Here is a 576,716-nt window from a genome sequence, read left to right as displayed (position 1 = left end):
AGAAGTTTGAATTGAGGAAACTCCCACGTAAATGACTCTAAAAAAATTCCTTCAATACACTGATGTTTTCTAGCTTCTACTACAGTGACTCTCATGAAGCTGTGGCATTCAAGGAGGATTTGTTTGCAGCACTCAGATATATCATTACCTGGACATTTTTTCTTGTGAGATTGATTTCTTTTCCCTGCATTATTGAAATGCCTCCACTGTACTCCTGCCTTTGCCTTAGTCTTTGGGGCACTAACACAAAGTAAGTGAGAAAGAGTCCATAATGATATGGAAATGAAGGGCAAATAGTGATAGGAAAAGGAAAAACAGTTTTAAATTAAATGAGGAGAGATTCAGGTTGGGTGTTAGGAAGAAATTCTTTACTCAGAGCGTGGGGAGGTACAGGAACAGGTGGATTCCCCACCCCTGGAAGTGTTCAAGGCCAGGTTGTATAGGGCTCTGAGCAACCTGGTCTTAGTGGAAGGTGTCCCTGTCCACAGCAGGGGGGTTGGAATGGGATGATCTTTAAGGTCCCTCCCAACCCTAAAAATTCCGTGATTCTTTGAAATAAAATATGAAAAAAGACACATGCAAAAATAAGGAAAAAACAAACAAAACATGACCTGAGGTTTTACAAAAAGCTGCATAACTTATATTTGGGGCTGAAGGAGAAAGAAATGCATTTGCCTCAGATGAAGGAGAACTACATCCATTTATGTGCAAGCTGCAGGATTTTAGCCATTGGTGCCCTTTCACTGGTAAAAACTATAGAAGCATTAGTGGTTGGCAATACTTAGAATACGTTCTCATCCCTGACCTGCTAGTGAGCTGGAGGTCTGTTCACTTTTACTTTTAGGAAACCTTCAAGGTTTATTTTAAACTTAGCAGAGAGAAAAATGCTTACACGTTTCCCGGGGGCAAAAAAAAAAAAAAAAAAAAAAAAAAAAAAAGCAGGAAAGAAAGGAGAAAGGATCCCAGCGCTCTGCCCTCGTTTTCCTTTGGTTTTGCAGCCGCCTCTGCAGAGAAATCGCGGGGTTTGGGTTTGGGCTCGAAGGCTCAGCTGCTGAATTCTTGGGGGAGCACTGCCCCCTGCCGGGCACAGCCGGCACTGCGGGCCCGCGCCCGGCCGCCCCCGCCCCGCGCATCCGACCCGGCCATGGACACTGCCAGGGATGGGGCATCCTCAGCTTCTCTGGGCAGCCTGCTCCTGTGCATCGCCACTCTCGCAGTCAAGACTTTCCTCATAACAAGTAATCTAAACCTACTTTGCTTGTTTAAAGCCGTTGCCCCTTGTCCTATCGCTGCATGCTTTTGTAAAAAGTCCCTCTCCAGCTTTCGAAGTCGCTCTCCAGCTTTCAAAATGGAGTCCAGGAGGGATCAACTTTTAATCACATCAGTCCTATTCACTCACTGCTTGATTCCCTTCACCACAATATCACACTTGAACACTTAGCAGGATTTGGGTTTATTTACTTAATTTGATTACAGCCAGCTTCCTCAGAGCGACCAATGGATGGATGCATGGTCATTTCCCCCACTTCCCACTGCACTGCTGAGCCATTTTGCAGCCTAAATATGTACACACAGCTTTGGTGCATCCGTCTTAGGGCAGAGGGCTGGGAACAGTGGTTCCTCTGGATGCATAGCCCACTGCTTGAGGCAGGCCATAGGGGATGTCCTCCAGCAGCTGCCTGACAAGGTGGGAGAAATCCTGCTACCAGCTGTGACAGCCCAGTCAGGCACAGGAGGCTTGGACTAGGAGCACTAAAGCAAGAGCTCTGAAAAAACCCATTTTCCTCTGAGTGTTTGTGTGTGTGTGTGCGTGTGTGTGTGCAATTTCCATAATAATTGTGTCTGTTGTCTGCAGACATGAATTCATTACAGCAGGAGGTAAGAGAACAGCCAGCCTCAATATACATTTCAAATTCCTTACTACAGCCTTGATTTATAAGGCACAACCTGAAACACTGACTAGCTTGTTGCCTCTCAGTGAACTGAATTTTGCATCATAGCTGAGAGGACTGAAAAACAAATGATCAAATTTTGTTCTTAAAAACTCCATCTCCGTATTTTTCATTTTTAAGAGTTGCTAGCTGTGTCCCTGGGTATCCCCCTGCTTCCCCCGCTCCACCCCCCTCCTTCCTCCTGTGCATGCTCCATCGGCACTTGCATTAATCCAGGCCCGAAAGTACTAAATTGATTCACAGTAATGCAGGCACCCAGGGGCAGAATACTCCAGGAACAAATGAATTAATCATCTCAGAGCTTCTGTGCTAACCCACATAAAAGCCCACTGCCCAGAGTGGTGGTGATGAGGGGCTCAGCCTGGCCCCTCAGCTGACCACACAGCACTGGCTCCCACAGCAAGCATCCTGTCTGCTCCGGACGCCACTGGACATGCATGTGGAGGCTGCCAGGCACATGCCCAAGCGAGACAGAGCTCTTTGAAGAACTCCAGCATAGAGGAATAGGTGTAACAGGGAGTCCTGCCGAAAGAGAGAGGTCTGCAGTCATTATGAATGGACCTTCATGGCAACGACAACAGGAAACAGAAAATAATGTTTTGCAATTTGGGCCCGCAGCTGCCGCAGCGCCAGCACGCCGGCTATACACAGGAGCAGCTATTACACCAATGAATAGCACACACTAAAGGTGCCATCCACACAGGCAATAATACCAGGGCTGAAAAGGTATTTTCATTAGCAGCCTGATGTTGGGAAGGGAAAAAGCGCAATAAGTAGGCTGTCTCTCAGCCACCCAGGTCTCAACCTTATCTGGAGCACCGGGTGGGCAGGTGGGCACTGGCAGAGAAGCTCCTTTCACTATCTGACTGGGGAAACCAGGTAATGTTTGAGTCGAGACCACGACACTTCAGCCAATTGAAAAACTGGCAGCTTTTTTGCTTTCTTTGTTGTGAATATAAAGGTTTTAGAAGTTTCTTCCCTGCCTTTTATTTAAAACACCCAAAAGGTTATTGAGAATAGGGGAAAGACATGAGTATCTCTCCTCGTCTCTTCCACACAACACTCTGGCAGTGCCACTCTGCCGACTTCAGTGACAGGCCTCTTACTGTGGGAACAAGAGAGAACAGAAAGAACGAGAAGAGACACAGAAAGAACACTGTGGGACCCAGTTCATCACCATTTCGCCCTTTCCCTCTACCCCTGTCCCTGTGTCAGCCCCACGCAGCAGGCTGGACAACCTGACCTCCAGAGGTTCCCCCAACCTCAGTTATGCTGCTTGTGTGATGTCCCTTTGGTGCAAAGTGGCTTAATCATGTTTGACTCCATTATAATCTCTCAGCTCTCAACCACTCTCCACTGGCACAGATCTGTGACTCCAGGGGCACAGGATTGTTATTCCCTGCAGTCTGCTTTGACCCCCTAAATCTTAGAGACAGGTCTTAGAAAGGGAGAGGGAATCACAGACTTACCAACCCCTTGCAAGCAAACCAAATGTTTTCCAGACTGTTTTACCACACACATATCCTTTCTTTCATGAGAAAGGGGAGTTGTTTCAAAGATACTTAGCAGAGAGCTAAGAGAAAATAGGGGTTATCCAGTGCAGTCAGGCATCTTGCCCTGATGGATTTTCTGATCTGTAGGCCACTAAACATTTTTCCACTGGTGGTGAAGATGTCTAAATCACAAATGTAAGGCTAGCATCAGGTTTTCCTTTTCCTCATGGAGGTCTTGGGAGCTGTCCACAGACCCACAAGCATCCACAACTCACAGACGCCTGGCTTCGTGTGCAACACAGGCAGTTGCCACAGGTACGAGGTTGTCCTTATTCCCCCTCGCCTCTGCCAGTTCTGAGCCCACACCAAGGTCCGGGTTGCCACAGAGCCAGATAGTTTAAAGCTAATGTAAGTCCACCACAAACTGCACCCTTTCGACTTGCAGTCCAGACATGGACCTAAACTTTTATTAATTTTTTTTTTTACTTAGTATAGGAAAATCAAATCACTTGTCACCTCAGCCTCACTGCTACATACCAGCTTTGGCTGGGCTTCTTTGGAATGAGCCAGCTGAGCATGGAGACAGGGGTGTGAAGCTCAGGACTGCCCTGCTGGGATTGCCTGACCCAGCACAACGTGGGACAGGGCTGTGACATCCGAGGCCCAGCTCCATCCTCTGACCCAGAAGATGCTGGGGAAGGGTCCGGATGTTTTTGGACTGATAGTGCCAGGAGCCCACTGAATGCAGGCAGGGGAAACAGCTACCCCCAGCACCAAGGCAAAAGCATCCTCCAGATTCCTGAACAGATCCCAGTTCACCAAGGTAAGCAGAACCAAGTTCTTTTTATAGGCCTTAAAATTGAGGAAAGCAGTAAAATTAATTTGAAAACTTTGCAGGATGCTGGCATAATGAAAACAAAAGTGGATTGATGCACTGGCTGGCATACCCTCGCTCTGGGAAAGAGCTCAGGCAGCCACTTCCAGAAAAGCTGGAGCCTGCTGGAAGAGAGCACAAAACAGGAAACATTGCTCAAAGGAAGCTCACAGACAAAGTGGCAATGTGGAAGAAATTATAATGATTAATACAGCCCCTGAAGTGTGCAGGGGAGCCACAAAAGATTGAAAAAAAAGACCCAGAGATTTGATTTTCCACTGCCCTTCAGCAGCAGCAGTCATTTTATACCAGCACAAAGCAGGAGTGCAATCTTCACGGCACAGAACAAGTGCACTTTATGTTGCTTTTCTCTCTATTTTCCTGCTGCAAAGCTCCCAGGGAAAGGGGCAATCAACACCATTTGTCCCTGACCACTGGGGCTTGGAGCCTAAGCTAGGACAGAGACCATAAACAACAGACAAAGGGAGAGGGAAATCACTGAGAAGAACTACCACATTTATCTCTGGCTAGGATGGAAGAGGCAATAAGAATAAACTGGGGACAACATCCAGTGACCAGCTGCAGAAAAAGCACAGTTACAGAAAAGAAAAACTTGTTTCTTCTCTTAATTTGATTGTGCTCCAGAGTTTTGCCATAATCAATCTCTTCTAATATCAAAAGCAAACCAAATTAGAGCCTTAGATAATAACATTTTAAGCCTGTAGTTCAGATTCAGTCACTTCTCCATATCCATCATAGCAAGTCAGCAGCAATAAATGAATAAAGATTGAAAGACAGGCACACAAAACAGGTATGTAATGCCACCAAGGCCAGCCAGCAGCTTTTGGCAGTAGCACCAGCTTTCAGCAGACCAACAGTGCACTCTCAGGGCATTTGGGGTTTGTCCTGTGAGGTGCCACCACATTTCAGGTGCTGTGGTTTCTCCAGAGTGAAGACGGTTAAGATTTCAGTTCTTGGTTTTGCTCTCTGAAAAGCTGTGGCTTGAATTAAGAGGTGTTTTTCTCAGATTTACTGGGGATGGGAATATGTTTCTGCCAGGTCTGTCTTCAGCTCCTCAGTGCAAATGAGCACCAAATCAAACTGCTCACGAGATTTTCACTACTAGTAAATTAAGAAATTTAAACGTACCTAGGTGACTTTTAGGTTTACAACATGAGCAAAGGGGCATGTTAAGTATAAATTTCCCTAAATTTATTAATTAAAACACATATATTCACCTATTATTTATTTTCTACATCAAGTCCAGAGCAGATGAGATTTGCATGGTTTGTGTCTCTGTGACAGTGGAAGTATGTTTGGTCTCTCTACAGTCTGGTTTTATAAGGCTTCATAAAGACATCCATATGTAAAGTAGTTGTATCCTAATTTGTATTTATGTTCTATGATAATGTTTGGACTGAGCTTCTAACAGAGGGGGAAAAAAAGAAGGGGGTAATGTTCAAAGGAATAGGACACTTTCCCCTAAATCAAAAGCAAGCAAACAAAACCAGAACAAACTTTGTGGCTAGATCCTTTATTTTGTTGCTTTTAAAATAGAGGAGGAACACTTTTTTAACTGGATATCCAGAATATTCTTCCAGCTCAGAAATATTTATCTCCTGACTTGCACTTTCTTGCAGCAGTCTCTGAATTCCTTTGAGCCATTAAAGGATTTTGTCCTCAAGTCATTCCCATTAGGGGAATATTCAATTTAGAAACTTGCCTCCTTCTCAAGGTTCACATGTGAAATTCACAGTTAACATCCCTCCTCACTGAGTTTCAGGTCAGTGCCCTATCCACTGAAGAGAGAGAGAGATATTTAACAATTAAATAGTCCTCTAGGCTACATCCATACAAGGCAGTCCAGGAGTGCCTCCCAGCCCAGGGGTCTACGTGCTCTGACTCTTTTCACTCCATGATGGAATGGTGTCACCCTGCCTCTCCCCACACTCCCCTTCCCATAGGAAGGAAAATTCTCTCCAAGGGTCAGGAAGGACACACAGTGCCCTCCCGGTCCTCAGGGCAGGCAGCTGGGGTCTCTGGCCACAGAGCAGCTCTGCAGCTGAGCACTGCTGAAGAGCTGGGCACAAGCCCCAAAATTACCTCATGGTGTCTAAATACCTAGTGTATCTGAATCTGTCCATTGCTTCAGGCGCCCAAGAAGTAGGAGCAACCTGAAAGGCAGGAGGATGTAAGGATATATTTATGCCTGTTCAAAAATGACACAGTTCTGCTTGTAGAAAGTGAGCTATTTTTCTGTTCTCAGGCTTTTGATATTAAGAATTAGCTATCCACTTCCCAGAAAACAGGGAATTAGTCTTTCCAGACTACGTGTTTAACAGAGAAGAAATGAATCTTCATGAGCTCAAGACATATTCCCTCTTCTTCTCTTAGCCCCTCACCCCCTGCCTCATATCTCTTCTATGCAGTTTTTCAAATAGTTTAATAATATTCACAGGGACATTAGATTAATTGGATTTTAATTCCAAATGACTGTGAAAGCAGAGAAGTGAGTCACCAGTCCATGCTAATGAGAAGATCTATTAAGGACCCTTCTCTGATAGACACATAGAGTAGGGTTATAAATATTTCATATTCAATTAATTGAATTTTGCCCCCTGTTATATGATGCTGCCCTGGAATGTTAATCAACTGGGACCAGAGAGAGAGGGAGAGAGGAAGAAAGAGGTGGGGAAAAAAACCTAAAAGAGAGTCTTTAAACAACATCAGAGCCATTCCCATCCTCAAATCCTCCCAGTTCACACAGCGCCCTGCACATCAGAGCAGAGGCTTTCATACAGACTGCATCTGGTTACACACAGTGGATAAATTAATGTTAATTAATCAGACAGTCATTTTATGGAGAACTGTGCGCAAAAGGTTATTCAAGCCCTGCTGCAAATAGATTTATAGGTATAATTGCCATGTTGAATGACCCTCTGTACATAGGCTCATTAAACTGGCCATCAGTCAAGAAGTCTAATTGAGAAAGGCCCATATCGTGCCGCTGGGACCAGGCGCTGGCTGCAAACAAATCCGCTCCGCAGAAGCCAGCTCTCCAAAAGCCGCCAATAATGCCACTTCCCATCCTCTGGGCACTTCTGCCACTGTCACTCCTGCCAGCTGAAATGCTGGGCAGGAAGGAGAGAGGAGATCTCCCGTGCCCATCATCGTGGCTTTACGTCATTTGCAAAACACACCGGGGGACTGGGTGCAGCATGGAAATGGTTTTATTGACAGCTGCGCTTTCCAAATGCCGCTCTGGCCTTGGCAGCTGGGAGCAGCTTGGATGTGCAGGCTTCAAAGGCACCAAGATCAGAAGGCGAATATAAAGACACTAAAGATTCTTGATGACATTTCATATTCCAAGAGCATCTCTTGATTTCATTGGGGTGGGGGGAACATGGAAGAGTCCAGGCTGGGAGCCGAAATGCCCAGGACTGGCAATCAGGCACAGACACATACCCCAAAAGCAGGGCAGCTCTTGAGGCTGCAGTCCTTCCCTCAGTGCCACGCAGGTCCTTCAGCTATGCTGTGGCAGACAATCATTCCCATGAGGGCTGTGTCCAGCCCTGTGGGTGCTGGGTCCAACATGGAGCCCTCCAAAACAGCAGACAAACCTTTCCACCGTCCCTGGCAGCAGACATGTGAAGCCATATGCTGGCACTGTGAAAACTCACTTTTTGCTCCTTCTTGTGGCATGAGCTGCCTGCTCACAGTCAATATCTCTCTGTGCCTCCAGTCCCCACCTATGCAATTACTTGTTTGATGATTGCCCCTCATTTCACACGCCCTTATTTCACTGCACCCTGGTTTACATGCTGAGGGCTGCAGTTGCAGGAATTCTCTCTCTCACGCGTGATATGGATCACACACGTGTTCCCAAAGTGGAGGAAAGGAGGAAGTACATGGCACCCCCACTACCCCAGAATGTCCTGGGCAGCCACTCACCAGACCAGCCAGAGGAGCCTCTGGGTGTCTGAAATGGGCTTTCTTTGTCCAAGCTGCTTCCCAATACACCTCCAGGGGAAACTGCACCATCTGCTCCACACTGGAAGGTGTCATTTAAGAGTACTTGGGGGGAAAAAAAACCACATCAGAGTAACAGACAGGTAAATCAATTTGAACATGTTCACATTATGTCTTCCAATACTCATGTTACTCACTTCTTTTGAGGTTGCCCTTATTAATGTATCAGCCTGATCAGATATAAAATGGCCACAAAACCCCATCTTTCTCAAACACAAATTGAAAATTAAAGCAGAAAAACTGAAGTGCAGTAATACACATCAAGGCAAGGATAAGTATGAACAAAAAGAAATCCATTTGTCTCAGATTAGTGACAATGTCACCATCTGAAGATGTTTCTGATCAAGAGGGATTTCCATCCCCGGACAGGGCAAGGGTTGCACAGCATGTCTGGGCTGTGGCAGCATTTCTCTTCATGCTGTCCCACCATGACTAGTTCAGCCTCGATGTGTTCCACACTGTTTTTCCAGTACTGGTGGGCACAGTATTTACCTGTAGGCATCTGACAGAAGGATCAGGAAAACTGACTGTGAGCATGACATGCTCCTGATCAGCTGCCTGCCACTGATGTCAGGGCTTCAGACGCCAGCTGCACAGCCCCTCATCCGGGTGCACAGGGAGACATGCTCCAGTAGAACAGCCTCCAGGCAAGCCTGGGGACTCACTTTCAGAGCTGCTCTATGGATGGATGATAAATTGGGTACCAAGGGCACTCCCAGGGCACTTCTCAGAACTGATTTTCCCCCATCCTGTTGTCCCCTTCCAAAGACCACATTTGAGTCAGGTGAATGAAAGCGTACCCCAAGTTCTTAAGGCATATAAACACCATTTCTTCTATGAACAAAGCAGCATTTCTTCCTGTGATAACAGGGGTTTTCCCCAATTTATCTGAGGTCTTCAATTTCTCCCATTCTCTTGCCCCAAAGCAGCACACCTGTGTTACCACAGACGTGAAATCCACCAGCTGCCTGGCAGTTTGGACGTCTGTGCTGCTGCAAAACCCTTCGCCTTTGCAGTGCCCCCACTCGGCACGGGAGGAGAATCTTCTCTCGAGTGCTCGCCCACAGAGGGCACCACTCGTAAATGTATCTGAGTAAAGGTGCTGCCACTTCACGTCTCACCAGCCCAAATCCAAATCCTTCATGCATATCATCACCGTCGTCTCCGGGAAGAATAGGAGCAGCAGGCCGATGGCGCACAAAGGGAGAGGTTTTAAAGCGCACTGTGCATTCGCGCTCATGCTGAGATGCCAGGCAAGGCTTCTTCCCCTTCTGCATCGCTGTGGAACGCCTCTAGCCCCTGAGAGCTGAACTGCAACCGCTCAGTGACATAAGGAAAGGGAATGGTACCTCAAAGGATAGCTGATGTTTCCATATGCAACCATGCACGTCACTTCATCTTGGGCAAGGATGAGGAGACACACACGCTCCTCCTCTGTCCACAGCAGGTGGACTACAGGGATTCTACTCTTGAATGTTAAAGACAAGTTTTTATTTACTACTGCAGTGAGTAGATAATTTTTCTGAAGTCCTCAGTTCAGGGTTAAGAAGATAAAGGGTTTAAATATAAGAGTCACTAACCTCACTGATAGGAATTTTGCCCCTAATCTTCCTTGGGTGTTGGGATTTAAACCTGTGTTTCTATGAAAGACCTTAGATCTGGTTTGCTGAGCCTGCTTTTACATGTGTAGAGAGGTAAGTGCAGCTTTATGCAAACACCTACCAACAGAATAAAAATCTACAGAATTCTCACCCACCTACTTCATTTTAAGTGATACAAAAATCCCAGCTATGTGCAATGTATGCACACAAAACAGAGCAGCCAAAGAGGGAGAAAAAATATCTTCCCACCTTGTATCCCACTTCTGTGCTGCCTCCATTGCTTGGCAAGCTCCAAGTGGACATGCAGTAACATAGTTTAGGCGGGGGACAGCTTACAGGACAGTAAAAACATACACTGTGCATTCAGTTCACTAAAGAAATAGCTGAGCTGTTGCTTCTTTAAATACCAGACCCATACTTAAGTTGAAATAAAGTTCTACTCTTCATTCAGTTTTCTCTTCCAAGTGCATCTCAGCTTCTAGTTTAGAAAAATCAAAATATGCTGAAAAATAGCAGCTAGAATTTGCCTTCAGTCCAAAGAGGTGATGGTGGTGGTGTCTTTTTGGTATTCTCTTATTTAAAATCAACCTTTGTCCACCCAGTACAATCTTTCTCATTTCTGTCTGAAAGTCCTGTATTTCTCTTATAAGCCATGAAGATTGTTGTTCTCTTCAGAATCTCTTTAGAAGCTCTTGAGCTTTTTGCAGCACTAAGAACCCAGAGAGGGATTAGAAACTAATAACATGTTGGTAATCACCATCATGTATTTTAATCACTGAAGCACACTCTCAAATTACACTAGAATTAGAATTACCAGAATTCACCTTCCTGACATCACCCTTTTCTAACCTGAATTTCTACTTTGGCTCTTTGAGTTAAATACTCCTGTGAAAAGTAGATGCACATTACTAGCACAAGTCTCCTCTAAATAGCAGTGGCTGTTTGCAGTCTTTCTATAAAACAAAATATCATCCCCCTGAGAAGAAGAAAAGGGGAGGAAGGCTCAATACAATATATTGATCAAGGTAACCTAAAAGCTAACAGCCTTTTTTTCAAAGGAATATTTCATAGCTATTTAAATCCATTCTGTTAATTGCAGGACTGCCACATTTGCCTAGGTATGCTGCCTAGTCCACAGTAACACAGTACAGCAAGGATTTTAGATTTTCTTTTTTTCCACCCAGCTTTAAGACTAATTTAACCAGCAAGTTTCCCTGCAACTGCAATGTTTCAAAAAGCCAGTTTCAATTTCGGTTCACATAACATCACATTAAGTCTGTAGGACCGGTTCTCTTTGATTCCCAGGGTGCCTGTTTGCACAGAGAGGTTCAGGCTGAGAAGACAACATGACAGCAGAGTAAGAGTTTGCTCGCTAGCCTTGCCATTATAGGAGCTGAAACTACAACATAACTCATTGGCATTACCTATAAGCAAGTTTTGCTTGGGGAAACACTAGGAGAGAAACCCCACTGATCATATGTGGCCTCTCTTGAACATACACAGCTCAGGAAGGACTGCAGAGCAGGGCACAAGCCATGCAGGCAGATCTCAGGGCACAGAGCAGCAGGTACACACCCACAAGCCCCTTTGAGAGCACTTATTTTCCAAAGCAGGTGCTAAGGCCAACCTGCTGTGCACATTTGCCTTCCACAGTTTTGCTGAAGCCCACAGTTGATATGAATTTTGCTGGCTCTGCCAGAGCTCACACTGATTCTTTCATGTCTGGGAGGCAATCGCAGGCTGGCTTCAGCCCACAGGATTCCAGGGCCAGTAGCACCCAAGTCCCCATCCCTTTCTGGGAATGCACCCTGGCTCCCTCACACAGGAAACAAGGATGGCACAACCAGACCTCAAGGGAAACATTAGATGCCTAAGATGCCACTGAGCCTGGTACCACAAGAAGAACACACGCATGAGGACCGGCAAAGGTAAGGGCAAAGCTGCCACAAAAACAGACAGGGGTCACCTTGTCTCTGTTTCAGCAGGAGCAGGATGGAAAGCTCAGCTGCTGTGCAAAATCCAGCAGACCTGAACATCTTCCCTCACAAGCATGAGAGATTTCACCCACCCACTCACCCATTTTCACATTAGACGTCAGTGATCAATAATGCCAGGCAGAGACACAAAGCAAATTGTTTATTCAGATCAATCTTTTAATCCCATCTTGCCCTTTAGAATAAATTAGCAAATAAACTCTTCCATGAACTATGCTCTAAATCATGATGTGGTCACAGGACAAAAATGCCCCATCAAGAGAAAAAAAGTCACTTTTTTTGGAACTTCTGTTGGTTCATTGATTTGTTTTTTCTCAAAACATTAGGATTCTGCAAAATTTTAATCTGACACAAAAATCAGAACGCAGTAAACAGCAGATTCTTTGCTCAATCACACATTAGTTAAATGTTGATAAAGCAATACCAATACTTTACCAAGGGAACTGCTTCTACAAAATCCTGATAAAAACATTCCTGGAAAGCACTTTTAAAAAATGTTTTAGTTGGTTTTGATGTGTGGTACCAGTCTACTTTATTGGAGTAAGTGGATTTAAGAAAAAAGATAATAAAAAACCCTGACAGAGCATTTTGCAGCAGGTTATCTCAATGCACAACAAGCACTTAGGAATTAAGCCTCAAAACATCCCTGTAAGTCAAGGACTTTACAAGCAGGGAAACTTGCATCAACAGTTAAGTCAGATGTCAGGATCATACAAGGACTCAGTCTTGGCTCTTGTGGTGATCATATCACATCACAATATTTTGTAGAGAATGATTTATTATGACTGTGATAATTACTGTTCAGGTTTCCTATTAGTGTTATCTGCTGGAATGTAACACCTCCATAAGATGGGAAGGTTTTCAGTAGAACAGTCTGATTCACTACAAAGCTATTTCAGATTTAACCCATAACTGCAAGCTTTAAAACACTAACCCTGAATGGCTCCTCACTTATTTTGATACCAAAAAGGAAGTGCTGTGTCACTCTAAGACTACAAAGTAAGGCTGATGTAGCAATGAGCACCAGCTGCGTCATTAGAGAAGGACAACTCTACAGACCACAGGCTGTATGTCCCTTCTTTTACTCTAGATTGAGTTCCCCCTTCTGCCTTTTGTTTTTCTTTTACTTGGCTTTAAATTTTGGCTTAGCCAGTTACCAGACACCGATTCCCAAGGGACTTGTCTCGCCCTCATCACCAGCAGGTGTTACACTGAAGGATGTGAAGTACCTTTGCTGCCCAGCTCAGGCTGCAGTCCCTGCTCCAGGGATTGCCGGGGAAAGCCCAGCTCCCCCTTCCCCCTGCTGGGGCACGAGTCAGCACCAGCACCTTGAGCAACCCCATGCCTGTTGTCTTCTACTTGCACCATCTCTCTCCATAACCAAGAGATGAAAAGTCTCTCCTGCCAGCTGCCCACAGCGCCAGGCTATCAGGAAGCTGGTCCAACTCTTTAGTAGCTGCTTTCTGTCCCTCCCTCTAATCACAAGATTATTTGTTGATTAATAGTTGTGTATTTCTGTAAAAGAGAAAAAATGCCTCTCTGTGAAAAAGTTTAAATATATAAAAACACTTCATAAAAATATTTATTATAAAAATGAAATGCCCCATGAGCCTGTAAACATTGCCTGTAAAATCTCCATTAACTGGAATAATTTGAAATACAGTCATTCAGGCTCTTCTCTGCCCTCACTAGTAAGATTTTAAGATAGCCAACAGAAATGCCACTTGTCTTGTACTTCGATCCTCCTGCAACCCATTTTTCTTCTTATTTGTTTGTTTACAATACAACAGTTAGATTTCCCAACACTGGCAGTTTTCTTTGGAGGCATCATTTGTCTTTGCTTTTAATAGAGTTCAGCATGGCCTGATTCTGAGCTCTTCTTACAGAGTGGGTTTGAGGTCTGGTTGGTAACAGGAGCAACACCAGGATGCTTAGAATGTGCATGTGAAAATACACAGACCTGGGAACAAAAGCAGAAAGAGAATATTATATTTTTCTTGGGAATAACATGAATTGTGCAGCCCCAACATGCAGAACTTAGTGCTAAGGGATGAATGCAGAATTTATGAACCTGACCTAGAAAGCACAAAAGTACACCCTTGAATTTCACACAGTCTCGGAATATGGTGTCTGCTGGCATGGATGAAAATGCTGCTGTGGATGATAATGAGTCAAGGAAACCATCAGCAAACCCTAGAATCCAAAGTCTGACAGCTCAAATAAGCCCATGTAATTCAACCCCAGACTTATTCAGCCCATCTCTCTTTTAATGTTAGAGTATACAGGGCTATATTCTGAAGAAATGCCCTTCATGCTTCAAAAAAATTTTTAAAAGTGACAGAAAGAAAAAAATTCAATCAAAGTGCTGAGATCTGAAATAAATCAAAGCACTCAGCTTTTAACTGGAGAAGGTCAGGTAATGATGTTTACAGAAGGCTTGCATTTTTGAAGGTAACTGCTCAGAGATATCTGCATTTGGTATGTTTCTAAACATCAAATATTTTTATTTCAAATAACTCAGTATACACAAGGTTTAAGAGAAATAAAAATTACTTAAACCAAATAGATGAGGTTCTGGCAGCTTGGGGAAGACAACATTTGGGAGCAGTATGGTCCAGCTGTTAAACATAGCAATGCACATTTCTGTGGTCTCATTTATACTTCTTACCATAGCTCTTAATATCCTTGTAAGGTGCTTAAGCCACTGCTTGTGGTGTGAAGTGCTCCAAAAATTCACGCCCTAATCCAAAAGCATAACATTTCCTTGCTTACAAGTCTCTAAGTTTAAATGTTAACTATGTTCAAAGTCACCAGGGCAAAATTATTAAGAAATGAAGCTAAGAAAGATTTGGAGTAACTTTTACATGGTAGGTTTTCTGTGTTGAAATCAAATGTTTTAAGAAACGGGAATAGAAAGTGTCGAAATTCAACCTACTCCAAACCGACAGCAGCTATCTTGACTACCAGTTTTGTGTCTTTTATGTTGGAGGAGGGAATTGTCTTTCTTTTGAACCAAAAGCTATTACTCTCTATTGACAGTACAATGAAAGAAAAGTAAGGCAATGTACTCCCTTTTCTCCCTTTTCTTTTGTCTCCCTTTTCTTATTATTTTCTCAATTTCTCTATTTCAACTTGGTTTTAGTAGAACACATTCAATGTGCTCTGCAACACCAGTGTTTTCTTATTTTCAAGGAGTCCGGGGAAGTACTCACTTTGTAAGAAAAGAAGCAAACTTTCACAATGAAAAGCATACTCATTTCAAGGAGCAGTGCTCTGCCAGGAGCCCTCCACGTCTCCTGCTGATCGATCACACCTGCTGAATGCAATGTAACTGAATGTTACACGTATTCAGTAGCTGGAAGCCTGGTCTTTGCTCAGCACCTCCTTCCTACTGCCAGCTCACGTTATTCTTAACCTCTTCAGCCTTGGTTACTGCTAATGGTTGAGAACGAGCTGTTTTGCAAATGGAAACTGAGTATATGACAGGTCATGTAAGGACACAGAATGAGAACAACCAAAGTGCTCAGCCTTGGCATTGTTAAAATCTCATTACGTTACAGGAGTACAAAAATCACCCCTTATACTTTAGCAAACATCCTGTCTGAACTTTCAAATTTGATGAAATGCTAACTGCCTTTCCATGTGGTTTGGGTTATTTAACAAAAGTCTATGCCACCCTGGAGAATAAAGCCAAGGGGAGAGGACTTACTTGTAAAACTTAATGGTGGGCTCCACAGCCAGCATAACGAAGGGTGCCACAGTGTAGCACACAGCCAGCTGAGTGACTGCCCAGGTAACAACGTCGTAGGCTATCTTCAGAGGCACTGACGAGAGGAAGTAATGTCTGCAGTTGTTTCTTATCTGCAGGTCAGGGAAAAGTTAACAGAAAATTATATAAATTCATTTCTTAGGCAAAGTCACACGGACACGTTGCAGTGCATGACTCTCTGCTTACCATCAGCATTAGTATCACAGGAAGGTTTATTCACCAGTTACAAAGCACTGAGAGCAGGAATACAGAAGTGTATGGACTGGCATATTCAAGATCTCATAGTCAACCAGTGGCAAACAGAGAAGTGGCTCCCCAGTTTACTCTGTCATGACCACAGGAGCAGACTGTCTCATTCTGGGTGTCTGGCACATTATTTTTTGGGAGGACTGGTTATCAGCAGTAAAACAAAGCTACTTTAAATGGACAAATAAATGCTTATACCTACAAGTGTGTGCTGTTCCCTAGAGATTTTAGGTTAGTTTCACATCTGTGAAATCCTCATAAATGAGAGGCAAAGCACATGTTCAGCAGCCTGCTCTAGCAAGAGTGGTTAATAATGGTCACTAGTTTAATTCACCTTTCAGATTGACCTGGTTATTGATCCATAGTCAAACTCCAAAAGACAATAGTGGTGCTTCCCAGCCCTGCACAAGTGGCTGGTTCAGCCTGAAAGATCAGCAGTGATAAATTTAACAACACAGACATGAACCCTGTTCTGTCTTTGGTGACTCTACACAAAATAAGGCCCATAAACACAGAGATCATTTTACTGCATCAATTGCATCCACATAAATTGTTCAAGTTCAAGTTTGGGCTAATGCTCAACCCACAGCAACTTCTTGTGTAAGACTGGGCCCAGAGTTAATTACAAGCCAGCATACAGGCAACATGACCCAGCAGAAGTCTGGAATCCAACATGACCTTGAATCCCAAGCTAATTTGACTGCATGGACATAGCTGGTGGCACTCCTAACTGTGTATCCTCAATCAGCATTTCCTCTGACAGCCAGGGACAGCAGTGCACCACGTCCAGAATTGGTGCTGGTTCTAACTGCTGGGTACTTTGCAATTAGCATCAATACAGAACACAGTTTCAGCAAAAGCAAGCCTGCAAAGGCATGAAAGAGGGCTCACAGCAGGGACAAGCTGCTTGACCATGTGAGGGTGCAGCTGACAGCTGGATAGTGTCTAGCACAGGCCTTAGAGGAGAACAATGAAAGGTACATACTGCTCTGGCTGCGAGTGTGATAAGGATTCCAGTGAGAAACGTAAAATAATATCCAGGATAGATACCATGCCACAGGGCCGACAGGATAAATGTTAAAGCCGTAGGGTACCAGGGAGCTCTGTCATAGCAGACACTGCAAAAATGAAAACAAAACAGAAGAGGCTGAACAATGGCCACTGCACTTGAAATCCTTCTGTTTCTAAGGTCTTACTCTGTGTTCTCAGCAGTCTTATCGTGGCTCAGTTACAGACTAGGGCATGAGGCACTCCCCCTTCATTTAAATGGAGGTTTAGATGGAATAAGGAAGCATGCTTATATGCAAATGAGTATCCAAAGAGTGCCTGTACAAATATTTCTGGTGCTCAAGGCATTTAAATAAATAATGGAATAAAGGGCAGGCAAGACTTCATTCACCTTTACATCTCTATCTGGAATCATACATTACCCTTCCAAACTCTGATGACAGATCAAGAGCAAGTTGAAAGACAAAGAGATGTGACCCCACCCTTCACTCCAGTGAACAGAGCTATTTTTAGGCACAGTTATCTGGCAGATGCTAGGAACAACAGGGAGTGCCATAAACTATTGCAAAACAGGGGATTCCAGCTAACTTTAGCAGCAAAAATCTTACTCCCAAGATGCAAGGATAACAGTTCAAGAAAACAACACCCAGTCTATTTGGCAATCTGAAGTTTAAATCAAATGCTGTGTTCCAAAGAAACGAGTCAAGATAATGCATTTCTTACCAGGAATCATTTGAATAATGAAAAACAGTAGCCATTGACTTTTAAGATGTATAGATTTAACACCATTATAGCTACAATAACTACAATAAATCTGAGCCTGCATTTCAGACACATGTTGACTGTATGTTGAGCTTTAATCACGCCAGAACGTGAAATGAGTAATGAGACACAGTCCAATCTATAAAATTTGGACATATGCTAGTATTTATAATATGTGCCTTAACAGTCACAGGTTAAAATCAGATCATCTCAGTGCTACAAGTCTCTTCCCCATATCCTAAACAAGGACTCCGTGGGAAGCATCTTTGGGTAACTCCAAACCAGACTACACTGGGGCTCTGATGATTTTGACCTTATTTCTCACTGAATTTTGAGATCCCAGTGACACAGCAAGACTCACCTCTGCATGGGAAACATAACAATACAGGAAAGAGAGGGATAAAACAAAATGCTATTACTTTCTATTATGTAAGATTTGAACAGTTCATTTATGACTTTGCTGCTCATATATAAAATAGGAGCATTTTACACTCGGCAGCAATAAAACTTTACAGCACCAAATACCCTTGTATTGCACCAACTGCTACAGACACAGGAAACAAAGAAAGAACAAGAGGCTATACATTTATGAGAGCCACCAGTCAGCATTTTTCCAGGCCATGTAGAGCTTTTGGATCTCACAAGCATGTTACTGTTTCATTACTCTTACCGTTTCAGCCAGGCAGCTGTCTGAATGTTCCAGTTTTCAATGTACATTTTAAAACTTGTTGCAGTCTAAGAAAGAAGTTCACATGAAATGTTAGCAATGAAGCTTGTAAAATACCACTTGCATTTTAAATTAGTGAGGAGGTACATGGAAAATATTAATTCTAGAAGCTAACTTTTATGAAGACTGTGCCACAATCTATCATTACACTAATATGACTTGGGAGGGACATTAACTAGGCTGATGGCTCACCACTAACACTTGGCACTTGCTCTAAAATCTCACTTTGTTTCATATAATTAAGTACAGTGTTTGGTTACTTTCAAATGGGAAATGTGAGCAGCTTTCTTGTTTTACATGCTTGGCCTTCCTTTCAGTTCATAAACAGCTTTATTTCTGGAAGAGATAGCTTGCCACCCATTATGCAATCTGGACTCCCCTACAGTACTACTAAAACAAAGTGTTATTACAAAAAAAAGACATTTGTTGTTATTATTATTATTGTTATTATTATTATTACTATTTGGAGAAGGAAGGGGGAAGACTGAAAAACATGGGCAAAAAAAAATTAGGATTAAATTTAGAAGCCAATTCTCAGCTCACTGCTAAGCTTGAGAAACCAGAGTAGACTCCAGGATCCTGAGAGAACCACCCATATCTCCTCCTCTGAGTTCCCTCAGCTTTAGGGGACTGATGGACTCTGCTGTTCAGCATCGGTTCCCCTACTGCTGATCAACTTCACCTCCCAAGTCCACCTTGGTTCCTCACCTGCTGGCAGAAACCTCCAAGGACACCCTCGCCAAGCGGGGACACGATTCAGTGGCACCACACTATTTTGCTGTATCAGCTGAAGGCAAGGGCACACTGAAGAAATGGATTAAGGGCAAAGGCTTCCAAGGGGAATGTGCACATATCTTTGAACTTCCATACAGAATCCTTAAAGCTAGCATTTAATCTTCTGCGTTTAAGGAGTTAAAATGATTAGCAATTCCCAGTGCAGCACCACCACATTTTAATTGCATTACTGCACCAAGAGAAGCCAAGAAAAATACAATTTCTCTTCCAACTAATATTGTCACTCTCTTTTGGCCTCCTTTAAGTTCCCCTGTTACATTACCAAGAGAGGAGGTAGTTGCTGGCTGTCAAAACAAGCTGGCTGCCAAGGCTTTCAAGTCCCCCACTTGTGCTTAGCCCCTGTCACGTTTTAAGGCCCGCACAACTCCTTCCATGTGCTTATCTTTACTACAGATCAGACAGTCACATTTAGCACTCAAGTTCACAACTCTGATGTAAATTCACACATGCAGGTGGCTATACCTGCTGAACATACAGACTGTACCTGTACAATCACACTTAAACTCCCAGCATTGCTGCTGGCACATAAAGTGATGGTTCAAGGCTTATCCAAAGGCATGGTCTCTGTAGCCTCTCTTTCTTATTGCACGCATGATCAAATCAGACAGCACTCTATTTTATGCTCTTGGAAACAATTTCTGATCTCTGTTGCCCATGTGACCAGTAAAGGAAGTAAGCTTTGAGAGGCCATCAGTTCTGTGGGTAGAGAGGAGCAAAGGCTCCTGTTTCCTTCATTTGGCTTGACTAAAGAGCACTGCCTGCATTTTACTTTACTTCTTCAAACAGAAGTTCCCTCAGCCCAAGTAAGAATCATCTCCTGCCCCATAACTGAATCAGATATAGATTCAAGATCTCAGAGTGGTATGTAGGGTGCTGCTGTCATCAAAAATCGTAAAGGATTTCTGGGCTGTGTATCCGTACTCATCAAGGAGAGATGTACACTGAAGATTAATTATGAGTAAAAAGGAAAAAGAGAAAGAATGTTGAAAAACAGGGAATGTATAATGATACTTCCAATTTTGGCATCTTCAATGAAGAATTACAGGGGCTCTTTCATTTTTGAGAAGAGCTATTACAGCACATTCACTTAGTCACATATTGTTCAGCAATAAAGCAGTCAACTTATTTTCATCTGTGATTACTTTTAAAATCATAACTAGAGAATTACAGAGGGAAGCTCCTCTATTTCTAAAGAAACCTTTAGAAAGCAGCCTCAGACATATAAATATTTTCACATCTCACTGGCATTCACAAAATATTCTTGAGGGCAAACAAATTATATTGGCCATCTTTCGCATTAAAGACGCAAACATGAATAGTTTTCAAAAGGTTTATGGATCTTAAAAGTATACTGCAGTCACAAGGAAGGAGTGACAGATGTTTTGAGAAAGTCTGGCTTGCTACATGGTGCTCTAGATCAGCACCCATCTAAGTTCTGTGTGCCCCTGTCAGCGCCCCTTCAGGTTGCTTGCTTTGTACCTGTTATGTCTCCTACCCTCGCTTTTCTTCAAGTACAAGAGGCAGTTCAGCCCTTGCACGTGTCTGTGCGACTCATGGCAGCCTCTTTCACTACCACCACTCATCTCAACTGAGCTACAAAAGTGAAAGATTGTTAGAAGTAAATAAACAGAATACACCACAGATGGTGAAGAATCATAGCTGTGAACAATTTACTGACCCACTGAGCTCAGCCACGATCTACAGTAATTGACTGCTCATTTATTAGATATCTGATGTAATTATTTATTAGCTCTCACTAAACTGTTTAGAAATACAACCTGAATACAGAGCGTGAGGAAGCCTGTGAGACAGATGCATTTTATCTGTCCAACAGATAAAATACAAAACGTCTTCATGCTAAAGAGGAGCAGCCTGGTAGCATAGATTTACTTTCCTTTCAGTAAAGCCTTTACCCATTATCATGCTCATTTCTGTATAATTATGCCAATGCAGCCACTCCTTTATCTCACCTCAATGTTCCAGATATTCAAATTGGACAACAGGTCCCAGCGGAAAGTGCCTCTCTCATCAACTCCACTGAATCCATAACCAGCTGCATTGTTGACTGCATCTGCTGCAAAGTCAAAGCAAAACAGGTCAAAATCAGACTGCTGGAAGAGACATTTTTCTTACAAGTCAGTATGGCACTAAACAAACATTCAAACCAGCTTTGTAGGATTTAGCAACCTCTCTTTCTAGGAGAAGCTGCTTCCTTACAAAGGGGCGTTACTGTAAGGCTACACGAGTCATTTCTGCAAGAGGAAAGACTAGCTACTCCTTGTGCAGAAGAAATAAAATAATAAAATTACAATGACTAGAAATCACTTTTCCTATCATTTGGCCTTTATTATTCATCTGAGATAGATATTGCCATAAAATGAAAGAGCATTTTCCTCAAAAGGGCACCTGGATGTCATAGCATTTTCTAGAATTCAAAAAAAACTTAGTATCTCAAAGATATGTTTACTATTTCTATTAAGGGTTCCAACATGGCTGTGTTAATTAAGACTGTCATTCAGAATTCTGCAGACAAAGCCTTTTGCTAATCCTGTTTCTGAGTGTCTCACTAAAGTGCCTCACCATGTCTATGAAAAAAATACTGAGTAACTTCAGTTACACACTTGGCTACTTTAAAGCAAGTAAAAGCTTGGATAACATTAGGCATTACACACCTCCCCTCTCAGAATGCCTGGGAGTCACCTCATCACTGGGTCTCAAGATTCTGATTTCAGTGTGCCCCTGTTAAAAATACCTTATTGAAGTACCAAGAAAACAGAAAGGAGGATTCATTATTGTCTCTGGATCACTAGTTGCAGCCAACACTGAGGATCATTGGAAGAAAAAGGGAAGTGCAAATACAGGTAAGGGTTTTCCTTCTGGGTCATTTACAAAATACAAGCCTGGTTTATACTTTAAAAAGGTTGGCATTTCTTCCCCAAGAATGAAAACTGATTTTACTTTGTAAATGCTGTGAGTACAGGCACAAGCTCATGGAGAAGCCCTAATGCACAAAACTAGGGAGGGAACCTAATTATAAGCAACAAGACTAACAATAAATAAATAAACAAATGAGCAACCTCCTCTAACCTGAAACTTTCTGTTTTGTTTTCCACTTTCCTAAATGAGAAAGATTTTACTGATGGAAAGAATGCTCTCCATGTTTTTAATTCTCTCCCTGATTAAAAAACCCCCAAACAATAAAAAATAACCCTGCCTGAAGTTGGCCCACAGGATCCTGCCCAATCTCAGAGACTGGAGCTGCGCATAACCATCACCCCAGAGCAGTGGACTCCTGGACTTGCTCCTCCTTGCTCCAGCGGTTGCAGGGACCAACTAACTGGTGTTTCTTTGCCAAAAACAAGAAACCAGGAATCATGGGATGAGCAATAATTATATAGCAAACCCCTTGGCCTTTTTCTTCCCAGGCTGCTGTCTGCAGAGCAGGTGTGAAGCACAGAAAGATCACAACTGTGCACCCTCAAACTGCTCATAAAACCCAAATCTCCACAAGCTCCACAGGGCTTCAATTCCCTGCAGATTTGAACAGATTTGAACCCCTCTGGCTGTGTATGGCTTTCACAGCTCCTTGGAGGGAGGCACTGAGACCCAAAGTGGTTTCACTGACAGCTCAGAGCTAGGTTTGCAGTCGTGTTCCCAGGACTACCGCTAATGCAGCAAGAAGCTGAACTTTCTTTCCATGGATCTGGAGGAATCCCAGCGCAGCCCCTACACAATAGTGTGCCTGTCCTGTCCTGGGGACAGGAAGCATTTATCGGCCGTTTCAGCAGGCGCTTTTGTAATGCTCTGGGCCATGCCACCGGGAGCAAAACTGGGAAAGGATAAAGTGCCTGCTGTTCTGCAGCCTGTGTTTGGGATGTGAACAGAGGAGGCCTCACCCTCCACTATGCAGTGCATACTTTTCCCCAAACGCCTCATTTGTAAAACCTTTCTACAGCCTCTACAGCTTGGTCTTGTCACAAATGCAAATTCAGGTTATCTCTTTAATAATGGACTTCCAGTTAACTATAATGCCAGAAAAAACAGAGGCAACAATTTAAAACTGGATCCCACAAAAATAAGTTTTTGAGCAAGCCATTCTTTATCTCAAAGCCTTTCCCATCCCACACATGCCAGTCCTGGCTGCTTTCCCTGGATCTGACAGTTTTATTCCCAGCAGTTTAATCACAGCCTTGCAATGAATCTCCCTGGCTATTTCCATCCCATCTCAGTGACACCCTGCTCAGCTTCAGGTATATGCATTGCTTGCTGGACTTCCAGGATCTCCCCTACACATAATGTCTTGTAATACCAGCAAAAAAATCCAGGATATTTTCAGCCTTGCCTAAAGGACTTGACTCCTCACACACAGATATGAAAGGTGACTTGTAAAAGGAAGAAGGTAAAATGCAATAAGATTATTTTGACCACCAGTCTAGCTGGCTCCTAAAAAAATCTGCTTCTCTCTTTAGTGAGCCCTCTTCCTTCTCCTCTCCTTTTTCCTTGCAGAGGTTTTGGTCCTAACATTTCCTTTGCTCCCCATGGTTCTCCAACCTCTTCTCTGGGCCGCTCAAAGCCAAGGTGCATACAGGACCCCACAGTGGTTTAGAGGCAAAGCCTAGCATCAGCCCCCAAACAAGCACAGGGTCCACTGCCTAAAGGAACATATCTCCCACAAGAACTCCAGGTCGAGGGACAATTTTATTTCCCCCCCAACCCTGGATTTCAGGTCCCCTCCCCCATTTAGGAACTTATTTGCTACACACAAAAGTACATGATGTAGCCAGCCTTACCCAACGTCCATGCAAAATAATACTTTGGTTTTGCTGCCTGTGTTACAACATACAGGTAACCAAGTCTTGAGAAGAAGGGAGTTTTATCAAGAAACTCGTTATCAATAATATATGCCATAGGAAAGTTCTTGGTAAGCGTCAAGAATAAAATGAGAGATACTAGTGTGATACACAGCTTGTACATCACTGCTCCCTGAAAAACACAAACAATGAAACATTCATTAGAAACGTTTGCTTAAGGGGAAGAACAAGGCAGCGCTCATGACATACACAAACAATGGGCTTCAAGAATCATTAAAGTTACTGGTGACAAAGTTGATACTAATTAATTTAGAAGAGGTGACCAAGAAAAGGCCAGAGTCACAGCTTTAGTTTAGTTTGGTTTACTGAACTACCTATAGATAGGAAGGACAACGACAAGTCAAAATCAGTGATGAACTTCATGGCAGACTCCACATCAGTGTGCAGAGATTCTAAAATGAGAAAGGAAACAAACAAGCCCTACAGTGGAAAGCAGAAATCATCTCTATTTTTACTGTCATCTCCTGGAACTAAGGACTGAGTTCCTCCTGGAAGCCAAAAGCATTGATATTCAGTGCAACAGCAGGACTTACTACCCAGCTACCTACCACCCAGAGGTCTTGCTAAAAATCACTTCTCCAAAAAGTGTCATATTGTCCAGCACAATTGTACCGCTGATACAGGGTATGTGATCTGCCCCAGCATTTTCTGTTCCAGCTCCCAAGCTTCCTGTACACCATTATGGACAATCACAGCAACAGCTCAAAGCTTGTTTGCAAATACACACCATGAGTAAACCCTTCTTGATAGTGTCATAATTAAAAAGTAATCTGGCACTTGGATACCATATAAAAATTGACTTGTTCTCAAAAGGCTAATAAAAATGCAATATACTATTAAAACAACCATGGGTTTTTTGACACTTTTGATTTTTGATCTCTTTTTTTATATTCTCCAAATTCTGGAATAAAGTAATGTGAAATTGGTTTTTTATGCAGATTTTAACACTCTCTCCTGACTTGCATCCTCCACAATATAGGCCTTATTCTGACCTCAGTCAGACTAATGTAAATCAGAAGTAACACCACTAGAGTCAGTAGAAAGACAACTGTGTGCAACAGGAATCATTATACATAAGCACATGCTCAACTTCAGAGGAGACATTCTGCACACATTCACAAAGCTACACATTCAGTGTCACCTTAAGAACAGAAAGAGAGAGAAATCTGGATCTCATAATACCTTATCCTGCTTTACAAGAAGGCCATTTTATAAGAAGGTTGTGAGTAGTATTTTAAATATATAAAACAAAATTAGTGTTAAAAGTATGTGAAAAGTATCTTGAGTCATCTTAAAGCGTGTGAGATACTCTTGTAAATCACCTGGACAGGCTACAGTTTGTGTTTAGCCGTGATTCATGTACTTCTAACACCTCCTGCACTACAGGGGAGATTTGACTTTTTTGGTTTTTTCTGTCATTTCCTTTTCTGTCTGGAGCTGAACCGCAACTTGTCATTGTCAGAACCTGCAGACCATTCCCATCGCTGCACAAAGGACATGCATTAACAACTGACCCATTTTGCATGCCAAACCTGTTTGGGGAATACACTAGCCCCTTCACCCCTGACCTTGTGATAAAAACAGCAGCCACTCACAGAGAAAACTCAGCGTAACTGAGGGCAAGATAACCCAAAAGTGGTTTTTCTTCTTAGCTTTTAATTATGAAAATCATGTACAAAGCTGTACTTTCCTGCCCTCTGCAATCAATCTTTGTCATTTGAAAACTTACAGTTGGAGAAGGATCAGGAAGTCTGTCATAACCCTTCTGCTTCCAGTTCACTTCTAACAGTTTCATGTGCACATGCCTCCCTTCAATGAAGGCGATATAATCCTTGTAATTGCTGCAAGGCCCTGCTATGATGCTCATAAAATTGAGGAGATAACTTAAATACTCCAGCAAAGAAGGTCTTGACCTGTGAAAAATCAGCCACACACAACAGAACAAACAAAAAAAACCAAAACAAAGTAAAACACAGCAAAGGCTTTCACCAATGTTTTTTGTTGCACTGTCTGCCTCAGTCCCCACCTCTCTCCTATCCCTTTCACCACAGCTGAAAGCACTCTAGATCTGTTCTGGGGAAGATGAAACACAGCCTGTCATATTCTGGTGATGTCTGGTAGATGGCAGTCAGAACAAATGTAACATGGAAGTGCTTAAGCTACAGGTGAACCAATGCTAATGATTCGAAAAGTTGTAATCTTAGAAACTTTTCAGCTACAAAGAGTAATAAATCTGTCCATTTTGGACAGGTCAGAAGTACCAGGAGTGAGAAGCTGGTAATTGGTTTTGGACATCTGTCCAAGATGTCACGGACCATTCTGCCTTGTTATACAAACTGCGGGGCAGGGGGTCTCTAAAACCAGGGCTCTCAGTCCTGGGAGGAGCTCTCACCCTTCAGTCCAGCCTTGAGAAAAATGGGAAGTGTCACGTGAGACATACAGGAAGAGAATGAAGAAGCACTCTGTCCTGCTGTTCAAATAAAGGAAGTAATTGCCTGTATTGCATCATGAACAGGAAAAGGAACTAAGGAGGAAAAAAACCACATTAATTGAAAGACGGCTGAAGACAAAAGTCAAAGAAAGTCTGTCACATTAATTTTTTTCCATTTTGCAAGTGTATATCCCACCAGTTCCTTCTGGGTTTGTACATTGAATGTAAAATGAAGAAGATCCACTGTCCTTGCTACAGATCAGTAGGATGTAAAAAGGAAGATGCAAAGGCCTCTCACCACCAGTGTAATTTGTAAATTGCTAGGCTTGGGGTTTTTATGTGGCAGAAAATGCCAACATCCAAACTGTGCACTGTGTTCTGCACTGCATTACTGAGTGCTCTCTACAAACATCCTAATTGCCACCATTCAAGTAAACATGGAGCTCTCAGATGAGAACACAAACTTGGGCACAGTGCTTGAGGGCTCTCCTGCCCAAGACACAGATGGACATGCTTAAACCAAAACACACTTAAAATTCTTTAAGACTAAAACAAATTTCTAGCAGAAAAACTAAGCAACAGTTAAACATTTTCTGTTGCCTACTCCTATTCTAAAGTGGAATTAGTTTGAATAAACAGTTAGATTAGCAAGGATTTTCTGCATTCACCCTACTGGTTATTGTAGATGTTAATGCCTGAATGGTATGTTCTCTGGTGAAAGCTTTTCACAGAAAGATGCAGCAAACAATTTGGGGTAAGGGTCATCTTTCTGTCCTGCAAAATCAGGTCCATGATTTGGGCTTCCTAGCTCTACAGTAAGATTAAAAATAAAGTCATTAGTTTCAACTTGGATTCTGCACATGGCTGGGTGGGGAGACATGAGCAATGCACGAAGGAATGTACAGAGGATGAGTGAGAAACAAAAACAGACCAAGAACAGGAGGGAAGACAAAAGGCTGTATTACCAAAGGGGATTTAAAAGTCTTCAGTTATGACTTGTCTGCCACTGATACTTATGCTATTGGCATCTGCTTTTCTATTATGAACTCATTTACTGTACAAGAAAAAAACCCAAGCCTGTTTGGTGAGAATTTGACTAGAATTAAGGGCCAAGTGCAGTTAAAAATTATGCTGTGAGCTTTAAAAATAGACACTATGGGGTCACAGCAGAGTTATACAAGGCTACCTACAAGATTTTTGCTTTTCAAGAAATGACTCCCTTACTTTCACAGGCAGATTTTCTGACGGCTGAATCTTCTACCTTGAAAACAAAGGAAATAATTCCCTTGCCCTTAAACAAACATGTCATGGTAAAAGTAGTTACGGTTCTAAGAGTAATTCTGTAACACTAACTCTTCATTTAAAACAAAAAAACCCCAACAAATTCACCTCCCTGTTGCACTTGTATTGAGGGACAAACTAGAAAAAAAGTAGTGCTCAAAGAGATGCCCTCTCCATATGAAAAATGAGAAGACTAGTTACATAACAGAAGAACTAGGAGTATTACCATTATGGAGGGAGACTCAAAAAAAAAAAATCCAGCATTCAAAAATGATGGCAAAGAAAAGCAGCACTTGAAGTGTCAAAGGCAAAGCAAAATGGATTTTTACTATGCAGTAGATTGCTTGATGGGAGGAGTATATACGTGGAAAAATAATGTATGGCAGATTAGATTAAGATAACAGCCAACAAGTCCACATAGTATAGTCTTAGCCTGAATTTAAGAGTTAATTCAGCAAAGACTTGTTTTGTTGCATGTGGAGTATATATTTAAGTCAATGAGACATTGTGAAGTACTTCAGTGCTTTACTGACCAGTGCAGGGTGATAAAAGCAGAAGTCCTGAATTGAAGAAATAAGAAATATAAGAGAGAAGGTACGTTTGTGTAAGGAGGGCAATGAGAGCAGCATTACAAAAACAAAATTGCTCAAGCAAATAGAAAAAGCAGGTGAGACTTTTGGCCTATCATGGACTGGAAAGCAGCAAGAAACATTTTCATGGCCGGGCCACTATGTTGTCCCTGACAATGCAATGGAAAAAAAAAAAGAACAACAAAATAAAGCAACATAAATACTCAACTCCTTTGGAAGAAATTAGACACAAATCACTAAGAGAATTATATCCTTACTTTACAGCAAGCCGATTTTGCTCAGCAGTGAGTTCTTCAGCTTGTCGCCCTATTCCTGGAAAGAAGAGTCACATTAGATCTTCCAAACAGACAAACAGTAAAAGCTATTGCCATAACCTTATGCTTACACCCCACAAATTAATTTCTAAGGCCATAATCTCAAAATTTCTTTGTCACAGGTGGTTGTAATACAGCTCAATCCCTAACTTTTATGTCAAGTTCTACTCTACCTCTTTACCCAGTTCCTTACATCATTCCCCCTTTATCACCCTGGCTACACTGTCAGGAAGAGCAGCCATAGCATTCCCACACACAATGGAAGTGGCAATGCCACCAACTGGAAGCAACCCACAACAGCCTCTACAAACTGTCCTGGGCTGGAAAAATCTCTGTTGCCAGAAGCCGCTGGCTCATTTAAGCACAAGGCTCCCGCTGGCTCCTTGGTGAGAAATGGAGCATTTCACAGCAGGAAGAGTGGGCAGGGGAAGGGAAACAGGCACTCAGGGAACAGAAGCTCCACTGGTGTGAACGAGCAGCCCAGATGCCTGCTGCTGGAGCAAGCCTAAACATACACGTCAGTAATAATCTGGAATTGTGCATGGTCCAGACTGGAAGGGTGACCTCCTGTTGAGTGCACAAGACCTTTGGGGCCAGAGGTAGCACACAGACTCAATGTCCCAGGAAAATGATGGAAAAATCTTGTGTCACGGCCAGTGGTAAAGAGATGTTGCTTATAGCACATACCTCAAAACCTTCACCCTAAAGCTTTAGCTGCACATACTGCAGGGACTCCCACTGGCTTCAGCAGCACAACACAGGATGAGTCACAGCACTCGATGTGGAGCATGCATGTGCACAAAGATCAGGGGCTTGGCACCAATTGACACTACTCTTCTAAACATACTGGCCATAATTACCAATACACACACAGGACCCGCTTCCTACCACTGCTGATAAGCTGCTTGTTTCCATTCTCTCTCCACTGTTTCAGTTTGTAAATACTGGGAGGGCCTGAGTTTCAGAGAAACAATTAAGCACTTAATTACTTATAGGAGTGGGTATTTTGTTTGTCTGTTTCCATTTACAGACAGCTGTGTTAAATTTTTACAAATAGAAATTTGTCACTGATGCTTGAACTGCAAGCTGCCTTCATTTGATCAACTGCTCCATATACGGATGTTCACAATGTAACGAGCCTTCTCCACCATCACTAATCTGTAGGATTTCTGGTCTGTTTAAAACGCTCCTGCCTCTGCTGTTGTCTTTTTCCTTTCTGTCTGTTCATTTACCTCCAACATCCTAGGTGTGTACCTAGGCTGCACGCTGCTGTGGCATTGCAGCCATACCTGAGCTGACTCAACTTACAGAAGCAGAGAAGCCTCAGCAACGTGAATGCCACCAACAAGGTCAATTAGCCAAGCTTCCAGCTGTACCTGTTACAGCCAGATAAAAGCATTAGATTCACTTGTGTAAACCTGGCTTGCAAACAATGCCAGACCCCCGTGTGGCCATCAGTTAAATCCTCATTCACAACTCTTTAGCATAACACATACTCACCCACAGCTTGTAAGGCAATGGGCCTCAGACCATCAGAAATTTGCAGCGCAACATCAGTGGGCACAAGCAATAATGCTACTGATGACAACTGACATTTCCAGCCTTTGCACTGTACGAGACACAGGCGTTTTACTGGGAAATAATAGTGCTCTTTGTCACAGCACAGCACAAGACTGAAGACAATGTTATTTTGCTTGCAACTGTGCTTCTCTCTGTGCTGGGGAAAAGCTACTGAATTCTATCTCTCACAACTCATGAAGTACATTATCACTGAATATATCAGTGCTAGCATATTTTTTGCTAAATTAACATTAATGACTGAACCTATGCATCAAACACAACTCTTGACTTTTGAGAATCGGTAACAGCTTCAGAGAGCTTAATGGAGATGCACTGTAGCATCTAAGCAGGAGATCCTGGTACTAGCTAAAATCCAAACTGGGTCCTAAGAAAGTAGAATACCGAAGGGGAAAACAGTTGTTTCTGATATTGCAAAGAGAGTTTGATCCTAAAAACTGATCAAAACTTTAAGTTTCTCATTTTCCTCCACACAGCATTTTTCTTCTTCGTTTGGAACAACTTGCTGAACTACATTCATTCACACCATAAATCAACCAGAAAATGCACTGCAATGAAAAGGCTGCCTTCAGGACGTGGGAAGAGATTCCTTTTCTTACCATCATGTAGCTGGCATGCAAGAGTTGTGATCTTCTGTGTAATTATCATCAGCGGACTATAAGAAAGACAGAAACAACAGTTACATGTCCTGTAATACAAATTATTCCCAACTTTCTCACTGAATGTCTTTATGCCTTTAAAAGGCATAACTGTATTAGCAACAAGTGGAAAAATATCCAATTAAAGCTGAAGGAGGCACTCAGGCATAAGACAATTGCCTCGGTTCAAAACAACCCCACAGTAACTTGCACTGGAATTTTTAATTGCTAAGTGCACACAAAGCCTTATTTTATGTCTGCCTATCGTGCAGCACTGCAAATTGTAGTTCAGAAGAAATCACACCACTAGGAAATACCAGCTTCTGCAGCCCACTGAGCCTCCTTTCAGGCAAAGACCATATTGAAGCCCCATACATTGCAACACTAGAATACAGCAGTGCTGCTTTAACCCAACTCTGGCTCTTCTTACTGTTACTCTCCTATTGTCTATCTCCTCAGTGCCCTAAAAAATGTTGACTCTGCAGATACAGATGCTTATTTCCCCACATGAATAGCTCTATCAATTAGGACTGTGTGCAAATACCAGAATAGCTGTCAGCACAGCAGTTTCCCACTTGCTTCTTGGCCATGCATCTGTGTTGTGAACAGCCTGTACAAGATACACAATCCAACTGGGAGTGTATGGGCACGTGGGATCTGGAGCCTCTGAAAACAGGAGCTGGCTGTACCTGAGCCAGGCTTACAGCCACCCAGCAGCTTTGGTGCCAACAAAACACACAGCATAGAAATAGCCACTATGCCGAGTAGGGCCACTTATGCTTCCCGTATCCAGCTTTGCAGAGCTTCTTCGCACTGAAGGCAATTGTGAGCTGCTGCAGCTAAGGAATGGGAAAAAAGACTAAACTGAGCTTGGAGGCATCAGGAGCTGGTTCCCACAAGGGTAAAGGACACAGCTAAGAGCATTTAGAGGTAGGTAAGAGGAAAGATGAGAGGAAAACCATGGGGACAAACCACTTCCTTCATCGGCTGTAGTGCCCTAAACACAAAACCTGGCACTGAATATCTGCAATCTGGAAGGACCCATAGCAGGCAAACCAAGGGATGATCACCTGCTCACACTGCTTCTCCCCATCTCTCTGCCACTGGGGACACCAGCACAGGGTGCCCAGATCTCTCACAACCATAATAGCCACGAGAGGGGAATGGATGATGAGGATACACCACTATTTTAAAAGCATTAGTTGTGATGACTTTATGTAAAACCAGTCCCACAAAAGAGCTCTGTCTTCACTGAGGATTAATACAATGGGTTGTTTCTCAATCTGAGAATAAATTTACAACATTAACCATATGGATGTTTCCGTTTGAACACAAATGATGTCTTCAACCTGGAAATGAAAACTCGAGTTTGTACACTTTTTTTTAACTATTTACACAGTTTCACCAGTATATGGAACTTTTTTAAGAGACTCCAAACATTACAACTGTTCATTTTAACTATTGTAATATATTTTCTGGAACACAATTAAAGAAAAAAGTTGAGGGTTTTTTTTAGTTCAAGCACCGTTTTTGTTCCACAGATTTCTCAAGGTAAAGAAAAAAAAGCAGAAGTTACATTCAGTGATGTCTCTGAATGCCATAAGTCAAATACTTATGTTCTACAGAGATTTTCAAGAGATTCTGGATCATCCTTGACTAAATCGGCCAACTGGTTACAATCAAATGTAAACCCAATGGCTAAGATAAACTGTTTACAACCTGATTATCCCACTAATATAAATCAAACAGATTCTCAAAATAATTTGTATGCTGAGCATGGTAAACACAAATGCTGGCAAAAGCCATTTTTTCATTCTAAGCGGTCTTTTTTTTAACACTTAATATGGTTGATCTTTTTCAAGAGTCCACAAGTAATTCTGGGGGGGTAATTTGCATTTCCTACCCAAAACCAGAACATGCAATATCAGCCAATTACTTAATCAGAAACTGCTTTTATCATTTCAGAAGTCCCTACTTGCAATGGCAGTAAAAAAAAGTTTGCACATAAAATTCAGATTAGGCTTAAGTATCCACAGAACTTGAATACAATCATAACACAGGGGTTTGTACAGCAGCTCTCCTTGGGTCACCTAGACCACTGATAGCAGCTAAGGAATGGACAAATTCAGCAGTGACTTTTCACCTTCCAGCAGTATTCTCAAACAGTCATTCTAAACTTTATTCCAATTAATTGTTTAAGAAAAGTGATTTATAAGCTGTTTTCACCAATATCTTCAACATCCTGTTTCTCAAAGTAGATTTTCCCAGACAAAATTCAGCTTTGCTTTCAAAGATACGTAAATCCTAATCCTTTAAGCATATGAAAAGGCAGATTTTTTTAATCCTTAAGAGAGACAGAGGCTGTCAGTGAACCAAGCAGTTCTACCGCAATAAACACAAATTTTTGTCAGTTTTTTTTGTCAGTCAGAAAAATAAACCTTTTTAGCTTTATAGGGGAACATTAACACTTGTTTCAAATTGCTTCAATTTGTTGCATATGTTTCTTATGGCAAGCACTTCACACCAATATTGAAGTGGGTAACATTAAACTTCAGGCTCTGAGCCAAAACCATATGACTTCAGGTGTCTAAATTTAGACACTTGTCTTAGACAAGGCTCCCATGGTAAACCAGAGAGAACCAAACTGCAAACAATCTGAGGGCAGCAGGAGTAAAGCCTGCACTGAGGTCATGGTGCATATAAACACAGAGGAGAGAGGTTCTCCTCATCTATATAAGGAATTCATTACCTCATTGATGGCACATTGTAAGCCAACAGAACAAGTTAGCTTTTCCTGCACTTTAGTCAGAAAACATGGACAGTCTATCTCCCTCCAATCCCAGCTCCAGAGGAGACAAGGGAGAACAAAAGTGATGTGTCTGACAAGGCGAGTGGGAAGGAGAGCCACAAAGTTCATTAGATACTTCCTATTCTCCCTCCTGACATCATCATAATACAAGTCATACATATTTTCCAGAGTGGCTGGAAAGTGGTCCAGCAGAAAAGGACCTGGGGGTGCTGGTCAACAGCCAGCTGAACATGAGCCAGCTTGTGCCCAGGTGGCCAAGAAGACCAGTGGCATTCTGGCCATTTCAGGAATAGTGTGGCCAGCAGGACTAGGGAAGTGATTCTTCCCCTGTACTCAGCACTGGTGAGGCCACACCTTGAATATTGTGTTCAGTTCTGGGCCCCTAAATTCAGGGGACATTGAGGGGCTGCAGCGTGTCCAAAGAAGGGCAATGGAGCTGGGGAAGGGTCTGGAGCACAAGTCCAATCATGAGTGACTGAGGGAGATGGGGGTGTTCAGCCTGGAGAAAAGGAGGCTCAAGGGGGGACCTTAACACTCTCTTCAGCTGCCTGAAAAGAGGGTGTAGCCAGGTGGGGGTTGGTCTCTTCCCTTAAGCTGCACCAGGGAGGTTTAGGTTAGACATCCAATGAAATTTTTCAAAGAAAGGCTGATTAGACATTGGAATGTACTTCACAGGAAGGTAGTGGAGTCACTGTCCCTGGAGGTGTTTAAGGAACTGGATATAGCACGCAGTGCCATGGTCTAGCTGACATGGTGGTGATCAGCCACAGGTAGGACTTGATGATCTCAGAGGTCTTTTTCAACCTAATTGATTCTGTGATCTCCACCCTACTCAGGAGGGTGGGAACCTACTGTACAGTGGCAGTGGGATGACAAACACTAAATCTTCCACGAGATCAGTGTCAGCTATCAGTCAACACTTCACACAAAGGGTAAGCAAGGTTTCAGGTGAACAAGGAGCATCTTCCTCCCTCCTCTTCTCCTGCCTACCATTCCCCACTTACTTGATCTCTGGGGGACCATGTCTTTTCTGTAGGAAAAGGCAGAGCACAACAAAATAATGACAGTACTGGAACTCTCCCTTAAAGGGGAGGGGGGGCTGGGAAAGAATCATAAATTCCTAAACATGTGAGTTTTGATTATTAAAACTTTGAAATATCATTGAACTGCCATTTCTATTCAGCCTTTCAGGCAAGCTCTAACTTTAAACAGCAATAAAACACTGAGTATGTTAATACATTAAATACAGCACCATATCACATCTAGCCAACAGTTTCCAACATGATAATATTTTAACCCTTAGACTCTACTGGGAAAAGTCAATAGTGCTAAAAACAAGAAGGGAAGTTAACAAAACTATAAAACTTCCAATCCCTTTTCTTACTCCCAAATTTTGCAATGCACAATTTATTGGAGGGGAGCAATTAGGCTGAATTTAAGAAGAAAATCTACCTACTACACTTCCACTTACAGATGAAGCACAAAGACTTATCCCTAGGAAGGAAGCATTTGAAATAAAACACATTTAGAAGCCTAAACAACTTGCAATCCATCATATTTGAACACCTACAGATTGCTTTGCAGCCACATGGCTGAGTGGTGATTCTACACCCTCTCCACCTGTCCTATTAAGCGCTACAGTTACAAACTGCCACAGAAACACAGAATCTGATTTATGTGTGGTGTGATTTCCCCTCCCTTCCCATGTTTTATATATTAGCTATGAGTTTAATCTTAGGTTGTAGCTGCACTGTACCTCCTACACACAAACCATAGTGGCCAACTTTTAATTAAAAAAAAAAAAAATCATGAAATTGACCCAGGGACAATTTTATTTTTCAGGGCATCTAACATAAGGTAAAGACAGCTTTGTTTTTTGTTTACCTCACCCTAGATGCCTTGAAAAATAACACAAGACTAAGATGCAACAGTTCACAGAGAATGCTCAATAGAGGGGTTTACTCCCCTAAATAAACCTTCCAAATGAAAACATATCAGTTAATATAATATTTAAATATAGCTTGCCCCAACATAATAAATTTGCCAGAAGCACAGGCCAGTGGAAGTAAAGAGATTTTGCTTGTAGACTGCTGTGGGGATCCTCACTGCATCACAGGCTGGCTTCTGCACTGAGGAAGCTTCGATGCTTCCGAGAGAAAAGACTTTTTCCAAGTACAGTCTGCTTGACCTTAGGTAATCCCGTGGAGGAGGCTGGCACATGCTTGCTAGAAATAGTTTCCACTGACCTGATTTCACTAAGAGAGGAGGTGGAGTCAAAAGGCTCATAGCAGACAAGACTCCAAAACAGCGAACATTTATTTCAGGGTTACCTCTGCAGCGCTGAAGCCATGACAAGAAGTTCACACAGTCACATCCTGCTGTGACAGTAACCACGCTGACAAGGGGATTGCCAAGCTGGCAGTGGCCTCGGACTTTTGCTTTCAATAGTAAAAGGAAGAAGTACTGAAGTACAACAGAGGAAAAACACTTCACTAAACACACTTGCACCTCCAAAGCAACTTAAAATTTCCTTCAGGTGATGTGTTGCCCTTTTTTGTGTGTGTGTTGTGAAAGCTCCCAAGCGGTATTTCTTAAGCCTTCATGGTAGAAGCATTTCACTTAAAAGAGTGTTTACTTGTGGAGAAGTGTCCTGGGATGTACTAGATGCGTGGAGCTCTCTAGTAGTGATTGCCTGCTTGAATTCTGCCTAGTTCCCACACTGCAGTTCTTGCAGGGCTCCTGTGTATCCAATGGTAAGTGATCTCAGGGCTGTTTCAAGTGGACAAGCACCCAGCCAAAGCAGCAAATAGCCATGGAAAACAGACTGACTTCCCCTTACCCTGCACCTGCACTGCGGCATTGCCTCTGAGGACCAGCTGCACACCAAGGTTAGCCAGCGCTGCTGGAACAGACACTGCAGCAATGTACTGCATGTCATACATTTAGAAGACAAGAAAACAAAAATAACCAACCGAACTTGTAGGACCAGACAGCATTTCTGCTCTGTGTTTTAATATGGTAACAGAGTACATCTATCTTTGCTTTCATCAGCAAACGTATTTCTTTTGTGAAAAACGGCTGCTATACTTTCATTCCTTCCTTTTCTGGTTGATACTAAAAGCCACTGAGTGAGGAAAGAAACAGCAACAAAGTTCTAACCACCCAGCAAAAATCCACTACCTGAAGTGACACTTGTTACTGAAGTATCTGCTTACATATATGGCTTTTGAGAGGGCTCTCTCAATGATCATCCCTTTCTAGGTGGTTTGCTAAGAATGATGCTGCTGCTCTGCATTTGGGATAGGGCAGACACAAAGGTGGTCTCTGGAGAGTGATGTCCACCAAAGCACTCACATAAGAGCTACAGATTTGACATATGTGGGGAGGAAAACTGCTCAAGTCTCCCAGATAATTCAGCCATGGTGTCTCTAAGACCAACAGAAGATTGAAAACTGTGCCAGCATGTGTGGTGATTTTCACACGCCAAGTTTCTCTTCTATAAGGAACGGCAGCAAGAATCATAGAATCATTAAGACTGGAAAAGACCTCTAGGATCATTGAGTCCAACTGTTAACCCAGCACTGCCATATTCACCACTAAACCATGTCCCCAAGTGCCATAACTACATGTTTTTTGAACACTTCAGGGATAGTGATTCCACCACTTCCCTGGGCAGCCTGTTCCAATGCTTGAAAACACTTTCCATGAAAAAACTTTTCCTAATATCCAATCTAAACCTTCCCTGGCATAACCTGAGGCCATTTCCTCTTCTCCTGTCATTTGTTACATGGGAGAAGTGACTTACCCCAGCCTTGCTACAACCTCCTTTCAAGCAGTTGTAAAGAGTGATAAGGCCCCTCCTGATATGCAGGCTAAACAACCCCAGCTCTCTCAGCCACTACTCTTATATGAAAGAAACTCCCATATGCACAATCATTCTCTGACATTTCACTGAATAACCTGCAATATTAGGAAATTTTGCTCGGACACTGCAAGAATTCAGAGAGGAAACTAAAAAGCTCTATGGCCTTAAGCAAAGGATTGAAACAGACACGAGTTCCATATCTTCTGAATTTTATCTGGATGATCATATGCATCTGGCTTTTGGTCATGAAGCTTGCTAGATTGAAACCCTATGTAATACTAGTTTCCAAAAATCAAAATTCCAAAAATCAAAAGATCAAGAATCAAGATTCCTTATTTTAAACTCATTTTTCCTAAAGCTATCTTATTACTATACTCAGTCTGAGCCTGTGATACAAAGGGAAAAAACACAAACCATATGGTATTATTATTGTTTTTATAAAGTTGTATAGGCAGGCAACTTACCAGCATAATCCTCTTAGCATAAAGAAGAAGAAATAAGAGAGAGAAAGAGTTAGGATTTAGTTTTTCCAGGTAAAATGTGCAAATGTCATGGCAAACCAAGCAAAATAAAACATGCATGCTTCTCTCAAAGATTGATTTGAATTAAGAGGGAAGCACAGGATTCAGTTACTGTACAATTAGTGTTCAAAAATGAATAGGGTTTTTGAGGAAGCAGTAAAGAGAAAATTCCTAAATTATATCACCACTTATTTGAGAAATAATATAACTGAAAGAAATTTGATAAAATATACATACATTTTTAAAAAGTAATTAAAATTGAAGTGCTGCAAACTGGAAATTGTTTTCCTTAAAACCTGGCAGTAGTTTAAAAAGAGTTTCTCCTTAATTACTATGCAATACATGAAAAACTCTTAAATCAAGAGTTTAAATCTGCTCTTAAATCAAGCAGCTTGCATACAGTTCTGACTGTAGGACTCAGTGAACAAAACTACCCTTTGCAGGAGTTAAGAATTAACTAGTCACCAGCAGGTAACAAGTCCCTTATTTCTATTTTGTAACCTGGAAGTGATGTGTCACAGCTTGATCTTTCATTTTCCAGTTTGCTTAAGATATGACTCAAAAGTTACCTTGTTCTCTCCATCTCTACCTGCATTTTACAAGCTCTATTCTCAAAATGGGAGGGCTCCAAACAAATAGCACAACCAACTAAAAACACCCCAAAAAATGTATTTGCAAGCACACTTCAAAAGGGTTGTGCAACTTGCATCAAGTTGTTAACAAGTTGTTAAGTGCACAAAGCAGGTCAGGAGAGGAAATGAGGAATGCTGACTTTCAGCACTGCCGCTGGGAAACACTCATTGATCATCTGGCTCTTAGGGAACGGACATTGGAAAGCTGATGGCAACAGAACTGGTTATGTGCCTATTTGATGTGGATTAAAACTTCCTCCTCGCAGCCAGATATCACCAGACTTAGGGGATACTGAAACCTCAAACACAAGTCAGCAGATGATGGGCTTTTTGTTGGATCTTAAAGATTGCCCTGAATCTAGTGTCTTGCCTTTTCAATGTACATCCCCAGCCACGTTCACCCAAAACGGTGGGAAGCTGGAGGGAGATGGGCATAGCTCCATGGTTCTGTCTCAGTCATTTCTGAAATCCTGAGAGAGAACTTGAATGCCATGCCTCCCTCCCTGTCCTAATGCTTCCCTGTTACCACATGCAACAGATGAGGAACCATCAAATATGGGACAACAAGCAAGAGGAGCTCAGTTGCTGCTCATACATGACAAAACTGTGTCCAGGGAGCATATTTTGTCTCTCTCGGTCATCACATCTGTTCAGGTATGTGCACAAAACCTCAGTGGGCACAAATTTACAGCTGAGGAAAACAAGTTTTTAGACAGATTTTGAGGCTGATCTGGGCTTCAACACTTTGGATTGCAAGTTTTTATTGATACCACTACACTAATTTTATTTATTCTTAGCTTTTAAAATATACCATGAAGGTGCAGTTCATATCCATAGTACATTTTCCACTTGTTTACTACTTGGCAGTTTTATGTTTGACTGAAGTTTAGGAATTGGTGTGTATCTTGAAGCACCAAGACAAAATCAGATAACCGAGTAAGTTCAGCCATTATTCTTTCACTATAATCATGATCCTCAAGCTCATCATTAAATAGGAGTAATTACTTTTTCATCAAGGGAGCAGAAAACACTACCTAGTCTATAACAACCACCATTCCTCTTCTTTCACCCTCAGTCTCAGCTGGATCTTTATTAAATGTATTCAGAGAGACAGAGCTAATATGCCTCACAGTGCATTTCTGAACACACTATTCAGAAAAGCATGATCTCTCACATTTCTCTCTCTGTCTCTTACACAGAGCTATAGCATTCCAATCCACTTTATAGGATTCTTGACACATCATGCTCTTTGAGGACATGCTTTTCTGAATTAAAAGAACTGCAGAAAAAATTACAGAACCAAATTTCTTTAAACGTTTACCATCTCATTACTGCAGCCTCCTTAATATAAAAAACCTCAGAAGTTTGAGAGAAACTTCCCCTCTACCACCTACAATTTAATTGAGTGCTTAAACCCACCACCTCAAAGAGAGAGACACATGCACAGAGACAGCAAAAAGCTTCAGTCTCTTACTCTGTGCCTGTAAGGTGACAGAGATTTGGAAGAGTCATGTACAATGTACTGTGTGAGTTTACAGAAATTTTTCATGGTATGTTACTAATTACTCTGTAGTCAGACATTAGCACACTGTTTTTAAATCATTCAAAAGCATAACTTCCTCTCACAAACAAAGCCCATAGGGTTAGCTGTCTCTCTCTTTGCTAAGCATCCTCTACCGCTTCTCTGAGTGAAATCTATAGTAGAGACTACAGTATATATGAAAACCACCGTTTCACAGATATCATGGCATACAAAAAGCCATGCTATTTAAGCAGCAGCCACAAGCTGGCCCCATGAGAGAACCAGTCCTGACAACCCAAGCTGATCTCTTGTCTCTCTGCCTGGGTTACTCACCCAGCTCCACCAGCAATTCACCCCTGCCCAAGTCCTGCACTCACACTTGCTTAAGTGCCTGGGCTGGGAAAACACCTCCCCATCTGGGGCTTCAAGATAAATCAGAATGGGGGAAAGGAGATGCAGAGCTGACAGCTGTGCTGGGGAAGTTTGAAAGAGAGCAGCATACCCCACCTCTCAGGGCAGACCACCAGCCACGTAAGCACTCTTACAGCTCTGGGGAGAGACTGTGCAACTTATCCTCCCAGGCTGCTCTCGGGGAAAGCTAGCTAACTAAGCTCTGCCTTCTCAACTACACAGTTTCTAGCAAGAAAACAGTAGAAACAATGAGTCAGTGCAAAAATCATACAGTGCTTATTTGTTCTTTAAAAAACAAAACCCAAACAAAAACAACAACAAAAAAAACCAAAAACAAACAAAAAAACCACCAAAACCAAACCAAACCAAACCAAAAAAACCCCAACAAAAACCCAAAGATCACAACAAAAGCCTTAGAAAAAGTTTAAGGGAAACAAAATTGCAGGTGCTCCACAGATAATATAAAAATTATTCTTATAACTTACTGAAATCAACTAATATTGATTGACACAGGAAGCAGTTTGCAGACTCACTCACCCGGAGAAATCTGTAGTGAGAATACCATAATGAAAAATGTATATTCGGCTTATGTGGCACAATGTGAGGTATCCCATAGCTACGACAAAGGAGTACCTAAAAGCATAACACAGAGAACACATAGTTACCAACACAAGTACCAACAAGAACTAGAATCACTCAAATTGGGTTGGGCTTGTTTTGATTTTTTCAAATCCAATTGTTAACAAGTCTGAAGCTATGCTATGAGACCCGGAAGACATTCTCGAAGGGAACTGATGGTTTTGTACACCCAGATGAAACCTTACAGAGGTGTCTCCTCATTCTGGGAGTGGGGAAAAAAAGAGAGAAGAAATAGGATCAATTCAAGTTGCACAATTCAATTTCAAAGCTCCCAAATTCACATATTATTTTGAAATTTCTGTCCGACTCAAGTATTTGAAATCAGATTATACTGTATGCCAGTCACTGAACTTATCCACTGCATTTTTTATCTGTAAATGTTCTTTATTTACAACTCTTTCTCAGATCTAGCAAAGACTAAAATATTTCAAGTTTAAGGTATTCTCTCTTTTGTGATTTTGTATAAAGGCAGATGATGGCACATAGCCTAATCTTTTCAGCTCTCCATGTTGAAGCACACCATCTTCCAGAAAAATCACAGAATCGTATAGGCTGGAAAGGACCAATAGGATCACAGTGTCCAACTGAAGAAGCATTCCTTAGGTAGGGTGTGACAAACTCACTCTGCGTTTCAAGACAATAACACACTTCTGGTAGGCAGGGCAGTAGCATGATTCTTTCTATCTTAGCAGCTGAACAGTCTGAAGACTGGAAATGCTGCAGTGTCTGCACAGACAGATGCAGCCTTTCATACAAGTAACTTCCTCCTGTATTTACACGAGCAAGAAAGAGGATACTGGGGAGGAAAGAATCGGATGGATGTTTGGAGACAGACTGACCCATGAAGCCAATTACACAGTGCAATGAAGAGCTGGGACACTAGAATGAAAGGCTTGCACCACATTGACAGGCCAGGACCAGGCCTACTGGTGTCCCCTGTAGCAGAGGTTATCCATGTGGGGGAGAAGAGGCAAAGACCAACGGAATGAGATGGCACATCCCACATGCGTGGTAGGGCCAAGCCTTGGGTAGGCACACATTGCCCCCCTGGACCCATGAGAGGATCCACCACAGGGGAGAACTAAAGGTGAAATCAGACAAGAGGATCAGTCAGCAGACAACTGAAAAAGAGCCAGGCCTTTGTCAAATTATGGCTGGTTTTAAAAGAAATGAGTTTTCCCTCCCTGGGGACTAATAAACTGCAGTGGGAGTGACAGTGATGGATCGCAAGGCAACCTGCGGGTCATGTGGCCCACAGCAAACAGCTGGATGAAAGGCAGACTGAAAGGACATGACAGATTCTTCAGGAGATTCAGAGTAGAACTGATAATATTTTATCTGGGTCAGGCATCCAGTCCTGCCTCAGCAAGGTCCTTGGATTCCCCTCTCATCAACAGAGAATGGCAAGCATCCGTCCAAAGGCAAGTCACCCAGCTCAGACATGTAACAGCGATAGACAGGATGAAGGATCTAAAATACGCCTCCATGCTGAGGTGTAAAGCACTTAGATTGAAAGCGGGGCGAGCAGGCAGAGACACACCGAACTGCTGCTGCAGCTGGGAGCATTCCTGGTGCTGGATTAATTCATCCATTTATAGGCCTTGAAGGCTAGCAGCTTCACCAGAGAGCAAACTAGCAAAAAATAACCATGAAAGAGAGTATGAAGGTTAAATTATGCAGTTTATTTCCTTTGTTCTCTTCCACTGTGTTCTTCTGGGGGAAAAAAAAGGCAAGTCTTGAAGCCCCACTCTGAAGGATCAGGTTGCCTGTATGAACAGGTCCAGACCTTAAAGCAGCATTGTTCAAGCTTACTCTCAACCAGTTTGAGTACATTGTTACTTTGCCAAAATTAATAATGTGGAAGCACCTTGAGTCATACTGCTATGGCTAGTGGAATACAATAGAAAAGTCCTAACCCAATCTTCCCTCAGACCTCCTGAGGTTTTTCAGCACATTGGACTGACATTTCACATGGATTCAAATCAACACATGACTACCTTGCAGCAGTGGGCAACATTATATGAACTGGCTGGCTTGATTTTTGTTTCAGTATACAGCTATTTTGCTATTAGCCATTGTGGCAAATTGGCTAAAGAGGAAGAATGAGGAGGTTTCCTGTTGAAGTCATGTCCTTTTCCTTATCACCACCCCAACTTGCCTAGGAAGATGTAAGTAACTATTGGATGATTCCTTTGTAGACTTGATTCCTCTGATCTATAGTCACTAACTCCTGCATTTCCCTTGAGTGATAGGCAGGGACATTGACCAGGAAACCATAATACAAATTTTTAACACCTTTATATTTTGGTCTCTGGATGGCATTTCTTTAACAAACATTGTTCAATTACCTTTTTTTTTTTTTTTTTGGTGACATTATTAATTACCGCTGGACTTCTGGGCTTTGCATTCAGTGAGGACGTGGGAAAAATACCTCCTTAACACGTTATCTTGCTGGTGCAAAATGCTAGTGACTGCTGTAGACAGGCTTGCTTTTTATAGTTCACATTTCTAAATAATCTTAGAAAAATTATAAGTAATCGTAAGCAGGGTTCCTCTTTAGATATTAGAGAGGGGTCTCTTCAGGAAATAAAGGAAGGTGAGATGATTATCTGAACATCAGATTCTCAGACAGCCCTGGCCTTGAAGGCAAGTGAAGAAAGGGTTTCTGTTCCCCAGCCCAGACTGATGTGGATTCTGAGCATTCAGCAGCAGCTACAGAAACAGTCAGACAGTGCAGAGACAGAAATCACCTGTAACACATCCAAACCATAAGCTTCTACTTCGAAGCAATAGGAGTTCTGGTATTTTCCACTTTTTCACAAAGCCCAGTACCAAAAGCAAGACCTTATTTTGTGGATCACTAAGCTAAGCTGCCTCAGTGACCTTATTTGAACTACCTAACTCAAGAATAAGTGGAAAATACCTGAAGGCCAAACAGCAAGGGGAAAAACACATTAAAAAGGATTATCAAATGCAATCTGGAAGAATACAAGACCAAGGAGAACATGACTTCATTACATTTAAGAGAGCAAAGGTTGGCCATAAATTATTAAGCCTGCAAAAGTCAAATTTTGAAGCCAGCAATTTCATAGGAAAATGCAATACACCAATCCAAAAAAACCACAAATTGAGATTACAGCTGCTTCTGTAACTCCATGAATAAAGCTCCTGCAATTCCATGAACAAAGCTCCTGCAAGTAACTGGGAAAGAGAAGAAGGAAAGAAGAGAAGGTGGTTCTAAAAACTGCTCATGAATTTCCCTGAAAGCAGAGAAGGTGTCCAAGGGGCAGCTGCAGACTTGCAGCCACATAAGCTCACCTGTGGATGTTGGGAATACTTGCCATATTCATAATGCCATAGTTCATCATCACCAGGACAAAAAGATGGATGGAATACCTTGAAGACAACAAAGTGAGTATTTAGATAATTTCTATGTTACCTGGAAGTGCTGGTAGTTCAGAGCAACAGAGTATTTTCCCATGCAAATAACATAAATGTGATGTCATGTCAGGGTACCAGTAAACCCGAATTACCACACCACGTCTTTATAGCCTAACTATGCAAAACAGACTGATACTGATTGAAAGATATTATCCATGTTTCACTGAAAGAGTAGCCTGGCTCAAAGTGCCCATTCCAGTGGGATACATCTTTTCCAGAAGACGTATCTTCACAGCAGACTGGTGTGGCTTTGACTTCCAGAACAAACATCACAAATTAAATTAAATACTTTACTTAAAAGTACTTGCATGAGTCATTTTACTTTGAGGGTTTGGAATGGTTATGTTGGTTAGGTTATTCTTTTTAAGATAGCATTAAGAGCCTTAAGATTAAAAATATGCAATCCAGAAAAGCTGATACGAAGTTTAAAATTATTTTTACCCAAGCCTTATCTAAATGGTGACAAAATACTCACCACCCAAAGCAGAAGACAGCAAAGTATATTCCAAAGAGGGTGGCAAATGCATGGCGAACAGCAGAGCTGGCATGACTGGGACTCAAGTAAATACGAAACCAAAATGCAGCCAAAAGTGCAAACAGTTGACAGGCTACAAAATTGATCTGTAAAAGACAAGCAAAACGAAAAACTGTTTTGATTCTTGGAGGAGGAGGGGAAGGATTCTCTCTGATCTCATAACAGTTAAAGAGTAGAGGCAGGAAGAGGGGGGGGAAATCGTGAGCTATGAATCTTTTGCTTCTCAGCATTCTCACTTGTGAACTCATGTGGAAACTTTTCTTGGCCAGTGACAGAAGGGATTAAACAAGCACACAGCCACCCAAAATCAGACGAGGAAGGGCAGGCTCCAGCTACCCCAGGGTAAAGGTGGGGCTCTGGTGGTTCTCTCTCTTCTTGGAGGAAAGCTCTGCTCTGCTGCCAGCCTGGCCCAGGTGCAGGGCCTATCATCCCCCTTTTCAGTCCTCTTGGTGAGAGGCAGGGGCCAGGAAGCAGTCTGGGGCTCTGAAATATCACCCCAGTACCAGACTTTCCCCCACCCCAACACTGGGACAAAATCAACTGATGATCAATCAAAATCCTGATGTGACAGTGCGCACAAGCAGTGAGAACGGGGCAGCCGCCGTAGCTGAATTCCTCCACTCCACAGCATCTTCCACACAGATCTTCCAACTCGCCATTTTTTGTGGTTTGAGTGCAAAGAAAACAACTTTGCTCTACCATCAAGCAGACACCTAAAGGAATATGCTTCTCAAATGTTCTTTGGCTACTGCATGTGAAAATCAGTCTGGCCTCGCTGCAAGGAGGTAGCGATGGCAGTGGGAGCACAAGACATGCAGAGGGCAAACAGTACAGGACTAGAGGCTTCTCTTGTCAGACACAAGGACAAGCAAAAGCTTCAGCGTCCTCCAGAGCAAAACCAACATCATGTTGCCTTCTTCAAGACACCTTCTCTTTGACAGCCTCAGCAAAAATCCCAGAAGTCAGAGGAAAAACAGAGCTCAGGAACTGTCTCTAACAGGGCAAATACAGCACTGGGATACAACATCCTCAAGTCCAACCTGGACCCTAGACAACTGGAGCTAAATTCATTTATTCAGTTGCAGTCCTGGTTTTTTTTTTTAAATTTTAATCTTGCTTTTTTTTTTAAATTCACCCTTGAGCTCTCCAGCAGCAAGTCATCCCAGACCAAGCAAAACTAAATAGGCTGCAACATATAAGCAATCACTTGGATTAGAGGATTATCCAAAGCTATCAGTCCAGGACAGGATAATATATCTCACTTGGAAATGCTCTGACATGTTGGCTGTCCAGGGGTGGTTGGATTCTGCCAGGCTTGTTGTCAAAAACATTTACAATGTGTTTAACAAGATACTATAGCCCCAAAGTGCTTTTATTCTGGTGGCCTACATCCAACATGGTGTTAGCTGTTCATGCAAATGCTTTCATTAAAGGTTTGTTGGCTTCATTGGTGCAGTTGCTTTATTTCAGTGATGCAGGCAGTCATGCAATAGAATAATGAAATAATTTAAATACTTAGGTATGCTGAATTTTAGTTCTTTGGAGCAGAGACAGTATCAATTTATTTCTTGCTCATGCAAGCAACCAGCATTTATAACAAATAGTATCACAGAACTATAACTGAAGCAAGCAATTCCCATTTTTAGTGGAAGATCTATAGAGTAAAAGAACAAAATTGCACTGGTCTCACAAAACCCAGATGCTGTAGTAGAAATCCTGAACTTGTCTGTTACCATAGAGTTACATTCCAAATGCTAATACCTCGCTCCCACCCTTCCACAGACAGAGGTGCAGCAGAAATCGCTGAAGTCCCTACAGGGCTGCTCTGATTGCATCCTTTCTAAGCAAGTTCCCAAGACTGATGGGTGCCAAGTCATCAGTGACAATTCAGTGAACCTTAATCCCCTCCATCATGCTCCCACTTAAGGTCACATTAGCATATCCAGTGCAGCTCTTCCCTGTGGCATGCAGAGCTTCCCTGATTTAGTATAAAGAAGGAAAGTGCAAAGACTCCCAGGAACTGATGTGGCTGATTGTTTGAAAGACAATACCCCCCTCTGTGCAGCGTCACTCACGGAAGCTTTACACCAGTAAAAGCCATCAAGATAAGCAGGCGTTTGCTTTTTACTTTCATCCTGCTCTTGTATGCCCAGTTTGAGATGCTAAGGATGCTGGGATCTCAGAGGTTCACACACACAGCACAAGGCAAGTGCAAGATCCCAGATCTGACACACTTGTAATAGCATTTAAACAGCTAAGGCAGGGAACGACTGGCGGCAGCAGGAAAAAAATGGCAGTGACTTCATCAGAAGCTACTGCCCAGCAAAGGACAGCTGAGCCGCCTCACGGGCACGTGCTGTTGCTCACCTTCGCCATCTGCTCCTCTGAGCACATGTTACCTGTGCTGTCAACCACGCCACTATCACACCTTCATTTGGTCGTGCAAATTAACCAAGACAATTCCTTCTCTGTACTCTTTTAGCAAGGGTTGGTGCAAAGCCTCGTACCAGGACAAAAGCAAAGTAGGTCGCCCTTATGTTTCGATCAGTTTTTGGTTTATAAGGGTGGTTTCTGCAGAGCAGCCAAACATCACAGACCCAATGCACTCAGCAAGCAATAATCTGGCAATAGACCAGATCTGCTCTGTTCTACACAGAGGAATAGAGGGACACAACAGCTTTTCAAATAAATACCTCCTCTATTTAGTTATTTCTATGCACTGTTTTAAACACATGCAGCGTTCACATGCATACACACAAAGGCTGGCAGTTCATCTGACAGCGACTTTACTGCATTCCATTTGACATTAATTTTATTCTTCATTCTACATATTTAAGGCATCCAGTAAACAGATGCCTAAGAATTTAAGAAATGTTGTGCTGCATCACTAGTGAACTAAGTCACACTTTCCTTCCTTTCCCTTTCCAAAGAGAAAAGGGTTCACACTCTTCCCTTTTGGTTATTTCCACTGTTGCTGAAAACACTTCATAAACAGAAAACTGAGGGCTTCTGAACACTGATGAATGGTGTCCAGGCAAAAATAACACGGAAATAAAAATTATATGCAAGTTAACCCTTCTCACCATTGCAAGTCATTTGACCTGTGTTTTTAGCTAGTCACATCTATTCAGTATTGCCACCAAAATTTTGCACATCTGGTTTCAACTCTGCTAGCAGAAAGGAAACACCTTTGCTTTTTACAGTCACTTTCTTCCATGCTCTAGAGAGTAAGATGCAATAAAATTAGGAATCAGAGCACATGATATGCTACCAAAAGAAGACTTCCTTTCATTTTCCATGATTACACACTGGAAAGACAGAAAGGCAGTCTCATCACAGTATTCTGCAACGACATCTGGAAGACTTGTATCTGAGTCACAGCCAGCTGGAGACAGCCTTGCAATGCAGAAACAAGATATCCACACTTTTGGAGAGAGAGAATCTGAAACAGTTCCAGTGCAACCGAGTCGATCGTTATTGTTGTCTGGTTAATGAATCCTTTAATTCTTTATTAGTCTCAACTTTAAAAGTCTGGATGGATACAGAGCAGGTATGAACAACAAAGGACAAAGTAAACTGTAGTTCCTCCCTTTATTCTTTTAAATTCTGTATTAGCAATAACTCAGAAGTGACGTTTAGATTGCAAATCTCAGTTTTACACAAATTTAGCAATCAGGTCAAACCAACCCATCAAGCACCCATGATGTTGATACAAGAATAGCCAAACACAGTGGTTTCAAGATCCCCCTACTGAACTATGCTATAATCCAAGCCCTAAAAGGTCAGTCCCATCTGCCTTGAGCTTTTGCATGTCCTCACATTTTTAACAGGGTGAAACTTGGCAAACATTGGACTGGTACTATAGGAAGGGAAAACACTAACTCCTAGGGATTTGGAACCAGCTTTTCAATCATCTCCATCAACAAGCAGGGCCTTTTTTTACATAGGAAAGTCATCTCTTCAACTTCCTAACCACTCTCAGAAGAAATCCATGAAATTTTTTGCTCAGTATTTCATTTGATCCAATTAACCATCTGCAGGTGGGCACTTCTAAGGGCAAATGCCAGTTGGCAAATCACAAAATAAAGGTTTCAAATACCTGAAGTTAAATAGGTGCATCTAAAAATCTCACCCTTTGGAGCACATGAGCCCAATGTCATTAACACTGAATAAGAACAATTATCACTTTTTGTTCTTCGAGCAAACTGGCTCCATGGTGAAGGCTGGGAATGGGAAAAAAACCCAAACAAAAGTAGTAACTTGTCAAATCCCTGTAACAGGAAAGCCGTGGAGCCATAGAGGATTTCCAAAGAGAGAGGCAAACGTGTTGCTTGGTGCATTGAAAAAATACTGAAAAAAATCCCATTAAAATCTTAAAAGGAGAAAACAGAAAGTGCTTTTCCTAGCTAGAAATTCTTGAGACAGGAAACAGAAAATATGAGAGGAGACAAAACCTGACTATACACCTTTCAACCAAATCATTACAAAGAGTCTTGGTCACTACTTATTGTAGTTGAAGGTAGGCTACTAATAAGCCACTTGAGGAAGTTTCATTTCTCCTCACTCCACAAGCCTTGCATCTGCAAATCTCCCAGTTTAAAAAAGTGGCAATAGACATTCGAGAGTTACTAGATCACACTCTAGGAAGAGATAGTTAAGTAAAAACACATAGCCTCTTATTTTAGGGCTTTTAACCTTTTCCTTATAGTTAAGTATCAGAAGGAAATATCCTGCATTCTGTTTTGACCACAAAAATAATTTGTTTTTCCTCTACTACATTTTTCCTCCCTTAGGCTTGCAGAAAATCTGATCTCACTTTCCAAAAATCTAGGAGGATATAACAAATTGACCGCGCAGTTCTCTCCAAACTCCAAATGGCAATTAAGTCCATTACACAAACCAGACATTCCTCTCTAAGCAAAATTCCCATTAATGCTGTAATTCCTTCACTCTGACAATCACTATGAGCAGTCACACTGCTAACTTGCCCCTTGTTGGATGACAAGGTGCTGGTGTGTCCCCAACAGCACAGAATCTTTGGATAAAAACCAGGCATGTTGCACATTCACACACATTCACAGACAGAGGTACAAGTGCGTTACAGCACAGCCAGGCTGTCAGAATATTCCCAGCTAGCATCCAGGTCATGTCCATTTCAATATGCAGCAGATGATGCACTCAGGTTATAGCTGTGGCAGAGGATACCTCTACTTTTATTACAGGCCTTGCACTTAGCAGCCAAATGAGAGAAAAAAGGTTTAAATCTGCATTTCATTTGCTGAACAAAAGTGTAAGAACAGAGGCCTCTCATGGTAGCTCAGTATAAAGATGAAGTTACAGCTCATGGTCAGGGTACTCTGTTGCCAAGCACTAATGAGCAACCGAGCACTAGTTTTGGGGACTGCTACAAGGTTTTCAATCTGGTAAATTAGCATGTCTCCTCTGTTCACAGACTTACCACAGATGACCAAACAGCTGTTTTTCTGTATTTGGAAAAGCATGAAGAACCTTGCTAATAGAAACTACTGACAGCAATAGCAACTCCTCAAGTCAAACCACTATCTGTGGAGTACAACATCACTTGGGTACTACTTTGGAGAGGGGACACCATAATAAAGCATTCCACTCTGCCAGAGATCAGCCCCATCTTCCAGGATGATGTCTTTCTTGCAAAGAATAAAGCAAGAACTACAGAAATGCAGTAATTTGCTGTTGCAGTGGCTTTCCATGTTTAAAAGATTATTTTGCACATATAACCAAAGATATCTGGCAAACAACAGGTTTAAGTTCACTTTTCTGAAGACATTTCTACTTTGATGTTGAAAACCAGACCTGCTGTTATTACAACATTTTTTAACATCAAAAGTGTGATATTTAAAAGGGGCATGTTAAGAATGAGAGATGGAATAGTCTTTAATCAGATCTCAAAGATATCTGATACTTGCTGAAATTTCTCAAAATATTTTGATCTTCCAGACTATTTTTATGATCTATAAGGACAAATAGTCTCTGCAGAGATCACTTAGCTCTACACAGGGAGGGGACAAGCACCCCCAAAAAGGAGAGCAATATCATAGAGACCATGTCAAGTTTCCCACTGCTAGAATTCTGACTTAGGCGTCCATGAACGAAAAGGATTTGTGTAACATTGTCTGTGCAGTTCCCCTTATTGCCCACAGTGGTATTGCTTTGCACAGAACTCTGAGAGCCAGCACAAACAGGCGTTTGTAAAGGAAGCAGAACTGACTGTCACTTGCAGGATTCTGTATTTTCTGTTTATAGCCAGGCACTGTGGACTGCAAACAGCATGGATCAGAGAGGAGACAAATTAATTTACATTAGGGAAATACTGATTCCACTGCTGACATGTCACATCTCCAGTACTATACAGAAACAACTCATTTCTCTGGCTTTGTGTTGTAGGAGTCCTATGGAAGATTTTGGGGAGACAGAAGCAAAGGCTTAAAAATAGAATTTCTCTCATGGGAGAGACAGAGAAAAGCGTATATGCATGACTAATTTAAGATTATTGTTCTCTTCAGAAGCAGCACTAAGTTGTCATAGCCTTGGCTTTTTTTGTGCAGTTGCATGCAGAAAATGGAGTTGGTGAAGTAGAATATACAAAACTGACAGTATTTTGGCTTGTTGTGCTGTTTTCCTGGGTAAATTCTGTTTCCCTACTTACAAGGTCAAATATCCTTCCATGATTTAGACTGTAAACTTGAAACAGATGTTCTTTCTGGATTACCTCTGTGAAGCCACTAGCAGAATAACCACTAGCAGGACACAAAATACAGTTATAGATTAAAACCTGAGTCATCAAGAATTTTAAAAGACATTTAAGTCAAAAGTAAGCTTGAGAAGTCAAATCTGCATCATGATGCTAAGTAACACTCCCATACATTTACCTTTGATAAATTTAATATGTGGACCTGATCCAAAACCAGCTTTAGCTCACTGTCAACAGCTCTCACATTGAGCTATAATGACTCTGTATGTTGAACAGATGTTTAAGCAATGATCATTTATGTGCAGCAATGTTCTGCCACTACCTGTAACTCATTAATTACTGCTCTCTCAGCGAGTAATGCCAAATGACAAAATTCCCTTGTATCTAAGATATCCAGCACTAATTCCCACTTGTAAGAGAAACAGCAGCAAAATCAAACAATCTGGAGCCTTTAGTCATTCTGGTGGTTCTTTTAAACCAGAATGCCTTTAGGTTATTAGATCTGTTTTGTTTCTTCAGACTGCTCAGCAGTGAGGTACCACACTAATTAAAATACCTTTAAGTCCAAAAAATACTTTTAAAAGAATAATTTTACATATTTCTGTGCAGGTGGAGTATTGCACAGTATTACATGTCAGACATGTCTAAAAGCAGAACTACAGCCGGCAGGTCAGAATATAAAGGGTATTTTAATAAGAAAAGGAAAAGACGAGTGAAATCTTGTTATCCAAATAAGAAGTTTCACACCAAAAAAAAAATCCCAACAAGCAAAATAAACCCAATACCAGAACTACCAGCCTTGCTTCCTCACAAAATAGTGACTTGGATCAAGTACTTCTGGGAGGAAAGATGGCATTTTGTATCATCTACCCTCCTTGATTATGCATAGATTCATACTGATGAAGAGGGAACTGACCGACCTTACCACCATATTATTGCATCGCTCCAGGTCTTCTGTCAGGCGTGCTCAGAAGGCCCCATTTAAGCGTATGTGAAGTTAGGAGAGAGATGCTTAAGTGAAAATTACCAGAAACAACGAAGACAACAACTCCAGGAGAGTAAAATACAACAAAGCAGACACCTGAGTCCCTGCAAAGACTTCTCTGAAAGTCCCCAGAACTCTAGGAAGTTCCCACGGTGGGAACACCACAGCACTGCTTCCCCCATCCCTTTCTAAGCCACCTGCAGGGCTCAGGCACCTATCTGGAGCTTGGATCCTTGGTTTCCATAATCATTAAATACACCACTTCCCCACAAATGAATTCTTGGATAACAGATACTGACCCCAACTGGTCTTTTCAGATGTGATGAGTGCCCCAAATCCCAAACAGTTATTTCCACATTACCTCTCAAGAGCACTGCTGAGCTCCCACTCCACAACACTGTCCCCTCATCCACCACAGACAATGGATGGACACCACAGCAACAAAAAGGAAGCAGGACCAAGACAGGTCTCATTAGACATGATCCAGCTCGAGTTCACAAGCCTCAAGCACTAACTGCTCCTGAGATTTCAGCCCAGTTTCTACATCTGCATTCTTTAGTAAATAACTTCAAAGTAGCAGCACTAAGAATAGCATCATCACAGACCTGATTTTTCTCCCTGCACATTTAAAGGTTTAGTTTTTAAAAACTTAGAACATGACACAGTAAGTCAAGCACCTTTTCACTTTGTCTGTGTAACTGATAAGTACATAGTTGATTTATTCAAAACACAAGGAAGGAATACAGACAAATGTTTGTCTACCCAACCACCCTGCTACCATGTCTTTCAGTGACTTCAATGCAAATTATCTTCCCCAAACACCAACGGGGTTTGCATGAACATACGAATGGCAGGATCCTTATAGCAGTGTTTGTAAAGTCCCAATTCAGAAACACACTTAACTTTCAGGCCAGATGAAACCCTTGAGCCTGCACATATTCATCAATTTAAAAATAAAACAGTAGGCTTAAAGTGCAATCCGTCCCTAGAATGGGAACTGGCACATCCGAAATAACTTACCCCATTCTTGCTGTTGCAATGTCTGTGCAATTCTATTTTCAGTTCCTTTTCTATAGAAAAACGTCAGTGGTCTTTAAAAATACAAACCAATACAAACAGAGCAGTTTTGTTCACATTATCCCAGTGATATCCCAGTAAGTGCACACAACAGAAAGAAACAAATATCAGTAAGGGGAAAAAAGTGCCAACTTGACAGGTTCTTCTAGGCCAAAAGAAAGTTGGTCTTTTTTTCCTCATTGTAGAAACTGTCAGCACTGTGCCAAATTTAAGCACATTATCCTTGGAATTAGTGGCTTGATCAAAGACTAAACTTTTCAGACATCACAGTGGTATTATGTAACACTTTATTAGGCCCTTACACACAGAAAATCTGGAACATCCCGTATTTAAATGCTCAGTCGTGCTCATAGTAACTTAAAACAAGGGCACTGTAAAAATTAGCGTATTAGGACGCGCTTAAAAAATTTATGCATGGACTTTGCTAGAGGAAAGGGTAGGTTTTATCTGTGCTAACACTCATCTCGATACCAGAGCTAGTCCATCTAAATTTCTTTTAATGTCAATGAGGAAAAAAGGCAGTTCATCTAATCCTGAAGCATAAGTCTAAAACAGGTACTTCTACTATAACAGTACTCTAGATGAGTAAGTTTAGATGCAGAAATGTACGCTCCAGAGTTATAAACGTTATCTATACTACATGCACTAACTTTACCGGAAGCAAAAAGAAATCCCTGGATTGTGAAACTGGACTTCATTTCGTTGTAAGAAATGAAGTTTTCAAAAACGACCCATAGTTTCTCATGCTTCAATTTTTGGTTTAACACTTAAAGACACCATAAAAAAGTATCATATTCCAGAAGCTGGTATTCTGCACTATTTTAAAGTGCCTGAAACAGACCTGGGAAAAAACAAAACAAAACACAAACCTAAAACCAACCAACCAAAGAAAAGGTGCCAGGTAGGAGAAAAGCAAACTAGCACATCTACTGCTGGATGTGTGTGGAGGAGTTTTAGGGTAACAATGCTCCCACACAATGGGTGTAGTCAAACGCACTCGGTTTCCTGCTTCCCCAAGCAGGTGCTGCAAACCTCACTTCTTCCTGTCCTCTTCCTTGCCTAAGCGGTTTTCTGTCTCTGAAATACACAGGAACAGCACTTGCAGACGGAGTGAAGAACGAAGCAAATGCTTTCAGACAAGCGTAAAAACATAATTTTGGGGTACATCAACATGGAAAGGTGAAGATCTGTGTTGCTCTCTTATGCTCCAACCTAGCAAAATAAAGGGAGACCATACCCTTTCCAATAATGCAGTCAACAGAATCTGGTGAAAGAGGTACAGCTACTTTTCACAGGCAGAAGAGGACACACAAAACTTTTGGGAAGCCATTAGTAAGGGCCAGGGAAAATGCGCAGTGAATCTGCAGAGAACTTTTTGCCTTTAGAATTAGTTGTCAGTCAGCTCAACCCATGCAGATGCACAATAGAGAGATTTTTCACATGGGAAGAAAAAGAAGCATGGCACGAGGGCAGGAATACAGGCAAAATCACATTTTTCAGAGTAAGCTTTAGTCAGAACCATTTAATTGGGAAAATCAGTTTATATTTAGACAACTATATTTGCAAACATAAGAGATAGTAAAACTCAGTCTTTTTGCTTCCAAAAACAATGAAAACTTTATATATTCCAGCAGCTTGCAGAGTCACACATTTCCCCCAAGGCACTTGATTCTGCTGGCCAGCAGATTTTCTAGATAGCTATTTTCTTCATTTTTAGCCTATTTCCAAAGAGCTGTGAATGTGCTTTTTTTTTTCCAATTCAAGCACAATTATCTTTGTTTCATTCTTTTGCTATTACAGTGACCATGTAGAATCAGCAAACCTCTGTTAACTGCCAGCTCCAGATGCTCACTTTCACAACCACAAAATACTGCTCCTTCCTATTGTTCTACAGTTTAAAAGTAAAATTACTGCTCTATGCTTTTCAATATACAACATGTTTATCTAACCTTCATTCATGTGGGCTGCAGATTTATTTTTAATCCCTTCAGAACCATGGCAGGAAGAGAAGACAACAACAAAACGTGTACAGTGACAATATCCTCTTGCGGCTTTTTTTCTCCTTCCTTATTTCTGCTTGGAATTTGCAGCATACTTGCTTCATGATCATTTATTTTGGATCGTGAACCACGCCAAAAGACAAGAACATAACCTCAGCTGTTTAGTTATGCCTGCTACAAGCACCTTACATCTACAGCAAATATCTCTGCAAGCTGAACTTTGGAGCATATCTAATTTTAGGCACTCAGCTTCAGACACTAGTGAAAACATGAAACTTGGAGATGACAAGTGCTAAGGACTTGGCACAAGTCAAACATCTCAACCACCACTAAGCTAACATATTTGGAAATCATCAGTACCTTTCAAAAAAGTCATGTTCTGAAGGAATTTCAGGGGTTGCCCCCTCAAATTAAACAAACAAATAACAAAAACTAAAAAAGCCCACATTTCCTGGTTTTCAAACTTAGCAACCAAATCAAAACAAAAACTAACAGGAAAACACACAGCATGAACAAGCATCAGTTGATGAATAAAGAAATGCAAATTTAAAAAAAAAGATATATTTGGCTTTTGTTATAAATTAATTTTATTTGCACTATACTATATTTCAGGAAAAAAGATTTGATTTCCTTGCCTCATTAAAGCCTTCTTTACATATCCCCCACCGGAGCTCTGTAGTTCTATTCGCATGCAGTACAGCAGAACTTTGGGTTATAACACTGATATTTTCCAAAGATAACTGTGATATGAGGAGGAAAAAACTCACTCATGTTTGCTTAATCACGGTATTTTTTTATTCTTGCCATGCTAATGAGTCAGCAATAGCAGAAACTTAACTTGCTTTTCTTAGGTAACAGGAATAAGTCTCACTTTTTCCTATTCAACAGTTAGGAAAAAAAGGGAAGAATGTTCTTATATTTTAAAATTATTACAGCGATGCTCCTACTATGCAGTGACAGGCAACTTACTATCCAAGAAACAAAGTACAACAACAAAATTCCAAAAACTCCAAGTGAACTCTTCTCAAAATACCCTAAGAATTTGAACATAGCCAGGTAAAAGAAATTCAACAATCCTGTAAGTTGCATGAACAACTACAATTTCCCTTTCAAGCAAGCCCTTTACACATAAAGCCTAAAACACATGCTTTAAAAGAACTAGGACATTGCATGAGCTGCCCAGCTGGCTTCCAAAATGTATTCCCACCTCTCTATCACAAGGTTATACCACTAACATCTGGGTATCTCAGAGGTACCTTGAGAGAGCATTTCAGGTTTGATTTTTTAGCAAACTTCACTATCTCAAAATGCACATGGTGTTTTTCCCACTGTTACTGTAGCACTCAGGTGCAGATTCAGATTCGGAGAGCTTTTCAGTTTCTTTGATGCTGGAAGACACCTGAGCAATGAGCAGCACAGAATTTATATGGGACAAAGGAGAGGAGACTCGGGAGCTGGAGGTGACGAGCGACCTCAGTCCCCAGTGACCACCTGAAGCTTTTCCAGGGCACAAGCCAGTAGTTCCACCTGTCAGCAAATAAATGAGGCCACCGTCTTGTAGACAGAAATTCTCCAAGCAATTGCAAAAACATGATCCTAGGCACAGCAAACAGGCACACTTGCCATTTAGGGTCTTCTAAAATGGACACATACATCACCCTTATTAGTGACTATGCTCAAAAACTGAAGTGCCACAGGAAAAGGAAAAAGAGAAGGCGATACAGAATCAATTTTCTCCTGATAATCATTTAAACCCTAACTCAACTCTATCTAGGCGAAGAAAAACCCAGGAAGCCTAACGGAGACATCTAGGCAACTGAGGAAATGGTGCACACAAATATGTATGACTGATAAACAGATAGATAACAGACTACACACCAGGATGTCAGAACCTTATCAAAGGATGAAGGCAGACTTCACCAGACACCTACTGGCATAGCCTATTCAAAGAATATATGCAGATCACGAAACTATCAAATACAGCAATAAAGATATGCAGCTTGAACAGAACAGAGGGGAAGCGCTCAGCATATGGACAAAAATCCCCCAGCAGTTAAAAATCAGAACAGAAAAGTAAGAGGATAACCCAACAGGGGAATTCATTGGAAATCAAAAAAGGAGACAGTTACTTTTTATATAAACTAATAAATAGAAGGACAGCTGCAGCAGAGGCTGCCTGAAAGTGGGATGTTGGAGAAGTAACCTCTCCTGGGCGTTGGCTGATCTTCCCTGCAGATATCTGGTGCTTCCTGCTGTATCATCACCATGCAAAGAAACTCAAGTAGTAAATCCAGCATCGAGTCAAGGTCTGGGAGGGGGTGATGACTCTAGCAGAGTCACTAACGCATAACGGAAGTAGCCATGCTTTGAACTGTCAGCAGCGATTTGGGATGCTAAAGGCATCAGCAACACCAGAGGCTGAGCTGACAAAAAACAGTGCCTGCAGAGGCAACAAGCCCTGAAAGGAGCCAGAAAAAGAACAGGTACTTCCAAATTTAAGCTACGTTTACCCTAGAAACTCATGTCTTTCATATAAACATCCAAGTCCACACTGGCTCTGGCCAAGTTCTTTGCCTTAGCAGCCTCCTGTTGAAAGGGTTTCACAGCCAGGTCTGGACTGCATGAAAAAGACCTTAACTTTAATCACTGTTGAATCTGTAGCCTATCACATGTTTCTCTGAACATGAAGAAACACTGGGAGACAGAAGGGAACAAGTCCCTTCTTCGCTTGACCAGAAAGGTTGTGAACTCCCCATCCCTGGAGGTGCTCAAGGCCACCTGGGGCTTTGAGTAATATGGTCTAGTGGAAGGTTCCCTGGCATACGGGTTGAAGCTAAATGATCTTTTAGCACATTCTATTACTCTAAGGCCTAGATCTATTTCTTTTATGGTGCTCACATATACTTTCACCATGATCCCTCTTAAAAGTCACATTTCTAAAGCAAATCTCTCAGTTCCTTCACTTTACTTTAGCAGGTTTAAGAAATAAACTTACCCTGTAATTTTTTTCTCTTTCATCTAGTTCATATTTTCGTTCTGGTTCATGGCAAAGAACAGCTACAGTCATCTTTTGATGGACAAAAACAACCACAATGGAACAGAAATATAATTATGTCACCCATTTCCCTCTGCCCTGACCATTCTTTGCTCTAATCCTCATTTTATTTGCTGACTAGCATCAGCAGAACACCTCTGAAACTTTCTTTTTCCAAACTGCTGAGCCCATTTTCCTCTCTGCGATGTTAGGCTTACAAATTAGGAAATAGCACTCTAGCGGAGAAGTGGCAATAAAGGAAACACAAAATTAAAATTATATTCTCTGAACAAAAAACAAACAAGTGTTTTCTCTCTCAAGAGTCTATCATATTTCACAGTGTCTCACAGCAATATGCCTACACTTTCAACATATTTGTATAAAGTAGGGAAAACCCACCCATACTTTGAGTGCAGTGTTATTGTTGCCGTGGCAACTACAGACCACAATTTTTTGCCTCTAGAGAATTAGCATGAACACAAACATACACACCAAGGCAGAGACAGCTGTGGGTCTTAACAGTGCCTACAACTCACTGTGGATGCCTAACGCTGCCATCAAAAACTGAATTTAATTTTGAAAAAATGAACTTTAACTTCTCAGTCGCTGTCTCCAAACCGTCTGTCTACACTTTGCTTTCACCTTCAATACAGCATAGTTGGCAAAATATCCTGAGAAACCTTGACAAGTAAGAAGTGTAAATGTCAGACTACTTAAACTCCACTTGTAAGTGAACAGAGTAATTCTAAAACTCTCTCTAAAACAGATAAATTATTGATCTATCAGCTGGAATTTGCTGGTCTAAATACTTAATACGAACCATACGAGTCAGGGATTTGAACCTGCCCTCTGTGTGTGCACACAGTCAGTACTGTACTCTCTTTAACACTACCTTGCACTGGTAACAGGGAAAAAAACCCACTTTCACCAGTTTATAATGTCATTTAAGCCAGATGTAAAAGTTAAAAATTAAAACTTTTCTACTCAGTGGTCCTTTAAAAAGTTTTACTTAAAACCAATACATGAGCATGAAAACAAGCATAGGAGTTATTCCAAGAACTGTTGAAAGCAGGGGGTCCTCAACTGTTTTAGGTTTTGCCTTGTCATTTTGCCTTTCCCATTCCTGCCCTATCTGCATACCAGGGCCAAATTGCACTTGAACAAGAAACCACAAATGAAGAAATTGCTCAAGTCCAATTAGAGCTTTGTCACAAGACCAGGGGCTATAGAAGCAGCAAACACTCACCCAGTCCAAGACAGTCAGCATTTGAAGTCTGTATCTTGGCCAGAAATGGCTATTTAGTTTTTCTAGCATTCTGCACATAATCCAAACAAATTATTTAAAAGAGTATTTTCTTGCCTCCCTTTTCCATCCCAGATGTCCCCAGCCTGATACACTCACTGAACTTAAAGACCATGGAATATAATTTCACACTGATCAAAAATTTTAAACTTGGTATTCCATAGGGTTGCCAGGTTTTTGTCTGGGATTTAGCAGCCAGATGCACACACTCAGGTCTATTTGCCTTTTGCTTAAATCATCTAGGTAAGCAGCACATGCTTTGAGACAGCTTCCCACCCACTACACTGCAGGGTGTCACATGAGGGCACAGGCAAACTCCCGTTATCCAGCCACTCCGTCACCAGGTAAATGTTGAGAGTGCTCAAATCTCGCAAGGACAAAGCATGCAGAAAGAGGAAAATGAAGAATTGTTCTAATATTTGCTATTTGTTTTGCCTCAGACCAGACAGCATGGCAACACTCATGCTACAGACTGATTGATTAACTTTCTTAAAAGTTTTCAGAACAATGAGTACCATTTCCTGTTAAAAAAAAATAAAAATAATTCCAGGCTGGTAAAGCTGTCTAGTTAATACTTTGAATTTTGGTTTTTAAAATCATCTTCTATTCCGGTATTTTACTAACACTTAGAGGAATGATTGAGAACAAATCTTTGTAACTGTTTCAACATATTTGATTCAAAAATATGTTTACAAGGAATTTTTTTCCTCACATTATTAAGATTTTTTCTAAAGCGTGGAATTTTCTTATCATGAGGGAAGCCCAAAACACAGGAGAAAAAATATTCCACTCAACTCCATTAAGGATGAAACATACTGTAAGTAGACCCCATCCAAAAAACTTCTAAAAAACCACTTATGTCAGAATGTGTGCTTTTGGTTTCTTCCGTGCTCACCTGTGATTTTGCAAAAGCTGTTTAAAATACTTTAAACCGGGAAACAAAAGGACTGGTGAAAATAAACATTTCCAGTCAAGGTCATATGACGGGAGACTGATGCAATCTTGCTCTGGGAAAGGACCACCCAAAGGGTTTCCCTTCGCTGTTTTTCTCCACGTGCCATTCTCTCCATTGGCAGAGGCAGGACTGGCTGACCTGGCTGAGCCCTCTGCAGAACGGGCTGGATTCCACCTATTCAGAAGTGACCAAACAAGCCTGACCAGTGCTGTGCTCTGAAGAAACCACCAGATGAAGGTCAGAGAATTCCACTATGTCCATCTTAGCAAGTGCTGAGGTGGAGCAAAAATGGGTCTGAAGAGCAAAGCAGCGGAGGGCGAGGAGCCTCATTCCTGTGACTCATTGTCTGGAGGGTCTCCATTCAGAGGAGCTGAACTCAAGCGCTGTGTGCTTTTGAACAGCTGAGACACTGCAGCTCCCTGGGGAGCACCCTCTGGCTTCACATCCTCAGAAAGCAACCCTGTGTAGATGCTCCAGGGCTACTTTGTGCCAAATGGGGATGGTCAAGGGATTCCTTCCCAAAGGATACTCCTGCTCCAAATTAGTATTAACATAAACACTGTCGCCACTATTAGTAAACAACGGTAGAAATTTTTGCTTCAGGCTGTACTTTTAAGAGCAGGCCTGAGGTTTTGGAAGATCTCCTTAATGACCCTAACTAGACTATCCAAGCACCCAGGAGATGATTTTTGGTACCCTCAAGGTTCTCTGTAACTCCTGGGTCACATACAGAGGGATTTTTTTCACTCCAAAGTAAAATGTGGCCCACTGACATGTTTTAAAATCCGACTTTTTACTTGATTTTGGATAAGTACAAAAGGTTGGATTCCTGCAGTAATACCAAGCGCAGTGCTGCAGCCTCCCTTGCCCAGGGACTAGCAGCACCGCTTTGCAGTTTGGCAAGCCTGCCTCCAGCGCTGCCTGTCCTTGTGAACTGTAACTGGAGCCAAGGAGCAGCCAGAGTATTAAATACCGTGCCAGGCTGGCAAATGCACTGCAAATCCCTAAGCATCAGGGGCTCCCCCGAAAACACAGAGCCAGCTCTGTGCTCAGTGCCTAGATCCCTAGGCTGGAGCCCAAGAGTCTCCATCACTACTTTAGATTTTCTCAAAATAGCTGCAGAGCACCACTAAATCAGTACTGGTGTGATTAATGTGCAGAGAAGGTTTCAGGAAACTTTATGCAGCCCTTCAACGTTTATTTTTCCAGATCTTGTTTAACACAAATGAGAAGGAAACTGCTTAAAAGGGGGAAAATTGTAAGCAGCTGATTCCAGTTGCACTTTTGTCCCTTGCCAAATTAAAAACTTAATAGGACAGGCTTTGTTTTCAAGGCATGAGGGATGTGGAAATATTTACACTTGTAGTATCAAGACATCAGCCATAAGGTTCAAGACTACAGTGCCAAACCAAGTGAGAACACGTTGAAAAAGGCAGCACATGTTTCCAAAGCAGAAGAGAACGTGTATTATTGCAGTTGTTGGTGATAGCTAACCTGAACAGAAAGAAATGCTTTAGGTACGGCCTTAATCTTTGGAAAGTACCATACCTCTGTCCCAGGACTGTCTCAGGAAGATACAGAATCCTGGACCTTGCACAAGTGACTGAAACAAGTTAGAGACTGAGTTTGCTCTAAATTCAATAAGAAATGCCCTGTTCAGAAGCACCTGTTTAACTGGGGACCCAAACCAGGGTCAGCAAGATTCTTCCTCTGTTCTTTGCATCATGCTTTGTCCTTCATGGCATTATAATAAAAAGCTAACAGTTCCTTTTAAGGAAAAGAGTTTTACAAAATCTAGGTACTCAAAAGTCAGAAAATATCAAAATTAAAGTTGGTTTTGGCAAGGTAAGTAATATTTCTTTATAAATGTGTTGAATTCAAATTTATTTTTCTTACTGTTTCTCAAATAACTAAAATTTACATGGCTCCATTTTTTTGCAGTTGAGTGTGTTAGGCAGGGAGACAGTCAATGTAACACAGACTGCTGCAATTCAAAATGGAAATGTAGAATTTTCTAATGTAAAATGACTGGCATTAGGAAATTGAAATGTAGCATAGTTCCCACCAACCATGACAGTTGTTACCTCTTTTTCAGTTAAAAACCTGATCCTAACCCCACTTAAATCTTTAATAAACTTCCATCTTCAGTTATTTCGCTTCGGTCTGTAACAAATTACCTTTCTTTCCGCAGCACTACATTTTCTAATGTCTCTATTGACAACCATTAAAGGATCCTGAAAGTTCACAGCCTAAAATCTGCTGAGTTCCTACAAAGTTAGTTTTTTATTTTACTTTACACTGCCCAAAAAGTGGATAAGAAAACACATGCAAGGAGCTTTGGGACTAACAGATCGGCTGACTAGTTAAATCAGAAAGCAGAGAAGTAAAACTGAAGTCACACAGCAAAAAAAAAAGAAAAGTGTTAACAAAAATGCTAACAAAACCATCCCTGATTTTGGGATCAGAATACATGCTGATTTTTGTAAAAGGAAAAAAAGATAGAGATACTTTTTTCTTCTTTCTCCTTTTTTAAACCGGTTCACCAGCATGCTTTGGGCAGACAGTTATTCAAACTCAAGGAATGGTGGAATGACATCTTTAATACTCCAACTATCCCAAGACTCAGAGGCATGTCCCCGAATCCCTCCACAGTTAGTTTTTTTATTTAAACTGCTGTCAAAATATAAATATGCAGATGACCTACAATGAAATAATCAAAATGAAAAATAAATGAAAATTAATTAAAATGAAAAATTTTTCATTCCCATCAGCAAAGCCAAAATTAAGTTCAAGTGAACATTTTTTTTCCTCTTTGCAGAAACATGGCTGACCTCATCAATGAAACACTTAAGTTAAAAGCCCTCTGATACAAACATGAGAAGACGCTCATACAGTTTTTTGAGAGAGTTTCCTCTGAACATATTTCCCTCAAAATCCACAACTTTGGTACTGTCTGACAATAGGTCAGGGTAATAGGGCCTGTCAAAATGTAAAGTTTGTTGTACAGCAGTTGACCATTTGCACTAGGGTTGCTACTTCTAAAGCAATAGGTAACCTGGCATATCAAGGGTTCTACAAAATAACCTTGAGAAGTGAAACTTTTTAATTGTGTATCTTAACCCTCTGAGCCTGAATTACTTCTAGAGAAGCCTAGAGCTTAGGAAGGCATGGTAAAACTACATATGAATAAACAATGCCATTAAATTTACTTCTAATATTGCTTTAAATAGTATATTTATTTCTTCACAGTATTTTTACACACACACAACTTTGTTTACATAAATTACACTATTAAAAGTTTAATGTTTAACTTTCCATATTTCACTGATTCATGGTAGAGAACTATATCCCAAAATTGGTGATTTGGGGCATTTATAACAGAAAAGTGTATACTTTGCCAAAAGTCACTGTATAAGCAAACTGGAGAGATGGCATTCGAGCATCAGTGATTTGGGGAATACGTGAAATGGAAATAAAAACCACCCCAAAATTCTTTTGCAAATGCTGCTGAAGGTATGTCATTGACCTACACAGATATTTTTAGAACACAAGTCAGCTAAACTTCAAAGTCTGATTTCCTGGGATATGAGAATGAATTGAACACAGAAAGTCTTTTCATCCTCTTTCAAGCTCATTAATCTTGTTACCAAATATAGCACTTCTTAAAAAATAATATTTCAATGCTAAATTCAAAGATCAATCATCTGTTAAAGAGACATGCAAATACACACTGACACAACAAGACTGTTTTAGCATCTAAAGCAGAAAACACCACGATGCTCTCATGCAGTGCACTGTCTCCTAAACAAAATGCGAGCAGTCTGCCAGGTACACAGTGCAGATAGGGACTCCATCCTCTGTAATTCTGTGCTGCTTTTAAACCTAAGTTGCAATTTTTTAATTAAGAAAACCACCAATGTGAAAAATGACATTTTTATAGTCATCTATGCTTCCCATAGTGAGTGATAGAACAGATGCTTCTTAGATGACAAAACATTTTCCGGTTACCATTATCACAGCTTTCTTGCCTCAGTAATGAAAGGCTAATGATTACAACTTTCATTTCTCAGACCTTCAGCTCAGCTTTTTTCTGGTCTTTTACATAGAGTGAAATCTCTCTCACAGCACAGTTCTCATGGAAAACCATCTCTATAAAAAAGGGACAAGCCCTCTGTTCATTTAACACAGAGGCAGACACACACATGGCTTTCACATACCACAGTGACCTGGAGGACTTAACTCCACATTTGCCTCTTGCTCTTCAGGCACTTCCTGGCATTTTTGAAGGTTCAGGGCCAGCCACAGGGAACTGGTTGCCAGCCATATGTACCAGAGGGAGACTGGGGCTGTCACCATCCAACAGGCTGAGCACAGAGTGGCAAACCAGAGATACCTCCCCTGCTGCAGCCTGGGCGCTGAGCAGAAGGTACAGAAAGCCTCTCAGCACTGCAGTAAGGGACTCATGTACAACCAGTCCCTGCTCCACATGGGATTCAGATCTGGCAAAATTGTCTTTCAAACACAGAGCTCCATTCTGTGCAGAGGAGCAAGTGACTGAACTTTTCCCCCTCCAGCAAAACCCTCTCTCATTCTAATGAGGAAGGTAAGCAATCCACCTGGCAGAACAACTGTGTGAAAATGTTTTTATTTTGCATTTGAGGGCCTTAGCACTGCAGGTCAGAGTTGAGACTCATGTGATTTGAGGGAACAGTGGTGGCACAGTGCTTCCACACACAGCCGCGATCTGGATATGTCCTATTCCAGGACAGCAGAAATCCCTGATGCTTGGCATGGTACAGCACACTGCAGTCGGGGCAAGAGGAGTGGGGGAAATTTTTTAAAAGTATCAATAGCATAATCTCACAGGGACAATTAAACAGGGGGGATTTTCAGGTGAGGAAAGCTCTACTTCATTGCAGCTATGCTGCAGTTCTGTGATGAACCCTAGCAAGGAGGGGCTCCTCCTGGGCCATCACTGCCCCATGCCACTGGAGCCAGCAGGGCCAGCCACAGGACAGCACCTACGCCTGCACACACACTCGCACAGCCCAGTCACACTGCTGACCCCAGAGCACATGGGCCCTGCTTACTGCTGTGGGCTTGAGACACAAATCACTGAACATGAAGTGTCCACCAGCAGCACCCATGAGAGCAGGGCCCAGGGACAAACACAGCATGTAACCAGACACAGTGAAGCATCCTCAGGCCTGGAACAGCATGAGAAGAATTTTCTCCACAGACAACACCATCTTTGTATCACCTTGGCTGAATGGAAGGACAAGATTTTGAAAGCTTAGAAAGAAAAACTGCAGTCTGTCAAGACTTCATTGTTTGGTAACTGAGTCAGCCTAACACTGTATGTATGCTGTGGCACCACAAACAAGCTGGAACAGCAAACGTTTGCTATTCCTGGTTTCTGTGGTGCTCCTGTATTCATCAATCATGGCGTGGAATACCTCAAAAGAGAAGCTATCACTACTCATGTGCCTTCTCCTAAACTAATAGCTCACAGATAATTACAGGCCTCTATTGTTTGACTGTTTTCGTGTTGAGCAACAGATCTCTCTTCTTGCATCAAAACCTGTTTTCTGTCAAAAAAGGGGGAAACTGGCATGGTTAGATGAAGGGGTTTAATCTATAAAATTACATATTCCTTACTCAACTTTAAAAACAAACAGTAGTAAAAAATGACACATAGCACCACTCACTCTGCAAACAGAAGAAAGCAAATAAATCTCAATGTTCTGTTGATTTTTTACCAAGCACACCTCTGCTGCCCTGGTTTCTTGGAGCACAGCTGAACTTCCTAGCAGCTTGGTGGAGTCTTTTTCTGGTCAGCACAAACTTCCAGACCTAACTTCCTTGTCGCTGAAAGAATGCAGGAAGGCAGCAGGTGCATGCAGGCTTGAGAGACAATAAAAGGTGGAGGAGAGCAATATTTTTCTGCCTGTTAGTGGTAAAGTTAATTAGGACACTATAAACAACTATGAAACACCACCACAGCCAAAAATCTACGATGCTGTTAATGATTTAATGCAAACTCGCCCGCCCAGAAGACCGTTTGTGTGTGCGTCTGTGTGTTCTATCTCCATATATGCACTTTGCAATTCCATCAGGCACTTGGACTAGGCTGGAAGTGACTTCTAAGCCTCCCTTCTACAGCCCTGTAGGCACGAAAGCAGTGCCCGAAAGTAAGCATTCCCTACAGGGCATCCCGCACCTTCCCACGCGGTTCCCAGAGGTGGCCCAGCACCCGAGCTCCTGAAGCATTCCAAACTCTGCCGCAGTCAGCCCAGCACCGTGACTGACAGCATCCAGCAGCATCCAGCAGCGACTTCTTGCGAGAGCAGGAGAAGCGCCAGGCATTGCCGGGAAAAATGAAACGCTTCCCCGGTGACAGCAGCCCGACCCCCGCCCAAACCCGCTCCTACCGCGGGCTCTCCGCTCTGCTCCCGAGGCCCTCGGGCAGACACGGCGTGACAGCGACGGACCGCCCGTCCCTGCCGGCCGGAGATCCCCGCCGAGGATGCCGCCTGGGCCCGCCGCTCCCGGCGCGGCTCGCAGCCTCACCTGGTCCAGCGGGATGCCCAGCAGCGCGCTCAGCGGGTGCAGCAGGGTGGAGCCGGTGGTGCGGTGCGGGGCTCCGGGCGGCTCGGCCATGCCGCATCCCCCCCGCCCGCCGCCGCACGGCCCCGGCGCCACCTGCGCGCACCTCCCGCCGCCGCCGCGCCCGCTCCGCGCCGCGCACCGCCCGCCCCGGGGCCCTTCGTGGGGCGGGGCCGCCGCCGACGGCCGGGGCGGGGCGGGGCGGGCTCCGGGGGCGGGGAGCGGGGAGCCCTCGCCATCCCCGGGGCCGCATCTGCCGCCTCCCGCCGCCCGCGGGCGCGGTGCCCTGGCGCGGTGGCACCAGGCTCGCCGCGGGCCCCGCGGGCTCCCCTCGTCCGGGTGCGCACAGACAGCTGCAGCGGAGTTTCTTGATCCCAGGTTCTTGCCAAAAGCACAAACTTGTCCGGCACCCGCAGGGCCGAGGCGCCCGTACGCAGCTGCTCCAAGCAGGGGAGAGCTGGGGTGTCACAGCCAAAACAGTCCCAGGAAGAAGTATTTATTTACTTATTTATTTATACAGAGATCCTTCACAGGGTGGAAGAAATTAGTAGTAAGTGATATGTTTATCTTGCAAGTGAAATACTGCCATTAAAAAGGTACTTCTGCCAAGCTCATCTGCAGAAGGAGTGTTCTTACACTTGGCCCGGACAATGTGGTATTGTGTTGCAAGGAGAGCTCGGTCAGCGCTGAAAGCTTTCTGTTCAGCTCACAGCTGCTGGCATGCTCGGAACCTGGAATATCTCAAAGGGTCCTTGTCGGCTTGGTTACACACTCTTCAATAAGCCGGCCGTTTTCTCTTCTTCAAGTAATTGCTATCTGTGGCAGCCGAAACTGTAATAGTGAAATGGCTTGAAATGGTATTGTGCCATGTTCAAAGTGCCCTGCTTATGCTGCCAAGGCAGTACTGGGCTGGAAAACCCAGGCAAAGGTTGTTCAGTGGGGAAGGAGATTTACAGAAACAACATTCTCTTTATAGTATCATTTTAGTGGTGGCAGCTTGAATGTATGTGAAAATATATGCATACATGCATGCACACAGGTACTTTAAGTGGGGAAAGTAAGTGGTTTGGAAGAACTGGATAGCCATGCATGAGAGTTCTTAACCTTGTCCTTTATAAGTTGCTCTTTCCAGTTTTAAAATTTGCCAGCCTAAAACTATCCGGGTGGAACTCTCCATGGGCTGTGTCTGCCACAAGCAGGCTGCTTGTTGAGCTTTGGCTAAAAACATTGATCTGCTTTTGGGAACAGAATAAAAGTGATTTATTACACACACAGTACAGATAATATCAAAGCTTTTTTCACTGTGGAAATCTAGTACCTCTGGGAGGGTGACTTCCAAGTTTAGACATGGTAGTGTTTCTGGAATCAAGGAAATGCCTTTCGTTGTCTTTGTGAAACTGCTCAAGAGTCATCAACTGCCAGAGTTCTGGGGGAAAAGCCACACATAATCCATGTGGATACTCAGGGGGTCAGCACATAGCATTTCTGAAGACCATAAGCATTCTTCTCCCCTTCATACTTCTGGTGACTGGACTCCACCTATTTCTACAACTACAGGAGCAGGATGAGATATCACACAGCTCCAGGCACAGGAACTACATGCCTCTCTGTATTCAGTGCTCAGCCATCTGGGCTTGGTGCGGTGGTGAAAACAGCTGATCCGGAAAACAGCTGGAAGGAGGGAAAGACAGATGGAGAAAGTCAGGCGCAAGAGCACAAGAAGGAAGGAGGTGGCAACTCTGAAGTGGCACAAGGAGCCCAGTGAAGGGAACTAGAGTAAAGCTGGCTGCAGTTAAAAAGGAACAGAGCAATCCTTTTACCTTGTACTGTAGCCATCAGGATTTCCAAGATGGAAATTTCATCTGGAAAATCATGTTTAATAGCCACTCATAGGCCTATCTTACATTTCTAATATATTTTGAATTAACTTATTTTTTTTTGACCTCCACAGTATCCCATGGGTTCTGCTGTTTAATTAGGTGCTGTATGAAAAAGTACTTCCCTTGGCTTGTTTTAAAGCAGCTGCCTTGTAATTTCATTGAGGGCTATTTTGTTCTTGTGCTATGAGAAATAAACAAGTAATCATTGCTTAATCACCTCCCCCATGCTATTCATAACTTCATATACCCCGAGTTGCCTCTTGTCCTCACGGAGGACTCCAGTTAAATCTCTCATCACATGGAAGTTACTGGTATCTTTGTTCTTCCTTTTCACCCTTTTCTGTTTTCTTTGAAAGGAAGAGACTGAAGTTTTGTGGCAACACAGTATGTTGTTCTGCATTCCTTTACCAAGAATTCCTAATATCATCCCTAGTGACTTCAAAGTCTATTTTTCAGAGGTAGTAGGTAATTTACAGCCTAATGTGTATGTATAATCAAGATTTGCTTTTTCCTGCTTACATTTACCAATATTAAATATTAACAGGCTTTAAATTGCACCACATACAACATTGTTAAATCCATTGCACTCAGTAATAAAGCTCTGAATATGATGAATTACTTCACATCCTTGCTAACTTCTTCTTATCTCCCTTTCCAAAAACTTAATGTGTTCAATAGGACAGATTTCTTTGTATTAATTTCCAATTAAACATTTATTCTCATCCTTTGTTTATTTTCTTTTAACCAGCTAGCAAACCATGGGGGAGTATTTCCTGGGATTCTGTGATTATTTAATGTCTTTTGGTGCAAAATCTTACCCCTTCTTATATCTGGAAATACAAATATACTTTCTTGACAGGGTCATCCTTAGTGTTTAGAAAACGCTAAAAGATTTGTGATGTAGAACTTCTGTACAATGACTATAGTTTCCCCATTATATAATAGTTTTCTGTGTGTCTTCCATGCTTAAAAGACTTACAGATATCAGTAAGAGTAATTTAAAAGCTTACACTAAATTCTAGTACAGTCTAATATTCTCATTTTCTTTCATGAGAATATGAAATCCCTGTGGGTGTTACTGAACTTTTAAACTGTTTCCCCGTCTGTTTTCTTGTAAGAAAGGTAGGACATATTTCTTCAGAAAAGCAAAGCAGACTGTTTAGAAATAGAGATATAACCATTTTATCATTCACCTTGCAACACTGACAACATGAATTTTGTATCAGATTCTTTTTTGGGGGGACACTAACTGTTCATGAGTAACAAATAACTGGGAATTAAAATCAGAAATTAAGCAAGAAACATACGGGTGGTCTTGCTAATAGTTTTTCTGCCTGAATCTGCTGTGTGTGATGGCTGAACTCAGTTTTACTTGAGAAATACATTATTTTGTTTAACTTATCTAATGTTATTAAACTACATGCAGCAGTTCTGTGGGCTTTTTAAGATTTATTTTCTTGTTTTGTTATTTTTAAAAATAATTTGCTATTAAAAAAAAAATAACATGCAGATATTCCTGTGTTCTCTTTTGTATCAAGCCTGTTTGATATTAAATCTGTCTTTGGGTGACTAACTTTATAAACCTGGCAATTTTACAGCTGATAGGATTCTCCCATAACTAAAACTTGGAAAAATCCCAAAAAGATTTGGTGGTTTTCATGTTGCAACTGTGAAAGAAAATAGGTTGACAATTTAGCTGTTACATAGTTATAAATGTAAGCCTGATGGCACAGTTAAACTTGCCCAGGGAGTTTTTTAATGTCATGGTTCAGGTTAGGCCTGGGTTCTGGTATGTGTGCACTGTTCAGGCAATACTCAGCAATCACATGAGTTTTATCTGTTCAGTGGCAACTCCTGGGAAAATTACCAAACTTCTACGTGTCTTCCTGCTGAGAGTCCTAATTCAGCAAAGCATTAAAGCATAGGTTTAAATTCCATAGGACTGCAATCTTCATTGAATTTCAATTAATGCTTTGGTGCCTCGACATCAGAGCCAAAATAAAGTTAGTTTGTGGAAACAAATGGGTGAAAATAAGGAAAATATGATCCCCACTGAGTATCAACTAAGGTACAGTGAAATAAACATGTGTGCAGAATAAAACAGTATGTGTATTCTGATTATTTGAAAGTATAGGGAAAGGATTGTTGCTTGGGTATTTTGACTGATTACCCCAAATGTAGATTAAAACAATGTTTAGATAATAAATCTAAGTACCAAATGAAGTGTCTCCAGGAAGGGTGTGTTTATTAAAGTAGTTGCAATCGGAATGATTGAGTGGGATGCACTCGAGGATGTTTTGTTTTGGGTGGCTGACAGCCTTCAATCCAAGTTTTAATCAAAAGAAGTGCTGTGGACATGTCAATAGACAGTGGAGCCATCTGCTCTCTGTAGATTATTGTGTGTGTGCACATTTGTATCCATCAACTTGTAGATGTTGGTGAGTGCTGTAACTGAAGGCATTTGTTGTGTGCTCACACACACTGCACACATAAATCATGTGCATATTAACAGTGTAATCGTCTTATAATGTTAGTGATGGGGAAAATATTATTGTGTAGCTGAAATTTGCTGTAATTACACGAGAAAATGTTCCTAAATCTAGTAATAACCTCATGAAAAGGGTGCTCTATCTTCCTATGCTATGTGAACACTTTGGTGCTTTGCTGAACCCAGCTCAGAGTTCTTGAAGCCTTGAAGTAAAATGGGAATAGTGGCCTAAAACCAACTAGGAGCTACGTGGGCCATAAGGAAGTGGACAGGATCCAGAAAATTCAAGAAAGAAAGTACAAGTCTTTACTACCATACGTGATACCAAAACATTGAGTATTAACTACAGTGCAGGGAACATCTGACTTAAACAAAGGGGTTTTTTGAAGAAGTAGGCACACTTCCAACAACCTCTGTGGTTACCAGGAATGCCTTTAAATGTTCATATTTTTCTTGCTGTCACCTACACCTGTGATGATACTTAGCACTAATATTTGCTAGTTTATAAATGAATCCCTGCTTTTCCCTTGTCCTCAATGGGAACAAAATTTAATTAAAAATTCATGTTTTATTAGTTGAGAGCTTCTACTCTTTAATTCTAAAAAGGTTTCAAAAATCTCTTTGGAATAAACTAAAAGGAAACTAATTCTCTGTAAAACAATTCACGGTTCTGTATATCACGAACATGTAGTTTGGTTAACAGATTTTCAAAGGCACAAGTTTTATGCATACTATTTATACTGTGAACTCTGTTTGGTGTCAGTGAATTTCAATGTATAAACCACTATCTACAAAATTCTTTAAGAGTAGTTTGACTGGACACTCACTTTTATGAACTGGACCCCAGCTTTTGTACCAGCACTGATGTGCAACAGGTGAAGAAAAGCTCCTAAGCCAAGTTCCCTCTGCAGAAGAATTTTTCAAGCCATTTACTTTCTCCATACTCTGGAGAGTTTGTCTGAGGCTAAATTCCTCTCCAGAACTCCCAGGTTACAGCCTCAACACTGGCGGTTTCCAGGAAAGTGGTGCTGCTACGTTCCAGGCTTCCAGGTGTGTAAAAAAGCACCAGCCAGGCCTTTAAAGCACTTGTGGTACAGCCACTTGTCCTATGCTCTGGAAGATGGAGAATTCCTCTCTCATGCAGAACTTTCCATCTACCACCAAAAGGTGGTGAGGATTTCCTCCCTCTCAGCCACAAACTGCTAGGTCTTTCCCAGGGAAAGCCTTTCTTCTGTCACTGTGGGACAGGGTGTATGTGTTATCATTATGTGTCTCTTTAGAAACATAAACTAAAAACTAAATTATATGTCTCCTTCTAAACGTGCTGGGAGGAAATGAAGATGAGGGAGCCAGGCTCTTCTCCAGAGTGCCCACTGAGAGCACCAGATGCAATAAGCACAAATTAGAAGACAGAGAGGAAGTAAAACAGAGAGAAAAGCCCCTTTTATTTTGGTGGACATCAGGTGCTGGAGCCCAGGGATCACAGGGACAGGAAATTGGTACCTGCAACAACAGAGCCAGAAAGCACTGATAAACCTCCAGAGGCAGGAACAGGCATGCCTTAGTTCCCCTTTCTCTGGGAAACATGGTTGACAAGGAATCTTGCACAGCCCAGAAGAGAGAGCTAGTGCTGACATTGGTGACAGGCTGGCTCTGGCACCTCATCCCCATGGGAAATAATGTCCTTAGGGATCCATGCACATGCAGAGAAGTACAGTGCCCCAGTGCCAAGGCACAGGACTCAGTGGAGTCCCCTAGGGAGCTGCCATGGAGTTCTTCCCAAACCCTGTGCAGCACCATCCCTGGCTACCCGTTGCCAGCAAGCTGACTGACTTAGAGCAGGCTTGAGAAGGGGGGAAAATGGGCAGCAGAGCCTGGTACGCAACTGGGCCCCTTCCTCTTCTGGGCCTTCGTGCTTTGTTTCATTCTCCTCCTTCTCTTTTTCCTTGCTGGATGCCATTCCCTCTCCTCTGCGCAAGACTTACTTCTCTTCCTTTTTCTTGGCTTTTTGTTCTCTTGTGAGGAGCCTACAAAACTTCTTGCCCCACAGTGGGATGAGATAGGGAAAGGTAGGATCAACTGCAGTCAGCTCTTGGTTTACCCAAAGCTGCCTCCCTTTATGTTCCTTCTTCTGACAGGCTCTGTAGTTCTGCGCATCCCAGACAGCCTAACCGTGCGTGGGCTCTGGGCTGGTTGGAGACAAAGTAACAGGTGCCTAAAACAGAGTGTTGGAGTCTGCAGGTGGCAAGGGACAGCCTGGAGCAGAAAGACAGTCCCACTGTTGTCTCTGCTCTGCAGAGGCGATCCCCTGAGCAGGTTTGCATCAGCCCTTTCTTCAAGGGCCTCCCTTGGGAACACAGTGTTCACACACTGGGGGTGTGGCGCTCAGTTCATTTGGGGGGGGCATGGCTTAGGGAGCCTGCAGTCGCTCTCCAGCCAAGAAAAGACTTGCCTGCTTTATTCTGCTGGGATTTCCTCTGTCCTCATGAGACAGAGCTCTGCAGAGAGCCCTTTAGTGCCATACCACCTTCTATGGTGGAGGATTTTGCTTTGGCAAGCTGTCCTTCTTGAGGGATTTTGCAGATATCATGGCCAATGTGGTGAAGGAAGGCCAGCAGCTGCTTCAGGAAGAGGTTGGCTGCCAGTGACTTCTCGTCCATGCTGAGGGAACAGCAATACAAGGTTCACCAAGTTGTCTCCAGAGCTGGCCTGGGGCAGGAGGCAGCGAGCAGCTGTGCTCTCAGCCAGCCATCAGGGCTCCTGTCCTTGAGGAAGGAAGGAAGCCCAGCATTGCTTTCCAGCACTTGATTCCAGCCAAGCCCACACTAGGGAAGGCTCTCTGTCCGTGCCTTTTCCCCCAATATGCAAGTCTACCCCAGCAAAGGTGAGCTAGCAGAAGCACCAGCTTTTGAAGGAGGCAGTCCCATGGCAGGCAAGTGCCAGGCCCTCCCAGTCCCTGCTCACCTGGCAGGCTGCAATCCATGCTTATGCTTTCAGTTCCTCCAGCTGCTCCTCTGCATGGCTGCCATCCACTCCTTGTAGAGCTCTGTCGTGAGAAGCTCTGCCGGGAATGCTCTGCAGGAAATCCTGCAAGGGGTCCCAGTGAGCCTCTGGAGACTCCAGGCCAGAAAGGAGCTCTTCCAGTGTCAGGTCAGAAGGTCTTGAGGACAGCCAGCAGCAGCACAGCTTGGCTTCGCTTGATCTCCATCGGCTCATGAAGGGCTATTCTGCTGGCAGCTCAGTGGAAGATCCCCTCTGTCACAGGTCCCTCTTGCTGCAGGATGCCCAGGAGCTGGAGAGGCCAGGGCAGCATGCCATCCTCCTCACAGAGGATTGCCCGTGGCTGCCTGCAGAGCACGCTGCGGCCGGAGCACACCTGGCCTGGGCCCTGGGCAGCAGCCCCTGGGCTCCACCGCAGAGCAAAGGGCCAGCGCAGCCCCTTCCTCCTCCTGCTGCTGCTGCTGTTGATCCCTCCCGCTGTGAAGGTGCACTCACCCTTATCAAAAAGGATTGTTACGTGCTGAATGAGTCTTCAGAGATCATGGGATAATGATTTTTAATGTTTGCAAACATAGTACATTAGAATCTGGATCTGTTGATGCGAAATTAAAGACAACAGAAGACAGTGAATAGAGGCTTACAAACACTTCTTAGCCTGTGATTCGTTCTACCAACATGAGGCCCTCCGTGTCCTGACTTGAGATCATTTTGCAGCCTAGTTTCTTTTCCTGCTGTTCAGAGGGATCTCTTGACTTTGATAAAACCAGTGGTCCTAATGCAGGCCCATGTACCTATAGGACTCTCTTTTTCCATCTACTAGTGAATTGAAAAGAAGGCGGTTTACATGGAATCTTTTTGTGAACTCTACTAGTCTTCATTCCGGAACATTTTGAGATGTAGAAGCCTGTGTAATACAACTTGAAACCAAAAACCTGGAAAGGCATTTTGTGATGTACAAAATGAGAAACTGCAAAAATTGAAGTTTAATATGAATTACTCATAGTTAATATGAAAAAAAGTTTGCATGAACCTTTGTTCATGCAAATACTTCAGGATCCAATAACTATTGGACATGGCAGGAGAATTCAGTTCAACTACATTTAAGGAAATCAAGAGAAGGTTTTATAAAGAAAACAGAAGATTGCTAGGACTATTAAAATAGTGATGTTTGTATTTTTAAGGAGGGGTTCGCATAACAGTTGTGTTAATAGTGCATTAAGGTTTTTGATAATAATATTCCTTCAAAACTCCAGGCTTAAGTTTACTAGGAACCATCGGTGCATCCAGCATAACTCTTCTTACCTATGTCAAATGAAAACTGAACATGAAGATAATTTAATATACAGTGACTTTTCAGCTTCTTTAAATTATAATTCACCGGCAGAAGGTTTTTATTTACTATCATCCCAGTCTTCACAGTGCAAATCCCTTAGAGTTTGTTGTCTGCTACCATCTAGAGGAGAAACTGTACAGCACAGGGAAAAATAATTTAACTTTTCCAGAAAGTTAGATAAATAGTTTCAGTTCCTTATATATATTTTTTGCCCAGAAATCCTTTATGCAGTAATTATAATAGGTGTGGGGGTGAAAGTGTTTAAGCCAGTCAAGACATAGAGTTAGCAGAAAGATATTTCAGTGTTTTTAAAGCTGCAGGTGTAAAACTACAGTTTCATAGAAGGAGAAAAGAAACTGTTATAATCAAACAAGTCCTTTCAACTGTAGCTAGAAGTCTCATGGAAAAGATTCAATTACATTGCAGGAATCATTCAGTAATGGTGCATGGATTTAGAGAGCCAAGATCTACAAAGTTTTTTGTCCACTAATGCTATTGGATAACAGTGCTCAGCAACATGTGTAGCCTGAATAAGATATCCAGTAATGCTAGTGCAAACTGAACACTTTGTCCCTTGGTACACTGTTAAAGAGGTTTAATTGTGTGCATGACTGTTCTAGTTGTGGATAGTCCCAACTTTTTCAAATAACATCCAAAGGAAAAAGATAAATTAGGGATAAGCATAGTTTGAAGCTGAAGAGTGTTATTTAAGATGAGCAATATATTAATTATGTAATTACAAGAAATTCTGGGTTGTCAAGATTTTCTAACTTTTTTTGCCTTTTTCTACTTTAAAGTGGTACTTCATTACTCTGATTGAGTGAATACCTGTAGAGATCTGGTTAACACCTGCTCAGCTAAAATCTCATCCACCCTCTCTCACTGCCTCTTGTTGTGAAACTTTTTTCCTCCAGCATTGGCAAGTCAGATCCTTGTTCCATCAGAAAGCTACTGCAAAGTGTATTATTTCCCAAATTCACTTATTTGAACATGTCACTCTTATTTTTGCATATTCTGTTTCACTCCTTCTCATGTCATTCTTCCTTTTCTAGCTTCCCATTGTCTATTCATGTACCCTAAGACAAGCGTTAGCCCTTATGTTAGATTTTCAAATGAGCACTCTTAGGTTTTCTCCTAAACTTGCCGTTTTACAATTAGGAGTTGACCCCAATAACCGTGCAAGATTAAAATGCTACCCTCTTTTTAATTCTTAAAACTTTTTTTTCTTATTGTTTCAAAGGGGAGGGGGAAATGCTTTTCTACTGAAAGCTTGTCAACTGAGACTTGTTATGCTGAGATCACAGCATATTCACTGATTAGTGCTGTCTTATTGTTTCCTTGGCCTTCTATGCCAGCTGGTCTATATCCAGCTTTGAGTCCTGCCTCCTACTTAGATCATTAGCCCCTTCAGCCAGAGCCGCCTGCTTTATGCTGGGCTTGTGCAACATCCAGCAAAACAGGGTCTTCCTCCATGAATGCAGCTGCTTGGCACAGTGATAATAAACATAATAAACATATTACTGCTGAGATTATTATTATGTGTGTAATATTTATATGTGTAGGGAAAAGGTCTGGATTCAACACCCAGTAAACTCCTACCAGAAAGAACATGACCCAATTAACAATGAGATCTTTAGGTGCGTTTTCCTCACTGGCAAAGGCAGGACCCCTGCTGATTGATCTGTAAAACGTTGATGATGTTTGTTTTAAAGGCAGCCACTTACCAGTCCTTACTGCTGCCTCAAGCTGAGATAATCAAAGAAAAATTGTGGATACTTTTAAGAAAGAGAAACTGAAATGTTCACATTCAAAATTTCATGTCAATCACATCTGTCAGCAGATATTTTACAAAGTTATTGTGGATGTTGACACACCTTCTGGCTGTCTCATAAGTGTCTCATAAAGCTGCTTTTATTTTAAAAAGGAGGCTTGGTTAAGGAAAACAATTTAGATGAAGTTGACCACTGTCTGCTTTAGCATTTGCTCAGAGAGAGCACCATGCCTACAGTATTAAGTGAACAAATTCCAGGTTTCTTAGGAGTGCAATAAAATAAAAAGTAATCAATCTGTCCTACTGTAAAGCTGGGCATCAAAATGACAGATTATGCATAGAAAACTGGGCCTCCAAGTGCCATCAGAATGGTGCAACAGAAGAGTACACAAAGATCCTTCACAATGAGGGTCTTGATGTTATATGTATAACATGATTGCATCTGTTGGAAGATGTTTGGGTATTTCCCTCTCTGCCTCAGTCCTACTATTTAGCTCCTCTTTCAAAAGTCACTCCCTTACCACTAGCAACAAGTCTTTTGCCTAAACTGGCAGAAATGTGATGAGCTTGTCTTTGCTGAATGTTTTTCACTGCTTATTTTACAGCTCATCTAAGGAACAGGTTGATTGGCAGTGATGCACTCTTCTGGATTAAGTCAAACATTACTGATTTTCAGCAACTGTTGTCTTGTTAAAGTGATGATTCTCTTAAACACTTTGGGAAATTTAAAAGTCCAGTGTGAAATCAGTGATGGAAATGGCTAATGTAGCTGAAAGCTTCACTCACATGTTGCTGGTAGAGATTTACTGCCTATAAGGCCAGAAGTGACCCTGATGGTCACAAAGTCTGAACAAGTTTCATTTTAGAATGATTCATCTTTCCTTTTGTCTTCCTTCTTTAGCTTTCTTTCCACTAAATCACATTTGGAGAATATGTACTATATGTAGAGATTAAGCACCAAAAATTATAGCCATAAGATGCTTCCTTTACATTTGAAGAGAAGTTTTGCTTAGTTTTTCAGTTTTCTTTGCATGTTTTCCCTATATCTGCATCAGTAAGAAACTGCTGAGTTTCACTACAGAAAGCTTTTATCTGACTTTGTACTGTGGAAGTGGCCAAGGCACCATGGACACCTGAACTCTCAGAAACTCATTCTGCACACATGGTAACGGAGCTTGTCTCAGAAAATTAAAAGGTTTAGGAGTTAAATATTGGGGGGAAAAGCCATCTGATGAGGTAAAATAAGCTTTTTGTGAATAGTAGCTCTTGTTCAGACGAGAACCTAACTTTAAGAAAGGCAGATTGTCTAGCTTTTAAAATTGCTACAGATAGAAAAGAGTTAGAATCCTATTGAACTTGTTTTAATGAGTAATTGCCCTGACAGACAAATAGAGAGGTGAAAAATGAATACTTAATGTAGAGGAAGGACTGATTCTCCTGTCATGAATGGGTAAAATAGAAGTTAAAACTTTGTAATATTTGTAACCACAATTGTGATTATCTTCAAAACAGAAACCAACTCTGTTATTAACTCTTATTCAATAGGAAATTCCTAAACAAGAATGCCAACCTACAAATTAAAAATACCTTCCAGTACCTTCCCAGTACCATTTTTTCACATGGACATCATCAGGTGTTAAGAGAATGGTGATCTGTGGCACTGGACAAGAAGACAGCTGGTCCTGGCAACCTTCTCTTTGGCAGGTTGCAGTCCCCTTGGTAATGATAACTCTCAGAACCCTTTTCTGTGTTTTCCTTCAGCGTCATTTCTGAGGTGCAATTAGACCTGCTCCAGAGCCTCCTTTGAACACGTGCCTAACGGGGGTCTGCTGTTTCCAGCTGGTTCCATAGGAATACTTTCTTTCCTCTATCCCATTGTTAGAATCCTTGGTCCAGTGCAGGCTTTCTTTACATGAGGTCATTACTTCTGTCACTACACGGGCAAAACAGCTTCTTCTGAAGTGGATGACCCAATTACTGGGGTGACAGATGGGCCAGTGCACAATGCACTTGCCAGCTGACTGCTTGCAAACGTGTTCTTAAACAGATATCATTGTAATTTGCTACACAGGAACTGACAAATTGCATTCTACATGACAGGGTATGATATGGATCTGCTGTAGTGCCAGCCACCTATGCAGTTAATGAAAGGTCTCCTTTTCCATCCCATGCATAGGCAAGGCTGACAATGAGGGGGATCACCATTACATAGTTATTGTGCTCCTGTAGTTTCCATTGATGTCTGCAGCTTGCCTGAGTTATCCCTATAAGGAAGCATTTAGGCTTCTCATCTAACCTAAATTTATCTTCTCGAGCTAGCCTGCAGATAATGTCTTACAGATTGCTGCTCAGTGCCACTATGGGCAACATATTCCAGCTATTTGGGTTTTTCAAACGTTACTACTGATTTTAGGAGCCTGGACTTGGATTTTTAGAGAGAGATTCCTGACCTCTTGAAACCAAGCAGTGTAATGATTTTGGTTAAAATTCAAACCATAGAGGAGTGCAGTTTATATCTGCCATGTAAACAGAAGGATGCAGCCGTTTGTTTGGCTTGAAGAGGACAAAGAATGGTTTCAGCTTCGCTGCTCCACTGTCTACCAGTGGGAAGCATTTTCTCCACACCCATGCTGTGGGACCAGGGAAAGGAAGAGGCAGTGGGACAGTATCTGAAACACAGCAATACTCAGGACTTCAGTCTTTCCCATGTCTGCAGGCAAAGCCCTCTCCTCAGCCACCTTGGAGGAGCTTCTGTGACTGTGCTGTCATGGCCTGACACCCCCCACAAGGCTGTCTCACTCCTGTGATGTCCAGAAGCAAACAACAGAGTGTAACAGAGAATTAACTCTGCTGAAGGTATATTAACTCTGAGCAGTCCCTGATTCCTCTTTCCTTTGGTTTGCCAACTTCTCCAGGTGTCCCGACACTGTAGTTTTGGCTCTAGGTGAGGGAAAGAAAAGCAAGGTTGTTTTTCCTCTTTTCAAATTTCCTGCAAGATTTTTCTGATCATAGGAGTGGCAGGGCAGGTTGGTATAAGAATCCTAGAGTTTTACATTACACTTCTGGAAAGTTAAAACTAGCCTATGCTAGTATTTACAGTATAGTAAATTATGACCTAATACTGCAACTCCAATTCTAATTTGCCTCTGCCTAATTCAGCTCAGGCTGGGTGTGCAGACAATTAAGAGCTGACTGCTTGCTTAAACTGTTTCCCTGGTTTTTCTCACGTGCTGGTACCATGAAATAGAAAAGAAAAATTATTACAAAGTACAAATTTTGTTGTTTCAAGATCCCTGCAGGTATAGCGCTCATTTTCACTTTTGGATGTGACAAAGAGTGCAAAACACGCAGATAATTCTAATATTCCTAAGGGACGTAACGGAAGAAAAACAAAATTAAAACCACTAAGTTATTAAAATGTTTTTGTGATGTCAAGTTATTATGGCTCATTAAGAATTCTGAAACAAGCTATGGATCCAAAAACCACACTGTTCTGAAAGTGTGGTCCTTTCAGTAGGTGCTAACTCTCTGTTGTATAACATCTGAAAATTGCAATAGTTTTACTGGCAGGGATATTCCCTGTAGATAAACAAACCATCCTGTACCTCTGCAATGTGTGTCTGAGGCTGTCCCATGCATCACTGAATAACTTTCTAGTTTCTGGCATCATCTTTGGGGTTGCTCAGCCTGAGAAGCCTGAGCACAAGGAAAACCCAGCTACTGCTTCATAGCTATAAGGAAAGACCAGCAATTATTTCCTAAGTATGTGACTGTACTTGAAGATTGTTTTGCTTGCAGCTTCTCCTTAACTTAGGAGATAGCCCCAGCTACTTAGGGCTGACAAGTAAAACTGAACGCCTCCTAGCACTTGAAGTTCATGCCGGAATTCAAGACTGTGAACAGGAAAAGCTAGAAACTACAGTCTGGAAAGCACTTATTACTCCAAGCAAATATTTCAAGAGCCTATTTAACAGCTAAAGTGTAAAGTCTCCTGTAAATAGTTAGCACTAAATGTTGTATGTTATACACAGTTGGGGGCATAACAGTAGGAACCTCTGGATGGTTAGCAGGCTTCTCAGCAAACAATTGACCAGCGGGGCTAATAAATAGAAACATATTAGCCATTTTTTAAAAGTTGTGCTAATTGTTTATTTTGACTCTAAACTATGTATATATACTATGTATATATCTTTGGCATAGGGAAACTTGAGAACCTTGAACGTGGAGGGCTCTGCTCTGTGTTTGGTATAGCAGAACACCTGAGGAAAAATGTTTTAACCTCTACTTTACTCCAGATTTGCAACCAGTCACAATCATCAACTGTTACTTAGATTAAATCATGAGGGTTTTGCTTTCTAATACATTGCTTTTTAGAATTAGATGAATACTTCATAAAGGCAAAAATTTCTCCACAGTACTGTCTGCATTTTCAAATATTATTTTCATTGCCAGATAGCTCCATTTTGACATTTTCCCCTTATAGTTCACAGTGAAACTGGCTCAGGACTTTTCCTTACTAAGGCTTTTTTAATCTTAGGAAACCATCCATACCCACAGAAATCTGCCCCAAAAAATACGATGCTGAAGCTTGAATGTCATCACTAAGCACAGGATTTTTAGTAGCTCTTAAAATATATGCTGAATGAAGATTGGACTTGATGATCTTGGAGGTCTTTTACAACTTTAATGATTCTATGATTTTATTAATAATGCTTTTAAAAGAAAAAAACTGTATTAGCAAAAAATGGACAGTATTCATGTAATATTTTTATTATATTTGTGGGTATTATTAAATGAAGAAAGAAAAATGGTTTCAAGGCTGTAAGTACCACTTCCCATAAGATCTGTGGACAACAAAGTTTTGACTGGCTAGAGTTACTTGAAGGGACAGGGCACTCATACAGAGTAGTCTGAGTCATTCTGGGATGACCCAGACCTTTGCAAACAACTTGTAGCTAAACATACAATTTCACAAGGAACAGAGGCTCTGCCTGCAGCATGGGAGGCTGTAGACTGGACAGAGGTGACTCTGGGAGGAATTGCAGGAAACTGTAGCTGAACAAAGCCTCCAATGAGTGCAGTGCTGAGGTTCAGCATGGCTTGGAAAATAATGCAGAGAGAAATGGTAGGAAGGAAAGAGAGCTGAGAATGAAGAGTGGTAGAAATCTGCACAACTGCAGACCTTATGGCAGCCTTCCAGTACACAAAGGGGCCTACAAGAGGGGGAGGGACTTTTTACTAGAGTTAGAGCAGATATTAGGCAGGGGTTCTTTTCTGTGAGGGTGGTGAGGCACTGGAACAGGTTGCCCAGAGAAGCTGTGGATGCCCCATCCCTGGCAGTGTCTAAGGCCAGGTTGGATGGAGCTTTGAGAAACCTGGTCTAGTGGAAAGTGTTCGTGCCCAGGGCATTGGAACTTGATGATCTTTAAAATCTCTTCCAGCCCAAATCATTCTATGATTCTATGAAAACGGCATTAGCTATCATTATTTTAAAGGATGTTAAAAATGAGTGTTGATACGAAAGAGAGCAGCAGTATTTATTACAGAGCTATAGAAAGTGCCTTATGAACAGAGACCTGAAAAACACAATCTGTTATAAAAATCATGTTTGATTAGAGTGTATAAGTATCTTCTGAAGAAAGAACTACTGAAAAGAAAATTAAAATTACAGTGACTAGAAATTGGAGCCATGTACTTTGAAACAGACAGTAAGCCCAAATGATTTAGAGGAATAAATTGTCCAAAAAGTGGGGAGTGTTCCATCTCTTGTGATATTAAAATATAATTTAGATTTCTTTCCAGGAACTGCAGTGTAGTATTCTAATAAAATATGACTCATTGAATGAACTGGTAGGAGATATCAGTCAAAATTAAGAATCCATAACATCCCCCAAAAAAGAATGGCCGCATTCAAATTGTTTAACTAGGAATGATCCTGGGCCTGCAACAATTCCTGAACTATGGCCAGAACTGGTTTGGGATAATGCTAGTTAGTCTGGACCATAACCACGCCAGCCACTATTCTAATGATTTAAAAGTTTTAAAAAAACTCAAAACAACAAGGTCGAGAAGAGTTTCCTGATGCTCTTTAATTTCTCAGTCACACATAAGTCTCTGGACAGATAACCTCACTTGAGATTTTTGCATCTTTCTTAGCTTATTTCTCTCTTTCTTACAAAAGAAGGCACAAATTGGGCCGTTTTTTTAAATTCAGGCCTAAGATGCAAATGATCTTACCACATGATCCAGTAGCACACAAAAATTAAGCTCTTCCTCAGAAAAACTGTAAGTTAGACAAAACCCAGGGAAATAAGTACACAATGGAACAGTTTATGAGTACAGAACATTGAATTGACACACCCACACATCTCATCCTACCTTCTTCCGGCCCACCTCCAGCCAGCTGAGGAGGGGGAAGAAGAGAAAACACTTCCTTTCCCAACACCCTCCAACCCTTGTTTTTAAAATGTACCCTACCCAGACAATTAACATTGCACACTTGGTGCCAAAAGATCTCAAGATATGCATCATCTGAATGTAAATGGGTCCTGTTGAAACAAAAGATGAGGAAATATCAAAATTCAGAAACAGGATGATTTTTGTTCCTTAGCCTGCACCCCATTCCATATCCCTTAACAGCAGGGTTACTTCTGCTATTCCTCTCATTTACATCCCAATTGAAACCATTAATGCCTGCATGTCAGTTTGGTGTAACCAGTTAATTCTGTATGAAGGGTCACTTCATTTTAACATTGTCTTCAGACGCCTAGGAGTGAGCAGGTGCAGTAACACTTTTAACTTGTTGTAATTTTGATGAGCACAAGAAGATGCACTTGAAACAGACAGCCCTGGTTTAGACAAAGAGCCTCATCAACAGCAGGCAGAAGCAAGCTGTATTGCTCAGCATCCACTTTATTAACATACTCTGCTGTCATTCCTGTGAAATCAGTATTCTCAGAATTATTCACTGACCTCATACTTGTACTAGCACAGACGATTTCGTTTAACTTTAAATCACAGTCAGCCTAAATAGACACCACCAAGGAAACCTAGCTGCTAAAAAAGATTAGTTAGCACTTGGTTATTAAGTTTCTAAGTATTTTCTTGGTAGCAATCCTTGCTTCTTTAAGTACCCAATCATTTAAAATTATATTCAACTGGCAGTGGGTGGAAAGGGATTCTGAGAAATGGCTGAGAAAAGTTGGATATATATCTTTTTGTGTGTTTGTTATTATTTTGCATGGAGGTGTTTTGGTAGGTGAATAGAGCTTTATTGGAAGGGAACAGAGAGCTGTAAGTGAACAGAGGAAGTGTGTGTGGGTAAGGTTCTGACCAGTGCATGTGGAAGAAAAACAAAATCTACAATCTACAATTTGTTATTGAGGAATTAATAATCAGGGGATTGTTCTTTCTGTCTCACATGACGCTTCCATTTCAAGGTCACATCTGACTTGATCTGGTCAGGAAATAGCTCAGCTCCAAGGAGGAGACTGACCTGCACAACCACCACGTCCTGGCAGTCTTCTCTGCTTCAACAACTCTCTGCTAAATTAACACCAGCATCTTCTCTCACCTGCATGTGAACCTGTAAAGCACCTGTGCACAATGCTTGGCTCATTGTGCATCAGCATGGCACCCTTTCAGAGGTTTCTGGCAGTCTTTAGATCAAGGAAACAATATTAAGACAGCATATTTTATAAAGTTCCTCAGGCTTTTTGTGTGTTTCAGTACTGAGTAAATCAGAAATATGTAATTATCCTGTTGTTTTTGCTGCCCTTTACCTCAAAAATGAGATTTCTTGTATCGCTGAGGGATTGCACCCATGGTGTCTCCTAGAATGCAAAGAAACATAACATTTGATATAACATTGATGAAGTGGTTGACTAGTTCATGAAGATCTCACTAATCTCAGCGCAACAGTCTCCAAAGTTTCCAAGCTCCTAAGGTTTCCCATCTGTCTCACAAGCTTAGAAAAGGCTTTCTGCAAAATCAGAAGAATGTGAGATCTGAAGAAATCTGCTCGTTTCCCAACTGATTTGCTGCCGTCTCTTTCCCAGAAAGACAAGATCTTCCCAGATGAGTCAGACATAAAAGTTAATTAAGGACCAAAACAAGAATGCATTTATACCCCAGCACAGCTAACTTAACCTGCATCATACAATTTTCTGAAATTGAAATGATAAATTGTTTCTGAAAAACAGAGCACAAACCTCTAATTTCTGTTCTGCTAAGTTTAGGGTTTAAATCTGAGACACGAATTATCTTCATTCTCATTTAAAAAGAAAAAGATACTTAAAAAAAAAATAATAAAAGAGCTAGAATCAGAGAAGCATTTCCCATATGTAAACCTTTATAAATAAAAATATGCTTTACAACTATATGCTTCTTCCAACAGCTACTCTCGTTAGTCTCAGAATATTGATATCTGGCTAATGAGATTCTCATGGACTTGAATCTCCTTAAGTTTTTTTAAAGATGCATAGCAAGATTGATCATTTTGAGAATTGAATCCTGAAATCTTTATGCATGACCACATTGTGCTGAAACGTGGGGACACAAAGGGGCCAGAAAACCCAACAAGAGGTTTTTCTTGTGGGAAAGGAGTGCATCTCAAGAGACACTGTTCCCTACTAGAAGTACAGAACAACTTACATTAGGGTCTTATCTCACAACTGTCCATTCTACAGGCTTCATTCAGACTTTGACAGCCACACCACTGTACCCTCACTTATGCATACGGGAGTTCTCCAAAGAAAGGGAGAAAGATTTGCCCACCCCTGTGATATGACTCAGAGTCTCTCCCAGCTCACCGCTATCAATCACAACCTCAAGAGCCAACTATTCTAATATTTATGATCCTTGTTCTTGCAGTGGTAACCATGGAATGCAATGATAGTTGGTTAAAGTGGGATTATTTTTATTTTAAAAAGCCAAAGACGGGTGAGATCAAAGCAAAGTCAAGTGCAATGAAATGGTGGCAGGAAATGGTATGATTTGGTGGAAGGAGGTTCTGAGAAAAGCCAACCTAAGTAAATGATAAGAAAAGTAGGCAGACAGGGCCCTGGCAGCAATAGGTGATAGGTGTGTATTAAAGCTGAGAGATCAACAGCTGCTCCTGGAGCTGGTTCTTCCAGCTGCATCTGCAGCTGGTTCTTCCCTTGAGTTTGGGGGCAGATGGTATCACCCCTACATGCATTTTATGCAGAAGAGTCCTGGAGGGTGGGACAATGCAAGCTGGTCTCTACTATATCAGCTTCTACTGCCAGGTGTGAGGAAACAAATCTGCAGCTGCACTTGAGCAAACCAAACAGCCCCGGGCCACAGCAAAAAGAGAAAGCATCAGACCTTTTAAGATCCCTTCTACAGAGAACCGAGACTCGTGTTGGTGCAGTGTTGAGCAGTTTGTCCAGCTGTGACTCAGCCAAGAGGAAACTTGTGTGGGGCTGTTGTGCAGGTGGAGCAGAAGCTGCTGGTTGAACCCTGCGGTGGCAGGTGAGGTCTCGTTGGCTGCAGTTTTCTCTTCGGCCACCAGACTCCACTCTCCTGCCTGGGATGCAGGCAGCTGGGGCACACACGGCTCCACTGATCGCGGTGCTTCCAGCGTCCCATCTTGGAAAGCAGGAGCAGCAGGCAAGAAAAGCCCAGAGGAACGGGAAGTTGTGTGGGTCACCTGTTGTACAAAAACGGATGAGGAACGTGGCAGAACAGCAAAAATTCAACTCACTGGCCTCATTAACTGAATTTCTGCAAAGCATAGTGGAGAAAAAGTCTGGAGTTTCATGAACTCTTTTAGCTGGTGTCATCTCAGCTCCCTTTTTTCCACTCACCTGGATCATCTCTTTCTCCATGTTGTTTCCACCCTTGTGTTGGCACGAGAAAAATTCTCTTCAGCACTACAGTGAAACAGCTCAGGAACCAATACAAGCTAAGAGTAACCCAGCCCAAGCAAAAGTTGGCTCTAGCTCAGATCAGTTCCCCAGCCACAAGCAAAGGGAGGGGTAGCACAGGAACAGGAACAATTGATAAGTGAAAAGCAGGACTGCTTCTGCTGTTGGCAGTGACAGCTTCTGCCTGCTCAAGTTGTGCATGTAACTACAGCCCCAGAGAAGAGGCTCCTAGGCTCAGCACTCAAGCCTGAATTGCTGGAGCAATGTTGGATTGCTCTGCCTGTACCCCATGTTCATGTGTCTCCAAGAGGTACCTAATTTGAAGAGCTCTAGACAAAACAAGAGGCCAGAAGTCAGAAAACAGGAATTGCCAAATGTCTTCATAAGCATTGTGGCATGTTAACACCAGGGAAGACAGAGGATAGTCCCACAGGAGTAGTTCTGACCACATGCGGAAACCTTGGGGTCTTGCTAACTTGGTTTCCACTGTAGGCTAAATAGAATGAGTTTCTGAAGCTCCTATGTGCTGAAATAATATTGAAGCGTTATTTGAAAGTATTATTATTTGTTGTAAATACTTCTGATGCCTCCAAAGTGCATTTCTTGCAGCTACACTCCTGTGATGATAAACTATGGGATTTTGGACAAGCTGCCAGGTATTGGAGAAATAAGGCTGTATTCCTGTAAAAGCTATACTGGCAAATCAATTTGAACCAAAGAAAAATACTAGCTGATATTGTAGCCAGGCATACTAAAGAGGAAGATAATGAGCATAACTTTATTTATAGAAACCCACTACGAGGTGAAAAGTGGATTTATTTCAGAAAGAAGATTAATAACACGGTGAAGAAATGCCTTTTGAGAAGGCACAGAAAAATCTAACTGTGATCTCAAAGCAAACTTTACAAATATTGTAGATGCAAAAAGAGTTCCTGAAGTGTTAGGGAAGTTTGAAAGCAAAAGAGAAGGAAGGACAGAATCTCCTTCTCCAAAAATGGTCATTACTGCATCTATCAAACCATAGATATTAGGAATTATGAAAAAATCCAGAACAAAACTTGTAATTTTGATAGCACAGTATGCTTCATGCAGCTCTGCACCTTTCTAAGAGAAAGGGTTGTTGGTTTTCTGGTTAATAAATAATAAATCTAACCATTTTGCCAAAGCCTGTAAATAAAGAGTCCATTCCAAAAGTCAGTACATTATGAGAAACAGCCTCAGTGCCTAGACATTTTAGGCAACTACTCAAAAAAAGTAAATACAGCATGCGATTTATCTGATCTGGATGAATGTGGAAAAGAGACTTAACAAACCTGGATTGAATTAAGACGTTCCACTAGTATAACTCTCCTACAATAAGCCCACTTGTAAGTTAAAGAAGGTTAAAGGAGACCTTGTGTACACAGAGATGAAAGTCTTCTAGTTACAGAAGAGACGGCGCCCTAGTAAAATAGTTCTGCTTGTGTATCCTCTAATTGGAGATAATTTCGAGCTAGATTGATGGAGGGGATATAAATTGAGTATTGTGACGCCTGTCTTGTAGGTCCTGACTCAGGGAAGGAAAGAGTCTCCCGGCCACTTGGCCACTGGTACTCTGCCTCATCCTCTGCCAGCAGCCTAAGCTCATCCATAGCCCAGGCTCCACCATGTAGCTGTGTGCTCAGCCAACATTCCTGGCCTCCTAGTGAAACCTACGGGTCTGAACCAAACACTCAAGCTCTTCCTGTCTATTGAGTGGAGAGAAACAGACCCTCAAAGTTAAGAACTGGCCTTACACACTCAAAAAACCCCCAAACAAAAACAACAAAATGAGCAGGAAGCTTCTTACTCCAGTTCTTCACAGCAAGTTACTGAGCAGAAACTGTAGTTTTCTCTGATTGTTTGCCCACAGCAAAGGATATCAGAGGCTTGGGTTCAAATTTGTGTTCTTCTTACTTTAGAACATGGGTTTGAACATGTGTCTCTGCCATAGGAAAAGTGCATGAGCTGCGGGCACCTTCCAAGGAAGTTGCTCCACCGCCAGCCCTGTTAGAGCACTGTTAGAGCAATTCCTCAGCAAATGATTTCAAGTAACAAAACCCTGGATTTAAGCGCTTGGTCTAGTGTGAAAAACTGGAGAAAACTCCAGAAGTTTGAAACAGATTCCTAATCAGAATGCCCTGAAACTGTAACTCACCCAAAAAGTCACTACACAATTCGTTCTTTGAACCAAAAACATTTAATACAAAAATATACAAAAATGAATGAATCATATATTGTCAATATTACGTACCTGACCTCAAAAACTTTTTGAAACCAGCTGTTTTCATGAAGTTCAGAGCATGAGAGGTTCAGTGCCTGCATGAGTAGCTGTCCCACAAATATCTACATACTTTAGAGGCCAAGGAGCTGAGGTGGAGCAATCCCCTCTGGGTGCAGAGTCTCTTCACAAACAGTTGTTTATGCTTGATTATTGCAAGGGGATTGTTTGTTCTTTTGGGAGGCAAATGGTTCAGTTATACAAAGGCTGAAACAACTTGAAGATTGAAGGTCTGAGGAGTAGACTTCAGAGGTTAGATGGCTTGAGAGAAGCTTAACGTTAAATTGCTTTGTGTTTTAAATAGCACTTGATCAAGAGGAACAAGGTTTCAATTGATTACTGTGTCAGGACATGGTGCAGGAGGCTACTGTGGACATTAACTCTTTATGCAGAGCTGGACTGAATTGACAAAAGGGATTGGAACTGCACAGAGAGGAGCAGACCTGACATCTCTTCTCACTCCTAGTCAAGCCCCCTGCACTGGGCCATGTTCTCAGAGGGCAAGAACTGTGAGGTGTGCAGTAGTCTCACAAAGGGAAAGGCAGAAAGTTGCAGCAGAAGGACCAGCAAGTACCCAATAGCAAGTACCCAATCCCCTAATCCTGCAACACACAGACACTTAAAGTCACCTTGTGATAACTAGCCTGCATAAGGTCAAGTGTATGTTCTGTCTTTCCATGATAGGGGCATAGTGCCCTTCCATCTCATCAGGCAGATGGTCAGGCTCAACATTCCTCACTAAAATCCTCCCCAAAGCAGAACTATGCAGATGTACAGAATTTATAATGCACGCATGATTTTTGTTTTATCTTCATAAGCAACATTTGCTGCAAATCCAAACTGTATGTTTACCAACGTATGTAGGTAATGAAGTATAGAAAAGGAAGACATTAATAAGTTTATAGATGTATACAGGGTTTTTTAAAACATAAATACATGGCTACACGCAAAGAATTGAAATTCTTTTGAAATATCAACAGACTGTGATAACCTTGCCTAAGGTTAAAAAAAAAATCATTAACCCTGAAAAGTAAACTCATCTGAACCAGGCAGTCATTTCTTCACCATACAGTTCTTTTGATAATTAGGTTTAATGGATGTTACACAGGAATAATGAGGAGATGCTACAAATTGATGCTCTGTAACTGTATGTCTTTGCTCTAGTTAGGTGGTCACCTGCTTTCTCTGAAACCACTGAAAGAGGAGGGATGGATCATTAATAAAAAAAATGGTGTTCATCTATAAATAGTTTTATGGCAAGGACATTTCAAGGTTGATGCCTTTTAAAAATTAAAGGATTACAATTCATTAATTTTTTCCAGAAACTGTTAAGAAAATACATGCAGTAACTAGATCACATGCTGCTAGTAACAGTCACTTCACTTCTAAATTCTCAGATCACATTCTTAGAAGAATTTACAGATTGAGGAAGTCAATTTAGTTTTAGTTTCATTTCTCTGTTTTTTAAAATTCAGTCTATATCCTAGAAAATATAGTAATAATGTCTGTAAATTTTAGAAGTGTAGATGTGATTCATGAAATTGCTCAGGTTTTAAGCATTTATGTTTATTGTCAAAAAGCTCCCTAGAAGGGATGCCTGTATATTCACTCTCTGGGAGGGTAGGCTCTCTGGTAGCCTATACTTAAGGTTAGCCAGCATTTCTTATTATGGGACACAGCTTTTCAACCTTCTAGAAGCCAAATAATTTGGTCTGAAATTTCACACAGAAACCACTTGAGAAGCAAGGCAAAGGAAAACAAGCTGTCTTTAAAAAATCTGACAGGCTTTTCTTTGAAGCAAAGCCTTGAAATCTGGTCAAGGATAAATCGAACACAATTTTCCTGAAATTTTTTCTTTCTGAAAGTAAAAATACTAAACATCTCAGCTCACAATTGTTTAGCAGAGATTCAGAAGATGTCATCCTAAGATGGCAATCATCAGGGGAGGGTGCAAGGCAAAAAACAGCATCACAATGAGACTGAAAGAGAGCAGACTTTTTTCTGTTATCTTACGGGAAGGATCCTATGGGAGACTGTTCTGGAGAGGAGACCAGAAGATCAGTTGCTTTTCAGGGATGATCTCCTCCACCTTAAAGATAGGTCTACCCTAATAAGGCAGAAATCAAGCAAAGGCAACGACAGGCTGGCATAGGTGAACAAGAAGCTTCTGACAAAACTCAAAGGAAAAATATAAGAGGTGGAAGCAGTGACAAGTGACCTGACAACAATATAGAGATTCTGTCCAAGCATTCATGGAGTGGGTTAGGAAAGTCAAAGCCCTTGTGAAGTTGACTCTGGAGAGGGATGTGGAAGGCAAGAAGAGCTTCTCTAAGTACATCAACAGCAAAGGGAAGATGAGGGAAAATACAGGCCCACTGCTGTAAGGAGAAAGGGACTTGGTGACAAAGGGCACGGAACAGGCTGAGGTACAGAATGCCTTCCTTGCCTCAGTCTTCACTGGCAGGAGTTGCCTTCAGGAATCTCAGCTTTCTGAGACTCCAGTGGGAAGGTCTAGAGAAAAGAGGATTTACTCTAGGTAGAGGAGGACCAAGCTGGGGAACATCTAAACAACTGAAATATACACAGGTTCATGGGATCTGACAAGATGTACCCACAAGTGCAGAGGGAGCTGCCCAATGTCACCATGAGGCCACTGTTGGTAATCTGTGAAAGGTTATGGAGACTGGGAGAGGTTCCTGACAGCAAGAAACAAGTAATTATCAATTCTGTTTTTCAGAAGGGCAAGAAGGAGGATTGGGGAACTATAGGTCTGTCAGCCTCACCTCAGTCCCTAAAAAGAAGGTAATGGAACAAATTATCTCAGAAACCATTTCCTGACACAGAAAGATGATTTGGGGTAGTCATTTTGGACTTCTGAAGACAAGGATAGGCTTGACCAACATGCTAGTCTTCTACAGTAAGACTAGGTCAGTGGATGAGCAGTGAATGACATTTATCTTGACGTCATTAAGGCTTTTGACAGAGTCTCCAGTAACGCTCTCATGAAAGAATGGATGAAGCATGGGCTATGTTAAGTGGGCAGTGAAGTGGAATGAAAAGTGACTGAACTGTGAGGCCTGGAGGGTTCTCATCCAGAGTACAATGTCCAGCTGGAGGCCAGTCATTAGTGGTGTCTGGGAGGGGTAATGCTGGGGCCCACAGTGTTTAACGTCTTCTTTAATGACCTGGATTATGGGATGTCACACTTCCAGTGACAGCAGGAAACACATATCCCATCAGTCTCAGTATTCCCTCCAGATGTCCATTTGCTCTCATGCAGGTTGTGTTCCAGATGTGTGGTATTGAGCACAGTCTCATCCTTCCCTTCTCAACTCTTCCTTGCATGCTTGTGAAATCAAACCCCGAAATTTAGGAAATTAATTACTTAAAGGTTAATAATTAGCAAAGTGGGGGAGTTTGTATAATGTCAGTTCTACCCCTCAGGTGTATGCATAATGATGTGGTCTTCTGTTATGTGGGCATCTTTCCTGCACAGTTCTTCATTCAGTATGAAGGACAGGCAAGTCTCATGGAGTAAGCAACTGTTGAGTATTTACTGCCCTCATAATTATTCCATATGCAGGGCTATACATTGATTTACTATCTATTCCTATTACAAACTTTGTTAGAGATAGTTTTTTCCACTTAGGAATGTTTTTCAGTCTCCATTGTAACATTGTCCAGAATCTTCTTCATGGGAGAAGTCATACCGGAAACCATGTCTTCAAGTCAGATTTAACCACTTTAGCATCAAGGCAAAGCTTCTGTTATTGGTTACACTACAACACTGCAGCAAGTTGGAATCCCAAAGAAAGCAATTCTCATGACACATTATTTTCAGGACAAATGCAGCCTTTTCCTTAATTGACACTATGTGGGTAAAATTGCTTATCATCACACAGATAAAGACCATATTCACAAGGATAGCAGTACAGTACCATAGAACCATACTCACAAGGAAAAATAAACCACAGCTGCACACTAGCCTTAATTATAGTATCTCCTAAGCCTATGAGTTCTGCAGGGTATTTTCTCTGCAACAGATACCTGGATGATGACATTCCTTTAGGCAGCAATTTGTTTTTTATAGACCAACAGAAGTCCTTGGGCCTGCAATTAGCTTCCTTTATGTAGCTCTCTGTACACTTCTTATGTATGCTTTACTTTTTTGCTTTCTTTAGGTTCCCTCCTTTAGCTCCAGCAAGTGAACTGCACATTTAACAGGTCCCACTGCAAACTGAAATATCTGCCACAGAACTGAGTTTAAAGAAAAAAACAACACATCTCTTCTCCTGCAGTATTTTCTGCAGATTTCAGTTTATGGACAGCAAAGTTGCTGTTCAGATGAACCCTTTTTATTTGAAGATTTTCCACCAGCCATCTCACAGTCGCAGCACCCCTCCACTCCTGGAAGACAGGAACATACAACCTTCCCATTCAGATGATATGGGCCCTGTCTCCTGGCCATCCCATTTGGCTGGTGCACAATTTTGGGACTAGTTTTTAAAATCTTTTTACAGATGGAGAACTGCAGTAAGGATTTATTTTCTATTCTTATGTAAAAATAGAAGTTGTTTTTCTGGGTTCATTGCACTTAAGTTAAAGTCTCCTTCTCAGTGTTTCCTTGCTTCTTGAGATCTTCTAACCTTTCTCATGCATTAAGCCAGACCCTTTCCTTCAAAAAGAAAAACAACACACAAAGAAGCAAGATAGGATTTAACTGTTAATAGTTTAGCTTTATTTTATTTCAACTACTTGACTTAAACCCTTGACAGAGTAATGAGCTACGAGAAACTTAGATAGTGAAAGAACCAATACATGAAAGTGAATTCTGAAGTGTACCATGCATTAACCCATGCACTGTCTGTTTTACTCCCTCAATTTGACTGTGCTCTGTTTCTGCTCCTGGGATCCTGGCTAGTTCTACTACATCTACATGTCTCTTTTTATACTCTAGATTTTGCTGTTCTTTCTCTTTAAAGGTCAGCTCTAAGGACTCTCTATTTTTGCCATTGTCATTTTGCTGTGTTTTTTTATTTATTACTTTTCTTTCCTTATGCTGTAACATCATGCCCACGTTTCTTCTCTCCATCTTACAAAATCCTTGCAACCAAAGTAGTGCTACCATTTCCATACATGTAAAAAAAAATAAGTCTTTACTTTGAACCACATTGACTTCCTGCCTGCACTTTTCTTTGTATCTGAACTTTTCCTTCGCCCTTCACCTGTTGTTCTTCTACCTTAGCCTCTTCCCTGCTTTGGCCCTTGGATGTGCCTCAAGTCTGCACGAGGCAGTGACTCCTGGCATGGGACACCCTCGCATGATGGGTAGTTAGATGAAGACAGCAGAGACCATGGCAGAGGAAAGCCACAGAAGACGCTCCAGAAGGACTGGAGATGAACTCTGAAGCAGGGAGAGGTTTGTGCTTCTCCCTGCTTCTCCTTGAGGATGCACCTGACCCAGCCAGCAAGGTGCTGCTACACCTGCTGTAGCCAGGGCATGCTGAGCACAGCTTTTACCTGCTTCACCCTGTACATAAAGTTGGACACTGCTGGCTGACTCCTTAAGAGCAGTCCACAGTATCAGAACTGAACATTTGGGTGAAATTTTTTAAAGAGTGCTAAGGTTCTGCAGAAGAACATGAAATTTTCCAGGCAACCCCTGCTCCTGCCTGGGTTGGAAGGACCATAATGAAGACTTTGAAAGGCTTTTAGGTCTTGTATGCTGAGCACAAATGCAAGAATAAAAGACTTGCTAAAAGAAGCCTTTCTCATCTATTAAAAAGACTCCCGTACCCCTGGATAAGCTACTGTAGGATTTCCTTACCACCAAATATATGGACCCCCAATTATCTAGATTAAATTTAATATTTGCTAAAGAAAAAAGTTTGTTACCGTCTCCACAGAGGAAGAGCAATCTTCTGTGATCTTTTATGTATCAGGTCACCACTACCATGTCCTCTTCCCCTTCTTTTCCCTCTGACTGAACAAAAGCCAGCCTTTGTAGAAGGACACATTTTCCTGGCCAGGTTTTGTTGCCCATTTTCCTATGGATTCTCTCCATGTGGTATCTTTCCTAAGGTCTAGTGCCCAAAACTGCATCCAGTAGCTTAATGAAGCCTTCTCCAGTGCCAAATGGAGCAGAATTTACTTTTTTTGATAGAAAACATGCCCAGAATGGAAGATACCTTTATTTAACAAGCAATAGTATCATCCCTTAGCCATTGACTATAATTGAGCTGGTCAGACCAGGGGCATCTTTAGGCAGGGCTGCGGGTTTGATAGAACACCTTGTTCATGTACCTGTTACAGTGAGGTGGAAACACGGAAGGTTCCCAAGGAAAAGGATCCTTATCTGCCTGACTCAGCTGTGTCAGCCTGGACACACTGTCTGCTAGGAGCACTGGTTGAGGGAAAGGTGTGTCTGGAAATGAAACGTGAGAAAGTGGGGCATGGCTGGTGCGTGCTGAACAGGGAGGGGCATTTAATAAGTTAAGGGGGCATGTTGGCAACGCAGCTTAAATTCAGGGGACATGGCAGTGTTCGGCCAAATGTTGGACCGAATAATCTTGGGAGGTCTTTTCCAACCTTTATGATTCTAGAATCATCTAGATCCTAGATTCAGGGGGCATTTTGTAAGTGAAGACACAAGGAAATTGGGAAGAGCTAGCGGGCATAGTTCCACTGTTTCACTTCTTGGAGGTAATACAGACCATAATGGAAGGGAATATTTTGCTAAACGTTCAGTTTTTCCGGAAAAAAAAGTAAGTTAAGTGTCTCGGGTGGGCTGATTTGAAAATTTGTGGATGCAGGCGCGTGAAGAAAGCGGAAAAGCCGTTCTCCAGCTACCGGTGGTGACATCTCGGGACACCTTTAAAAGGTTCCCTGAGAACTTCCCCGCTGGCGCAGGCCGGTGCCTCTCCGACCAAACCGGGGCGAGAACTCAGGCGACCCCTCCCGAGCCGCAGAGCTGCCGGGCGGGAACCGGCACCTCCCGGCAGCTCCGGAGCGGGGGGAGCAGCAGGAGGGATCACGCCCACCGAGCGGGCAGGCGAGCCTCCCGAGGGCTGCGGAGCGGCGCCCACCGCACACTCCCCGCGCCGGGGGGAGCCTGGCGGTGCCGGGCGGCAGTGCCGGGTGGCGGTGGCGGTGGCAGGCGGCGGCGGCGGTGCCGGGCGGCAGTGCCGGGTGGCGGTGGCGGGGCGGGCCCGGGGCGGTGCCCGGGGCGGGCCGGGCGCTCCGTGCGGGAGCAGCTGTCACTGTCAGGGAGCCGGCGAACCGGGATCCCGGCTGCGCGCAGAGGGAATCCCCCAGCCTCGCCCCCGCAGCCAATCGCCGCGCCGCATGCAAATCGCGGCCGTGCTCGGGCCAATGGGAAGGCGGAGGGGAGGGGAGGCGGCCCCCCCGGTTGGACGTCGCGGAGGTCGGCGGGGGCCAATGAGGCGGCGAGGCAGGCGGGGCGCGCCCCGGGGGCGGGGACATGCAAATTTAGTTTGAAAAGAGGGCGGGAAATCCGAGTTTCGCGGGAGGCCCTTGGCGCGTAACCCGTCTCCTTTCCCTTCATTCATTGTCAGCAGCCGCCGCTTCCTGGAGCCATTTTCCAGCCGGCCCCACACAGCGGGAGCGGCCCCGCTCCATCCGCCGCATCTGCCCGCCCCGCCGCCTCCGTCCCCCCCCGGCGCCCCGCATCCTGCAGCCGGGCCCCCCCCGGCACCCGCAGCCCCCAGTATTTTGCGCGGGGCCTCGGCATCGAGGAGGAAAGGAGCTGGGAAGGCCAGGGGGGGAGGAGGGACGGGGGGGAGGAGGAGACGCGGCTGCGGGGACAGACCCGGAGGGAAGGATGAGAAGGGGACTCCAGCCTTCGGCCCCGGCAGCAGCGCCGCCGCCTGCGCCGTCCACGGACTCCAGAGCAGCCCCCGCCGGCTTTCCGGCCCGCTTTGCCGCCGGCACCTTCATCCAGATCCGCAGCACCGGCGCGGTGGCGGGGGCGCCCTGTGTTGTCTCCTCCTCCGCCGCCGCTTCCCAGGCTCCCGGTGCCTTTGCCCCGGCGGCGGATGGGGGCCAGCCCGCTGGCAGCTCGCTGTACTGCACCCCCCACGGACCCGCCGGCAGGACGGCGCTGCTGCAGCCCGCTCTCGGCGGAGGCGGAGGCCGCCCCCCGGTAATTTTGTGTTTTCCCCCCGTCCCCGCGGGGAGGGTGAAGGGGACGGGGGGGGATCCCGCTGCCGGCCGGGCCCGGAGGGCGGGCGGGGTGCGAGGGGGAGGGCAGGAAAGGCGGAGGCAGCGCTTTGTTGCAATAAACTTTCCTGCCTCCTTCCCAACCCCCGCTGCCGGTCTTATTGAAAAGGAGAGGGGAAAAAAAAAAAAAAGAGAAAAAAAAAAAAGGGTGGGGGAAAAAATAATAATCCCCCGCCACGTCCCGCCGCTCGGGTGCTAAGAGCGAGCAGCCGACGGCGGGGAAGGGCCCCGGCTCCCCCGGGGCGGGGGCCGGGCCGGGCCGTGCCCCGCCGGTGTCTCCGCTTCACCCCCGGAGCCGCCGGTGACGTCTGGCACACGTGCGCGGAGGCCGCGGCTGTGACTGGGAGCCGGGGCGGGCGGGGAGGGGGACGCCGCTTCCTCCTCCTCCTCCTCCTCCTCCTCCTCCCTCTGGCCTGGGACAGCCCGACCGCCGGCCGGCCGCCCCCGGCCCCCGCCGCTTTCCGAAATGCCCCTGCAGCAGGTCAGTGACTCGTGGGGCGGCGGCGAGCACCAACCCTCCTCTCCCCCGCTTTAGAATTTACGCCCCCTCCTTAAAATTTACGCCCCCCCCCCCTCAAAAAAAAAAAAAAATCCGCCTCCCCCACTCGTGGGGTTTTCTTTGTCCTCGCCGATTTCGGGTGCGCGCTTGGCCCTCGTGGGCTCCGCCGAGTTGGAGAGTGGGGGAGGGCGCGGGGCATCCCCGCCGCGCGGGTGTCGGGGACGTCGGGAGGGGCTCACCTGCCCCCCCGCACCCCCCCGGGCTCCACGACCCCCGCCCGGCGGCGTGGGATTGCTAAACTCCTTCCCACCTCTCCCCCTGTCGCCCCGGTGCGCCCCTGCCAGGGCAAAAAGGGGTTTAACACCCCTTCTCCCCGCCCCCTTTTCCTCTTCCCTGCATCCAGTCGGTGATGGTCCAGGTATGGGATGGTCCTGTAATTCTGAAATACTTCTGGAAGAGCTTTGGGAGCAGCTGGGAGGCCAGTGAGGATGTCACAAGCTGCCTCTTGTGTGGGTTTTTGCAGGTGTTGGTTGCTGAGCTAGTGGTGGAAGTTTCAAGGCTCATCAAATCCCATCTAAAGCTTTGTTTTAAGATTATTATTATTATTTTTTAATTTTAAAATAAGCATCTTTGCTGTACAAGAGAATTGATTTTTTTTTTTTTTGTTGGTGCTCTTGGTCTTCACCGTATCCTAATGGCACTCAGTGTCAACCAGGCCACTTCAGGCCACTTTGTAAATATTTGGTTGTCCTACGTGAAGGTTGATTCCTAGAAGGTGGTGGTAAGTGAATTCAAAGAGGAGCATATGTTACATGATGATTCTGGGGGAAAAATTATACAGGCTTTTTTGGCTTTGTGGGAGGGATGTTGATGTCATAGGAACTCCTAAAATTTCTCATTAATAGATCCTGTAAGACCTTCATGTATGATTTTAGTGCTTTTATTTATTTTTTTTTTTTATGCTGTTCACCTCTAATGGGAGGAACTCCTGGCCTTAAAAACCTGGGAAGGCTTATTTCCTCCTTAAAGGTTTGGAAGCAGGGAAAGTGATTTTGGTCTCTGCCTGCAAAAGAGTCCTCATGCAAGTTGCAAGTCTGTTGTATACCCTCAGCCCCCATATTAACTTTAGGGAGAGATGTGGGATGGGGGAGGAAGAGAGTGGTCAGGCCAGCAGTATCTACAGCCCCTGGCTGGCACCCTCTCAGGGTGATAAGCCATGCATGGCACACCAGGAAAGGGGCTGTGCATCCTGTTCTGCCCTGACAGCCATGCTCATGTGAGTTCCCCTCTTGGAGCTGTGGTGGTTTGCCGCAGACCCATCTTTTGGGAAGTCAGGCTGAAGCACCCTAGTGCTCTGCCTTGTCTTTGCACTGCACACTGCTTGGCAGGGACACTGTCCAGCCCTTTCAAAGGTCTGCAGCTTCCAGGTAGTTTTCCTCAAAAGTCGTGGAGGATTTTCTGGGACTGGAAGGTGAGGGTGTTCTGCCCTTGGTTCCTAGCGGAGCATTTTTGAGAAAATAATGTTAGGGACTGGTGAAAGGAGTGAGAAAATGCTGGGTAGTTGAGGCAGTGAGCTCAGGCAAGTAGCACCAACATAAATTTAGCTCTTGATTAGTTGAATTGCAAGTAGTGGATGGAGTCTGAGACCCTCAGCTGAAAACAAGGCCCTGCTATGCAAAAGACTGTAGAGATAAGTCTAAAATTTGGCCAGCACACCTGCACTGGTTAGGATTATGAAAATACTCTTGCCTTGCAGATGTAACTGCACTGGCAACCCACCCATCACTTCCAAATATAAACTATGGTATGGCTGGAAAAGAGTCAGTACAGCAGTATAGTTTAGGCTGTTCAGGGAGGTGCTCAACTACATGAGCAAATAAAAAGGTTCTTTGGCCCAAGTAAGCTGCTTCCCCTTGGGAATTTGTTAGTTACTTTATCTGTGGTTGTGTGTGTGTAACTCCGCTGGAAAACCATTGAAAAGTGGCCTAGTCCATAACAACAGGCCTCTCCAGCCCCACACTGATGAGAACTTGCACACTCTTCTATGTCCCAAGCAAGCGTCTCCATACTGTCCAGAGCCAGTTCCTTGTCCTGTTGCCACCTGTAGTGGCAGCTCCTCTGGCTGAGGGTTGCTAACTGGGCCCTTGTACCTTGGAGAGCCCTGGCTTTGGGAGGCTGTGACCCAGCCTGCCTGCCCTTTCAACTTGAGGAGCTTTTGCATGATTCCTGGGGAGTTAATAGAAAGTGTTAGTGGGTGGATCTGAACCCCTGCTATGGCTTAGCACAAGCAGTAGTGAAGACTTAACCCTTGCAAAACAACCATCAGCTTGGACCCCTGGGGAGAGCCTGAGCCTCTGGAGACAGGGTCAGTGCTGTGGCAATGGGTCAGTGGTCCTGCATCCTCCCATGCTCTCTTGCACCCTCTGGGGGATGGTGCCTTTTCTGTTTGGGAATCTCAGGATTCCCAGGATGGAAAATTAACCCTGACCTAAATAAATAAAGGTTTTCTGCTAGGCAAGCAGGTTGAACCAGCTAATGGCAGATCTGGGAAGTGCCAGGGACCATCAAGGGAAAGTGGTGGCCAGGGATATGGCACAGGAGTTGTGACACCATGCTGTTTTAGTGTCAGTGAGTTTGTGAATCAACTTGGATCCTCATGAGAGTGCAGGAGAAATTAATGTTTGATGAAGTACCCCAAAAGCATTCTTGCTGGTGTTGCCTTCTCACTTGGTGTGAGAAAGTCACAACCATTTGCAAATCCCTGTACTCAGAAATGGGGCTGCTATAAAAGCAAGCTGCTCAAAATGTTTCTAATTCAAATAGTAGAGAATTTCTTACTGTCTTTGGGTTGTAAAGATAAGCCTTTAAGAAGAGGGCCATTTTCTTAGCCATGAGAAAATGCTTAAATGGAGACACCACCCACATGTTAAGTCCTTTTTAAAAGGGGCTAAATCCTCTTAACAACAATATCTTTAGAGAACTCCTGTGGCCTTTAGATGACATGAGCTGTGGAGAGGCTGGTTCGGCATACTTCAGAAGGGGCAGGAGGATTTACATTTCCAAACTGAATACTTAGTACCTCTCTCATTTTTCTGGTGGTTTAGACAGTACCTCTTCCTTCCTTCCTTAGTCTCAGAGACACAGCTGGAAAGGGAGAAAAATGGGGTAACCCACAGTCTTTCTCTTAGGTGTTATGTAAAGGAGCAAGCCAAGTAGGACATAAATAATGAGCAAGGATTTAAGGTATGGGAGAAGAACGTGTAAGTCGCATAAAGGAAGCAGGCAGTTAGCTTAGGAGCTTTTCTTTATTTTGCAGGAATGAAAAAGTTTGTATGTAAAGACACAGGTGTTTTCATATTCAGACCAGTTTTCTTTGCCTGATAGTTTGTGTTACTAGAAATGAATGTTAGTATGAGTCTGGGACCTCTGCTTTTTGAATAGCATTTAAGGGATTTTTTTTTTTTTTGGTTTAAATCCCTCTCCTCCAGCAACACACTGTTTCTGAGGCCGAGGAGGTACCACATGGTCCTTTGGATACAGCTGTCTGAGGCGAGTTCAAAGCAGTATAAGTCCTGATTGCCCTAACCACGCCGACAAACATCTTGTGAAAAGTGGGCATCCTAATAAAACCCTTACAGGAACGGGCTGTAGCTTGCTGATAGTGTAGCTTCGCTATCCTCGTGCAGAGTCCAGCAGTGCTGGTGTGGTTCCATCTGCAGCAGAACTCCTGAGTATGGTAGCCCCACGATGATAAGGGCTTTTGGCAGGGTTCCATGAACAGCTGAGCTGCTCGAAGGCTTTACTGTTGCTGGAAGGAGTAGGCTTGCTTGTCCCTCACTGTCTCCTCTGTATCATCTCCTTCGCTCTGCCCATGGCCAGACAGCACTCTTCCCCTGCTACTGTGCCTGGGGAGCATCCAGCTGTGCTGACAGGTTTTTTTGCTGCTTTGACATGGTAGAAGAGCTGGGTCTGGGCATTAGGTCTGGCATGCATCTTGAGCCCAAGATCAGGTGAGTGAGATGAAGGAACGAGACAGGAACTTGCCCATGCAGTGGTGCAGAGGTGTTAAATTGTCCCAGCAAGCCTCCATTTTATGATGTTGGTCTTACTTGATCTTTCTGTGACTATTTTCCTTGCACCACCAGTTGGCTTACCAAAAGCTGGATAGGGGTCACTTTATGGCCAGTTTATTCTTCTGTAGAGGATGCTCCACCTGGTTGAGCAATTACAGGCGTTTTGTTTCCTCTCATTTTATGCCATGCATGTTGGTGCTGTTCTGTTAATTTTTACTGTGTGCTCATCTGTGAGTGTGTGCAAGCATTTAAAAGGAGAAACATCTTTGAACTTAGGAACAGCTGCATTTTGCAAAATGAAGGGTTCCCTCACTACTACGACTGTGGCAAGCATTTGAGCAAAGAGCATGGGATGGGGGCTTGCACAGGAAAGCCCTTCTTGCTTCAAGAGAGCACTTTCTTGATCAGGGGTTACAATGAGTTTTATAGCTACCAGTGGCCAGTCATTTTTGTGATCGCTGTTTGAATCTAGCTGTAGTTCTGACCTTAGCAACAAGTTCTAGCCATGATTTAGCTATCTTGTATGAAAGGAAAAAACTATTTTTTTTGTTTCTTGCCTTGCTTTTTGGTTATGTTTTTCAGTTTGAACTTGCTGTCTGTTGTGTTCTTGGGTGATCCCAGATACTGTGGTAGGGAAAAATGATTTTCTGATGTGTGTTTCTCTGCACAGTTCATGATAAATTATCTTCTGTCCTCAGATGTCTTCTCCAAGCTGAAGAGTGTCGGACAATTCATTTCTCCTGAAATGAAAGCTATTAATGTAAAGATAAAGGTGTCCTTTTATAAAGGAACCACATGGGTATGAAAACAAGTGTGTCTGTGAGATTTTACTTGTGAAACTTCTGTGGACTGTCGGCTTTGAAAGATGTTTTGAACACATGGTACTCACTTTGCAGGTCTTGCAGGAGCCGGAGACCCTTTCAGACCCAGCTTGTTTCATGAGGTCTTAACCTGGCCCTGGGCAGGGGAATGGGTGGTGTGGGACAGAGGGGAGGAGTAGGCATGACTGCTGTAGGAATAGCTCGTTATGAAATGTAGGTTGCAAAAAGGAAAGTGAAGTAGCACCATTCCTCTTTGGAGCCTGGTCCTGTGCAGGCCAGTAGGCCTGGTGTGGTTGTGGGAGGGAAATTGAGCCTGTCCCCTCTGTTCAGAGCACCAAGAATGAGATTGGTGCATGTGAAATGAAGACAGGAGCTTTTCTTGGTAGCTTCAAGTATGGCATAATTCAGGCTTCACTTCTGAAGGTGTCTGCTGGGCTGATAGCCATGGCTCTGGTGGCAGGGCTGGTCCTCGGTGCTGGTGTGCAGGAGTGGGAAGGTGGCTCAGGCTTTAGTCCTGGCTTGTGGTGAAGCTGCCTGCTAAGAATGAGTTGGAGACTCTGACTTTAGTTCCAGTAGGTTTCTTGTGCCAGTGGTGGTAATGGAGATCCAGCCCTGCCCAGTGCAGGGCTTCAGCAGATGGAAAGCTCTTAGAGGAACTAAATCTCCAGGTTTTATAGTCTCTGCAAATAATCTCATTTACAGCTGGCAGTGCTGAGTGTGTATATATGGAGGTAACTCTCATCCTTAAAAATGACTAAGTTGGACTTCGGGCTTTTGTTTTAGTTGGCGGAGTTAATCACTTCCTGCATTATTTGTCAAGACTAGGATTGTGTTTGTAGTTCTGGGGAGAAGAAACTCCCATCACGTTCCCTGGGGGCAGTGGTGTGCAGTGGGAGGGAGGCTGCCCGCCCCTCCAGGATGGGGCTGCTGCGGTGCTGGAGGTGCTGCTGGTGAGGTATTTGGATTCTGTTTCAATTTCAGTTCTGTTTGAAGACAGGCTTGGCAAAATTGCCCAATTTATCACATCTTTAAAAAGGAACTATTTAACTTCTGTTTTCCTCAAGTAAGTTGGTCCAAAACCACACTTGGAAGTGCTATGCCTGGCATGGGTGTCTCTTGAAGTACTATGCTGTCTGCTTGGATGCTGCTGCTATTTGCTGGATCTAGTGGCATTCATGGAGTTCTTAATGCCTAAGCCCTGTAAAGGGAGAAGGCAGGAGCTTGACTAGGTGTTGATTAAGCCAGAGCTTAATGAAAATGGCCTCTGTTGTGTGGTAAGAGAGTACTGCTTCATGGGTTTTAGCCTCCCTTTTATACATACATGAATGCATAGCAAATGTGCTGGTAGTTGTTTGCAAACTGAGCTTGCCTAAGGTTAATGGCGTGTGTCATGAGTCTCCTGTCCCACTTATGCATGTGGACAATTGTTGACCTGACCTGTGACAGTGTGAAAACTAACATGCTAACTCGGTCACTGCTGCACGTGCACGCCCTGCAGCTCTCGGGTGTTTTGTGCCCGAGGTCTTTGGCCTAGGACTTTGCTAGGATGGAGAAGTGGAGCATTAAAGATCACCTTTTCAGAATCAGCTGGCATCTCTTCTGTGAGTGTGTTAAATTATGTGGGCAAATATGGCTTTCCTTTATTCCTGCCTCTAAAGGTAAAAGCAGTATCCTGTTTCATTGCTTTCTTTGAGTAGGGGACTTAGTTTGATCAGCTGCAGCTACTTTCAAGATTTCATCCAACTTGTATGTGGCTGCTTTTAGGCCCAGAAATGTCCACTTCCTAAGGCTGGTGGCATATTCAGGTGCCTTACTTCCAGGGTCTAGAACCTGATTTTTAAGAAGATACGGGGTGTTTCCTGTGATGCACACTTGCAGCATTGCAGATATTGAGTCCTTGGTATCTTGAGCTTTATATGGACAAGTCATTGTTAAAAGTGGAGGCTGCTATTATTTTGGTTTTCGTTTCTTTATTTTTACAATGAAATTTTACAGTCCTGTCACATAGACCTTGCAAGCCACTAGTTGTTTTGCAAAGATCTATGAAAACTTGTAGAAAACATGTAAAGAACTATTTTTGGTAAAAATAAGTTGTATTGGGAATCTGGACAGCCAGAAATGTTCGCTTAGCCTTGGCTGCTTCAGCTCCAGCATTCCAGCCCCGAGTTGCGGTATGTGTGTTGGTTATGTATGCATAGATTCTAAAAGTAATTTTCATTAATGAACTTCTTGAAAGACATTCTCGTCTTAACCATGCTATTCTGGTTTTGGTTTTTTTACTTGTTGTACAGCTGTTGGTTCAAAGTTGTTGCATATTGCATAACTTGGTGCTAGAAAAGGGGGGTGGGGGAAGAAACTCATTGGCAAACTTCCTTCCTTGTTAATTAAAGTGACATTAAAAGTCTCTGGTTTAGGAGTCAATGGTGCACACCATACAGTGCAAGAGTCTAATTCTTATATATCATGTCAGGCTCATTGGTCCACTCTACTAGTTCCCTCTGAATATAACTTTTTAATGTCTTAATTTTGGTTCTGCCCGTTAGTTATAAAACTAAAATTGTATACTAAAATTGGAGTGCAGTAAAAGATATATTTTTTTTTGTAAGCCACTGAATATGCACTGTAGGATTTCATATTTTTTACACATTTTAAAGTACAGATGTAATTTTAGAGTGAAACACTTCTCCACAGGGTGAGTGTACTATGCTGTCTAAAATCTTAGCTTTCAAATTTGCCTTTCAAATGTTTTTCAGAAACAAACTGACAAGTAGACTTGTTTTCATCCCTCCTTCCTAGACTCCCGTTTAAGAGGTGTCATCTGGCAAATTTCAGGTCTGAAAGTAAAAACCTTATCTCTTGGCCCAGCAATTGTATTGGTGCAGTCCGTTGAGGTTGACAATAGGCTTCTGATGTTTTGGATGCTACCTGAGTGTAAGCAGACACGTATGTAAAACGTACAAAATGATGCGCAGAAAAGGTTTCATCTTGTACCACAGGTGGAATGGTGGTTCATGTGTCCCAGGTTGTCTACCATGGCTTAGGCTGGGTATTAGGAAAATGATCTCCACCCAGGGGGTGGTTTGGCACTGGAACAGGCTCCTTAGGGAAGTGGTCACAGCACCAAGCCTGGCAGAGTTCAAGAAGCCTTTGGACAATGCTCTCAGGCTCATGGTGTGATTGTCCTGTGCAGAGCCAGGAGCTGTACTCAATGATCCTATTGGTCTGTTCCAACTCAGGTTATTCTATGATTATTAATGGAAAATGGTTTTAAACTAAAAGAACGTGGATTTAGACTAGATATAAGACTTTTTTTACAGCAGGGCTAGTGAAACACTGGAACAGGTTGCTCAGACAGGTGATAGGTACCCATTCCTGGAAACATTCAGGGCTGGGTTGGATGGGGCTCTGAGCAACCTGATCTGGTTAGATGTCACTGCTCATTGCAGGGGGGTTGGACTAGATGACCTTTAAAGATCTCTTTCAACCCAAGCTGTTCCATGATTCTACAGGAAAATACATGCTCTAAGGAGCAGATCTGAAGGGTTTGCTGCATTTTCTGAGTGTTTCTGTAATGGAAACTGGGCTTTCCTTCACCTTCTGCTTGGGTTTTTTTAACATCTGCTGGTTTTAAAGTCATTTTTCCAATGAGGGACACTAGAAATGGAATTATATGGAATTATAATGTCTTGAGTGATGCTAGTAACCTAATAGTGCCTTCAGTACTTGTTTTCTTGTGCTGCTAATTCTGGAATTAAATGGCAATTACCATGTATATATGCTGGTGCTATTTTGCCTTGCCAGCGTTGTGTTTTTAGGCAGCGTTGGTCACACACATTGACAGTCAGTTTTTTGTCCCCATACAGTAAGCTAGTTCACACTTTGTCTAATGTCTTCGCATAGCGGGAATTGATGTTGGTTACAGCTGTCACAGAAGGCTTTTGTGTGGTGATATCTGAAAGCTGTCTTGTTGGAGCTTTTATCAAGGCTATTGCAATGAGGCCATTATCCCCGCTCGTGGAAAACAGATATTCGCAGAAATTTTTTATAGCAATGCTTAGTAAGCGTCGTGCTGGTACAGAGCAACAATACTGGAGTGGTACAGAAATAATACCCGAGGTGGCAGCCGTGCTGTGGCGGGGAGTTATCTGTCCTTGCAGACTTGGGGACAGGGTGGGAAGGGAACCCTGCACGGGGCAGACGGAGGGTGGTGATCAGGGCTATCGCAGGCACGAATAATCCTGGCCGTCAGCTCAGCGGAATAAAGTTTTACTTTTCATGGTAAGAGTTTTTTTTGAGTGGCTCTAAGTAACCCAGATCTGAATTGCTGTCTAATGCTTCTGCACCTCATACGTTTTTAGGGTGGGTTGATTTTTTTTTTCTTCGGCTGTGTGTTATCTGTGGCCAAAAAGTGTCTCTTGGGAGTTATGTAAAACTGCAAGTCGCGTGAGAGGAAGCTGAAACTTCACAACCCGGCTGTAGTACCCTTAAGCACAAAATTCTTTGAGCCAGTAAAAAAGGCAACTCACTACTTGAGGTGGGTGCAGGGAGGGCTTTAAAAATTATAATAGCATTTCCACTGGCTTCTTTGTCTCAACAGTGGGTATTTCACTGGGTTTATTCTTTTTTTCTCTCAGGAATTAGGGGTTAGAAAAAGCTCTTCTTATTTTTTTTTTTTTTTTTTTTTCTTAAGTACAGTGTCCTGAAAGCATAAGCAAATTGCTCATTTTCTTTCTCTGGTTCTTAATCATAAGAGCTGCCTTGATGATTTTTCCCACCTCAAATTAGCAGTTTATTTATAACATGCTAATGTTCTGCATGCCCGTTGGTATTACTGTTCTGTCGTGCTGAGCTGAGAATTGTTCTCTCAAAAACTGACACTGCAAAGATGACATAAAAGAACATGAGAAATTGCCTGTGACAGAGAAACATTCAGGTGGCTTTTTTGATTCACACTTTCTATAAAATAATTTACATTTCCTTCCTGATTTCTATTGCTAGTCACATTTGTGTTGCTTGGTTTTATTTTTGCTTACCAAAAAAAAGAAAAATGCAGACCGTTGGCTTTTGGAATCCTTGTTACCCCTTCATTCCTGCTGGCAAACTTCTCTGTGATCCTCTTCCACGCAGTGTCACCAGCTGCATTCTTGGATTGCAGGCAGGGGAGTGAGGAACTTCAGGGGGTGTTTCTCCCTTCCTGCAGGGTGCATGTGGAAAAGCTCTTCCAGATCTAGGGGTTCGCAGCATCCTTCCCAGTGATCCTCTGCTTCTGCTGCTCTGCAGAAAGACAGGGGGAGCATTCTAAGCCCAGACTGTGCAACATGGGGTGTCTTGTGCATGGAGAAGCAAAGGGCAAAGTAAAAACGCATCCCATGAGTTTCTGTACTTGGAGCCATGTGCTTTGTAGGTGTTTACATGAGAGATGGCAAAGAAAAATGCAGGATCATTTGGCAGCCTCCAGCGTTGTTATGACCTGTTCATCTGTAAAGATGCTCTTCATGTTGCTGCTAGTCTTGGCTCACTGAAGTCTGTCCCTATTCTTGTCTTGGTAGCTTTGTGTTTGCTGAATATGTGGGAAGTGAACGCAACAGTAGTGAACAGGTTGTGTGCTGTTGGCTAGATATTAAACTTAGGTACAGCCTTCTGTGGGCAGAATTAAGTTAGTAGTTACAAAGGACTTTTTTTTTTTTTTTTGTGGTATTTGCATTTTAGGGGGACAGAAACCCCTTTTGCTGTGAAAGGGAACGTGTAGGGAATTCCAGAGACTGGCATATTTAATTTAGAGGAGAAAAAAAAGAGAGAGGAGAAAAGGAGGCAAATCCCCCTTATTCAGAGCCATATGTTCAAGATACTATCCTTAGTGTGATTTATTTGCTTCAGAATTAGGAAAGAGGGTTGCTAGGAAAAGTAAGATGCATTCACTTCTTTTACCTAAAAGAATTTTATAAGGGTGATTACAATCTCCCTCCTTTCTCCCTCTTTCCTAGTCCTGGAGAATAATCAATTTAACAATAAGTCAGAGCAAGCAAAAATGTGATTGTTCTCTTCTGCAATGCAGAGAGTAAGATGGACTCCTTTCTCTAAGGCCAAAATCAGGTCTTTCTGTTTTGAAGAGAATCAAGAGTTACCATGTTTTCAGTAAAAAAGGATCAGAATTTCAGTCTTTTTCTTTGCCCTTAAGATTTGTACTGTTTTGGGTTTTTTTGACTACCCTTTCACTCTTTGATGGCCTCAGTGCCAGTTTCAAAACACTTCCCTACTTCCTCCAAGGTGGGGGAGCAGCACCAGTTGTACTAGATGGGAATTATATCTGTTCTAAGTACTTAATTTGAAGTGGAGAAATGTGGCTTTCCCAGCTGTTTGAAAAGCTCAGTTGCCTCAGCATGTGAAGAGCAGTCCCCAAACTCTGCTCAACCAACAATGGAGAAGGGGGAAATTGCCTTCAGAACTTGCAGGGAGAAAACTTGAGGCATCTGTGAGGTGCTATAGTGTATCTACCTAAAAATATCAGATACTTGAGCTTGCCCTATTGACTTGTTGGATGGCAAAGCCTTGTTGGAGTGGGAAAAGCCAACCAATCTGGAGCTTTGTGTAATAGTGCAATGACATGAGAGGGGTGCCATAAAGATCCCAGCAAATGTACTTGCCCACGAGAGCTACCCCGGCTTTCCCACTGATCATGCAAGTGTGGCCTAGAAGATTAGGAATAGCCTGCCTGCCTGTAATGGTCCTGGAAGGTTTGCTTTCCTCTTGAAAGTCTGATGTCAGATACTTTGTCTGATTCAGCCCAGTCTCTTTGGTTTATGTTGCTCAAATCATATGAAAATGTATTGTTCCTTTTGCTGCAGAGTAATGCTGAATGCCTTCTACAAGTACTTCACCTCTCCCTGAGAGATGATGCTTTTTGTCCTCTTTGTTGCTGTGTCTCGTCTTTGAGTGCCTCTCCATGACTGTGTGGGCATGAGCCCCAGCATGGAGCAGGTGCAGTGATCTTCCCAGCCAGAACCTTGAATTAAAATGTACCTTCCCATTAAGACAATACTTTTAACTGGCTACATGCATCTCCTCTAGTGTGATGAAATTGCATCAGTATTCTCACTAAGCATTTTTGTCCAGAATATCAATATCAAAGTGGTTTTTTTAAGTTTACTATTAAGATCTTTAATCTTAGAAGGCAGACCAGCGAGGTGGTTCAGGTAAAGGACCTTTTAGAGTCACAATATGGAATTTTTTCACCCTAATAAGGGAAGGTGGCGGTTTGAGCACGTGCCAGTTTGCCTTTCCAGAGCTGTGATACAGCTGAACCACAGTGGAAATCTGGAACCATAACAGCACTGCTTATAGGAAGTTTGACTCCCTGCATTTAACCACAAATGTGGTCAATGTTAGGAGAAGCAATAGCAGAGGGGAAGAAAGGTGGTAGTATTTGATTAGCTTTTTTCTCTTTGTTTTCTGCTATGAGTAGAGTGATAATATTACTAACTGATGGTTCCAGTTTCTTCCTTGTTACACTTTGAGGATACTCTTTTAGGGTAGCTATGACAGCATCTTAAATTCAGTAGTCACATGCTGTTAAGCTGTTGTGCTGCTTGGTAGACTGTTGGGTATTTCTGAAGACAGTAACATGAAGAAGAGGATTAAATACCTTGTCAAGATCCTTCAGGTGGTTACTAGCTTCATGCAGGGATTGAAATGCAAAGCAATTCAGTCATGATGGGTTTCTGCAGGAGGTTATTGAAGGACAGAGATTTTCCCATTGCTCCTCACCATCGTGCCCTAGACTAACATGCTGTATTCATTCAGTTCAGCAGCACGAGAATGGCTGGCTGTCTTGAACACTAAAATATCCTGCTGTTTTCTATCTGCATGTTCCTGGAAATGAAATGTAATCCTCTCATAAGTCAGAGTAGCCTTAATTACCTGATGGGTTAGGAAGCAAAAGATGATTTGGGAACTGGGTCTGTGCTGCTGGAAGTGCTTCCCATAACAGAGGGGATTTCCTGGAACCATCCTGGGAAACACTTTGGGGATGTGGTTTCACAGTCAACTTGCAGTGATCCAAGTTGGTGCTGCCACAAAGAGGGTCATGCTGCCCTCCCTCCCTGCTTTGGCGCCTGCTCTCGTACCTCTCCGTGCTTGTCAGACTGAGGACTGCTCCAGCTGAAAGCTAACACTTGGCTGAGTGATTAGTTTTCAGCACAGTGAGCTCCCTGGCCCAGCCAGCCGCATGGTGAGGGTGGAGGTGGCCGGCAGAGGCTGTCCCCGGCCATGTCCTCTCCCCACACACGGGACTCTTGCTTGGAGTGGCAGCAGACCAAGAGCCTTGCTGTGTGTGTGACCTCAGCATCTCCTAGAAGCCAGTGGAGTTGTGTGGAACTAAACCCTAACAGATGGCTCTGCAAAGAAATAGGCAGCTTTTGTGCCGCTACTCACTGCTTAGGTTACCGAGGGCGTGCAGCTGCTACAGCCTGGCCAGCAGTGCCCAAGGGCTGGAGGGAACTCGCACGCTCTCCCCATCTCCAGCTTTGAAGGGCTTGGGGGCAGTTTAGCAGTTTAGCACATGGAGGAGTAAATATGGCTGAAAACATCTTCAGCTCATGGAGGAAAGCTATATTTCCTTAAACTGGAAATCTGCTCATTGCTGTTTGCACCATGCCTCGTACGCTTGTCTTCCAGCCCCTGACCGAGGTTCCCAGGCTACGTGTAATTTAATTACAGTCTGATGGCTGAGACTGAAGTAGGTGAAGATATAAATGTAATTTGTGCCTAGAAGTTATGTATGTAGTGAGCTTGCAATACTGGAGGCCTTCTCAGCAATCGCTGCTCTCAGGGAATACCTCCAGAGGAAAGACTGGCTGTGCTGCTCTGGCAGGTACAGTCTGACAGGTACAGTTCTGAGCAGGGCTTTAATGTGACTGATGGTTAATAGGTGAAAGTAAAGGAGTTGTGGTCTTACGTGAAAGATCACAGAATGCTTGGCGGTAGAAGTTGGAATGGCTTTTACAACCCACTGCTGCGGCAGCCACGGCCGAGGGTCTTGCGTTGTGTAGCTTAGGAAGGTACACAAGGGAAGGCTCATAGGGCTTCTGGTCAGATGAGTGGTAATGAATGCCAGTCACATGCAAAGTTAGCTGAGGAAGATTGAGTTTCATGACTGCACTCATAGCAAAGTCTCTTTTGTGCCCCTCAAATGTCCAGGTGGAGCCAGCCTGCATGGCAGCAAGAGCTTATTCCATGCCACAGCAGAATTCTGCCTTTGTGACCAGAATATACTGCTGAATTTCAACTTTAGCTTAAAAGAAGGGATATCATTATTATTGGAAGGAAATCTCCATTACAAACTCAAGTAGTGTGGAACTAACTTTGGAGACAGCCTGTAACTCACAGGGCTGCGAAATAAGAGTTTCACTTGAATCTGTTGTCTGATTTCAAACAACTATTTTGTTATTGATTACTTGTGAGATAAACACATCAAACCTATCTCGCAATCCTTACACATGCTGCCCACTGTCAGTAGCCTCAGCTCTCCCCTCAGCAGCTGCCAAAATTTCCATCTTTCTGCCAATACTTTCTTTAGCACCATTGTGCATTGAAATGCTTACAGGATAGCAATATGCGAAAGCTGTGTAGCATTCCTGTTTATCTTGGAAGTCAATGTTTTACACAAGGAGCACTGTAACTCTGCCATATTTACTTTCTTGTATTTAATTCAATAAAATGTATTTACCTGAAGTGGACACAAAATTTCCAGTTTGCGGTGGAAGGTGTAGGACGAGGCTGCAGAACTCGTTCCAAGTCAGGACAGAGTGCATGAGGGCTCCTTGCCAGTGCAAAGTATGGGAGGAAAGTCAGGAGTAAGACTCTTGCTGCTATCATCAGCAGGCACCTATTGAAAGGGTAGGAGGCATGGATGTCAAGGCAAGAACAGGTTTTTGTATTTTCTTGAATTTTAGACTTCCAAGACAAACCGATGGCTGGCAAAGCAGGTTTCTTCCAAGACTATCTTTGCTTTAGCTTGGATAAGAACTTGCAGTCTCAGATAGTGAGATGTAGTCAAGTTTTCTGGGGTAATCTTAGCTTTACAGTTTGATTATAGTTTGGAATTAGGGTTGGAAAACAGTTAGTGTAGAAAATGAGGGTTTTATGGGAATCTATCATGCTTGAGGATTTTGAGCAATCTAGCAAGCCTACAGACTGGTGGGGGCTTCCCACGTCTGCCTCAAGTTACCTTTTCTCCTGCTTCTAAGAGAATAAGGCCGTCCTCCTTCCTATCCATATACTGTTGAGAGAGGGCATCGTCCACAGGCTATTCTTGTTCTATTCCTTTCCATAATTATATGTAGCTTTTATAAATCTGTCTGGATGGAAAGCTCTCGTGTACTTTGGAAAGACTTATTTGATCTAAATTTAAGGATGTCTCATGTCCAGTTGTGAAACTCGCTATTTTAGTTCGCCCTACCTACAGCTTTTACTAAAACAAGAGGAAAAGGATGAAAAGGAGAGACTGAAAAGTATGTGTGAGAGGAGGGAAAGATGACTCATAAGTAGGACTGCATTTGAAAATGAAAAGGATCAAGGTGTATTGATCATAAGAGAGAAAGTTATGGCTTCTGTGAAGAAGGCACAATTAAACCATATGGTCATTTATCTTCTGAACAGATTAAGGTATGTTTGGGGAGAAATCCATGGGACCAAACTGAATATATAGATTTCTTCTCTTCAAAGTTATTTAAAGAAAGGAATTTTTAGTGCAGCCTTTAATGGGTGATATTTTAGTGCTAGATTCCACTGGAAGACTTCCCCAGGCTTCTGGAAAATCCCATTTAGCTGTCCATTGCCTATGGGATAGTTCTAATAGCTGCATGGTTATACAGCAGGACAGGTAGCAGAAAGGGAAAGAGGGGGAAGGCAGCAGTGCAAGAAGCCAAATGGACTTTCTCTGAACTTCAGGCTACAATGAATAGAAATTAAAGCTCATGAATAGACACACAAATTTCTGCTTTCAATCCAGGTGTTGTCTCTTTTACCCCTCTGCTAATATTCTGCTCTTCCAGCCTTGTGCCAGCACCCATAAAACTTCTGGAATACTTGGGATGGCCAACAGTCTTGAAATAAACCTTCTGTAGGGTTTAAGTAGTGTGCAGTTATGTGGATGGAGCTCTTCTTTATGCAGCACTGCAAAGAGTGCCTGTGGTATTTCCAAAAGTGTTTACCAGCAGTATCCCGCAGCTAGTTCTTCCCACCTTCACCCTTCTTCTCCTGCTGAAAGCTAGAAGTTAACAAAGGTACAGCTGTCTGATGTGTGAATGAGGCTGATAGAAAATAAATTTAATTTTGTAAAGCTTTTTGATTAACAAAATAACTGCCAGTAGGAAGTTGGTTTAAAAATTGGCTAAGTGGCAGGAAAAGAGTCCTTTTGATTGATTCCAGTGAGTATTTGCACTAATCTCAATACCATGGGTTTCATCATCATCACAGAAGTAAACAAAGAAACTGTTACTGATAGTAATTGCCAGCAGAATAGTAAATGATAATGGAGCTCTCACAACTTGCTCTGTAGGCACATTCAGACATACTGTGTCTTTAATATGGCGAAAGGCAAAGTTGTATGCCAGAGAGCAGGGAATGCAAGCCATGCCTTATGAAAGGGGGCCTGTATCCTGGAAAGCAGCACTTCTGAGAAGTCTGTAGTGGACAAGCAACTGCACACCAGCTTCCAGCACAGTCCTGAGAGGCGATGGCACTGAGGCTTGCATCTTGGCATGTACAAAAAAAGGAAGGAGAGTGGGGATACTTTTGCCTCAGTCAACAGTTTTGGTGCAACTGATACCTAAAATAACATACGTGATTCAGTGCTAGTATTTTTAAGGGAAAAATCTTGAAAATAGAAGATGCTTTTAAACAGGGCAGCATAAATTATTTGAGGTCTGAAGAAAATGTCCTTCAGTGCAACTTAAACAATATTTTGCTTATGAAATTAATATTAAGGAATGACTGGACTGATACATGAGACACAGAATTGGGGGTAGTAGTTGATATAGCTGATGGTTGCACTGCTGTCCAGAGGGACATTGACAGGCTTGAGAAGGGGACTGACAGGAATCTCATGAAGTTCAGCAAAAGGAAGTGCAAAGTCCTGCCTCTGGGGAGGAATAATTTTGGGTACTAGAACAGGCTGGGACAAACCTGCTGTAAAGCAGCTCTGCAGAGTGAGATGATCCTTTCCCTCTACTCGGCACTGGTGAGACATATCTGACATGCTGGGTCCAGTTCTGGCCTCCCCATTATGAGAGGACATGGACATGCTGGAGCAGGTCAAGTGAAGGGCTATGAAGGTGGTTAAGGCCTCAGAGCATCTCATATAGAAGAAGAGTCTGAGAGAGCTGGGACTATTGAGCCTGGAGGTGTTTAAACACATGATGGGAGGGAGTGAAGAAGATGGAGCCAGGCTATTCTCAGTGGTGGCCAGTGACAGGATGAAAGGCAATGGGCACTAACTGAAATGAAGAAATTCCATTTAAACAGAAGATTACACAGCAAAGGTGATCATATGCTGGAAGAGGTCCCTTAGGTTGTGGAGTTGCATTCACTGGCCATATTAAAAACCCAACTGAATACAGCCCTGAGCTGTATTCTAGTTCTAGTTCCCTTCTCTTTGAGCAGCAGGAGGTGGACTAGGTGATCTCCAGAGACACTTTCCCACCTCAGCCACTCCCCAAGATGATTCTGGTGTTAAAGGACTTCTGAAGTTGTTGAACTTGAGCACATAAAGAATTTAATATTGAAAGCTTAAACAATGCAAACTCTAAGTGGAAATTAATTTTTTGTTAAGTGAGGGGAAAATAATGAGTTTATTATACCTTCAAGTTTTGACCCAATGACTGTTTTGCTCTAATTTCACTGTAGAGTTATGCTCTGTTTTTGACTCTGAACAGTCTTGAGGTTAGCAAGTCCTTCTACTTGCTTTTTGGTAGGAGCAACTGTGTTTATGGTCCTTCCTGACAGGTGCTTGTTCATTACATTTTTATAACCCAGATTCTAAAATTGCACTCCTATCCTTGGCTACAATAGCACAGCAGCTAGGGAGGGTCTGTGATATGTAGCAGGTCATATTAGAAAGTCAGATTCTTTTCTTTCATGAAAGAGTGGATTAGAGAGAAAAATGCAAATTCACTTCATTTTAAAATTTGAGACTTCAAGGTGCTACTAATTTTTCTGGAGAAGTCATCTCAGGGTATTTAGTTAAGGGAATACATAGTAAAGAAGACAAAGTAGAAGGGACAGATTGTGTCTGGTGTGGGTCAGTTTTCACATAGGTTCAAGTCCTTGCTTGACTGTATGACCCCACATTTTCTGCTTCACCAAAACCAGAAGAGATAATTTTTTTAAAAATATCCTATAAAATCTAAGAAAGAACAGTAACTTTAATGTCTTCTCCTCTAGAAATTTATTACCTGTGACTCCTTGGAAAACCATCTGTTTTGGTTGTTGTCTTGTAAATTTTGCTGTCATATCAGTTGTTTTAGATTGTCCTGTGCATCACAGAATTTTCCTAAATGTGAGAAAGAAAATTATTTAGTCTACCAACACTCATTCACTTCACTTAAGACCTGTTGCTGTCTTGTCTTCTTTTTATTCTCTCTCTGTCAATGAGAAAAAGTAAAACTTCCTATTTGAAATCAATTTGTCATCATTTTGCCAGCACTCTTGGGTTGTTCTGCTCCATGGTGTGGCTGATGGATTGATAAAATACTGCCAAGGTAAAATGTGCATCACAGTGAAAGCTCAGTGGATTAGTTGTTCTTTGTGACATTACACAGCGTTTAAAACATCAGGAACTTGGCTATATCTGTGCCATTTCAGCAATGTAAGCTGTTGCCAAACTGACCTGTGCAGTAAAAGTAAATGCAGTAGCTGCCTACCTTGATTTTAGGAGGAAGGAAGTAATAATTTCCTAGATTTTAGCAACCCAGGCGAGGTGAAAACCAAGTTCAGTTTGTAGCCAAAGAAATGTGCTGTGAAGAGAAGCCTTCTTATGGCAGTACCAGCTCCAGACCTAGGATGGGGGAAGCTGTCAGCCACAACCAGGGTCTTTAGGTCCCTGCTATCTGTGATTCTCTCCCTTGCTCTCTTCTCACAGTCATTTATCTATTTCTGAGACTTTCTGCTAATCTGGAGCCTTCTTTCCAACTGCTTCTAGGAATAGCTGCTTTTGAATATGTAAACCATGTTTTCCTGTTTCTTGGGCACTTGTTATTTATTTTTGTTACTCTGAGATTTGGTATGTGGAGGAGGTTATTGTGTTAATAACTTCATCAAGGTTATTTAAGGATTTTTTTTTTTATGCAATGCTGGTAATTTAGTTTTCGAAACTAAATTAACTTGAGAGTGATAAATCAATCTTTTGTGCAAAGTCAGCATTATAGTTACTTGTAGGTGCAGACATGACTTATCAGGGTTAATCTGTTTGAAAAATATTGAGATTTCCTTAAAGTGAGCTAATAATCTCACAATTTACATGATGTACAGAACTATCCTGTATTACAGTAAATTCTTAGGACCCCATGTTACTTCTCATTGACTGATTCTGTAAATGCAAGTCATTGCCTCACCTTGGTCTTCTGAATGTTTTTTGTCAACTTTCACAATGACCTTTGGAAACTAGATAATATTTTTATCACCCTAAATGGATTCAAAGTCCATTTATTACTTTTGGGAAATCTTGCTGTATGCTTTTATACTTGGGTGGAACTGGGTTAAGATAGTACTTCAAAATAAAACGTTTTGCTACTTCAGATCTGACTTCTCATTACTAATTACATTAATTGAAAAAGTAGATAGATGTAAGAGCCATCATACCTCAGGCAGTGAATTAAAAATATGGAGTCAAGATTGGTGTTGACTTTTTTTAAGAAAGGATTCACCTACTTTGGGGATGTGAATACCCAACTCATGTGCACCTGAGTATTTAAAACTTGCTACCATCTAGTTTGTAGCTCTCTGCTGTAGTTTCTGTAGTATTTACATATCTTTTGTCATTAATTTTTGGAAGAATGTACAAGTTTGTTGGTTCCCTATGAATCAGCTCTTAGTCAAGTGATGCAGTCCCTTGGCACTGCTCTGGTATAACTTGGTATGGGTATTTTGTATGGAGTACAGGAAGGTTTGGGGTGCCAGGGTGGGAAATCTTGAATCGCAGACCTGTGCAGACACGAAAACTTGCACTCCAGAAACTTCATTTGTGAAGTTCCACAGACATCGTCCTTTCTTGTAGGTATCCTGTATCCAAGGAAAACAAAGCTCAAGATGCTGTGGCTTACACTGGCAATTTAGTGAGCAAACTTTGTGATGCAAGCCCAATCTTGCACTATTACAGAGCACCTACGTTGAAATAGCACTGGTGTGGCTTTGTAAGTGCTCCTCCTTCTCCTCACTTTTCACTTTGTATGTATCCAGTCTTATTAATTACATCTTCCTAGAGAGGTTTATCACTATATTCTGTATGTTTTGTAAGTGAGGAATAACACTTTTCCTGATTCCTATGTCAATATATATGCCCAGAATGCTGCTACTAATTTTTAACCTGTTTATCTAATACTCCATGGCACTTACTGGAATTTCCTACAAGGAAGTTCATCCTGTTATATTCTCCAGCTCTCAGTGTCCTTCCTCCCCCAATCTTAGGGCTTGTTTGTTTAATAAAAACAATCTGGCAGACAACTGACAGTGTTTGAAAGTTGTTCTTTTCTAAGTAGCTGTGCTAATTTCCACACATAAAGTGGAAGCCACTCAGTGGAACAAGTCCAATCACAATCTTATTTTGAAGTTAATGACTTTTAAAATAAAAAATAGTCCTTAAATACAGAAGAGAAAAATATCTCTAGGATGTATTTTGAGACTGACTGCTTTGCAATGGTTTTTCTTTGGGATCAACCATAAAATTATAGGAAAGATTTCTTTCCCTTGGTCCAGTTCAACTTTAGCCTTTCTAGTCAAGGGGCTGAAAGTCTCCTGAAGGGCTGAAACACTGCAAGCACCTCTGCAGCCAGATGGAGATGTTGTGCCCTATTATAAACCATGTGAACTATCACTTCCTTATTTGGCTTACTTTGATCTCAATGGGTAACATAAAAAGTGGACCTGTGTTGGTGGAACTGTTACATATAAATGAAATACAAAGAAATTACACCAAGAAGTCTCTTACATGGCTGGTCTGCTGTCACATCCTATCCCCTCTCTGTTTGTGTCCCATCATGTTCCCCACCCCCACCTGCTTGCCATCAGTTTGCAAGTTCAGCATCAGGCCTGTTCTGTGACAATCTTGTTTTCTTTGAAGGATGTGCATGGTGAGAAATCACTGATGTGAACCACAACTGAAAATCTCCGAGCTCTGCTCTGGAGGCAGCGGCCTTGCTGAGGTGATGTCTTTGGGAATGGGGGTAGGCAAATAGGCTGGTAGCTTTGACACGAGTTTGTAGGATGAGGCTAGCATTAGAGCCTGCTAGTGGCAGGTCTGGCCTTATCACCAAGGCCCAGGCCATGCTTCCCAGAGAATGGGAGGGAAACTCTTCATGCTGCATCCAGACACACCCCCAAAAACCTGTGGTCAGGATTCTACACCCCAGATACAGGTTAGTCTGTCTGCGCTTCTGTGTGCAAGTGTTGGCTGTTTGTCATTACATTTTCTGGAAGTTTTGTCTCCAGGGCTTCCACCTTAACCAGGCAGGTGCAGCTCAGCCTCTGGCAGCTGTTGGGATGAGGGGAGTTGCATGGAGGTGTTTCAGGACCGCCCAGAGACACACACACTCCTCACCTTGAACAGTTTAGCAGTTGAGATGAAAACTGGGTGCAGTTTCCTGAAAACAACTTTTCATATTTCAACATGAAGTAGTAACTGGAGCTTTCAGCCTTAGTACACTGCAAAGCCATTGGCTTCCAGTAAGAAGTAATTGTTTCATATTTGGTGGAAAAAATTGCAATAAGAAAGATCTCACATGATTCATTTCCTATGTATAGGTGTAATTCTCTTGGTTTGAGGCCAGAAATGTGGCTTGTGCTTTGGTTTATGTCTTGCACAACCGTTGTAATGTCTTTCCTCTTTTAGTGCAAAGAAAATATGAAGTACTGCAGCAGAGTAGGAAAACAAGATAAGCTGCACATTTTTACAGTGGCTACTATAAATCTAGTGGGGCTGATCCCATGGCATTTCAGTAGACCTATGAGCAGAAAATGGAGTGATGTCAAACAGGGTTGTCCACTTACCTTGGTGTCAGAATTATGTTAGTGTTGGTGACTGTGAGATAATCTGACCAGAGGGCAGGTCAGGTCGCATGAGATATCAGGATGAAAATCAAAGGTAATTAGTACATTAAGATTATAATCCTGCTTCAGTAAAAATGACCTGTTGTGTAGGTGTAAGGAGAAACCACCATTTTTTGTTGCTGCATGTTTGTACTTTCTTGATTTGGTTCAGGCCATTGTGTTTCATTTAAAAGCGGTTGAAAATGTTCTTCTGTTCAGCCAGGCTCGAGATCGGAGTGTGAAGTGCCTCACTGGGGTGGCATCGATGCGCAGAGCCACTAACACGGGAGCGAGCTGCCCGTGCTCCAGTTGCTGAGCGAGCCTGAGAACTGATGTGTTCCTTTCTGTGGGTGTCAGAAATGGCCTTGTGGGATGTTCTGCAGCAATAGCTGGGAGGCAGTCATGGCACTTGCGTTGCTTCTTCCTGCACATTTATCCTGAGAAGGGAAGGCCGTCGCTCAGTTCCTCTGGCTTGGGTCCCACTTTCAAACAAGAATTTGCTGCTGAAAGTTGGCCATCCACATTTTAACTTTTTGGAGCTAAGTAAAAGTCATATGGTTTCATCTTTAAGTGCTTACAGTTCATGACTTCCTTGACACTTGGATACTTCTGAAGGAATCATGAAAATGGAAAATCGATTGAAATAGGGTGTTTTAATTAGGCCTTGAAAGAAACCTCACCAGAGTAACATATCAGCGTTCAATCCTCAGTGTCAAATGCCTAATGGGGAGGCGCTGCATATGATCAGAATGTCATTTAATTTGGTAATTGTGAGGTGCCTCTTTATTGAATTATAAACCTAATTAAGACATACAAAAGGGATTTTCTTTTAATATTCATCTACATTGAAAACAAACTACTTGACTGTAGCTGAATTAATAATTTCAATATAAGAACTAGAGAAGAATTTCCCGCAGTCGAAACTGTAAGCTGAAAAATAAAGTGATAACTTAGGAAACAGAAATTGCTGTAATAGAAAGTACTTTTTTGGTCCTTTTTTAGAAACAGTTGCTGTTTTATGAGAAGAAAATTTGAGGCTTTTGTGTTGGATTAGATTGATCAGGATGATTTTTGTAAGCTGTGTTTTCATTTGCTATAAAATGATTCTTTAAATTTTACTTTAAATACAAGCTGCTTGTCACTCAACTAATAATCTTGATGGATAAGTAGCTATTATTTCAGACTCCTTTTCTGCCTTGTGTTGATTTTACAATGTATTCAATTTTCAAGGCACTATTTTTAGATATCTTTTTGTATTCTTTTACCTCAGTCTTATGAATGGCTATGAATTTTGAGGTCATGTTTTCATTAAAAGTGTCATTCCTGGTCTTGTTCCTCTGTATGGGAATGCTTACTTTTGATAGAGAAGTAGTATTTTTGGGAAGAGTTGAGAGGACTTACAGAACTTTCCTTTTAAGGGCATACTTTGTTGTCTTTTACATGCAAATAGTTTAATTCCCAGCTATTTCTTTATCTTCCTATTCTTTTCTTAAACTTCCTCTTAAATGTTTTATACTGTCAGAGTTAACTACTGAAACCAAGGGTAGTATGGTACAAATTATTGGTATCTGTGTGTAGCCCACTGGGGTAAATATTTCTTCATGGAAGATGGAAATCCCTCTCTCTTCCAGGAGTTTGAACTGCAAATTTATTTCTGTTAAGAAATGAGGAGGTGGGTATGAAATGAGTTGTCAGTAGGAGTTTGAAGGCAGAAGCTCTGATACTCCTCTTGCATCTTTTTGCTGACCTTGGGTGTTTCTTTGCCTGTGAGCTGACCAGCAGAGCTGAGCCCCTTCCTTGCTGAGAGCTCCTCTGCTTTCCTCTCTGCACCTCTCCCTGTTTTCCAGTCTTCCCGAATGTTTGCCATGCCCTCAGCTGGGTGCAGCCCTCTGGCAGACACGCACGGCTCTCCGCATACCAGGGTTTGTTCATTTGAGTGTGTTCTAAATGCTCAGCCTGTATCCCTTCATTCAGTGGAGACATTTCCTTAGTGTATGAATATTTCTCTGCATTCACCCCAAGGTGTCTTTTTTCCTTTGCTTCCTCTCTTGTATTCCTTTGTCATCAAGCTCCAGTTTAATTTACCCTTTCATGTTATATATTTGCTTTCTTCTCTGCAGCTCCTGACCTCTGGAACAGCTTTCTAGAGGTCGTGCCTCCAGAACCTCAGCTTTTAAATTGTATTTTTAAGTGACTGCTTAATTTAGAAAATGTGGAAGAAAGCCTGTGCAAAGTATGTGGGGATTGGTAAAGAACCTGTGCTATGGCTTCCTTGCTGCAGTCAAAATTTATCTGTGCTTCCTGGAAAGGTTTGCATCCCCTCCCCAGTAATATCAGCATTGTGGTGACATACAGAAAAGCTGCCATTTTATCTGCCCCTAGCAATTGTTACATCTTCTAGAGAATACACCAGGCTTAGTCACTGTCCCTCGCTTAACTTGCCTGTCTTACTCCTTGCTCTGAGATACCCACAGCTGAGCCCTAAGACACATTTCTCTGACTTGCTCCTTAATTCACTGTCAGCTATCACTTAATATAAACAATTTATTCCTTGCCATGTTTGGTCATTTCCAATCTTCCTGTTTTTCCAGCCCAGTCAGCCTAAACTGGAGTTTCTTTTCAGCTCCTCATCCCATTGTTTTTTGGAATAAGTTCTTATCTTCTGTCCCTATCTCAGCAGGCTTTGTCCCAGGTTACTTTCGTTCTCATTCTGAGGTCAACTTTTGTCCTTTTGTATTTAAATCAGACTGCTGCTCCTCTAATACAGCTTGAATGCCTGCTAGGGAAGCAGGGGATGTAGATAGGTCTCCGGCCTGGATAGGACCTCCAAGGAGGTGGGATGTGCAGAGCCTGGGAGGCCCAAGAACTGTGACAGGAGTTTGAAGTGGAATTTGGCGCTTCATACTCGTAATGAAAATGTACTGACTGCACTTTTCCATATGATTTTAAATTTAGGGTTTTTGGGTAATAGAATATGCCTAACTCAGATCATTATTCTGGCAAGTTTTATGTGCTTGCTGAAGCCTAATGGGTGCAGGAATATTTAAGAGAAAAGATTTTCAGAAAGTAGCACAGGTAATGTAATTTTTCTTAGGTCTGTCTCTTGCAAACAGCGCAATTGACTTGCATCCAGTAATAAAGCCAAGAAACACATCTAGCAGGACAAATTTTAGTGTGCATAGGTTGGAAAAGTTATTCTCCCAGATTTTATCACTGGAAAGAATTAGAGAGTGTTTTACTGCTTCTTCTCTCAAACTTAAAAATATAATTCTCATAGAAAATAAGGCTTTGGTTGGATATGATGCAGTGCTCAAAAACTGATGTTGCCTGCCCCAGTTGGACACTGTGCTCTGCTATCTTGACAAAACCCTGTGCTGGCTCTTACCTGATGCTTAGCCCTTACTCGTCTGCTACAAGGTAACACTCTGAAATTTATTCTCTATTTCTAATTGCTGCAAGTTTCTTTCCCCAAGAACTGAAGTTGATTGCTGTGTGACATGACAGTGAGGCTGCTCAAATGTCAATCTGATGCCCCAAGGAGCATGGGCGGATGTCACACCACTTCTCCTCAGCAGCTCTCAGTGTAGGCTCATCACCCACAAGGGATAACCTGGCAGAAAAATCACTTCTGTTTTGGAGCAGGACTAAGTTATTGCTGGTAGGGACCTCTTGAACCAGCTTTCTGTGGTGGTTGATGAGGACATATCAATCAGGTGCTGCCTGCACCAGGGGAGCAGGAATGGAGGGAGGATGCAGAAGAGGTGGTGTCAGCAACCTGATAGACCCAGGTAGCCGTGAAGCCAAATCAGCCCAGTAAAGGGAATGGGCTATAATTTCCTGTTTGCACATTTTCCACCCCTTTTTTCAATTAATTAATACTACATTTGCTCTTTTTCTTTGCTGCTATAAGCATAACCTGCCTCCAACCTCCTCTTAAAGGTTAATCCATGAGACTGAGTATTGTAAAGTGAATTGCATCAGGTCCTGTCTACTTGAAAATACTTAGCTTATCCTAGGAGTTTTAAACTATTTTCCTCTAGAGACAAGTGTTCTTATAAAAGACGTTTTTGTGGGTTTGCCTCTGATGTTGATTGTGGTTGCTATCTGGGTTTCTTTTCTTTTTTTAAAAAGGGATTAAAGCTAAAAGGGCAAACCTACATAGGGCTCAAGGTGCCAGCAGTTTTTAGTGGTCTGCACTGAACAGTGGGTCTATAGTTGTATTTATATCAGGGATTGCTCATAGTATTGGAAGAGAAATTTGAGTTTAAGCGCTTGATGCCACAATTTTTACGTCTTAAGCAAGGGGTTAGGTAGGTGTCTGGTTCAGCTTCATGGGATACTTTCCTGTTACTTTTGTGTCTTGTTGCTGGAATGTATCAATTTGTGGCTTTACCTGTCTCATTGCTCCATGTATTTTGTGCTCCTTTCACCCTCCCCCTAAGGAATCTGGCTTCCAATTTATTGCACTCAGATTTCAAGTCACTGAGAAATTTTTTGTCCCTTTGCTTCCTATCTGTCCCTGTCGCTGGGATGCTTTGTGGTGGTGTCCTTTGGCTTGTAACTTCTTAGCAGTGTTACTTCATACTGTGTCAGATGGTTGTGCCTGCTTTTATTGATCAAGTAATGCAAGAAGGACAAATAATACTAATTCGTACAAATAGTGCAAATAATTAATATAGTGCTGTAGCAAAAATAAGTGACTCAAATCAAGGGTTTTTTTAAAAGGCTCCCTGATTATGCTGATCACAGATCTTTAGATTTCTGAAGAGAAGCCAGATATCGGAAGGCACTATGAATAATTTTGGATATGGGAGAGAGAAACTGTGAGTCACCCAGGATCTCTAGTGCAAACAAAACAGCACTAGAAAATCTTTAGTCTGTAATTCATGAAAGAAGAAATTGAGAGAATACACCACTTCAGTCCTGCATCTTATCAGTTATGAAGTTTGTAAAACAGGACGGGGAAGCGAGCACTTGCTGAGTGACGTGTAACATCTGGCCTGAAATTAAATATTCCTCAGGGTTTCCTAAAATTGCCTGTCAGTAATCAGGATCTTTTAAACTCCACTAAAATATTTTGCTCTGTATCTCAAGTTTCCTGTATGCTTTGTATCCTAAAAACCAAGTACCTTGTAGAGCTCTCTGTGTGGTGTATTTTTTTTCACTAGCCCTACGCTGTCTGTAGGTGCAGCGTGATGATGAGCCTGACAAGAGCGTGTTGTTTGTAACAGCCCCAGCGCATGTGGGCAGGCTTGTGCTGCTCTGTGCAGCCAAAGGATGCTGTCTGTGTTCTCTCTGAGTTCACGGGAGAAACTTATATAAGTCTTTAACCACAAAAGCAGAGGCAAAATACTGTTGTTTGTGTCTTGCAAACAAGTTGAGACAAAAAGTTTTGATGTATAATCCAAACCTAAGTTTCTCTTCTGATGGAGAGAGCTGCAAATCTCTGGATTTTACGTCTTAAGCATTGCCCCTCCTTCTCACACCTGGTTTTGAGATTCTCTTTTATCTTTAATTGTATCCCTTTGGCCTAGTCTTCCCACGCCCTGAATTGTTCCCTTTTCACCCCTCCTTCTTTTGCTCTTACAGTTCTCAGGGTGGAAAAACACTTATATTAAAAAGTGTGAAATGTATTTCTCCCTGTGGAATAGCTGTAATCTTAATTTAATCCAATTACGTTGGCTAAACGTATTAGCTGGATGCTTTTGTTAACAGTTGACCTTTTAGAAATCTGTGTCCTTGGATTACAGAGCTGAACGGAGCAGAGGTGTCTCATCCCCTTAGAAGCTGTCCCCAGTGGTCTGCTGGGGGTGTGGTGCCTGCATTGCTTAGAAGGATGCGGTTCAGTTTTGCCCTGTCGCCAGTGAATTCTGTGTCCCTTCACACAAAATGTGGAGAAGAGTGGCTTGAGTGCTCTGCACGTGCTGTTAACACCATGGGCTTGTATGAGTTTCATATGCTTTAACTTGCCTTTTAATAAGTTTGAGGTTTGCAAGCAGAGTCCAATAGAAAGATGTTAGTTAGCTATCCATAAATAAAGGCATATAAATTAATTTATTTAGAGCCTTCTGTTGGTCACAGACCCAAAGTAAAGTGCATTGGGTAAATCCACAATACAGAAATACCTGTCTACAGCTCTAGCAGCATGTATTGTTTTGTCTTGGTTCACTGAGGAGCAAAACATTATCCAGCCCTGTGGGGTGAATCTTAAAAAACAAGCAAATAATGTACTCTGAACTAGTCTACCTAACTGAATAAACAACATTCTTCAGAAACAGTTGTCCAAACTTGATTAGACATAAAACTTTTTTCTTCTTTTTCCTCTGTCTTCCAGGTAATGTGCTTTCTATTGTTAGGATAACAAGTATCCCCAGACTTAATTTCAGTAACCTGAGTGGCAGGGAAGGGTATAGAATTGTTTCCAAAGATAGTATATTGTGTTTCTGCTGAGGAACAGAATTCATATTGGTGGTGGTTTTCATTGCAGTTTGTCTGTGTGTTGCATAGTTTAACAGTTTCATTCACTATTTTTGTTATTCAAGATGTACACAGCTTCCCTTTGAGCTGAATGCAGCATTTAGCTGATTTTCAGGCATTGTCTTTCTGATACTACTTCTGCTCCACCTTGCTTTTATGTAGGCAGCACGTGCTAGTGAATGTGAAATAAATGTAGTGGTTGTGCTTTCAATGAGGACAAGTTTTTGAGAAGCAGAGGAGAAGACTTGTCCAGTGCTGCTCTTGATGTCATGTCTTGTATTTCACTTTGTGGAAAGTTCATAGTAGTGGAAATTATTGGTCCTCTCAAAGCCATCCTTGTAAATAGTGAAGGGAAAAACATAACTTGCATTAACACTACTTTTGCACAAACTGAGATGGATATAAGGAGTTTTGCAAAGGAAAGGTAGCTTTGTGGGTTCATACACGTAGGTGCTTGAGAGGCTGACTGTCTTTGTTTTTCTTAAAGGAAATGTTCTCAACTCAACTGAGGGCTGAAATCATTCATACCTATTTAAGAAGGTCCAGACTAGACTGAAATAAACCATGCAATTGTCACTCAGCTTTTCAAATCTAAAAGAATTGCTGAATTTTCAAATAAAACCTCTTCAGCCTAGCCTTTGAGTGACATATTTAAGTCCGCCTTAGGATTCCAGTAAATATTTGGATTCCACTGTGATGCATGTGGGCTGTGAACCTGTACTGATACCTTGCTGTGAAAAGTTCACTGCTCTTTGCCGTTCCTATCATCTAAATACTGTGTTTGATAAAGTGAAATATACTTCTTAACAATCCATCAATTTAAAAAAAAAAAAAATCTTTTTTTTAACAGGCAAAACGAAGGCTGGAGCTGGGAGAAGGTGGCCACCAGTATCTTGCGGAAGGACTAAAGACTCCAAAGGGGAAAGGAAGAGCTGCAACAAGAAGTCCAGATAGTCCAAAAAGTAAGGGAACTTTTAACATGCTGTCATCAGTCTGCATTACCTAGCTTAGAGTGTGTTTATTGCTGTCCTCACCTAGATGTGTATGCAACAAACTCAGCCCCCCAGCTGGGCAATGGACAGCAGGTTTGCAGCATGCAGGGGTTGCTGCTGAGAGGCTGCTGAGGCTCTGGGCTGCCAGGTGTGTCCCTCTGCCTGCTGGGCAGCCTGCATCCTCTGTGCCCAGGGCTGCCCCTTCAGCCAAGGACATGATGCTGGGATGCTTGAGAGGTGGATGCTGAGGAATGAAGGTGGTGTGATGGGATCAAACGCACAGTTATTAGGCCAGGCTCATCAAGCCAGCTGCCTCCTTTGCTGCTGGAGTTACAGCAGCTGGCTGCCAGGGCTTCTTTCCCTGGGCAGGGATTTGCAGAGTGCTGTGCCTCAGCAGCGCTGCACGATAAATGCTCCTTGCGGGATCCGAGCTGCCTTCTCTCCCTGCAGTGTGACTCTGGGTAATTACTGCCACTGCCTAGTTGCTCTAAGTACTAATTTTTGCACATCTGCATTGCCTGGGGCACTGGGCTTCTTGCTACAGGAGCTGGGGGCTGTAGCCTTACTATCTTTATTTGGGGGTTTTCAGCAGGAGAATTAGGCTGGCAGAGGGAGCCAGATGGGGCAAGAAGAGGACTGGGGCAGCAGTGGTAGTGATGTCAGAGCAAGAGATGCCAAGGGGTCCCTCCTTATCAGTCTGCTGGTTTCTATTGAGGCAGATAGGAAAAAAGAAATTAATTGAAGATACAAACTCAAAGCATAGGAGTTGAACAACCACAGTTGATTTAATTAAACTAAACTTCATTAAGCTAAATGAAACCTATTTTAAGTTGAAGTGGATTCTTGTAGCAATTCAGTACTGTTTGATGCACAGGATGCTGCTGCAGCATTGATAAGCCCATACAAAGAACTTGGTGCATGATGAGGAGCATGTGCCATTGTAGGTGGAAGTCCAGTCACTTCTTGCCCTTATCACTCTGATTCTCTTACTCTTTTCTAAACCCCAAACAAACCAACCATCCTGCTCTAAATCCACAAGGTCATGTAAGTGATATGAATGAGATTTAGATGAAATGTTGGGAAGAAATTCTTTCCTCATGGGGTGGTGAGGCATTGGAACAGGTTGCCCAGAGAAACTGTGGATGCCTCATCCCTGGAAGTGTTTCAAGGCCAGGTTGCATGGGGCTCTGAGCAATCTGGTTTAGTGGGAGGTGTCCCTACCCATGGCAGGGAGAGTGGAACTAGATGATCTCTAAGTTCCCTTCCAACCCAAGCCTTTCTATGAATATTCTTCCATTTCCCAGAGCAGACAAGCCCTGAATCTACCCAAAGAAACACAGCTAGCTGGTTCTCTTTGCAAAGATGCAACGTCTTGGTTTTCATTGAAAAGCCGTCGTTTTCTTCAAAATATTTCAGGGTAGACTAAAGGTTCCCTCTCAGGTAGGATTTTCAGTTTTGACTGACTTCTGCAGTTTAATGTGTGACCTGACCCTTGAAAACATGGAAAAGACCACCAGATCAGCCTAAGTTCCATCCTGCATAATACTGGAAGCATATGAAGGGTTTGAGATGTTCCAGCCCAGCAGACTTGTAATAATGGCTGGCTCATTTCCCTTGACAGAAAGGCCTTGAACACTTAGAATTAGAAATCATTCTGATCCAAGTATTTAAACTCTTAAAAGCCCATCTGTTAAGTGTATAGATGCTGCATTTGTGCATGGAAACCATGAATTGGTCCAAGCTATTTGCTGACTTCTAATTTAGAAGATATGGATACTCTCTCCCAGTGTAAGCATTGTTTGGTTATGGAGCAGTGATAATTATAAATTGTATTTTACATTAATCTCCTCTAATTCACTTGAGTTTTCTCAGGCTGTGGAGTCTGACACTGATGGAATCTGTCATTTTGTTCACCCACTGAAGTACACCTAAGTCCTGCTTAATTGCATATGAAACACTTATCTCACATGAGGGGAAAATCAAACCCTGATGAAAGCTGGCTATCAGCCTGATGAAGGAGACTCACAGGGGATTTTTTGGGGTTTGCTGCCAGGATAAATAGATACTAAAAATACTATCATGAATTCACATGGTAAAAGCCTCAGCAGAATATTGCTATATGTATCTGTCAGACTACTGGAAATATTTGCATTTTAAAAAAGGTATATATTTGCTCATGTACCTGTGACTTTTGGAAAAGTACATCTTGGAATACAAATACGTAGTGGTAAGTTGTGTCTTAATGCAGAGGTATGAGAGATTTCTTTAGTAAAAATGAAAGAAGTAATTGTATAATTTCATTTATGGTTGCTTCTTTCAGAACCAAAATGAGAAGAAACTGATTTAACTTTCTTTTTCCTTTTGCTTCCAAGCTCCAAAATCTCCTTCAGAAAAGACTCGGTATGATACATCCCTTGGCCTTCTTACAAAGAAGTTCATTCAGTTGCTGAGCCAATCTCCTGATGGGGTCCTAGATTTGAACAGAGCAGCAGAGGTCCTCAAGGTGCAAAAAAGGAGGATTTACGATATCACCAATGTACTGGAAGGCATCCATCTCATTAAGAAAAAATCCAAAAACAACATTCAGTGGATGTAAGTATTCATTATTCTTTTCCATCCCTGCTGGCTGATTTCTCTATCACAGGGCAGCAGTGTTTTTCTTCTCCCACCTTCCATTCTAACACTTTGCTCCAAGCAATCATCCAAAATGCCTTCCAACAAGATAAAGTTTTATTTTTCTGTTAGGAAAAGTTTATAAAAAGCATCTGTCAGGGACATTAGAGACCAGCAGCTTGTTTGAAAACTGGATTAATTAATTTACTTCTGCATGTAGAGTAAGTTTTAGGTACGTGTCTCTACCTACTGCTTTCCTTGGGTTTTTTTAAGTGGTTATAAACAAGATTTTGGAAGTAAGTAGAAATACTCAACTCTTCCATCTTGGTGGCAGTTCCAAAATGTGTTGTTGTGCTAAAAAGATGCTTTTTCTGGAAAGCATAGTTTATGTTGACTCGCTGTGGGTGGGTTTAGGGAGAAAGGACTAAGAACTTGATCTGCAGTGTGAAATCCTGCCTCTCCCCTTTACCATGGCATAGGGTCAAACTTTACAGAAGTTGAAGGGATGTCTTCCTTCTCTGTGTCTGTAGGGGCTGCAGTCTGTCAGAGGATGGTGGGATGCTGGCGCAGCGCCAAGGCCTCACGAAGGAGGTGACCGAACTGACTCAGGAAGAGAAGAAACTGGATGAGCTAATCCAAAGCTGCACCCTGGACCTCAAGCTGCTAACAGAGGACTCAGAGAATCAGAGATATCCTTTTTCCCAAAACCTCAAAGGTGCTCAGCCTCCTTGCTGTGCCCTGTAATACTAGGAGAATTCTCTCTAAGTGATGTGATAGAAAGCAAGCATCAGAAGCTTCAAGAAGTTGAAAAGGTTTTAATGTAGTTTGATATAAAAGTTACTTAAGCAGCTTAAGCCTGTAGTGCTTCTGGAATGTGAAAAGACAAAAAAGAAAAGGTGATACATGAAGGAGACTGTTAACATTTGTGCTCACATACAGTAGAACCAAGAACCTTACTGATTAATGAGTGACAATATCCAATAGCCCTGCGTTTTTTTCAAGCATTTTGAGCCTAGGGCAAACCCCAGTTTTATGGGTTCAGAAATTATAAAGGCATGAAGAGAAAGTCTGACAAGGTAACAGAGTTGTGTAGTCATTATTTTAAAATTTATTTATTTATTTTACTTTAAACTGATATGTTTATAAATAGAGGCACAGAGAAGAAAACAAAGTTGGGATTCGGTTTAGTCTGAAACTTGCAACTACGTTTCAGATTCCTCTGGTTAGAGAATCTATAATAGAATATCATAGATACAGGTTTTATGAGCTCTCAAAATACCTTAGTCTGAATTATTTAATGTAATAGCAATACTAAATTGCATAAGGTTCATATGACTTATTTTGGCTGTTAATGCCCTTTGTAATTAACCAGTAGTCACTTTCCTTACATTTTCCACCTATTAGCAACACAAGAAAGCATTTTATTAAATGCTGATGTGAAAACTTATTACTGTATATAATAAGTAGTGTTTAAATAATATCTAATAAAGTGGACTTACTCTGTTCTGAAGGATAGGAAATAAGTGGGAGTACCAGTAAAAAGTACTTGAACTATGTGAATGTTGTCTTTTGACTGGATTTCATAGACATTTTGATGTAACCAAAGATCACCAAGTGGCATGGGCAGCAGGATCAGCACTGCCTTCAGCTAAGAGCACTATCCATGAAGCGACATAAGCAAGACAAAACTGAACATGACAATTCTCGATTTTTGCAGTACTGAATCCTTCGAGGATCAATCTGCATTTGCAAACATTACTTAACGAGTGGTAAAAGCCTTGATAAAAGCCATTTGGGTGAACGATGACCTGTCACTTTGCCTCTTCAACTGTTTGCTCCAAGATAGATGCAAGATATATTGGAGCTTGGGTAGTCTGTCTTGCTGTACTGCTCAGTAACAGCACACATTCACACCACCAAAACATATAGTAAGTCAGGCTTTTTATTTCTCTGGCATAAACATTATGCCAGGTACCTCACAGTATACAAAACTAAAGATCTGGAACCACATGCATGTGATCATGGCCATTTCACGGTTCCTTTCACAGCCAAAAGCACTTTGACACCTCAGTTGCGTGGATCAGTACGTGAGGCTTCACCATGTAGTAACCCCCAAAACACTGTCATTTTGACAAATACATGTTGAACAGCAAAATATTCATATTTATTCTGTGCTTATGCAGAATTTGACATTCTGCTTAAACAGGCTTTTAAAATAACTTTATATAATATAAATTAATATATAAATATACAAGTGTTGCATAAATGTTTATATATTTATATATATTTTATATATGTTGTAGGTATTACATATTTATGTTTGCAAAGCCCTTCAAATTTAAACTGAATTACAGTTTTTGTCAGCCTGGAGAAGACTCCAGGGAGACCCTGTAGCACCTTTACAGTACCTCAAGGGGGCCTGTGGGGGAGCTGGAGATGGAGTTTTTCAAGGGCATGTAGTGACAGGACAAGGGGGAATGGCTTTAAACTGAAAGAAGGTGAGTTTAGATGAAATATTAGACAGAAATTCTTTACGGTGAGGGTGGTGGGGCACTGGAACAGGTTGTCCAGAGAAGCTGTGGATGCCCTATCCCTGGAATTGCTCCAGGCCAGGTTGGAGGGGGCCTGGGCAACATGGTCTAGTGAAAGGTGTCCTTGCCCATGGCAGAGGGGTTGGAACTAAACGATCTTTAAGGTCCTTTCCAGCTCAAACCATTCTATGATTCAGTGATACTGTGTATGCGCTTCTATAGCATGCATCTATAAATTCCTATACACTTTTTCAGTGACTTTCAGCTCTCTGCATTTTGATAGCAAGTGCATAAAAATTTTTGCTTCATGGAGTCTGTGAGTAATTTCAGGTTGTTGAGCCTTAGCTTATGTAGTTTCCTGCATATAGAGGAGGAGAGAAGCACTCAGCACAGAGAGCCCCTTTTTTCACTGAGCAGAGGCCCTAGCTGTCACATCAAAGAGAAGTTCTCACAGGGCTTCATGGCAATCACAGTGTAGAGAACAGAAAACCTTGGGCTAAGAGCTATGTAGGTGTGAGAAAATGGAAAAATAATTGAAAGATTTCTGCCTCTTCTAATAGTCTGAATGTATTGTAACCTGGGATGGAAAATTCCTTAACAGTGATTACATTAGCTTATGTGACATATCAAGATATTCGAAAAATTAGTGGCCTTAAAGACCAAACTGTTATAGTTGTGAAAGCTCCTCCAGAAACAAGACTTGAAGTGCCTGACCCAGTGGAGGTAAGGAGAACCTGGCATTTTCTGCTAGGTTATCTATCATTTTTTTACAGATGCAGTGTCTCCTGGGTCTTACTGAGCCCAGGCACACAGTCCTATATTCTTAAAAATTTTAGGGATGTTTCTTTTAAAGAGGGGAAACTTTAAAAATCAGGTTACACAGAACAATCGTTATTTGTTCCTTTTCGCTCACTTTCAGATTTCTTCAGAGTAATACACACTATTTACAGATATTTTCTTTTGCCATACTTTATATAAAGAACAGCTCTTTATTGAAAATTGAAGTTTCCTTGGTTTGTAACAACGTAAAACCTTTCTCAAATTCAGCTTTGTTATTTTGGTTAAAAAGTTAATGGGTAACTCAATGCCTTAAGCATTTTAACAGCTCCTATAACTGATATCCTAATTTATTTAAACGTGTTTTCATGTAGGAATTTCTTTTCTGAAATATTACAGTTATTGTAGAAATTTGTGTTTTACTCCTAGAACACATTCTCACCCTTTCTTCTTTCATCATCATCTTTGTTTCATTGGCACTTACTTTAATTCTCACTTAGGAAGACAGACCCAACTATGTTGGGCAAATGGGAATAATTGACAGGAACCGCTGGTTTAGAGATTCAAAAAATGTACCTAATTTCTTCACTCAAGGAGCAGCTAGAGATGGGGCTAACCCCACAAACACTGCTATGTTTTGTTCATACCTGTGCCTTAATCCTTCATCCCTGCACTGGCCAGTGAGCTCAGTAATACCTGCTGCCCTGTAGGCAGGAATAGGCACTGGATTCCTTGTCACTTTTTTTCCCTAAGATTATCCTGCACTTCCTTAGGCCCATTATGGTTTCCATCCTTCTTTTTTTCTTTTCCCTGCCTTTGTCCTTACTTTCCCCCTTGAACCTTGTTGCAGGTTTTGCCAGGAAGAATAAATCATTTTGCTGCAATGAGGAAAGGATGTCTTTTATCAGTATTCATAAATACATACTGTTATTGTTGTTTGCTTTCCTGTCTCTTTCCCCTGGGCATTATGCTTTGATTTTTAAGTCAGTGAAATCAGGCAGGCAGAGAGAGATGTACACAATCATTAAAATTAGTGCTTAGACCTCGCTTATTTTCTATACTCAACTTATTTAATTTTCACCTTCAGGCAGTAAGGTCCTATTTCTTTCTGTCACATGCAGTTACATTTCAGTGTTCTTTTTTTGCATACCTCAGTTGCTCAATAGTACCTTCCTTCTTCAACTCCTGCTCTTCCCATCTCCTTTTTTTCCTAATTATCTATAGCATTGCCCTAAGTACTCTTAACTGTTTTTTCTGCCCTGGGAAGCCCTCATTCAGTTGCTGTTCTCTGTATTTGTAAACGCTATCTATTATGTTACATAACTGTCAGAACCCAAATAATATGAGGAACATTTTGTCAAAGGGCACAAAAGGAAGTATTTTAAACAAGTCTGCAAAGAGGTACCCAATGCCTGTATTCATGCTTTTTAGAAAGCTATTAATGCAATACAGCAGGAACAGGTTTATTTGTAACCAGAGTAATTTATGATTTTCCATCGTAACGCAAAGAGGAGCTTTGCAGGTTTTCTGTGCCTGGGTCATGTTGGTTTATTGCATCCGTGAAAGTTAAGAAAAATGTAACTTCTTGCAACAAATTAGCAGTTCCTATTCAGAATCTCCATCAAAATCATTGCCTTGAGGGGGCAAAAGGACTTATATAAATAAGTTTGGGTGAAGAAAATGGCATCTGGCTCGGGTTTTTTTTGTTATTTGGAAACATTGCCTGATAAATAGGTGAACTTACATGTAGATATTTGAGTTCAGTTGAATAAATGCTGAAGGCTTTTGGGAGAGTGTGAAAGATGTATTGGCATATTTTTAAAGCAGAAACGTTTACACAAATGCATCCAATATTATTGTTATGAATAATAATAAAACCTGTGACTTGCATCCCACAGCTCCATTCCATCAGAATGCTCCAGGCTATTGTGGCTGTAAGAAAATGTTAGGAGTTTAATCCTGTATACCTCTCTCCTTATGATATGACACACAAAATGGTGTGATTTTGAGAGTTGTGCACTACAGTGGGAAAAGTTTTTATGTTCTAGTCTGCAAGATACCTCAGCCAAACCTTTCACATCTCGGAAAAAAAGGCTTGGTGTTCTTCTCAGGTTCTTTTGATTAGTAAAACTGTACTCAAACACTCACACTCCAGTAAGAGTTTATTCAGTGTCATCAATATTCTGTTGTGTTCATTGGTGTAATGACATTCTGATGTTTGTTCTGTTAGCAGAGTGCATTGATACATTTATCCAGTACTCAAGGACCTATTGAAGTTTATCTGTGCCCAGAGGAAAACGATGCCCTCAGTCCAATGAAAACCTATAGTCAGGACCACAATGGAAATATCTCCAAAACCATTTCCAAAGGTAAAATTACTTCTTTGCTACTAATGGCCATTCTTCAAGGTTTTTCATTTTGAACTTTGGATTTCCAGCTCTTATTCTATTTTTCTAAGAAATTAAAAGCTAAGGCATCAATTTTTCACGATGCATTTCTGGTTTATGTAGTGGGAAATACGTTTTCCTTTACATCATTTGTTTAAAATAAGTTTCCTGTTTGCATATCATATGAAAACAAAGTGTATGCAATATTGAAGAAAGAAACAATTTTGTTCAAGTTTTCAAATAGGACAGTAGCCGTAAAGATCCATCTCAACACAAGAGGCAGAAATCTCTGTGTATCAGTATATGTGGAGCTACATTGCTTCACTGATGACATTTGTTATCTAGTTCTCAGTTTTGACTATGAACTCCACTGAAAAATGGGCATCTCACTATGCTTGATTTATTTCCCCCGTAGTTGTTTAAATCTTGTAAGATAACTTTTTAATAGAAAAGTCAGAGAGATAGCAACACGTTCATTCTTGAGAAGCCCTTTGTAACATACCAAAAAAAGTTAGAAATTATATGCAGGCCATTTTTTTATTGTTGAAATGATGCTTTATGAAAGGCTCTTTATGCAGTGGTTCCTTTGTTTGATCTGTGTCTGATATTTCTACTGAGACTAAATGTGACATCTTTTATTTTTTTTTTCTTCTCTCTCCTCTCACAGAAGTGGCTTCTGCTAACTCAGGACAAGGTGACTGCTCAGTAAATATGGCAACAATCTCTCCATTGGCTTCTCCAGCCAACCTTCTACAGCAGACTGAGGACCAAATTCCCTCAAACTTTGAAGGACCATTTGTGAATTTGCTGCCTCCTCTGCTTCAGGAAGATTATTTGCTGAGCCTTGGGGATGAGGAAGGCATCAGTGACCTCTTTGATGCTTATGATTTAGAGAAGCTTCCTTCACTGATGGATGAATTTATATACAGCTGATTGTCTTAAGTGCTGTCCATACCTAAACTATGTTTTTAATGGAATCAAAAAACCTGCTGTCATTCAGAGTTGTCCTCTACTTACCATAAAATAGCATTATTAAATAAACTAGGCTCCTGAACAATGCTGATACTTTAATTGAGTACTCCCTATAATACTATAAGAAACAATGGAAGGCATTTACAGCAGAGCCTTCTCCTTGACCCTGAGCTCCAGTGCCTTGCGAGTCAGCAGGTGCAAGCAGGTGACCGTAAATGTTTTGTCTTCACACTCCCCCAGTCTCTGCTTACCGTGACAAGTGGGCTTACGGAGAAGGGCTTCATGAACTGGTTTAGTCCTAAATAACAATTTTATAATAGTATTTCAGGTCGTGCCTTCTGCAGAGAATGCATGTCTTTTGGGTGTCACAACATGGATTGTACATGCAGTGAACGTAAATATGAAGTAATGCAAAAGAGTGGAATGGGATTCTTCAGCTACTTGTGGGAATGTTTAAATTGCTGTCATAATGCTCATTTTGAGCTGTGTATATGTCTCATTATGAGGTCAAATACTTATGTCCTTAAAAGCTTTTAATGAAAAAAAAATACACTGTAAATGTAGTGTATATTGCAGATATTGAAAAGTATAAAGTTCTGCCACTTCTCGTAGTAATCGCAGATTTTTAAAAATGCTTGTGTGTGTGTGTGTGTGTGTGTGAAAGTAGTTTTTGTTGGTTGTTTTTTTTAAACTAGAACGAAGATGCACAGTTCAATTTTACTGCCCCCAGTGTGCATTAGAACTGGTACATGAATTTTTGTGGTACTAAGTGGGGCTTCATGTTAAGTGCCTACTAGAGATGCACTGTGGGTTTTTCCCTCTATGGAAAACACTTATGCCAAGCTTTGTTTGTTCAATATATCATATTTATCTCAGTGGGTTAGCTTCCTCTGCTTACAGCTTTTTATAATTCTCTTCGCCAGCAAAATGGAACTAATTTTTTTCCAAAGTACATAACTGTAAGTACCACATCAACTGAATTGCATTTATTTTTTGAAGATCTTTGCTAGTATAGTATAGTACCAATATTTATTTTTTGAACGTCAAAGGAATTCTAAGAAGTCTTAAATAATTTTGTTTTTCTTGAGTGTAAAATATTTTGCCATGTTCTGGGCTAAATTAATGTAATGTTGATTAGATGATGCCCATATAATCTTTTTGTTTGCATTACTGTTGTGCTTATCTGACATACTCAGAAAATTAGTACTATTTGTACTGTAGTAGAATATTATGTATGCAGGTTTTCTGGTACCATTGAGTTGCTGCTATGAAAGCTCACACACGAAAAGGCAAGAAGTCACAGTACTAATAAGGAAACTGTATGACTGTGTGGGTTTTGGAATATAACAAATGTATAAAGGGCAACACATAAAGAACTGTTAAACAGTGTTAAGTGTGTGTTTATATGTACAAATGTTTGCATAGATCATTCAGCAGTTGTATTTAATTTGATATATGTTCTCAACTCACACTTTAGTTATCTAGCAGTTTTGTACAATAGAATTAATTTGTAAACACTGCCAGAATATTTTCTAGCTGGTTTGTAATTTTTTAAGAGTTTTTTTAGATGTGGATCTGTAAATAAAATTGTAGTATTTAAAGTTTTTGTCTTGTGGAAGAGGAAAGTAAAAGTTGTGTGAGCATGAAGATTTATGAGACAAAGGGGCACTTTTGCGAGGGAAGAGAAAATGAAGACTAACGCAGACCATCTTTTTTTTGTACAAATTAAACACTTGTCCCAATGTGTGTGGGCAAAATACTAATCTAATTTAGCTTTGCATTGTATGCTAGTTTAAAAAAAAAACAAAACAAACCTCTGTAAAATACTGTAAAAAAAAAAAAGAAAAAAATCAACAAAAAAAGCTTTTATGGTGAGTTTTGTAAATAGATTTATTAAAGGGTGACCTGTTCTCTAGCTGTGATCTTACCACTTCAAATGGATGTAATTTGAATAAATTTTGTATGGTAATGAATCAATAAAAATGAAATTTTTTAAAGACTTTAGATTTGTATACAGCTATTTAAATTTTTCTTACTCTTGGTGCCTGTCATACTGTTTCTTGAAACCTGTTACTGTTTTCGTTATTAGTGCAAAGACTCATTTGACACCAGATAGTTTCAATCCCATTTTTTTACAATGCCAACAATAAGTTCAGCGGGTTTTTTTACGCCAGAGTGAAACAAGAAGAAAAGACACGTGTTAAGAGACACAGCAGGTGATCCAGAGGTTGGGATAATACAAGTTTATTTTTATTTATTCCCTCTCCTCTCATATGAATTAGAAACAGACTTCTTGCAAACTTCATAGAAATTGTGTTATTGTAGGATTAAATCACATGAAAGCAGTTGTTGAGGATCTGCTTAACCTTCCTACTGATAATTCTCCAGAAGTTTCCTAATAGTAGCTTTGAGAAGAAGTTGTGTTTTCTTGAGTCCCTTGTGCCAGACCTGTATTTACAAACTTGTACATCTTTTCTGGTATTGCTTCAGCACCTTTCTAGATACATGCCATCCATCAATTGCCAAAAAAAAAAAAAAAACCACAACAACAAAAAAACCCCAGGATAATAAAATCACTGTAATATGGTTGAGTGCTTAAATGCTGTAATGTTGTACCTCTGAGCAAGTCATTTGTATCTTGTCAACTTCCTGCACACTAGGAGAAGGCTATTACTTCCTCTGTGCACCTGTACATATTCAAACATATCCACACTGCAGTACTGAAAGGAAGATTACAAAGGTCCTCTCTATATTCTTAATAAATAATAAGGGAGGGCTAGATGGCTGTGTTCTCTGATCTCCCTTTGAAGCAGAGATGGCAATAAATATCTGCTGTACCTCCCTGGCCTGTTCTCTGTTTCTCTATTCTACAGTTGCCGTAGGCACTTTTTTATTTGCCCCTAGAATCTGCTATGGATTACCAGTTTTCATGTCATTTTCCCCTCTCCTTCCTTCTGCTTTCTGTATCTGCTTTGCAAACTTGCCATGTGCTGAGGTGCAGGATAAAAAAACCCAGCCAGTTAAAATACTTATTCCTGCTCCTCTGGGCTAGCATGGTGTACCTCAACATTACCCAGTGTACAAGTATTAGTTTCAGGGAGATTTTATTGGGGGCTGCATATGCTGCATTCCTTGGCTGCCAGCAGATGGAAGAGGTTTTGGAAAAATCTGTCAAAATGGCCTGAATGATAGGCAGCTATTTATTCCTTTACACACAGGAAAGGAGTTTGAAAGTAAAAGGGGAGGTTCATGCTCTTGAACCTACAGTAAGAACTCATCCACCTACAAATGGCAAGAAACAGTCACTTTATATTCCTTTTGACTTACACCTGAAAGAATAAAGTGCACCTTGGTCTTGATGCAGACACGAACATTTTTGTTGTAGAAAGTATGAAAGATATGTAAGGTGAGTGAAAGTTCTGTAGAGTGAAACATAGCTACATGTTTAAAAGCACCAAAGTTAGTATATGTCTTTTCCCCCTACATGAAACACGGTTAATGCATGAAGCCATTAGTGTTCCTGGAGCCAACAATTCTCAACATTAAGTGAACCACGAGCCTGTAGAGCAAAGTCAGTGCAGTGGTATTAACAAAAGCATAAACAAGTAGAATTCATCTCCCCATTCTGCTTTTCTTGCTGAAGCAAGATCTGCCTGGATATTACTGTACAGCTAAGCAATGGTCAGAAGAATGCTTGGCCTTTATTAAGTCTGGGAGTTTCTTTATCCACTATTTTCTTTCTAAAACTTGACAGGGAGAAAGTGTCACATATAACAGGATAAAATGGATTGTTACCAGTTCTGAGTGGTGCTGAATGTTGCTTACAAATGATCAGCCAGATTCTCCTAAATTTCAAGAATAGAGGAAAAAAAAATCTAATTTCTTGTATCTCTTTTAGGACTCTCCATTTTTTTCTGAATACCTTCCCAGCTATTTCCACCCAGAACTGATGTTAGTTAGCAGAGAATAAGGTTGCCATACAAAAATTGAGCCCTCACCTCCCTGGCTGTTTTCCTTCCCTAAGGATGTTAGTTGAGATGCTCTAAACCAACTAAGGATGTGTCTTCTACTAACCAGGAGCTGAATTTGAGATTTGGATTTTATTTTCCTGGTAGTTTTTTTATTTTTCCAACTACCTACTCCTGCAAAACCTATGACTTCAGTTGGTAACCTAGTCTGAGGCTGATGTCTTTGAGTCTACCAGACCTGAAGAGTAGCAAGTAAGGTCTGCAGGCAACTTGGAAAGGAAGTAATCTAAAGCTCTTCTTTGGACACTCAAGGAAATGGAGCATGTCTGCTGCCAGCCCAGAGAAGGCCAGTACTGGAAGTTGTACTCCTAGCCACTGTCACATAAAAAGCAGTTTTCCCAGATAGATATGGATGAACTTCTTTCCTCTGATCAGGAGGTGTAGGGAATCATCTGCTTCCTTCCCTACCTGCTGTGCTACCTGCTGTCTGATGCAGCTTTATTTGTTACTATGAATATGCTACAAACCAGCTTAGGTTTGTGAGCTTCAAAAGCACTGGGAGAGTGCCTTCCATGTTGTGGCTACATCCTAGGACTCAAACGACTGTGTTGTCACAAGGGCTGCTTGATACTCTGCATTCTTGGCAGCAGGACAAAGTAAAGGCTCTGCTGGATCATGCTGGAACTGATCAGTGTGGCCTATTTATGTCACTAGGTATGGGACTCATGGGCTTTTCCTGCCTGGGAGCTGCTCTTGGAGATCACTGCCTCCCCTTAATGAGTAGTGTTGGTCAGTGTTGGCCATTTGGAGATTTTTGGTTATGTCTTGCAGGCTGTCTGTGCTTTGCTCTTTCAGTCAGCCATAAACCAGCTGTGCGTGCCCAGCTGCGTTTAACCAGAGCACGAACACTTGGCTGGTGGGGACAGCTGTGAGGTAGTGCAGTGCAGTGCTCCCAGAACAGAGAAGCTGAATTCAAGGACTGCATGGGAAATACTTTGAACATGGGAAACTGAAAAGCGAAAAGGAAGAGAATCGCTAACCTTATCAGGCAGCAGTTAAAAGGCTGATTGGTGGTATAGATACCATTATTACTGGCCTAGTAAGGACTGCTGACACCATAGGAGGAGGTCTGAAATAGATCAGCGTGGCCACCCATTTTGAAATATTTTCCTCCATTCTCTCCTGGGCTAAAAATGCTACAAAAGTAACAAATTACACATCACACAGTGGCTCGCTGAGAGAATCTCTGGAAAGTACTTGTGTGCCTAAACAAAGACCAAACAGGAAGGCAAATATATCTTAAACAGTAACAATGACTCTATCATGAGACCAGGGTGATATTAATAGTGCTCAGTCCTGCTCAGAATGATTTGTTCTTAAGGACTGATTTAAATGAAGTGCTTATTTCTTTCTGTCCCAGTTCTCTTCTTGAAATCTCTCCTGTTCCTTTGGCCACATTTTCTTTTTTTTTTTTTTTTTTTTTTTCCCCTGTGGGCATTGTCAGCTAAGCATTACATAAAATAAGCCCTAGTTCATAGGAAAAGGAGAGGGAAATAATTTTCGTAATTAGAGGTTGCCACATTTTATCTGCGAGTGAACCAACAGACCTACTATGGAATACACTCAGGGTTTTCATTACCTTTCCCCCCAGTTCCAGGGAGACTATAATCTTCTTTTCAAGGAGTAAACTGACTCCAAAGGCCCCTTCTAAAGAGAGAAACTTGATGTTTGATTTGCAACTACAGGAAGTGGTGACTTTTGCATTCCAAAGCTGACTACCTCAAAATAGAATATGTTAAAGAAAGATACAATATAAATAATCGTTTTAGGTTAACTGTGCATTTTAAAGCCAAAGCAATAACATTATGCTCACTCTGTACAACACTTTGATCACCAAGGACACTGCACACTTAATCTGCTCAGAACTTTAGCTTCAGCCATCCAAGTCCAACACACTGGTGTTTTACTAAATATCAGTCAGAAAAGTTTGGAGGAAAACAGTGCCAGAAACTCTAGCCATCTGATACCAAATGTTTTGACCAATATCGTTTAGACTATTCAGCAGTGTTGCTACTAGCATTGTATTTTGAGGAAATTAACGATTAAAAATAATGATAAAGAAAGGGCATTGTGGCCAGAAGAGGGTTGAATAGCTCATCTCCCATTTGGATCAGACACACCAGAATCGCAGCCGCTTTAACTGGATAGGCATTGCTGGCGTTGCTAATTTCCGATTACAACGAAGCTGAGTCTCCAAGGCTCCGGGAGGCTCTCCCGCCGGGGACCGCGCTCTCAGTGGCGAAGCGGCGGTGCCGCGCCCTCCGCGCTGTTGTGGCCTCCGCCGGCCGCCGTCCTGGCGTCGCTGCGCGCGCGGGGCTTGGGGGCGGGGCGCGATGGCGGAGCCCGGGTAAGGTGCGGGTGAGTGGCGGGGTCGGGATGGGCCCCGGCCCCCTTCCCTCCGCTCCTCTCCTCTTCCGTCCCGTCCTTCCTTCCCCTGCCCGGTTCTGACGGTGTGGCCGATCCCCTTCTCCTGCCCGCGCGATGTTCCCATCCCCTGTGGGGCCTTCCCAGGGCTCCGCGTTAACGTCGGGAGGAGGAGACGAATCTCCTGGCGGGAATCTCCGGAGGGGTCGGCGGCCGGGATGCAGCTCGGGGATGGGGTACTCTCAGCGGGGGGGAAGCGGGGGAGGGGAGCCGAGCCCAGCTGGGCTTCGGGGTGTGCGTGGTCCAGGCGGCGGCCCGGCTGCCCCTCGCCCGTGGGCTGTACTTGTGTCTGTGCTTATATACATATATATATATATATATATATATATATATATATATATAGTTTACGTATTTATGTATATGAGGAGAGACTGTGGAAGCTGGGCCTGTTTAGTCTGGAGAAGAGAATACTGAGAGGGGATCTCGTTAATTCATATCAGTATCTCAGAGGCGGGTGCCAGCAGGATGGTGCCAGACTTTTTAGGTGCCCGGTGACAGGATGAGGCCATAAAACGCAGGAAGTTTCACTTTGACATGAAGAAGAACTTTGAGGGTGGCAGAGCACTGGAACAGGCTGTCCGCGGAGGCTGTGGCGTCTCCCTCTCTGGAGACATTCAGAACCGACGTGGACACATTCCCTTGTAACCTGCTCCAGGTGGCCCTGACTTGGCAGGGCTGGATGATCTCTGGAGGTCCCTTCCCAACGCTAATAATTCTGTCATTCTGTGATGTATGTATACACACATATATTCACATGCACGTGTACATGTACATAATACTTGGTCTCACTCTGTGTTAACGGTACAGTTCTCTTCTGCTCTGTGTGAGCCCGGGGATAGAATCCTGGGGCGTTCCCGGAGACATCTGTTGGTAAATAGCTGAAAAGAGCGGTCCTCTTCCACCTGGATGGAAGTCCTCCATATGTGCAAGGAGATTGAGGAGGGGTGACCAAAACAGACTGGCACAAGGGAAGTTTTGTTTCTGAGAAGATGTTAAAACAACTGTAGTTTTTTATTTGCTTACTGATATTTTTTTAAGAGAAATGTAGAGTTCTGTAGGTGCAGCTTGGCAGTATGAGAAGAATACATTAACTTCTAATTTTGTTATTGCTTCTTATTTTAGTCAATCTACCAGAATAGCTGCAGGAATCTGTCTTTATTTTTTTTTTTTTCCTTGTGAAGGAGATACCATGCATGCATATGGAACTAGTGCAGATACCAAATAATCTGTTTTAAAATAACTTCACAGTGTTCTAATTTAAAAAAAAATTGTGAATGATTTGAACTAAAATTTGCTGTTAATCTCTCCCTTCTTTCATTCAAAATCTTAAACTGATTGAAGGCAGAATCTGGGGGAAGTCTGAGATAATTTAAATACATCTGACTTGGGGAAAAAAAAAAAAAAGACTATAGAAGAAGGATTAAAAGAACAGTGCCCCTGCTCAGGAGACAGGGAAAATGTGGGTGCTCTTCCACCCAGCCATCCAGCATGTGTACCCAGTCCACATGAGGTCAAGCTGGGCAAGGAATGTATTTCTGCAAAGGGAGGATGAATACTTGTTGCACAATAACATGGATTCACGGTTTTCTGTCTGCTAGTTCTTCTTGTTCATGCCATATCTTTTTTCCTTTTCCCCCACCCCCCAGGATTACTGTCCAAGAGGATTTAGACCTTGCTTAAAAAGGTAGGCATTTTAGTTTGGCTGTATTCTTTCTTCCATGGGTCACCAAAATAAGCTAAGCTTAGTTGTTTTTCCAGCTGCTCCATTACATTGGATATTTTTCTATAAGAGAGAAGAAAACAACAAATCAAAACTTTTTATTCCCTTCCAGATACTGATTTGATGACTTTACCTATTTGTACATATTGTCAGTGGTATAAAGTAGTGTAAGAGATGTCACCTTTCCCTTGTGTTCTTTATTGTTAGACTTTTCAGGAATGTTTATTTTTGTTCACCTTTTGCTGCATTATTTTATAGATCCTGGGTTTTTTTATCTAGAAGAATGCTAATTGCCTAAGTAGCTGGGGCAGATGCATCCTCTTTGTGACGTCATTCTGTTCCTTTTTAAGTTAAATGCAGATGTGTGATGGTTCATGAAGTTTTATTGTACACGAAGTTTTATTTTGAAGTATATTTTGCAATATTGACTGATGGACACATGCTGGGAAAATGCATGGGGGTTTAACTTCTTATGTTCTTCAGTAATTCATTTGCAACATCTGGAAGTGTTTTGATGCCAGTAGCAAATCTGCTGTTCCTGAAGTCTAATTTTAAAGAAATTAAAGCCTTGTTTTTTTGTTCTTCGTTGTCAGTTAGCAAAGTGTTGTATTTTCCCTGTAAACTCTGTGAAATGCCCTTATATGATTTCCTTAGTAAACTGTTGGTTTATGTAAAAAACCTGAGTTTCCAATGGTACTTCAGACTTTATTGTAATTAGGAGTTGCAGTATGGCATGTAGTTAATGCAGTAACATTTTTTTATAGACTCTTCTAGCAAATGGCTTTTTTTTTGATTCCTGAAAACTAACCTGGATTTTGACATATGCTGGGAGATACATATACATATGTATTCACTTTCTTGTGGAAAACACAATTAGATTTTAGCAATCTTTTAGTATATTGTTCTAGCCAGATTATAATATATTTATTTTTTATTAGTTAGTTATAGTTGTTTAACGTTCTGTACCTGAAAACAGAAATTTTTATTTTATTGTCCCAATGAATGAACTAATTCAGATGAAAGGCTGTGGAATCAGGAAGTCTAGGAATAGTTTGGTTTGTTTTCAGAAGGACTATGAAAACATATTTAGATAGTGTCCACACCCAAATAAGAGAGCCAGAATGGCCTCTGAAGCAGTCACTTGGATTCTGTAACTTTCATTATTCTTCTGTGGCGTGAGTGGAAGTACATCCATCACCTAACATGAGCTCACTATTTTATTATGATGCTGACATGATTAAAAATATCTGTATCTTGGATGCGTTGTGTCAGAGGAGATGAAGGGTTTTTGAATTAGAAGATGACAAGGTACAGATGATTATAAACACGCCATTAAGAATCTATATGGTTTGTGACTTTCTCCCTGCCTGCGTTTGAGATATCGGGGGAAGAGGGCATTCTGGAAATGTTTCTGGATAGTGGGTTGTTTTTATGTGCTCAGTATCCCTCATATGTGCAATGTATTGCACGTATGCTTAGCAATGCATCTGACTTTTCGTTATGAGAAATGTACAGTAGATATGAGGCCTTGGTTTTCTACTCAAATGCTTTGCTAATGCCAGTCTTTTCCAACGCTTCCTGAAGATGCCTGCTGCCTGTGAGTCAGTGCTTGAGGATATTGAAGACATCGTGTCAGCAGAAGATTTGAGGCCACACGATCGGCAGTTTGTGAGAAAGAATGTTTTTCCCAAAGTGCGAAAACGCAACTCCCAAAAAAACGTTCAGACAGATGATGAGCCCCCAAGTGACAGGTAAAGTCTTACACTGGTCCTGTGTCGTTGCTTTTCTTGTATCTTGCATGCTCTTTTCAGCTTTTAAAAACAAGGTGGAAGTTCGTGTTATGTCTTAATGTAAAATCTGTGTACAAGATAAAAATGAGTAAAATAGTCCTTATAGAACATAGAGAGAATAAATAATAAATCCTAAGCAAATTTCTTTTCCTAGACAGATTTTCTGTAGAAATCAGTTATTGCTAAGATGTTGATGAGTGGAATAATCAGACTGGAAAAATGGTTTCTGTTATGCTTTTATGTGTAAAACATTTCTGAAAATTTGTCTGTTACATGCTAATTACCTAAATACAATCTGAGTTTTCAAAATGCAGTCCTGGAGTAGCCTTTTGACATCTGAAATGAGAAATAAGAAAAAAATCCTGAGAGTTGATAAAGGCTTGAGGTAGGAAGGTCATCTTGTGCAAACCCCCTGCTTGAGCATGGCCACGAAGAACCAGTTGGCACGACTCTGACTAGGTAGTTTTTGAGTATCTTCAGGGGATGGAGATTCTACAACCTCCCTGGGTAACCTGTGCCAGTTCTTGGTCATTCTTAGAGTGAAAAAATTGTTTCCTGATGCTCAGAGGGAGCCTCCCATGTTTCAGTTTGTGCCTGTTGCCTCTGGTCCTGTTACTTGGGCACCACTGAAAAAAATCCTGTCACTGTCTTCTTTGCACTCTCCCTTCAGGTATTTGTATACTTTGATGAGATCACCCTGAGCCTTCTCTTCTCCAGGCAGAACAGTCCCAGCACTTTCAGCCTTTCCTCTTATGAGACATGTTCCAGTCCCTTTGTGAGCTTTATGGCCCTTTGTTGGACTGTCTCCAATATGTCCCTGGCTCTCTTGTGGGTGCATCCTGTCAGGGCCCAGGGACTTATGTATGCTCAGTGTGCTGAACTGTTCCCCAAGCCAGTCTCCTTTCATGAAGTCTCCTTGCTTCAGTCTTTCAACCTGTTTTCTGGATCCTGGGATTTGCAGAGGATGTACTTTTTGTGTGTACATCCTGCAAGTGACATGGTAAAACTTCTTTTGAACTTGCGGTTTTATTTCAGTGGAAATAGTTTGCAATGAGCATGAAATGTATCTTTGCATTTTTCCTAATTGTGATTTCCATAAGAACAGAATCTGCTGCAGTAGAATTGATTAGACTATAGGTCAACTCAGTTATTGATTATAGTTTCTACTGCAGTTCTGAGATCTGGGGTTTTTCTTTTTTTTTTTTTCCTTTTTTTGCACATTCGTTTAAAGTTGGTGGATAAAATTTCTGTGTACGATAAAGATGAAAATAAATTGTGGATGGAAATTTAATTTCCTGTGGAGAAATTAAATTTTGAGTTTTCATCTGTGTTCAAAAGAGATTTTATAAGCATAACAATGCATCTTTATCTGCATGCCCCTAAAAGTGCATTGGCCCCGGTCTGCCAGGAGTGTATGGACAGCTGAACTGGTGCTCTGTAGATACTCCACACAAGTACTTCATGCCCCAAAGTGTTCAGGTACTATATATTCTCTAACAGGCTGCATTTTAGTGTTTGATACCCAAGAAAGTGCATTGAACATGTGTTGTTTGGACAGCAGGAAGTCTAAATACCCTGTGTTTACACTTAATGATCATTAATGTTCCATCAACAAATTTCTATTTTTAATTAGGGGAAGTGTCTGTTAAAAAAGAAGCGTGGAGGGGGAGGGAAAAAAAAGAAGCTGTAGGCAGGGTGCAGTATTGTGTTCCAGGATGTGTGGTGTTCTTGTACTGGCGTCTTTAGCTCAATTGGCAGTTATCCCAGGAATTTCAGTGAGAGCTTCTTGCAGAACTTCTTGTTGGTTCTTGGAGCACTGTATGTGCTAGCTCCACACTGCATGTCTGCCATGCTGCTTCTGCAGCCTGGAAGGGTTGGGATGGGAGCTTCCCACTGTTTGTACGGCTGGTGGCCATCAAGTTAATTTATAGAGCTGGCTTGTATGGAGGGAACTACAATCGATGCATGCCATAATATCAAAAGATTGCAGTTTGTTTGCTGGTGGCCTAATTTCACTGGTGTCACTTGAAGGTTACTTGTACATGATATGATAATTTTGAAAAAGTTGGGGAGTTTAAGTTTGGGGTTTTTTTTTGGTGTGTTTATATGTGTGTTTTGTTGGGGTTTTTGTTGCTGCTTTAAGATAACTGCAGTGTACTGAATCTGTTGTTATCCTACAGCTCTTGCACCTTCTCCATGCTAAAACTCTTTTCTATCTCTTGCTAATTGTGGTGGATTGACTCTACCACAATGGAGAGAACTGGAAGAGTAAAAGTGAGAAAGCTTATAGGTTGAGATGAAGACAGATAAAGTGAAGGAAGGAGCAGGGAAAAACCCCAAATGATGCAAAAGCAACCATTCACCACCTCCCACAAGCAGACTGGTACGCAACCAGTCTCGGAGCAATGGTTATTTTGGAAATACCAAACCCACAGCTTTTATTGCTGAACATGATGCCTTCTGGACTGAATTATCCTTTTGGTCAGCTATTCTGTTCATGTCCCTCCCAGGCTGTTGTCCATCTGCAGCCTGCATGTGGTGCGATGGAGCACAGTGGGAAACAAGCAAGCACTGTTCAGTGATAGCTGAAACACCGGTGTCTTATCAACACTTAGTCACAGATACAAAACACAGCACTTAGATGGGTTGCTGTGAGGAAAGTTACTCTATCCCAGCAAGGCCTAATACCCATTGCACTAAAATCACATAATTACTGTTTTTCCTCAGCTGTTTTGGAGTTGTTACTGTTAGTGTTGCTTATTTTATGTTTGAAGAATTACGGTCATTCAGTCAGTTCAGTGGGCATAAAGGGGGAGCTTGTTCATCATTTAACTTGCATTTCTCATTCCTTTTTACTTGACAGCATTATTCCTGGTGTTCAGAAAATCTGGATTCGTACATGGGGATGTTCTCACAATAATTCAGATGGTGAATACATGGCTGGACAGCTGGCTGCATATGGATACAAAATTACAGGTAACAGTATGAGTGAGCCCTGTAATCAGTTTTTCTAGGGTGAACATTCAGTGCTGTCAAGTTGTTGTCAAATATTTTCAGTCTTAATTGAAGTCTTAATTTCAGTCTTTTATGCTTTTAAAAATCCCCTTCTGATTCCCTTTCTGATCTGAAGCTGAGGAGGTAAAGTGTTTTCCTGGCATTAAGCAGAATGATTACAGGATGAGTGCTTTCAGAATGGTTATATTTTCTTGACAGGGCAGACATCAAATAGATGTCATTCAGTGCCTTTTTTAGACATTTTACTTGCTAAACTGAATTGAAAAGTTTTCATAAAAGTGGACGGGAAGTGTATTAATTCTTGGGTTTTAATTGTAATTGGTGGAACCCAAGGGGGAGAGAGAGAGAGAGGCAGTGTGTTTTCACTTGGTGATGTGTGTGTTTGCACTGGAGCAGAGGTGGTCTACTCCAGGTGAATGATCTTTTGTTTCAGGAGAGAATATCAGTATGATGGAGGTGGGATGATACAGGATTGTACCTTGTAGATTCCAAAGAGCTGAGAATGCTATTTCTCCTTCCCTTCCAAGTACTTTAAAAATCTCCCCAATCCTAAAAATACCCCAAACTTGTGGTTGTGCTAACCACATTTCATCTCCTTAATGCAAAATATGCTGACAAAAAAGTTGAAAAGTTAGATTAATACCATGTTTCAGCAGAGAAGTATTATCGGAATACTTCTGTGTAGCTTTTGACTACTGAAGATAGAAACTTAAGTTTTATTAATTAATTCAAGTTCAGGTGTGTCTCGCACTTGAACTTGTATACTGAAAGACTCCGAAGTTGTCTGTCCTGACATTTTTCTAAAAACATTCCTGATTTCACAAAACAGCTGTTTCTTTTCTTGAACACCTCATGATACCGTTAAACAGTTGCATCTCATTTTCCTTTATTGCTGTTGATCTTTCTTAAGTAGAAATAAGACACTGAATTATTCAAATGCTGAACTATTTTAGGGAACCCAGGTGATTATTAAATTAGTAGTACAGTTCTGGAGTAGGTATGCTCTTTCCACAGACAAGTGGAATGCTGGTCCAAAAAACCTTATTTGTAACAGCTGTTGGTATAAGACTGCAAATGAGTTTATATTATGGCTTTCTTAAATTTAACTCCTCTTTACCTTAGTTTTTCTAATGCATATGTTCCAGAAGCTACTTCTGGGTTGTCAAGATTCAGATGGCTGTTCTGTGCTTTTGAAATTTTACTGGGAGGGATGTAGGAAAGATGGGAGTGCAGTGAAGGAAGGAACTACCTTAAGTTTTTGATACCTTACTTTATCTTTTTAGAAAATTAACTGTTCATAACATTAGAATTGAAATAAGTCTATATCTAGAATCTGAAACTGAGAACTAAAAACTGAATAAAAGTTGCAGTTGCTGGGACAGGAGTTCCAGAGTAATTTTGGTAGTTGTAAATGAAACTGACCTCTAGTTTCTAGTCATTATTAAATCTAAGTCTTGATTTAGTTTATGTAAATGTATATACATACATTAAATGGAAGAAACAAAAAACCCTCAGTGCTAGGTGATAGCCAGAAATTATGCAGTGTAGTTTCTACTTTTTGAAATTAAGTAATTCTTGTCAATCTCTTCTTAAGAAGGCATGTTTGGCTTCTTTTATATTAAGTCATCTGGGAAGTTCAGATAGAATGTCAAATAGGGATTTAATCTTTTTGTCCTATACGGTGAAGCAGTTAGTAACAGTAACTGTTGCTTAACAGTGAGAGGTCACAATCACGATCATGTAGTGAACTGCATGCGCTGCTTCCCCTTCCTTAGGTCTCCAAGATACAGGCTGGATGGCTCTCAGACACTTGAGAAATTCGGTGTGCAGTTCATTGGGAGAGGAAAGTTACTCACCTGGTGCATATCTCCATTCAGTCAGACTTCTTGGGAGCGAGAGCAGGAGTGTCATTTGGCATCTGACAGCAGGAAAATACAGTTTTACATGTAATCTGAGGAAGTAAAAACTGCTGGATTCATTTTATGTAAAGCAAAATTGTCCACTAATCATTTAGCACCAGCACAGTACTTTTCCTACCTAGCAAATATTATCTTATCTTTACTCAAGCCATTCAAGTTAACACCCCAGCAATATCTCAGCTCTCTCCTTGAGCGTCCTTCAGAGGCAGCACTGGAGAACTACTGGGTTTTTATTGAAGCATTTGTACAACAGCTGAGAATCTATTGCTTATGCATCTCCAATAGCAGAAAATACGCAGGATGCAGATACACCTTGCGCTGTGATTCCCATCCCCAACTGGATTGTAGGGCAATTCTTGTAAATACCTGTTCTGAGACCCAAACTCCTTGAAGGAGACATCCTGTAAATACCTGTTCTGAGACCCAAACTCCTTGAATTTCAAACATTTCTTGAAATTAAACTTAATATTGTTTATGGTATGAAAAAAATAAGAAGAAAATGTTTTGCAAGAGCTATTTTGTAAATCAATGCCTCTGTTGCTGGAATTTGTTAGTTTTATGTAAAACTGTTTTCTTGAGGAAAAGATAGAAATACTCACTAAGGTGAAAGATTGTCTATTGTCACAGTGTCTTGGACAACTATTACTTAAATAAAAGTGTTTGGATTAGCCTGATTCCTACATGTTCCTAAGCTTTTGAGACAACATTTACTGAAAAGATGATGGAATAAAGTTCTTGCTTTAGGAAATAAAGTGAGCTTTACCTGCAGATATTGCTCCATTATGAAGGAGTCAAGCACTATTTCTAGTGTCTTCTGTCTAATTTCAAGATTGGAAAAAAACATAGAAGGAAGAACAGCAGCATCAGACAGACTCCTGTTGTTAACTGGAATTTGTAACAATGCAACCTGCCTTACAAGTTGACTTACCTGAAACTGAACAGGGATATAATATCCTCCTTGCTTTCCATGTGTTTCAAAAATGTTCTTTCTGTACAAGCACCCTTTGTTGCTTCCAGGAATGTCTATATCCAAAGGTGAAAACTGAGGCTGTGCTTTTCAGAGCAAAGACTGCCTTTGTCTGGGGACAGACCAGAGTGTGAATCAGCAATACACAGATACTGCAATAACAGCAATGGTGATTAAAAGTCAGGGACTGCATCAGCTTAAAAATAGGCAAAGGGAAACCAGTAGAAGAGCTGAACCTATTTTCGTGTTTGCTTTTACAGTGTGAAGGTAGGCAGCATTCTGAACAAATCTGGCATGCTGTCCTGTGGGAACACGAAGCTCTTTTATGAGCCTGAGCCACACAGAAACGTGTGGACCAGCTACTATCAGTGTAGGGCTGTACCATGGGTGCTTGTTCATATTCTGAAAACAGTGTAGCTGATGCTGGCTTTACTGGTTCTAAAACTGGATTTGGTTTCTTGGCAGCGTGACTTGCTGTATAGTTTAGATATGCCTGCAGACCTGCTGGAGTGCTCCCTGTGAGATACGCCCTGGAGGAAGAAACTCTCATGGTACGAGTAATGCCTGCTGTGAAAAACAGGAAGTGGGCGAGCTGAGAGCTTTCAAATATTGTGAGCGAGATTTTTGTTTGGGAAGGGAGTTCAGTATGTGTGTCATGTAGCTGCACTTTCTCTCTGAAAAATGGAGCTGCACAGGTATAGTCAGACACAGAATGCTTCGACTTCTGAAGTGGGTAGTTGTATTCACGTATGTTGACATCTGTATGTTTCTAGTTCTGTGGAATTAATAGGTTTTGGCCCAGCTTTGAATGCATTTTGATGGATCAATACATTAAGTATGCTTGTTATTTTGTACAGATTGCTTCTGGCTCAGGGCTGCTCAGGTCCAAAGCATTCCCTCCTCAGCCACTGTAAAACATACTGGGGGTGGGAAAGGTGTTGCTTAGAAATATCAGAAGAATGAACACTAACTTTTATGAAGATGAAGCAAAAACTGTTAGAAAACATTCAGTGAAACTAAACTAGTAAAAGCTTACCTGTGCTACACTTTTGTGGGTTTTGGAAATAAATGCTAGTACAGAACTTAACTCCTCCTCTAGCATGGGATTCCAGAAACAAGAATTGTCTCTGCTCATTCAGTGGGCTTGGCTTTGATTCAGCACTTAGAAACTGGGTTATGTTACAGACCTTTAGCTTTACTTGTGCAATTTTAGACTAATCTAAAATTAGTTCAGGCATCCTATGCACTGTCTGAAAAATTTCTTCTGCAACTGTGTTGGATGGGAAGTTGCTGTGTAGAGCTCACTCCATTATTATGTTTAGTTGGCAGGACTTGCCAGTGAGACTTGCCAATTCCTATTGGATCTTAGTGTTTATAGTCCAAGTTACATGTCTTACAGCTCTGTAACTCCCTGTGCAGTGTAGTTATGTATTCCTCTAAAGCAAGTATCAAATAATATTTTGAAATTCCATTAAAGAAATTAACTGGGGTTTTTTCCCTCTTCTACTTGTTAATTTTCTAAACACTTGTCAGTTTTGTTTACCAGTGGATATAACTGAGGTTTCATTAAGACTCTCCATCTGCTTAAACAGCACATTTGAGTAGAAGAAAGAAGGAAGAAGACAAGAAAGGAAAAAATGCTCTTGATCTTCTTAAGACCTCATGTTGAAAAGAAGACAGGTGTAAAAGGAAGGAGTCTGCTGTTGAAAAGCAGATGAGGTGCTACAATCTAATATGGACTTCAGCGTTCAAAGGCATTGTCTCCTGTTCATTGTGTTGAATAAGCCATGCTTATGTAGACTTTGGCCATCCCCATACAGACACAGCAAAGCATGCTGCAGGATGAGTTTTATTCATCCAAGTGCAAAATAAAGAAAATTACTAAGACTGTACACGTATTGATTCATGGGTTGTGAGTCACTTCAGAATCTGGTCCTTTGTTTCAAGTGTTGTTTTGAAAGTACTTCTATACTCCACAATAAAATTTTAATACTAGATTTTAGTTTATTTTATTGTTTTAAAGTACAGATCTCTTAAATAGGTTATTGTATTATTAAAATAAGCTCTCTGCAGCCTGAATAGTGGTTGATGAAGTATTTTGACTACGATCTCTGCTGGTTTCCAGTGTGTGCTTTTAGTTGCTCAGAATCAGCACTTGGTCTTTCCATTTTTTGCTCTCCACCCTGCTCTCAACCCTCTCCACAAAGCTCAAATGTTCCTTCCTAAGTATCATGTAAAATGGTAGTGACTACTGTGTAGTTTTTGGGGTGAACCATCCTCATGGTGAGGTATTTTTAGAATTCTTTATTAAGCTAAAAGACAGATCTTTATTCACTGCTCATTAAGTGCCTTATCAGTCAGAGAATTCAAGGTTAGTCCTTGTGTTTGTATTTGTACTTTTCAAATGGTTATGAGTGCAGTTCCAATTTAGAAGGAAAAAGATAATGTACAATCCTTTTTTAGGGGGCAGGGAATGCATGATGTGTGTTTAAATATGCAAAATACCCCACACTGCTTTTCTGGTGATGAGAGGTGTTTCTGTTCTCTCTACAACACTGCAGTCATGAAACTGTCTCTGAAGCAGCTGAGCAATGGAGAAAAGGGAACAGAGATGTAAATTCTGGTGTTTTGTACCCTTGCTGAAGAATTCCCCTATTGTCTTTAACTTGTAAAGTCACTGCCCTGTATGGTTTTTGCATTTCTTGATAACCTTACCAGCACACCTGTTCTGCAACAGATTTCTCTTTCAGATTCAAGCTGACTCATAATCTGGATGTAAAAGCTTTTGAATGTTGATACTGTGAGAGGCAGTAAAGTAACTTATTTCTGTACATGTTGTCTTGAGATAATTGCCTTACAGTTCCAGTGATGCTGATTCCTGCTTTTAGAAGATTGGAATTTCTGTTCGTCACAAGTTTGTTTTGTGTGCTGATTCTTGGTGTTCAGGCTTGAAAAGAGTGCTCTGACATGCAGTTATTATGGGAATACTCGGGATGTGGGTGTGGTGGTTTTCTTCTTTTTAAAATCTGAAACTTCTATGGTGAGATGGTTAGGAGAATGAGGAGAGATGGTGAAATGGGACAGAGCAGGGAAGAAAACAGGTGAGGCTCATGGGATGTAGCAGATGGAGTTGCACAACTGTAGACGATCAAGATTTCACAGTTCTTTGGGAGGAAGAGAGATTCCCAGTGCAGCCAGAAGTGTCCTATAAGGCAGTGAGGGTGACAATGAGTCTGGATACTGTTGGGATGGTTTCTTGCAGCGTAGAGCTCATGTGGCATCATGCTGTGACTCATCTGCAGCACTGCATGTTCCCCAAGTCTCTGTAAACTAACGTATAATTGTGGTTTTGGCAGCTGTGTATTACTGCTCCGGTGTTCCCTGTAAGACTTCCTAACCCGTGTGTGGCTAGACTTCTGTTACTTATCGCCTCTGACTTGTAGCACAGTACAAGATATATGACCTCTTTGCGGTGAGTTTTTCCTACCTCGGCTTCCTCAGCATCAACTTCTTATTCCTGTTGGGCAACTTTCTGTTAAGTGGGGAGTCCAGCTTTGAGGATGTTGTCTCTGTTACAGGATAGAACTCCTAGTTCTCAAACTGGGAAATGTGTCCCCTGTTTATGGGGGAACTAGATAAGAACTAGAGTCTGTTTTCTCCTCATAGTGGCATCACTGCCATTAGTACTAGATATGACAAGTGTGTGCTGTCTTTATCCTCTTTAAAATCACCTATTCATCTATGAGTGGCTTTTTTTTTCTTTTAGTGTTTTTATTTCACAATCACAGGCCTGGCAACTGAAAGTTGGGAGCACGCTGAAGAACCTAAATAAATCCTATGTGCACACTTATCTTCAGAGACACTTGCAGAGAGCTCATGTAGGTAAATTTAAGCATGCACGAAATGTTTAGGGTTAATTCTAGTGACAGAGCATTGGCTGTATGCTCTCGTGGTTGTGCAACGGAGTTTAGTTCTGGCAATGTTGAACTTCATGTAATCCAGAAGAATGAATTTGAGAAGGATTGAACCATGAAAGGAGGATGGATGTTACCAGGAGTTGAAATTTACCTATGTGGAATATGCCCCTGTAGTAGATGGTTAAGCAATCAGCAAATGAAGCATAAATAGCAGTGATGAAGTGAGTTCGGCATAGACACCCAGATGATGAGGAGCTTTGTAGGGTATTCTACAGAGACATTAGTTGCAGATATCTCATGGTTCTTCATGCATAAGGAAAATTTATAGTAGATTTATAAATGCTAATGGGGGAACAGACTACTTTTTTATAACCTGAAGAGATTTCTTTGACCATGTACTCTGAGACATAGGGGCAGGGTTATATTTTGGTCAGGAGCATTTGCAGGAGCACTTGAAAAGGACGTTCTTGTTACCCTGGATGACTGGGGAATGGTGGAGGATTAATGTTCACTGCCGGCTCTTGCTTCAGTTTGACTACAGTTTAATTTGCTGGAAAGGATGATGCTTAGCTGCCAGTTCCTTGGGTTTGAGAAATTGCTTATGAGGACAGAGTTCTCTGAACTTGCCATGGTCAGAGCTTTACATTAAGATGCTTTTAATATATTTTGGGAATGCTTTTTTGTCAGTTGCCATGTGGATGCCTCTGTGTGTGAGTCGCTGTACGTTAGTCTGGAGAGCAAGGCAAGCCTGAGTGTGTTGCTTTGAGTGTGTTGCTTTCTGGCGTGTTGCTTGTAAGAATTTTGAATGTAGCACAAATCGAACTGTTCTGTGTCACCAAATACAGAACATTAATCTGTGTTGTTCTCCCTCTGTTAGGCCTGAGGGCATACTAAGAGAAAAGACTTATGTGATTGTAGAGGCTGGCTGGAGACAGTAGAAATGCACTAAAACAGATACTAGACACAAATTGGTTTTGGTGCTTTTGCTCATTGATGGGAGCAAATAAAGAAAGGGAAAAAAAAAAAGAGAGAAAAGGACTATCAGACCTCAGTGTAGATTTTGTTTCCTTCTTTTTTGCTGGCTTTGGTTATGTTCATGTAAGCCTGGTGATGCCATGGCTCTCGTGTTAAAACAGGTCCTGTCACTGAGTGAACAAGCAATGAAAGATGTAGCAATTTTTTATCTTTCCTCGATTCCCATCCCATCCTTGGAGTGTGTCTGCTGCTGTTTTAGCTCGTCTGTGCTTTGAATTTATGCGTTTTTTTTTTTTTTTTTTTTTTAAAGTGATACAGCACTGTGTCTCCCCAGGCCTGCTTGGCCATATGAGCAAATTCGGACATTACCCTTCTGGTTTCTTTCTAAAAGAATGTTTATATAGTGGTCACACACACACACACACACACACACACACAGTCGGGATAAGGTAATGTATAGGCTTTTTTCCAGGTAATTTAGGCTTTTTTCAGCTGGAGAAGGTTTAACAGGTGAGGCGCTGTGCAGTGAGGGCTGGGCAGGAGCTTCGGCGCGGTGGTGCCGTGCCGGGAGCAGCCGAGAGGGGGCAGTGGTGCCTAAGGAGTGCCGGGCTGCGCCGCGCTCCCGCCAGCCGGGACGGCACCGAACCTTCCCATCCCTGCTGGACTCGGAGCGGCTGAGTTGAGGGTCCTGGAGCGTTAGGCACATTTGAAGTACAGTCATATGCATTTGATTAAACCTGCTTTAATTTAAATTATTTGCTGTCATTCTGATCTTATGCTGATTTAGTTGGCAACTTTGCTGTTGATTATTAAGGTCTATGTTTTGTACTTCTGTTTTGTCTTGAAAATTACCACTTTTTAGCTTCAGTTATGCTTTGTGTTGGACTCAATTTCCCTTCCAGAGAGTCTGTGTTAAGGAGTTGAGGTTCATGAAGTGCACTTGCCTGAATGCACCTTTTTGAAGAACTATTCCATTTGGAAGCACTTTGTGCTTTATGTTTGTTGGTCTGGGTAGGCTGGGTTGCTTTTATATATGGACTTCTCTTTGAAACATTTGAGGATTCTGCTTATAACGATCAACATACTGTTTTCATTGAGGAATGATTTAAAAAATTGTTTAATTTTAAAAACTGTAGTTACACTGTCTTACCATGTGTATTTCACCAAGACACTAAAAACTGTAAGGACTACTGAACAAATACTACTTGTTGAAATGCATAACTACAGCATAAATAAAACTCTGAGTGTAAAGGCAGATGGTGTTCAGGTTGGACATCAGTAATGAATTGTTTGGGTGCCTAACAGCTTGTTAGGGCTAGCATTTGGTAACTGTTGTCGCTAGAGTGGTACTATCCTAAGTTTCCAAAGCTAGGTTTTTCATTTGTTCAAGCAAATTCTAAACAATATACAGGATGTGATTTAATGTATTTTTTGAGTGAAAATGCCACCTGGTGTGAATTAATATCCTAAGTTGACTGTGGGTAAGGCCTAGCTGCGTACTTAGCTTGTGTATTTTGTATGCTTAACTTAAGGTTTGTGGAAGTACTTACTTTTTTTTTCTTTAATTCGTTCATGTTGGGTGCATATCATTTTCTTGAGCTTATCTTCAGGAACTTCTGAGTTGTATTTTTTTTTTTCTTTTTCCATCTAAATATTATTTTAAATGTAGTTTTGTAAAATCTTTTATTGTGAATGATGTTTGAAATAGTGGAGGTAAACAAGTTATCAAAGGACAGTCTGTCTCTTGTACCTCTTGGGCCAGTAGAGCTGTGCCCTGGGAGGCCCTTAAGTTTGCAGGGAAGGAGCTCTGTGATAGTGGAATGACATGGTGCCGCAGTCTAAAGTAAAGCTGGAGCAGACTCCCATGTGACCTGTATCCTCATGGAGTTGATAACCATTCAGTCCTGCTCTTTTCTGGCATTACTGTACTCCAAAGCCTTATTTGAAATCAAGCGAATTATGCGCAGGCTCGTAGTGTTTCACAGAAACTGGGTAATGCTTTGGTCTCAGCAATACTAGGTAGATGGCAAGCCCTTTCACACTGAGAGAAGTGGTAGGTCTGCTCTGCATCTCAAGAGATGGCAGAGAAATGACTTTACTGCATCATAAAACTGTGTGTTAGAATGTTTTATATTGTCATAACCTATTTCTGCAGTTCATAGGAAACTTTGGCCTTGTCCTAGCCAGTTTCTGTGATTTTTGTGCTCTTTTCAACCACTTGGGGAAAGTGGGATAGCTTTTGTGGCCAAACAGCCTAGCACCCATGGAGACCTTAAGCTGACTGGGCTGGTGCAGTCTTTCCAACACTTATGCTTAGCCCGGGCAGAAATGCACATCCATCAATCTTGTATTCACCGCTGTGAATCCTGTAGCTTTTGTGTGCTACCAGTTGGAGTTAGCAGATTAAGTGCTGGGGCTGAGGAGCACACTGTTTAAGCAGAAGACATTAGCTTTTGTCTCGTCTTAAATCCCTGGCTTTGGAATTTGCTTACAGAAAGAAGCTAAGGAGAAACTTTGTCTTGGATAACTATAAATAGACTTTGAGTTAATTGTGCCAAAACTGAATTGCTGTTGATTGGTACAAGACACTGGTGTATAGAGAAGTGATTTTTTTGGCTTGCAATTTAATAGAAGACAGAACACTTGGCTGTGGATTTTATTAGGCGTTTTGGACCCTCAGCTTTTGTTGGCTGGGTTTTAAGGGTAAAAGTGTGCTTGTTTGTAATTGATTCCCTAAGTGATAGTTGACTTTTGAGATTCTGTTGTTTGTTCATGGGTCGCCACTTTTCTGCATGTCTTTATCTTTGAAAAATTCACTTACCATTGGAAATGTTAATTTTCCTTTGTGAATGTAAAGATGTAGACCATCAGTTGATGGTAAATTTGAGCATCCAATATTTATTTAACTAGAAGTTTGAGTCTTATAACTGGTAGTGATGGAAGGAGAATATCAAGTGAATATGGCTTGGAAGTCTAACTAGAAAATAAAAAAAAATTACAAGTTCAGTTGTAAGACAGTCACCTTTATATATTGCTGATGGTTCCAGATACTCTTTGTAACATTAGAATAGAATAAGAAAAGCACTACCAGAATTTTCTGATACAGGAGAAAAATTTGGTTGTTAAAGGGTTTTTTTTGTCTTGATTTTCATAAAACCGCAAACTCCAGGAAAATTATGAGAGGAAGGAAATTTTCTCCACAAACTCTTTTGCCATGACACTTGTGTCTTTTTGTTAAAAATGGCTTGTTGGAAAACTTGTCTTTGAGTCTGTCATGATTTTCCAAATAAAAACTCAGTGGTACAAGTAAAACAGTGTCTTCTGTAGGTGACTGCCAGTTCCTTTACAGGTGCAGCTTTTCAGTGTTGTCAGTGGTTCCTCTCTTTACTGAGGCAGAATTACACTTAAATGGGGGGGGGGGGGGGAGGGGGGGGTGGTGCTGTGAACTTTGCCTCTGCTCTTTGGTGGCTTGGGGAGGAATTCACATTGGTTATCAGAACTTCTGTGTGATGCTGCTCACCTGCTCCAGGCAGCCCAGCTGCCAGGTGCAGGAGCAAGAGTTTAGTTCTGGAGTGTAAACTGATGGAGAGGAGGACTGGGAGAGGAATTTTGAGTGGAACTGTTTTCCCTGACCACCTGCAGGGAGTAGGTCGTAAGTTTGTGTTCATGACTGACAGAGCCTCCTCTTAGACTGCTGTGTTCTGTCAAAGATCATAGGCCAAAAGGCACCTGCATGGTGAGCTCTCCTGTTGGGGTCTCCTCTCCCCTGCCATGTAGCCCTGGGAGAGGGGCCCTGAGGGCACAGACACGGGGCTTCCCTGTCCCTGCTCAGCCTCGTTCCCATGGGTTGGTTTGTGTTCCCTGCGCGGGCAGAAGGACCCTCGGGTCCCGTGACCGTGGGAGTTCCTCAGCAGAGCCCCGGCCATGCGGCTGGAGAAATAAACATCTCTCTGAAACATCTAGCAAGAATCTGTCTGTCCTATATATCTCCTTTCCACGGGACTCCTGGTTTGGTATATGCATGTTGCAGGATCCCCACTGCAACCCTCTCCTTCCCATGGCTGAGCCATTCAGCAGCTTTTGTTTCAGCTGGGTGTTGTAAACCTGCAGTGATGGAGAATTCAAAACCCGTTTTGGATGATTAACTACCTTTCTGGTTGAAAAGTGTTTCCGAGTGTGTGACCTATACCTTTTAGCGCAGTCAAGCCTATAGCTGCTTGTATTTTCTTTAGTGTGTGTGGAGAACATCTGATTCTTTTCTTCTGCATAGCAACCTTTCACATAGTTGAATGCTGTTACGCCTTCTCCCCACAGGCATCTTCTGTTTAGGCTAAATAGACCTAATTCCTAAAAGCTTCTCTCATAGGTCGTGTTCTCTAGAGCTCTGACCTTTCTTGTTCCATTCCTCTGGACATTATCCAGTTTATTTGCATCAATCTTCAAGTGCATTAGTATGTTTATCTAGCATGTTCAATTTTGATAAATGTGGAGGAGGTAGGTTTTTTGTTGCCTTATTCAAAATGCAGTTTATGAAACCTTCAAATTTAGGTCCCAGGACAGCTGAAATCTCGATCAGAGTCTGTTACAGAATAACTCTGTCATAATTGACTTAATGTTTTTTTATATAAGATAGGAAATACTGAAATACACTTCCATAGAAAAATACTTACTGGAAGTAGTTTTTGGAATAAAAAAGTTGAAGATGGGGAAGTTGAAGTCTTGGTGCTAGGTTGTCTGCTATCCTGGTCAGAAAACCTTGTTTCTCTGCTTCCATTTTTTAATGTGTCTGAAGTGAATGCTGCTAATTTATAGAGATTCACAGTGTTTTTTTTAAGGATTTGCTTTCAACAACTCATTTAGGGCCACCATGGTTTTTAATAATAAATGTTCTTAGTAATACTAACTCTTGATTGTTAAGCCAAGGACTGTCATCACACTTCTGTTATTTGCTTTTATTCTTTTTCCCACTGTAGTTTCAAAAATACTCTGCACCTTTTGTTTTATTTTTTGGCTATTTTAGTATAAAATCGTATTAGTTCCTTGGTTTGATTCACTGCAAATCTTTTTAAGTGTCTATGCATATGCATTGAGACATTGAGGAAGAAAGAAGGCAGAGCATTACCTGGGCTGAGTGGGCAAGAGGTGGCTTACAAGAGATGGCTTGTGTTTCATTTAGCACTAAGGCTTCCTTGTGCAGAGTTAATGTGCTTGTGAAACTAGAGCTTTAGACTTGGAATGCTTTGTTTTAGAGTTTTGTGCTTTGATAGATTTCTGCAAGTATTTTGTGCAACTTGATCAGGTGAAGAATCCATCTTGATGCCATTTGTTGGGGCCTTAAAGGATCCTCCCCCCACCCAGTGTGTTAGAAACCCTGAATTTATTGGTGTATGTAACTTGAGATGTTTCAACAGTTTGTCATGACAAGCAGAGAAATCTTGGCCACTTAAAATAAGTGAAGGTAATGCTTTGGAGAAACGTTAGATCAGAGTTTGATGTCAGACTTGCAATAAGAACTACTCAGGACTACGTTACAGTGAGAGTTCTACTAATGCTTACTTAGCTTTTCCAGAGAAGTTTTAGAAAGATTTTTGCAGAAGTAATAAGCTATCAAAGGTGTTTTAAACACCTTCTCCCTTTTATGAGGCCAGAGTTTGGTCAATGGGAAGAGAATTGCAGCAGTTGGCATAGATTCTGTCTTTAAAGCTTCAGCTTTAGGTTTGCTTATAGCAATTGTACGGGTCACTTCCCTGGTTTCTCTGAATTTATTTAAACGAGTGAGGACCTTACAAATTTATTTATCGAAGTGTCTAACTCGGTGTCACAGTAACTGCCGTACTGTGAGTCACTGCTAGATGGCGCTGTGTGACCGCGCTGGCACCGAAATTAGTGCTGGAACCTCTCCTTGAGAACCGTTTAAATTGACATTTAGGTTAAAAATGCCATTTTGTTGAATTTTATTTTCAATTTAGTCACTTAATTGATCCCACTACAAATGATCTCCTGGCTCAGGGCCTTGCTTTGCATTGTTTGAAGGGACTCAAATGTTCAGAGGAAACCCTAGCAAGTGAGGTAAAATTTTCATTTGTTTCCCACAGAAATTATTAATGCAGGAGCATTGCATACATTAGGCTTGTGTAAATATCCTAGAAGATTATTCCGAAAAAATGAGATCCACTGTCAGTTCGAATATGGGCGCAAAGGAAATGCAAGTGTAAAAGTCTTTTGAGATCAGGGGGATTTGTATGATTTTTATTAATTGATTATCATCCATGTATGTTCATGCTAGTTATATGAACTCTTTATTTTAAGAATCTTAGCTGGGAAAGTTTAAAATTGCTTTAACTTTTTTTCTGTCTTAAAATCGGGCTTTTGGTTTCAGAGTGTGCTATATAATTGTAAGCAAGGAGTTGTTCATTCATGGAAAAGATCATATCCAAATAAAGCTTTCTGGGTGTGGTACTAAGACGCTTGCAATGTGATGCAGCCAGGGTTTTGTGTGTCCAATCAGGATGGTGTGAGGTTTTTTCATAATGATCAGTGTTAGCAAGAGGTTTTTCACTGTGCGGGAGGTACAATGTGCTAAGCAGTCAGTTTCCTTTACTGTCATGCTTAAAAACATTTTAGAAATTTTGGCAAGGCAGATTTTCATGGGTCTCAGGTACGTACACCAGGAAAGTTTGCATCTCTTAAAGATGTGGATTCTTCCAGCAAAAGAAGAAAGTTTGCTTCAGCTGCAGCTTGTTATATGTATCATTAAAAAAACCCCAACCAAACTCCAAAGGGTCTGTGAAGTGCAAAAATGGCATTTATGTTACCAGACTGCATGTTTTCTGTGTGCATGTATGAATTTTTCTTTCCATTGTTAACTGTGTTTTACTTGGTTTCTTTGGGAAGGGGGAACAGGTGAAGTTGGTGAATGCTGTAGTTGTTTCTTACAGTAATGATTACATGGATTTATTTAATTGTTAGAGTATATTCTTCGTTTACTTCCTGAGATCTTGCTGGTTGCTGTCTTGGATCACACCTCTACTGGTGTATCAGTGATTATTTGCATTGTGTGTATACAACATTTCTAGTTGGACTCACCTTCCTGGCACTAATTTAAATCAGTTGATAAATTTGTACTTGAAGTTCCAGGTGTGCTACCTAGCACATACTAAAGAGAAAATGTGGTATTTGGCATAACACTTAGGTTAAAAAAAAAAAAATAGCAGAAGAACTTCTCTTATAGGAAGATTCTAAGGAAATACTGAGCAGCAAAAAAATATTTTCCTTTTCTTTAGCAGCAAAAACTTTATTAAAGCAGTTTTTTTCACAGTTTTTGGGGAAGGCTCATTTGTATTGAAGAAGTGGTCTTAGGAATACTGTATACCAGAATGAAATGAAAAGTAGTTTCTAGCCATATATAACTCAAGAGACTGAAGTCATGGTGATCTGGATTGGTTTGCAGTATGTGGTTGGATGGCAAAAGTTAGATGCTTGTATCTTTAAACAATGGAACACCAAAGAAGATCTGTTGTCTTAGGTGAGAGTTTCCTCAGTTTAGAAAACAATGCATAACCTCACGGAATATACCCATAGCTGCTGATCCCTGATCATGATGCAGTGCTTCTAAAGTACTTCAGATTCAGTTTAAACTGTATAAGAATTAGTTTAACATAATTCTCTTTCTTATTTTTCAGGTTTTCACAGCCTTTGGTTTGAAGCAGTAAGGCAGCTTCTAGGATGAATTAATAACATGTAGTTGATTAAAGTTGAGATCTTTCCTCCTGTATCTCAATTAATTTGGTTCTGCAGGAAAATGATTTTTTAAGGAAAATAATGTTTTGTATGAACTGATTTATAGGCTCTTCTTTGTGAGAACAACCTGTCAAAGGACAATTATTTTTTTTTTTCTAGAAATCTGTGCCCAAATCGTGATTCAAGAAGGTAATTGAAGGGGTCTGCGTTTTTCAAATTTACCATTGGTGGACACACAAAAAAGGAAAATTAATGCAAACTGTAAACATTTTTCTAAATTTTGCTATATATACAAAGGAAAAAAAATTTGAAAACCCCTCTGGACTAGGGCTGGGTTTGTTGTTTTTATGAGACCTGAGACACAGAAAATGCCTGCTAATCAGCATCTCACCCCTGTAAAACTTTGTTTTAAGCTTTCATAGCTGTATTTTTTTCATTTTCATTAATACAGTCTAGCTTTTTGTAAAAGCAGTTCCATTCCTGTTAGCATGTACATCATGTACCAGGAACTAAATCAAGATTAACTTCGATGTGTGGAAAGTGTGGAACTAGTTAATGTCTTGCTAACATGAAGGAGCGTGCGACTTGTGAAACAAACCGTGCGGTATTTGATACTGAGTTTTACCCAGTTACTTTAGACACATTTCAGTATTGAAAACACATGTGCCATCTCTGTTGCAAACTGTATCCTCAAGAAACAGATTCCTAAAAGGAAGGATTTAAAGCCTAATGAATGAGGTGGATTTAAGATGTGTTTTAAATGGAACTACTCATATAGCTTTCTGTATGCTAAAACATGTACTATTTAATCTCGACAGAGTGTACTGATTTTTCGCATCAATTTCTATAGCATTGTTTCACAAATGTTTTCATAGTTACACCTTGAAAATAGGGTAGTGTCTTTGAAAATGTCAGTCTGGAATAAACAATGAAAGATCTCTTTGGCAAAAAGCCCCCAAGCAAAAAACTGTTAAAATGGGACTGTCTGTCCTTGTTTAAATGTACGTTTTAGCTGCTACATCAAAGTGATGATGAACAAAGGACTACCTTGGGAATGCTCAAATATCTAGCAAAATAGGTGTTCAAAAATTGTTTTTACCATACATCCCATAGTTGAGGTTTCTAAGCTAGGCCTGATTAGCTAAGTGAAAGTATACTTACTTTCCTGAAGCACCCCCTAGAGGTAAGGAATTCAAGTCTGTTGGCTTTTTTCCTTTTGATTGTATGGGGAGTTCTGTTCCTAACTCAGGCAAGACACCTAAGAGACATGCATAGTTTGAAATGGCATGAATACCTAGTTATTAATGCAGTAAGACCAAGTATTTTGTTTTAACCTTATCTTCCCTCAAATGGCATAAATCCTTTCAATGTTTAGTCAACCTTACAGTTCTGCAGAGTTTTTGTGTGTAGAGAGGTAAGCACGTGAAGTGTGTTAATAAGTTACTGTGAAAGTAACGTGGTCAGGCTGACAATACAATTTCAAGTTCAGTTCAACTTTCAAGTTTTTTATTTCTTGTTAGTTGATACTTTATTATTTTAGTGGGCCCAAGGTTATGTGTTTTAAGTTCAGAGCTTCTACAATGTACTTAGTTAACCACGAATAAGTTGATAAAAATAATCCTTGTTCCAGTTCTGCGTCGGCAGGTGTAATTGCTATGCCTTTTTGATGTGCCTCGTGATAATTTTATGTGTGGATCCATACCTCACCATTAAAGCAGAGAAGCAGGTACACAGTTCCTTGACACATCCTGTAAACAGCTGCAGATCTGTCTGTGCATCTGACAATAGACAGTATCTGCTTATTGGACTGCCTTGCCACCTGCTCTTAAGGTGCTATCTCTATGTGAAAAGAAACAGATTCAGTCTGGTTCTGTATATATACACTGTATTTATACACTGAGCAGTATCCTATAGGCTAAAAGAAACAAAACAGAAGGTGGAGGAACCACTTGGTGGAATGACACCAATCTAACATTCTGTGATGGAGCTGTGAACATGTTTGTCTGGTAAACCAGCACTCTGTTTTGCTGAATTCTATCCATGATGTCAAAATTCACACATGCTTTCTTTTTGTGTCTGTGAAAAGATTAAGACTATTAAAGATTTTTCCTAATATGATGTGTTAAATATTCTTAGTATGTTCATATATGTTAGGGGTTAAATGATGTTTTTGTTTTGTAAATAAATAGTCGAACTTAAAAGTGCTGTTTTTTAACAGAAGTTCAATGCAACATTAGTAATTAACTATTACATACAGATTTTCTTGCTGTTTGGCAATGGATGTTTCTCACTCGGAACCAAAATTATTTTAAATGGAAGGGTATGATAAGATTCTGTTTACTAGGAGAAAGAAGCAGGTCAAATATACTTTTATATGTTTTTTAGCTTTGCACTAGACAAACTAACATTCTAAGTATCTTGGCTGATTGGGTTAAAAGGAAGTATAATGGATAGTTCCACACATGAGAAAAACAAGACACTCTACCTAGGGAAGGATGCTCCTTTATTTCTGCTTATACTTGCAAAGCCCCTTTTCTCTGAGTGCTGAAAACTTCACAGGCATCTAATGATGAACAGCTGTTGTAGAAGAAGCTTAAGCTCATGTCACTGTTGTTTAAAATATTTGAATTTATAGTTCTAAAGTCGCACCTGTTATCCAGGTGCCATCCAATATTGTTTGGTCAGCGCGTGCAATTCAAACTTGAATCACTTCCACACAGGAGCCTCATTAAATACAGCAAACTGTGTGGTATACAACATTATTTAAATTTTTCCGTGGCTACAATGTGCATCAGTTTGATCTCATTGCCTAGTAAAGAGGTGAAGGAGGTATAAGGGCATCTGCTATGGGTGGTTTTCAAGAGAGAAGGGATTAGGCCACGCTTTAAGTCTCACTTTGTGGGGCATCAGTGTGAGTGCTGAAAAACAAGTGGTTTCTGAAAGAAAGAATACTTTTGGAATTGTCATCACCTTGATGCTCCCTATGGAAGGTTTAGTGCCTCTATGGGAATAGTAATTAAAAAGAAAAAAAAAAAAGATTCTGGTTTTGCTCTCAGAATAGTTCTTTACTTTATCCTTAGTTGCTTTCAAATCTGAAGAAGAAAAAGGACCTATTTGTCTTCTGAGTCAGAAGACCAATATCACTCCATTTTTGGAAGGTATTTAATGCAATTATCAGGTACGCTTGAGGAACAAGGTGCAGTCACTGTTGAGAACTTTGGTTTAAATGTTCCATTTTGGGGGTCTTGGGTATCTTCCTATCCAGTTCATTTGCTGTGGTTGTCATAAATTTCCAAGTGCTTGCATTCAGCCTCGTGGTCATACCGTCACCTTATTCAGCAGCAAAAGTGAGGTACAAGCAGTGAGGTTAGTAAGTGGACTGTGCATGTTGTGTGGGGTGCTCTATATTGTCTGTAATAAACGCTTCAACTGAAGCACTTTGTACATTGTTAAATGTCAGGATATTTCTGGGCTTCAGTATGGTACATACTGACTACAAACCAAAAACCCCTTCCCTGAAACTGTAATGTAAAAATGTTAAGTTAGGAAGAACTAAACCCTAAACTGTTTACCCTAAAACTGTGACTAAATAACTGCTTTACCAGGTAACCTGGACTGAAATTGCCTTGACCTTGTTTACCCTGTTCTCAGATGTATCAGTTATGAAAGGCAATCATTTTCTGAAGTAGTGACAAATATCTAATAGGGAATGAGCTTATTTTAGCTTTTTTTCATTGCTTTGATATCTAAATGTAAGATTATTTTGAAGAAATATTTTGGTACTTTTCTTATTATCTTAAATGGGTCCTGAAATCCTTAGTGGGCTGCCTTTAAAAATCTGTTGGTAGGTTGAAAAAGTAGAAATTGTTCAGAAAGGTGTTTTATGTGAGGGGCCATTCAGGTTTTTGAGTGAAGGTGGTCTAAGTCCTTCAGTTCCAGTGATGTTTCTGTATGGGAGCTATTCAGAATAGATAGCCCATTGTGAACTTTTTAATATAGATTTTAATTAGAGTGCTATTCCTACCACCTGCTGAAGTAGAGTTGGAATGTCTGCTGACCTGAAATGAATGCACGTGTTCAGTATTAATACTGCATGTCTGGATCCAGACAGCAATCTTTCATTTTGACATGCACATAGTCAAAGTAAATTAATGTTTAAAATCTGAATACTTGAAGTTCAGCCAGAGTGCACTCATAATTATCTTCAGGCGAGGTTAAATAGAAATGCATATGCTATTTTTATTCTTTATTTACAGTCTGTACAGGTAGAATTTGTGATAATAGTATATAAGTTAATTATTTTAACTTGTTTTCTTCCTATTTGTGAACAGTATTTGTTAAAAGATTTTAAAACATTTCAGTGACAGCATTGAGATTCTGCATGGTTCAGTACTCACTGTGTGGATTTTTTTCATGTATCTCGAAAAATGGATCTAATTTGTTTTCTTGTTGAGTATATACATGCAGTTAGTCTTAGAAATGATTATTTTGTTTCAGAAAGGTCTAAATTATTGTAGATTTTGTGGTCAGACAGCAAACTTCTATCTCAGAAGAAACATTTTCCAATGAACAGCATTGTGGCCTTTCAGAGATTTGATTGTGACCTCAGCATCCCCTCCCTTAACATGTGTATTCTTAAACCTCCCCGAAGAAAGTAATTAGCCTAAATATTGCCATTCAATCTATCCCCGGTCACACTACAGCAAAATTATTTTAACTTGTCTATTTAAAAGAGAGCTGCAGCTCTGACAGCACATTTTGACACTAATTTTTGATTGTAAATCAAGTAAAGTTAAAGCACTTAAGTACTTCTCAGTCAGTGCAAAACTTTAAAATGTTGCAATACTGAGGTTCATGTATGTGTCTGCAGAAATGACAATTATTGGCAAGAAAGCTGATCGATGTACTGCTGCATCAATTGCTTTTTAGAGTAACATGACAGCGGGAAATCTTTCCAGTGATTCTTTTCTTTTTGTTTGTTAAGAATTAATAAACAACCCTGATGATTAATGGAGGTCATGTTCAAAGACTCAAAGAGTGGGAAGCCTATTGGTACATTATCTATTTTACTTCTGGTGAGACTGTAATGAACACAGGTCCAAAGCTGTTACCTGTAGAGCAGTGTTTCTAAGTATTTCAAAGAAGCAGTGTTTTAAAATCTGAAACTTAACAATAACACAAACTTGTGGAAAGCAGTCAAACAAAATAGACCATCCCCTCTCCCCAAAACACCCCAATTTATTTTGAATTATAAACAAATATAAAAACATTTGTTAGTGTAACTGCATCTGCATGTGGATTGTGTTTGAATCTGAAAGAGGTATTATCCTGATACTGGTTTTTGCTGGTAAATGTCATCTCAGTAGATTCACAGGGTAAATGTAAACACTGATAACCTGTAATAAGTGAGCTCTGAATGGGAAGTTTTGCTGCTGGCCAGTGAAGAGTCTCTTTCTTCTTTTGAACTCATGACTGATGACTGCTAGCTGAACAAAGAATGAGCAAACAGATTTTTTGTACTTCTTAATTTTTCCTTCATTAGATAACTTTCTAGCTTGAATTCAAGTTTTACTATCTAATTACAGAGTTTCTTGCGTGTGGAGATTTATTGGTTAAATGTTCTGTTCCAGTCTTTTACTGTGTCCTATTTATAGTGTTTATGGGTTCACTTGTAAGCTTGCTTCTAGAAAGATTTATCTGTGGTGGATTTTACAGCAGTTTTTCTTGTTTCCTAGTTGACTGTGAATCTGTTTTTAAGCTATCTGCAGGGCAAAAAGAGATTCCTTGCTTTTTCTTGTCTTACTTGCCTCTAGAAAGAAATAAATACTGCTTTGTGTCCTTGATTTTACAGCATGAGATGCATGTGTGATTGCAGAGCCATGTGGTTTTGAATACTGTTGATTTCTGTAGTGGTTTTGGTTCAAAATATTCATTACTTACTTATTTTCCTTCTGTGAGATAAGAATTAGGAGAAAAGCAAAGCAGGCACAAACCTTAAACAGTTGCAGTACAATGAAAGAGTTTTATTACTAATAGAATTAAAAGTAAAGAGAAAATAACAAAATTAAAGCAAATCCCCCCCCCCCCCCCCCCCCCAGCACTTCTCTCCTTTTCCCAGCTCACACAGGGGATAACAGAACATGGGATGTTAGTCAGTGTTCCAGTTCTTGAAAAGTCTCTCTCTTATGCTTAAGGAAAAAAGGGTTTTCCTTCAGTTGCACGTGGTTCCCAAACTGCCACTAACAGCAGATCCGCCCGGAAACAAACAATCTGCTGTGTGTAGAACATCTCTCCCATGAAAAATCTCACAGTTCCTTCACACTACAAAACATGGGCCATCACATGGGGTTATTCATCTTTTTAAGGATAAGTTATTTTGGCCTGCACACAAAGGCTTTTCTTCGCCACAAGTCTCTAACAGCCTCTTACTACTTCTATATAGCCTGGCATAGGCACTCTTCACAATCTTCACAGGCACACGAGGATCCTCCATCCCCCCATGTTCTTCAAATGGATTAAAGAGACAAACAGTTTGTGGTATTACAGTTTCTTACCACGGCATGCAAGAAGGTTTCTTTTAAGCTGCGCGCGAGAATCGCGGCACCGCCCTCTTTTCTCCCGTCGCCATGCTCAGCTCCGTCCCACGGGACTCACTTCTCTTTCTCTCTGACTCTGAAGCCGCCATGTTGAAGAGTGCTCCCGTTCAGGCTTTACGGTGGGGAAAGCCTCGCTCCCTCTGTGCTGCTGGCTGCGTGGTGTCCTCTTCAGTTCAGCACGGAGTGTGCTGGCTGCAGACAGGAGGCTCTGCCGGCTCCCGCTGGCTCCGCCGGCTCCGCATGGAGAGGAGAGGGACCCGCCTGTCCCCAGAAGCCGCGCTGGAAGGGTTTAGCTGTGAGCAGTCCATGGCTGGTTTTAGCTGTGAGCAGTCCATGGCTGGTTTTAGCTGTGGCAGTCCATGGCTGGTTTTAGCTGCCTGTGGCTGTGGGACAGTCCCCCTGCAGCGACCCAGGGTCCGTGCCGCAGCGTTGGGAAAGGGGGGAAGGGGCAGTGGCCCCGGCCTGGCCCGGGAGGCTCGGAGCCCCCCCCACCTCCCAGCAGGCGAGCTCCGACAAAAAGGGGAAGTCCCGCCTTTCTGTGCGGTTTAAATATGTAAATTGTGAGAAGTGTAATTGGTCTTAAAGACTGTCCATCAACTCAGGGTCAACCCAATACAATTTCATTGTATTATGCTTTGAAATACTAGTTTTTTAGCTGTGTAATTTTTGATCTTCAGCTGAAAAGTAACTGCATTTCCAGTCTGCTGACTCTCATGGTTGTCTTAAATTCGTGTTTTTCTTAAATTCTTATAGTGTTTTTTTGCTGTGTGACTTGCATGAGAAAAAAAAGCCAACAAAACCCAGTCAGGGATCAGGCTATTGCTACATGTACTTCCATTATGCTATCTCATGTTCTAATAACTATATCCACATCTTTAAGTTATTATAGTCTTCTCCTATGGGATTGTGTTCTAACAAAATACAAGGTACCAGAATCATATACTGAGAACATCAATCAAGGAAAGAGAACACTGCAGATACCAAGCGTAATAATTCTCAAGGCTTTAACTATGTCATTTCAGTAATTACGTAGTTTAAGTCTTCATCTTAATATGGCATAAATCAGCAAAAATTACTTTTTCTGAGCCACCTTTTCGCCTACTTCTTCACTGGTCTCCCAATCCCTGGTGTAAAACGAACACCAGATTTCAACAGAAATTTTTCTTCTGTGTTACCACATTATGAAGAGAGAAGCATGTAAAGTGTGAAATGTTATGAGGAATGCTTTATGACTCTTAAATTCAGTGCAGCTGTTAAATTTATGCAGATTTTCCTTCTTGTTCCTCTTAAGCATCAGACAGTGATCATTGCAAATATTTAACTATTAATGTCTGCCTACAAAGTAGTGCAATAATAACTCGGGGTTCTCTTCAGCAAATGTTACTGTGTCTTTTGCTATGGTCTGACAGGCATGACCTACATTTAAGAAAGCCCTCTGGGTCTGTCTGGTTCATTACTGTCTACTTGCAGATGCTTCTTCATAGATGGTTAGTTGAGATGCTTTTGCAGACATCTAGGGTTTTTTTGCAACATTTTGCTATAGTGGTTTTGCAAATTCATGTTCTCCAGTAGTAAGAGCCTGACTTGCTTAACAGAATTTGTGTGGAGCTTAGTTTTAAGCATCTTTCTGTCTTTCTAATAGCAGTGTTAAGAGCATTTTCATTTTTATGTTACTGAGCTTCAGATTGTTCTGGGTTATAAATATGTATTTACAAATGAAATGTCCAGTCTCTACTCACTCATTTTTTTCTTTACTAATAGGAGCAATAGGCTGCTTGTTGTAACTGGCATAACTTTTAAAGGTAGTAATGATCTTTAAATTCACCAATACTGCTTGTGTTTGAAATGCTAATCCAGAAGACTGTATGGTTTGTACAATTATTAATACTCTTTGTCTGTGTTGCTTAGTAGTTAAGAGGTTAAGTAGTTCACAGGGGGTGGTGGGGGCGAACAAAAGCAGTTTGCATTTTGTCAATTTTCAACTTCAGATATCAGTAAATCATTGCAGCAGCCTTCCTTATCAGTTGTTTGCACAAAAAAATAAGTGGAACGGGGGAGTGGAGAAAACCTGTTAGAGTTGTGTCTGAGGGGACCATCTGCTGTGGTTCCCAGTGTTGGAAGTGTGATAAGGGATAAGCTGTGTAAACAGAGGTACCACAAAAAAAGGCAGGCCTGGTTCAGGGTGGCATATGTATGATTTGGATTTGGGTTGATAACAGCCTTAGAAAGTCAGGGATCTTAGAGTAAAAGTCTGTTAAGCAGAGGAGTGATGTATTTAATCTAAAACTCCAGATGTAGCTTATTAGCATGAGTTTGCCTTTGGACTAACTTGTGAAGCTTTCTTCTGATTTATTGGGACTTCTACAAACAGAAAATATGGATGAGTTGCATGGTTAATCCAAATACTAGTACAAAATGCTGACGCTTTTTTGTGTTTTGGAAACCTTCACTAGCAGTTTGTATTAGTGCTTAATCAGCAAAAATAGATAAAGATTTGAAGAATGACCAGCAATGTTAATAAATGTTTGATTTTTGGGGAAGAAATAGCCAGGTGGCAGAATAAGCATGCCCATGTGAACAGTCAGAGGATAAGCTGATTGGTGGCTACTCACCTGGCCACAGGTGTCTCTCGTGTATCTCAGTTTGATGTGTGTATCTTAGACCTTTGGAAAAATGTGAAATAGAAAGACACTGCCTCTGGAAGTAGGGAGGGGGTTTCCTGAGTCACTTGGTAGCCACACAGTGGTTGCTCATTACAGCAGGGTGGGGTGGCTGCCAGTCCACTTACAGTGTAGAGAATGCTGCATGGATCAAAGAGCCTTAGCTCTGTTTGGACTAAGGCATCTGTTGCTAAGGCCTCTCTAAGTAGCTAGTTCCAGTTAAAATTTCACTATTGGGGTCACTCGTGCCTGGTTTTATGGTGACTGAAGAACTGGAAAATGGGTTTTGCATTAAAAATGAAGTTAAACTTTTCACCTGTCAGTTTCTGACTACTTAGCACAGGGTTTAGGGGAAACATATGCACAGTTTGGAATTTTTTCGGTTAATGTGAGACTTTTACTACTAAGATTCCTTCAGCCATGTGTAAGAGCTAGTTGTGATGAACTCTTTGGGAAAACCACACACAGAATAATGTTCTGAGGGAAGGAGAGTACGATGAGCTGCGTACTACTCGTCCAGGACTGTCTCCCTTTCCATCATGCAAACTCTCCTCTCTAGTAGGTACATTGAGAAGGTAATGATTCCTTTCAGTTGATGAGGATGTGTGGAAACTGAAAAAGTGCCAATACCTTTGCCTTGCTAACTGCTGGAATAGGATATGCCATATTTGGGGAGACTTAACCTGGGTGGATGTTGGCCAGTGGGTATGTGGTTTTACTCCTTTAGGGTGGAGTAGCTGCTATGAACTATTACCCTCTGTGAGGGGTTGATGCCTGGAACTTGAGGTGCAGAGGTTTGGTACAGGCTTGAACCTGGGGTCTGTCTCAAACCTTTATGAGAAAAAAGGAGATTTTCAAAAGTAAGAGAATTTTGATCAGGGCTGACCTGCAGGACTATTTATTTTCTGGTGACTGTATAAGATGTGAAGATTTTTATTGCTTATTATTGAGCCAGTAATAGCATAAATGTATTATTTTCCTAACTTTGGGATCTGGCAGCAGGTTTATAATAGGCCTATTTAAAATATATCTGCTGCTTTCTCTGATGAATACTCCCAGACCTTTCTCTACAGGGCTTGACTGATGCCCCTGCTGCACGTGCACGTAAGTGATGCCAGTCTGGTAAGATTTGCATCCGCGATGTCCAGTGATGGGACAAAAGGCAGTGAGCACAAACTGAAATACAAGAAATTCCATCTAAACATCAGAAAAGACTTTTTTATAGTGATTTTGATCAAATCCTGTGACTTGTCTCTTGAACTGTAGAGTCTCCATCCATGAAGACATTTAAAGCCCAACTGACCACAGCCCTGAGAAACCTGCTCCAGTTGCTCCTGTGGCTGAGGATGGAGGTTGGACTGGAGGATCTCCATAGGTCCCTTTCCACCTCAGCCACTCTGTGATTCTACAAAATACTGTAAGCTTCAGAAGCTTCTAGATAAGGAGAAAGATGTTGGGGAGGGGAAAAGACTTTTTTTTTCCTTTTTATATGAAGTTTTCTGAGTTGTGGGTGGTTTTTTTTCTTTTGGTTATATTACTTGCCAAAATTTTCCTTGGTGTTTATACTTTCAGTCTGTGGGTCTGCACTTGGGTTACTAGGATTTCACGAGGTGTCTTTATCTCTGTTGTAGAGGAGGCAGGCTCGTTTTCTTGCACTTACGGGAAGTGAGGGAAGACCTAGTAGAATTTGACATAATTTTCCGTTATCTCATGGAAAGTGTTTTCTAACTCATCATAGTTCTTACAAAGTTGAATTCTGTATGAACCTAGCGCTTCTGTCTTTATCACTTTTTAGATGAAACTTCCCAAGTCTCAGTAATAGTAAGGAGAAAAGTGATTCTACTACCATTTCCTTTGATCAAACTATGATCAAGACTTTAGAAATTATGTACTGTTTGGAAGAGTGGCTTCATTTTTTTTTCTCTCAGTTCTGGCTCAGTTATTGATTATGTGTGAAATACTATTGAGGGATGAGAAAGAACTCAAAGTGAGCAAAAAGTACTTCTTAAAAATAAATTTTCAAGGCTGAATGCAGCACTTTGTCTTTATTAAACCAATTGATGTTTCTTTTATACTGTTTTCGGTTTGTGAAGGTTTTCCTCTTTTCCTGACAGCCTTTTACCTTCATGCTATGGAGACCTTCACCTTTTATTGCTAGGACTTAGTTATACTTTTATTGATTCTCATTGGTAGAATATTATACTTTGTAGAAAGAGTTTGATATGTAAGGCTCTCTACCCAGAACTTTGACTGAAATTAATGGGATACTTGCTGGGTGGTAGAAGTTGCTGGTTTTTCTTGGACCTTGCAAGAAGAAGATATGAAGATCTTGTCTTTTGTTGTAGAGGATGTGTTGGAAATAGCTCATTTCTGGTATATGCCTGTTGAAAGAGTAAGGTTTTATCAGAGGCAGAAAATGGGACCTGGTGACTTTTAAGTGGGCACCTGTTCGTCATCCGAACAAGTATGTAGATGTATTTCTACATGTTGCTTAAAATGCTGATTTAGTGTATTTTCTTTCTTGTCAGCAAACATCTGGTATGCTACAAATAATCTATTCTCCTTAGAATATGAAAAAAATCTTAGTGCTTTAAATTATTGAGATTCTGCTTGACTACATGTACATAATTATGAATAAGTTGGTGGCTTAATTAATGACACTTTAATAATTCTTTTACAATTCGATTGAATGATAGAAAGCAATTGCAAGCTGAACTAATTGTGAAGTTATTTTGCACATTGTTCCTGTGTCATCTATAGCATATGTTTATTAATACTTTCTTTTGCTATAATTTCATCCTGGCTTACTGCAAACTCCACACATTATGAAACAAAGGATTCTGTTTCATATAACCATGAGAAGAGTGTTTCAAATCTGTCCTTATCTCTGGTCTGCTGCATTAAAAAGATTACCAGAGGAGAGCATTGTGGGTCAGATGCAGGATTCTGTTTTCTTTCTTCAGATATGCTATGGTCTTTTAAGTTTTTGTAGTGGTTTTGAGGTCTGTCTTACCTGCAACAGCATATGTTAGATGCTTGTTTCTTTGTAAACACATCTGTCCTAATTATGTTGTATTCTTTTCATGTTTTGAAGCCAAATATTGGAAGCTATGTAGCCAAAACCTGCACTCAAACTCCTGTTTTTCTCACTTGAGGAAATAAAGTTAACCTTTCCAGGCATTATTTAATTTGCTGGAGGCCTTTAAGTAGTTTCAACACCAAGTTCAGCTTTCTGTTTGCTCTTTTCCAGTTTCTGCAGTTGTTCTGAGATTCGCTGCTTCAACTAATAAAACTAACTAGGACTTGAAGAGTGTGGTTTTTGCATTTACAACTGATTAATTTAGTTTCTGTTGAAAGTAATTGCCAAATTAGTGGAGTCTGTCAGCCTGCCATATACCTGGAATATTCTGACAATGTAAGCTGTCTAAAGATGAATTGTGTGTGGGGAAGACCACATGTCTTTCCCTGGCTTGTGTGCTGGAGGTGGACTAATAGAAGGGAATGCAGACTGATGGAGAAATAATATTTCAGGTAGCTCTTTTTTTTCATATTTCCTCTTTAAAGTCATCTTTTATTTGTGCTGACTTTCAAAACCGATGTTTGAAAGATACCACAAAAATGTAATTCATGGTTTCTTTAGTAAGACTAAAAAAGTCTTTACAGATGGAAAAAATTTAAGGAAGTAATGATTATCAAACTGAAAAGTTCTCTTGTCTTGAATTTCTATCAGTTTCAGAATTGGTTTAGATGACTCAATTACTATATGCTGACATAAGTAGTGTATTGAAAGCTTTGGTAAGAGAAGCAACAAAGATGATCAAATAATGAAAATGTGCAGTCAGACACCTTCCTTCACTGCTGTTCCAAATCATGGCCACCTGATTGCTGCTGCTGGTGGCTGGGAAGGAGGTGGTGATTGGCACACAGATCCCTTCCTTGTAGCACAGCTCCGGTGTCTGGTGCAAGTGGGAAGGGGGTGTGGGCTGCTGGTGGGGAGCGTTCGGGGAGCAGGCAGCTTGCAGCCACTGCCCAGTGCTGGGGCTGGGCATTGGCTGTGGGATGTTGCTCCCAGCTGGTGCTGCACTTCACTGCTCTGCAGCCTTATGGGCCACCCATTTGTGTGTCAGACCCCAGAAAGCTAGGAAGGATTACTTATTTTTACACATTGGTCCTGGATCTTCAGGCTTCTTGGAATACAAAGAAAATACCTTGCAATTGTATTTTTGTTCTAGAATATAGGTCTCTGCTTCTGTGTTCTCTGAGGCAGATAGATCAACAGGACACATAAGGTCCCATGACCTTCATAAAAACTCATGGAAGCAGTTTTGCTGTTCGCTTTAAGGCGCAAAGCAGCTTTTCCCATTTGCTTGTATTTACCTTAGGAATTAAGAAGAGCTGTGGAACACATTGAAGGTAATCAGCAAAACATTTGTCTTTGTGTGTGTGTGGATGTTTTTTTGGTGCATCTTAATTAAATGGCAGTGTGGATAACACAATCCTTTATCCACAGTCTACCACACTGGGCAGTTCCCTGAAATAAAATTTAGCAATGTTTGACTAGAAATCTTATTTTATGTGTACAAGAAAAAATGTTCCTTCTGCCTGCAGGAGGGTGAGTTTGGTAGCTGCTGTTCAGAGTTGAAAATAGGGGACAGCTCTGTACTGGGGGGTTTGTTTGTTGGTAGACAGTTTTGGGGGGGCGTTTGAGGGGAAGTAGAGCTACCACCACGTAGGAGGAGAGGCAGGCAGACCCTGTATGTGGGCACTGCATGCATCTCGATTAGGGAACAGGAGAAAGCAATGGGAATGGAAGTGGCTGTCATTAGGGAATTGAGAGAGCAGGACCTGAAGTTTGGTGTGTGTAGCTCGGAGTGCCCCAGTGCTCAGCCTCACCAGTTCTTGCACCAGTGCAGTTCTGCTAGAGTACAAGAACCTTAAACTCTGAGCTGCATGATGCCAAAAGCTGTAGCTTTGATACTGCTGTTTCAGAATATACCAATTCTGAAAAAGTGTGGCATAACTAATTTGTTCACGTTTTGAATGATACAGGATTTTAACAGCAGTGACAGCATTGTGGTCTGGTTCCTTCATTTCATGCCATATGTCACACTTGTAATTCAATTCTGAAAAGTGCTTGCATAATGATTTAAAAGCGCTTTAAGTACTTGACAGTACATCATCAGTGGGGGAGAAGTCAGTTTGAGTCTGTGTGAATTCCCTTCTAGTCCTTTTGACTAGATTATTCAGCACCTTGTTTTAAAGACAGATGACATGCAAGTGTCTTTTGAAAGTCAGTTGTATAACTTGAAACTAGAAAGTAGTGCAGAAGTGTTAATGATAGCACCAGACAGAACATTGTGTTGCACGACGCAGCATGAAAGACTTGTGCTTCCTACGCGCTCACCTTGCCACAGGGCCTTCGTGGTGTCACAGCTCCATGGTTTAATATCCATCAGTCACATCCAGTCTCACAACCTATAACCCCTATAGCCTCTGCTGAGCTCCTAAGGCCAGTACATTTAAAGCTGAATGAGTTTTTGGATATTGACTTGGACTCTACTAAACTCACCAGCCATGCTGGCCAGGTAGAGGTGGTAACAACTGTAATCAAATGTGGTCATCTTTTCTTTGACTCCCTGAACGCTAAATAAAGGGCAGGAAAAACCCCAATATTTTAGCAATCTAATGAGGGTTTTTCTTTTGATCACGAAGTTGTAGACTGCAGAGAGCGAAGCTTGCAGGGACCTATTTAACATTTTTTGAAAAATAAGGTACGTACACATCTTGCACACTTTTATTTCTAGCCCTTGAAGACATCTGCTTCAGTTTTTTCTTTTGTAGAGTATGAGTTCAGATTTAAGACAAACAAAATCTTAAGAGCAAAACCTACCCAAACCTGCTCTTAGTGGAATCTATGCTGATAGGTTGGGATTTGATATCTTCCTAGAACTGGTAGTTATTTGTGAGAGCTGAGCACTAGTTAAGAGAGGAAACTTCAGTTTTAGAGCATTTACTTGTGTATTTATATAGAAAATATGACAAGCATCTTCTGAAATGGCACACGTTTTATCATTTATGCACCAAACCTTAGATTATGCCACAGGATTTGCTTCCTTTCCAGTTAATGAGTTAGGCAGCTTTGTGGGGAGTCTGTCTTTAGGAGTGCCATGAAAAGAATTAAATGTATTTTTTATAAATGTATAACAAATTAACTTCCCTATTTGAAAAAAGCAATTGCTTAAATGACAAAGCAGCATGGGGGCAATTTACTATTTTTGAGAGGTTTTTTTTAGCGCATGTTGTCTGAAATTTGTTTTTTGAATAGTTAAATAATGAATGGCTCTAAAATCAGATGATGACTGTTGTTATGAAAATTCCATTCTTGTAGTTTCAAGTTCTGAAAGCATTTGCTATTTAGTCTGTTTTGAACACATTTTCTAACGTTGAATCAAATAAATCTTAATAAATTACTGAAAATCTGTTTGCTAATGGACTAATGGTTTTAGTTTTTATGTGAAGTAAAAGGACAGAGGCTTTCATTGCTAAGTAGGTAATAGTCTCAGAAATTTTGAACATCAGCTGTTGACAGAATTTTACCGTGGGATGCTGTCTGTCCAGAGATTGGCACAAAACAATTTTATATTTCTATATTAAATCATTGAAGCTAAAAAATAATTTATATAGTGTTATCTTTAAAAAAAATCACTTTTTAATCTGTTTTAAAGAGATGCTCTTTGTTTGCTATTATTCACCAGTTCTTTTGTTGTTGTACAGAACAGCTATTTTAAATCAGCAGGATTTCTCCTGAAAGTTATCCTAAGCACAACTGAGTTTTACTTGATTTGTTTTCTTTTGGATTGATAAGCCCTGAGGTAACAGAGTAAAATATGTCTTCTCTTCATAGTTAAGGCATCCAAATACAAAGTAGTAATAACAAGAGGATAGTTGGCCCCCCTGCCTGCCATCTGTGATGGCCAGCTGCTGGATTGCACTGCTTTGTATTGGAGGAAAGGCACACGTTGGAGTTGCTGTGAGATGAAAAGCTGGCTTTGGGAGCACTGCTCCCCAGGAACATGCAGCCTGCCCTGGGGTACTTCTGTGGGGCAGGTATCCCTTAATCCCTCACATTCTGTACATTTAGTTACATACATGGTGTTTGCATTGAGCAGCAGAGAGGGAGGGTAGGCTGCCCGAGAGGGCTCGCTCTAAGGAAGCAGCACTTCCCATCTGTATTCCCTTGGTTCTAGTGTTCAGAAGCAGGTAAGCGGCTGTCACTTGTGCACGTGTAAAAGCTTTCCCTCATGTGTTGGCCTGTGCAGACCAACACTTGAATTCTCGCTTCTTTGGGCAAGGTGGCCTTCAGGACCGTCCAGCTGAGCTGCTGCCTTGCCCAAGCAGAGCCTCTCTGTCCCTGCCAGAGCACTGGAATAGTCATCCACCAAACGTGCTTAGATGCCATTACTTCTCAGGGTGTGGAGTAAAAAGGGAAAGAAGAGAGGGGGAAAAATAATAAGAGGGCTTTCTGTGAACACTGAGATCTCCTGCAGAGATTCAGGAAGGAATAGTTGTACGCGGTAATTTAAATTTAAATTTATTCTAGATAAATTCTCAAGAGATTAAAGTTCTAGTTTTGGTTTAGTTTTTTGTTTGTTTTTTTTTGAAATGACTCTTTCTGTCTATGGATGGTTTCTTTAATGTATTCAGACAGAAGTTGCATATACAACGTAGTAGGGCTTGCTTCAAAGAAACTTATGGGGAGGCATAGAAAGTTGGTGGTGAGACGCAGAGGGAAGAGAGACAGGAGGAGCAAGGTGAACCTTTGCTCTGAGCAAGAGTCTGAAAATGCTTGGTTTTGTGTTGAAAGTGTCTGATTTGAAAGATGGTGAAAGAAAAAGAGCAAAGCTGTCTTGAAAGCTGGGGGTTATTTTTCCTACTAGTGTCAAAACGACCAGAATTACTAAAGCTAACAAGCTAGCTTTTCCTTCTTTTTAAAATGATGATAGTAACAAAAATATCAGGTCTATCAGTATGGTGATTTGTCTGTAGTCATTTTAATTTATGGTTTGATGATACTTCGCTTTTCTCTGTTACGGCATGTGGCTCATTCTTGGTGAGAAATGACCAATTCTTTTGTGTTGCTTTTGTGGTTCTATGAATCCTTTTTTCCTTGATTTAAAGCAGTGCATATGATTAAAGTGGTATGAGCAGTGTTTTCTGAGTGACTGGACAGACACAGCTAATTAAGGGAGCTGTGAAAATGAGGTTTGATGTAGAGAATGATCAGTGAGAAAATGCTCAAAAATGAGAGTTTCAGCTCATAACTAGGTGAGAAACATTGGAAGAGATATGACTTGTTACACTACTGTGTTGCTACTGTTGTGACAGGCAGCTAAGCTAAAACCACAAAAAGCTAAATTTTAAAATACACTGCTTTTCTATGTGCTGTAAGCTTAGCTCCTGAAATTCATTACTGGAAGTATCTTCAGGGCCAAAGATTGAGGAATGAATTCAGTGTTTATAAATAACAAAGTATTTTCTTACCTCATAAATTAGGTGAGGTATCATTACCTATGGGCCTAGAAGCAGCTTCTTTCATAACTCACTTGCTCTTACGTTTCTGACACCTTCTTGTGAAAGAGCCTGTGTGCCCTTCTGCCAGACTGCTAGACAAAGAGAGACTGGCCAGCGTGTCAGCAGTAAGGAAGTTGCTAAGCAAAAAGAGCTTATCCTATACTACTATTATTTTGCATCAGCTAACTGTCCAAAGAGTATGTGGAAGAAGTTGTAAGGATTATTTGTTATTCAGACAATATTCTTGTAATTTGTGCAGCTTTCAATGTGGAGAACAAAAAAGTGCCTATTTTATGAAGTCACTGATTTTTAACAAACAGCAATAATATTAAGTAAGTGTGAAAATTGTTAAGAAAATTTATTTTCTTCATGAGGAGTAAGTACTTCTTGCACTGTGTCAGAAGGATTTCTGCAGCTTTCATAAATGTAGCTGGCATTTTCCCATCAGAAAGATGTTAAAGCTCTTCGTAATATTTAACATTTACAACCTGCACACAAACCTTTGTTTCGTACTGTACTGCTTTTTCTGTCTTCATTCATCACATGGGTGTTGGACTAAACTTCCTGGCTTCTGTATTCCTAAAATATATCACTGTATGTGAAATAGAGGTGTATATAGCCACTGCCTGATCCCAAAGCATACTAGAGAAAGTGATTTACATATCTCTCTCATTGTACCTGTGCCTATACCTCTTTGAATGAAAATATAGAGTGAAATTTAAAGAAGTGTTCTCCTAAGTGCAGTCTCTGGTACAGAAGTGATTTCAAAATGACATGTAGTCTAATGTAGAGAAATGGGATGATGCTATCTAGCACAAAACCCCTCATGTTGCATAGAGTTTCTAAATGGTTTATTAGTAAGTTATTAACAGTGGGCCAAAAGCTTAAGGAATAAAAGATGATGACACCGCCTGAGCACGTTCTTCTCCTAGAACTGCTGAGGTGAAGGGAGGAAGAAGCAGAGGCTTTTCCATGTGTCCTGTTGAGTTTTTGAGTCCTTTGGTTCCGTCCAAAATACAGATTTACATAAATGACAAAGGAAAAGTTAACCATCAATTAATTGGTAAAGAAAAATACTTAGCAATTATTCTTACCATGTGGAAATGTGAAATTTTAGTGCAAAGGTCTGTCTTAAAGTTGCACAACTACTTAAGCATACAAAGAAGTATATTTTGTGGTTAGCAAAGAAGGATTTTGGTAGAGGTTATAACTTACTTAGAGACTGGAATTCAGAGCAGGCTATTATTTTATGACATTAGTTTGAAGTTTAAGTTGTGCTTCTTGACTACAGTAAAATAGCAAGTAGCTTTACATAACTATGCTTAACCTTGAAACCTTGCTGTCTTACTTTTCAAACCGAGCTGATATTCAATGCTGCTTCAAAGCAGCAGAGTCATCCTAAAGATAACATTTAATCTTTGCAAGTGTTGAAGTGGTGACATGTTTTGTGGCTAGTGTTGTTGAAAGACTGTTATGGTTAAGAATTTGCTACTATTCATGTGGTGGCATAAACTTCAGCATGTTACTTTATTTTCTCAGAAGCTACTGTTCATTATTAAAATTGTTTAAAGAAAAACATTTAATTTTTAGTATTTTTTATTCTGACTGAAATGTTCCATTGTGTCAAATGTTACAAGTTGGTTGGAAGAGAAGGGCTTTCGGCAAAGGAGGAAAATATCTATTCTTCTTCAGTGAAGTGTTAATTTAAGGTTTTAATGTGTTTTGGGCCATTTTTCAGCTTCAACAAGCTGCTAGTCTGAAATGACTAGAACACTAAGATTGAAATGAGAGATAGTGAGCTTCATAGTTCCAGTAGGAATGATGCAGAGAAATTATATTTTTCTCCAAAATAAAATAATAACTTGAAACATTTTCACTGACATTTAATGAGAATTTCTTCAGCATTTAAAATTGATTCATATATAAAAGGGGAAAAAAGTTGTATTTGAAAAGCACTGAAAGTATAGTTTGTAACACTGTAAGGATCTGTTCCACTTTTTTTGTGAAATGATATTTAATGAAATTTTGTTTCACTTCCTGTATTTTTTCAAATGGAAGACAGATTTTTCTGTTGAACTTCAGTGTTGATGTGTTTGAAATACGTTATCACTGAATTTGAAAATGAAACAATTTGAAACTTAAATAGTTTTATTTTTTTTACGTAGAGGGAAATTAAACTTTCAGTGCTATGAGGTAAGCAATTTGGTGGTGCAGACTTGATAGAAATTAATTTGAGCAGCTTATCCTGCCGGCTCACCGATGAGGTGGTTCTTGTGCTCAAAGTCTGCTGGAGTTACTGGGAGTTGATCACATGGCACTGGAAACTGAGCTACAGTAATGTGCCCGCAGATTTGCCTGCAGCAAACATTTAAAACACTGGCTTGAACTGTAATGGCACACTAGCTGGGGAACGTGTTCGTGCTGCCTGTTCATGTACAGCTTTCCTGCCAATCATCTACTTTTGTATATAAGCTCTTCTTTGTAAATAGCATTGAAGGTGAGATGGCACATTCAGTAAATCAGTTATCATGGGAGAGGGCGTGTAGTAAGTTTGAAAAGTTTCAAGTGCAGGTTTGAGATTGCCTTTTGACGTTAAGTTACAACAGATGTTGGATTTATTCCAAATCCTTAATAAGAGATGCGGGTTATAGTTTCCACTTGGCAAGTTACCAGCCTAAAGAAAAAGGCTTCTATTCATGCTGTTATAATGGAAACTATTCTCTTTACCTTAGTCTTCCACAAATGCAGCTCATTTAGTGGATAAAAATATCTCCTCATATTCATAGATTTCAGTCTCCTGGTTATTCATAGTTAGGCTGGTTTGTTGCTGTTTCAGAGGTCTTGGGCAATGCAGGCAGATTTGTACAATAGTGAGAAAGCCTCCTTTGAGGCTTGACTGATACCTTCTTGCAAAGTAAAAGGAGCTTTGAAGAGAAGTGTGGTAGTGGCCTTAGTGCGTCATTTGTCCTTCAAGGAGGAGTATTGACTTAATCTTGCGGCATCACCTGCTGTACTTGGCTAGCAGGAGCGGCAACAAGATGGTAGCTCTTGTGCCGGTGTTCTGGCGTCTGGGCTGCTCCGTTTGTGCAAGGAGGCCAGGTTGCTGGAATGTTAAGAAGAGCAAGACATACTGTCCTTTTTGGCAAAAAATTATTGACCAAAATAGTTTTAAATTCTGTATGTCTTTTTCAGAGGAAAGCTAAACTAGGCTTGCTTGATGCATCACCTCAATAGGTGATGTCGCAGTGCTGATGGAGATGGAGATCTGTTGCTATGATATGAATAGCAGGCAGAGATGTAGATGTTCTTCAAGATTGTTTTGCTTTATACATCTCATGCCTGTTCCCCAGTCAGAAAAGCATTCAGATACAGCCTTCTAACAATAGCACTTAAGCAAAATTCAGTGAAGAGTGGCACAGAAAGCAGGAGAGTTTTGAGCCATTGGTTACAGGACAGTTAAATACCAGCTTTTATTTCAAACTTTACACTTTTGCAGTGCACTTTTGCCAGTATTAGCCTGAGCACTGAAACTTCACAGAGCTATAGTTGACCCTGGCTTTCATGATCTTTACACCAGTGACTAGAAGAAGGTCATAATTTTAAGAACAATGATACACTTGCAGCCCATATTATAACTGCATCATGTTTCTTGCATAGCAAATTGTGGCAAAACAAAAGTCAGCAATGGCAGACATGTAATGGAAGAAGCCAAATGTGAAGGGAATTTGAAATGTGTAAGAAACACTTAATAGAAAATGCATTACTTCAGTATTAATCTGTAAAAACTGGTCTAAATGATTCATATGAAACCATTTTGATTTTAAAGTTTTTGTCACTTCACACATTTTAAGCTTTATTCAGTTTCTTTGTTCTATTACGTGTTAAACATGCATGTGCTGTCTTTCTGACTTTTTAATAACACTGGTAGCCAATTGCATTATTCCTCTGAAGTAGAAGATGAAAATGGGAACAGCAAGTCTAAGGAAAAAATACTAAAATCCAAGTCTGTAATTCTAATTCAAAATTCTTTTTTCTTTTACTGAAAGCTAGTTAATAGAAGTCCATCATTTCAAAAGTCCACCACTTTCTTAGTCTTATGGTGATTATTTCTGATTTGGTGAGACTATGTTACTGTGTGTTGAGGTTCATGAAACACTTGCACTTCAGTATAGTTGCAGACTTCTTTTTCAGTATTTGCTAAAGAAGTCTCAGTTACAAATTTGTAATTGCTTGAAACAGAAACTTTTCATATTTGTTAACATATGTGGACTCTGATGCTACTGTCTGATAAAAAACTATAAAGAGAGTTAATTTACCTAAAAAAACCAGGCATTTGAGAAAATTAGTCATTATGGTATCTCAGTTAATCTGCAGTGCTACCTGAAGTCTCCTAATTGAGGTTTGCATGGCATTTTAGGAATATTTTTTTCTTGCACTGTTTTGTATTGATTTATTTCTTACTGCACTATGTACTCAAGTTGCATTGTTTAAAAGGAGTTTAGGAGGTGGCGTTACATGTGCCTCATTTGGAGAAAAACTGTGTTCATTGAAAACAGTCTAACAAACCTCTCTCTATCCAGCATTTGTATGTCCTTGTGGAAGAAGCATGCTTCCTGAATGTTTCAGTTTGACCCAACCTGTGCAAACTTGTGTTCATATGCAAACAGTCTGTGTGTTATATAAATATGACCTCCTTTATTGTTTGATGTTTCTCAAAGTGTTTTTTTTTTTTTTTGGAATTTGCCTAATCACTTGACTTGATATTTCATATTATCAAGCGTGCGGGTGTTATGGTTATGAAAAATATTACAATGTGCACAAAACACAGAAAGGTAGTGTGACAGGCAGTGTTCCCAGGTTAAAATCTTTCTTAGGTATTTGCATGCATTTTGAATATTGAATATTCCCAGGTTAAAAACCTTTGCAGGTATTTGCATGGATTTTGCATATTGAAGCATTCATGTGCTTATTAGCCCCCTACTATACTTGCAGTTAAGAAATTTGCATATGATTTGCTTTCTGTTGAGTGAAATAAGCTTTACACAGAATTCAGGGCATTAACTCCTTTTATGCATGACCTATTACTGGGTGGAAGGCACTTGAAAAAAAAAATCTGGTACTACTTAGCATTTCGTAACAAACACAAGATTTAAAAGGGCAACATGAGTATGAAGTGTTTCCATCAGTAATACCTTTCAGGAGCACATGTATGTCCTGGGTGGCGCATTTCCAGATTTAATTGCATTTGTACCTTATAAAGGACTCAAATTTGAAGCTTGTTCTTCATAGCAGATGCAGAAAAACAGATGTAGGGGATAGATTATTTGTGGTGTTTGTGTGTGTGTTTTGTTGTAGTTTTCTTTTTTTTTCCTCCCTTTGTCCTTCCATTCATTTGTTGCAAAAGCACTGATTCATTGCCACATTCATGATTGATAGCATGAGCTGTCGATTTGTTATGTTCTTGACAGTAAATTGCCATTTGTGTTCAGAATATTTCCTAGTTAATTTTGGCTTCCTTTTGAAGCATAATCAATATTCATTGTTCTTTCAGATCTACAGGCTTGAATTGATATTACTCAAATCTTTGAAAACTTACTAAAATCCTACACTTTTTCAAAGACTGGAGGAAAATAATTTTACTTGAAGCCTAACTGTTAACACGAATTTTACTGTGTGGTGCTATGTAGTTCCACAATATGTGTGTAAAAATCCTACCTCTGCATGTTGAAATAATCTGGCCACGTGTGCGCGAGTAATTCTTTTTGAGCTTGATTTGCTTTCAGTAAGTTCTAAGTTGTGGTAACTTTATTACTTTGGTAATTACGAGTACACTTGCTAAACAGTAACTAATTTGCTTATTAGCATATTCGTGTAGGACACTCAACTTTTTAAAACATTTTCATAAGTTCCAGTGCCCTTACCTTCATCTTCATGGCACTGGGAAGTGATTTCCCTGCTCTGGCTGCCCGTCTCTTGCTGTAAGCAGCAACGCCAGTGTGAGTGGCTGCTGTTGTGTTCCCTTGCCTGCCCAGCTGGGCCAGGGCAGATGTGCTGCATCACCCAGTTCACTACCAACAGAGGCTCTCGTTTGGCCTGGTGCATTTTTTTTTTTAACCCAGGTCAGATACCTGCCTAATTTCATAGTTGTATCATTCCAGTGAAAGGCTGGTATGAGAAAGAGGAAAGTTGCTAGAGCTTGGGCTGCTACTAAAGGGAAGCTTTGTAAAGCTGTGCCCCAAGTCTGTTCAGTGCGTAAATTAACTGTAAATTGTGTGTGTGGGCCAGAACTGGCCTGCCAGTAGGAGAGAGGACCAAAGATTTTCTATAAGGAATGAAATGGCTGGTTTTTCACAATGGTTTACTGCTGTTGCTGATGGCTTCATGTTTCTTTAGCTTTACACACTGCCCTAGGCAGAACAATAAGCTATGTTTGAAAGCCTGAGCTTTGCCTGCAGTTTGCATATTTTATCTTTGAATACATACTTGGAGTTCATAAGACTAAGTCCAAAAAAAGTAACTTTTCTTTTTTCACATGCTCATGCTGATCTTGAAATATCAATTTATTTTCCCTATTTAAGTGATTAACAGGAAAAAATAATAACTTTTTCATTACATTGGTTGATGTCAACACTCTATGAACATCAGAAATTCAAAGTAGATCTGATTATTCAGGAGAAAGTATATTATGTAGTCTATCGGTGTACCTTGAAGGAGAAATGTGTTTTGAAACTTACTACAAAACAGATAAATATGCATTTTCTCCAAGAAATGTCCTTTAACTTCTGTATCTGAAAGTCATTGTCAGTGATTCCAGAAATAGTTTCATATCTGTAGTAAAAATGCTTTGGGAATTAACTACTGAGATTTAAGAGTTACTCTTGTACAGATTGATAGCCACTTTTAGGGAATGGGTAGCAGGGTTTCTGGGCATGTGAACATAGTAAGTGTAAAAGATGTTATTTAAAAAGGGAGTTTAAAAATGTTTCATTATCTTAATTGTACTAAAAATAATAGCAGCAGTGAATGAGAAAGCTGACCAAAAATCATCAGAGCCATTTTTTTGTTCCGTTTCTGCTGATTTCCTCAACTGACTCCTATTAGTAACTCTGACCAGGCTGCTTTGCTTGCCATTCTGTGAGCATGGGAGAAGTGCCATAACCCAAGAGCTGGATTCTAGGCACTTGGTTGAATGATTTGTATAGTTTGTGACAGCTACATTTACACAGTGTATTTATATAGAGACATATGATGTCATAGGAGGCAAAATTTGGTAACAGTAGGATTATGGTAAGCCCAAAACGCTGTCTTTTGTAGGGAGGGTATTCTTTGGGATAGACCTTGGTTTAAGTTTCTTCTCTTCAGATGGCTAAACACTTTGTGTTTAAAACCTCTGGACACCTGTAGTCAGGCAGTGTTTTGGGAGCTGGTTTGTGCTTCCTTACATGTGCTGTCATCTTGGTTTTGAACTCATTTTACAGTGGTGCAAAGTGTCGACAAAAGATCATGGATAAAGACTCTATTCCAGTCTGCCCCATATTCTTTCTTGTCTGAATACTGTCCTACAAATTAAAAATTGTTATCTGACTTTTTAAAAGGCATTACTGCTTGCTTTTATCCTCTGCACTGTGTAAAATTTTAAATCTTCTGGAAGAGAAGCTGAACAGGGTTTTTAAGTTAATCACCACGTAGACCAAACCTGTATTGTGTATTTTAGCATTACAGCTCATCTCTCCTGTAGAGTGAAAAAGATAAAAATAATCATCTCTTGCTAACTGCTTTGGCTGAATGTGGTTTTGTGAGTATTGCAGACACCTTGGTCTACTTAAGAGTTTTTCACTGAGGACTCTGGTGTAAGAGCAGGGACAGCTTATTTTGCTTTTTGTTCAGCTAGTGGCTAGTTTTGTTGTAAAATATTGGGCTGCGTGGGTTCTGTTTCACAAACAACTTGGATATCCAGACTGTAGGAAGAGGGTAACAGTACCCTTGAAAGCTGTCTCAATAGAAGTTACCTCTTTCAGTCAGAGCTCTGTAATTGAGATTTCTTTTTCTGTGGTGTTTAGCATCTGCTCCTTGAGACTAAGTAGCAGTTCCATTTTTCGTTATAGGAATATAACTGCAATTGTATTTTAATTACTGCTGTAGCTTTTAAGGCTTGTTTTACACTGTAGAGATGTTATTGAAAGCATTGCATAGGTAAAGAACCTTATTTCAAAATGTATAGCTTCTTAAGTGGATCCTCCCCTGCTCCTCAGCACTGGTGAGGGCACACCTGGAGTGCTGTGTCCAGTTCTGGGCTCCCCAGCAGAGAGACATGGACATAATGGAGACAGTCCAGTGAAGGATGATGAAGATGATTAAGGGACTGGAGCATCTCCCCTGTGAGGAGAGGCTGAGAGAGCTAGGATTGTTCAACCTGGAGAAGAGAAGGCTTGGAGGAATCTCATCAATGTGTATTAAATACCTTAAGGAAGGGTGTAATGGGACTGGAGCCAGGCTCTCGTCAGTGGTGCCCAGTGACAGGCCAGGAGCCAGTGGGCACTCAGTGACACACAGCAGGTTCCTTCTGAACACCAGAAGACATTTCTTTTACTGTGAAGGTGACTGAACATGGGCACACGTTGCTCAGGGTGGTGGTGGAGTCTCCATGCTTGGAGATATTCAAAAGCCATCTGGACATGTCCTGGGCAGTTGGCTGTGGGTGGCCCTTCTGGATCAAAGAATTTGGACCAGATGACCTCCAGAGGTCCCTTTCAAGCCCAACTATCTGTTGATTTTTAGCTATGGGGGAAAACTCTTGTGCTATGTCTTCTATGCATTCCTTCCTTAAACAGAATTCAGATTGGAGGATGTGTTTGTGCTGCATCAAGGTAACAACCTTAACCCTGCCCAAGTATTGTGTGTATATGTGTATTTTTCCCCCCCAAAAAATACCAGTCAGCAGGGAGGAGCTTAACTAACTTCCATATGTTTTGATTTATTTTTAGTGTGTAAGCCTATCCTGGTTTTTTTGGCAAGGGTCTAAAGCAGGAGTGTACTATGTGTATATGATTACTATGGGAGAGAAAGAAGGAAGACTGACAAATATTTACCTAGTTAAAGGCAACTTGAACTTTAGTATTCAATATGGTTTTGATCTGAATCAATTTTTGCAGTTTGCTGTAGTGTTGGTGTGCATTTACGTGACACGGTTGGGATATGTGACTTAGAAATCTTTTCATTTAAACCCAAGGATACATTTGTTGTTTTATGTCCATCATCTCTTCTTGAGTTTGTTGGGGGGTAGAATGGGATTGTTTTGGGATTCAAGAATCAATTTACATCGTCAGAAGCAATATCCAGTTTAATTGTAATGTGTTTCACAGCTTGTGTGTACTTGACTTGTGACATAATATTCCACGATATGTTATAAACTGATGTAATGTCAGATATTTGGAAATAAGGAGACAGATTATCTGGAGCAAATACCAACCTGTTCTTGACATTTGTGAACTGATTCATTAACTATCAAAACTACATACTCACAGCTCAGCAACATTCTAGGATCTTATAATTTCATATGACAGAAAAGCCATAAGGAATAAGGTTTTAACATTGTGTCTGAGAAAATTAATTGTTTCCAGGTAATAGTAGCTAAACACCAGTTTTAATCTAATCACAGTTTTAAATTTTTAAAGACCACTGTATCTTTTTTGGATGCTTTATTATTTGGTGAGTGCTCCACCAGATTGGACTACTTCTTTTGTGAGGAGTCTTGGTGGATGTTCCTGTTTTTATTTTCATTCCGAGGTGGTTACTTACCTTTGAAAGTGCTAACACAAGATTTGGAAAATACACCCCATAAAAGTCTTTATAATCTGTACAACATTTAGGGGTAAGACTGATTCTGTTTTATTACGTAAGTATTGAAGAAGTAGATGTTCTTTTGGATACACAGACATAAGGTCTGAAATAAGAAGAGCTGACTTGAAAGGTAAATACAGGTTGAGAATGGCTACTCAGTCATATATCCCTGAAAAAAAAGGACGGCAGAATTTATGGTGTGGCCAATGATAAGGGACGGTAAAAGGGTTCTCTTTGGGAGAAGAAGAGATTTTAGCCTTTTTCTCATAGATGCTGATTTGAAGTTCTCATGTGGAGTGAAGGATGCAGTGGCAGTGAGGCTTGCTTTTCTGTGGGATGGGTGGTCTGGCTTCTGAAGCTGATGAATTGTCTCACCTAGGTGATTACAAGGTGTAGCATGATGGCTGTTTTGGTTTTTCTGGTGTGTGCAAGGATGCTGTTTGGTAGGCATTGCTGGCCAGTGTCTCTTTGTTAAACATCTGGAAATACTGCTGTATGCTGGGCAGTGCAGGATGCTGACAAAATAAAGCTGTAGGCATTATTGGATGAGCCTATTACTCCTTAGTTCTTAAAGAATTGTCAGAAACTTGCTTGCTTCCTAAGGGAAATTTTTCTCTGTGAAATATTCCCCCTAGTAAGGTGGTACTTATATTTCTGAAACCCATATGCTTTATATTAGTTTGTGTTAATTCTGTTTCCTGAGAGGTCTGGTGGGCAAAGAATCAGTTTCCCATTTGCTTGTAGGCCTTACTATACTCTCAATGGCACGACTGTTGTCATAAATAAACATTTATTTATTTCTTAGGTCAAATTCACTGCCAGTCTGGTATAATTTAAATGCTACCACTTTCAAGTTTTCATCATTAGTTCTTAGTCACAGCGAGGATACATTTCTTGCAAGACTCCTCTAGTTGCCCAAATACTTTAAGTGTTGCTCTGCAAAGTATTTCTGGTAGTGCTTTGTGTTGTGAGGCTGGGGACACTGAACTTGACATGGTATGTTTGGATACACTTTGAGCAAAACCAGTGTATTGAAAAACAGGAGATACATGTATATTCAGACTTTATTTAATGCATCACAAGATAAGACAAAATGCACTGAAGACAATATTCTGGCTAATGACTTGTCTCTTGTAATGCATGCATAAAAATAAAGGATTTAAGGACTTCATTTAGAATTTTTCTTTTAAATGCAATGGCAGTTTCTTTGAAGGGATTAAAAAACCCACCAAACCCAAGCAGCCTTATAACTCATATTGGACTTTACCTCTTGACTGACACGTGTTGATTATTTGTACATATGCTAATTTTTTTTTTTTTCATGTGTGGGCAGCAGATATAATTACCAGCTAGGATTACTTCTGCTAGAAAGATTCCTGTAATATTTTCATGCATGGTAAAAAAGGCACTGGATGTACAACTAACAAATAAATAAGGAAACAAAAGCAACTTGAAGACTTCATTACCATATTATTTGCATATTATTAAAATGAAGTAAAAACCACTTATGAATAATGACTTTTTAAAGGAATAATGCCCACTTTTTCAGAAGTGCTGGTGTTAAATATACACGTGCTTGAAACAGTTTTCCTCTTTGAGGCAGTCATCCTCATAGTGTGTATCAAATTTGCTTCTGTAGTACAATAGAGGCCCCTTAGATGCCTGCGTTGAAACTGAAATCTTCCTGTGAAATCAAGGGTGGGATATATAGAATATCTGCATTTGACAGATTTTATGAGTTTGTTTTCTAGCAAATACTCAATTTTTCATACTTCTCAGAATGCTCCTGTGTGCCAGTGGAATGGGAATGTTATGTTTGGCTTTTACTTGCTTTCGTAAATGGTTTTAAGTAATTAAATTCTACCACTTAATTATTTATTTTACTAACCGTCTGTTTCAAATGGATGGGTCAGTAAACATACCTGTTTATATATGCTAGTGGCACTTCTTCCAGTCATTAATTTTGTATGGGTTTTATTGTGGATGTGTTGAAAGGAATGTACCCTTCTGTGATTTTACTGTGTTGTTCCTAAACACGGTCTTAACCTGAGTCTGCTTCCTTCCTAATCTCAGAGGACCTGTGAAAATTCAGAGGCTGTTGGTGTCATCTTTCTTGTATTTGTGATGCACAGTTATTGCCCATACTTAATCTAAATCTTCAGCCTGAGTTTAATGATGACTGATCTGTACCTTTTTGGTGCGTGCCTTGACTTTCTGAATAGTTTAAGCTTTGCAAGAATTTCTTGAAGTTACACCCTGCCTGAAGGAATAGAGACCTTCATTAAACATCCTCAGTTAGGACTTCAACAAATGCTGAAACAAATCAGAAAGTGTTAGAAAAGTGAGTCAGCTGTTTATTTTATGACACTTAAGTAAGGCTTTACCTTTAATATTAACTTTTATTTTTAGGGAAAAAAGCTAAGTATATATTAATACTGTAAAAAAAGAGTAGGGAACAGAAAGAGAGGAGGTCACTCAAAGTTTTGAAAAGGGGCTAATAATCTATTTGTCATAAATGCTGAATATTGCTTTTGAAAGTAAATGGAATGCTGGACCTCAAGTAGCCTCAGCAAAAAATGAGGACCTTACAAGAACCCTGATGGTATTAGAAGCTGCAAACATTTGATTTTAAGTTGGTTTTTTGTTTTTTTTTTTCTACACTGTTCAAAAAATAGTTTCTTCAATTCACCTGCTGTAGATCGATCTTGTTTCTACTTAATAACATGGGCTAAGTTATGAATAATTAATGTCCTTTCGTTCAGGACATTTTTGAGAAAATTACACCTTTTATCTTGAGTATTTGCTTTGGTCTGAGGATGTAGAGTTTTTGTAAGAGTTCACATTTTTTGGGGAGTTTGGATTGTGTGTACAGTTAAAAATCAAATACAGCAATTGTAGTAATTATTTTGATGATCCCATACCAATTGTGAATTTAAGGATTACACAGAATGTTACAAAAATGCATTACTCAGCATCAGGAATACCAGGTTGTACAGGGCTTCTGGATTTGGGGCTGGTGGTTTTACCTGCTGCCTGGGGGTAGCAGGCAGGGCAGGGTGCCAGCAGGCTGGTGAGTCCAGAACTGAGGTCACCCCCCTGTGGGGCAGTCTGAGAGCTGCAAACTCTTGGGTTTTGGGCTTATCTCAGGGCTCTTGTGGAGCTCGGACAAAAGTTATCAAAGTCTGCTGATGTTCTTGAAGCTGAGTGTGGCTTTTTGTACTGAGAGATAATGGGAGTCCTGGCATGGATCGGTTGTTGCGGAGGTGGACACTGAAAACACTGGATTGCAGGTGGGGGGCCTGATAAAGGAGCTTCAGGTGTGGCAAGTGCAGGAACCTCTGCAATGAAGTGGATGCTTTGTGTGTTTTACAACTAGGAAGTATTGGCAAAATATGTCTGTTCAAAGCCACTTCCAACCTTGTGTATTAAGTGCCAGATGATTAATGGAAAATACACTGTGTGTGCTTGCAGGGCCCTGTGATGATTAATAGCTACTAAAAGCTTGTAACAAATAAAGCCTGTAAACAAATAAAGGACGAGGAGAAGGCTGAGGTAATTAATGCTTTCTTTGCTTAGTCTTTAACAGTCAGACCAGTTGATCCCAGTGTACCCAGCCTCCTGAGGGGGAAAATAGGGACAGCGAGCAGAATGAAGCCCCCATAATCCAAGGGGAAATGTCAGTGACCTGCTATGCCATGTAGATAAAGTCTGTTGGGCTGGGTGGGATCCATCGGAGGGTACTGAGGAAGCTGACAGAAGTGCTCACCTTCTCTGACCAACTGACCCCCTTAGAAGGTAAGGGAAAGGCTGTGGATAGTGTTGTCTTTCTGGACTGCAGTAAATCCTTTGATACTATCTCTCATAGCATTCTCCTGGGGAATCTGTCTGCTCATGGTTAAGATGGATGCACTGTTTGCTGGATTAGAAGCTGTCCGCCTGGAGAGTGGTAGTGAAGGGAGTTTGATCCTGCTGGTGGCTGGTCACAAGTGCTGTTCCCCAGGGCTAAGTGTTGGAGCCAGTCCTGTTTATCTGGACAAGTGGATCAAGTGCATCCTCAGTCAGTTTGTGGACCAAGCTGTGCAGGAGTGTAGATCTGCTGGAGAGTAGGAAGGCTCTGCTGAGGCGTCTGGACAGGCTGACTTGATGGGCTGAGGCAAGTTGTATGAGGTTCAACGAGGCCAAGTGCCGGGTCCTGCACTTCAGTCACAACAAACCCAGGCAGCGCTACAGGCTGGGGGCAGTGGCTGGAAACCTGCCCAGCCAAAAAGGCCCTGGGGGTGCTGGTCAACAGCAGGGCCCAGGTTGCCAAGAAGGCCAGTGGCCATGGCCTTTATCGGCAATAGCGTGGCCAGCAGGACCACGGCAGTGATCTTCCCCCTGTACTCAGCACCAGTGAGGCCGTGCCTCAAGTCCTGTATCCATCCAGTTTTGGGTTCCTCGCCACAAGAAAGACACCGAGGTGCTGGAGCGTGTCCAGAGAAGAGCAGTGGAGCTGGGAAAGGGTCTGGAGCACAAGTCTGATGAGGAGCAGCTGAGGGAGCTGGGAGTGTTTAGCCTGGAGAAAAGGAGGATCAGAAGGAACCTTATTGTTCTCTACAACTGCCTGAAAGGAGGGTGTAGTGAGCTGAGGATTGGTCTCTTCTCCCAAGCAAGTAGCAACAGGACAAGACGAGATGGTCTCAAGTTGCACCAAGGGAGGGTTAGATTAACTACTAGGAAAAGTTTCTTCACAGAATGGGTTGTCAAGCACTGGACCAGGGAGATAATTGAGTCACCATCCCTGGAGGTATTTAAAAGGCCTGTAGGTGTGGCACTAAAGGACATGGTTTAGTGATGGACTTGGCAGTGGTAAGACCTCTGAGATCTTAGAGGTCTTTTCCAACCTAAATGATTCTATGAAAGTGCTGTGGTGTTTGTTTTCTGAATATATTAATGTAAGTTTGAGTACAGATATTTTCTTTTTTTTTTTTCTTTTTTTTTAAATCCAGACTTGGTGGAAACAACAAACAAACTTTACTAATTTTTTTAAATTTATTTCTTTTTTTTGGTGATAAAATGTCATCTTTAATAAGCAATATTGGCAGATTTGTATCCAGGTTGTAACAAATACTTTGCTTTCAAACATGAAAAAATATGGTTGGAAATTGTCCTGGAGTGGTAGGGCTTTTAGTGTTTTTATTTCCTGATTTTTTTTTTCTGTCAGTCTGTATACTGCCTTTGTTACCTCTCCATTGCCTCCTCAGCACTACCATTACATGTATAAACCCTCTCTCCCCCTCATGGCATCATTTTTAACTGTTCAGGTCAGTGCTAATGCTGTTTGGTTTCTGAAATAAATTATTAAAAATGACTGTAAACATCTCTTGATGGAATACTGTGATTAACACTTTCAAGCTACCATTAGACCACTTCTTTTTGTGTGGATATTGGTCAATTGTCCATACACTGCATGTAGTTCATTCTGGCCACTGCGATTCCTCAGCCAGGAGAGGAGAAATGTTCTCCTGACTGTATCTGTTGGAAAGCATCACAGTGTTTCCTGGAGTCAGATGGAATGTGGCAGTAATGGTAAAGGATTTTCACATGACAGTATTCTTATGAATCTGATTTAAATCAAGCTAAAGGATGTTGTATTCTCATCTCTGGCATTTGGAAGACATTTAATTTTAATTTTTGTTTACATCAAGCACATACTTTTTGTTCTTTGCACTTAATGTTTAAAAGAAAGTAACGCCCTTTTTTTTCTACAGTTTACAAGTAGATGCTATATATTTGAAGTACTTGTTACTTTATGGCAATAATTGATTTTCAGTAAGAGAAGGGCCATTGGAGTGGTAGGCAGGGTGCCATATATTGTCTTAGGTACTAAACATTAAAGTAACTTAGCTTTATAGCCCTTACATATATAGAGCTTAAATTCAATCTAAATTACAGCCTTGTTGGCTAAATACCTATGTTGACAGAACTTTAAAGAGATGCTAGCAGAGAGCTGGTGTGGCTGAGGAAGAAGACAATGTGAAAAGGTGAATTTAACATGGTTGTCTCATGGTGTCTTTATTTTCCTGGTTTTAGAACAGTATTAAATACTTTTATCTGAATGGAATTTTAGTTGGAAGACCTTAGAGCAGGACCTTTACTTGAGTGCCAAGGGTTAAGCACTTTGTGGCAGCTAACTTCTGTGCTTTATAAAGGTTGAATGTGTGGATGAACCTGAAATGGAGAGGAAGTGATTTCAAAGACAGGAAGCGGTCTGCTCTGCCTGCATTTGTGGGAGAAGTTTATGATTCTGTGTTGTCTGTTGCTGGGACTCTCTGCTGTGTGACCTATGCTGTGTTGATAGGCTGGATTACCAGCTGTATTTCAGCTTAGATAGATCCTGCTCAGCTGTGCTGTTGACCCTAAAGTTGATTTAACACTTGTGTTTCTTTATCTTGCTAGACGCATCCTGACAGGGTAGCACTCACAGGTGACTTTTTTTAAACTTTCCTAACCTAAAGGGGTCTGTTAATGCACTTCGAGGTTGTACTGTTTTCTCAGGGTTGGTTTCAAGGACAGTTGAAATAAATAAAGTCTAATTACAAACCACTACCATTGGTTACAAATCAGTAGCTTTATGGACTGAAGATAGGTAGTCTAGGCTTTCCATGAAGTCATGGGCCTTCTGGTGTCCTCTGTTGGCACCGTAACACTTCCCCTTATATCTAGCAACTTTTGATTAATTACTGTTAGGCTTTTCTCTTCTGAAATGTTTAAAAGACTAAAGATGAGATACAAGAAACAGATAATGTCTTTTCCTGCTGGAAGTGACTTTAACCCTTTAGCCAAGGGAATTTATACCCATAAGCATTTTTACTTCTGCAAAGTATATATTAAAAAAAAAATAGTTTGCTTTTGTTTTTTGACCTTTTTTTTATGATTTACCAGTTTCACCAAAAGCTTTCTAAAAAAATAATGTCAGTATCAAGCACTTGGGCAGATAATGTGCCAGAATGGGATGGGTTATGTGGCTTGTAGGAACTTGATATGCTGTTTTTTAAAATTCATCTTCAAAAGCAAGGAAAAGGTAAATTAGAAAACATGTGCTAAGTGAAAACAGCTGTAAGGACTGTGAAGTCGTGAGATATAAATATGCAAAGAAAGACAGTGATCATGGGAGATATCACATTAAGCTTCAGTCACTGACATAGAAAAAAGAGGAGTTTGCATAAAGATCCCTCTCACATCAGAAAATATAAATTAAATTGTGGGTAACTACAGGCCTTGAATTCTTAAAAGTAAGGAAGTGAAGTATCTTCAGTCTTTGGAAAGGAGAAATGTCAAAATGGCTTCTTCAATACCTTGACTGCTTTGAACTGTGTAATGAAATGTAGGTTTTCTTTTGTTACTCTTTACCTTGCCTTCAAAATAGGAAAGACAGAGGTAAATCCAGCCAAAGGAAGATACTCCTAGTGTGGAGCCTGGGGCAGGAAGAAGATAACCCAAAAGATTTTGACTCCTTATGTCATTGACCTGTGGAGCTCTTCCAGCAAATCTTCTGCCTTTTCCTTGAAGGAAACAGAGAACTGCTAGACAGCACTGTGCATGCAGAAAGTGCAGCTCTCCCTGCTGTAATACACCAGCATTACTCCTTGTGACAGTCTTTGAAATCTTGAAATGTTGCTTCCAAATAAGATGAGAAAATGGATCCTCACTCACCTTCTCTTGTTTGTCAAAATGTTCTTTTTATTTTTAGGAGCTACTGTTACATCAAATAATACATGTCTGAAATAATGTTTGAACTGGTTTGTGCTTGATGAAATTGAACCACTCTGAGGCCATAAAGCTACATTTTTCTATGCAAAACTGGCATGTTTTAACTTTTGACACTTACAAGTGCTGCTGAAAGTTTCAAAATAGGCTTGTCTTACTGCAAGCAGCCTTATTAGTACTGGAAGAATATATTCTGGCTTTTTTTTTTTGTACAAATGATAATAATCTAACAAAACTGTCTCTAAGAAGGATATCAAACCTGCAGTCAAAATTGAGAAGAGACAGAATAGAGCAATGATGTGTGAGGCTGTAATGGGTATCTCAGTATTGGTACAGGACTATTCAGCCTCTTGAAGGCATGGCTCTGTAGCAGCTGCATGGGCTGATGTGTCTGCTCAGTATGAGTCAGGGCATGGAGAAAGGGCAGGAGGGGCTGGGATACACCTTTGCACACCTGCCTATGCCGTCTTTGCTTTTCTTTCCCAGTGCATCTTTACTCCTCTGCCAAGCACAGACTTCCTTACTATTCTGGCTAAATGGGCAGAGAAGTAGATCTGCTACTTCTCCAAGCTACAGGTGAAGCTTATTTCAAACCTGTTGGTGGGATTTTGTGAAGCAGCTTGCGCTGCTGATTGCTGTGCTGCATTACATTGGTTGTGCGTGTAAAGAGTGAGCTTTAATTTCTGCTGTGCTCAGTCTGGAGCTTTCACGAGCACTAAATTCTGCTGATAGTCTGAACTGGGGATGATGGTTGGGAATTAAGCACAGCAGAGGCTTATCTGGCTGCTGGGTATGGTACCTTAAGCCCATATCTCCTGCTTTTCAGAAAACTGATAAAGTAGAAAATAGATGAGGTGTGAAGGTAGTTCTGAAAAAGTCAATAAGTAGCCGGAAGCTACAATTTAATAAGTGTTTAGACATATCTGGCTCAAATAGCTTATAATTTTAACTCTTTTAAAAGTGATAGATAGAACCTAAATCCATATTCCCTGTGGCATTAGGTATCAGGAGAAATAAGTGGAAGCAAGGCATTTGAAATCAATAAAAGGCTTCTAGGTACAACTTAATGCAGACAGAATTCCAAGAAAAAAGATTGTGAGACAGATACAGGAATAAAATTTGGCTTTATTTTGTAGACTGTAGCACAGTCCTAATCCTGGCTGTTGTGAAAATGAATGGAGATGAGAAAGTTGTGGAAATGTGCAAGTTCAGTGCCATAGGCCAACTTGTACAGAATTAGATGTACTGAAAAAGTAAGAAATCTGCGGAGTAAAGCTGTTCTCTTTATGCCTGAAATGAGACCATAAATGAATAATGTTAATTACCTAAGATCTATTTTGTATTACACTGGAAATGAAGCAAAGGGTTTTTTTCCTATTTGCTTGGGATATGTGTTGTGCTTGAGAATCTTCTACTTCACTGCTTTGAGTTTCCTGTTGTTGGATTTACTTGTGGATTGCAGGGGCTAGAAGTGCAAAAGGCTCCTCTGGGTTGGTAATTCAAGTGATGCAATTGCATTTTATAAAGGCCCTTGGTTTCTCTTTTCTGTGCCTAGCCCAACAGATTGTACCTGGGTTCATGATAGGACTGAACAACCCTCAATTTATATTTTCTTTGTTCTAGCCTGTGGACATGGTGAGGAAGATCCATTAACATTCCATGAGCTCTGCAGATAGAAGCATTTGTATAAGTGAGGTTCATCAGAGTGTTACATCTAAAGGAGATTAAAGTTATATTCCTGGGGCAGGTTCCAGTCAATCTTTCTTGATTCTGAAATACTTGCTGCTGTTTACAGTAAATTCATATGGAAGCATATGATGTTTAGTGGAAAACATAAAATTTTCATTTTTCGTTTACCCATGTCTTTCCTATCATCATATGAAATACCTGCTTATGCTTCACTGCAGCGGTTTTTTTGTACCTTAAACATCACAGTATGTGATATTTTCAAATAAATAGTTTAGATGACATTTCTGACTTGCAGTTTGTGTCTTGTGGGTCTCAACATCAGCAGTTTCATTTAAATTTTAGCAATTTTTTAGAAACTCTGATCTGCAAAACAATCGAATTCTTCTAATCATTTTTACCAGGTAAGTCTGAGACTACAGATAAAGCAAGTGAAGATTTCTGAGGTGTTGTATCAAAAATGAGAACACAGTTGTTTTTCAGTGAGCCCTGTGAAATCTGGAATTTGTTTTGGAGCTCACACATCAGCTGTCATCCTTCTAAGACCATAGTTAGCTTCAACAGATGCTCTCCAACAGTTGGTAACACATCTGCAAGAGTTGTGTTTGAGTACACGTGGGGAGTTAGAGCAATTGTAATCTGTTTGGGTTGGTTTTTAGAGGGGGAGGGGGGGATTTAATGTTTTTTTTTTTTTTTGGACCTTGTCCCATACAAAGGAGTCAATTTGATCTGCTCTTTGGTGTTTTCTGTTGATTTGCTGTGCAACCCAGATTACTGAAAGGTTTGTGTGATTGCCTTTAAACTTACCAAAATTTTATTGGATATCACCGATCTGGCCTCTAAAAGATGTAGACTGAAATAGTTTATGCATATGAATCTAGGCAATGGCTTTGTGTTCAGGGACAGGCCTGAAGGGAGGGACAACTTAGTTAGGATCTTGGCTTGTTTGCATAGACATCCTGTGTGGCTTGATCAAGTTATGAAAACTCTGTAACTGCTTGTCTGCATTTATAAGATGAAAAGGAATTGGTGTAGGGAAGGGTGCATATTTAATATGTGGGTGTTGAAGGTAAATCAGTTAATATTTGCAATGTGCTTTGAAACTTTGGTTGCGCGGTGTTGTGCAAGATGTTTTGTTGATGGTTGGCTTTGGATTGTGAGTGACTAAGACAGAAGCAATCAGTCTGTATTTGCTCATTTGAATAACGTGTGTTTTGTGTATGAAGCTGTATGTAGGGACAGAAAAGCACTGAGTTGTACTGTATGTGCTATTTCTGAAATATCAAGCAGGCTTAAGACTCAGAGGAGGAGGAGTTTCTGGGATTTTTCGAAATTCTGTCAACAAAACAAATTCTATCCGCATTAATCATCAGAATGAGTCGGATTATTTGTGTGTTGTTGTAGCATAGCCTGGCTGAAACAGTCTACTTGACATTGTTTCTAATGTAATGGGACTTTTCCTGAGAGACTGATCAATCACTCATCACTACTTTGCATATTGAAATTATTGACTGATCATTAAGTCTTCAGTGAAGTGAAAGGACCAGTTGACTCTTAGAATGCCTCAAGATTATGCCTGTGCTCCAGAGCAGGATGAAATGCCCACTTCAGAGCACCATGCTAATGGCACCTGCATCTGCTGCTAACCAGGATAATTTGGGTACCTTAACATTAGGTGTTACTGCACTGAACAGCCACTGGCAGTGCTTAGGCTTTCTGCCAACATACCCCTTAGCTAGCAGCGAGATTTATTCTCTCTTGTTTTAAGGTCTTGCTTTGTTCAAGAAATAGTTGCGTGATCCACTTTCCTCTGAGTAGTTGAGTCTGCATTTTGAAGGAATGAGCTAAAATTCAGCCTAAATTTTCTACCTTTGGTATATAATACCATGTGCAGAGTGAGCTTTGACTATTTTATATCAAAAAAGAGCCATGAGAAAAGAGTAGCCCATAAAGGTCATGCCATGTTGGAATAAGCTTCCTTTAGAACATGGTCGTGGTTTTGTATACTTGCAAGGTTCTGTGCCTTTAAAATGTCTGTCTGGGAGCTGTTTGACAAGACAAGTGGAACTGTGGAATGTAGACTAAAATTGCAGCAGATTATGCCACACAGAACTGTACTCAGAGTTGAACTGAAGTATATATATATATATTTTCCTGATCAACAAAGATAGCGAACAGGTAAGATATGGAAATGATCAGTCTCTTTCTTGATTGGAATAAGTATGAGTTGTTCAGTGGCTGTGGGCTTGGGAGAGTTCTCAGTCATATGGGGGAATTATTGAAATGTCTTACAGGTACTGCAGTTTAAGAGTGTAATTACCTGCTGCTTTTCAGAAAGAAACATTTCTAGGTTTAGTCTTTTTAAACATAAATAATTTTGCAACTTCAAGTTACCCTCAGGTAATTGCATGGAAAATCTAGCAAATTATAGCAAGATGAACAAAACACCAAAGTAATTTGTCTGTTCATGTTGTCTGTGCTGGCTGCAGAGGCAGAAAACTCAGCTGCACATTGCAGAAGGAATGAAAATACAAGTTATTTAATCTAATTGGATTTTTGACATTGTTAAAAGGTAAACCTTTAAAGTATGTTTAGTTCTCCTGTTCTTTACTTTGTGGATCTTAGGTATTGCTAAGGATGGATAGGCTGAAGCCTTCCTACACAACTCTGTGTGTCTGGGTGCTGCAGTGCAGACCCTGGGCTGCTGCAAGCCGTATAGCTGGAGTGTCCTGCTGGTCTGGCACAAGTGTCTAGAAAGTGGGAGAAAAAGGTGGCTTACTCCAAGGATCATCTCAGACCCAGACTGTAGCCTGTGCTTCATCTAGGGAAGAGATGAAAAGTATTTAGAGAATGGATTACTCACTTCAAAATCCCAGTATAAATAAGAGTAAGTGCTACTGATGGTTGCAGAGTAGAAGTGGGAAGTAAAATTTATCATCATCAATGTTTTGAAGCTAAATTTATTCTTTCATGTGCTTTTTCTTCTATGCTGTCTGATGTTCAGTACCCCCATGCCAGGCCTGAAGTATTCTGTTAATGGGCATGCTCTGGAATACAGATTCTTTTGTCTGCACTATTTATAAATATATTAATGATAGTTCAGTTGTTGGCCTATTGTAATTTTTCAAGTTCCAGTTTCATGTTCTCAGTGATCCCAAAATTACCATTTAGTTTTAGTGATGGTGGCAGAAGCCATAAGCTGTTCTGCTGGCCTTGGTAAACTCCATCAAACTTAATATATTTTGAAGGAGTTTGTTGTTTGGAAGGAATGGTACAGCGAAGTTCCAGGTCACGAACAGATTGAATGGACATCAACTGATAGCTTAGTAGTTTCTCCCAGTGACTGCACGATACCCCCTGAACAGCTGAAAAGAGAGGTGTATGTGCTTATTTTTGGGAATGGTTTTCAAAGGTGACTGGAAATAAACCAGTATTTTTTTAGAAAAAATTCAGTCTTGAAAGTAGCATGAGTAAATAAAACTGAGTTATTTATCTGTTATACTGAAATGAGGAGAGGCAATGATTTAACATGTCGTATTTTGAATCCAGTAGTGTATTACTGGGTTTTAACTGGCTAGATCTTGTGTGTTTAAACGTGCTCAGTTCCTGCGTATGTGATGTGTTCAGTGGGCAGTCCCTGTGCACCTCTGTTTTGGTGCTGGACAGTGAGAAATATCCTTTGATAGCAGACACAGAATCCTGATCTGGAAGGCTTTATAAAACCTGTTTATAGTCCAGCAGTAGCTGCTGTTGAGATGTCTGCCTGCTCAAGAATGAATTTGCTAAAAATACTCAATTTCTTAAAAACCAGAAAACCCAAAAAAGCTTACTTGCACAATTAGCGCAGTAATGGAAATGTTAATGGAGAATAAAAACGGCAAGTTTGCATATTTGTAGTTTAAATCGGCACTCTTGCCTGATGGGAGAATTATTTTTTTCATGAAGGCTTGTCTGGATTACCTGATTTGATAAGTAGCCTGGTTTTCCTTTTGGAACTTTAAATAACACACATAGAGGGTGAACCAAATTGTTGTGTTCTCATTAATTGTGAATGAAGTAATTTGTTATGTCCAGAGTATCTCAGAAATTTAATGAGAAAACAGAAGTCATGTTGCAATCAGTTGATTCTTTTATATTTTACATCCTGATACTGTTGATAAGACATGAGTGGGATTGTTTTGAAAGACATTTGCAATCTGCAAAGTTAGTATTTTCGGCATGCCTTTGAGTGTTGGCAAATGGATGGTACGTCTTCAGAGGTGGGAACTGATAATGTGTCTCTGAGATTTCAAACAAGTACCATCTGGAAACTCATGATAACTTGTGGTTTTGATTTGTAGTTGCTGTCGAGGGTGCAGACACAAGGAAAGAGCTTGTTTGCTTGGAATCTTTTCTGTAGGGCAAGTGACATGAAAGTTGATAGTTAACTATATCTGATACAATATTGACAACTAGCAAATGGTAGCTAAGTATTTTGTGTGCCAAGGAAAGGCACACAAATAAAACCCCAAACTTGTTGTTCTCAACTTTGTTGTGCTTTTTTCTTCTTTCCCAATACTTGTTGATTCTTTCCCAGTACTTGTTGAGGTCTCTCAATGCCCAGTGGTCCAAGAAATCATTAAATTAACCAGTACCTAATTTCAGTAACCTAATTTGAATGACAGTGGGTTTCTATGACAGGGATGTTGAAAGAAAAGAATTAGTTTGGCAACTTTGTCCCAGTTAAGATGCTCCATGACTTTTGTAACTGGCTGTGAGGTGTCCTCATGCTTAGATATTTGTGTTTTTTGCGTGCAGATGATTCCCATGGAGAACAGTTGCGGGCAGACATTTCAGATACCTTGGATGTTACAGGATCTGGCTCCAGATCATAAAATGGCAACCAGGGTATCAAGGGAGGGAGCAGAGCTCTTTTGGAAGCAGGAATGAACAGGACAAAGTGTTTAACAGGGAGGTCCATGAATGGGAACAGAGGCTAGAATACAGCACATGGAAACAGAGAAACTGGAGGTATATTTGTTGTGTAAGAGAATTAGAAGTAAGAAAATCAGAAAAGGTGAGAAGGAAAACTCACAGAGGGATTAGGAACAGGATAAGGACAGCTGGAGGGAAAGGCCCTGGAAGAGCCTTCAGTGATTACAGAGAAAGATCTGCTTTCAGATTGAATTTCTCAGATTGATGTACAGTATTTAAAAGGATGTCATACTAGTCATGAGTCATGTTTTTTGAGCAAACAGTGCTGAGCAAATCTGGTAGTGGTTTCAGTGCAGAGAGAGGAGTGATGTGATGAAGAAAGTAAAGAAGGGCTGTTCTTTTAGGGCTTCACTAGCTGTGTTTCTTCTACTTTTTTCCTTTGTGAGTGTTTTGATTTTTCAAGGAGATGTGGTTTGGGGGGGATTAGAAGAAAACAAAGTTTTGGAAAAAGAATTGGAAGAAAAAAGACTAAAAGTTAAGAGACCAGGGCATACCCAAGTCAGTTGTTTAATTTTCAGCTGATAGTATTACTGCGGTCTTCTTAAGAAATTCTGCTGATTTATGGTTTCTGTAATGATAACAAACCTTACACTGTTAGTTAGAAAAGAATTGTAAATATTGTTTTCCTCTGTAGGTATACTGATGTTTCAGACTCTTGCCATTTTATCATCTTAGTGTTGCATAATGCAGCCAATTCATGTTTTCCTGAGTTTCCCAATTAAGTGTTCAGAAGTTTCCATGACCTTTAGGTTCCTTTGTACTCTATGTTGTTTTTCAGAGAGTATGATAGACTTTGTGGTTTACTTCCATTGTAGCCCTTTTTTTATGGAAAAGATTTGTCACATGGTCACAAAAAGGCCATGGTTTTGAGTTGTGTTTTTGAGCATTTAATACAAGGCTGATTTGACATATCCTTTTTTTTTCCTAGAAATGTCTTATCATGCAGGAAACTGTTTAAGTAGATCATAACAAAAAAGGTCAGCAGCAAAATATCATAATTTTTAAAGTATCATTATGCTGAATATATGGCAAAAATAAGTTAAAGAAGATCCCCTTAGAGAAGATTGTTGCAGGATATATGCACCCGTATCATATTCACTACTGTAATTGATGTTCACTGTACTTATGGTTCTTGCTTCACTTTCATCTGTCACAGTCTCTATGACTTGCTGGAAAACCTTCTGTAAAGTTTAGATTGTCCTGTTCACTCAGATCTGTGTGAGCTCTCAAACACAGGCATGTGTTCTTCACTGAAATGTTGGAGGTTTCTCAAAAACCTTGTGGAGTTGGAAAAGGTGGCAGGTGGAGACATTCCAAGGAAGGGTGCGTGGGCTGCCGTAGTAGGTGCAGCACCACATTCATGCCGTGCTTCCCATCCAGACCTAAGCTCTTTATCTGTCTGCCTGGGGTATAAACAGGGAAACCTCAGGGCTGTCTGCCCCTACCTCTGCCCCTGTAGGCATGTATTTAGAAGCCTGAGCTTATTTGTCAAAGCTATTTGACTCTTTATCTGGGGACAACGCTGAACAGTAGCAACTACTCATGTCAGAACACTCACAGGCGTATATATACACATAGATATATATACATGCACACATATGCCTATACATATATATAGGTAGCCAGTTGCTCCAGTCTCTGTGCCCTGAATAAAGAATTGTTACCCTGGTGTTGCTTAATGTTTAGTAATAATGAAGCCAGAAGATGTTGTTTATACATGCCAAGCCCAGTCTGCTCTTTTGGTCCATGTTTGTTTCCACACATCTATCAAGGCCTTGCAAAGCAAAATATGACCACTGACAAGTTATTCCCACAATGTTGCAAATGTTCAGCTCTTCCTGCAACCTGATACAAAAAGGCCCTGTTGGCAATTTTTTTCTTTTTAACTGAAATTTTCTTGAGAAAATGCAGTAGATTGTGGTGTGTTTACACCAGTGCATGCAATTATTTTATGTATGAATAGGGCAGTAAAGTACTAAAAAAATTTAGCTATCGTTTTGAAGAGTTGTGATATGAACTCTTATTTAATAAATGAGTAACTCATAAGTGTGTGTCTGTATATTTATATATATGCGTAATCAAAATTTGTATGTACGTATATTCATTTGAGAGAGTATGAGACTTAATTAGGAAAAAAAAGATTTAAAAATAAATGCAGAAACAGAACAACTAAATATGATAAAAACAATACTGTTGCTGTAAGGGGAGGACAAACTTCAGCTAGACTTTTATTTTCCTTAAATGATTTCTAGATGTGTACATGAACGAGACTCCTTTTCCCAAAACTGCTCCGGAGATTTTATTCTGTAAAAGCCTTTGCTTTGCATCCTCTGTTCTGCAGAGCTGAAGCCTGTGAAGAAATGAATTTACATGTATTTGGGAGACTTTTTTATATGTGTTAAATATATAAAGTGTTGCAGTTGTCCCTCAGACTGTCAGTCAAGGAGTTAGTATATTAATAGCCTGGAAACCAAACTGCTGTATGTATTCCTGTTGGCTTAGTATGTAAGGTCTTTCTAAACTTAAATGTGTTACTTCTTCCAATGCTGTTTCGAAGAGAGGGTTTTGATTTTGGCTTTAGGGGAGAAGTATTGCCACAGTGTTGTCTCTTCCTGCACACCTGGAAACCATGGTACAAGGATGCACTGAAACCAAGCCCAGGACTGGTGTTCTCTGTATCAAGGCATCTCTCCTCTGAATAACGACATCTCTTGAAAATGGTTGTGCTTTACGGTGGTGTATGAGTGCTACTGCAGCTGTAGTCTGTTAAATGGAATGTCTCACTTAAATGTTGGCCTCTTGCTATTTACTGTGTGTCTGTGTCCCACCCCTAATTCTCAGGTGGGTGTGTTATGGGTGTGGGACTGAGTTTATAAACGTTTTATGCTGCTGAAAAGAATAAAAAATACAAAGTTTTGGCAGTGTTACTGGAAAACTACTTTTAAAATGTGCTTGTTTTCATACTTGGTGCATCTGACTAGGCCAAGAGATCACTCTTTTTCTAACATTGAAACTCTGTTTCTTTGCTCATCTGTACATAATTCCTAATAATTTTTTTAACCTCTGATTATCTTTCTAATAGTAAATGAGTCTGTTCATTAGTCTAAAAACATAATTTTCATACAGCCTGTGTTGGAGGAGAGGTTCTTTATCTTGTTCCATTTTTATTTTGACTTCTGTGTAGGCTAAAATTGAACTGAGTGCTCTTTCCCAACATGACAGGGTCAGATACTTGCTTTGTTTAAAGTAGCTAAAGGTCTGAATGTTGTTTTGATGACTGCTTTGTGTCCTTTCCCTGTCACAGAAGTTGTGTTTTAGCCAAATTAATAGTGTAATCTTGGTCAACAATGATTAGAACCCCCCTGAATGTTTTCCCTTATTTAGCATTATTTGCATTTTATGTATTATTTTCAATTTACCTGATTCATAGGTTAAGTGACCGATAGTTAATTGTAAATGATTTTTGAAGAAAATGTCAATGAGACAAATCTTTTTCAGTTTTAGCATTTCGTCATATGTGCATGGAGGAAAAGGATATTCATGCCTGTGTGGATCCATTAATGATGAGTGCATATGTAAATATGCCTAAGTCTTGGCGGGCTTTCTCCTGCCTTAGCAGATGTCAATTCGAGTAAGGCATCCTAAGAATTGTTTTACCTGTATTTATTACTTACTGGCTTATGTTATTTAAAGGTATGTCAGCCAGTACTTCAGTGCTCAATGTACTGAATAGTAGCGAGTGACATGAATTTTCTTACCCAAACTGATACAAGCTATTCCGATGAATGCTGAAGCACTGAGCTATTTGAGATCGATTATCTTCATTCTTTTGTTCAAAAAAAGAAGCTCTAACTTCACAAGGATAGTGACTATGCTAGTAACTCTGTACTATAGGTCATGATTTACAGGATTAGAGTTTATATATGTGCTTCTGCAGATAATTCTGAGGTTCATTTCTGTTAATGAATTTAGATATCAATAGGCTGTGAACATACAGAAAGGTTTGGATCCTGAAGAAAATAATATCCTTATCTGAATGGAGGCAGATACTGGTTGCATGAATATCTTTTATCTGAAAATTGCTGAGGTGTAATTACACCATAACTAAGATATAATCAAAACTAGAAATATGTATGTTTCTTTCCAAACTAGCTATGTTAACTTTTCTCTTTAGTAGAGGTACACATTTTATAAATTCTGATTTGTTTCTTTTGTAGTATTAATTCACAGTAGAACTGAAGCAGGGATTTTATTGTCTTAGTGAAACCTGCTTTTGTTGACCACTTAATTTTGCCTTTGTCTAGGCAAGATCTTTCTGGAAGCATGCATTTCTGGGAGTAGTGACTGTTCTTCTTAACTTTGTTTTCCATCATGTGCAACCGAATGGCATCTCAGCTGGTAAATGAGATAACAATTCATTCCCCATTGGCAAAAAAATTAAAAAGGAATTACAATGGAAATGCTCATGTGCCTCTTTTTTTTCCTAAAACACAAAACAAAGAACAACAAAAAACCCTTTCCAAGAATGTAATTGAATATAAAGTAATCTTACAAATAGCCAATTTATTAGTAATGGCTAACTTCAGGATTTTTTATATGATATAATTTAGGAGTTGACAGGTTAAATAATTCTTAACACAGGTTTGTTTCTTTCTCTTGTGTAGACAACTCTGCTGAAGCAGATTTGTGGTTGCTGAACAGTTGTACAGTAAAAAATCCTGCCGAGGACCACTTCAGAAACTCGATCAAGTAAGTTATTTCCTTACAAAGATACTTAACTGCTGCCAATGACTATTGCATGTCCTAAAGCTTTGTGTTTTCAATCTAGAAGTAATTTTGTGCTTTAGAGCAAGAAGTGTGCTGAGTTTGAGTGTTACAATGCTGAATTCTCTAGAATGGATTTGTAAGGTAGAGTGGATTTTTTTTAATGGGCAATAACTTGCAAGTGATTATCACTGCACTTATTTAGGAGAACTGCTGACCCATTTAGATGGGGGCTTTTATATCACTTTTCAAGACAATGTTGTAATAGTCTTCTGAAGAGTTAACTGTGCTTTTGACTTTTTTTTTCAATATGTGAATTGTTACGTAGTTTCTTTTTCCCCTCTACGTAAATATGGCCTAACTGGGACCTTCTTTTCAGTGGTGCCCAGCAGTGCCCATAAATGATAAGAAGTACCTTAACATGAGAAAGAACTTCTTTATGTTGAGGGTGTCAGAGCACTAGAACAGGCTGCCCAGGGGGATTGTGGAGTCTCCCTCTCTGTAAACATTCCAAACCCACCTGGATGTGTTCCTGTGTCACTTGCTGTGGGTTACCCTGCCTTGGCAGGGAGGTTGGACAAGATGATGTCCAGAAGTCCCTTCCAACCCTACCAGTTCTGTGATTCTTTGAAAAGAGTAGGTATCAGGTGTATACTTAAAACCAGCTATTTCACTTAAAAGATGAACTGATTAGCTTGTAATAGAAGCCTTGTGAAGAATGTGTTTTATTACTCAGTACCATTCCAATGATGTAACAAAAAATGACATGGTAGCAACTTCTGCCTCCAATTTCTGCAGAAGTGTAGTTGTGATGAGAGTAACTGGAAAACCTCTCCACATACAGCTGTCATTGCTTGGTATTAAGAAATATTGTGGTATGTGTCTTGTAGATTTTATCTTTAGTAAACAAGTTTGGCTATTTGTGCAGTAATTTGTTTAGTGTGGTGCACTGGGGATGGACTGGCTGTTGAAATCCATTTTGGTGAGAAAAACATAGTTCTTGGGAAGGGAGAGAGGAGAGAGAAGCCAGATATAAGATATCTGATTGCAATGCTGGAGTTACTAACAGATTCTCAGGACTGTAACCTGGAACAGAAACCACTTGCATGCTGTAGGTGGCGCAGCAGTAATTTCCTCCACCCCTCACATTCACTTCCCGGCTGCTGGTGTTGCATGTAGCGACCAGAATGGCTTTTGCCTTTTCTTCTCTGTTGCCAAAAAAAAAAAAAAAAAAAAAAAAGTAGTAAACTATTCCCAGAATACTTCCAGCAGTTAGTGTGTGTTGGCCAACAGAACTGATGACAAGATAGTTTCCATTTCAGTTGTGGCCATCCTTCTATTTTACTAATCCTGTGCCAGAAATTATGTGGTATGGTGTGTCTCCTAGCCAGGAGAATAGAATTGGTTAAGGAAGAGGGCCTAACTGAAAGCAAATGACCAAAATTATTTCTTTGAAGAACATGTTTCTGTTACTGCTCTGTTCATGAACCCGATGTTACTTGTAGCTCGGATTTGTTCTTTTTCATCCTTACATCTCCCTATACTTGCTCTTTTCCTGTAGCGTGCATTGTTCATTCTCTAATCTCAGATCCTGGCAGTTCCCAGCCTTGGAGAATGACAACTTTTGTAGTTGATTCTGACCATTTTTCACAAGGTTCTTTAAGCGTAGGGGAGAGAACCATATGTGAGTGCACATTCGTGGGACTTGGAACTGAAAGATTAAACATTCTCACTCTCAAAAAACGTAACTATTCCTGTATTTGGGTTTTACAATCATGACGAAAGCTTGTCTCTCTAAAGAACACAACTTCTCCCAAGTAGTTCTTAATTTGTTACAGCAAAAACCCAATACATGCAGTTTGGATGATACAAAATGAATTGCTGTTATATCCTGTCACAGCAGCCTGTTGGTAACTATGGAGATATGTGTTTTTCTCAGTTGAGTAACAAAATAAACATGTAGTATGTGTGTGTTGTCAAAGCAAACATACTTGGAGTGGAAAAATTAATACTCAGCACTGTAAAATTATTCTTTAAAATTGAAAAAAAAAAAATCAGTCTGAAAAGCGTTACACAGTATTATGGATGTTATGTGAGAACAGTATTTCAGGTTTGTTTATTCTCTGTGCACTGCAACAGCTCCTGCTACATCGCTTGTATATATATGACTTCAAAATGGACTGATTCAAACCAGTGGTAGTGTTTTCACACTGGCAGTTAAAGAATGGCTGTGAAAAGCTGATCCCTCACTAATACCATGTGCCAAAGGATGTGCCAGAACCCAAGTCCTGTAGGTTCAACCTTTTTTGGTCTAATTTTCTTCTAAAAAAGGAACAAAACCACTCCAGACACTCTGAACCTTTGCAGATGCATATACAGCTGATACAAGCTGACTGACAGTATAATCTTTATACTATTTTTTTGTTCTTCTAGCTCTTAGGATAGTCTCCTCTTGTTCAGTATCAATAAAGTTGAACTTGCTGAACCAGTGATGGTATGGAGGGCAAAGAGTTGTTAAAAGACATTAAGCTTATGGAGGGGACTTGAGAGATTTTCCTGTGCAGATTTATTCTCAGTTGGTTAATCATAAAATAAGATTAAAGTAGAGTTAGGCAATAGCAGTAAAAATTCCCACTCTAATTAAGTGGGTAGAGTTTGAAAAAATAATGATTAAGGCTTGTGTTTTGATTGGTGATGGATATACCTCTTGTGCTTCAGTAGAGTAGTTGCTGGGCATTCCAAGAAATAAGCAGCTTTTGGAAAGTTCCATTTTTTGAAGTTGACTTTATTTTGCCTTAGAATTTAAAATGAAATAATACTTAAAAAAAAAAAGAATTATTTATTTAAAAGTGAATCACATCCTTTTTTTGCTGATGATGTTGCAGTATGGTATCTTTGTTCTGGACCTGATCATCTGTCAGTGTGACCAATTTACATGAGTTAAGTGTATATATATATATATGTGTGTTTTATAAACAGTATAAATAATATAAATAATAAAAAAGAAAAATCAATAAAGTTTTTCCAGAGAGATGTCACTATTTATTTGTTTTGGGGGATGTTGGGTAGTTTTTTGGTGGTCCATTTAAGTGCCTCTGCTTATAGTTTTTGTGTTTTGTTTTGGTTTTTTTTTCTCGGTTGCAGAAGGTTATCAGGTAACATTTTCTGCTATCATTTATCTTATTCAAAAGTAGTTTTCTTAAAACTTAGCTGTTAGTAATAACAAGAATAAACATTCAAGAAGTAAGTTACTAACCTTAACTTGTGTAAACTACAGTAAATCTGGTAAGACTTTGATGAAGAGAATTAAGCCCAAGAGCATGTTCTAGAGCAGCTCTCTTCCTTTAAAATAAAGTTATTTTGCTCTTCAGTTTCATGCTCTATTACTTTCTGTGTGCTCTGATACTCTTTTCTTGACTGTTACATCTCAGATGTGTAACCCCATTTTCCTGATGACCTCTGAAGATTCAGAGACAGTTGTGTGTTGTCCGTGTTTCTAGCTAGCAGTCTTTTTCCTTGCTTGATCCATTCCTGAGTGCTGGTATAAGTTACTCGTGTTCTGGGACTTTGGCTTTTCCTTAAGGAGTTCTCCTGCAGTTTGAAGTGTTATGGGTAGGAATCTGGTGTCCCTCTTATCAAAATAGCCAGAATGATGTTGTCTGGCAGGACTGATGTGGTTATGCTGTTGTTCATGGCTTGTCTCATGGTATGGAACAAGTCTGACCACTATAAATAATCATCTTTGTTACTATATATAATTAACACGTAGCATTAACACACATTCTCTGATGTATTTGTTGCTGCATTTGCTTCAAGGCATGCTCCAGTGTGTGTTCAACCCTTTTCTCTCTGATAGCTATGATTTGTGACAGAGATGTGAGGGCTTTTAGCACTTAAGTAGCACCCTGTGGCTTCCAGTTCTGTCCTCGCTTCAGTTTTCACCAATTCACGAATAAACACTATGTGGGGGATCTCACTTTTATGCTAGAAGGAGCATCAAAAACTGTAGAATTTGTGGAAATGTTAGTTTAAGAAGACTGTGACTGTAGACCTTGTGAGTTGTTTAAAGCTCTCAGTGGATTAAATTGAAGAGTAAAAGGCATGACTGCCTTTGGATGCTATGGGATTTCTGTTCACCAAATGCAATTGTGTTGATGTTAAGTACAGAAGGAGGTTATTCTTTAAGAAATACAAAAGCTTGTTCAGACATAAGAATAATTTCCTGCTGCTTGACATCTTTGCAAATGAAAATAACCCCGGAAGAAGGTTTTTTGTTTCTTTTTGTCAACGTTTGTGAATGTAATTTATATGATGCATTTTGCAAACTGAGCAAAAGGAAAACTTGCACACTGTGTAGGGTTACCACTTTTTTAATGCAGCATTAATCCTTTTGCTATTACTAATACATTTCCAGTGTAGAAGTAGACTGTGATTTACAGTTGTTTATACCATTGATGCAATAAAATCTAAGCTGTGATGTACTTCCAGAAGAGGAAACACAAGTATTTCAAAGCTCTTTGTTTTATACATCCTGTTAGCATAAGAAGATTACTTCCACCAGGTGTAGGTTTCTTAGAGGAGTGTGATAGCCTGGCTGTTTATTGCATTTTACAGAAATAGTGTGATGCCATGAGTTTTGGTGTTCTTGTCGGAGTACTTAAGGTGATAGGGCAGTACTGAGAATTGCAGGTAGAGGTATTGCTGTTTTTCACTTGTATTGAAGAAATCTGAGGAAGAGCTGAAGTAGTACTCCAAAGTAAAAATGCCTGCAAAACAAACTTCATTGGGTGGGAGGAAGTTTGGCACCTGATTTTTTTCCCCCCTAAGACTGTTGCCAATAATACTCCTTGCTCAGACTCTCCAAACTAGTCTAGATAATGCTGGTGAAAACCTTGCCTTTTTCCAGGATGACAGGCTGACACACTTACAGATTGATGAGGTGCTTGTATTCAAGATTTATGCTATATTCACAGTGCAAGAGGAACTCCTTCCCCAGCCAGTAGGAGTTACTTGGTTTTGAGTGGAGGCTGTAAATCAATTAACTAGAATTTAAAATCACTGTTCTTTACTAAGAACAACTAGAGAAGCTTAGGTGACTGCTGAAGTTGCTTTATCAAAACCTTGATTGGAACAGATTTAGGCACAACATTTACATGTTTACAGATGTAGGAGATCTATTAAGGTCTCAGCAATCACACACCATTAACCATTAACCAAAATTAATTAAAATTAGTTTTGGTGCTCATCCTGTTTCGTAAAGAAATGATTTTTTTCTTTGGAAGTGCTCTAATCTTTGATGTAATGTGTACAAATTAGTTAGTTGAAAACACTGAATATTTCTTTTATGTTCAACAGATGAGGGTTTTTTTGTTTTTTTTTTTTGAGCTTCTGCATTTTCCTGGCAAAAAATTCTAGAAGGGTTTTCTACTTGAGCATTTGAGATTTTGTTTTTTTGTACAGCTGTGCCCATCCATATTACAAAACAATTAATTTTTTTAATGTTCATTCTACCAGTTAACGTTTCTCAGCTTAAGCAATACCAGTTTCACAGTTAAATAGTTGGTCAAGCTTTGCCAAGGGGCATAGCTGACTTCAGATGCTCTCTGGCTTCCAAATGCTGCAGAAGGATTTTATAGGCTTAGAACAAAAATGTTATTAAACTGAAGTCTTTATTTAAAACCTTACCAATCTAGTACGTTTCTTTTCTTCTTTTTAAACTCACTGAATATTGTCGTCCATGCTTTTAGTGTCTTAAGCTGATGGAAGACGTAGATGCTGGTGAGGAATTATGTGATTTAAATGATGTTTGTTAGTGGAAGTTTTTTAGCTGCATTTGAGTGTGTTCTTTTTCTTGCACTCATCTCTGCCATAAAAGAGAATGTTAAAAGCTGATTGACATGATGTTATAAAATCCAGAGAAAAAGCACACCATATAGAACTGAGTGCTTTCCATTGCATAGTATTTAGAAGATAAAAGGATTATGGACTGCTTGTTACATGGCCATGTTTTGCAGAGATTTGAAAAAGCCTGGGTTATAAACTTGTGTGCACTTTAGTTTAATATTTTAAAAGGTTTTAAAAAAAAAAAAAGAACAGCACCTGTTAAAATCAACTTCTAAATGTGATTCTAGAAATATTTTCTATTCTGATATGAACGCATTTGGGACTGCTTTAAAAACTCCATGATATTGATGCTTTGAGATGTTAGCGCAGTGCTGATTAAGCCTCAGATGCTTTAGTGGACTAATTAGCTTTTAGATACTCTTTATGTCTTGAGCCAGATCATTAGGGACTGAGGTACATTTGATGGCTATTTTAGAGAAGAAAATATTGCCAGGACATGAGAGGCCAACTCTCTTTCATGACTTCATATATCTGTATTTGAACTTTTTGATGAGGCTATAGTTACAGGTCCCCAGGTATGTAGGCTCCAGGAGCACTGGTGCTTCACAGGCAGTGTTTACGGACTCTGAAATCAGTAAAGTTCATTGCTAAACATACAAGATACACTTTCCTTTGCAAACAAATGCAATCAACCATTACACTTTAGTGATAGGGGTAAACAAGAAAGACTTCTGATTTAAAAAGTATAGCTCTCCTGGTAGTTCATGGAGTAATGCTTTCACCTTTCTTCTTGTCAACCAAAATGGGGACACAGGTACCATGGAATTGCAGAATATCCAGAGTTGGAATGGACCCATAAGGATCATCGAGTCCTGGCACTGCACAAGATACCCCAAAAGTCACACCATGTGCCTGAGAGCATGGCCAAACACTTCTGGAGCTCTGTCAGGCCTGGTCCTCTGACCACTTCCCTGGGGAGCCTGTGCCAGTGCCCAACCACCTTCTGGGTTAAGAACCTTTTACTAATATCCAACCTAAACCTCTCCTGACACAACTTCATGCCACTGCCTTGGGTCCTGTCAGTTGGTCTTTTTTCAGCATTTTAGAACAAGAACTTGCATACGTGTATAACCATCTGAAACCTGTTTTAAGAAAATGAGCGACATTGAAAAGGATATCTAATTCTCTTCAGACTGCATTGCTGATGTTATCTTCAGTTAAAAACGAAAACAGTTCTTCCCCCTCCTCTCAGACTTGGTCAAATTGCATAATTTTAAGAAACCTCTCCAGACAGAGTTAATAAAATTGGCAAAAGTAAGTATTGGGCTTTCCTAGTGTTTCTCATGCTGTTCTGCCATATGCTTGCTTTGGGGATGGGCTGTTCTCTTGGGATTAGTGCTGGTGCCCCCTCTTTGCCCAGACCAGGGACAGATACAGCAGAAACCATCAGGAAGATGGAGGCGCTGTTTTGGGCCAGAAGATTCAGATTTGTTACTTAATCAAGGGCTTTAAAGAAGAGGCTTTTTGAGGGGTTGGAGGCATTTGAGCAAAACTATGCTTGGTTTCCCATTATGGGTACGTGCATGAAAAACATGTTAAAATCTATTTGGAATGTCTTGCCTGTTTTAACAGGATGGGGACAATGATTTCTCATGACCAAGTTCCTCCCTTGATTTAACTCACACTTCAGATTAGCACCTTAACCTCTCGTTTGTCCTTACTGGACTGGAGTGTTTTCTGTTCGCAGTTCAAAAAATAGGCTACTAAATAAAGACTTTAAAAGTCTAGTTTGGGTCGTGGTGTGCAAAAAAATAAAATTCACCGCTGTGTATTTGAATTTAAGGAATGTGAATGGAATCAGAACATTAACAGTTTGTAAGTCAGCATGCCTTCAGGTGGAAAATGCCCCTATGGAGTTTGCCAAAGCAAAGAGCTGGTGACAATTCCTGAGGAGTCTGTGATTCAAACAGTGGTGAGATAGCGGACAACTGCTGGAAACAGCAGTAGAATGAGACACTGTAGTATGTCTTTTTATTAATTCAAACAGTAGGCTGTGTACACTTTCTTGCCCTTGGAGCAATATTTATGACTTATCCAAGCAGACTGTGCCCAGTAGTGGACTACTGAAGTTGAACTTTGTGTTGCAATTAATATGGGGATGTGCAGTCAGAATTCTTGCTGCTTCTGCCGTGTGACATTCACCTCCCATCTGTTGGGGAATTTCTTGTTTCTTTCTCTACTTGGGAGGTAACCAAACTACTTCCTCCAGCACTAAAAAGTGCAGGAGATACTAAGAGATTTTAGATTTGCTTTAAATAAGCAATAGCGTTACTGAGAGAGGACATAGTATTAATTGACATCCATTGAAATAACGTGGGACAGGATCAGGACAGATCTCTGCTTGGTTTGGTTTGCCTGCATACAGAAAGTACAGTCATAAGAGGTGAAAAAGAATGGAATGTTCTACTGGTTTTATTTGTTTTCCTTTTTTCCCTTGCTCTTTTGAGCTTTTAACCAGTAGACCAGAATATATGAAATGCAGTAGAATGATGAAAGGGTGATTCAGTAATACAGATAGCAGTTCTTGTTAGCTGGTTTTAGGATGGGTTATATGAGCTTTATAGAATCAGTGTTTCGCATATTATATGACCCCCTGTGTTAACAGGTGGTTTGTTTTACCATTTCAGACAGACAAATTGAGCAGAAAAGGTTAATGCTTTGAGTGCCGGAAGCAGGTGGTTGGTAGCTTTGACTATTTAGGTAATTAGCTGTATGTTGGCTGTTGTCCTAGCAGGCCTGACATTTCCTAGGGAGGGAGCACAGGAAAACATGCAGAAACTTGGTGTAGCAGGACTAATGCAAAAATTCAACATGATCTAAACTTGTTGTTACTGACAAGTATGATTTTATTTGGTTTTGTTTCAAAAGATTATCTACTAATACTTTATGGGTGTTTGTCCTAAAACAGAGAATGCTTGCTTGTTCAGGTGAGCTTGAGTGTCAAAAGCATCTTCTCTCACACTTCTGAAAGCATTTGTCCTGCGGTTGTTAGATGCTAACCCACAAAGAGCAAAAATAATGTTGGGGATTTTTCTGTTTTGTCTGTATTCAACAAAGTTCTTGTTTTTCACACTGAGTCCTGTTGTAATTCCCATCTCTGTTTAACATGCATCTGCAAAGACTGATGGTATGCTGAGTTTTATTGTGGCACATTTAGTCAAGGCAAGTTTGGATACTACCAGTGCAGTACAGCAGTTCACATTTGGCATTGCACACCTCAGCTGCTGACTTGGCCCTTGGTGCACTACTCTTGGGAGGGACATCAGCACAGACAACTGTTTCTTTTGAATTTAACTTTTTATCCAGAATTTTTCCTTTACTTGTAAATTTTCTTTTTAGCTTTCAGTGAAAAAAAGGTAGAAACACAGGCCAACAGCAAGACACAGTTGACCACAGAATTGTTTCATTCCAAATATGTGTTTGAATTCAAAACTTTCCTAAGAGATAATGTCTGGTAACTACTTTTAACAGGATAAATAGTCAACAGTTTTCATGTATTGGTTTTACAGCTCACAGCACAATGGAAACTGACCCTTGTTAGTGCCTCCAGCTACCAACATAACACAAATACTCACCAAGAAATTTTATATGTGTTTACGCCAAGTAGGAAAAAAACTATTGTTTTCCTTAGGTCTATTATATTTTATTAGCATAATCTCAAGGGAAACTCAGTAGTGAAGAGGCAGAGACTCTTTTTTAAAAAAGTACAGTGCTAAATAAAAGTGTCTAAAATATAGCAAAACTCACTGTAGAAGCAATCTCTGATTACCTCAATCCAACTGGGTAGCATGGATTCTTTTTCCTAAATACTTCATATGCCTCCAGTTTTTTTGTGTCTCCCTGTGCTTTTTTTAATGTAGCCCATTTCCGTAATAGATGTCTAGTTTGTATGCTTTTACGTTATAGCAGTCATCAAATAGGAACGTTTACTTTGTGGAGCTGTAAAATTGATATCTGCAACTGCAAAAAATGAAGATGAGTGAAAAATGTTATTTAGAGACAGAAAAGGTTTAACGATGGCTGTATCCTAAATACAGTGAAGAATTTTCTTTCACACTCTTTCAGGAAAGAATACCATGTTTAATTAGAATTCTGAATCCAGACTGTAAAACTTCCTACACAAGGAAAGCTGCAGGAAATGGAATTTTTACTTCAGATTGCTCTTAGCTTCAGATACTGCCTTTTAAGTATATAATATCTGAACTTGAAATTATTCTTTCAGGTATTGCCTCTTTTCATATTTTATTTCTTGCCATTAGTGGGAGCTCTCTTGTTTAGCCAGTATTGGACACATTTGCTAGCTTAGTGATATGAACTGTGCTGCACTGAACCAGCAAAGACATTTAAGATGCTCAAAGGGAAAGACCAAAAATGGAAGGATTTTTGAAATGGATGAACTTTTGCATGAGAAGTGGAAGCTATGGTTATTTTGTTTTTATACATATGAAGTTTATGTAGCCTCTTTTGGTCCTATAGCTTGTAATTGCATTTATAACCTGAGAATTTGACTATTTATGTATACATGGATGTAATATACTCAAGCATTCTAGAAACCAGGTAAAATGTGTTTTTGCACAGGTTTTGTTTTGACCTTCCCTCTGTGGCACAGCAGGGTTGCTTCTAATTTAGTCTAAACTAATACAAATTCAATGTATGGTAAACCTGGAGCTTCAGAATGTGGTAGCTTTGTAGAATTCACTATCACAGAATCACAGAATGGTCTGGGTTGGAAGGGACCTTTAAAGGTCACCACGTCCAACCCCCTGCAATGAACAGGGACATCTTAAACTAGATCAGACTCCTGTGCAGCCTGGCCTTGAATGTTTCCAGGGATGGATCATCCACCACCTCTCTAGACAATCTCTTTAGTTTGAAACCATTATCCTTTGTCCTATCGCAACAGGCCCTATTCCAAAGTCTGTTCCCATAAGCCTTTCCTATAAGCCCTCATTACGTACTGAAAGGCCTCCCTGGAGCCGCCTTCTCTCCACGCTGAACAACCCCAACTCTCTCAGCCTTTCCTCATAGGAGAGGTGCTGCAGTCCTCTGATCATCTCTATTACCTCCTCAGAACCCACGTCAACAGGTCCTGTCCTTCCTGTTCTGGAGATCCCAGAGCTGATGCAGCACTGCAGGTGGGGTCTCACCAGAGCAGAGCAGAGGGGCAGATTCCCCTCCCTCGCCCTGCTGCCCATGCTGCTTTGGATGCAGCCCAGGATACAACTGGCTTTCTGGACTGCAAGGGCACATTGATGGCTGAAGTCCAGTATTTCATCCAGCAGCACCCCCAAGTCCCTCTTGGCTTCCTCTCACAAGGAAAGGGATTATTTACTTAATATTTGAAATACATTGGTTTTCAGTGTTAATGGCATAATGAAGTGTTAAAATATCTCTTGAGCAACATGTTTTTTAAGTCAACAGTTTACAGTTTTTACAGCAAGCAGTGCATGCTCTTGGTTTTGTGGTTTCCATTTGTATTTCATAAAACACACCAATGAAGCATGCTTGTTGCAAAATTTTTAAACTAAGCTGTTGTGAAATGCTACTTAATATATTACAATTCTTGTAGGAAGGACATTTAATGAGAGTAAGCCAGGTATTGTGCACTCTGTTGCTGTGATTCTTTACTGGTGCTGTGGTTGAGATGCAGTGTGCTGATCTTGAATTTCTTGTGACAATTGCTCAGAAACCACATGCTAAGATGACATTGTCATATTCTAAGAAAATGGTCAGGGAGTATGTTTGGATTGAGGGGAATGGGCTGTAACTGACTTCCTCTAACGTCCTAAATGATATTACTTACATAACAAGGTTTCCAGCTGGGAATCATGGCTTGGTGCAGTATTTCCATGTGAAGAGAACACACTGAGTTGTCCCATTTCTTTTCTCTTTCCCCTGCTCCCTGCTGGAGCTCTTGTGGTGATGCAGCTGCTACCAGCTTCACCCCCTGCCAAAGATGTGGTTTTGCTTTGTGGCCTCATGGGCAGATGGCAAGTAGCAGGATGGAGAGAGGGAGCAGCTTTATTTTGTCTTCTCAAAATATGCTTCAAGTAGCTTTAGTTGTGGCTGATGTTCCTACATGTTCCTTTCCCATCTTTGTCTTCCTTGATAGAGACATGCACCTTGGTGCTCTTTTGTTAACCTTTGCCTACTGTCCTGAGGATTTGAGATTTGAAATAGAAAATCATTGCATCACTGTTCGAGGGGTTTTTTTTGCTTCTCGACTGCTGATTTGTAATTCTTTTTTTCTTGGTTTCTAATTCTGATATGTTTAAAATAGGAAGAGGCAAACCTTTTCAGTAAGAATATTTTTTCTTACTTTGACTCGAATGGTAATGAGAATCTTGCAGTATGTTTTAACAAGGTTACCTTTTTCTCAGCATTGAGATCTGAAGTTGTATAGTAAGAGGTTTTGTTACTGACCCACAGTAAATTTGGATTGTGTTGTTGTTGTTTTTCCTTTGGTTGGCATTATTTTTTATAAGGATACTTATCTATAGCAGTGATGTGGACACACTGAACCATTAGCCCAACCATCATTTATTCAACTGCACAGGGATTCAGTTTGCATTTCTGAGGAAAAATATATATTGCTATGTGAATGCATACAAAAGACAAGCATGGCTAGTAGCTATTACAAGCTGATTTGTTAGAGTTGTAGCATGTGTCTCTTGGTGTTTGCTTTTAAGAGACAGGGAAGACTCTGTCTGAATTGGAACCCGAAACCCAAGTTGAGTATATTTGCAGAACATCTTAATAGATATTAGATAAAGTGATTTCACTTTATCTTTGACTAATACACTGGATCCCATGTAGGAATTAATGGCACATTGTTGCAATAATAGTGCAACAAAACCTGATGAAAGATCTTCTGGGGAAAATGATTATATATTGGAAAAACATACTGTTTCATAGCTGCATACTTACAAGTAGGGCTGCTTTCCAGGATATCCCTGCAGGTGAGGTGGGAGAAAAGATGTTTTATTAGCTGGGGTTGGTTATAAACTCAAGTTATACCAGCAGTGAAAATAATTTTTCTTGTATATCTCAGTTAACTGTCCAAGAACTCTGAGATAGGTATGGAAATAAAGCAGCCATCTTCAGTTAAAAACAGCTCTCCATGCCCACAGATGAACAGCTCTGCTTCTCTTCTTACTGAGCTGTTTTACAAGGCCATTGCTCTCATCCTGTATAACCTGTCCTTAAGATTGAAAGGAGAGCTGAGAACATAGGTAGTTCAAAGGCAGCTGTGCTTCATTAAATACCTTAACACTGTTTCTGGTACTTTGTCTCCTAGGATTCCAAAGGCTTTACAAGATGAACCCAGGTATTAGGAAGGCTTAGGTTAAATCTGGATTGTAAGGAGTTTGTATCATAGATGGAGAACAAGAAAATACTCAAAAATAGCACAGGACAATTGCTTTCCTTTAGTATGTTTAAACAAAATGCTTTAATTAAATTCCTGAAGCTGTTTAAATATTTCTTTAAAATTAACTTAAGCCAAAAATGTTTGTTTATAGTTTTTGATATCTGATATAATTATGCTGAATTATTTTGTTCATTGATATTAACATCCTTGGAGGTTGAGAAGTTAAATGAGTACAACTGGAACATACAAATATGGATCAGTAATTCCTAAGCTCTCTTGTCTGTTGTCCTTATCAGAGTGGGTTATGTTCTGCACAGTCCCCCATAGCGAAGCAATGGCTAACACAAATATTCCCTCTTCACTGCTGTAGGTTATCCAACTTCCTTGTTGTTATTGTGTGTGCAAAAGATAATAGTTCCTCATGTAATTTAAGTAGACTTTATTTGTTGCTTTACTCTCTCTGCACATAAGCATGGGCTGGTTGTGCTGATCTGTGCATTCATAATGTCCATAGCTGTCTGCAGAGAAATACAGCATTTGGCAGCTGTGGGGTGGGGAACCCAAAAAGCCCCCAAACCCAAACAACCCAGAGCCAACAAACCCAAACAACAAACAAACCACCCTCTTCTTAGAATGAATCATGAATGGCCTGGGTTGGAAGGGACCTTCAAGATCACCTAGTTCCAATCCCCAAGTTCTTCTGTACTTGTAATATTGCAATTAGAATAAACACTGCTACATGAAGCACTGCAGATTTGTGTATTACTTAAAACTGTTTTTATACGTCATATAAAAAGGAAAAAAAAAAATCCTCTGTGTGTGTATATATATCTCTGTTAAGGTTCCTGGTTATATCACCTAAGGATACTGTTACATGTCTCTTTGAAAGCAAAATTTTACTTTTTCTATCAAAAGTGGTATCATTGGAAGGATTAAGGCATTACATTCTTAAGCAGAGTGGTTGTGTCCGGCTTCCACTTCCGTATGGGTGTAGCACAAGCTTTATTCTGTGGAAGTTATGTGACTGTAACTCTGACTCTAAGGAGTTACTACTGAAGAGACCAAGGACCTTCCCACTGCGCCTTCCAGACTTACCTGCTGGCCTTAAAAAAGGAGATATTGGAGTGATAAGAGCCACAGCAGTAAGAAACATGGGTAGCTTTGTCAGCAGTTACAATTAGCACTTTGTTATGGCAATTTCCAGAGAAGTCATGTGTGAAAAATTGCAGGTCAAATTCATACTCAAAATATTTTCCCATAAACATACATGTTTTGTTTTTTTTTTTTAGAGGGTACTGCCTTGGGAGTCATTATGAAATTTGCATCCTTGTTTAACTCTCAATTGAAAATATATTCAAAATACAGAGAGGAAGGAATACTGATAAGATGTATACAAAGTCCACTAGGAAGTGCTACACCTATGCCCTAATGCTGAATTGAAGTTTTTACTCTGTGTTGATCTAATCTTTGATGTTAATACTCGAAGACTGCTAATGAAACTTCCTGGCACTGAGCTGTTCCATCCTGTTTGCTCACTTATGCAAAGGAATCCCAGATAGCTTACAGATGTTCCTTAGTAAAGACTGGAAGCAAGACATTGAAAAATCCCCATTTAGTCACTTCTGGAGAGGCCTGGTATGTTTGATACCACCTTACTTCCTGACACAAAGTGGTGTCAGGGTAAATTGCTGATGTATTTAACAACTCCATTTCTGGCCTCAAGGTAAAATTTCCTCCAAAGGTGCAGCAAACCTTCTGCTCCTTAACTCATAAGTTCCCGTGACTGTTAGTAATTCAGAAACACTGGCAAAATTAGCCTTAAACTGTCCTGTCAAATTAAAAGCAGAATTTTTCTTTTGGTTTGTGGAAGGTGAAGCAGGTGCCCTGGTTTATCAGTGTTTCTCTCATACCAAGGTGATGGATGTCAGGTGATTCCAGGAATATATTTATGTGAAAAATGTCAGGTCTCCACTGTCTGCGATGTTCTTTACTGACACTGAGTTATTTTAAGTAAGTAGCAACCATGGAACATGTGTTTTAACAGAAATACTAGAAAGATTGTGATAGTTTCTTCTGTGGTACCAATTATTTGGGTAAGTTTTACATTTTCTTGCAAATTTCATGTTGTTTGCTTTGTCTTGTTAGTAATTGCACAATTTTTTGGGTAAATTTTTTATGTATGGCGGGCTTAGAGAAGGAAAAACTTTTGCTTTACATGGAATATGGTAAATCTGTAAACTTCTATGCATTCTTTGAGGATAAGTTTCTTCAAACATGATGGATATCAGAATAAGAACTGGTTTTTACTTTTGATGTATTGGTAAAAAATATGTTTTGTGTATGTGACCACAACTGAGCAGGTGATTTTGCTTATAACTCTTCGCATAAAATGCATTGACACAGGTTTTTACCAGATCTTTAGCTAAATATCTAATAGTTTTAAGAAATCAAGTGTGGACAAACATTTTAATAAAACTGTTTCTTTTCTATTTGTGTTTCATGCCTTCTGTTACATCATAGGGGAGCTCTTTAAACAACATAAAACTCAGCATGTAAAAATACAGAAAAACGGGAGTAAATTTGAAATAGGAATGTGAGTGGCTGCTTTGTTAGACACAGATTGACTTAGGGGGAGAGAAAAAACCCAAACCAAAGTAACTGTGTTTTACTCTTGAAGTGTTTTACTGTGGCATCACCCTTTTGCCTGGAGTCTGTTGAGCTGAAAACTACCCTGCCCCTGGCTCACCAAAAACATTTCTGATGGTTTAAGACCTGTTACTGTACCTACATCAGGTTTAATAGAGGAAGAATCTGCAGTCAGTTTTCCTCCATTCTTTCAAGCAGTTCTTTAGGCTTCCATAAAACACAATAAAGGGAATGAAAGTCTGTAAAGTGAAGGACTGAGGTCATTCTGTAGATGTCATAACTAGAAATAAGTTGTATAATTTCAGACCTAAATGGTCTTTGGTCAGTAGCTATCTCTGCAGCCTTCACTCTGTGTTGGTGACAATTCCTTTCTCTCATAGCTGCAGATGTAGGGCTATAAAAAGTATTACTGAATTTGCAGAATCTATCACTCAGAAATGAAGATCAATACAAAGAACATCTATGCAGCCTTGTTTTTCTACCTTGTGACAGTTGTTACTCAGTGATTAGTTGCTGGTGTTTGCTAAAGGCTACTGCCATTTTCAATGCTGTGATGCAACTTCCATGGCACATTCTCAGGTGCTATTTACTGGTATCTAATACTTTTTAAAACTTGCAAACTCTTTCAGAGGGCATGATTTCTAATGTTCTTACGGTTTTTCTGTAATGCCCATCCCTGTACTATGCAAGTGCTTTACGAAAATTGTTTATTTCACACGATTCTCTGTGGTCAGAGCTTCATGGAATTCTTTGTTTCTTAGTGTTTGGCAACTTAGCAAGTGGGAATAGGGTCAAATGTATCCCCAAGCTTAGTCATCTGATGTGTTACTCCCACAGGTTTCTTGCTTTTGAACCTTAAGCTGTAGCTGTGACCTTCCAGGCCCAGTGCCTCTTGGTGAAAGCTGCTTCTGCAAGTCAGACAGGCTCCACCCAGTGTTCTAAAAGGAATATAGGTACAATTTGCAAGTATAAATGAATTCTGGAGCAGCAACATCCTTCCAAACTGGGTTGTGGGTGGGTTTCTGGTTTTGTTGTTGTTTGTTGTTGTTGTTTTAGGGGTTTGGGGTTTCTTTGGGGGATAATCAGGGATCTTCACTGGGACACCATGTTTTCCTCTTCTGGAGATTGCTAAATCATGTTTGCCATGACTGTTAAAAAGATCATAGAAAGTACAGTTACCCTCATTACATGAACAGTGGAAATTGGTCTTATCCAGCATGGGATGACATGGGAGTCATGGGGAAATTTATGAGCCTGTGTTAATAATTGTGTTACAAGTGCACCAGGAGGAAGTATTAATGTGTGGGGGCAACCTCACTTCTGGCATTTTTGCATTTTGAGTCTTTGACGTTGAAACCTAAAAAGTGTGTTTTACCCACAGTTTTGTGTGCATTATTTTCTAAGTTAGAAAACAAACCAACAGCAATTTGCTACATAATGCTGCGCTCCACGCATCACTGGAATGTCTTTTCCAGGCTGCCAAGCTGTTCCCCCCAACACCGCTCCCTTGTTCACCTCTATTCAGCATTTGTGCTGTGCAGTTCAGCTACTGCTTGAACAGTTTTGAATCCCTGAAAGCAGAGGCAGCAGAGGCTCACTGCTTGCTGATTGGGTGGTTGGGATGCAGCCTGCTGAATCCTGGAGCTGTGTTTGGAGGGAAAGCTGTCCTACCTGGGTGTACTCAGTGCAGTCAGTCTCTACTGGGTCTTCAGTCTTATTCTTGAAAGAGAACTGTGATTTCACAGTTCTGAGAGTTAAGATTTCCTGCCGGAGTTTCCAGAATTGATCAGATACTCTAGAAGTTACAGTCTACTGGAGGGGAGTGGTTTTGAGCTGAAAAATAAGGTATTGGCCAACTGGTAGAATACTGTTTGTAAGCAATCTGAAAAATACAGCAGCCAAATAGTACTTGATTTGAGTTTGGTAATCCTAAAATTGTTTTTAAATGACCACTAATAGAATAATTATATTTCCACAAGGAAGAAGGCCAAGAGGTGCAGAGATGTCAGAGACTCTCTTGCCTCTCCTGCTCTGCATCCACACACCCTGGTGACCTGTGAACCCAAAGGTTTGACAGGTGGTGGAGGGAGATAGTGGAGGTTATATGTGTTCTTGCAGATGGAGGTGTAGTTACCAGATAGACTTTGTTTACCAAATGTTAATGGTTTCTTGAGGAAATAACTCTGTGCCTTCTGGGGCAGTTTCATAACTGAGTGGAATAGCTACAGCTCAACAAAAGGCATTTTTAAATGGTGTTTCATTATAACTAATGAATAGGCTGGCCAACTGATATTGCTCAGGAACAGCTATGGCCACAGTGGCTTGAAGTGTGTCTGTAAAGCTAGTTTTTTTGGTACTTGAAGATTATAAAATGATTAAAAAATGTGTAGTGGATTCTGGGTGTTCCTTGAACTTTTAAAACAGTCACATTATTTTTAAGGATGAAGTTGAGAAACACCCCCAGTCATTCATCACTGCCACTTTGGAAATGGAGATGATGGTTATGGCTTAGCTATAATCAGAAAAATTAACTACTACTTGTTTCACTTACCTCAGTAGTTGTAAGGACAACATTTAATATGTTTTGGGCTTTTTCTGCTTCAGTTGCATGTTGGTGTGGAAGGCTCATTGAGCTTGAACAATGAAAGAAAAATCTGTCTCACCTTTCACAAGTTAAAGTTTAAACAGTGGGGGCTAACTATCTACAGACCAGGAGAAACAAAGGAGGTTTCTTAGCTTTGTACCTGTCAAATGCTCAAAATAATTGCTGTTCTAAAGCAAAAAACCCTAAACACAAGCTGTACAGCAGCTGCCAAGCCCAGAGTGTGGGTATATGCAGGTACTTGGGCTAAGCGGGTTGAGGAAGCAGAGCTTTTGGTGCGTGGAGTTGAGATGTGTTTTGTTGTGTGGAAACCATGGGATACAGGTGTGGTGTTTGCTCCGGAGAGAATGGCCCAAGCAGTCATGAAGGGAGTTTGCACTCAGGTGGGAGGTAGGGAAAGCCTGGCTGTAACTTGAGTTGAATATGGCTCAAAGTGTTTTTCCAGCCGTCTTGTAACAGGCAGGAAGCCTCTCCTTGCATGGACCCTCCCTCAGTTGTCTTGAGGTCAGAGGTGTAGCCACTCTCCACTTAGGAAGTGTTTTCTCCACTCTGATGTAACAGGAATGAGGGAATTACACCCTAGCACTTTTTTGTAGGCATGAATTGGCTGGCACCCTTGTTTTGCTGAAATTAATGAGCCGTGTTTCTCTTCTATTACTAGAAGTCCATTACTGAGCACTTCAAAATCTGGAGGGGATAAAAAAGGTGCAGATACTGGAATTCAAGTGCTACTCATGGTTTAATTCAACCCTAAAATCCTAAAACCCTAAATCGATGAGATTTTTAAAGATAGAAAGGGGTTTTTTTTGTGATTTCCAGATGTTTCTGTGTCAGTTGGAGTAACCCATTAGTACTGAGAGAAAATCTTAAACTTAAAATGGTGGGAATGGTAATAATTTACAGGTGGTGGGATGAGAGCTGAATTACCTCCAGGATTCCTTGGTTTAAGGCATGTTTGCAGCAGCTTTAGCTTTATCCTAATTCACTTTGATATTAAGCTTTTGCGTTACTCATTTCCTTGGTCAGTACAGGTAATTTGAGGATGCTTGTACTTTCCATTGTTCAAGGAAACAAAAAAGGGAAATTGTCTGATAAATCTGTAGTACTTGCTTATACTAAACAAGGCAGTAGTAACTTGCATCAAGGTTTAGCATGGAAATAAGGTGTTAGACCCCCTTCCTCCACTGGGGCTTCTTTTTTTCCTTCCTATGTAAAATTACAGTACTCTAGTAAGCAATGAAACATGATTTATTTAGGTAGTCACCTGGACCCCTAAAGCAAGGTGACCTGATAAATATTGGCTCTCCACGTGGAGTTTCTTACTGTATCTTGGAAAGCCTGACTTCTAGGATGGACAAAAAAAAAGGAAACTGGGTTTCAGCTTTTGTGACAGGAGGTGAGAAAAAGGGCAGCTGTGCTCTCTAAAAGGTTTTTAGCTGTAACTGACCCAGCTGTGGGTTATTTGGGAACAAGGGAAATGTTCAAGACTGTGAATTTAGCAGTATTCTGGTGTCTGGCTGTAGCTTTGTTTGGTAGGCTTCTTGAAGCATCTTCCATGGAGTAGTTGATCTGTGAAGGTAGTATGAGTTTTAGGAACGAGGATTCTGAAAGAATTATGTGAGATCTTGAGAAGGAAAACTGTTCTTATGTACTTAACTGCATTTTGTATAATCAGTATCTAACAAATATTAATGAAATAATCTGCTATGTGAGGAAGGAAAGTATAATCAGTTTTGTTTTAAGAGAATGAAGGCATTAGAAGAACTGACGAGGTTCTCATAGGAAGTTGGTGGCAGAGGTAAAAGATCCAACTGGTTTAGTAGAGTCCCACTGCAATTCATTATCCACTAACATTAAGGTTTTTCTGCTCTTGTGTATGCCAGAGCATACAGGCAAATCCAGTCATGTTTTTAAGACTGTGAATTTTATTGTTTATTCTTACTTTAAAAGAAAAAAAAAAAACCACATGAGAAATTTCTTTGTCTTTGCTAACCTGTATTGAAGGATCTCGAACTTGCTTCATGCTAACAAAAAGCCAGTGTCTTTTTACTGCATGTAAAAGGCTTGCTTGCCTAGTGTTTTTGTGCTAATCTTGTGTGTCTTGTTAAACCGGGAGTTGGAGAGATACAAAAAGCTCGATGTACACTTACAGAGGAGCACAGAAGCTTGTGCTCTTGCTGTTCTGTGCAGTTACATCCTCAGTTTCTTCTTGCTGTTTTAAGTCAGATTACCATCTTTTCTTCACCTGTAGGCTGGGGATGTTGTGTTTCAATATGTTCATGCAATTCAAGGATGCTACAGTGCTGCTCTGCATTGCTGCTGTTGCTCAGTGTCTCAGTGCAATAATGAAGTGAGGTGTACAGCCCCGTCACTCCTAATCTCATCATTCTTGGTTGACTTTTACTACTGCTGTGTTAGAGAACTCAAACGTGGGCCAAAACTGTACCCCTTTTCCAAAGATTTAGTATTTCAGTGCCAAGTAGTTTATCTGGGTCTAGGACCATACTTTCAGTTACATACAGGTGAGGCTTTTTGCTCTCCTTATTCCTTGTCAGGACTGCCTGGCCTATGTGCACTATTCCTATGTTATCGTAGTAATAGGCAGCCTTGCCAGTACTCTGGCAGTTTCACTGCACCAACTCACAATTTTTGGTTATACAGATAAAAAATAGCAGTTGATTGTTAATTTTGAATTTATGGTATTGAGCACTTCATTTGAGTAAAAAACTCTGAGAATTTACCATGATAGTCAGTCTTAATCTTTCATACCTGTAACAGTATAGGACCTTCCAACTCTGTGTGCTTAGACAAAGATATACTGTGTACTGTAAAGTGTATTCTGATAGCTCATTTTTTACTTAACAGTGACGGCCTGGACACTCTTAAGTGATTCTTTGAAGGTGCATGGTCATAGTGCATGTGTCAGTGGGGCTTCTTGGATGTTCATCCTACTCAGTGCTTTTTTCATTGATGTGGATGATGGGACAAAGATCATCCTTACCAGGTTTGCAGATGACACCAAAGGGAGGAGAGTTTGATGGCACAGCAGCCTGTGATTAGGTGGGAGCTCAGGAAGCAGGAGGAATGGGCAAACAGAACTTCCTGAGGTTCAGTGAAGACATGTGTGCCTCCAGATAACAGTGTGGGCTGGGAGCAGCTTCATGTGTGGGTTGTGTTTGTGGTTGATTTGTTTTTTGGGTGGTTTTTCTGTGTGTGTGTGCTTTGTTTTTGTTTGGTTTTGGGTTTTTTTAAAGAAAATTAAACTTGTGGACATTAGGCTGAGTCAGCTCTGTGCCCTTGCAATGTCAAAGGCCAAGGTCTTGGCTGCCTCAGCAACAATGTAGCCAGCAAACTGGTGAAAAGGATTACTCTTGTTTATCATTTGGGAGAATGGAGCTGGAAAACTGCCCAGCACAGGACTTCTGAAGATAAAATGGATATCAATGACCTGGAGATAAGATCTCACTGCTGTTTTCAACTGCCTAATTCATAGCTACAGAGAAAGCAGAACCTAAATTTTCTCAGAGGAGCCCAGTGATAGGACTGGAACCAGTGCTTCTAGGAGCAAGACCTTGGTGTGGTAATGGCAACAACTGGAGTAACGATTTTATTGTAGTTCTGACTGGTTACAAAGAAAAAAATGTTCATGGCAAGAGGGAATAAAGTAGAAGGAACAGGTTGTCCAGAGAGGCTTGTATCCTTCTTTGGGTGTCTCCATCCTGAGATCATAGAATGGGACCATCTCTATCAGGCAGGTCGTCCTGTTTGACTGAGAGCGCAGCTTCAGGAGGGACGCACATGGAGTATTGAGGGAGGAAGGGAATACCTGCCTAAACAGCCACATCAGCTGAATCAACCCTGGCAGTCAGTGGGGTGACAGATATCACAGCCAGATCACCCTCACATCAGATATTCTCAAAGCTCAACTGGACAATTTTGGGTTTCATTATTTAACTCTGGAATTAGCCCGGTTTTAAGCAGATGTTGGAACTAGATGGGAAGTTAAAGGAGACTCTAGAGATTCCATCTAACCATAGTTTTTCTATGGCCCTATACAGCTCTGTTGTTGATGAAGGCACATGTAACAGAGCCCTGGTTTTTGAGGCTAGGAAACCATGCCAGTTTAGCTGTGGAGTGTGTGTATGTATATGTCATTTCAAGTGATTTTTTTTGGGGGGGAAAGAGCTTACTTGACTGTGAACAGGGGTGGGGGTGTTTTCTTTTGGCATCTTTAGAAAACAACATTAGTGTCAAAGAGCAGAGCCAAAAAGAGCTGCAAAACAATATTCTTACAAATAGAAATTCTCTCAGTGACAAACTAGTTGTTTGCTTACACAGCTAGTCTGGAGTACTGCTGTTCCCTTGTTTTTGTTCAAAAGTCCAGATATTTGTAAATACAGTCTTTATCCTTTTCCTCAGAAAAGAGGGCAGCAAGATAGGAGCATATACACTATCAAATGGCCTCATTATTGAGCAAGGCTGGAGTACCATGCTTGTAATGCTGGCTAGGAGGCACGATGGAAAAATGTAGAAGAGTAAAACAGAGAACAACTGTTAACTGTTTACAGGCATTGTCTTCCTAAAAGTACAATTTCTAAAATGAAATTGCTTAATCCTTAAAGCAGGAATTTCAGAGAATATTTTTTTAATTTATTGATTTAAGATTTTACGCCTTGAATGTGTAGTTCTTGCCATCCTGATTTTGGGAAGAGGTAGCGGGAGGTCCAGAGGAGGCAGTTGGATGAGATGACTAGTTGGATATTGCAGGTCCCTTCCAACTGAACTATTCTAAAATACTCAATACATCTTTAACTTTTTATGAGCTTGTTTCTGCCTCTATGGCTAGAGATTTTGTTTCCCAAAATGTTAGTAGAAATGAATTCTCTTAGTCCATGAAGTTGGTGGGTTTTATGATAGCCATTTGCTTCTCTTTTCTGAGTTAAGGATTGTGCTATCCTGTTTTTCATCTTTGTTTCAAGGTAAGCTCCTGTGTGTCTGGAATATAGCCAGCTATTGGTGTTGAATCCTTTTTTATGGATTGATGTCTGAGTAGGGACTTACTCAAGAACAGCTTAGATTTTTGTCTGTTCCTTTGCCATATTTTGGTACTTAAAAATATGGCTCGAACAGAAAAAAGTTGGAGTGTATTTGTGTATCCAGCCCACAAGGACAGGTGGCTGATCTAATCTGACATGCACTTAATTATTTAAAGATCCTGTGAGTGACTTGACCTGAGGCTCAAAATTGAAAGCTGGGTTCCCACCTCCCTTTCCTTGTAAGTACCATCAGCCTGCAGCTGTGCCCCAGACCCAATTTGGAGTGAGCAGGTATTTAATTAGCTACACATATGCCTCTCTGAGAGGTGCAGGGATACCAGTCACTTGACAAGAGTAGAGAGCCTTAAGACAGAGTCTTGCTTTTTTTCTGTCTGGACTAATACTGTTAAAGGTATGACCATATTTCTCACTTTTGCCCCCTCTGTATCTTTGCACATGACAGTGCTTTGGTATAGTGTTTCTGGGCCTTTGTACCAATTACTAAAACATATCTGCAGTGTACAGTTAAAAATGACTCTTCAGTATCAAAGAAAACTATTTGCACGTACCTCAGACTACAATCTAGACAAGCAGTTTTAGGCTCTGTGTCTTGTAAGCAAGTGTCCTCCTGTTTTTTGTCAAATGAGTGCCTGTCTGGCCTTACAGCTGCAGGTGATAAAAGGCAAGGTTGGGCTGAAGCTGCACAGGTGTGCAAACACAATGTTTGCTTACTCTGTTTGCTGCAATCTGAATCCTTCACTACTCAAAAGTATTTGTTTTCCTTGGAAAACTACATTGTAGTGTAGCATGTATAACACCACATTAAATACCGTATAATAGGTAGGCTGCCTGGTCACTGGGAGCAAAAGGGCTGATTTTTTTGGCCAGGGAGACTAGCTAGCTAATGAACTGCAAAACCACCCCACCTCAATATAGGACTGAAAAAACCTACATGGAATAAACATTAGTGATATGCTGTTTCCACTGGAGTTCTGTCTTACTTTCAGTACTTTGACTAGTGGCCCTGGGGAAGAATGACCCTTGCCATGGCTTAAGAAGTGCAAGAATTGCATCATTGGCACCCTGCAGCTAAGGTTTGATAAATGCTGTATAGTAGCCCTGGCCAGTGTGTAAACACATTGCAGCTGAGTGTTACTGTTGGCTTCACAGAAGTGGTACCTTTCTGGTTTTCATCACATTTGTGAAAACAGTGAAATTGGGATGAGCTAGTTATTACTGTAAGGCATGAGCATAATTGTTCCCTACCTCCTACCACCTCAGCATTACAAGGGTGGGCCCTAAAAGTTCAGAAGGCAATGTGCCCTCAAAGCATCTTCCTTTCATTGGTGTTAGGTCCTCCTTGCCTTACCCAGACTGGGGGGTTGTGGAGGTTAGACTAGGACTTCTGCATGGTGCGTGGTTAGAGCTGCAGAAATATGGTCACTTAGTTCCCACATTACTCTTGCAACCCTAGTTTTATAGACTACCTTATACAATTTCTCCTATTTGCTAGGAAGTTACTATATAATCTAGATGTACTCATGCAACATGGAGATACTTATTTCTTGGCAAGGAGAAACAAGTGGATATTCTCTGGGTTTGGGTTTTTTCCTTGAAAAAGTGCTATTTGAATTAAATAAATTTTGTCTTATTTAGACTTGGCTTGTGTATCTGATCAGAGTAGTGGGGTAGTGTCTTAATGTAATAAACATTTTATAAAATGTTCCATTTTATTATACTGCAGTGTTAAAAAGGCTGTGGCATGGGCATGGATACCAAAATTGGGGTCCAAATTTCTTATTTTAATAACAATTGAAACATCTCAAATGTTTTATCTGGCACAAGTGAGGAATTGAAGAATATAATCTGGTCTAGTAGGGTGATTCATTATTCCAACAGTATTCATGTATTACACACTTCTGTTTACTAAATATCGAGTAGATTATGCAACTATTTTTAATTCTCCTTCTGAGCTGATGCCTCCTTGTCTGTGATGGGTAACTACTGCAGTAAGCAGAATGGAAGTTAATAGTATTGCAAGAGGACAGCCACAGACTGAAGACATCAGAGCTAACACAAAATATGGGTAGCAGTGTTCTTTTTCTCATGACATGTAGTTTTATTAATTTTAGTGCTTCTGCATGTAATGCAAGTTTTATTTGGTCTCAGCTTACTTACAGCTTATTCTAGGAAAAAAAGCACCAATAAACACTAATTTTGGGGGGTGTGAAAAGTCTTTAGGCTTCTGCCTCTAAATTTCTGTCCCTTAGCCCTTTCTCCTTGGTTGTAAACTTTTTGTTTCATAGCCTTTTCCCTTCTGCAAGTGGTGATATCCTCTATTTAAAAATAAATAAATAAATTAATGAAATCAAGAAAACAAAATCCCAGAGCAGACAGTACTGGGGGTTGAGATTATTTTTAGGCATGCCTTACTTCTGTCACATCAGTTCAGCAATGTTATATCACTAAAAATATTACAAGCATACTATTAACCTTTGCCAAATAAATGCAAATGCTATTTCAGATTTCAAGATAATGCCAGCATGAGACTGGCAGATGTTTTTCCCATGTCCCTGTCTGAGAAATTCTGGAGGGAGAAGGGGGCATGTGGAAATGTGGTAGTGCCTAGAGGGGTGGCTTCTGTGCACCTTGAATGACTTGAGAGGGAGTATTACAGTATGCATTTCAGGTACAAACCTATTGGAATTAAATTACCAGTGAGAAATGAATTGAATTAATGGAGTATTCAGTGCTGCTTTTTATGGTTTGTTCTTTCTTTCTGTTTATTCAGGCTGGCATAATTGTAATGACAGAATGTTTTTCTTCACTTCAGGTGAACTAAGTAAGCTTCCTTTATGGTGCACAGCAAAATGTGGAAGGCAGTAAATTCCTTTCCTATTTAAGGTTGAAAGTAGCTGCTCGCAATTGCTTTGGATGTGGGCAGATAAGACAATAAGCAAGTAACAATAATTGAGAAATAATACATTTTAACATGAGAGTCACAGGTTGCACTTTGTAGCTTTTCTCTGGGACCAGTGTTGCCCAGGTTTCTTGCCTGAGATGGCAAGCACTGGGTTTCCTCCCAGTGCCCAGTGTGGGCTGTGATGTCACCTGAGCAGCAGGCAGGGAGCAGGCAGGGAGGCTCCCACAGCCCTGGTGCAGGTGAGCAGCTGCCGGAGCTCCCTGGGTGAGTTGCTGCTGTTACATAAACAAGTAACTGAAAGATGGGCTGCCGAGCAATAGTCCCGTGTCCGTTTGTCATAAAATGTTTGAGCCATCTGTTGCTAGAAAAACTACCCCAGTCTACCACCTGGTGTTTCACTGAGCCTGGGGATTTAGCCCAGATAAGCACTGGTTTACTTAATAAATACTGAAGGGAGAAGAAGTGGAGAACGGAGTGGGGAAAGATGCCATAGTTGTTCTCTTTTTTATTGAGTGCTGAATGAGACCATTTGGATCATTGTCTGCTGCCATGGTTTGTGTGTCACTAAAACCTATTTTCTTTTAATTTTGAAAATTGAGGATGAAGAATACCATTAAACAGATACAACACTACACAGAGATTGGTATAAAGTTCTGAGCAGCATGTGATTTAATTTGGAGTTGTGGATGGCCACCTGCTGTACTTCTGTTCTTGTGGCAATCTGGCAAGTGGCTGCACTATTTCAGTGCTTTTATTTGTCGGGTATGTTAGGATTCATCCAGGAGAGCTGCAGACTGACTGGGCTGGCACAGGCTGAGAGAGTGCTTGGCTACTGGCCCCTTGAATACAAACAGAACCCCAAACTGCTAAGGTTTCTTTCAGTGATCACAAAATACATCACTGTGCTTCTGTCACATACAGGTAAATTATAACTTCACCATAAGTTAATTCATTTCCTTTTGCTATTCATTAAAGTAAAAGGACTGTACTACTCTCAGGTAACATAATTCCCAGTGCTGTCCCAACACCTGCTGCTTATGCCCTCATGGAACCAGAGAGGTTCCAGTTCACCAGGGAGGTGCTGGAGTAGTTGTCTTCTTTTGGGAGTGGGCTCAGCTCAAGGCAAGACACAGCTCTTGACATGAGGTTTGTTGCTTTTTATTTAGTAGGTTTTTTTTTTTTTTGCTTCCCTGTTTTTTGTGGTGTTGTTTTTTTTTTTTTTTTTTTTTTTTTGGTTGGTTGGTTTTTTTGTTTTTTGTTTTTTTTATAAATTTGAGTCCTTCAGAGAAAGCATGTAACCCTGTTCACCATCAAACCATTTGGATAAGAACCCCCAGCCTACATTTGGCAGCTGTGGTCTGCTGGTGTAACCCTCAGCTTCCTCTCATTTGATTCTTTCACAGGGACAAAATGGTGCTCCCAGCAATGTGGCAAATGAATGTGGGAATTATTTAAATGTTAATAAGTGTGTAATTTTTTTACCATTACATTCTGGGGATTTTTTGATTTTCTGTACTGATTAGGAAGTCAAAGGGCAAGAAGCACCTATTTCTGTAATTTGCCAAAAACTTTACCATAAAGCACCACATGTATATTAGGGTTTTTTTAGTGTGTTGTGTTTAAATTTATATAAGAATAGAGAAAGTATTTACTGTAAAATAATCTTTAAAGGAAAAGCATAGACACCTGAAATCCTTTCAATGCAATAAATAACACAATTAGTTTCTATTTTTGTTTTGAAATACATTGGCAGTATTTTGTCGCCTGTATTTAGATCCTGATAATTTCAAATGAGTTGTCTTCATGTACTTGTTTCTTTAGGCTATAGAAACAATGTGATTTTTGATTATGAAGGCTAATATTCTTGCCTAGGAAGTGCAGTCAGAAGCAATGAGGAAGACAGTACAATACATACTCCTGTTGCTATTAGAAAACTTCTTCGTACTTGCCTGTTGTGATTTTTAAAGGAGCATTATTGGCAGATGTCTGTAATTTTAATATCAGCAGAAAGCTAGTATAGTGTGCTATTTGTTGCAGTTTGTTTGGTTGGGTTTTTTTTCTAGTTTTGGGGTTTTGGTTTGGTTTTTGTGGTGTTGTTGTTGTTGGTTTTTCTAAAGTTCTTGCTTACAGAGACCCAAATTAGATGCTTACAAAAAACCAAATTAAACAATCATGTGTTGAGTAACTATCACAAATGCATTCCTGTGTCAGCTTGTTAACTGACAAATGCTGGCCTCTTGTGTTCTTGTTTCCAACATTATTTGACACATCCTGGAAGCTGCTTAACTTGAGTCAGTTCTGTCTGCACCAAACCGGTAGGCATTTAAATAGCTTTCAGCTCTCATGTGGATATGGATTATATAAACAAACAATGTTTTAGGCTTGGATGGGATGTCAAGGCATTTTATAAATTGCCTTGTTCAGAAGTTAGAAGTTTAGAAGTATCACATTTGTTAGTTAGATCAGCTCTTGTCCTTTTCCTGTATTCCTGATTTTGTCCCTTTCATGTGTTCCTGCTGTGAACCCTGTTTCCTAGCTTTGGGAAGCTTCAGTGATGGCAGTGTTACAGCTATTTCTCTGGTAGAAATACTGTACCTTAATCATAACAGCTTTTCAGCTGCTAACTCCATCACTCTGCAGGGCCATTTTTTGGAACATGAAGTGGTATAGCCAATGGTGCCTCAGCTTGTTTCAAAGGGAATTGACTTGCAACCTGGAAGCAGTCAGCTGCAGCAAAATCCTGCTTGTCTTCTCAAAATAATTCAGCATATGTGGAGTCTATTGATGGTATGGTAGGGGAGCTGCTTCCAGTACCTGCTATGGCCCCTTCAAAGCCACATTACCTTGCTTTTTCTAGCCAGTCAGATAGCACGGCCTCTCCAGCCCTGTGCTTTGAAGGATGAGGGATTTCACAATAGGAACTTGAGTTCTAAAGGCAGCGAAATATTGTTGTGGAAATAAATAGCAGCTGAACTTCCTTTCTCATAGCCTGAACACGTCAGTTTTCCTTCAAAAGAAAACTGAGAAAATGTTCAAACAAGAAAAAAAGTGGTATGGTAGTAGTTTTGTTTTGTAAACCATGAGTATGGTTGGTTACAGTAGAATCATAGTAGGGGTAAGATACTAAAATATTAAGATGTGGGCAGCTAACATTTCTGTTGGCAGAAAAACTTATACTTTTCTTAAATTACTTGTTGAAAAAAACCCCTGTGTACCAACCATTATTTTGCTGGAGAAACCTGTCAAATGCACTTGAAGTGCATTGGGGTGCATATGAAAAATGGTGCTTTACCTTCACTACAAGTACTTGATAACACAAAAGTTGCTAACAATTTGATAACAAAAAGGCCCATACCATGGTTTTCTAGTGCTGAACTGTAACTCTAGTTTAAAAAAGTCATGCTGATTATTTTGAGGAAAAAGAAACAATTTTGAAAACTCTTCCTTTTGATTGATAACTGACGTCTTGGAAATGCTTGTGTGAAGTTAAATCCACACAGCAGTTAAATCCACAGTCTTCACTGGAGCAGTGTATGTATGAAGACTAGATGCTTGATACGTGCTCGTTGTCTCTTAGAACAATTTGCCATTGAGAGCCCGTTGTCAATTTATTTAAAACACATGGAAGAGCACAGGAAATGTGGCTGGGCTCAGCTAAACTGTTTTGGTGTGTAAACATTGTTGAGTAAGCTCTGTGGAGTTGTTGCCAAGCATGGGCTTGGGAAGGAGAGCATGCCTGTCTGTTTTTTTGGGTGCATCCCTGAGTTATTTCTCAGGTGGTTGTGAATTCTTCATCTCAGACCCAATGGGTTGAGCCTGAGGTCTGGCCTCGGGGTTACAAGTTTGCCGGCTGCTAGAGCCAGACAATTAACAACTCCTCATTTGCTCTCTTAAGCATTTTTTGGTATTTTTTCTGGAAAAGAGAATGTCCCTGATGCTGTCTTGTTTCCCAAAAGGTTTCTTTGATTTAACCTTGTGGAGTTAAATCAGTCATGTGAGGTAGGTAAAATGAAGTCCAAGTTATTCAAACCCAAACTCACTCCCTCGTAAGCACAAAGGGTTTTGTTTGTTCCTCACACCATATCAGAAATGGCATATTGAAGGAGATAGGTTTACTCATCAATTTGAACGTGTGCCAGTCGTCTTTCTGAGATGGAGGCTTTGTGCAACACTTGGGCAGTGAAAGTCTGAATGTGGTTCATTTTATGTTAGGCAGTTTTTTGGCTCCACTGGCTCCGATGTTGTAACACACTTAAAGGGAAAGCTTTGTCCGCTGAACTGGAAAAAGTTGCAGCCAGTCTGTCTCTTGTTTCGCACCAATCGAGGCTGGCTTAATTTTGACAACAGGATGATGGTCTGGATTTTGGAACATGGTTTTGGTTTTACTGCTTGAGTGACTTTGAACAAATCAGTCTTTACTTTTCAGAGTTGTAAAATTGCGATAAAGAAGGATATCCACCATGTGGATATGAGGCTAGAAAAATGGTTCTTGGACAAAGAAAGGATTTATGATCCTCAGATGAAAGCTGATACATAAAATGCAAAGCAGCACCATTCTGAGCCATTTTTTTTAAAATAACAAGATTATTCTAGTATGCAATGGGATAGTCAGCTCTAGCATATCATGACATGCTGAAATATCTGTCTGCTATGTATGGTTACCAAGCAAGCTTCCATGTATGCATGGTGATGTTAAAATAGAGCCTTTTGGAAGGGGTCTTACTGAGCCATAGGGCTACCAGGTTATTCCTAGATATTATGATTTTCCAAGGGATGTTTCAAGAGACGGTTGTTTATTTATTTATAACGTGGAATGTATTAACTGCCGCTGTGATGCAGTTAACTCTTTTGCAAACAGTGAAATTCATTAAACTTAACAGCCCACTTGTAGGTATTTGAGAAGATAATTACAGTCTTTTGCTTGGGAACAGAGCAAATTGTCTTCAGAAGGTGGGCTTTACAGGCACTGATTTGATTATATTTCCACTTGCCTCTGGCATGGTTTCTAGCAGATTTATCTTTTTCTATTATCATGCCAGAAAACAGCCTTTGAAATATGCAATTTTATGTAAGCTTAGCAGTTTCCCCATCTGTCCTACTGTTCAAATTTGAGTTTTTAAACTTCCAAAATAAAAAACTTCATAGCTTCCATTAGTATGGCTGTATTCTCTAATGCTGAACTATCAAACAGGGCAGAGAAAGTAAGGATTTTTGTATCAAGATTAGCTGTGTGTATTCTCTGTGTGTGTAGGTAGGTCTGCTGAAAATTGCAGCTCCCACAAGGGAGCCTACAACAAAGAATGAGAGAGACTACTTCCAAGAGTGTGTAGTGACAGGACAAGGGGGAATGGCTTCAAACTGAAGCAGAGTAGGTTTAGATTAGATATTAGGAAGACATGATTGACTGTAAGGATGATGAGGCACTGGCACAGGTTGCTCAGAGAAGCTGTGGATGCCCCATCCCTCCAAGTGTTCCAGGCCAGGCTGGATGGGGCCCTGAGCAATCTGGTCTAGTGGAAGGTGTCCCTGCCCATGGCAGGGGGAGTGGGATCATTAAGGTCCCTTCCAACCCAATCTCTTCTGTTGGGAATGGGGAACATAGAGGGAAGACAACCCAGAATGAGTGAATTTAAATGCTAACATGTTTTTACATACGGAGTTTTGATGAAAAATGGTTGAATGAGAGGTCCTCTCTGAGTTTAAGCTTTCATTTAATCAAGTAGACTCTTAGTTTTTATTCAGTAGTTACTTCATCTTTATTGAAGTCAGCATAACAAATAACTGAGTATAAATGGGATGCTTGAGATGGTCTTTTACCCAACTGCTAGCACGTTTCTGTGTGCTGAAATGATGTGTTTTGTTTTCTATCAGTAATCTTTGATTAATTTAGCATAATAACTTATTTGGATGGAAGTTTGAGGTTTCTTTCCCCCTACCCTTCCTTCAGCGTAAAAGTGGATGAAATGTTTCAGGAGTTGGAGTGGAGATCAGTGTGTTAATGGAGAATGCTGTTCACTTAAGTTCTAGGATTCACAGTAAAGACTTTGGGTATAAGAATTCTTGTTTTACTGCCCCTTCAGCCCACTTCAGTCTTTGTATAGATATGTGCCACCAAAAGGAGTGGATAATAACTAACCAGATAGGTATGAGGAGATTTAGTATTTAAAAGAACACTTGAAGATTTAAGTGAAAGATACTGTGTATTACCTAGACACACTGTATTACCACTGGAAAAGGAATATTTTAATGGTCCTGGTGTTTGTCCACCCCTCCATTTTTTTTCGGATGTTGAGGTTATAAAATACACTGTTGCAGAAGGTGCTTGGTAGCTGTGCTGCCTATATCCATGTAGATAGTTTCTGTACAGAGTTACAAAGCTTTTCATTTGTATTGCTTGCTTACTGAGAGTTTTTTGTTTGTCAGTTTCAAGACCCTATTTTTTTAATGGGAAGGAGTTCATGTGAGAAACAACACAAGTCAAATTAAAGTAGGTGCCCTCAGTGTAAGAGGGAGTTCAAGGTCTCTTAAAATTGTCTAATAAACTTAAGATAATAAATCCTAAATATGTTTAACAACATACTAAACATGCAAATACAAACTGACATGACCTCTTATTTTGTTTTACCAGTTGAGGTTGATCTCAGAATTTTTTCCCTGAGGCTAGCTCTTGCATCCAGTATTGTTGAGAGGTTGTCTGAAGATAGTGGTTTTGTTTTCATGTAAGATTTTGCAAATTACTCTTCTATTCCACATTGTAGCTTTATTCTTGGTTTATCAGTAGTCTGATAAGTGTTCCTAACTCACGGTGAGTTTCAAATGTAAACACTGCCAGGTCTGAGCTGGAAAGCAACATTCCAGAAGCTGTCCACCCCTGCAGCCAAGGTATGGGGTTGCCCCCCTCCGTGTTACTACTGTAAACTGTCAAACTTTTTAACATGGACAGATCTGTTGGGGAAGATGAAACAGGAAAGCCTTGGAAATATGATTGCCTGACAAAAGATTTTGGGAATATGAAAACTACAGGCAACATCGAAATGAAAGCCACTTTTGAAATACCAGGTCTTAGTTACTGAACAACTGGAAAACAATGGTATGGCCACTGAAGTAATCCCCTCTTGATGGAACAATACCCTCTGCTTGCAAACAGGTCCAAGGGTCAGAGCAGACCCTACTAGCTCAGCAGAAGGGGTCCAAAGAGTAGTTTTTAGAAGTTAAGATGTAACACTCTATGGTAATATAAGAACTCTTATAGGCTGTATGTAAATGCTATAGGATTTGTATCTTGTATTAGATTGGTTAGTGACAATTAGAATATTCAGTGCAGAAGATGATTTATTGTATTGTAACCAGGACTTCAGACATTCTCATTCTCACTCTCTCTCTTCTACTCATTCACATTCTCATTCTCTCTCTTCCACTTCCACTCATGCTCCTACTCTCTCTCTCTCTCTCTCTCACCCGTTCACTCTCTTGCTCTCTTGGGCCTGCTCAGAGCTGAGTCTACCAGCTCTGAGCAGTGCCCCAATACCCACGCCCTTTACAATAAACCGGCTGTGTCCCAAGACCTGCCTATATAGATCTCTCGTCTCCATCCATCACCGTCTACGTCCGGCCGTCCTGACTGGACCCCAGAACCCCAGTAACCTACAGTCTGGCGCCCACCGTGATTGCCGAACCCACACCCGTAACCTACAGTCTGGCGCCCACCGTGATTGCCGAACCCATACCCAGAACCTACAGTCTGGCGCCCACCGTGATTGCCGAACCCACACCCACAACCTACAGTCTGGCGCCCACCGTGATTGCCGAACCCACACCCAGCACCTGCAGTCTGGCGCACAACGTGATTGAACGCCCGGTTCAGCCTTCTCCATCTGTAGGACTTTTCTCCATGGACGGTAACTAAAAGACCAGTTATAGCCACCTAGAACTTGTCGTGAGCACGGCATACCGATGCTGCGCATCGTAATAGCTGGAGCTCTGTAATTCTGCTGAGGCAGCCTTCGAGCACGGGGATTACCTGGAGCTCTTGGAGGGAATTGCCTGGCAGTCCTCGAGCACGGGCCGCCACTGCTGCGCAGCGGCCCCCTGGAGCTCTTTGAGGAGGTCTGCCGTATCACCCCTCGAGCACGGACACGCTGCTAAGCAGTACTGACCGGAGCTCTGCGGAGGGAAATCTGCCGCACGCCCCGAGCACAGGCGAGTAGTGCTGAGCACCGCCCGCGCTGGAGCTCAGTGCGGACCCACCCGTGAGGTCCTGAGCACGGAAAGCCGTTGCCAAGCGACGCCTGAAACCGGAGCTCTGGGAAAGGACCGAAAAGCGGCGTCCTGAGTGCTGAGTGGAGTGCCTGGCCAGCCCCCCACGACAGACATCTGAGTAAGGACGCTGCTCCTGCGACATCACCTAAGTGAGTATCATACTGGTCTAAAAAATGGGACAAACCCACTCTGCCCATGACAGAGATCTCTATAAGCAACTTAAGCATTTACTTATAAGCTCTGGTCCAAGTCAGTTGCCTAAACACGAGCTAAAAAATCTTTTAGAATGGACCCGACTTAATTTCCCAAATGCTGACCGTTCAGCCGTCTTTACAAGAGACTTTTGGGACACAGTTGGAGTTAAGCTCTTTAATAATATCTCCTACCGAGATATGGCAGCTGCACAGCTGATCCCAGCTTGCAGAGCGCTGGTAGAGCTGTTTGCTGCGGTGGCGCCGCCCGCAGCAGTCACCCCGCCGAGCCCAGCTCCGGCTGCGAGTCCGCCCCTTGCCGTCGCGAGCCCGCAGCGGAGCACAGCCCCCGCCCCTCCGCCGGACCCCGTGGCTCCGATACCCGCGGTCCGGCTGACGCGCGCCGTCCCGCCCCCCGCGCTCGCGGCCCCCGCACCCCTTACCCCGGCCCCAGCCACCCCACCGGACCCTACGGCCCCTCCCGCCCCTCCCGCCATCCCGTTCCTCCCCGCTGCCCCATCCCCCGCGGCCCCCGCTGCCCCATCCCCCGCGGCCCCCGCCTTCAGTGCCAGCGTCTCCGCGGCCCCGCCCCTTGCCCCTGCCCCTCCGTGCCCCCCCCCCGGTTCCGTCACCGCGGCTCCACCCCCCCCTGCTGCCGTCATTGCTACCCCACCCCCCGCTGCTGACATCATGATGGCCCCGCCCCCCGGCGGTACCCCCGGCGGGGCCAGCGCCTACCCCCCTGCTACCTACGGGTGTTACCCCTCCCCCAGCCGCGCCGGTTATGGCCATGGCTGCCATTATAGCCGGCCCCCCCCAAAGCCAAGCGGCGACCCTTCTTCCAGCCCCCCAGGTCCCCCCCCCCACACGGCGCCTATGATAGCCATTGTTCCATCCCCGTCCGCCGCTGCTGCGTCTTCACAGTCCCCTGCCGCTCCCGAAACACTGGTGCCCAGAGCGCCGGCCACGGCTGTCCTGCTGTCCCCGGCACCCCCTGTGCACGTTACCGCAGGAACCCTACCCCCCCACCCTGCCGTTCAAGCGCGCACAGCACGCCCCGAGCGGTCCCCCGGCCCCGTGGCGGCACAGCAGCCGCCTGTGTCTACTTCCGCTCCTCCTGCCGTTTCTGTGCGGTTCCCCAATCCCCGCACACCATCACTTGCGCTGGGAGCGCCCCAGCTCTGCGAGCCACTTGATGCCGGTGCCGCGCTGCCTGCACGGATGTCTGCAGTCTCCCCCGTACCTGCCCCTGCTCCAGCTACGTCTCCCGGCACTGCAGCCCCGTCTCCTGCGGCACCACCACCCACCCCAGCCCAGCCTACAAGCTTCCAGCAGCAGCACGCCGCGATCCAGCCACCAGCCCTCCTGCCTCCCGCGACCGCAGCCCCAGCCCCTGGTTCTGCAGTCCTGCCATCTTTCGCTTTGCCCGAACCGCCCGCCACACGGACTGCTGCCCTTACGGCCTACCGCGCGGACCTGATGACGCAACACGCGCATGCGCAATCGTTGCAACATACGCATGCGCCATTGCTGCAACTCCCGGACCAGTGGTATCAGTCCGCTCAGACTTCTCCAACCTCAGCACCGCTCCCAGGACCAGCCGCGCATCCTCCCGCGACTCCGCCGCGCAGCTCCACCCCGCCTCCTCGCCCGCCGCCACCGAGATCGGCTGCACCACTCCCGAACTCTGCCATGCCATCATCACCCCCGCCGGGTCCCATCCCCGCGCCGCAGCCGCCCCCGCCGGGGTCCCCCGACACCGTACAGCCGTATCCCTCCGCGCAGCGCAGCCTTGCCTCAGAAGCTGCGAGCAGGGGGGGAACCGAGAGCAATAATGCAGCTCCAGTGGCAGGGGAGACGGAGAGCCCCTCTGCCGGAGCTGATGCTTTAAATCTAACACAAGTAAACTCTGAAAAGCAGCCAGATTTGTTTGCAATAAGCCCCAGAGTCCCGCCGGCAAGCGGCGGGGATCTTGCAACCCAGAAAGAGAAAACGAGTTCTGAAAGTTTGTCAGCACTACCTTCTGAATCAAAAAATCCTCCAAAGTGCTCAGATTATTCTAAATTAACAGATTGCCATGAAATAAGACCCCAAATCTATAAAGATGAAAGTCTTAGTCTATTAACTAAGCCTGTGATAGCTAGCCAACAGCCTGACAGTCCTAAAATGTGGGCTCCCATCTCCACTCTCCAAATTAAAGAACTAAAAAGTGCTGTAAGATACAGTGGCATTTGCTCACCGTATCTTAAACAACTGCCAAAAAGTACCCTAAAAGGAGCACATCAAACTTTAAAACGCATTTTAAATCAACAGAAAAGGGGAAAAGCCCAGGATACACCTCAAAGGAGGTTGAATAAAGCCTTGTATGTTTTTAATTTCTTGAACAGCTCTGCAGAAGAGCCTGAACCCCCCATCTATAGACATTTCCTAAACAACAAAAAAGCAAAACTGAAAGAGCACCCTCCAGTTTTAATTAAGAATTTAGCATCAGGAAAAATAGAAAGACCTTATGATCTTATAAAGTGGGGAAAGGGATTTGCATGTCTCTCCACAGGTGAAGGAACCAAGTGGATTCCAGCAAAGAACGTGAAGCTGTACCACGCATCAAAGCCCACTGTCTGTTCCACACCAGCCAGTGACCCTGCAAGTGGAAGCCAGGAAGCAAGCACCCAAACCTGAAGTACGCAGAATCACCAGAAGAAAGCGATCTGCCAAAAACAGCTCAAGAAAATAATGGAGCTTTCTCATCTGCGCACGTGCATGTTGCTTTTATTCTTATGTTTTAGTTTTTGTAGCTAAGCTTTACCTGTAAATCAACCAAAGACAAACTAAGGGACCTAGCTAACCAAATTACAACAGATAACTCGTCTTGGCTAGACAGTTTGTTTGATGGTTGGAGCTTTGCACCTTGGCTAAGGGAACTCTGTAAAATAGGCTTGATTATTCTAGTAGTAATAATTATAGTTTTAGTAGCAGTACCTTGTATACTTCAGTGTGTGCAAAAAATGACGAGTAAGACTATGTCTAATATCTTAATTGTCCGTCGAAAAGGGGGAGATGTTGGGGAAGATGAAACAGGAAAGCCTTGGAAATATGATTGCCTGACAAAAGATTTTGGGAATATGAAAACTACAGGCAACATCGAAATGAAAGCCACTTTTGAAATACCAGGTCTTAGTTACTGAACAACTGGAAAACAATGGTATGGCCACTGAAGTAATCCCCTCTTGATGGAACAATACCCTCTGCTTGCAAACAGGTCCAAGGGTCAGAGCAGACCCTACTAGCTCAGCAGAAGGGGTCCAAAGAGTAGTTTTTAGAAGTTAAGATGTAACACTCTATGGTAATATAAGAACTCTTACAGGCTGTATGTAAATGCTATAGGATTTGTATCTTGTATTAGATTGGTTAGTGACAATTAGAATATTCAGTGCAGAAGATGATTTATTGTATTGTAACCAGGACTTCAGACATTCTCATTCTCACTCTCTCTCTTCTACTCATTCACATTCTCATTCTCTCTCTTCCACTTCCACTCATGCTCCTACTCTCTCTCTCTCTCTCTCTCACCCGTTCACTCTCTTGCTCTCTTGGGCCTGCTCAGAGCTGAGTCTACCAGCTCTGAGCAGTGCCCCAATACCCACGCCCTTTACAATAAACCGGCTGTGTCCCAAGACCTGCCTATAGAGATCTCTCGTCTCCATCCGTCACCGTCTACGTCCGGCCGTCCCGACAGAACCTCAGAACCCCCGTAACCTACACAGATCCACCTTGATGTGAGACAAGGAATTCTGACCTGATTTAGGTGAACTATTCAGCCAAGACCCCATCAGTCAGAGACCATAGACAGCGTCACCTTTTGAGAGAGACCTCAGTTCTAAACCAAAATGACAGTACAATCCTAATGTATCCAAGGTTTTGGGGAAGAAGAACACAAATGTTGAGATTTTGCATTCAGAATAATAAAAATATTGATTGCAGGTTGTTTACAAGATCTTTTGGGCAAACTAGACATTATTAATTCAGCTTCTGCATTTGTCTTGAGGTATTACTCAGGTACTTGGCATTCTATATTGTTTTAGAATTGGGTAATAATGTTTATGTGAAGAAGTTACTTTCCCCCCTCACTTTTTTCACTGTTTGCACTCACAAAAGTATGTGTGCACGTAATAAATACTGAAAAAGGAAAATTTATTTTATCTGGTATGGTTTACACAAGGAGGATGGAGAGAGACTATCAACAAGGGCATGAGTGACAAGACAAGGGGGAATGGCTTCAAACTGAGAGTAGGTTTAGATTAGATATTAGGAAGAAATCCTTCACTGTGAGGGTGGTGAGTCATTGGAAGAAGTTGCTCATAGAAATTGTAGATGCCCTATCCCTGGAAGCGTTCAAGACCAGATTGATGGGGCCCTAAGCAACCTGGTCTAGTGAAAGGTGTCTCTGTACATGACAGGGGGTTTGGAACTAGGTAATCTTCAAGGTCCCTTCAACCCCAAATCATCCTATAACTAAAATCTTATACATGCCATGAATTGTTCCTTAGTGTGATAATATCTGCAAGTTTCACTAGAATTCTCAGAGCTCAGTTTAATTCTTATTTAGTGAGCAATACTTGTTAGTGAATGTCAGTTGTTTTGGTACTTGGGAGCTTTTGTTTTGCTAATGATGTCTTCTAATGGCATAGTTCAAGATCAGATGTTGACCCTCATAACCATAGTTCAAAATCATGTGGTATCTGTCACGAGTCTTCAGCCTATTCAGCACTTACATTTTATTGTAAATACAGCTTTGGCAGAAATGAGGCCAAATTTTCCAGAGGCTCATATGTGCCAGAGTTAGATTTCTGTGTTTTGTGTCAACTGGCTTTGTAGCTTTTACTTCTCTTGCTTGAGAAAAGTTCACTCTATCCAAAATCCTTGTGAAAGTAATGGTTTCTGAGATCCTGCATCAATAACCACAGGCTTCTGAGAGGAATACAGTGAACTTTAAATGTTCAGACAGTAATTGCCCTCCTTTAGGAGAGGTTGTTGATTATTTAGAATATGGAGTAATAAATGTAGTGTTAACCATTCAAGTATGTTAAATTATTAATCAAAACTGTGGTTTGGGATAACAGATGCAACAAAAAGATGAACTTTTTCTATTAGGACTTACTTACCCATGATAATTTCAAGTGTTGTGTGGTTTTTGTTACAGCAGGTAATTAGAAACTTTGCTGCTCTGCTGCTTCTCTTTGCTGCAGGTGGTGCTTGAAAATACTTGCTATTTTAAGTTTGTGTTTCTTTTCAAATAGTTTACTGTCTTTGGAATATTTTTTAAACAATGCTTCTTAGATGTGTATTGGAAGAAGTTGGGAAGATTTAGCCAGTCAGCTTCTCTGGCACATCATTTTTAAGGCAAAAAACAGATTTTTCTTGAAAGCAAATGACTTGTTATATAGTGGGAAAACAGCTACTTAACTATCAGCCTATAATTTCATTAGTTTTGTTATTTACCAAGACTACTTTTTTTTTTAAGCTTGGACCAACAGTAGTTGGTCCTCAGCTTCCTAAAGAGAGAGGTTTTCTTCTGTCGCCATGTAAAACCATGATCTGTGATGATGTTATGAGGATTTCTGAAATTCATACTATAAACCTAAACAATTTTACTTTGAGGTTGTTTTACTCAATTTCCTAAGACCTTCACTGTTTTCACCCTGTTATCATAGCCAACAGTGGTGATTTTCAATAAAACTGGGAAGCTCTCCTTCCCTCCCACTACCACTTGGGAGGAGTCCTTGTCAATAGTAACTTCTACATCACTCTTCCAGGAAGCCTGTTTGTAAGCAAAGATCTCTTACTCCCCCACACTGATTAGCTTTTACTGGGAATGCAAACAAACTGGTTTTGCTATTTTTACACACAACAGATGGGCAACTTCTGCTGGAGTGAGATTTGCTTGACAAATAGAAGTTCAGTGTTACAAGGTGCCTTCCAACACAACTATTTGTCCCTCTGACCTGTTCGGACTGTTCATCTGGTTCCTGAACTGAACAGTGTTTTTCAGAAAATGTCAAACATCACATTTAATTATGTCTATATTTCTACTATAAACATTTTTCTACCTAGAATGAGGTGATAGCTATTTTTGAACTGTGTCAGGTGAAGATGAAATCATAAATGGATTTCAGACTGATAGATTGAGAAGGATTGGGGACTTTGTGAAGCTGATTATCTTCAGTGGGTATTATCTCAGTGAATAATGTGTTTGTCATTTGGAAAGAAATAAAAAAGCCAGTAAAATTGTCAGAGAAGAAAAATTTAGACTACATTGAGATTTATGTGAGAACAGTTCCTTAGCTAGTCCACAATTTTGTAATCAAGAGTGAGGAATGTGGAATAAAGGTCTAATTGGGCGATGTTAAGGTAGCTTTTTTAGATATCCACAGGAAAGTGGAAAATATTACAAGATGAAGGGTAAAAAAATCTAGTATTTTGGCAAAGAGACACTAGTGTTATTAAGGGAACATACATGGTGGAGAGCTCTAAGAATAAGGGAAAGGCTATATGCATTAGAAGTAAGAAAAGAGAGCCTACCAATTTTGAAGTGGTGTTAAGGATGTGTAGTGGGTTGGGTTCGAAACCGGGCGGAAACACCAATTAAGTGTAGGGGTTTTGGTTCAAAATATTCATTACTTACTTATTTTCCTTCTGTGAGATAAGAATTAGGAGAAAGCAAAGCAGGCACAAACCTTAAACAGTTGCAGTACAATGAAAGAGTTTTATTACTAATAGAATTAAAAGTAAAGAGAAATAACAAGAAATTAAAGCAAATCCCCCCCCCCCCCCCCCTCCAGCACTTCTCTCCTTTTACCCAGCTCACACAAGGATGACAGAACGTGGGATGTTAGTCAGTGTTCCAGTTCTTGAAAAGTCTCTCTCTCATGCTTAAGGAAAAAAGGGTTTTCCTTCAGTTGCATGTGGTTCCCAAACTGCCACTAACAGCAGATCCGCCCGGAAACAATCAATCTGCTGTGTGTAGAACATCTCTCCCATGAAAAATCTCACAGTTCCTTCACACTACAAAACATGGGCCATCACATGGGGTTATTCATCTTTTTAAGGATAAGTTATTTTGGCCTGCACACAGAGGCTTTTCTTCGCCACAGGTCTCTAACAGCCTCTTACTACTTCTATATAGCCTGGCATAGGCACTCTTCACAATCTTCACAGGCCACACGTTGATTCTTCATCCCCCCATGTACTTCAAATGGATTAAAGAGACAAACAGTTTGTGGTGTTACAGTTTCTTACCATGGCATGCAAGAAGGTTTCTTTTAAGCTGCGCGCGAGAATCGCGGCACCGCCCTCTTTTCTCCCGTCGCCATGCTCAGCTCCGTCCCACGTGACTCACTTCTCTTTCTCTCTGACTCTGAAGCCGCCATGTTGAAGGGTGTTCTTGTTCAGGCTTTACGGTGGGGAAAGCCTCGCTCCCTTTGTGCTGCTGGCTGCGTGGTGTCCTCTTCAGTTCAGCACGGAGTGTGCTGGCTGCAGACAGGAGGCTCTGCCGGCTCCCGCTGGCTCCGCCGGCTCCGCATGGAGAGGAGAGGGACCCGCCTGTCCCCAGAAGCCGCGCTGGATGGGTTTAGCTGTGGCAGTCCATGGCTGGTTTTAGCTGCCTGCGGCTCTGGGACAGTCCCCCTGCAGCGACCCAGGGTCTGTGCCGCAGCGTTGGGAAAGGGGGGGAAGGGGCAGTGGCCCTGGCCCATCCCAGCGGGCCCGGGAGGCTCGGAGCCCCCCCCACCTTCCAGCAGGTGAGCTCCGACAAAAAAGGAAAAATCCCGCCTTTCCGTGCGGTTTAAATATGTAAATTGTGAGAAGCATCATTAGTCTAAAAGACTGTTCATCAACTCAGGTTCAACCCACTACAGGATGTATATTTATTATATATCTCCAGTATTTCCTATACAAATTTATACAAAGTATGTAAGTGCTAGCTTTTTAAAATGCCATTGGCTGTGGTAATAATTGATGGATGTTGAATTAAACAAATGTCGCAATGCTGAGACAGTTCCATTAGACCAGGGCAATGCTAATACTGGGTTAATAATAAAAGAAACAATAACAACAGGAAAGCAAGATGCTCCAAACTGTTGATTTACTTACAAGCTTTCTTTGTCCTAGAGAGAACTGTAAGCTAAGCAAAAGATACAAGAGCATAATTTATAGTCCATAGAGAAAACTATTGTTGACAATCATGGAAAAAGCATCCAGTGTTGCTTGGGCTTGTACAGAACTGCCAGTCTGGTATTTGAGCTCTTTCTGGGATATTGGCTGATGATCATGTGGCAAGTGGAGTGCTGCATTTGTAGAAGGAAGGGTATGTATAGCTGGGGAGTTATAGGAGAAGAACAGGAGAGAAAATGCGGGTTTTTTCAAACAGCTCACAAGCACTTTCTGTGGTACAAATAGGAATTGAAGTGTGTGTTTTATGGACTGGATAAATTCTGGAACATGATAGCTGGATAGACACTGACTGTAGACTATAGCCTCAGCCATGATTTCTCTAAATTAGCATGATGTGTCTTCTTTTTGTAGTAACAGTCAGCAAATACTGGTTTCAGGAAAACACTGGCAGCATGAACAGTTCCTTTCAATTTATTCATGCCTTTAATTATGTCCAGTTTTGCAAAAAGAAAAATCATAATAAAAATAAAAACATTTTGTATTGTATTGGGCAGTATTAAATGAAGTAAATGTATTGCAGGTTCTCTAATACCAGGATGTAGAATACCAAGAGTGGGAATAGTTTGTAACATTAATTAAACTGTATGTAAGTTGAAAATGTGGAGAGTATAATTGCCCATTCTGATGTCAAGGTCAAGTGCATGTATTTTAGAATAAGGAACATGAAATTAAGGAGTTGGCTTGTTAAAATTTATAACTTTTGAGAGTTATGTGCAAACTCTCAAATTATTCATGTACTCTCAGAGCTTGAGCAGTCCTGTTGAATGTTATAACTCATTGTAAACACCACGGGTGCTCTGGTTTTGTGCTTTAAAATTGATAAAGCCAATGTATGAATAGTAAAATACCTGCATTTTCTCCTGGGTTGCTTTTTAAAGCAGAAGTTGTTAGAGGCATGGTTTGGGAGAAGTTTGCTGCAGCAAATAATTCTTGGTGTTTGTCTTTGTGTTTTATAATTTGGTATCTCTGTTACTGACATTGTGATTTTCTGACACTGAGGACATTTCAAACTGGATGGATGCACAGTTTATGCATCTCAGTGTTATTTTAGATACAACTATTTCCACAGTGTCTCTTTAAGCTAACCTTGCTTTACTCATAGGGTCTTGTCTGGGCCTGCCCAATTCCCGTCAGAGGGAAGACACTCTTGCGTGCAACATCTGATAGCTTTTTCAGAAAGTGGCGAATACTGGCAGAAATAAATTGATATATATTGTGAATGGAGGTGGAAAGTAAGAGCAATTTTTGGCACACTCATGGGAGTAGGGAGGGAGAATGTAGCTGTAACAACATTTTAAGGAGAGTGCATGGGGAGTGAAGGCTCTCAAGTCTTTTGAAGGTCATCAGAGTTGATCTGGCCTTCACTTGATCCATGGTCAGGGCACATAACAGGGTAAAAGCTTTAATTTGGGGAGGGGGAGCAATAGAAGTTCAGCACTGTTTACCTCTATGTAAAGGGTATTATTAAAAGCAGGTTAGGAGCCTAAGATGTTTACTCCTTGCTGTTTTATACTGTTAAATCTGAGACACCTTAAAAAAATCAGGTCGAGCTGCTGGTATAACAGCAGTGCAGAACTTCCCTTTTTACTTCTGTAATTCTGTAGTGTATTTTGAAATACAAGTGTGCATGTAAGCTCATGTGTCCTGTCCCTTACTGAAGTCCCTTCTGCTGATACAGGTAGGCCTATATCTTACACATACGGTGTTTTGTATCATCTTAAATAAAGTTAACACATGCTTCACTCCCCTGAGTTCTAGGGGAACCTGGAATGTGTTGTCTGATACAAGACATGTGAAAAGTTGATGAATGGGGTACAGATTTTGAAGGGTGTTTCAGGGAGTGCAGTGCTCAGTTTCCTAATTTGAGTTTTATTCAAAAGAAAAGTTCTGGCTTCCTCTGGCACCTGTTTTAAAGACAAACTTCTGCCTGCTGACAGGCGAAGATCTTCCTGTGTGCAGACTATTCAGAAAAAAAGGCTCAATTGCCTATTTAATACTTTGAATCTTTGTATATAGGCTGTGGTAGGAAAAAAAAATCATGATGTTTATTAATGAAGTAGTATTTCAAAGAAAACATATTATACGCTTAGTGCAATCAGAGTCTGAAAAATGTACTTGCTAGAAAAATTTGGAAGAAAGACATGAGAAATCTTTTAGAGCAAATTTCAAAGGCGTAAGTTGTGCAGTTAGCGCTTCTCCCACCCTCTCAAATTCTGCAGTGTTTGGGAGCCATAGAACGGAATTTCTTTGAAATTGTTGGTGGGAGCAGAGGGATTTCTTTTCTGAAGTTTCATAACAGGATGACAATTTCCAGTGAGATTCAGTAGGCTTTTGAGCTAAGTGAGCTTAATGCTGAGCCCTGCATTATTTAGTATAGTTTCCTGGTGTGAGGTGTCTTGAAGTCTGCAGAGATGCATGCTGTATTAAAAATAGAAATGAATTAAAAATGTGAAGTGGTTGCATAGGAAAGGCTGCTTAAGCAATTCATATTTCTTAGAGGTATTTAAAGGTTGATATAATCATTGTTATGAACTGTTTATATGTTACGGAGAAACTTGAATGTTACGACTTTGGTGTGAGTTTACTGTGTGTGTGAATTCCAGGGAAGGAGCTTCAATGTGGAGGGCCTTTTTCATTAGAGCTTTAGTATGAACACAAATCCGTTGCTCAAGGAAAGTTTGGGAGCCCCATAAAACATGCAGCTGGAGTCTGCCTCCATTTCCTGTACTCACCTGGGGGTGATCACGCATCAGAAAAAAGAATGAGAAAAAGGTTAGAGATGGTTACAGAAACTTTATCTGTAAAGCACCCAGCTTATTTTGCCTAGGACTTGGAAAGTAACCTTTAAAAATGATTAATTACTCTTCTGATCGATTATTACCTCTAAAGAGATCAATAACATATTGCACTGGGGCCTTTGTCCTGACCTTCCTGATCACTGGGATGGGTGATGAGACTGTGGAATCCTGGTGAAGTGTTATATGTGGTTTACTGTGCTCAGATAGTTACTGCTGCTGGTTACATACTGTATGCTTAGTGCTGTGCAGTGTTAGAGCCTGCTTGTTCTCCAAAAATAGGATATTCCATCTACGTGCAGGTAAAGGGGCACTGTAAAAAGGGGCACTGTGGTGGTATGAATCTGATAGAATTAAATTTTATGGAAAATTTGGAGGGGAGAAAAAGGAAATGGAGCTTTGGGAGTGAAGTAGCTGTTGTCATATGCATGTATTTATGTTCACTCACACACAAAGAATGACACAGATTATGATGAGTTGGAAAGGGACCCACAAGGATCATCGAGTCCAACTCCCAGCCCTGCACAGCACCACCCCAAGAATCACACCATGTGCCCAAGAGTATTGTCCAAATGCTCCTTGAACTCTGTCAGGCTTGGTGCTGTATTCAATCCACATTGGATTGCTGTCTGTTTGAAATTAAAAGTTTTGTTGCTAGAATCCTTTAAATTGTTCTGACCTTTCAGATATGCACGTGACCTAAAACTTTCATGAACCCATACATTTATTAGTATCCCCATAAAATGCCTGGCAGTGTATTAAACTTCTAGAAGATCATCTATTGTGAAAACTACTAGAATGATAGCTGGGTTATTTTAGGAAACATTCTTAGGCAAGCTAATATGCTTAGAGAAATTACCCCTTCAGCTCTGACAGAAGTTACAATTTTTAGCTCTCTAAATAATACATTTTGAACTAGATTTAGATGTTTAAACTGGTAATTTCTCAAAGCTACTTCTAGGACTTGTCTTTTTCTTTTTTTCCTCTTAGCACCACCCTGGAAATGTTTTCCCAACCATGTACATCAAAAAGCCTAAACCACAATGGAAGGGAAGCATACTGCATAAATTGTAAGCAAGGAGCAGATGTAGCTACTCTGATCAGTCCCACCTCACAGTGGGAGTGCACTAAAGCCATCTTACACTGCTTGATGCACTTTTGAGCTTCCACCTTTCTAACAGCATCTTCTCTCTTCCCCTGCTTAAGCATCAGTGACAACAACTGAGTGGAGAATTCTTCCAGCAGTACAAGCAAAAGTGAAGTGCAATCGTCATTCAAGTCACCCAAGAATTTTTGTTTTGTTTTTGATATTGTAGTTAAAAATGGCTGAATAGAAAAAGACAAAATCTTTTTTTTCAGAAGCAGGATTACACTTTTGAATCTATATATGTAACCACAGACTCAAAGCTTCAGTCTCTGAAGGAAATAAAACAGGAATATCTCTTCCATTTGTATTGTAGTGTGTGGTACAAGACCCTTCTAAAGCATGAAGTTAAAGCAGTGTAGGAGTCTGTTGCTTTCAGGGACTGTGATGAATTTGTGTGAGAGTAGAAACCACTAAGATGTTCTAGCAATACAGAAACCATACAAATAAATTGCAGGTCAAAATGTAGTCCCTGGAGAATTGTTTGGCTCTTTACCATTCTTTCAGGTATGGTATGAAACAATGAGAAATTAAAGATATCAATGAAGAGTTAATTGACACAGTTTCATAGTTTACTGAGATATGGCTGATGGATAAGTGGCCTGTGGCAAAGAATGTGGGATGTATGGTGAAGACCAAGAAATGTGAGCCAACTCTCATGAGTCACTCTCAGTTGTGAATAAGTAAAACGTGAACAAGATATTGAGAGGAGAAGTTTATTGTTCTTTACTTGGTGGGGCTTCATCTGGATTACTGTGTTTTGAGTGTAGCAGAGGCAGTTGAGGAATATAAGACTGGAACAGGTCCATTGGAGAAATGCTAAAATGGTCAGGCTGTCATGAGTCTGGCATGTAGGAGGCTAGTGGATAATTTCTGTTGCTCTTAGGTCCTGTGATCAGTTCTTACCTATTTAGATTAGGAAGAGCTTGCTGGGCTTTATTGGAAGCATTTAAAGCAAATGAAAATCCAAAGGTTAATAAAAATGTGATACAGTGCAATTTGGACAGAATGAAGGTTCCAGTGTTGAGGATCTAAATCTCTCTCTTTTTTTCTTTTAATTTTCTGCTCTGTTCTTTGTTGCCTTTTTCCTGTTCCATCACACTATGTTATAGTCCTTATCTATTTCATAATTCCTGACAAAAACTAGGCACAGTGTTGCTGCTCGCGTAGCATTTCCATAAGGGAAAAAGAATGTGCAGCTTACTGTTCTGAAAAATTACTTCATTGAATTTTGCTTCCTTTTCTTTGATAACTTCTGACAGTCTTCTGTGCACATAAGATGAAAACTATATTTAGTGGCGCTCAAGAAGTTATTTTTGTTTTTTTCATGTAGTAGTTGTAGCCACCTGATTTTGAGCAAAAAAAAAAAAAAGCCTGGATGTTCAGAATTTTGGCTGCCTTTCAGGTCTGTGGTTTTCTTCCTCAGCTGTCCTGGAGGAGTCAAAGAAAAAATGAGTTGGCTGTTAGTTCCTTTGTTATCCTTGATTTTTTATCAGAATGTTCTATGTCAGACACACCATAGAATTGTGCACGGGTTTTGTTCTGATGACTTGGTAAAACAACACTGTCGGTATCATGTACTACTTTGTAGGTTTAGTCCGTGTAAATTCTGCTTCCTTTTTCTGGATTTTAACCATCCTTACCCTATGGAGAAAGACTCCTGGTGTGTTATACTTAGCAAAAAAACCTGGAGAAGTACTCTTAACAGCTTCCAGAACAAATCCTTCTTAGAGTTTGTAGGTAGCCTATTAGTGAGAAGCATGCTATACCTCTGGGGGGGTGTAGGGGGAGGGAGGAATGGATTATTTAAGTTTCATTCAACACTAATTTAATTTTTTAGTCATTGTATCAACAGGGTTTTCTATTACAACCATTGGCCATGCATTCATGTAACTCGAAGCCTGCCTGTACTTTGAACCTGAGAGGCAGTGTAGTATTTCACACATTAATTACAATCATTATTCTGTGCCCTAAACGGCACTTCTGTTTTTTTTAAAAGAGATGAATAGAACTAAGAGGGGGGTAAGACTGGGAAGGTGAAGTAGAATAAATTGTCAATTAACTAAATATAAAGGAGAGATATGCCACAAATACTACGATAGAATATTGTCATTTGTACAGGAATATGTGTAGAAAGAACAGAGGAATAGCATAAGAGCTGTGTGATTTTTGTAAAAGTTCAGTGTTTTGATTTTGATTTCCATTTCTTTAATCTGTCAGAAGTTTAGTGTCACTTTCCAGGTGAATTTATATGAGACTTCCTTTCACTGTTTTGGAGACAAGTGTACCTTTTAAAAGTTCATCTAGATATGCAAAAATAAATTCAGGACAGGATTAAGTTTTCCCATTTGAAGGGGGAGCATGAAGTCTTGCTTTTTTGAAGTAGTAGAAGCGAAAATGCTTGCATTTAAAGGAGGAAAGTAGTGTCAGAAGGCAGAGAAAGAACAAAATTGCTGCTACAGCTTTGGAGCTATTTCTGCTTCTGAAAACTCTCTCACCACTGTCACTTCTTAGATTCTTGCTCAAGAAGGCTAGCATGAAACTGGAGATACAGAAAGACAGTGAAATATTTTTTATAAACTTACTACAACTTGCCATCTGTGTGCTAAAGGACATAAAGATTCAAGGATATTCAAATACTGGTGGTTTTTTTCAAAGGCAATTCCAGTTTTTGCCACCTGCAGCAGTTCCCTCGGTGTTTGGCTTCCAGCAGCCTCTGCTTTTGCAAGACTGAGTGGGCAGAACTTCAGTATATCTGGTATTCTGTTACTTCAGAGAAGTTAAGGGTACTTTTGCTGTCAGCAGGCAGCTAAAGATGAGAACTGAAAGGAGGGAAGAAGTAAAGGAGCTGAGGAGCATTGTAGTGTATCCTACCAACAATGTGCTTGAGACCAAAACTCATAAATGCCAGATTCGTAGAGCAGCAAAGCCAAATACTTGACTATTTTATCTGAAGAATGGTGGGAGCCTGACCACTTGCAAAATACTGCAGAGACAAATGTTGTCTCAATGTTTTAGTGAATACCTTCTACAAAGCATGAATGTCACCTGTGTTAGGCAAGGAAGGTTTGTCAGTGTCTAAGAAGTCCTGGTAGACCGTGCTGTTCACTTGACAAGAGCTGGGGGAGGATTGAACTGGCAAGTGGGTGTCTTGGCTCCTCCTGAGCAGATTGCCAGGCCCCAGTCTGCTTAACAGTCTTGGGAGGACAAATGCTATTTCTAGTATTTTCTGTTACGTGACAAGGTCCCTCAATCTTCTCAATAAACAGAAAAAGAAAAAAAACCCCAAACCAACAACTTTGCAATCACAAGAAAAAAAATTAAAATTTAAAATAGATATGCTTTTTAGCCAACAAGTAAAAATCTGTCTGCCAGCAGCCAAGATGAAATTTTTTAAGGAGCAGATTGTCATTAATTACACTTTCCTTTTAAGAACAGTTGTAAGGCTGAAAACTTCTAATTATGGGTTTTGCAGATTTGCTTTAAAGTTATGGTTTATTGATTTTTTAAAATCTGTTTTCTTAATCATCTGGAGGGACAGGAACTGGCCTGTAACCATTTTTGCCTAGCCTGACCAAAAGACAGCCTGGAAGTTTCTCTCTCATATTGATCAATTCAGCCTTGCTTGGGGCTACAAAAATTACTAACGAGGTCCAAGGTGAGATTGAGGATTAGTCCCTTCATCCCATCCTCTTCCTGAATACATTCTGGACTGATTTTTCAGTTTGATAAAGTCTTTGAACTATTAATTTGAAAGCCTTTGTGGGAAGAAAAGACCATCATTACCACTAACATGCTATATTTGTGTGAGTAATGACTGCCCAGAAATTGCTGTTGCATCTTTAATTGCTGCCAATAAAGTTACATTTACAGAAAATTTGAGTAAAACTCAGGCACTGATTTGACTAGGTCTAGAGTTTCAAATCAGATAGCCTTTTGCAGACAAAGCTGCAGTCACTTCACTTACATGCCAGGTAGTTGTGTAGAAACAAGTTTCCATTCCTCTCAGAAACTTGGGGAGTAATTTGGTATGTAGCATGTGAGTCTTGGGGTTATTCTCAGAGCTGACATTTCACCTTCTATAAAAAACTCCCTTAGAGGAGGATATTTTTACGTTTATATTTATTAACTTTTGCTTGGAGCATGTCTTTACAACCTCAGTTTGGAGTTTGATGGAGCAAGCTTTTTTATCTTTTTGAAGTATTTTCAGAGAAGACATGCTCATTTTGTCAGGAGAAGGACATGCAACTCTTTTTTGCCCTGGAATATTTGCATGTTACCTGATGGTTTTTGCCAAAGGAAATGTTATTTGACAAGTTTGGTGGATGCAGCATGGCAGTGAGCCACGGCTTTGCTAGAGACAGGTCCTCCAAGAGCAGTTCAGTAAACTCCAATAATCAGCATAAACATCCTCAGATGAGCTTTGCATCTTCACCTGCCTCACAGATAAATTGCAGTAATTCTTTGGAGGCTGTGGAGTACACAAGGAAGCTGGCACGCCCAAGCAGACTCTGGAGTGGTTCTGCTCTGGTTAATAATGTTGATAAGCTTTCCTCAGGTTATCCACAAGTCTTTGTGTATGGGGCTGTCCCTAACTTTGAAAGCAGAACATATATGAGTTTCTTACATCCTTTTTGCCTCTTACTCACTCACTCTGCTCAGCATATTGTGACCTCAAATGTTTCATGAGACTTGTTAAGCTCTCCAGAGGTACAGCAAGGAGTTCCTGTATCCTTCTCTTTTTCTGTTTCCTTCCCAACAGCTTTCACTTGCCCTCTGTTTTGGCTCTGCTGCAGCCCTTCTCCCATGGACTAACTTGATGGAACAAAATGGTTAAGACCCCCTAATCTTGACTCAATAAATTTCTCCTAAATCAGTGAGTTAAATGGGGCTTTGGAAGGGCCCAGTGAGCTGCAGAGCTTGGAGCAGAGGAGGAGTGATACCAGATGGTCAGAAGTGAGAAAGAGGGGGCGTTGAAGTTGGAGAAAGGTAAGAGCAACAGCAGCAGACAGAGAGGATGGGAAGTGAGCCTTTGGGTACTAATGAGACACTATGTTGGCTCAAAGCCTGTAAAGCTACGGTTCAACTTACCATTTGTAATTTTTCAAACAGAAAATGGCTATGTGATTTTATGGATTTTCAGGAATGTATTCCAAATGCTATACAGACACCATCTTTTCATTCCATGGATGTTGCTCTCTCTTTAAAACTTGTGGCTTTCTGCTGATTAATTCAGCAGATGAGAGAGTTGGAAGATCTTTCACATATTTGCATCTTCAGCCAAATAGCATTTCTTTTTCCCCAGAGACATCACAACACCGTTTCTACAGCCTGGGAAATAGTATCTCCTCAATTTTACTTTTTATAACCATTGGCAGCCTGATCTCATCATATACCCAGCTAATACTGTATTTAGCTAGAGCTGCTGTAGCAGAACTTTTTCATGTATACAGACGTTTCTTTGGGCACTTCTAGACACAAAGCCCCCCTTTGTTTATGGCTTCACACCTTTCTAAAACACCTGATAAGGACTGTTGTTGGTTTTGTGTAATAGGAGGCCATGAGAATGGTATGAATAGACTACAGTGCTGCATTGCACAATTCAATTTCAGTACACACATCTTATGGGGAAGTTGCCAGGTTTTGTGCAGGTACAACTGTGAGGAGGTGAGTGCTACATTTGGTGGGAATAGTTCATGGATGGTCAGTTGTCATCTGCCTACTAGGATTCAGGTTGAAATAATTACTTTTTCATTTCGGATAACAAAGTTACTTCTTGTTGTACTTTAGCATTAGAAATACTTCTTATTTTATGAACATTTCCCAAGTGCTATCAACACAAAGCTGAAGAAGCTCGCTGCAAAGCACTTTCCCCCCTTAATTTCTTGCTTTTGTTGAAAATTCTGCTCTTGCTTCTTCTCCTACTTGTATTTGACTGTTGCTTAGTCCTGCTGCAGACAACCTTCTGCTCATTGTTCCTACACTTCTTCATTATTTAATTCCACCAACAATGGGTTTTGAAGGAAAAAATGTGGGGTTTTCAGGCATAATACTTAGTTTCACATATCTGGTGCTAGAGCAGCACTATACAAATTGCATGTTTCATGCTGACGAGTCTGTAGTTTATCAGCTTTCCTCCCTGCAGACTAGACTGCTTTTGATTTCAAAGGCCTGTTAAGCCTTCCTGTGCAGCTGGGATCCCTTGGTGGGGAGTAGTGGTGGCTCCCTGAAAGCAATGAGTTACATAAGAGTTCACAGCTTACAAAAATCCAGCAGGCAGCTCTGCTTATGGAAAGGAAAATGAGGAGGCAAGCAGCGGTGGTCTGGCTCCTCTTGTCTCTAGCAAAGGCAAGTTAGCAATTACTTTCAGTATCACAGATTGTCTTCTGTTGAACTTGGCCCATCTTCTCTGCTTTCACTTTTTTATTGCCTTCCTTAGATTTGAACCTCAGGGAAATGTCCCTAACTTTTTATTCTGGTGGTTCCACCCCAGTAGCTGTGTGAGTCATGAAAAAGTGGAACAGCTTCCTGCACTGGGTGCCATGGTGTCCAGCAGTGTTGCTATACACACTGTGCTGATGTAGCAAATGCTTATGGGGAGATTCTTAGGAGGGCGGGAGGTGTTTCTTTGTCTTTGTTGTGTTACTGACCAAATTTTCTTGGAGCTTAAAAAATAAAAATTAGAGGAGCCATGCAACAAGTGACATAAAATTGTGAGAAAAATATTTCGGTTTGGGAAAGTTCCTAACATAAATAAAAGTGCACATAAGCAAGGCAGAAATTCTCCACTTAAGTTCTCAGATTTGCTTTTTGAAAGGCAGAATACATTGAACATATTTCATTAAGTCTGATAGTGCATTTATAGTTGCAGTGTCTGTATCTCTGCAGGGGAGCATAAATCTGTGATCTTGTATGAGTCCTCCACTGTATGCAGCACTTCACGCCCCTTTTGTTTCCCACTTGCTTTTTGTTCCCCACCCATTACTTAAGAAGTAGCTTGAATAATTCCTTTCTTAAAAAAAAGAATTGCTCTAATTAAATTTCTATTCAGACGTATATCTTGCAAGTCGTTTTTAGAAAAGAGTATTTCTAGAAGATGTTTCATGAGTCAATTAAATTGAAAGTTCAAGGTAGGGTTCATGTAACTTAAAAATATAAAGAGTTCTGAAAGAGAAGATGTATTTATTCATGCCACCTACTAGATTCCATGAAGTATTATTCTTCTTACTATTCATGTTTTTGAAGAAGAAAGGCTCTTCTAATACAGTTCTCGTGCTAACTAGATTTCTGAAGAATAATTTTTGCAGGCTTTTGTTAATATGAGTAGGGCTCATTAAACAATATTAAAAGGAGGTGACAATATAGCACTGGAATGCATGTTTCGAGAAGTGGTTTCTCGAAAATGAGGCAAAAAATTTCATAATTTCCTTACAATGGCTTTTCATTTATGGTGGGTTTTATGTATTGCGGTGTATTATGAAGGTAATGAAAATTGGCTATGATTGAAAATTTAGTTCTGGCATTTCCACTTAATTGCATTTTAAAGAAAAAAAATCTCAGTGTACAAAATTCTTTATTCTGTAGAGACCTGTACAACTTAAAGAAAGTTACATGAAGGCAGTGCTTATAATGAAGAATATTCATTTTAGCTTTTCCGCCCCTAGCTCTAGTTAAAGTCCCAGAAGATATGGCAAAATGTTAAAGCTGTGAAATAACATTAAAATGCCATTTAATGTGTCAAGGGAAACTTTGTTTATTTTTTTTTTTTCTCGGATAAAAAGATGTGAATAAAAGCTTTTTCTTCTGTAGTGCTCCCAGGTTTTCAAGTAGATGGAGAGGGCTGTTGCTCGCAGCAGATTATACCAGATGCCAAGTTGCCTAGGGATGTGTGCTTTGTTTGCTGGAGACAGGGCTTATTGTCTTGCCTCCAGGCATTAGGTTGAGCCTGTTAGACTATATAAGTAGTGATTTTTATCCTTTGAGTTAGTGGATTGTCACATGGTGCTATGTGACAGGTAATGTATGATTTTTATTTTCTTATTTTTTCTTGGCTATGTAGTAGGTAACCTCCGTTGAAGTTTTGCAAAATCCTTAAATATTTACCACAGAAAGAAATGAGGGATTGTGGGTTTTGGAGACATGTTGCTATATTCTGTGCCTAAGAAATAAATGCTAAATTAGCATTACATCATAGTTCTTTACCCACAGAAATATTATCAAGGAAGAGGTGAAAAGATTTGCATTTATATTACACACTTAGTGTGCAAGTAGAGGACCAACGAGGTTCTGTATTATGAATGTCTGAACATTTCCTGAATGTCCCACTCAAAAAATATCAGGTATTTTATAGACATTTGCTGAATTTATATTGGATATGAGGTAACAATCATAATATTTTTTCCTGTTATTTCTCATTTGTGTTTGTATAGGGTATTCATTTCTTTCCTTTAAAATACCTCATTTCAGTGCAGCAGACAACACAAGGTATTTAGCAAAATGGCCTATGATCTCCTTTAATGTTACAATTTGTGTGTTATGGTGAGCTTTCATTTGCACTGTAATTTGTAAATAGATTTGTCCATATTACAAGTGTGAAGTGAAAACTGTGAGTAGTGGAACTGTGTGTGGTACCACTCTGGGTTGGTTTGGGGGTTTTTTGTTAAAATTACCTTAGCTGGAGATCGATACACACCCACGAAGCAGCTGTGTGCTTGTTGAAGATCACTTTAGTGCATTCAGGTTTGAAACAGGTTGTTGGGGTCCCTCCCCTGCCGTGTAGCCCTGGGAGAGGGGCCCTGAGGGCACAGACACGGGGCTTCCCTGTCCCTGCTCAGCCTCGTTCCCATTGGTTGGTTTGTGTTCCCTGCGCGGGCAGAAGGACCCTTGGTCCCGTGACTGGAACAGTTCCTGGGCAGAAATCCGGCCATGCGGCTGGAGAAATAAACATCTCTGAAACAGCTAGCAAGAATCTGTCTGTCCGTATATATTTCCTTTCCACGGGACTCCTGGTTTGATATATGCGTGTTGCAGTATCCCCACTGCAACAAATGGTGGGGAATTGAGAGCAGAACGATCCCCGATCCCTAAGCGACTGATTTGTGTGAGTAAACCCTGGAAACTTTGGATTCCTCTTCTTGGTTTTGCTTTGCTATTCCATATCTAAACTATGGAGGAACCGTGGGAAGACTCTTGGCTCTCAGAGCCGCATATGGACATTTATCTTAAACTTAAAATGATTCTTGAACAACGATTTGTAAATTTTAGCTTGATTCAAGCTCAAAAAGAACTGAAACACTTCCTGGCATGGTTGTTTAAGAACTTTTTCTATGTTTCTTGGGATTTAATTCTTACCAAGGGCTTTTGGAAAACCGTTTGGACACAGTTAATACTGGAGTCAAAATATATGCCGATGGAAGAATATTTTCGTGAATATTATTTAGTTACTGAGACTGTTGAGCAATGTCAGCTGTGTCCTGGCGAAGGGAAGCCTGGCGCAGGGACCGTGCGGCCCAGGCCACGTGCACCGAGCGCTCTGAGAGCAGCAGCGAGGCAGTTCCCGCGCGCGGGCGGAGCCACGTGAGCCGCAGTGTCGGTGGCGGAGCGGGGAGCAGCGGGACCCGGCGGTGCCCGAATGGTCCCGTGCAGCGTGTGGTGGAGCGAGCCCCGTGAACGCCCGACCAAGAGGGGCGGCGCGCGGGCGGCGGCTGGCGGCGGTGGCGGTGGAACAGAGCCGTGCCCAGCCGAAACGCGCTGGAGCAGGGCGCGGGGGGGTCGTCGCTCGGGGGCCCGGCCGAGACGTGGGTGCAGCACCCGGCAGCGGCAGCGAAGCTGCGACCAGAGGAGGCGACGCACGGAGAACTGAGCGGCGCGGCCCAGCCCGGCCCGCACAGCCCCGAACGCGACCCCGGGAAGAGCGCGCAGGCACGAGCAGCCCCGACAATTCCAACACGGGAGCGACCGAAGGAGAGAGCAAAGACGCAGCGAGACAGAAAACAGCAGCCACTCGGAAAAAGGAAAAGATCATAGTAGCTAAGATCTTAGGGATAGTAAAATGGTATAATGTTAAGCAAAATTATGGTTTTATAACAAGGTGTGACAACCAGCAAGACATATTCGTGCATAGAACTGCTATTAAAAATAATAACCCTGAAAAATGCATCCCAAGGTTGGGAGATGGAGAGGTGGTGCAATTCAAAATTATACAAGGTAGAAAAGGGTTACAAGCATCGCAGGTCACTGGGCCTGATGGTGTTCCTGTAAAAGGCAGTATATATGCAAAAAATCGTAGTCATGTTAGACAGTATCTCCACTGTAAACCCCCCCTACAGTCTCCCTTTCCTAATCCCACCTTTCCCTTTTACCCTATGTCCTATTACCCCCAGTGTATTCCCAATCCGTTTTTTCATCCATGGTTTCCCTCACAAAACCATGCTTTTGCCAACTGTTTCCCCAAAAATCCCTTTCCAATGCCGAGTGGGGGATGAAAAGGGGAAGGGAAGAAGTTAAACCCTCTCCTGCCTCAGTTTCCCCACAAAGCATGCTCAGAGTTCTGTCTCCCTTCTGTCAACCCTAAGATGTTCCACAGAATCTGATTGGACATTTAAAGACTCAGGAGGGTGGCTTGTTTTGTCTTGAAACTGTTCTTGTTATGTTTATCCAGTTGTTTTCATTCTCCTTTTATTAAAATAAAACGGGTGAGGTGTTGGGGTCCCTCCCCTGCCGTGTAGCCCTGGGAGAGGGGCCCTGAGGGCACAGACACGGGGCTTCCCTGTCCCTGCTCAGCCTCGTTCCCATTGGTTGGTTTGTGTTCCCTGCGCGGGCAGAAGGACCCTTGGTCCCGTGACTGGAACAGTTCCTGGGCAGAGCTCCGGCCATGCGGCTGGAGAAATAAACATCTCTGAAACAGCTAGCAAGAATCTGTCAGTCCATATATATTTCCTTTCCACGGGACTCCTGGTTTGGTATATGCATGTTGCAGGATCCCCACTGCAACAACAGGTCAAGCAAGCTGAAGAGTATAAAATTATCTAAGTACTTGTGTATTTTGGATATTTCTTCTGAAAAGTGTTGTGACATGTCTTAGCCTATTCGAACATAACAGTAAACACTTCATGAATTCGTACATTGCTGGAGAAAAGATGGTTGTACAAGGTTCCAGTTTGACAGAAGCCTGCCAGGAGGTGGTGATATAACATGAAACTGTGAAAGATTGTTCTTGGAGCAACCCATAGTACGTTAGACCTAGCAAATCTGCTAAAATTATTCAGCACTTTTCTTCTTTCATGTTTTGCACATTGTAATGCAGTTGTTGTGTTGGGTTAATGTGCTTATGGATGATCTTCAAAGTTGAATGAACGTTAGCAGGTTTTGCATCTCACTGTTTTGTGTGCAGCCACTAGTTCTGTGCAGGCCTTCCATTAGTTTCGAGATTTAGTGCTGGCTTGATACTCACTGTTGAATTCAAAGTGAGTAGAAATGTTACAAAGGAAATGAACAGTGTCAACCATTTAATCTTAGTGTTTTGATTTCCTGCTTAATGCTAAGGTAGCATTAAAGCTGAGGAATTATATAAGTTAAAATCCAGACAAATGTTTCTCTGCCCAGAGGCAAGTACTTACTGCTTGAAAGTGCTCAATATGCTTAAATACTTAAACATTTTAAAGTAACTGCATATTTCAAAATAAATAAACATTTTAAGGAAAGATCAGAAGACTGATGTAACTGGTCAGTTCTGACTGGTACTACATAAATGTGTCTGTTCAGAGCTAGAGGTTTCTGCCTGCATAGGCTGACCCTTGCATTCTGTGTGACTTTTTGAATTGAGGTTAATAGCTCTGTCCCATCTTTCTTGACCTAACCCTAGGGTTAGGGTTTTTCTTCTACCATTTTGGCAAATGAAAATTAAGTGAACTTGATTAGGGCTTTCAAGGTTGTGTTTTTGTCCAAGATATGTAATGGTTATGGTCTCCGTAGATAAATCCCAAAACGAACCACGTGTGCTGTCGCTTCATATGGGGTTCTTTTGGTGTTTTGGTTTCTTAGGCTGAAACATGTACAAGTTGTTTCTGATTTGGGGAGGTTTTTGTTGTGTTGCTTTCTGTTGTCACATGCATAATATGTTGAAGTTGAAAATGATAGTTCTCAAAAAATATTAACGCACTGTTTGTCCTTTAGGAAAGCCCAAGAAGGGAAGAAGAAAGTCGTTCTAGCAGGCTGTGTACCCCAAGCCCAACCTCGCCAGGAGTACCTGAAAGGCTTGAGTATTATAGGGGTATGTATCTTTAGAAATCCAAGGTTTTTCTAAATGTTTTCAGTAGGTCGATATCAACATCTAGACTTCGTTGCCTTTCTCTTGGATAAAGCAGCAGAGAATCTTCCTGCCATGTCCCCTTCCTGTTCATCATCTTGCATTATACAACGTGTAAACCTTCCTTCAGTTGAGGGTGATTTGCTTTGGTTTTGGCATGAGGGGAGAAAGAAAGGGAGGCTGTTGTTGGAACTGACTTCCAGTGCCCTTTGAAGCCTGAAAATTTCCAGGCTTCATCGAGGATGAAAGTATCAATTACCATATTCTTAAAAATATCACAGTTTATTTGCTCTAAGACAAGCCCTCTGTTAAAATGGAAGTGGAAGAAGCATAGGGGACTAAACATGAATTACACAGACACAGGTGAGGGTTTGGTGCTTTTTTTACTTCACACTATTAAGCAGAATGGCAAATAGCAATGATTATTTTGTTTAAATTTGAGGCAGTCTGAAGAGTTAAATCCACTGGTGACTGAGTTGTTAAACAGTTACCAAGCTTTACCTTGAAAAAGAAACCACAGAGCTTTGACGTCAGTTAACAAAGTGCCTTCAGTATTCTTTGGGATGAGGTACTACTGTATCATTGAATCATCTTTGTAAGAGAAAAAAGTAAAATGGGTGAATGGATCTTCACTTAGCTCAGAGGCCACATAGTTATTGATCCATTATTGGTTGTTATAGTGAGTATAACAATATCTACACATATGTAGACAGAGGGAAAAAAATGAGCAAGTCAGTATCCTTTGACCTAGATTGTAATTCAATGTTTCAGTTTTGATGATTTTAACTTACTAAAATTGGGAAGTTTGAGGTTTTTTTAAAACATTTTTTCCTCTCTTTTTTAAGGTTTTCTTTCAGATAACATGTAATTTCTGAAAATTAACCTCTTTTCATCATCTTCATTTGAGTACCTAGAACCAGTGTTTCATGAAAAATATTTGTACTTCCGTATTTCTTAAAGAAAGATTTCTATTAGGAAATGAATTAGGCTGTTAGTGCAGTGTTCCCAAGTACTTTGTAACTAGACCTAAAAATACTGAAAGGTAGTTTTGCAATAATGACATTGTCCTCTAGCTGTCATTGCTATGGTAAAATTTACTGTGCTTTAAATAAGAGATCCCTCAGCTCAGAAAGGTGTTAAACTTGAGGCAAAACTATTAACAAAAACAAAGCTAAGAGCATATATTGTGCGTGTGTTCAGTTTGTACATTTAAGATTTCTTCCCATTTTACAAAGAATGTGTGTGAGAGGGTGACTGTATTTAAAGGATAAGACTTGTTGTCTTGCTATTGCAAAATATTTCTAAAAGGCAGTTTTTGTAAAATTGAGAAATAGAAAATGTTCTGTTGGCAGTAGGATATTGATTCTATTTTAAAATTTTAAGCATTAAAGAGTACAGTTTTGGAAATCTTTCTTTAATACTAGGTTGGTCTCATCTTCAACTTGGCTGAGAGACATAGTTGATTTATTGTTGCTAATATAAGTTCTGCTATTTTCTTCCCCCCACTTTTTTCATTTTTTCAAAATTTAAAGGACAGTGTTGTCTGAGAATGTGTTTATTTACCAGCAATTATAACTCCCTCAGGGTGGCTTTCTAAAGGCAGTGTGTCAGAGGCTCTTCTGCTCCTCTTGGTATGATGGTGGAGGAAGTTGCAATTTAACTACCAGAGAAATTCTAGTAAATCAGAGCTTGTTTTGATCTGCATTTGAAAAATACAGGACTGAACTTCCACTGTTCTTTATTTATTGCCTGATTTGGGCAGAAGGAAAGGAAGGGCAACTTCATATCCTTCTTACCATTTGTGATGTTACTATGTTTTTGTGTATAAAGTAATTGATACGTTATAAAAATAATGTGGGTTGGGGCATTGCCATAGGCTGTGTGTAAGGCAGACTACAGCGTAACATGACAAGGTGAACGAGCTCTTTTCTGGAACGGGAAAATTCTGGGTAGTAATAAACCTGCCAAGGGTGAAAAGTACCTGAAGCACATAATGATGCATTACAGAGGTTCACAGCCAGTTGCCCTCAGGTGGTTTCCAAAGCTTATTCCTTTGTGTTTGTGGTGTACTCACTTCAAACTCAAGCGCATTTACCATGCAAAAAGAGACATCAACTCTCCTATGTAGAGTTATCCCTCACTTTTCATTTTAAGTTGGTAGTGTGTAGGATGTGCGACTTTGTGTCAATTGTTTTGAGGGGGATTATAAGGGAGGGAGGAGAAGGGACAAGGGTGCATGAAAGATTTAGCCGACAGGTTATGTTCTGGGACTCGTAGGTAGCTGTAGTGTTTCCTCACTTCCTGAGCTGCATACAAGAACATATAAAACTCTTGTTCCCAGTGATAGTTGAGTGATTGAAACGGGATATTTTATTTCATTGGCATTTTCTGGAGTTTTAAGGTACTTGATCTCCAAATGATGGTACGTGTTGGAACCCCTGGCCAGACTACTGGGGGTTTATAGATCTTAAGAGGCTTCATAAGCCCTGTGTATCTGTACTTTGAAATCATCAAACTTGCTGTACATACTGAAAGCATGGGTCCTAATGCACATATGTATTCCATTAAAGGCATACAATTGCTCCACAGGTGAGTGAATCCTGAATGAGAACTTAAATTCTCCTTCCTTCCCCCATCTTTCCCAGTGTAACATCTAGCATCAAAGACATACCACCTTCTGCCATACACCCATCACCCAAGGGAAGAGTTTCAGCCTGTTCTTTCATCTGCACAAACCCACAAAACCAATCCAGTGTTGCTACTCTACAAGGCTGTAACCCCAACTTTGCTGCTGCTCTCTGAGTCAGAAGGTGCAGGCCCCGTGCATGGGAGGGTACTGCAGGCTCTTTGGCCAAGGTGAGCCTGAAGCTGCTGCTTCCAGGAGTAATACATAGCCCTGAAAAGCCCTCTGCCAAGGCTTCTTGCATTCTGCTGACCTCCAACTAACCCTCTCCCCTGGCTGTTCTGCTGTCTAAGGCAAGCTTTAAGTAATTTTCTTTTCATATCCAGTGTGAAACTCTGGAATGTGATTAGTGGGAGTGCTGAACACTCCCAGCAGCAGCACCTAACACTAGGAGCACTGCTATAAAATAGATGGTGCAGTATAAAAAATGCTAAGTGCATTACAGAAAACAGGCACTTTATTTCTCAAGCTCTACATCTGTAATTGGTACACACTTTTAAGTTTAATGTACCTTATTCCTTCATTTGTAAAATGCTCCAGTGAGCAGAGCTTTAGCAGTGCCATTGTGAAAGGAAATTAGTGGAAATTACTTACCAAGATGCCAAGTGTCCGTACATCCCTACTGCTTTGGCCTCATAAATGAGGAAGATCTGTTGTATGGTATTTCTGTGGCTCAGTTCATAAAAGTTTCGATGATGTTTGCAAAACAGAGATAATGATACTTGCCTACCTTGCAGTGTTTTTTAAGGCCGGACTACATTCAAGATTGAGAACCTGTCTGCTGCTTGAAACAGAGCCTTGCATAAATGCAAAATATCCAATATGTACTTCATGAAAGACAAATTTGATGGAATTTGAATTATTTGAATTAACAGAGCTTCTTGGAAAGCATGCTGAAAACCTGGGAACAGGTGGACACTGTTCTTACGTAACTTATGGCTAAGAATGATTTCATACAAATTTCCAGCTCAGTCAGTACTTCTCAGCTGGTCAGCTTTGGCTTTTGAATTCCTGTGTTGATATTCAGATAGAACACTTGAACCTGGACTGTCTGAAAAGAGTGTCAGTTAAGCACCTGCTTTTAAACTGAAAACTGGATGTGCAATAGAAAGTGTTCATTTCTACAGCAGTTATGTACTATCCTAGATATCAAAAGGTTTAGGAATTAATTCAGCTGTGTCAATGTTTAGCAATGAAAGTCAGTTGTTTATGTGCTTCTCTGGGGTAGTCTCCTTCCCTTTAAACTTTGTGTAGATCCTCCTCTCAGAATACCTTCCTAAGCCAGAGTATTGCCCATTACTATGGTCAGTATTGTCAGCAAAGGTTTTAAACACAGATGTTATCCCTCTGAAGCCAGGGTGGCTAGTCACATGCCTTTTGAAGTTACGTATTAAGCCTCAGATTTATCTTGCCTAAGTGCTGTAATTTGAGAGTCTGTTTTGCTCAGCTCTCTTTATGGTCAATGAAGATAATTATCTCTAAAATAATTTAGATTTTTAGAAGACCTGAAGTGCCTTTTGAAGTGATGTATTTCCATTTTACTGGCTTTAGAGAGGGGATAGGCTGAGTAGTCTTTTAACATCCAGCATTTGGCAGAACTGCCTAAACAAGGTGAGATGAAACTCAGTGTTTTGGGGATTTTTTTCTTTTTGTATAGTTCTACTCAGCTGTCTACTCCAGTCTGTCTGTAGTTCTTGTTCTGTTCAAGTCCTAATGGAGAACCACTTCTAATGGACATTAAGTCCAAAATGTACTTAACTATGCTAGAAACAAAGTCCCACAAGATCTGTGGAGCCAAGTGGGGTGCACTAACCACACCCAGCAGTGGTGACCTGCAGACAGTCCTGGGGGCTTGGTTTATTGAGACACTCTGCAAAAAGATGTTGTAGAATGGTGTCATTTCCCTTCATACACCACCAAGGTGTCTCTATGCTTCAAGGACTTCCTGATGGGGACATTATTGGAGCTCTGCTCTGAAGGTTTACACGTATCTTTGATACCACCCCAGAGCAGAATTATCCATAAGGTTAGTGAGATGTGAGGAAAAGAATCCAGCAGATCTTTATATACCCAAGAAAATGTCATTACTATGTCTTTGTCATTTTTTTTCCATTTTCATTTCCCCCCACTTTTGTTCCAAATAAGAATCTTCTAAACCTTTCCCTCTTCTCACTTCAGATTCACCTCACATTTTCTAAGATATTTTTATCTTCACAAATGCAGACTGGAAGCATTCCACATTTTCTTCTTGAGCACTTGGGGCTTTAGCCAAATAATTTCTAATAATTTCAAATTAAAAATATTTAATATGGGAAATAACATGTAAGGCAGAACAAAATCCATTTCTAGGTGCAGATCTCATTACCTATCAGACCTATAATTCTAATTACTTACATGAGCCATCTTCTTGACAGACATATTAAGAGAATAATTTAATTTATCCAATAAAATGAAGATGCAATATAATGGTTGGCGGGTTTTTTCTATCTTTATTCAACAGGGGATTTGGAGCAATGCAAAAATTCCTCAGATGCACAATGCAGAAAGTAAGAGGTGTCTCAGGTTATGAACCACCCAGATTTCTCATATTTTAAATGATTAAAATGGTTATGAACTTAAACAGTCTAGCACTGAGACAGATAGCAGTAATATTGTAGGTAATATAACACAGACTTTGTTCCCTGTCTGTATTGTAGTTATAAGTGTGTACACGTCTGTTTTCAAGTGGAATTTTTCTGTTTATTTTTTAAACAATTAGTAGAAAGTGTATATGTTAAATATCTTGGGTGATAATTTTTAAAACTATATCCAGAAGGGATATGTGCACAAGTATGTAAACATGCATGTGTTCCATATGACTGCTTATGTGTGCTTTCTTTACAAGTTGATTGCTAGATATGTCTATATGTCTGTAATGTGAATGCTTGTGATTCAGAAAATTATTTAAATATATTTATTTTTCAATAAAATTATTAAAATGCAAATGTTAGCATAACTATATAACTATATATAACTATAACTTCTAGAATTCATAACTAATGTACTGTATTCAAAAATCGGAAGTGGTGGACATTCCTTTTTTAAAAAGGCTGTATTTCAAAAGGCTAAAGAAAAAAAAAGGAAAAAAAAAGAAAAATACTTTTATATGGACTTGATCTAACACCCAGACAAGTAAAGGAACTGACTCCCACTGACTTCAGTTGGGAATTTAAGATCAGACTCCAGCTATAGGTGAGCTTTTTTTAAACTTCTATTAGATTGGAAAAATGAATGTGAAGTAGACAAGATTGTGCAGTCTTGTATTTACAGGAAATGACAAACTCTGTTTTAGGATACAGAGACTTAATGGCTTTGATACAAGGGATCCAAGTTCCAGGCTCCTTGTTGCAGACCGGGCTCTTCTCTTGAAGCCTCTGCAACTTGTGCTTTTCTGCTTGTTTTGGAAACAAGCTGGAAAAGAAACTCCATGCAAAAGTCATATAAAATCTAGTTCATTTAATGTACAGCTTAGAGAAGAGGTGTTTAAAAAGGAATATTGTAGAAAAATGACAAACTAATTTAAATGTGACAAGTTGGCTTTCCTGCATTGTATGTAAATATCTATAGTAGGCATTACACAGAACAGGTGGTTTGGATGAAAGCTCTGGGAAGAATCTCAGCTTCAAGAATTCCCGAGTGTTTAATTTTGCAGTGTTAATGTTGATTCCTTTATATGCCAAAATCTCTACAGTGTGTTGGGCATTGACTTTAAATAAAGACTAATATATCTATTAAGACATAATTGAACTATTTATCTCATTATTGGTGAATTTTGGCAAATATGACACTAAAACATAAATTTGTTGTCTTTGTTGCAGACATTATATAATGGTCATTAAATATTATTCTATCTTGTGAAAAACTTGAAGGCTTTTCTCTCCATTTCCAAACACAGCCTGCATTAACTTCAGGAGAATGTCTTGTTTCCTTAAGCTTCACAGCAGTATTTTAAATTTCTTCCTGTGTTCCAATGTCTTTCCCTTGCAGTTCCTCCTTAATTTTCTCCCCTTTAGTCTGCCCTGACAATATTTTGCTGTGGAGACTGGGATGAGGGAGTACTTTGGCACAGGTGCTGAGTGCCTGGTTTACCATTGCCTGTCACAGACCATGAACAGCACTTTTAAGGCCTGAACTCTTTTCTAGCTATTTGGTGATTTTTGACAAACTTACAGGAGCTGCCATTTTTGAGGACAAAATCTGGTTTAAATTGGGTGGCGAATTTTAAAGTTACTTTTGGTAGATTGACCAAGATGCACAGAAAACAAACTTGGTGAAAAACACAGCCCAAAATTCTTTACTCCCCCTTAATCCAGAAGAAGACACTCTTGAAAGACTAGATTTTATTAAAAGGATGTCCAGTTGTTGACTACTTAGGTATTTACCTTCTGACTTTTTTTAGGTTCAGCAGATAGATCGTGTAGTAGAAGTTGTGGAGGAAACTATTAAAGGTAAGCATCACACTTGAACTAATTGCAGCTAGTCTGGAACATGTAACCATCAGCAGAAGTGCTGCTGGTGTGCTCTTTTTCAACCTAACACTTGCTTTGTGCTCTAGGAGAATGTTTGGGCAGTGCTATACTTTGTCACGTGTGCTTTGTGTGATAATTTCAGAGATGTTTTCTGTCAGGAGCTCTGTGGGCTGTTGGTTTCATAGGTAAATGATGAAGAGGAGACTTCAAGAAATCATTTCATCAGTGTTGGTTGGTGTAGAGTATTGTATAAAGCTCCTGCACTATTTTAATTGAGTGTTACACTGCTACTTTCTTTTGTTTAGTTCTCCAGTATTTTCTTCTTTTCTGATGCTTTGGCTTACTTCCCCTGAGCTCTTCTCAGGACAGATAAATTATCTTCTGGTTTAATGTTCTTTTGTAACTGTGTTCCTCTGGCTTTGTTCGTGTGTGTGTACTCTTAGTACTTTGCAGTGAAGGAGGGAAAAAACCAGTATTGTTTCTGCAGCCTGACCAGTAAACATTTGCTGTTAAATAAATATATTCGTCTGGGTCTTTCTGGGTTACCTAAGTTTGTCTCCATTACTTATCAGGCCATAAAAATTACTGTTCCATGGAGCTTTAAATTATAAGGTTTAGTTTAACTGGCTCTACTTTCAATATAAACAAGTGTCTAGTTCACAAGACATTGTCAGTAACTTTAATGCTGGAGTATGATTTTTTTTTTTTGAGCTACAGCATGAAAGTTTAAAGCAGTGCAAATTTTTAAAAGGCAAAAAAGCTTCTATCAAGAAATTGTGAAGTGTGGTGTAAGGCTTCTAGAGCTTGTGGTTTGAAGGCCTTAAGATTTCATGTTGCTTTGAATGCCTTCAGAAGTGAAACCTGTACTTTTTTATGTACTCCCAACCAACACTTCTCCCAGTTTGTCCTTACCTTATGGCATCTATTTTTGGGGGTACAACCTACTTTACCATACAAACAAAGAAGAAATACATTCAGCATGCATTTTTTATTTAATAAGCCAAACTGTTTTCCCAGAAACATTATGGTGTTCATGACAATATGTTGGAAATGAGGATGCTTCACGATTTTTACAACAGCATGGTGTTTCAGATCTCTATCTGCTTTTTCTTGAATTTTATTTGTTCTTAAGGGAGTAAGATGATAACCTGGGTCAGCATGCGCTCCCTTCCCAAAAATGGGCTTTGTAATATTTATATTGACTCCAGATATTACTGCTTTTTCGATAACATAATTACTCAGGTTATGGTGACTGGATGTTACATAACTAGGAAGAGTACAAATAATCTGGTAGCAGCTGTTAAAATAATGATTTTCACTGAATGGATTTTTAGATTGCATTTTAAACATTGATATAATTCTGGAAAATAATGTTCATAGGCATGTTAACAAACATTTAAACTTTAAAAAGTGTGAATTTTTGGAAAGATTTTTGTTCCTTTCTAGCTTACTAGAAGTGAGTTGAATTAGAAGGAGAAAGTGAGCTGCTGAATTCCATGCACAGTGCCAATTCCATCAGGGATTTCCCAAAAGATAATGGAACACAGGAATTCTGAAGTTTTATTGGAAAAAAATGAACAAAAACCAGCTCTCTGGTTTGACAGAGACATTGACATACTGGAGAGAGTCCAACAGGGATTGAGACTGGAGCATTGCTCCTTGTGGGACAGCCTGAGAAGGCTTGGGGAGGGGGATCACATCAAAGTGTATAAATACCTGAAGAGAGGTTGCAATGAGAACTGAGGCAGACTCTTTTCAGTGGTGCCCACAGACAGGACCAGAGGCAACAGGCACAAAAAAGCACAGGAAGGTTCCCTTTGAACACCAGGAAACACATTTTGACTGTGAGGATGACCAAGTACTGGCTCAGGTTACTGAGGGAGGCGGTAGAGACTCCATCCTTGGATGTATTCAAATACTGTGAACATGGTCCTGGGGAACTGGCTCTCAGTGGCTCTCCTTGAGTGAGAGGGTTGGACAAAATGGTCTCCAGAGGTCCTTTCCAACTGTAACCCATCCCTGACAATAAAATTACAATTGGAAAGAGAATCAACAAGTTGGCAGAGCTCATAGCATATGATAATGGCTTACTTTTGTAAAAGCCAGCCATAAAACTGGGATCTTTTACTCATATTTCTTTAATTTATTTAGAGAAGCTGCATTCATTTATGTATTTGGGAATCATCTACTAATGGAGAAGAATGTGATGCTCTTTTTCACTGTGTTTTATGAAGAGTCTAACTGTGAACTTCCATTATCCAAGTGAAGGAAAATACTGTAGATAGCAGGACTCTTGATTAAGAATATTTTCTTATATAAAATAGATATATGGTAGAAGATTAAATTACTGTAAAATCAAATGAAATGTAACCCTTTGTTTTCATGAGTCTACATCATTAAAAACAGCTTCTGAAGCTGCTAATGCTTTCAGGAGATGGAGGTGATGTGGGATGGGGGAATAAATACAGATTCTGAATTCAGAGCCAGCTTACACCAGTGACTTTTAAGTTGGGTGTCTGTCATAGTTGAGCAACACAGGTTTTTTCACCTTTTTTTTTAAAGAAAAGCTAAAGGTCTTCATGTAATGTGGTTATGTATATATTGAAAGCTGAAAAAATATTATATATTGAATGTTTAAAAGATATTTGACTGAATAAGTGGAACTTCTTAGTGTCTGTGCTCTGTAGGACAGCTCTGTACATTGGTCAGCCTAACCGAGCTGGAGTGTCTGAATTTTCTGTCCAAATTCCAAGGTGGAAATAGGTTACCCTGTTGCTAGTTTTAAGTCTAAAAGTCTAGCTTTCTCTGGATCCCCATTTCTCAAGTGGTACCTTATTTATTTCTTGGATGCTTGAATTTTGTAGTCCACACTTTACAAAAAGGGAAAGTTTGTAGAAATAATTTTTTTTGCCTTATTTTTTTTTTCCTAATAGTCATCTTTTTCATTTTTTCATGAAAATGGCTCCCCTGTTGGATTTGGTTGAAAGCTTGCTGTACTCCCAAAGAAAATTGATTTCTTGGAATTATTTAGAACTCTTTGTATGAAATATGAAAGAGTTTCTTCTAGCTTTATTTCTCAATGTTATGGGCATTGTCAGGAAAACCTTTTCAGAACAATGCCATTCTGCTGGGTCAAGAGATGGTGGTTTCAAGAAATATATCTTTGTGGTGGTCTTTACCACATGTGTGTGAAGACAGTGTAATTGTTAGTTTCCAGCTCTCCATCAAGATAATTCTGATAAACACTTTTTATGTGACTTTATCTTTTTATCCTACTTCATCAGAAAATGGAAAAGAAGGATGTGCATGTTTGTTGTTGCACTAACAGCCAAAAGAGAGAGAGAGACTTTTAAGAGGCTCAGTGATTTCTCATTTTTATGCTATCCTAACTTTTATCTCAAGTGTTGAATTGAATCTTTGAATTTTCCTAATTATCAGGTAAATTAGCAGGTAAATTGTCACTTCTAGAAGTGATCTTCAATAGCCATGCAGTATTTGTATGCAGGTCATGTCTAATTAATATTTATACTGTGTCCCAAGATATATTTTAACTAGAGGCATCTTCACGTACTTTTCATATGATATGGTAATTTATAATCTGAAACCTTTATACTGCCTGTGAGGAACTAGACAAAATAATTCATTCACAGTCTCAGAACTGAGTTTCTCAAAGTGACAGCCACAGTTGTGTAGCCAGTGTGTCTCAGTCTTCCTGATAAACAGAATGGTTTTGTCATGCAAGGTTCTGATTTAACAGTTTAGTAAACCTTGCTTCATCTGCACGTTACCGAAATTTTAAGTCTAGGATTACAGCAATTTTTACAACATTAGGGCACCCATTCCCATTCATGTGCTTAGTTTTCCAGTAATGTGTTATGATGACATAGAATGTTAGGAAAGTATTGCTAAGGAGTTGTGGTGTCTGTGAGCTAGGTGAAAACAGGGCTATAATTGATTCATGTTCCATGTCTTAGTAAAATTTATGTATAGAATAAAGAAATTATTTTGGATGATCAGTTTCTATAGTATGCTCCAATAAGCTGAAGATTTGTCTTTGGTGGGAACTGCAGAATGTCTTTATGGTGACTGCTCAAGTCAGCTTTTTATGAACCACTCTAAAATCTGTCTTTTAAAAAAACTTGTGTGTGTGTATACAAGCTTGGCTATAAATAGTTTACAGTAGGCAAGAGAATACATTTGTTTTGTGTTTTAAAGGAGAAATGTTAACTGCTTAATGCACAAATTCCTGTTTTCTGGCTTTGAATTTAGGTCTTCAGAGATTTAGGTTTTTCCCCATTCCTTCCTAGACATGCTCTCAAATCCCATGTTATTAAGGGTTTGTGGGGGTGGGAGGCGTGGGACCAGGGTATTTGTGTACAGTCTGCTTTTAGCTTAGGCCTTAGGGAGATGAGGGACATGGGTTGAATTGAGTTTAGTCCATATTGTGTCTGTCTAATGCTTTCACAAAACATAGTTTTACAATGGGTCATTAGACTTGATTATAAAAAACAACCGAAGGAAATTACTTCAGGGTTGAGCCTTTTATACTTAACATAACCTTTCTTGGTTTCAGTCACGTTGACCTGTCTGGTGAAGTTGCCCATCCATTCCCAGTTTAAACATTAACCATTATTTGCTAAACTGTTTAATTGTGCTCATGTGGTTAGCAGTTATGGATTGATGAGAGTTGAGAGTCTGTCTGTATGAAAATGAGATAAATGGTACCTATATTATATATAGGCTAAAGTGTAGAATTTGTACTGGATTGTCCATCTGAGAGTAAGTATGTATACGTATGTACGTATATGAATGCCAGAATGTTAAATTATATTTGTATGTGCTGCTTGATTTCACTGTAATCTGCTGATAACAGTAGAAAAAATAGTCTCTTTTCAATTTCTGTGACTGTGGGAAGAGTAGCCTTGACTTAAGAAGCTGATGACAGGCCAAATGAAGAATAAAACCTGGAGGAGTCAGGAGTTCCTATTTGAGGAAAAGTATCATTTGGCTCCCCGTCAGGAAACTGACTGTTTGTGCCAAAGTGCAGCTTAAGGAGGGTCAGAGGGAGGGTAGTGGCCTCATCAAGTCCCTGTTTCTGTTTCTCTCTCCTTTGAAAGGACGTGGAAAGGGGGGGGGCAGTTTTGGGTGGGTTGTTTTATTTATTTCACTGTGTGGTGGGTTGACCTTGTCTGGCTGCCAGACCCCCACCTAGTTGCTTTCTTGCTCCCACTCCTCATGAGGGCAGTGGAGAAAATAAGATGGAGTAACTCTTGGGACAGGAAGATCACTTACCAGTTACCATCGTGGGGAAAATGGACTCGACTTGGGTGAAATTAATTTAATTTATTGCCAATTAAAAATAGAATAGTGTAGTGAGAAACTATAGCTACCTTCCTCCACCGCTCTTCTTCCCAGGCTCAGCTTCGCTCTCTCGTCCCAGACTCCTCCATCTCCTCCCCCTGCGTGGTGCAGAGGGATGGGGAGTGGAGGCTGTGGTCAGCCCAATACAGCCTCTCTCTGCTGCTTTTGCTTCCCCACACTGTTCTCCTGCCTGGGGCATTCCTGTGGGCTGTGGGGATCCAAGAACTGCTGCAGCATGGGTCCTCTGCAGGGGGTGCAGTCCCTCAGGAGTAGGCTGCTCCGGTGTGGGTGCCCCATGCAGTTATTGCCAGAAACCCTGCTCCAGGCTCCTGCTCCCATGGTGTTCCACAGGCTGCAGGGAGATAAGCTGCTTCACTGAGCTCTTCTCCAGTGGCTGTAGGGGAATCCAGTGGGGTGCCCACAGTGCCTCCATTTTCTTCTTCTCCTCTTCCTCCTTCTCCTCCTCCTCCTCCTCTTCTCACCTTGGTGCTCACAGGGCTTTCCTGCACACTTTTTCCCTTGCTGCCAGGCAGTGTTTTCCCTTCTTTACACCTCTGACAGCTGTGGAGCTCCACTATGCCCTGTGGCAGGGCTTTTGGAGCCAGCTGTATCTGGCACTTAGCAGCCCTGGCTTCTCCTCACAGAGGGCCCTGCAGCCCCATCCACACACCCTGGGAGCAGTACCATGTCCCTAATCCTATTTCTAGGCAGTAGAGTTGTCTTTGAAACTGAGATTGTGGAAAAGTAAAGGTACTAACTGGAAAAACTGCATTCAAGGCAGGTTGGATAAGGGCTTAAGCAACCTGGTCGAGTGGGAGATGTACCTGCCCATGGCACAGGGGTTGGGACTAGACGATCTTTAAGGTCCTTTCCAACCCGTTAACATTCTGTGATTCTATGAACTTATGCCAGGGGCTGTGTTTGACAGACTTAAGAAAGTTGGGCAGGGTTGAAATCATGTTTTCAGTGGGCAATATACAGAGCTACAGCGAGTCAGCAACTTGGGGCCACGACTGTGATTAAAAGATTGATCCATCACACATTTGTATGTATCAGTTACTGAGGTTAATGGCATAATGGGGTATGTGTCACCCCCTGCCCCTGTTTTGTGTCCCATGGATTGGAAATTTTGGCAATACTCCTATTTAAACAAAATTATAATTTTTTTGTTGTCACTAAAAACTAAGCATCCTAGGTAGAAAGAGTGTCATTACTCAAACCAGTAGATTTTTGGGTTTTTTTTCCCCTTCTGTTATTTAAGAACTACTTTGACAACAGGCACTGGCTTATTAAGGACCTGGCTGGAGGGTGTCCAACTGTATGGCTTTTAAAGGAAGGTTTTTTCATGCAGCCAGATGCTTCAGTGAGGGCACCAGGCTGCGTTTTGTTTGCCCCTTTCTGATTGCTTATTAAAAGTGTGATGCACTGAAGGGTACTGATGAGTTCAAAATAGTAATACCGTGATCTGTGCCAGTATAAGTTTGGAGAGTTCAGCTTTGTAGACTGTAATTTAAATAAAAATGTAGAGCATTATAAGGAATATACAGTAATTATGGAGAAACTGTTTCTGCAAAGGCAGATTTTAATTTCTTTTGTAAAACATCGATAATGATGCGGCTCAACGTTAAAATCTCCCCTGCTGGGTAAAGAGATTTCTGTTACCATCCACGTGGATTTTGTTCTTACAAGGAAGTTTATTTCTGTTTTTGCTATGCCTGTTCATATGCTTTGGGGCATGCAGTGACTAATTGGTGTGTGAGATGATCCAGGACTTTAGATAGATTTTGTAATTATTTTTGTCAGTGTAGTTATTTCATTGATTTCATTTATAAATCTGATAGAACTGATTATCCCTGTTATGACTGACATCGTTATGACTTTATTTTGTGCGTAGCTCACAGAAACTGAATGGGAGATAAATAGCGCCACAAAAGAAGAAAACAAGCAACTGGGGGGAAACAGACTGAAAATCTCAGTAGCAAAATTGTGATTGCTCATTGTTAAGTGAGCCTGGGATGTGCACAGAAAAGGTGCCTTTTCTTCCAGACCTGTATGTGCTCTTTTCCACACTTTGAGTGAATGACTGTCTTACAGCATTCCTATTTTTCTGTCCCATTCACATTGGTTAGACTTACCTGGATTTGGCTCTGTTAGAGAATCCTTGTGGCTGGTAAATGTAAAGAGTACCTCATTCAAACCGGGGGAATTTGATAAAAGCTTTCTTTTGCATACAGTGAGAAGTTCAGCTCAGTGTTTCACTCTAAGGCTAAATTTGTTCTGTTCAGCCTGCATGCCCCAAAACATTAGGCAAGTTACTTGTGCTGCTGCAGCTGGCTCTGACAATTCTCCTTTCAGCACTTCCCCAGAATGCAGCCTGTTTTATCTGATTCAAAATGTCTTTTCCCTTGGAAGTTTCTCTCCAGGATCTCCTGAGGTTTTGAGCAGAATCTTTGATCCTAATCAAATGCCTTTCTTCACAGAGAGGTGAGGACAGAGGGTCAGGGGAACTCTTCCTGTAGTCGATTCTTAGTATTGTCCTTCTGAGCTGTGGAATTGTAGCTGGCATTTTGAGCTCACAGGAGATTTGACGTTCAGACACTTTTTCAGAAAGACAATAACATTGCATGATCTCAAAATAAGTAGGGTGAAGCTATTGAATCCTAAAAAAAAGAAATAGTGCCTTAATAGGGCATTTCAAGTGCTTTTGCTGTGAGAGAGGAAAGTACTATGGATGTGTCAAAAATGTTCTTGAATGCTTATATTCTTAATTTAACTTGGTGAAATTTTTACATGGACAGTAATTCCTTGTTAATAGTTATCTCTTTTTCTGTATGATTTGTTGTAGAGTACGGTTTTAGCGCTTACAGATATTTTTATGATTGAATCACACACTGCACACATACAAAGAATAAAGAGATACAGGGGTGTATGAATTTTAGCAATTTGGGACACCTGCAGATATTTTCTACTGAATATCTTGTTTTTGAAATTACATAAAATGAATTTTAAAAAGCTCCTGTCTTCACCAGTGTGACACTCATATTCCAGAGTCTTCCAAAGCAGTATTATTGTTGGATACTAATTCCAAGTGCAACATTTAGTAGTTCTCTGTATTTCAGGCTAGTTACATATGTGCTGTATGCTTAGCAATAACTGCACATTTCTATGAAGCTTTTTGAGTTGGTATAGGGTAGGAGGCAATCTTTTTATGAAAGAGTTTTGAATGCAGAGACTGGATCAAACATACCACCTGCTGTCATCATCCTAATGGGACTGGATGCCTGGCCCAAGGCATGGTGCAGTGACACACAAGGAATGATCAATAACTGACAGCATTAATCTGAATTATTCCCTGTCTCTTGTAATGGACCCAGTTCCTGCCTACACCAGATGAAGGAGTTTGACTGTTATAGAACATTCCCATCTTCACTGATCTAGAAGAGGAATGGTTTGTATTAGTTGCTTGGTCAGGAGCAGGAAATAATACCTTTCAGTTAGGTTTGACTTCTCTTTGCTCCCTGTATTTACTTGAGACAGGAAATCCCACTGATGACATTCAGGGATGCCAATGTGCTGCTGGCCAGCTGGGGTTGGTTTGGGTGGGAGCACCCACACTGCAAAGTTCTAAAGCAATTAGTGTCCTTGTTTTTGCACTTGTCCTTGTCTGACAGCATGTGATTGCTCTGGGGAGCTTGGGAATTCCTTTGAAATCAGTCATGTCTGCTGTGGGACACCATGTTTGTGCTGCAGGGCAGGGAGAAAAGATGGGAGAGGAGCTTATGGTCTGCCCTTGCTTGATGCTTCTTTCAGTCTTTATTACTGCTTTTGGTTCTTTACATTTCTTCCTTTCATTTTTCTTTGAGGAAATTTATTACTTTGTTTTCCCCTCTTATACTTTTACCTTCCATTCCTTAGCTACACTGCTCCTGTGTGCTATTTTTTCCAGTGCTAACCTTGAGAAAAGGAAACTCTCTATTCATTAAGAACCAAACAGTGGTGGAAGGAAATGTGTGCAAGAGTACATGAAATAGTGCTTAATCCTTTTCCCTAAAGATGCTGGAGAAGATCAGACAGGCTGGTGAGAGACACCTGAGAGATGCAGGACAGTGCATTGGCAGCCGTGTTGTGAGGAAAAAAGGTGTCTTTCAGGAAATGGTGAACAACCTCTAAGCATAGTGGTGTAACTGGGAAAGGGAAAGAATGGGTAACAGAACAAGCAGAAACAATAGAAATTGTTGCTGCCAAGGCTGGGGTTTCCTGCATCTTTGAGGATTTTCTGTAAAATCATGGTTTTGAGCTGCTTGAGATATCTGCATGGAACTTGGAAGCGAACAGCTAAGAAATCTGTCTGGCTGGACGTTGTGTTTCAGAGTCACACTATGTAGCTCCAGTGGGGTGTGCAGGGATGGGGAGGGACCCTCAGTGGGTGCCCTGTTCCATCTTTCGAGCAGATACAATTTACCAGCAGTTCTTGTGGGATGCCAGCCTACAGACAGAGTGAAGCTGACAATTTTTTTAAACATAATCTAGATCTACTAGTATCTGATACAATGCTGATAGCCAGGTAAAGTTGACTAAAATTGACTAAGCCAGGCCACTTCCCCCTCACTTATTCTTGTAATAAACTAGGAAAGTACCAATCCCATTTGAATCTGTTTGCCCCAATATCATTAACATGCTTCTGTGGTTGTAGGTGACAGGGATCTGATGGTAGCCTGAGGTTCATGGGACATGTAATACTATAATCTTATGGCAAAGAAATTCCATTACCTGTTCCCTTCATATATTTGTATTTCAAGTTTGGGCATTCTCCATCAATCCTGAAATACATACAATTATGATTAAAGTTATACGTACATGCAATTAAAACTGTGCTACTTCTTGGTGTCCTTTTTAACAAGTGAAAATAAATACCTTTAAAATATTTTCATTTTGCATACTGAATTATCAAACTAGACACATTTAAATGCCCTCTTTTAGACTAGCAATAGGATTTAATATCCTGATTAATTCATTCCAACCTCATCCTTCTTGCAGATAGTGCCAAGTAATGTAAATTTCATCTACTGACTTCTATATAAAGATGAGTTTAATATTAAACAGTTCTGAAAACTAGAGAGCTCTGATTCATTTTGAATTGTTCCTAGCTTGATTTCATTTGCACTTGCTGTGAGTGATTCTGCTCTGCAAGTGTCCTTGCTGGACTTGGTTAGTACTTCTGTTATGTTGTAATCTGTATTAATTATCTACTAATTAGTGAAAAATTGCTCTGAAGCATGACCTAAACCACCAATTAACTTTTTCAGGTTTTGTTTTGTTTTTTTCTTAATGGAATCTTGTCTCGGTTTTGAAAGACAGGTGTCTGCTAAGGAAGGCAGAGGCCCCCTTGAAGTGGCAGATATAACCCCTTTTCCCTCCAAGTTATTATATTTTGAAATCAAGGGCCTTTAGGCAAAGATGTGGGAAATAGGAATAACAGTTCTTTACTCTATATATATATGTATATAACCAGTCAAACAAAACAACAACAACTATGGCAGTAACAGCAATCACAAACCCAGTGCCAGCCTTCTCGGCTGTCAGGCTATTTCCCCTCGGGTGCAGTTCCGCTCGCAGCCGGCAGGGGCGCTGGCGGCTCCCGGTGAGCAGGGCAGGTGCGATGGTTCCCCCGCGGCTGCAGGGGGCGCTCCGGAGCGAGCTCGGGAAACCCGCGGCTCTGGTGCCCCGGGATCCCGGGAAGGATGGAACAAAGGCTTCACAAACCGCTGGGCAGCTGATCCCGGGCTCTCAGGAACAGCAGGCTGGGATGGCAGGGACGAACGCAAATCCCGGGTGGCAGACGAGATGTATCCAGATGGGAAAAAACCACGGAGGCCCAGGCAGGCAGGGTGAGCAGGGCTACAGCGTAGCGAAAGCTCGAAGCAGCAGCGGAGCAGGACAGCCACAGCTCGGTCTCCAGCAGGGCAGGGAAAAGCGGCTTTTGGGGTCCCGGCGTTGCTTCCAGCAGGAAGAAAGAACGGCCAAAAAGAAAGCAGCAGCAGCTCCTTTCTCTGCAGCTTCTCTCTCCGGACGCTCAGAGCGAACTGTCCCCACACCCAGGTGTAGACAAAAGAGTAGCCAGGCCCGCCCCACTCCCCTTTTTGTCTTTCTTAAGTACAGCTATTTGTCCCCTAGCAACATGCATATGGGAGAAAATTCCTTTAACAGGAAAACCTAAGACTAAACTAAAACCCCAACATTATCCACCCCGAATTTTTTCCCATACTAACATGTTACATGAAACTTAACTTTTTTAACCATATAAATCTATGCATTACCCAAATTATATACAAATATACATGCTGATATTGATACAAGTGCAGAGCCATGGGTAGTTCACCCTAAAACAAGGTCCTCTTGAGGTAAGCATTGGGTCTCTCCATCCTTTTGCATCACCCACCAGGTGCAACCTGGTCCCTGAGCAAAAACAACCCCACGGATGGGTTTGTCTTTGCTCAAGGCAGACTTTACCCAAACAGTTTTTCCAAGCATACCTCTCATGTGCACCACTGGAACCTTATCTCCATCTGTTGTTTGTAGGGGTTCGGATTGGGCAGGGCCTGCTCGGCTGGTGGAACCTCGAGTGTTAACTAACCAGGTGGCTCTTGCTAAATGCATCTCCCAGTTTCTGAAAGTCCCCCCACCCAGTGCCTTCAAGGTGGTTTTAAGCAGTCCATTACACCGCTCAACCTTCCCAGCTGCTGGTGCATGGTAAGGGATGTGGTACACCCACTCAATGCCATGTTCTCTAGCCCAGGTGTTTATAAGGCTGTTCTTGAAATGAGTCCCATTGTCAGACTCGATTCTCTCAGGGGTGCCATGCCTCCAAAGGACTTGCTTTTCCAGGCCCAGGATGGTGTTCCGGGCAGTAGCATGAGGCACAGGGTAGGTCTCCAGCCACCCAGTGGTGGCTTCTACCATTGTGAGCACATAGCGCTTGCCTTGGCGGGTTTGAGGCAGTGTGATGTAATCAATCTGCCAGGCCTCCCCATACTTGTATTTGGACCATCGCCCGCCATACCACAGAGGCTTCACCCGCTTGGCCTGCTTGATCGCAGCGCATGTCTCACAGTCATGGATAACCTGGGAGATACTGTCCATGGTTAGATCCACCCCTCGGTCTCGTGCCCACTTATAGGTGGCATCTCTGCCCTGATGGCCTGAGGCATCATGGGCCCATCGAGCTAGGAACAGTTCTCCTTTATGTTGCCAATCTAAGTCTATCTGGGACACGTCTATTTTCGCAGCCTGATCTACCTGTTTGTTGTTACGATGTTCTTCATTAGCCCGGCTCTTGGGGATGTGAGCATCTACATGACGGACCTTTACGGATAGCTTCTCTACCCGAGTGGTAATGTCTTTCCACTCTTCAGCAGCCCAGATTGGTTTTCCTCTGCGCTGCCAGTTTGCCTTCTTCCACCTTTCCAGCCAACCCTACAGAGCATTGGCTACCATCCATGAATCGGTGTAGAGGTAGAGCTTTGGCCACTTCTCTCTTTCAGCTATGTCCAGAGCTAATTGGACAGCTTTGAGCTCAGCAAATTGGCTCGATCCACCTTCTCCTTCAGTGGCCTGTGCAACTTGTCGTGTGGGGCTCCATACAGCGGCTTTCCATTTCCGGCTAGCGCCTACAATTCGGCAGGAACCATCAGTGAAGAGGGCGTATTGTCTTTCATTCTCTGGTAGCTCATTATATGGTGGGGCTTCTTCGGCACGTGTCACCTGCTCCTCTTCTTCTTCAGAAGATAACTCAAAAGTCTCACCTTCTGGCCAGTTTGTAATTATTTCCAAGATCCCAGGGCGACTTGGGTTTCCAATTCGGGCGCGCTGCGTGATGAGGGCAATCTATTTGCTCCAAGTAGCGTTGGTGGCGTGATGCGTGGAGGGAACCTTTCCTTTGAACATCCACCCCAGCACCGGTAGTCGGGGTGCCAGGAGGAGTTGTGCCTCTGTGCCGATTACTTCTGAGGCAGCCTGGACTCCTTCATAAGCTGCCAGGATTTCCTTCTCGGTGGGAGTGTAGTTGGTTTCAGATCCTCTGTAGCTTCGGCTCCAGAATCCCAGTGGTCGGCCCCGAGTCTCACCAGGCACCTTCTGCCAGAGGCTCCAGGACAGACCATTGTTCCCGGCTGCAGAGTAGAGCACGTTCTTCACCTCTGGTCCTGTCCTGACTGGGCCAAGGGCTACGGCGTGAGCAATTTCCTGTTTGATCTGAGTGAAGGCTTGCTGCTGTTCAGGGCCCCAGTGGAAATCATTCTTCTTGCGGGTAACCAGGTAGAGAGGACTCACGATCTGGCTGTACTCGGGAATGTGCATCCTCCAGAAACCTATAGCACCTAGGAAAGCTTGTGTTTCCTTCTTGTTGGTCGGCGGAGACATTGCTGTGATCTTATTGATGACCTCAGTGGGAATCTGACGTCGTCCATCTTGCCACTTTACTCCCAGGAACTGGATCTCTCGGGCAGGTCCCTTGACCTTGCTCTTCTTGATGGCAAAACCAGCTTGCAGGAGAATTTGAATTATTCTCTCTCCTTTCTCAAACACTTCGGTTGCAGTGTTCCCCCACACAATGATGTCATCAATGTACTGCAGATGTTCTGGAGCCTCACTCTTTTCTAGTGCAGTCTGGATCAGTCCATGACAGATGGTGGGACTGTGCTTCCACCCCTGGGGCAGTCGGTTCCAGGTGTACTGCACGCCCCTCCAGGTGAAGGCAAACTGAGGCCTGCACTCTGCTGCCAGAGGAATGGAGAAGAATGCATTGGCAATGTCAATAGTGGCGTACCACTTTGCTGCTTTGGACTCCAGCTCGTACTGGAGCTCCAACATGTCTGGCACGGCAGCGCTCAACGGTGGAGTCACTTCATTCAGGGCACGATAGTCCACAGTCAATCTCCATTCCCCGTCAGACTTGCGCACAGGCCAGATGGGGCTGTTGAAGGGTGAGTGGGTCTTGTTGACCACCCCTTGGCTCTCCAGCTCGCGGATCATCTTGTGGATGGGGATCACAGCATCTCGATTTGTCCGATACTGCCGGCGGTGCACTGTCGAGGTGGCAATTGGCACTCGTTGCTCTTCCACTTTCAGGAGCCCAACTGCAGAAGGATTCTCAGATAGTCTAGGCAGGGTGTTCAATTGCCTAATGCCCTCTGCCTCCACAGCAGCAATCCCAAATGCCCACCTGAGTCCTTTTGGGTCTTTGTAGTAGCCATTCCGGAGGAAGTCTATGCCCAGAATACATGGGGCCTCTGGGCCGGTCACAATCGGATGCTTTTGCCACTCCTTCCCAGTCAGGCTCACCTCAGCTTCCAAAAGGGTCAACTGCTGTGATCCCCCGGTCACCCCAGCGATGGATACAGGTTCTGCCCCCACATGTCCCGATGGCATTAAAGTACATTGTGCCCCACTATCAACCAATGCATCATATTTTTGTGGCTCTGATGTGCCAGGCCATCGGATCCACACCGTCCAGAAAACTCGGTTCTCCCGTGCCTCTTCCTGGCTAGAGGCAGGGCCCCTCTAGCCCTGGTTATCATTCTTTCCCTGGGCGTACATGCTCGAGGTACCTTCAAGGGGATCCGACATATCATCCTCCCTTCTGTAATACCTGGCAGCTCGGTCACGGGAGGCTGAGGCTACCTTCACCTTAGCGGAACCCCCTCGGTTAGTGCCTCCCTCCTTGAGTTCACGCACCTGCGCTGCCAGGGCAGAGGTGGGTTTCCCATCCCACCTTCTCATGTCTTCCCCATGCTCACACAGGAAAAACCACAGCTCAGCTCGTGGGGTGTACCCTCTCTCTCTAGCAGGGGGACGACGGGCTCTGACTTGGGGGCCTGTGACTCGCACTGGTGCCACACTGACCCTCCTCATCTCCTCCCTCATCTCCTCCATCTTCTCCTTCATCTCCTCTTTGAGGTCCTGGACCACAGCAGAGACATGAGCTTTCAGCGGGCCATTGATCATGCTGTCATAATGCCTGAGCCTGTTGGCAACAGAGCCCACTGTTTCTCGGGTATTGTCAGCATCAATCGTTGCAATGAAGGTGGTGTATTGCGATGGCCCTAGCCTTGCCAGGTTCCACATCATCTGTCCTGTGCACCTGACCTTATCGGGGTCATTATCATGCTGTCCATCCTTCCCAAAGAGTACCTCTAATATTGCCACCTCTCTTAGCTGTTGGATCCCTTGCTCGAGTGTCTTCCACTGCATTCTGTGATGATACTCCTGCATTCTTTCTTTGTGAATGAACCTTTCTCTCACACTCATTAAGAGCCGCTCCCAGAGAGAGAGAGGCCCTGGCTCCCTCACAAATATCTGGTCCACACCTGGGTCCTGGGTCAACGATCCCAGATACCTTGCCTCACCACTATCGAGTTGCACACTTGTGCCCATAAGGTCCCAAACCCGAAGCAGCCAGGTGGTATAAGGCTCACACCCCCTTCGCACAATGTCGTTTCACATAGCACGGAGACTGTCGTGCGACAGGGACTCAGTGATGACTTCTGGCTCTGGCTCTCCTGCTGGTTGTGAGGGCCCTGGTTGCCCATCATCATTAACTGGTCGTACTGATTTGGTCTTATACTTCCTCCTTTGCACAGGGGCGACTGCTGCTGGCTGTGGTTGTCCTTGTGGTTCAGCTGAAGCCTGGACGGTTGTAACATCCGTGGGTTCCACTGCTGCACCATCGGACTCACCCTCTTTGGGGCAGGGAGAGGGTTTTTCACTAGCTGAGGAGGTGTATTCCCTTAGCAATTGGCATATCTCCTGGCGCACCTGGCCCATCTCCTGGCACATCTCCTTGCGCACCTGGCCCATCTCCTGGCATATCCCCTGGCGCACCTGACCCATCTCCTGGCATATCCCCTGGCGCACCTGACCCATCTCTTGGCACATCTCCTGCATCCCTTTTGCCAGTACCCCCACCCAGTTTGGGTAGTCCATTTCTGAGGTGGACTGTTGGGCAGTATCAGTCTGTGGGGCGGGATCTCTAGTGTCTGGGGCTGTGGCAGGCTCTGGCTCTGGGGTAGGATCTCTAGTGTCTGGGGCCGTATCAGGCTCTGGGGCAGGATCAGGCTCTGGGGTAGGAACTCTACTCTCTGGGGCCATGTCAGGTTCTGGGGCAGGATCTCTAGTCTCTGGGGCTGGTGTCCGGGTAGATATCCAAGCCAATCTCAACTTATCCTTGAATGCTAAATAGAGTAGGCCTATCAGCAGCAGATGGTTAGTATTCAGAGGGAATTTAAACCCTTCGAAAATTGATGGGGTGGGCCTAAAGAACTGGTTGAGGGGTTGGGAGAAAACTTCCCCTGGTGTCATTTCCTCACAGAAGGTACCATTGTTAACATAACCCCAAAAACATGTGCTCAGTGTGTGATAGCTGTTTATCCATGTGCCCACATTCCGGAGGAAGTTAAAAACCCATGAATTCCTCACCTTCTCGACCCATAACGCAAGCTGGATAACAGCAATGGTAGCCTTAGTCAGAGGACCCATATTCAAGTAAGGAGCTGCAAAGGGGAAGAATATAGCCACGGCTACATGCCACCCAAACCAGGGTAAACTAGACCACATAGTGCTGCCTAACAAGGTTCCAATATCCAGCACACAAAATAAAGTTATCGAGGAACTGTTATTCCTTTTTCACCTCTATCTCTTAATGCCCTCAGGCCCCACGTTGGGCGCCAAGATCTGTCTCGGTTTTGAAAGACAGGTGTCTGCTAAGGAAGGCAGAGGCCCCCTTGAAGTGGCAGATATAACCCCTTTTCCCTCCAAGTTATTATATTTTGAAATCAAGGGCCTTTAGGCAAAGATGTGGGAAATAGGAATAACAGTTCTTTACTCTCTATATATATGTATATAACCAGTCAAACAAAACAACAACAACTATGGCAGTAACAGCAATCACAAACCCAGTGCCAGCCTTCTTGGCTGTCAGGCCCTTTCCCCTCGGGTGCAGTTCCGCTCGCAGCCGGCAGGGGCGCTGGCGGCTCCCGGTGAGCAGGGCAGGTGCGATGGTTCCCCCGCGGCTGCAGGGGGCGCTCCGGAGCGAGCTCGGGAAACCCGCGGCTCTGGTGCCCTGGGATCCCGGGAAGGGATGGAACAAAGGCTTCACAAACCGCTGGGCAGCCGATCCCGGACTCTCAGGAACAGCAGGCTGGAATGGCAGGGACGAACGCAAATCCCGGGTGGCAGGCGAGATGTATCCAGATGGGAAAAACCACGGAGGCCCAGGCAGGCAGGGCGAGCAGGGCTACAGCGTAGCGAAAGCTTGAAGCAGCAGCGGGGCAGGGCAGCCACAGCCCGGTCTCCAGCAGGGCAGGGAAAAGCGGCTTTTGGGGTCCCGGCGTTGCTTCCAGCAGGAAGAAAGAACGGCCAAAAAGAAAGCAGCAGCAGCTCCTTTCTCTGCAGCTTCTCTCTCCGGACGCTCAGAGCGAACTGTCCCCACACCCAGGTGTAGACAAAAGAGTAGCCAGGCCCGCCCCACTCCCCTTTTTGTCTTTCTTAAGTACAGCTATTTGTCCCCTAGCAACATGCATATGGGAGAAAATTCCTTTAACAGGAAAACCTAAGACTAAACTAAAACCCCAACAAATCTTATCTGCTGCTAGACTATGTGGAAGTAGAAAAGTTATTTTTATAGCAGAAGCACAGTTAATAGGCCCAGATCGTTTAGGCTTTGCTATCTAACCTGACTAGATCTGTTTGTCTTTAAGCTGTGTTTCAAAGCTTGCACTGTAGAGTGAGCCCTCAAAAAAGGAGTGGTGTTTGTTTGATATCTGAGATGGAACACTCATCATTATGGTAATAGAGTTGTGATTAACTCAGTTTTCAAAAATGTTATACAAAACTTTAAAAAAAAAAAGGAAAGAAAACAAATGTGAAAAGAAAGACTCCTTTTAAGTTTGGGACACCTGCTTTGCTTAGGTAAGTTATGCCACCTGTAAAGTCAGAGAGAAGGTAACTTAATCAGATAAAGTGCTTTAGAAGTAAAGCTTAACTGCAGTGTTTTGTCCTGTTCTAAGCTTTGAAATGAGGTCAAGAATGAGATTTAAAATTACTGCGTTTTCTGTTAAACTTGATGTTGGTCTGGGCTTAATAGTGCTGGTTACACAATCTAAAAAAAAAAGTTATTTAGCTTTTTACCAGTTGAAGATGGCAAAATATTTATTTTTAAGTTTTCTTGAAATAAGTATGAGGAAAAAAAGATTTACAGCATGTGAAAAAGTATGATTCAGTGTTTATTAAGTTATGTTTTATTAATAGTAACAATTCTGTAAACAGATGCTTCAGTGATTACTTAAAATGAAACAAAATAGTCCTTGTATGGAGTAGGGAAAAAAGGATTTAAGGTCACAAATACTGTAATCAAGAGAGGTTTTTTCTTAATAAAAATAATTAAATGTGCCTGCAACACAAGTCACAGTAGTGGGATGTGCATGTGCTGCTTGCTTTCTGGAAGCATTAAACTTGCTGCTAAAAGTCATCTCCCACTAGGGGCATTTTTTTAAGCCTCTGGTGTCTGGACTGAAAAGTATAGGGATGTTGTTATTCTTGAGTACCCCACAGGTTTTACAAGCCTCATCTTGATTGGAACTTCAGCGTCATTCAGGAGGAATATGGGAAATGTATTTTATGTGAGAATAAGCTGCCATATTTGATTGCCAGGCCATACATAGATTTCCTGATCAGGCACAGGTTTGGGGTGGGTGTTAGCATTCAGTGTATCATGTGGGAGATGGTCACAGAGCTGGGGTTTCTTTCCTGAATAAAGGAAGTCTCTGATGACAGGAGAAGCTCAGTCTTGTTCTCCCTGTAAGTTACATTCTATGTGTAGACTATCCTAATGTTGTGGGGGTGTTTTTGGGGGTGGTTGCCTGTTTGAGTAATGCTCTCAGTGTGAGAAAGGGAGAGTGTGAGCTAAATTCCTGTTAGAGAGCAGCAACTCACGTGGCTGTTCCTTGTGAGGGTCTATGTTCCGAGGAGATGAGGCCTCCCTGATTCTGTGCTCTGAGATATTACCTGGGAAGGGGGGCAGGTTGGTTTTGTGGTTTGTTGTTTTCATCTTGTTTTTTAAGCTTAAGAATGGTGCCTTGACCTTAATTCTAAGTGTGTGAATTTTAAATTACGGGTAACTTGTTGTTTTTAAGCCTGATTGTTTTAAGACTGCTGTGAATTGTTCCACTATATTTTCATCCATAAATCCAAATACACCTTTAATATGGTGAATGCAGTTGAATATTTTTAAAAAATGGAAAAACTGGTTTATTCCAAATAAACCACAGTATTAAGAAATACTAAAAGGAACGTTCTCTGTTTCTAGTTTAATTTTTATGATTTACATAAGGCAATCACTGTTGTTATCCAAGTAAATAAAATGGTGCCATGCTTGCAGCTCCTCAGTGAAGCATAAGATTGGGAAATGACTGATGGTGTATGGAGACAAAGATATTGCTGTTATTCTCAGGAAAAGGTAGAAGTGAATAACTTAGCAAATGCTAGTAGCACAAACACCATATTACTAAATCCACCGCAGGATGTAATGAAATTTTTGTCAAATGCAACTGCAGAAGTAATGCCTTTTGTTTCCTGTCGACATTGTGATGTCTTCTATCAGTATTAACCATTATGTCTCCTGTTGATATTAACCTTTATGCTATCAGGTCAGTTCTGCTCATTTGTTCATTAGATCACATTTTTGATTGACAATCTTTATCTATCTTAAAAAAAACTTGAGGAAGATGTTATTCTAGAAGTAGTTGGGTTTTTTCCAGGCTGTTGTTGCCACATCAAGGAAATAAATTCGGAGCATGAATGCCACATTATTCAAAAATTAATTGATGACTCCTCAAAACAGGCAGTGAAGAAAGGCATTGACTGATGAAGGAATTAATTTTGTAAATAGCTGTTGGTAACATAAGTTAGGAGCTTTGGTGTAACAAAGCTTTTAATTGATTTGAACTGGTCATAGGCTTTGCTGTGCTGGATGTAGCTCAACTCATACTTTATAGATTCATGCATTCCTCTCACCCCCCTCCTATTTCAGGGTTAGTTTTTTCTTTCCTGACATACTTGGTGGATTGAAGCTGTAGGGTTTACTATTAGGGAGTTTTCCAAATTCAACAGACACATGCTTTCTCTTCCTGCCAGTTTGAGTTGTTGCTTTCCAACTCTATTCAGGTATCTACCATTAGCTTTCACTTGCTGTCTCTCATCTGCCTGTTCTAGGCTTTGTGGAGTAAATGATACAAGTCTTATAAGCTGGGCACACTTTAGGCTACCTTATGCAATAACACACAATTGTTTTGATTTTTCATTGTTAGTTCTTGCTTCTGAATATCAGTGAACACTGTCATTTGTGCTCTTTAAATGTCGGACTTGTCGTGGTATGACTGATGTACGGTTGTAGGCAGTTGGTGAAATTATTTGTATTTTACTCTCTGAATATTAATGGCTTCAGGAAAGCAGTTGTGAGGCAGTTTTCTGACCTGCAGTTGTCCTGATGTGGGAGGAATATGTGCAAATCTTGGTAGTCAGCTTAAGTGTGGACATGTGAGGATATGCTTTGCAGCACTTTCTCTCAGACTTACACAGTCAAGTAACCTTGAAATGTGTTGCTTCTCCATAGAATAAACTAAAAAAGTATTTAGTTGTTTATTACCTTCTAATTTAGGTTTGAATGAAATTTTGGGGAAGAATCTTTTAATCCTGCCATACAACTCATTCAAGTATTATAGCTATGTTGTTATTTGCTAGAGAATCTGAAAATGAGACTGCTTAGATAATTTTAATCATATAAAACAGAAAATGCAAGTGTGAAAAGATAATTGGATGAAATAATTTGCTCATTTTAAGATGATTTATTTTACCTGTCAGTGTCTCTTTTTAAATGTTCCAGCTGGTAGAAATATATTATTACATCTCATTCTCATTTTCGGTCTTTGAAATATAAACACTACTTCTGAAGAAGAGCAAATCAAAACAACTATGATGAGACTTGTTCTTTGTATTGACTGCATTTTTTTGCTTAATTTGAAGGTCATTCTGTGAGACTGCTGGGTCAGAAAAAGGATAATGGAAAACGTTTGGGGGGAGCACGACTGGATTTGCCAAAGATTAGGAAGAATCCACTGATAGAAATAATTTCCATCAATACAGGGTAAGAATCTTCCAAGCTTACAAAACATTCCGTACTGGAGAGGAACACCTTTTATCCCTTTTTGCAGGTCTAGTGTACTACTTCCAAGCTACACAGAAGGAGGCAGGATGACCACTTTTAAATAGTTTAAAATGTTAAATTACACTAATTTTGGAAAATAAATCCTTGCTTATTTGGTTACAAGAAGAAAAGTGCATTTATAGGTGTTTTCCCCCATGTTTTTTTGATTTCTAAGATGGTAGTTCTAGAATATTGTTAGTAACTCATTAGGATCTGTGAACATTGTTAAGATCTGTCTGATGTGATTGTCAGCCCAGATGTACCAATGGCTAAATTAGATACAGTTACTTCTATCTTGCCCCTCTAACCTGTTTGTAGAGTCATTGTGTATCTATTTCATTTGTTTTCATTTGAACAAGCTACTCTCTCCTGTCAATCAACTCTAAATGCCCACTTCCCTGTAAGACTACAAGCATCTTTCTGTTCTGTACTCCTGCATTGAGGAATTCTATTTTAATCTTCCTTCCCTTGCTGCTTTCCTTTTATCAAGGCCAGTTGGTATCCTTCCATTTTGTCAATTTATTAAAAAAAAAAAACAAAGCAGCAGCAACAACAACAAAAATCAGACAAGTCCTCTTCTGACTTTCCCACCTTCCCAATTATGTAGTAATTTCCCTGGTGGTAAAATTTAAAATGCATTGCGCTGGGCATCCCAGGTAGGTGTGAACTTAGTGCCCAGAATGAAAAAAAAAAAAAAAAAGTGGTGTATCTCAGTTCTGAGTTTAGATTAGCACATTCATAAACATTTCATAGAAGAGTTTTGATACTATCTTCTTTCTTAATTTGTTGTCTTTTAGTGATGTGGCCATCATAACTGCTGTGAAATGTAGTGTGCTGTTTAGGTCAAAATACCAACTCAAGGCTTAGTATGGCTATTTTTTCTTCCTCTTGACTTCTGGTAAATATATGGGTGACATTTTGTCATATTGCTGCATTATAATACCTTTTTAAACAGCATTTTTGTTCATGGATTGATTTTGAAGTCTGGATATGAGCTCTTCTTGGTGCAGTTACTTCAAGTGTTCTAAATTCTTTTCCTTATTGTCTTTCTTGTGAACATCCTGTTTGTGCCCATCAAAATCCTCTTCATGATTAAAACCATTCTTTTACATTGGGCTGTGTCTGACTTTCAGATGGTATAAATTTTCCTTTTCCATTAATATTTATCACAATCTTATGTTATAAAATCTTTCTAGTTGTAAACATTGTCAAGATTGTAAGCTAATTGAGATATGGTCTTGTTCATGTCTTTTGATGTATAGTAATGAATTTAAGATGGGAAAATTAGAAATACTGTTATTTCTAATACCAAATTATTACTAGTCTAATTATAGAGGTTAATGCAAGGGTACTGTAGGGTATGTACACTTACCATTACGTGACTGATGAGGGTAAAACCATTTGAATTTTTTTTAAAATATATTTTCAACAGATGTATTTTTATACTGGATTTTGAAAAAACAAATATTTCCCAAATTGATCAAACTGCAGGCTGTTAACATCTCCTAAGAAGTTACCCTCAGAAACCCTTTCCTTTATAACCTGACAGTTTGCAAACAATAATTATGTGGCTTAGTAGTACTTGCTGTTCTCAGATCAATAGAATACGTATTTTCTACCATAAGACAATATTAAAAAATACTGGAAACCACAACAACATATCTGTTTCATGGGGAAGAAATTCAAATATGACTTGATAAGGCCAAAGCATTTTTAAAGCCTCAGACAGATAAGTTAGTTGTATAAGACACCTAAATTAACTCCTGTGGATACAATATTGCTGCTAGCAAGAAATTTTCCTGCTTCTTTCTAAGCCCGTGGGATACTTTTCTCTCTCATGAAGAGATTAGCAGAAGTTCTATAAACTGTGAACACCTGTGACCTTGCAGAGCTTTGTTTATGGTACAGTAGGAAAATATTTTGACAATGGATGTTTTAGGATTTTAGCCAATCACCCCAAGGGATGGCTGATCCTTTGACCAATTAGACTATGAAGAAAAAAGTCTATAAAAGAGTTTGTAAAATAATTAAATAAATCAATCTTGCTGCACAATTCCTGCCTGCTGGATCTTCTCTCCTCCCTACGGCTGCGGGATACAGTAATAAACTCCTATCTCAATCTGTGTTCTCATTGCTTGCTTTCCTCTCCTAAAATACAGATTTTTGGGTTTTCCTGTCTTTCTCTTCCCCTTTCCCAGCCTCTCCAGCTGTGTACTGTAGGTGACTTTTTTGGGTACTGGTCTGGGTTTGAAAAACAAAGCATAGCTTTAGAAAGACAGCAGTGCTCAGCAGTTTCTGAAAATTTAAAAATGTAATGAACAAAGAACAAGACACAGAATGTATTAGTCACTGTGATTTGATTTTGTTAATTTTATCAGCTTTGCCTTAGTAGTCTGGTTATGTCAATTTTTAGTACCAACCCCCACTGGAGCTGAGTTGTTTTCCTCTGTGTAGACACTGGAGAAATCTTTGATGACTATTTTTTTGTACAATGCTCTTTATTTAAAGAGGTGAGTTTGGATCAGACTAGGTGGTCTTAAAACAGTAAAAAAAGACTTCGTTAAAAATAGTGATTTCCTCTTCTGAAATATGTTTGTCTGATAGTGTTAAACGATAGCATTTGGGAGCAGCATGAGCAGGGTTTCTCCATGAGGGAAGCCAAGAAGGGACATGAGGGTGGCACCAGCACAGGCAGTGCCCACACCAGCAGGACACCTGGTGCCAGGGGGCCTGAGCAGTGTGGCAAAGCTGGGGGCTGGTAAGAGGACCCCATCAGCAGTCCCAGACGTGGGAAATTCCATAATCACAGAATATGCTGAGTTAGAAGGGACCCACAAGGATCAAATCCAACTCTTAGCCCTGCACAGGACAGCCCTGAGTCACACCATGTGCCTGGATGATGAAATGATCACCCACAGGCTGGATCTATCCAGGGGCTCCAGTCTGGATTTGAAAAGGATATGAGGTGGAGACAGGCCTGGGGAGAAGAGTACAAATAATGCAGGTCTGAGATGAGTGTAGAACTGGAGGCAGGCATGGTACTTAAGCTCAAGCCAGGTCTGGGAACAGAGGCCTGAGCTTCACTGGGGCTCCTGGTGCAGAGTGAGCTGTGGAGGCAGCAGCTGAGGCTGGGCAGGTCAGCCAGGGCCTGGGGGTGCCCACGGGGCTGTGACAGGTGGTGCTGATTTACCATTTCCAACTGGGGTTTTAATGAAACCTTGGTCTCTTCTGTAATTCTGTGGGGGCAAGAAAAGGGTTATTGGAGCATGTATATTCCCTCCTCCCCAAAGCATTGGAGTCCTTGACGGCTCATGTTAACCCCTTTCCCTCTCCAGTAGGATGAATTCCTTTATGTACATGGACATCTGCCAGCTGGAACTATTCTTCTGAGGGTTTAGAAGGACCACTTTATTTTCAGAAGTCTCCAAAAGTGCTGATTGTTAAGACATCTCTCATACCCATATATCTATGTCTTTGTTTCCTAACTCAAGATGGTGTCAAATTTGGTAATTTTGACTTGAGACTTCTTTTATTGATTCCTTCTTCTCTCAGAAAAAGAGGAAAAAAAAAATTTCTGACCTGAAGACTTCTGTCCTTGTATAGCTGTTAACTTTTCCTGTACTTGTCCATGCACAAGTGCATGCCTACATATGCACGTGTCCCTCTGTGTTTGTTTTGCCCAGACTGCTGCTGTACATGGGTGTCCTCAGCTGTTTGCATGAATCAGATCTGTCCTATCAAGGGACAAACATATCGTGTCTCCACCACACTATGCAGTCCGTAATAATAACAATAATTAAAAATAAACCAAAACAAAACCCCACTAGGTATGAAATACCTGTGAAGATTAGGTGCTACTTCTGTCAGTCGTGAGCCAGCTCAGAGGTTTTATACAGCAGCATGGTTGTCCCTGAAAAGGTGTTGCTCTTTCCAGGGACCTGGCTCTTGTTCAGTGTTTGGCGCTTTCTTTATTTAGTTTTTTTTTTAAAGTAATGGACAGTTTTTTCCTACTGTTAGTTTTGATTGTCCTGTGGGTTGTTGTTTTCTCATTGAGAAATCCAACCTATTTGTTTAATTTACCATGACAGTTGGTGGTTTCTGTCAACAGACTGTGACTCTAGAGAAAAGCTCCCATCCCAGGAGTGACATGTTTCAGAGTTTCCAAGTATGTTTGCAGAGACTATGGTGAGTTACTGGAATGGGGGCACAAGAGACTTACCAGACTTCTCTGACACGCAGAGATATGTTAGTGACTATTTTTCCAGGTGCCTTTCCATAGGAAGTCCTTACCATCCCAGTATCCCATACAAGCTGTAGATTGGCCTCTGTAATTTCCCCCTAAGAAATAAGTGACCTTTTCTTCCTGTATTGTTTGCTTTCTCTGTTACTGTTTAGAAAACACTTTTCAACATTTTTCAAATCAATTATTCTTTTTTTTTTTTTGCTATAAAACAGGCAGTTAAAAAGCAGTGATTGTCACAGTGCCCGGATAGCTGTCTTAATACTAGTAAGTTCTGCAGTGATATGAGTAGATCTGAACATAGGAACAGTGAGTTGTTCCTGTACTCCAAAATAAATTCCTGCTTTGAATTAAGGGCATTTGGTTAAATCAGTTCCACTTTGATTTATGTCATAAGTATGTATTGTATAGGTCATCATCATCTTACTGGAACAAGCCAGGTAATAGCAGAAAAGCATGTTAAATGCTGTTTGGAGAAAAGGCATACATTTTTTAACTAACCTCCAAATGTGATTATTCTGTTAGTTTGAAGTAAGAAAGAGAAATGTTCTCAAATTCATTTTGCATTACAGCTTTATTTAGGTCTAGGGGAAAATCTTTTACTCCTTGTGGTCTCATCTTCATTAGTCAGTTTCAAAAGCCACGTAACCACCTAGACAGCTCTCTTTAATGGGATCAAGACTTGTTCTTCTACATGTTAATTAATTCTGTATCTGCTTCAACTCTTACTTGTGTATCTTTGTTGTTGGTATGACTGGAACTCCCTTACTACCATTAACATACATTCATATATGACTTTATTTGTGCTTTTTCTGGATACCCTGGGAAGCTTGATCTAATTACAGTAACAAATTAGTGTTTGTTAAATAAAAAGAGGCCTTAATTGTCACTGCTAAATCCCTGAGCTCTTGCAGTGATCTGTGTTGCCTGTTGAGATTTTTGGCTAGTTGAACTGTCTGAGCTAGATTTCTACCTTCCTGTGGCATTCAGCAAACATCATCTATACCTGCAGCGTCCACCTTTGAAAATGCTTTGTGTGTTCATATCACCTCTTTGTAACAGGGATGAATTTTCTGGAGTCACTATCTTGAAACCATATCAAAGTATCTTTGATTTCTCAGATAAGGATGTTGTGGCTTAAGTGTGAGAGCATGTGAAGCCAGTGCCTTTCTGTGCTGAAATTCGTGGGATATTTCAGTAATAATCTCATCAGTTCAGCAGAACAGCTATTTCTTTGGCTTTTTGTGTTTACTCTTGTGAACTGAAATCTATTCCTTAGTACAAAGTTATCTCTAGATAAAAATATATAAAGAGATGGAAAATGAAAATCTTTCTGGTATGGGAAAAATTGGATCACCTACTGTTTGACAGTGATAGACTTGTTTTTTTGGCAACTGCTTGTATATTTTTGTCTATCCAGCTATGACACAATGTTTTCAAATTGCCCTCTAAAATATTGCTGTCCCCATTTTGAATGAATAGTGAGTCTGAATTACAAATCTGCTCATATCTTGCAAAAATCTTTGACTGAGTACTTACAAGGATGAATTCCATATCTTCAATTTACCTGATTTAGTTTGGTTATTAATAGCATACACATCCTCCATATTTTAATGTTTTACTTTTCAAGGTACTCAGGTAAGTGATGCTGCAGTCAAAAGAAGATTTTGATTTTTAGAAAACAAGATGAAAACCTTTTTTGATTGGCATTCATTATTATGCTTGGAGAGGCAAAATAGTATTTCTTCGGATTACAATAATACAATTGGTATATAATTATATATTACATGAACACAAATTGTATTTACTTCTAGTAGAGTTCAAGGTAAATGCTTGGAGCGAACTCCCCAGGAAATATGAAGCTATCTATAATTACTTCAGCCCTACCTTACCTTAAAATATTTAAAGGGACAATTTTCATAACTATTTAGCTCAAACACTGATGACATGCTAGAGCCTATCATGTCAGCCTCAGAAACAGGGAAGGTGGAAAGTCTAGAAAGGTAGTGTTTGTGTTTTTGAAAGGAAACCTCTGCATCAGGCTTTTTTGTTTATACTTTAATCAGTATTTGCATATTCATATATTTAGATTTTAGCTATACTGTCTACCAAGCACATATTTCAAACGTGTATGTAACAGATATCAATCTGTTCTGTTTTGGCACAATTCACAAAACAATTTACATAATGAAAATTATGGATGACATAGTTGTGTGTATCTAGGCATTTTAATTTTAATAATAAAATCTGAAAAGCTAGTAGTCCAAAACTTGCAGAAACCACATTGCTGTAACTGGGGGAAAAGGAAAACCAGTTGTTTACAACAGAAAGTCTTAACAGTCTACTTTTTTGCCTAAGGTCTCTTTCCACTGCAACTTACTGTAACTCACATCTAAGGTCATTATTTCTTAATTAGATATTTAAATGGCATATTGATGACATTCTCTGCAAGATTTCTCTCTTTTTTGGTTATTACTAATTTCTTGCAATTATGGAATATAAAATTATATGTAGTGGTCTGCTACAAAAAGTGCTACAAAATCTCTAGGTGCTGCATGGTAGCAATTTCACTGAAAACTTGGGAAAAATTGTATTGTTTATCATAAAGAGGTGATATATCAATGTGGCTTGCATTCTGATCTTACCGGCTGTTGTGCTTGTAGTCATTTCTGTTCTCTGTGTGTGTGTCTTGTTTCTGTGCCCCCTTGCTGAGAATGTCCCTGCTCACCTGTGCTTCCTCATGCACAAAAGTGGTGTGTTTTACGAGGTAGTTTCCTTGAGCAGCTTATGCAGACAGGTCATTTAAGAAAGCAGGAAAGAAAGTAAGTGGATTGGGTCAGGAAAGGACCATTTTCTCCCTCTTGAGCAGCTTGATTTCTGTCTTCTGCAGCTCATTTTGTGGGGTGGACTTGCACCTCCTTCAGTGCTGAAACCTCCGTCTGCTGGTGCAACTTGCAGGGGTTAATTGTTTGTGGAAACCAACAGCTGAGGGCAGAAGGAGGAGGTACCCCTTTCTCTCTCTTGGTGGAGGTAGTTGTAGTCCATTTCATTCCACGGAATTATCAGGCCTAGTCAGCTCTGTGTGACTGTCTGGACTTTAGTATGATAAATTCCCTTCTGCTGCTGGGAAGGTGGAAGCTGTTGATATCTTCACTTTCTCCTCCTGTTGCCCATGGTATTTCTGCCATTTGTGTTGTTGATCTGTATTGTACAAAACTGCTTTGATGAATAGTGAATATGATGTAGATGTTTTGCAGATCCCTCTAGAGTAAATGTCTGCTACCATGCTAACCTGAAAGGAAGATGGTCTTGAACTCAAGATGATCCCTCACAGAAAGAAATATGTTTATACAAAAAAAGTGTATTGCATACCTGTATTAAATATATAATTAGGATAGAAACTTTTCACTAAGTATTTGCCTGTAAGAAACAATTTTTTCTCTTATGCTTTAAGACTTGTTTTTCAGCTTTGTACATACCTTCGTGATTTCTGCCACCATTACTCTCTCTACAATTCAACTTCTTTTTCATTTTTAGAGTCTTCACTGCTTGAACTCACTTCTTTGAATTTCAGTTCTATCCCTGGGACTTCAAGTGCAGAACTTGTGAAATCCCTTAGCTATAGGATCTGAATTTCTCTGATGTCATGCTGTCTTTTTCAATGACAAAGTAATCCTGAACTGGGCTTCTTTACTTTCCCTGTACCAATTAGAGCATGAGCCTCTGCCAAGAGTAATTTTGAGAGAAAAAAAAATTACAGAGTTCAAAGAGTCTTTAAAGGACTTTTCTCATTAGTATATCAAATACCTGCAGCTGTGACATCATTTGTGGTATGGCTTGAAAACTTGTATTCCTTTCTCAAATTGTATTTCTCAGTGCTGTTATTTAATGCTGTTAGAATGGCTCTAGGAGAAGCACGTGTTCAATGAACAGCAGGCATCTTGTCCTATTCCAAGAAATGCTTGGCCAATCCTTCATTAAGTTTGCTGACATATGACACCTAAGAATTATTCCTGTAAATATTTGTTTCTTTGACTTTATTCTGCTATTCAGAATGCCATACACTGGAAATTTCATACTATATTCTAATACTGCCAGTTGTAACGTAACACATATTTTTAATTTCCCTGTTGTTATGATGATGGCTTTTGTGCCTGTTGCTTCAATGGTGCTATTTGATTATGTCAGAGTAAACTGACACCTAAATCTGCATTGTCCACTTGGCTCTTCTCATAATTCTGTCATCTGCAGTTCTCATTCAGTGAGGTTTTTCAGTGGAGTCAGATGGTACAAGTTGGTAAAGTTCTTTGCCATAGGCAAAAATCATTATGGCACATTGTTTGTGCACACTGAGCACTACTGGCCTGGAAATCTTGCTGTGCAGTTTTTGTGTTCATGCTACTTTGTGAGCTCTCAATTTTTGAGAAATGCTGTTTAAGTACATGTAAATTCTACAGCTTTTTTTTCTGGGTCATGAAAACTTCCTCTTTCAAGTCTGCTGAATTACTTCTGCATGATGTTAGAAGAAAATAGTTTGTTTTGATTGTTTCCGTTTTTGCACATTTGCCTCCCTTAGGTTATTTCCTTCCAGCTTCACAAATTTGAACTTTGTCTGCATAGTGGCACCATAAGTTTAAAATTTGCATCCGACCTTCTCCTTATACATTTTGATACAATTCCTTTTGCTCTTGTACATCTCATCTTGAGAAAATTTGCTATTTCACAGTTCATTTACAAGACTTAGTAAGACTCATAAAACTTGCCAGAAATCACTGTGCAATTCTCTAAACTCTAGTATACCACACAACTTGCAAGTCAGTGAGAAAAACAGCAGTAATCACATGCTCCAACTGCGTCATCTCGTTAAAACTTTGGGCAGCTCCAGGCATACTTGTGCTCCTCCGTCACTAGGTGGCTTCCCACACTGCGTAGTTCTGTGACTCTCTTAACCCAAGAGGAAGATCACCAGAATTTAACACAATCGCCAGTTTTCAACTTAAACTACTTGGGGGAAAGGCTAAGAGTGGGGGGGAACCAAGCTTGATTTTGCTTTGTGTAGCTGTGATATGTAGTTTCCTGCACTTCAGCTCATTCCTTTCAATGCCACATTCCTGATTATTTTGAAGGCTGATTCAGAAGATGAGACAGCTTTAACATCCTGGAACCTGATTACAGGTTAGCACAGAGTACCGTAAGGCGACTTCCTGCCTCCTCTTTGGCAAGTGCTTACTTGCAGAAGTGGTTTTGGATCACACAACAAGCAGCTTTTTGTAGTCTGTCTGAGAAGAGATGGTTTTGAAGTTGTTTGCAATTTCATATAGCCGTAATTCTGACATCAGTATGCTCTCTGAGGTTGGAGATAAATTCCCCCCTGTTGAGCAGAGCATTCATCTGCGTCCCTTCTCTTAACGCCCACATATGTATTTCCTAAGGGAAATCTGGACAAAATACTGAGAAACATTTTATTCATTTCTCAGATTACAGTAAAGACTGAGAAATAAGCTCATATGTCAAACTTACAATTGATATTGTGTTGCCTTTAGTTGCAACTTTTCACATAAAAACCCCCAAACTAGAAAAACAAGACAAGCACTAGAGAACCCATTGTTTTTCAAATATGATGTGTCACTGAATGTTGGTATGAGAAATGCCTGGGCTTTTATGTACTCATAGTTCTGGGTGGTTTAGTGGCCTGTTTAAAGTATTATACAACCTAAGTGTTTAAAGCTAAGTGCCCATGCCTTTACTGCTCATCAGCAGAATCAGGTAACTTTCAGTTGCTTAATAATAAGACCAACTTACTTTGCTGGCATCAGTATGACTTCTTAAATGCCACCAAAAATGAAAACATCTTGTCAAAGGGTCTGACTGAAGTGTCTCTTGTGCCCTTTCAGGTCAAGGTGGAATTTTTTTTGGAGACCAGACTGGGAAATGTGTTAAGGGAGGTATAAAAATAAGAATCAGATTTGGGAAATGTCTTGTGCTTGAATTTGTTCTTAGACTTGACCTAGAGAGAATTTTAATGGAAAAAGAGTTTTCCATGAACAAGATGTATGGGCTTAAAAAAAAAAAAAATATTTTGCATTACCTATCAAGTGCACAAAGGCATTTGTGTATGATAATCTCATTGACATGTATGAATCTGTAAGATTTGAAAATAGGGAGGAATAGGGCATTTAAACTGTGATCATCAGTATGGAACATAAGAGCAAAATCACTGAAGAAAAGGTACTTTTAAAAAAATCCAAGCAAATAATAAATGAAAAGTTAAATATTAAGGTTGTGCTTGGAAGATAATAGGTGGCATAAAATCCAATGTATTATGTTCCAAGATTATTCATATTATTTCAAATGTTTTTTATGGGATAGTATCTTTCTTTATATGGCTTATTTATATGGGGGAAAAAACCAAACAACACTTTAATTCTGATATTTGTGCTGAAGTTCAAATAAGCTGTGACTTTTTAACCTGTTAGCATACAAGACCCTTACTTTTTAGATAATTTACATAATCTCTGTTATTTCTTTATCTGTTAATGTTATTGAAGAGTCTCAAAGTTTGCGTATTTTCTGTATTATTATTCTTGACTGTCATTCTTGAAAAAGATCAAATTCCTGACTGCAAAAACAAGTTACACTGAATTGAGTAATAGTTTTATTTGTGCTTCAGACACTAAAAAAAAGTAAGATGCTTAGATCAGATGTCTGTGTTCCTCCTCCTTTTGGTTGTACTACGAGATGCATGTTAGAAGAGTTAGTGTTTACACCAAGAATAAGTAAGTTTAAAAGAGGCACTTGAAGGGTCCCCTATCCCCTGTGCAATTTAGGCAATACATGGTAAATTTTTGTGGATACACAAAAACTTTTTCCAGCAGGGAGTCTTAACAAAAACCTGTTAAAATATTTGCTTTAAATTGTCTTTTGACTAGTTGTTTTAGTTTTTCTTTCCACTGTACCAAATAAATCGTATCTAATAAAGCATGTGGTTTTTTACTAACTATCTGCTAGTACAAATGAGATTGAATTCCTGAGTTTCAGGTCCCTTCAGGATCATGTATGTCTGGGCAAGTTGCTGCTTTAGAAACTGAGGGTACTCAGCAGATCACAAAAAATTCTGAGGTGTTTCTGGACTCCTTTGCTGCAGAGCTCTGTGCAGCAGTACTCCACTAAATGGGGGGACTTGCAAAGTCAGGGCACACAGAAGGTAATTACTTTCTCTGTCAACTGGATACCAATTATGGGAGGGTATGGAAAACCATGTGTGTTTTGGGTTTTTACCTGGAAGATATTTGGGTTTTTTCAAGTAGAGAAATACAAACATGGAAGTGAAGATTTGCGATGGGTCTGGAGTTGGTTCCACTCCAACTATTAATAGTTGTGTTTGGGATTAACTGAACTGGATAATTCCCTGACTAGAGAAGATCTTTCACATGTTCCCTCTCTATTTACAGAGATCACCCATTAGTTCCCTTGTTGAAGTTGTCATCCTTGTTTTCCTTAAGACCAGGTTCAATTGAGAGGAAGAAAAAAAGGTGGTAAAATAAGATCTTAGATCCATATTTAGACTATAACAAAAGGTAGTTGTATAACTTCTTTCAGCGTGCTAGTTCTGCTGAGGAATGTGGAGTGAGGCTTGTACAAATGTTCTGTATTGCCTTCTGCTCTGATGTATAGCAGGATGTACAGAAGGCTTCAGTCAAGTGCTCACCAACTACTGTGTCTAGAAAATTAAGGTCAGATGTTTCTCTCTATCCCTGTGAAGTGTATTGGTAGATAAAACTCCCCAAAGTAAAAGTTTACATCAGTGTGTCAGGTGTTCGATGGAACTCCTGACTCGCGTTTGCATAAACCATCTTTCCGAACATGAAAAGTCCATATGGAATGAGCCTAAATTTGACAGTTATAGTCAGCAGTGTAGCATTAAGTAATGCGTATCATCATGTGAAGGAGACAGGTCTTTAGACCACTGTATCTGTTCTTTTTCCTCTGGCTTATTTACATCTTCAGGGACTCATCTTGTCCTGTATAGCAAGAATGTGAATCCAAAAGAAATAGTCCTGGCGTGATGAAAGTGGAACTTCGTGTGTGATTCTCGTTAACGTCCTTTCTTGCAGACACAACTGCAAGTCTGAAAGCTGGTGCTTTCCTGTTTGCATATCATTCCCAAGGAGTCAAGAAACCAGACTGCCTGTTGGTGGGATTGTGTTAGTGTTACTTAAAACAGGCTTTAATCCTTACAAATGGAGTTCAGTTGTCTGACTTATTTGAGGCAGAGAGAAATTTTCTCTGATGTTGCCATATTTGGTTTTGACTTCAGGATAAAGGATGGTTGCTCTTGGAGGGGTGGTGGTAAATGAAAATTCAGTTTTTTAATTTTCTACTTCTTTTGATGATTAATTGTAATGATTTATTCCTCTTTTCAGAATTACTGTTGGTTGCCCATTTTTAGGAAAATTCTTAGTCTCTACATCAGGAGTGGTTGGGGACTCTTAAGTCTTTACTCTGTATCTTGAATACACTAAATGAAAGTGGAGAAAGAAGCCTAAAAGAATGTGTTGTACTACTAAGAATGTGGTTAACAGCTTTGCTCCTGAAACTTAATATCACCACTGACACCATGATATATGTTTAGGTAAAACACAAAACTAACTGTGAGGTTAAGCCTAAAATACGAAACTCTGTGCCATACATCTCCTTACCTTCAGTTCAGAATGGGCAAACCACATTTTTAAGTGTTGTTTTCACAAAAAAAAGTGCATGATAAACATGAACCAGCAAAGGCAGCCGACAGCCTCCTGGGCTTCACTGTGCAGAGTGTTTCCAGAGGGTGGGAGGAGATGATCCTTCTGCTCTGCCCAGCTCTGGTGGGACACACCTGGAGTACTGGGTCAAGGTCGGGGCTCTCTGATACGAGAGAGATAGAGAGACACCAGAGCAGGCTCAGTGAAAGGGCTGTGAAGGTGATCTTTTCAGTGTGTGCCTAATGAGGACAAGGCCAGGCTGCTCTTAGTAGTCTCCAGGGACAGACCAAGAAGTAGTGGGCACAAATTGAAATACAAGAAATTTTATCTAAATGTAAGAAAAATCTTCTTTTACTGTGGAGGTGATTGAACGCTGGCAGAAGTTGCCCAGAACTTGTGGAGTGTCCATCTTTAGTGGTAGTCAAAAGCCATCTGGACCTGCTCTAGTTGCTCCTGCTTGGAGCAGTGAGGGCTTGCACTAGATGATCTCCAGAGGTCCCTTCCTACCTCAACCACTCTGTGATTCTGTGATATCTTAAATAAATATAAACAGCAACAGAAAAACTCACAAGGATTTAGATACAAACACTGTGGACAATAATGGACTTGCTTGATGCTGGTGGAGACCCTTACTCCAGAGGTAAATGTTGTGGTTTCACACTTCAGAAAGTAATACCCTAAAGTAAGGATTTCTTGTCCCATGCAGAATGTGTCCTCATTTCCTGACTTAAAAGAATTTCCTGTGCAATCCTGTAGGCCTGGTCAGCCTCAGGAAAGAGGAACTCTTTATTTCCAAATTCCTTGCCTGCTAGGCAGAGTGAAATATTCCCACTGGAAATATATACCCCAAGCATCTGTCTCTGTAACTTAACATGTTGAATTTCATCAGCTCGATTTACAAGAAGAGCTCAATGCTTTTTAAAGAAAAAATATATTTTCTGACTTTGTCCTTCAAAACATATGTTTTTATTTTTCTATGTAGAATTTTGGTTTTAGGGTTTATTTTCAACACACTGGATGAGATAGAAGGTTTTAGCTTTTCCTTTTTTTAAGAGTTTTGTTGATGTCTGTGTGGACTTTGTGAAAAGGAGCTATTAAAAAAAAGGTCAAGTACAAAATTGTCACTCATCACATGCTTATCTAGCTTATTTTTAAACTAATACACAAGTGTCTAAGTATCACATGGTCTTTCTTGCATTGCAAACTGGTGCCAGTCCTGGTGTCTTTTTTGTTTTTAAGAGATAAATGTCTAGTGGCTTTTGTTTTCAGGGACTATGTTTGTGAGTCACGTATGTCTATTATAATGTTGCTTTGCTTCTGAAGTTTAATCATTTTGCAGAAGGTAGAATAGAGTCTCCACATTTTAACTTGGTATTAGGCTGAAAACTGCAGCTGGGGAATGTTTACTGAAGGGTTTGTTTAGTCATTCACATTCCTCTGTTCTAACAGTTTGGTTTAGATCATTTGTTAAAGAGCTTAAAGAAGAACTCCCTTTACTATTGGTGCAGACCTTTTCTTTTCTGCAAGTTAGGGGTTTTGGTTGATTTTTTAAAATTTAGTTTTCCTTCCCAAAACTATCTATCAGTTACTTTTTAAAATTGCAAGTATGGGTAAAATAGTATAGTGATGTATAATTAGTCAAATACATATTTGACATACATTGAACTTCTATCTTTTGCTTTAGGTATATTATAATTCTTCAGTAAAATAGAGTTTAATAACTTTTGAGATACTGTTTTTAATTTACCATTAAAGGACAATTTTCTGCAACAGAGAGAAAATATTAGTAGAGGTTAAACTATTTATGTAAGTATCAACATCTTTAGGAAAGCTCAGCTTGTGTGTTCACCAAGCACACTATAAGCATGTAAATAACCTTTGATTCCAACTAAAGGGTTAAAAGTGATGTCTTCTCCAGGCTTGGCCATTTTGCTTGAACAGAAGGAGTAAGATAATGTTGTGCTTGTTGGCTTGTGTCTGCAGTTCGTAGGTTTGCAAGGACATCCTGCTGTATCTGCAGCTGGTCTCAGAAGTGTCTCCTAGATGTGTAAAACCCTAATCCAGCAATTTTTTTGTGGAAACAGGCAACATACTCCAAGTTTTGAGATATGTGTATGTGAAATCACCAAACCAGCTTGATTGTTATAGGTTCCTTTCTCCTGTAAATGTTTCATGTACACACTCTGTATACAACCCCTGCCTCTGTGCTGAAAGTCAAGCTGCTGCAGACACTTTATAACCAGCTAATACATAACACAGGCATTCTTTGTGGTTCAGACAGCTGCTGAACTTACTGTAGAGACTATAGTGGGAATTTTCATCATTAAACTTGAATTAGGGCCTTCCTATACTGCTGGTTCATTCCAGCAGCTTATGTATTTTGAGTGTTGTTTCTTTCAGTGGAAGTGAGGAGGCACAGTTTGTAGGGTTAAAGTCAAGTCTAGGAGTGAAGTAATTTCTCTTAATAGAAAAAGTCAGTTAAACAAAACAGAAAGTTACAATTATAGGATGGTTTGAGTTGGAAGGGACCTTAAGGACTGCGTCTTTCCAACCCTGCTGCCATCCTCAGGGACACCTTCCATTAGACCAGGTTGCTCAAAGGCCCATCCAACCTGGCCTCGAACACCCCAGGGTATGGGGCATCCAGAACTTCCCTGGGCAGCTTGTTCCAGTGCACCACCACCCTCACAGTAAAGAATTTCATGCTCGTATCTAACCTAAAACCCACTTTCTTTCAGTTTGATTTATGCATATTCTTTTAAATGGCATTTACTGTTAGTTAGGTCTCAAAGGTAATATTGCTCTACCTATATCCACTTAAAATTCTGGTCTCTGCTGTCCTCCTACTCTTCTTTCTTAGGAGTTTAGGATTTATGATATGTCTTATGTCTATGTGGAACATTTTATGAATGTTGTTGAATATTGCATGCTGAATTATTATGCAAACAATATGTGGAGAAAAGTAAAGTTCCCTTTTGAAGTGAAATTATGAGAGTAATACTATAAATACTTAGTAAATACAGTGGCTTTTTAATTCTAGTCTAGAGGAGCTGAATGGCTTTATTTTCCAAAGGGATGAATGCTCCTCTGTGAAGCAAAACTATCTCCATCAAGTCTTGTGAGACTGGAAAGTTTGATTCTATAGTTTGCATAAACTGCCTTAGACATGAGCACCCACAACATCTTACTGCACATCTGCTCATTGGGGGGGCTTTTCTTTGTTGTTTATACAATACATTCAGGTCTATCCCCCTGCCCCCCATCCTTTCCTTTTACATGTGATAAAGTTGTGTTTGCAGAAGAAAGTTTAGGATTTTAGTATGAATTCAAGTTAAGTGAATTCAGAAGTTTAAATATGGCCATACGTAACTCATAACAAAACTGATAAATTTAACCTTTTGTTTTGTTTTTTGGTAAGACTTCTTTACATTTTGGGTTGATTTGAACATTTCAAAGGAATATGGAGAAGCACAAATATACTTCTCCATTCAGGGAACTAAATTATGGGCACATTTCTGCTCACACTCATACGTGTGGACACACACATAAACCTGGAGCAGAGAAAGTCCTTGGTCTCTGGAAAGGAGTAGTGTTCTTGTTAGGTTCCAGGGCCTTAAAGAGATGAGATCAGCTGTGGTGCAGCTTGTTCCAGTACTTGACTGCTGTCATTGTAAAATACTTTCTTCGGTCTAATGGTGTTTTCCTGTTTTACAACTTGTGTCCATTACTTCTCATTCTGAGTCCTTGAACCTCCAACAACAGCCTGGCTGTGCCTTCATTGTATGCTCCCATCAACTGTTTGTAGACAGCGGTAAGAGCTTCTTATCCCAACAAGGAACAAGCCAGTTTTCTTCACGAGGTTCCTGTTAGCCTGTTTCTCCAGGCTGTTAATGTCCCTCTGAATAGGAAACCTGCCTTCCAGCATGTGAAGTGTTCCCCCCCACCTCCACCTTTGGATTTGTTGCAAATATGTAACATCCCTTCACCTATGTTGCTAATAAAGTTGGGAAAATGGAGTGTCCCCAGCATCAGTCAGTCCTGAAGAACACCAATAGTAACCAGCCACCAGTTAGTCTTTGCCACTGCTCACCATATCCCAGCAGTCCAGCCCATTTTTAACCCACCTTGTTGAACACTTATTCAATCCATATCACAGAAGTTTGACTTTACATATTCTAGAGGAGCCTTGCAAGTCAAAAATAATAAAAAAATCAAGACATACGACATCCCCAGTCTTCCCCATCCCACAGGGTCAGTCGCCTCTGTAGAATGCAAGGTCAGTTCATGTCCTCCTTCAGACATGAACTCCTTCAGCCTCTCAAGGAAAATGTCGATTTAACCCATGTCTATAAAAGCACATAAACATCTTGTAGTATGATGTCATCAACCGTATTTGTGAAAGCACTCCTGCAGGGAAGTAACTGGCTTGTGTTCCTTGGTACATCGGCTTGTTGGGTCTGTTCAACAGCCCACAGGCACATCATGCAAAACCCCCCATCATCCAAAAGGCTGAGCCTTTTTAAGAACTTTGTTGAAGCTGAAAAAATAGTTCAAGTCAGCCATTTCAAAGATAATGTTCTAGCCAGATGGAGATGTGGAAATATGCAAAAAGCTTTCATTTGAGTATCGACTAAGGCCTGTAAACAACTGAATTGCTGAGCTACTTTGTGTTTTGTCTGTCCATTCCTTTTCATTGTGAAGTTTTGCTTTGGATGACTAGAGCTGCCTCTTGTGTATTTTCCAGCCTGTAATGTCTAGAAGGCTGTTTAGATCCTGAATCCCCAAGAGGTTCTGTGGCCTGTTTTTAATGCTCTGATTTATGCATTAAGTGCTTTAGTCATAGCCTTTCAGATTTTCTTTTAAAGGACTGACCATAACTATCTGAGTTGCAATGGAGGTGACAAGGCAAAAAAAAATATCATCATCTTAAGTCTAAAGCTAGTTGTCCATTTTAGTGCTTTACAAAAAAAAAAAAAAAAAGCTGGAAAATTATGGTTTCTGTCAGAGCTGGCAGCAGTTGAACTGGAAAAGTTTCAGGCTCACCACAGACTTGAGTAGTTAAAGAGGAAATCAAAGCATACAAACACTGGCCAACTAGCTTGGAAGGATGTCAGACCATTCCAGTCACTGGGACACGAGCACACTGCAGGAGAGTTACAAGCATAGAGGTCACCAAATGCAAGACAAGAGGAAAAAGTTAAGAAGATGGCAGGAGAAAAAAAATCTGTAAAGTAGAATAAAAGATCTGAGGAATCATTAGAACAGGAGTATTTTAGAAAAGTAAAGGAGATGGAGAAGTTGATGATCATTAGTAATGAAAAACTACTGTTTCCTGTTTTTCTGCACTGTTGTTAGTTTTAAATTCTGCAAAACATAGTTAAATACATTCACTGACATAATGAATAACATAATCAATAATCAAATACATTAAAAACAATAACATTACAAAATAATGGAAATAAAATATTTCATAACTGTCTGTTCTCCTATTTATTCAATAGTGAGTATCTTAATTTGCATTTCCTTTAAGAGGTGCATGCGCAGTAAGGAAGTTATGTCCATGGTCTGACTGACTCAGCTCTATAACTGTGCAAAAAGGGGATTAATTTGCTTTTGAAAATCCATTTGGAGACTCTTCAAGGCAAACATAAGGGCCCTGGTTTAAATTTCTATTTTTAAAAGAAATCAGTCCATGGGTCTTATGAGAATAACTGTTTAAATCAGTCCATTAAATTGCTTGGAAAATCTGAGGGGTAGGATTGGGCAATTAGTGTTGAAATGTGTGGTCTTCTTTTCATATTACATTGACAAAGTAATACATAGGGAAGAGTATATATTTGAAACATGTATGTATCTACTGCTGACAACCAACTTTATTTTCCAGCAAGACTAACAACTTTATTGCAAGAGAGAAATGACATTTAGGAGCAACAGCATAGTATTAATTGCAGATAATGCTGAAATCCTTGCCCACATTGCAGCTTCTAACATTCCTACTGCTGCCACAACCAGTAGGACATTTTGGGGCAGAAAGCTTTGTGTTGATGCAATCACTGGAAAGGGATTCTTTCTAGATTACAAGTGGTGAGTTTGTTTTTATTATGAAGTTATTTCCATTATTTTACCCAGACAATTCAGATCCACTTTCCCACAGACATTTTACAAATGCTTTTTTGGAAATTGGTCTGATGGCAATCTTAGATAAAGTCTAAATTAAGCCTGGTAGTTTTAATGCTGCTGAAATGTAACATTTTTTTTCCCCCCAGGATGTTTTGACCAGTACAAAAACAATACCTTTTATCCCAAGAATCTGTGTGGTACCTGCTGTATGTTACAGAATTAACTGCAGCCTAATGTTTCCTGAGAGATTTCACCACTCTAAAAGGGTCTGTCCCAAAAGCCACTCAGGAAGTAAAAACAATAGCTCTTATCACAGGCAGTGGTCTACTTTTCAACCATGTTTTCTGTGGGGCTGATTCAGGAGCTGCTAATGTTGTGAAGATGTATGGTAAATGAAGGGGATTGCTTATAGAAGGACTCCCTTTACCCTTTTTCCAGTCATGCAGATCTGCTGAGATGCTTCATTCCTGAAACACAACCTTAAATGTGCTCATTACACACACCTGTACCCCTAAAAATCACAATTTTAATCTATAGTATTTCATTAAAAATGTTGAAAGCTCAATTTTTAAAAGCTTTTGAAATTGTTCATTCCTCACCCAGTTACGTTTTGGAGCACATTCTGTGTCAGTTTTGCTAAGTCATCTGCCCTGCAGTAGAAAATACTTCAAATACAGCTGTACTATTTGTTGCTTTAAATACTAAGGCAGTTGTCAAGTCACAGCCCTCTGAAACTTTATAAATTAAAGCAAGTCTCCAAGAATCCTGTCCTCAGAGGTTGTTTTCCAATCACTGCTGTTCATTAGGAGGGATCTGAGAGCAACAGTTCCTTATGCATGCTGATAAAGTGATGTTGGGCTGTTCTGCCACTGCGTCTCTGGGATTAGCTGTGAACAGATTTCTAAGAATTTTCTTTTATCTGAGATTTTTCTGCCATAGCTCTTCATTTCTCCCCCCTTCATTACTACTATTTGACTGAGACCAGGAGTCATCATCTTCTAAATATTGTTGCTGTTTATGAAGTGCTGAAAGAATTGATGACTTGTATTTACAATGCCATGGCATTTACTGCTCCATGCAACCACAGAACCTAATTTATCTACCTGTGCTATTTTGGCTGAGTTGCTTTCTTGATATTAATGCCTGTCATGATCTGCCCCCAAATCAGAGTTCTACGTAGCCAAGCAGCTCTTTGGAAATACTTCTAAAATAAGTTATGTCTCTGTGAATCACAGGGCTGTAGTTTGAATTGTAGAGAAAAAAACCATTGCAGTTTCCAGTAAGCATCAAGCACTATTTTGGGTCAGGATGGGGAGCACAGATACATGCACCTTAGCAATGGGACGTTTTATCTTGTAATATCAATTTAGAATGCCTTAATACATTATTCACTTGCAAAACTGTGTGGCCAGAATAAATAGTCAAGAAGTTCTTTAGACAAACACTGAAAAGTGCCATTGATGCACTTGATGTTAAATCATTGGCCTTGAAGTGAGCAAGGTGAATGTAGATGATATAAACTACATGGCTGTGACCTTTGAATCACCTGCACTTGACTGTAGGAATTCAGTTTCAGAAAATGCAAATATTTAAAGTATGAAATTAAATCATATTATGGTTTATCAAACCAATGGAGCTGCCTTCTCTCCAAATTCCTTTTGATTAGCAACTAGTGAGACATTACCAAATAAAACATTGGTTTCAAAGCCAGTAAAAATTTTAGAAAAACAAAATTGTAGTGCACTTTCTTGACATTTTGCTGCGCGTGGCATGAGTAGCAGAATTAAAACCAGCATCCCATGGTTGCATCCTAGTTTGAGAAAAATGTGCGCAGTCCCATGTGCTGTAAAGCATTGCTTGAAGGGTCATACTATTTTCTGCTAAAACTCTTTCAAAAGACCTTTTAGGCTGGAATTGCATTTTCAGAGGAGAATTTTTATCGCAGCATAGCTCTAAAATACTTGGCTACAAAGATAAGTTCAGACAAGTCCTGTTCTTATCATATCGAAAATGTTGTAACCTCGAGTGCATGTGTGTACCTGTGGCTGGTGTCCAAGCTCAGTCTGAACAAGCTGGGATACCAGAAACAGTATTTCTGTAATAATACAGTTTGCTGCTTAGACTAACTAGCCTTTAAGAGAAATAGCTTGCCACAGTTTCAAAAGTATTTTAAATCCCAAATATTTTTAAATTGAAAACAACCTCCCATGCCCCAAATATTTGTCAGGAAATTATATTCCCTGTCATTGTGGGTTGAAAAGCTTTATTGTAAAATGTGCAAACTTCAAGCAAAAGAACAGTTCCCTGAAAACAAGTCAGGCCTATTAGGCATGCCCTTTTTTGTTCTTAAATTTTCCTGTGAACTACTTTTTTCTCCCCCCCCCCCCCCTCCCCCCAATCCATTACGGTAATGCTTGATGGAATTTAGATATTTTGGACAAAGTACAAAGTAGACTTCATAGAGTAGAATGCTAAGAAGTATTATTGGCATTTAATTCTATAAATATAGTATGATATTTAACTGTAAGTACAGTATAGGTGGTGTTGTTAGGTTTTCAAAACTTAGTATTCTAAGCAGAAAAATGTTTGTAGAATTCTACCAGCTTCTGTTTAGTAGCTTATGACCAGTATCCATCTCCTTTTCACCTGCTGGGAGTATGTATTTTGGGTATTTCTTTTGCTCAGTCAAGCTTACAAAGGGAGTTTTCTCTTTATTCACACTACAAAGCATTTTTCTCAAAATTACATTTGATAGAAACTCTGAAAGTATCTTATAAAAGCATAACTCTCTTCTCTAAGCTGTATTTTGAAGCAAGCAAATTATGTTTCCCTTTCAGGAAAACCACAGTTTTAATACAAAATATTCTTGGCCTGGAGCTATTGAGGCCACCTGAGGAAGTTTGATGGTAGATGCAGAGAGATGGTGTGGGAGATAGTAATGAGCAATCTTTCCATGTTTGTACTGATGTAATGTTCCACTGGTGTCCGGGGCACTGAAATACTGGCAGAAATTTATTTATTAATTTTTTTTAATAGGGCAAACTTCATAAAATCTTGAATATGTATAGCTAGTCAGATCTCATAAGGCCAAATATTAGTATTTAGGCTGAATTGTGATTAATGATTTTATGCAAATTTCCAATTTGGTAGACCACCTTGGGAGCAAACAGGAGCTTACTGGATTATTCCAGATTATTCAGGGAACACTTCCCCAAGACTAACCACCTGCAGAGCAGCAGAGATCTTCTATCACATGACACTGTTGCAGCCTTCAGCTCTCCCATCTTGCTCACAGATGTATGGTCTTGATCAGTCACATTCAATTTGAGTGACACGCGCACTAATGGCTCATCACAGTCTGTAATTGAGCTGTTTTCTGATCCTTCAATGAAAGGTATTTTATACTTTTCATATCTGAGGGTGGAATCTTGTCTTCACTAAACCTAGTGGCATAAGTCCCGTTAAGAGGAACCAGGATTTTGTTCCTCATGTCTGTTCTCATGCTCATCTGCTGATGAAGTCCACTGATTAGTCCCTCTGAAGGAAAGTCTTTATTTGTCTGCTGTGTCATAAGCATTCTTACTCATAATTAGTTCCGTCTGTAAGGGGTAGCCTTTCATGTTAAGTATGTGTTTTATGAGGAGTATTACTGGTTTGAAAAGGAAGAGTCTGGTTAATATAATGCACACATGAGCACATACTAGCTAAACATTGTGAAGACCACTGTTACCTATGTCTACAAGAAAATTTCAGGCACTTTACCAAAATGTTGATGATACTCAGTTTGGTAGTATGTTTGAAAAATTTTTTAATTAGCCACATGGTAGTAATTTATCTTCGTATAATATTTTATTTTGCTGTGAATATTTCTGTGTATTGGGCACACAGTTGATTAAAGGTTAATAATTCAAAGCAAAAGGTTAATAATTCAAAGTACCTTAATCAATTTAGTATGTTGGAAAACCAGGACTCAATGGTTTTTGTTCTGGAATCACTGTAAAATTTATCCAAAACATATTGGCAATTACAAACACAATGATCATTAATTATTGTTTTCTACAAAAGTCTGTGATTTCTTTGAGCAAAAAAAGCTTTGACCTATATTAATGCAAACTAACATTGACAAACCAGCTATAAATGCTTGAAGAAGGCTCCCAGTTTAGCGCAAAGCAAATACTCCTTTGCAACTACTGGCCTGTTGGCTGTTCAGTCCTATGTATTGGAGCTACAGCTGCAGTAAAGGCTGGATTTTAAGGAGATGTTGGTTTAGGTGATCCACTTGGTGGTGGAGGCCACTTAGTAAGAGGCAGTGCTCAGATTCTGAGAGTTCCCAAAAGTCTTTTTCCACTTGATTGTCTGTGGTCTGAGTATGTGGCAGCGTGAACATATGAGTAATTTGTTATGCTGGAAACTTGGGAGTGGAGGCTGGCGTACTAGGGAAGAAACCACTACAGATCCTTGATTATACTTATGGTTAGGTTTAAATTTCTATTTTCAAGAACTGTTAATTCTTTTATCTGTGAAAAGTGGTTAGTTCAGCATTTTTACAAGTAGTTTAAATCTGCATCCTTTCGTTGGTCAGCTGTAGCCCAGAAGATTATTTCCTTTCCGTGTTGGTATTAACAAATATGGTACAAATAGGATATAGAAGTTTTGTGTCTTCTGGTTTCCTTTCCAAAATTGATGCTTTTTTATGTTACATCTAAGTCTATCCTTCTGGTTTTGTTATATAATCTCTTTAAGTACTGAAAAAGGGAAAAACTAAATTATTTAGACATGCCCAATACTTCTTTTTTATAGTAGGAATAAGTTAATTACCACAGCAAAACTTGGAAAAAGTCTGCCTCCAAGTTCCAACTTTCAGCTCCTACCCCAAAATAAATCAACAAATCCCCTGAAGTTGTACTTAAAGACCATAGTAATAAATGTCTTGAAAACAATACCACATAATACTGTGAATATTTGGAAAATAATATAATATTGTGAAAGTATTGAAAAATATTATAATAATACTGTGAATATCTGGAAAATATCTTCCCCTTTTTTATTGGTGCTTCTTTCTCTGCATTTCCATGCTCTCTTTGTGACAGAGTTTACTGAAGTACCATAGAAGAGCTGCTGTTACTGCATTTTTTCAGGTAGCGCAGTCTTGTAGGGCAGGAGCTTTGATTGAAGATGTGAAAATTATGCTCAAGGTTTGGAGATTAATAATTTCAGTATTTGGCACTGTTTCATAGTACTTGCCACTTTTAGTGTTTACTATTCTTGCTGTAAAGCTTTTCTAATACTTCAACCCAAATACAGAGCAAAATACATAGTACAGGATGTATATGATTTATGCATTAATTATAAGGAGAAGAGAGAAAGAGGTAACATGGTGTATTTTATAGATGTACTATACATGATAAGGGAACAGAAAAATTCTATGTAGATAGTATAAATAATCCTTTTTACTGTACATCAATACCAGTTTAGATTTTGGATCTATTTAGATCTATTACACAGGAGGAAGTTTAGAAGTTTGTTTTAAGTAACGTACTAGTATTACAGTTTTTATCAATCTTAGGATGAATTGACACACCTGAAGGTCTACAAAAAGCATTGTTTTCATTCAAGGTTACAGTTCAAGGCAACAAAAAATCTGTGATAAAGTTCTTGTTGAAAGTCTTACACCAAACTTGTAGTAAGGCAGAATTTGCAAATTTAAGGAAATTATAAAAGCTCTTGGTGGGTTTTCTTGCGGTTTTTTTTCCCCAAAATCCAAGCTTATATTTGAGTTCAATAAATTTACTTTATCCCAAGAGAAAAATTTTGATGTGTCCCTTTGTTACTGGTGGCTGACAGAATTCTCTTCTGCGGGTGAAAGAGCCAGTCTTAAAGTAACCCAGTGTTCAAGGCGTAGGATTGTTGCAGTAAAATCTCTTCTTGATGACCTGAGAAGTTTGATAAAATAGTTGGGAATTCTATTTTCTTGGAGAAAACAAAGGTTAGTATAGGACAAAGGTTAGTACATAATATCACAGCTTTTGTGTTTTGGTTCCAAAAGGGCAGACATATTCACTCTGAAACTGATTTTATGTTTCCTTGACTGATCCGTAATGCTTTTTTTTTGTTGTTTAGCTGTGTGGAAAAAGGCTGGTTTAGCTGAATGAATGATGTGGAGGGAGAGGAGTGTGACAGCTGGATGTCTGGATGGGAGCCTGCTTAGAAATGAAGTGTTGGGTTGAATGGAGAGTTGTGCTTTAAAAACAAACTAACAAAAAAGAAAATCAAGAAAAGAATAAAAAGGAGGGAGACATACTTTGCGTAAGGGCAGCACGGAAAAAAAGATGTACCCATGGGCTTTGAGAGAAGGTCATTCATGGCAAACTTTAGATGACAGTGACCTAGAAGAAAAACATTTTAATTTGCTACATAGGCTACACAAAGTATAAACCAATTATCTGCTTACACTTTCTTGATTTCAAGGGCTACCTTTTACACGTGCTTCAGATCCTGTGCAACGAAAGGCTTTTGATTTTTAGAAGAAAGGTGAGATACATCTGATGAATAAGTTGTGTCTGGGTGGCAATGAATCACTTATTTGGTACAGGCTGTAAAGATTCAGGTTTAGGGATTTTTTCTATTTTTAACAGCCAATTGGATATTTTACTGGCAGCCTTTTTCATATACAGTTTTAGTTAATAGAACAGTCTGATTGCTGCTGTTAAGCAATATATTTTAGTTTTCTGATCTGAGGTGTATGCTAAGATCTGATGTTTTGGTCTTGATGCCTGGGGTGGCCACCTAAAAACAGAGACTAGACAAGAATAAGGGTAGGTATTTATTTGAAGGGCCTTCAAGGTACACCCTGGAGAGTTAAAAGGACAGTGGACCCCGAGTCATGAGTTCTTCACACTTCCATAAGTTTGGTTCATTTGCATATCAGAGTTAATTCTCCAATTAAAACTTCAGTTAATGATGTAATTTCACCAAGTTTACCCCCCTTCTTAAGATGTTAGTTTACACATTTTGGGCCTAGGACAATCTGGGTGTCCTTGGAGAGCAGGCCTGGAGAGGCTTTGTTATGTCTACCTAGCATGAGAGAGCAGTAGTCAACAGGCTACAAGAAACTTCAGCGTTACACACTAGGCAGTACATAATTTGAAAAATACAAAAGTTAAAACCTAAGGCGTCAGTCTGACAGGCACAGCAAATAAGATGCATATCCAGTCTAGCAGAGAGAGTCACCAACTATCTAGAAATTAAGATTCTGTTGAATGGAGAAGTCTCAGGGCTGAGGGGATGTGCAGTGGCAGGAGGGCACCTGAGCAAATGTTCTGGGCTGTGTTCTGCCCCTCCTGAACTCCCGCTTATGCAAATGAAGCAGAACTAACATGGGAGGGGAGTCTGTGAAGGAAAACCTTTAGAGTTTGCAAAGCAGTAATCACCTAGTCATGGAAATGCCAGACACAGTAATAGAAAACAAGATATATCCAAGTAGTAAACACAGGCTTGTAGCTGGTGACTTCATCGGAACCCACCCAGTGCTATCTTTGCTTTTCAGTATTGTTTTGAAAGTTCTGTGGCATTAGTTCCAGCTATGCTGCAGTTGCAATGCTCGCCTTTTCTGGCACCCAAATGTTTTCACGTCCTGTTTAATACTTTTATTGATGGTCTGGATGGGGATCAAGTGCATCCTCAGAAAGTCTGCAGATGACACTAAGTTGGACTGGGGTGTAGATCTGCTGGAGGGTAGGAAGGGTCTGCAGAGGGAGCTGAACAGGCTGGATTGATGGGTCAAGGCCAACAGTATGAATTTCAAAAAGGCCAAATGCTGGGTCCTGCACTTGGATCACAACAACCCCTGGCAGCGCTACAGGCTGGGGGAAGAGTGGACAGAACACTGTCTGGTGGAAAAGCACCTGGGGATGCTGGTTGACAGTGGCTGAACAAGAGCCAGCGTGTGCCCAGGTGGCACACGCTGGCCTGGATGGCATCCTGGCCTGGATCAGCAATAGTGTGGCAGCAGGGTAAGGGCAGTGATTGTCCCCCTGTATTCAGCACTGGTGGGGATTCACCTTGAATCCTGTGTTCAGCTGTGGGCCTCTCACTTCAAGAAAGATATTGAGGTTCTGGAGCATATCCAGAGAAGGGCAATGGAACTGGGGAAGGGTCTGGAGCACAAGTCTGATGAGAAGCAGCTGAGGGAGCTGGGGGGGTTTAGCCTGGAGTAAAGGAGGCTCAGGATAACCTTATCATGCTGTACCACTGCCTGAAAGGAGGGTGGTGGCAAGGTGGGAGTCTCTTCTGCCAGGCAACCAGTGACAGGTAAAGAGGAAATGGCCTCAAGCTGTGCCAGGGGAGGTTTAAGTTGGACATCAGGAAAATCTTCTTCACTGAAAAGGCAACCAGGCATTGAAACAGGCTGTCCTGGGAAGTGGTAAAGTCACAATTCTTGGAAGTGTTCAAGAAATGACTGAACAGGGCACTTAGTGCTGTGGTTTATTTGATGCAGTGGTGATTGGTCAAACGTTGGACTTGATGATCTTGGATGTCTTTTCCAGCCTTAAAAATTCTGTGACTTTTTTGAAGTTGTGGCCTTTTTGTTGTGAAAATGGACAGAATTTATGGTATTCTAGCTAGCATGAACAATAGAAATATTTATAATGATTTTTTTGGGGTCTGTGGAGTTTTTAGAGCTTACGTTTAAATGCTTTATCCTATAAAAAGCTGGAGCTTAAAGAAGGGGAGAAAGGAAAAAAAGCACAGCACGCTTACAATGAGAGGTAGTTTTTGTTTGTTTTGTCTCTCCATCCTTGTACTCTCAATTAGTCTGCCTTTAGTATACTGGCAGATAAATTAAAAGCAATCACATTATTCCTTCATTTTCTTGTAGGAGTTTTCATTAGTTCCCCAATCTTTTGTGCCAAACTGTCTTTCTGGTTGGTGATTCTGTCTTCATTATGTTATTTGTTCTATTTATTCAAGCCAAAGGAAAGTTGGAAAAATTAACTGAAATGTCTTTTCATGTATACACGCTTTTAAAAATCTACTTTCAGCCTCTCAGGACTTTTTTCCTGTATTTTCTTGTTCAGATTGGATTTTTTATGTAATAGAGGGATCAGAAACCTGGAGATTCATCTTTAGTAATGAACAGTGATTAACCCTACTATACCTTTCTAAAAAATATTTAAATTCCCACTGTTGGGTTTTGTATGTGGTTCCCACTGATTGTTTTTCAACCTTTCATATAGATGCAAAAGATACTCTAAGAAGTTAGGGCAGCAAAATGCTTTTCAAACTATTCCATTGATTTAAAAACAGAATACTACTATTTTCTGGTCATAGATATAAAAACTCATCTTTCCAGACATACTTAAGATATGTAACTGTGCATATAAAGACTGTCCTGGCTAGTACTGAGCATTTTCATTTTCTGAACAGGTGTCTCAATGCATGTACCTACTGTAAAACTAAGCATGCCAGAGGAGATCTAGCAAGTTATCCAATTGAAGAACTGGTGGACAGAGCCAAACAGTCTTTTCAAGGTAAGGAGTTTCATCCCTACGATAAAAGTGAGCCCCTGAAGTGTATCTGGGCTTACCTTCACACATAATGATTGGGATGCAATGTAGCTCTCATGTTATTAATAGTCATAGCTGTGTCTCGTGGTGCCTTTGTGGTAGAAAGCTATGCTTTTGTTACGGTGTGCACCACTATTTGCAAAATGGAGTATTTTATTTTGATTTTAGGATTGTTCAAATGAAGTTCTATGCATACATTTTTTTGAGATGATGTGGAAATGGGAAAATTCAGTCATTTTACTCTATCTCTGGTTTCTTAGAGTAACAGAAACCTTTTTTCATTCAACTATGAAGTAAATTTCATGAGCTTCGCAAGGATTCTTAAAATCCTGTTTAGGGATACATTGCTTTTGCTGGTAATGAATTTACTGGAGAAGTTCTGGGATATTTCTGAGAGCCAAACAAAGCTTATCAGTTTTACGTTCAATAGGATATTTGTAAAATCACATGGATTCCATCAAATATTAAGTTTTTCCTGCAGTACACTCTCTGTGCCAGTATCTGCCTAAAACTCTTTATATCTGGTAGTTATGACAGCTTTATTGTATCTTAGTATTTGTTCTATATATCTAAATTTCACCTGTGTTTCAAAAATACAGATTTCCAAATTATGCCAGTATTCATTGTGAAGGCACAGGTGGTATTTGTTCTGTTTGTGTGCCATTTTGAAGGATTAAAATATACATTAAAAATAGTTGGGTAATTCTGGTGCAGCAGCTCCTTCCATCTTTGTGTGAAACACTCTGAATCAAAAGTAAAGCAATAAATGCAACATTTGATGTCACATCCTCTGTAGATGTACAGACAACATATCCATTGGGCTTCACTTATGGCTCCGAGAGTTGCAAGAAGTCTCCAATGATTAAAAGTGTTTTTAAATCTATCCTTATTTAGGGGTCCATAATGAACCTTATTTAGGCCAGTGATGAACTTTTGTCTATTCCTATCAGTAGTACGCAAGGAAGAGTCCTTTTCCTAATCAAAGCTCATGTTCACAAATTCTAAGTTCTCATTATGCACACAGAAAGTTCTCGCTTAAGGTTACAAATGCCCTCTTCTTTCACTTTTTTAAAAGCCAAGCACCTCTCTTTTCTTCTGTGAAGCTCATCTGTGATTGCCACTAAATTTTTCCTATTGCTTAGGTTTGTAGAATTCATGCTCTCGTTGCTGTGAATTAGATTGTCTGTTAGGATTGTCTGACAGGAATTCTGTAGTGCGAGATTTCTTGGTTTAGTAGGATAAGTTTCTAAAACCTGTATATATATTATGAAATGATCAGCAACTGAAATAGAGGATGCATAAATACATTTGTTGTTTTGGTGGAGAAGCAGTTCAGGAAGCATATTTCAGAAAGTTAGACGTTTTCAGTAATATAAGACAGATGATTTTGAAATTGGCAAGTAGTTACTGAGCAGGGGAGAAGCTGCCATTTTTAAGTGGCATAAGAAGTGTTGCTCAGCACTACATAGCTGTTCTAAAGAAACTTTGGACTATACTTCAAGGAACTATGACAAAGATAAGATGGGTAATAAGTCAGGATTAGGACCTTGCTTAAGTTAACTGTCTAAATTTTATTTAGATTTATGGGATGTGTGGAAAGAAAAAAAAATCCAGACTTGTCTGTCCTGTTATAATTGTACTTATATATCATCAATTCCGTGTTATATTAGCATAAAGATGTATTTACTTGGCATAACAAGAAATAAAACTTGAGTTTTGTTTGTCTTTGCAGACAAAGAATGTGAAATTTTGGAAAGTATTTTGAACTTAAGTATAGTACATTTGGATTGAAAAATCAGTAATTCAATTCATCTGTTGTACTGTGGCCTTTATTATAAATATTGACTCTTTCAAAATAATTTGATTTCTAATGGAAAAAGTTACCCTTAAGCTATTGTTTTGAAATTTCTTGAAGAAATGCTATGACGTTTCTCACAGCAGGCATCTCCAGGGAGTTCTATTCTTGTTTGGCCTTACACTACTACCTCTGTTAGAGGGCATAATGAAAGAAGCAAGTATTTATTCAGTTGTAAAATGGCTTTGCCTCCAGCTTTCACATACTTAGAAATGGATGAAATAGTCAGATACTTAGTTTGCAGTGCATGGAGAATTTATTACTGCCAGCTTGCTGCAGCTGTGGGCTGCAGAAACTTCATCAATCCAGTGAAAGATTTCAGCAATTTAAAGCCATTATTCAATTTCTTGCTGAGTTACTGAGCCACAATCTCTTCAACAATCACTTCTGTTTTCACAGAAGATGTATTGCTGAAGCTCTAGTTAAAAACACGAGAGGTACAGATGTGCCATGAGAAGTTTTTTCACTTTGAAAACTGATTAAAAAGTGATGGCTGAAATCACCATGACTGAACAAATATCAGCCTATTTCTTGTACTTTTCCAACCTCTGAAATAAGTTGGTTTTGTGTATTATTTCAGTATCTTGAATTCAATGTAATGTGCACAAAAACTGTTGTAGATTTCTAGTGCATGCTGCATACTTCCATAATGCATTGGACTAAGTGTTAAGGTGTACTGAAATTGAGGGGGTTTTGCATACTTCGCATGGGTTTATGTTTCCTCTCTGACCTCCATAATAGTTCTGAAGTTACAAGTCACATGAACGTTAATATTTCACAAAATTTCATTAACAAAATAATCTATCTCAAGTTGCAAGTAGTTTGTTGAGTTTTTTCATTTTTTAACTTTGATGTTTTTTTCTGTAAACTTCAACTGTTAGTAAGTAGTTTAATTTTTTTACATGCGCAGCTGTGTAAAATCAGAATATACAGCAGACTTCTGTAAGAAAGCTAGTAAAATAAAAGTATTGTAAGTATTGTGAAATACAGTAAAGTGGTCTGTGAGTGGAGAACAAATGTCTACTGTAAGGTTGCTTATGCAGAGTTTTTCTACAGCTGATTGTACAGTGCTTTGTGTCATCAATTTATTAGTAAGTTTTTTTCAAAATGTGCTGTGTCATGTTCAGTGCTGTATTTTAGGGGATTGCATTTACAGTTATGAGAGGGCTCTTTCTTTCCTGCCCAAAGCAACTTTTGTATAACAATGTGGTTTTGCTTAGTATATGAAGTGGGCTGGGGGAGCTGCTATCAGTGAAGAGTGTTCCAAGGAGACACAAAAGTTAAACAAGCCTGAGCTTTGAATGCTGCGTGGAGTTGTGTCCTGGGATGGCTTTGGCTAAAATGAAGGACTTGAAATTGATTTTTTCCTTAAGTGGGACATTCATTATCATAAAAATCCTACATATTGTGAGAGACTTTCTGGGCAAAAATAATACTTTATATTGCAAGCAATTTTTGCTCATTCATCAAACTAAGTAAAAATATAAATATTTTATGGAATTAGCTGTTACTGCATTCTAGTGTAGAATGAAGATCTTCTGCATGTACCACTACAAAACTATACTTCTTTAGCACTGCATGCCTGTTGCAGATGGCAGGGAATATGCTGCTATTAAAATATACACTGTATAATTAACTACTATATTAGCTTATTTTATGGTAGCAATCAGGGTGCTTAAATGAAAGTCACATCTTGTCAGGAAACAGTGTTCCTCAAACTATGTGGAACAATTGCTTCTGGATGGAAGCATACTTCTTCTGGTAGTGGCAAAATATCACCTATTTTTATTCCATTTTTTGCATGATGGTTCACTGGCATGCATGGTGTTGAATTCTGAATAGCACTTCTGTTAGGAAATCTTGGACAACATGTAACATTATAAAGCAGAGGAGTACCAAAACTTAAGATTCTGAGTCTTGGGTTACATTAGTTGTCTTTAGCAATTATCCCTAATCTGGTAGACTTTGGAGTGTTGAGAGTTTGAAAGAGATTAATGTTAAATATTTTTCTCTATACAAGTTTGCCATAAACAGGTGTTTATGAGTGATGATGATAAGGATTGTTTTTATATAATGTGATTGGTTTCCAGAGCTTTTCAGATGACTGTGAGCTCTGCTGAGGATCTTTGGTTTTAGCGGTTCTGATGAGGTACTGTCAGGACATTCTGCTCTATTCCTAGTAGCTGTTTTGCCCCTGCACAACTACCAGTACATTCTGCGTATGATTTCAGGGCAGCTGAGAGGACAGCACGAAAGGACAAATAAGAAGAATGGTCAATGTTTTAGTTTCCCATTGATTAGCAGAAGCAGTACCAAAGTGGGATGCTTAGAGCACGCTCTCGGTAGTGGGTTTGGTCTCTGAACAAACTGACAGGGAATGGGTGCCCAGTTATCCAGATGGAACCCGGGCTGTGTACTCAGGGTCCTTCCAGAGTTGAAACTAACACCAGAGAGAGAGCACTTGCATCTGCAAATCTGACCTAGAGAGAGGAAGGAGAATGGTGATTGTTTTCCTAAGACAAATCTTTTCTGTCAGTCAGCCTTTTTACTGACTTTTAGGGAACACACACTTTATTCTAATATTGTTCCTGAAGTATAATTTAAAATTGTGTTCCAGGGAGCTTGGGTTGCTGTATTTGAGACACTTTGATAAATAACTTCTCTTTGTTTTGCTGTGTTTTTTGGGGATGGCTATAGAGCTAGGGTTTTTTTCATTGTTGTTCTTAAGTTTATTAAAATTCTTTCTGTATCATCTTTTGTGTCTTATGAATGTTTCAAGTTTTTTTCCTGCTGACTTTGCTAATGCACAGAATACTTAGGCCAAAATAAATATTTTGGTACCAGCCTGTCATTTTGTAGTTAGATGGGATAGCATAATGAATTAGTTTTCATTGTCTGCATGAATTCTTTTTTATTTTTTTAAAAATAAAAAGTTATTATCCACCAGTAGTGAGTAGAAGCAGCATCTCCAAGTATGTGAGAACTACTGTGTAACATATATAAGCACACATAACCAGTGTCATATAGCAAAGAGATATTTTTAAAGGATAAAAATGTCTTTTCAGTAGTAAATTGCAACACTGGAGATATTTTCAAGCTTCTTTTAAGTGGCCAGATTAGTTTAGTGAACTTTCTTCTTGGCTCTGAAGGAAATTCCCTGTTGTCTTCTTGGTACACTTTTTTATACAGTCAAGTTGACCGCTCTGTTACTGTTATTTGTCTTCTGCATGTCCTGTTGCATAAAAGGTTCCTTTGCATTATATTAAATTTTACTTCAAAAATATAGTGGCAATGACATTAAATTATTGGTGTCTAGCCTTTTTCCTCATTGCTCTCTCCAGCTTTTTGAGGGGGGGGGGGCGGGGAGACGGGGGTGCTGATCCCTTTTCTATGGCATCCAATGTCAGGACACATGGGAATGGCTGCATCCCTCAGGGAAGGCTTGGACTTCACATGAGGAAAGACTTCTTTACCGAGAGGGCACTCAAACCCTGTAACAGCCTTCCTACAGGGGTGATCAATGCCCCGAGCTGGTCAGTGTTGAAGGGGCATTTGGACAACACCCTTATTAACATGCTTTAAATAAACTCCTCCATTCATTTTATTATGACATTTAAGTAGTGTGAAAATATATCTGTGTGGGCTTTATGCTAATCTTTTATTTTATTAAAAATTGTTGCATTTAAAAATACCATTTTCTCTGCATGTTTTGCCTTTGTTTTGCATATTTTTACTTGGTCTTTTGCAGTTAGCATTGAAGTCTCCTTCTGAGACGGCCAGATGTGAGCTGACTTTGAGCCAAAAGCCGTGTAGCCATTCTTGTGCATTTGTAGTGTGTTGTGTGTGCAGTCGCTCCACTGCTGTCAGAATGCTTCAAACCTATTGCACATGCTGGGTGATAGACTCATGCAGAATAAATTTGGTGTTTTCAAGATCTGTTGCCAAAGGCTGATCACTCTGCAGTGCACTCGCAGTATGTTTGATGTTGTCATCAAAATATTAAACATACTGATCATCTCTGTGCCCTCTGGCCACAAAGGATTCTGGGATTCACAACATGGCACTGTTTTTCACAGAAACACTAAGAATCAGCAGAAGGCTCAGATTTAGCTTAATACGTTGTTAATATTTTCATTAAGGGTGTAGAACATGGCATCTTCTAATTTTGTAGTTGCCAAGAACTTTCAGTAATATAATCTTGCTTCCATTTCCTTATAACTCTGTCAAACTTTAATTGATACTTCTTGTTAAGATCATCAAATCATTTGCAAGAACTGCATTTGGGAAAACATGTTAATCCTGACAGGCTTAGAAACCAAAAAAACTTCTTAATAAGCTATGGAGGCCTTCATGCCTTAGTGTGTCAGATGCTTTGCCCCAGGTCACTTGTGGTTTTTTTAAATTAAATTTTGTTCTTGGTTCAAATGGGTTTTGTGGAGACTCACTTGATTTTGCCTGTTAGATTTTGTAGGCATGTTGCATACCTCAGTTTGGTTTTATGCATTACGGTTTCTTCCCTTGCTGCCAGGTCTACTGTGATACTGGGCATCAGAAATGAGGAAGGAAAACCTCTTTCTCTTTTGCTCCATGTGTTAATGTCTTCTTCTGCTGTTCATAGGGGTTTTAGTCCTATCAAACAGCCTTGTAGAACAATCATGCCATAAGAGTTAATTTGCCAAAAAATCATGCCCATGGCTCAATTAGGACATGAGTCCCAGTGGCTTTTACAAGTATATAGCATAACATGCAGAACTGCGACTGGGCCGTTCACTTTCAAGGAAAACCCCTTGTCACTCTTTGCCATTTGTGTAATTGGGGTTTTACTGTGTAAGTATTGTGTATCTGTTAAAAAAAAAAATGTGGCCGTGAAGAGCTTGTAGTGTGGCAGTGTAAACAATTGAAGCAGAATAATACATGACTGCAGTCAGGATAACAAGTGGTTGGTCACTGTTATTTGCTACCATGGCGTTGTCTCAGGTCTTGTATGGGATAACAGAGGAAAGTGTTGTTTAGGGAAGACTGGAAGGAAGATATTGCGGTAACAAGGAGTGGTCATTCATTTAATGAGGAGCTGCCGCCCTAGAATTTGCAAAAAATCATGTTTCCATAAAGATTTTCATCAGGAGTCAAAGTCTCCATGTGCTGGCTTGTCTTTCTGAAAGTAATATTTTCTCCTCTATGGGGATTATTATAAGCTTGAATAGCTTTAAATAGATTCCTTGGATGCTTTGAAATGTTCATATCATGGTTGTCTGTTCCAAAACATAAAGCCTGTTAATGCTGTAACATGAAATAAAATGCGGTTTTTTTGAAAATCTAGACAATTGCTGCTCTCTGGATGCTGTTCTCTCTGTAAGTGTTACTAGAGGTACATAGGCATTGTCCAGAAGATAATTTGCCAGATAAATGGACCCTGTTGCCAAAATGTGTGATAGCATGACCAGATAACCATTTTGTCTCCATCAAACCTACTCTGGTAACGCTCCTTTTTTATAAAGTCTTTCTGGCTGTGCATGTGTTGTTGTAGCTGACAGTGTTGGAAATAAGGATTATAAATTGAATACACGAATGCTTATTTTGCATGCCTCACTAAAAATCCTACAGACAATAAGACTCCACTAATCTCTTAGCTTTGGCAGTTTAAAGAACCAGAAAAGTCTGTCTAACAAAGGTTGTATTTTTTCTTCAGCAGAAAGAAACCCCCAATTTTTGGTCACATTTGCTCTGTATAATTCAGTTTTCTCATTCCTGTTAATTTTCCTACTCAAATATTTGCATTTGTGCTGTTTAAATCCTTGAATGACAGCCAGCCTGTTTAATTTTGTATTGTTATGAAAAAAGGTGCATTTTATTTTTGTTCGAAATAAAAGTTTAATAGAAAATAGCCAAAGCAGAGATGTATACAATTAAAATTACAACTTGATCTTCAGCCTTAGGCTATGGTTTCAGCTGTACTTTCAACAACTCCTGCAAGTAAAAGGAGCATTTCTTGGCCATCTCTCCCTCCCCTTCCCTCCTCCATCCATCCTCCCCATTGCCCCCTCCTTTTTTTTTTTTCATCCTTTCCTCAGGCCACCTGCTTTTTGGCTGGGAGAGTGTTCCTTGTATGAATCAGGCTGGGGGACTGATCTGGGGTAAAACTCGTGTGTTTATAGAAACCTCACAGAGTGATATTAGTAACTGATAGAAGTTGAATCTTCCCAGATGCTGACATTATAGAAGTACCACAATTCTGCAGAGTCCTAACAGAACTAGGCCTTTGGAGCAAGGGAGTGGAGGGATGTCTGGGAAATGTAGTATTCTGCCCAAGCTTCTCTCTCTCATCACGGAGCTGCTCTTTCCTAGGCCAGTTTAACTGCCTTGTGGGGTGAGAAATGGTCCTACAAAACTTCATGTAATACTGGACACACTGTAGTGTCTTCTCTCATCTTCCAAGGGCAGGAGATACCTGTTCCAGCTTAACTGGGGAAGGCAAAAGAGAGGGTTGAAACACACTCTAGTCTTCATGCTTTTTAACAGAATGTTTGGCTCATTTGTGGTTTCTTCAGAAGAGCTCATCAATCTGATGTTTGCTTGAAATTATTTTTTTTCTTTTTTTGGAAAATTCGTTTATATTACACAAGAGTTAGTGTACGTTATATTCTTTCCATGCTTATTTAGTGGAACAGCAGCAGAAAAAGCTGGATAGCATTACTTGCTTGTTAATTTTATTTATAAATTTATTTTTGCTAAGTTTGTATTATTTGAAATGGAGTGTAAAACATAAGGTTCAGTAATGCTACAGCCAGTAGTTAACTCTTTACCAGGAACATTAAGTTGATTTTGTGTGTATTTAGTCTTGAATTTAAAAAGAATTGAAATTAAAGCATGGTGTGTCTTTTTAATAAATCTGATTTTCAGGGGAGGGAATTTTTTACCTTTAATTTTGTATGAAAATGAAAGTTTGGTTTTATGTGGCTTCTTAACCATGGAGGTATTGGAATTTTTTCACTCCTTGTAAATATTTGTTCAGCTATAGGAACTTGCATTTCTTTGATAATGCATATTTTACTCATGCATTTACTGCTGGTTTTGTAAAAGCTGGATTAGGAATACTTCTGTAATGTTGTAAGGGTATTCTCATGGTCAGCTTCTCATGTTATGGTGCAATCAGCTGCCTGAAGCTTTCCATAGCTGCTGTGAAAATATCATGAGAAATTTTTACTGTCGAGCAGCCATGGTGACCAGAATCCAAATCATTATCTTAACAAATCTGGTGCACTGTGTTACACTAGGCAACTACCAAGTTTAGGTCATCTTTAATGTGTCCAAAGATAATTTATCAGAATGCAGCAATGATTCCTTTTATCATTTGATAAGCAGTCTCCTCCTGGTTACCTTGGCCTTGTGTAGGAACCAGTCTTAGCTGTTCTGTGCCACTGAAACCTCCTACTCACAAGACTAGTCAAGATGGTATCTTCCGCTAACTTCTCATTCTTTGCTGTGGGGATGTGAAGGAGAAATTTTTTGGAGAATAGGAATTGTGACAGAACTAGGATTGCTCAGCATAAAGTTTGCCCACCTCCTGTGTTTTTGTTTATGGGCTAAATGAGTCATGTCATGCATGCCTCACTACCCCTTCTACTGCAAGGTGACCGATGTGCCAACTACCGTGAGGGGGTTTGAACCCAGCGTGGCAACACAAAGGAGCCCAGAGGTCTACGCTGCAACCCCTCTGGAAGGCGGCACACACAAAAGGAGGGGAAGAGCTCCTCACCCGAGGGAGCAGTCTTCTCTGAGGCAGGTGTAAGGGCATGCAGGCAGAGGTGAAGAAGAAGAAGAGAGGGGACTCTCTGTATGGATTCCATACTGAAGTTTACTCAGATGACGGGACAGGGATGAAGAGCCTAATTTTTGACAGGGTCCAGGGATTTTATAGTGGGAATGGGAAGGCGGGGAAAGGGATTACAGCCAATGGGATAAGGACAAGTAGGCGGGGTTAACAGTAAGGGAACCAATGGGAATAACACATAGGCGGGACTTGGGGAAGGAACCAATGGGGTGTTGAGTACTGCAGAACTTTCTAGAACTTATATATATTAACTAAGGGAAATGAATATACATGCACTTATACATAAAACTGGGAGGAGAAAATATGACCCTATCATAGGGAAATATGTAAATCATAGAACTGGGGAATTGTGGGTTCTCACCCTCTCTGAACGGTGACCTTGGCGCCTGACCATCACAGCTTGGTGTCAGTGGGATCTTCAGTGGTGAGAGTGGTTGGGGCCGCTTGCACTGCCTCACTACTTCTTAAAATGAACAGCAGTGCTGAGTATCTCAACCCATACCAGGTTCCAAAGCATTAAGTGAAGCTAGCAAAGGTCAGGTTCAGAACAAATTACAGTGGGATTCTTAATCTCATAGCGTAGCGTTAAAGGTGAGGAACCCTCTAGCATGGGACACAGTGGAAGTTTGAGCATTTGGAAGAAATAGGACAGAAGCACAGAAGAATAATCCATTTTCTTTAAGTAATAACAAATCTTATGTCGAGTGTTGAAATTTTCTGAGTATTCAGCAAATCATTTATGCTGTCTGTATTTATACTCTCCACTAAGCATCCTGTGGGAGAAGACTTTGGGCTAAGCTGACTAATGGTCTTACTCGTGGCCAGTCTTAAGCTGTATTTCAACAAGGCACTGATTTCCCGCGGTATATTTTATCTAAAGTGTGCCTTATGCTTTTAGTATTGCTCTCAATCACCTTTTGTAATGAGGGCTCACGTTCCGTATGGAGGTTGGGTTTTGTGGTGCTGGTTATCCTCTTGACATGTTGTGCAATACCACTGTGACTCAAGGCCATGCCATCTCCATATCTAATACTAATATAAGATTGCAACTTTTGAGATTAATTTAATAGGAAACTAAGAGCTGTTTTGATCTGAGAAAACTTTCTTCCAAAGACCTTTAAAAGCGTTATGTGATTAAATTATAAAGGTGCAATTTACAGAAGCAGGAGACTTCAACATCAAGCAACTCAGCTCACAGCATATCTCAAGCGTAAAGAAATGTAAGTTATAAAAAGAAGTTGTCTAATCTTCTGTAGTCAGTGAAGTCATAGTGAGAGTAAAACTCTGGGTGGTGATGAGCCCAGTTGCAATAGGGAGAGAATGTTGAGAGAATACTGAATGTGTCTCATAAAAAATAAATTTGCAGGCTTAGTCCCAGAGATTAGATGGACCTCTCTCATGGTTAACTCTTGTCCCATCTTATTTTTTAACCTTCCCTTGAGTACCTCCTACTGTGTTAAGACAAAAGTCAGTATATGTTAAAATATTTTGATGCCAGCTTTAGACGTAATGCTGTAGTGATTGTGATTGTTCATGACATAACAAGGTAGAAGAAAACATTACTTGTGCTCTTCCCTGGCATTATTCATAGCATTTAATACAAAGTCAGACTGGTTCATCAACACTTCCTTTAAACAAAATATATTCTGCAGCTTTAGCAGCCTTCTTAAAGAAGAGAGTTACATTTTATGGATGCATTAGGGGCTTTTTTCGTTAGACAAGACATGGCTGCAGTTTTTCTTTTCTTAAAACCCTCTCACATGTGCAAGTGTCCAACATTCAAAAATTGGATGTTGTTATTATGTGCTGCAGAAGTGTGTTGGGGTTTTAGTTTAGTCTTAGGTTTTCCTGTTAAAGGAATTTTCTCCCATATGCATGTTGCTAGGGGACAAATAGCTGTACTTAAGAAAGACAAAAAGGGGAGTGGGGCGGGCCTGGCTACTCTTTTGTCTACACCTGGGTGTGGGGACAGTTCGCTCTGAGCGTCCGGAGAGAGAAGCTGCAGAGAAAGGAGCTGCTGCTGCTTTCTTTTTGGCCGTTCTTTCTTCCTGCTGGAAGCAACGCCGGGACCCCAAAAGCCGCTTTTCCCTGCCCTGCTGGAGACCGGGCTGTGGCTGCCCTGCCCCGCTGCTGCTTCGAGTTTTCGCTACGCTGTAGCCCTGCTCGCCCTGCCTGCCTGGGCCTCCGTGGTTTTTCCCATCTGGATACATCTCGCCTGCCACCCGGGATTTGCGTTCGTCCCTGCCATTCCAGCCTGCTGTTCCTGAGAGCCCGGGATCAGCTGCCCAGCGGTTTGTGAAGCCTTTGTTCCATCCTTCCCGGGATCCCAGGGCACCAGAGCCGCGGGTTTCCCGAGCTCGCTCCGGAGCGCCCCCTGCAGCCGCGGGGGAACCATCGCACCTGCCCTGCTCACCGGGAGCCGCCAGCGCCCCTGCCGGCTGCGAGCGGAACTGCACCCGAGGGGAAAGGGCCCGACAGCCGAGAAGGCTGGGACTGGGTTTGTGATTGCTGTTACTGCCATAGTTGTTGTTGTTTTGTTTGACTGGTTATATACATATATATATAGAGTAAAGAACTGTTATTCCTATTTCCCACATCTTTGCCTAAAGGCCCTTGATTTCAAAATATAATAACTTGGAGGGAAAAGGGGTTATATCTGCCACTTCAAGGGGGGCCTCTGCCTTCCTTAGCAGACACCTGTCTTTCAAAACCGAGACAAAGTGTCAGTTTAGGTGCAGTTTGCACTGGTACATTTTAGGGAGCTCTGTGGCCTCTCTAGTCTAAATCCAAAGAAAATAGATCTTAAAATGCACTTCTTAAGAGTTCTGTACAATTTGGTAAGCTCATATATTAGGGAGATGGCTTTTATGCACAGTTTGGTTGTATGTGGAAACAGATTAGGAGCAATCATGGTGAATGACATAATTTTTTTTTCTGTGCTATCGCCCCATGAAAATAAAAGCTATGATTTGTGCAGATATGTGGGACTCCTGATGTGCACACCAGGGTGTCTCAATAGCTTAAATACATGCCTTTTTAATGCTGTGTACATTGTGCAAAACTACTGAAATCTGAAATTCAAATATTGCACGTAAGCTAGGTGTAAGAGCTGTCAGTGAGAATACTCCAGAACCTCTAGGAAGGCACCTGTGAGAACAAGTTGTTTCTGGACAAGTTGCTTCTGCTTTAATTTAGGATAACTGTATTTGTGACCTGTTCATGGTTTGTTTTCCATGTATGGGCCCAATGCCCTAAAGAAAAAAAAGGAAAAAATAATGCTCTTGTTCCTAGTTTATTTGTAAACCAGGTCAGATACCCTTGATTAGCTCTCAGCTGGAGCATAATTTAAATCCTGACAGATTGAACCTAAACAGCAGGCTTTTTTCAGATCAGCCAAAAGATAGGGGGAGAAAAATAAAAGCTATTTCCAGTCCACAAGCAGTACAACAGTGCCAAATAAATCTGCAACTGTTAATGAATAGCTATTTCAAATATTTACAGGAGGCAAAAGAAAAGAAGATTGGCATCCAAGGCAGCTGTGCCCAGGGAGAGCTATTAAAAATAAACGTGATAAATGATGTTCAAGTGCTCGTAGAGCTGTCAAGTATCAGAGGTACTCAAAATGGAAAGTGTTTATGGCCATGCTGCTAGGCATTCTGGACAGGCATATTTTTTGAAAAAATTTTTGCAAAACTGACTTAGCAGATCAAAAGGGGAGAGAGGATCTAATGTAAAATATTCCAGAACCTTGGACTTTTTGCTGTATTGAAATACACAAGTGCTTATTTGCTTTGTAGGTGAGAAATCAAATTCTTTTATACATTCAATTATTTCCACACAGAACCGATTTCTTTAGTCTTGATTCGTAATAAAAGTTGTGATGAGAGTTTATGATGGTAACAAAATCCATTACTTATTTTTATGACTCTTTTGGTTTTCTGTATTAGTGGATGGTAATACTGACGGTCCACGAGTGTTGCAGTGATCTTGAACACAACTTGAAAAATTGTATATTCATAGTAAACTATGAACTTCACGTGCTTTTGTACACAGAGAGAGACTTTTTCTCAGGTAGTCTAGAAAGTATTTTTATATCAATTTTTAGTTCTGAGTTTAATGTATGTCAGTTGACTGGAAACTTTTTAGCAGAGACATTTTATTTTTTTATTTTGCTGTGAAAATAGTTTGTCAGAAGCTGTCAGGCTGGTGACAAAATCTTGATGCCTTGTATGCTGGAGATGCCCCAAGTGCAAAGGACATGAAAAGCATGTCATTACTCGCAGGATGCTCTAGTACAAGTCACATTTTTTATGTATGGGATATTGCTTTCTTTCCTCTTGTAATTTATTTTTCCTTTTTCAAAGGTGAAGTATAAAAAGTGAAGGATTTCTAATCCAGCTTGTCTTAGAAATAAGTTCAGGTCCTGTGTTTGAGGGGTAAGCAAATGTGGAGTACATGAAACGAATGTATTTGTACTGGAACACTGCAGCAGGCCCATGTGTTACAGTGACATGGATCGCTGACTTGTGTGTGCATAAACTCCTGTCCTTTAGTGCTGAGATTCACTGTGGAATGGATATTGACTCACCTGTCAATACAGGTGTGGAGAACAGGCTAAATGGTGTCAGTTTTATATTTGGTGTCTTGAGCTTTGGAAGCATTTCTTAGATTAAGTGTCTGCTGTTGTCACAATGAAAAGGAGGAAGAAATTTGAAAGCATTTCATTTCTTAACCTGAACATCTCTTCATTGTTATGAAAATGGCTTCATGGTTTCCTCAGATAGTAAGTTTTAGCAAAATCTGCCAGATCTACTTCTTATCAAATTGTGGTAAGCAATGCAGTGAGGATGGGAAAAATGGGACCTCCCCAAGCCTGAAAGTTTGCCTGTTTTTTCAGGTTTTATCTTCCCATGTAATAGCAGAGGTAATACACCATTTAAATATACCACTGCATAACAGCAGAGTTTCTTGAAGCAATTAGAGGAGACAGCAAACTCTGGATCAGTTTCCTTCATATGGAGGCATTGTACATCACTGGGCATTGACTTGAAAGTTAACACAATGTTAGATATTGAAATGATGGTAGCTTTCATGGCCCAGCTTCCTTTCAGTCACCTGTAGTTAGTCATGCCTTTTACCTGATCTCCTAAATGGATCTCTTGCTAGTTAAACTACTTTATTGCTACAGAATTATAATGCTGTGCTGCTGCATGGGGTGCAACACCTGAGTCACTTTAGAACGCTAATGTGTAAATATCCCAAGTGAAATTCCATGGTTGTGCCATGTAAACCAGACCTCAGAAATCTGTGAGACGTTTTTGGTAAATTTGAAAGGTGAAATCTCAGTTGTCGTCGTCACCTTTGGTGGTTTGAGTAAGCAGTCCTTGTCTACCTAAGTAATACTGCCCCACTAGGGGCAAGAAGCAGCACTTGGTTTGGATTTTCCTCCTCTGGGGTAGAACAAGGTGTTCTCCCTTAATTAGACTTTTGGAAGGTTTGCTTTGCAGTTAGCTCACCAGAATCCAGACTGTTTACTTTCTGTATGTGGTAAAACCTCAAAAATTTCCAAATTACTTAAGGAAAACAATAGGTTATGAAAGGAAGGAAATGAAGCTGTTTGGAGGGTTTGATAGACATGTGTATATCAAAATAAAATTTGTTGTATATAGATAAGACATATGATTTTTAATCTCTCTGAATACTTTGCAGAGCAGGAAAATCCAGTTTCTCCAGCTGCCTTTTTTTTTTTTTTTCCCCAATTCCTTTTTGGCTGCACAGTAGGAATCCTACTTGTTATAGAGTAGGCCTTTTCATTGGGTTTGGATAAACAGTAAGCTGACATACTTTTCGAACGAGAGTAGAACATTAGTAGTAGCACTTTTTAAAAAATTTAATTTTTAACCTGCAGAATCTTGCTGAAAGAAAGCTACAAATACTCATAGCACTCATTTAACAGAGGTCTGTGTAATGCAAGTAGTATGTAATACTCTTCAAGTAGTAAAGCTTACCTTCATGTATTTAAACTAAAATTTGTGTGGGTTGCATTATTCATACATGCTAATGTTACATTAGTATGTGATTCTCCTTCAGCTGCGCTCAGTATTGTTATTTAAACACAGATGACATGAACAGAATTTTGTTAGAGCACATTTTATCCTAGCAAAGCTTAATAAATAGAGCCTCTGGTTGGGGAACATGAAAGAGGAAGGGTTAATGAAGAATTCAAGGTTCAGTTTCATTACCAGTAACAAAGACATTCTTGCTCAGAAACTCTGGGGTTTTTAAAGGCCTTGTGGTTAATCCATGAAGGTATATTTCATATATTTCACTGGAAATACAGGTACTTGCAGACCACTTCAATAATTACTGACAATACGTGTGAATGTAAATGTCAAGTGCATTCAAACATTGGAAGGGTGTAGCAGACTTATCTTTTCTTCCTCCTTCAGTACTTTCCAGTTTCTGCAAATAGAGTAGATTATTCTCTCTGCTACACAAGAAGCTTCTTATCATTCTTGAGTGTAGAAAGGAGAGAGATTCAAATGGCATGTCTGGACAAAATTTACATCATGGGAGTGATTTCTTTGGGCATGTCTGCTGCAGCTCCCCCCACCATACCCCCTACTGAAGACAGCAAACATTATCTAGGATAGTGTGTCACATCTGCCACGGGCAGATCCAGCTAAGCCGGCTTCAGTGAAACTACCCAGAGCACTTGTGTAAAAGTAATTATTGTCGCCCTGCACCAGATTTTCTGCTGTGAAGAATGCTCTCTATTATTTTTACCATTCCCCAGAACTGCTTTTTTCCTTCTTGGTGAATATGCTAGTAGCTGCATCTGCTCATATTTTTCCCAAGCTGCAGCAATGAGACAGAGTAGTAGTGTTGCAGAAAACCCTTACTGTCCTGAGCAGAGGCAGAGAAGGTAATAAAGCTAGCATTAATTTCTCGGTTGCTGTTATTTCCAAAATCTGAGGAGTGGTAGCTGGATGGCTTTGAAGATGCAGGGAGGTGAAACTTCAGCTACTCAGCTTCCACTGTGAGGTGGGAAGATTTTTGCAAACATAGGGATAGAAATTTTCTTTGAGGTTTAATCAACCAGGTACCAGGAAAGTTTGAATAAGGAGAAGTAAGCAAGTTGATTGTTTTGTAATGCTTTGTTAGAGCACAGTATGAAGTTCTTTTCTGAAGAAGGAGAAATAAGATGTAATATATTAAGTACAGTGTTGATCCTTTAAGTATTCCAAGCTGTAAAGGTATCTTAAAACAAAGAATATTTAAAAATTTCTAGTCTATTGGTGAAATATCTCTTCGCAGCAAATAAGAAAAAGAAACTTCTCTAAGGATATTAAAGTCCTTTTTGTGCTTGGTTATTATAAACTGCAATATCTTTCACTGTAAATTAATTTTTAAAGTGCCTAAGTAGGTATTATAATGTTAAGACATGGATACTTTTAAAGGTTACGGGAATTTTATTTAGATGTAAGTTAGAGCTGTGAAGATTTTATTTTCTTTCACAGCCCCATCCCCGCTGCAACTCTTGCTTTACAAAGCTTTGTGCTCCGTTATTACATGTATTTTAATGCATTTTAAAAAAATATTTAATTATTTTAATTTGCATATTGGGCTTGCATAGTCTCCTTAAGTTAATTGTTTCATTTCTCCAGCTGTTCCTAAATAGCCATTGTGCTGATCAAGCACTTACTTCAGTATGTCCTTGATAAAATTAATGAAGGCATCTGTAGAAGCAGCGACAGCAGCTGCAGTGCCTTATGGAAGCCAACTTCTGCTTAACATTCTGATAAAATAAATAGTTTTGTACTTGTGCTGGAAGCTAATGCTGGCTGGCTTATTTACAGCATAAAAAAAGTTGCACCTGCCACAGCTAGACCAAGCACTGAGGCTTGCTGATTACATGTTCTTGTTAGTGTCATTGTTATTGGTAAAATGGGAGTGATGTCATCCTTATCAAACCCTACTGGCACCCTACAGAGTGACAAATAATTTGCCCACTGCTGTTTATCAGCATGGGCCTTGTGTTAGAAGTGACGAGAGTGCCGAATTTTCACAGTTGAATGCTATACAACCGCAGAGGTGTATGAAAATGAAATGGATTGATACTTGTAATCAGTGTGCATAGTGATGGTTAAGGTGTAATGAAACATAAGTGCACATTTAGGGTAATTATATGTCTACCAGGTGGGGCCCCGGGGCTTTGCCTGTATAGAAACTGCTTGAGGTGGCAGATATGCAGGAAGAAATACTGCATCACCATCTGCTTTTTTCTCATTTCCTCATTAATTCTTCTACCCCCCAAGCCTGGACTGCACAGACTTGGAGCAGCCCTTGGTCTGTTCAGTATCATGTCTCCTTGTAGTTGGGTATAGCCCCAAACACTGGAGTGGATGTGATGCAAAACAGCCACTCTTGTGAGTAGAATGTATTAATACATCCTTCTGGAGCTCGCTGAGACATATGTTGCATTCTTCTTAAACCTTCTCTCAAAATGGCTTGCAGGAAAATGTGCTCTTGTTACATTTTAAGGCAGTATCTAATCCTTGAAGGCTTTGTGCATGTATAGGTTGTCTATACTGATATGTATATGTCTTAAATGAGTGAAAAAAAACTAAAAACTCCTCTGGACAGGCATCTGTATTTTTTGTTCATCAGAGTGGAAATCTGTAAGCCTTACACTACTTGCATTTCTCCTAAGTAAGTAATGGGAATAAATGGTTAGTAGCTGAAAACACTACAGGTGTCTTCTGCTTCTTGGAATCACTGTGCAGACTAAGAAATGAGAACTGTCATTTATTTGTGGTGATTACTATGAGAAATGGGGATATATATTTTCAAATTTAAAATGGGAAAAGGAGCTTGGTGCCTCTGAAGACACCGTTCACATGAGAACACCAAATGTTCCAAGTGTGGTAGATAGGCCACATGTGCAGTTTGGCTGCAGTCTCACGTAGAGAAGGTTTAATGTATCTCAGATGCCATGCATTCATCTGCACTTGGTACCTGATCTGTGCTTGTGCATTTACTTGCCTGAGAATGTGCAGTGTTTTCAAAGCAGTTACTGGACTGAGGGCCATAGTCAGATTGTATTATTGTGAAATGTTTTGTACTTGATATAGCTTTTCTATTTTACTGCATCTTTTATACATCTTTGACATTTTGATTAATCTCACTTTTCCCTCGCTGAATATAGGTCATTATATGATTTGGCACTGTTTGTTCCCTAATAAAAAAGGAGAACATTGCTGAATCTGACTTTTAAAAAATTTTAATCGTGTGCCCTAGGGTCAGGCTCATGCTTGATGTAACTGCAGGGAAGTTAGTGGAGTAATACCTTGGATGAATTTCACCCAGCTTTTGCTAAAGCATCCAGCTTTTAACTAGAGCCTGACCTGTTACAGTGTTTTAAAAAAAGAAAAAAATTATCTGTCTAGGTATAAAAACAATTCTATACGTCTGAGGTAGCTCCTGGTAGCTATTTAGCTTAAGTAACCAAACAAACCCAGATTTTGGAAGTTAATGCTGATTTGTGGAAGCTAATGCTGATTTACGAGGTAAATACAAAAAAAAAATAAAAAAATCACATCTTAAACTGATTAGTGAGAGAAACTATGGAAATTTAAAATATAGATATGTATAGAAGCAGAATGATAATCTATGCTGCACATACGGAGAACATAAAAGTTTAATCACTGTAAACTTTGAATGAAAAAAGTATTTATCGATGGCAAAGACATTCGAATTTATCAACTTGACAAAATCCAGTCAGTTCTGAACATTATTAAGCCCTTTATATCGCTTCTGGGAACCCCTGCAGAATGAAAGCATGAGTGATCCATTTTTTAGAATTAATTCGGTGGCAGTCCTTTATCAGAGGAATGCATCAACTCTCATGGCCTGGTGGACAAATTACCTCTGCAGCCTGTGACCTGAGAGGCTGTACAACTCTTGGATGTGCTGCTCTTAGTATACTTAAAATAGTTCTTTTGATTAGAGTACTGGAGTATTGTGTTTATCCCATTGATCTTACCAAGGTAGAACATTTTGTAACACTCAAGGGAAACAAGGAAGGTTCAAGGGTTTTTTTGTCCTGCTACCACATATATTATTTTTTCTCTCTTCAGGGTATGGAGTCCAAGATGATTCCTTTGATCTTCTCCTTCTCTAATAGCAACCACAAGACAGCTACCATGTTTATATAAATTAGTCTTTTTAAATGGCCATTGGAGTTGGTGATACTTTAATGTACAGGTATCTACCACATATGCTTGCAAAAACTCTGGAGTCCATTTACCCACTTACCTTGTCTGCATTGTTATGCTGTTGATGATCATAACTTCAGAGACTGAGAACAATGTTGGCATTTTAGCTGTCCCCATAAGCTACCCGTAGAATTTAATTTCAGTGCCTGATGTGGACTTGGTGTTCAGTTATCTTTTCCTCCTTCTTTCAGCCTGGTTCATACCCAGTGAGAAAGGCCTAATGCATTCTGTCTGGAAATGTAAACCAAGAAGTATTTTGATTTGGGGTTGGGGGTGAGATTTTTTTTTTAAATCAGCATTTGAAATGTAAAAGGTTTTGATTTGTGTTGTTTTGGGTTTTGAGTGTTTGGTTTTGGGTTTATCTTAGCTTTGCTGGTGAAGTGCTTGCCACTAGGCAAGAAATATCTAAAGTGTTTCTGTCCTAAATTGTGGGAAGTTCAGTTTTGGACAGAGAGGGGAAAAAATAGCAGCCTGTTTTTTCAGACAAGACCTTAGTTTGCAAGATTTTAGTATATGTATTGTTAGTCTTTTAAATGCAGTTTCTACCTTGATCCTCTCTCTCATTCTTGCCTACACAGACACATCTCTCTCTTGAGAAAAAGAGCTTATTTTGTCCTTGCAGGCATAAGCCTCTGGTACTGTTTCTGTTGGCCTTGGTTTGTGATATGAGGTGGCAACTGTCAGTAGCAATGGCATTTCCAAGTTAAATGGAAGCAGCAGCTCTTGAACTCCAGGGATCTCTCTTCTCCTTCTCCAGCCTCCAAAGTATACATGCTATGTTTTTAAAGATCAAGATGAATCCTTTAATTCTATAGCAGCTGATGAAAGAGCCAACAAAAACAAGCAAACAAACAAACCGAAACAAAGCATAGCTTCAAAACATAGTTGATTCTGGCAAACTTCTAGTTTGGACTATAGTGGCTTTCACTCATATTATTTGTATTCTTAAGACAAAAATAGCTGTTACATTGAAAACTTTCAGCATAAGAAACCTAACTTCTATACAGCAAGAGAAATGAGATTTATTCTTGCCTAGATTCTGTAGGATCATCACAAGTAAAATATCCATTACTGTGCAACTTCTCTGTGTGACTAATGGCTCAATTGCTGTAAGTACTTGGTGGCTTTATTGACAAACTTACACTAAATTTATTTATATTTTTTGACAATATATTTAAATTTTTCTGTCTTCAGAAGAATAATTTTATGAGTAGTGCAGAAGAAGCTCATGAAATGGTCTGACAATAAGAACTGAAACCATTGCCATCCACTAATGCAGAGAAAGAAGAACTGCAAAGGTGATGTTAAATGAGAAACAAGCTCTCTTGGACATGAAAGCTCGATGAACTGTCAGGGTATGTTGTTCTTTAGGCCTACTCTGAGGAGCAGCAGAAGGTGAGAGAAGTTGTGATGCCAAGTTAGTGGGAGGAAAGGTATGTGTGGGAATAAGGAGGGGAATGGACAGTGCTACATGCATCATGAAGACACAATGTGCTGAGTTTCTTGAGCCCTCGAGCAACACCTAAACTTGTACTCACTGTTTTTATTCTGGAATTCTGTACTGAGATGTTTGATATTTTGGCAAGAAAGAAGGGTAGATGTTATTTATGTCTGCCTGGTTTTCTGGATCTTGGCAACATGAAAAGTGCTTAGTTCACAATAAAACACACAATAAACTCTCCTAATTATGAATTAATGTGTTTATATTGAATTGCATTTGCTGGATATATTTCTGTAATGGAACAAGTGAAAACTCTGTGCCTGAATAGATACAAAATTTGATTATGTCTTCTCCTTACACTTCTTTTGAATAAGCATTTTCAAATTCTTCTGCTGGTTTTCTGTTTTCCTGATAACCTTAAGTTGACACCTGTCATGATGTCAAAGCTGACTCCTGTACTTTAGAGTAACAGTTAATTTTTAAAAATTATACTAGCAATCAATTTTAATAATAGGTTTTAATTCACAACTCTCAAATTATAATACTTAAAGGTGTGTGGGACTCTTAGCATGCCAGAATTGCTTGTGTGTTAGACTAAATTAATTTAATTCTGAACGTGTTCCATATGAATGTAATGTAATTAGTTGAGATGGATTAGTTAGTATATGAAGTATGGAGAATGATAAATTTTAAACCAGAAGAGGGCAGCAATGATATATAAAAAAAAAAAATTTAGCTCAATTACCTTCCTTTTTCTTTTTGCCAGTAAGTCACATGTATGTGCTCTGTTAATTTCTTGGACAGACTATAAGATTAAAGCAGCCTGAAAAAAGTCTGTTAATACCATTGCAGTGGTTATTATTTCAGTTATATTTCTTTGAACAGCTTCATCCTGCCAAAAGGTATTAAGTTGAAGAGTACATGTAGAGGACCTGCTGACTTCTTTTCTCTAACAGATATTTCTAATATGGAATTTTAATTTATTATGTTTTTGTGGTGATTTCTGATCTTACTAGGTCTGTCCTTAGATGATTCAGAATAAAATCTTTCATTTTCTACTTGTCACAACCATATTCCTTTTAGGGAATTAAATGTCAGGCTGTGTACTTTTTGATCTACGTTGTAAGCAGTAAGCTATGCTGGGCAAATATATTGTGTGGTACTTTCCCAACTTTACTGTAATCAGAATGTGACTGTATTGCACAAGTGTACCAGAGTATATAAACCAGTATTAAGTACCTGTGTGTAGAGTGGGGCCACATTAAATGTGAGATAGTTCCTAGGTATGCAGGACTAAAGTTCAGTTGATTCTTTCTGATGATGCATTGATTGCAGGAAAAAAGTGTTGTCTTCTTTTTGGAGTATGATCTAAGAGTGTAAGGGGAGAGGAATCGTTTCAGTTTGTGTTCCGTACATACAGGAAAGTAGGTCTGTTGAGGAAGGTGATGTCCTACATATTCTTATTATAGAGAGAGCTACTCCTCAGCACTCAAAAGTGCTGATACAGTTTTGTGAGTGAGGGTGAAGAGGAGATAGATGAACAAGTCTGCGTTGCTTATTTTGGTGCTGAGAGAACATCTAAAGAATAATTGGAGCTATTTTTGTGGCATTAGCAATGTGTGGAAGAGCTGTGGAAGTGCACATCTTGTGTACAATTAATTGCATGTGTGGAAAATGTAGGGTTTGAACCTTCTTTTTTCCCAGTCCTGATTCAGATGGGAAAGAAATAGCAAAAAACTCTTCAAGGGTCCACACTGTAGTCTGAGAGAATAAACTCAAATGTTCACATGCTACAAAAGAACTGGAATACACAGAGAGTGTTGCTTCACTGTCTGGGGAAAAATTAGCATTTCATTTGTATTAGCTGCTTCTGTTCTGGTTTTAGAAGCTGACTCATTGTCTGAACACACTAGAGGGCTTCTCCTAGTATGTTAATTTTAAAACTAGTCTGTGTGGTGATTAGTATCCTTAATAGTTTCCTGAATGTGGTACACATTGCATGCTAACATGCCATCATTAAATAGCACCATGCATCCAGGTTGCTATTAGGTATGCCCACTGGAAAAAGAAGTACGAACTTATTCTTCCATTGTTTTGGTATATGTAATTATCTAGGCTGCTTCCTGGCTAGACTGTCTTAGTCCTGTGTCAGTCTTGACTAAGACATTACTAAGAGGAAATTTAGAAATCAAGAAATCTTTGAAGATACTATGATGACAGCATTGTTTAAGAATACCTGACCTGTGTTACTCGTCACAGTCATTCTTGGGATTACTTCTGGGGAATTTCTGGTTCCAGATTTCTGATGCAGACAAGGCTGTAGAAGGCAGAAATATGTGCTAGTATGGCACAAAAGCTCCTCCCAGTGTGTAGCTCTCCCCTCCCCCCATGTACACACTAAAGATGAAATCATTTAATATTAACCATAATGTATGCACAGTAAGACAAACTGGGCACTAATACAAGGAACTATTGAGTGGCTGAAGTCTTATATATTACTACATGCCAAAGGCATGAATTCTTTTTAAAAGAGCTATCCATAAGTAAGTCTTGCAAGCGCTTTTAATTAAATCCTGCAAAATCCCTGCAAGTCTTAAATGTTTCTACTGTTCTCTGAATATTGCTCTTCCACTTTAAGTAGTGGTTTGGTTTTTTTATTCTCAACACAGAGATGCGAGTAGTTTTTTTGCCATTAAATGAATGTGTAAAGGAAAGATAGTGTTGGTAGACTTCATCTGTGAAGTGCTGTGGATTTCAGTCTTAGAGATTCATTTATTTGACTTCAGTGTGTAATTGAGCTTGTTTTGGCTTGATGTGCATAAGTCTGTATCTTGCAGAGTACTTCAAGCTTTTTGTCAAACTGACAGAAAATGGCACAAGAAAGCAGGATTTCAAACACAGTCAAAGTTACTTACCATGGTTTCATTTTTTAAAATGACATACTTTGTTCCAAGAGTATTGCTTCCTGGCTTCTCTTAGTATGCTATGCATTTAGGTTACCTACCCAAGATGTGTAGGAATTAAGAACTAAAGCCCAGTCTCCATTGACTATATAGGTAAATAATCTTCTTATTTAAATGACACCTAAATGAGATACTTAAAATCAGTGTGAATCCATCTGTTTTCCCTAAAGTATTCAGAAAACTCCCTAGCAGAGTTTATAGATGAAAATAAACATGACACTACCTTCATAGCATCTTGCCAGACTTCTGATAACACCTGAGGTGATGTCATGTTTTCCTATGTGGAAGCTGGGAGAATTTTATTTCCTAGGATCACTGCAGGGTTGAGGCTGAAGGCACCTCTGGTTATTCTCTGGTCCCAACCTTCTGCTCAGACAGGGACAGATTTTTGAAGGTCTTTCTATGAAGGGATCTTTCCATTGTCAATTGGTTTAATCTAAGGGGTGCCGTAGCTCTTTACCTGCAGTGCAGGCTGCAAAGCATGTTAACCTGTTCAGTCAGAAGAGGTAACTGGTAGGATATACCTCCTCCCACTCCTGGGCAATTTACTACTAGAAATGCATAAATTACAGTTAATTTGATATTATAAAGTGACAGGAGTTTCTTTATATTGTATTATGATACAGTGTTAAGAAAATAATATGTGTTGCTACTATGTAAAATGCATAAATGTAAACCAAATGTACATAATTTGATTTTTGGAAACTTCCTTTTTCTAATTGGATTCCTGATTGCAATAGTTCAGGTTTAATTGCAAGATTACTTTAGGATTTCATTCTAAGTATTGTATTTCTTATTTTCGTAGTTTCCATATGAAATATTGCTGGACACTTAGAGCATCTTTTCCTGTTTTCACTGCCATAATGGATAAATTTCGGTTTGTCATTTAAAGTACTCTGTGAGAAATGTATTCTGGTCCTATCAGCTGCTTTTGGTTACTTAGGCATTCAGAATTGTTCATGTAATTGTTGTGACCATACTGCCACTAATGTACCTAAGTGCTGAATCTTATATGAAATGCTTCAAAAATTTGGCTTGCTAATTTTGTATTATTACTGATTACACAGTTTGGACTAAAGTATGTACTTGAACAAGATAAGTTTCATATGTTTAACAGCATGATGTAAAAGCTATCTCTCCCTGAGTTCTTAGTGGGATTATATGAGGTTTGATTCTTCTAACAGTAAAAGCCTTTCCATGTGCTTAAGTGAGGTTTATTTACTTTTTAGTTTTTCCACAGTGTTCTTGTGCTTCCACACATTTTTTCTCTTTTTTCTTTTAATAGCATCTAGAGCTTTTGTTGGTTTTTTTTTTTTGTCCCTCGGGATGTATCAATTTTGGGATGATGTACTTGTGTCATTTGGGCCACGGACTAGTTGAAATGGGTGCATTTTTATAATTAATATATCTGGGAATTTGATCAAATGCACTGCAGTGTGAGCTGGGTTTACCATCTCTCTTTCCCACTTTGAACAAATGTTTTTCAGACAATGTGTGCTGTTCAACCTCCAGTATAAGCAGTTACTGCTCCCTCTTCTTTTGTAGAACTCACAGTGTTAAAGGTGAAGCCTGATTTTTTTGCTTTAAACCCATCAGCTTTTTTCTTTGTTTCTTTTTTTTTCCCCCTTCTTTCCCTCTGGTGATGGAAATGAGAGCTACTAGATCAAAGGACCTTAGGTTCTCTTTCTTAATCTGGAGATACTTGCTCTGTGATCCCCCGGTAGAAAAGTAGAGGGCTTTGTTCAGTTACCTGCCCAAGAAATAAACTCAGGAACTTTCATGCAATTTTTGAACAAAATTGTTCAGAGCTGTATGTGAAATAAGTTGAGTTCATTAAATGACATTCATAAAAACAACATCTCATGGAGCTGTATAAAAGTAGAACCTGTGGCCATCATGTCTGTTTTAGGGTTTTGCTGTTGGCTTTGTTTTCTTCTCCCCTCTCCTTCCTATGTTGCCTTAGTCCTACACCTTCATAATGTTGAGGCCTGGTCAGTAATACCTCAGTTTTGACACATCCTCCACATTTCTGGTTTACCTGTGAAAGAGGAAGACAGTCTTTCAGCTCTGTTCAATAAAGACTGTTGACTATGGCTGGCTGGAAAATGTTTAAAAGAGCTGTTGGCTGTAACATACCATTGCCAGTAATACATCATGTAGCAAGAACTGTATGTGACAGGGCATTAGAGGGGCACCAAAATGAGCACAACACAGTGATGATTAAACAGCTGGCTTGGAACAAGAAGTGGTGACATCTCCAGTCCTCTGTCTGTTGCACCTAAATTATTATTATTTTTCCTTGAGAACTTGTTCCAAAAATTGTGCTCACTGTGCAATTTGGGCATAGTAAAGCGAAAAACCTTCTGTGGATTTTAAGATCAAGCCAAGGGAAATGTTTGAGCACCAGCAGCTGGCTTTTCCTCCCCACAGCCAGAGTGATTCTGTGAGTGTGTTTTGGAGGAGGCACTGAGAGGGCCATGATGGGCTGGGAGTTCCACGTGCTGATGTCTTGTGAAGAGCGACCTCCTTCTGCTGGGTGTCACAGGCTGTTTCCCCAGCCGCCCCAGGGAGCCAAGGGCAGGGTGGTGGGCCACGCTCCCTGGGAGCTGCTGCCAGGTGCTGCCTGGTGGCCTGAGCAGGGGTGGAGGCAGCAGGTGCTGCAGGGCTCTGTGAGCCTTTTGTCCCGCACCTGCCGCACATCAGGTAAGTATAAACAGCTGTCGGATGTAAACCGGGATTATCCAGTAGGTGGGCCTGGCCCTGGCCCAAATATCTGCCTTTTCCCCCCTCCCTCCTCCTTGTGCAGCTTGGTTTTATTGGCTGTTTTGAACCACAGTTCACAGAGCACACAGGCAGTATGGGAGAAGGGGACTGGCAGTGCCCATTCAGGATGGGGAATGTTCACTCTGAGGCACGCAACAGGACTTAGAGCTGGAGCCCGCATGCTTTGCAGGGTTGCCAGGCACTGTGCTCGCCCACAGGTAGCTGGAAGTTGCACCACCACGTTGAAGTTTCCAGATAAGCAGACACGCAGTTGTTTAACTTAGAAAACATTAACTTCTTTGTGTGGCTTGTGGCAGTGTAGCAATAGGTGGAAGGGGAAAGAGAATAGGATAGAAAGCAATACTGCTTTATTGTTTCTATAAAGGACTGTGATTGCTTTGTTATCAGTACTGAAAGATGGAAAGAGACTTTTCTTGCTGTTACCCTTCCCTTATGAAACAGAGTAATGAGAAACAGTTACAGTGGAAAAATATGTCACTGCACTGTATGCACTAAGCATAGGAAATACCACTGTAGGTCAGTACCGTGGCATAGTAAATGTTTACTTCTAAAAGGCACCCACTTTCTACAACTTCTTTCTTAATGCGTAGTTGTGTACAAAGTGTTTATATATCAATAGTACTGTTTAGGGAAGAGTCAAATGTAGACAGCCAGTAAAACACAGGAGAATTCTTATGCTTCAGCACAATGAACTTTATAATTTTAATTTCTTCATCATTAGGACTTCGTAGGTTTTTGCACATTCATATGTTAAAGGAGCTATATCTATAATTAACTACAGTGAGAATAAATTTAAGTCTTTCTTGAGCTTCCTTCTGAAAGCACTGCAAACAGAATTTTAAAGCAGCGGGCAGTAAATGCCCTAGGTTTTTAAGTCTATCTGGTGTGTTTGTTACTGCCTCCTTCAGAATATGAGTAACATCTGAGGGTGACTATGATTGTGAGTAGAGTAAATGCTAGTGGCAGATAGATGCAAGTAAAGAACATAGAATGGTAATCTGGAAAATCAGTTACCAACAGTTATCCTGAATTTTGAAACAAAAGTTCTTGAAATAAGAATATGGACCTATTAAAATGTCGACACTGCTGAAAGATGCTTGGAACTTAGTGAAAATTTGATTTGGTAGCACAATATCTGTTTTAATAGCCTAACAGGTTGGAACAGAGTGCTGTAGTTACTCTCAAAGTTGACAGTGTCATTAGTAGGCCTATTAGAAATAGATCTGAAAAATCAGTATAGAGTACAAATGGTTTAGGACGCTGGAGGAATTCAAATAGACAAAAGAAGTGGCTGTTCTTACACTGAATTTTACTCTAGGGGACAGTCATGGTGGAGAGAGTCCCTAGAGGACCTGAAAAAAAACTAGAAAGGAAGGAATAAGGAAGTTAAACTTCCCATTTGGGGTTATGTTGTCAGTCTAAGTGAAAAAGGAAGGAGGAACCGGTTCAGCTTAAAATTGATTTTTATTAGCATAAAGGCAGCTGCGTCCCTAGATAGGGTGTACTATCTGAGAGAAATTAAAAAGAGGAAGTTTTTAATGCAAAGAAGGTACATACATATATGCAGGCACAGAAAATGCCTAATTTAAAAAGCGTAAAATAATAAACTGATCCTATGGTAGTAAAAAATTTCTTCTTAGGGAAGTTATTAAACAGTTTTAAAAAGCAAAATGAAGCAAAGAACAGTGATTGGATATTCACAAGAAGTATCAGAATAGTAGTTGTGGACTGATGTCTCTCCTTAAGTGTGAATTTAGTACGATAAGAGGCAGACTATTTCTGGCCCAATCATACCCTTCTCTCTTTGCCTGCAAAGGCCATCTGTGAATAGACAGGATAATTCAGTCTCCTGACCTGTCAGTTTTTACTCCATTGACTGGAACTACTGACCCAGTGCTAGATCATTTAATCATAAATCAACACTTTCAGATGCCCTTTAGATGCCTTTAACACTAATTGATGCTTTGGTCACAGGTTCTACGTGCCTTATTTAGAAGTCCTCGAGTTCTAGTATTGAGAAGAAAGTGAAACTTTATTAAAAGGCAGTCATAATGCATAGTGCTGTCCTGTAACCTTTTGGTCTGTTTCTGTGTAAAAGAAAAGTGCACTAATAAGTGCAGATAGTAAGAAAATAAACTATGGTTTTGTTTCAGAGTTTCTGCTTAAGGGATATCTGTTTTACTCAACACTTTTTGAATGATCAAGTTTTTGTTGGGTTTACATTTGCAAGGAAAGACCTTGGTTTTCCTGACACTTATTTATGAGGAAATGCATTTTGGATCTGTCTGGGTTTGTTGGTTCCTCAAAATGAATTGAACCAAAATGTTCTGTAACAATAGATGTTTCACATATTCAGAGTATAAAAACAAGCAATTGTCTGGGAATATAAGGTAATCTAAAATGAAGGTAATGGTATTTTATTACACATCACTCTATATACATTAATGGCACTAAAGTTTGAAAATCAAAATGCATTTTAGGCAACTCCCTGTGTCATGTAAATTTACAAGGTTTATTGTGACCAGGCTTGTGACTTGTTCATCATTTTTTGTGATCTGTTGTGTCCTGTTACTTTAAAAGAACCATACATTGAAATGTAGAAGTGTAATATATTCAAGCACTTGCAGGTGCAATAAATACATGTGATGCCAAAACCAAGTAACTTGTATATTTGAGAGGAAGACAGTTGCTTTCAAATACAGTAGTAAGACTGATTATGGTGCCATGTGCTTACTTGAATTGTTTCTTTTCAAGCATCTGCTCCCTTACTGAAAATGTATTTTTGAACACCTGCAGAGCACAACCATTTCCCACTTCCTTCCCACATAATGGAGTTGTATTTGCTAATGGTTCAGAATCCAGCACACCCCCAGGGAGAAGGGGAAGGCGCGTTTTGTTTTTTATCACTGTGAGCTCTGCTGTGTCAAGGAGCCTACTGCGATAATCTCCCTGTGCAAATGCTAAAACTGATTGTGAGGTGTTTGTTAGGGGTAGCTGCAGGGCTTAGCATCTAAAACAATCCATTCGTAGGTGCAAATTTATTTTATCCAAACTTTAAAATTTATTAAAGCTACCCAAGGATCATGCACACTGTCTATCGTAAACCACAGGGAATTGTTTGAATGTATGCCGGAGTTCCGTTATATCCATATGTCCTGAAACCTGAAGAAGTAAATAAGCTCTGTGGTAGAAAGTATAAAAGTCTCTATAGTTGAATTCTGTAACTACTGGAAAATATATGGGAAAGCAACTCTTCCTGTTTGTCTTAGACAGCAGACATGTAAATGGGTTTTACTGCTCATAGAGTAAGTTGTGAATAACTGATGTAGGCCACATGGCAGAAAATTTACTTGTTTGGTTTTCACCAAACCAATACTTGCTGGTATTTAAATTGTTGTGGTTCAGGGTGCTACAGAGCTATTAGCATATTTTTTGATGGTTTGTTGCTTTTTTTTGTTTTGTTTTTCTTGTTTGCTATCCTTGAACCTTGATTTTAAGAATGTGGTTTCACTGGAAGTTGTTTGGATTTGTTTTCTGCTGGTCTTGACAGGCTATCCAGTCATTATGTCCCCAGGCTGTCATATGACAAGGTGTTTATTAATATTGTTTACTGGCAACTAATGGTTTTGAACAGGAGAATATAAAAGCAAGTGTGTAGGACTTATGTTGGCCATCTATTCTATATCATAGAGTAGGCTTTATAATGGCTAATAGTTTTTCTTTGTACTATTTTGAATCTCCAGAGACAGTCTGTTGTTACCTGCCTTTTAGTTTTGAAGGTTTGATTGTGTCCTTTGGACTGATGTTACAAGTCCTTGTCAGTCCCATGTTCACATGGTTAAAAACAAACAAAAAACCTTACATATCTTTAGCTGCACCAAAACCCCCAAACCTGTCAATACAAACATACAAATGTAGTTCTAATAGAAACAGGAATACAAAGCTTCAGTATAAACCACTCAGTTCTGCGTGATCTTCTTTAGAGTATCTGACTCTAGTGCGGTTATTAGAGTAAATCATAATTGTATCATTTATCATCATGCAATATTTAATTGCAGCTAATATAAGACCTAATAAGGATAAGAAAAGCACAGTACATGTAATACATAGCTCTTTCCAGTTTCCAGGATTTTGAGCTTCATAAAATTCATATTAGGCTTTAATTTTAAATGTATTGATGTAACATTTCTGTTTCCATAAGAAGGGGTTTTCACAGCTATAACTGAGGTGTTGATCTACATATTACTATCTCTGTGTTGGTTCTTCATAATTATGTTAGCTTTGCGTGTGTGAGAACTGTGAGAACTTCACTGTAGCATAGGCAGATACAGGATTCAGACTGTCCTGTTGCAGATGAATCTAAATTGAATTAACTTGAGTCTGCCTTGGACTGACTTCTCACAAATGAAAATTACAGCTGATGAGGTAACTCTGATATTTGTCTGAGTCCTGGCAGAACACATACACTTTTAACTGCATGTACATTTATACTGCATAGATAGATGAGTTTCTTTGGGTTTTGTTGTCGTTGTTACTGTTTTTGTGCATTTCGATTAATGTCATTTCTATAGAAAGTATATATTGTTAATTTATAAACTCTTAGAATGGGAAATACTTACAGCATTTAGTACTTACAGCGTTCCCTCCTGGTTTAAAATAGTGAAGTCTTGGTTTTTGGGAAGTAACATGCAGAACTTGTGACATTGTATCTGTTGCTATTTTATGACAATAATGTGCTCGAACAGGGCTCTGTGACTGCTTGTTTCAGGATTGATTTTTTCATATGTACCAAATTCTTCTTAATAGGCGACAGTTTCTTAAGCCCACCTCTTTCTTTCCATTTTTCTGTGCAGTCTTCCAGGACTTTTGCAGTGGTACCTAATGCATGGTAGTTGAACTGCTGTCCAGCGTATTGTTATTGCACTGTAAATTTGTAATTTTCACAAGCTTTTTTCATTCTGAATTTTCCTGTTCAGGCAAATTTTCTGAGTAGCAAAAGGAGGGATTCTTCTGGGGTGCTGTGAGTCTGCTGAGGACTCTGGCTCGGGAGTACATCTCCTGCCCTTTCTGAATTCTGTAGGGTTTTTTTTAAGTTTGAAGAACTTAATCAAGAGCTTATGAGATTGTACTGCTGGCTGTAGAGCTCTCTGAGCAATTTTGTGGGCTTCTCCTTCAAGCATAAAGGACTTACTAAAATTTTTCTGTAGTTTTCTGTCTATGTAAAATGTCACATGTGGAGCTGATAATTATTTGCCCAACTAGAGTTAAAAATACTTGAGGGATAAGTATAAAAGGCTTCTCCACACAGATCTGCTGAGCTGTTAGATTTTCTGAAATGAGTTTTTCTGTAGTCCTTCCATATTTGCGTTTGTAAACTGTATCAGACTTTTATCTCATTCAGCAAGTACTTTCTTTAACACTAGATACTGACATGCTACTTTTCATATTGTTTCAGCCGCTTATGTTGGTCATAATTCCTTTAATCAGAGTTGGGCTGTTGAAAAAAATAGGCTTTTGCTATGTTGGGTCAGCAGTTTCAAAGGACTCTGTAAAAAACCCCTGGTGATGCCAATATATTGATTGTATAGGGGATTCCTTTCTCTGTGCTGTACCTGAATATTTGCCCTCAGTCACGTGGACCTGTGTTTCCTCCGTCAGAATGGAAGAGGGGGAAATCAATAAGACTGGATGTTCTTGTCCATGTTCACCATCATCTGAGCTTTAAGCTAGCAGTTTGTATCTTAGTTTGGATAAACAAGGAAAAAATATGTCACTGGATTTGTAACTACACCAACATTTTCAGTTACCTTTCAGGCCTCCGTTATTTGCTTATACCATTTATGCACCTTCAGTGAAATCAGCCTAGCTCTGTGTGTCTAGTAACAAGCAACTATTTAAGTATGTGACCTGTAAAGGCATTTAGATTGCTATTTACATGCAATTGCTTTTTAATTTCATTGAAGATTATGTGATTGAATACTGTTATAGATCAGATATTGCACAGGAATGACAGGCTCTTTTAATAGTCACACAATAAAAATCTTTTCCATATAGAAGAAAAATACTTAATGCTAAGATTAATTCTTGTTGAAATAGGGTTTCAAAATGCATTTAATACCAGTATATTGGGACTTCAATGGCCATATATTTCAAGTAGTGAAATTCTGTTCAATATTGAGTCATTAATCATTTCCCAGTTTACTTACTTGGATTTTTATTTGCTAGGAACAGGAAAGAAACTTTCATGATAAAAATGTTTCATTTGCCTTTTCATATAACAAGAAATTCATATGCATTTCTCTCTGAATTCTAGTATAAGGGAAATAAAATTTTGTAAATTCAAGAGTTAATTTCATTTCTCAATTTCTTTTGCTGAGAAGGAAAGTGTCTTATGAGGTGCTGTAAATACTTGACAGGCAATATGAGAACTAACAGAGATTTTTGAAAAGTGGCTTCTATATGAACTCAATTTTTACTCTCCCAGTCTATTACCCATTTACTTTAATGCCTTCAATAACATACAGATATAGAAACAATAATTGGATTTCAGGTATGTCTTAACATTCAGATGTTCTACAGACTTACATGCTGAGGTTTGCTCTCCCAGTTCACTGTAGGCATACAGAGATTCAGAACCAGGTTTTTTAGATTTGACTTCTTTCTTTAAAATTTTGCTAATCACCTAATTTGTGTAAAAACCTTCAGGAAAAGTCTTGACTTTTGTTGAGAGATTCAGACTTTGCCCATCACTCCGAGGCCCTGTGTATCTGACTTGTATTTCTGATCAGTTGTTTTTATAGGTCAGTTGTGTGTTCCAGAAGTGACTGCTGACATTCCAGATGTCTGTTCAACAGAGTGGTCTCTCTTTAGAAGATTGTGGCCAGTTTCTTACTAAAATGTTGTATTCTCATGCTGCTAAGAAATTATTGTGGTATATTCCACTTTTCAACTTAGAAAAAAAATTTTCAGGAGAAATCTGTTTTCTATGTAGAACGTACAGACTTTTTAAAATTATAAATAGAGGGAGTGGGTGTGTGTTGGTTTTTTTCCTGAGTGAAATGGTCACTTAATCCCAGAAGATTTTTTTTTCCTGGAAAGTAATTAATTACCAAAGGCAAAACTCTTACAATAGAAGCTATTTCGAAATCTTAATTATAGTGTTGATTATATTCAATTCACAGGCTTCTGGACATGGCAAAATGAAGTCTGTAGGTTTTTTAGACACTGAAAATTAGATGTATAATTAGTCTGTTAGTGTCATTATTAAAAGATTATTTCCTTTTTCTTGTTGATCAATGCTAAAAGCAGAAATTTCTTCTTTCAAATGAAATTATGATTATAATATTTGTGATCCAGCATTTTTAATGTTAATTTGTCCCTTGAAAAGAAACATTGGAGATCATTTTCTGGACTGGACTGGACTGGAAAGTGTGGCTTTGTGCTTTATTATTCTTATAGGGTGGAGAAGTTTTCCTGGTCTGTTTCTGAAAGGGAAAAAAAAAAAAAGATCAAAGTGAAATGCTCTGACAGTTTTCCTGAGAAAAGACCACCCTACAGTTTGATAGGTTTTATGTTTTTCTCTTGCTTGATGATTGATGCTTCTCTGGTACACTGACGTGTGTCTTGGGAGTATAAAAGTGAGGGGAGGATGGTGCTAACATTAGATATTATTTGAAAAGACTTTGTGTGATCATTTCAACACGTTTTATTTTTCTGTCCATTGTTTACCATATTTTACTGAAGCAGGAAAGTTCTCATGTTCCACTCGGTGGATACTTTTCCTGAATCTTTCTCATTGAGTTGAAACAATTTGTGTAGTTAGTTACTCATCTGTCACTCTAAAGGATTTCTTTTTCACTACAGCAGTGGTTTCTGGTCCCTACTGCCATGATTCCATGAGGAATCATTTATCTTAAGTGACTTTTCAATGTGAGAAACTATTTGTACATGTTACTAAAAGTGAATTATTTTAATATAATCAAGTTAAGGAAAATGAGGTATTGGATAAAAGTTTCAGAACCATCTGTAATGACTTAACAACTTTAACCATTGATAGTTAGAAAGTGGTAAGTGTTAGAAAGCCTATCAAAATGTTACCCTGTGTCCTTGGAAACTTTGGCTTTATTCCTTTGAAGTTCAAAAAGCATCAGATGTTGTTGGCAATATTCTCCATATAAAAATAGTGATGAGAAAACAACTTCTACAAGGACAGAAAACCAAAACAATCCAGATAAAGAAATACAAACTGTAGCAAATTTGACAGTTATATGTGCTCTTTGCTGATGTTATTTTTTGTAGGAGTGGGTTTTCAGTGCTAGTTGAGATTTACATTTTGCATTTCTCCTTCTGTGCATGTGCCTTTATATTCTGTCAGCAAACAGGTTGACATCCTTTAGAAATGTGAGGGCTGGTGTTGGCTGATTCACATCTCTTCTTCGAACTGTGTCAGTAAAACCTTCACATTTTGTTGTCGATCTGCAGCATGGGAGTACTGGCAATTGCGGTTTGTAAATCCCAGTGATGCATTCATCAGCAGATGACTTTAGTAACACCAATATGTAAGGAAATACTTCAGAGAGCATTAATGTTTGCAGTATGGACTGTATGTTTTTGTAATCCTGCTAGTTCCCTCTCTTAGAGAACTGATGGATTTTCATGGGTATGGCTGAAGGAATGGCCAGAGAGAGGCAGAGAAACAAGAAAGAAGGCTTGGCAGGGACAGCGGGGGAAGCAGAGTTGAGTTAGAGAACTTCAGTTTAATTGTGTTAGTTTAGCTCTAGTGAAAGGAGAAGGAGATGAAAACAGTTGAAACTTAAAACTCTGTTTTGCTTTAGAGTAAGGCAAGAAGAATCTCCTTACTACAAATGCATTTAAATGGACAGTAAAGGAAACCACCAGAGGGAGATGGAGGGTAAAAGTAAGGTCACTTTTCCAAGTGAGTGGTAAATTGAAAACAAGAATTAAAAAGGGTGGGGGAGGGGAAGTGGTTTGCCCAGAATGTTTTAGGGAAATGTTTTAGGGAAAAACGAACAAGTTCTTCATTGCCAACTTTTATTAATACAGTATTTTATTATTTTTCTGAAGTTAGTTTGTTTCAAATGCTTTTATTGATGATTATTACCAAGTCTCTTGGGAAATTTCTACTATTAGCATCACTTTCTTTTACAGAATACATCATTTTAAGGTAGTAAGTAATGTGAATTTATAGGCCTGTTGAGGATCTCTACTGTTGCACAAATCAGATAAAACACTTCTGTCTGGATATTGACCTGGTGGGAAAAGATGGACTTTGATTCATAAGTCAGTAAAATTTCATGCACACCTTATATTATTCAGGCAAGAATAGTTTTCAGAATATATGTTTTCGCAGTTGCTCTGATATAAATATAGTACATTTTGCGTGTTGAAAATACCAACAAATGCCTTTGCCTTTGGTATTCATTGTATTGGACTCTCTTGGTCTTCAGTACCACTTTTAATTTTCATCAATATTGGTGATTTTTTTCATAAATAAACATTTATTTGGGATTTGTTGACTTTTTTTTGAATTCTTGGCTTCTTGGAAGACAGCTGCACCATTTTCAGCATAGCACCACCCAGCCTGGTGTTTTCTGTCCCCTGATTCAGCACTGATTCTTCTTTTCTTATTTTCCTATAAATGGGAGAATTGGCACTTTATGGTCTATAACATGATGTTTGTAAATTCTTCAGACTGGCAGAATCATGTAAGGGTGCAGTCATGGCATCTGCTCCGTTATGTGTCTGTGTCCCTCTGACAAGAATAGTGTCCAGCTATTTTATTCTAACTTGGCATAAAAGTAACTGCAACTTAGTGCTTAAGCATTGATTTTTCTGTAAGTTGTTGTCTACAGGCACTACTTATTTAAAACAACAATTATTGAGCACCCCTTCTTTAAGTGGCCTGTGCTGCCAGCCATGAGGATGCCAAAATTTGTGCCACCTCTGTCAGTCTTCATCTCCCTCAAGGCAAAGATTTCTACCAGGAAGAGAATAAACCTAGTTTTCAGATCATTCATTTGGGAGCATTGTTTGGGGTTTCTGATAATTTTGTCAAGTGATACAATGGCTTAATTCTCCAAAATTATGTTTTTACATTTCACTTGCAAGGAAGGAGAAGTTAATAAGCATTTTGGCAATTTAACATTATAAAACCCCCCATAATTTGATTGCTTCTGGCACTTAAAGTTATTAACTGTTTTACAAATATCTCAAAAAAGAAATAATATATAAGTGATATTCTTTGACATTAAAAACTTGTGTGTTTTTTGAGTGTCAGTGCATTGATAGTTGTGGCTAGATGCTTACTTATTACAGCTTGCAGGAAGCTCATTCCAAATGAATGTAGCTAAATGGTTTTGTTGGACCAGATCATTAGGTTTAAATGAGAGAGAAGCAAGGCTCTTCTTCCAAAAAGAAGATGTAACACAGAAAAAAGATGTTAACAAGGTAATGAAATAAGGAGTTGTATCTGTTGTAAAATTAATGAGTTTTCTGGATTTTCTTGTCAGCAATGCAAATTAAGCCACTGCTGTCTAATGTTGTAATCTGTTCTTGAAAGCAGTAATTTCCTAGTTCATGGACTTCTTTAAATATTTTGAATTAATTGTAGTGAAGACGATAAAGAGCAGTTGCCCTTATAAGTAGGAGCATCTCTATAGATCTTAATTTTTATGATCTGCTTGATGGGTCTGAACAACTGGAGAACATTTTTACTCTCGGGGGTCAACAGTAAATTCAGATTTAGTGCTCTGAGCCATTTGGAAACACCAGATTCATGACCTCTGTAATTCTGTGACTTTTGCATTCCTCCTACTCTGCCTCCTCTCAGTTTTTCTGCATGGTCAGGGTTACTTGTTTTTATTCTCCTTCCAAAGATTACTGTGTTTCCCTCCCTCCCGCCCCCTGCCTTTTTTTTTTTTAAATATGCTTGCGAGTAAAACCGGGAAAACCAGACGTTTCCCATCATTTCATATTGCTCTGTATTTTATTAGAATCTAATGCTGCTTCAGGCTGAACTGAAACTTGTTAAGGGATTTGAAGTGCTATCTTGATTATCACCTTGGGCCTTGTCACACATTCTTCTGTCTCCCAGAAACTGCTTTCTGTTAAAGATACGTGTCATCACACGTGTGCCTACATGCTTGTATGTTCTATATAGTGATGGCTGGTAAGAGAATCAGGAATCATTTTCAAAGAATGTATAATAGGACTTTTGGTTCGGTTTTGTGTCCTTGAATGAAGAGTCATTAGAAGCCTTATTTAGTGGATGATCTACCTAAATTCCAAGACTGTGGTTAGCATATGGTACAGAAAATATATTTGGTGTGATAATCTCAGTAAGTGAGCTTTTTCAGAAGCCAGTGCATCCAGAGAGAGAGTGGGAAGAGTAAATTAAATTTTTGTGAAATTTTGTATATTTTTGAGAAAAATAAATGTACTAAGATTCAGAATTACATAAAGTATAAACTTTATAGTTAATTACAGTTTAAAGTATTTAGATCTTGACAGCTGGGTTGGGAAGGATTGATTTTGGCAATGGGTAGGTATCAATTTGATCTGTAACTTCTCTTTTAAATAAAATGCGGTTACTTGCTTAAAGAGCTTTGAGTTCTAAAAATGAGAAAAGGAGCTTCTTCTGGTATTTTAGGTAAGCAGGAATTAAAATAATACTAATAAAAAAATTACATCTGGTAGAACAGTTTTTTTGCCTAAAATTCACGTGCTTTAAAATTAATTTTGATTTATTTTAAAAGATATAGAAGTTACTGTAAAAATTAGGACTGTACAGTGGTTTACTACTGTATGTATGTTTTTATTGGTGCTTTCGCAGAATTATGAGGTGCTGGATTTGAGAAATCTGCAAACCAACTAACATATATACATGTCATATGAACGCATTTATATGTGTGCGTTTATATATATGCACACACACAAGTAATGTTAGGATGGTTTCTTCAGTGAATTCCTCTATTTGTGTCATATCTGGGTCTTCATGGAGTTAAGCCTTTTCTAGGTACACATTTCCATGTAGGATTAAGCATTGTTTTCATACTTGTCCTGAATTGTTTTTTGTTTGTTTTTTTTTTTTTGCCAAGGGCATATTTTCTAGAAAATAACTGGTTTTCTTACAGAAGCAATGCTCACTTCTTATTTATTGATAAAGCAACACTCTAGGTTGGAATGGAAAAGTACATTCTGATATTATGTACCACAGATGTATTTCAAAATATTTAAGAGGTCTAATTTTGGGTTGCAAACATACAAATATTCTTAGTATTTATGCTTTTATATTTAGATGTTTCAGCTATTATAAGGAGTGAATGTGTTAGGGAAAAAATAAATTTGTATCTTTTCCTGTATATGTTGGGGTCCCTCCCCTGCCGTGTAGCCCTGGGAGAGGGGCCCTGAGGGCACAGACACGGGGCTACCCTGTCCCTGCTCAGCCTCGTTCCCATTGGTTGGTTTGTGTTCCCTGCGCGGGCAGAAGGACCCTTGGTCCCGTGACTGAAACAGTTCCTCAGCAGAGCTCCGGCCATGCGGCTGGAGAAATAAACATCTCTCTGAAACAGCTAGCAAGAATCTGTCTGTCCTATATATATTTCCTTTCCACGGGACTCCTGGTTTGATATATGCGTGTTGCAGGATCCCCACTGCAACAAATGGTGGAGATTTGTGAGCAGAACGATCCCCGATCCCTAAGCGACTGATTTGTGTGAGTAAACCCTGGAAACTTTGGATTCCTCTTCTTGGTTTTGCTTTGCTATTCCATATCTAAACTATGGAGGAACCGTGGGAAGACTCTTGGCTCTCAGAGCCGCATATGGACATTTATCTTAAACTTAAAATGATTCTTGAACAACGATTTGTAAATTTTAGCTTGATTCAAGCTCAAAAAGAACTGAAACACTTCCTGGCATGGTTGTTTAAGAACTTTTTCTATGTTTCTTGGGATTTAATTCTTACCAAGGGCTTTTGGAAAACCGTTTGGACACAGTTAATACTGGAGTCAAAATATATGCCGATGGAAGAATATTTTCGTGAATATTATTTAGTTACCGAGAGTGTTGAGCAATGTCAGCTGTGTCCTGGCGAAGGGAAGCCTGGCGCAGGGACCGTGCGGCCCAGGCCACGTGCACCGAGCGCTCTGAGAGCAGCAGCGAGGCAGTTGCCGCGCGCGGGCGGAGCCACGCGAGCCGCAGTGTCGGTGGCGGAACGAGGCGCGGCGGGACCCGGCGGTGCCCGCCCAGTCCTGTGCAGTGCGTGGTGGAGCGAGCCCCGTGAACGCCCGGCCGAGAGGGGCGGCGCGCGGGCGGCGGCTGGCGGCGATGGCGGTGGAACGGAGCCGCGCCCAGCCGAGACGCGCGCTGGAGCGGAGCGCGGGGGAGTCGTCGCTCGGGGGCCCGGCCGAGACGTGGGTGCAGCGCCCGGCATCGGCAGCGAAGCTGCGACCAGAGGAGGCGACGCACGGAGAACTGAGCGGCACGGCCCGGCCCGGCCCGCACAGCCCCGAACGCGACCCCGGGAAGAGCGCGCAGGCACGAGCAGCCCCGACAATTCCAACGCGGGAGCGACCGAAGGAGAGAGCAAAGACGCAGCGAGACAGAAAACAGCAGCCACTCGGAAAAAGGAAAAGATCATAGCAACTAAGACCTTAGGGATAGTAAAATGGTATAATGTTAAGCAAAATTATGGTTTTATAACAAGGTGTGACAACCAGCAAGACATATTCGTGCATAGAACTGCTATTAAAAAGAATAACCCTGAAAAATGCATCCCAAGCTTGGGAGATGGAGAGGTGGTGGAATTTAATATTGTACTAGGGAGAAAAGGGTTACAAGCATCGCAGGTCACTGGGCCTGATGGTGTTCCTGTAAAAGGCAGTATATATGCAAAAGATCGTAGTCATGTTAGACAGTATCTCCATTGTAAGCCCCCCCTACAGTTTCCCTTTCCTAATCCCACCTTTCCCTTTTACCCTATGTCCTATTACCCCCAGTGTATTCCCAATCCGTTTTTTCACCCATGGTTTCCCTCACAAAACCATGCTTTTGCCAATTGTTTCCCCAAAAATCCCTTTCCAATGCCGAGTGGGGGATGAAAAGGGGGAGGGAAGAAGTTAAACCCTCTCCTGCCTCAGTTTCCCCACAAAGCATGCTCAGAGAATTCTGTCTCCCTTCTGTCAGCCCTAAGATGTTCCAGAGAATCTGTTTGGACATTTAAAGACTCAGGAGGGTGGCTTGTTTTGTTTTGAAACTGTTCTTGTTATGTTTATCCAGTTGTTTTCATTCTCCTTTTATTAAAATAAAACGGGTGAGGTGTTGGGGTCCCTCCCCCGCCGTGTAGCCCTGGGAGAGGGGCCCTGAGGGCACAGGCACGGGGTTTCCTGCCCCTGCTCAGCCTCGTTCCCATTGGTTGGTTTGTGTTCCCTGCGCGGGCAGAAGGACCCTTGGTCCCGTGACTGGGACAGTTCCTGGGCAGAGCTCCGGCCATGCGGCTGGAGAAATAAACATCTCTGAAACAGCTAGCAAGAATCTGTCTGTCTATATATATTTCCTTTCCACGGGACTCCTGGTTTGATATATGCGTGTTGCAGGATCCCCACTGCAACATGTATATATATGTGTATATGTATCTGTATGTAAATATCAAATGCAGGCACACACAGCAGGCAGCATACATTGCTAAGATACTTGTGAATGTTTAAATTCGGGAATTTTGTAAATTACATACAACTGCTTTTCCAGAAAGTGCAAATGTGTGAAAAAACTGCCAGGATGTGCTTTGTTGACAGGTTTGCTAATGCAGTTGTCTCAGTGATTTGGTTGAGGCTTTATGTCAGGCAGCCTGCAAAGCATTTGCTATGGGTTTAGTGTCATATGATGTCTAGTGTTTTTCAAAATTAGGTTGTTTAATTATGCACCCTTTTAAGCCCCAACTTAAAATCTTGGACAGAGCTTTGTCTTCCCTGCTTTGTCGTTGTAGGGCTTTGAAGAGGCTGGGGAGGAAGGCTTTTACTGCCTTGCAAAGAAGTGATTCAGAAAAAAAAAAAAAAGAAAAGATTCTGTATATGTCTTCTCTCCAGCTGACAGGCAAGTGTCTGTTGTGTGCCCGTGCACATATGAGATTAGGGACATGCTCTGTATTAAGGCTGTTGTACAAGGCTTGCTATATCTTTAATAAGGTTGTCATGAAATTTGCCTTCACGTTCCTTTCTGATTCATTCCGTTGAAGAGCAGAAGGAAAGTGTGTGGCTCTGCCTATGGTTTCTCTACCATTGTTTACTGTGTATTATATCGTGTAATCCGTCAGCCAATTTTAATTTCACAAGCTACTCATTGTGTTTAAACAGTGTGTTTCTTATATTAAATATTTATGGAAGTCTTTGGGAAGAATACATTAAAATGGCAGATGGAGGTCGTTTCAAGCATTCTCTTGATTGAAGGCTGGGGACCCCTGTGAATTTGAAGTCTGCTTTCAAGGAAAGTTCACAATGTCTGATTATAACCCAGGCAGGCAAGAATTCCACCAATTCCCTGCACTGTGATTTCAAAAAGCAATGGCTGCCTACAATCTTCATGCTTCAGCACCTTTCGTTTTGAAATCATTTGCAAGTGCACTGAAGAATGGTGAACAAAAGCATTTACAGTTGTATTGCTTATTAATAATTCAACAGACCTGCAACTTTTGCACATTAAGATTACTTTACTCGTTGATTTTTAACTACTAAAGCTACAAGGAAAATCTGGCTTTTGATGACAGGGCTGAGGCGTGCATTTTCAGACTCCCACCAATAACTCAGGACTTTTTGCTTCAGGTGTAAAAGGGGCCCAGCAGAGGGGGAGATGTTATGTCAGGCAGGTGAGGTGTCCTCAAAGGTTGCAGCGATGTTTGCTACTACTTGGCCTCAGCCAGCTGACCTTGCTGCTTGTCCAAAAGATGCCATGAGTGTCCCTGCTGATGTACAAGGACTGATTTTGCTTTTTTTCTTGCTACAAGCTTTTACTCCAACACCTTTTCCTTTGATCTAGTGGAAATATTTTCAATACCTGTATGCATGAGAAAATAAATCTAAGCTGGTGTGTTTTCTAGAAATAAAAACATAGTATAGGAGATGCAGTCTTTTATACACACTTGAATTAATAAGACTAAAGGCATATCCTGGAATTGCCTTTTTTTGAGAACTTTACTTTTTTTTAAAAAATAAAACTTAGAATGATAGGGAAACATTTAGGAAAGCACACAGGAACATAGCATCTCATAGACAATTTTTGATATTTTTATTCTCCATTATTTATAAGCATATGCAAATGTGATATGAAATTGATAGTACCTGAAATAATAAGGTGAAAGAGAAATTACAGAAAGGCTGTCATACAGAGACAGAAAAGGTCCACTAGGATATGTTAATCATATTTAAAAAAAAAAAAAAAAAAGCATAGCAACCCCAAAACAATACAAACCCTCCTTAGAGAAGGCATTGTTTTTATCAAGCTTCAGGATAGTAGCCATTTAGGAAAGTTTCTTTGAGAAAAATATAGTAGGTGATGTGTTAGCAGCTAGAGGAATCTACCTTTTGCTTTTGTTCTTTGCTAGAATAACTCTAGTGTTTTCCCAATGTAAATTCTATTAATTTTTGTTATTTGGACTTTTTGACATTTGCCACTTAAACCATATTTATGCTTTTGCTAATCATAAATTCTGAAAAGTTCAATTGTGAAAAAATCAGTTTTGTCATTGCACATTACCTTATAAAAATGTATATAAAAATGTAAATAATAGTAGTTATTTATTTCATATTGGGAGTATTGTGCCCATCAATTTGATTGAAAGATAAAGTTCTTGCTGCAAAGAGTCTGTTGTCAGAGCAAACAGCAGAAGTCGCTATACTCAAAATGGAGGCAAATGAATTGACCCTTCTGGGTTTTGTGTAGACAAATTAGACATTCTTATTACTTCTGCAACTACCAGTTTAGTTTCATTTTTCGTAATTATTCTTTGTCCATGTGAATCATTATGGCAGCTGCATACTCTGTGCAGGTCGGGTGACTTAGTCATATCTCTTGACCTTAACTAATACTGACACCAAGGAGGACATGCTAATGATGGAGGATGTTACCAATAATAGGGCAGTTTTGGCATCTGTTTTACTCCCTCAGAAGTTCTTATATCTTAAGATTTGATTCAATTTAGAAATTTCGTACATTTCTCTGAGAAGTTATTTGTGTATTAGGTTTACAATTTTGCCTCTCAACCATTTTTTTTACCTAAGTGAATATATTGTATTTTTGTTGCTGTTTTTCTTTTTACTTAAAAACGTATGGTTTTTCTTTTAATTTCTTTTAAATTACATGTTGGTTGTTTTCAGGTTGTTTTCCTGAGCACATGGATGATAAAGTTAGGTCTGAATTCACATCTAAGAAAATGATTTCCATAGAAAATTGAGGGAGAAATTTCTTATGCATGAAATTTAAACTGTAATTCTAGCATTGTTTGGCCATGTTGCTATAATATATTCACTGTAAAAACTAGAAGCTGTGTAAATAAGTGAGTGGCAGTTGCCCCAGGCAGAAATTTTACTGATTCAATGAGATAAAAGTAATTAAGAAACATGTAGACTGATGGGTAATTAAATCCATGGGAAGCGTTTTGTAACTAATTACTACGTTCTAATCACAGATTGCTTTCTATTTGTCAAGGTAAGTGTATATAATTACACAGTTCCCATTTTCTTTCATCTAAAATCATCTCAGTTGGATGAGTACTTTTTAAGCAAGCCCAGACCTCTTAGTTTTTGGCAGTTCTTTTTCCTTGGAATAAAACAAAGTGGTGGTCATCTTATTGCCTGGATCCAGGTGGCACAGTTGTCTGCACTTAGCACTGATGCTCTCTGCCACACTTGCATCTCATCATGCTCTGTGACACGTTATTCTCATTGCTCTTGCTGGTCTCACTCTGTTTAGATACCTAATGACATTTTGCTACACATCACTAGACTGAATTGAAACTCCAGCATTTAGGCATCTGAATTGCATGTTTTGTCTCAGCTTTTCAGGTGCAAATATTTTAGTACTTTAAATAAAAAGATTTCCTTCTGATAAGAAGAGTGATATAGTTTAGATAAAGCTTTGTTAGTAAGTGCTTAGGTAGAGCTCAGATGCCTATTTTCATAATGTGACATTTCAGTTTCTCATTCAGTTGGTTTATGTTTTCAGCCTGACAAGGTGTTTGAGGAAGATATAACTCCGTATCTATACTTGATTTTGCCTTAGAATATGGGATTCCCCAGTATGTCTCACCAAAGCCCACATTTCCCTTGAATTGAGGCCGAAGCCTGGAACAGAGAGGATATGAAAATTGTATCAGTCTTTGAAATTGCTGTTCAGTATGCTGTCTTTTATTATAAAATAATGAATTCATCTACAGTCAGTTAACTTGGCATTTTCTCCTGCCTTATTTACACCTTGACAGATGACTGAAGTAGGTATCATGAGGAAGTGTTGCTCTGTTGTGTCAGGGAACTGCCATGAATACTCAGTAAGCTTGTACTGCTTTTCTCCAGTGCTGGTCAGTACTGGATGCTTTGGGAGCAGTGAAAGAAGTGAGGCAGCTCGAAGTGAAGCTCAGCTGAAGCCTTGCATGGCCTCCCAGCTTCACGGGCCCTCCCATGTCAGAGATTATACTCTGAAAATCATGTTTAATAGCCTCTTCTTCGTAAATTTTCCTATTGACTCTTACAGTTCCAGTCTGCAGCAGCCTATAGCAATGAGTTTCATAGTTTCTGTTTTCAGTAATCAATTTTTTTTACTTAAAGCTCTTGCCCAAGATACTCACTGGTTCTATTAAGTTATGGAATCTGAAATAGTGAAAATATGTGCATCATCATTTTCCTGATGATCTTCTTGGCAAGGTCATGGTTTTGTAGATCTTTGTTGTATTCTCCACCTCTGTCATTCTCCAACTGAATTGTGGGTTACCTGATCTGTTTTCTTGTGTCTGCTTTATTACAGTCTTCTTTATGATAACATTTATGAAGAAATGCCATGATAGAATTCAGAATTTTGAAATACCAGGTGTGAGTAAAAAGGCATAGCATTAGCTTTCCCTCAGTTCTGTATTCTGTCTTTATTCAGTGTTAATATTCTGCCAACTTTTTTTTGATTGGTGTTATTTAGTTAGATAATGCTTTCACCAAAAATATCTAGAGAAAAATTTATCTCCCTTATCCAGGCTGTAGTACATAATTTTGAGCCTATCCTTTTCAAGGCTTCATGTAATTTTTAAAAATTATTTTATTTTATTTTTTTGTGACGTGTAATTTTATGTTTATCTGCACAGGCTTTTATTGGCTGTGTTATTATTATTACCCCTTAGTTCATGATAGTCTCTGCAAGTTGTTACAACAAATTTAGTTTTAACTTCCTGTGCATAATTTTATGTCATCACAGATATTTCTTGTGTTCCTATTCCACAGTTTTTTCAGATATTTGGTCTCTTGAACACACCAGTCCTCATACAAATGTGGTGATTTCTGTCTATTGTAAAAGCTGGCAAATTATTTCTAACAGTTGCCTCCTATCTGTAGCAAGGCAATCCAAAAGAGGCATCAGTCCTTCTATCCCATGAGATATTACTTCCTCTACAAATTATTGGGGAAGGACATTTGAGAGCTGTTTGGAAATCCATATGCACTGTTTTGTCTATATGTTAACTGAATTATGGAAAAAGTATAATAAACATGTGAATTCACATAAGCATAAGGATTAACATTGACATAAATACAAGTTGTCCTTAATGTGGCAGGGAGTTCTATTAAGAATTTAGATAGAATGGTACCAGAATAAAATGTAACACTCACCTTCATACAACATGCAGTTTGGGGCTCAAAGGTATTTAATCTCTTATGCTTTAAATTCTTCATAGTATTTTTAATACTTAATTTTAAATACTTAGTTTAAATACTTAATAGATGCATTCTTTATGCAGAATGTTTTTGCAGCATATCAATTATTAAAACAAGCCACAGTGAAGCTTGGTAGGGCTTGCACTCCTGCATCAGGAATGGAGAAGTTAAATTTTACCATTCACATCCTTTTGTATATTGCAGGTCTGATTTGATTTGCACCATCCTAGGCTTGAACTTGGAATTTTAGCTATTACAGAGCTTTTTCTAGATCGACTTTATCAAATTTGTATGTATAATGAAAAACACTTTGCAGCACCTGTGACAGCTGAAATTTTGGAGCCTGTAAGTTGAACACAGTAGCTATTTCTGTTGTTGAACAGCTACTGACCTGATCTTGAGAAATGTGAAGTTGTTTTAAGGGGAAAGAAGCCCTAAAATGAACAGGCAAAAGGTGAAGTTTTACTTTCAAAGCTAACAGAAGCTCAGAGTGAGCTCCCAGAGACAGCTTCAGTCTCCTCACATTCTTGGCTCTTTGTACTGGCTCCTATACTGCCCTCTCCCCTAGGGTGATGGACAGAATGGCTGCTCTGTGAACATCTGGGGAGCTAGTCCAGATTGCAGTAACCTTACGAGGATGCAGACAGATTAGGTTTAGTCATTGTTAGTCAATTAATTTCTTTATCCTTTTCACTGTGGGATGGAAGAGAAGAGAAATAGGTGGCTGGAGAAAAGTTGTGACTATTTAAGATGCCGTGCCATTCTTTTTTGTTTTGTTTTCATCATTTTTTACCCCTGGATACATATTTTCATTCTTTCTAAGCAGTAGTTTACATTGATCAGTGTCAGGGCTGTCCACTGTCAAATGCTCTTCCTTCCAATTACTTTTTCTGATTACATTGCTTACATTACTGAGGAGCCAAACAGGAGGCCATGTAAGAAAGTTGTATCTCAACAGAAAACTTCAAAATTAAGAAGGGGAGGGGAAAAAGCGGGGGGGTGGGGGTGGGGTGGGGAAAGCTTGTCTCCTCAGCTTACTGTTTGATTTTGTGCAAAGATAACTAGGGGACATAAACCTGCAGCATAGAGGAGTGTGAGACCACTGTAGATCCAGTAGAGATCCTTTTAAGATTCTTGTAGGATGGGACCCTTAGAAAGAAAAAGGGCTTGGAAGAAGCAGAATGGACTTGGCAAGGCAAGTAGACCTCATTGTCAGGCTTTGTCTGCAAAGAAATGTTCATGTTTGATGAAGAAATATGAACTGGGACTTTCCTTTAGGCTGCAGCAGGGCTGAAACTGATGTGTCGTAATTTCAGTCTATAAAGTGGCTTAGAAGGGAGAAGTGAAGGAAAAATAATCTCCTGAAATAACTGCTCCAGACAAATGTGAGTTCTGAGAGTTATTGTGTATGCTTTTCACTTCCACTATCCCAGCTGGTGATATAAGAGTATAATTTCTAGAAAAGATGCATTGGTTTGATATTTATATGGTACCTGGCACTGGTTAGACTCATATGCATTCCTACCATGTCAGAACTAAGAAGTATGAACTATGATAAGTAGAACTGTGGTAAGAAGAAAATGATCTACTTACTTTTTAGTTATAGAAAGAGAAATGATATGAAGGGTGCTCTTTCAAAAAGCACTTTATTTTCTTATTCCTAAAATGCATTAATTATTGGAAATAAAAAATTGTATCTCCATTAGGTGACATAGCCATGAAGTGTTTTCAGTTTAAAAGAGAGCTCATGAAGTGCTTTTTGTGGGATGAGTGTTACTTATTTACTGAGATCATTCAGGCATCAACAAATAATGCTAATATTACAGAGTGTGATATGACTCTTTTTAAAGAACTATTTTAAAATAAATTAAATATGACCAGACTACAGGCAGCATAAGCACATAAAATTTAGCTTGAAATAAGCCATCTTTTTTTTTTTTTATATAGTACTTTAACTTCAGCCCATCATTTTATTTTTTAAGGTTCTCTAGTAGATTTGTTTCCCCTTAAATAAGTGTCTGGGATAGCTCCTGCAAGCCCAGGTCATTTGGACATGTCCAAGCAAAAACAGCAATGCAGGATGTATGCACTAGTTCGTATTATTCCTTTAAATTAGTACTTTGTTTAGAACTTCATACAGGCAGCAAATTGGTGATATATAAGCCATCAAAAACCTTTTGGGTTTCTAGTCTCCTCTAGTCTCCCCCTCCTCCTTTAGCTTGGAGAAAAGGAGACTCAGGGGTGACCTTATCACTCTCTACAACTTCCTGAAAGGTGGTTGTAGTCAGGTGGGGGTGGTCTCTTTCTCCAGGCAGCAGCTGATAGAATGAGAGGACACAGTCTTAAGCTGTGCCGAGGGAAATAGAGGTTGGATATTAGGAAAAAGTTTTTCATGGAAAGAGTGGTGAAGTACTGGAATTGTCTGCCTGGGGAGGTGGTGGAATCACCATCCCTGGATGTCTTTAAAAAAGATGGGATGTGGCACTCAGTGCCATGGTTTAGTTGAGGTGTTAGGACATGGTTTGGACTCGATGATCTCAGAGGTCTCTTCTAACCTGGTGATTCTGTGATTCTGTAAATTGGATTGTGTTCAAGTTAATCTAATTATTGCCTTTACATGAAGTCATCCCATCCCCCATGTTCCATAAATCTAAGGGCAAAAAATTAATCCAGTAGTTGCAGCTATAGTGAAGTTGTTTATATTTTCTCCCACTGACTTAAACAATATTAATTGCCTCATCCTGACTCCTGTGAACTTACGGAGAAATAACAGTGTTTTAATTTATGAAATTCAAACATACATTTAAAGTAATAACATTGGAATGCTTCGGATTAGAAACTAGTGAGTGGCCCTGAACATCAGATGCTTTAGTAAACTACCTTTTTCCTGTGGAATAGAGAGGCAGATATTGGTAATTTGAAATGAACTCCACAGAATGTCACTAGAGTTCCTTTAGGTGTAGAAATAACTTCAGCCATTCTTTCAATGTAGTTATTCCCCAGATAGATGAGTTCAATCCTTATAAGCCATGTAAACTTACAGTTCAGTAGTAAGGTTTCTTTGGAAACTTTGCGCTTTGTTTTATTTTTACTATGCTGGTGTCTTGAATTGCGAATGCACTTGTGTTTTTTAGAATATATCTTTGTTAGGAAACACAACTTAGGAACAGAAGCATGTATCTTTTGTTTCTCTTTGCAGTTCAAGGTGGGCTAAATAACAAGACGCTTGTGTTAGTTCTTTTTCTGACAGGTATTTAGGTGGTCCTCTGTCTTCCTGTTCTTCCTTTTAAATAATTGGAACTGCAAAAAATTCTTTACTGGCAGTCTGCACCTTGGCTAATTGGTGCTGAGGATGTCACTAGTCAGGTCCGAGGACCTCCTGCTGCTGGTTTCCCAAGTTACAAATCAGAATTAGCTGCTGACAGCCAGCCAAATAACTTCAGCAAATACTTAGGACAATGGGCACTGAAAGGCACCAAGTCTGTGAACTAAGTCAGTGGTTTATAGACACTGAAGCATTCCTGAGGATCTCTTAAGCTGAGCCACATGGTGCTCAGCTAGGAAGTTGATTGATGGCTTTACAAAGAAAAAAAATGTTTATGAAAGAATGCTTTTCTTACAGATTATCCTGCATTAATATATATCTGATGTGCCTGGCAATGTTTCAGCAATTGGATGTTTGCCAAGCCTTGACACTTCTGCAAGACACAATGGAGTTTGTCTAGCAGCACAGAGCTTTTTGTTTTATGATCCTGTTTTTAATGAGGCAGACACTTTCATAAGAATTATCCTCCTCTAAATCAGTAACACTTGTACATTGTGATCCTTACATGTTAAATTGTTTATCCGGCTTGGAGTTCATTTTTGCAAATTTTTGCTTCTTATCCAGAATTTCTGTCTTACTATATCATTCTGTTTCAGTGGTTGGATTAAACAAAAAAGATAGCAGAAGCTCTCATGTGAAGTTGAAGAAGAATTACAGACTGCATACAAAATGTACTAGCAAGGTTCACTGTTCATATATCCCAAAAATAAGCTCAGAGGTGTTTAAATGCCTTTGTAAAGACCGGTGCTCAAGGATACCAATGGGAGCTGGGAGACTGAATGCATTTGTAGATCTGTCTGTAGTAATTTCACAGTACTAGAGAAAAGTTTGGTATTAAATGTCTTTATTGGACTTATTTACAAGTGAATTTCTTCTGTGCAATTTGTGCTGTTAAATTTTTGTGTTTTGTATGCTGTTTTATAGATGGAGAAAAGGCATTAATGTGCAGTGGGGAGAATTATAAAATCCTTCCTCTGAATCTGGGAAAGCAGCAAAACTTAGTAGTTCTGAAACTGCAGCACAGAAATTGCTCAGGCTATGGTTCCCTTATGTTAAATTTATAATTAAGGTCTGGAAGAAATAAATTATTTTACTTTGAAATTTGACTTACGTCCAGCCTCCCTAATGTCACTAGTGAATGATTTTTTAAAGCCAAAACGTCTTTGTATGATTCAAACTGATTGAAAAGATATGTGTGCTTTCTTTTATGAGAGAAGCTTTAACAAACCATCATTGAGGCTGAATTATTTCTCATTACTAGCAGAGAGCGGTTCATTTAAATTGCATTTAAGGTCGTTGACAGGGCAGGTTGAAGGGGAGGAAAGAGAGGAGATATGCATTGTGATTAAATGTGTTGGAACAGACCTGCAAAATAAAATAGAGACTGTCAGATAGTCTCAATATTTGTTCTGTCATGCATAGGAACATACACAGAGAGAATATGCAGAAAAACTATTGCTCCAGTGGCTTGCATTCAAGCATATGGTTTGATGAATTGCTTGGAGCCTTGGTGATAAAGAATATTAACAGCCTGAAGACGGCAAATCATTTAACTGCCCCATACTATTGATTATTGTCACATGCTATTCTTTAGGTTTAACTAGAAGTAAGTATTTGCACAAGTAATTGTAATTACAAGTTGCAAATTCTTGTGAATCTGTACTTTTATTTATGCAGTGCTTGTGATTTTTTTTGAAGACTTTTTTGTGATGTGATGCAGCCTTCTTTCTTAAAGTTTGGTACCCTGTGATGCTGATTGACTTCTCCACCAGTATGAACCCCACTTTTTTCTTTGTGTGATATTCCAGGCTGATGGCTATACCCAAATAAACTGAGAGGCAGAGTCCTGCCTGTTTTCCCGTGAAGTGGGACATGTGCTTGGAGAATTCTTCTCTGTCTGGTTACTATAGTTCATTAAACTTGTGGGAACTTACCTGCTGTTGACAATTCTGTTTTTCTGTCAAATTTCATAGAAATTGGTCAATGAATTCAGAAATTACTGGAATAGAATGAGACATGCACAGCATGGAAGGCTTGTTTTCTTAGGTATCCTGATTAAAGCTATATTTCTTAAATACAAGATTAAGGAATCTGAGTCCAGTGGAGACTTGGGGTGGGGGATTCAGTTAACAGTGTTGGGATCTACTAACTCAATTCTTAGTAAAAGCAAAAGAGAAGTTGTTTTGAAAAAATAGAAGCTGAATGTTGTCCATTCTTTATTCCTAAAGCCCTCTCTGATTGATTTAAACTAATATTTCGTAAGTAAGAGTGGCATCAAAACTCCTGTTTGAATAGTAACTCTGAATCTAAACAAATGAAGGACAACTTCATAGTAATCCCAAGATGACTGGATATTTTGTTCAGCTGGAGGAAAGGAATGCATTTCTTTTGAAAATTTTCTTTTAAGAGGTTTTAGTTTATTTTTCTGTGGCAATCTGTAGTTAAGACTCTGTGGTGTTACTGAATACAGCCAGTTTTGCTCGTTTCTCTAATTTGTGTTTGTGTTCATGTGTTCGCACTCATTCTTAAAAGGCTTCTTTCCCATGGCTGAGTCTCAAACAGTATCTGAGCTGAGATACTACATGTGTCTAGAGCTTCTCTGTAGGTTTTAGGGAAGTGTTTTCATCCTGTGCATCACTTTAGGGTTTATACATGTATGTTTCACTGCATTCTGTGATCTGTATTTAGGATTTATGGCATCCTTTTAATTTTTCTTTGAGCCAAGAGGTTGAAATATGTAATTGCTTTCATTATTTTCCTAGAGGATGGAAACAGGAGAGAGGAAATTTTAGAAGAAATCTTTCTGAAAACATGGTAAACTCGTCCATTCACTTTATTCCCATCTCTATTAACCAATTGCTTCTGTTCATAGAAAAAAAGTAAAAGTATGTAACATGATTGAAGTTGCAGCCAAATTGTTGTTAGTGTTGCATAGGGGCGAAAAGATGTCTTATGCTACAAATTAAGAGTTACTACAAACTCTTTATTAGGTTATTTGGATATTACAGCACACGAACCAAGGCTAAAGTTCATGCTCTTCAAAAGAAATTACTGGCAATCAAGATGTGCTATTTAAGAAATGACATTTCTCCCATTTCTGAAACAGACTAAAACCAGACCTTTCATTAGGTTTCTTCTTTTTTCTAGAATTGCTAAAGCTTGTGGCATATGTAGAAGTGACAAATGGTGTATGGACATGGAGCAAGTTTCTTCTGCCATAGGGCAGAGTATTTTATAGTACACATTTTAATTTCTTTAGTCGTACTTTGGATATTTGATGACTTTGTAGGATATTGTCAGTATTTTATGTCTTTATCCAACTTAGTGATTCGCATTTTGCATTTTTAGTAAAACTGCTCTTCAAAATATCCCATCTATCATTAACAGAAAACACAAACATATGCAAAAAAGTGCTCCTTTAGCTGGTGGATCATATTTCTTTCAGAAAAAAATGAGAAACATTTTGGAATAGCATTTGTGTTTGATTTGTGATTCTTCTAGAAAGGTTGGAATTCATTTTCAGAGCTCATAGGGTTCTGAAAGGAAATAATTCTTTAAGTTCCTCTAAGAATAATGTAGTTGTGGAATTCTGAAGCCTATTATTACGTGGATTAGTCATCAGTATGTTGTAGTAATATTACTCTAAGTGTTGAAAGGCTGAATATTTTAAATTTTAATAGAGTTTCTTACACATGTCCATGCTAACTGACAGAACTGATGCTGCGTGAAAGAGTTTTTCTTCAAACTAATTTTCCCCTTCCCCATGAAACTTCCAGTATGCAGTGGCCATGGCCAAGAGCCCCATCCCAGACCAACTGCAGCACTTGCCCTGTAACTGCTGGGATGTTCTGCATGTTCCTCTCCCAGGGACATGTCCCTGTAGTCGTGTGTGAGCACCTCAGCCAGGCTTTGGAACCTGGCCTTCCCTCCCTGCTCCACTCCTTTCTAAATCAAATACACATTCTCTCCATAGTCCCCTAAAATTGGTGCTTCCACATGCCCCTGACAGGTTGGATGAGTCTCCTAAAGCTGAACTCTCTGTTAAGTGATGGAAAGTACTCCTGATGGAAGAGCCGTCTTGAGAAACAAAAGACAACAGAAGAACAAGTAACAGCAGCATGATTCCTCGGCTATTAAAGCTGCTGTGCAGAGAAGTAATATTTGAAGTGCTATTACTGGTTTGAAGGGAAATGTAATCTCCTAGTGTTAGGGATAATTCATTAAAGAAGTCTTTGAGACGTGGTTTTTTTCCATCAAGATTTCCATAATGATGGGTTTCTAACAGTTAATGCAGCTGAGCAGCTGTTCTAAGATTTGTGAAGTTTGATACCTTTTTAATTTTTCTCCTCAAGTTTCATTGGTAGGTTGTGTCTTTCAGAGCTAAATATAGGCTGTAAAGGTGTTATTACTAAGTCTAAGGAACACATTTCAGAAAATTTTAAGTGAAGGCGAAGGTAAACTTATGTAACACTTGTAGACTTGTGTTACCAAGTGTTTAAAGAAAAAGTATTTAACAAATGGATGTTCTTAGATTATTTCAATAATATTTTTAAGGGGTATTTTTCCTAGTGTCATCTGTTTGGTGGGGTATTCTAATAGATGGAATAATAAACTTTTTCTGAGTGACTAGGCTCTTGTTTGAATTTTACTCTTTAAAAGATTCAGTAATTTCACTCTCAATATTCTTTTGTTGAAGATTCATGGACAGAAGCTCATTTCTCTTTATTTAGATTTAATTCATGTTCCTATGTTGACATATAATAAGTTCATCAAAAAGTAAATTATTGTTTAGATTGAGACCTTTATGGGCATTAATCTGTTTGAGAAAAATACATTAATATCCTTCAAAACCTTTGAATGATTTCACTTTGACCTCCCTGTGGACATCTCCAACAGATTTTAATTGCATTCTGCTGATGATATATTTTGGTGGTCTATCACTGAATACTTAAAATAAATTTAGATTAAGGTGGGTACACACCAAAAAGGCTTTGAGTACTTTGTGAGAATTCAGTGGATATAATTAAACAACTTCATGATTTAGAACTGGGGAAGGTGTATGACTAGTGCAATGCAAGCATTCTCCTTTTTTGGTCAAATGGACCCATTTAGAGTTGCAGAGACAATACCATTCATTTGAGAAAATATTTTAAGTAACATTGAACATTAAAAGAGAGATTTGACAGAAATTGGGGGATTACAATGTTATTTCTATCTGTAGACTTTCTAATTTGTAATGCCTATTTTCCTGGCAATTCTTTTTCTCATTAACAAAACCAAACAAACAGAAAAGGATACACCCACCATAGTTTTGCTTCTTAATGACTCGCTAAGGAACTGTTTTAGCTTATAGTAAGGTGCAGCAAGCTTGAGATACAGGCAGTAATGACTGAATGGTGTTATCTGTGCTGTCAGGAAAAGGTAACTTTAGGTAAGGATTATTATCCTCAGAAATGGTATTTACCCCTCTGTATTGCCGGCTTATGGAATTCGAATCCCCTAAGTGCATTCCATGTTTAGCTGACCACCTTGCCCTTGAACATGCTGACTTGGTTCCCTGCTTTCTTGTCATCTATGATACATCAGTTTGACAGATTATTGAACTATTTTCACACTTTATACAAAGAATAGTTGTAATTAAAATCAGTCTTTTCCCTAGGATTCAGTATTTCCATGTAAAATGACTGTGATATATTGAGGAATTGATTATAAACAAAGCAAGACGAGCCCTTTTTTATTAAAGTATTTCTGTATTCTGTATTCTGTATTGCCATTTGAGGTTTACAGTATTATATCTTGGCTCATAACTTAGTGTGAAACAAAGCATTTAACACTTTTATATTTGTCCCTTATGATAGTACTCTATTCTAAATTCTAGGGGTTTTTTTGTGATTAGAACATGAAACGTTTTAAAAGATGTCTCCCCTAATCCTGGTATATGTCACAGAACAAAGATTAATTATTCATTTTCGTTAGCTTTTCAGTCAAAGAAAGACATAAGCTATCTCCTTTCTTTGATTGCATTTTTGAAATTTCAACATTTTACTGTAACCCAAATTATTTTCAACTAATTTTCAGCTAATTTTTAAAATATCATCTGTAAATACCCAAAATGTGGGTTTTTTCCTACTTTTGCTGTTCATCTATTTAAAAAAATAAAAGTAAAAAACATTGAATGAAGTAGGACTGTAGGATTCAGCTCTTGAAAATGCAAGAAATTTGAGCAGAAGAATGCTCTGTGGAGGATGAAGTTCCATGTCAAATACTTCCAATACACCCTGGCAGCTTGTGTGCAAGCTCCTGTTGTAGAATTTTTAAGTCATTCTCTTTCTGTAGAAGATAGATTCAGAGAGTTATTTAGCTTGGCTACAAACATTTTTAATGATTGAAACTTGGTATGCCATTTTACTTCCCGAGAATTAATCAGTTTCCATGAAAACATGTTGTTTAAATTAATCCAAACTCATTAGCACTACAGAGATGGATACTCAGTAAAAAGCCTCCATTAATTAGCACTGCATCCTGTAATATGCCTACAGCTCGTGACCATTTCCTTGAATTTGTGCAGTGTGTGACCCTTTGCATTTGATATTCATCTACAGCAGAATGCTAGCCCATGTTTTGGGTTTAGAACAGCGAGCGTATGTTATAATGAGTGGCACGTTACTCTCTTTTTCCCAATGAATTCCAAAGCCATAAACAAGATTTCTCATATACCTCATTTTGAATTCAGAGCTCAATGCAGGTTTTTCATTTGTGGTTTGAAAATAGGCATAGCAATAATAAATTTTGTTTCTTCAGTTTTTAAGTTTATGGAAATTTTGCTCTTTGTCTTTTCAGTAGCTAAAGAGTATTTGTGCAGAGTACTGCACTGACCCTTCTGGTGGAGGGTCGAATATTCTCTGCCTGCTTGTAGTGCCAGGACAACATGAGCGTATCAATATTTCACAAAGTGTGTTTGTGAGGCATAGAGTGGAGAACAATAATTCCATGCTTCAGGAACCTGCATTTCTATATGCTGCATACAGGGGTGCAGAACAAAACTCATGCCTTGTCTGTGTTTTCTGAAATTGCTTTCTTTTGCGTTTAAGTCTCTTTTTGCAAATCTGTTCCCTATAGTCACCCAGTCCTTTACGCTTTATTATCTTAATGCATGTACCATTGCCTATCATTGAACTTGCTCCTTGAATAATGTTACTGGTTCTGCAAAGAACTGATTAGCATCAGGCAATTATGTCCCTGATCATTTATACACCTAAGACTTTTATTCTGTTAACTCAGGCAGTAGATGTCCACTGTCTCTGAAAACCAACTGAATTCTTGTAGGATGTCTGTATATGGAATGGCAAATTTTAGTTTTATCTCTTTTCAGCTGCCAAATATAATGATTAAGTGGATTTATTTCTTTTCATTCTTTCATTTGTGCAAGAGCTAACCTTCGAAACAGGCCATTGTGTACATAACACACATGCCTGGAAATAGGAGGGTCACACGCAGGTGACCAATAGAAAAAGCACAGACCTCTCTCGAAGAGCAACTTCCTCAGCCTGAAAAATAGGACCAACTCATGAAATTCTACTATGCGCTTTTCCCTCCATTTTTAAAAAAATCTTTTCCTCCCCTTTCTCTTCAAACTGGCTACAAACCCCAATTTATCATCATGATGTATGGTATCATTAATCCTCCTTGAAAGCAAGATGCATAATGCTGCAGTGTTGGCACTGAGCAAACTTCAGCAGCCGGACTGTCTTCACGCCCCTTTGAGTCTCTCTTGTTCTAGCAGAATGAAACTGGACTCATAATAAGTTTAGCTATCACGCTGTTTGCAGCAGCAAGTGACCTATTATCCTGTTCCCTTTCCTTCCCCTCCTTCCTCTCCCCTTTGCTAACACACTACAGCTACAAAACGAGCGAGACAGGGCTGCTGGTTTATGCTCTACCAGTGAGCTGTTAGGAGCAGAGGGCCCTATAGGGGTAGAATGACCTCTTTTGTAAGCAAGGACAAGAGTTTGCTTTGTGGGAGAGAGAAACCTTTTATGCTTTCTTTGGTATTTAATGATTAGTTGGCTCTATCTGCTGCATGCTTTTGATTGGGAACTCTCAAACTTTTTTTTTTTTAATGCCACAGGAAAAAGGAATAATTTAAATGAAGCTTTTAGTACAGGATGACTGTTACAAGCTTTTTTATTCCTTGTTTCGAAAAACTCCTTCTATAAAAATACTTTGCTTATCAATATAGTAGGAGAATTGAGCAAAATAAACTATGATACAAATTATAGAACTGCTAAACCCTACAACAGTCACAGGTAGTGAACTTCCTCTGTAAATGCCTTGATGGCAAAGCATTTTCTGCAAAAGGAGCAGTTCTGGTTTTGAGACTTTTATGTGATGGATTTAGATAAATAAGCAAATTCAGTGAACCCATATTCTATATGGTTTCATCAGTCATTTCTCAGATGCATGACTTTGGAAAAGTAAAATTTTGAATAAATGCATTTGCAGCTTCCACTTTCTTAACCACAGAAGATAAAATGGAAAGCTGCTGTTAGTCATGTGGCTACTAGGTTCATCTGTCAGACTTCACATCTAAATATAAAGCAGATGGTAGAGGATTATTACCTAAAACTTACTTTGGTGTTACTAAGGAGTAGATGGATAGCTGGGCCAGAACTCTTAGTTTCAGTATGGAGTTGTTCTTGTAAAATCTCCAAAGTAACCCTAAAAATTGTTGTGAAAGGTGGTAGTAGAACTATGTGCATATGTTGTATTATTGGAGGGGAGGGGGGAGGTTTTTTCACTTGTGCAAAACCACAGTGTTTTGTTATTCCAACTTACAAGTAATTAAGGAAAGTTCTTGTTCCTAATGCTTGTTATTTTTTTACTGTGGTTCAGCTCTGATTAGATTTTGTAAATTACATAAAATAACACAAAAAAATGAGTGCATTTTGAGGGGAAAAATGTATAAAACATAAATTAAAAAAAATTATTAGCACATTTTTACTGAAATAGAACCAAGCTGTTTCCTGAATTCTTTTGCATTGTGCTTGATAAGGTATTTCTTCAGGTCTTTTCCATAAAAGTTCATTTAAGCTCTGATTTCAACTTAGTATGTAAGTGAGAGAAAGAGAGTAGGTTTTACTTTGTGAAAATATAACTGAATCTAACCAAAATCCAAAATATGTTTCATACTTTTGAAAAAGCAATTGCTGGAAGAGTTAAGGGGGCCCAAGGTGCAGTTAATTTTTCTATTTTTCAGTTTGTGAATATAGCCCAAACCTTTTTGCATTAGTTTGCAAGATCAGGAATTCACTGTAAGTATCTGTCACATCTGTAGTAAATGATCCTTTAAATCAAGTTCCTGTTATGGCTTCATAGGGTCTGAGAATTTCATACCATGAATATATACTAACGTATAGCATTTTCATATAAATACATGAGAACTTTAATCATTTGTTAGTGTAAACATTTACTGAAGTATGTTGGCAAGAGATAGAAGAAATGATTTTAATTTGGTTGCTAAGTGTGGTAGACAACACAGGCAAACAGAATCTTCCAAAGTGATACTGTTCAGTGTTGTACTTTTAAAATAACGCATTATTCCTACATAGGTGGAATGATTTCAGTCAGTATAATTTGGTCTGTATGTCACTTCATATTAGTTTCCAAACATTTGTTCTCAAAAATATGTAGACCATAAAAGTTACTGTGTTCATTTCCTAAGCACTCTAATATATGTGTCATCCTGTGGGTAGTAGAAACCACAACTGCTTTAAAGGCTTGTACTGAACTAAGCGCTTGCAAAACACAGCTCTAGTTTTTGTAACTGCAGACTGACATCCAGAAGTAATAGAAATAATCCTGCAGTGAGAGGCATCCAAGTGTGCTGAGAGTGCTGGCTGATGTCATTATGAGGCTGTTCTCTCTCATCATTCAAAGGACATGACAACCAGGGGAGATTCCTCATGACTGGACGAAGGGGAATGTCACCTTGGCCTCCAGAAAGAACAAGAAGGGAGAACTGGGGAACTACAGGGCAGTTGAACCTCACTCTGTATGGAGCAAACATTCCTGGAAGCCACATGCTGGCACAGGAAGGACAAGAGGGTGCTTGGGGACATGTGGCATAGGATTACCAACAGCATACCATATGACGGTCCTGAGTGACTTTTCAGATGGGATGTCTGGCTTTGTGGAGGAGAGGAAAGCAGTGGAGTTACAGTGTTTGAGGGTGGGTTGGTTTGGGGTTTTTTGTGGGGGTAGGATGTTGTTTGGTTTTTTGTTTTGGGGTTTTGGGGTGGAGTTGGATTTTTTCTTCTCTTTGTGGGTTTTCTGTTCTGTTTTGGTGTGGTTTGTTTGGTTTTGTTTACCTTAAATTTGTCTATACTTCAGCATAGTCTCCCATAATGTTCTTAGAGTAGTGAGATATAGACTGGATTAGTGGGTGATGAGAGGGTAAAGGAATTTATTGGTCTGTCAGGTTCCCAGAGTGCCAATCCATGGTATAAGGTCTAGCTGGCAGTTACTAAGGGTGTTTTGCAGAAATTGATACTGAAGCCGGTATTTCATGTCTTTCATAACAAGGTGGACTGTGAGATAGAGTGCATTTTGAGAAATCTGGGAGATGATACTCAAGTTAGGGGAGTACTTGACTGGCTGGATGGTACAGCTAATATTGCGAGGGACCTCAACTGCCTGGAGAAATGGACTTGCTGTAGCTTCATGAAGTTCAACAAAGGCAAGTAAATGTCCCAAATCTAGGGTGAAATACACCATGCTGCGCTATGGATGTGGAGAACTGACTGTCTGGGAAGCAGCTTTGCAGCCTTTGGAGTTCCTCTGGGAAAGCTGGTGCACATGAGTCAGCAGTGGAACCCCTCCGCAACTGCCAGCTGTGCCCCAGCTGCTGTTGGAGAGTGCAGCCACAGGCCCCAGGGAGTGACTGGTGCCTTGGACTTGGCAATTATGAGACGTCACAGAGAGAGTGCTCTCTCCATTCTTGGGTGCCTCAGGACAAGGCTGACACACTGCAGCAATTCAGCAGAGGGACGTTGAAATGACCAGTAGGATGAGCACATAACAGACAAGAAATGCATTTGTGGAGCTTTTGAAAAGAGAGCTAAGAGGAGTTACTATTGCTGTTTATGACTGCCTAATAGGACAGTATAGAGAAGGCAGAGCCAGACTGTCTTGAAGTCAGACAGGTCTTGCAGAGGTAGGATGATAGGTAACAGTACAAGTTGGAACACAGCAAATCACAATTAGGTGCAAATAAAAATATTTTACCCTTAGGGTGGTCAAATATTGGAACAGATTACCCAAAGTGGCTGTGGTATTGCTGTCCTTGGAAATATTCAGAGCACAACTGCAATCATAGTAGGTCAGCTCATATTCATGATGTTGTTCAGATCTTGTTCTCCTGTTTGTGGCAAGCATTAAGAAAACAGGAGTGGACAACCATCTTCCATATCCTTAAGACTGTCCAGAAGGGTAAAAATCAGGTCTTTTAAAAAGAGGAAATACTTTTGAGCATTAATAAAGACCCCCTAGAAATCCAGGCTGTGAGACAGGTTGTACGCAGTGTGTTGTCAGCAGAACTGCAGCAACTGCGTTTGTCTGTACGATACGGTGCTGAACCGTAAGCTGACCTGTACTTAACAAAATGCAGAAAAAACATTGATCCTTGAGGTCATAGCCTGACAGCTTGCCTCTTTCACCAGCTCTGAACCTAGACCTGTCTTTTTTACCTCAATCTACTTTCTTCATGTGCTTGCCAGGTATCCTGCAATTTGTAATTGTGACAGTTTGGTGTGAGTTACTCTCTGGGTAACTCGGGTTAGTACAGGATTGTGTCCAGCTCCATTTGTTCTATCCTCCTGAAGCCCTGTATATATACAGATGAAATAAGAATAAGGGTTTCTTGGTGAGCTGGAAATAAATCCTTCCAAACCCCTTGTAGCATCAATTGTTCCCAGTTTGATTTTCTCTTTCAGGAAGTCCCTGCAATGGGATGTTTCTGTGCTGATCCATGTGGCTGAACTGTCTTAAGAGGACGCTTTGACAATGGCGAATCAATGCTTGCAAAGTACTTCAGAATTACAGGAGGAAACTGATTCCTCCAAATCTCAGTTCTGTTTAAACTTGCATTATGTCCAGATTGGCTATATGCACAGATGTCTTCACAATTTCCCAGTTAAGACACTGATTCAGCAAAGTAATCTAGCATGTACATATACACACATACACATCAAGTGTGTAAATGGTGCTTGTAAAATCCATGCTGAATAAATAAGGAGAAGCTCAAATAATTGAAGAGAAAATAAAGTCTGCTAAGCTCATTTTGAACAATGAATTTGGTGTTTCCTAAGCCTTTATCTTTGGCCATGATTTTCTTGGTTTTAAATAATTCTACGGTTGTTATCAGGAATGGTCAGATTGACTGTCCTCAAGTCTGCAAGAGTTTCAGACAATCATTTAAGTAAAGCCTCCCTTGGCAGATGGTCTTTCAGATTTCTGTGGTGCATTGGGAGAGGTATTTCTGTGGTCTGTACAGCACTGCAGGCTGCCATAAGAATTCACTGTTGGAGAAGGAATCACAAGGAGGTCAGGCAGTTATTGATAAGCATATGTGGGCTACTGAGAAGGTCAGAGTCAGGGGTCTCCCACTGAGGCAGCCTGCAGAGAACTGTGCTGTTGGAAAAGCCACTCCTGTTCACATTGAAAAATCTGCCAGGAAAGAGGAGAACAAGAAGGGGAGGAGAAGGAAAAAACAGGGGGATTTGGGGATTGAATTTCATTTGTACGAAGTCAGTTATCAAATATGAGACTTTCACTGGGTTTGGTGTCCAATATTTTAACATCTTCAGATATTTTTGTAGAGGAAAATAAATTCATTTTTCTGATGGAGTAGACTTCCCTTCAGTTTAAAGGATGCTTGGTACTGCTGAAAAAAGCATTTACAATAGTGACGGGAAGATAAAGCCAAATAAAAATGTTAGAAGTTTTTTTTTAATTAAAGAAATTAATAATTTCAAGTAGTCTCTTAACCAGAAATGCACATATTTTGTAAAAGTGATAGCTGTAGGATTTCTAATCTTCTTTATGACAAGGATTGTTTACCCCACAAAAATGAAGTTAAAACCCACGTCAGATAATCAGCAATGAGTATTCTTTATACTGAGACATGTGAGAAGGAATAGGCTCAGAACTTTCTTCATTTGCTTGGAACCTATTCTTTTCCCAGCATTTTTAATTCTCAGTAATCTCAAATTACAGCAGAGCAGAGCTCAGAGGCCAACTATTAAGGTTTCTCTTTTGTGCTGGATAGTGATGGCAGAGTGAGAAATAAACCACGAGCTGTGACCAAAGGCAGACTTGTAATTACTTGAATATAACGATAATTTGCCTTAATACTGTAACAAATGCTCTGAGTTTGCACATCTCAAGTCGGCTGTTTGGATCAATTTTCTTGTTTACAAAATCAACTTGCCTTTATTAGCACCAAAATTGCCCAGTAACAGAGTGGTGAATGATCGAGTGAGGTTTGCTGCAAAAGAAAGGAAAAAAATTCTGAACATGATTTGACAGTGGATTTAAATAGGTTCCTGTGGAGGGCTGGAGTTTGGAGGGGAACTGGGTGGAGTGAAAATAGGAAGTGTTGACTGACTTCATTAATACTGTCTGAGAGGTCTATTGTTTTCTCCTCTTACCTGGTGTAAGTTTAGGCTCCTAAATGGAGGATGCAAAGGACTAAAAAAAATGGCCTAAAATCAGTTGACACAAAACCTCTATCACACACAGTTATGTACAAAATTGATTTATCCTATTTATCCTACTTGTAAATATTTATCACTCACAGTAGCTTTCAGTAGTTGAAGATCCATTTTGTCAACCTGAAGCTGGGACGTGAACTTTTTCCTAAAATACAGGTGTTCTTCCCCCTCCCTACCACCCCCCTCTGTCCCCCCCATAATAAGACTACATCCGTGGATCTCACAGCATGAATTATTCCCATTGCTTGTTGTTCAACACGCTGATCGGAGAGCAGATGAGACAGTTATTCCTGTTGTTGCTGATTTACTATTACAGCTGCTTCCTCTTCTTGTGATTTAATTTGAAGTTTCAGCCCACCAGGGGGCTAATGGTCCCCACCTATGCAGCTTTAAAAGCTCGCTGTTGTTTTCCACTGGAATGTTATTTCCATTCCTAGCCGGTGATTTATTTTTTTTCCCTCAGTGTTCATCTGCTAACTGTGAGACAGTATTCCATTAGCCGTTTTCATGAAAAAAAGAAAAAGGAAATCCAACCCAAACCCCCTGCAACTCTTTAGATTGAAAGCTTGCAAATGAGAATTACTCCGTTGCAGTAGAAACTCAGCAAATCAGTAAGTTTGGTAGTGTTCTTATGGCCATTGGAGACTCATATAAAGAAACATAAACCAAACAAAACAGGACCATATCAATCATTAAGAATCCTTATATTTCTCTTCTTTTTAATACATAGCATATAAAATTCACTTCTTTTTTTCACGTATTTCAGGAAAATGTAGGGCAGGCGGCAAACCCCAGAGTATGCTTCATGGTGGGTACTGCCTGTGGTGAGATGAATTCCAAAAACATTAGCAAGTGCAGTGATATCCACTGTGTGATTGTGTACTGCAGGCAGATTCTGCACAGGGAGCTCAGTTTGAGTGTGACTGCAAATAGTCTTAGTACTTCAGGAATGCTTTACAACAGACTTCTCTCAAGATCCAAATCATAGATCTCCCTCACTAACCTATTCTTGAAGCAAAACTTAAGAAGTGATGAGTTTTACAGTTAACCTTTAATTTTTAAGCATTCTTCATTCTAAGTAATAAATTACCTTGAAAACATTTCTGTACAAGCAGGATTAACTTTGATGCTCAACATAACTTTCTCTCTGCCTTTATTGTGAATTTAAGAGTAGCAGTGTTGAATTTACGTTTTGTAAAACATTTGGTTTTTCTAGGTTTATTGCTTTTTATGTGATTAAAGGCTGTGCATGTGCTTATGTTTTCCTCATCTGAGTATGTATTTAAAACATAAACATTTATGTTTTATGATACATTCTCTGCTGGTCCAAAGAGTGCTTTGATGAATTATGAATAGTGTTTGGGTATTTCTTTTACCAGTTTATGACTGGTTTCAGAAGTTTAACTCTTCACTGAGTTAATGCTATCTTATCTTGCTAAGAATCACAGGTGTTCTCCTTACAGACACCCTGTTTTCAATGGCTTATTTTTTGCTTTGGGGTGGTAAGGAAGGGGAGAGGGAGGGATTGCATTGCAAAAAGGTTGAAAACTGGGCAGCCTGGCAGAAGTGGCTGTGTGAAACCTCAGTGCTTTCAACTATTATTAAAGGGTGGTACAATCTTTCCCCTCTTTGAGTAGGAGGATATTATTACCAAATATCAGTGTTCAAGGTTGCTATTTACAATATAAGTCAAATGCACTACTTCCTAAGGCTCTGATTGATGGAAAATGAAGCATTAACTGCCAGGAAACAGGTTTTGCTGTACTACCACTCTGTCATGCAGTGGTCACTAACCTTTTCAATACAGCCTTAATATTGCATTGCTAATTGTATAATTTAAGGAATACAAGATTGTAATAGTTACTTCAGGAGGAATGTTAATCACGGTGCTTTAGAGCTGGTTTTGCTCAGTGGAAGCTCACCAGTTAATAAGCTAACTACTGTAATAACCATTAGTGCAAACTCTGCCTGGGTGATGTCGCTTGCCGTGTTTAATGAATTAGGCTCAAAAAATAAAACACAGTACTAAACTTGTCTGACTTGCTGTAGAGGCAGCACAGAATTAGTCATTGGCTGTGAATGTTAATCACTCCACAGCAATGATAATTTACAGCATTGTTGTAGCACTCTTGTGCTCATAAAATGAACTTAATAACCCACTGCTACCCATGGGATAAGCCCTCCTTCCCTTCCCTTTGCAATTGTATACCCAGTCTGGCTGCATAATAGCCATGTGAAATACTGCATTTAAAAGAGAGAGCAGCTGTATGATAAAACAAACAGCTCTAAAACAGATTTGTTAATTATCTCTTTCTTTTATTCGCAGAGGGTGTTTGTGAGATATGGCTGACCAGTGAAGACACAGGGGCTTATGGCAGAGACATTGGCACAGACCTCCCCACGCTTCTGTGGAAGCTGGTTGAAGTTATTCCTGAGGGAGCTATGCTGAGGCTTGGCATGACAAACCCTCCCTATATTTTAGAGCATCTGGAGGTAAGGAAGAAAAGGAGTCATTTATATGCCGACGTAGACGTTCATTGAGTGAGTCAGCATGGAACCTTGTGTGAAGTGTCTTTCATTTTAAGTAGTAGTTTAAAAAAATAATAGACTTAAAATACATTTACAAAATTAGGCTAACGATGTTAAGCCATTGGCCTGACACAGCAAGTTATTGAGATAATGAGATACTCAAATAATTTTGGAATTATGATATTACTGAGATCTCTGACCTGTAGGACTTTATTGTAGTGATTGATGTTCATTCGTGTGTATGTCTGGTGTTTCCAAGAACTAAAGGAAATGTCACTAGCAAGTGATGGACCATGGGATTGAAATTTTCTTCCTGCTGCACCTCAAACAAATATTTCCAGAAACATTATATGCTGGTCTCACTCAGTGATGCATTCATTATCCTATTTTTAGTGTGTTTAGCGCTTCCATTATAAGAAATAGAAATGTAAGTGTATATCTGTGTTTAAAATAAATGTAACAAAGTAGTTCAATGAAATTAGAAGTATATAACAATGTAAATTTGAAGGAGTATCCTATTCATGCAGAGGAGGAAGTGAGTGTTTCTTCTCAAAGGTAGGTTGGTTTTGATGGATTCTGTCACCAAATGAATTTATTGAAGTTCCTAGGAACTGTACACAGAAAGAACACAAATGTAAAGAGGAGGAAAAAGGAGGGAAGGATGTAGTTGAAGGTAAATTTTGTAACCATGTGCATGTGTAATACCAGATAAGTAGCTGGTAGTCATGCTGCTTTCCCAAAGATATTATAACATTAATAGTTGCACCTGTGTTCTCTGAGGACATCAAGGACAGTATTTCCTCATCAGAGTGCTATAACTGCACGTTTTCAACCTATTGTTGAAGCATGAGGGCCAGAGAAATCTCATATTGGTAGGAATAAGCAGGTTTTCACTTCACCAACTAAAGAACATGAACTGCAGAAACCTGCAAGAAGCTTCCTGGGTTCTTATTTTATTCTTTGGTTTAGCATACACTTCACTAAGAGAGAGTCTTAACTCAGCACACTGAATAAGAGCCTTCAGGAAGTGGAGTGGTTGTGTTTTTGAGAGCTTTGCATTGTGTCTCTCATATCTGTCACAAGCTTTTCTTCTTTTTTTTTATTTTAACATTTTTCAGCATCTTGTACAAAAGCAAATCAAGCTTTTAGCAATTTTCACAGTTAGTGTCTTTGCTTTCATTTTTAATTCACATTATTAGAAGTGTTTTGGCACAGACTGCTGCTTTTGTCACTGCTGGTCATTGTATAAGTACTCTCAAAGCTTTAAAAAAAAAAAAACAGTTGCTGTAAATAACAAACTGCTCTGCCGAGATAAGGGGCACTCTTGATACAATCCGAGAAAAGTGGAAAGAATGTTCCTTTCCTTCAATCAGTAGCCATCATAGTAAGTGTGAGCATGTCACAAATCTGTCAATTTCTGATACCTGGTCTTCCTCTTTCTAAATCTTCCAGAAGGTGCTGTAGGTAGGACTTCATTTTTTATCTGACTCATATTAAGGAGAAATGCTCTTATCTCTTTGAAAATGGATCTTTAGGTGAAATGGCAAAGTGAGAGGAATTCATGGAAGCCTATTGAAAATGTGTCTTGAATGTTGCTGTGCAGAGCATGTGTTTGTGTGCACCAGCCTTTTTGTGCAGCAACATCTGCTGTTGCTCATCCTCTTCAGTGCTCCATACAATTTCCAGTTTATATGATTTTTCTAAGGATTATTCAATCACATTTCTGTGTTTCATGTGTGACCAAGAGTTTCTGATCTTGAAATTTGGTGACATAATTTTGCGGATTTGTGAAACTAAATTTATAAAAAATTTTTTTGCCTTCTGCGTTTTTATCTAATCTCCTTTTCCAAGTTTACCAGACTTGTCTCTGAAGGATCACTGGGGAATGTAAGCAGTCTCCTGTATACATTTTCACCAAACAAAATAAACTTTTTATGAACAACGTGCTTTTAACTTTCCAGTTGAAGAAAGGTTAAAACTGTAATTTGTTTAAACAACCAAAATTAAGTGAGAAGCTGATTAACCCTCATGTCAGTTGATTAGGATGAAATCCACATGTAGATCTGTTATCTCCTGAAAGGTATGAAGATGTTTTATTCGTTGCAAACATCTTTCATTAATTGTTTTAAAAGGTGCTGCATGTTACTAATTTATTTTGTTAGAAGTCATCTGTCTAATTAGAATGTTGTTTGGCTTTCTGTGAAAAAATTTTACCTGGGAAAATGTACTAATCTTGTGTCGCTTTTTGTATGCAATGAAAAGGACAAAGTAATTCCAATCATGTATCTTTTTTAAAAATCAGACATTTTTGGCAGTTGCATACAACTGTACATGTGCAACTGCTCAGCAAGGGTTTATTTCACTTTAGAAATGATACGTGGCATAGAGCAACAGTAGTCATCTAAATGTAGAAATTAATTTTAAGATCTGGATAGAGCTTCCCTAGAGACTCAGCCTAAAAGCAATGATTTTGATTCATTTACTTTATTTCTGTACTTATTGGAGCAGCTGAGAGTGTTTCATCTACCTCAGTATCTGGGAATCAGTTTCTTAGTTTCCACTAAGGAGTAGAAGCCAACAGCTCTGCTGTTCTACTGATGGAGGCCAGCACAGGGAGAGTAGGAGGAGAAGGAAGACAACTTCCCTTGGGTCAGGAGTGGTGGGATTAGAGCAGAGGAGGGGGCAAAGGAAAGCTGTGAGCGCTTGTAATGAGCATTAAGTCTCTTATTCTGGAAGGCTTGGTAGATCTGGGGGCCTGGGCCAATGGCTATCAAAACTCAAGTTGGTTTAAGGTAGGTTGTCAGTTTAAGTTTTCATATGATTTAAAATAGCATAACCAGTGCCTTCAGGTAGTTCTGTCAGATAAATGCCATTCTGTACTTGAAGATGTTTGTCATTTCAGAGGATACTGTTAATCTCATGAAAATCCTTACTATGCTTGCATTGTGTGGTCTTGCAATTTAGTACTTTAGTTTTTTATTCAGTAAATATGGTGGTAATGGTGCCTGTGTAGCATGGACAGTCTTGGGATGAGAAGCAACCATGTGTTTTCAAACTGTATCTGCATTCATTTGGGCCTTCTTGTCTAAAAAGAAAGATATGTTTGGAACCATGCAATGCTTTATAGTAATGCAAAATACGAAACACTTACTGACATGCTGGATGCTGACCTAAGTCATTACAAAAAGAGCATTTTTCACAATTATTCTGGGTATAATCTAAAATACTACATTTTTTAGCTGCTGTTTTCTTTAGCCAGAGATGATGTCTGTGCTTACATTAGTGCATAGTATGAAGTATCAAGAGCAGATGAGGAAATCACAGAATTTGGTAGTGAAGCCACTATATCTAAATTTATCTGCATTTTGGAGGCTTTACTTCAAAATAAATTTAATTCTCTTAATCAAACTTTCCCACTAGCCATGATCCAAAGCTGTTTCAAAGACATACCGTTAGTTTGAATTCCTCTGTTCCCACCAAGGGCTTGGAGTATATTCACTGTGGACCTGGAGTATGGCTACTGCTCTGATTTCCTTGGAAGTGAGTTTAGTTTGCCCACTGCGAAGTTCACCCCAGACTGAACAAACCAATGGCTGTGAAGGGAGCACAGGAAACTGCACTTTAAAATTTCACTGCTGCTTTCAGTGGGCACATTAATGTGAACACAGCAAATCCTGGCAAGACTTCTCCAGCATGAGGTTTGTTGGTATGACAGAGAGGATTATTTGGCATGTTTAAAGACACTGAAGGACCAGAGACTCCAACTCTTGGTCATGGTACTAAGACTGAGAGAGAAGTTGGAGTTTGTGGTTTACCTGCAGGAGACATCCTCAGTTTTCCTCTCAGAGAACGCCTGGCCAAGCAATGGAAATAGCATTCTGTTTTCTAAAGTGCTCTCACAGTCTTAGCAGTCTGTTTGAATGGATACATCATGAGGCATATAGCTTGCTTATTTGAAGATTAGTCTCAAACTGAGATTTTGAGATATGCCCTTGTCTAGTGTCAGTCCTATCTTAGTATGTTGATGCAGCATGACATTGAGGAAAACTAGGGTTTTTATCTACATGGAAGAAAACTTTAATAAACAGACATGAGCAACTATGGCCAGGGAAAAATAATTTGCCTCAGAATTTATTTTTGTTTTATATAATGTGAAGGGGAAGGTTAGTGTTAGAGTCCATTATATAGTCCTAGAAAAACCTGCAAGGAGTGCCTGTGTGTGGTTACCCTGTGTGTTCTTGCCCATATGTCTTTGCACAGAGCTACTGCTCTAATTACACACACTGCCAGATGTCAAAGATTTTATCACCCCGTGGTATCAACATGTAGCAAAAGTACGTAAGGAATACACCCTGCTTTAGAGGTAACCTCCAGGCATTTCTTCCCCAGTCATTTTATGAAACTACTCACTAGTGCTCTGGTGAGGCAGTGTTTAACATCCACTTCCAGTGACTGATGGAGAGGGAGGATTGGAAAAAATCCATTAAAACAATAGTAGTAGCTAAACAGTGAATGGGAATTAGTCTGAAAAGTGAAAAATAAGGCGAAATGTGTAGCAACTTAAAATTAATTAATGTTCATGGCATAGCGTTAGATATTAATTTTGCCTTGACTGTATTTCACTTTTCCTTAGGTTTAAACTTAATTTTCTTTTTAAGTATCCGGGGCTCTGTCGAAATCACAAGGGACTCTAGATCATCCAGACTGTAAAAGGGCAGGGACTCACATCTCAGCCCTAGCTTGTGTCCTTTGTGGATTTAACATAATCCCAGAGTTGTCTGGGATTTTAGTACGGCACTTTCTGTGAGTGATGGGATGCTTCCAAATCTGTATAAAGGAGGCAGTTCACACCTGCCATTCCCGTAAGTGCTTAATTTCACATGACTAGATGAGTAGTCGTCTTTGTCACCTGTCAAAATGAGTCTGTCTCAAACCATACTATATGCCATCTGTGGGCTGTATCTCTGTTATTAATTCAGGACATTTGAGTGATACACCAGCCATTGAGATGGAGTCTGCATGGCAGCAGAGTCTTTAAATGCAGAAGGTGTGCCAAGTGTACCACAAGTCGCAGTAGTATTTCTTTGCTCTTTTGCTTTGATTTTTCATGTCAGCTCGGTGTTTATGTTCCTTAACCTCATTGAAGCTGATACCCTACAGATGGCTCCCTCAAACGTGCCCTGACACAGCACATAGGAAATTATTACAGTATTACAGTAAAATTACTAATTCACTTTTCTTTTTTCTTTGTTGTCCTTTTTTTCCTCTGAGTGCACCAAGCGTTTTAGAGCGTTGTGCATAAGCTCAAGTTTTGAATAACCTAGAGTGTAAACTGATTTGAAATGCATTTAAAAAGGGAATAATATGCACACATTCCTCAATGGCAAATAAAAGGGCAGCATAATTTCAAGACTTAAAAGGACTTTAGGGCATGTATTTGCTTTGTTTCTAGTATTATTTTTTGTCATTTTCATAGACTGCTGCTTTTGAAAGTGCCAATTAAAATCTGTTGATTTGACCAGAAAAAATGAAAACTGCAGCATACATTTAAATAAATGAATAGTTAAGCCCCTGACTTCTTATTACTGTGAGTTTTGTAGTGTTTTGTACTCGGTGGACCATGCAACTTTTTCTTGCTGTAATTACAAAGTTGTCTCTGTGCAAACTGTGTCTGTTTTGCTAGCAGTATGAGTGAAAGGAACCTCAGGTACTAAAGGGAGGAGGACAGGGCAATTGCCTCCGTCCTTCCGAGAAAAAAAACAAAACGTGGGGTATGAAGGGATGTTTACTATTTCCTTTGGTATTATGCTAAATGCTCATTTGTCCTATGGAAGCTGTATGTGCATCTTTGCTTACTCTGTGTATTCCTGCTTTTTATTTTTTGGTACTAAAATAGTCTGTCTCTCCTGTTCTTCCTCTCAAAGTGTTCTTTGTCTTTGGGGTTTTCAAACATAGCACATTTCCTTAAAATTACTCTTTAAGACATGGTGTCATGGGAACATGAGCTCACCCGAAAGTCAATGTATTTTTTTATATTATGGGGTTAGGAAATGGATGAATCTCTGCTGTGCTTTGGGATACATTTTGTCACACCATTTTCTCTAATCTAGAATTTTAACATCTCAGACACAGCAGATCCTAACGTCTGTAAATGCTTGGTGACATGTTCATTTCCAGCTGGTAGAATATGATTTGGCTTAATAAATGTCGAAATAAGAACCCATTTTACTCTTCCAGAAGGTTTTACGCTGTATTCGTGAATCTTGGGTTCTCTCAAAAACCTTAACAAATTGGGAACTTTGAACAATAAAGGTTTCCTTCTAGACAATGTGAGAGGGAGTATTTGTGTTGTTGGGAATGAAGCTCATGTTCTTTATAACACTAGTAGAAAAAATGCTATGAGATACATAAAGCACTGGCTTTGTTTATGCAAAATTCAGTTTTCCATCAAGACAGAATATTTTATGCATGCATCTAGTGCTCTTCTATATTTAATAGTCTGTGAATAAAAATTGGTATTGCAAAAAGGGGTTAACATTAAGTAGCACACTGCTTGACCAGTTAAATCTGTGCATATTAGCTGTACCTTAATTATGATTTGCTCATTCGAATGTTTCTCTTGCTCGTTAGATTGCCCAAGAACGAAGAGTATTTAAATGCAGACAGATCCACACTCAATCTTGTGCTGAGTGTCAGGCTGTCTGTCAATTACTTGTAATACTGTCTCATCCCAGCAGTCCTTTGGAGCTGGAGCTTACTTCTGGTGAATTACTAGCAGAAAATAAAAATCACCATTAATTGAGCAATATGTTCAAAGAAAGGGTAATGCATATATGGGATACAGCATTTTTGCTAAATAAAAGTAGGATTTTTATCAGTTGCCATGCGCTTCAAGGCATTGAGGTAGAAGCTATTGTCAAATGTAGAGCTTGCATAACAAACTGTGCCATGTTCTTTTAATATTTCTGCCTTCATTGTTAAACAAATAACATCTCACTTTCCTAGTTATTTATATTATAATAAGTAAAGTTCTACCGACTACTCTCCATGCTGTTTCAAAAGCTTCTTTTTAGTTTAGATGCATAAACCCTTTTGTTTTCTTTGATAGATGAGCTGTCACATTCGCTGTGCTTTGCAGCATCATCTACATAATCTTCAGTAAGACTGCTTGCTTCGTTAGGCTTTGGCATTTGTTTAAAAAAAGGTTGATTTTCTTGAGGTAAAGATATTCTCTTTAAATATGAGAAAAATAAAATACTTTGTGTTCTATAAACTTTAATAAAACTGCACAATAATATTGGCTTTGGGTTGTTGTACCACTGTTAATTGAGGAAAAGATGTAAAATCTCTTCTCATTTTTTGAATTCAACTAGTTTAGCTCTGCTAAATGTGCAGGGCTACTGAAGAATGTAAATTCTATTATATCAATCTCGTCATTATGATTTGGAATATTTTTGTTCTGTTTTACTATGAAATTTAGGTCAGCTCACAAAAGAAAGTGATAGTATTTGCCTAAAGGTTTAAGTTTTGATTAAACCTTCCACTATTTTCCTTCCACTGGAACCTGCTAAAGCAGTTGCTATTTTAGATATCGTACTTGCTTGTTTGAAATGAAGGGAAACAATAGAGAGGCTTCCTGCCATTGCAGTGTCTCAGTACAGATGAACTCTGGAGGGGTGTGCAATTCATTCTATGACTTCCTTCTGAGCAGAAACCATCAATTCTTTTCTGTTCTATGGGATTCTCATTTTTGAGCTGGAGAACAAATTCATAGTATGGATGAAACTAGCAACCCATTTCACTCATTCAGCTTTCTGAAAATGAAAAAGGTAGTGTGACAATCCTACTTGCCTATTGTGTGTGCCTCTCTATGCTTTAATTAATTTCAAGGTTTTATTAGCATAAAGTATGATTGAGACGGAGAGTTATTTAAAGTGGCAGTGTGCTGTTACAATAAATCACCTTTTTAGGGACCTTCCCAATATGTGTTTCTAATACATACTGCAAAAAGGAGTATTAATTTACTTCTGGAAAAAAAATTTCATTTGAGGAGTGCTTAATGATGAGAAATTAGAGAGGACCATAGAGAAAATGAAAAAATACATATTTTCTTGCATCAGAATTCATAATTTCACAAGGAATTAGTATTGGCTTTTTGGTTGGCTGGTTTTAAGTCATTAAACCATTGCTCTAGCCATTAATGAAATGTACATTTTACCTTAAAATGAGTCAGTTTTTGGAACTGGACAAACATTGCTCTGAAGCTCCACAAAGTCTCTTTAGGATTGTAATGATGGCTACAGCAGCAACAATAACAGTTCTCATCTTTGAAAGCACTGAACCATTTTACTGCTTGGTGCACAGAAATTAGTGTGGTATTAATGCTGAAGGTGTCACTGAAACAGCTGTGTTTCGGTGACATGGGGCTCAGTCGTGCTTGGGCTCATGGCTCACTGCAGGCTGAGTAATAAGCAATCTACTCAATGTAGATGCTGATGCTTAACCTTTTACCCAGTGTAAAGTCAGTCCTGCTTTAGTATTGGAAGCAGATTGTGATAGGGATGCCAGCTCGCTTATTGTGAAGAATTTCAGGAACCAAGGTTTAAGATATCTGTACTAGGAGTTGTTTTGTCAGAAAGTGTGAGTAAGTGGTACTGTGCAAGAAGTTTCTTTTTATTCTTGGGTATACCATGTATAATCTTGGAAAGAAACATACATACCTGCTAACAGAGTAAGAGAATTCTTGATATTTTTGTGTTTACAAATCAGGTACTTAGTGTATTTGGTGCTGCGTGTTTTCTTTGTGCACTGACTCATGGGAAGAGATGTGACAAACCTCAACCTCAGCTGAAGCTTTGGGCTGTGAAATACAGTTATTGTATTGTGATACTATCTGAATATCACTTCTTGTACAGGAACTTGAGTTAGCTTGTCCTCATGTTTAATAAAAGAAATGTGGCAAGCTTTTGAAGGCATGTTAGGTGTTTTTGCTATGGCATGGTTTGGTTTTTTAAGAGATTAGGCTTAATACATAGCTGTGAGCAAGAAAAAGTTGCTTAGCTAGCTGCGGCTTGTCTGTTTTCTGAGGCTGGAAGCAGTAGTGAGATCCCACACCTAGGAGAACAGCTGGGAACAGCTAGGGCTGAGCATATGGCTCTCATGGCTAGTTTTCCTATCAGCAGATCACAGCTTGCAGTCTGGTTTATATCCACTTCGAAGGGTGGCCTGAGCTAATACCAGGTTTGGTAATGTAGAAGGCATTTTTCCCATATGACAAAACAGATTTTTGCCCTCCATCTGGCAACCCAAAGATTTGATTTTAAGGTTCAAATTACATTGGCTAGAATTGCATGGGCTTCTATCAGCTCCAGTGTGACCTGCCTTTATCCTAATGACAGGATAAAGACCTGAGCATGTCACGTCATGTTACGTGGGGTAGGGGTTGCCACTAAGCTTGCCCATCATGTGGCTTCAGTACATCTCCCCCAATTAATACACAGATGAGGGAAAGGCATTGCCTTCCAACCAGTGTCCTCAGGGACATCCCACACGTTCTGAGGGTTTTACAGTCCCATTACTCACAGGGGGTGGGAAGAGGGGGGAGAGTTCCCTGTTCATTAGTTTTAACAAAACTGCTACGGGCTTTTCAGACTGGATCATAACCGTGTCATCATTCCTGTGCCTGCATCACAAGATCACATCTGTTCCTGAGCTGCACAGAGGAATTTATAAAATGGGCCACAGCCGCTTGATTTTCATCCAGACCGTGCTGGTGGTGGCACCACTCGGCTTCTGAAAGACAACAGTCAGCAGAGACCCCTCGTAACATATCCCAAACTAACATCTGCCACAAAGGGATGAAGTTTTGAGGGAGTGCCATTTTGTCATGTTTCCATATGGAAAAACGAGGGTTTCTCTGGGCGTCACTGCTGGCAGAGGACAAAATTCTTTTGCTAGGAAGCAAGCTATTCACATTATCGTGACTCAAACACGAGACAGAATTCAAATACTTGGATTTTGCCTGCTTTAGGTAAGGGGAAAGAATCGCTGTCCGAACAGCTTGCTGGTACTGACATAAAGATGCATAGATATTGATGTTTATTGTCTCTGCAATTTTCCATGGTTGCACATGGTGTCATTGCTAACAGGAGGTGTGATTTTCTGGTTAGGTGGTTAAATTTGTGTATTGTAATTGCTAGGATAAAATACACTGACTAGATAGAAATCTTTCTGGTAATGTGCCTTGTGCTCTAATGTACTCCAGCTGCTAAGAACTAGGAAAAAATATTTCCTGTGATCAGTATCCTAAAGGATGTCTCACATACATTGTTATTTTCCATATGTAGATGACACCTATTTTTGTAGAGTCAGGTTAAAGCAAATTGTGCTGCTCTTTGATCCTTTAGTTCCTACATGAAATTTCATTTTTTGTGTAGTGCATCCCTTCATTCATAGACACATGATCAGATTCCAGGGAATAGTGAGAAAAGGCAATCAGCTGTTTCAGTTGTGATGAAAGACAGAAAGTTTCTTTCACAGTGATATAATTTCAAAATATTGTTCATTTATTGTTTCCAAATGGAAATAAAATTCTATATTGTTTTTTCTTCTAACTGAAATATTTAACTATAACTAGTAATTCAAAGGACTTTAGAAAAAAAAACATAAAAAAACCAACAGGAAGCAGATGTTAAGCTTAGAATGTTGAGACATGAAGAATGTTGAGACTGTGAAGTGCAAATAAGCATTAGCCCATGATGTACTTCAAATACTCTTTGGGATATTAACTAATAGTTTTATTAAGTGATGAAATCTGGTATTCTATGTGCAATCTGTGGTATGGGCAAATCTGTCAACATTGACTGAGTGTGACTGTTCAGTGCAGAGTAGCTGTAATTTAGTCAAATCTATGCGGTAAAGAACTTCAGTGTTATTTTAGGGGTAGGGAGGATAAAAGGTAAGACTGGAGCAATCTTGCCTTAAAGCTACAGGTTAGAATGTACTATTTCTATCTGAACAGTGCAAAGTCTGGAAGATTGATTTATCCAGATTTCCGATGCAATTGTGCAAAGCTTTTGTTTAATTCATTATTGTGTTTCCTTCTGAGTGGCTCACTCAGAGTTTTTGTTTATAAAAGGTAAATTTAAGACCACCAGCAGTACTTAAAAGTGAATGCCAATGAAACAGTGGGTTATCAGGTATTTCTGTCTTGTGTTTGGTTTATGTTAATAATTTGTGTTCTGCTAAATTCACAAAGTTAATCGTTACAATCCTCAAGTACCTGCTGGGAAATCAGTTTATCAGTAGGACCTTTGATTCAAAGCACATGCAGCGCATTTTGTGTAGCTTTAGATCTAGAAAGCAAGCAGGAAAGGAGTTCACAGTATAAAGAGCTATTTGCAAGCTCCTCAGCTCTAGGAGGAGCTTTGACTGTCCAGAACATCCCTGAAACCTGTGACCACAGCAGCTAGGCTGTGTTAGTGTTCCCAGATGGGTTGTGTGTGTGTTGTATGTGAATTTCTGATACACAGGAGAAGCGATTTACTTTCTAAAGAATGCCAATTCTTTTGATATGGAGTATCTTTCTGAACCAAAATGATGCAGTGCAATAGGCAATAATGTTTTTGAGCTTACAGTTGTAGCTTTTACTGTATGCGGGGACCTGTAGGGATAGTTGAAAAGTTCAGTTAATGAATGCCAGGCATTCTGTGTCCCATTAGTACAGAACCAAGGGTAATTACTTTAAATGGCAACAGTTGTGTTCCTGATCTTGAAAATTATCAACAACAGTGATTGCAGAAAACATATGTTTTCTTTCTTTCACATGGGGGATAACTGGAAGAAGCAGTTCTGATTATTCTTGTTTAACACTGGCTGTTGGACACCATTGGTTTAGTTCCTCTTACAGGAGGTGCAGTCAACAGCTCCCTCTTGGGCACATCCCCCTGAAAGAGATCAACTGTGAGACCGGCAGGAGTCTGCATGTTACCGTCAGATCAGCAGCTAGTGGCTTTGGGGTTGGGTGGTTTGGTTTTTTTGAATCCTCTGGGTAGGAAAACACTTTTGAGATTTTTAGAATTTGGTTTTCACTCTTCATACTTCACAGCAAATTTTTCATTTTTTAAGGTGAATATGAGAAATAAAACCAACATTTCATATAACTAGAGAATTTCTACATTTGTGACTTCAAAAATCAAAACTTTGTGGTAAAACAAGGCAGGGTTTTTTTAAATGTAATATTTCTACCTCAAACAAACAAACACAGTGAATCTGTTTGTTTTTTTGTTCTGTCAGATGATTCCCAGCCTTATAAAAGCTGGAATAAAAGAACACTTTCATATCTAGAAATTCTAGTAAATGATTTATTACTTTCAAAAAGAATTCACAAAGTGATCTCATATTGAAGAGTCTGTTACTCAGAAGATGCAAAACTTGAGAGAAGTGGCAAAGAATTTTTTTTTCTATGTTTTAGGGCGAGTTATTTTTAAAAACTTGGCAGATTCAGAAACACGGTATGAAACATGACTTTCATTGGCTCTTAAATCATAAATCTGTTTTTGAAGATTGAATGAAGTACTTGGAACCAAGAGATAAGTAGAATAATAGGCTTTTGGTCCATAGCTTAAGTTTCAGCTCGTATTTCCCATATTTTAGAAGCCTATTTGATTACTGATAAGCAGAAAAATCACAGATGACTACGAAGATGCTTCATATAAACTACCTTTACAAGATTTTCTAAAGCTTAAAAATAAAAAAGGAAGGTTTCCCAATTTTATGTACTTGTTCTGTACAATTTCAATTTTGATCATATATTCTAGCTGAACATCTACAATTATTAACGGCATAGGTAAGTACAGTTCCATTTGAATTGGACACAAAATTTATGTGGATGTGTGGTAGCCTTTTCTTCACTCTTTTTTCATGAAACCAGCTACCTCCAGCTTCCACTGAAAGCCAGGTTCACAGCCTTTCTGTGTTTCAAATTGAGTGCCATCCATTATCAGTATGGCCATTACTGTAATGTTGAGTTTACATACCTGAGATAGACTAGCTGTTGCCTTGAATAAAGTAAGCACTTCTCTTAGACATTTATGTAATGGGATCTTAGACAGAAACTTTCAAAACTGCTTCCAGAAGTGATTTGATAGAGTTTGGGTTTTGTACACATATGTTTGTCAGATGAAAAGTGAGTATCGAGAGAGCATTTTTTTTTCTTGTTCTAAAAATCAGTGCTTTTAAAAGCTGGGTTCCTGCAAGTGAAAAGGCATGAGGAGGTCTGCCTTCTCTTTGACCAATCTGGGCCAGCCTTGTAGAAATACAGAGAGAAAATCTAGATGTGTGACTAATATTGCTGATTAATGATCTGGAAAAAAATTTGTGAATAGTTTCATCTTAAAAACTAAATATGGCAGCAGTATGTGTTGTCAGGCAGAGTATCTGTGCCATCAGAGAAAACAGGAGAAATGGCCTGAGTGAGCCTGACTGGAACATGCAGAATGCTCTGGCAGAAGAGCAGTGCTCAGTCCCAGGCTGTTTCCCGTATGCCCATGGCACAGGGAGAAAGGGAAGACCTTATGTGCAGACCTGGTTGTTTATGGAATGTGGTTCCTTATCCAAGTTCACTTATTTGTTGCAGGACAAAGATTAGCAAGCAGTATGGTACCATATTGCACACAGTCTAGACGCTGGTTGGTCTCAACTTTTAAAAATACTTGAACTTTGTTGGTTGACTGTATGTCCTTAATTGTGTAAATAGTAAAAATGAAAGAAACGGGACCACCATATTCTATTCATTCTGTCACCTTGCCAAGCCTCAGCTGGGGGCTTGGTTTGTCTTTCATTAGGAGGTTTGTTTTTGCATTTTGCTATGACCTTTACTTTTTTTTCTTTCGGACCTTTTGCATTTGATCAAATATATAAGATCCTGTTTTTAACTCCACTTTTAAGCTGCCCCCTGATTAATTCTATTCATTTTATAGCCAAGCACTTTTAATTTCTGTCCTCTTCTCTCAAGTAACACAGGTAACATTTCAAACCAGTATTGGTGCAGGTTTGCAAATGATGAGGTGTACCTTAATTAGCAGCTGGCCAACTTTAGGGATGCTCCAATTATAGACATTCTTTTATTGGTATCTGAGAAGTTACTTCACTCTGACAAGAAAGCAACTAACCCTTGCCATCTTCTGAAAACAGCCACTGTCTGAATTCACCAATTTTCACAATATTTTGTCTTTAAAATTTTCTTTTAAGTGCATAATCAATACTACACAGGGAATGTGTTCCCTATCTCAGAAGAAATTCCATTTCATTTCTTTCTTCTTAGTTTCTCTTAAAACAAAATTGCTTTCAGATATTTTTGCCTGTCCCTACACTTACAAACTGGGCTGCAGCAATTCAGTATTGTTCGGGTTTTAGAAGTATTGCTACTGATACTTACCCCATCTATTAATTTAAATGAGTTTTTTGTATTATTTTCATAATGCTTTAAAGCTGCTTTTTTTTTTCTGTTAATAACTCTTAGGAAATGGCCAAGATTCTCAATCATCCAAGAGTATATGCTTTTCTGCACATACCAGTCCAGTCAGCCTCTGACAGTGTGCTCATGGATATGAAAAGAGAATACTGTGTGGCAGACTTCAAACAAGTAGTGGATTTCCTTAAAGAAAAGTAAGTCTACTAGTATTTGAGAAAATGATGGTGTTGGGTTTGTTGCAATGTCAAGAACATGTGTCTGAAAACACAATTATTTGCAACTTCATCATTAAGGTATGAAAAAAAATGAGGTTCTTTAAGCTTTCAAAGTCTTTGAGTTTTCTGTAAGCCCCTTGATGTGGTTGGCCCCTTTGCTTGAGCTTTTATAAGCATCTTAAATTTCTGCATGACATGCTTTTAATTTGTCAATATATTCCTAATCTTTTTCAAATAATGCATTCTTGAATTTTTTTTTTTTACATAAATTACTATATATAGATTGCTTGAAGTTGGAGTTACTGAAGTTGTCTTTAATGTGGCTTTTGAGCAATGCACACTTTGTGTACTAGAAGTGATCCAGCTCCAGCAAATGTAAATGGGTTGGTTTTGTGTTTGTTTGTTTGTTCTAATAACTACTTTATGTCCTATATCTTATGTAAATTTACATCAATATAGTAATACTCTAATCTTGCTTATGGGACTGATGAGTTCTAGATTAATTTCAAAATTATTTCCCTTAACAACAAAGCTAATTGTGAGAAATGAAAGAATGTATCATTAATGTACTTACTTACGCTGACACCAAGATAGAAGTTACATCCACCTGCAAAGCTTTCGTAATTACAAGTAATAATTTAATATCCAAAGAAGTATTTTCTTAGCTTTTAAAAAGTTAATAGTGACATATTTTGATGGATATTTCTGCACCAATTGTCCAGAAAATACGTGTCTGGAGAATCATTTCTGACACCTTGTTTGGCTACTTTCTCTCTTTCTGCTTCCTTTGTTTGTGTGCTTGTTCAATGACTTAAGGGTGGTGGCAGTGTACCTTAGATTGCATTGTACTCTTAGATTGCGTTAAAATACTGGTACATCAAACAAATTTTCATAGTCATTTTCATAATCAGTTTTTTATAGTAATTGAAAAATTCAGAAGTCTAGCTATGTAAAACATGTCATCTAACAGCTGCATGGGAAATGTAATATGTAAGAAAGAAAAGCAAACTGTGACACAATAGAATCTCTTTTGCAAACTGAATGTGTAATTTATAGGACATTCCTATGCATCTAGGACAGCTGATGGAAGTGGAGCTGCTTGTCTTCATACAGGTTGATTTGCATTAATTTTCCACCACAAACAATGCCCATGAATTCTTGGCACTAAATTTCATGTGACTGTGGATCAGTGTTAGTTTTTAATTAACAGATGTATTGTATTGCCACGTATCTTAAGTGGAACTGTGTCAGTTTATGTCTTAGTTGACTTGAAGCTGATTCATTATTCTCTTCAGTAGTTTTAGCATTGGCAGCTATTATCATAACAGCAGCTGGATTTTCGATAACCTAGTATAGCTGGCACATGTTGGGGCATATGGGGATTTATTAAATCATTCAGCTCTTGCACACAGAAAAGAGTGAATTACTTAATACCCAAATTTAAAACAGCTGGTCACTGAGCATACAGGAATGTACGTCATACGTCTTTTTCCAGGGCTTTTTTGTAGTGAACTTAACAAGGAAGAAAACTGGTTTGATGTCCTGATTTTAAAGAATAATAAACTTTATTTATCCTGCTTATTAAAATTACCAAATTATCTAGTAGTTCCTGTTAGAAAATAGTCTCCAGATATTAAGATGGAAAATTCTTTGTACCATATGGCAGCAGGATAAAGAAGCTATGCAAGGCAGAGAAAATGTTTTGGATATTTGAACATGTGCTCATCTGTAAAATGAAAGGTTTTCTTCTTTGCACTTAGGAGGATAGAGTCTTCATTTGTAGACTTTACTCTTGTGACAACAGCTGGCTATTACATTCCCATGTAGATATTCCCATAAAGATCTCAGCACAAAATTTGCCAGGACTTAACATGGCTGCAGACAACTCCAGAGCCTAGAGCCAGAATAGGTAAAATTAAATATGTGTTTAAATTACTTTAATAGCCAAAAGGAATTATTTCTATCTCCCATTTACCAAAAAGGTAAAATAAACCAAAAGTAGAACCCCCTATATCTCCTTTATTGTTGGGGCCATAAAGTCATCTAGAAGCTTCCTACACAAAATGTACAAGGACTTATCAGTAGATTCCAAATGTCACCTTTGCCTCTAGAATGTGACATCTTCTCTGATAGTAACTTCACCCAAAGTTTTAGTTGTTGGGGTCCCTCCCCTGCCATGTAGCCCTGGGAGAGGGGCCCTGAGGGCACAGACACGGGGTTTCCCTGCCCCTGCTCAGCCTCGTTCCCATTGGTTGGTTTGTGTTCCCTGCGCGGGCAGAAGGACCCTTGGTCCCGTGACTGGAACAGTTCCTCAGCAGAGCTCCGGCCATGCGGCTGGAGAAATAAACATCTCTGAAACAGCTATCAAGAATCTGTCTGTCCATATATATTTCTTTTCCACGGGACTCCTGGTTTGATATATGCGTGTTGCAGGATCCCCACTGCAACAAATGGTGGAGATTTGTGAGCAGAACGATCCCCGATCCCTAAGCGACTGATTTGTGTGAGTAAACCCTAGAAACTTTGGATTCCTCTTCTTGGTTTTGCTTTGCTATTCCGTATCTAAACTATGGAGGAACCGTGGGAAGACTCTTGGCTCTCAGAGCCGCATATGGACATTTATCTTAAACTTAAAATGATTCTTGAACAACGATTTGTAAATTTTAGCTTGATTCAAGCTCAAAAAGAACTGAAACACTTCCTGGCATGGTTGTTTAAGAACTTTTTCTATGTTTCTTGGGATTTAATTCTTACCAAGGGCTTTTGGAAAACCGTTTGGACACAGTTAATACTGGAGTCAAAATATATGCCGATGGAAGAATATTTTCGTGAATATTATTTAGTTACCGAGACTGTTGAGCAATGTCAGCTGTGTCCTGGTGAAGGGAAGCCTGGCGCAGGGACCGTGCGGCCCAGGCCACGTGCACCGAGCGCTCTGAGAGCAGCAGCGAGGCAGTTCCCGCGCGCGGGCGGAGCCACGCGAGCCGCAGTGTCGGTGGCGGAGCGGGGAGCGGTGGGACCCGGCGGTGCCTGCCCGGTCCTGTGCAGTGCGTGGTGGAGCGAGCCCCGGGAACGCCCGGCCGAGAGGGGCGGCACGCGGGCAGCGGCTGGCGGCGGTGGCGATGGAACGGAGCCGTGCCCAGCCGAGACGCGCGCTGGAGCGGGGCGCGGGGGAGTCATCGCTCAGGGGCCCGGCCGAGACGTGGGTGCAGCGCCCGGCAGCGGCAGCGAAGCTGCGACCAGAGGAGGCGACGCACGGAGAACTGAGCGGCGTGGCCCGGCCCGGCCTGCGCAGCCCCGAACGCGACCCCGGGAAGAGCGCGCAGGCACCAACAGCCCCGACAATTCCAACGCGGGAGCGACCGAAAGAGAGAACAAAGACGCAGCGAGACAGAAAACAGCAGCCACTCGGAAAAAGGAAAAGATCATAGCAACTAAGACCTTAGGGATAGTAAAATGGTATAATGTTAAGCAAAATTATGGTTTTATAACAAGGTGTGACAACCAGCAAGACATATTCGTGCATAGAACTGCTATTAAAAAGAATAACCCTGAAAAATGCATCCCAAGCTTGGGAGATGGAGAGGTGGTGGAATTTAATATTGTACTAGGGAGAAAAGGGTTACAAGCATCGCAGGTCACTGGGCCTGATGGTGTTCCTGTAAAAGGCAGTATATATGCAAAAAATCGTAGTCATGTTAGACAATATCTCCATTGTAAGCCCCCCCTACAGTTTCCCTTTCCTAATCCCACCTTTCCCTTTTACCCTATGTCCTATTACCCCCAGTGTATTCCCAATCCGTTTTTTCATCCATGGTTTCCCTCACAAAACCATGCTTTTGCCAATTGTTTCCCCAAAAATCCCTTTCCAATGCCGAGTGGGGGATGAAAAGGGGGAGGGAAGAAGTTAAACCCTCTCCTGCCTCAGTTTCCCCACAAAGCATGCTCAGAGTTCTGTCTCCCTTCTGTCAGCCCTAAGATGTTCCACAGAATCTGTTTGGACATTTAAAGACTCAGGAGGGTGGCTTGTTTTGTTTTGAAACTGTTCTTGTTATGTTTATCCAGTTGTTTTCATTCTCCTTTTATTAAAATAAAACGGGTGAGGTGTTGGGGTCCCTCCCCTGCCGTGTAGCCCTGGGAGAGGGGCCCTGAGGGCACAGACACGGGGTTTCCCTGCCCCTGCTCAGCCTCGTTCTCATTGGTTGGTTTGTGTTCCCTGCGCGGGCAGAAGGACCCTTGGTCCCGTGACTGGGACAGTTCCTGGGCAGAGAGCCCCGGCCATGCGGCTGGAGAAATAAACATCTCTGAAACAGCTATCAAGAATCTGTCTGTCCATATATATTTCCTTTCCACGGGACTCCTGGTTTGATATATGCGTGTTGCAGGATCCCCACTGCAACATTTAGTAAATCAGTAATTATATAGGCTGACCTGCTGAAGAAGTAAAGCCACACATCAAGGAATGTTAGGGTTTTCAGTGAAGTGTTTAATAACTTGTATTCAAACATCTAAGCACATAAAAATTAACTACAGCAAGTAAAAATGAAAGGAAAAAGGAAAAGAAACAGCCATGTCATAATTTTTGTTTTGGAGCCCCAAAGATATACCAAGTGATTTCTGAATCTTTTTCTCAATCAGGTCAACAAAACACTCTGGGGCTTTTTTCTCCAAGGAGAAAAAAAATGCTTTGCCTTTCTCTGGAGAGCCATGAGTGACTGCAGAGGCATCTTCTTCAGAGTGGGGATTTATTTATATCCTGCTGAGCACAGAATACCTTATAGAGAAGCTGGATTTCTACAAGAGTACTCCAGAGTACTCTTTATATTGAAACTCACTTTTTAAAAAGAATGGACCATTCTTGACACTCTGTGAAGTTAGAAATGTCACGTTTTTCGTCTTTTTGAGGACTCTCTGCAGACATGAGCAATAGAAATGAACTTTAAAAATTAGTATTGATATTCTAGTGCTGGCTTTTGATATGCAACTCCTTGTATTTCAGAGTCACTCTCCCCAGCCACGTGACAACATTTTTGGTTTATTATGAAGATCAGTAGCAAAATGCATAGAATATAAAGCAAGAACGGCAAATCCATTAGGCTGTGAAAAACTGAAGTACAGAAGGCTTGTTTTATTCTTTTTTACAGAAATTCCTTCTGTCATATTTTGCACTTCTTCGCACAGAAATTTCAGTAAATTCGAATATTTAGGAAAATACTGTTGAGCAGTTGCTACATCAGTCTACATATATCTGGAGATCGAATATGTATAAATATATATAGAGAGAGATATAGATATATTTACTGAGAATTTATTTGTAAGCTGTTCTAGAGAGCAACAGCCTAAAGTGAGGATGTATTGATTAATGTAGGGAGTGTACACAGTCTGTAGGGACTAAGGACTAGTGCCCTGGTCTGTGGTCTCCAGGGACCAATACAGTAGTCTGCAGCCACTATTCACAAGACGGATTCCTGCATGAGGTATCAGTTTCAATGTGTTTGCAACTAAATACAGGACTGTTGGGGTCCCTCCCCTGCCGTGTAGCCCTGGGAGAGGGGCCCTGAGGGCACAGGCACGGGGTTTCCTGCCCCTGCTCAGCCTCGTTCCCATTGGTTGGTTTGTGTTCCCTGCGCGGGCAGAAGGACCCTTGGTCCCGTGACTGGAACAGTTCCTGGGCAGAGCTCCGGCCATGCGGCTGGAGAAATAAACATCTCTCTGAAACAGCTATCAAGAATCTGTCTGTCCATATATATTTCCTTTCCACGGGATTCCTGGTTTGATATATGCGTGTTGCAGGATCCCCACTGCAACAAATGGTGGAGATTTGTGAGCAGAACGATCCCCGATCCCTAAGCGACTGATTTGTGTGAGTAAACCCTGGAAACTTTGGATTCCTCTTCTTGGTTTTGCTTTGCTATTCCATATCTGAACTATGGAGGAACCGTGGGAAGACTCTTGGCTCTCAGAGCCGCATATGGACATTTATCTTAAACTTAAAATGATTCTTGAACAACGATTTGTAAATTTTAGCTTGATTCAAGCTCAAAAAGAACTGAAACACTTCCTGGCATGGTTGTTTAAGAACTTTTTCTATGTTTCCTGGGATTTAATTATTACCAAGGGCTTTTGGAAAACCGTTTGGACACAGTTAATACTAGAGTCAAAATATATGCCGATGGAAGAATATTTTCGTGAATATTATTTAGTTACTGAGACTGTTGAGCAATGTCAGCTGTGTCCTGGTGAAGGGAAGCGTGGCGCAGGGACCGTGCGGCCCAGGCCACGTGCACCGAGCGCTCTGAGAGCAGCAGCGAGGCAGTTCCCGCGCGCGGGCGGAGCCACGCGAGCCGCAGTGTCGGTGGCGGAGCGGGGAGCGGCGGGACCCGGCGGGACCCGCACGGCCGCGTGCAGCGCGTGGTGGAGCGAGCCCCGGGAACGCCCGACCGAGAGGGGCGGCGCGTGGGCAGCGGCTGGCGGCGATGGCGGTGGAACGGAGCCGCGCCCAGCCGAGACGCGCGCTGGAGCAGGGCGCGGGGGAGTCATCGCTCGGGGGCCCGGCCGAGACGTGGGTGCAGCGCCCGACATCGGCAGCGAAGCTGCGACCAGAGGAGGCGACGCACGGAGAACTGAGCGGCGTGGCCCGGCCCGGCCCACGCAGCCCCGAACGCGACCCCGGGAAGAGCGCGCAGGCACCAGCAGCCCCGACAATTCCAACACGGGAGCGACCGAAAGAGAGAACAAAGACGCAGCGAGACAGAAAACAGCAGCCACTCGGAAAAAGGAAAAGATCATAGCAACTAAGACCTTAGGGATAGTAAAATGGTATAATGTTAAGCAAAATTATGGTTTTATAACAAGGTGTGACAACCAGCAAGACATATTCGTGCATAGAACTGCTATTAAAAAGAATAACCCTGAAAAATGCATCCCAAGCTTGGGAGATGGAGAGGTGGTGGAATTTAATATTGTACTAGGGAGAAAAGGGTTACAAGCATCGCAGGTCACTGGGCCTGATGGTGTTTCTGTAAAAGGCAGTATATATGCAAAAAATCGTAGTCATGTTAGACAATATCTCCATTGTAAGCCCCCCCTACAGTTTCCCTTTCCTAATCCCACCTTTCCCTTTTACCCTATATCCTATTACCCCCAGTGTACTCCCAATCCGTTTTTTCATCCATGGTTTCCCTCACAAAACCATGCTTTTGCCAATTGTTTCCCCAAAAATCCCTTTCCAATGCCGAGTGGGGGATGAAAAGGGGGAGGGAAGAAGTTAAACCCTCTCCTGCCTCAGTTTCCCCACAAAGCATGCTCAGAGTTCTGTCTCCCTTCTGTCAGCCCTAAGATGTTCCACAGAATCTGTTTGGACATTTAAAGACTCAGGAGGGTGGCTTGTTTTGTTTTGAAACTGTTCTTGTTATGTTTATCCAGTTGTTTTCATTCTCCTTTTATTAAAATAAAACGGGTGAGGTGTTGGGGTCCCTCCCCTGCCGTGTAGCCCTGGGAGAGGGGCCCTGAGGGCACAGGCACGGGGTTTCCTGCCCCTGCTCAGCCTCGTTCCCATTGGTTGGTTTGTGTTCCCTGCGCGGGCAGAAGGACCCTTGGTCCCGTGACTGGAACAGTTCCTGGGCAGAGCTCCGGCCATGCGGCTGGAGAAATAAACATCTCTGAAACAGCTAGCAAGAATCTGTCTGTCCGTATATATTTCCTTTCCACGGGACTCCTGGTTTGATATATGCGTGTTGCAGGATCCCCACTGCAACACAGGACTTCTAGAAATTGCTGCTAAGTAAATTTAATCCAGAGACCAATTTAGTCTTATATCAGAAAATCTTCATTTTGGTGTCATTATATCAAAATGTGAGTTGTTTTTCAGTGATCTCAACTTTCAAGATTCAGCATAGATTATATTCCTGAAAGGTGGTGTTTGTAGTTGCAAAAAGAGCAAGACAGCTTTAATTATCTTGAAGTTTTGAAACTTAATCCCCTGAAATTTACTTTTGAAGATAAAAGCAAACAATTTTTATTTTAGTTAAAGAAACCTGAGATCTGAATGTCATATTCTGTAATTGCTTGAATAATCAGCAATATGAATATATACCCATGAAAAAGTCCTTAGACTGGTAATGTGTTTTCCAAATGTCACTTGCTTTTGTTGCCCAGACTATATTCTCTCACCCTTTTGGTTTGTGAAACGATTATGATGTTCATCAAAGTTAATATTCATCTTTCCTATTACTGCTGCTTGATAAGAGAGTGGTAAACCCAAAATCTAGACAAATAAAAAAGTAGGGAAATTTAGAGCTAGACTGAAATACTATACCTTTCTGTTTTGGAGAACGGTGTAATGCTGAGGAAAAGCTGGGTTTGCCTCCCAGTTTTTGTTTGTGTTCTGAGATAGAAGCATAACATTAATTGTAGGTGGCTGCTGCTGTTCATTTGAGACTGTCTCATAATTCAGAGTGGAAACATCGGAGCTTTCCAATATCATCAGAACGACGGCAAATTTGGGCTGCCAGAGGAGAAGCCACAGCTCTGTCAGGCAGAAAGTTCTGGGGTTTCTTTTTATTGGTTCTCCCTTTTCCATTAAAATCAGACCTACTTGAAGGCCTCTCCAAGCCTCCCTTACTTTTAGTTGTAACCAAGCCTTGCTTTTTCAGCATATGTAGATACATAATTACATGCAGTTGGAAAAAAGCAGTAAAGGACCTAAACTAGTAAATGTGTGCAGTGGAAAATAAATCACAAACTTGGAAGGAGATTAATCACTCAAGTGCAAAGTCAAGACCTAACTGCCCAGCTGTTGCAGATAACTGCCTGATGTCTGAGGAAACGAGAGATACTGTCCAAATTGAGAGGAGGTGTTATAGAGTCCTTTTGGGACAGCTGGCTTCAGGGAGGCTCCCTACTTTCCTGTTGCTTTACCCGGAGTTAAGCTAACAAATGGTAGCTTCAGCAGCTTCCTAGGCCACTCTTAAGGGTTTGGGGCAGGCTCAACAGTTACTGTGTTGTGTTTCTTTTGATCTACCCTTACTTCGTCTCTTTTGTTGTAGTGGTAACCACGCTGCACGTGCTTGGGCCTTAGGCTGCTTCAGGGTGGAATAGCATGGTTAGGAGCAAAGTGGACCCTGGTGCTTTCTCCTCCTAGTCACAGTAGTTTTTACAGCAGTAGTTGTGTGTCTGAATGGAACTTTTCGCAGTCCACTTTCTCAATACAGTTTAGTCCAGTATAGTTCAGTATGGCTGCTCTTGCCTTTCTGAACAATCTTGCAAGCTATAATTTTTTTCCCAGGTTCCAGTCTTCCGTTGTGACTTTTTTTTATTCTTGGCATCATAACACATACCATGAAGGCTTATGTGAACAATCAGTTGGTTATCACTGTCTCCTTCTGTATGTGTTGTGTGAGTGTCTTACCATTCTGAAGTCTTCGGCTTAAAAATTGTCTCTATTTTATAGTAGCCAGTTTTGACTGAAATAATGAACAGGGAACAAACATCTTCCCAAAAGCTTGTTCCCAAATACTATTATTTGGATGACCAAGGAAATTCCAAACACTAGAAACTTGTAACTGTAAATAATTTTGTTGTGAAAGACGTCCATATAGTAAGCTCCTGAATATTGCTAAGTTCACATGGGAAGATAAACAGCTAAATGAGTCATCATCAAATTTGCAGCTGCTTCAGACAACCTGCAGTTTTAAAGCTATCCCAAGCCTTGTGGCAGTAGTATTGTCTTCATCACATTATCATGACACTTACTGAAACTAGAACTGGAAGGCAATGAGAAGAAGGATTTTAAAATAACCCTTTACTATTTTTATATACCTTTTTCTACTCACTTTCAAAATGCAGGTAATTATGAAGTAGACTATATCAACTCCTTGTTGGGGTTTTAGTTTAGTCTTAGTTTTTTTTTCCTGTTAAAGGAATTTTCTCCCATATGCATGTTGCTAGGGGACAAATAGCTGTACTTAAGAAAGACAAAAAGGGGAGCGGGGCGGGCCTGGCTACTCTTTTGTCTACACCTGGGTGTGGGGACAGTTCGCTCTGAGCGTCCGGAGAGAGAAGCTGCAGAGAAAGGAGCTGCTGCTTTCTTTTGGCCGTTCTTTCTTCCTGCTGGAAGCAACGCCGGGACCCCAAAAGCCGCTTTTCCCTGCCCTGCTGGAGACCGAGCTGTGGCTGTCCTGCTCCGCTGCTGCTTCGAGTTTTCGCTACGCTGTAGCCCTGCTCACCCTGCCTGCCTGGGCCTCCGTGGTTTTTTCCCATCTGGATACATCTCGTCTGCCACCCGGGATTTGCGTTCGTCCCTGCCATTCCAGCCTGCTGTTCCTGAGAGTCCGGGATCGGCTGCCCAGGGGTTTGTGAAGCCTTTGTTCCATCCTTCCCGGGATCCCAGGGCACCAGAGCCGCGTGTTTCCCGAGCTCGCTCCGGAGCGCCCCCTGCAGCCGCGGGGGAACCATCGCACCTGCCCTGCTCACCGGGAGCCGCCAGCGCCCCTGCCGGCTGCGAGCGGAACTGCACCCGAGGGGAAATAGCCTGACAGCCGAGAAGGCTGGCACTGGGTTTGTGATTGCTGTTACTGCCATAGTTGTTGTTTTGTTTGACTGGTTATATACATATATATATATAGTAAAGAACTGTTATTCCTATTTCCCACATCTTTGCCTAAAGGCCCTTAATTTCAAAATATAATAACTTGGAGGGAAAAGGGGTTATATCTGCCACTTCAAGGGGGGCCTCTGCCTTCCTTAGCAGACACCTGTCTTTCAAAACCGAGACAGATCTTGGCGCCCAACGTGGGGCCTGAGGGCATTAAGAAATAGAGGTGAAAAAGGAATAACAGTTCCTCGATAACTTTGTGTGCTGGATATTGGAACCTTGTTAGGCAGCACTATGTGGTCTAGTTTACCCTGGTTTGGGTGGCATGTAGCCGTGGCTATATTCTTCCCCTTTGCAGCTCCTTACTTGAATATGGGTCCTCTGACTAAGGCTACCATTGCTGTTATCCAGCTTGCGTTATGGGTCGAGAAGGTGAGGAATTCATGGGTTTTTAACTTCCTCCGGAATGTGGGCACATGGATAAACAGTTATCACACACTGAGCACATGTTTTTGGGGTTATGTTAACAATGGTACCTTCTGTGAAGAAATGACACCAGGGGAAGTTTTCTCCCAACCCCTCAACCAGTTCTTTAGGCCCACCCCATCAATTTTCGAAGGGTTTAAATTCCCTCTGAATACTAACCATCTGCTGCTGATAGGCCTACTCTATTTAGCATTCAAGGATAAGTTGAGATTGGCTTGGATATCTACCCGGACACCAGCCCCAGAGACTAGAGATCCTGCCCCAGAACCTGACATGACCCCAGAGAGTAGAGTTCCTACCCCAGAGCCTGATCCTGCCCCAGAGCCTGACACGGCCCCAGACACTAGAGATCCTACCCCAGAGCCAGAGCCTGCCACAGCCCCAGACACTAGAGATCCCGCCCCACAGACTGATACTGCCCAACAGTCCACCTCAGAAATGGACTACCCAAACTGGGTGGGGGTACTGGCAAAAGGGATGCAGGAGATGTGCCAAGAGATGGGTCAGGTGCGCCAGGGGATATGCCAGGAGATGGGTCAGGTGCGCCAGGAGATATGCCAGGAGATGGGCCAGGTGCGCAAGGAGATGTGCCAGGAGATGGGCCAGGTGCGCCAGGAGATATGCCAATTGCTAAGGGAATACACCTCCTCAGCTAGTGAAAAACCCTCTCCCTGCCCCAAAGAGGGTGAGTCCGATGGTGCAGCAGTGGAACCCACGGATGTTACAACCGTCCAGGCTTCAGCTGAACCACAAGGACAACCACAGCCAGCAGCAGTCGCCCCTGTGCAAAGGAGGAAGTATAAGACCAAATCAGTACGACCAGTTAATGATGATGGGCAACCAGGGCCCTCACAACCAGTAGGAGAGCCAGAGCCAGAAATCATTACTGAGTCCCTGTCGCACGACAGTCTCCGTGCTATGTGAAACGACACTGTGCGAAGGGGGCGTGAGCCTTATACCACCTGGCTGCTTCGGGTTTGGGACCTTATGGGCACAAGTGTGCAACTGGATAGTGGTGAGGCAAGGTATCTGGGATCGTTGACCCAGGACCCAGGTGTGGACCAGATATTTGTGAGGGAGCCAGGGCCTCTCTCTCTCTGGGAGCGGCTCTTAATGAGTGTGAGAGAAAGGTTCATTCACAAAGAAAGAATGCAGGAGTATCATCATAGAATGCAGTGGAAGACACTCGAGCAAGGGATCCAACAGCTAAGAGAGGTGGCAATATTAGAGGTACTCTTTGGGAAGGATGGACAGCATGATAATGACCCCGATAAGGTCAGGTGCACAGGACAGATGATGTGGAACCTGGCAAGGCTAGGGCCATCGCAATACACCACCTTCATTGCAACGATTGATGCTGACAATACCCGAGAAACAGTGGGCTCTGTTGCCAACAGGCTCAGGCATTATGACAGCATGATCAATGGCCCGCTGAAAGCTCATGTCTCTGCTGTGGTCCAGGACCTCAAAGAGGAGATGAAGGAGAAGATGGAGGAGATGAGGGAGGAGATGAGGAGGGTCAGTGTGGCACCAGTGCGAGTCACAAGCCCCCAAGTCAGAGCCTGTCGTCCCCCTGCTAGAGAGAGAGGGTACACCCCACGAGCTGAGCTGTGGTTTTTCCTGTGTGAGCATGGGGAAGACATGAGAAGGTGGGATGGGAAACCCACCTCTGCCCTGGCAGCGCGGGTGCGTGAACTCAAGGAGGGAGGCACTAACCGAGGGGGTTCCGCTAAGGTGAAGGTAGCCTCAGCCTCCCGTGACCGAGCTGCCAGGTATCACAGAAGGGAAGATGATATGTCGGATCCCCTTGAAGGTACCTCGAGCATGTACGCCCAGGGAAAGAATGATAACCAGGGCTAGAGGGGCCCTGCCTCTAGCCAGGAAGAGGCACGGGAGAACCGAGTTTTCTGGACGGTGTGGATCCGATGGCCTGGCACATCAGAGCCACAAAAATATGATGCATTGGTTGATACTGGGGCACAGTGTACTTTAATGCCATCGGGACATGTGGGGGCAGAACCTGTATCCATCGCTGGGGTGACTGGGGGATCACAGCAGTTGACCCTTTTGGAAGCTGAGGTGAGCCTGACTGGGAAGGAGTGGCAAAAGCATCCGATTGTGACCGGCCCAGAGGCCCCGTGTATTCTGGGCATAGACTTCCTCCGGAATGGCTACTACAAAGACCCAAAAGGACTCAGGTGGGCATTTGGGATTGCTGCTGTGGAGGCAGAGGGCATTAGGCAATTGAACACCCTGCCTGGACTATCTGAGAATCCTTCTGCAGTTGGGCTCCTGAAAGTGGAAGAGCAACGAGTGCCAATTGCCACCTCGACAGTGCACCGCCGGCAGTATCGGACAAATCGAGATGCTGTGATCCCCATCCACAAGATGATCCGCGAGCTGGAGAGTCAAGGGGTGGTCAACAAGACCCACTCACCCTTCAACAGCCCCATCTGGCCTGTGCGCAAGTCTGACGGGGAATGGAGATTGACTGTGGACTATCGTGCCCTGAATGAAGTGACTCCACCGTTGAGCGCTGCCGTGCCAGACATGTTGGAGCTCCAGTACGAGCTGGAGTCCAAAGCAGCAAAGTGGTACGCCACTATTGACATTGCCAATGCATTCTTCTCCATTCCTCTGGCAGCAGAGTGCAGGCCTCAGTTTGCCTTCACCTGGAGGGGCGTGCAGTACACCTGGAACCGACTGCCCCAGGGGTGGAAGCACAGTCCCACCATCTGTCATGGACTGATCCAGACTGCACTAGAAAAGAGTGAGGCTCCAGAACATCTGCAGTACATTGATGACATCATTGTGTGGGGGAACACCGCAACCGAAGTGTTTGAGAAAGGAGAGAGAATAATTCAAATTCTCCTGCAAGCTGGTTTTGCCATCAAGAAGAGCAAGGTCAAGGGACCTGCCTGAGAGATCCAGTTCCTGGGAGTAAAGTGGCAAGATGGACGACGTCAGATTCCCACTGAGGTCATCAATAAGATCACAGCAATGTCTCCGCCGACCAACAAGAAGGAAACACAAGCTTTCCTAGGTGCTATAGGTTTCTGGAGGATGCACATTCCCGAGTACAGCCAGATCGTAAGTCCTCTCTACCTGGTTACCCGCAAGAAGAATGATTTCCACTGGGGCCCTGAACAGCAGCAAGCCTTCGCCCAGATCAAACAGGAAATTGCTCACGCCGTAGCCCTTGGCCCAGTCAGGACAGGACCAGAGGTGAAGAACGTGCTCTACTCTGCAGCCGGGAACAATGGTCTGTCCTGGAGCCTCTGGCAGAAGGTGCCTGGTGAGACTCGGGGCCGACCACTGGGATTCTGGAGCCGAAGCTACAGAGGGTCTGAAGCCAACTACACTCCCACCGAGAAGGAAATCCTGGCAGCTTATGAAGGAGTCCAAGCTGCCTCAGAAGTAATCGGCACTGAGGCACAACTCCTCCTGGCACCCCGACTACCGGTGCTGGGGTGGATGTTCAAAGGAAAGGTTCCCTCCACGCATCACGCCACCGACGCTACTTGGAGCAAATGGATTGCCCTCATCACGCAGCGCGCCCGAATTGGAAACCCAAGTCGCCCTGGGATCTTGGAAATAATTACAAACTGGCCAGAAGGTGAGACTTTTGGGTTATCTTCTGAAGAAGAAGAGGAGCAGGTGACACGTGCCGAAGAAGCCCCACCATATAACGAGCTACCAGAGAGTGAAAGACAATACGCCCTCTTCACTGATGGTTCCTGCCGAATTGTAGGCGCTAGCCGGAAATGGAAAGCCGCTGTATGGAGCCCCACACGACAAGTTGCACAGGCCACTGAAGGAGAAGGTGGATCGAGCCAATTTGCTGAGCTCAAAGCTGTCCAATTAGCTCTGGACATAGCTGAAAGAGAGAAGTGGCCAAAGCTCTACCTCTACACCGATTCATGGATGGTAGCCAATGCTCTGTGGGGTTGGCTGGAAAGGTGGAAGAAGGCAAACTGGCAGCGCAGAGGAAAACCAATCTGGGCTGCTGAAGAGTGGAAAGACATTGCCACTCGGGTAGAGAAGCTATCCGTGAAGGTCCGTCATGTAGATGCTCACATCCCCAAGAGCCGGGCTAATGAAGAACATTGTAACAACAAACAGGTAGATCAGGCTGCGAAAATAGAGGTGTCCCAGATAGACTTGGATTGGCGACATAAAGGAGAACTGTTCCTAGCTCGATGGGCCCATGATGCCTCAGGCCATCAGGGCAGAGATGCCACCTATAAGTGGGCACGAGACCGAGGGGTGGATCTAACCATGGACAGTATCTCCCAGGTTATCCATGACTGTGAGACATGCGCTGCGATCAAGCAGGCCAAGCGGGTGAAGCCTCTGTGGTATGGCGGGCGATGGTCCAAATACAAGTATGGGGAGGCCTGGCAGATTGATTACATCACACTGCCTCAAACCCGCCAAGGCAAGCGCTATGTGCTCACAATGGTAGAAGCCACCACTGGGTGGCTGGAGACCTACCCTGTGCCTCATGCTACTGCCCGGAACACCATCCTGGGCCTGGAAAAGCAAGTCCTTTGGAGGCATGGCACCCCTGAGAGAATCGAGTCTGACAATGGGACTCATTTCAAGAACAGCCTTATAAACACCTGGGCTAGAGAACATGGCATTGAGTGGGTGTACCACATCCCTTACCATGCACCAGCAGCTGGGAAGGTTGAGCGGTGTAATGGACTGCTTAAAACCACCTTGAAGGCACTGAGTGGGGGGACTTTCAAAAACTGGGAGATGCATTTAGCAAGAGCCACCTGGTTAGTTAACACTCGAGGTTCCACCAGCCGAGCAGGCCCTGCCCAATCCGAACCCCTACAAACAACAGATGGAGATAAGGTTCCAGTGGTGCACATGAGAGGTATGCTTGGAAAAACTGTTTGGGTAAAGTCTGCCTTGAGCAAAGACAAACCCATCCGTGGGGTTGTTTTTGCTCAGGGACCAGGTTGCACCTGGTGGGTGATGCAAAAGGATGGAGAGACCCGATGCTTACCTCAAGGGGACCTTGTTTTAGGGTGAACTACCCATGGCTCTGTACTTGTATCAATATCAGCATGTATATTTGTATATAATTTGGGTAATGCATAGATTTATATGGTTAAAAAAAAAAAGGGTTAAGTTTCATGTAACATGTTAGTATGGGAAAAAATTCGGGGTGGATAATGTTGGGGTTTTAGTTTAGTCTTAGTTTTTTTTTCCTGTTAAAGGAATTTTCTCCCATATGCATGTTGCTAGGGGACAAATAGCTGTACTTAAGAAAGACAAAAAGGGGAGCGGGGCGGGCCTGGCTACTCTTTTGTCTACACCTGGGTGTGGGGACAGTTCGCTCTGAGCGTCCGGAGAGAGAAGCTGCAGAGAAAGGAGCTGCTGCTTTCTTTTGGCCGTTCTTTCTTCCTGCTGGAAGCAACGCCGGGACCCCAAAAGCCGCTTTTCCCTGCCCTGCTGGAGACCGAGCTGTGGCTGTCCTGCTCCGCTGCTGCTTCGAGTTTTCGCTACGCTGTAGCCCTGCTCACCCTGCCTGCCTGGGCCTCCGTGGTTTTTTCCCATCTGGATACATCTCGTCTGCCACCCGGGATTTGCGTTCGTCCCTGCCATTCCAGCCTGCTGTTCCTGAGAGTCCGGGATCGGCTGCCCAGGGGTTTGTGAAGCCTTTGTTCCATCCTTCCCGGGATCCCAGGGCACCAGAGCCGCGTGTTTCCCGAGCTCGCTCCGGAGCGCCCCCTGCAGCCGCGGGGGAACCATCGCACCTGCCCTGCTCACCGGGAGCCGCCAGCGCCCCTGCCGGCTGCGAGCGGAACTGCACCCGAGGGGAAATAGCCTGACAGCCGAGAAGGCTGGGACTGGGTTTGTGATTGCTGTTACTGCCATAGTTGTTGTTGTTTTGTTTGACTGGTTATATACATATATATATATAGTAAAGAACTGTTATTCCTATTTCCCACATCTTTGCCTAAAGGCCCTTGATTTCAAAATATAATAACTTGGAGGGAAAAGGGGTTATATCTGCCACTTCAAGGGGGGCCTCTGCCTTCCTTAGCAGACACCTGTCTTTCAAAACCGAGACACTCCTGCACTTTTTTTCAGTGTGAATGCGTTTCATTTTCTTTCTCAAAATGCACTTTTGTTTCTCAGAGAGAGATGTTGTTGAGCTCATTTTGCAGACATGCAAATTGTGTCCCTAACAAACCTTGACAAGTCTTTCAGGTTTGGGCTTTTTTTTAAGGGGTTTTAGCACATCTGTTCTGTCAGTCTGACTACTGCAAATGCAAATGTCATCTGTTTAAAATCCGTATGATGTTCTCTTCTAAGAAATTGCTGAGTGTATTTGGTACTTATCTGTAATTTTATACCTCAGTCTCTAGACTCTTCTCTCTACTCTGTCTCTTGTCTGCTCTTGGAGTCTGAACTAATCACTTTACCAAACATTTCTTTTTTTTTTTTTTAATGTTGTAAATTAATTGGGTGCCTTTAAAAGGTATTGAATTAGCACCAAAAACTAAAACGTAGGTGTTTTTCACCACAGCACAAAGGTACATTCAAGTTTGTGTCTAGACTTGACCCTAGTGCTTCATGGTGTAGCCTTTGATGGACAAGCTCCTTTTTATCACAGGATTAGTTGTCTTTAGTTGTCTTGAAATTTAAATTTGGATTCTGCTAAGTTTATAACCCTTCCTGCCCTGCATTTGATTCACAAGGTCTTGGAAAGAGCTATAAGTAGGTGAGAGGTTTCAAACGTGCTGAACACTTGCAAATGCATTAATTTCATTAGGATATTTTGAACATCAGCGTTCAGCAACCTACATTTCAGAAGTGTGTTTTACTTTAGAGCTGCCTGTGGAGTGACAAGCATTAGGTATTTCGGGATAGCTTTTTTTTTTTTTTTACTGGAACATGACTTCAACCAAGCTAAATGTTGTTTTAGGAGGGCAGTCTTTCTATTTTGGCCTGTACAGCACTTTGCCCTTTTCTCAGCTAATGCTCCTGCGCCCTTACTTTTTAGCAAGGAGATATACCTTTCCTAGAGGGGAAATGGAAGGAGGGAAGGAAATATCTGCATCTTCTTAATCTTTGTCTTCACTGTCCTACAGATTGTTGAATCAGGTTTCAGTCAGTTCATGGAGAGACCTCTTTACTGCCATGGTTCACAGGATTCGATATTTTGCCTCTTCATAAATTACTAGTCACCATTTACTAGCCATAGTCTTTCATGGCAAATGCATTAAGGATACTGCAGTCTTCTGGGCTGTTGGCTCATAGTCATTCCATTGTTTGTGCATCTTGTCAGAATGTTGTTCATGTGTGAGGATGTACACATAAAAATACGGAAGTCCAAAGTGCATCATGTGATGCAATGCTGACATAAAGTAATTCTAAATTTACAGACTACTTTGAAGATAGTTGACACTAAATGTAACTTCAGCCTGTTTATTTTTGGGGAAGATACTGTATAGGAAACTATGATTTCAAAATTTCTTTATGCTCTGTCATTTTTTATATGAAGTTTCTTTGGATTCTGGAGCAGTTTGGGTCAGCATACTGACCTGTTTAAGCAGGATGTGCATGGTGCTCCCATTTTGCAACATTTTCTTCTAAATAATACACATTTTTCTGGAGGTAAGAGAATCATTATGAGAGGATTAGTTTGGGGTTTTTTCCTCCTGGTTCTCCTTTTACTATTCCACTCACATAGTAAGAACTGGAGGCTGAAGCCTGGGAAATAAAGTGCCCAGGATGAGCACAGCTTGCTGAGTGCAGACTTAGTGGGCACACAGGGCATTTGCAGTTCAAATCCTTTGAGGTCACAACACTGTGATGCTCTGCTTTAGCCAAAATTTGGAGGAATCATGTTTTGAATGATTGCTGGAAAGAGAAGATATGTGCCCTTATTAAATGTAAAAGCAATTTAATCTGATTATTATACCTGGCTTATAAACTGGCTTACTCTTTTTACTAAATATAAGTGGTGAAGTTGCTTGGAGTGATACTTTCTGTACACAGTTATGGTTAGGCTTGCCTTTTTCTGGGCAGCCTCATCTGCAGTTTTCTTCTGTAAAATCCTAATGTGGGAGTATTGTTAGATGATAGAGTAGAAATTAGTAAAGTACATCCAATTTAGTTTCTTAAATGTAGCAAGATGGTATCTTTTTTTCCTTTTTTCTTTTCCCCCTGAAGGTATGAGAATGTGTTCTTTGGAAGTAATGATATAAAATCTGTAGTAAGGATATAAGGAAGGAATTGTAAGCATCATGCAGTAGTGGAAATAAGTCTTAAAGCATTTAATATTTATGAGTTTAAATGCTTGTTTGTACTTACTGGGATACTGTATTTCTCTAGCATTTTAAAACAAAATAACTAAAATCACTTTGGATTTTTTTCTGAATAAATATTTTCATTATGTTTCACTGTCTTGAAACACAGAACTTAGAATTCGGTGAGGGGAGTCTAATTTGTTTTTAAAACAATAACTTTAATTCATGTCAATTTGCTTAATAGCAGATTGATTTGGTGTGTAATTCTCAGTTTTAATTTTCTCCTGAGCTTTTAAGCATATCCAAACATATATTAAGATGCATAAGTATTTTTGGTAGCAAATAAGTACGCATATAAATCCAAGATACTTGTACACCTTATAGTGCTCAGATATGCATCAGAAAATTCTGATGGTGGTATTAAATTTTCATATTTGATACATTTAAGAAAAGTATTTGTTCATTTCAGTGCATAAATTTTTCAGATTTTTGGCATAATACTAGGTAATAAATTCATTTTGTAAGCCATGTTATTCTGATAATGTACGACAATGTGGCTCAAAGGAGTTTTTGATTAAGATGGTAGTTGACCAGCTGATGATGGCTGATTGAATCCACATTTGTGTTGAACTTCATGGGAAAATAAGTCGAAAAGGATGAAGAAATAAAAAAGGCAATGCTTCTATAGCTGGTCAATACCTTTAATGGTTATTTTCTTTAAACACAAACTGCTTAAATGAAGAAAACTAGGAAATGGAAACATGCAAAACCTTTTAAACCTCTTAAAAAGTGTAGCTATCCAATTAAAACACTGTTGCCTTCAAGAGGCATGGTAATTCTGCTACCCAGAAGTTTTGTCTGTACATCCATTTGGGGACAGTGATACAGATTACTTTGGCTAAGCTCCGTTTTGTGTTCATGTGCATCTTATGTTGGTCTGTGTATTGTACTCAAGAGTTGATGATTCACCTCTTTTTAATGAGAATGAAATTTATAGTTGTAAACTTTGTATTATGTGGCAAATTAATCACAGACCTGAAATCTTAAAAGGTTTGTGCATAAGAGTAGCGACTATAACAGATGAAAGTTTATTTTCCACAGCTGAACCACTTATCTCATGCACTTGTAATTATTTTTGTCTTTCTATTTTGCTTCTCATCATTATGTAGAACTCTCATTTTGTTTAGTAGGAGTAATTGACAAAGTACAGCTGTTAAATTGTTTCATAACAGGAGGACAATATTGCAAATATGGTTATATGTAAAGGCACAAGAAGCGATGTAAATTCTTCTCAATCCACCTACTGGAAAATTGTAATTCAGATGCAAGTTCAAGCTGGAAAATGTTAGTGTGTCCAAACACCTTTCACATAGGAGAAATAAAGCTAGAGTGGCTGATTGTAAGCCATTTTGTCTTGAATCTGGAGCAAATATTTATTGGCAAAACCCAGAGGCCATAGAAATGAATTGTCTTGTGGTTTGCTGTGTCAGATGCCTCCCTGGCTGGCCTCTGGAGGAGCCGTGGCCCTTAAAAGGAGAGGCAACTCTGAGATCAGAACACAATTCCATACAGACTTGCAGTCAGCTCTGGGGTAGTATCTTTTGGACATTACAAACCCCGACAGATTTGAACCAGTCTTCTATGAAAAGCTTTGTATTAAAGAAAAATACTGATCTGTCTGAGCTATTTATCTCCCTTGAAGGATTTTTGTTGAGACAACTTCAACATAAGCCTTGAACTTACTACAGAAGTGGTAAATGCACCTGAAAAATGGGTCATGTGGTCAATCATAGCTGCTGAATTTCTCTGTGTGTGTGTGTGTCAGTGTCCCAGAGTTATTTTTTAGCCACTGTGCTTGGTGAAGAGAAATCTAATCTCTGTCACATACTGGCTGTATCCCGGACTCTGCAGAGCGAGGGAGGCAGGGAGATGGACTGTAGGGTTCAGGTTTGAACAATAGACTGTCATGATTTTTCCACTGCAGTGGGATGACCACTCCCACACTGCTTACTTAAGGTTTGGGGAGTACCTGACTCACATACTTAATCCTAGAAATGGCTAAGGCAGCCAGCTGGACTCCCAACTGTGACCAGGGAAGTATTTTTTCCATGTAGCACACTCCACCCCTGCAGCATCCCCCACTACCACAACCTTGCCACACTAACCCGATACACTTTTCCATGGGAAAAAAAAGAGTCCTTATTGCCATTTATTATAACTTAGGGAATAGAACAGTTAGTGCTTTGCCGGAGTATTTCAGAGTGATATACAAAAAGAAGTTGTACAAAGTCCTAGTTGTCTGGTTTTTGTCTTTAAAAATGTTAAAATTTTATATAAAAAATCAGATGTGATTATGTTAAGATTTACATTCCTGCTTTGTTTATGTCTTAGATATCATATGGAGTTAATGGCAATAAGTCATAACGTGCTTTGCTGCTGCTGGTTACCTTAGATCATTTAGTTATATTTTCTACAGAATGCAAGTTTGTGAGGTATTTTGAGAGTGTTCATCATTACAAGAATAGCAGAAGCTGGAGTCTGTCTCTTAACGTATGTTTTCACAAAATACAGCTTTTATTTGACAGCATTTAAGTGAAGTACAATAATTATGACATTAAGTGATGAGATAATATTTCTGTGTTTTCATTAATAATGCAAATAAACATATTTTTTTCTTAAAGCAAATGTTCAAATAATTCTTAAGAACAAAAAATTGTTTTGTTGATTGAACTAAATGTACATTCAGACAGTGATTATGCTTATACAACTACAATGGCTGGGGATTTTAAATTCTGTTTTTGTAATGTAGCATCTCTATGGGATATGCTCCCATCCCATGCATAGAGTTTGCACAGAAATCAATTGTTCCTTCCATTAGACTTCTGATTAACTTTGAGCATCCTCCTTTCACTTTTTAACCCTGTCACAAAAGCTTGTTTCACATTCAGTTTAAATCCTCTTCTAATACTCTTGATGAATTTTTGGTATTAGTTTATCCTTTCATTTTAAACTTCTATACTGAGGTTTTTCCTCTGATTTGCTGTTTTGGGGTTTTTTTCCCCTGAAACAAGAATGTATTTAATGATGTAAGCTAGAAACTCGCAATGGCATCCTCAGAGTATTTACTTCCTAAGTTCAGTGTGTTGTTTTGTGAAGGAAATCACTCACAGTTCTCAATTACTCCAGTAGCACCTGCATCGCCTCCACAGAAAGCCAGACTTGAAGGCTTGGTGAGGCACAACCTCAGGGTGCAAGAGTGTGTGTTCTCCTTGTGCAACTTTCTGCCAAGTTCTGAAGCAGGCCCAAAGAAATGTTTTTGCTGTGGGAAAAGGTGCCTTTGCAAGTTTGATAGATGCTTGTAGCCCAGGGTTATACTGAGATGCCATTGCTGCACCTTGCAGGCTGCCAAAGTTAATGCAAAGTTACCTTTATCACCAAAACAAGTTTGTTCTGGAATTATTAGCTGTGATTCTGGAGCACAGGATTTTAAAGTCCTGCATCTTTCTATCTACGTTTGCACATGTACAATGGATTTTAGGCCTTTCATTATCTCTAGGGAGTTCACTACCATCCTTGTCTGTGAAAATAGCATGCTTTTTAGCTGGAAGGAAAAAGGGATTTGAGCTCTAATCATTGATTCTCCTTTTGTTCCTGTTTTCCTTAAAGGCATGGTAGCCCACGTAGCATTTCTGAAGTCCTTTTCCAAGGTGATATCCAACATTCAGTTATTTTAGGAAAGTCAGTATGCTTTGCTTTTCTCCTTAAACCTCCTTTACAGATGCTTATTTTGTATCCTGCCTGCATTTTACCTTCTGTGTTAGGGGAGAACCCTAAAGAGCAATCCCTGAAGATCTTGTATCTGGTGATGAAGAGTTCAGGCAGGTTAGCAGTTTCCTCAGGCTCTCACAGTAGATGAGAGGGATGTTACAAAGCCATGAATAGGGTTCATCTGCTGCTTCTTTAATAGCTCCTTCAGTTAAACCTCACACAATTGCGCTCTGTATCATACCTTTGTATTTTTTGTATTTTTTATATGTGAAGTGGACATTTGAAACTACTTACATCTTTGCTAAGTGCTACCATGCTGAGGAGACTGCCTAGCAAAAAGCTGCTCTCCTTCAGTCTTGGTTCATTTAGAGACACAATTTGCCTTTTTTCAGGTTTTCCATACGTTTGTATTATTTGCAGTGACTGCAGGAGTCCATCTGAAGAAGAGAGATTATTTACTTGCCCATAACAGATTTTACTTTGGGATATGCTATCTATGCATTTAGCCCTTCCATTTATCTGTGTTCTTCGGTTAGGTCCAGTCAGTGGACTCTGAGGTGATCTGAGCCACTCCTGTTATTACAGGAACTACTGGCAGAAAGATGCAGGCCTCAAGGATGTTTCTTTGGATACTCCTGACATAAAACACATCATAGTTCAGTGCTTGCATAGGCCACCATGTGATTACATGTAGGTAACTTATCTTCTCTGATGTGGTCTGTAGGTAGATAACTGGTCTTTGCCTTCTCCTTAGAATATTTCTGCTCTGTTATTTTTTGTTAACGGCAAGACAAATGCCAATGGGATTGTTTTATTGGTACTGTTTTCAAGATTGAGTTTTTCCCTAAAGGGAGAAATACTAACACTTACACATATTAGGTTGAAAAGTGGGGTATCTTCTAGCAGAAAATACAAGTGTCCTAGAAAGTGAGAACTGTAAAATGTAATAAATATTTTCAAATGTTGTTTTTTTTCTCATAAGGTAAAACCCTATAAAAACCTTTAGTGAGATGCTTAACTACTGTCTTTACTCAGCTGATAAAAAATCCCAACCTACTGAAATTCCTGGAACTTCAGTGCTGGCACTGAAACTGAAGGGAGAGGTGTTGTGAATTATAAAGACTTGCAATAGATCACAGAGGATGAAATATTTTTCATTAATGGACTCAGAGGTTAAATCAATACATAATTTCTGAAGTTATTCCATGTTTTTCTGCCTACTTCAAACATGTCTGAAATTCCCAACCACATGAAATAAGCATTTTTGGAATGCTGTTACATAGATGGTAGTTTTGCATCAGTTGCTCAATATTCTCTCCATAATAAATGAGCTTAAATTGTTTGAGATACAGCTTGTTTCATCCTTAATGATCCTAATTTGCCACTTCCTTTGGGCCCCCTTTTATACCATGCCTTCTGTTTTTATCAAGGTTGAAAACCCAGTGTCTGTGTTAGGCCCAACAAGTTACACCCAGACATTGGATTTCAGCTTGGGAATTCAGTTTTTGCACCAGCCTTGTGGATCTTGCTGCCTAAGAATTCTTTGTATCTTGTGCTGGTATTGAAGACCCAAAAGGGCACTGTTGTGCCTGGCAGGCGTTTGACAGGCTTTCCAGGTTCTTTAACTGATGCCCAAAGGCTATTGTGGAACATTATGTGATTTGATAAAATTGATTTCAGTGATGTGGTCTGAATGCACAAACAGCTGTTCCCGCTGAATTGATTAGATTCCGTTTTTGCATTCTACTCCCTCTGTATCATACTTTGTGTATTTTATAAAATTATTCATTACATTTAAGTAGACTTTTAACAGGAAGAGTTCACGGTAACTATTAAATTCAAACTTGTGTTCAGCTTGTAAAATTGAATAATTATAACCACCTTATTCCATTTATTTGAGACATTTTTCCGTTCTCTCTGTATTGATTTGATTTAATTCTGCGGCTTTAGCCTGCTCCAGAAGTTCGCCAGCTTTTGGGGAGGTCTTTTCCCCTGCAATTGTAATATGATTCTCTGGTTAGATTGTTGAGAACCTCAGAAAAAGCACTTTTTTCCATCTCTGTTAGTCTTACTATCAAGATACTCTCTCTTTGTTTCTATACTTGTCTTTTTAGTGACAAAAGTTTTCAATTTTTTCCTGTCTAGAACTATTAGATTTAATATTCCTATCTGAGGACATCACTGATGTCCTTTCATAATGATGGTTTTGAAGGTTTTCAGTTCTCTTCCATCTCTTTCTTAAGTATTGCTGTTTTGACTTTTACCAACTCTTTGGGGGCTTCCTGAAGTTTATCATTTCCCTTGATATGAGACTGGTGCTAGTTCTTGAGCAGTTGCCTTGCTCCAGCCTGATTCTTACTTCGTTTTCAATAGTAACTCTCCTGCCTAATTTACTAATTGTGGGGGCCTCAGAGACTCTGTCTGGGTTCTGGGACTTCATGTGCCAGGTCTTTCTGTCTTACCATGTCAAGATACAAGAAAATCTGTTTCCCTTAATCTTCAGATATTACTCCTGTGCTTTGAATCAGGTTGCTAAACCCAGTTGGTACTGATCCTATCGCTTACCTAATTACATATATTCATACGTGAGAAAGAAGTTATTCCTCTCAGTTACATCTTTATTCATCTTCTACTGCTATTAAATTTACCTGAAACCTTATTCCCTAAATGCAATTTTCATACATTACCTATCCAATGTTAATGGTTCAATGATTCCAAAGAGCTTTAGTTGCCATAATTGGAATGCTGTCATATCTTTGAATTCTTCATAAAACATACTTTAAATTTTGTCTTTGATGATTCTTCAGTGATAATGGCATATTTTAGATTTTGTGCTAATTCTCTTTTAATTTTCGGTCACTGGCAGGTCAAATCAGGTAACTACTCACAACACCAAGTTGCCTTAATTATTTCTCCACAGTATGAGTTTGTTAACTTTGAAAGCTTCATTTTCTGGCTATTTTACTTCTTTACAGTGTAGAAACACATTTACACTGTGTGTGCTCCCCAGCGTAACAGAGGACATCTGACACATGCAAGCCCAAAATATTTCAGGTGTCTGCCTTCCAGCCTTCTGTTTGAATAGCTGGGGTTTCATTACCTTTTCTAAACTTCTGAATTTTATTTGGACTTCATGAGTAGCTTTGCTATTATTATTACTTACTAATACCTCTTCTTATATTGACATGCATTATTCCTTTTACGTTTGTCTGAATTTTTTTAAAATTTCCCACTTAGTAACCCTGCCTTTAGGCAGCAAAGCTACTGCTTGAATGGCTTTTAAGATTTGTGGCTTTGTACAACCTGTCAGAGTCCTCCAAAAAAAAAAGGCACCTGAACTTAGACACATTTAACAGTCCTTTATTTTACTTAAAGCTTTTGAGTGTGACAAAATGCACTGATAATGATATGGCAAGCTATCCTAATTGTAATTTTTAAGGCATCTTCAACTTAGTGACACACTGAAAGTAAAGTAGTTGACTGAACTGTACAGAGAGAAATGGATAAGAGCTTCCCTGAGGCAACAGCATCTATTGATTTTGTATTGTTTTAACTTTGTCATTGGCAAGCTAACAGTCTACATTTAAAATATCATCTTTTTCTTTTTCTGGTTTTGCTTCTGATGTCCCATATGTGTGGCTTGGTGTGCATGTATGAATCTGAACGTCCTTCAAAACTTTTGAAGGAATGCATGTATTAATTACTTCCGTTGACCAGAATATTCTCAACTGATTTTGTCTTTAACAAAGAAATGTTCTTAAATTACTGGGAATTCTAGACAAAGCAAGCTGCTACCAAAATGTTACGAACATGAAGTGTGTAAGAACCTGGCTGGTTGAGGCCATCTTTCTGAGAGGTTAACTAGGATATTTTAGAGGTGTTTTCCTGGTGATTTTGCTTTTTCTGCCCAGTGTCCTCAGCTACATAAGCCTGTTCTTCCACTTGGAAGAGAAGCCACAGTATTTTGCTTTAAATTAGATTTTATTAACTGATACATAAATTAATATTTTATTTCTATGGGCCAGTACTGTAAAATCTCTTGTGTTCTGAACTCACCTGCTGTTTGGGTATACCTGAGAACAAAACAGCTACTTCTCACAGCCATTCTCCTACCTTCCAGTTAGCCAAGTGAACTGTGGTTGCTCATAAAGATGGATATTATTGCGGGTGTGATTTCTTTAAATTCAGATTGTTATCAGAGCATGTCATGAATGGGATGAGACAGTGCTCTTACAGACAGTGTTTTATGCTATCACTCCAGTGATGCCCATTACCTTAACAGTTATGTCCAGTTCTTTCTCTATATTGTTTCATATATATTTTTACATGAATGAATGAATGAATAATTCTTTATACATGCCATTTCAAATATTTACTTCATAATTTCTTTAAATTTATTCTTGCAAGGTAAGTTCTCTGTTTTCCAGTGATCCAGGTTATATTGCATTATGTTGATTGAAGTATGATTATATTGAAGTATAATTAACTTTATCTTATCACACTTTAATTAGTAAAGCACACTGGATTTCTTTGAAGTTAAGCTCATGGGTTTTGGCTTAATAAGGAAATAGCATTGCTTGTGAGTCTGGAGTGTTACCTCTGAAAATGTAATTCTGAAGCTGTATAGGTGTTGTGTTCTGAGTATATCCCAATCCTTGTGTCACACTTTGGTCTGAAGTGTTAAGACCATGTAGTCACATTTGCCAGTGGATCATGAAATAAAAATTAAAAACTTCGAAGTTACACAATAGCAGCTTTCAATCTTTATGGAATAGGGAGGATATTATTGGAATTTTGAGCCAAATACTACACTTGCTCTGAGGAAATTTATTATTATTTTTCAAATTTGCTTTTTGTGCTGTTGATAGGAGTAGTAGTTCCCTGTGCAACCTCTTTACTGTACATATTCTGCTCTTTAAGGGGAAAAAAAAGTTTTAGAGAGGTGACAGTAAAAGGTTTTAACCTACCAGATAGTTGATATGTGAGAGATACTGGCTCTGAAAAATTCACATTTAAGAATGTATAGGAATGTACATCAAAAACTGTCTGGTGTAAAACTGCAGCATTGTTTGGTTAGAGTACATGAACTGTGATTTAAATGTCTCTCGCTAACATTCAGGAAAACTGCTTATGGCTGCTAAAGCCTTGCCCCAGACAACCTGCCTTCTGGTCTGTTAAAACTGTGACTCTCAGGTTTAATTATAACAACACCTTTTGTAAGTACTGTGTCGATAAGGATGTAGCATATCAGCTGCTGTGTTTTGGGTGATCAGCTGGTGTGGTAAAAGTTGTGTTTCATTAGGTACTTTAAAAATGGAATGAAGGTTATGTTAAATTTAGTGCCCATCACGCCTATGTTTTTAACTGCTGTTTCCTTCATGGTGTTGATCCTTTCCATGTAGATGTTTGCAGCTGGAAAACTTTTCATGTGGTGATTTCTCACAAAGTTATTAGACAGAAGAAAGATCCAGTCAAATTGTTTGTATAGGTTGCAGTATGAAGGAATTGTGTCCCTTTTAAATCTATCGGCTGTTTGGGGCTAACTCTTTCGAACTGAGCAAAATCTGCCGAGTGTCTGTCCTGCCATTCTCTGCTCTTTCTCTGTGCTGCAGAAGTTATTAGTATAGATGATCTTGAACCAAAGCCTTGGAATAAAACATCTGGCCCATTTGCAATTTTAGTTAATAATTTTTTAATCTTGATTAATACTTGATTGTGTTTCAGACAGAAATCTTACATTCTCTGTTGAAGTCTTGCAACTTGTCATACTACTACTACTCCTTTGACAACTTCTTCTGTTCCCCTTTACCACCACATTGCTGACTTTGGCTTGTCTTTGAAATGTGCTTGGCCTTCTTTTTGCTTTCAGTTCAAGCTTATTTATTTCTCTCTTGCCCCTTACCTTGTGTAAGTTCCATTGCTTTTTGCTATCTGCATACTAGAAAACAACCCAAACCTGAAAGAAAGATGGTAAAAGCAGATCATTTATCTAGATTCTAGAACTATTTTAAGAGATTTTTATCTTGTTGTGCCTGTATTGTTTAAATGCTATGAAAGCCCTCTCAAAAAGGATAGATTACAATGGGCAATGTTACTGTAAAGACTGACAGAGATTATCAGAGGTATGGCAGATCTTCACACAGAGGAAATTAAGGACTCTTCAATCTGGAAAAGTGCTAATTGAGAGGTACTAGAACAGAGGTCAGTAAAATCATGAAGAGCACTGAGAAGGTGAACAGAGTTGTTACTGGTCTCTCCCAGCATAACAGTTGGGGAGTGTCAAATGGAATTAGTGAGTGGAAGGCTCACCAGAGATTTTTTTTTCTTTTAAGTGGTTTTGAAATGGAAGGGTTTAGATTCAAGGGGAGACTTGTTGACAAGTTAATAGAGAAGAAAACCATCAGAAGCTACTAGTTACAAAAACACCTTTCTGACAAAATCCAGTTAGAAGGACGAAGGGATTCTGGGAAGGGCGCAACATCTAAAATACTTCCCTGGGCTACTTCTGATGCCTATTGCTGGAAGTGCACTGCTGGCTTAGATGGACCTTTAGACCAGTCTGTCATATCGTCAAGATCCATGAAAGATTGCAGGACTGTAGATTATAGAGGGGCAAAAAACATGTTCAGAAACATTTATTTTGCCTTTTTTTTTTTTTTTTTTTAAATTAGCGTTGTTTAATGGAGCCCTGCTTGCAATTTTTTAATTTGGTTTCATCATGCCAAAAAGGCATGCTAATCATTTTGGTTTATATGCCTGATTTCTGTGTCAGAGTGAAAAGCTAAATGACTGTCACTGAAACAGACGTGGATGGGTCCTCAGAGCCTGAGACATTTAGTATTGGTGATAAGCATTGTGTCAGACTGAGAAAAAGTATATCATATTCTCAGCCGCTCATGGCTGAGATCTTATTATTTCTGACCGTGCCTGACAGCTTTAATGTTAAACAGTGAAGGGTCATAGAAAATTAGTGTAATTTCAATGGCTGCTTTAGTGCAGCAAACATTAAGTCAGTTCCCAAGAACAGTTCCCTGGTGCAACCCTTAATAAATTCAAACTTTATTTTTAGGGATGACCTTTAGTAATGCGAGCCTTGATCCATTGAGATGCTGTTCACTTTTGATGCATCTCCAAATCCCTTTTTTATGCATTTTAAATCAACACACGCTTATTCTGAATTTATGTGTGTGGATAGACGGAGAGATGTAATTTAAACACATCTGTTCAAATATGCATTTCAGATCAACTTGGTGCCGGTTCTCATAATATGGCTGAGTTTTTGACGGGTATTATATCCCTAAAGTACACAGCAGATGGTATTTATTAGAGATTGAATGGAAATGAAGTTTAAGGATGTTGAGCTTTTTGTCTTAAGTCGCTCATTTTTTAATCATAAAACAATAATGATCTGAAGTTATAAATCCATAATGAAGTTCTATAAAATGTTTCTTTTTTATGAGGAGAGTAGAACACCTTACAGTTGAATAAAGTTAGTCCAAGCCTTAACTGTTTGATTTGGCTTTTAAGGGTTTTTTTGTTTGTTTTTTTTTTTTTAGGAAAATTGTTAATGGGAAGTATTATAATGTTTCTCCTAAACCATTTGGGCTACAACTAATAGGAACTCTGGCAACCTTCACTACAATTGTTTGAAGAGAGTAAAACCGTGTGTAGTCTTTCATCCTCAGGCAGTGAGCCACACTAATTATAAGATATACTTTTTATCTAGGTCACTATTCCCTGGTAACAAGGGCAGCCCATTCCCTACTTGCACAGAGTCCTCCACACCTACACCTTCTCAAGCTGAGTTCTGGAAATCAGGTCTGCTCACTGCCTCCAGGTGTCATTCAGCCCAGTTTCCGAAAGAGCTCTTCTGGGGGCAGGAGGTGGGTTTGGAAAAGAACAGTCATTAAAAAATACCTGTTCTCACTCTCTGTTAAACTCAGACCTGTTAGATTGTGCTTCTTGATCACAGATACTATTCTACAGCCTGTTTAAGGTGGCTTACATCAAAACCACTAATTGCCCCAAATTCAAACCCAGCATATTAAGCTGCACTTGCAAATCCGTTGGACACTGCTGCAGATCACAAAGCGCAGGTGTAACATGTTCCCGGTGGGAATCACCACCAGGAGCAGCCTCAAGTGCTCTGTGAGGTGTGGAATCCAAAAAGCAGGATACATCCCCTGACTCTGTAGCTGTCAGGCCAGACTTAATATGTAGTTTCTGCTACCTTTGAAATTTGAAGTGTTTCCCTATGAATCACCTCCAAATTAACTGGTAGGATTTAATGGCCTTGCCAGTTACTCTCCCAGGTGTATACACCTTCCTTTAGGGAAATATGCAAGAATACTCTTTCTTTCTCTGTGGTCATGTCTGGCTTTCATTTGTCTGTTTTATAATTTTTTAATCAAAGCAAGCATATAAACAATATGGCATTACAATTTCTTTTTCTGGTTTGTTGTCTTGGGTATCAATATCAGAGAGATATGATCCAAGCTGTGAAAATAAGTTTTTTTAAAAAAATATTAAAACTGCATTAACAAAAAAAAACAAACACACATTAACAAAATATGACTTACTTAAAACATCTGCTAGTATTTATTGTCTCAATAGTTGAGTAAAAGTAAGTGAGTTGACTTATAAATGAAGCCCTTAAAGACTTCTGCATGCAGTATCAACATAGTTACCTTTCTTGCTTTAATTCAGGCACACTGAAGTGAAGGAGAACTGATTTGTGAGACAACCTGGAGTTGTGTTACACAGTAATAGAGAACATTTTAAAATATTTGAAATAAAATAACTTCTTATATCCTATATAATTCCTATATAAATTTTCTTAAATAGTAATGTTCTTGATATATGTAGCTGCTTTTTAATGAGGTGTCTTACCAAAGGACAGTTTATATCTAGCTGTAAGGGTCAGTATGTTATCATTTAAGAGACTTTACACAGAAGTGTTTATGACATGCCTGTTGTCATTTAACCAAGGCACTTTCCAGTTTCACTCCATGTGTAAATCAGTTCAGCAATTGATATGAGGGTTCAAAAGAACTTGTTTTTTTGACACAGAGGTTCTGAACTCACACATCCTGGACTGTTTTGAAACACATATGGAAAAGATTGCTAAGAAAAACACTCTCAGTGGATAGCCATTTATTAGATGCCTGTTCATCCATTGTGTAATTTAGAGTAAATCATAACTAGAAGAGGATGGAGAACCCCCTGCTTGAGAAATTATGTTCAGGTTTAGTTGCCCAACTCCAGACGCTTAATGTAGGAATATATTGTCCTGTGCTGCATTCACAGTCCATGGAGAGAAAGAGAAGTACCAAAGGATCTCAGAATAGAAATAGGCCGAGTTCCTTTGTCAAAGTGTGGGGATTTTTCCATGGCTTAATCCTCAGGTTAATCTCCATATAGTCAAGAGAGAAGCAGGGTGAAGTTTCCTGTTGTTCCTAGGCAGTGCTTCCAGCTGAGCAGTCTGTTTCTCTTGTGCTAGCTCCAGCTTGTGTGGCTTCTCAGTGAGCAATTCAAGTTGAAATCAGAAATCCCACAAGACTAGGCCTCATGGAGAAAAGAGAAAGAGGGGGGGAAAGGGCTTCTGGAAGACTGTGTGTGGTCACGGGGAAGATGCAAACACGTCCTTCATCTCCAACACCAAATGGCATGGTGAGGTGCCTGTTAGGCTCCGTAAATATATTTGGAAGACCAACTCGGATACCTTCCAATTATTTCATCAATTACCCCCATTTTATTTGCATGGGCACATACTGCAGAAGCATTCTAAAATATAAAATAATGTATGATTCTGAAATAACATTTCAGAGCAGACTGGTTTTATTTTCATAAAAATTACACTTTTTTTCCCTAACATTTTTTCAGTGCAGATTTCTAATTTATGAATCAAGAAGTTGCGATGTCATCACATTTTTTGTTTTGACTTTAATTACTATAAATTACCCCGGCAGTTCTCATACTCTTGTGTAAGACCATATAGTGTTTTCTTTTTATTCATATTGCTATTTATTCCAGCATTTTGTTATACTGTAAGAGGTGGAGGTGGCTGATCTTGCTTAAGAGCAAGATGGTGGCTTTAAGTAATTTCTGGATTTAAATGTTAATTGCTGAAATGGAAGTGAGAAGAATATGTGATCATGCAAAAGAATTTCAAGTGGTCATGTGAGTAGCTGAAGGTAATAATTTTAGCTCCTTTACATAATTTCTTCCCTGAGCATGGATTTGGTTTGTAATGGTTATTGCTAAAGGAAATGTTTTATGTAGCTAAAACCACATGAAATGGTCCATGTAACAAGTGAATCCTAGAAATTTTCACAATTTTGCTGCTGCTTTTCTTAGAAGTATTGCTCTGTGAAAATGGAGGGGGGGGGGGGGGAGGTTTTTTACGGTTTTATTTTTAGCAGCTTCACGCTTTTATCTCTTTTCTAAGTCACTTGTCTGTGACTTGACTTCCAGGCATCAGACATTTCCTTGGGTCTGACTTTTTTCTCTGACCCCAGGGGCTGACTTGGTTCCTCATTAGGCAGAGGGTAAGATGTTGCTTTTCTTCTGTATTCATTTGGACACGCCTTGTTCTTCCTTTCTATGGGGTTTGGATACCTGTGCTCTCAGCACTTGTTCATGGGTGTGTTGGTCCTTGCAGCATCACACTAAAACAGATGTGTCTTCACTGTATGATGAAGTAGTTGCTTCTTTTTAGGTGGTCAGAATTGCCCATGATGATGGTGTTTGCATTGCTGGTCTAGTTCAGTATGGCAAAACATCACTCTGCCTGTGTAGATGGAAGATATTTATGTATGTAGAGGAACATAGGGAAGAGAATATTCAGGAACCCTAAGTATTAGGGCTGTATTATTTTATACATGGCATTGATTATTCCTCCAATTCATCTTTTTCTGAAATTCCACAGTTTTATTTTAAAACATCCCAATTGAGAGTCAACATGTGTTGTAGAGCTTTTCTTCTACACCCTAGAAAACATTTGTGGAAACTGAATATTGAGACTAACTGTAAATATGTTCATGTAATAAATGTTACAGGGGATGTTCAGCAGTTTTGTCTTTGTTTGCTTCAGAATAGATAAGCAGTATTTCATGTAAAAAAATAATAATACTAGGTGATGCACAAGAACTTGTTTTTGTGTGATTTTGGATCATATTTCATAGCTGGGGCAATTCTTAAACATCATCTGAATCTATATGATAAAGAATTCTGTCCTGCTTTCTTTCAGGCTGTCAGAGAAAAGGTCACTTTAATTTTCACGTGTGTATGTGTTTTATATTTTTCCATAATTACATCTTTTTTCCCCCTCTTTTTTTCATTAGGAAATAATGTTTCGCATGTGGGACTGATTGTACATATTTTTGTTCATCACTGCTTTGAAAAAGTCTTAAGAGCTTGATTTTTGTCATTTTGGATTTTATTTTGAGTGAAATCTCATGCTTTTCTCCCCTTTTTAAACTTCTTGTTAAACAATATAATCAGCAATGATATAAAAATGTGCTATGCAGTGTCATATTTTAGGCAGTTACACTGGATTGAACTGTAATTAATTGCTGTTGCTGAATACACCCTGGTCCTTATTCTCTTTTTGTACTCAGGCTTTTCTTTGTATGTAATAATTCCATCCAGGAAGAAATCTAATTACTAAGATAATTAACACCTTATCAGCAAACGGAATTCAGACATTTGTAGAGTTTATGAATTTTTAAAATATGTAATTTCCTTTTAACTGAATGACAACTGGTGTTATGGAGAAAAAGAGCATATTTTATTGTATCTAGCTTGATTGGACCTTATAATTCATGTTGCTATAGAAACAACCAGGCCTTTATAAAGGATGGTATTACTACTACCATTGGTAATAAATGCTTTGACTGTTGCCAATAGTGTCATTAAAATGGATAAAATAACTTCATTATAATGGTTTTGTCAAATGTAATGAATGTTCTGTTCATGTTCTGAGAAATGGCAGCTGATGTTAGGTGGCATTGGTTTATAAAGTAATGTACTCTCTCTTCCATGAGCTTACTGCTGCTGCACAAGATATTTGTGGGATGAGCAAAATCATGTTGCAGGATATAGGGCTGCTCTCTTCACTCAGTCCTTAAAGATAAGGAATTTTATTGTTACTTGATATCAAGCAGAAGTTCATATCTTGATGTTTGTCAGCCTTAAGAAAGCAATGGTAACTGAGGGTGCTGAGCCATCAGCTCTGGGGATTTCTGCTGTTCTGCACAATATCTATCTTGTGTTTCCCACTTAGGGTTATTGGATCAAGTCCTTGAAAATGTTCTGTTTTATACTGGTTTTGATTTGTCATTCAAATGCCATATTTTAAATTAATCTCAGATGATGGAGTCTGAATTCATGAACTCAAAAAGGAATTGATAGAATTTGTTTTCTTTGGTGGCGATTTTTCATAAGGAAAAGGTGGAAGAAGATTCTGATAATATCTAATAAATTCCCGTGCTGCTATCTATATATGCAGACACATGTTAAAAAGAGGACAAGACATTCACTTTAATATAAGCTCATTGCCAATACTTAAACAACAACAAAAAAAGTGTAGAAAAAAAATCACAAAATATATTTACTCCCATATACAATTTGTTTGAAGGCTGTTACGGTGAATATAAGCTCTATGGTCTAATATTGCACCTAATCAAATTAATAAGAACAGTATTCTCTGCTTCCCTTTTCTTGGGTCTTTTGCCAACAGATTTTTCCTTGTCCAGTAGAACTCATTGTTTCAGGAAGTTTTTCTTTCAGTTATTCAGACGCAAGTTTCTTCACTCACTATAACCACAGCATTATTTTTTTTTTCTTGTGGTGATATACTCTCTAATAAGAAATTATAGTTTCCTTTGGCTATTGGAATGCTTCATAAATGTAATTTGGATTTTGTGCATTGACATTCATAGTTCTGCATTGTCTTATCCTGATGAGGGGAAGAGAAGCCTTCCATCCATTTCTTTATGTTAGAGACAGTCTTGGAGATCCCTTCTTAAACTCAAGTGTGAACTGTGCTTGTGACAGTTGTCTTTATGCCATTCACCCCTGAAACAATCTCTCTGAGCTGATCCCTTGCCTGTAGCCTACATAAGAGCTGTAGAATTATTTAGGTTGGAAGGGACCTCTGGAAGACATCTATTCCCCCTACCTAAAGCAAGGCCAGTTCCAAGTTAGATACCACCAATATTTTTATAAAGTTCTTACTTTTCTCCATAAGTCACTTTTACTTCAGTTTATAATTTTTACTAGCAGCATGAGGTCATCTCTGCATTGGGGAAACAGTCTCATCTGTGTCAGGAGGGAGCACTGAGCACTCTATGTTTCTGCCTCTCTCCAGAGGATGTTTATCATTATTCCCACTCTATGCAAGCAGGCTGAATATAAAACAGGGCTGTGGCTCCACAGTTTCTCCCAATGCAGCAGTCATCCAGCTGACTAGTGTCAGATTTGGAAAACTGAGCTGGTGTCTCCTGGGTCCCAGAGAGTACTCTGTAAATACTGTGCAGTAATCTCTTGGCTGAAGGGCTTTTTTAGGGCCATGTCACAGAAACACAGAAGGGTTGAGGTTGGCAGGGACCTATGGAGCTCATGTTTTTCAACCCCTCATGTTTTTCAATGCCCTTGCTCGAGCAGTGGTACCTTGAGCCAGTGGCACAGGACCATTACCAGATGGCTTGTGAATACGTGCAAGGAGGGACACTCCATGCATTCCCAGGGCAAGATGTGCCAGTGCTTAGTCATCCTCAGTTCCTGATGAGGAGCACACCACTGGAGCCCTCATGGCCTTGACTGTTGCCAGAGCTCGGTAGTCACTTTTAATACTGTCCAGGTTTCCACCGGCAGCATCATTTGTTCTCACATGGAAAAACAGTGGTGAGTAGTAGTCAAAGGGCCAGATGAGCCCCACAGCACCCTGGATCCTTGGCAGACAGCAAACCTCTCTAGATGGCTGGCTGGGTTAACAGAGGGGTGCCTTTGTCTGCCAGAGCAGGGAGTCACCTATTACAGTGACATGGTGCTTCTTGGTAGACCTGCATGGGTTAGAGGGACCAGACACCTTACTTATCAGTGCATCTACCTCCACTTCAATAGAGTAATGAACATACTTTGCAGTTGTAAGGCCTTAATTTGGCCAAGATCTTTCCTCTCTCCTTCCTTCCCCTTCTCCAGAGCTTGTGCTTTCCTTGCTAGTGGGGATCGACACTACCTGCTTCTCTACTGAAGATCAAGGGGCTGAGCCTCTTCAAACTGTTGAGTTGCAGAGAATCACAGAATTGTTAAGGTTGGAAAAGACCTGTAAGGTCATCAAGTCCAACCATTAACCTGGCACTGCCATCTCATTTTCTTCTTCTCTGATGCTGCCCAGCCTCCTGTAACTTCTCCACTTGGAGGCACAGCTCCTCCAAAACAGCCCAGCTCCAGTGGGACAGAGGGCCATCTCCCCTGGAATCAGAGAGAGCCCCCAGGGAGTCCCTGCAGCCTGGCGCTTGGAGGTCTGCATCCACCATCTGAAGCTCAGTCTGGGTGCAAGCCTTGACGGCTGCTCCAGTATCTACTGGGAAAGTGTTCATGGCATGTTCCCACCATGTCCAAGATTGTGATGGTGGCACAATTTCAACTGAAGCCCCCTAACTTCACCCTCTTCTGTGCATCCTTCTGTGTCTATGGGCTGTCTCTGTCACCTGTGCTCTTTTAACCTGATGTGTGTGTGTAAGGGTTCTGCATATACAGTCTAAGGGGAACAGTTAGGAAATGTTGATCTTGCTTAAATAACAACTCAGTGCCTTTGCATTGTGAACTTAAGTATTTTGTTTTCCTTTTAAAGCAAGGCATAGGCTGATGTTTTAGAATACTGAGTTAAAAATTAACTTGTGTCTAAAGATGTATTTTTTGCTTATAAGCCAATTCTGTTCAAATTTGCTAGGTGGTATGACATGCCAGTCCCCTCTTTCAGATACCCTGTTCTACTTTGGTAGCAGCATTATAAAACATTAAATAGTTGACATTTTCTAGTGACTGAGTCTCAAAAGGTTTACATTTTATGGATTAAGCAATCAGAATTCAAGAAGTAACAAGGTCTGCTGATTACCTCTAATTTTGATTGAAGGAAGAGTTGATCCAGATGTTTTCACTCTTCTGTCACAATCCTAATCCAGTATTTGCTGCAATGTCTTCTATTACTTGTGCTCTTGGCTGAGCACCAAATGCATTTCTCATTACCAAGCAATGGTGTTAAAATCTCTTTTTCCCCAAAGATCCATTTAGGTCTCAATTTCTATAGATAAAGTTGAAGGCTATAGTCTATGTACACTAGGTTTTAAGGGAGCATGACTTTTACATGTCCTTAGTTAAGTGTTTCTTTCTACTTTCTTTACAGAGTGCCTGGAATAACAATTGCTACAGACATCATTTGTGGTTTTCCAGGAGAGACAGATGAAGATTTTCTAGAAACAATGAAACTTGTAGAACTGTACAGGTTTCCAAGCTTGTTTATTAATCAATTCTACCCACGCCCAGGAACCCCAGCTGCAAAAATGCCTCAAGTTCCAGCTGCAGTGGTAAGATCCATTTTCAGATGTCTTTAATACATAAAGCATGTACATGAAAATGTACATTTTCTGAAGAACTGTGCCACATTCAGTTGAAGGACTTTTTCAGTCCAGTAAGGGAAATTACACTAGCTAGATCACTGAATGTGTTTTCATAGATAAATGACTGTTCAGATTGTGAGGGAGAGTAATACAGTGCTTATACTGAGAAGGTCTTGTCTGCTTTCTATCAAGTTTGGGGTAAATGAGTACCAAGAGTAGCAGCTGATTGATTACACATATTAATTTTTTTTCATTTTAAGACTTTTGAGACTCTAGCAATCTCAAGCTTATTGTGTATAATTATGCAAAGTATTAATAATAGAGCAGTGATAATCTCAGATTTATTGGTCAAATATCAAATTTACAGGCCACTTCTTCTGAGACTCTCCTTATGCACTGCTTATAAATTTTACTTCTTTCAGCCTGCATGTTAAAGGCCATTAATAAAATTGGAGTTTATCTTTCATTTCTAGTTCCTTCCTTCCTTCCTTCCTTCCTTCCTTCCTTCCTTCCTTCCTTCCTTCTGAATTCCTTCCTTCCTTCCTTCCTTCCTCCCTTCCTCTCTCCCTCCATCCCTCCCTCCCATCCTGTCCCTTCCTACAATCCCCTTAACACTTTCTAATTTCCAACATTCTCATCTTAAATTCCAAGGTGAAAAAGTCTGTTTTTATATAGAAGGTACATGGCTATTGACTGTATTTTGCTTGCTATAAATAGCTATTTATAAGCAATAATCATAGCAATAATATCAGAAGGCATGGTTTGATTTATTTTACAAAAATTGAATTTGTTATTTTTGTAATCTGAATCTCAAAACAGGAAAGTATCCAAGATTGATGCCTGTAGTAATTCAACTCATTACTGTACAATTTTTATGGGCATAAATAACATTTATATTTCCTTTCAGTGTAAGAATGAAAGCCAGCCAGAAATGTAAATCAATTTAAATAAAAACCTATTTCTTTCAATTTATGTATCCTGGTACACCAACATGAAGTCAAAACAATCTATTGGAACTTGTATCCCTTTGCTTGTATGTCGGAAAGCTAAACAAAGTCTCTGTGCTTGGTCTTAGTATATACCATGAATTCCATAGGATGTGTCAGCTGCTGGAGACATAAAATGAGATTATATCTGGCTTCTTCAGTTTATTGTTTAGTGTAGTGCAGCTGGAGCAATGACTGTTCATTTATTGTAGATGATCTTATAATGGGAAATCGTACGTTTTCAAATAGAAGTACCTGCTGTTAAAGTAGTCTCCTTAGTGTAACCAGCTCACAGTGTTGCATTATTTGTCTTAGTTTTGAATGCTTTTTATATATTTGATAAATTAAAAAAAGTTCAGAAATGTAATTTTTTGAAGGTAGGAAGTTTCAAAATCAAAACACTGATTTATGTTTCGGGTTTGTATTCCTTCATTCCCAAGTTTTTAAGCATGGTATTTTCATGGGAGGTGCAGAGAGTTTAAGTTAATTTACTCACTTCTGTTTAACGGGGTGCTTATGGGAAGACGATATGCAAAGAGATAAATTATTAAAAGAACATTAGTTGTTCTGTAGTTAGAAGCATTACTTGGAAAACGGTAATTGTCAATTTAACCCAGTTTTACATTCTTTCTTCTTATTTGTAGCACTAGTACTTATTGCTTTCAGTGAATTAGAACCTTCAAAGAAGATAGGGCCTCTAATCCAGGGCTGATGAAAACCTGTAATTAATAGATTTTGTTTCTCTTTTTTCTTTTCTTTTCCCTGTAGTCCTTCAAAAATCCTGTGTTATGAGATCCTTTGTTCTTTTATCTCTTAGTTGAAATGGAGAGCAACTAGTCAAACAGAGCAGGAAGAGCTTGTACTAATCTCCTATGTTTTATATTCACATTACTTCTAGACAGCAGCTGATGGTCTTTCCTGCATTACCAGGAATGGACAGGCATTTAATTTGTCATTCCTTGCTTGGAGTAACTTACGTTTCTCTGCTAGGAAAAGGAAGTAGCACACAACCACCCACGTTATGCACTCTGACCCTTTCATCCCTTAATGAAATATTGTCCACATTAATGAATTCATTTTATTGCATTTGCATTGGGTAAGAAATAGCACATGCACAGCTGGCACATTGGCTTGCCAGTCTGAACTTGTGAGCTTGGTGCTTCCACAGGATGTTCATAACAGTATCCTCTGCAGTGGATCTTTCGGTAGCATCTCTTTATGGGAAAAGAATTTTGTCAGTACTGCTTAAAAACAGTGCTGACTCAGCGAACAAGTTATTTGACAACTGTTATTCTTGTTTGGTTTTTTTTTTTTAAAGACTGCATGTATTTGCATGTTCTTCCAGTTTTTAAATACTTCTGCAGTGGACAAATCCATTGCTGATTGCAAACTGCTACACTTTAGTGAGTTCCACTTTACCAACTCTGGCTCAAGATGGCTTTGGTGATTCTGCCCAAGTATCACAGCTGCAATAATAACATACTTGCCATGTCAGTTCCTTTTAAATTAGCTTTTTTTGGAAGACCTTACCACTTCTAGATACAGTCTGTAGAGTATGAAGCATAATAATATTTAGCACTTCCATATTTTTAGTGGATCATTTTGATCATGATCTTAAATATAATTGCTGTTTTGGAGAAAATCCTCATTTGAGCTTATCTTAATAGAAAAAGCAAGCAGTAGGTCAACATGGAATCATCCCTTCACATAGATAATTTATCATTGAAAGCCTTACAGGCACCGATATTTTGCTAAAAGGGCAGATGACACTAATCCAGATGGACAGTTCTGCCACCATAAATTCAGAAAAGACAGCTAAGGCTGCAGGCCTTTCTTATTTCTCCTGGAGAAAAAATGTCCATGGAGAATCAGACATCTGTCTAAATGGCCTCATCATTTCATGACCATCAATTAGATTATGCTTGCCATAAATTCTCTCTCCAGTTTAGAGAAAAGTTAAAACAAACCTACGCATGATTTTTCTTTTTTCTAATAAGCAATTACAGTAATGCTGAGTCATGTGCATGGAAAATGAGCCAAGATGTTGGCCAGAACTTAAATGCTGCCCAAATACGTTTTTCTTACATTTGCCCCCAGTTTACCCACCTTCTGCTAAATGCACTGTTTCAGAGATGAGTCTGGATGCTCCTTATTCACTCTGAAGCGTGTTAATGATGAATGCTACTTTGTGTACTGTTATTGCTGCTATTATTGGTATTATGTATCTCAATTTTCTCCATTTCCTTACTGTGTTTACTTGTAAAAGTGATAGTGCTGGTAATTGCATAACTCAAATTACAGATTCTAGTTAAACAAACAAGAAGCAATGTAAGAGAATATGATTTAGATGTGTCTGGTAGGGAACTCCTATTTAGCTGCATTGCAAAGCATCAGAATAATTCTAAGTGTGAAAGTTACTCTTTTTCTCTAAAATTAAGAGTGTGTAAAACCTTACGGTTTTGATAATTTTAATTTCTCTGGTCTTTGTTTTTTCAAGGCAGCTATTAGTCGTGTGGGGACTTGCAAGATTTTTTTCTCTGTCCTTGTGATTTGGTCCATAACAATTTCTGAAACATTAGGGGAGATTATCATCTCAGGATCAACTTGACTTCTGTCACTTGGAAATTACATGAGGAAATAGCCATTTTGAAAATAAGGATCATAACATGGGACAATTAGGTTCATCTCTAACTGAGAATAGGAGATGGCAGCTGTTTTGAGAGCAGTAATGTGACTGCAACTTCATGTTTACTGCATCACACTGCATCAACTGCAGTGTGGATTCTAATCTTTCTGTATATATTTTCAATAGTGTAAGAAATTTGGTTTCAATTATTGGTGTAATTATTATATTTTTTTAAAAGCATTTTTTAGTGATATCTAGATGAAAGACTATATATTCACTTTCTCTTTTCTTCTCTCTTTCTTTATGTCATCAGATAATTACATTGCTCTGAGCTAGAAAATTTTGTCAGTCAACTATTGAACATTTCCTTTAATTCCTCTGAAGTGTCTCATTAATTTTTTCTCCCTGTATTAGTTGTATTAAGCACTATGCTTACTATACTGAGGTGAACAACCAATTTAAAAACTTCATAACTGTCCTAGTTTGGGCTGGAATAGAGTTAATTTTCCTTCTAGTCGCTGGTGTGGTGCTGTGTTTTGGATTTAATATGAGAATCATGTTGATATCACTACTTGATATTTCTACTTGTTGTTAAGTAGTGTTTATACCAAGTCAAGGACTTCTCAGCTTCTCGTGCCCTACCAGCAAGAAGGCTGGAGGGGCACAAGAAGCTGGGAGGCTGCACAGCTGGGACAGTTGCCCCAAGCTGGCCAAAGGGATATTCCATACCATGTGGCTTCATGCTGAGTATACAGAGCTGGCCAGCAGCAGCTGCTGAGGCTGCTCGGTCACCCTGAAGAGTTAGAAAACTAACGCACTGTTAGTACACTCATCATTATTGGGAGAAAAAAATATCAGTGATCAGACCTTGTATCCCCCTCCATTTAATCAAACCATCATTTAGATCTGTTCCCATATTTACCAATTGTAGGAGCAGTACATAATGTACTAAGAGATTTTTTCCTGTAAGGACAGCATAATGCAATATGCATTATGTGTGTTGTGCATTATCAGTGTTGTCTGCCAGACAAGTTGTATTTGATCATCTCTGTGGGAGCAGAAATTTTGTGGCCTTTAGTCTATAATGGCTACTTATTTTTCTTAGACTGCTTTACTTTTGCTTCCCCCTAGGAGGTCTCCAAGAAGTTTCATTATACCCTTTCATAACTGAGTGGCTGCAGATCCACCATCTCTCTCTTTGATTAGAATTCTGCAAGGCACTAGAAATAGGCATTCTTGAGTGCCAATAGATACAGTGTGATGTTTAATTCCTCCTTTGATGGATGGATATAGGTTTTGTAGTTCTGAATCTCTGCACACAAACAGATGAATCTTCTGTGGAAGCTCATTAAAAATATGTAATTATCCAAATGTCACCAAGCTGCCCAGCCTGACTGAAAAATAACCAGTCCTGTATCAGGCAGTATCAGCTGTCCTCTGCTTCAGCATTTTTAACTACAGGCAGCTGGACAGCAAATGGAATAGCATTGCTTGTGCAGGGGACACTTGTGCCGTGTTCAGAGCTCTAAAGGAAAGGAGCACAGAGGGACCTCGTAGGTGTCCCATCAAAGAAAAGGCTGGTAAGCTTCCCTGTTGAGCAGACAGTGAGGAATGATGACAATCGAGGACCAATCTTGCCTTCGAGCGTATGCTTCAGACCTTAGTGGGTAGTGATGTGGCACAATGTGCCTGAGGAGGCCAGGGTCAGAGCTGAAGTAAGGAAAGAATTCATCTGCTGTCTGATACAGATTTAGAAATAGCTTGATAAGGTTTCATGTACTCTGTGATACATGACAGAACCAATGGCACTGTTAAGCACTTGAAGGTTGACGGAGAGCAGCTTCGGGTGGAGTTGATTAGTTAACGTGATTTAAGTGCCCAGAAAGGAAGGTACCATCTCATTTCTGATTCTCACAGACATAGCAGAATCAGTAATACTTCTTGCATCAGATTAATGGTGACCAATCCAAAGATCATGCAATGGGATTGTGTAGGGATATTCTTTTAAAATTAAAGAGGATGCTGTGGAGATCATAAGGTGGGAGAATAGGAAAGAAAAGTAAATAGAAAAAGGAACAATGCCACTTATGCAGCAGTACTGTTACTCCAGTCTTCCATCACTGCCTATGAGCTCCCCTGTTAAGTGCTGTGACTAAATGGCATTACATGCCCCAGGAATTGGATGCAGCTGTGATAACTGCTTCTTGGCCCCTTACCCACATCTCCCCTCCCCAGCCCATGCAATAATGCATGGTATAACATGCAGAATGTTCTTCATGTGTAAGAGAAGCCAAGACCGATTAATGTCTGAGTTTGACTGCTGAATGTCTGTACTACTATTTGTTTTTCAGCAGTACACTTCTATTTGCTGTTATTATTCTGCCAGGATAAAGACCTGAGTGAAGACTTTCATGACAGCTTTGGGACCAGAGAGTTAAACATATGAAGGCTGGAGGGGAAGGTAGACCATGAAGGAAAAAAACAGTATATAATTCTTCACCAATATATAATTTTCCACTGAACTATCATAGAATTCCAAATTAACATTTTCCAGCAAGTTGCTTTCTAGTAGTTTTATTTACATCATGTTCCCTTATGATTTTTATGAGGTCCAGTGTGTGTTGTGAGGTACCTCACAACAACATGTGAGGTACTGCAGAAAGCCCTACAAACCATCAAGATAGCTATGAATTCTCTCATCTACAAACCCAGTTATTTTTTGATGGGTTTTATTTTGATTACTTGTCTGTTGGTTAGTGCCATATCCATGTTGGTTCTTTCTGTTACCTTCTAGATGCTCAGAATTAGTTTTGCATGTTTTCCTCCCTGTTTTTTTTTCCACGAACTATATAAACTGGTTGACCTATGAAAGCCTGGTCCCTCCTTTCCTCTGTTTTAAAGATGGCCAAAACATTTGACTACTTTTGTGCTGTATCTTTAAGTCTGCCCCAGTGCTCACCATTCAGTGTGTAGCCAGAGCTGTGGGTTTTGCAGTGAATTCAAAGGAATGTAATTACCTGAGAATAGGGGTTTTGTGGTAAGACAAAACTACTAAACAGAATTTTACAAATGTTTAAAGACCATTTTATTTTAGAGCTAGAATCAGCTCAAGCTCAAACCACTTTAAGTTATTTGACTAGGTGCTGAAATGAAGATCTGGTTTTTTTGTTGTGGGAGACAGTTGAGCTGGTAGGTTTTAAAATAGGTTGAACCTATTCATAAATAAATTATCCGCCTATGGAGCTGCTGAAAATTCAGTTCATAGCTGAATCTGGGGAATGAGTTAAATTGCACCGTAACAGCTGGACAGTGCAGAGTCAGATCCCTGAGAAAGGACATAAGTATTTTTACTCTAGCCTGGAGCTGTGGCTCTTAAATCTTACACTGGTGTAAAATAGAAGTCTTGCGCTTTCAAGGAGCACAACTGTGTTGCTTGAGAAAACAAGTCAAAATTCAAAGCTAGATTGGAAATACATTTAGGAAACCAACTTAGTTGGTGTTCTAGTTTTTTGGATTTTGGTTATTTTTTTTTTTTTTTACAACAGAAACTGGTTGGAATGAAAACTACCAGCAGGTTCCTCATAAACTTTGTGCAAATCCAAGTTGGAAATATGAGCATCTTAAAGTAAAGTACAACTATGGGTTCAATCTAGGCCGTGTTAAGAAAGAGAATTGGACAATAGAATAAGAAGAATATACATATGGAGGAAGAGGTAGAGTTCTTTCTAAACTTCCTTGTCAGGCCAGAAATAGTTACGGAATTTGCAAGGATCATGAAACTGCTGTTAACATCATGTAACTTTGTAGACTGATGCTTGCAGCCATGTGCAGAACATATGTTGTATATAAAAAAAGTAATTTTGGAAAATGTAGTCCTCCAAGATTTGTAGTGGTCATGAGCACTCATTGCCCATCCTCCTTCCCCTGTGAGTGTGTCTGAAAATCCTGATGGAATTGTGAGATTTTTAGTTGCAAGAGAGCTGAAATAGCATCAGGAATTTAAACACCACATACTCCTGTGCTGAATAGAAAGAAGGGAAGATACTCTCAGAGACAAGGCAGAATAGCCTTTGATTTTAAGGGAGAAAACAATTTTATCTCCAATCTACTCTTTATTCTTCTGTCCTGTTCATTGGTTCATAATGAAGTGGAAGAACAATGGAAGAAGTCTTAACTGTGCCTTTTTGTAATTTTTGTAAATTTTGGTTGAATTACTGTTAGGTAACTTATGTAAAACTGAAAAAAAAAATTCCATTTTTTAATTTGAAATTTTAACTCACTTTATAAACTGGACGGCTCAGAGCTAAAAACAGTGCCAGCAGCTGTAGTAATTAATAATAACTCATCCCCTAAAACTGGATATAGGCATCAGAACAGAAAAATTTCAAAATTTGGGACTTCTTCAAATGAGAATGTGGCTTAGGTGTAAGAGTTTGTGACTTAACACAGCAAATTAATTTGTATCACAGAGCCTACTAATCTTGTCCATCATTTGCAAATAATGTAACATTATGATGGCCCATACAAAGTGCTTTGGAAGGAAAGGACACGGAAATATCCTGAGGTGAGTTCTTGGTGACCCTTTCTTGAACTTCATCTGTCTTTGGTAATCCAAGTACACTCCCTCAAAGCCGTCACAATCGATCAGGTCAGTGAGTGCTTTGGAACTCGTATCTTCCACTGTTTTCATTGTTGCGCCTGCACCTCTGGTCATTGGGCTAAAAATCTTGGAATTCCTGAAAACCTGGAAGTAGAGTGGAGGACTGAATAACAGATGAAGATAAAACAGTGAGAGCAGTTTTTGTATGTCTAGTGAATTCGTGTGTTGTGGGTACACATGCGGTCTCTTATCACAAAGTGAGCACTTGAGCACTGCTTCTCCCAGTTGGTAGCACCCTGTGCCCTCTCCAGCACTTCTCTCTCTGTTCTTCTTGGAAAGCTGGAAAACCTAGTGCTTTCAAGGCTGCTTGTGTGTGGTACAGCACACAGATACCTCACCAGACTGTAGAAAGGAAAATAGTGCCCTGCAGACAGGTCTGTCCTGGGCTTACGTATGTTCTGGGCTTAACATATCTATAGATATAGATATGTAGATATTTTAAAATTGCATTTCATTACTAAGATATAGTTTGAAGTTCATTCTGGTTTATATTATTGTGTAACTGGCTGCAATAACTATGCATATTTAGAAACAGTCTGTCCCTTGTGACCAATCACTTCATTTCTGATTTAGTGTCAATCTAATTTGAAATATGGCTAATACCTCAGGCCAAGATTCAGCTAGATATTTTGTTCTACAAATTGTTTTTGACCTAAGCAGTCTTCCTAATCAGTTATAGTGGCATCCTTAGGAAATACCCACCTCATACAGACTGTGAAATTTCTACAGGAATTTCAGATATAAAAATCTATCAGAAGTGAGACAGAGCATTTTACAAACTATACCAAATTTATGGACCCTCAAAATGAACAGCTGCTGAAGGCCTTTTCTGAAATTAAGAATTGCTTTGTGAAAGTCTTCAGAATAAATTTTGCGTAATTTGTAGAATCAGAGAATTGTAGAATATCCTGAGCTGGAAGGTTATTGACTACAACTGTGCAGGACATCACAAGAGTCACACCTGGTGCCTGAGAGCATTGTCCAAACACTTCTTGAACTCTGTCAGGCTTGGTGCTGTGACCACTTCCCTGGGGAGCCCTTTCCAGTGCCCAACCACCCTCTGGGTGAAGAACCTTTTCCTGATATCCAGCCTAAACCTCCTCTGACTCAGTGTCATCTCCTCAAGTCCTGTCACCGGTCACCACGGAGAAGAGGGCAGGCCCTGCCCCTGCTCTTCCGTTCATGAGGAAGCTGTAACTGCGATGAGGTCTCCCCTCAGTCTCCTCCAGGCTGAACAGACCAAGTGACCTCAACCACTCCTCACACGGCTTCCCCTCAGGGCCCTTCACCATCCTCATGGCCCTCCTTTGGACACTCTCTAATAAACTCTCTAACAGTTTCATGTCTTTTTTACATTGTGGCACCCAAAGCCACAAATAGTACTCATGGTGAGGCCGCCCCAGTGCAGAGCAGAGTGGAACAATTCCCTCCCTTGCCCGGTTCTAATGCTGTGCCTGATGCCCCCCAGGACAGGATTGGCCTTCCTGGCTGCCAGGGCACTGCTGACTCATGTTCAACTTGCCATCAACCAGGACCCCCAGGTCCCTGTCTGTGGTGCTGCTCTCCAGCATCTTGTTCCCCAGTCTGTCTGTACATCCAGGGTTGCCCCATCCCGGGTGCAGAATCCAGCACGTGCCCTTGTTAAACTTCATATGGTTGGTGATTGTCTCTAATAAAAAGTGACAGGAATAGCAAGCATTAATTGTAAGATAAATTAAAATATTTCAAATTTACCAGAAGGAATAAAATTCAGCAGTATTTGTAAAATATATGAGTTTGAAGTTTCTGTATTACGTAGCTAATATATGGGAGGTAAGAAGGAGGAAATTGCAATGCGCATGGTTTAATTGAAAATGGATCCTTCAACAAATTATTTTCAGATAGGTTGACAGATGTTCTTATGAAGATCCTATGCTGTTTTTTGAAAGTGTCTGTAGTTTTCCATAAATCAGAATCTCTACATAAAATGTGAAATAGACTAAACCACATAACCATTTGTGTTGCCATAATCCTGAAGATAGTATTCCTTTAATGTTTGCAATCATTTTCCAGTATTAATGATCAGTAAAGCTGTGTGAAGTTTTATATATTTTGCTCTTTTAGACAAAAGACACATTGCACAGAGTCACAGAACCATGCTCTATTTTTTTGAAAGAATCATCGTGTGTAAATAAAAGTATACAAAATATGAGTTATGAATGTATAGTTCTATTGTTAATGGGAGCTGGAAAAAAAGTCCACTATCCTGGAACATTGAGGTGAACTGCTGAATAACACGCTGTACACTAAGTGATATTTTCCATGTATGAATCAAAAATTATTAGAAATTTATTTCTTAAAGCAAGCTGAATATGTCTGAGTCAGTAGTTTAAGTAGAACAGTGAGTCTATTTTAACATAGTAACCAGGGAGGTTAGGTCAAAAAGACTAGCTAATCCCCAAATTAGTTTGTCTGCTTCGTTAGAGATGTGATCAAAAAGACAGGAATAATGTCAGTAGAGGTGAGTTAGTGATAGGAAGCAGAGAACTTGTCAGGTCTGTATTGTCACTTCTGCTCTTTCAGACTTTACAGGGCATGGATGCAAGTGCAGAATGAACACCAGGTATGATTTTATCAAGAAATCTGGCTGAGACACAATGTTTTTTCTTCAGGATCTTTTCTAAGAGGGTGATGCATTGAATAACTGAGGTCAGAGAGAATGGTTCACTGGTTTCTGATAACTTTTTTAAAAGCTGTTTTGCAGACCAAAAAGCAATCTGCAAACTTTGATAACATGGTGGTTCCAGTGGCTTGGCTCATATCTCTCTCTTGTGGTTATAGGTACATAGATTTAAGACTTTATGGATTGAATCTCCAAGCAAGGTTTTCAAATGTACCTTGGTTGGAGTAGTTGTTATCTCCCTCACTGTTGTTTTGCCAAGCAATTCTGTGGAGATTAAAGTTAGTCCAGTGGGTGTCTTTGGGTAGGGTGCTACCTGCTGCATTCTGATTTATAAGAGTTCAGAGTTTGGAACTACCCAAGGCCTCTGTAGTTTTGAGATCGCAGATGTAACGTAGGGGAAAAGAAAGACACAGCTTTGTTACTGCTCAGAAAATGGATGCTAGTGAACTCAGAGAATGTCACAACACAAAACATGTTAGAAAGTGCTGTTTCAGAAAAGAAAGCTCCAATCTCATGGTTTTGTGAGTGTCTGTTATTCTAGAGCCTCTGTGCTTTCATTTATACTGGGGAGGAGAACTGTGGAAATACTTGAAAGCAGCTTCATTCTTTTCCCAAAGTGTATCAAAGTTGTAGTTAAATTTTTCCTTGATTCACTAAGTTTAATGTGACTTTTAATTATGTAATCCATTAGATACTACAGGAGGAGGTAATGTGGTTTTCCAGACTTGTTTGAAAGAAAAACACAATATTGCTATTGGTTGGTTGTTGGCACGCTTAGGGATGGGGGTGGGATACTTTATAAACTCTAAATTTAAAAAGGTTCCTGTGGCAAAATAAAATTGTTTTTTAATTCTGATCAGCAGTAGGTAAAAGAGAAATGGGGGAGATGATTGGTAGGTGAGGGAAGATAACTGAAATAAAGACATTGCCTTGACACGTTATTCACTGTACTCATGAAGGAAAAGAAGCGTATTTGAACAGAAACAGATACATGTTCTTGTTACTGAAGGCTGCCCTGTATATCGGAATGATTTGCCATCATGGGAGCAAGAAAACAAAGGCAGGAGAACTTTGCTGGTGATATATTGATGCTGAGACCTTCAGTGGAACTGCTGGAATCTGCAGATCTGTCACAGTATTAGGCTGGAATTATTAAGAACTTTGAAGGTGAAAATAGACTTCATAAAATTGAAAGTCAAGTCTAAAGGAAAGCAGTAATACCTTCATATTGGGAGTAATTTTGTCCCTTTTATTCTTAGATGAAAATCTGAGAATATTCCATTTAAGTAGCTTCTAAGTAATCTGTAATATAAATACCTCAGCGATATTGTAGTTCTCCTTCACAATAAACATTGTAGACCTATGATACCATGCTTGAAAAGAAAACAAACAAGTTTTGGGCTACATTAAAATCATCTGAAAGACAGGTAAATATCACCCGAGTATGAAAAGAGGATCACGAGCTAAGTGCAATATACATGTGTGAGCCTACAGTGTTTAGCTTTTGTTATAACTATTCCATTTATAAAATTATTTTTCTCAAGTATATTCTGATTATAAAAATTTATTGTTAGGATACCCCTACTTTTACCCTATTTTCACACCATTATTTGCAAAAAAAAAAATTTCTAAGGTAGTCAGCACAAAATTCTATGCTGGTTTACTTGTGCAGAAAATATTTTAAATAGTTTTAGATTCGTTCTGTACTACAGGGTTTGTTGGTTTTTTTTTGTTGGTTGATTTTTTACATTCTGTTGTTCTTTAAGTGATATTTCATGATTAAAAGTAGAATAATAATCCACAGTATAGTTCACTTACAGCATTAGAAAAAGTTTCATTATTGCTAAAAATCAATGCATGAGAAAAAAAGTAAAAACACCAAGGTCACTAACTCAGCTTTATTGGAGTATAGTTCCAGACTGTTGTGAAAGGAACCTTTATTATTACTGTACCTTAAACATATAATATGCATCTTGGATGGCCAGTATCCCTTTAATAAATCTCAGTAATCAAAAATCTGAGGCCCAGCAAAATGAGAGGGAGAAAGGAAATAAATAAAGTGTGTATTACTTGAATATCTGCTTGTGGGGAGTGGAAATAATGAAATTGTGGTAATGTGTTGTTTCCTCTCTACTAGCATTGTCTGTGTGTGCTGTCCTAAGAAATGTCAGTAGTTGATGTCAGTTTCTGGTTCTTATTTTTATAAATATCTTGGACACTACCTGTCTTTTGAGAAGCAATTAATTACTTATGCACAGTTTAGTAACAAGCTTGAAATAACTCACTTAGAAAAAGCATGGCTTTATTTAAGGAAACCCTTCCATCCTGGCATACTTACGGATATGAGCATATATGGTTTGACAGTATTTAACTCAGTCCTGCAGCAGCATTTTAATTTGTTCATCAGCAGATGTTCACATACTTTTCCTGCTAAAGATATAAAATGTCTCCTTTTTATCTCCCATATAATGTGGTATTTCTACAATTTTTTGAGACAGAAAACTGAAAATTCTTTTTTACAGTCATATGCTTATATTTTTAGTGGCCCATATTAGCATAGGATCTGAATTTCTCTCTTTATCTATCTCATCTCCCTAAATTTTTTTCTTTAAGTGCTGCAAACTAAGGACTATCTATCACTGTATGGCAAGCCTGAGAGAAGTTCAGGAATAAGCTATGGGTCTGATGTTGCTATCAGACTCCTGGAAGGCCTTTTCATGCTAATTTGGAAAGAAAATACAATTTTTTTTCAGAAAGAATTAGAATATATCCTCTGTAGATCTGGGAGGATGTTTGAAAGCAATAGTGCTGCTGCACCTGAAACAGTATGATAAGATAGTGCATTTGCTTTTAGAGAGCGTTTTTGAGTGGCTTTTTATGATGTGATTTTGGCAGCATTGTTGGTACAGTAGAACCAAGGACTGTGGAATCAGAACACTGAAGAGAAAGAGCAGGGGAAGAGAAGGTTTTATATTGGTCAGAGGGTACTTGAAAGGGACGCTGGCCTAAGCTAAGGGAACATAAATACAGGTATGAGGCTATGTCAAGGGAAGAAATTCTGGGGACATGCATGTAAATAGACAGTTTAGGGACTGAAAGAGTCCACTGGAGGCGATAAAGGAGAGCAAGCTTATGGAGTCCTTAATTTCCACTGTCACATCACATGACATGGAGAGGCCTGCTTTACCCATATACCCTATATAGAGGTGAGCTGCAAACTATACAGCACAGAGGTGAACGGCAAACCATGCTGCTTCTTTATTTCAAAAACTTATTATTCACACCCCGTGACCCATGCCAGCTGTAGAAGTTGAAGAGATTGCCGCTGGAGCAGCATTAATTCCTTGTCCTGTGTCTGTGTTTTGACATACTACATCTTTCTAGTTTTCAGAGATCTGAGTTAAACTGCACTTGTTCTAGAAAGACAGAAATTATCACCAAGCAACCTTAACTCTGTGCTTATGACATTTTTATCTCTGTATATTCAGATTCCATACAAAACAGTCAAATGCTGTTTAGAGTTAGCTCAGCTAAGCATATGAGGCATCCTGGGAATTTTGGAGCATTTCTTCATGCGCATCTTGAGAAGTTTTAGTTCATGTTTTTCTAGGTTAGGAATTTCCAGCATTTCCCCAGTCAGGAGAGTTTTGGTTTTGTACAAAAAAATAAAACTTTTGTTGAAAGGTAAGAAAGAAACCGTAATGTTTTTATAATAATAAAAAAAGGTGTAAGACTCTGTCAGTGTGTTGTGTAAGGGAAGCCATCTTCAGTCTTCATCTAGTCTAGCTGAGTGTGTAACCAGTATTTTGGCAAGAGTCTGAGGAGGAAAGATGGGTGGTTATTAAAATAATTACAGACAAAATGAATACAAGAAAAATAGTCTTCAGTAACAAAAAGCAAGAGTTGAACTTTTTCTGGATTTTATAGGGTTTTCTTCCTAGAAAGATGAGTGGGGTTTCCATAATCCAAACTCAAGCGTTTTTGTCTTCTTCTTGCATGATGCTACATTAAATTGGGTTTTTTCAAGCGATCTTTTTAGTAATCATTTTGGTATCTCTTTTTAATTTATTATCACATTTCTCCAAATAATTTTTATAGTATTTTAAGTACTTTGACTGTCTACAGCTGTACTACCAGAAAAGAAGCTATTGTAAGTTGCTTAGCGTTTCAGTGAAAATAAAAACTGTGTAAAGAAAGAAAATACATACTTCATTTTGCATGATCAAAAATTACTAAATTGTCCTATAGTTTCCAGAAGTTAAAATAAATGCTACAGTCATGCAGCTGTCTATTTAGTTCCCAGCATGCTGGAAACATAAACAGATCTTTCCGGTTTAGCTGCAAAACAACTTTCACAGAAATGAGGGCTAAATAAAACACTGGTACAGACTACAAGCAAGAAGTTCTTGCAGTTGTCTCCCCTTTACACATTTTCTAACATTCAGTGCTTTGCCTTGCCCAGCTATGAGATAAGTAAACATCAATTTTGACATAATAAAACTTTGAACTGATTTGTGACTCATCCCTGCATTAAAGACAAAGGGTGTTTTTCTCCTCTCCCTGTCCACCCTCCATAGGACACAGCTGAGAAATTCTATTTAACATCAGCTGAAATCACTGAAAGCTCTTTGACTAAATTCAGTAGGAGCTGGATTAGGCAGGTTTTGTCTTTGAACTATGCTCTGAACAGAAGAATTTTTTTTTCCTTTGCCTTGGCATTAAATGACATATCACCTATTAACTTTCCACAATCAAGGCAATGAGAGTATTAGCATCAAAAGAAATCAAAATATAATAGATTATTCTTCTTTAAACAGATTTCCTTTACACCTAATCTCTTAAAAGGCAAGACTACCTGTACATGCTAGAATAGTAGACAAGTCTTTGCAGGATTGTAGCCTGATCTCTAAGTTTTGTGGTATTTCTGTATTCTAAAATATTATTTATGATATATTGTGCAAAACTTAAACCTAATCTGAATTGTTTACACATTCCACTGATGTTCCACAGATTAGTGTTTATTATTTATTAAGGATATTTTCCTCAGTATTGTTAATATATATGTTAATTATTTCCTGTAATATTTAATATCCTTAATCTGCATACACTGCTCTTCATACCTACAGTTTCATTAACAAAGTGGAGAGAGAATGTGTTTGTACCTGCATACAGCTTTTTTAATCAGAAGTCTCTTTCTTTCTCCTGTAACTTTTCTAATATGGCTTATTTATTAATATGCCTTTACAGAAAAAAAAGAGAACGAAGGATCTGTCCCAGCTGTTTCATTCATACAATCCATATGATCATAAGGTAAGAAAAAAATATACTATCTATGTTTGTTGTTACGAAAAATTCCAAATATTTGTGGTAACTATCTTTCTTGTTTAATGCAAAATTGAGAAGAAATGATAAAATTTAAAGTGCTGAGCATGTTACTCAAATTCTGCTGTCACATAAATGTTTCTTTGTTTCTTTAAGCCATGCTTGAAAAGGTGCATTTTCTGCTTTGTGAAACCAATGACTCGAATTAACCTCATAGAAGTATAATTTATAGACTGACACTAAATCCTTCAAAGTGACCATATGTGGTATTGGATTCCCCTCTTTTTTTACTCTCTGTTTAAGAACTGTGTTACTCTAGACTATGTTGCTTAGCCTCTTGTGTCAATTAGGTCCTGAGATACATGATACTAATGAATTATCTATTGATCATGGAAGCATCGTTCGAAGAGGCTGCCATGTGAACAGCCTGGTGGTTGTCTGGGGGAAGAAGTAGAAACACACATCATTATTATAACTTGGTCCTTATTTGTAACATCTGGGAACCCTGGTTTAAAAAAAAAAAAAAGACAGCCCAACTTGTTTATTATATTTCATCCTGTAGGGAATAAAAAAGAAGGTCCTTTCTCTAAGGATATTGCAATGTGAAATTAAAAAAATAAAGTTTTTACAAGATGATTTTGGAGAACCAAGAGACAGAGTTCACAGTATTTCTATGGTAAAACTATGTCATGGGGTTCTTTTAGACGTTATGCAAAAGACAGCATTAAGCAGCAAATTGAGGGAGAGTTAAGTAGGTTTTCTAATATTTTCCTGGAGTTCCTCCTGTCTTTGATGCCTCTGTGGGATATTCTTTTAACAAATGCACAAAACCCTTTAAAAATTTGTCAGCAGTATGAGATGTCTGTCTTTGCTGCTTCTGTTTTGAGAAGTGTGAGGGATTTTGCAAGTGTCCATTAAAACAAAGAAAGATTTGAAACATCTTTATTGTTGTTGTTGTTTAGACATTTCAAAGGAAAGTCCTGAACTCTGTCTCTTCTTTTCCTGGCCATGTACCAAGTGCATTAGAAAACACAGCTAGATTTTATATTTGGGGGAAGAAGGTAGCAGAAATATGTATGTGCATCTACCTTTTTATATGAACATATGCATATACATGCAATATATGTGTGACTACACATATGTCTATAGGAAATAGTGTGTAAATGAATGGATTAAATTTATCAGGCAGGTTGTTGCTGTGAGAGTTCAGTTACCAGCCACTTGAAAATTTAGTTTAAAAAAACCATTGTAAAACAGCAGTTATAGTCTAGAACTTTAATAATTATACCTAATTTCAAGTTAAATTCATCTCTTTGTACTTTTTTTATAAATAACCTCACATTATTTACAAGGATTGGTAAAGTTGATATTAATGGCCTGTGAAAATGGCCTTAATGGAGAAACATGAAGAATAAAGAAAACTAGTGTGATAAGATTTTGAATGGGATTGTTGCTTTTTTGAATCGAAGCATTTTAAGGGAAATGTAATAGTAAGTCAATTAAGATCTAATAAGGAGATGCAACTGATGAACTAGAAACTTTGATATTCCTCTCCGTATCTTAATTCTCCTGTATGAAACAATTTTTATTCATAGGACAAGGAATTTCATTATTCTTTTATTAGCACTTTTTAATGGAACTTGGCCATTTGTAACTCCTGCTGTCTTCCTGCTCATATCCTTTGTGGCATTATATCAAAGTATTCTCAAATGATTTTGGCTGCAGTTGTGAGGACTTCTGCACTCTTTACAAATTAGTCATCAGGCAATGTGGAATTGAATATAAATGCTTAAATATACTTGCTTTTGATCTTTGTTTTAGGACCTTTAATATAGTATTAAAAGTAGCACAATCATTTGATGGGTGATTTTTGTAGCTCCACTCTTTTGTTGCTTCTAAGCACATTCTGTTTATATATCTGAAAGTAAACGTGGAGCGGAAAGGACAAGTGAAAGTTTTTATTAAAATTATGGTCTTTCCTTATTTTCCATTTGACAGTGAAGGTTTTCCCTTCTCCTAACTACTTCCTCTTTGTAGGGGCTGCAACAAGCTCACTGCAGATTCCTTGCTCTGTGCTTTTGATTTCCACCTCAGCTTCCAATTTCACAATTGTTGCAGTCTAGGGGAGGGCTTTTAATTTTTGTATCAAATCTAACATTAGTTGGGAATACAGTTATTTCAATTGGAGGTGTGTATTAGCTTTGCTCTAGTTCTGTTTGATTTACATGGCCAAAGGATTTGAGGGTGGAGGTACATGTTGCTGGCTATTTTGTAGATCATTTTCAGGAAGTGTAAAAAGGAGATTTCATGATGGCTTTGTGAAAGTGTTGGTGATGGAGGATCATGACATGAGTGATTGGAGTTAATGTTTTCCAGGATTATTACTTTGTTGATTAAAATATTTTTCTCTGAGAACCTTTCTAAAATAGAAAGGAGATAAGTTGGTGCTTAGTACCAATAGTTAAAACAGATGTAAAAATCTCATGAACTACAGTGGCTGAAACAGGATTTGCTACAAAGATCTGATAGTACTTCATCTTTTTATGATGGGATATCTCATAGAAAGGAGAAAAAATAATCAGAAAATCAAAAAGTTTTCATTCTTCCATGCTTGCGTTTCACTGACCAAACCAGAAAGGGATGTTTTGATGAAGTAGCCACACTAACCTTACTAACCTTATTACTATTTATGCATGGTCAGGACACCAATAGCTCTTAGAAATAATAGCTGTTCCTGAAAATTCTATTTCAATATGTATTTGCCCATCTAGTGTAACTTACAGCCTCCTGAAAGACATTTAAATGTTTGTGGTTCTTCATTCCCAGATGAAAAGCCAGCGCTTTTATAGAGGCAGAAACAAGGATTTACTTTCCCTTCCCCTTCCAGGTGTTGACTCTTATCTTTTTCCCAGTGAGGCCTTAATTCAGCACCGGAGGCAGAACTTTTAAATTCTTCTGGCTGAAGTGATAGAAAAGCAGAAGATACTCTGTTGATATGAGGGGAGAATTAGCTAAGCTCCTGTATTCTTTACTGCCTAAACAAATATAAGTTACCATCCAGTTGCCCTTCTCATTGCTCAGATGAAGCCATTTAACAGCAGATCTCAAAAATTGCCCTTGGGTTGTATACTTACCCTGTCCAGGGGGGTTTGATCCTGCTCTCTTTAACCTAGTGCCACTGCAGTGCTTTACAGAGCCTCTGACTACAGAACCTGCAGGTCTTTCAGATATTGTGCCACAGACAAAGCTCATTTTAGCATCACTCTTGAATGCCTAGCAAATATATTGAATTCTTGATGTCAGACACATACAAAGAACACTCTTTTCTCAGATTTTTCTTTTGTTGTTATTAAAATAAGTATCTTCTAAAAGTCATTCTTTTCAAAACTAAATAATTACTTAGGAAATGCTGAGGAATATCTTGTTCCAGGTGCATGATTGTCATTTGTTCAAACTTATTTCAGTTAGCAGGTGTAAAAATACGTAACACTCTATTTGTAGTTGAAGCCATTCCTTGTTCTGAAATACATGCTTTTTCCTGTGTTTATGTAGAGTAGGAATATGTACAGTCAGCTTTCTTGAGAGTCAAATTCTGATTGCTGTGTAACTTTTCTCCAGTTAGCAATAGAACAGCACTTCTAATTTTATGTACAGTTTATCTTTTTCTAGGACCATCAGAAAAAGATGATAAAATTGACATCCTCATAAAGCTGTACCAACAACAGCTTTACTGTGTGAAAATTTAAAAGAAGAAAATTGAGGAGCTATATTCTGGCCAGTTTTCTACGAGCTCATTTAATGAAAGATTATGTTTGCATACAAGTAATTTCTGCTGAATGTTTTTTGTCTGTACACTGAGGTTTCACTTTGCACACAGTAAGAATTTTATTCTGTCTGAAGTAGATGTTTAGCTCAGAAATAATGGAATTGGAGCTCTCTCCTAAATGACCCTTGCTCTTTAAAATTTGTGACCCAGTTTTTTCTAAAGCTGTTAAGGTTGTTATAATAGGTTACTTGGTCAAAACAACGGGTTTTATAAGCCTTATAGGAGTTTCAGGATCCAGTATGCATCAAATGTCCAAATTCAGGAGCACAGAGCCCTAATTCCTTTTCTTCTTTTTGTCAGATGAGTTTAAGTATTCATTCTAGCCCTGGAGTGGTTGTTTAAAACTATAATCCTCAATTTATGCTCTGCAGAAGAATGTTTTTACATACTGTAAGCACAGTATAGCAGAACTACTACTCATTTTGTTGCTTTGCCTTCTTGGGAGGATACGCAGGGATACCTTAGGGCATGTCTATACATGCCTCTGGCAGCATGGGGCTGTTACAGTGAGAAATCCCCTGAGAGTTGTGCTTTAAACTCAGCTCTCCGTTTGTTTCTGCCTTTTGCAACCTGAATCTCTTGCTCTACAATAGGGCATGGTCTGTGAAAAAATAAGGTCATGCCTTACAGCATTAGAGATTTATTTTAGCATATACTATGTCCAGCCAAGTGAGAAATAAAGTCAACATTCATGTGATTTGAAAAGAGTTTTTTGAGAGATTTTCTCCCAGACTGAAGGTATGCTCAGGATTAAAAAAAATTAGTTGCTATTTCAAAGTGTGCTGTAATTGATGCAATTCTACTAAAATAATTGTAAAATCTTTAAGCCTTATGCTTTTAAATGTTCTTTATTAAAGTGTTCTGGAAATGTTAAAACACTCAAAAGAGCAAAACCCCTAGACAATTCCTGTGTGTTTGGTAAGTTATATGGACCATTGTATTACAATACACAATTAAGTGACAAAAAATTTTTTTTGGTTTTTGGGGGGTTTTTTTGTCAGCTCTTAGCCTCATAAGCAATTTTGGGAAGCAGGGTGTGATCTCCTGTTGGCTTTGATAAAGGTAGATATCTGCAAAACTCACTCAAGGAACATTAATAACAAGATAATGTAAGGCTATTCTTAAGATACTAATGGCTGCTGCCACTTACAGACCTAAGATGTTTTCAAGCAATTATTTCAATAGTACACAGACCCGATTTTTAATGGAAAATAAATCATTTAGTGTCAGTTTCCTTAAACTGAGGTTTCTTCTGCTGAGTTCTTTAGCTCTCCTGGACAGTTGACACTTTGCATCAGAAATTTCTCAAAAATTAAGCTATCACACATTGAAAGAGGCTGTAAGTAATGAGGGTGTGAAACTATTTTCACAATGAAACAGACAGGAGCCACTATGAAACAGGTGGAATCTCTTTTGGCACTGCCTTTGAAGGCATATCTGTATGCTCTAAGTGGTTTTCATTGACAATAACTCAACATATTAATCATAGCCATGCCCAAGGCTGTGGCATTATCTGGGAATCATCACGGGCACTTGTGTGAAACATAAAATACTTGAAAGCAAGTGTAAAGTGCCATGTGAAGGGTGAGGGTTTTTGGAGTCAGCTGGCTTCTGATTAAAAACCCTGTTAAGTCCTGCATTTTTCCACCTCTGTGCTGTAGCTGGTGGCCTCTGGGAACAATAGGCTGTGTGGAGGGGAATGGAGGGTATGGTGGCAGTACAGAGAGACAGCAGAACTGTCTTCGCCAAGATGAGGACTCTTCAATTCAACAGCAGAGAGAGGGGGAGATGGGAAGTCAATCACTTGAGTTGGGACCCGTTTGCCTACTGATGAGCTGCTTCCTTTCACTTTTTTTTCCTATGTACAGGGACTCCTTCACAAATAAGCCAATTTGAACAAAAGAAATTCTGATGTCTCTTGAAAGAAACCAGTAATTAAAATGCCTGATGTTGGCTAACTTTCTAATGGCAGACAACACCACACTACTCTTGTTAATTAGGTCCTAAAACTTTGTTTTTGAAGATGTGTCTGCACTGTGGGACAGTGTAGTTTCATAAGAGGACATGTAAATTGACATGTTGGATACTTGTAGAGTTGGAAGTGTTGCTATGAGAGTTGCTGGTGAAAGACTAAAATGTAGTTGCAGCACTAAACATGTGGCAGGTGAGATTTACATCTTTCTATGTAGTTCCAGATCTCTCAGACTTTGACATCTTCTGTGTTTGCTGCTGTCATCTTTAATAGCTACTGGCATTAGGAAGTGGGTTTTTACATGTGAGCCATGGCAGCTGGCGTGTTTAAGTAAACCAAGTTTGGATGATTTTTGGAGGCTGGAAATGGGAAATTACAGAACAGCTGAACACCACAAGCAATTCTAACTGTTTTTCCTAAGGACAGTAATGTTTCTCAGTTATTAACTGTGTTTTGTAAGATGTGTGATGGAAGTACTGGGAGTGTGTGTAGGTTTTACTTTTGAGCCAGAAAAAAAGCAGTTCTGAAGTACTGTGTCAGCCTTTAGATTTTTTAGGTAATTACTTGGGTATATGATTCTGTAAAATAACAAAAATCCTTTTAACCTGCTTTCCATTTATTCTAGGAACTTCATTGTACTAAATTGTAAGGCAACTGTGATGTTGCAATGCCTGTGATATAAGCCATGATCTGAATTTTCTAAAGGAGGTGCTCTGAATTGTTTTGTAAGATGAAAAGGTTTTTTAGGTTATTGCTGAAAAGGGCCAGAGCCTTTTGCTATCTCCTGCCTTGAAATAGATTTTGGGTTTAATTTAATATCTCAGATGTCAGATATGACCGCTTTTTATGGAAATACTCGTATTGTAACCTACTTACATTCTTCTCTGTTCCCTTCCCTCATGTTCAGAGCTGCTTTTTGGAGGAGGTTACATAAAGCTGTTTTGTGCTCTTGATATGATGTGAGGCTTCAAAGAAGACTACTGAAAGAGAAAAGCAATTTCCATTTGGAAGAGCCGTGCAGTGGCCTTGTGCTAACGGCACACTTGAACATTACTTGATGATAGTGAAGAAAATCTAATTGCTTCAAAAGCTCCTGCTTATTCTTGACTTAACTCTAAGCTACATTGAAGTTTGTGCCATCTGTAACACAGAGCAAGCTAATACAGAGATAGTTTAGAAAGGGCTGTTCATATACCAGGAATTGTTTCAGGGTTTATAGAAAATAGGCAAAGAAACAAGGCAAGCACTGCAACAAAAGGGCTTACTTCTCCATTGTATATGCTATAGAAAAATACGTATTTCCTGTGTCTTAATTCTGTACCTGAAGTGTTGAGATAAAAGAATTGCAGTCTTATTTGAAGTGTATACTGCATCCAGAAAATCAAAAAACAAAGAACCCAATTCCTGAATTTGCTGCTCTAAAAACAACGCTTTGTTGGTTGATTTTGCTTTACACAAAATCTAGAATATTTGCAGACAAGTATATGTGGTTAATATTTTGGTTAAAACCATGTTTAATGCTAGTAACTTTTACTGTAGTTGGATATTTAAAGCATCTAACCCTGTCTGATGCTAGCTGAATTGTTTGAGGTTGTTAGCTCTATTCCAGAAGGGAGGCTTTTCCTGTTACAGGATAGAGAGGTATTTTTTCTATCTTTTTAAAATGACCTTTCAAAAAATTGTTTAACAATAGTCTGTTAAATCATATTTGCATCTATACACAAAGGTGCTATATGTTGATGTATGTGCTTAGATGTCAAACAAGGTTTCACAGGTACCAATGTATTATTGAAATATCTTCATTAGTGATCTTGAGAACAGTTTTAATAAATGAACTTATGAAATCCACATATATCCCCCACCCCATGTAAAAACATGTATACACTTTTTAAGTTAAAAAATCATTAAAATAGTGGTTATTTACTTCACAGTTTTTTCTCCTTTGTGCAGCATGCAAATGCTACCTGGTACAGTAGATTGCCTGAAATAAGGATATTCTACCTGAAAAAAAATTAAAATGTAAAATGAGAGACAAGTTTTACAATGATATTAAATATCTGCCATATGAGCTCAAGTAAAACAAATTCTTTGATGCACATTAATCCACTTGTTATTTTCTGGAGGAAGACATTACCTTTTGCTGCATGTCTTGTATCATTTATGTACCTTGTCCATCATTGAGTGATCTGATACTGAGACAAAAAATACTAAAAAGGAAGGTATTTTAGGGTTTTTCAAATTAGTTGCTAGAAAACCTTGACATCACAAAAAATAAACAGGCTTGACCCTGTTAGAGCTTTTTTAAGCTTGTGCTAGCTTCAATCTTGTGCTAGCAATGTGATGGAGTGTATAACTAGCAGTTCTATGGGCATTTCTAGTTCAGGTATCTTTCCTTCTCTATTCCTTAACACTTCATTTGACCTGTATCTCTCTGTGACTGTGCAGTTTGTAGTGGACTGGATTTCCTAGTTATCTCCCACTTTCTTCCATTTCCAACCCCTCCCTGTTTATTCTGTTGCCATTTCTCCCCTCAAAAACTTTTTCCTCTATGTATTCTACCTTCTTTTTTACTGTTCCTTTCTATCTATTCTTCCTTTAATATCTTCTTCAGATATTAATGTTGCATTCTTGCTCTATTCTATTCACCTGCCCTTCTGTTTTTCTTGATTTTTTTTTTTCTTCTTTATGGAGCCCCTTAGTTCTAAGCTGTACTTTGTCTGTCATGGCATTTGAGTGGCTGTGGGAGGGGAAGGCATCAGTGCATCAAGTGTAGCACTGCATGAGCACAATGTTGTGGAAACCCATCCACAGAGGTGGTAGTAAAGTTCTTCGTTATTTAAACTTTGCTATCGATGTAAGTATTCATATGACCAAGCTCTTGAACTTGCTTGCTTTTAACTAAGCACTTATCAAGAGACCCACGTAGATAGATAGATAACAATAGATCTGATAACTGTCTTTATGTTCTGATCCCTATTTTCTCACTGGAAAACTGTGTACTTTGTTAATTTGATATAGTATTTAAGATTTTAGATGTTAATCAAGTAGGCATCACTACTTTTATTACTGGAATATTTTGAGTAGTTGTCTGGTACCCCAAATCTTGGGTAAGATTTTTACTTTCTTTCATGGAGTAAAGATACTCCATTTATTTTTCTTCCTCCTTATTCTGGTTTTAAATCGTATTTTATTGACCCTTTGACATAAAGCTGTGAAGGAGGTGTGTATTTTCTGGCTTTGTGTCTGATAATGAAGTACGTTCTTCTGCAGAGACTTGCATATGTGCACATACACACATGCATGAAACCCCATAATTAACAAAACCTTTGATTTGAGATTGATTCCAAGTATCTTCCAGAAACAATCTGGTATATTTTGCATAAGTCACACAAGGATAGGACCACATTTTTCCCAATTTGTAATAAGTCAGCACTGGCTACTATTCCATCTTTTGCTGTCATTTAAACTCTTGGAACTAGAAATGCTCCATTAGTTTTTATTTTGTAATAATTTCCTCTCTGTACTATATTCCACTTAAAAGCATGAAGAGAGGTTAGTTATTATACAGTTGAAAAGACAAGTTCTCAGTAAAGTGGCCACGTAAAACAATAGATATGATTTGGGCATTAGATTGCTCTACACAGGAAACTAATTCTCCTGCTGTCTCTCCACGCAGTGCAGTTTGACCACTCTCAGCATGAGCTCAAGAGCTCTGCTTTGAAGGGCAGCTGGAGGAAGAGTCTCAGAATCTGCCAGCAAACCATGTGGATTTTCCATGCATAATCTAGGTGATTGTCCTAGCTGTGTGTGGAATTTAGGGGTCTCTCAAATGTGTCGGTGGTTTTGCACTCGGTGTGCCTGTGTCGGAGGGAAACTCTCATGATCTTAGGGGACAGAGTGATTGTATTTAGATGTAACTAGAAAAGCATCCTGTGGCTTCTACCAATTGCTCATCCTTTCTGAGAATTGTGGGATGAGTGCTAGAGGATGTCAGTGTTCTGATTACACTGTATGCACGTTTACAGCAAAATTAGCAACATTAAGTTAAATGTCCCAGATACTAACATTTACTACTTGAGTGAATTACAGTAGGCTTGAAAGACTTTCAAACCTTGGGCAAGGATGGAGACTCCGAGTCAGCAGACTTTGAGTTCAGCCTGCAGTGTGTACATACTATGGAGGCTTGGGTCCCAGTTCAGGGCAAAAGAAGCATCTTAAACATACAATTCAATTTCAGCTGTACTTCAGCTTTAGTGTATCAGAAGGAAGGAGTGGTGCTGTCAGTAGGAAGAGAGGTATAAACTTGGATTTTTTTATAATTGTGCCTTAACAAAGCCTTTTTCATTACTTTAATATGATATGCTCTTCATATAATTTTTTTCTCTGCATTCTGGTATTTTGTGAACGTAGGAGACTTTTCATCCAAAAAACTGTACCCATCCAAAGAGAGATAAAAGAAACTACATTCTTCCATGCATTTTTTGAGGGAAAGGCTCCAGTATGAGGGGCTTGTATGGTGCCATCTTCTCTGGAATTTTCTTGTCATTTCAAATTTTCATGAGATTCCAACATCCAAAAAATCATCTTTCCAAGACACTGTAGATTCTTCCTATGATTCTAGAAACTACCTGTCTTTGATTTGTATTATGTGAAGTATGAGGTGGTTGTGGGGCTAATGGGGAATTTAAGGTTTGGTATCTCATAATCATCAGAATAAAAATGGGGGGTTACATCTCCTTAAAGGAACAAAAGCATTACATTTCTTCATGATAAATGTGGAATTTTGTAATATCCCTGAAAGCAAGTAAGAAGCTGATCTTGAAAGATGACAGTTTATATAAATGCTGCTCTAGGTCATGTTTAATTTTTCTTTCACCTGTTTCTCATGCAGTCATGACAGCCATACCTAGTCTCCAAGCCTTATAGAAAACGATATGGATATGCAAGTAGTTTATGCAAGTCTTTAAAACAGAATGTGAGATTTATTTTTTTTACAAAATATATTTCTGTGAAATTTGATACATTTGATATATTGGATATATTCTCTTATGCAACACACGTAAGAGAAGTGTTGTGATAAAACACTTCATGCTGCAAATATAAGCAGTCATGCTAACAAATCCTTTATTTCATACTGTCATGCTAGTTCCAGGAAAAAACACCTATGTGTTGTTATTGCTGCTTATTTTTACATCTTCTTTAATATTGACAACATCATTTATGAAGTATGTGAATGGTGAATTGTGCTTCTTCATGCCTTTTATTTTTACAGGGTAATTTTTTAAATGCTAGGCCTGCTTGGTATAAAACCTTATAAGATGTAAGCCATCACTGTTTTCCATTGCAAACCCCAACCTTGTTTTCTGTATAACATTTGCAGAAAATGTGTAATATAAAGCTAAAAACGTGAACCATTTGTAAGTCCTGTGTGGAAGCAGATATTAAATACCAATTCACGTGTCAGACAGACAGTGGCAGCTGCTTTGTTTATGTATGGCACGATCCCATATTAAATCAAATGGCAAGTGCACAGTTTGACAGATACTGTCATCAGTGCAAACATTATTAAACTCATTAAAGACGTAGCTTTTAATTTTTTATTTAAAGTACATATATTTGGCTTGCAGAGCCTTTCCCAGTCAGAGCCTCCAGCCCCATGTACTAATTCTGCATTTTTTTTGCCTAACAAAGCCTACTGTGTTTCTGGCTGTTCCTTAGGGGCAGTGCCTTGATGTTTATGGCTTCCCCTGGACATCATGCGTTAGGATCTGTGACCAGAAATTCCAATTGAGAGCACATTGCTCAGGATAGCACTCAGTGGTCTTTTCATTTTGATTGATGGCTCTGGTTTTGCACCATCTGGCTTCTGATAGGCTGCATTAATCATATTCCGAACGAAGAAAATTTAGACAGGATTTTTTAATGATGTATGTTGAAAAGTGCATGACTGTATGTGTTTGTGTATTTAATTCCTATAAGTTCCAGTCATACGAAAGAGAGCAACAAGCCTCTCATGCAGATTGTGTTGAGTTACATAGGTCTCCAAATAAATCTCTACTTATGAATACCCATATTTCAATTTAACTCCTAGTTTTAACTTTTTTTTTTTTTTTTTCTATCATCTGTTTATAGTCACTGCCTTATGGTGATGTTTTTTACAATTATGTTTGGTTAGGAACAATGGACTTGTCTAAAGCATTTGAATTGCATCTCAGGTGTTTTAAGTAAATCTTAAAATTTCTTTCTGCTGCTTTGATGATATGCTGCAGTTCCTTGTTTCTTTGTAAACATAGCATGAGATCAAAGAATCACAGAATATTCTGAGTTTGAAGGGACCCACAAGGACCATAGAGTCCAACTCTTAAGTGAATGGCCTGTATGGGGATTGAACTTGCACCCTTGGCGTTATTAGCACCATGCTCTGGAACAGAATGTCATCAGGTTTTAAATTCTGTATGTGTAGAACATCTTAAAATTGTCCTATTTAAATTCACATCCTAGGGGAAAAAATAGTAACCTGAATTATAGGTGCAATATATAAAAGTCAGTAACTGGCCATATTTGAAAGCTTCTGAGAGAGTTTTACAATAGCATATTTAGGGTACTGTTTTGGTGGATTAGCAAAATTAAATCTCCCAATATGCAACTAAACAGCCAACATGCAGTTGTTCAGTGTTCCAGATTTTATTTGGTTTTCTAATTTACAAGCAATTATCTATACTCCTTCTCATTAGGTTGCTTTCATTCTGTCATAGTTTACAATTTAACTTAATGCGAAAATTTGGCCTATGTTATATACTCTGTGACATTGAAGCAATGAGCTAGTCGTTAGGTTTCAGAAGCTGCTTAATCTTCACCATTTAAAGTTTCAAAGACCACAGGATGAGAAGCTGCCCAGAACTCCTTTGCACCTATGGATCTAACACTCCATGAAATGATGGCCTGACAGCAATGCTTTATACTCTTAATTAGAAATCAAGTGAGTGCTGTTGCTCTATCCCCAGATCCAACATTTTCAGGTCACACTGGGGTGTGCTTTCTGAGGCATTCCTCTCCAGTCAAATGCTGTGGAAGTACCACAGCCACCAGTTTTTGACTGTAAGCTATGAATTGAATTATGGGGGGGGGGGGGGGGTGTTTTAATTTTTTTGTCCCATTTTCTTTCACTTTTCCTCATGTAGTCTCATTCCTAGAGCTTGCAGGTACTATGGTATCTCTTACATATATATATATATGTATGTATGTATATATATACACACACACACGTATCTATTATCCCTCTGCTTTCCATGTGAAAATAATACCTTAAGAGAATGAGGTATGGAAGAATTCCATGTGTAACTTATAGCAGGAAGATGGAGCAACATTCATCCATAACACCAACTAAAGCAAAATTTCCTGTTCTAACTTTATTTCTGCCAGGCTTGATGATGCCTCTCTGTAATGCAGTTCTGTGCTTGCTGCACGAGCTCTGGCGTGCCCTCGATCAGAGAGAGTCCAGCTGCATTACTTCTGTGCATCGCAGAAGCGACCTCGGCATCAGGAAAGGCGCTGGCTGGGCATGTTCGCTGGCTTCTTTGCAGAGGAGACACGGCAGGAGCCGATGATACAGGCTCACGTTAGCTCGGAGATAAAGGAACAGAGAGGGGGTTCTGGTCTGGCTCCTAACAGGTTTATTATCTCGCAACCAGAACATGGTGACAATCTTAATCTGGGATTCCCCGAGAGGCTTTTCCCTCAGTTTTATAGGGAGTTTGAAAACCGGGGGGAAAGGGGGAAACAACCAATGAGTTACAAGCCAGGGGGAGGATACAATTTAACAAGAACCACTGGGGGAAACCGAGAGGCGGGAGTTATTACAAAGAACCAGTGAACAACCGAGTAACTGAGAATTTTCCTGAACAGGGGGAGGCGGCTTGGACCCGGGTGGGGCCCGGGGGGGGTGCAGCTTAGGCTTCTGAGCCGCCCATTGACCCACTCCCTGAGCCTGCCTCTTCGGGAAACTCAATCCAGGGGATGGGCTGGGATTGATCGGCATCACGCTGCCCCAGCCCCGCAGTGGGCTGGGTCATAGCAACATCTCTGTGGAGTAGATGAGGTTTCTTTTGAGGTATCTGGCATGAATTCTTCTAATTTAAAACTGTTCTTAGGGTTCAAGCTAACAGCATGTTAGAATGTTGTTTGACATACTATAGTAAGAGACAGTTTTTGAGAAAGATTTTAGAAAATTCAATTGCTGTATTTAATAAAGATCTAAGGCTTTCTAAGGTGTAGCACTGTGCAGATGCTGAGAACACCCTGTCTCACATTTGCTCATTTCCAGTTTTCTGCAAAACTCTACTTTTTCTGTTGTCTCCCTCTAATGTGTTCGTGTGTTCTTGTACATTTATTTTAAAAACAAGGCTTGTCTTTTTTTTTACAGTCTCACAGCTTTTTAAAATACACATATGGGGTTGAGAGAACCATAATTCATCGATAATCTGTGTTGAATTAAGTATTGATGCTGAAAATTAGGATAAAGAAAACCTGCTTAATCATTATTACTAAAGTATTATTACAAAATCTTCATTTGCTTGACAGGGAGGATTTTTTAAAAATCTTCATGGCCACGTTTCTGACCAGCCTATGCCCAGTGTTGAATTACATTTCTCTAATAAATCAACAACTGATCTTGAGAATTTTGCTGTGGTCTCACAGATACAGAACTCCCACCTTATTTTGCCTGAATCATTGTAACTAAAGTTCACCTCAGAGACATTATGGAAGTTAAAAAGTTAAAGTCTTGCCAGCAGGCATAATCAGTATCTTCTCCTAAGATGTTCATAAAAGCCTGGATCCTCAAGCTTGGAAGAAGCCTTCGGTATGCATACTCCCTGGTGTTCTCATTACCCAACTTCCAGCTTGGTATAGCAGCATCACTGTACAGGCTTGTGGAAGCTGGAGCCACCCAACACACTGCTGATAACAAAGGTCTGCAGTGAAAAGGACAGTTGCTCATAGCAGCATTCTGAAAGGATCCTCTGAGCTTTGTCAGATATGAGCAAGACAGTCTGTGTTGCAGAATGCAAGATGTTCTGCATTAGACTTCAAAACATGGAGCTAAAGGTAAAATATATATGCCAGTGTCTTCCTGAGAATGGAAAAAGCATTGATATTGTCATTCAAACACTGGGATTTAGTGTCAAAGGGTGAGTTCAGAGCCTTCAGGATGGTTGATAGAAATCCCTAACAAGTGAAACATTTATATGGTAATCGTCTTTCATCTCTTTCCAAGTTTATATATGCCACCTTAGGAAAGCAGCCCACAACAACTTGTCATACAGATTACGGGTGTTTTCAACTTTCAGGAAGCAGCTCAATATGAAGAAACATTGTATTACCATATTTTCTGAAATGCAAGACCGGCTTTTTCAGCTAAACAGCTCCAGTCAATCTTATCTTAGTCCATGCAGGTTTAATGACTTAGCTTCCTGAAGTCAGTGCAGTCAATTAATTCTGTAGAAATAGGCCTTGCGTTGCTGTAGTGATGCTGCCTGTGCTCTTACGGCCACTGTGATTTTTGTTTCCCTTTCAATAGGGAGGATGGAGGAATTTGAATTTTGGGTTGTATTTTTGGGTTGAATTTTTGCTATGTTCTTTTTTAATTTTATTGTCCCTCCCTATGTTGAAAGAAATGTAAGGGGTAAATAAATACTCTAAAATCTGTTAAGTTTTACCTGCTTCTATGCATATTCCATTCTTTATAAAGCTTTCCAGTAACAAATCAGCAAATGGGATGACTTTTAATGAAGTCCTTTCCAGGGACATTTAAGATAGTTTTATCTGATTTTGCTCTTGCTCTGGTTATTAACAATTTTTTATCAAAAACTAATGTAAATTTATTTTAGGATGTTTGGATTTGGAAAACAGGTATCATTGGTACTTTTTTTTTAAAATTTCTGCATGTTTGTATTTAAAAATCAACAGCATTTGAATGAATTTGATATAAAAATCTGGGAAATCATACATACGAAGGTTTTCTAAATTATTTCAAAGGGTTCTCCCTTCCTTGAAACTACATACAGGTTTTTGATACTTTTAAACTAACTCCTTTATAAATACTGGCTTTGAGTGCTTCCTTTTCTTGGGATGCATGTAGTTTTAAGGGGAGGGGAAGTTCTGTATAGATTGGATTCCAAGGGTATGTAGTATAGAAGAAATGGTTGGCAACTGTGCACACTCTGCAAGCTCAGTATGTCCGGTAAGAAATTGGGTCTGTACATCAAAACAGTTTGTGGAAGTATGGAAAGCAAAACTACTTAATGTAAACAGCCTTTGTAATGCCTCATCTCTACATCAAAGTAATGGAGTTATTCATATTGGAAGTAGGATAATGTAACTGCCAAGAAAGCTATTTTGTCTTTAGTGGTAGATAATAGGCCACTGTATCACATACATATACGTCATTTCTGTGGAGAATGCTCTCCAAATTATCTTTAGAAAGAGCACTGCTGGGCCTTGATTTATCTTTTTCCTTTTCCTGATTCTGAGAACATAATTCCACAAAAATAAAAACATAGAGCCAATGAGAAGAGAAAGTTAATTGCCAATATCTTTGTGTGTATTGTCACGGCAGTTGTGATTTTTGAGGAACACTCACCTCTTTCACAATCTTTCAAAATCCCAGTTCCACTGAAATGCTTGAAATGAGGTATCAGCATATTTTCTTCTGGAACGTAAGATAGCTTTTGATTCTAAGCTAAAGCCTATAAATTATCCAGAATCAAAAATTGCTAGCAGCTTATTTATGGGGGAAAAAGGAATTTGCATCTCATAGGAAAAATAACAGGCATATGAGGATGGATGAGTGTATGGAGAAGACTTGGCTGACATGTATTTGTGTGTGTAAGTCAAATACCAGTCCAAAGTTACTGTTCTGCTGCGTTTCCTCAGCAGTGAACAACAAAGTGACAACTGCTGTATTACTCATGCACCATCTGTCTTGTGAACCCTGCCATTCTGTTCTTGCCTGGATATGATAAATTTTACCTTATTTTCCCAAGAAAATAAAAATAGTATTTAATCTGCAGTTCAAAAGCTGGATCAATTCCAAGTGAGGCCCTGTTAGTAGTGATATCCCTTGTCTCTGGGGGTGTAAATTTGGGCTTACACCTAAGTGTGTGTATATAAATATTACAGATTTATTGCTGCTTGTGCTGTGCTATGCCACAAATACAAGTCTGTATACAAACATGCTATATAACAACAAATCTTTTTAACAATTACAGTAATTTGTATCCACAATAAAATAATTATTTTACAACTGAAGACTTTGAAGGTATTCTAATGGTCGGGGAGAGGGATTAAGGTGCATTTCTGTTTGGTTTCGTATTTTAAACACTTTGCTGGTGGTATGCTGTAAGCAGTGTCTTTTAGGTTTTTTGTTTTTTTTTTATTTTAATTTCATCGTGGTGAGATTTGGAATTACTGGATAATTTTTCAAATGCAACCTTTCCATTTTCTTCCAAATAAACAAAATTCATCTAGGGTGGATTTTTTTTTCCAGAATTCCTAGTGAAATAGTGTTTATGTGACTATCTTGCTGCTGCTTTTTCCACTTTCAAACATTTTCGTCATCTTCAGTTGTGTTAAGGTGTAACTGTACTCGTGCTCTCAGCCCCTGAATTATTATGCTGCACCACTTCCACAGTTAAATACACTGGACAGCAGCAAAAGTACCTGAAAGCCAGCTGGCTCCGTGCATGGCTTTGTCCTATGAGGGGCCTAATGAATAGCCACTTAAAAATTGTACCAAAGATCTGCTCATGTCTCTGCAGAAACTTGAAGCACCTGCTTCATCTTTTAATTTAAGCGTTTTTATAAAGTCTGCATATTCATAGTCTTTCTGTCAGAGATACAGGATTTCCAGCATTAATTAAAAATTAAACTGTGCCTTGAGAAAAGGTGACCTCATGTAAAAGACTAAATTATTTTCAAACACTCTATTTTAAGAAAGTGATATCCACACTGCAAGCATTTGCAGCGAGCACGCATAATGAGAGCAGTGTGCGAAGCCATGAATGCCAATTGCTTGGGTTTATGTAACAAATGAGAGCAAACTGTGTCTTAAAAACTGAACACAAACTATCATATGGAATTAGAAGATGGGACATTCTTATCTTCATGACTTCTATCAGTTACTTAGAATTTTTTTCTGGAAATTTTGTGAATACATTTTCATCTTGAAACTGTCTGTTTAGTATCACTGCTTTTCTTACACAAGTGAAAAGAATCCTTTCTTGTTCCTGTAAATATAAAAATATTGTAAAATACTGTAAGAATTTAATACAGGCAATGGTGAGGGAGCAGATTGTTTTGAAGGATAACAAGGTGTCTTCTCAGATGTGATTTTCTTGCTCTGCGTGCTCGATTGTATATCTACAATAGGTGCTGTTCCCACTGGAGCTGGGAGGGTGAGAGAGAGGTGAAGATGGTGCAGGGCTCTTTCTGGATATCCATAAGGAGGTCCAACATGGCTGGGGAAAATAGCTACTTTCATAAAATAGAATAAAAAGAGGGATAGAGATAATGAGTAAATCTTTCGTCCGTTCAGATGATGAGAACCCCACATTCAGGCAGCATGGGGCAGAGCCCAGCTGAGTTTTCTCACAGCATGCTGCACACATCCTGACCATGGAAAAGTTTCCCTCTGGGGTCCAGAAGAAATTGCTCCTTGAATACACTTGCATCTCCTGTTCTAAAAAAACACAAAAGGGTCTTGCTTTCTTTTACTGTTTTTCCTTTAAAGCATTCTACAGAGTAGAACTTGTGCCTATGTATGTTATGTACTCTCTCTGCTCTCAGTGAAATATTCCAGGTACAGGAAACCTAGAAAAAAGTGCTAATGATGAAAGGAGCAATGTTGCAAATGCAGCCAGTTAAACATTAAAAAAAAAAAAAAAATTGTAGTCAATTCCCCTCTCCTCAAAAAGTGATGGGAATGAGGAAATGCCCTTGTAAATGGTGTGCCTCATTTAAACACTGTTTATGAATACCAAGGTGAATGTGCCTTCAGATATACCTCAAGAGACTTATATATGAGAAAAACAGCAAGTGAAGAAACAAATGCTTAAGGAAAGAAAAAACAGTCCTACCAGACTCACTGTCTGCTTCACTTGGAGGAAAGACATAAATATTGTTTGCCATATAGCACTGAAAAATGTGTGATGAATGTAGCAACTGTAAAACCTTCATTGTTCCTTCAGCTAAAACAAACAGAATGTGTAATTAGTTGGCTGCTTCTGCCTAATCCTAAATCCCAAGAAGGTTTGAATCATCGTTTACCTGGTTTTTTACAGTCATATTTCAGTTGTTTCAAATCATCTCCATGTTTGCGTGCACCAAACCTCTCAAAGCAAAAGAGAACAGTTAACACTACCCTGACATGCTGCTCTTAGATAGTTAAAGGGAGCTTCCTGCTTGTATTTCATTGACTTAAAGCCATACCAGTGACTACCAAATGTTTATAGTATTTTTTTCACAGCCTTCAACTTTGTACATTTGGTTTTATAGATGAATCTCAGTACTAATTTTATTTTGTAGGCTTGTGGTTTTTTTATTATTTATTCTTGCTTGATGAGGCAGTTAATTTATTTAAATTTGTATCTTTTGAAGTAAAATTCACTTCCAGTTAACTGTAGTACACAAGGTTAAAATGTTTTGGTTTTATATTTGCCAGGTCAAATTAAATTTAAAGTCTTTTTGTGGATGCACAGTAAATTACTGATTTTATTTCTGTGTCAGAATGAGAGAAAGTTTGGATTAGAATTAATATAAACTGAAATCTTGCTATAGCTGGAATGACTCTTGAATGAGATAATACCTTTACAGATACTGCTTGGGGTTTTTGTCTTTGTAGATAAAACTTCATGAAAGTTCATTTTCCTCTTCTTCACCTTCTTGTCCCGGTTTACCTGTTGTATGTTTTAATGAGTAGTCAGACATCTTCTGCCTCAGAAAAGGCCAGAGTAGTTCACTGGCCTTTCATAAACCTCATGCAGAGAATATTTGAACACACTGTTTTCACAAATGCAGTGTCATGGAAGAGGAAGTTCACTGAAGTCATCTATCAAATGTCAAATATGCAGGTCAAAGCAATAGTTCTGAGTTTGGTCACAGCTGTCTGAAAACCTCAGCTAAATGCCACTGTGGAGTTGAAGATGGCTGTAGAAAATACGTGCAGTAGTCCCACAATTTCCCTTCATTTCTACAGCAAGAGAATCTTGGGTGGAGAATATTTGAAAGGTAGTCAAAGCCAGTGAATTTCACATCTGTAGAACTGCTGTTAAATAAGCCTCATCCTGGTCAGGCCACGTGCCTTGTGCCATTTTGAAAGACTCTCTAGGTAAACATTACTTCAAAGCTTGTAGACAGTCTGTATGTAGAGATGATGTTCTTTATTAGACAAAATGTTGCTGTTGAAAAAATTTCTAAGGCTGTTGAAAGCTCTTCTGTTTCTCCCAACTGTATCAGCTGATATCAATTTATTTTTAAAAAGATAGTTCACGCTATGAATTTTGCTGTCCTTAGATCATTAAGGCTGTACCACCACTATTTTAAAATCAACAAAAGGATAGGTTATTCCTACCCCTTTTTTTTTTTTTTTTTTACTTTGTTTTCTGAATCATCTTGGAGTTCTTGAGCTACCTTATAGCTTAAGATGACAGAACTGAATTCTGGGGAGTGAGTGTTGCCTCTCGGAGGCGTAGCGACCTGGTTCAGGAACGGCACGACGACCACCTCAGGTCGTTCGGGCCATCAGCTCACAGATACCAATGTGGTGGACGGCAAATGGCGTTTATTCATGGGTTGCATAGGGTTAAATAACCTGGGTTTACCGTGTCACTTCCTTCTGCTCACGTATTACCTGTTGAGGTGAGGGGTTCTACCTGTCCCGTACAACGCGATATCTTCCGAATGCCTATCCCTAATCACCCACATTTCCCCCCCTCCCCCCATCCCTAATCACCCACAAGTGAGGAGGGTTCTCTGATTTCTATCTTGCTACTTTCTTATGAAGTACCAAAGTACAACAAATACAATCAACTTCAGAATGTTTTGTAGATTTTTTATTTCCTTTGCTTTTTGTAGTAGTGCAAGGAAGAACTACTGCACTTGTGCCTGACAAGGTGGAAGAGAGCAGTACAGAAGGTGTGCAAGGCTGAAGCTGGGCAGTAGGTCAGGCAGTTCAGAAGGTGGCATAGCCAGAGGAAAACATTTAGAAGCAAGTGGAAACAGAAACATTAACCAAAGGAAGCATGTTAATTTGGTATTTTCTCAAAGTGATATTTGGATTGTGTTTATTTTATCAGTGCTGTGATTTATAGATGTAACTGGCGCTTCTTTCCTGAGTAGAAGCAACTCTATCTCTTGTCATACACAGGATCTCCTACAATCAAGTACCATTAAGCTGGGCTCAGATTTGCATATTTGAAGTTGTATGAGCTTATTCAAGCCAACAAAAAGAGGTCTGTCTTGCTAGGCTAGACCATTATTTGAGCTAATCTGCCTGCTTGTGTACAGTAATGTTTTGCATATGGTTCTAAGAGATATGTGCAGCTGGGTGGCATAGTTCTGAATTATTGGAATGATTCATGGCACTGGTTTCCGTGCAGTCACCTTTTTTCCTTTTTTAATAAATGAATACAGCCTCAACTCAGTAGAAATCCAGGGTTTCTTTGCACTGCAGCACAAGTATTGTTTGTTCTTTACAGCAAAGATCAAAGGATATTTTTTTCGTAAATAGCTGCAGGAACCACAGATCCAATTCACTGAAATTGCTTCCCCTCCCCATTTTAATCTTAGAACCATACTATTGTGGAGTATTTATTGTTTTACTATGGAATCTAGATGTCACTGGCCGCAGTTCTGTTGATTCAGTATGGCCTTTTGTATATGTTTTTCTGAGCTACAAATGATTGCATTTAATTAAAACACACACATTAGACCAGATGCTCTTTTAAATGGAAAAAAATTCATAATATGGGCAAGGAAGCCTCTCCATGTTTCTGTGGAGGACACTTTCCTCCCAGGAAAATGCTTGAAATGAGAAGGGGTGGTATAAATACACAGATGGTATTTTAAAAGCTAAGAAAAAGCTTCCTTTGGTTTTAGCAGTCTCCTTCCAGACTTCTGTAAAAATGTCTGCTTCCCCCATGGAGTGGAGTCTCTCTGTGCCAAGGAAGAATCCCAACACTGTTGTGCTGACAGCAGCCTTGTCATGGTGTCTGTTGAAGTAATAGGTGCAGGTGGTTAGAATGTAAAGTGAATAATCCTTATTTGTCCTTCCTGGGTGCCTCCTGCAGCCAGACATTTCTCTCCCCTTCACCACGCACATATAGCATGTATTCTATAAATCCCTGTGGGCCCTCTAATTTGTCTGTTGCAGGTAAGGAAGGAAAAAGTTAAGTTTTCCTTAGGATAAATTTCTTGGTTTGAATTCAGTTTCCAAGTAATCTCTTGTCAACTCCTCTCATATTTTATTTCTCATCTAATCTCTTTATCTTCTGCCTTTTTGTGCTAAACCAGACATTTCTTCTGTCCAAACTTCCCATATTTTATTTTCAGTAGTTACGCTTAAGGAAGGAATAAGAGAAATTCTTTTCCTCCCGCAGGTTATTCCCATGCTTTAGTGCCAATAATACCCTCCTACACCTGTTTTATGGGAAATTATCGTGTTGGCATTGGGTCAAAGAAGAAAGAAACTTTCAAATGGGGGGTGGGTGGTAGCAGATGCAGTTTTTAAATTGTCTTCCCCCCCGTTTGGAAATGGTACTAGCATTGGAGGATATGGACAGGCCTAGAAAACAGGTCTGTTATTTAAATCATATTGAAAAATATGGAAAGAGCTTGGCTTGATTTATCTTTTCTCTTTCTTTGGAGTAGAAACCACATTTTATCTTAGGTGTGTTCTCTTACACTTGCCAACTTCTGAAGCTGTAAAGGTGAACATTTAGGGTGATTATTTAGGACAATCAGTGCTTTACTTGGGTTTCAAAAGAGACTTTTAAGCAGATCACATAAGAAATGTTTAAAAGGGGTTGGAGGAGGGACCTGTCCTTGATATATTACAGATACACATGCTTTCCCCCTTATTTACACAAATAATACACAGTAGTGTGATAATGCTAATATAGCTCGATCTTTTGGTGTCCTTCACTCCTTGCAGGAGAGCAGTGAGAGGGAGAATCCCACAATTCTGTCTGCTGGAGCCTGAGAGTCTTCCCTTACGATTCCTATCTCTTTCATCTACCTCACCTTGAAAACTTTCTCTTACCCTGCTGGAGTAGAGGATAAGAGAGGAGGAAGAAAGAAGCAAGGCAATGGAAAGAAAGAGCCAGAATACTAAACAGAATCCTGTACCAGAAGATTGCTTTCAAAAATGTACTGCTGGGCTTCAAGGAGTCTGCAACCTCAGTTGTCTCTCCAGCACTGGTCTCTCTAAAAAGATTTGAGCAAATTTCTGGCCGTCCTTGCTGTTTTACTTCCTATATTAACAATCTGTATTTGTTGCTGTCTGCATCCATCTAAAAAAGAAAGGGGGCTTACTTTTTTATCCATCCAGTTCTTGCAAGGCCCAAGAACAAAGCAAATTCATCAGCTGTTCATCCCTGTTAACTTGGTCAGGTTTTTTCCTACTAACAGTAAAAAAATGAGGTGAATTTTGTAGAATTATTAGGGCTTGGGTCCAGGTGTATCCAGGGCATTATGTGTTAGTTTAAAATATAGCAGTAATACCCTACATAGTGGGATTTTCAATGAAGATGGTTACTAATGGTATGGTGGTGTGATGGTATTAATGTCCTTCAAATTATGTTTCTTAAAAGTTATATTGGCTTAGAGCTCAGAGAGCCATTGGTTATTCAGTGCTGTTCTGCTGCCCAAGATGACTTGAAGCATGACAGCTGAGTCAGATTTACATGTTTTTTATCTTGCCCTGGCTGCAAAAAGTTATCATCCTAAGGTCTTAACTCAGTTCTTCCACATTCTTTGTCTATAGATGTCAACGTGTGGAACCCTACAGCAGTAGATATATGAAGTGCAAGGGACTGGAGCAATCATATCATAAAAATAGTTTTTCTAAATAAAAAGGATTGATTCAATTGGTAAGAGAGATGGTGCTGGAACAGTCAAAGTCAGGCTTCCACACTGCAGTTAGGTTCAGGAAGAGTGAATTTATTAAGACAGCCACATCTCACCTCATTTTTATCCTATACTTTCAGGAATTATTTTGATAGTCAGCAATACTGAACTGCTGTAAAACAAGCCAAGGAACTATTGAAGCTGTTCTTTTGTAACCTTTGGGCAAATGCAGTATAACTCATGCACCTGGCACAGCTGCATTTGCAGCTTCATGAAATCATGATTTTTTTCTGACGTGAAGAATGCTGTTGGTTTTTTACTTGCAACATCAACAGGGACAGTTGTTTAGTAGGTGAAATTTGCAAGAACAACATGCCTTTTTACTATTGTTGTCTTTTGATTGTTATTTTTGTTGTCAGTATAATATGGGGCTGACAGTACAGACAGCAGGAACTCTCAATTAGCCTTGAGGTCAGGCATCTAGATTAAAAATCTTGACACGTTCCTGTATTGTTTCACCCCAATCTTAAAAGGGTGTTCCTTTCTCATCTGTGTTTAGTACCTTGTTTCTTCTAGGGGACATGTAAAGATCATCTTATTTTACAGCACTGTCAAATTTGCTTCATGGTGCCCGTAGAAGTCTTCTTTCCTTGGGGTCCAAAGTATCATTTTATTAACCTGTGTGCTTGAAAGGTAATTTTTGTTGCTGTATTAAACCAGTGAGAACTAGCCTTTCTACTGCTGTATGATGGACAAAGCTTCATTCTGAGCAAATTTTAAAACGGTAGGAGTGGCTAATGGACATCTTAAGGCCTGTGTTTTGTTTACTAAATATGTATAAAATAATTTTTCTCACACTCCACTCTGGTATGTCTCAGTTAGTTTGAGCCTCCTGAGGTGGGCTTCTGCATCTAAGACTCTACTTGCCCACCTGTTGGGTAAAGTAGCTTTGGACTTTGTTTAGGAAGTCTGTGCTTTTTTTGCCCCATTACAACCATCCTCATAGCATGAGTGGGAATATGATTCCATGTTTATGACAATGTATTTTCATGATTTTTGGCAAACCTAGAACACAGCAACACTGTGTGGGTTTAGGGCTTTTTTTAAGATCTGAGTAGATATGACGTCTTTCTTTAAAAAATATTGATGTTTTTTAACTTAATACTAAAGCTTAAGCAGGGCATTTCAGCTGCTAGTTGAGTGAACCAATTGTGGGGTGAATGGGGACTGCACAGCAGATCTACTGTCGTGGTTTGTCTGCCCTTTGAAAAAGAAGTATTTCTAGAATGCATCAGAAAGCAGCAGGTATCTGTGGACATCACTGTACAGCTTTGTAGTTCTTTCTAGTTCCTTATTGCCATATTCACACACACAGAAAGTGCAGCACAGGAACCTGAATTTACTTTCTGAAGGGGAAAAGACTAAAGGAATTCTCTGACACATGAAGACACTTCTTGGACAAAAAGCTCCGCATTCCAACACAGGATCCTAGCAGGATTTAAAGGAACTACACTGAGAGGACGAGTCCTTGTTTTGTAGGTAGAAACGTGTTGTAATCACATCTTCTGGAGGGGTTTTTTCCCATTACTCTAATTCTTTGCAATGTAGTGTTAATGACTGAAATACTACATGATTTACCCATGTGTGGTCTCTCATTTTTTTTTGTAAAGGGTAAAAAGAATTAATCTATTCTTAGGAAATACCTGAAATACCAGTGTTCCAAAATACTTATTTTACACGAGTTACAGGAGGAATTTAAAATGTTATATATGGAATTGATTTGATATGATTCAAAGTCTAGAAGGATCAGAACATTGCTAGTACCATTATTTTCATAAAATGATTCTCATATTTTAAGAAAATCTGTTCAATTAATTTATTCTTCTCGTGTAAGGTCATCTAGACAGGTCTGTTAAATTTAATAGCTGTTTCATGATTAAGGGAGAGTAGGAAGTTCTTAATTGAGGAACAGATAAAAAGCAAACTAATTAACTCCAAATGAATTTCTTTAGCAGTATCCAAACAGCCATTTCCAAGATGAACTCGGGTTACTCATCTTTTGAGCTTTTAATCATATTTTTAGATTGCATTTTTACACCATCTCTACTACAAAAATGACTGTAATTTCTGTCACAGTTGGAAGCATCAGTTAATAAATGTTTTTGATTTTGATCTAGGGAGGTGTTTGAGTTGAGGGGGAAAATATTCTTAAACTAATTGGGTTAATTTAAAGCAGATTGAAGGAGAGTACAGTGGAAATTGTTTACTTCTATTCCTATCTGGTTTTCTTCCAACTAAGAGCTTGTTCTTTTTTATTGAAATACTGTCCCAAATAAACCCCTTGCCCTAGCCCTCTGATCTTCTGTAAATTGCCTCACGTATTGGGGAACCAGGGGTAGTGGATCCATACTCTCTCACTCTATTTGCAAAATACTTAGCACTTTGAACCATAGAATCACAGAATGGTTTGGGTTTCTGGGCTGCAAGTGCACATTGCTGGATCATGTTGAGCTTCTCATCCAGCAGCACCCCCAAATCCTTCTCGGCAGGGCTGCTCTCAATCTGTTCATCCCCCAGCCTATGCTGATACCAGGGGCTGTGCTAACCAACTTGCATTGCATTTGATTTTCTTAAACCTCATGAGATTCTCATGGGCCCACTTCTCAAGTTTGTCCAGGTCCCAGTGGTTTTTACAGTAGATCTAGGGGTTGTAGCAAAAAAGGAAAAGAGAGAAAAAAAGTCTTCATAAATTGTTTGCAATGGTAAATTTTAATCCTGGGGCTTGTTTTTATGTTGCTGATCAAAGGATTCTTTCTTGTAACAGTTATTTTAAAATATGGATAATTTGGAAGGTTATCAGGTATACCTATTACATTCTTAATGTATATATGGGTATATTTTACTCTTGGTTGAATGACAAACTTCTCTGTTCTTTGGAGTTGAAGCAATAAAATTTGAAGAAAAACAGGCCAAGGTCTGCCAAAAGCCTATGGTTTGTGTTCATAAATAAAAGAATTTGGTGACCATTAGGTAACTCAGCTACTGTGAAGCCACTCAATTACATTTCACAAAGATAATTTTAGTCATATGTGTTTCTCAGAATAATATTTCTGTTTTCTTTTTTAATCCTGCGGAACATTTAAGTGTCATCTTAAACCTGTGCAAGACGGTATAGAAAGCACACTCTAAGGATCCCTGCTAAGAGTCAGACCTTAAGGAAAAAATATTTTTTCATATTTGGGCCTCCTTTGTATCACATACACAGAGGCTTGACTCTTAAATACTTCTGTTCATGAGACTGCTAAGTGATGCCTTGCGGGTCCTTGATAGTCCATAGGCACCACTTGGAAATGTTGGATTAAACTGAAAATAAAGGAGGAGAATTGTAACATCTGTAACATCTGTAATACAAATTTTAAGACCCTGAAAAGTGTTTACGTTCCTTCATCCTTTCTGATCTGTGGTGAAGATGAGGCTTTTAAGAAGCAGTTAAGCATGTAAAGATCCTTGGGAATCAGTTCCTGGGTCCATGTTTTGGTGTTGCTAAAGCTTTAATTGATGAGGATGTTGGGATTTGATGAATGAAAGATACATATTTATATCCATTTTCTGTAACAGCTCGTAATTTTTAAGACTACTTCTTGGTTCTTTAAGTAACCATATAGGTGACTGTTTTCTTTAGCTGGCCAGGTGAGCTCCCTGGCTCTGTCTGAAAAAGCAGCTGGCTCCAGGAATGCAGCGTCTCTTGTGACTACATCTACAGCCTCGATTTTCTTGTTGCTACTAGGATCACAGTTACCAAGCCTCCATATACTGCTTTTACCATTAAAGTTGTTTTGCTTCTATGGCAGTGGCGTATTCTGTTGCCTCAGCCACAAGCCTGCTTTTATAGCCCTTTTTCTCTTGTTCTGTAGTAAAATTGTGTCATGTTAGAGCACTGAGGTGGAATTTAGAGTAGAGTATTTGCTGATGAATTTCCAGGATGGCCAGCGTGGCTGCTGTGCTGCAAAAGAGTCTACTGGCTTAACAGCATTTGTTTTAATTGCATAAATGTGAGAGATGTTAATTAATGCAGCGTTAATGGTGAGAAATCAAGTCTGCAAAAGAAGGCATTCCAGAAGTATAGATTTTCTTGCTGTGACAAGGAGACTATATTGTGTGTATTCTAATAATGTACAAGATGTAAATCACGTCAGCAAGAATTTAGAAAGATTTGAAGTTAAAAACAACTGTGTTAATTTTTCCTGTAATGGGTGTGTGTACATACCCTGGGAACATCAGAGCTTCATAGAGAACAGTGACCATAGGAATATTTTTGCAGATTTACAGGCTGAACAAAATGGGATCATCATTCCACTTTTGTCTCTGAAGCTTATCAGTGTTCTCAAATGATGAATTGCATTATTTTCAGTCTTTATTTTTTGTTTCACTTGTGTACATTTCAAAAGTGAATCTCAGTTGTGTGAGGTTAGTTGGAAAACTGGTCCTCGCATTGAGGTGCTTTTGCATTCATTAACGTGTTCTATTTGTAAAATAAACCAGCAAGGCAAAAGCTGTACAATGCCAGTCGGTGTAAAACTATGGCTGTGTCAGGTGTGCAGAGAGCTTTTGGTTCCTGAGATACTCACTTTCTAGTAGGTGCACTGTTCCCCAAACCTACTTAAAAGTGAGCATGTTTCTCTAATGAAAAAATGAAGTTATACTGGGCAGTTAGTGCTTTCAGGAATTGTTCATGAATCTTGCAAGTTCTCTGGATGTCTCTATGTGTCGCCAGATTTATGTCTTTTGGAGAGATACAAGTTAGTCTTTTAGAGGCTGTATTTAGCAGTAAAGCTGCAAGTTCAGAATAAATATGATGAGTTAAATCTTTTTAGAAATAGCATAGATATTTAATTGGGACGTTAATCACAAGCTTACAGATTAGTCACAGCAGTTGCAAACTTGTTAACTCCACTTTCCTGAAGATAAAAAAAAAAAAAAAAAAACCAAACCCAGCACTTTTAAAACTCTGCTGTTGACAGCATAAATTTCTATTGAAGGAATGCACTGACATTTGTTAGTGTCACATACTCCATCCATCATAGTCCTAAAAAAAAGAGCTGTATCTCCATATCCACACATCTCAGTTATTGATTTGTCAGTGACACAATAAGCACAGTGATGTGCTTGTCACCTTTACACCCCTCCATTTTGTATATGGCTGTTTTAAAAATTATTTTTTAAATAGTATTGAATGCCTTGTAAGTATGGGATTAAGGGAAAAATTTCTAAATTTTGCTGGTGATGGCTTTGGTTTTGTTTGTTTGTTTTAGAGTGGATTTTTTTTCCAAGCATGTTTCAGGCCAGTGCTTCCATTGCTTAAAGAATGAGCATGTGACTGACAGGGTACTATTGGGGAAGTGATGGGCAGTCTCAGAGTAATATGACATTTTATGAGCAGCTTGACTGTTTTCATTACCTGGATTTATACTTTTATTTCTGTGCACTAAGGAATAAGTGAGCAAGGCAGCTGTGGGAAATAGAAAAGCTGTCAGGATGAAGTTGATAGGACAGCCTTGAAATCATGCCATTGTGTCTAATAGGACATTATGGCTATTATCTTTAAACCCTTTAAATACAAAAATCAGATAGAGCAGTTTTGATCACTAGATTGGTATTAGGTGCCTACAACTTTGAAAGACTTGTGTGATTTCAGCAATGAGGTAAATGGTGATATAAATTAAATTGAACACATGCATAAGCAATTAAAACATAGTAAGTAGTTCACGGTGATATACTGTTAATGGAGAAAAACACACTGCTGCATTAACATAGCATTAAAGAGTTAGGACAAGGAAAGCTGCTTGTGGAAGAAATACAGTGTTTGAGACACCAAGTGTTTGTTTGGTTGGGTTTTTTTAATTAGAAATTACTGTAACATCAGTATAAATTGCAATGTTTTGTCAGCAGCAAATATCTTCTGACCAGTAAGAACTAAATTTAAAATAAATATTATCATTTCAATTGCAGCCAGGGCAATCAGTGGTCGCAGGATATCCTTATTAACACTGAGAGTATACAAATTTCCTCCAGTGCTTAGAAAACTGTGATAACATTTTTCATGAAAGTATTCACAAACAGATGTTTTTGTGGAATACTTAACGGAAATTAAAAACAAAAAGAAAAGCCTTGTACTTAACAAAAAGTAGCATTTTCTGTACTTTCAATTCTAAACAAAACAAACAAAACCAACTAAAATACAGTAATCCATGCTGGGAAGTGAACATTACTTGTTTATAACTTATGGAGAATGGCATCTTATGAAGGAAGTTGTTTCCATCTTCCTTGTTTATCAGGGCAAACATTGAAGTAATTGGGTAGCATTCTCTTCCTCCAGAATTTACTGTATTATAGTAAGGCCCCAAAAACTGTCATGGCCAGGCTCATGTGAAGGTCCTTTCCAAAATGTATACGGGTTGGTGGGACAAGGGCTGCTGAGGCTTCCCTTGCAGTTGCAGTAGTGCAGAAGTTTACTAGCAGCAAGGAGAGTGACAGAGGTGAAATTTGCATGATAAATCAGTCTGAATTTGTAATTAGGTAAGTAGTTCACATTACACTCAGCTTCATCTATTTACAGCTAATGTATCACCCAGTTTCCTCAAAGCTTTACTCCCTAGCAGAGTGGTCCTCTCCTTTGCAGCACTGTTGATTACGGTATTGGGGCAGAAAAACAGGTGCAGAAAACAGGGCAAGCAGACAAAAAGGTTTTTGTGTAATGGTGCTGACAGTAGATCTGGGTCTAGCAGGCAACTCTGGGAGGAAATTTTTGTTTGCTTAACTGTCCCATCTTATCATACAGCTGGACCAGCTGCTTGTAGTACAAAAATTGGGTGAATACTCCCTCTGAGTGAAAATAAATTAAATTTTAACTGCTTGTGAGCTGTTTTTATCATGGAGTTACAGCCATTACAAATTTATTCAGAGAGATCAAAGAGCAGTGCACACCTCTTAGCGAGATATGTCTTCCATTCTCATTTAAGTCTGTTGTGGGACACTTCAGGTGCCAGCATAGCTAATGTCTGACTGGATGTGAAAAAAAAGTATCATGATCCTAGGGAAAATGATTTATGTAAAACTAGCAGGTTAATCAAAGGAGAGTAACAGGTTATTGCAAAACCAGTTACAAGTTAGAAAACAAGCAATAACAATAGCTAGCTATCAATGTAGTGAAAGAGAAATGGTTGAAGTAAGGGTCTTGCCAGCATGCGTATGATACTGATAGGGGTCATAGCTGGGCAAGCATTCATATCCTGTACATGTGATGTGATGACATTTCTCTGCTCAAACCTTTGTATATCACAGACAAATTCTGAATGTGGTATCTGATCATATTAAGGGATTTCTTATGCTTTGGAAAACAGAACGCTGTTATTTCAGTCAGAACTGGAAAGGAAAAGGTAGAACATATTGAAGTACTGATACCTAATTAGCAGATAAACATCTCACTTCTGTAGTTGCCTGTAGAGGAAAGACCTGATTGATAGCAGTTATTAACACCTTCATGACTTGAAGATGAGTGCTCTGAGGAACACTTGTGTTTTTCCCTGATGTGTCATTTGGTCTACTTTCACCCCGATTGTGCCTTGTTTGCATCTTCTGGTGGAGCAACTCCCACAGCTCAGTTCTGTTCATTATTTCAGTATTTTTGTAATAGTGGTTCCCTGAAGCAAAAGAAGAAGCAAAACAATTACTTTGGGAGAAAGAAGAAAACAGATAATATGGTTAGGGGTATACAAAAAGCTTTTGGAGTGGCAGAGCTTTTAGCAGAGAATGGATGCAAAAATATCAGCAAGTGAAGGTAAAAGCAGATTACATGTGATTTCTAGTAAGAAAGAGTAACAGAAATAATATTCTTAAACGGAGGCCTGGAATTGTACCCGGAGAGCTTCTAGGAAAAAGTACCAAATACAAGGAATTTCTCTTACATACAATGAATTTGGCCAAGAGAAATATGCCTTTGCTCTTTTGCTTCCCCAGTACATCTATACAGACATCATATATAAACAGAAACATACATTTCTTACTAAAACTATGTCACATGTGTCGTCATGCATTAAATTACTTGCTCAGAAGCACTCAGGTTGCACAACTTTGTGGCTGCTTCTTATTAAAACTTGTTTCTTCAGGGCTGGTCAATCTTTTAATCTAACAAGCACATGGACATTGTAAAGGTTCCAAATGCCAGGCTCTTTATGTAAGCAGCATACAAGCCCAGGCAAGGTAATAAATGGCTGCCTCTATTTCACAGCTTCATTTCCTCTCCCACTCTTGGGTGAAGAATCACATTACTAAACTCAAGAGTTTCTTCCCCTACGTATTCATTGCTCTTCCTCTCATGGAGTATGTCCTTATCTCATCCAATTTTTGCCTGTTGCTTTTGTCTGTGTTTGATCCTACAGATAGATTATACACCTTTGCCAAGAAAGTATGACCCACTCTTCCTCTCTCTTGAATAAACTTCATTTATTTCTTTTAGCTCGCATGCATTCTTTCTAAGTCTTTTGGGCACCTTGAGGTATAAGATCCAGCTGGAGCACGTAGGCTTTTTTCTCCTTTTAAGTGTAGTCCTATATCCCAGACTTCTTCCTCTTCAGGCAAACTTGGCTGGCCAGTTTTTCCAACTTCCCACTGTTTCACCAAGCTTCCACTTGAACGAGTAACCTTCAAGGTTTAGTGAATCTCCATTTTATGAGAGATGTGTAAAAAGAGCCCTAACTCCACATGCTTGACTCAGGCGTTCACAGCAAGTTCATTGCCTCTTCTGGGTTTTGTACATTGTACAAGGTCTGATTCCCTGAATCAGCGTGACCAAGTTCATGGTTGTCTGACAGCTTTTACTTCCACTCCCTTGTACATCTGAATTACATTTACATGATCTCATGTTATCATATGTACTGCATAGCATGCACAGTACTCACTGACAATGAATTATGTCCATTAGGTTTTTATTATCCTTCTTCTGTGTGTGGCCTCCTACCTATTTCTAATTGTTATCAGCCATCTCTGCATTCACAAGTTTTTCACAAGGACTTGTGAAGTACTGAAAAAGCGCTGCTCTAACATCAGGGATCTGAAGTACGGGGAACTGATAACCAAACCTTACAGAAGTGCCTTAGCTCACTGCCTCAGAGCAGACACTTCTCTTATAGGTGTCTAAAACCTGCTTTTTGCAGAATTTATTTGTATATATATGGAGTAGTATTTTATAAATTAAAGATAATGTAAAGAACTTCAGTCACAAATGAGTTCTTAAAAAGTAAGTTCATAAATGGTATTTATTTCCTTACAAAAATAAGAGTGAGTCACAAGGTCATTTGGTCGGGAATCAGTCATTCAGAAAGGAGAAAGTTTTTGACTGCTGATTAGGCAGAAAATGAAATGGTATTTTTATTGATCTGTTAAAACTTCAGTGATATCTAAATAAGGTCTTTAATACTTAGCAAATAAAAATCGTAATAGCACTCAGCACCATTTACCTCTGCTGCTGTCTTGACCTAGGGAAGAGAAAATCCTCAGCAGAAAACCCTAAATAACTCTGTCGTTCTGATTCGATCCTGACGTAGTACTCATGGTGTGAAGGAAGTAACTTTTGAATATTTGATTTTGGCTCCCTAGTACAATTAAGCAGTTTTAGGTAACCAAGAAGTCTCAGAGAGCCATGTTTTTTATGAAGTGGTAAAAGTGGTAAACATTTCATTAAAACTGTTTATGTCCAGCTAATCTTTGTATTTAAAAAAAAAAAAAAAAAAGAAGAAGCTGTTTAAGACTAATTGTCACTTAAGAAAGCTCTAAAATATTTCTCAATTCCTAAGTTTGAATATACCATATACATTTTGCAGGTTGGCATTGGACCATTCAAGTAAAATATAAAGTCTCTGAGGGGTGTAGCCATGTTTCTTATCTCTTTATCTTATATATATATACTGCCTGAAGTACATATGAATGTTTTTGTTTATTTTTCAACTATTAAAAAACAGAAAAAACATTAAAAAAATTTTAAATGGTTAACCGTTTTGCAAAATCACACTAAAACTTTATTTGCAAGCAGTTACTCAAAGGGAGATGTGGGAATGTATATGTCCCATATAGAAAGCAGACCCCGCTCTTCTCCTTCAGTGATACATAGGAAGGGACACAGCCTTAGCCAGAATATTAATCTTATGAGTAATTTCTCCATCCCTGGAAATCTGGAACTGAGGTGATGAAAGAAACATCTTTAGAAAATTATTCTTCTTGTGTTGACAACACCTCAAGATGTTCCTGACAAATGAACTGTAAAATTTATTTTCAAATACCATTTTTCTCAGAGTGCTCTGAAATATTTTATTTCCCTTAGGATACTGGCTTTGACCTTAAAACAAGTGCTGAAATTTGAAAATTCTGGCAAGCTTCTTCAGCAAAGAGTGAATAACAAGGGGGTTTTTCTTCAGGGAGAACTGGGACTAGGAGTTGTGGGTTATTAGTAATTATAAATACATGTTGGAAAACATATTGCCCATTAATTTATTATATTGTCCTGTCAATTAAGCTTAATGTTTATTGCCAAATATTTAGTAATCAGAAAGCTAGGAGTCTCTGTATTCAAGATGCAGTTGTGTATTTTGATTTTACCAATTTCCAACTTTCTAAATGTAGGCAAGTGTTTAACTAGTATGACTTCTAATGAAAGCCAATATACTAATGACAGTGTTCTGCAAACAGAGCTGTTTCTTGTGACTGTACTGCTAGGTGGTTGTGATGGGGAAGAGAGATTTTAAATTTTCGTATTTACCTGGTCCTGCAAAACTTCCTGCAAGGATTTAATGTGTTCCAAGTCTGAACATTTAGGCAATAGCTGGTGTCAGTTGTATTTTGCTGAATTCGTTTAAGTGACTGTGGTCTGTCTCCTTTTTTGTCTTGCATTATGACAATATAAGGTTAAACATTTTATATGCTTCTTTAGAGAATAGGTGTGATAACATTGGTTTGCACTGCATGATTTTAATTTTCTCTTAGAATATGTGAAGCATCTTTGAGATTAAACTCACACTATGATATAAGCAGTATTATTAAAATCAGTATGTTAAATGAGAAGGAAATTGTCTTTAAATTTCTGTATCATAGGAGAAAATTCAAACATCAGTAAAAATTCTAGCTATAAAGTGCAGTACACAAAGGCCAGTCCAAGTATTCAATAAGATGATCCTTACCTATTGGGTATTTATTTGCAGGAGCATATACAATCCCATTAGACTTGCAAAAACCCTTTTTTTTTCAGCTCTAAAATTACCTGTGGTGCTCATTATTTTTTCAAGTGTGATGTAGATCTGGGGCTCACAATTTTTCTGTCATTTGGGTAGCAGAAAGACAGTTTCTGTGCATGTTTACCCACAGTTCCCCTGCATGTGGAATATCATTAAATAACTGCTTAGAAAGGATGGACTGGACCCAACAGGCATGGGTTAACAACTTGTTATTTATGGAAAGTACTCCAGCAGCGTGGTTTTCTTGCGAGTCTGCCTATGTGCCAGTAATAGGGGCCAATTTCCAGAGAAACATAACTCTGCTCATATATTCTTTTGTGAGTGTAGAGATGCTGAACTGCCACAATGATGTATGAAACTGGGGCTTTAGGCAGATTTAAAAACATATGCAGCAGTTAGAAAGCTACTTTTGTAAATCTGATTGCTGGAGGATGGAGGAGGAAAAGACGTTTTCATGTAGGCTTGCTGGTTTTTATTGGGCTTTAATTTTTTGTTTTGTTTTGCAGTGGCAATGCAACAATGGTAAAATAAACTTACCAAAAATTGATTAGAAACATTGATTGTTTCAGTCTGCAGAGTATATGACCTGCACATGAATCCTCTTAAAAGCTGATGACTGGAAAAAGGGCTTTAAAAAAATAAAATAAAAGAGAGCCTGTGGATTATTTCTTCTGCATTCACAGAAAGGTTCCTTTTTCTTGGTTTCACACAACCACACTCTATTCAGTGGAGTAATTACCATCCCCTTATCTCTCATCCCAAGCTAAGTTCAGCGTCTGGAAAAGCTTAAGAACTCAATGCATCAAATTATCCTGCTCAAACTGTTGTTTATTGCAGGCCATTTTGCCCTGTCATCTCCATGACAGAACGTCAAAGCTTTTCTTTCTGTTGCCTTCAGCTCCCAGCATCTGCTGGGATCCGATATGCTACCCCTGCATTACACGGGAAGGCGGGGGACCATCAAACAGGCGTCATTAAGGCAGCAGAGCCAGGGAGCTGCAGGCCTGGGGAGCCTCTGGGGCTGCGTGGCAGCGCTGCCTTCCCTTCTCAGGCACTCACACACTGAGTGGGTTTCTCAAACCTTCCGACTTCTCACGTCATGGGCGGTTCTTGCCCATCTTTTCTGGTTTACTAAAATGTTACGAAGTGTAATGGCATAAACTTTATGGCATTGCTAGGTGTGGGCCATTATTATTTCCTGTCTCTCCACAGGTTTACATAAGTGCTTTCCCCTGAATGACATAAACTTTTTTGCACATGTTAACAAAGCTACAGAGAACCTTGGTGTGTGTGTGTGTATGAGGTGTGGAGGTGGGGAATCCTGTCATAGGAGTCTCAGATCTGAAGTGTTCAGTTTTACTGTATTGCCTATTCTACCTATTTTATTTTTTCTGGTGATATTAATTGCAATGTCTATGCAGCTATACAGTCCTACTTCAAGCTGAGACCCAGCAGTGAGAATCCAGTGCTGCAGTTTTTCTACTGTTGTAGCTTTCATGTGATGAAAAATACTTTGGGTATATGCTTTTAAAAAAAATACTGTAATTTACATTTGTACAGAATTTGTCTGTATGTACATGCCCAGTTTTAGCAGTATAATCCTCTCAGTTTTAAGGTCTTCTACTATAAAAATGTCCTGAAACATAAAGACATAAAGGCCTTCAAGGTCTTCTAAGACCATAAGTTTGTCACTAAACCATCTTCTTCAGACATTTTGACTCATTCCGACTCTGACTCATCCTCCTTCCACTGTCCCCATAGCAAACTTGCTCTGAATGCTGGCTCTTCAAGGCACGGCTGTGCCTACAGTGTTAAACTGCTCTGCACCCCTCCTCGAACAACTTGTCTGTGTTTTTTGCGTGTGAAATACTGTGATATGTTGAGTCTCAGATAGGACATAACAGGTGACTTCTTGTAGTGGATCTTGCCCACTCCCAGCCCGATGATGGGGAGGGAATGTTAGAGGGACAGTGCTGATGCTGTGCCAGCCCTGCCCAGCAGTAGCCAAAATACGGGAGTGTTATCAGCACCTTTCCAGTGACCAATGCGAAGCAAAGCACTGTGAGGGCTGCTAAGGGAAAATGAACTCCAGCTCAGCCAGACCCAATACACTTCCCTGGATTTCAATAACCTGTGGCTTCAGGGATTTACCAAGATGTTCTTGGTTTTGCAAACAGGGGCAACATGGCTGAATTTGAAGTTTGAATATACTACTCAAACTATTACAATCATGTTGTTTGTTGATAAGTGTTCCAGCCAAATTTTTGTCCTAAAACTAAGAGCTGATAATAATGAGTTTGTTCTTCAGCACAGATTGATTCAGAAATGTGTAGTGTAGATCTTACTAACATTGATGAAGGGAGTCTTCCTAAGAGTGATATCTGTAACACACCCTGCTGTACTGCAGTTACCGACTTAGGATAGGGAAGTAACATTTTATTTAGAAAGTAGAATCTGAAGATTACCTTAAAATTTGTCTGACAGTATACAGTATGACTGTAGAGTCTGATTTGCAAAGATATTGAGCTTATGTGTTCAGCAAAGAAAAAAAAGTTTGTTTCAATTTGCATCTTGATTTGCTGCATAATGAAGTTGGACTTCAAGTTGGAGATCCAAGCTCAGAGTTTAAGATCGGAGGTTCTCTTACCACAATCTGACAGGATATTCCATTAGTATAGCAGTTTCAGAGCTGACAAAAGATTTGTTTTCTTCTGTTTGCTATTTGTACAACTTCTTAGACATCATCAGTATGGGAAGTGCATTATAGAAAATAATTAAACAAATGTACTGTTTATTAATTCTAGGATTCTGAACACTTAAATAGACGGAGGTGAGAACACTGAGGAAGATTGCATTTCACAGTTAAATGTGTTTTATCACTCTAAAAAGTAGCTAAGTAAATTTGACATATACTAATAATTCTTTTTTCTCTACATTCATTAAAATTAAACGTTGCACTCTTATACTGTGGAAATTTGGAGAGTATCAAATAGCACCAGACCAAAAAACCAAAAAAAAAGTGGTAACTTTTGATATTCAGAACCATCTGATATTCTGAATAAGGATTTCATTGTTTGTGTCTGAGTGGAGAATCCTGATCTATAAATTTTTTGCTGCCAAGCTAAGATTTTAAATTTGCTTTTGCTGCTTTTTATCTATTAAGGATCCTTAGTAAGGAAGCCAATTTAAAAATTTAGTCAAAATGTATCATATTAGCAACACAAAAAATAAACCAGCATTAAACCAAGCAGAAATAAACAGTATAATTCATTAGATATCATGTAAAAAATACCAGGACCTGGTGTCCCACGTGTGCTCTCTTCCTTTAACTGAAAAAGTTAAATTTCTACCTAAATCCACTTTATCACTGATTGCTGGCTGATCTGTGAACAGCTCAGCCAACACGCCAGGCTCTGTGTTTATGAATGATGGGTGCTTTTGCACATGTTCCATTTGCTGGCTCTAACTCATTAGTTGTGTTTGTTGCATGAAGGAGAAATATCTGGGGGATGAGAAGTCCACTAACATGTGTGTACAGGTTTTTTGTAAAAAACCCCTGCATTGGAAGAGGGAACCTGAGTTTCGCACACGCTGTTGAGTCTGATGCAGCAACTCCATTCTTGGGTTAAGGTGACTGAATCTGCACAGGATGCAGGAGGCGGAGAAGGGCCCTGAGTGAAGCTCAGCACACAAAATCTCGATGCAGTTGTTCTCCTTTCTTGCAGCTTTTGATCCTTAAAGGATAATGTGCTTTTACTGGCTTTTTTGTTTGTTTTCTTAGGGTGGGGGGTTTTTTTCTGTCACTGCAGATTGCATATGGTATGTGAATTATCTTGAAGAGAGATTGGTCTTCCAGGACTATATGATAAATAAATAGTGATGATGGAAGAATTACACATTCAGGGTGGGATTTAGAGTGCATGTCCATGTATGCATTTTTTTTTTTGTATGTGTGTGTGTGTATATATATATATGGCAGAGAAAATTCAAATTATGGATCATCAATTGTACAAACACACACACACGTGTCTTAATTCAGAGAAGAAGGTAGCTGAAAAGAAAAATATTTTACATTTGTAAAAATGGCTATTTATAAATCTGGCATTTGAAAAATGCAAATCTGACATTACTTTCTATGTTTCTTAATTAGGTTGTGTAATATGCCACCTAGGACTTCAGTAAATCTGTAAGAACTGCACTTGTTGTCATCATACAGAAAAAGGTGAAGGAAAGGAGAAAATTTCTTAACTTGAGGGTTAAAGGAAAGTATCTTTTCTTTTAAAAGCAAAAACAAATATGAAACACCTTTTTTGCTAGTTGAACACATAAATGCAGATGTCTACCCTGACTTCAGAGCATCCAACAGGAAAAACAGGAATTGTTGCAGAGATTAATTTATGATTTTTTTCCTTGAAATGCTTTTAAGGGGGTCTTGCTTCACTTTTTATTTTATCAGACTGTTTTAGGTCCTGGCAGTCATGCTTTTTGGTTAGTTAGGTTGCAATCAAAATAGGTAGTAGGTGTTTCCTATAGAATGATGAAGGGCAACCTAATGATTATTGATAAAATTCTGTGGTATATTGAGCACTGCTGAAAGGTAGCATGATAAATAGCATCTGGCTGACAAGAGAAACCTTAAATTATTGCATGTGGTTTATGCCAGTATGCCAGTTTTCCACATACTGAGTGGTAGTTTAGAAAGGGAAAAGAGCAATTCACATATATATGTAAAATCTGAATCTAATCCAGGATATTACATTACTCTGCACAGCCACATGTTCTGTATGTAAACTATTAGTAGTGAGCAATTTCCATCAATGATGTCTCTGAAGAATCCAGTTGCCTTGCAGACTCTAGCAAATTATTTCGTTGTGAGGATGGCTGTACAGCTTTGTTGAAAGTATCTATTTGTTTTAATTGAAAATACCTACTCCAGCAGTGTGAATATGCTTGACACAGTTCTCTAAATTTCTCTTCGTTTCAGTTGCTGTATTTCTGAAATCTGAGCCTGAGGAGGTACATACATTCTTCACAGATCTTAATTCTTTGGGAGAATGACAGGGGTTCCTCAAACTTTGATCTCCAAGGTTTCAAGCAGTTTGAAAACAGCTGCTGCTGGGTTCTGTTAAAGGCAGAGGGGTTGGGTCAATCCAACAAAATACATGTTGACTTGAAAGAGAGGTTATCAGCTCTGCTTAGATTTAAGGTTAAAGATGAGGGTGAACTGTGAACATAAACTGACAGGGGCATGTCTTGTTTAGACACAAATTGAACTAAAATGTGAGGGTATGAATAAAGAAATATAAAAAGATTTATTTTGGGTTTATTGCTGAGGCTAAATGATCTTTGCTTTCAGATAGTCTCCCTGAAGTTATGTGTTGGTTTGATCACTCAGAAATTTAATTAAGAGAGAAATCAAGCACTTGTAAGATTTGGGGGTATTTTTGTTACCATGTCTCTTTTTCTACTTCAAAGTAGGACTTTTTTCCACTGCCTTCAAAGTAAGTGGATTTTTTACTATGATTTACATATTCTAAAAATATTTCTAGTCACTGTAGTTTGAGATTAAATAGTCTAAGAGGACTATATAAAAAGGCAGGAAATAACTTCATTGTTATGGCTTGTTGGGACACAGGTTTTGGGTAGTGAGAGTCAGTTTAGTATTTCAGGATGGAAAATTACTGTATGATTGTGTCAGGCACATTCACTACAGAGCAAGTGTCCTTGGATGCAGAGATTGCCTGTGCTTAGCACACCTGAGGAGTCAAAAACCTGGGAAGCTGTATCTCGGCTTTCTTAAATTTTAGATATTTGTTCTCAGCTTAGTCGCAGCTTCTCCATCTGTAAAATGAGAAGAATGGCAACATATTATTGGTACGTGCTAGTGCTAATGCCTTTTTAGATATTTGAATTGCAAGCCAGGCACAAGTTCCAAAATATTCCTTTATTTATTTGTCAACTGGGCTAGAGGACAGTTTGTGAGTTCCGAGTTGGCAAGAGTAAACACAGGCAATTGTAGCTTAAGTACCTTTCCAAGAGTGGCTGCTGTCTTTTGCCAGCTAAAGATTACTGTTAGTTACTCCCTGGAGTATACAAATACCTATCTTGGGGATACAGCTGGGTTGTCAGCTGGGACAGAGTATTTGTGTCAAAGGTGACTCTTTCAAGTATTTCCAATAAGGTTTCAGTGAATCTGAACTGAATTCTAGCTGCTAGACAACTTGAACCAGTCGACGTCCGAGAGCTGAAGAAAATAATACTAGACTGGATCTTCACTTTGCCCCCAGAATCTAGAAAGTTGGCTTTTGCAGCTGCCAATGAGCAAATTAGCATTAGAAATACCAGAATATGTATTTCCTCCACTACTTCTCATTACGATCTGAGCAGCTGAATGAATATGTGATCTAAAAGTTGGAATAGTTTGGTTGATTGACATCTTACAAAGCTCCTGTCATCCAACAGTACATTCCTAACACATCAGAGAATATGAACCAGTACTGCCTGAAAAACGGTGTGTGTAATGGAAGCAAAGAAGTGGCCTCATTCATGATGGTTTCTGTGGAAGATGGAGTTAAAAGAGAAGCATTGGTGTTAAAGGATCGGTCAGTAAAGATGAGCACGTGCTGACTTCCCATCTCATTTCTGCTTTATCCTCGCCAAACTTCTTTCTATATTTAAGCTGAAAAGGATACTGCTTATTATCTTTACATAATTAGCATAGAGATGGTTTTGACAGTTTCCCCTCCAAATAAATTGTGAAGCTGATCAAGGAAGGTCAAAATATGTAGGGATTAAGCATCCATTTCTCACCTAAATGGATTTCTGAGAAGCGTTCTCAGTTTATTTGATTATTTTTAACATAAACCTTGCAGTCAAGTTAAGGGGGATAAAAATTAGTGCTAGGTAAAACAGTCTTGGCCAGTTTTCTGTTGGATAGAGTTCTGAGGCCTTTTCCTGATCACTTGTACTTAAGTGGTGCTACAGAGATTAGATAACAAACTGCAAAATTCGCTACACTATTACACAAACCCAAATGGGGATGAAACAACTACATCTAGTATTCCTCAATTGTGAAAAAGTTACTTTGATTAAAAAAAAAAAAAAAAAAAGAAAACAAGCAAACTGCTAGTACAAGTAGAAAGAATGGTAGAGAGGCTTCAGGTAGTGAGCAATGTTTGAAGTTGATGGGACTGAGGAGAGAAAATAAAAAGGTTTTCCTTTAAAATATGACTATCCAATTTCAAGGTGAAACTCTGTATTCTTTCTGGAGGGCATCGATGCCACCTGATATTCAAAGGCTATACATGCTGCAGCAGGAACATACTTTAGAGGATAACCAAAGCAGTAGAAATTTTAAGAAAAATTTTAAATGCATGCTGAGAAATATTTACATTTTTAAAATGTCATTCATGTGCAAACTAAACAAGACTAAAACATGCTACATATTGAAAAGAATTTTATTTATGTGCTCTGTCATGCAATAATGAAGGCTCACGTGGTACAAGGTTTCTTTCCTAATATTTTGATCAGTGTGGTTTTAACTGACCTGTGCACTGAGGTTCCTTGTCAAGTGTTTTTGTCCTACCATGTCTTTCAAAGGTGCTGCACAGCCTCATCACTGCTTGTTATTCTTTTCTCCTTGTCTTTGTCAGCCTTGTGATCTCGCCTCTTTACTTGTCAGCTCCACATTTTCAATGTCAATCGTTTTTCTCAGAATTCCAAAATCTTTATGTTATTTAACTTCTGGAAGGGAAAGCCTTAGCCCAGGTCCAGTGACCACAAAGCAGAACATTGATCACATCTGATTGGTCATTTGTCTGTGCATTTTGCTCTTTTCAATACTGGCAAAACCAGTCTTAGAAAATTGCAGTGATTTCTAGTTTAGTGTAGGTTTAATTTAGCAAAACTTTCAAAAAGAAAGGAAGGGGAATGAGATAGGATTTACAGGTTTCAGAGTAAAATAATACAACTCTCTTTTTCCAAGGCCCTGAAGGAATGTTTAGGCTCAATGCCTTAGTGCCACACTCATGATATAAATACTGTGTGTATTTATTCTGATATAATGTAGGTCTGTGTTATTTTCCACTACTGTGTCATTTTACAAATTCATGTCCAGTGTTCTGTCCTCCCAACAATCTTTTTCAGCATTGTTGCTTTCCAAGTTTTCCAGAGAGCATCTGTGTTTCAGATTATATATTTCCAAATAGATTAGTTGACATTTTCAGAATGGGAATCTTATTTTTCCATACATAGTTCAATTTGTTTACTCTTACCAGTGTTCGCATATCCCCTCCATTTTAATCTCCTCCATGGATTTCAAGTCTGTATTACTTACTCCCTTTTCCAGATCTTGTATGAATATATTAAATAAAGATGGATGTGTAACTGATAGCTGAAATTTTCCGTCTGATGCTTCCAACAAATTGAGATATTGCAGCTTGTCTCTTAGAAACTATTCCCATTTCATTACCAGGATGTGACAATATATTTGTTATTGTCCCAAATATATATATGCAAAATCTTATCCAATGGTAATTTATGCTATACTGGATAAAGGGCTTTACCAAGGAGTATTTATCGTACTTAGCACTTTTCTCTTATCCCCTAACTTTTGACAGATATTTAAAAATAAGCAAACAGCAAAAAAACAACAAATAAACCCACCATACCCCTCCTTCCCACATCCCAGTCTTTAATCAAAAGAAAACGATTGGCTGCCAAGCTTTCTTTTTTCTGACTGAGCATGGTCATTTTTGTAAGGCATGAGTTCTGATAGTCTGAGTTCCACCAGATCTGTGTGGTCGGTGTTACCTCTTAAGAAGCTGCTTACGATGATCAGCTCCCATTGAAAGGTCCACATTAGTGCCAAGGGATAGACAATCCCTTGAGGACTGCTGAACTGGGTTTTCAATGACCTTTGGGTCTTTCTCAGCTGTTCTATGGGAAAAGTTTAGTAGGAGCAGCTTGCTTTTTCTTGTTTGTTACCAAGTTTTCTCCCCTCTTCCAAGATGTTTTAGGACCTCATAGTTTTTTTAGGTGGATTATTAGGTAGAAAACCAAGTAGTATTCATCTTCTAATATGCTAAGCACTTCATGATTGTTACTGGATATTTACATTCTGTAATTTTTCTTTGTTGTTTTAGAAAGTGTAGCTGAGGAGGTATTCAGACATCACCTGGACATTGAGATGCTAAGAAAAGATTAATCTGCTTTTGATCCCAGTACTCTAGAGGCAGTATCTATTAACAGCAAGCAATGGACACAATACTTAGAGTGAATTTATTTTGCTATTCTTTAGACAGAGGAGAGCTTCCAAAGAAATGTCTTCTAAATTCCTTCTTGTCACACACCGTCACTTTCTAGTAGACGAGTTTTTTCCAGTTTTTTCCCCCAGCAGTTATATATCCTCTTTGAGTGTGCAGTGCAGATTAGCCAAGGAAAGTGAATTTATGTTGCATTATCTGTAGAGTAATCTGAGAGTAAACTCTCCCAGTTTTTTTTTTTTTTTTCTCCTTGTCTTTGTCAGCCTTGTGATCTCGCCTCTTTACTTGTCAGCTCCACATTTTCAATGTCAATCGTTTTTCTCAGAATTCCAAAATCTTTATGTTATTTAACTTCTGGAAGTTGGAGCACATGCTTCAAGAAGACTGCCTTTTCTAATACTGGCCTGTTCTTGTAGGCAACTATGAAGGATATCTGAAACAGCAGGTATTCTGTTTGCTACTGTATGAATTTCATTTACCTAGGAGTTTTCTAAACACTGCTGCAAGGATATAAATAGCAAACATCAGATTGTAGCACAGTCAGTGAGGGATGCCTTATTGTCAGTCTCTCCAGGAAAATCCAGAGATAATTCATGAGTTCTGAACTGAGCCCTTGGCCAATGACTCATTTTTGTTCTATTACTTCGAGCAGTCAAATTTACAACCCAAATGAGTACACCTACAGATATTATTATCTTTAAAAATCTGTAACAGGCTTGCTGACTACAGCTTGTCTGTTCATAGTGAGTAGTTATGCATAATCTTTTTAAATTACCAACATTATTAATTACTTTGAAAGATTTCTTCTAGCAAAAAGTAGATAGCTTCTGTGCCATATGACTATACTTGCAATAATCAGCTCCCACAGGTCAATTAAATGCTTCAGGCTTTAGTCAGCAAGCAGACACCCATCACTGCTGCATGTACTTAGATGGAATGGAAGTTATTGCTTAATTATTCCATTTAAGACTGGATGGAAAAGGGGTCATTACGGGTTTAAAGCTTTACTTTCGATTTATATGGCTTAGAATTATACTTACAAAGACAAGAGCTTTTCTCTTTGCATAAATTAATTTAAAATCATAGACTTTTGAGTGCTCTTCAGAAAGTAAATGGGATTCTGATTAATTTTAGTTCTGCAATTGCAGGACTTAGTAATGAACTAAATGTAGACTGAAATCATGAGGAAGTTGAAGAGATCTTCTAAAATAAGTGTGAAAATGTCAGATGGATTCGCTGTACATGTGTTTCTTCTTTTATATGATGCAACCAAATGTTTAGGTTTCCAGCCTGTATCGTGAACTGTGTGCAGTGCCTCCCTCAGCCTTCTGTGGCATGTGTTCAGGGGGTGAAACCCATTATTCTAAAAGCTCAAAGTTGTCAGTGGAATTCTAGGAAAGCAGGGAATATGTGGTATTACATTTTGTAAAGAAGCAGTCTTTCTACTTTCAAGTGCTACATTTTTGTGTCTGATTTATTGCATTGCATCCATATGTACAGCTTATGTGCAGCTCCGGTACACTTGTACTGAGGAATCCCTGCATTCTTCAAATAATTAAATAATTGTATATAATGTCCTTCTGTTTTTAAACAGATTCCTTTTGACTAAACTGATGACTATTTCTTACATAATCCAAATATCGGGTGTATGCAATGCAAAGTATTGAAAGACAGCAGTCTTCCTGCTCTAATTTTAGTATTTCCTAGTGAGAATTCTGTCCTCACTATCCATTTACCCTTGTGTACTTTACAACAATTATGGTCTTTAAAGAAAATAATTCTCAGAAAGTCTGCATCAGTTTGTCATAAAATTAATATTTATTTAAATTATGGGGTTTTGCTGTGCATTCACTGAAATTCTCTTTGGAACACATTGAAGTTCTGAATAGAGTTTGCCTTTCTATCTGTTTTTCTTTTCAAATTGTTTGTTTAAACTGATCATTTATTTTTAACTGCCGCAAGCAAATGCACAAGAAATAGAAATCAGTTTCAAACCCTGAATGCAGTAAAAACAAGTAGGTGCTGCTTTGATCTTGATTCAGACTGGTTTTGTGAAAACGTCAACTGTCGTTACTTGAGATATCTTATCCCATCTTAACCTAAATGACAAAAATGTTACTCAAACTTGAGTGGTGAATGTAAAATCAGTTTTACTGTGTGGTCTGTTATTTCAGTAACACACACATGAACAATAATACAGTATTTTCAGAATTTCATGTGAGAATTAGTGACTTCCAGCTTGCGAGTGCTCAGCTGGAGCAGTCAGAAATGCAAAACACTGTCACTATAACCAGCAATTGTTGAAGGCCACGTAGTGTCCCCCAGTCAGCTACATACTTCAGGTCTCCAGATCACGCTCAAGATGGCTTTGTTTGTCTATAATTTACACTGTTGCTGTAGGATATAAAATTGCACTGGCCGAATGAGCTGCAGCAGCATTTCAGAGTGCTTTGTCCAAGGAGGAGAAAGTGCCGTTTGTGTAAAGAGCAACCTGTGGAAGAAGGGGGATTAAATCACCTAAATGGAAGTTTATGAAGATCAGAGGCATGCTTTCTTTAAAAATATAATGCAATGGGATTAAAAACAGAAAGTACCTTATACTCAACATAGCTAAAAGGATTTGTTAAGGACAAAACGAAACAATAAAAATAGACAGCTCCATGATATGACTCAACTTGATTTGCTTAAATCAGACCACCCAACCACGGCCTTCTCCTGGAATTGCATCTTGTATACAAAGCATACATATTTACTGTTAACCTCTCACTGACTTTAGATAACATTTCTGGACACATATATATTGTAACCTGGTTGCCAATATGAACACCTCAAGATATTTTCTTGAATAATACTGTAGTGGCCACCCAGTGAGCAGCCAGCTCTTATCTGTAAAGCCAGTTTGAAGAGCAATGGCAGCTCTGTGGTAGATATTAGCTGACACCTTTAAACTAAATCTTTTGCTTCACTGATCATCAGTCTCTGTGTTAAACAAGCCAAAAAGCAAGCAGATAAAGGAGAGATTTGAGATTATTGTAAAAACTGCAACGATAAAAGGATTTGCCAGTTCAGAGTCATTTGCCATTTGCTGAGGATTCAGTGTAACCACAAACTGATGTTTGCTTTACTGTCATTTCTCTTTATTTTCAGCCAATGTCCTGTGCACCATTCCATGCATAGCAGAATAATAATTTTCTTCCTAATGCCCAAGGCAGCTGGTGTGTCTTGAGTAAGAAGATTACATTTGCAATGGCAAGACAAGTATCTAAACACATTAAATTAATCTCCCAGTCCTCATATAATTGAAGAACCTGGTTGTTGAAATTTTGCTGTCTGCTGGAGAATTTCAAAACCATGGCAGGGCTAGAGTCAGACTCTGATGGCCTCACAGTTATATGGTTATCCTTCATGCAAGTCACAGTGTAACAGAGGGCTCAGGTGGCAGGGACAGAAAAAAATCCTTATTACTGTATCCGCCAATCACATTCACACTGGCTTCCTCCTAAGAAGAGACTGCAGCATCTTATACTGAAACAGAAACTGTATTTTAAAACATTTCCTTAGCTGTTTTTCTTCCCACTTTAAAAGTTGAATGTATTATTACCTCTACAAGCAAAAGGGTGCATTTCCTAGTACCGGCAAAAGCATTGTATAGATATAAGCCCTCCTAACAGTCATTCATGAATAATTAGATCTTTGTGCTTCTGAACTACTTTGCTTTTTTTTTTTCCTATCCTTTACCCCATTTTTAACCAGTGTAGAATAGTATAAAGATGAAGGCAACTGTGACCAATGTATTTTAAGTCTGTCTATAGGAAGAGAAAGGCTACCAATGCCCTGAACTGAGTTCCCTTTTCCAATCTAAAACCTCAGCAAGGTATTTATTTAGATGTTCCTTCTGAATGGTGAATTTCTTACTCTTTGGACACCAGAGAACAAACAAAGAAAATCTATGAAACAAGTAGCCCAAGGGGAACCGTGTGGGGGTTTTTTCCAAGATGCCTGAGGATTAGACTGTATTCTGTCAATTTTTTTTTCTATGCAGTTTTTTTCAAAGAATCACTAACTTTTGAAGTGCTAAAATGCTGCAAAACTGTTAAACAATTTAAAGTGAAAATAAACAGCAGTTTTCCACATTTGCCTGACTTCATTATATTTGGATTTTCTATTCATGCCTATCATGAGATTTCTTTAATAGCTTCCTGAAGGATCTGTGTTCTAGGAAAAGTATGTGTCCCCTTCACACTGTATGCCATATTTTTGATCTTGCTGCTAAAATTATAGAATGAATTTGTATAAAAACAAAATAGTTAAAATGAAGCAAGAACAGGTATATTCTAATGCCAAAATAAAAACACATCCACATAAAACTAGTAATTTTAATAGTGTAGAAACTAACAAAATAATGACCACCCAAACACAAGAAGGAAGGCTAGAAAATGGAAAAGTACTCTCCTTGAATAACAGCTTGCCCCTATTTTACAGATGGGAAAACTGGGGCGCGTAGAGAGCTTAATTGATTTCCCTAGTGTCACCCTATAAATCATTGATGTGACAAGGCCTAAAGCTGATTCTCTCTGAGAGCTGTGCAGCAAACTCTTTGCCTGACTCTCTTCAATAAACAGATTCTGAAAGCATGTTCTCTTCCATGCAATAATTTATACTTGATGCATGAGAAGCCTGAAGTACGAGCAGATAATGCTATTTGATCTGTGTTTTGCAAAAAGCCCTTCCAGATACTCTGTTCTACTTGATCAGCTTTCTTCATAAACAGATTTTCTGTTGCTGACTTCTTTCCTCGTTCAATCTCCTTTCTCTTTGTGTAAATGAAATGGCATATCCTCTCTCCCAGGTTCTGCATTTATTTCATGCTTTCTTGAGTTTGGATCATATAACTCATCTCAACCTCTCTGAGACGCTAACCTCTTCTTCACTGAAGCTGGGTCATGAATAATTTCCCAGAAAGTGAGGCATTACCTTTTCTTCAACCCTGGAGCAGAGGGAATATCAACTGTGTGCAATTATTACCAATAAGGGTAAACCTGTTAGGCCCTTTCTTTGCAATGGACTCTTTATATGAGAGAAAAATTACTGCATGACTTACCAAGACCCCTCATCTTCTTTGCCTCTGTATGAAGTCCTTGTTTTCTTTTAATCAGTCCCATTTGTTAATGTCATTCATAAATACTGGACTTTGGCAGTGTCAGGCTTCTCTTGCCGTGAGGATTGCTGGGTACTAGTAGTCATGAGCCTTTCCATTTCCTGCCTTTTCATCTGGCTGTCATAAAAGGAAAAAACCTGGGAAAAACTTAGAATTAATTCTTGTTTTAGGAGCCTTTTTTTCGCCTTTAGAAGGACCATCAGGTCACTTGTGGCACATGTGCTGGCTTATCTCACTGCATTGCAGCTTGAAGAAGTTTATTTGGGAAAATGTTTGGCAAATCTATTACATGGTCAGAATTTTTATGACAGAAGTTGCAAGATGTATTTTCAAAGTGCTTGAAATACAAATGTGACCAGTTATCTCATACTACCTGAAGAAATTCTGTCCTTTATTATACAGAACAAATGAAAGGGCAAATATTTCCTTTATCAGAAATACTCTTCAGAGTTTAACAGTATTCCTTAAAAAATATAGCAAAATCTCTACTCTCTCTACTGGCATTCAAGCATGATGGAATAGCAAAATCCACTCTATGAAATGGCAGAGCTTTTTTGGCAGACATGTCTGTAAGTTGTTTTAATTCATGATCTTGAAAACCAAAAAGCAATATAAGGGTATGCCCAACTTCATGTTAATGGTGAAGCTGCTGATATTCACAGTTAAAATGTTGATTTGAAGGTTGAGTGGAGTTTCTCACTGGACAAAAATTGCCCTTTAATTCTTCAAAACCAGTGCAATGCCTCTGTGTTGCTGAGTTCTGTTGCCACCATTTGCGCAGTTTTCCATTACCAATCCCCATCATTACGGTAATCCCTGTCAAGTTTCTAGAGCCTAAAAAACCTGTGTGACCCTGAGGTGTTTGTATAGTCTTTGACATATTACGTAGGAAAGATAGTAGGATGGAAGTGCAAATATGTGGAGATTCACTTGGATGCAGGAGATCTGGCTAAAATTTTATGTTAGCTAGAACTGATCAAAATAACTAGTTTATGTGAAAATATGACCTTTTTTTAGTGTGCTGAATTGTGGTGCCATTTCTACCACATCCTTTAGGAGAAAGGAGCAGTCCTAAATCTTTTTAACCCTGAGCCTTCTATTTTTGGACAGTAAGCTTCATTCTCATTTCTTTCTCATTATAGTATGCTATAATAATACTCCAGACACCATGCTGGCACTCTTGACAATATTTTTTTGCTTGGGCAATACGAAACTTCCATCAGCCCAGACCTGTTCACCAGTATAGCTGATGAACCCAGCTACAGCTACTGTGTTAAGCAACTTCATCTTCATAATTTCACAAAACAGTGTAAAATCTAAGTATCATTCTTTTCTCCTGTCTTACATACCTGTTTTATGTGATCACCTCACAGAAAGTAGCTTATACTCTTCTTGCTGCTTCTGACATAGAGGTAAAACACAAATGATGCAAGGCCGATTTGGATCCGGAATTCTTTTTGGAGAATTCATAGCTAGATGTTAAAGAGGGACTAACGAGACCTAGGCCTGGATAGATTTTGTGCCCCATCGCAGTTGTTTAAAAGGCAATTTCAAGTTAATTTCTAGCATTTTGCCTTTGGAATCTGGTAGTTTATGGTTTTGTTGCCTTTACTGGTGTACAATAGAGGGAGAGGTGTAAGAGGGGAAAGGGGAGTAGATTTTAAAAATGGAAAACAGTAAGCTGCATTTTTTTCATGGGGGCATCACTTCTCTTCCATGTTTGGATCATTGCAACATGGAGGAAACTGAAACAATGGTTTGTGCTTGACTTCTTGCATACATGAGACATGTTCACATACATGAGAGTCCCTTCAGGAACAGAACAATTTTCAGGGAAAATAAAAAGAACAACTGTCTTAGGCCAGGCGTGGTAGAAAAGTATAATAAAACTATGCATTGAGCAATTCAGTAGAAGGAGGAAAGAAGCCAGGAGAAATCTTGCTGCTCTTGAGTTCTTAGTCTCCACTTGCTCAAGAGTTCTTCTCAGGGCTGGGAACGTTGTTTAGTCTTACTCAGTTTTTTCATTCCAGTCAAGTAAGGGGAAAATAATACTCAGAAAGGTGGGAACACAGAAGAGGAAAAAGGGCAGGGTAGGACAATAAAATGCTGTATCCTATTGGCATTCTGATATGATCCAAGATGGAGCAAAGGCAACGGCAAAAACAAATATGTGAACTTTTTTCACAAGTATTTCTACATAGTTTTGATACCTTCATGAGTCAGGCTTTGAGAACATTAGAATACAGCATTTACAGCAGTTGTGGGAATACAACAGTGATTTCTGCCTAGTGTGCTACATTCATTAATACATTTCTTTTAATGAATGGTGATTTGTTTCCTGTGCCTCTGATTTTCTGTTGCATTTTCACTGTGATTAATGGGAGATTACTTACAGAAAGGAAGGAGCATAAACAGAAATTTGAAATATTTTTTCCTTGGAGAATTGTTGTATTTACATGGCACATTTCTATTTGTATTTGCAGACTTTTTTCACAGAGGCATAAGAAAATCCTTTATTCTTGAGGCTCTGTTTCACAGCTGTCAACCTCCTTTGTGGATGGTCTCCAAAAATCATAGTGATAGGCAGGGCCACTCCTTCCTTGTACGTGTTCAAGACTGCTGAACAATCTGTAAATCTCCCTCTGAATCCCCATTTTCATGTACACTTAAATCACCCCTCTTGCCATACCTACAGAGAGGGTTAAAAAGATCTGTCACACAATTGTTGATCATTCTTTTTCCTAGTTCTCTCCTGTTAGCAAAGACTTTGTACCGTAAGATGTTTCAGGCCTGTCTAGGTATTTATTGTTTAGTGTGTATGTCCAAACCATTCCATTGGCTTAATTGAAAAGATAACCAGTACACTTGGTGTGGAATTGGAAAACTGCTAGGTGAGAACACAATAGTCTGATTAGTGATGTGATATGCACAGAACTACAGACAAAATATTTGACACCACTGTAATTCTTTGTATTTAAACAGTTTATAATGTGGTCTTAACACCTGTGTTATGTTTCTTGTTGACCTCAATAATTAATTTCACTTGCAGTTAAATTGTACAGCTGGTTCCTCTTTCTGTCATGTTAAAATCCAGCGACAGGAAAGGGTGTTGCTGCTTAATTTGAAGGATTGTAGAAATTCCTAGTGTCTTCCAATTTTTAAGTACTTCTTACTGTCTGAGCTATGTAAGGGCTTTTTTAAAGAGAAAGTTGTACAGAGTGGCGTATATGGTGAAGAGAATTTACTGAGTAGTCAAACCTTCAAGCTGACATATTTGTTCTGATGTCATGCAAAAAGTAGTGTGCTCAGGCATACATAACAGCACCCAGTTGAGGTTCCTGTGCTAACTTTATGCTTATCCTTGAGAACTGAGTAGGTTATGGAGAAGACATTAGAAAGTTCCATAGTAGTAATGTCTTTCTTTTTGTTTTAGAACAGAAGTGATTTATCTTGCTATTTTCTTGAACTGATTTCCTTTCCTTGAATGGATAATAAAGAATTGGTCAGAATTATCATTCTAGTGTGCTAATGAGGAGGTGTTTCTTTTGCTTACCTTTTTTAGATGCAAATAATTGGCATTCAGTTTAAAAATAGTAAAATGCATCACAGCTAGTTTGACAGTAGTTGCTATTAAATTCTAAACAACATAAAGTCACACTACATTTATCATTATTTAATGACTCATTCACTTTAGTCCCTCTGTAAGCCCTTGATGTTATTTGTCATTCAGCATTATGCCACTAGAAGTGTCAGCAGTTCTAGGGTCTTACCTTGCCTTATACTGAAGAAACCCCCTGGAGTGTGTAATTTTTGATCACATAGTGTCTACCTTCAAAATAAAAGAAAATAGTATCAGTATCCTATCCTCATTAACATTAACAGGCTCTGATGCTTTTTTTTAGTAGCCTGTGATTTGTGTAGGCAAGAGGAGTTTTTATAGAAAAGAAAGCTGATACATATTTATACCCTTTTTTAAGTCTCTCAGTGCCACCATTTTGTATTCTCAGTTAATTAACTTGCAGCAATGTTATGTTACATGTTTTGTGTGTTGTTAAATGTATAAATGTATTAATAGATATTTTAATAGATTTGGGGGGAGAGTTGGGTTTGGCTTGGCATACAGGGTCATTTTGGACCCTCGTTTCTCCTGTTTTATCCCATCTGCTCTCCCTTTGTTCTCAGATGAGATGAACAGAGAACATTGGCCTCAGTTGTAGGATGAGCAGAAAAATCGTAGTGATATTTTGGAGAGAAGTCAGGCTTTTCTTGCAGCCTTTTTTGTGTGTTTGATTAAAAGATATCAGACTACAGATGCATTCTAGGAGCACCCAGTCTTACTGGGGGGATACCAGCATCATGTGAGGTGAGACAGAACTGACTTTTGATTCGTATCAGTGCCGTGTTCACTTTGTCATCTGTGTTCTCAAATCCAGTATTTTCATCTATTCCTAAATTTTTCCTGCTTTGTTTTGTCTGTGAGGAAGTAACCTGTGGCTCAGCCTGCGATTTACTGAAGTGATGCTTACGTTGGGGCCTTTTATTATTCCTGGCAATTCTCTCCCACAGCTGCTGGTGCTGAACACAGCCTTGCGTCCGTCTGTGCTCCATCAGCACCCTTCTGACAGAGCCACTGCTGAGCACTTCTATTTCCGTCATGTAGGCAAGACTTTAGTCTGAGTAAACAGTTTGGTATTGCAAGTTCCTGAGCAATTCCTGGAGAAGTTGTTTGATAGGGTATTTACCAAGCTGATGTATAAATTCTCATATAACTGATACTTGCCTGGGCTTATGCAGCTGTTACAAGAGATCACCGAAGCAGGGATTGCATATTGTTGCCTTAGCAACTACCACTTCATATTGTGCTTAAATCACTTGGAAATATGCAGTGTATCTTAAGGAACTGCTTCCAGCAAAAACACCCAATCTAAATAATTCTAAATAATTTCACAGAAGAAGCATAAGGATGGCCTTTCCTAACAAAGACCATCATTCTTTTAAGCTTGGTTGCCTCATTTCACTACAGGCTTAGCTTGTTATTGGAAAAAAATAAAATTTCAAGAACCCAAATATTTGTTTATTCATGTCACCATAATCCATCTGATTGCCAAATTGGCTGGAAGTTGAAAATATTTTTTGAAGATTATCCTAAAGGCCATCTTCTATTCTATAAAATCAGCATTGATAGTATGCTTTCCTATACTTTTATTTAAATGTTAAGTTTTCTTAAGGGTAGACTCTTTGTCTAGTTTCTTTTGTTTTGTTTGTGAAATGCTATGGATATGAAAGGAAGGCCTTAAACATATTTTAGACCTTCTCAGATGTTTCTTGTTCCTATTTTGAGATAATATTTTTATTTAGATGTTTTCTGTAGGTATTTGCCACAGTTTTATGGGGTTTGTTAGATGATTTGAAAAAGAGTGAGGGAGAGGCTTTTGTGAGTATTAAATTAAGGCAGTTGCTTGAGTGGTTATGCTACCCGATAGTCTCAAATACCAGTTTTGCACAGAGTATTTTATATTGCTGTAGCAACTTCCCCACCTCTGTGGCCACTCCTCTGTGTAACAGCCAGAGTTGGATTTTACATGTGTGGAAATGCATTTCAGGGAGCTCAAGAAAACAGTGTCTTAGCAGCGATGTGCCGGATCCAGACGAAAGCCAGTTTCTGACACCTCATCATTTTGCTGCTTAAGCCAAGGTTTACAACAGAAAGATCCAGTGAGAGAATCCTCTTTCAGGGGCAATATGTATCTCCCATTTCAGAAAACTTACTTTCCTTTTATAATATTGTACGCAGTCAATGAAATTTAGAAATGTAGTATGACAGGGTTGTCAACATACTACTTTTATTACCCCTTTTCTAGGCAGTGAAAAGGAGAGACAAGCAAAATGCAAGCTTACAGAATTTAAAAGGAATCAAGATATTTTGAGGACCAGTTGTCATTTTTAGGTCACCGCTCACATCTCTGAATATAATTTTCATCTAAGCTGCATGGCAGGGTTTGTATGTGCTGGGAGAAGCTACATTTTCCCAGCAGGAGACCAAATCAGAATGAAGCAGTCAGATGCAGGTGCACAGTAATAGAAAGGATCTATTTACCCTGAAGCGTGAGCAGTGGGCCAAGAAAGCAGAAGCAGTCTACTTCTATCTGTCTATCTCTCACCTCTTTCTCTCCTTACCTTTTCCCTCCCCCATAACTATGCCAACAAATTCGTAAGGGGACCAAAGAGAAGGTGTTCACTTGCTGTTAATGAGCTGCAGTGCCTTCTGCTGAAGGTCTCAGGCACTTTTTTGTTATGCTGATTGTGTATGATTAGAGCTGGCTGTCTTTTAATTTAAACCTAATCCTTCCTTCCAGCTTGCACAGCCTCAAGCCAGCCTGGAAAATGGTTGAAATAGTTTTTTCTGTGGGCATCTGTTGCCTGTGTCCATTCTGAATTTTGAATGATGCTGTGGAAAGAGCAGTGTGGCTGAAGCAAGTGTGCCTAAAACAAAATTTTAAAAAAGACACTTGCCTAGGTAATATTTCATAAGTCATACTTTCTATGCAATCTTTTAAAAACAAAAAAATCTGCAGCTCTGTTTAAAGAAGGGCAGTTTGATAGTGATGATTTAACAAATTCAGCTGTATTGGTTGATGGTGAAATGAGACACTTTGCTGAACATTGTCTGCTTTTCTATTGGGTTTCCAGAGTTCACTAGTTAAGAGCTGAATACTTTCCTGTGTGTGAAGACAATCACCCAGTGGTGTTTCCAGGGTTGAAAAAACCCTGAGCAATATAAGTGCAGGAAAAACACTGAGAATTTTGGTTTTGTTGCTAGTTAGTGGCATTGTAGGATTGAGGCAGCTTTGTCTAGGTGTGGGAGGAGGAAGTAGGAATACACGAAGTCCATGTAGTGAATACAGCTGCTTGCTCTGCAGCACTGGAGTGGTCAGGTTCTCTGTTTCTTTCCTCAGGTGTAAAATGGGCCAGACACATGTTGTAAAGATTAATCTGACTGATTATTGTATGATGTAAGAGATATGGAACTCTAAATATTCATGTCACTCTGTTACTGTCTTTCTGTGCAGGGTTATGCACTGAACATAACATAATAAAAAAGGAGGCATTTACCCATCTGGAATTGGACAGCAGCTGTAACATGAACCTTAGTGAAGTGGCAGCTGTCTATGCTGTGTGCTAGAAAAGTATATTTATCCCAGCATAAAAAGTGCCATGCTCAGGAGCTGAACTATTTTAATGTTAACTGCTTTCCAATATCCACATTTAAATCCCTAACAACTTTGTAGAAGAGCTCTTAAGTCCATGCTTTGTCTCCAATACTACCTTCACAAAGGGAGGGGTGCGTACACCCTAAATTTTGGAGGACCAGTGCTGCATAGCAGAATAAAGCAGTAAAAAGGAGATTTCTAAAAGAAATGTGTTCTGTTATCATCAAAACAGGACCATGTCATAAGTTTCTAGAAACGTCATCTCTTTTACAGGGAGGTTGTGGCACACTGACTTCTCTGTCAAGTGTAGAAAACACCTACAATATGTAAACAGAAGACCTAGAGAATGCTTAATTATAATTTTCAAGAAATTTGGCTTCTATTTACAGAAGGATTCACATGATTTATAAAAAGTAGGTCCATCAGGTTTTTTCTGCTTTATAGTGAAGAATACAGTCTGCATAATTACTAAAATTTATTCAAAATAATTAGACCACAAATGAAAAATCGGAAGAGAAGTAAACCAAAACTGATGTAGAATAAACACTTTCTACATTGCTTTTGCTTAAACTTTGTTATACTTAATAAAGGTCAACTATGCATGTTTACCAGAAATATTCTATACATCAGAATAATATGCTAAAACATGCACACATAAATTGTGATGGTGTGTATTTTTCATTGCTTGCTTTATGACGCATTTAAATAACAAATACAGGAAAGCAGATTTTTATGTGGCTTCCAAGCCTTGTACTAAGTATGTTCCATAATGATTTGGGTCAGAATCCAAGCCAGCCTCCTTCAAGACAGATGGAGACATGCTTACCAATTCCACTATGAATTCAACTTAGCCTGAAGGAGGCTTTGACCAGTGTCTCTAAATCAGTGGAGATGCTGCATGGGCAGTGTGCTTTCTTCTATGGGAGAAATACAGAAATACAGTGGTTATTAATTTATGGTTTTTTAGCCAATCAGAGGCTCTTAAAAACAAAGCTGATAAAATGCAGGTAGAAGAATGATAAGGAAATGTTGAGAAAGTTCCTGGGCCACATGCTCTGGCTGTGCAATCATAGTCTTAATTGACTAAAAAAAAAAGTTAGGGGGGTATGCATTACCTAAGTGTAATCACAGCAGGCACCACAGTTGACGTTACGTAGCAATATTCTGTCAAAGCATGTAAAAAGGGACCGTCCTTGGCATGCAAACTGTTCTAGAGTTTAAAAATCAGTCTTGTATTTTATGTGATTCAGTCAGTTTTGGTTTAAAAAAGAAACTTAGTTTGACTGCAGCCAAGAAGGATTTTGGCCATTTCTTGCTGTTCATTTATTTTATAAAATCAGCCAGCTGGAAAAACTGCTTTTCGTGGTTTCCGGTAAAGGAAAAACTGAGTTAAAGAATTATCATGTCAGAATTTCCTGTAGGATAAATGAAAATGAAATAAAAGTTCCTAAGCGATTTGATTACTAACTCTGAGATTTACAAACTTCCTGGTAGCTGTTGCAGTGCAGGAAGTGATCAGACCAGCGGTGATTGTTGCACTGTTTTTGGTGAAAACAAGCTGCCCTCCTGTAAGTTATGTGACCAGTCCACCTTGGCATGGGGGAGGTTGCTGGGCAAGGTTTTTTTGCTATCATTCATAAATATTTTCATAATGTCATCCATAAAGAAAAAAATAATGCTTTTATAGGAAACCTTTCCAAATCGAGATGCCAAGGCTGAGTTGCCTCAGTTCCAAATGCTTTGGCAGAACTATAGTTCCCTGAGAACTCATGTGTACCTGTGGAAGCAGATGAAAGAATAGGAATAAAAATAAGATACTGAACTACTTCTGCTGCTACATGCCTGAAAAAAAAAATCATCAAAGTTATTATAATTATAACTGTTATTAGATATCATGTCTGGTTTCTGCATATTTAAATTCTGAGAGAGGTGAAACTTAGGCACTTAGAGATCCCAGGGGAATAATTGCAGAAATGATGACATATTCCACTTTTTGAACAAATTTCAATACCAAAGCTGCATTCTGCGTACTTACATTTCTTCTTAATTATACTTGGATGCAGGATAGATAGTAATTTTCTGTCTTACAAATGCATGTAGCCAATTAGTCTTGTAGATCATGAATACGCAATGGCCTAACTCATTAAATGGAATTTTCCTTTCCTGTTGTTATGGCAAAAGAGTCTGCAAATAGCTGAGTATTGTATCTCTCTGGGAGCTCAGCCTTGGCCAAGGCTACAGATCCATAAGTTCAGCAAGTGGACAATTACTGGGTTTACTTTTTGTTCCTTACAGTATGCCATGCGAGTCTTCGGTGTGTGCGTGTGTGTGTGTGTCTGTCTGCATGTACTGTAAATGGGTATAGGCTGTTTGGCTCCTCTGAACGTCTGGTCCTCAACTTAAATGCCGCCATTCTGATGCTATGTGATGAATTCAGTCTTCCTGACTTCCTCCCATTCCCAAGAAATTCTGAGCTCAGAAGCTCTCCCTCTGGCCCACTGAGACGTGGAGACCTGACCTCTTTTGGCTCCTGGAGGCAAAGATGAAAAAAACTGGCAACATGTCTCTGAAGAAACCACAGCTTATATCAAATGATCTAACACAGGTGTTCTTTTCTTCTTCCCTCTGATTTTTTTTTTTTTTGCATAGTATGCTTACCATTCTGTCATCTGAGAGTATGAAGATAACACATGTAGCCTAGTCTGCCTCACAGGCAGGGTTCATAGCCACGATGAAGGCAGTCTGTTATGACCAGAGAGACCCAGGGAACCACAAGACAACTGAAAAATGAGTTATAGACCCAATATTGCTTCAAGCCACTTTTGCTAAATTTCAGTGTTGGTAAATAATAAATACGATGTGAGGACATGACTTAGTGATTGGCCTTGGTGCTTTTCAGTGGTAGCATGTTTGCCCAAGGGTGAATGTTGCTTATCTAACACTCTGTCCTCCTCTTTTTCATAATATTGCAGGACATCTGAGACTTCAGCACTTCAGTGCTACAGCAGATGTTGAGTTGTGATTTTTAAAACCTGTGGTCTCAAATATTGTAGAAGTAACAAAACCTCTCAGTTTAGGGGAAATGTTCTCTGTAATCTTATTACTGGAGTAGTTATCTCAAGTGCCTTATTGACATGTTTTGCAAATCTCCTCCGGGGATTTGAATTTAATAACTGTTTCCTTGAAAGTAATAATAAAAAAATCCCATACTGTTGGTAACACTGGATTTTTACTAAAATTTGAGTATGTTTTATCTGTTGTGATTTGTAATTGCAGACTTCCTAGAGAATGGAAATTCTAAATGTGCTATAAACAAGTCTTAAACACCTCGTAAAAGTATGCAGAAATATACATATTTTCTACTATTAGGATTCTGTTACTAGGTCTGGAACTCAGGGATTTTGCCCCTTCTGCTGTGTACCCCACAACTTGTGGTGCTGGGGAGTGAAGTCTAACTGCCTTTGGGGAAATGAACTGGGTGCTCGCTGTCTCCCTTGCTTTCCAGGGTTTACTGTGGGAATGCTCCAGATAAATGTACGAGGAAGGGAAGGCAAGAGTTATTCTGTGAAGTCTTTCTGTTTAGCAAGTGGAGAATTAGATATGTATCATGTGTGTATCCATATATATGTCTGTATATATATATATATATATATACTGTAATGTAGATGTGACATTGCTGTTTCAATTTCTTAAAATTCTATTTTCTGCCATTAACTGTAAGAGAAAATTCTAATCTTATGTTTTACTGCTTGTACCTTAAAGAGTCAAAACGTTATTACCCACTCTGCATCTTGCTGATTCACATGGAACTTACTATGGAGGTCTTAAAACTTGTGTGTAACAGCTGCCACTAGGATGTGGTGGGAGTCTTTCAGGGAGAGGGGAGGGGAATGTAACTTTGCTCATAGATATTCAAACTTTGGAGTAAAATGTGAAACCTTTTTGAGTCTCAAAATAGTAATAAAAGCAGTGAGTAAATTTAACTTGCTAGACAGTTGTAAATTGCAGAATGCATTTGTCAAAGAGTTTGGAAATAATCCAGAGCACATTTAGATGGAAAAAGTAGAGATGGGGTCAGACTGAAAATGTGAGCTAAATGTCCTTCCAGGTTTGCAGAAATTAAGCTATACACTTCATCATAAACTCAGTAATGGACAAGACCAGAGGTGTTATGTGGGGGATTTTGAACTTTGGGGAAAACCAGATTTTGTTCCATATCTGCTTGGCCCCTAAATACAACTGATTTGTCTTGGCGTCTTTGATTTAACTTCCATTTAGTTTTAAAATTGGTGCTTCCTTTAAACTGTGTTAGTGCATTTGGAATTTGGGAAGTATAATTGAAGCACAGGTCTTTTCAGATCAGTGTTTATTTTGCCTTTAATGTGTTGGGTCTGTGAGCTGTTAAAACCTCTTCTTCTTGAGTCTTTGTAATATGCAGTGTTGGCTCCACTGTCATGGAAATCAGTGTGATCTCATACAGCAAAGTGAGATCACCAAGTGGGGATAAGGAGATGCCCTAGCATTGTAAATAGCAAGTGTGGCTTTTAAAGAGAAGATACCTTTTTGGTGATGTTTGCAGAATTTTTTCATTAGGTGGATGAAGATGAATGGACTTTGTTCACATCTGACATTTTTATTTGCTGTCATATTAATAAGTAAAAATCAGTTTATATTTCTGAACTGGACTTTCGTGTTAGGCTATTACTCCCTCAGTTCTAGCCCTCGATTTGGACTTTAAACCCTGTCAGTTTTAGACTCTTGTAAATAGAGTGTTCTCTACTCCACTTTCTTGCTGATACAGAATTTCCTCAGAGAATTTGATTTTTTTCTGCTAAGGGCATTTGTTTGTAGCTGCAGTTCTCTTCTCAGTATAATTCATTGGTTTTGCTTTCTGAGTCGTCTCTTGTCTTCTGTTTTCCAGGTTGGTGAGAGGCAGAGAGTTCTGGTAACAGAAGAATCCTTTGACTCCAATTACTATGTTGCTCACAATCCTTTCTATGAGCAGGTACAGTTAAATAAACCAAACAACATCTTTTGTTTTATCTTTGCTTTCTGATAATCTCAGCAACACAGTGTGTCAGGATGAAAAAAAAAAACTAGTAAAGAAATAAGAAGCATTTTTCAGGAAACATGTGACCATCAAGACTTTTTTATGAGATATTTTGTTTCTGTGTTGTAAATATAATTTACCTGAAAATATGTTAAGAAATATACGGTGGATGTTTGACTATACAGCGTGGTTTAAGAAGCTGTTAATTATTGGAGTAATTTTAATTTCTGTGTCCTCAAAGCATTGATTTCTGAATAGTTCAGTCATGAAAATTTGCATACATCTTTCTGAAAAGTGTTTCAGGCAATGCAATTTGCAAAAAAAAAAAAAAAATTCTAACAATAGAAGGGTCAGAAACTTTTTTAGATTAACACTTCAGTGTGATATGTTGTATTTCATAGAATCATACAATGTTTTGGACTGGAAGGGACCCTGCTGGCCACCCCTCTTTGGGTGCAGCCCAGGACATGTTTGGCTTTCTGGGCTCTAAATGCACATTGCTGACTCACGTCCAGCCTCATCCACCAGCACCCCCAAGTCCTTCTCAGCAGGAAAATGCTCACTCTTCGTGAGTTCTTCTCCCAGTCTGTACTTATGTCTGGGATTGCCCCAACCCAGCTGCAGCACCTTGCACTTGGACTTGTTTGAACTTCATTATGTTCTTGTGGGCTCACTTCTCAGGCTTGTGTAGGTCCCCCTGAATGGCATCCATTCCTTCTAGTTTTTGTCATTTCCTTCTCTGTACTTTCTGTAGATAAATTCTTGCCACACAAAAACATCTTTGAGCTAGGAAGGAAGTACAACATCTATTTCACAAAATTGTTATTTTTGCTCAAAAGCCAATGATTTGCTTAAAACCAATAAAATTGGCTTTCCTGAATCATCATGCTTTTATTCTCCATTTTCTTGCACTAAGCTGTCTACAGTTTGCTTTTGTTGCCATTAGGTATTCAGCTTGCTGAACCTGGAGAGACTATTAAGGATGGCTATGCTTTCTTCTGGTTTTGGGTTATGTTACAGCATTTATTTATTTTTTTTTTCCCTTAGTAGTAAGTAACATTGCTATTCTTGAAATATCTGTTTCTGTTAGATATCTGGGTCATTAATTTTTTTTTCTCACTTTCTCCTTTTTTTTTTGATGAATCTCTTTTTTCGTTACATATCCAACTTCTGTCTAAGTCTTATGTATCGCTGCTCCTTGATTTTGTAGCTTATCAGTCCGAGTTGAGGAACATGGTCTTCCACATGGAGATTAAAAAGAAATTTCTTAGGCTTTTTTGTTCAATGCTTGTTTTATGGAAGCTTTATTAAAAGAAAAGTAATATGTACAGGAAAAAAAGTGTTGATGTTTTGTGGTGTGTTTTTACAGCACCTAATACAGCTCATGAGTGGGACTGGTAAAGAATTAATGAAATACAAATGGTCACGTAGGGAATCATTTTAAATTCTGTTTGGGAAGAAATGCTTTCCATTATGAAAATGGAAATCTTTTCCCTAAAATCTTATGTGTGGCATGTTTCACAAGGATAGTATCCTACTGCTCACCCAGGTAAGCACAAGAATCAGTGCTAGTAACTAAGATTAATAGCAGTAAATTCAATCACAGTAAATTGAAAACCACTCTAAAGTCTAAATATCATATTATATATTACTGGAAGTTGAAGCTCAGAGTCCTGGTATAGTGTTCTGTTAACTCAAATAGTTATCAAATGTGTTCTGTCTTCACTGAGGTCATCTGAAGGATTTGCTACTAGACCCACGTCAATAGAGCTTCAGTGGCTGACTTTGGTGGAGCTGCAGCTGACATTTGTGGAGGCTTAGGTGATATAGTTTACATTGAACAGAGTAGTCTAAAGTGACCAGAGTGCTTTGCCAGGTCAACAGCCAAGCTGAAAGTTTCTGCTGGTATAGCTTAGTTTCTTAGAAATACGGTTAAGGATTTTTTTTCTGAACAAATACTTAATATCAAAAAAATATCTGAGTGTATGCCAAGCCTGGATGCTTGGTTGTTTACGGTTCCTCACAGTTATTTTAAGTAACCTCTTTCTTTTTCTGAAGTTGGGTTTATATTTGGTTACTGCCCTTTTGCATGAGGAGATAGAAGATTTACAGAGGTCATGAGCCCAGTGATATACTCAGCTCCCTAATTTCCCTTTGATTTAAATTTGCCCAAGATGAATTACATGGGAATAACTGTGATCCAGTGACATTGTAACACACTCTCAGCATTAGGATCCTGGTTTTGTGTTAGTCTCAGCTTGCCTGTCTCTGAAAGGCAAAGATGTCTGCTTTTCTTGGAAGATGCTTAGGAAGCTCAGCAGAATCCTGGGATCTGGAAACACAGTCATGAACACCTTGAGCTTTCAGGGAAGAAGGGAAAGCACTGGTGGGGATTTCCTCCAAGGGGGACGGTCAACAGTTGTGATAGGTGAAAATGAAGAGGCAGTGTTTGGCAACAAAAGGCCCTCCAAATGTGGGTGGCACAGATTTTTTCTCTGAAAATCCTCTGCACATGTAGTCTTGAAAATTAAGCCATTTTAAGGCATTTCAATTTCAGCATCAAAGAATCAAGATATAAAGATGCAATCATTGTCTTTGAAAAGCTCTACTCAGCCCTGGTGAGGCTGTGTCCAGTTCTGAGCTCCTCAGTACAAGAGATACATGGAGCTTCTGGAGCAGGTCCAGTGCAGGGCAACAAAGATGTTCAAGGGACTGGAGTATCTCTCTTTCAAGGACAGGCCGAGGGAGCTGGGCCTGTTCAGCCTGGAGAAGAGATGACTGAGAGGGGACCTCACCAATGTCCATAAGCATCTGAAGGGAAGGTGTCAGGAGGCTTTTTCCAGGCTCTTCTTGGTGGTGCTGAGCAGTAGGACAAGAGGCAACGGGCAGAAACTGATGCACAGGAAGTTCCACCTGAACATGAGGAAGAACTTTACTGTGTGGGTGACCACACACTGGGACAGATTACCCAGAGAGGGTGTGGAGTCTCCCTCTCTGGAGAAATTCCAGAACTGGATGCAGTCCTGTGCCATGTACTCTACGATGACCCTGCTCAAACAGGGAGATTAGACCAGATGACCCCTCTGAGGTCCCTTCCAACCTGACCCATCCTGTGATTCTGCTTCAAGTAAATGTGATTAAATAAGTCCCTGTGATTCAATTTTTTCGTTGTAAACAGTGTAAAAAATGTAATTTAATCAGGAAATTACACTACTTTTCTTTTTCAACTGCTTATCTATTTTAGAGCCGTTTTAACTCCATTTATTCTTCCAGCAAGAAGTGTTGCTCCTGTATGTAGGGCTCCTTCTTTTTAAAAATGCATGACCTAGGAACATGTCTGTTATGTGCTGTCTTTTTTCTGAAGTGGGACTGTCTGATATCATAGTTGTGCAAATTCAGGAAGGGGTGGCATTAGCTGCTGACCCAAGAAACACACTCGTCTATTTTTACAGGCATTCACTGTCAGTCATGCATCTCAGCTGTGAAGGATCTACACAATCAAAATAAAGGCTTGTGCAAAGAGAAACAAGGGTATAATTTCTGTCCTAAAGCCTTTACAGACTCAAAAACTTTTTTTTTTTTTTTTAAATGTCATGGGATGGACATGGAAATAGGAAGCTATGCAGCAGTCTGTTAGAACCGTGTAGTACAAATGCCCTTGGGAACTGTTCGGGTCTGGATTCAAAAGCTGCAACTCAGGCCCAACTTTATCATCAATCAAAAAACATGACTTAAGGAATCGGTTGGAGTCGAAAAGAGCTGAGCTAACACTGCAAAGCTCTTGAAGAATGCAAGCTGGAGATCTTACTAGTCAAGTGTGTCAGGGGCTGTAGTGTACACTGGTGACTAAAACGTTTAAGATTTAGGATTTTCTCTGATGTTTATCAAAAATCTGTTTTCTAAGTGGATACTAGAGACTCTAATGTTCCTTGTGGTATTTAGTAACAATGTCTTTATTTTATTTGAAAGGTTCTTGTGCCAAAGGATCCTCTGTTAATGGGTAAGATGGTAGAAGTGAATATTTATGAAGCTGGGAAACATTTTATGAAGGGGCAGCCAGTATCAGATGCCAGAGTTCACACTGCATCCATCACCAGACCGTTAGCAAAAGGAGAAGTTTCTGGTTTAACAGAGGTGAGTAAAAGACATTTTCTGCTTTACTACGCTGGTAAATCCACAGCTGTTCAAGCAAAATGATTCCATGCTATGTATCTGTTATTATTTTATAGTTCCCATTTATATATGCATGAAGCTTTAATCTTTTCTGACAGATTGAAATCTGAATTCAAAATATGTTTTTGCTGATGCCTGTAGCTTTACTTTGCTGACTATAAAGGCAATAATACACTTGTTTCTTGTTTCAAGATGCAATATGGAAAAAGAACTCACTAGAATTGGAAAGATTAAACACCAGTAATTATATAATTCAATGTAGGATGAATCAGTTTACTTTTCTTTACAAAGCTGTTTTTTAAAAAAATATGTATTGATTACATATCTGTTAAAACAGGTCTAAACACGATTCAGAAATCCCAAATTAATTGATGGGTAGAGATATGGAATACTTACAATATATTTTGGAAAAAGGTCAACATCTGATTTAGTCATGTAAAGAAAATGAAACTCTTAAAAAAGAGATCTGATTCTTATTTTACACCTCAGTAGATATGGCTGTTAGCCAAGTATTCTCATACATTTCATGGAGCTCTAGTTGTAAAAACTGATGGAGTGTGAAATGAAAATGTGTATCACATTTCTAAGCATCATTTCATGTCCTTTCTCCAGCACTGTTGTTAGGATCTCCAAAAAGTATGTAGCACATGGAAGAAGGATAATTGGCAGTTTATCAGCTGCATTACTGCTTTTACAGTAAATTGCTGACAAGTATTAAAGTATAGACATACCCTTGTTTATGTTCTAAGTAGTCACATTTAAAATACATCATCAAGGCATACCTGAGGTGACCAGTGTTAAGCTAAGCTCCCTGGTCTCTTGGATAAGCCTGGCTGTGGAAATGTAGAGCAGCAATAATGCACTCCCTGTAATGCACCTACTGTAATGTGTTCAGCAGATCATGACACTTAAGCACAAGCACATTACTAAGCTCTCCATTAATATTGTCTGTGTGTATGCGTATATTGGCCTGATAAGGGTCTGTAAGAGATAAAAAACAGCCAAAACCTTCAAATTGTCTGGTTGGACTGTGTAGCTATTTAAACACAGCTGATTTTTTCATCAGAACATTTTTTTTTAATAATCTTCTGGAACAGAACCAAGACTGTCATTAAACTGAGTATGTGCTGCCAGAAGCTTGTAGATGGGGACAAGCAAGCAGACTCTTGACTGAATTTTTTTCTGTTAAAAACGAGGGATAAAATTATTAAAATCAAGGATACTGATAATTTCCATAGGGACTCATTGAGATACATAGATCTGGTCCTGCCCTTTGGATAGGCATGAACAAGTACTTGGAATTCCCCTGTAAATGGCTGCAGCAGGCAAATGATAAGGCAAATTGCTTTTCCTGACTTTCATGGTTACCAGTGCTCCTTCAAGGGAGTATATTATTTATGATTGGTCCACTGGAAATGTTAGGAACTTCTGCTTAATGGAAAAAATAGAATCTCAGTATTTCAGTAAATGGAACATCCTTAGTACATAGAAGCTGCAGCTGAAAGCTTTTAATCACACTTGGCCAATGTATAATACATAGAACATGAACTGAAATTCTTAGTGGGAAGTTCATCCTGAAAAATCATACATATAAATAGCAACTCAGGAACTTTCTTTAGGTTTCCAGGAAAAAAAAGTCAGTTTACCACAAAAGTTAGCTTGGGTTTCTGGCTGACTGCAGGATGCAATTTGGGTTGCTCTGTTTGGTTGGACTGCTGGGAAGCACTTCCTGCTGCGTGTGCTCAAGACATGTAGTTCCAACTAAAGATGCTTTGAGCAAGATAAAAGGAACAACATATGAGGGTCATGTGAACCCTTTATAGCTTGTTACATGCGTGGATGGCAGGTTGGGGAAAGATGAAGGAGGCAACTCCGAACGGATGAATTCAGATACTCCCTCAAAAGTAGCAAAATATCTTGGATCTTTAATAAGATCCCAAGTGTCTCTGCTAGGTTTTCTGCAGCTTGCAGAAAAAGATAAACTAAAATCTTGGATAAATTTTCCACTGTGCACACAAATGAGCAAGAATTAAGGTCTGCTTACAGTTAACAGTATTTTCATTAACTTGGATAGGACACAGTGTTTCAAAAAACGTATTCAAAAAAGGTGTTTCAAAATCCATCACAGCTGTACTTCTGTCTAACGAGGAATGCTCACAGAAAGAGTGAAAGCTTTTGAAACTAGTTTTTAAGGAAATTAATCATTTGAGAGTACCATCATCTGAGGATGTCAAAGCAAGTCATAAACTCATCCTAAGCAAGAAGATACTTCTTTAGATGCTGCAAGAAGTACTCCAAAGGATCAGAGCTTATCTGCAGATGTGTGCTCTCTTTCTCATCTGACACATAATCCTGAATAATTTTTTCTGACAAATTCAGAGGGAGCACCACAAGCAACATGTGACATGTGTGTCTGAAGGAACAGTTGTAGGCCTTTTTTTACCATTTCGGCTGTATGACTCTGGCAGCAAATTGGTCCAAAGAAATAAAAGAAGTAGGTTGCCAACTGGAGTCAACAGATTTGACTGAAAAAGAGGGAATGCAAAATGCAAAAACACAAAGGACAATTTAGAGAGTCCATGAAATATTCACACATTGAATATCTGTGACAAGTAAGGAGGCAAATATGTACAGAATTAATTCAGAGTATTATTAGCATTTCATGCTTTTTCAGCGTATTAAGAACACAGCTAATATATATATATCCATTAATGTACTAATGATGTAGAATGTCTTACAGTTATTATATTCTTTAAGGAAAACACTGTAACCAAGTAGATGGGCTTAGAACAAGGTCTTGACATTCAGTAAGGTTAGGGTCTGTGGCAGAATTTGGGACAGGAAGGACAGAATAGTCTTGGAGTCAGCAGCTTGGGTTAAAAACTGTCAAAGCAATCAGATTTAGTGATTGTAGTGGACATACTAAGTAGTAAAATGCATTTTTTACTTCAGCATGAATTTTTTTATAAAAGCCACTCAAAAGAGAGTGCTGTCTCCAAGTTCCAAAATTTTACAGGGAGGCTATTTGGGAGGGGGCAAACACATTTGGAAATCTCAGTTGACTGAGATCTACTGTTAGACTGACTTGGGTTTAAAATGTGCAGTTGCTGATTTAGTAATAGAACCGTGTTTAGAAGACATACATTGCAGAGGATATACAGGTGAAAGTTGAAGTCAATGAAGCATGAACACACGTAAAGGCATTTTTTTATTTGGTTCTTGTAAATCTAGCATAGGATGTATGTGAACTGGACATTAAAAAGTAGTGGCAGTAACCTTAAAATGAACATTCAGACAAAACAAACTTGTCATGAGTTACTAACCGCAATTACAAAGATCAGTGAATAAGTATCTCAAAGCTTTGATCAAGATTTAGTTCTGTTAAGTTTCACAGGAACAAAAAGAAGATATAAATGCTGTAGATGTTACATCCTTTCATTGAGGCAGGCTTGGAGTTGACAAAGCATTAAGGGTGCACTTCAGCATTTTGAGATTCAGAAAAGCAATTTAGCATGTCTTCTATGTTCTTAAGCAGTCTGGTAAACTTGTCTTTGAGGACTTGGAGGTCGGTTTGCAATGCACATAGTGTTGAGTATATTATAGTTGGATAATATTTTTGAAAAGTCAGCAGTGTGTGTCAACAGTGTGAATGTAATCTAATTTTAAAAAGCATTTTATATTTGTATTCGTTTTATTTGGCCATATTTAGAGATCTTGACTGTTTCTCAGCAGCATAAAGTAAAATACCTAATAAATGTATCCTGTTTACAGACAAACGTTTGCCCAAAGCTAATAATTGAAAAAAAGTAAGAATCTGCAAGAATATGATCTCTTGTTAAAACCAGAAATAGAGTATGTTATGCTTCTGTACTCCAAAAATAATTCTGGTTGTTTACATATGTTCTGTGACTAGAGGAAAAAAGTAGTGCAAGATGAGAAATATATGAAGAAAAGACCAAAGAGCTGAGGGATAAAAATAAAGGGCTGGCTACCTGCCAGAGTTGCAACGCATTACCAGAATCGAAGTCCCATAAGTCTGAGGGCCTTTGGTGGGAAATTCTAATCAGATGGAAAATTAAGGCGAGAGAAAAAAAAATAATTTTAACAGGCTGTTTAATCCCCAGTCATGATTATTTTATGTTTACAGTTCATGTTTCTATAACGCATCCATGACTGACTTTCTTTTCAAACAAGTACAGGCACATCTTCCAGTTTTCTGTTTTCCATTGGTTTCTATGATGATATTCTCCATGTCTAACACTTCCCCTGTGAATGGCATCTGCTGGGAGCTGCCATTTGCACTATCTCTTTTTGTGAGTCCGGGATCTTGGTGCACATCTCTGTAGCTCCCAGGCCTTGGAAATACCCACAGTTGGCCTGTTAAGCTCATAGTTATTCAAGTCATTGGGACCTTTGGAGGAAATGAGGAATGAGACACTAGTTTTCAGTTAGCAACCAATTAATTGGTCATTCTGCTTGTTCCTGTTTTCTCGCCCATCCTCACTGCATTTTAACTGCCACTATAACCTGCAGTAGGTTATTGTGGCATTGTACTTCTGGATACTAATGAAGAAGCTTTATGTTCCTGGTCTTCCAGTTAGCCACCAGTATTTTCTAGTTACGTGAGCAAAAGATGACCTTTAAACATTACCCAGCCTTTTTTTCTGATGTTAAGAAACAGGAAAGATGCATATATCAAACACTTCTTTATAGCCTGCCAGAAAGAAAACTCAACAAAGCGTAGCTTAAAGGAAACTCTCTGATCTCAGGTAGAAAGGGCACTTCACTTGCAGGCAAAATAAAATGTAGAAGGGGGAAGAAAATGTCTTCTGCTGGAACAGAAATGAAAGAAATCATGTCAGAATTAAGATCTCTGTAGTGGAAACTTCCTTCAAGGACTTGGAAGGAAATGTGGAAGATGTGCGTTAATTAATAAGCACAGTTTTTACATGTGCTGGAGTTTCAAAGTAGTGGAAAATTTGGTTCCTGAACAGGAACTAGAGATTAGAGATTTAGGGCAAAAAAAGAATGAGGAAGCAAATTTTAGATCAAAAAATGGCATAGAGGTGTGAGTAGAGGAGTCTTTCATAAAATTTCTGTTCAGAAACAGAAACTGTAGAAAGTACGAGAAATGCTAATGAAGGATTGGGATTTCCAAAGAAGAAAGATAAACTAATATAGAGTATGCCTTTTACCTGTCTCAGAAAGGTACTTTGCAAAGAGATCTTTGTATCACAAAGTCCAAGAAAGGGCAATTTGAGAAACATGTGGTGAAGTTTCTATCAAAGAGAAACATACTGAAAAAAAAAAGGGCAACGTCTTCTATATAAAGTCATTTTCAAGTAATGCTTTCTGAAAATACAGTGCACTACTTGGTGCTCTTGCATTCTTAGGAACATACCTTTCGGTAGCTCAGTTGCACTCTCTCCCACTTTCTGACACCTTTTTTGTGACCAAGCTGAGTTGTCGCACCCGAAGGATGGAATGCCATCCAGAGGGACTTGGACAAGCTCAAGAATTGGGCCCATGGTGCAAGGTGCTGTACCTGGGTCAGGGCAATCCCTGGTATCAACACAGTGTGGGGATGAACAGATGGAGAGCAGCCCTGCTGAGAAGGACTTGGGGGTGCTGGTGGATGAGAGGCTGGACATGACCCAGCTATGGGCACTCACAGCCCAGAGAGCCAAATGTGTCCTGGGCTGCATCCAAAGCAGCATGGCCAGCAAAGTGGGGAGGGGATTCTGCCCCTCTGCTCTGGTGAGACCCCACCTGCAGTGCTGCATCCACGTCTGGGATCTCCAGCACAGAAAGGACATGGACCTGTTGGAGCAAGTCCAGAGCAGGCCACCAAGATTGGAGGGATGAAGCACCTCTCCTATGAGGAAAGGCTGGGACAATTGGGCTTGTTTAGCCTGCGAAGGAGGAAACTTTGGGGTGACCTGATTGTGGCCATCCAGTATCTGAAGGGAATCTGCAACAAAGATAGAGAGGGACTTTTTACATGAGCAGGTAGTGATAGGACAAGGGGGAATGCATTCAAACTAAAGGAGAGTAGGTTTAGATTAGATACTCAGAAAAAATTCTGTACTGTGAGGGAATGAGGCACTGGAACAGGTTGCCCAGAGAAGCTGTGGCTATCTCATCTCTAGAGGTGTTCAAGGCCAGGTTGTGTGGAGCTTTGAGCAACCTGGTCTAGTTGAAGGTGTCCCTGCCCATGGCAGGGGGGTTGGAAATAGATGATCTTTAAGGTCCCTTCCAACACAAACCATTTTATGATTCAATGATTCTCTGAAAGAACTGATTGTAGGGCAAGGTATACAAGTACCTAGTGCTTTTGTGTGTATTAATCTGTTTTATTTAATGTGTTACTTGTATTCCCTGCTAGTTGTAAATAGAGGTCATAAAAGATGGCATAAAATTCTTCTTAATTAATCTTTTTTTCTTATATTTTCTTCAGTTTTTTCATGAAGATCACTATAAAATTAATGCAGTAAGAGAAATATTTCCTTTTGAAGAGCAGAGCTCAGTGCCACCTATGGATGTTTTTAAAAAGGACCTTCGAAAGTCTCATTTTTTCCTGGAAAAGGAACAAAAATTTGCCATGTGCTGTTTCTTAGATGCTGATTTTCATGATCTACACATTATCTGCATGCTGTGTTGGCTTTATTTATTTGGGGATTTGAGTTGACTTGAATTTTTCTTCTGCTTGAAAGCCCATTTCTTGGCTTAAAATTTGAAACTTGGGGTCGATTCTTTCTTCTGGGCAGAGTAAATTTTTCTTGCTGGGCTTAGACAAGCACTTGAATCGTGTGTAGTGGTTGGGGAGCTTTAATCAATACTAATCTTTAGAAACATACTTAGCCCATATCTGTGACAAACACTTGAGATGTAGGTCAACCACCTTGGGTTGTGGGTATGGGCTAGGTGACCTCTTTGTTTCCAGCCTTATCTGCTGTAATTCTGTGAACATTTAATGTAGCCATTTGATGACTTGCAAACCAGAACAGTAGGCAGTGCAAGTGTGCTGATCCAACACATTTCTCTGCCCTGCTTAGAGGGCTAAAATACATAGAGGTGATTTAAGACAGCACGCCCAAGAGCCGAGCAATAAATGGAAATAGTAATGGCTGGGAGGATTCAACTCGAAGTCACTTTCTGGAGAATAAGAAAAGGTTAAACAGAAATGTTCTACCCCTTCTGCCTCCAGAAGTAAAACTCCAAGTGCTAAAATAGTTCCACCATTTTTGTGTATTATTTCTAGTACTTAACCTGCTGCTGCTGCGCTGCAAGATCAGTGAGTGGGTTCTGCTCTCTGTTGGCATACGGAAGTGTGTAGCCATGGTAATTTTAACTGCTTGACACTCCCTGTAATATTTAGGAGTTCCTTTTAAAATATTTCCATCAGATCTCTAACAAACAGACTCTTTGGGAAGCGTCAGATAGCATTTGTTTTTAGTAATCCTTTATTGTTTAATGTACCAATGCTTCAGTAAGTTTTAACTGGCTTTCAGGAGAAAAATATAGCTGCCACAACTTTTCTCAACTTTTATGTTATTTTGGAAGTCATCTACATCCAATCCGCAAAAATCATCCAATAGACTTTTAATACAAAGAGAGGTGAAAGATATTCAGCCCATGTGTACATTTTGTCTCTGCTTGTAGTATTTTGTCATCCCTTTTTATTAGTACTCCTTAGAGCACCAAAAAGCACACTTGAGTAGTATTTCTCTCTCTGTTCCTTCCCTGTCTCTCCTTTCCCTGCAAGCAAACACACAGAGGCACCAGATATTTATGTCTTGAGTGGATGTTATTTCTGTCTGTTCCTCATGTATTGAAGCTGTAATCAAAATAGTCTTTTACATGAATACTTGAAAGGGACAGCCCAAAAAAGGCACATGGAGCTCATGATACAGCTTTCCCCATCACCAAATGAAAGGTCAGTAGGAGGTTTGGATTTACACATACAAAGTTCTGGAACGTTGAACTTCCACCTCTTAGAAATGTATTTGTTGCCAAAACCATTGAGGTGAAATGATTCATTACCTTTGAGATTGTTTTGAAGGGCAATAAAAATTACAGTAATGAGATTAAGCTATTTTTTTAACTCAGAACTGTTTTAAAAGTGTATCTCATTTCAAAGAAATTACCAAACCATGTTAAAGGTAAACTGCCATGTTCTGTATCCTTTAATGCTATTACATGTTCAAATTTTTTATTAGATTCTGAGTAGATTAATGGATTTCTAATAGTCTAATAATCATCCTTTGTGTTCTTGCTTATTCCCTTTATGATAATGAGAATTGCTAAGGTACACAAAAATTTTGCAAGTAGCTTTTTTTTGTTGTTCTGACAAATCCACTGAAAAAGCGTTGAACTGATCTGGCAATATTAGGATTAATTGTGAGTTATAGTAGGATACCCAGATCCATTTTTAATCATAATTTCTCAGTCAGACTTTTATAATATTTGGACATAGTAATTTATGTTTGTGCTTTTAATATACTTGTTAGAGATTAATTAGAGATTAGAGTTTTTTTAAGTTTGTGGTGTCAAGGGTAATAAGGAAGAAGGGTAAGAACAAGGGGAAAAGGCTTTTCAGTAAGAGAAAGAAACAAATTTTGTAAGGTTTTGTCGCTACTAAATTATAGTTGGGGAGATGTCTGCATATAAAAATTCAAAGGCAAATTTGCAGGGGCTATGTCTTTGACTGAAATTAAATTGCAGTTGAGTAATAAGTTCTATTTGATGGCTACACTGGAGAAAAGGTATCTTAAAATATTCAAATACCATACTTCAGTGAAGTGAATGTGAAATTCACAGCCTTAAATTTAGTCCACCAAGGATATATTTCTAACTACACTAAAATATCCAGAGAACTTACTGTGACTGTTGAACACATTGGAATGATTGTATGCTCAAAGACAGTCCACAGGATGTTGTAGCATCTAAGCAAACTTAGAAACTGGTGCTTATTCAAAGGTTACATACAGTGACTTTGTGTTTGTGCAGGCTGTATTCCACATCAAGTTTAACATTTCCTTCAGATCCTTTTTCATGCCATTAGCAATTAAAGCGTGTTGTTGCAGTTTTACTGGACCAAAAAATAGAAATAAACCCTTGCCCTCCTACTACAATCTCTCCCACTAAGATATTTTTTAAAGGAGTTTTCTCAAACTACAGGGGGAATAATCACTGTAGAAGTTTGCATTCTCTCTAAGGAACTTGGCTCAGTGCCTATTAGTTTTCACAGGACCTGACTCTTAAACTGAGCTTTAGGATCAGTTCTTACTTTTAGCAAGTTCCAAAGCAAGCTGTTCCTGTGGGCTTTATCAAAGACCATTAAGTAAAAGAAACACAAAAATTACTGGTTACTGAAGTACTTCATTGAAGACAGCTTTACTTGTGGTTAGTGTACAGTACACCAATCTTGATAACCTTCCTCTGACTACTTCCCATTGTGTATTTAAATTACTTGAAGAGCTCCCCCACCTATAATTTGTTATTTCAGACCTCCGAACCCTCCTCAAAGATGCAGAAAGATTTTCTACTGATTTATTCTAATGCCAGCTATTCTAGCCAGAAATTACAACTGGATCTGTTGTAATTGTCTGATCCAGCGCTGGGATGAAGGAATTCTGGATTGAAAGATACAGTCAGGTTAGCATGAAAGGTTATGGTGGTGGTGTGGTAGGGGTAGTGTAGATAGCCCAAATCCCATACATGTTCCCACTAAGGTAAAATTGGTGCTGCATCTGTTCATAGAGTCCTTTAGGTGTTAAGCCTTTCTTTTTCATCACAACATATTCCAAAGCTTGTTCATAATTTTCACAGAGAGTTGACTCCAAGCGGATTCGCAGGTTGGCATCAGAAACAGATCATGTTTTGAGGTTCCAAAAGAGTCGGAGGGCTTCAAGCGCAGCTTTTCTGTGCTTGAAACTCAAGCCCATGGGATGTTAACGTTTCAGCATATTTACTTTCATTTCTTTTCCTCAAGTCAGGACCACAACTCAGATTTGGTGTAATAACAAAATCATGATCTAGGACATATTTCTTCAATCCTAGATATTTTAAAAAACTGGAATCATGATGATGGAAATATATGTACTGCAGTGGTGCTTCAGCTGTCAATTGCTAAGGTAACAAGCACTGGCATGAAGTCACTTTTAATTAGGATACAGTGGTGTAAGCTCAAAACCAAAGTTGAACTACACATTCATTAATGCCACCATGGTATGAAAGAAATAATATGGATTTTTCTTATTCCTTATTGTAGAAAAGGGCTGACAAATCATTTGTAAATTAAAAACAAACATTTAAAATTTTTTTATAAATATTTTTCTAAAAGAAATGTGCATTTTTAATTGTTCTTGGTGATGGCACTCACACAGAATAATTAAGGGCCCAAAGGCAGACCATTTTTGATTTAGATAGCTCATCAACCTATAAGAAAATAGTTAATCCCAAGCTTCTGGCTCCGTTTAAGTCAGCAAATACTATCATGAGTGTTGATGTCACTGTGCTATCAATGTCTTCTTTATGACAGTTTTTATTTTGCCTTTTTACCTGGTCTTAACAGTAGAAACCCTGTTTCATGAGACTTGGCCTGTAAAGAAGCCCTCTCCACACGTGTGAGCATAGGTGAGCATGTTGTCATTATTCCAGTGCAAAAATGGGCAGCCTGTGGTGTGGGACAACCTAAAGAGTTCACCTGGCTCATTTGGTGTTATCCAATGCCCTCTTTTCCAAAGGCTGCCAGGTCAGTGTCATGTAAGTGGGAGCATATGTGATGTGTGGAGCAGGAGAGCTCGTAGCTATTAATTACATGACGCATTTCTGTCTGGCCGGGTGATTGGCAAGGCATGGCAGTCTAGGCACTTGGTCAACCCATGTGACCTCTCAAAAAAGGTTTGACCACCCCAGTACTAAAGCCTGAGATGGATGTGTGATTGATAAATAGTGAAAGGAATGAAACCTGACTGGCTAGAGAGCCAGATGTCAAATGCAAAACAAAAAGAAAAAGCCCCATGGAAATTACTGTTATTTTTCTTCAGTCTCAGTATAATCAGGGGGTCCTTGACACAATATTATATGAGAAAATTATTCACTAAATGTCTTGGCTTTCAAATTGATGGATTCTTCTTCATACCTGTATATGTGTACTGTCACAGAATTTGAGCAAATGCTCCATTTTGAATTGGGGTGGCTTGGAAATGTTTGTGAAAGTACTTTTGGAGGAACAAAAATGTGTAGGCAGTACATTCAAGCTCTCTTTGTCAAAAAAAATCACATAGCTACAAAAACTACCTATGCATAATATCGACCAGATGGATTTCTGGTCCTGAGGAAAGGGTCCTGTTATCAGGACTAGAGGATTTTTTTTTAACTCTCATCCTTGTTTTGACATGACTTCACATGTGATTGTTAAGTCATTTCAGTCAGTGTGACTGTGATTTATCTTACCCGTATGGAAACTATTTTGCAATTCTCACATACAAAATCTCTGATAAATGCAGATAACGTAATTATCATACAAAAAGGACAGCTGTGAATATCCATTTCTGACACAGATATTTTTTTTAAAATACAAGAACTTTAATTTGATGAAATGATGGAAGCAGTGCTTAGAATGACAGGAATTCTTTTCCTCTTTCAGCTCATGTGTCTCTGTCCAAAGAAATGTTAGTTCATTATTTTTTCAGTGAGGAGTGCTTAAGATTCTGTAGCATAATCAGATTTTGTCACAGAACCACAGGGGAAAGCCAGATGTGCAGCTCTTAATAGCTGGAAAGGAATGAATTATACTTGGGGGAGTATCTTGTGTGATGAAAGAAAACTGTTGTAGTGCTGTTAAGCTTTAGTATGGAGACATGAAACATTTTAAAATCCAAACCCATCAATTTGTTAAAGACTAGATTAAGCCCCACAGTTATCGTCCTGTGGGCTTGCATTTTTCACCCCTATAGACAATTGGTATATGTTTGCCACTTTCAGGTCATCTTCTGTTTTATTTGTGTTCTTCTGAATTTTGTGTAACTTATTCTCCTGATTTGTGTAACTACCACATGTGATTTGGAGTTTCAGGGGTACAAGTTGGTCAGCAGGAAGATGGTATAAAACAGCTCCTTGAGGCTGTGGTTTGCCCTTTCCCTCAGCGGAGCACTGATTTCAACTTGGGTGAGGGGTTTTTACCAGCCTTTGCTGTTTTCCCACTGTTGAAGTAAGTGAGTAGGTTCAAAAGTTGCTAGGATAGGCAGAGATATTGAAATGGTTTGGAGGACTCCACTTAGCCAGGAGTCAATTGTTGTCAATACTTGTATCCACCTACAGACAAAAGTAATAGCAAAACATGAAAGAAAGCTGTATTAAAATATTATGGGCTGTATTCTCACAGTAGCCTTTTCTAAATAGAGAAAAGTTTAACACTCCTCATTTCTGTGTAAATGCCAACTGTACTGTATTTCAGCTTTTTATTAGGTACTTGTGCAGTATTTTCACACACATCCATGCACAAATTGTTTTCCCCTGTGCACAGAGCTGAGACTATTCCTTTAGTATCAGAATCTTTTAGGTTGGAAATGACCTTACAGATCATCAATCACTAATCCAGCACTGCCAAGCCACTAAACCATGGCCCCAAGTACCACATCCACACATCTTCTAAATACCTGCTGGGACAGTGACTCAGCCACTTCCCTGGGCAGCCTGTTCCAATGCTTGAGAACTTTTTGGGTAAAGAAATTTCTCCTAGCATCCAATGTGATAAGCTTTTGTTAGATATTTTTCCTCTTCATTGTTTGTCATGTAATAATAGTGTCATTACATGCCTTTTAAACCTCGCTTTCAAGGAAGTTACTTACTTCTTTCTAACCTTTACTGTGACCCCCATAACTAAATTTCTGAGTGCTTCAGAAACAGTTGTAAGTTTATGTTTGCATTATCCTCCTGAAATGCAGCTTTTGTCTTCCCATTTCACAGATAAAGATGAGGCAGATATTCGAAGTGTCTGCTAGAAGGTTAGCCTGGAGAAAAATTTTGATGGTGGCCAGTTAAAGATGCTTGGAACTAGATACTTAAAAAATTATTAAAATTTTGTAGCATATATTCAAGCAAGTTGCAGTAGTGACTTTTCAGCATTTAAGACAACTCCAGGGGACGAAATAGCAAAGAAAAAGAGGAAATTAGTATTTGTTACTTCATGGTTAATTCCAGAGAAACTGCATTTCTCCTCATGAGCTAATCCTAGGAATTATCAGATACAACCTGATAGAGCACACCGTGTAACACCCGTGTGGGAGAGGACTGAGGTCCAGTGGGTACAAATGGTCAGTATTTCAGCATGACTGGGTGCAAGTCCCTGCTCAGGCACTGTATAACTGCAGAAGTTTGGTCAGACCACCCTCTGAATGATACGAAGTCTCTCCTGAGGGTAGATATTCGTTCCAGCCTGCAGATTGGATACTTACTGCTCTTTGATGTCTTAGACAGAGCGCCAAGGTGCTATCATGATTATCTAGCATAAAATACTCTGCAAGCCAAGAAAGGTTTTTCTCATGTAATCTTTCTTGTGGGGAAGGGCTGACGAATCATTTGTAGTGACTGGGGATAGAGATTGTGTTAGATCAGTTAGGCTTGCTAATCACAGAAAGTAACCATTGTTTGATGTTTCCATGAGAGAGCCCTCCATTAACTGCAGCTGAACTTGTCTGAGTGTGAAATTAAAAAGGAGACCCAGATTTCCAGACACTCCTTCAGGTGCTCAAAAGTATGCTAACTGGCACTGTGGGAGACCTCCTAAAACAACTAAGGATACTTAAAGGAAAGAGGCCATGACGATGTGAAAAGAAAACCTTTGTATTATCACTGAACCCACAAAGTTGGTCAAGATCAGTCACACTGTGTTAACTGTTAAATTTTAGGCTTACATGAAATGCTTCTTTTTGCCAGGGTCTGGTTCCAGCTGTGCTTGGTGAACATCTGCAGTCCGAAGAACCATAGGTGTTTAATCCTAGGCAGAAAAGTCTGTGAAAATAAATGCAAGAGAAATTGTCGGGAGACTGCGTATTAAGGCATTGCCTAGCTTTAAGAAAACGGTTTTAAAACTTAAACTTTACAGACATAAAAGGTTTTACAGGCTATGTTGGCTTCTGGTGGCATCTGGAATCTGAGGCAGGAATTGTAGAGACCTAATTGCTGACTTGCATTGTGGCCCTGGAGACACTTCAATCTTTTTTATTTTTCTCCTCTCCCTGTAAAACAAGGGAGGCGTATAGATCCCACAGATACCTACAGGTATGAAATTTGAGACTCTGGAAGCTAGTATAATTGCAAAGTATTTAAAATGCTCTTTTTTAACCATGTTTGTTGTCCACGACATTGAAGTTTAAGAAGGGCTATATCCTTTGTCTCTGAGGTTGTTGTATTATATAAGTCTCTGTGGAACATTCCATTTTAATGCTTGGTTCTGTAGGAATAAATGAAAACACCATAAATTCAGGATTATGACATATTCTAGGATTAAGGGGAAGGCTTTAGCCAAGAATATGTACATATATCAGTTTATTCTACTTTGCTCCATGTGAAAGATCTTTGAAATCTTTCCTGCTTTTGAGAGGCAATGTCCCTTGAGTAAAAGCAGTATTACTCATTTCACTGTTGATATGTGAATATCATTCAGTTATATTGGTGGTTCTTGTGACATGAATATAGATTTTCAGATCTAGCTGTTCATTTTACTGGGGTACCCTTTCTGATGGAAACCTTTTGTGTCTTTGCCTGTAGCTGCCATTGACCTCCCCATAATTGTCATTGTTGTTTCAAGATTTAAAAGGGAAGCAAAAAGGTGATTGTCTCTGAAAGCTTGTGCTGTAAAAAAAGTATATAATATTTCATTTAATATTCTCATTTGTAGAGCAGTCTTAGAACATTTACATGCTGTCGTTCTTTCATCATCCAACAAAATAAACTGGGAAAATTGTTGTATTATAAACACAACCTTAAAATCTTCATTTAAAAAAACACCCCAAAAAAAACCCAATAAAAAAATTGCAGTGGTCCTTTAAAGAAGGAGCAAGCTGGAATCCTGTGGAATGATATCTAGTAAGACAGGTCGTGGTATGCACACTGGAAAATGATATCTAGTGTTACTACAAATTAATGTACATCCTGTAATTCACTGTAATGTATTTTCAAAGCCATGAAGCCTGTGCTGGTGAGCTCTAGGAAACAGATTTGTCTGTTAGCCAGCTAATTACCAGATAAGTGCCCAGAGCAAGTACCTGCCATCTCCTTCATAAAACTGTCCTATGCATAGGGAGATGAATAGTGACAGAACCCCATCCTGAATTTGTCCACATTGTGCTGCTATGTTCATTCTTCATTTCAACTCATTGCTTGGGTGACTGTGATTTTTGAATTGCAAACTTTTTCTGTTTAGAAGATCTCTCAGTTCTGTTGTGGTTGCAGGTGCTAGCTGGAATGCTGGCTGTCATGTCCTTTGATTCCATCATAGTGATTGACAACCCCCACACCTTATTACAAAAAAATAAAGCTCAGAATCTCAGAATCCAGGCATCACACTATTTTTTTAAAGATGTCATGTCTGACCTTGAATGACAGGTTATTTTGACAGTGCATTGTTTTTGTAGTGGAAGGATACTGAGTCACTAAGTTTAATAGCAGCACAAAATACAAATATGTAAAAAAAGAGCCAAGTCCTGGCTTGAAGCATTTATAAGTAAATATAAAGAAACAGGCTAAAACAAGTGGGTATAATGAAAAACAGCACAAGACTGTGTTTTAAACATTTTGGAGGTGGTTTTTGGCTTGTGTTTTCTCCATTGGTTGTTTCTCTTGTTTTTGTTTATTTTGTTAGTTGAGCTTTTTGGTTGTTTCCTTCCTCCTCAAAGTGTAGATCACAAAGGAAGTCATTTAATAAGCCCCAGTTGCTCAGCCTTCTGTCTAGCATCTAAGTGCTTTATGAATTTTGAGGGCTGATTGAGGGAATAATCTGACAGACTGGGGGAGGAAAAAGAAGTAGGTAGGCAAGGGCCTACCCTTAGGTAAGAACATGGAAGAGAGCAGAGATGTCTGCCAAGAAAAACACCAATGCAGCCATACAGTAATGGTGGGAATTTAGAGAGAGAAAATGGATTCATTTAATACTCTTAAATAGGAATATTAAAATTTGAATTTAATGTTAATGTAGGAGGAGGAAGTTCCAGATGTGTGTCTGTATGACATGACATTACAAATTTGTGTACCTAGTGGCACCTCTGCCTTTGCTTATTAGAGAGGCTGCATGGTCATATGATGCAAGAGAGAAATGAGGAGAAGTAGAAGAAAAAGAGAATGGACAGGAGGGATTATTGTAGTAGTAATCAAGGTAAAAGTTGTGTAGTGAGCAAGGGTTTTTTTTCTATGTTGATCAAAGGAATCAGACAGATCATGCAGGTGTTATTGGAAAAACCACAGGTTTTGCTGACTTGCTGTGCAGGTCAGGGAAGGCCCTAGTTAAAGATGGTCTTCATAAAGGCTGACAGGTGGAAGGAAGTGTCATATTTAATGCAGATGAGCCTAAGGTCAATCAATCTCTATAGCCTCCCATTATTAGCTGTATAGTTGTATTTGACCATGGTCCAGCTTCTAGGACTATTGCTGACCTGCGTTGACTGGGTCATTTGTAGTGATCTTGATGTAAATTAGGAACTGGGAACTGTAATGAGTTCAGATTTGTATCATGGAGATGGTCAGGGGCCGGAGCACCTGGCCTGTGAGGAGAGGCTGAGGCACCACGCTTGTTCAAGGCTGGAGAAGGAATGGCTTCAGGAGACCCCAGCAGAGGCCTCCCAGTGCCAGTGCACAGGTTCCTGAGAAGACCAAGCCAAGTGCTTCCCAGTGGCACATGTGGGAGGATGAGAGACTGGGCCTAAGTTGAAATGAGAGGTTCAGACTGGATATGAAGAGAAGCATTTTCGCCATGAGTGGGCTCCAGCAGGGGAACAAAGGCCCAGAGAGGTCGTGGTCTCCATCACTGGATGTTTTCAAAGCCCAAAAAGAAGAAATAATATGAATTTCCTTTGCAAAAGGACCTGTCTGCTTTATTTTTTTTCCTCAAGGTTTCTTATTTTTTAAAATGGGTAGGTAAACTCTGTGTGTATTCGGAATCAACAGATTCCTAGGAATGGTGTACAGCTGATAACATCTGACACAAGCATGCTGGTAGACAGCATTTTCTCTTAACAGCATTGTACTGGGCATTCATTGGATTTCATGGTGGTAGGGATGCTTCTTGTAGGAATTACCATGTTACTTCCATTCGGAAAAAAATATTTTCTGTATTATTTTGTAATTTAAGATCAGCATTCCACATTTGCAGAAGGCTGGTAAAATTTTTAACGTAATAAATCAAAGGAGTTCTCTTAATACCTACAGAACTAAATGTGTCTTCTGGAGCTATTCAATAAAATTTAATTTACATATTTTTTGGATGTGTAATCTATGTGACCTTCAGTAACTGTTTGTTTTTTTAAATCTGAAAAATGCCTTTAAAGTGTAATAGCCCAGAGTTTCAAATAGTGCAGCAGGATATGTAATGCATATTTTAACATGTTTTCTTTAAATTTGTCACACAGACTTGTTGTGCATGATTATGTAAAAGTCCATATTTTTAAAGGCAGTAGTACAAGTGTGTGATGTACTTGGTTGGGCTAAAAAATTCAGAAGTCTAATTTATCTTGAGATATGCTCAGTCAAGTAGTTTTTCACAGCAGTTAGCTAACACTTCAAGCTCTAACAGTGCCCCTGAGCCATAAAAGAAATTTGCATGTAAGAAATGTTTTGAATCTATTAAAACCTCAGCTCAGAGCTAAAGAGTTTCTCTTATGTCTTTGTTGACTAACATGAAGTGAGATCTTACAAAAAGCAAGGCTATGATCGACAGATGCCAAATCTTAGGTTTTGATGTGATTATGTATTTCTTTCATGCACAGTGGTTTAATCTGGGACTGAAATTTGAGAAAGACAGCAATGAATGGGTCTGTGCAAGAGTACACAAAATATATTACTCCTGGCAGTCGTCAAGACAGAATTATTCAAAAAATAATCTGAAATGCATTTGATCATACACTAGAAGTTTTAATAATTTATATTATACCTTATTAGCAAAGTCTTGTGTTTACTTTGTGACTGCCAAAACAAGATTAAAGGCTGCCTCCATGGAAATACAAGATGCTTAGCTCAAAGTGTCTGTCTTTGCATTTCGGTTTGGTAATCTCCCTACCTCCCCTCATTTTGATTAATAGTATATAGTTTTAAATCTTAGAGTACCTTTTCCTCCACTGTGGTCCTATCTAGTGAGAGCAATGCTTAACAAGTCTACCAAATAGTTTGTGGCCTATCGAGACTGAAATTAGTATAAACACATATTTTTGGAACTTCTTTACCTTAGGGCTTCCTCCAAGCAATTTTGTTAAAAGAGGCTTTGAATTTAGTTCTAAATTCCACTGAAATGAATCCTTATGGTAATCTTTCTAACTCTTGCAGCTACAAAAGTGTGATTTCTGAGCTCAGCTTAAGGAACTGTTGCACTCTGACTAGTGATTACTAGTGATCACTACTCTGAGTAGTATGTGGTAAATATCACAGCTATATCAGTTTAGAATATTACAGAAATGACTTAAAGATTTCCTTGGAAAACTAATGCACTGTGAATATTTTATTCTCTGTCACAGAGACAGAGGTACAAATAAGGGCTGTTCAGAATTAATGCTTCTATTAAGTGAGAGCATGGAGAGTGGACGAGTGTAAATGTTAGTTCAAAAAATGAGGTCTTTACCTCCACCGAGGTTTTTTACACCAAAGGTGCATAAAATTATATATACAGTGTTTTTCACTAATACAGCTGTTTATATGATACTTGTGTGCTCAGAAGAACTGCATCTATTCTTGACAGGCCCTTCACTGTTGTCCAGACTGCGGTGAGGGCCACTCAGCTCTTACTGAGGAGGGAGAGGGTGCAGTGACATGGTCCCATTAGCAGAGCTCCTCTTCCCACTGGGGAATTTCTGCCATGTCTCACAGAGCTACATCACAGACTCTCAGGAAGAGGCATCCACCTGCAGGTGTCTCTGAGTGATTATCCTGGGTTTAAAAGCTCTGTATGAATCTCAGGATGGGGACAAAAAGACTGTCATTTTCTACGGGAGCCTTTCAGTCACAGGGAGCCAGATGTACTCTTTTTTTTACAAATGCATGTTCTGTGATGATAATGAGGGAAATTTTCATGGAAGCCTGTGGTATTACTCATGTTTCAGGCAGAATTTTGGGCCAAAATAGAGAATAGTGCTTAGAAAACATGGATCAGATGAACATACTCTTTACTTTCCTTGAAAGGATATATTTGGCAGGGTCACCTGACGAGATGTACATTATCAAGCAGAAATGCAGCAGTGTTTTAAGGGGTGAGCTGTGATGTACATCTTTAAGAAAAGGGTCACTTCAGTTTGCAAATCAAGATACTTTTGTCTTTCTACAGAAAGAAAAGAAAAAATGGGTTTAGTGTATCAGTATGATCATCTCATTTATTGGAAATATGATGAAGTAAGGAAAAAATGGATTTCACAGTTGTGCTTAGGCTGATTAGATGACATACTACTGGGACAACTCACCAGCAGCATTCACCACCACTGGAACTTTGTAAACCTTGCTAAAATCTCTTGTGCCGTTCTGTCCTACTAGCAGTATGCAGCACTACCTAATGCATATGCAGTGCTTGTTGCAATAGAGGTGTAAGAAAACAGTATGGTAACAAAAAAAAAGCAGTATAGGCTATTCATGATCAAAATTATACCAGCAAGATGAGACTCTTTGGTTTTATGTTGGAAAACAGAAAAACTGTATAACATAAACAAAATGCCAGTGGAGTCACTGCTGTAAACTATGGCACAGAAACATGATTGAATACATGAAACGCTGATGTGCTTAACTGGTAGTGAAGGGGAAGATTAAACAAAAGTCTCTGAAACATTTTGCAACTTGTAACTTGTGCTTGGGGCATTTTGCTGGCTGTCCCTAGTCTTGCTGAGACATGTAGATAGGAACAGAAGCTGAGCATGAAGAGGAGCATTGAGGAGAAAGTTACAAGGTCATTTATGAGGTACTAGCCCTCCTTATCTGCTTGCCAAGGGATAGCATCTAGTCTTGTACAACTAAATAACTGTGACTTTCATCATGCAGTGGAGAAATATTTAACTAGGAGTCTATAGGCTGATTGTAGTCAGCCAAATTTTAAGTCATGAATCAGTGAAAAATAAATATCAGAAGAAATAAGACTTTAGTTGTAGTGATATTTTTACAGCCTTATCCATTCCTTTGAATCACGTGTTAGCCTTAGTGTTAATGTACCAACAATACATGTAAAAACCGGTCATTACCATAAATTAAGCACCTTACATTAGTAGAGATTTGTGAGACCTGCAAAGAAAAGAAAAGCTTTATAAATATCTAAAAATAATAAATTGCAAAAGAATTTTGATTCATTTTTAAAAAATCCTCAATACTGTACATTTTCAAGTTTAATCTGCAGGTAAAGGTTAATCATCTTTGATTTGGGAGGACAAAATAGCTATGGCCAAGTACTAAAATTTCAGATGCCTTAGAACCTGACTGTAATTAATAACTGAACAATAGTTTTTGATTAAGTTAACATGTTCTGCACAGTATAGACTGAAGTTCTGGAATGGTGCTGCTACTGTGCCTCACACTGTGGAGAGCTACATCCCAGTGTGCTTGCCTGTTTCCTTTCCTCTGTTTACCCAGTTGATGGTCTTCTAAGTGCAGTATGTGTGAGAAGTCATCCTCATTTCATAGTTCACTTGGTCAGTAACCCTTTGCCTATGTGAATTGGGGTGTTAAGTCAGCAATAACTTCGATGTTAGAATAGCACTTACTCCAGGCTGTCATTTGCCCCTTTGATGCTTACTTACCTAACCAGTAGTAATCATTATTTTCCTCCTACAATTACTATAATGGAGCTGATTGCTGAAATGGAAAACAGGAGGCAGTTACAGAAGGTTTGAATTGTGCTGTCACACTTTCATGGGCAGGCACCTTTCTTGGAGCTTTGATATTTTTTTGAGTTTCCCCAGAAATATGTTTGGTGAAAGACCAAGCGGGCATCTGGTCCGTATTTTCATGTGGCCCTGTTTCAGCTTCTTGGAAATACAAGATTATCCAGATAGGTACTTTCTGGATCCCTGATTTGTTTTATACAAAATGTAAAAGGGAAAAAAATTAAATGGTTTAATCTAAAACCTTTTTTAACTGGAAATTTTCAAACCAATTAAAAATCCAACTGAACTCAGTTGAATTCCCAAGAGATTATTGAAATAGAGGGAGGAAAACAGAAATGATCAACAGAAATATTGAATCTTACGATGCAGCATCATTACACCTTTGTTTAATTACACCTTTACCACTTATATCTCTTGCAAATGTCATCAGATTACAGTTTACTGGATGCTTTTCCTTTTGGGTATCTACAATGCTGAACTGAACAAGGGTATGAGAGAAAAGAGCCTTTTATTCTTTTCACTTGGATTTTTTGCTGAAATAGTGATGCAACATCTGTAACTTGTGCTGCAGTTAAAAGACCTCATATTCTTGGGGATCTTGGTGCTTGCAGTCAGGTTGGGAACGGTAATGGCAGGCACAGCAGGGAACTGGCATTCAATATGCTGAATGAGAAGGTGAGTGTTTTAGCACAGCTGCCTCCTGAGGGTCAGGGGAAAGGAAAAGCCCTGTGGGAGGATTTTTCAAGCACCACTGAGCTGGCACACCAGGAGTCGATGATTGACTTTAGAAGATCCCTGCTGTGCAAAGGATTGAGTGTTGTGGTCCTCTTTATCACTGGATAGACATTTCGTTTGGAGAAGCCAAAAAATGGAAAGTAGTGAGATAGCAGCAAAACAAATTAAAAAATAACCACCAAACAACTGTCTGTGCTGACAGTGAGGTCTGGAGATTTGCTTTTGTTGCTAACAGCTGCATTGATTTGGCAGTTAATTTCATTAGAAATACTGATTCTGTATGGCATTTATAAGATTCCTGTATGAAAAACTGATGACCTGATGATGATGCACTGCAGGTTGAATTGTTGGTCTTGAAAAGGACATTAATTTGAACTTCAGTATAAAGAGGAGATTGTATTTGGTATGTACAATCAGAAATACATAACAGTTTCAATCTTAATATGTGCATTTCTTCACAGGAGTTCAGACGTGCACCACAGAACGGCACAAACTGGAAAGCCCAGCCTTCTGCTGAGATCCCAGTGAAAACACGGCTCAGCTCGTGGATGGCTTTTCAGCTCCCATGGCAACAAGAGGGAGGTGGACTGAAGATCCTGTCTGTCAGCCTGGCTCTACTGGCAGTTCTTGTTATGTTTTACTACAGAGGAATGAAAACAGAACCGTGAACTGAATGGGGCTTTTATAAAAACAGTGAAACTGCTGTTTAAAATCTTCAAAGGAAACACTTTTACCAACAAATCTTTTTTTCTTTTTTCTTTTTTTTTTTTTAGAAAAAAAGAAAGCTAATCTAAATTGGGCAATAATTTGTACTCACTCTATGCCTTTCCTGTCATTCAAAGGAGAGAAGGTTAATAAACTGTAGGGAGGCCTATCTTGCCAAAACCTGAGATCCTTGGTTGGTAGAACAGTTTGTTGCACCTTTCCTTTTCTTTTTTTCCTAAAATGATGCAATGTTTGCATTACATACTCTTTTCATAATTGCTATATCAGGTAAAATTGCATTAAGTTTGTAAGGATCTTTCCATTGAGTGATATTGGTCATCTTTTATGGTTAGGATATTTAAAGTTTTCCTAAAGATTTTTCTTGATGCAGTGTGATGGTTTGGTATCTGTCTTTTTACATTAGAATGAACACTGCAAGGCCATTAAAGTTTGTCATTTGTTGCCATTTATTTTGCTGTCATGTCTGAAAGAATTTTTGTCTGCCATCTTGCCTCTCTCAAGTTCACAATTAGTTATTAGGCTTTGTTAATACAACAAGAATTATTTTTTACATAGAAATAGTTTTAAAGGTGTTGGGTTTTTATAATTGAATGGGAAGATGTAGTTCTGGTGATAGAGTTCTGTTAAAAGATGGATTTAATACAGTCTGTAGATTTAATACAATGCTTAAAGAACTACATGTGAATCTCCAGAAGCTGTGCGTTGGCTCAAGAAGACAATTATTACTCTCTTAGTGGGAAGGTTGCATTTTACACAATGAAAATTTCTAATTACTTTCTTCAAGCCATTTTTGTCATAACAGGATCTCCAAACATGCTGAGAGTGTCCTGGTCAGTCAGGGACTGGACTGTGTGCCCAGTTCTTCCAGCACCTGATCGCATAATATTGTTGGTTTGTTCATGCCTTGTCACCTTTCTGAAACTTCATCCAAACTTCCACTTGCAAAGACTGTTTAAAGTCATAAGAGCAGGAACTGCAGAGGGGTTTTTTAATGTTTGTTTCATACTCAGATGGAGCGGAGCTGTCTTACTTGGCTGTTGTGGTTTAACCCCAGTAGGCAGCTAAGACAGAGCCACTTGCTCACTCCCCTGCAGTGGGGTGGGGGCAAGAATCAGAAGAATAAAAGTGATAACACTTACGGGTCAAGGTAAAGACACTTAAATAGGTAAATCAAAAGCTGCCCGTGCAAGCAAAGGAAACCAAGGAAATAATTCATTCATTACTTTGACAGGCAGGTGTTCAGCCATTCCTGGAAATGCAGAAGAGGCCTTGACTCGGTGCAAGCTCCACTCAACAACAGCAAATCCAAAACACAGCCTCATACCAGTTGCAGTGAAGAAAATTAACTCTATCCCAGCTGAAACCAGTACATTGTCTCTACAGTGCAGAGGAATAATCCCCTAGTAAGAGTGCTTTGTACTTTATAAACCAGGGATTCATAATAGTTACAGACAATTGATCAGGAAATTCCACCATGATGTTTTTAGCACAGCCTGTAAATTATAACAACAGATGTAATTGTCTTCAGGAAATCAGGAGTGTGATGACTTGAATATTATATTCCTTATTGCAACTACTGAAGGTCATGAAGGTCATGAACAAAGACTGAAAACACATGAGTTTTAAAAGAAAAAAAAAAAGGAAGCAAAACCCCAACAATCGTGCCCTTGATTTGCTTCTCTTTGTTGGGCTGCTTTTTTTCTCAGGCTTTTCTGTAGAGCAAGGAATATATAACAATCAGTAATTTACTTTTCTAACAAATCTGAGAAATTCTCAAAAAAGCCTCACCAACTTGACTCTGGGAGTTGAAATTTTCAGGAAAGTACCACAGATTGCAAGATTCTCAGGAAAACTGTGGATTGGCAAAATCATCATATCCAAGCCAAATTTTCACATGTGATGGGAATAATCTATGCAGATACGTTCTGTGCCTCTAGCATTATCTCTGTCAGCCACTCTAGCTTATCTAATCGTGGCAATTACAGACTCATTGCATCAGCTATTACGGAGATTTATGAAGCTTGTGATTTAGATTCTGTGCATCGTTGTCTTTAATGGGACCAGCTTATTTTCTTAGAAGTAGTGCAATATACTGAAAGAGGCCAAAGAAGACTTTGTAAATGACATTGCTCACAGTATATTCTTAAACTGAGCTTTAATCTGGTAAGTAGGAAGTGTTGTTTATCACATAGTTTGTTGCCTTCCTTTAGATTTTGAGAGGTTGTGTTGTCGAGCAGCATTATGTTTGTTATTGTTTTCTGTTTATGTACAGCTAAAGCTTCCAAACCCACTGAGCTGAGCAAATCAGTTCTGGTCAAACAGCTCACCTGGACCAAGCCTGGACCAAGCCTGGGGCTACTGGTGCAGCTTGGAAACCTCAGTGAGTGTGGAGTGAACTGTACAAGTACATCCTCCTCATGGAACAAGTTGACCTGTACACATCTGATCTGTGATTTTTGATCCCATTTGGCTCCCTGAATGCTTCTAACTGCCCTGCCAGGCAGCATTTTTAATTTTTACATCAACATTATCTTTGAGACCTATTTCCACCAAGTATTCCCTCTTTACAAGCCATAAGGGGGGGTGAGAAATCTGCTGCACTCCAGCTTAACAAGGTCATTGCAGGAGCGGTTACCCCACAGTCAACTGATCCCACTTTTACACATCCTCAACACACTCATCACTAGAGAATGGGTCTGATAATAAGCAATCTACATTCAGTGCCCTTTTTTCAGAGCAAAAAAAGAATATCATTTCCATTTGATACCAGTCTCAACAATTTTTCTTAAATGTTTGCAGTAGCTCTGAGTTCTCTTTGGCTGTTTTCTATGAGGAATCTTGCAAACCACAGAACCCTGAGTAGCAAAGACATCTTCAATCTCTCATGAACAACATTAAGTACACACATTTTATTTTCTGCTTGTGCACTGTATGCTAGAGGACTTTGTCATTTAATCTTTTCATTGTAGCTTTCTAGTAATGGTATACTTGTTTAGAAAAAGAGTATGACAGATGAAGTGTTTTATGTAAAGCTTGTTCTATAAAGCAAGAGAAAGAAGAAAAAGAAGGTGCTTTTTGAGGAGATTCACCTCTGTTGCATCATTCCTTGCACATCTCTGAACATCTGATAGCTACTGTTAATCTAGTTTCACTCCCCAGTTCAACTTCCCATATGGAAAGCTGGAGTGATTTTTGAATAACAGCAAGTAATATCTGAAGTGGCAGCAACTGGCAACTCTGACACTGAGCTTGGCTGTGGCCATTACCCAGAATCCTCTTGCTCTTCTTGAGAAGCAATTACAATTTCACAGGTTGGAATTAAAATTCCCTGCAGTATGCAGGAGAGTAACTGAAACTGTCAAAGTGATTTCAAGCTGCTAATCTCTCACTGCTCCAAGAGTGAAAATAGAGCCCCTCTTACCCAGGCACAGATCTGACAACTTAAAAACTCCAGCCTTCCACTGCGTTTAAATACATATGGAGAGTGGCTTGATCTGCTCACAGAGGATATCTGTAAAGATGTTATGTCTATGAACATTTGTGTGTTATTAACAAGTCTATCTTTTTTAACTTTAAGACGTGTGTAACTTCAGGGACTAAGATGAATATAAAAGAAGTCTTATGCAAGAGCTCTGACAATTTGGAGGAATGAGTGGGCATGTGACTGTGTGAAGCTTATTAAAATCTTTGTTTATGTCTTCTCGACCATGCACTTTTTGCTAGAAAAATTGCTTGCAACTTTCCCAGATTTTATTTTCACGGTTTTATATCCCACATTATATTTTGTGTGCACTGTGGTTGATTATATAGATAGAAACAAAGAGCATTTAGAAATGAAACAGCAGAGGAAAAAATTGAGGGGCTGTAAAACTAGGGTGCAAAATGAAAAATACTAGTGCAAAAGCTTTAAAGCAAGTTTTATCTAGGAGACACAGACCACAGAGTTAGGAATTGGCTGCAAAATACCATTTGACTTGTTCACAGGCAGGGTTCATCCACTAGATAATTAAAATCAGAGTCATTGCTGGAAAGTGTTTGTGCAAATATCATTAAATGTCTTTTAGTTCCATATTTGATTCATGCATGCTCTTAGCATTCAAGTGAATGCTTTTTTTCTTTAAATGAAGGTTCTTCAGTAGGAGGAAGGGAGATGAATTATTGATAGTCTATTTTCATTTTAAAGAAGTACAATACAAAAAAAAAAAAAAAAATCATGCCACTGCACCACATGTCTGTTGGTATCCCAGGGTCTGTTAACTCCCACTTGGGAAGTTGTGGTTATGGAATTGGATCATTAATGCTGTCTAGTCATGTCCCATGAATGGAGAAAGAGTAATATTTGAGTATTCTTTCAACAATCTTTATTTTGCTGGAAAATATTTAGCAATTACAGCCATTCTTCTTAAAAAGTGGTCTTAATGTTTTATAGAGGACAATCTGCCCTGCATGGTGTGCTTAATGCTGGTTTTAGGTAATGGGGTGAATTTCCATGTTGGTGACCAGAGCGTGATGCAGATTTGTGCCTACAACTTGCGTGCTTTAAATGTGCCATCTGTCTTTGAATGTGAAAACAGCATAGTTGTGCTCAAGTGAGCATAAAATATTGTGTCTGCTCCCTTCCTGGGTGGTGTTTGTGGGGAGTGGTGTACAAATGTTAGTTGGCAATGGGTTACAGATTACAGGAGAAGCTTGGAGATGATAAAACACACCAAAAAAGGGCCATGATTGTTTGGCACATTGTAAGAGTTGGGGATCTGAGAGAAATTAATGTGATGAAATCATGACATGATGGGAAATTTGGCTTTTCATGGTTAGGATATCATAACAGTATAATCTGAAGAATGAAACTTTAATGGTGCTTGGAAGGCTTTGCTGCACAGACACCCTTACCCTTCCCAACTGCTCATAACTCTTGAGTTCCTGTGCTGTGTTAGAGCAGTCTGTTCCACCACGCTGGTACCACAGCCCGGCCTCTGGCTGTGGGCTGGGCACACGCAATTTCATGGAGGAGGGCATTCCAACTGTCCCCTCTCACCCTGCTTGTCAGTGCATTACATTTCTTGCTGTTTGGTACGTGAAATGGGTAAACTGTGGCCAGCAAAGAAACTTCCTCAGTCTGGTGGCATTCAGTGTATAATGCACGCTCTTTAGTGGTTGCAAGCTTCAACTATTTGTTTGGGTTTTAAGTACCTCCATTCCACTGTGAGCCTGCATTCTCTCTTAGCCTTTCTTCCAGCTGCTTCATCCAAGCTATCAGCACCTCATTTTGTTTTATGGAAGATGACATGTCTTCAGAAGGGTACATATTAGTCTGAGGAAGATGGCTTTTTCCCTGAAAACAAGAATGCTGCTTGTCCAATGGAGCTGATTTGCCAGAGGTATCAGTGCTTGGAAGCCATTGTTGTGCAGTGTCTGTCCTTCAGCTGTGTGGTGTCTGTCTGCCAAAGCCTTTGGGTTATGCCAGAAACTCCCATTTGCTAATAAGCAGGATTAAAAGGCCTCTTCTGCTGTGCTGTATTAAGTTTTGAACTTGCAAACCCCAGAAATGCCGTAATTCAGAGCAAGAGGTAAAACACATCGTTGATGTCAGCTGAACATATTAAATTTGATATGCACTAGTGGCTTTATGAGCTATAAAAGCCAATATCTAAAAATCACCAACTACAAGATGTCTATACAAGAGATTACAAAGGGCTGTGCGGGACATGGTCTGCAGAGTGTTAGTATGAGACTGCAGGAGGAAACAAGAGAATGAGTTACCAAGTCAGCTGTACAGATAACCAGTGGCAGAGCAAAAGATGTTCACACTCAAGGGATAGCTTAATCTCCAAGTATTATGATAATATTAAGCAATTTAGAAAAGACAGATAGCAGCTTGGACATGCTGCAGCAGCATTAATTTGCTTCTGTCCTGCTTGGATTGTTTAGTAGGCGAAAAGGGCAATCTGAATGACATTCTCCAGCAGAGGGATAAAACAGAGCCTAACAGCAGATAGCAGCTTTGGATCTGTGAGTAGTAAGTTATTTAGAACAAATCTGAACCTCCTGCACTTCCATGTCTCCTCCCTGTGCTCCTCTGAAGGGATACCTTGTTTTCATTTGGCTTTATTTGGCATTTTTTTCTGCAAACACGTATCCAGGTTCCTGAACCTTTTTTATTTTATCTGACTGAAATAATACTGAAAAAAATCATTTGCTTATGCTTCTGGTTTTAAGATCAAACTTGTTTGGATTTTTTTGCATGCCCTGTGAGCCTGCATCAACCAGCATCTTACTTGTAGGAGGGGGAATCAATTTATGCTGAAATGAACCTAAACTGGAAGTTTTCAGTTGGTTTGTGAAGGACTACTAGGGATATCAAGAAAATTAAGCCTAGCTGGCAATGTCTCTATCTGCAGATTTGCCAGTATTGCATACTAAAAATTATTGAAGCTAACTAATCTAAATCTACTGATAAATTCTCGGTTTCTACCAATTTATAGTGTCATTAAAGTCAGACACACAGCTTACTTGATAGCCTTGCCCCACCATGTATCTGCTGTAAGAATTACTGCTGCAGGACAGTATTATACATTGCTCTCACCAGGTCCTCCACAACATCTACAGTGCAAGAAGAAAAACAAACGATAAGCAGCAGATAAGAGACAGTTAATAAACTTCGTAAAGAAGCGGCTGTCTTGAGCTTCAACACAAGCGCTGATGAAAGGATGTAGTAAATTGTAGGTTCAGTTCAGAAAGTTTGTTCTGGAGTAGCTGTCAGCTGTGTTCCAATATAAGAAGTTTCCGTGCCGTGATAGAAGGCGTGGAAAAGGATGGAGGACCTCTTCTCTTCCCCAGCCATGTAGCAGCAGTCTACCACTGTAGACGTAGATGCGGCATATATATATATATATATATATATACATGTTGTATGTAAAACAGCAGCAGAGCTTCCAGGGCCAGCCCTTTGTCACCCGTGTTTCTCTCCATAGTCTTTGAAAGCTATTTTACTTACCATGTCCTGCAGGACCCTTATATTTCTGATGTCCTTTGATGAGCTCGGAAGCTCTTGTGAGTACATTCTGCAGACATCCAGGATTACAGCTCCGGCTTTCTGAATCACAGCAGGGAGAATGAGCTATTCTGGCCTTTCACATCAAAGTTGTTGTCATAAGAGGGTTCAATAGTATATTTCCTGTTCTTGCTGCATACACTGCTGCAAAAGTTGAGTCATCAGCATATAAATACTTTCTTGGCCTCAGAATACCTGATTTTTTTTGTGTGTTGATTGGCTGCCCATTTAATTTTTCTTTCCACACTTATTGACTCATCTAAGAATAATGAAATTGGGTTGCTGCCAATCATACTTCATATTGCTTCAAATGTAGGAATGCTAAGGCAACTCATAAATACTATCTTATCTGCTAGGAAATCCATGAAACTGAATTTTGAGTCATTCTCATTCACAGCAGTAGCTTGAGCTAAAGACCTGGAATAGTTTTGGTAATAAAGTCTGGTCCTGTGGACATTCTTGTGCTGTACTCTCTTATCGTTTGCTCGTGAGGAAAGAAATTAAATGAAAGTCTGCTTTGTGGAGAGAACAGGTTTTATTCTGTTTTTTTGAAATGTTTATCAATCTGTCCAAACTCACTTGACAGGTAGAATTGACAAGGTCTCCTTGCTTTAAAAAAATGACAGTTCACTAACTAGTCTGATTTTCTAATTGTCAGAGTTCAGTTATCTAGACATGCTATTCGTCTTTCAGGCTGTAAGAACAAGCTGGTGTGATGGCCAAAGAAAGCATAAAACTTCTTTTTTCTTAGACTTCATACTTGTTTGGAAAGCAAAACTTTTAGCCTTATGGAAGAGGAATGCTATAGACAGTTCTTTCCATACCTTGTAATTGTCAATATGGGACAAGTTTTAAGTAATACAAAAACCTAAGCAAAGGAAGAATTTTAAATAAATGACTCTATTCTGTTGTGCAGTATGGTTTTAAGTTAAATTACACTTTAGGCATCCAATTATGGTATTTTGCTCATTTTTCTCTCTCTCTTTTTTTTTTTAATGTTACATTTCCTCATAGTTCTTGTCAGATTAAACATTTTCATTTCAAAGTAGAACGGTTGTAACTCACATGGTACTCTTATGAAAACAAATTTTGAGTCACAATAATTTCTATAGGCTGAAACTTAATTTCCCAGAAAGAAGGATCAATGTGGCAGCCTCAGGAAGTGAGTACAATGGCCCAAAGAGATTTAAGACTAAGGATTCTGCCTTTCTGTCCTATGTCCTTCTATTGACAGCTCTTGCTTGCACCAGCAGTACTGCCATGAGACTGCCTGAAGGGAAGTTTGGGTGGCTCATCTGACTGAAACAGTGTTTTGGTGGGGTTCATTTTGGGATAGCTCATGTTGCTGCGAGCATCTTTGCAAGGCAAAGGCTGATTTACATCACCTTGAACTGCCAGAGAGGATTTTGAGTCTTACATGCTGAACTGCCTCTTGCTGGTAGAGCTTTGGAAAGGTCTTTACTCCACCACTTTATTTCCATTCCTGAGTTGCAGAGGCATGCCATTGACACGCAAATTCATGACTGAAAACAGATCACTGTTGTGCAAGCACTGTGGAGCAGAGCCATAAACTTGTTTGAAGACCTCCACACAGCTTCAGAGGTAAGGTGTGCTTGGGAATTGCAGAGCCAAGGTCACAGCCCATAGGGCAGGCAGGATGTTGCTAAACTACAGGGTTTACTGCAGTGATCTTTTCTGATCAGCTCAGGATTAGTGGATCATAAAGGACACAGAAATTTCCTCTCGACCTGTCCTCTCCCTTAGGCTAGTAACTCATTTTTGATATCTAGAGGTACATACCTAATAAAACTTTTTTTTTTCTTTCCTTTCTTTTTTTTTTTTAATGGGTGTTCAGTTTGCTGGTGGGCTCCAGGAAGTGCTGTTCATGTGGGTAGAACAGGCTTCATCTTTCATGACTCCCAATCTGTCTCTTTTGTTAACCATAGAAATCAGTTTAAAAAACAGCTGGCATGAGAGTGGGTGGTTTTGGTTGTTTATGGTTTTGGGGATTCTTTTCTCTTGTTGCTTACTTTCCTGATGCACATGCTGCTAAATTTCTATTTGTTAAGGAAGTTCAAAGGAGGAAGAAGTAAGTTCTGCGTCATTTCAGTTTGCCTTTGTGCTTAGATCTGGTCAGAGCCAGCCAAACTCTGGGCAGTCAGCAATGTGAGCAAACATAAAGCAGAGATCTAGAAAAGGACTGGGAGCTTTAAAGTCACATTAAGACTTTGTTATAAACTTCTGCTTTGAAGATTTGCAGTATGACACATGAAAAAAATGTTAACTTCCATTAAAGGTTCTCATGAGATTTGTTACCAAATGTTAGCAAAAAATTCAGCAGAACATTTCAAGGGGTACAATCCAAAAGTTCCTATTATGCATTTGATGAAAACATCTTTAAATAGCCTAATTAGTGTAAAGGAGGAAACAGTGTAATTGCACCAGATTGATATTAAATGCAAATTTGGTTTTTTGCAAGCATTTAGAAAAACAATGACTTTTAGTGAGAGCTTCATGGAAATACGTGAGAACAGAAATGGTTTTTGCTTGACAGTCTGTCCAGTGCTCCCAAAGTATGTGGAAAGCAAATGACTAGACATTTACATTGTGAAACACCAGGAAAAAGTAGCAGTTTATGATCAGTATTCTTAATGGAGTACTGTGGGCATCCTGCTATTTCTAGCAATACTCTTTTTTCACAAGTCTTTCCCCTGGATTGGCTTGCATTTACTAAAGAATATATACACTGCTTATATATGTATTCTGATATATTTTGGTCTTTCTCCTGTTCATTCTGTAGTCAGTGGCTTGAGAAGGCTTGTGTGAGTTTAGAAAGAGGAAAACATGGTTTAAGAAGCAGTACCGTGTCTTGCTCTAATGGCTCTGAAATTTAGTAATTTCGATTTCTTGAAGCAAATGCCCTGTTTGGGGCCAGCTGAGGGAGAGAGCTGTCTCCCCTGCCCAGGCCTGCTTGCAAGACAAATGGCTCCATTGTTTCTGTGGTGTGCAAATATCACCGGTCCTGGGAGGTCAGGATTGCACACACTGAGTGGGTGCTTAAAGGACTTGGATGAAATACACACAGAAGATTTTAATGATAAGGAGTCAGTAATGGTAAGACTTGTGTACTCTCTAACTGTGTTTTGGTGGTACATTAAAAACACAAAGAACTGAGCTTGTGTAAACTTACTCATTCTGCTGGATCAAAATATGTCAAGCTGCTTTCTACCAGTAGGCTTTGTGCCAGATAAGGTATCATTTTTCCCTCCGCAGCCAGCCTAAAAACCTGAGGCTGCCATAAGCCTTCTGTCTTTTGCAGAAATGCAGTTATGTACTTGTGCCTGACGCGATCCATGAGTGTTGTAGGTGACCTGGTGTTTATGTGGATGTGGAGGCACAGGCTGGGAGACAGCAGTTGTCTGAGGCTGAGCTGGGATGGGGTGAATCTGGGCTGTGGAGGCTTTCCAGAGGAGTGTACAACTCTGCAGGAATCTGGGCCTAGGGTGAGGCTGAAGGTTAGCTGTGGAGGAGCATATAGATTTTTCATTTTAGTGCTATAAAGGTGATTTTTCTTTCCGTTTTGAAAACAGGAGTTGTCATAGGCATAAGGGCTTATCTAGCAGCCTGCAGGCAGATCAGGTATTACAGAAAGGCACAGCAGTGTTGGTGAGCTGGTGATCTTTGCTTTGGCTCTTGCTGGTGGTGTTCTGCATTAGGCTGAAACAGTTCTTCACGGAAGATCAGTGATTATGGAATTTTGGCAGACTTCTAAGTTACTTATGTTTCAAATAGAAAATAAAAAATCTTCCTGATGTATTTTATATCACCGCCTGTTGCTATGACCGCACACTTTGTAGTACAGTTTTGTGCTGTCCTTGAATTACACAGATGGCTTCTGCTGTGTGGTGTCCTTCATAATTAGCTGTCCTAGAGCTGGAGTAAAAACATGCTAAGAACTTTGGCATCTTAAAATGCCATATAATCGCCTAAGATTTTGGAAGCACAGTCTCCGCCCCTCACGCCCCACCCCTTAGCCTCAGGGGGAGAAACACTTTTCTCTGTTGTCCTGCATCTTCTGCAGTGGGAATTCCCCCTTCAGTTGTGCCTACTAGAAATGGCACTTTACCAATATCTGGGACCATTATTGACTTTTATATTGCAGACAATGACAAATCACTCACAAACACACTTCATTGTTATGGTGGTTGTTTGGTATCTAGGTAAAACACAGTTGGATGAATTCTAGCCACATGCCAGTGTCTTCACTCAGCCTGAGACTCTATAGAAAGCAGTTGTGGTGAGGGACCGTTGTCAGAATGAGACAATCCTGATGACAGGACTGAGTGGGCTCTTTTAATTCCACTGCAGCAAAGTGGTTTGAGGACCTGCTTCTCTCTTCTTTGGAAATAGGAATTATCTGACTCAAGGATTCCTACATCGACTGCAATCCTGGGGTAGAGAGGCAGCACCAGAACTGTATGCAGAGTAAAATTTTTTGAAATACTAATTTATCCACATTTTCAGATACATCTGCTGATCTCATATTTCTTTAGCCCACCAGAAAGGGCATATTTTCATCATTCTTCTTTGCAGATATGCACTGGAGTATAGAATTCTTTCTAATGCATTTGAGTGAAAGATTAAATCCTTCTCTCCCTATAATTTCATTACTCCTGTTGTTTTAATTTATAAGGTCACTGCGACAGATTTTTTTCTAAGGTGGGTTTTCTGGACTTTGTTTAAGGGCTTGGAGGAAGGGGAAAAACAATTAATGTAAGAGAATTATTTTCATTCCAGTAATGTTGATTCGTTTGGCTCATAAGAAGAGCTTATTTCTTTGTTTACTTGGAAAGAATGAATATCAACACATAAATAATCAGCTGAGAACTAGATTTCCAGGAGGAAGAACTTTCCTAGTCACTTTTCTGTTAATTCAAAGCAGTATCTTTTAAAACTGATGTAACTCACAGCCTTATGATGATCACATTACCTTCCCTTAGGAGTAAACACAGACAAAAGTGTCTGCTTAGTTTCCAAACTAGAAGAGTTGTTGCCTCAGGTACTCAAATTCCTATAGAAAAAAGCTTTCCATAGCTCTTGTAGCTGTACATACTGAATGTATCAGTGTACCTGGGGACTTCCATGCCAACTTTTGCCAAGTACCATGAACTCTTCTTCAGAAAGACATGGAAAAACAATTTACTGAACAAGCCTCCCAGAAGTACATTTTTCAGACAGTCTTTCACCTAGCTAAAGTACACAGGCATGATGTGCTATAGCTGGAAGAAGCTAACCACATCATATAATTTCTGAACTGTTTTCCCCCTTCTTTTCACTCTTGGAAAGGTATGTAACCTAACAGGACAACAGGGCTGACTCTTTCTTCAGACCCCATTGCAGTGCAACACTGAAACCTCCTTCTGGAAAATCCTCTTGGGCTAATACAGTGCAATCCCACTTTTCATAATTTGCAAAACCTAATGTATTTAGCTTGTTGACAGCATCCCACAGAATCTGAGGTCTCAGGGACAATCCCTGTCCTTCACAGCTCAGGGATTTTGTAATACTCAACAGCAGTAAGAGATTTGTCCAGGAGGAAGGCCGGGGTCACTGGTCATGGACATAATCTGCATCATTATCTCTTTCAGCAATATAACTTGGTTTTTAATGTTACATTGGGAAGTGTATTGCTTACAGTATGCATAAGTCCTCAAATGCTTTTATCAAGTACCTCAGATGTTCCAGACTGCAAGCATGTTTTTGGGCTACGTGCATCTATTGGCTTGTTTCTTTATCATGGTTTCATAACACTGAAAATAGATTCAGAAGCAGATTCACCTTCCTCAAACTGCTTGATGTGAGAAAATTCTGCTTCTAGATTATGCTATTATAAAAGATTACTGTGACCCGGAGATGTACTACTTAGCTTATCATTTTCCAAGTTTAAAAGAATTAGCTGCCAGCAAAAGAAACTTACTTTCTGGTTGTTTTAAAAGCATTTTGCAGACTTTGGATGCTACACAGGAACAGTTAAATAAATATAAGTACCCAGTCTTCACACTGGCTTCCAGATATTTACAGTAATAGTGCCAAAATCCCTCCTTCATACATTGGACTTCTATAACCTAATGAAGCAGCTGGTGCCAAGAATTTAGTAGCTTAGAGGATAAGAAGTTGGTGACAGAAGCTGCAAAGGAACCAAGCTTTACAAGCATACCTTGAATGCATTTGGTGCATTTGGGGGTGAGGTGGAGTTATTGTCTGTGCAGAATACCTGAAAAGAATTGCTAGGTTTTGAGTCAGCAGAGCATTACCAGCTTTACAGCTGAGGAATGTATTTTCTACCCAGATTGAGTCAAATGGAAAACCAACTTTAGTTTTGTAATAAGAATTGCATGTGATTATTAAAAAAAAAAAAAAAAAAAAAGAAGAAAAACAAAAAGAAAAATAGAGATCCTCTTGAGTTGTGTTTTCATAATGGGAAAGTATTGGTCCTTTCTGGTGGTACTTGCAATTGGCCAGAGTCTCTTGTTCAGCTGTTTCTGGACATAGTTCAGGACAGACATCCTTGGGGATGATTAAACTAAAGAGAGTCTTTGTAGGTGTACAGTTGTCTGAGTTACCAGTAAACCTACTGTTCAATGCTAAAATGAAATCTCACTACCAGAACTGTGCTGGAACATTCAATTTTTAATTACTATTTAATTATAATTTTAAAAAAAACCTGGCCTTAGACTTCAGCCTGCTCAGTGGGGCAGCAGAGGCTGAGGCCTATGCAGGGAGAATCAGTGTGATACTTTTTCTCCCATTGTTTTGAACTTTGTGTGCATGTGACATTACAAAGAATGAACATAAAATACTGCCAAGTCATGACTGTAACAAATCTGCACCTACTTGCACATAAGGTGGTCAGAAGTCAAGCCTGGGAATATTTACTCCCTGCAGCCTGTCAGTAGTCTGGCAAAAATATGAGTACACACCCTAATCCAGAATAATGTAAGGGCCTCATTCATGTTTAGCTGAACCCACTTTGGAAAGGGAAATACCTTGTGACATTCTTCAGTGGCCTCTATGGACAAATAAATAAAAGATTTAATGGAGCTTTCACAGTAGGGTATTGGCAATTGAGGAGGACCCTGAAGACTGGGTTGTATAAATTAGGCAGAACTGGGATATTTTCAGAGCTCCATAAGGGATGAGGAAGAGGTCTTTCATCCACCCAAGTTCCTGGGGCTCTGAGCGAAAAAACCCCACTCCACGTTTAGCACAGGGAACAACCCTTTCTCATGAGTGTTTTGAGGCTGTGTGTGCATCTTTTAGTCTGGCCTTATTCCATCAAATACTTTCCTCTGAATTGGACACTGGATGGTAACGGCTTTTATTCTGCCAGCAGGTAATTAATTATGATAAACGTGCAAATTGTCTATTGTCTCAATAGGCTCTGTAGAGCCAAAAGGGTGCATGTAACTAAAAATATTCTGGTGAAAGGTCTGCAGTATTAATGAGCACTGCAGCAGTATTCCACACTGAGTCACTTAGAGCTGTGCTGTCAATTACCTGTGGATTAAGGACCAATGTGATTTGAACCAGATCCCTTATGACCTGAGTGGAAAGCCCCAAAGGGTTTTGTGGCACTGCCTCTTACAAATGCTTCATGACAGTTCAGTTTTCAATTCTTATTCTTTCTCTCTTTTTTCTTTTTTTTTTAATTTTAAATTTTTTGAAAGAAAGACTTCAAAGTAACAGCCTAACTTGTTATTAATATGCTTTATAGTATATATCCTATGACTTTCTTTCCTTGTCCCATTCATTAGCCTTCACTTTAGTTTCTGCACCTGGATGCTGGAGGGAAGGAGGTGGGGCAGGATGAGGGGGAAACAGATGATGCATGCCAGAAAAAAAGTAACTATGGTGGTGGTAAGAAGTTTTAGCAACTTGGAGAAAAAATCCTTTCCCTCACAGCTTTCCAACCTCTTTTGGCTTTCTTGTTAGCCTTTCAGGGTTATTTGTGTGCGGGAATTTTTATTTTTGTGTGTGTGCACATATTAAGCACATTGTTATATGTAAAGAGGATGGTTCTTCACTTCAACACATCAAGGAGAACTCAGAACCACTTTGTCAACATAAATAAACTATTAGACTATCCACAACTGACATCTTTGAGGTCATCTTCCATAGCCAGAATAAATTTCTCTTTAACAGTACAGATGGATACTAGGAAAGCCAGCAGATGCATTGTAGCTAATCAGAAAGAGACTCAGCAGGGTAACTAAAATCTCTGCTAGAATTCATATCCCTTCATGGAGTTTAATTAAAGAGCTTTGTGTGCATCCTTTTGTTTTATCTGTTGCCAGTGTTTTGTCTCCTATTGTGGCAGTTCCTTCAAATAACCATCAATTTGCTGTGATAATCTACTGAGGAGAATGAGCAGCACTGTTTAATCATATAAAAATGATAATGAGCTTTGGCTGTCAAAGAGTTAAGGAGCTGCTGCTGGCCACTGGAATACAAAAGATCTGGTGCCAAAGGGGCCCCTGGAAGTCTGTGGCACTTCAGACTTCATTGCTGAGCAGCAGTAACTGGCTTGAGCAAGCAGCAGGACAGCAGAGCTTCCTTTGGGGGGAGATAACTGAATTATTGAGCAGCCTCTTAACAGCAGGAAGCAGAACAGGCATGGACAGATTTCTGTTTCACACCCCAGCAAAAATACAAGGCAATCAAAAGAAAGACCTCTTGTCCTACATAAGCACAATGCCTTTGGCATTCTACTGCATTCCTCATCCTCATGGCAGAAATTATAGTTTGGGCATAACCAGGTGTCATTTGGTGCCATTTTGCTGCAGGAGGTAGCAGGAGAACTTAGGGGAATGGGGTTCTGGCTGCTGGGGAAACATGAGCCAAGGTGCAGATAACTAAGGTATGCTTGTGCTCTACCCAAGAGTAGTGTGGATCCAAGTTTATCAAGAAGTAACTCTTCTAAGAGGTGAAAGCTTTCTGTTCTCAGGCCTTTTTTCAAATCCTCTTCTATTTTTCTTTTTTTTTTTTTTTACCAAGAGGTAAATAAAATCTTGTGCAACCTCCGTATTTTGCATCCAAGCTATTTTACTCGCCAAAGCTGTTGTTCTCCCCTTTCTGTTTTCTCTATCTGGGATCATGCTGAAGTAAGCATGGGGTGGGGAACTTTGTAGAATAGGAACAGCACTGGATCTGAGGAGGAGAAATTGCTGGAAGCCCTATTTCTTAAAGCAGAGGACCAAGAATTCAGCTTAATATTATGTGACTGACTTACCATGTGCTTGCTGTCCTGATTAATGACAGCACTAATGAACTCACGAGGTGTACAGTGCCCACCACCAGCCAGGTCTCCAGGCATGGATATACTTGGCTGGAACGTGTGTGGTGGAGCTGGCAAAAACACATCCAGAACCAGGGATGTCTCTGAGGGCAGAGAGATGTGACAGGGCCTGCCTTCCTTCTCTCAGTGAGCGGCCTGGCCACACTGCTGTGGGAAGCCAAGAACTCCAGCACCATGGAGGTAAGCAGGGGCATGGCTCGTGACAGAGCAATGTTGTCACAAGTGTGACGTGAACAGGGCTATGATGGTGCCACTTCGGACTGACACTCCTGTGCCATTAACACACAGAAAGTGGAAAACACTCTGAGGAGTACTCTGGTTTTGTTGGTTGTATGTAAGGAACACTGGCAAGGGAAGTGTTAGTGCTGAGTTGGTAAGAGATGCAGCTTTGCCGTTAATGCAGCGTTCATCCTACAGGACACTCTGCTGTGTGTTGGTATTTCTGTAGCAGAAAAGTGAGCACAGGTGCTGTCTTCCTTCCTTCCTTTGCCTACCTTCCACACCCCTCCCCTGCAACTCTGTATTCATACTGTCCATAGCAGTCCTTTGTGGCTCCTCCAGGTGCCACTGTCTCTGCTCTTATATTTCATTATACTCTCCACTCCTGTCTATCCTTCTTTGATCCCTGTGGGCACTGAAGCCAGACGATGCTGTTCAGCCCCAGAGCCACAGAACTCCTTTGGCACTGGCTCTTTGGTGTTCCTGTGGCAAGCCACAGCAATGCCTGTATGACCCAGGCACACTATCTTATTTTGCATGAAGAGTGCCATGCACCTTCCTCATTAGGAAAGATGTGAATCAGAGTCACCTCCTCCTCTTTTAAGCTCACTCTTTTTGACATCCCTTTCATTTGTAACTCAGTCTCCTAAGTTCATTCTGCATGCCATCTATGCAGTACATCCTTTTCTCTCAACCCAGACAACTACAACTTTGCTGTTACAACTTCAGCTCTTGTTATCTTATGGATCAATCACTGTACTCATCCTGTCACAAATCTGACAGATGTACCATACCAATCCCCAGTGCTCCTGCAAAGATAACTTTCCCAACGCTTAAATTTAACCGTGTTGTCTGTTATCTGTGCTTTCCCACTGGTTGCTCTTGAAAATTAAGCTACTTGTTTTTACTTCAAGGCTTATCATGACCTGTCTTCTCCCTACCTATAATCACCTCCTCAGCATTGAAGAGCTAGCTTCCACCTCTATTAACACAAAGTCCTGGTCTTCTTTGAGCACTCGTTCCATTTATAAACATTTTTCATACTCAGGAGGAGCATCCTGTGGAGCTCTGCAAAGCAGCTTCTTTTGGCTCTTAGCATCCATTCATAAGGCTCTTCCTTTCCATGTTGCCTCTTAAAAGACTTCCTGGCTGTCTGAAATTTTCTTGTTTTACTCCCTTCTCTGGCCATTCTGTCCCACCATTTTATGCACAGGCCATGAATGCTTTGGGATTGGGACTGTCACACTGTTTGGCCCAGGTACAGCACATAGCACAAGGGGAATATGGTCTGTGGAAAGGGCTCCTTAAACACTTTGGTAGTAAATCCTTATGCAGCAGGAGTGCAGCTGTAAAAGCAAAGTGCTCTAAGTGTACTAACACAGTAAAGTCATCGCCCTCCTCGTGGTGAAACCAGGAATCCAGAAGAAAAGCAGAGTAATTGGTATCTTTATACTCCCCACTCAGCTTGTCCACAGTCAGAAGAGGTTCCATCTCTTTCTGCTCCTACCTGGCTGATGGCAAGGATGGTGCAAGCACGCCTTCATCTCTTGCAACACAGATTCATCAGCTTATCTCTGCTTTATTGGTGGCTCAGACTGGCAGGGCTGGGTGTGCACTGCTGCAGGCTGGGGGGGAGCACTTGTGGGCCTGCTGGAATGCCTTTGGGGCAGTAAATCCTAGCAGTGGGTTGGTGGCAAGCAGCCGGGGTGTGGGAGAGGAGGAGCAGCTGGAATGTCTTCAGCCCTCACAGATGCATGCAGTGTAAGTGTGTATCTACAGCACCGCTGTACTTGCTGGCACATCACAGAAACTTGTCCTTTCCTTTTGCAGAGACTCAGGAAAACATTGGTGCCTTTCTATAGGAATTGAAATCCTTCATTATCCGTGGAGTTTGACTTGTGTCGCGTTGAAATGAACTTCAAAGCAAATTCACATCAAAACTGCTAGAGACTTCATGTTTGCTTGGTTTTGATACAAAACATGAAAATCACCTCAGGCTAGCTGGCAATGCTTGTGACGAGCAAATCTTTTGGTGAAACAAGAGAGGGCTTCCAGTTACTAATGAAATCCTCCCCTCCCCACCCCTCAATCCAGTGGGCATTTACATGGTTTTCTTGTGAACATTTCATGCAGCTTTGAAAATCAAATGCTTCCTTACAGGAAATGTTTTTTCTCTGTTGTGCATCTCTTGTGGCTGGCTGCCAAGAGATCCTGATCCGACACCCAGCTGTGCTTCTATGACTGGCTTTTGTGACCATGGAAAATCTTTTTCTTTGTTTTTTTTTCACTTCTGCCTTCTCCATTTTCTTCTCTGTTAAATATGTATAAACAAGTGGAACAAGTTGGAAATCAGAGCCTGTATGTTCTTTGCAGCCATACTGGACAGAAGTGTGATAGCAAAAGGTTAGAGTCTTGCAATCTTAAAAAGCCTCTGAGAAATAAAATGGATAAACTTTTTGTTAGTCTGACAAAAATAATTTTTTATTCCCAAGGTAAGAACCATGCCATATTTCAATGTAAGTTAAAAGTAAGTGACAAAAGGCTCATCCCACATTAAGTTTTGTTATATGGGGGAGGACATAAAGCTCGTGCAAGGAATACACAAGAAAATCAGTTTCCTTTTCTGGAAAACACGTTTTACTGGTATGCACCCTTCTATACTGTCTTAAGACATTCTGAAGTAACAAGGCTGCAAAAGCAATCCATGTTAGCTTCATTTTGACTTTAACAATGAGGTAATTACTAATGAGGTAATTTCACGTGGGCAGATGTGTGAAAATCCAGAAGGACACCCTGCTTTACGCTTATGCAACTGTAAAGTGTTGCAGGTATAAATACCAAAAAGCAGAGAGGAAGGGGGCATGGGGAACAGGAGCAGGCCTGGCAAAAAAAGCCAGCTGAACAGCCCTTCATTTGCATTCTGAAAGCAAGGCCAAATCAAATTAACAAATAGAAGGACATTATGAAATTATGTTCAAAAGGAACACTTCATGGACTGCCATGTTAAAGTGGTCGTAGAGCCTGCCCTTGGCCAGTCTTGTGTACACGTGGTGTCCTGAGTGGGCATCACTGCGCTGAGGACACAAGGGCTCAGCAGTGCAGGCTTTGGGTGGTGTTCAGGTACATACCAGGAGAAATCCATTTGGCTCTTGTGGAGGTTTCGTTTGCACTTTACAAACCAGGGATTTGGCTAATATGTAGAACAAATGCCCGTTTTGGCCTGGGAAACAGATGCAGTCCTGAATATACAAGAAACACAGTGCTCTGTGTTCAAAAATAACTTCTATGTGATGGTATCTTTCTTAAGATAATCACAAGAAAATAGCATTAAAAATAAATATTTTTCCTTTTGATTTGTCATTACCATGATTTGGAATATTTAAGATTTGTGCTTCAAATTTCTCCTCATCTCTGGCAGTAGATTTGATGTATGTTTCTTTTCTTGTTAGTGAAAGTTGAGGTTTTCTCTGACTGTGAAACTGGGTCAAGTATTTCCTACTTTCCCAATCTATCTCTCCAGTCTGTTGGCTGTCCTGGAACAGTAGGTTGTGGTTAAATATCAGATTTCTGGAAACAATGTTTAAAAATTTGCCTCTTTTTTTAATGAAGATCTACTTTCTTTATTTTTTCATAACCATTTTTCACTGTCGTCAGTAAAACGTTCCAAATGGACTGAGTATGATTTCTCCATGCTCTAATAATGCCTTGAAGATCATAAGAGAAGTAAAAGATCATTCTTAGCAGGCTGATGATATTGTAGTCTTCAAAATGAATTTTCTCAGCCTGACTCTTTGTGCCCAGGAGGACTACTGAATAGTCCTTCTTGAAGGCACAATATCTGCCAGAGGTGTGGAACAGTTCTGCACCAACATCCAATTATTGTGTGGACTGTGGAACAAATTTGTGAGGGGGGAAGTCCTGCTTGCAACTGTGCAATTTTCTAAATCAAGAAAAAAAAACTGTATCAGCCTCAGAAGAGTGTGTTCATTGATCTCTAATTCAATCAGGCTCATAGCTGAAGAAACCTACTACACCAACAAAATAAAAACAAACAAACAAACAAACAAAAAACCCCTACATAACTGTGGACTATAACTGCTCCTATCTGTTAGGAGTTAATTTTTCCTTTTATCCTGTCTTCTCAACTATTGAAACTTGGTTAAAATAAATAGAAATAGAAAAAAATATTAGCATTTCTGACAGAACTCCATGGAAAATTCAGAAAGTCTAAAAAAAGAAAAAGAAGGAGGTACTCTGTGCACTGAGAAGTTGCACTTTCCATTTGGGAAGGCTGCTATGGCAACTTCAATAAGCAGTTTAGAGATGTCATTGATTAGTCTGGTGGTGAGTGGTCATTTTTAATGCACTGTATTGTCCTCACCTGTGGCCTTTGGAGCACATCAGCTGCAAGACTGGCAGGCTCTTCACTTGCTCTGTTCAGTCTGTATGGCTGGGGTAGCAAACCTGTGTTTGCAACTCCCATCATTTCGCTCTATAAAAGTGTTGTGGTACTTCATGGTGATGCCTTAGGTTTTAACTTTCATATTTTTCAAATT

General features: G+C 39.9%; 3 protein-coding genes across 11 annotated transcripts; 2 read left to right on the top strand and 1 right to left on the bottom strand.

Annotated features, from left to right (window-relative positions):
* Window positions 1–12,068: 12,068 nt before the first annotated feature.
* On the bottom strand, window positions 12,069–68,133 carry MBOAT1 (membrane bound O-acyltransferase domain containing 1). Of its 3 annotated transcripts, none has more exons than XM_048308070.1 (14): window positions 67,983–68,131; window positions 45,269–45,414; window positions 44,671–44,748; window positions 41,251–41,346; window positions 38,092–38,103; window positions 30,915–30,970; window positions 28,681–28,735; window positions 25,851–26,034; window positions 24,041–24,233; window positions 21,221–21,324; window positions 18,399–18,463; window positions 16,944–17,076; window positions 15,653–15,804; window positions 12,069–13,903 (listed from the first exon to the last, which is right to left on the bottom strand). In XM_048308070.1, the coding sequence occupies exons 1-14, from the start codon at window positions 68,070–68,072 to the stop codon at window positions 13,771–13,773; spliced, it is 1,497 nt and encodes a 498-aa protein (XP_048164027.1). In that variant the 5' UTR covers window positions 68,073–68,131; the 3' UTR covers window positions 12,069–13,770. The 3 variants fall into 3 exon arrangements, with proteins under 3 accessions (XP_048164027.1, XP_048164037.1, XP_048164047.1); XM_048308090.1 differs by having other exon boundaries at window positions 13,812–13,903; window positions 17,009–17,076; window positions 67,983–68,133; XM_048308080.1 differs by lacking the exon at window positions 38,092–38,103.
* A 30,111-nt stretch (window positions 68,134–98,244) lies between these two features.
* E2F3 (E2F transcription factor 3) lies at window positions 98,245–140,358 on the top strand. 3 transcript variants are annotated; one of them, XM_048308050.1, is made up of 7 exons: window positions 98,245–98,837; window positions 128,933–129,044; window positions 131,447–131,666; window positions 132,218–132,376; window positions 134,827–134,941; window positions 137,229–137,364; window positions 138,050–140,358. In XM_048308050.1, exons 1-7 carry the CDS (start codon window positions 98,517–98,519, stop codon window positions 138,313–138,315), a joined length of 1,329 nt encoding a protein of 442 aa, XP_048164007.1. In that variant the 5' UTR covers window positions 98,245–98,516; the 3' UTR covers window positions 138,316–140,358. The 3 variants fall into 3 exon arrangements, with proteins under 3 accessions (XP_048164007.1, XP_048163998.1, XP_048164016.1); XM_048308041.1 differs by having other exon boundaries at window positions 98,367–98,837; window positions 137,226–137,364; XM_048308059.1 differs by lacking the exon at window positions 98,245–98,837 and adding an exon at window positions 99,304–99,395 and having other exon boundaries at window positions 137,226–137,364.
* A 4,303-nt stretch (window positions 140,359–144,661) lies between these two features.
* CDKAL1 (CDK5 regulatory subunit associated protein 1 like 1) lies at window positions 144,662–555,984 on the top strand. Of its 5 annotated transcripts, none has more exons than XM_048308004.1 (16): window positions 144,662–144,729; window positions 146,453–146,490; window positions 148,111–148,277; window positions 151,180–151,292; window positions 213,590–213,674; window positions 272,962–273,058; window positions 280,216–280,264; window positions 301,721–301,841; window positions 330,429–330,532; window positions 397,061–397,227; window positions 411,785–411,930; window positions 450,482–450,662; window positions 466,877–466,939; window positions 528,705–528,788; window positions 532,803–532,967; window positions 555,271–555,984. In XM_048308004.1, the coding sequence occupies exons 3-16, from the start codon at window positions 148,111–148,113 to the stop codon at window positions 555,475–555,477; spliced, it is 1,749 nt and encodes a 582-aa protein (XP_048163961.1). In that variant the 5' UTR covers window positions 144,662–144,729; window positions 146,453–146,490; the 3' UTR covers window positions 555,478–555,984. The 5 variants fall into 5 exon arrangements, with proteins under 5 accessions (XP_048163961.1, XP_048163953.1, XP_048163968.1 ...); XM_048307996.1 differs by having other exon boundaries at window positions 144,688–144,740; XM_048308011.1 differs by having other exon boundaries at window positions 144,696–144,734.
* The last annotated feature ends 20,732 nt before the right edge of the window (window positions 555,985–576,716 follow it).

This window comes from Corvus hawaiiensis, chromosome 1 (assembly GCF_020740725.1).
Source record: "Corvus hawaiiensis isolate bCorHaw1 chromosome 1, bCorHaw1.pri.cur, whole genome shotgun sequence".
NCBI lineage: Eukaryota > Metazoa > Chordata > Aves > Passeriformes > Corvidae > Corvus > Corvus hawaiiensis.
Note: the sequence above shows the minus strand (reverse complement) of the source record. Positions and strands in the feature narration are given on the sequence as shown.

Bases quoted from the DNA above. Each gene is read 5' to 3' on its own strand.
- MBOAT1 (XM_048308070.1), bottom strand. From the start codon at position 68,072: ATGGCCGAGCCGCCCGGAGCCCCGCACCGCACCACCGGCTCCACCCTG. The intron at 28,736-30,914 runs GTAAGAAAAGGA...TCTTCTTTCCAG, and splicing joins TGCATGCCAGCTACATGATG to GAATAGGGCGACAAGCTGAA. The intron at 21,325-24,040 runs GTAAGGCTGGCT...TTGACTTTGCAG, and splicing joins TTATTTTGCATGGACGTTGG to CAGATGCAGTCAACAATGCA.
- E2F3 (XM_048308041.1), top strand. From the start codon at position 98,517: ATGAGAAGGGGACTCCAGCCTTCGGCCCCGGCAGCAGCGCCGCCGCCT. The intron at 129,045-131,446 runs GTAAGGGAACTT...TTTGCTTCCAAG, and splicing joins AAGTCCAGATAGTCCAAAAA to CTCCAAAATCTCCTTCAGAA. The intron at 131,667-132,217 runs GTAAGTATTCAT...CTGTGTCTGTAG, and splicing joins AAAAACAACATTCAGTGGAT to GGGCTGCAGTCTGTCAGAGG.
- CDKAL1 (XM_048308004.1), top strand. From the start codon at position 148,111: ATGCCTGCTGCCTGTGAGTCAGTGCTTGAGGATATTGAAGACATCGTG. The intron at 330,533-397,060 runs GTAAGGAGTTTC...TTTTATTCGCAG, and splicing joins AGCCAAACAGTCTTTTCAAG to AGGGTGTTTGTGAGATATGG. The intron at 450,663-466,876 runs GTAAGATCCATT...ATGCCTTTACAG, and splicing joins CTCAAGTTCCAGCTGCAGTG to AAAAAAAAGAGAACGAAGGA.